Genomic DNA, 576,716 nt, shown 5'->3' with positions numbered 1-576,716 from the left:
TTTTAAAAATATATTTTAAGAACTATACGGCCGGTGCGCTGTGGCTCACGCCTGTAATCTTAGCCCTTTGTGGGGCCATGGCGGGCAGATTGCAAGGTCAGGAGTTCAAGATCAGCCTGGCCAACATGATGAAACCCTGTCTCTACTAAAAATACAAAAATTAGCCTGACTGGTGGCGTGCACCTGTAATCCCAGCTACTTGGGAGGCTGAGGCAGGAGAATTGCTTGAACCCAGGAGGTGGAAGTTGCAGTGAGCCGAGATCGTGCCACTACACTCTAGCCTGAGCAACAGAGCAAGACTCCATCTTGGGGAAAGAAAGAAAAAAAAAAGAACTATACATCTACCAAAATCTTCAGTTAAATGTTTGGGTATATTGAAAACACACTGGATATAAATTTGAGACCACTGTTAAACATGCGATGGGAAAATCGAGTTGAGACTGCCATGCCCGTGTCAACTGACCATGGGTTCTTGGGCTCTCAATGCAATAGAAAATTGACATGAGGCCAAAAGAGTTTTCTCAAAGCTTCACTGGAGCTTTTATCCAGCCATAAGGGAGGCAGAATGAGAGAGAAAGAGAGAGAGAGAGACAGAGAGAGAGAGAGAGAGACAGAGAGAGAGAGAGAGAATTCCCTGACAGACTCCACCTACAAAAGAGCAGGTAGGACTTTTTTATTAGGTGAAGTACGGAACCGACATCAGGAGTAGAGTGTACACAGGCTGGGCAAGGCAAACAATGTGAGGGATAGGGTAGCAGGTCAGCATATCTAGTTGTGATGGTTATCTGGTAGTCTGGCCTGTGACAACAAGACTATAAATCAATTGTCCAGCAGCATTCCTTTCTGAGGTGGGACACTCTGCAACCTTGGTTATCTCCTAAAGCCAGTTCCTGGAATTCTTTAAGTAAAAAGACTATTAGCAGCAAGGTAGTGGTGTGGGTTTTGTGATCTGTGGGAATGCTCTAATGGGGGTGAGCCAAAGCCAGGCTCTGTCTCTACTGTGTCTCACCAGTAAAAACACAATTACAAACAGCATGCAATGCTCTTTTTTGTGATGATGGTTAATAAAGAATACACATTCTAAAATATCAGCCAAAGTTCTACTTTCAAACATATGTCTAAATTTATTAGCTAAGTACTGACCTGGTATGATGCTTTAAGTAAAACTGATGGTTTAAGCAAAATGACAGAGAAAAATCAAAATGCAATGTCAAAAAATTTTAATGTACATAATGCTCTCAAAAACCTCAAAGGGATTAAGAAATTCATTTTTTTCCTTTTTTAAAAAATATATATTTTTTGGGACAAGATCTCAAGCTCTTGGCCTCAAGCAATCCTCCTGCCTTGTCCTCCTAAAAGTGCTGGGACTACAGGCATGAGCCATTTCGCCTGGCCTAAGAAATTCTTCAAAGAAAAGCTAAGTGATAATGCTTACAATAAGATAGATTACTGAGTTTAAAGTAAATTGCAGAATCTCTTGACATTCCTTTCAATTTCTCCTGCATAGAGAATATTAGAAAAAGGGAATTTCAGTTGCAAATCCCTCAGCCCATCTATGTTCCAAAACTAAATTTTAAAATCAATTTCTTTTTTATTATACACTGGAAACTGCAATGTCATTGTTTTTTCTTTTTCTTTTCTTTTTTTCTTTTTTTTGGATGGAGTCTCTCTCTGTTGCCCAGGCTGGAGTACAGTGGTGTGATCTCGGCTCACTGCAACCTCCACCTCCCAGATTCAAGCAATTCTCCTGCCTCAGCCTCCCGAGTTGCTGGGATTACAGGGGCCCACCACCAGCTAATTTTTGTGCTTTTAGTAGAGATGGGGTTTTGCCATGTTAGCCGGGATGGTCTCGAACTCCCGACCTCAGGTGATCCGCCCGCCTCGGCCTCACAAAGTGCTGGGATTACAGGCGTGAGCCACCGCGCCTGGCCAGAAAGTGCAATATCATTCTAAAAATAAAAGTTTACAATACTGAAAGAAAATAATGCCCTTTTCAGTCTTCTAATCAAGATCGTTACTATTTAAAATGTGCTCCTGGAACAGCAGCATCAGCATCACCTGGTAGCTCTTTAGGTGTGCAGAATCTCAGCTCCACTCCAGATCAACTTAGTCAGAGTCTTCATTTTTGACATGACCCCCAGGCAATTCATTTGCATATCACAGTTTGAAAATCACTGGACTAGATGACATATGTAACTTGAAGAATTACAGGAAATATGAACTTCAACAGCTATTAAAAATTTGTAACTGAAATTGACTAATGAATATTAGTTAATGATGACATTGATGGGAAATGAACAGAGAGGAACTAAAAATGTTGTTTGTTGAAATCTGGAGTAACTTCTGCTGAAGTATTGCAATGTCTTTGCAGCAATAATTGTATATTTATTTATTTATTTTTTTGAGGCAGAGTCTCTCTCTGTCACCCAGGCTGGAGGGCAGTGGCGCCATCTCGGCTCACTGCAACCTCCACCTCCTGTGTTCACACCATTCTCCTGCCTCAGCCTCCTGAGTAGCTGGGACTACAGGCACCCGCCACCATGCCCGGCTAATTTTTTTTTTTGTATTTTTAGTAGAGACGGGGTTTCACCGCATTAGACAGGATGGTCTCAATCTCCTGACCTCGTGATTTGCCCACCTCAGCCTCCCAAAGTGCTGGGATTACATGCGTGAGCCACCGCGCCCGCCCTATTTATTTATTTTCATAGAGACAGAGTCTTAACTATGTTGCCCAGGCTGGTCTCAAATTCCTGGACTCAAGCAATCCTCCTGCTTCAGCCTTCCAAAATGCCGGGATTATAGGTGTGATCCACTGCAGCAGGCCTGCAGCAATAATTTATCACATTTCCAAATACTTTGTGTCTCTCAGTGTGTATTTCACTTTGCTAATATGGGTAACCAGTAAAGAATGTAGCTTCACAAAATAAAAGTTAGTAGAAACGAATTAAGGTCTAGAGTGACCAAAAAAGACTGTTACATCTAGTAATCATCATATATGGGAGCAAGGAAGCATTGAAACTGCCATAAAGAATTTTATTTCCATGAAAGTAAGACAAATAACTGTTGTATAGAAAACTATCATATACTAGTGACTTTGAATTTCTCGGCTGGGCTCAGTGGCTCATGCTGTAATCCCAGCACTTTGGGAGGCTGAGGTGAGCGTATCACTTGAGGTCAGGAGTTCAAGACCAGCCTGACCAACATGGTGAAACCCTGCCTCTACTAAAAATAGAAAAATTAGCCAGGTGTGGTGGTTTGCACCTGTAATCCCAGCTACTCGGGATGCTGAGGCACGAGAATCTCTTAAACCTGGGAGGCGGAGGTTGCAGTAAGCAGAGATCATGCCACTGCACTCCAGCCTGGGCCACAGATTCCATCTCAAAAAAAAAAAAAAAAAAAAAAAAACGATTTTGACACTTCATCTTAGCCAAAAGGCCAAGAAGTGATGTGACTTAAAATTTCTAATTATTGTGCTAGTTTTTCTTACTTCAGGGCCTTTGCTTATGCTATTTCCTGTTCCTGATACTCCTTCCTCTCCAACAGAGTTGGCTTACATGGTTCAGGTCTCAGCTTGAATGTCATTTCCTCAGGGTGGCCTTCCCTGACCCCACAAAGTCAGCTGCTCTTATGACATTCTCTCAAAACACTCTGAATTTCCTCTTAGCCCAACATACCCATAACTTCCCCTTACATTTCTGCCTTCCTCTCCAGACTGTAAGCTCCACCAGTGCAGGGACTTTGTCTCTGTCATTCTGAACCCACTGACCTCCATGTATCTTTAGGGGCTCAATAGATATTTATTAATTTAATAAATATTTAATTTAATAAATATTTATTAAGATTTACAAATGAGTGAATGGTGGTCCTAGTCATATTAAATGAAGTATAATCCTGACTTATATTTATATAACTCTTTTCTCTTTTTAGTACATTTTTACTTCTATTTTCCCATTTGACCCTCCAAAAACTCAGCTCTACCTGTTAAGTCTCTCTCAGTCCTTAAAGTGCGTATGAGATCCCCTAGTTGTTAGGTGTGAGCATGGACTGGAAGTGGATGGCCTGGCCTTCCCATCCTAATTCTGCCACTTCAGACCTGTGTCTTGGGCAAATTCCCTCACCTCTTTGTGCCCCAGTGTCTTCGTTTGTGCTTACCTCATAGGTGTACTATGAGGAGCAAATGAATATATAATGTAAAGATCTTGAACAGTGCCAGATACCTAACAAATGTTAGCTATCATTCCAGGAGCAGCACGAAGATGAAGAGTATAGGGGCCAGTATTACAGATTAGGCGTCCCCAATATTGTGCTGAGTAGCAGAAGCTGGACACAAAACAGCACACACCGTGCATTTCCATTACATGAAGTTCAAGAATAGGCAAAACTAGCCTATGATGACAGAGGTAGGTTAGAATAGTAGCGGGCATGGGCAAGCACACTGACTGGGAAGTACACAGTAGTCTTCTTGGATGCTGGAAATGTTTTGTGTCTTGATCTGGGTGGTGGTTACACAGGTAAGTATGCCTGCAGAAATTTTTTTTTTTTTTTGAGATGGAGTCTCACTCTGTTGTGCAGGCTGGAGTACAGTGGCACCATCTCAGCTCACTGCAATCTCCACCTCCCAGGTTCAAGCAATTCTCGTGCCTTAGCCTCCCAAGGAGCTGGGATTACAGGCACATGCCACCATACCCGGCTAATTCTAATTTTTGTATTTTCAGTAGAGACGGGGTTTCGCCATGTTGGCCAGGCTGGTCTCGAACCCGTGACCTCAGGTGATCCACCCACCTCAGCCTCCCAAAGTGCTGGGATTACAAGCATGAGCCACTGCACCCAGCCAGAAATGTATTCTTAAGATTTGTGGCTGGGTGCGGTGGCTCACGCCTGTAATTCCAGCACTTTGGGAGCCCGAGGCGGGTGGATCACCTGAGGTCAGGAGTTCGAGACCAGCCAGCGAGCCAGTCAGCTCCAGGGGAACAGAACTCCTACATCCTCCCTGCTGGGGCCTCAAGGTCAGGAATGCTAGTGATCAGGATCTCAGGCATATTGATCTAGTTTGTTTTCAAGTGATAGAAATCCAAAGCAAATAGGCATATGCAAAATCAGAGCCATTTATTGGGAGAATGCTGGTGTGCTTATGGAACATAGCCTTGGGAAGTGCAGGGAGGGCCTCAGAGACAAGTGGGCCCTTGGACACTTTCTCCCCTCTCTGCTTCTCCTAGTTTTATCAGATCAGCTTTCTCCCCATAATGGGGGATGTGGCTGCCATTAGTTCCTGAGCCTCATGCTAGAAAACCTGTATCCTGCGTCAGTCCAGTCCAGCAAATCTGAGGGAAAGGCTCTGATTGGCCCATTTTGAGTACAATGCCAGTCCCTAGACTTATCAACTGTGGCCATGAGCGTATGACCAATAACACCCAATGAAATTACATAGTGGTTAGAAAGCAGAAAGGAACAGGTCTCCAAAAGAAGGTGTTGTTCCCAGAAGAAAAGGGGGTGCTGGGCAGGGAAGACAATATCACAGATGTCACGGTGGTGGGACAGAGAGGGAAAGAACTAAGTCCATGAAGCCTGGCCTGTGTCTCTTCTAATTAAACATAACTTTCTCAGTCCCTGTTGTCCAGTAATCCAGAGACAAGGTCAGCAGGATCCTACCTTTGCGATCCAACTAACTCAGCAAATGGTGGGAGGGACACCAGAGAAACATCAGGTCCTGTCTCAAGCCAGGACCCTCAACCCTGTCAACAGGACAGTCCAAGACAGTGGTGGAAGCTCACCAGGCTGGGCCCCCACAAACCAGTCCTGATGCCACAACTAACGCAGGCTGGGCCTCAGTGTCCTCCTCTGTAAAATGACAGCCATTGAGCTACCTGATTAGAGAGACAACATTGAGTTCCTGAATGCCAAACAGCTTGGATTTAAATCTCAGCTCTAGGCCTGGCATGGTGCCTCACACTTGTAATCCTAGCACTTTGGGAGGCCGAGGCGGGTGGATGGCTTGAGCCCAAAAGTTTGAGACCAGCCTAGGCAACATGGCAAAACCTCACCTCTACAAAAAATACCAAAAAATTAGCCAGTCATGGTGACGTGCACCTGTAGTCTCAGCTACTCAGCAGGCTGAGGTGGGAGGACCATTTGAGCCCAGGAGGTCGAGGCTGCAGTGTGCACTCCAGTCTGGGCAACAGAGAGACCCTGTCTCAAAACTCAATCAATCCATCAAACTTAGCTCTACCCTTAGCAGCTTTTTGGTCTTGGAAACTTTTAAAAAATTTTTACTTGTTATTGGCCGGGCACGGTGGCTCATGCCTGTAATCCCAGCACTTTGGGAGGCTGAGGTGGGCAGATCACGAGGCCAGGAGATTGAGACCATCCTGGCCAACATGGTGAAATCCCGTCTCTACTAAAAATACAAAAATTAGCTGGGCATGGTGGCACATGCCTGTAATCCCAGATACTCAGGAGGCTGAGGCAAGAGAACCCCTTGAACCAGGGAGTCGGAGGTTGCAGTGAGCTGAGATCATGCCACTACGCTCCAGCCTAGCAACAGAGCGAGACTCTGTCTCAAAAAATAAAATAAAATAAAATAAATTTTTACTTGTTATTTTGAAAAGAATTTTAAATTTACAGGATATTTGCAGGAGTAAGCCAAATAACTCCTGTATACCCTTAACCCAGATTCTGCAATTTCTACCATGTTGCTGCACTTATTTAGTCATTCTTTCTCTCATTTTTTTCTGAGCCATTTGAGAGTACACTGCATATATCATGTCCCTTTACCCTTCACAGTTCAGTGTATTTCCTAAGAGCGGGGACTTTCTCTTACATAACTGCAGTGCAGTTATTAAATTCAGTAGATTTATTATTGATAATGATACCTTCTCATTGACAGTACATATTCCAAATGTGGCCAGTTGTCTTGGCATCCCTCCAGCTTTTTTTTCTCCCCCTCCAATACTGTATCCAGGCTAGGATCAAGGACTGCATTGAGTTTTCATGTCATGATATTGGAATGCTCATACACTACGGGTGGGAATGTGAAATGGTGTGGCTACTTGGGAAAACAGTCTGACCGTTCCTCAAAAAGGTAAATACAGAGTTTCCACATGACTCCAGCAATTCCACTCCTGGGTATATACCCAACCGAAATGAAAACATGTCCACATAAAAACTTGTGTACAAATGTTCACAGCAGCATTATTGATAATAGTCAAAAGGTGAAAACTACCTAAATCTCCAACAATGATGAGTGAACGAACAAAATGTGGCATAGCCATACAATGGATTACTGTTTGGCCATAGAAAGGCCATAGAAAATACTGACACATGCTGCAACGTGGATGAAACTGGAAAACGTGTGAAGTGCAGAGAGCCAATCACAGAAGACCACACATTGTATGATTCCATTTACATAAGATGTTCAGAACAGCCAAATCCATAAAGACACAAAGTAGATCAGTGATTGCTCAAACCTGGGACAGAGCACACACACGCACACACGCGCGTGTGTGTGCGTGTGCAATAATAGGGAGGTGACAGCTGGAGTGGATGGGTTTCATTGTGAGGTAATGGAAATACTGTACAAGTGACCTGGTGATGGTTGCCAGCTCTGTGAATGTGCTAAAAAGCCCTGAACTGTATGCTTTAGGTGTGTGAATTGTATGGTATGGTATGTGAATAACCTTGATACAGGTGTGATTAAAAACAACAACAGAAATCAGCTAGAGGTGCATGGTGGCTGCCCTTAGACCTGGCCCATGCACTTGTTTGCCACAGTCTCCACCATGCCCTGTTACTCCCCGACACTGCACCTAGGGGCCAGGTCCATTTAGCGCAGCACTTCCAGCTGTGTTCCTCACACCCTGCTGCTTCCCCTCACCGACTTCACACCTGTCCTGCCCCAGAGGAAGTTAATTTGGTGATGGCCTATGTGAAGACAGTCAGTAGGTGGTTCCCACATGGAATCCCAGCACTTTGGGAGGCCAAGGCGGGAGGATCACTTGAGCCCAGGGGTTCAAGACCAGCCTGGGCAACATGGCGAAATCCTGTCTCTATAAAAAATACAAAACATTAGCCAGGCATAGTGGCATGAGCCTGTAGTCCCAGCTTCTCAGGAGGCTGAGGTGGGAGAATCACTGGAGCCTGGGAGGTTGAGGCTGCAGTTAGCTATGATCGTGCCACTGCATTCCAGCCTGGGTGACAGAGCAAGACCCTGTCTCATTAAAAAAAAAAAGGAAAGCAAGGGTGAGTCAATGACAAGAAGGTGTGCAGTGTGGGTGACAAAAACAAGGGGGGAGTCCCCAAGGGGGAGCAGCTTGAGGGGAGCAGAGACTTCAAGGGGAGGAAGCCTGAGTGACTCAGCAATCATTGGGGGACATCAGGGCAGAGGGAGGAAGTACAGGCCGGGTGCGGTGGCTCACGCCTGTAATCCCAGCACTTTGGGAGGCTGAGGCAGGCAGATTACTTGAGGTCAAAAGTTCGAGACCAGCCTGGCCAACATGGTGAAACCCCATCTCTACTAAAAATACAAAAAATGAGCTGGGCGTGGTAGTGCATGCCTGTAATTCCAGCTACTCAGGAGTCTGAGGCAGGAGAATAGCTTGGCTCCAGGAGGTGGAAGTTGCAGTGAGCCAAGATCACACCACTGCACTCCAGCCTGCATGACAGAGTGAGACTCTGTCTCGAAAAAAAAAAAAGAAGGAAGGAGTGCAGGATCCTGGGCAGAACATGTTGGGGTATTCAGGCAACAGGCAGGTGGCCATGACACCCCCCTATTCCCCACCAAGGGATTCCTGGTGCCAGTGAGGGCTGAGCCATCAGGGACAGGGACAGGTGCACCCCTTCAGTGGCCATCTCCCTCCAGGCCGGCCTCCCCAGTGCTTCCCCCATGGGCCCCAGCCTCTTCCAAAGCTTGCACCCCAGGAGACAATAGAAACACCTCATCCTGGCATTTAGGGACCCTGGGAATCTGGCCCCACCTTATCCTTCCAGCCTGTACCTGCTGCCTCCGCCTTATTCAAGACCTAAGTTTCTTGGTGGCTGTGCCCCCCATGGGGTGGCTGTCATCCAGGCAGGGGTATTCCTGGAGAGCCCTTCCCTTCCCTACCTCCAATGCACCTACAGGACCCCTACTATTAATAGCAGCACCTCTGCCTGGGGCTCCCTGAGAGGCTGGGGTGGGAGAAGGGTGGTCCAGCAGGCAGTAATCAATGTCCCCAAATGGTGGCAAGTGTGTGTGAGTATGTGTGCAGGTATCCGTGTGTGTGTGTGTGTGTGTATGTGTGTGTGTTTCTGTTTGTGTTTGTGTGTGTGTGTGGTGGGAGTTTCTGCACCATGACAGGAGGAAAGCACAAGCGGTTCTGGGATCCAGGGCAGAAGGGGCTCCTCTGTGTCCAGGGCTCAGGGATGCTCCCCAGAGTACCAGATATCTCAGCTAGGACTGAAGGGATAGGAAGTCACTCAGTGCAGGAGAGTAAGGGGGGAACTCTAGGCAGTGGGGACTGTGTGTAGGAAACGTGACGGTGTGGAAAATAAAAAGTTCCTCTTCAAAGTTTCCCTTCTTGTTAAAGAATGAATAATAAATGTTAAAAATAATAGTTTCTTTTAAAGACTAACTTCCTCTTCCTTCCTTATTTGGAAATGTTATTACTTTTCTAAGACCTTTTGCAAGCAACTTCCTCTTTTCCTTTTTTTCTCCATTGCCTTTACCTATTTAGGAAAGTTTTAAGTTGTTAGCCAATTGAGTTTAGCTTAGACTGTGAGGTCCGGCTCCAAGCAACAAAGAGAGGACACAGCAGTAAAGACCCAGTGTGTAAGGGATAAATATTCCTGCCTTTCTTTATTCATCGTGCTCTTGTGGCAAAATTGCTGATGGGCAGCATCCTTTCTGCAGAAAGTAAAATTGCCTTGCTGAGAAAACTTTTTGTCTGAATGCTAATTTTTCCTTGTGGCACCAAGGAACAAGCATTTTGTTTTCAAGAATCACGTGACCCACCCGGGCACATGGGGTGGTCTGAAAGGCAGGGCTGTGGGGCTGCCCAGGTGAGCCCTGGTGGACAAGGAGAAGGGCTTCCCTCTGAAGCTCTCAGGACCACCAGGTGGGTGGTGGAGCCCAGAGGTGGCTTTCCCTTGGATCCCTTTGGGAGCCTGAATGGAGGGGTGTGGGTGGGGGAGGCTGGAGGCAGTGAGGCTGGTGTGGTGGCAAAGTTCAGTTGAGCCCACTCCCAGGTCAGGAGCAGAGTCAGGGTTTGAAGGCTGTGGCCCAGCAAGGGGGCTCAGAACTATTCCACAGTGCCCATGGCCCTCAGAATACAGGCTCAGCTTCTGTCCTGGGACTTGAGCTCTCCCAGCCTGGCCCCAGTCCCACCTTCAGACTAGCACATCACTCCAGCAAGCCACCCTCGGTCATCCCTGTGCTTTTGCAGAGGCTACCCTCCTGCCCTTGTCCCTACTTACTTAGGCGACCTCTCCTCACACTGCAGGGCTCAGCACACTGGCCTCCAGAAAGCCTTGCTTCATCCCCCACCCAGCACTGACCTGCAGGCCATTGGGGTTGTCGGTTAAAGGACCAAAGTCCGGACAGGAGGAAGAGGTTTTGACATCTAGTGCACAGCAGGGTGACCAGAGTCAATGAGAATGTGTTGCATTTTGCAAAACAACTGACAGAGTCTGTATCAAATATCTGTCTGCATTTAGACTGGAGAGGACGAACGCCCTGAGGTCCAAGAACATGGAAACCTGACAGTGGACGCCAACAGCTGTGGAGAGAAGCCGGACGAGATGCTCACGCTGCCGTGTGCCCAGCAATCCTGCTTTATCTTTTTAAATAAAGGTAATTCCTGATAACACTACCGTTTCTTGCAAATCTTGTAGTAGCATTGGAAAGGTGGCAGATGAGTCACAGGCAATCTGCTGCTTTGTGCCCTCCCTGCACAGAACGGGGGCTGTGCACACCCTAGTTTAGGCAGTATGCAGTCATGTGATCCTCTCAGTTACTCAGAAAAACTGAAAGGAAAAGAGACCTCAGAGAAGTATCAGGATGACCCCACCCGCAGAAAATCATTACCAGTGGCTCTGACAGGCTGAGGCTCTGAGCGGGTGCAGGGGCAGAGTCCCACACATTGCGCATGGCCTCTCCACACTCACACTGCTGGTGAACATTTTCAGAAGGACCAACGGCCCCTTCAGGTTTCGTCTGACTGTGTTAATCATGCTGAGAGGTCTCCAGGAGGATCCTGAAGTCCTGGGAACCAGACTGTGCTGGGGTCAGAGTGGCATGGGGTCAGAGTAGCTCCCATCAGGGAGCTTCCACATGTGTTACTAAGAAGTTTGAGGGAGGTCCAGAAGGCCCTGCCCTTGTGCATGGCCGGTGGCTCAGTGTGCACAGCCTAGCACATGCGGTGACCCTGCCCACTACTGATGGTGGCCAGGGACTGTCCTGGAGTTCCACTGGTCAAATAAGATTCTCCTTCCTCAATAAAGAGCAGGACCAGGAAGCAAGAAGTGACCTGGGGAGAGGGTGGGAGTGCTGTGGGGCTCCTTGTCTCCCCAATGTGCTGTTGTCCATAAAATCCACTTTGGGGTTTAGGGTCCCCCAGGTGTGAATACTGAAAAAAGAAGGAAAGAAAGAAAGAAAGAAGGAAGGAAGGAAGGAAGGAAGGAAAAGAAAGAAAGAGAAAGAGAGAGAGAGAGGGAGGGAGGGAAAGAAACAGAGAGAGAAAGAAAATAAAAGAAAGGAAAAGGAAAGAGAAGGAAAGGAAGGTAAGGAAAAGGGAAAGGGGGTAAGGAGGAAAGGCAGAAAAGAAGCTGATCTTTCTCTTTCCTTCTTTCTTTCCTTTCTTCCTCCCTCCCTCCCTCCCTTCTCTCCTTCCTTCCTTCCTTCTCTCTGTCTCTCTCCTTCTCTTTCTCTCTCTCCCTCTCTCTCCCTCTCTCTTAGAACAAGAATTCAAGGGGAGCGCCACGAAGAGAGATTTCACAGAGAAAGTGGATTTAGTATTAAACATGTTACAATTAAGCTAAGAGGCTACAATTAGGACTCTTAGTAATGAGGGGAAATCCGTATGCTTGTTATGTTAAAAATGTAAGTAAGCCAATTACATATTCTAGTACAATAGATCTGTGCTAGAAAGTCAGACCAAATATGAGACCAATTAAGACGAGGCATGACTTTAAACATATAATGGATGATAAATCTAAAAACCCATTTTCACAGGAAACAGTTTGACGCAGGGCTGGTATGGATTCATTGTGTCCAGTTTTATGTCTTGGATCCATAGGGGGAAAGTTATGTAATCATATTAACCTAAATGCTAGTTATTTATTGTACTTTTCTTATTTATTTTACTTTTCTGAATCAGCACACAAAGCATGAAAAGCTTAATTGTATTTACAGAAAATATAAAAATAAAACAATTTAAACAAGCTAGAGTTGACAGAATTTGGACAATAGGTGGGAAAAGGCCATGTAAAGTTGTCAGTGGGGTCTTCACTCATACCACCCTGAACGCGTCCGATCTCGTCGGATACGGTTGTCAGAGGCTATGGGACTTAGGAGTGGTACGCAGATGTCATTTCCCTGTGATGGCTCCTGAAATAGAGCTGAGAAGACAGGTACAGAGTTATAAAGGTGACCTCTCAATGAAGTTCACTACAGGAGGTGAGAAACAGTTACAATGAGTGTAGCCAGGGCATGGTACAAGTGAGCTAATTCCTCAACTTTTATGAAATTATAAATCTAGAAGTAGGGGGCTTACTCATATTTAGAGTTTTGAATAACTGCCAGAAAAATTAAAAACAGAAATGATTGAAAATATTTAGTGTGTTTCAGCCGGGCGTGGTGGCTCACACCTGTAATCCTAGCACTTTGGGAGGCCGAAGCGGGTGGATTGCCTGAGCTCAGGAGTTCGAGACCAGCCTGGGCAACACGGTGAAACCTCGTCTCTACTAAAACACAAATAATTAGCTGGGCGTAGCAGCATGCGCCCGTAGTCCCAGCTACTCGGGAGGCTGAGGCAGGAGAATGGCTTCAACCCATGAGGCGGTGGTTTCAGTGAGCTGAGATCGTGCCACTGCATTCCAGCCTGGACAAGAGAGTAAGACCCTGTCTCAAAAAAAAAAAAAAAAAAAATTTAGTGTGTTTCACGGAATGGGTGCTTCACATGGGTGCTGGGTGAGTCCTCCTGGGGAGGTGGTGTTGGAGCAGAGCCCTGCAGGAAGCGTGGGAGTTAGCCCCGTGGCGGTGCTCTGGGAACAGTGAGGGCTGCTTTCCTCCCACGGCCAAGTGCAGGGTGTGTTTCCGGTCAGCAAGGAGTGACGTTGGTCCAGGAGGAGCCAGCGGGAGAGCAATAAGAAACAAGGTTAGGAGAGCGGCTGGGGGCCAGCCTTTGGGTTTTATTCTGCATGTGATGGAAAACAACGGAAGGTGAGTGGGCTGGAGAGACACAGGATGTGGCTGCTGATGGCAGAACAGGGAGAAGACGGCTGGGTGCAGTGGCTCACGCCTATAATCTCAGCGCTCTCGGAGGCCGAGGCAGGCGGATTGCTTGAGCCAGGAGTCCAAGAACAGCCTGGGTAACATGGCAAAACTCCACCTCTACTAAAAATACAAAAAAATTAGCCGGGTGTGGTGGTGCACGCCTGTAGTCCTGGCTACTCAGAAGGCTGTGAGACAGGAGGATCACTTGAGCCCCGGAGGTGGAGGCTGCAGTGAGCTGAGACAGGTTCTTTCAGATTGGCATACATGTTAAATACAGGTTAGCATCCTAAATATGAGAAGTGTGAAATCCAAAATGTGCCAAAATTTAAAACTTTTTGAGCACCTACAAAACACTCAGAGGAAATGCTCTATTTGAGCATTTGGGATTTTGTATAGTTAGATTTGGGATGCTCAACTGGTAATTATATATAATACGAATATTCCAAAAAAAAATTCAAAACACTTATGGTGTCAATCATTTTTTAGATAAGGGGTACTCAAACTTCATGAATAATTTCCAGCATCAGTGAGGATGTAAGCGTGTGGGGTAATACCCACTCCCCAAAACTCTTCATGAGCATATGGATTAGCATAATTTCTCAGAGGGAATTGGGCAGTATCTATCTAGTATAAAAATTTCATATTCCATGAATCTTTCTCCATTTCTAGTAGTTTGTTATGTAAAATACTTGCACAATTAGAGGAAATATAAGCACAGATTGTCTATACAGCAATGTTCCTCTTTTTTTTTTTTTGAGATGGAGTTTCACTCTTGTCACCCAGGCTGGAGTGCAATGGCCCGATCTTGGCTCACTGCAATCTCTGCCTCCCAGGTTCAAGCCATTCTCTTGCCTCAGCCTCCCAAGTAGATGGGATTACACGCACCCACCACATGCCCAGCTAATTTTTTGTATTTTTTGTAGAGATGGAGTTTCGCCATGTTGGCCAGGCTGGTCTCGAACTCCTGACCTCAAGTGATCACCCGCCTTGGCCTCCCAAAGTGCTGGGATTACAAGCATGAGCCACTGTGCTCAGCCTGTAGCAATGTTTCTAATAGAATAGAAAGTAGGGACAAACCGGCCTGGTGCAGGGGCGGAGCTTGCAGTGAGCCGAGATTGTGCCACTAAACTCCAGCCTGGGCGACAGAGCGATACTCTGTCTCAAGAAAAAAAAAAGAAAAAAAAAAAAAAGGAAGTAGTGACAAACCAAATTTCCATCATCAGACAAATAGATACACAAATAATAGTGCACAGGATATCGCGCAGGTTTTAAACATCACAAAAGACCTCTGCTTCTGACTTCCAATGATACCATGCAAGTAGGTAACAGATGCTTTACATTGGGTTTTCACGTGGGAACTCTGTGTCTAGCTTGGTTTCCTGATTTTTCAATGTCACTAAGTGCAGCTTTCGAAAAGCAATTCAATTTATGGCCAAATGAAACTTTAAAATGTGTCTTCCCAAAAGCCAGTTCTACTTGTTTCCTATCAAATGTATCCATTCATCTGCCTGCCCATCGGTCTGTCCCCCCATTAATGGATTTGAGTGCCCTCTACTGAGCTGACAATCAATTCCATAACTTCACTGTTCCCAGTGACATACTAAGTGTTCAGCAAATCATTCTTTTTTTTTTTTTTTTTTTTGAGATGGAGTCTTGCTCTGTCGCCCAGGCTAGAGTACAGTGGTGCAATCGTGGCTCACTGCAATCTCCACCTCCCAGATTCAATCAATTCTCCTGCTTCAGCCTCCCGAGTAGCTGGGATTACAGGTTTACCCCACCACGCCCAGCTAATTTTTGTATTTTTAGTAGAGGCAGGGTTTCGCCATGTTGGCCAGGCTGGTCTCGAACTCCTGACCTCAGGTGATCAGCCCGCCTGAGCCTCCCAAAGTGCTGGGATTACAGGCGTGAGCCACTGTGCCCCGCCAGCAAATCATTCTTGATTGTGATGATGCATTTATCTCCAATTTCTCCCCCAACCTTATTTACTACTGTTCTCCCCAGTGCACCCACAATCCATCCATGCAGGTTTATTTACTTCCCCAAGCTTCCTGTTTTTACTCCTATTTGTACCTATTCTCCAAGACAAAAAAAGAAAAAAGAGAGAAACCTAGGATTTTAAAACTCTGTTTCAACCTTCCTTCCTTCATGAAGATTTCTCCAACAGCCACTCCCATGGTTCTGTGTATACTCAGTACTTTTAAATAGTAGGTCTGTTTTAGCACTTGAGCTGTACACTAATTGTTATGTTTGTATTAATTCTTCAATTTGGAGGCATGGTCAATGCTTGCTATTCCTTAGGATTGTTTATATCAGTGTTCCTGTGTAAGACTGGCTTATAATTTTTATTATACTTAATATTTGTTTGGTTTTGGTATTAAGATCATAGTGTTCTCGTAGAATTTATTGGAAAACAGCCCCTTATGTCAAAGTAGCCCCTTATGTCAATTTTATGGGAGTATTTCTTAAAAATTAGAATGAGTTTGGCATTTAGTCAATAATATCATCAGGGCCGTGTGTGTGTGTGTGTGTGTGTGTATGTGTGTCAGAGACACAGAGAGACAGAGGCACAGAGGCACTTCTTAACTAATGATCAAATTTATATAGTAGCTATTGAGCTACTCAGGATTTCCATTTCTTCATAAATCAATTTCTTAAAGTTATATTTTTAGGGTATTGTCTACTTGGTACACATTTTCAAATATATTGGCATCAGTTTTTCACAGTATGCACTATTATCTTTTAACATATTTTCTACCTCTATAGTTATGTCTTCCTATTAATTTCAAATATGAGTTTTTATGATTTTTTCTTAGTCTCATTGAAGATTTGTATATGATACTTTTCTCAAAGAACCAATTGTTAGCTCTGTTACTTCTCTCTATCATTATTTTTATTTTCTGTTTCATTCACCTGTTTATCCTTCCATTTATGTTATTTGAGTTTATTCTCATTATATTTTCTAACATGTTGGGTATTAGCTTCATTTTCATCTTTTCTGCTTTTCTAATGTAAATAAAGCACAGATTGCTCTCGATGCTTTGTGTGGCATCTCACAATTTTTAATTTGCATAATTTTTAATCATTTATTAGTATTGTCTAATTTTCATTATGATTTATTAGATATTTGAGTTTAGAAAAATGCTTTTTTTTTTTTTTTAAAGACAGAGTCTTGCTCTGTCACCCAGGCTGGAGTGCAGTGGTGTAATCTTGGCTCACTGCAACCTCCACTTCCCAGGTTCCAACTATCCTCCCATCTCAACCTCCTAAGTAGCTAGGACTACAGGTGTGAACCACCACCACATCCAGCTAATTTTTTGTAGAGACGAGGTTTTACCATGTTGCCCAGGGTGGTCTTGAACTCCTGAACTCAAAGGGGTCCACCTGCTCAGTCTCCCAAAGTGCCAGGATTAAATGTGTGAGCCACCGTACCCAGCCAGCATCATTACTTCTTGACTCCTGATGTATTTCCTTACCCCAGGCTCCCTTCACTCTACTCCAGCCTGCTCTGCTACACACAAGAGCAGCTACTGAAAGCCAGAGCTTCTTGGGCTGATTCCTCAGGCCCTCCAAGAGCTTGGCCCCACATCCCTTCTGAGGGTCCCACAGCCCAGGTCTACATGTTTGCTTGCCACACCTGACTTCCATGTCTATCTCCTTTTTTATTATTATTTTTTGAGAGGGAGTCTCACTCTGTCGGCCATACTGGAGCGCAGTGGCATGATCTTGGCTCACTGCAACCTTCACTTCTTGGGTTCAAGTGATTCTCCTGCCTCAGTTTCCCAAGTAGCTGGGACTACAGGCATCCACCACCATGCCCAGATAATTTTTGTATCTTTAGTAGAGATGGGGTTTCACCACGTTGGCCACGCTGGTCTCGAACCTCTGACTTCAAATGATCTGCCAGCCTTGGCCTCCCAAAGTGCTGTGATTACAGGCATGAGACACCACACCTGGACAATGTGGGTGTTTTTTGAATGGGATTAACATTTAAATCAACAGACTTTGAGTGAAGTACATTGCCCACCACAATGTGGGTGGGCCTCGCCAAATCAGCTGAAGGCTTGAGTGGCCTTAAAAGACCAGCCTACGCAACCCCTTCTCTAACAAGAGAGAATTCTCCAGCAGGTGGCCTTCAGACTTCACCTGCAACATTGGCTCCTTCTGGTTCTACAGAAGATGGCCTTTGGACCGGAAGGACACTGTCAGCTCTCCTAGGTCTCCAGCCACCATAATTGCATGAACAAGTTTCTCACGATAAACCTCTTCCTCTAAATATTCATATCCTATTGATTCTGCTTCTCTAGAGAACACTGACTAATTCACCAGTTTTTTTTTTTAAGTTTTATATTCATTTTAGGTTTTTAAATATAGTCTTAAAATGTCCAGTCTGGGAACAGCCAAATTTCCAACTTAAAGTTTACTAGAGTATGGGTGGATCTGTTTTTCTCTGTCTCCATCATAAAGTCTCCCCTGCCCTCAATCTTTCTAAGGTGGTTTCTAACCCCTGGCGTGGGGTGGGGAGGGGGCAAGGGAGGGAGGAGCTGTCAGCGAGCTGGAGATTTTTTACTTGAGTGATATGGGTTCAGGGTGGTTTTGTGCTGACCTTTGTGTCAAGGTGATCCATCTTATAATCTCCCCGGGTGCTTTCGTGGATTCTGGAGACATCCTCACTCCCAGCTGAGAGCCTCTCATCCTGCCTTTTGCTGTGGGAGACACACTCACCTCCCGCTGGTGGCTCTCTTCTCGGCTCCTGTTTTTTCCCTTCCCCCCGAGTTGGCATGAACACTGCTCCAGGTCGTCCCCTGGGGCATGATCAGGCCAGCTCCTGCAGGGCCCACATCTGATCTACAGAAAATCCTCACATGTTCTAGCTCTGATCACCTTGGAGATCATTAGGGGACTGAAGCTCCTGCTCAACCGCCTCTCCAAGGCTCCTCTTTGTCCTGTCTTTCAGTTTGCTGAGGTGGGAGTCAGAGACAGGCCCAGCTCCTCCATCCTGCAAGGAGCCCAGATGCAGCTTCCCAATGGTCCTGCTTCAGTGCCCTCAACTGGCTCAGGTAGAGGCATCCTCAGCTCTGCCCCTCGGTGGGGTAGGGCTGGGGTGGGGAGATTCAAAGACCCGCTCTCCAAAGTCCTCCTCATTAATTCCTCTGATCTCCAACAACTAGATCATTATATCCTCAATGCAGGTGAGATGTTTTAGGGTCTTATAAATGGCTTTTGTTGGCCAGGTGCGGTGGCTCACACCTGTAATCCCAGCACTTTGGCAAGCCAAGGTGGACGGATCACGAGGTCAGGAGTTCGAGACCAACATGGTAAATCCCCATCTCTATTAAAAATACAAAAAAATAAAAATAAAAATTAGCCAGACGTGGTGGCATGCGCCTGTAATCCCAGCTACTTAGGAGGCTGAGGCAGGAGAATCACTTGAACCTGGAAGGCAGAGGTTGCAGTAAGCCGAGATCGCGCCATTGCACTCCAGCCTGGGCGACAGGGCGAGAGTCTGTCTAAAAATAAAATGGCTTTTGTTTATTTCCTTTGAACATTTGCATCTTGGTCTGGGTGTCTTATCTATTTCACCTTGGTGACTTAGTAGTTCCAATGTAACACCCTGTTACAAACACCAGCACATGCACACACACACACATTTACGTGTGCAAAAAAATGGGGAACAGTTTGTGCCACTGAATTTGGTGGGGGGCTCTGTGTATGTCTGGACAGGGAGCAGACTGGAGAGGTGGCTTGCGGGTAGAAGCTGAGGGCTCTGGACTCTCTTCTTTTGGTGCCCTCCCTTTCCCCACTCCCCCGAGCTCCCAGGCTGCTTTGCATAATGAAGAAAGAATTGGGAGGGCAATGGTAGGGGAGGGAGAACAGAAGTAAGGAGGACAGTGCAGCATAGAAGATGGTGAAAGATGGCCTGACACTTTCAAACGGTTTCCCTACCCTCGAATCCTGATAAAATTCAACCAGGGGCCAGCTCCTCCCTTGCAGCAGATGCCGAGTCACACTATCTCATCCCTTCTGTGGGATGGGGGTTCTGCAAAGGGAGGGGACAGCTGGGTTTGTCTTGGGCACCACCGGACTCCTTTGGAGTGGGTGACTGATACAGCTCAGATGACTGACCAGGGAGCCAGGGCTGTGATCAGGCTCTTGGGTTGGCTGGAATGACCAACCTAAATAGCCAGCACACCCTGAAGATGTCCTCCTGCCACCCACAGAGCCAATGTCCTTGCTTGCTCATCTAATGAGGGACCTGTCCTCCTTGTTTGTCTCTCTCCCCCAGCTCCAGAGTGAGAGACCTGGACAGCTTGCCTTGAGGAACACTTCAGAAAGAACTAAAGGGACACTGGTGTCTGGAGTGGAAAAAGGATACCTCTGGGTAAAAGGAAGACTCTGGGTAGCTCTGGTGACCCAGCCTTGGATTCTAGCTCCCGTGGGGGAACACTTTCTCATGGTTAGATCCCTCGAGGGAGAGATGGCCCTGGAGATGTGCGAGCAGGAGCTAGGAGATGGCTGGCCAGGACACGACAGAGGAGACGCCCAGGATGGGTGGGAAGCTCACCTAGATTAGAGTCTTCTGATGCACCTCCAGAGCCTGGTGGACTATACAGATCTGACTTGGCATTTGTGGAAAATTCAGATCCCTAGGCCAAACCTCTAGTCTTCTATCTACTATGAGGTTAAGGTGAGACTGGGATCTGTAGTTGGAACAAGCTTCCGGGTGATGCTGGTGCAGAGTTCTAGACTGATGTTTCTGGGGGTGCAGGTTTGAGTGCCAGAGAGAAAAGAGATGTGCTTTATGCCTCATTGTGCCACTTTGGTAACTAAGGCAGGACTCCACACATAGTTGGTATTCAAGGAATGCTTGCGGAAGGAAGGAAGGGAGAGAAGGAAGAATGGAGGAAGAAGAAGAAAAAAGAGAGAAGAAAGGAAAAGAGGGAGGAAGGGAAGGAAGAAGTCAGGAGGGAGGAGAGGAAGGGAGACCTTTGTCATTAAAACAAGAATCAGTAAATTTAAGAACCACTTCCCCTGGTGACCAAGAGTCCAAATTCTCATTTCAACCAGCTTTGAATTACATAAGGAAGGAAGACCTAGTCCTTTGCTTAAAAATGTGCTCTCAGTGGTGGTTGCAAACTCAGATGTCTTCAAGGGATGGCAAATAATATAAATGTGATAGGTATAGGGTTGCCAGGTATCGCAAATTAAAACACAGGATGCTCTTTTAAATTCAAATTTCCGATAAACAACGAATAAATTTCTAGTATAATTAGGTTACAAATACTATGTGAGACATACTTATGCTGAAAATATTATTTGTTGTTTATTAAAAATTTAAATGTAATTGGGTGTCTTGTATTTATCTGACAATCCTAGCTAGGGGGTTGAGTAAAAATAAAGAAACTTGTGCCCATCCCCCACCCCCACCAAGACTTTACTTCATGCATTTTGAGTTCTGTTGTTAGGTGCATAATATGTTAATAATTATCGTGTCTTCTTGCTGGACTGAAACTTTAATCATCATAAAATGTCCTTGTCTGTAGCAACAATTTTTGTCTTAGTCTATTCTGTCTGATATCGTATATAGCCACTCTAGCTGTATTTTGGTTACTGTTTGCATAGTATATTTTTTTCATTCTTTTACTTTCAATCTATTTGAATATTTGAATCTGAAGTGTATCTCTTGTAAACAGTGTATAACTGGATTAAAATCCATCTGCCTGCCAGGTGTGGTGGCTCATGCCTGTAATCCCAGCACTGGGAGGCTGAGGCAGGCAGATCGCTTGAGCCCAGGAGTTAGAGACCAGCCTGGGCAACACGGTGAAACCCTCATCTCTAAAAAAAAAATTATATATGAAAATTAGTAAGGCATGGTGGCACATGCCTGTAGTCCCAGCTACCTAGGAGGCTGAGGTGGGAGGATCATCTGAGCTCAGAAGTTTGAGGTTGCAGTGAGCTGTGATCACACCACTGCACTCCAGCCTGGGCAACAGAGTGAAATCCTGTCTCAAAAAGAAAGAAAGAAAAAGAGAGAGATAGTTTTCCTAGAGACAGAATTTTTGATTGAGTCTTTCTTTCAGTTTCAAGTGATCCTCCTGCCTCAGCCTCCCAAATAGCTAAGACTACAGGTGTGTGCCACCATGCCTGGCTAATATTTTACTTTTTTTGTACAGACATCGTCTTGCTTTGTTGCCCAGGCTGGTCTCGAATTCCTGGCTTCAGGTGATCCTCTTGTCTCAGCCTCCTAAGGTGCTGGGATTATAGGTGTGAGCCACTGCACCAAGCCTCGGTGAGTCTTTCAGCACCTTGAACATGCCATCCCTTTGCCTTCTTGTCTCCATAGTTTCTGATGAGAAATCAGCTATTAAGCTTATTGAGGATCCCTTGTATATGATGAGTCTTTTTCTGTCTTGCTACTTCCTACATTCTTTGTCTTTGTCTTTCAATAGTTTCATTATGATGTGTCCAGGAGTGGATCTTTTGAATGTATCCTACTTGAGGACCTGTTGAGCTTCTTGATTTTGTAGATTACTGTTTTTAAAAGAAATCAAATTTAGGAAGTCTTTGGCCATCATGTCTCAAATATTCCTTCTGCCTTTTTCTCACTATCCTCTCATTTCCTCCTGAGACCTCTATTATATGTATTTTGGTGTACTTCATGGTATCCCACAGTTATCTGAGGCTCTGTTCATTTTTTTTTCTTTCTGTTGCTCAGGCTAGATCATTGCAAATGACCAGTCTTCACATTAGTTGATTCCTTCTTCTGCCAGGTTAAATCTGCTGCTGAACCCTCCAGTGAATTGTTAACTTGTTATATATTTTTCAATTTCAAAGTTTCTATTTGTTTTTGTTTTGTTTTGTTTTGTTTGACAGAGTCTTGCTCTTGTTGCCCAGGCTGGAGTACAGTGGCGTGATCTCAGGTCACCGCAATCTTCGCCTCCTGGGTTCAAGCGATTCTCCTGCCTCAGCCTCCCAAGTAGCTGGGATTACAGGCATGCACCACGACACCCAGCTAATTTTTTTTTTTTTTTTTTTTTTTGTATTTTTAGTAGAGAAGGGGTTTCACCATGTTGGCCAGGATGGTCTCAATCTCCTGATCTTGTGATCTGCCCGCCTCAGCCTCCCAAAGTGCTGGGATTGCAGGCGTGAGCCACCATGCCCAGCCTCTATTTGGTTCTTTACAAAAGTAATTTACATCTCTTTATTTGTATTCTCTGATTGGTGAGACACTGTTCTCACACTTTCCTTCACTTTTTTTGGCATAGTTTCCTTAATTTCTTTGAATATATGTAAAATAGCTGATTTAAATATTTTTCTATTAAGTCAAAGGTCTGGCCTTCCTCAGAAACAGTTTCTACTGCCTGTTTTTTTTTCCCCTGGGTATTGGTCATACTTTCCTCTTTCTTTATGTGCCTTGAAAATTGTTAAAAATTCAACATTTTGAATAATATAGTGTGAAAATTCTGGAAATCAGATGTCTCCCTCCCCAGGGTTTGTTGTTGTTGCTGTTCATTGTTGTTGCTGACTCTATTTGTTTGTTTAATGTCTTTCCTGGACTAATTCTGTAAAGTCTGTATTCTTTGCCATGTTTTACCACTAAAGTCTCTGCTTGGTTAACTTAGTGGTCAGCTAATAATTGGACAGTGTATTAGTCTGTTTTCACACTACTATGAAGAATATCTGAGACTGGGTAATTTTTTGAAGGAAAGAGGTTTAATCGGCTTACAGTTCCACGTGGCTGGGGAGGCCTCAGGAAACTTACAGTCATAGTGGAAGGGGAAGCAGGCATGTCTTACATGGCAGCAGGCAAGAGTGAGAGCAGGAAAAATTGTCACTTATAAAATCATCACATCTCATGAGAACTCACTATCATGAGAACAGCATGGGGTAAAACTGCCCCCATGATCTAATCACCTCCCACCAGTTCCCTCCCACAACACGTGGGGATTATAGTTTGAGATGTGATTTGGGTGGGGACACAGAGCCAAACCATATCAGACAGAGATTTCTTTGAATGCTCTGGACCAGTAAGTCTACCAGCCTTTGACAAGGGACCCTGTGTGTGTTGTTAGGATATGCTTTCAACATTCCAGCATTACCACACTACCTTAGCCTTCGCTTCCTGCTTGAGCAGAGCCTCAAGGTGAGCCAGAGGTGAGGGATTACGGTCTTCTCAGGTATTTCCTGGGAAAGTGCACAGTCTTGTACATGTGCACAGCTGTCTAGATCCCCAAGAATATGTTGGAGTTTTTCAAAGCCCCCAATGGACATCTCATTCCTAACTTTTCTTTTAAATTTTTTGGTCAGCTTCTTGTTTGCCCCATCTGTTATCACTGCCTCTGGCAGGTACAATATTAAACAACTACTGTTGATTGTTTTTGACAGATGTTCCCAGGGTAAAGGCTGTTCACACTGACTGAACTCTCAGGTCAAATAAAGGCAAGCTCTGAGAGTAGGGACTTCCAAGGAACTTCCAGACAGGTCAAATAATGACAGCTTTCTGGGGATGGGACTTGTCAGCAAGCTCCAAACCTTTCTTTCCCCTCCAGCAGCTGCTAAGGTGCTGGTTTTCATAGCTATCATTATTGTAAGGCTGTCAGTTTTCAAGAATACTGCAGAGCTAGGAGAGGGAGATGGAAATAGGACAAGTTAAAATGTCACAAATCTCACTGTTCTTACTGAGATTCTTGAAAAAAATGCTCCTGCATTGTTGTAAGCCTTTGATTAACTCCTGGAGTACTGAAAACATCAATTTTGACAATTTTTGCTAGTGTTCTCATTGCTCTTATGGAGGAGTGGATTTTCAGAGGTCCTGACTTCATCATTCCAGAAGTGCCCTCTCTTCCGCCAAAGACGTTGAAATTCATTTTTTTTTTTTTTAAAGACAGGGTCTCGCTCTAGACTGGAGTGGTGCCATCATGGCTCACTGCAGTCTCAAACTCCCAGGCTCAAGCAATTCTCCCATCTCAGCCTCCCAAGTAGCTGGGAACACAGGTGTGCACAACTGTGCCTGGCTAATTTTTTGAAATTCAAATTTTAAAAATGTGCAGCTCAAAGAAAAGGGTCTGTAGACTGAGATGGTCTGTGGACCATTAGACTTATGGTCTTTGGCCCCCAGAGTAAGCACTCTAAAAATATTCATTTATTTGTACTACAAGGTTGTGACACTTGGGGGAGGAAGGGGACAATGAATGATGATTTCATAGAGTATGTTCTCCGATTTCCTGAGATGTCTGGCTGTGATTCCCTCTCTTCTCATCCCTTCTTACCTCTCAGACCACACACCTAGCCCTTGGCTGAGGTCCTTGGCAGTTGTGGCTGTGCCCTTGCTCCATCGACTCTCAGCCCACGATTATTCTCAGGGACCCCAAGGCAAGCAGTGAGGGGCTACTCCCCAAGGAGAAAGGTGTTCTTGGGGAGATGCTACAAGAACCTCCTGGGAGAGTCGAGGATCCTTTCTTGGGCAATCTCTCATCATTTGATCAGCACACTAACCCACAGAGGGTGCAGACGTGAACACAAAGGAAATGTCTTCCTAATGCTACTGATTGGTCAGACAATTGGGCACATCTTCCTGATTTATGAATGAATGCATGTAAATGTTTGAGTGTGTGGGCATGAATATTCATATGTGTGTGAATATGTGAGTCTATGTGAGTATATCAATGTAAATGTCTGAGCACTTGAGTATAAGTGTGTGTGTATGTAAGTCAAATCTGAGTATGAGCAGGTGTGAATGTTGTGTGTATATGGCATGGCAGAGTGGGTAAATCAACATCTTTGCAAGCATGTGTGAATGTGCATATGAATGAGTACATGTATGACTGTGAAATATAAATATTAAGTTAGTGAGTGAAGTGTGGATGTGTGCATGTGTGTGTGTGTCGTGTGAATGTGTGTGAATAGCCAAGTGTGTGTGAGTGTGTGTTCATTGGATGTGTGTGAGTCAGCATGTACGAATATATCAGCCTGTGAATGTTTGAGTCTGTGTGTGTAACTGTGTGTGGATGAGTGTGAGTACATGAGAGTGTGTAACTGTATGTAAATGCTTGAGAGCAAATGTGTGTGAGCAGATTGAATATATATGTTTGAGTGCATGATTATACAAATGTGTGTATTATTGAGCATGGGTTTAAGTGTATGACTGAACCTGTGAACATTTGAGTGTGTGTGTAACTGTACGTGGGTGAGTGACTGCGTGTGAGTGTATGAACATGTGGATATAAATGTTTGAGTATTAAGGTATGAGCACAAGTATGTGTGTGTGAGTTCACACGTCTGAGTGTGTGGACATGTGAGTGGAAATGGGGTGAATGAGTGTTTATGTGTAAGCATGTGAGTGTGTGTGAGGAGGGTCTCTGTAGCTTTAGTGGGGCAAGTGAATGGCCCACCATAGCTGGAGAGAAAGCCCTGGTTCTCCCTGGGATGTGGGATGTGGAGGTCAGGTTCCTCCAAGCAGGGAGTACTAGGTCCCCACACATGGGAAGTTCACCTGCTCAGGGCCAGCACCTGGATTGCGCCCTTGGGGTCCTTGGCCTCCTGCTGCCAGCCCACTCCTGGAGGTCAGGGCAGAGCTCCTGGGCACACGTCTCCTGGCTGGGGCCCCGTCTTTCTCTCAGAGTCGAAGAAGCCAGGAGTCTCCACCTCACCTTTGCACACACGTTTGCATCATTATAATGTCAGTGGTGCAAGTTTTACCTGGCATCATTACATTTTTCCCACTGGCCTCACAGAAAAGGCCATGGAGGCAGGAAAGGCTGGGTATGTTCTGGAGGTTCCTTTGAGAACTCTGCTTCCATTTGAGAAATCACCGATTAGCTGCCATGCTTTGTCCTGGGGGCTTTGCACTCATTACATCACCCAGTCTTCCCGACGCTATTAGCAAGCCCCTTTCAGAGTCTGCAGGGCCTGACTTCAAACGGTGATGCTGGGTGTGATCGGCTGTGCGACCACAGAAACTGAGAGATTCCCTCTCAACTCCAGTTTACTTATCTGGCAAGGGCCGCTGGAGAGGCTGCAGGGTTCTTCTCACCTTTCAGGTCTCAACCCAAGCTTCATCTCCTCACATAATTCCCTTCCTCCCTTATTCTCCATCACATAATCCCGTTTCTTTCCCCTATAATGCAATCTGTAGTTATCTTATTATTTTAGCTGTTTGTTGTTGTGTTTCTTGTTGTTTCAGCCTCCATACTCCTCTGAGGCAGGCACTGAGTCTTTCCTGGTCACGGCTGAATCCACAGCACCTAACACACTGCGTGGCCCTTAGTAGGTGCTCGACAGATACCCAGTAACTATTCACCGGCGGTAAATGAACTCGTGCATGTGTCTCTTGGAATCAGCTACCCGCTGGGACCTTCCCTTTGAAAACTTGGGTTCGACATTTCCTGCTTTGAGTCCTCAAATCCGCTGGTGCAAAGATTTGAGAACTGTGCTTTTCTACAATTCAACTCCAATTTTTGGTCCCGGGTCCGTAGTCCACCGTCGCAGGGCCCTGGTTATTTCTGGCTCTGCAGTGCCACCTGCAGGCCACAATTAGATCTGCAGCCTGAGGAACATTTCCCACCTCTAAGGTCTCAAACTAGGAGTTTAGCAGGGCCAATTGATTGGGGCAAATTGATCGGGGAGTTTAGCCGGGCCAATGACTCCAGGTGACCAGGAATTGCTAAAGTGAAAAAGTGACCCTAGAAGGTTCTCATAGACAACTTGGTGGTAAATGATAGTGAGAGGTGACAGCGTGCTGGCAGTCCTCACAGCCCTCGCTCGCTCTCGGCGCCTCCTCTGCCTGGGCTACCACTTTGGGGGCACTTGAGGAGCCCTTCAGCCCACCGCTGCACTGTGGGAGCCCCTTTCTGGGCTGGCCAAGGCCGGAGCCCACTCCCTCAGCTTGCAGGGAGGTGTGGAGGGAGAGGCGCAAGCGGGAACCGGGGTTGCATGCGGCGCTTGCGGGCCAGCTGGAGTTCCGGGTGGGCGTGAGCTTGGCGGGCCCGCATTCGGAGCAGCCAGCCGGCCCTGCCGGCCCCGGGTAATGAGGGACTTAGCACCCGGACCAGCGGCTGCGGAGGTTGTACTGGGTCCCCCAGCAGTGCCAGCCCACCGGCGCTGCGCTCGATTTCTCACCGGGCCTTAGCTGTCTTCCCACGGGGCAGGGCTCGGGACCTGCAGCCCGCCATGCCTAAGCCTCCCACCCTCTCCGTGGGCTCCTGTGCAGCCCGAGCCTCCCCAACGAGCGCCGCCCCCTGCTCCACAGCGCCCAGTCCCATCGACCACCCAAGGGCTGAGGAGTGCGAGCGCACGGCGCGGACTGGCAGGCAGCTCCACCTGCAGCCCCGGTGCGGGATCCACTAGGTGTAAGCCAGCTGGGCTCCTGAGTCTGGTGAGGACGTGGAGAGTCTTTATACCTAGCTCAGGGATTGTAAACACACCAATCAGCACCCTGTGTTTAGCTCAAGGTTTGTGAGTGCACCACTCCACGCTCTGTATCTAGCTGCTCTGGTGGGGCCTTGGAGAACCTTTATGTCTAGCTCAGGGATTGTAAACACATCAAGGGACACTTTGTATCTAGCTCAGGGATTGTAAACGCACCAATCAGCGCCCTGTCAAAACAGGCCACTCGGCTCTACCAATCAGCAGGATGTGGGTGGAGCCAGATAAGAGAATAAAAGCAGGCTGCCCGAGCCAGCATTGGCAACCGGCTCGGGTCCTCTTCCACGTTGTGGAAGTTTTGTTCTTTTGCTCTTTGCAATAAATCTTGCTACTGCTCACTCTTTGGGTCCACGCTGCTTTTATGAGCTGTAACACTCACTGCGAAGATCTGCAGCTTTACTCCTGAACCCAGCGAGACCACGAACCCACCGGGAGGAACGAACAACTCCAGACGCGCTGCCTTAACAGCTGTAACACTCACCGGGAAGGTCTGCAGCTTCACTTCTGAGCCAGCGAGACTACGAACCCACCAAAAGGAAGAAACTCCGAACACATCCGAACATCAGAAGGAACAAACTCCAGACACGGCGCCTTAAGAGCTGTAACACTCACAGCGAGAGTCCGCGGCTTCATTCTTGAAGTCAGTGAGACCAAGAACCCACCAATTCCGTACACAATAGGAAACCTCTCTTCTCCCACTGTTCACTTTCTAGAAGCATTAAATTCCTCCTAGAGTTTCAATCCTCAAGTTTCAGGGGTCTCAGAATCCTAGCTAACTCCTCTTCCTCCCCACAAGCGTGCTTACCCTGAAGCCTTCCATCTCAGTGATTTCTCAGGCCTGAAATGCTGGAGTCATCTTTATTTATCCTATACCCTACGTTTAGTCCATCGGCAAACCCTGTCTGCTCCATCCTCCACAGACGTGCCTAGAGCCTGACCACTTCACACCACCTTCTCTGCTCTTACTCTGGTGTGAGCCAGCATCATCTCTCAATTGGAAAAGATTCCTCCCTAGACATTTCTCCAAAGAAGATATACAAATGGACAACAAACACAGGAAAAGATACTCAACATCATTAGTCATTAGGGCCATGCGAATCAGAACTGCAGTGAGATACCCTTTCACACCCATTAGCACAGCTTTTATTTAAAAAACGAAACATAACAAGTGGTGGTAGCGATGTGGAGAAATTGGAATGCTTATACATTGTTGGTAGGAACATAAAATGGTGCAGCTGCTATGGAAACAGTATGGTGATGTCTCAAAAAGTTAAACATAGGCTGGGTGCAGCGGCTTATGCCCGTATTCCCAGCATTTTGGGAGGCCAAGACAGGAAGATCACTTAAGCCTATGAATTTGAGACCAGCCTGGGAAACATAGGGAGGGCCCACCTCTACAAAAAATTGAAAAAATTAGCTAGGCATGGTGGTGCATACCTGCAGTCTCAGCTACTCAGGAGGCTGAGGTGAGTGTATCGCTTGAGCCTGTGAGGTTGAGGCTGCAGTGAGCCGTGATTGTGCCACTGTACTCCAGCCTGGGTGACAGAGTGAGACCCTGTATCTAAAAAAAAGAAAGAAAGAAAAGTTAAACATAGAATTACCATATGATCCAGCAATTCTACTTCTGGGTATATACCCAAAAGAACTGAAAGTAGAGAATCAAACACATACTTATACAACCATGTTCATATCAGTATTCACAATAGTCAAAAGTTAGATATAACCCAAATGGCTGTCAACAGATGAGTGGTTCACCATGAGAACCTGATGATGAAATGCAATATATCTATGTAATGAAATACTATTCAGCCATCAGAAGGAATAAAGGAATGAGTACTGATACATCCATCAACATGGAGGAACCTTGAAAACATTGTGTTTAGTGGAATAAGCCAGATCCAAAAGGCCAAATGTTGTATGATCCCACTTATATCAAACATCTTTTTTTTTTTTTTGGAGGCAGAGTTTCACTCTTGCAACCCAGGCTGAAGTACAATGACGCGATCTCCACTCACTGCAAACTCTGCCTCCCGGGTTCAAGTGATTCTCCTGCCTCAGCCTCCCGAGTAGCTGGGATTAAGGTGCCTGCCACCCCACCCGGCTAATCGCCTGGCTAATCTTTGTATTTTTAGTAGAGACGAGGTTTCGCCATGTTGGCCAGGCTGGTCTCAAACTCCTGACCTCAAGTGATCCGCCCACCTAGGCCTCCCAAAGTGCTGGGATTACAGGCGTGAGCCACCATGCCCAGCCTATATCAAACGTCTTGAACAGGCAAATTCATCAGTACAGGAAGTAAATTAGAGGTTACCAAGGACTGCAGCGGGGAAGGGAGAATAGGGTGTTATTGCTTAATGGGTTCAGAGTTTTTGTTTGGGGTGATAAAACATTATAGAAATATAGAGTAGTGATGACTATATGACATTGTGGATGTACTTAACGCTGCTGAATTGAACTCTTAAAATGGCTAAAACGATACATTTTATGTTATACATGTGTCACTGGTAAAGGGTCGTGACTGCCAGTTGTCCAGGTGCTTGGTGTTTTGAACAAAGAATTGAACAAAACGCCCAGCAAAGCAAAGAAAATGAAGCAACAAAAGAACAAAAGCAGGGATTTACTGAAAACAAAAGTACACTCCACAGCGTGGGAGCGGCGGTAGCGGCAGGAGCAGCGGCTCAAGGGCCAGCCATACAGAATCTTCTTGGGTCAAAATATCCTCTAGAAGTTTCCTATTGGGCACTTCATGCTTACCTCATGTAAATGAAGTGGTAGCCCGTGATCAGTCAGGTTGCTTTTTGCAACCAATCAGAGGCTAGGGTGAAGTTACAAAGTTATACTTCTATGCAAAAGAAGACTCAGCTGCAATCAGTCTGATTGGTTGTGGATGGCCAATTTCCCATCTGCTGTCCAGAAAAGGCTGGGGTTTGCAAAGGGAGTAGCCTCTGGTCGTTTTGTTACTTATGCATAGAAAGTTAGGGTTTTCCTTTCAATTTAGTTCCAGGAAGTCAGAGTGAGGCAGCCTTAGGTTCCCTGCCTGCAGACTCTATTCTCCTGCCTTCTATGTTTTACTGCAGTTTTTTTCTTTTTCTTTTTCTTTCTTTTTTTCTTTTCTTTTCTTTTTTTTGAGACGAGTCTGTTACCAGGCTGGAGTGCAGTGGCTCAATCTCGGCTCACTACAACCTCCGCCTCCCAGGTTCAAGTGATTCTCCTGCCTCAGCCTCCGGAGTAGCTGGGACTACAGGCACGTGCCACCACGCACGGCTAAATTTTGTATTTTTAGTAGAGACGGGGTTTCACCATGTTGGCCATGATGGTCTCAATCTCTTGACCTCGTGATCCGCCTGCCTTGGCCTCCCAATGTGCTGGGATTACAGGCATGACCCACTGCACCTGGCCTGTTTTTTTCTTTTTAAAGCAAGGGGAAAATGCTCCTCTCTGGTCTCCCTATCTGTACTCTCCACACAGTAGCCAGAGGGGTCCTGTAAAACTCTGTCACCTCCAGCCTCTGCTCAGAACTGTGTCTCTCACTCCCTCAGAGTAAAGGCCAGGTAGCCCTCAAAGCCCCTCAACACCTGGCCCACGTGTCCTCCCAGCTTCATCTGGGCCTCACCTCACTCCCCGGACGGATGCTGCCTCCTCGCTGCCCCTCTGACCCGTAAGCGTTCGTGCCCCTGCGGCCTTGCATGGCTGCTCCCTCTGCTGGGAACTTTCTCCTCCCAATATCCACACAGTCTGCCTGCTCCCCTTCTTCAGGCCTTTGCTCAATGTCCCTATTTAGTGAGGCCTTCCCTGGCCACCTATTGAAACCCGTATACTCATCTCCACCCTGGCACCCCAACCCCTTCCCTACTTGATTTTTCTCTGGCCGCCCTCGGCTACATGCATATTTTACTTATTTATCTGCTTATTGTCTTGTCTCCTTTCACGTAATTTGAGCTTTAGGAAGGCAGGAATCATTGTCCCTGTCCAGTTCACCGGCACATAGTAGACACTCGACAGTGATTTGTTGAATGAATGAATGCCTACAGATGGGAGTGGGCAGGCTGTGAGGCAACAGAGAGTACGGGGACTGGGGATTACTGGGAGCTCAAGTCCCAGCTAATGCTCTCCAGGTGGTTTTTGTCTCGTGGGAAAGCATATCATTACTGCCCAATTGACTATTTAAGAGAAGCCAGAAATCTGGATTTTTAGTGAAATTCTCCAATGTTTCGAGCACTGAGAACTAGTGTAGGTTTATAAAACATCTTGAGGACCAAATGATACCTATCTGTGTGCCAAGTTTGGCGCATGGACACCTGGTGGTGGCAAATGGTGGTGGCAAACGGTGGGTGCAGGGTGTTCAGATTTTTCTCCCCATCGCTGCCTCCTCTCCTGGGCTTCAGGCCATCCATCTAACCAGATGCCTCCTGAGCACTTCCACCTGGATGGCCTCCCAGACTTTCAGAATCAACAGGTTCCACCCTGAATTCATCCTCCCTTACCCTCAACCAGAATCTCCGAGCTCCTCATCTCAGTGATGCCCCCAGCCCTCTTCTCTCACTCACCCCCACATCTTGTCTCCTAAATCAATATTTCCGAGCCTGCCCCCACTGCCCGCCCTGTTTCCAAGGCTCCTGCCCAGGCTTGTTCCCCCATCATCTCACTGGGTGCCTGTCCTCATCGTCTCTTCACTGACTTAGCGGCTTCACTTTAAGATATAACTGGGGGAGTGGGTGGAGCACACCACAATCTTGTCAGCTCAGGTCCTGCAGAGGTCTTGATCCGGCCTTGGGGTAGAGGGATTATACACACATACACACGCACACACACACACACACACACGTATATACATATACATATATAAAAACATATATCAAATATGTATATATAAGTCAAAGTGTAAAAATCTGAAGTGTATAGCATTTACCCTCCTGTGTCACCCACATCAGGATTTTAAAATAGCATCTACCCTCCTGCATCAAGAAGTAGAACACTTCCAGTTTCCCAGCAGGCTCCCTCATGCCCCTTCTCAGTGAGAACTGTCCCCCTGCTCCCCCAACAGTGTTCTGAACTTTATTACTGCAAACCAATGAAACCCCTCCTAGAATTTCACATGAATAGGATTGTCCAGTTAGTAGAATTTTATGTCTGCCTTTTTTTTTTTTTTGCTCAGTATAATGATTCTGAGATTCATCTATGCTATAGTGTGCACAGGTAGTTTGTTCTTTTTATTGTATGGATGCGCCATTGTGTAAATTGATCACAATTTGTTTATTCAGCCACCCATTGATGGCTATTGGGCTGTTTCTGGCTTTTGGCAATTATGAGGACATCTGCATGAACTTCCCTGTGGCAGTCTTTGGTGGACATAAGTCCGCCTAAAAGCAGAATTTCTGGGTCCTACCTTAAGTGCATGTCTGCCCTTCATGTAAAATGACAACGAGGAAAAGTGGCTATAGCTTGTATTTTGCATTCCCTCCATCAGGGAATGAGAGTTCTAGTTGCTCCACGTCTTGCCAATACTTGACATTGTTGGTCTTTGATTTCACCAGTGCTTTATCTGGAGAGTCCAGGCATGGTCATGGTTGAAGTCTCTGCTCTCAGCTCCTGCCTGTCTTCCTTCAGCCAGTCTGACCTGATGACCTCTTGCTTTCCTGCTCCTAGAAATGCCCCTGTGCTTTAGGGGGCCCCTCCAGCTGCTTCTCTTCCCATGGGGCAAGGAATTTGCAGGACCCAGGGGACACCCCTTCTTGGAGCACACCCCTTCCCCTTCTAGACCAGGCCATGAGTATTCAGTACCTGAAGATTCTCTGTTCCCATGTCCCAGTGTCCTGAAGCCCATTTCCAGGGCCTGTGTGGGCCTCTTTCCTAGCCCACGCTCCTAAGGGCAGACCGTCCTCTCGGGGTGGGAGAGCAGCAGGACTTGTTTTCCAAGCCTCAGTTACAGACCTGCTAATCAAGGCAGGATATAGCAAAGAAACTGGCGCAAACCAGCTAGGACCAGGATGGTGATGAAAGCAACGTCTAGTTGCCCTCATTAGTCATTATATGCTAATTATAATACATTTGCATAAGATACTCCCACCAGCCCCATGACAGTTTTCAAATGCATGGCAACACCAAGGAAGTTACCTTATATGATTCCTGGAACTCCTCACCCATTTTCCAGAAAGTTCATGAATAACCTGCCCTTTATTTAGTGTATAATTAAGAGAGGGTCTAAAAAGAGCTAGGCAGCAATGCACGAGTGCTACTCTGGGCCCCTCTGCCTGTGGGAGAGCCCTGCTCTGTCTATGCGGCAGCGTTTTGCTGTACACTGCTGCTCTAATAAATTTGCTTTCTTTCACTGTTGCTGCGTCTTGAATTCTTTCCTGAGTGAAGCCAAGAACCTACCAAGGCTAAGCCCTAACTTTGGGGTTCACCTGCATCACTCTGGCATGTGTACCACTAGATCTGAGGGTTGGCCAAGGACAGCTGCAGGTTGGGGTGTTCATCTGCAAGCGTGTGAAGACCTTAGCTGTAGAGGATGAAGCCTGGGGTCAGGAAGAGAAAGCGGGTGGGCTGCAAGCCAGGGCGACTTTCCCCACACTGTCACATGTGGAACTTCCGGGAGTCCAGTAATCCCAGATTTCCACCTAGCTTCCAGGCAATTATGTAGCTTGGACTTCTGTAACAAAGTGCCACACGCTGAGTGCCTGAAGCAGCAAAATATATTCTCTTCACCTGGGATCAGAAGCTCAAAATCGAGGTGTCAGCAGAGTCGGTTCTTTCTAAGGGATGTGAGGGAAGGATCTGTTCCACCGAACACCCGTGAGTCCAGCAAACCACCAGGAGCGAGGAGAGACCAGGTGTTCAGTCCTACAGTGTCACCTGTGGGCCTTGTGACCAAGCGGCCTCATTGTCCTCTCTGGGCCTCAGTTTGTCTGCAAAATGGGAAACTTAGCTCAAGATAAAAAAAACGGGTTGTTGTCTTCCTGTGAAATCTCATCTGTATGTGTTTTGTTTGTTTGTTTGAGATAGGATCTTACTCTGTCACCTAGGCTGGAGTGCAGTGGTGCGATCTTGGCTCACTGCAACCTCCGCCTCCCAGGCTCAAGCGATTCTTGTGCCTCCATCTCCTAAGTAGCTGGGATTACAGTCATGCTCCACCACACCCAGCTAATTTTTTCTATTTTTAGTAGTGATGGGGTTTTACCATGTTGGTCAGGCTGGTCTCAAACTCCTCAACTCAAGTTGATCCGCTCACCTCGGCCTCCCAAAGTGCTGAGATTACAGGCATGAGCCACCATGCCCAGCCCCCAGATATGTTTTGTTTGACCTACATAGTGATGTGTAAACTTTGAATTGGTTGCCAACCTGTAAAAATCAAGAAATTTCATCTAAAACCCAAATTTCTGGCCTCTTTTGAGAAAGGAGCCCTTTTTCTCTTATGGCTGCAATTGGCTGGGCAAAGTTGTGGCAGCCCCTGTTACAGGCCTCCAAAGGCCTGTCTTAAAAAATCTAAGCTTTGGCTGGGCACAGTGGCTCATGCCTGTAATCACAGCACTTTGAGAGGCTGAGGCAGGCGGATCACCTGAGATCAGGAGTTCAAGACCAGCCTGACCAACATGGTGAAACCCCGTCTCTACCAAAGACACAAAAATTAACCAGGTGTGGTGGCAGATGCCTGTAATCCCAGCTACTCGGGAGGCTGAGGCAGGAGAACTGCTTGAACCCAGGAGGCAGAGGTTGCAGTGAGCCAAGATTGTGCCACTGCACTTCAGCCTGGGAGACAGAGGGAGACTACGTCTCAAAAAACAAAAACAAAAACAAAAAAAAAACAACTAAGCTTCAAGTCGGATGGAGTGGTGTGCTCCTGTAGTCCCAGGTACTCAGGAGGGTGAAATGGAAGGATTGCTGAGCTCAGGAAGGCAAGGCTGCAGTGAGCTATGATTGCACCACTGCACTCCAGCCTTGGCGACAGAGACAAGACTCTGTCTCAAAAAACAAACAAACAAAACCCCACTAAGTGTTGATGAAAAGGATTCCAAGAGGTAGGGGATAGATCACCAGACAAAGCAAGTAAAAATACAGGACTCTCAGTGTGGCAGCTCTTGGTGGGGAGGGTTTCAGGGAGGGCCGCACAGTTCAGTGCAATTCCGAATTGTACCACCATGGGGAAGCAGAGCCACAAAGTTGACCTGAGTGGTCCAGTCGGGTTCCTCTGCCAGGAACTCAGGGGCCAGGAGTGCCCAGGGCTGCCTGGAACTGAGGAGTGGTGGGAAGCTGAAAAGAGATGGAGGAGGGAGGAGCTGGGGGCTGGGCCTGACCCAGTGTCCAACAGCTGAGGGAGGCCAGAGGAGGGAAAGGTCCTAGTGGGTGCAATCAGGGCAGGCTTCAAGAAAAGGACAGGATTTAAAGACTGGCAAAATTTGGATAGGAACGGGGGAGGGCCCTCTGGGAGGGAGGCATGGCTTGAGCAAAGGTTTGCAGAAGGAATGAGCTTCATGGGAAATTTGTCCTTGCCTGAGGCAGGGTGACAGTGTCTGAAATTCTGAAACACGTCTCAAGACATTGTTTTAGTCATGATCAAGTGACAGAAACCCACCTCAAATTGAATTAAGGAAAAAAGAGGGCCGGGTGCAGTGGCCCATGCCTGTAAACCTTACATTTTGGGAGGCCGAAGCAAGAGGATCACTTGAGCTCAGGAGTTTGAGATCAGCCTGGGCAACAAGGTGAGACCTTTTCTGTACAACACTTTTTAAAAAAAATTAACTGGGTGTGGTGGCATGCACCTGTAATTCCAGCTACTCGGGAGGCTGAGAGGGGAGGATTGCTTGAGCCTGGGAGTTCAAGGCTGCAGTGAGCTATGATCACAACACTGCACTCCAGCCTGGGCAGCAGTGTGAGGCCCTAACTGTTAAAAAAATAAAGAAAAAAAAGAAAAAATGAAAAGTTATTCCCTCATGTAACTAAAAAGTCCATCAAATGATGTCATCATGCATCTGCCTCTCTTTGTCTCTCAGCTCTGCCTCTCTCTCTAGTGATTCTGTTCCAGGCAAGCTTCCTTCTCCCAGTGGCAATCTGGCTGCCCACAGCTCCAGGCAGACTCCCTAAAACAGCTTAGCCACCACCAGGCAGAGATGACCTCATTCACAGTGACTCCACAGACATCCTGGGGATCACTGATTGGCCTAGACTGTGTCATATGCCTATCCAGAAGCTAGTTGCTGCAACTCTCATCGATATGGTCTCAGTCACAGGCCACCTCTGGTATGGGGGTAGATCTGTCCACTCAATGCCCCTGGACTGATATTGGGGTTGGGGGTGGTCTTCAAAGGAAAAGCAGGGTGGTCTCAGAAGATGGGACAGTGAGTGCTGGGCAGACAAAAAGAAGAGGGGTCCCAACCAGGTTTTCACCTGAGGAATGATGAGTCAGTAACTGTGGAGCAGGACGGAATGGGGCACAGAGTTTATTCTAGCTGTCTGTCTGTTCGTTTGTTTAGCTATTATTTATTTGTTTTTAATTTTTAATTAATTAATTAATTAATTTTGAGACAGAGTCTCACTCTGTCACCCAGGCTGGAGTGTAGTGGTGCGATCACAGCTCACTGCAACCTCCACCTTCCAGGCTCAAGGGATCCTCCCACATTAGCCTCCTGAATAGCTGGGACCACAGGCGCACATCACCATGCCCAGCTAATTTTTGTATTTTTAGTAGAGATGGGGTTTTACCATATTGGCCAGGCTGGTCTCGAACTCCTGGGCTCAAGAGATCTGCCTACCTTGGCCTCCCAAAGTGCTGGGATTATAGGCATAAGCCACCATGCCCGGCCAGTTTGTTTAGCTTTTAAATGTGAATGTGTGTGAGTGTGTGTGTGTGTGTTTGTATGTGTGTGAGTATGTCTGTGTGAATGTGTGTGTGTTTAGGTGTTCATCCTGGCCCAGACTTCCAGTGTGCCTTGCCTCGATGGCTGTAGCCTGAACTCACTTAAAAAGTAATTCTTGGCAGCTACCATATGCCAGGAACAGTGCTGGAAGCCGAGAGCACTCCAATGAGCAAAAAAGATAAAGTCTTTGCCTTCCTGAATTTACATTCTGGTGGGAGAGATGGATAAAAACAGAGACCATTAAATACACAATGTGTTAGGTAACAACTAAGAGAAGGTTGATCGGTATGTGCACAGGTGTGTGTATGTGTGCGTGCCCATGTACCCATGTGTGGCGTGTGTGTGCATGCATGCATATGTGATGTTCCATACAGGATGGCCAGGAGGAGGAACATTTGAGCAGGGGTCCAAAAGAGGTGAGTAGTGAGCCAAGCAAAGATCTGGGGCCAGCAGTCCAGGTGGAAGGAACAGCAAGTACAAAGGCCCTGAGGCAGGAATGGGCATGGTGTTTTCAGGTATCAACAAAAGTCCTCTGACGCTGAGCTAAGGGGAGAGTGGCGAGAGGGAGGACAGAGGAGTACAGGAGGCAGGTGGTGGTGCAGGGCCTTGCGGGCCACTGTAGGGACTTCGGCTTTTACTCTCCCCAAAACAGGGAGCCCTAGGACGGTTCTGAGAAGTGAAGGGACGTGATCTGACTTTGGTTTTGAGAAAACTGCCTGGCAGCTGTGTAGAAAGTAGATCACAGGGGCCAGGGCACAAGCAGGGCGGCTGGAGTGGAGGCTGCTGCAGTTGTCTGGGTGAGCGGTGAAGGCGGCTGGACCAGGGTGGCTGCTCTGGAGGTGCACAAACGGGTGGAAATCCAAATGTATTTTGCAGGATGAGCCAATACAGTTTGCTGATGGATGGGGGTGGGGCATGACAAAAAGAGAGGAATCAAGAATGATCCAAAAGTTTTTTTGCCTGAGCAACTGTTAGGTTATAGTTGCCTTTTCCAGAGACAGAAAGATTACAACAGAAGCAGTCGGCAAATATTTGAGAACGTACTATGTGCCGAGGTTACACCTAGGAGCAAGGCAACCTTGTCTTGGAGCTTGGCAAGAGAGACAGACAAGAACCACTGAACAAGTAGGTAGAGGAGAAAATACCAGCTGGTAAGAAGGGCTACTTAAAACAACAGAACAGGGTGATGGGAGTCTGCATTTTATTCAAAGAGCAACCAGGAACTGTGGGAGGGTTTGCAGCAGAGAGTGACAGAATCTGCTGTACCCTTTAGAAGACCACTCTGGAATAGACTGTTGGGGGCAAGATGAGACAGGGAGACCCGTGGGGAAGCTGGTGAGGAGACTGCTGAGGCCTGAAGGTGGGAGACAGTGGCGCCACTGTGGAAGACCTCTAGCAGAGGAACAGAGGTAGGAAACCGACTCCTGCTCTCTGTGAGAGGCATTTTAGGAGCATAGTGGCATCACTGTCCCCCTTCCAGGGGCTTGGACAGATGCCTTTGCCCAGGGAGTCTCAACTCCCCAGTCACTGCCACTTCCTCGGTGACTGTCACATCCTCACGGATCCCTTCATCACCTTTTTGTTTCCCTATAATCAACTCCATCTCTGAATTTTCTTCATTTCCTCAGAGCTGCTCCACTATGGCTCATATCCTGTTGTTCCAGAACCCTTGCCCACCAGTACGCCCTCCTCTCTGGTGATGCCTTTCCAAAGCTTCTCCTGGGGTTGCAGGGTGGGGCTCCCACCCTTACTATACCCTGCAGCCCCATTTCTGCTTTTCACCTCTCCATCTGCAAAAACATTCCTGGCCATCTCAACACTTCTTTCAAAGTATCAGTGTTAAATCACAACCAAGTGTGTGCACAGCACTTTACAGTTAGCACCATTCACCCTCCCATTTCACAGCCCGAGAAGGTGGGCCCTTGAGGGGAAAGAACCAGCTGTGGCAGACACCTGGCTTTATCACTTCCTAACTCTGACTCTGGGCCAGTCCTTTTGTTACCAACAAAGCCAGTCCCCCAGAAGATGGAGCCTTTTCCTGTTCTGTGAGCCTTTTCCTGTTCTGTGCTGCGAAGCCAATACACGAACCCAAAAGTAAGCATGAAACAGTGCATGCTTTATTCGACGGCATTTATTGAGAAGTGGGAGCTCACAAATCAACTTCTCTCAACTCCTGAGAGCTGGGAAACCATAGATACAGGCTTCATCTTTAATGAAAAGGTTGGGCATTAAAAGCAAGGGGAGGAATACCCATGTCTTTTCGGGAAATGGGAGAACTCCTTGGAAACAGAGTTACTACCTTCCTTTTTGTCCCTTTATGGTTTCTTCTGGCCATTGTCATGGCAATGTCAACTGTCATGACACTGATGGGAGTGTCATTTAGCAAGGAAATTATATTATAATGAAGTTAGAGGTTCTTTGGAGGTCAAGTGAGCTGCCATCTTGGATCTCATCAATTTCAGCCAGTTTGGTCACAAAGGTGAACTTCTGGCCTTGGCATCCTGTTTTTTAAAGATAAGCAGAGTTAAGGCAGGGCAGAAATTCAGCTAGATCATGTAGGCATTACACTGGTTAACACCGTTTGTTGTCTCAGTTTCCTCATACGTAAAATAGGCATCACAATCATTGTGGCACATGTGAAGGGCCAGCGCAGCCCACAGCACTTGGAGGTTGCTCGGTAGGTAAGAATTCCCTTCCCTACAATTAGTTACCTGGGCAGGAATTGCAACTCATAGTCCTTCAGATGAAACCAGCCATGGACTTGTTTTATTTGGCTCACATTGTGGCTTCTCTAATCTGAATTTGGATGTTTTTAGAAGCGGCACACATTTCCAGGAGGCCAGGGACCCCACCACCCCTCATATTTCAAAAAATACCAGATAGCTCCCACATATCTGTTCACTGCTTAGCCCTAAAAGCATGTGTGGCAGATTATATTTTCCAAGGTGGCCACAACTACATCTCCCATTCCACATACTCTTCATGCAATGTGACTCTGACAGCTCTCCCATCGAGAGGTGGGGTCTATGTTTTCTCCTCAAGAATCAGATATGTGAGTACAGCACAAAGAATGCTATGTGGGTTCCAAGGCTAGGTCATGTAAGGCAACACAGTTTCTACCTGGCTCTGTTGGGACACTTGCTCTTGGAACCTAGCTGCCATGCTGTGAGGAAGCTCAGGCTACATGGAGAGGCCAGGTGTAGATTTTCAGCCAACAGCTTCGGCTGATGTTTCAAATAGCCAGCAGCAACCACCAGGTATGTGAGTAAGGAAGCCTTTAAAATAACTCAAGCTCTTGGATTGCAGCTACATAAAAATACCTCCAAGCAAGATCCATGTTACCATACCCAGTCAACCCCCAGGAGACTATAATGACTGTTGTTGCTTTTAGCCAGGAAATTGCAGGGTTATTTGTTACTCAGCAATACACTCCTTTACTACAGCCAAAAAAGGGCAGAGTTAGAAATTGAATCCAGGACTGTCGGTTTCCAGGACTTTCCAGAACTCACATAATCCACTTATCTGGCAGTTGTTGTATCTACTGTTTCATTTAGGGAAACAGACAGTGAGGAGAAATGGCTAAAATAAAAGAACTTTTGAAGAGGAAGGAACTCAGCTAACCACAGCAACATGGAGTCTCATGTTCCGTGACGAACACGTATAAGCCCCTGCTGTGTATTCCAGTGGGCTGCTGGACACCCATGGAGTTGTGAAAGTAAACCAAGGACATAAGTATTGTGATTCTGATTATATCCCTAGCCACAGTGGGACCTTGTATCCAGTAGTGCTCAATGCATGCTTACTATTCAGGATGAAGACAACATTTGAGCTAGAACCAAGAAGTCTTGTCCACGGCAATAAACAATGTAGTGACAGGTGCAGTGATGAAAAATAAAGCTAGGTAAGAGGATAGTGAGTGATAGGAACTGCTGTTTTAGTGTGGGTAGCAAAGGGAGGCCTCTCTAAGGTGGTGAAATCTGAGCTGAGGCTGGACGGAGGGAGCGAGCCATGGAGCTCTCTAGGGAGTATCTGGATGGAGGGAATAGCAGGTGCAATGGTGCCAAGGTGGGACTGGGAGGCCGGATGCTGGTGAAGAGCAAGTGTGGAGGACAACAGAGGAGACAAGGTCAGACCAATGGGGGTGGACTGCGTGGGCCTGGTAAGGACTTGCCTTTTAGTCTGGGTAAGATGGGGAGCTGCTAAAGGCAGGTGGAGGAAGAGGGTAGCCTAAGCTTCCAAAGGGCCACTGTGGACATCACCAGGAATCCCTGACTCTGCCACTCAATGCTTCCTTTCTCCCTGTGGTATAGAAGGCCACTAGCTATTTTATTTTATTTTATTATTTTATTTTATTTTTGAGACGGAGTCTCGCTCTGTTGCCCAGGCTGGAGTGCAGTGGTGCCATCTCGGCTCAGTGCAAGCTCCGCCTCCCGGGTTCACGCCATTCTCCTGCCTCAGCCTCCCGAGTAGCTGGGACTACAGGCGCCTACCACCACGCCCGGCTAATTTTTTGTATTTTTAGTAGAGACAGGGTTTCACCGTGTTAGCCAGGATGGTCTCAATCTCCTGACTTCGTGATCCGCCCGCCTCGGCCTCCCAAAGTGCTGGGATTACAGGCGTGAGCCACCGCGCCCAGCCGAGGCCACTAGCTTCTCCAGGCACACTACTGGCCACTCTGCAACCTCAGAAGGAGGGAAGAAACTTGTTTCCAGCAGGTCCAACAGTAGTCCTGAGCTTGAAGCCCATTGGAAGCTCTCCTAGCTTCTGGTGGTGGCTGGCAGTCCTAGGCATTCCTTGCCCTGTAGATGAATCTCTCCAGTCTCCGTCTATATTGTCACATGGTCATCTCTCTGTGTCTTTACTCCTCTTCTTATGAGGACACCAGTCACACTGGAATGAGAGTATACCTACTCAGGTATGACCTCATCTTAACATACAACTGCAATGACCCTAATAAGGGAACTTTCTGAGATATGAGGGGTTAGGACTTCGACATATCTTCTGTTGGGGGGACACAGTTCAACCTGTAACAGGTTTCTTGGGGGGGCCATGGTCCAGTTGTTTGTACTCACACTTCAGACAGCCATTGCCCAAGAGTTGTCCCCTGTGGGAAGACATTTGGGGTAAGGTGGCACCCATATGCCAAGGACAGGTCTCAGGAGAAGGGGGCAGCTGTGCTCTTCAGCAGCCAACACTCCCAGCAGCTGGGGAATGGGTGTGTCAGAAAGTAAAGGGGATATGGGCCCAGCACCCATAGGATCTAGATGGGCAAATTGTTTAATCTCTCTATGCCTCAGTTTCTTCAGGTGGAAAATAGTTGTAGAGTGGCTGCCTCAGGGATAGGTTAGGATGGAAATAATTCGTATTCTTAGAACAGTGCCTGACACATGGTAAGCCCTTGGAAATGTTAGCTATTATTAATGACAATTTGGGCCACGGTGGGTGTGAGAGGCCCTCTGGGAAGTAGCAGGATTCATTCCCAGCTCATGGTCTGGCCTCTGCTCATCCTTCCCGACTGACTCCAAAACATCCCCGAGAAGTGTTAATTCACTACAAACAAAAACACGAGACAAGCCCTTCAAGACCATCGAATGCAGTCCTCCATGACTATTTCACAGATGGGAAAACTGAGGACAAGCAGTGAATTTCTCAAGTAATAAATGACAGGCAATATGGTGGTGGTTAAGCGAAAGACTTTGGACTCAGACAGACTTGGAGGCTTGAATCCCAGCTGAGTGACCTTGGGTCAGTACCTCTGCCTCTCTGGGACTCAGTTTCCTTGTGTATAAAATAGGTCACGATTGTACCTATGGTTGAACATTACGTGATGCTCTCTAAATGTTCATTCTGTATTAGCTCCTGTGTCATACCAATGTTATTGTGAAGCATGGACGCATATGTGGCCATTCTGGAGGCAAGGTGATGTTTTCAGCTCCCAGGACACCCTGGCCTGAGAGGCTTTGGCTCCAGGCCCCTCACCCTGGCTCTAGTCCTGCTGTGCTGTCTCCCATCTCAGCAGAGGCCCCTGTCTGGCCCAGGCTGTGGTCCTCCCAGGAAATCGATACCCTGAGGCTGACACCCACCTCCCCAGACCTTTGAGCTGCTTAATTGTATGGATGTGGTGCTGCCGCCATGGCCTCGTTTTCATCAGAGCTGTGTGGCCGCAGCCGTGCTTGGTTGACAGGTACATTCATTATAGAGTCAGCTTTTATTGGGACTTCCAGAGGGCCTGGGGATGAGGAGTGAAGCAAGCAGACACGCTTCCTCCCCAGGGTGCAGCCAGGCTTCTAGTCCAGGCTGCTGATAATAACAGCCAACATTCACTTAGGGCTTACTGTGTGCCAAACGCCATCCTAAAGGCATTACAAATATTAACTCACAGCAGCCTTATGAAGTTAGTATTATGGTTATTATCCTCATCCCCATTTTACAGGTGGGACAACCGAGGCTCCAAGGAGTGAAGTGACTTGGTCAAGGTCACTCAGATAACAAGTGCAGCCAAGGGCTGTAGAGCCTGGGTGTTTAACCCCTGCCCTGTGCTGCCTCAGTGTTGGTGGTGTTGAAAAGTGTGATGTCAACAATAACATAGCAGCTTCCATTTACTGTGAGTTAGCAGGAGCCAGGCACAGCACCATGTACCTCTAAGTACAAACTTTATTCCACCCCAGCTCTGAGATAAGAGTGAACAACACCATTTTATAAATGAGCCACGTGGGCAGTTGGTGGGGGAGGGTGAAGGCACTTGCTCAAGGCCACACAGCTCATTCCTCAATGAACAGCTGTTTTGTTTTTTACTCCAGGCAGGTCCCGCTCCAAGCCTAGGCTCTTAACCGACTTCCTCTGCTGCCTCACATTCTCTTTCTGTTTGACTTTTTCGGGAGATCACTACCCGTCTCTGGGCTTCAGTGCACCCTTTTTTTTAATGTAGAGATTTGCTCTATTTTTTAATTTTAATTTTTAAGAGAGATGAGAGTTTCACTATATTGCCCAGGCTGATCTTGAACTCCTGGGCTCAAGTGATCCTCCTGCCTTGGCCTCCCAGAGTGTTGGGATTACAGGCGTGAGCCACTGTATCCAGCCCCTCAGTGCACTTTTCATCCACCAATGTGTCTTTCTGAATCCCTAAGTGCCTAGACTGGAGTTGAGGGCTGGGGCCGGTACAAAGGAGGGAGGGGATGCCAGGGTCTCTGCCCTCGGGGTGTCAGATGCCTGCCTCCATCCCCAAGGCGGCATTTCTCCCAGTGCCTCTTACTGGTGGGGCACAAGCCAAGCCACCTGCAGCATGATGCCTGGAGTGCTTGTTAGTAAGGCCGGTGCCAGCCCTAGAAATTCTGATTCAGGTGGCCTAGGTTGGGGCCTAGGAACCTGCATTTAAAGAAGCATGCCAGGGGATGCTGATACACAGCCTCCACAGGCCCCATGGATTCAGATTCTGCCCGACTCTGCTCTTAATTAAAGTCTTACAAAGAGAATACAAAGAATCAAGAGGGTGATTTTCGTCATTTAACAAACTAATTCAAAATTAAACAAGTTTTAAAAATTATGAAGATAACATGTGTTCATGTTAAAACATTCAAACAGTATAGGAGGATGAAGTAGTAACTTTCAGCTTTTCTCCCTCCCACTGTCTCCTGGAACTGTCCAAAGGAAAACCACTTGCCCAATGCTCATTGATCACCCCCTTGGAGCCTGGGATAGCAGGGGACTAGACAGATGCAGTCCCTCGCCCCGACCATGGCAGTTGATGTGTATGGAGTGCTTACTGTGGCCGGGCCCATCCTACCTACTTCCCCATCCTTACAGTGGTGTCACAGGCGGTCCTACGATTGTTCTCCTTTTATAGACGAGAATGGAGTTTATTGTCGAAATCATGATTTCCTGAAGTTTGTCCCAGTTCAACCTGCATCAGAAACACTTGAGCCTGCCGTGCAGAATGCAGATTCCTGGGCTTCAACCTGCCAACTTCCTGGAGCAGAGGTAGGAGGCTGCATTTTTATGCACACGCCCCATTTTTACCTACAGATTTTCTGACCTCCATTAATTTTTTTTTTTTTTTTTGGAGACAAAGTTTCACTCTCTCGCCCAGGCTGGAGTGCACTGGCGCGTTTCAGCTCACTGCAACCTCCATCTCCCCGGTTCAAGCGATTCTCATGCCTCAGCCTCCCAAGTAGCTGGGATTACTAGCGTGTGCCACCATACCCTGCTAATTTTTGTATTTTTAGTAGAGACAGGGTTTCGCCATGTTGGCCAAGCTGGTCAAACTCCTGACCTCAAGTGATCCACCTGCCTCAGCCTCCCGAAGTGCTGGGATTACAGGCATAAGCCGCCACACCTAGCCTTCCACTAAATTTTGAGAACCACTGCCCAAGCTGTGGTGGGAGGCAGGAGAATAAAGGGACCGTGGAAATGGTGGGACTTCAAAGGGGCTGAAGCCTTCATGAGGAGGAGAGTCAGAGCAAAGCACAGAGCTAGGATGGCACTTTGGTGGGTTTCTTGCCAGGGGTATAGCTGAGCCCCAGTACGTGCCTAACCTAGTTCGTGTCTGCCCCTCCCAAGGCTGCTAGCTCCTGAAGCCTCTCTTCTTCTCAAGACATGCAATTCTCCCAGCCCCCAGCCTCCAGGCGATCTCAGCTGCTTCTGTTATATCTTATTAGTCAAGTGGAACATTAATTAAATGTGAGAATAATAGACCCAGAGTCCAAAAATATTGTAAAGCCCAAGGAAGAAAAGAAGTCCTTTCAAAGGGCCCTGCAGTAGCTGGAACTCTTCATTATGTGACAATAAGGAAGGCTGTTACCCTGAGATTCCCACTCTGCCAGGTGACTCGAGGCAGCAGGCCTTGGGATATGTGGCAGGGTGACATGGGAGTGGGGAGCCCAGGGAGCCAGGAGCAACCTGGGTCACCTGGACTAACAGCAGACTCCGTAAGGAGGGCCACAAGGGCCCTCTGGGAAAATGGGACCCTCTGGGAAAAGAAGAAAGTTCAAGCTACCCCTCTCCACTCCATCCTCACCCTCCTGACTTTTTCCCCTGGTGAACTCCTATTCATTCTTCAAGGCCCAACCCAAAAGCCCCCACCTCTGAGAAGCAGAGTTAATCCTTGCATTCCCTGAGCTGTGGCAGAACTGTGAACTGCTCTCAATTCAGGTTCTGGGTCACATAGTTATTTCAGGCCGTTATTCCCTTGTCTGTCCCCCCTCAACCCCCACAACCAGACTAACCCAGACTAAAGTAACTTTTCCCACCTCAGGGTCCCCAGGACAAGGCCTGGCCCTGAGCAGGTGTTGGTGAACAATTGTCGGAAGAACCAATTAGTTTTGTTAATAACAAACTCTGGTGCTGGTCAGCTCTGATTTCAAACTTTTTTCTTTCTTTCCTTTCCTTTCTTTTTCTTTCCCTCCCTCCCTCTCTTCTTTCCTTCCTCTTTCCCTCCTTCCCTCCCTCCTTCCTTTCTCTCTCTCTTTCTTTCTTTCATTTTGCTATGTTGCACAAGTAGTCTTGAACTCATGGGCTGAAACAATCCTCCTATCTCAGGCTGGGATTACAGGCGCACACCACCACACCTGCCTCAAACTCCTTCTTTCAAACAAAATCTTGCCCCCATGTCCACCTGGTGCAAAGCAAGCAGATGGTAGCTGTTTGAACTTCTTTAACTGACATTCGAGGTGCTTCACGGTCTCAACCTAATCTGCCTCCTCAATAGGGCTTCTCAAGTATGTGTGTGGGCCACCTGCATCAGAATAATCTGGGGCCCCATCCCAGACCTGCGGAATCAGAATCTCAGGGAGTCTGAGGATCCCAGTCTACAGATAGGGCTGGGGGAGAGGGAGGAGGTGGTGACAGGTAGGGGATTTGTCAAGACTCGGATAAAGGGGCTCTGTCAGAAGTCAAGAATAGACACACCTCTCATCAACCCCTAGGGCTGCAGTTTTCTCCCTTGCCAAGCAGTAGAGTTATCTGAATTAAACACAGTGCTCCTAATGAAACAATAAGAGTTATTACACACTCTGCTACCTACTGGCAAATCCTCTAATTGAGGCAGCTGCCCTGGGAAGCCACTGAGAACACCAGGTGTGGTCCACCTTCACCCTGCCAGAAGGAAAGGGGCTATGAAGCTGGAAGGAAGCTTGAACTGCTTCATTTCTCCAAGATCCTAAAGCTGGGCATACTGCCCTGGGAGGGCTGGGGTGGTGGTTGAAGGAGACCTGGAATTGTGGCTTTAGAGTAGACCTCCACAGAGAGCCCCTTCTGTAGCCTTGCCAGCCTCTCTGAGTCCTGAACCACCTTCCTTTCTCTGCTTTGAGCATGCATACCTCACAATGGTTTGGCATGGGGGGGCCTTTCCCAGCGCTGCAGGTGGGGCCCCTCCCTGTCCTGAATGTTACATGTGCCCTTCACTCCCCTTACCTTGGCACTTTTGGTCCCCTGTTCTTTGACTGTCCCTCCTCTCATTTCCCCGCCTAGTAAACTCCAGCCCATGTCACCTCCTCTGTGAGACCTGCCCTGACTATTTCCACACCTCTGGCAGAAGGATCTCTCCCTCCCCTGCACTCCCATAGTGCCTTACAGTAACCATACAAACAGCAGCTAACAGTTACTGAGCACTTACTACAGGCCCTGGCCTCTGTTTCCTGTCTGAAGGAGAGAAAGGGGAAGAAAGGAGAAAGCATTCTAAGATGGCTTCATGAGGTCCCTGTGTTCTCCAGTTTGTTGTGAGAAGCAGCAAAACAATCCCCTTATTTCAAGAGGCATGGATGTGGCCCAGGAGGCCCAGGCAAGGGAAGCTTGCAGTGAGGACCCAGGGGTTGCAGACTGTGGACCGCTGACTACAGAGCAGTCAGGGATGAGGCCAGCTCAGGGGAAAGATGGTGCAGCAGGTGGTATTTTCAAGATGGCCACAGCTTCCCATCCCATGGGCTCGTGTTGAGATGTTGCTGCTCCTTTCATAGAGAGGTGGGACTTATGTTCTCTTCCCTTGAATGTGGCATGTGCCTACAGCACAAAGATTCTCCGTGACTTCTGAGGCTAGGTCATAAAAGGTGAGACAACTTCAGTCTGGTTCTCTTGGGTTGCTTGCTATTGAACCCCAGCCACCATGCTGTGAGGGAGCCCAGGTGACTGGGAGACACCACAGTCCTCACTAAGGCTCTAACCAACAGCCAGCATCAGCTGCCAGACGTGTGACTGAGAAACCTTTGAGATAGCTCCAGCCTCAGCCAGTGTCCAACTGCAACAGCACAAGGGACTCTGAGCAAGAATCACCTGCTGGAGCCTAGTTTACCCCAGAACTGTTAAGAGAATAATGGTTTGTAATTGTAAATTTTGGGGTGATTCCTTATCCGATGATAGAAAATCAGAACAGATGGGACGCCTAGGACTGACTGGGTCGGGGGGCAGGGATATTCTGAAGTGGGGGATTCCGAAATGACCAAGACTAGGTTTCCACTTCTTGGTAGAAAGGGGGGTTGAGGTAGAAACAAAATTCCAACCTAGAAAGTCACAATTTTTGCATATTTGGCTTTTAGACTGGAAGTCACAGGTGACTGTTATGTGACCTTGGGCAAATCACTTTCCCTTTCTGAGCTTCTTGAGCTCTGATCTCCGTAGGGGTAAGAATTCCTCCTTGTGAGATCATTTTGTAAGGATTACAGGAGATCACGGATGCCAAGTGCCTGAATTCACCGGGCACCCCAAGTGTGCTGAGCACAGACTGGGGTTGGGGGCCTCTGGCCATCCCCCTTGCCACCTCCCGCCGTCTCTACTTCAGGGTCACGCTGATGCCTGGACACTTGCATGCAGCTCCTGGGGACACACATACTCCCTCTCCCTCCTCCCTTGCTGCTGAAACAAGTCAGGAGCCAGGTGATCAATGGCCAGCCCTGCCTGGGCGAACTCTCTGCTCATTACAAGTGCCTGCCACCTCTGCTTCCCTCCTATCCAAGGACAGTTCAGCAGGGACCTAATTCAGAGAAGGAATAAAATAGCCAGGAGTCTGCTTCTCTCACCCCTTTCCTGTCCATGCCCCCATCTGCCCAGAGCCAGAGACCTTACTGCTCATACTGTTCTCAGGAGATAGTTAAGGTCTCCTGCCTGGAGACCTCAACATTCACCTCTAGGGGGTCTTGAGGGTTCTGCCCAGTCATATCCTCTGCTGGTCACTTAGTCTAAACATCTACCATTAGTCCGGATGGCAACAACCTGTCTATCGGGCACTAATTGTGTGGCAGGTGACTTACATCTCAATCAACCTCACCCAATCTCTGTGGTAGGAACTACAATAAGGTCAATTTGAGAGAGGAGAAACTGAGGAGCAAATAAGTCACTTCTCCTGGAGAATAGTTGGGCTAGAATCAGGCTGGCCTTATTCCCAGGGCTCTCTGCACTCAGAGGCTATCAAAATAGTCTCCAAATTCAAGCACCCTTTTGTCTGGTGATCAACAGAAGAAATCCTGGGGTTTTGATGAAGAGATAGGCAAATAGATCTATTCATTTATTCTTTCATTCATTCTTTACTTCAGCATCTATTAAGTGGTAGGCTCTGTTCTAGATGAAGGGTTAGAGCAGTCAGCAAAAGGAATTCCAAGAGTTTCCAATCTAGTGGCCCAGAGAGGTGACATCACTTGCCTCATGTCACACAGCCAGAAAGTAGCCATAACCAGAGGCAGAAGGGGTGATCATAGGGAGAGGTCTGATCTGACTCCCTAGGATCAGGCCAGCCAAGGCATGGAGGGCAGGACAGGGTTCCAATCCCGCTACTGCTACGTCCTCATCATGCAACTCTGGGAAAGCCACTTTGCTTTTTTGAGCCTGTCTCCTTGTGGGTGGAATGGGGATAGTTAGAACCATGGTTGGAACAGGCCCTGAGAGGATGAAACAGGCCCTTGTAAATGTTGGGGACTGGCCCTTCCCTTTCTCCTTCCAGTGAGGGTTTCAGGCTTCTTCCACCTCCTCTGTGAGCCACCTTGGCCTTGGTCAACCCTCATGAATGTGGAAGAGATCTGAGTGTACTATGGCCTGATCAGCCACCTCAGCTTCCTGTATCTCATCAGCTTGCTCCTAGGGTCCCTGGGCATGGAGTGGCAAAGCTCTACAGCACATAAAGCACAAATTATTTAAAAAATATTAAAGAGATAATGGTGGTGTGTGGAGAATAAATTGGAGGTGGGGGGCATATCTGTCACCTATTTCACAATAATTCTACATAACAAGCCACCCCAAAACCCAGTGGTTTCAAACAATGATCATTTCATCTCACAGGCCTGTAGACAAGTTGGAGTGGCTCTGCTCCAACTGTATCTGATTCTCCTTCCAGCAGCAGCAGGTGAGCCAAGGCATGTTCCAGTGGCCATGGCAGAAGCACAAGAGGGCGAGTGAAAATGCTCTTAAATCCCAGGTGGGGGCCCACTTATGCTCCATCCTGTTGACCAGTGCCATTCCATGGCCAAGGCCAAGGTTAAGGGAGACGGAAATCTATCCCTCCCTTTGGCAGAGGTGTGGCTGCAGGAAGAGGCGAAGAATTGGGAGTAATTTTCAGTATACCACAGGAGGAGGTGAGGAAGAAGTATGTCTACTTAAGAGGCCCCCATAGACATCCAGGTGAGCAAGGATGGACCAGACTGGCAGCAGTGGCAGTGATGAGAAATATCTCTTGACTGAATGAATTCTCAGACCCTTAATTCCACTCCTAGGAATTCATGCTAATAACATAAACTAAACTGTGAAGATGTTCATTACAGCATTGCTTATAATAATAAAATATGGATACAACTTAAATGTGCATGAAATGTAACTCCTAAATTCTAGCACCTTAGAAAAGGTAATAGAAAGAGACTGTGCTTTGGACTGGCGTGGTGGCTTACACCCATAATCCCAGCACTTTGGGAGGCTGAGGCAGGAGGATCACTTGAGGACAGGAGTTTGAGAGCAGCCTGGGCAACACAGCAAGACCTGTCTCTGCAAAAAATAAAAAAAAATTAGCCAAGTGTGGTGATGTGTACCTGTAGTCCCAGCTACTCGGGAGGCTGAAGCAAGAAGATCACTTGAGCCCAGGAGTTTGTGGTTATAGTGAGCTATAATTGTACCACTGCACTCTAGCCTGGGTGATAGAGTGAGATCGTATCTGAAAAGAAAGAGAGAAAGAGAAGAAAGAAATAAAAAGAAAGAAAGAAAGAAAGAAAGAAAGAAAGAAAAGGAAGAAAAGAAAGAAAGAAAGAAGAAAGAAAGAGGGAGAGGAGACTGGACTGTGGAGTCAGATAGACCTGAGTTTGAATCCCAGCTCTCTTGCTTTTGAGACGTGTGACCCTGAGAAAACCACTTAGCCTCTCTGAGCCTCAGGTGTGGAGGAAGGAAAAGTCACGACTTTGTAGAGGAGGACAGAAAAAGTTCACTGGCATTAGAAGAGGCTTCCTAGACAAGTGGAAGTCAAGCTGGGGAAGGAGGGATATGACTTGGAGAGGCAGATGGAGAAGGTAGGCGCCCCGGATGGGAGGGATATGCGTCCAAAGGTGCTGGTGGCAGGAACAACATGGCATGTCTGTGGGAGTGAGGAAACTGTAGGATTGGAGCTGAGGTGGAAGAGGAGCAGTGGATATGGGGTAGGATGGGGTTGAAGCGCCTGACCACAAAAGACCATGAGTGCTGGGCCTCCAGACAGAGCACTGTGGGGTGGGGTCAGCGAGTGTAGGTGTGGCCCTGATTTGGGCTTGACCTTTGCTTCATGGGCTGTGATGCAACAAGCGACTTCTTGTTCTGGGATAGTCCCTTTTGGACCACTAGACATTCTTATGTGTAAAATATAGTCCATTATGTTGTTAATGAGCTTCCTTCTCTTTTTGGTTTTAGAGAACCAACAGGCATTGGGTTCCCTGCCTGTGAAACCCTTCACTTGGCACTTGATGTCATTGTCCCATTCAGCCCTCACAGCAGCCCATATGATGGGGATCATGATTCCCATTTCTTCCTCTTTTTTTTTTTTTTTTTTAATTAAAAAGTGTTAGGGCCAGTCACGATGGCTCATGCCTGTAATCCTTGCACTTTGGGAGGCTGAGGCAGGTGGATCACGAGGTCAGGAGATCGAGACCATCCTGGCTAACACAGTGAAACCCTGTCTCTACTAAAAATACAAAAAGAAAAATTAGCCTGGCGTGGTGGTGGGCGCCTGTAGTCCCAGCTACTTGGGAGGCTGAGGCAGGAGAATGGTGTGAACCCGGGAGGCAGAACTTGCAGTGAGCTGAGATCGCACCACTGCACTCCAGCCTGGGTGACAGAGCAAGACTCCGTCTCAAAAAAAAAGTTCTAAATTTTTGTAGAGACTGGTCTCACTATGCTGCCCGGGCTGGTCTCGGACCCCCAGGCTCAAGCAACTCTTCCACCTTAGCCTCCTAAAATGCTGGGATTAAAGGCATGAGCCACTGGGCTGGCTTCTTTCCTTTTCTTTTCTTTTCCTTTTTTTTTCTTTTTTTTCTTTCTTTCTTTTTTCTTTTTTCTTTTTATTTTGACAGGGTCTCACTCTGTCACCCAAGTCGGAGTACAGTGGCATGATCATGGCTCACTGCCGCCTTGACCGCCCAGGCTCAGGTGATCCTCACTCCTCAGCCTCCCAGGAAGCTGGGAGTACAGGCACACGCCACCATGCCCAGCTAATTTTTTGTAGAGACAAGGTGTCACCATGTTGTCCAGGCTGGCCTCAAACTTCTGGATTCAAGCAATCCTCCCACCTCAGCCTCCCAAAGTGCTGGGATTACCGGTGTGAGCCACCACGTCTGGCCTTTTTATTCTGAGACAGGGTCTTGCTCTGTCATCCAGGCTGGAGCGCAGTAGGGTAATCACAGCTCACTACAGCCTTGACCTCCAGGGCTCAAGTGATCCTCCTTCCTCAGCCTCTTGAGTAGTTGAGACTTCAGGCACGTGCCACTATGCCCAGCTAATTTTTAAGAATGTTTTTATAGAGATGGGGTCTCATTATGTGCCCAGGCTGGTCTCAAATTCCCGGGCTCAAGCCATTCTCCTGCCTCAGCCTCCCAAAGTGCTGGAATAACAGTGTAAGCCCCTGTGACTGGCCTTGATTCTCACTTCTTAGATGAGGCCACTGAAGCTTAGACATTAGACTGAAGTCTTGTCTGAGGCCACACAGTGCCTACCTGTTCCAGCAAAGGGGTTCTTTGCCTTCGCTTGGAGTCTCTCCTGAGGGGTGTGTGTGTGTGTGTGTGTGTGTGTGTGTTGTGCTTGTGCCTGTGAGGCTGTGTCTTTGTACATTTGGGCATATCTGGGGTTCTCTTTGTGTCCCTGTGTGTTTCTTTTTGTATGAATGACTGTGTGTGTCTATTGTGTGTCCCTGTGGGTCTGTGTGTGTGCCACCGTCTCCTCGTATAAGTCCTATGTGTGTCTGGGTCCCCATGTGTCTCTAAAGGTGTTTCTCTTGGTATCTGTAACTTTGTGTGTCCATGTGTATCCTTGTTATGTGTCCTGTGTGTCTTGTGTCCGTGCACCCTTGTATGTGTCAGAGTCCCTGTGTTAGGAGCTGCGATGCCAAATGAGTGACATCTTCTCCACCCCCACCAGCCTCCTGGGCTCTGTCTCCAGCATGAACCAGCCTGGTGGCTGTGACCTGGCCAGGGCAGCTCAACACTCAGCGTTCCACCCCAAGCCCAGGTGAAAGTGTCACAAATTTGTCGAGCAATCGAAGCCCAAGCTCCCATCATCCCAACAGCTGCAGTGAATCTATCTGTGATTTCTCTGGATACCCATTAAAAAATAGCTCTCAGTAATAGGGTGTGGAGGGCTGATCTGTCTGCATGGCTCCAGCCAGAATTTATTAAGCTTTCTTTTTTTAATTTCTTTTAATTTCCCTTTTTAAATTTCTTTTAATTTCCCTACCTATTGGGCTCGAGTGGCTCATCAATCATGGGATGCCTGCTGTGTAGGGTACATCCTCAGTGCTGCCATGTGACATCCGGCCCACGCCTGTCCCCCAAGAGCAGACAGTGCCCAAGTGTCCTGTCCCTGCTTCATGCTGAATCCCTGATACGATCAAGCTTATCCTTCATCAGAACTTTGTCATGACCACATTCCTCTCTGCATTGTGAAACGTTGGCTGTAACTGCAATTGGCCGGGCCCAGATTGTGGAAGAGGACGGCTTGAGAGCAGGTTTATGGGGAGGGCCATCAAGTGCTGGGCTCCTCCTCAGAAGTCCTTGCTTGCCTGAGCATCATTCATGACTATCCTGAATTGCCCCCTGGCTGCAAAACCACTAAAGGAAAATCCATTGGCTGTAGCCAGCCGGGCTCTCAGAGTAGCCCTGCTGATGCATCCAGCCTCAACCTTTGGCATGTCTAGACCCAGGATGCTTGTGATAGATGGCTCCTGCCCCACCTCTCTGCCCTAGCTATGAGCCAGAGCTAAGAGCAGCCCTGCCTTCTGATTTCTCCCCACAGTATCCATGACCTAGATCTACATCCACGGGTAACTCTTGGCCAAGTCTGATGAAGGTATTAGAAATGGTGAGGGCTGGGTGGGTCTGCAGGAAAAAAGGGAGTCTTTTACCCTCAGCCAGCCCCACACCTCTACCTGCACATAGTGCTCCTGGCTGAGTGCCCTACCTGCTCTTCTCTGGCCTTTCCAATATTAATCACCTTCCAGGCTCCTGATTAGCCTCACCTCATAGTTCAGGCTTGACTGGGCATCTCCTGTCCGTGGAGACTGCTTCCCCCATAGCACATGATCAGTGCTATGTGTCTTGACACATAATTGCTCTTTAATTGTTTCTGCTGTTTTTTGTTTGTTTGTTTGTTTGTTTTTCTTGTCTTGCAGCTTCCCTATGAGCTCCTTGGGGCAGGAAACCAGTTCACTTCCGTCTCACTCACTCACTCATTCATAGATTTACTCATGCATTTATTCACACCCTACTCACTCTTCCACTCAGTCACCTAAAGCATATTATCCTTAAAAGTGTTTTGGCCTCCCCTTGATGACCACATATGAATGAGACCAGAGAAATGACCCATCTTTTGAAAGTCCAGGTGAGATATTGTTCACAGGGGCTAGGCTGAGTCCCAAGGCCCTAGCCTTGATCTTGATTTATCTCCCAGAGACACATGAGACTTTGGGTCACTTCCCCAATTGGGATACTTCTCAGGTAGAACTGGAGCTCCTTCTGTAAGGTGCAGAATAGGTTTATTATTAGTATTATTATTATTTTTTTTGAGTCAGAGTCTCACTCTGTCACTCAGGCTGGAATGCAATGGCACAATCTTCGGCTCAATGCAACCTCCGCCTCCCGGGTTCAAGCAATTCTCCTGCCTCAGCCTCCCGAGTAGCTGGGATTACAGGCACCCGCCACCACGCCCGGCTATTTTTGTATTTTTAGTAGAGACAGGGTTTCACCATATTGGCCAGGCTGGTCTCAAACTCCTGACCTCAAGAGCCACCATGCCCGGCCATTATTATTATTTTTTAAAGTAGCTGGGCCTTGGTGAGCCAGCAGGCAGGACAAAACTCCCTGAACCCTGCCCCTTCCTGGCCAGCTGTACTTTCAACATCTGAGAGAGTGTGTAACATGGTGATTTAGAGTCAAAGACTTGGTCTTCCACCTGATGACCTTGGGCAAGTTGCCCAACCTTCTGGGTCTCAGCTTTCTCATCTGTAAAATGGGATTAACTGCAGTACTCACATCATTCAATTTTATGAAGATTTAATGTAATAATACATGTAAAACACTTTGCATAAGGACCAGAATGTAGTAATCAATTAGTGTTTGCTGAAAATTTTAGGTTATTATCACCAGTATATAAATATTATTATCATCCTCATTTTACAGAAGAGAAAACTGAGCCCTAGAGATGTTAAGTGATGTACCTAAGGCCTGCAGTGAATCAGCAGCAGAGCTGGTACTCAAGCACAGGCCCTCAGAGTTTGAGGCAGAGGCTAAGGCCAGGGAATGTGGCTCCCTTTTCCTGCCCTGGCATGGAATAAGCCATGGCCCGGCCATGGGATCCCTTCACATCTTTGAGTTTCATCTGTTGGTCATTAGATTGCAAGTGACAGAAGGGATAGCTCAAACTGAGTAGAACAAAAAAGTAATGTATCAGCTTCTGTAACTGAAGAGTCCAGTGATATGTTCAAACAGTGTCATGGAAAGCCGGTTACACTTTCTGGTTCAATTAACTTTGTGGTGGCATCATTCGTAAGCAGAATCTTTCCATGAGGTAGCAGAAATAGTGCCCAGTAGTGCTTGGCTTGCACCCCTACACCCCAAGCATGAAAGAACACCTCTTCCCACACCGTTTCAGCAAAAATCTCAAGTTTGAGTTTCATTGGCCTGGCTTGGCCATACATCTGTCCTTGAACCAGTCCCTGTAGATGGGAGATTCACACTCTGATTGGCTAGGCCTGGGGCACAAGGATCCCAGGGTGGTGCTAACTCCACATAAACCAACAGGCCAGAGAGCAGGGGAAGGTAAGGACCCCTTGGAAACCCGGGGTCCTGTTATAAGAAGGAAGGGGCCTGGAGGCTAAACAGACAAAAATAATAGTTACCTAAACAAATGGGAATAAGACTTTCACATTTCTTGTGAGAATTATTTGTGATCATGTGGAGAGCATTTCTGACATCTTTGGGCCTCTAAGTGGGACTCTTTTTTTTTCTTATCATCCTTGATGTTCATTTGACCCAACTGTGTCCCCTTGCCCTTCCCAGTCCTCAGATCCTTCTTCCAACCTCTTCCCCATCTCAATTTCTCTTTCCTGAAATCACAGCCAGGATTTGAGTCCATGACTCCCCTGAGGCCCCAGTACAGAGGAGGAGGCCTTATCAGTCAGGATTGGTGACAACAGAACCCAACTCCAGCGAGCTTAGCTGAAAAGGGGGATTTGTTGCTCATCAGGAAGACCAAAAGGTCAGGCTTGAGAGCAAAAGGAGGCCCCTGCAAGGGTCCAGCTGGGCAGCAAGGACTTCTCAACCGTCTTGTTCCTGTGCTGCTGCTGCTGCTGTGCTGCAAATGTCCCCGCAGCAACTGTGCCATCTCTCTGCTGGAGAGTCTAGGTCCCAGGAAACAGTGGAAGCCACAGGGCCACTGCTTGGCCCTGGGAGGTGGGACAGCATGGCGGGTATCCTACCAAGGCTGCATGTAATGCGAGGAAGGAAAAGGCAAAGAAGGAAAGAGCTGTCCTTCTGCTTCCTGGAAGTCAAAAGGTGAACACAGGTGACCAGAACACCACAGTGTCCACTCCAGATGCACACATGGGTTCTCAGGGGGCAACGGAAGAGAACACTTAGAGGGACGCGGGCCTCTTGTTGGGTCATATTGAAGGTCTCCGTCCGTACCCGCTGGGCCCCTCCTCCTCCATCTGTTGTCACCCTGACTCAAGACCAGTGTTACTGGCATATTAATACTTGCTCCCCCATTTCCAATATTCAGGGTGCAGGCTCCAGGTATTCTGAGGACAAGCTCTTAATTAGCCCAGAACACTGGGATAGAGCCTGCCTGCGGCTGACAGCAAAATAAATATACCTAAATTGCCGACGTAATTTGGAGTCGGTTTTCATTTTCCTCTCATAATAAGAGAAGCGATGGCAGGGGTGGGGGCTTGTTATCTCTGGCTGGCCTGATGGATGATGAGGTGTCTGATCTGCCGCATCTGTCAGCTTCCTGGCGGCAAGACATTTATTGCCCACTCCCACCCCTGCTCCCACTCTGGTCCACCAAACCATTTCCGTCCTCATCAGAATTAGCATATATTCTTTCGAGATGATCTAAAGACGAGCTTCATGATCCATATTTCTACAGTCAGAGTCTCACTCCTTCTCCATCTTGGGCATCTGAGACAGGGTTAAAGGATGGCTTTGGGTATTTATTTCTTCAAAATACTTTCTAATAAAAAGTTTCTATAATTTAGTGAGAAGAAGATGTAACCAAACCATCAAAGATAATTTTGCAAAAGGAAAATAAAATTCTCCACATTCATCACCATCCTAACGCATTAGCTATTTTCATAGTAGGGTAGAGTGGGACAAGCTTTGCTGTAACATAGATTTGAGTTCAAATCGGAGCTCCTCTATTTCCTGGCTTTGTGAATTTGAACAAGTCATCCCTTTTTTTTTTTTTTTTTTTTTTTTTTTTTTGTGAGGCAGTCTCGCTGTGTTGCTCAGGCTGGAATGCAATGGCACAATCTCGGCTCACTGCAAACCCTGCTTCCCAGGCTCAAGCGATTCTCCTGCCTCAGCCTCCTGAGTAGCTGGGATTACAGGTGCGCACCACCACACCCAGCTAATTTTTGTATTTTTACTAGAGACAGGCTTTTGCCATATTGGCCAGGCTGGTCTTGAACTCCTGACCTCAGATGATTCGCCCTCCTCGGCCTCCCAGAGTGCTGGGATTACAGGCGTGAGCCACCTCTTCCAGCTGCTCTTTCTAAGCCTTGATTTCTTTAAACAGGGAGAGTAATTCTGACCTCACAGGGCAGTGTGAATTAAATGAGAAAATGTGTTCAGGCCACCCGGGTGTTGGGCCCATTTTCCCAAACCTTACCTGTTGCTCCTTTCCAGCATTCACCATTTCCTCAGCATCCACTGTGCTCTATGCTCTGTGGGAGATGAAAACAGACCCTGCCTGCCAGGAAATTCCCTCTGTTCTGTGAACACATGTTAATTTACCAGATTAGACAGCAGAAAATGAAGAAGGGAAGTGCTGACAGGTAGTTTTGAAGGGAACAGTGAGGTTGTCCTATTGATGGATAGAACATTTGATCTACAGCTATGTTCTCTCATCAGATGAGGTCACCAATAATCAACTGGACCCTACTCCGGCCACTAAACCCTACCTTAAACTAAGCAGTGGATACATCTGCCCACGTGTATGCAATGACCTGTATACTTAGGCACAAACACACATGCACATGTGTGCAACATACAAACATGAACCCATACACATGCATATACACATATGCACATGCACACACAAAGCATAGGTTTGCAAGCACATGTGTGCTCCTTATAGACATGGACCCATGCATGTGCATACACATACATATGCATGTACGCACACAAGACACATGTATATGTGCACACCATACAGACATGGACCCGCATGTGTACACACATGCACACAGGTACATCATGTGAAGGTGCAAATACACGTACACAATCACAGGCACCCACACAGATGTGTACATGCTCTGTGTCAGCTCAATGCCTCAGACAATGCTCCCAGAAGTCTCTCCTGTGCATCCAGCTCCATGCCAGCCCCATAGCCCCCAGTGCCCTTCCTGAGCACGAGCTCCACTTAGCAAGCCCCAGCTGGGCAGAAAATTGTTCCTTGGAAAAAATCTGGCTCATATAGACCTGCAATTGGCTGCTCGGCATGAATGTAAGACCTCATAAGGGGCACAGGGGCTGGGTTGTTAGGGGCTTATGGCTTCTACTTGTCAGCCAGTACTCTGGGTTTGGGAGCCTGTCTTGGGCCCTGAGCCCAGACGGGGCCAACTCTGCCCAGCGTCTCACAGTGATAAGCTACCTCAATAGTCCTTGGACATTATGCATCACTGGACCAATCTGCTCTGTGGAGGTAGGGATGAGGCACCTCTGCTCAGGAAGGTACTCGAACAACTTGGCCTCATCCTCTTGTCCTGACTCTCCTTATCCTTCAGGGCCTGGCTTTTGCAGCCCCACTCTCCCACCACCACCTTCAAGAAGCCCTCTCTGATTGCTCTGGCCTTCAGGTCTCCTTGTGCACCTCCAAATCTGCTCCCCACATTGTTTCTCTCTCACACAAATATCTTGTTTCTCTGGTGTCTGTCCAGAGATCATGAAGTGGGGCTGCCCTTGTACCCCTCTCAGCACAAAAGACAGGCCCGGGCAGCTTATGCTAACTCACTGCAGGCTGAGTTCATTCATGCATGCATTCATTCATTTGACAAATCTTTAATGAGTGTCAGCTGTGTGCCAGGAGATGGCAAACCGCAGGGAACAGATAGACCAAGTCTTTGTCCTCATAGAGCTGACGCTCTGGTGGGAAAGGCAGAAAATAAGCAAAAGCAAAAGGAAATAAATAAATATCCAATCACACCCAGTGATAAAGCCTGGGAAGGAAGAGAGTGTGATGGGTATTTATTTCAGCAAGACAGATCATAGAAGGTTTGCTGGCATGCTCCTTTGTCCAAGGTCACTGCAAGACTCACCCAACAAGCCATCCCTGGCCCCCCAGGCTGGATCTGTGATCCCTCCTCATGGCCTTTAAGCACATGGCTATAATGTAATTTATGTGGACACATATGTCTCCCCTGCCAGACTGTTAACACCTTCAGAAGAGTGTTTCTCTCCAAATCCTCTTGTTGTCCCTAAAACTCAAGAGTGAAGGACATTTGCAGCAGGCTCTGAAGAATAAGTAAGTGGCCTGCAGGTGTCAGAGGTAAAGAGAGGGGCAAAAACATGGAGGTGTAAAATTGCACAACATGTTTGTCAAATGTGTTTCACTGGTTGATGTGGAGAAGACCTGAATATGGAGGGAGGGGAGAATTGGCAGGAGAAGAGCCTGATTGTGCCCCAATTATAAAGTGTCTTGAATGCCAGGATATGCTATATGGACTCAGTCTTAACAGCAGCAGGGAACCATACAGGTTCATTCCCCTCCATCCCCTGGCACCTGTCACATTGCCTACATGGAGAAGGTACTCAATAAATGCATATGGGATTGAAGGGCACTGGAGGAAAAGGACTGAGTTAGTTCTGTGTCAGCAGCTGGGCAGTGACCAAGGGTGGTCTAGGTGGAGTCAGAGTGGTCAGCTGCCAAGAGTCCTCCTGGCACCCAAATAGCACTCCTTTACTATCACAGTGTCTGAAATCACTCTGTTAGGGAGTCATTTATTAGGCGCTTTGGAAATGGAGCTCCGCAAAGTCTCCAGAAGACAATACTCTTTTAATGGTGATTTACTGCCAATGAGACCAGAACAAGATCCAGGGGGTGGGGGTGGGATGTGGAGTGGAAGATAGAGCCCAGTCTGGCAACCGGAGTTCGGTCACTTCCAGTTCCTTTAGAGCAAACCCTGACCTGGCTGGTGTGAAGGAAAGACACTGGGTAGAGCACTGGACTTAGGTTGTTGCTAATTCACTAAGGGACTCAGGCAGCCTTTCTCCCCCTCGGAGTCTTGGTTTCTTCATCCCTGCAATGAGGTTGTAGGGGACCTGTGTTGTTTTACCTGCTCAGCATTCAACTCGTCCTTTTCTGGAAGGTGCACCCCAGTATGGCTTTGGAGAACCCTCTCAGTCCATGCTGTTTGGATGGGGCTGACGCCAACCTCCAGCCCCAGGCTTGGCTAATCTGAATCATGATGATTGGTTTAGTAATGAGTATGTGACCTCAGCTGGGCCAATGAGAACTGGACTCTTGGGAAAGGGCTCTTTTATTCTCAGGGTAACTCAGCTGGGAAAATGGGATGCTGGGATGGCCTATGACCACTTCTCCATCTTTGAGGACAGTCGGCCTGAGAATGAAGCTACCTAGAGGAAAGTAGAGACCACAAGTGGAGAAAAGAGACAGATCCCTATAGTAACACCAGTTGGGCCCCTGGATTCTGCCATGCTTGAAGCTAGTTCAAGTCTTTATATCTGTGGTTATATGGACCAATACATGCTCCTTTTATTTTGCTTAAGCCAATTTGGGGTGAGTTTCTCCCACTTGCAGGTGCCAAGGGGGATTACCTCAGGGAGGGGTCTCTGTATTCTGATGACTGTGTAGTTTTCTCTGGCTAAGCTGATTTGTGAGGTACTAGCATGTGACCAGGCTCAGTGAGGTGGGCAAGAAGGCTTGGTAAGGTGTATGGGGTGACAGTAGACACAGGCTGAGCCCAGTGGAGCACATATAATTCAGAAGTTGGCTGAGCAGAGAGAGACGGAACCTGAGAGGAGAGAGTGAACAGAATGGGGGCAAACTAAGGCAGGAGAGTGTCACAAAGAAGCAACTGTACACTTATAATTCACCAGGCAGCAGATGGATGATCTGAAAGAATAAATCAAGATCGGGCATGGGGGCTGATGCCTGTAATCCCAACACTTTGGGGAGTCGAGGCAGAGGATCACTTAAGCTCAGGAGTTTGAGCAACACTGGCCTGAGCAACACAGGGAGACCCTGTCTCTACAAAAATAAAAACTAATTAGCCAGGCTTGGTGGTGCACGCCTGTGGTCCCAGGTACTTGGGAGGCTGAGGTGGGAGAATCACTTGAGCCCAGGAGGTTGAGGCTGCAACCTGGGCAATAGAGCAAGACCCCATCTCAAAAAAAAAAAAAAAAAAAAAAAAAAGAAGAAAAAATCAGATTGGATCTCTCCCCGCCTTTAAACCTTCTAGTTTCCCATTGCCTTGAGAATAAAATCCAAACTTCTTATTCTGCACAGCCAGCAAGGTTCCCATGAGGTCTGATCCCTTCCATTTTTCTCTTGCATCTCCCTCTGCCGTACTGCGTTCCCAGGCCCAGAACCATGCCGGAGACCTAAGCACACACTGGAAATATTTGTTGAATAAAGAAATCAGTGAATGAAATGAGAACTGAAAAGTATTTCTGGTGGATTTAGCACCAACAGTTATTGCTCAATTTGGTAAAAAATCTCCAGTGGAACAGGTAAGGGGGAATCTGGATTAGAGAGATTTCCACATGGAATTTCTATGGATAAAAGGCCGAAAGAGTCAGTAAATGGACTCTTCTTCCTGGAATTCCTGAGATAATTTTCGTGATCCTGGGGAAGAGAAGATCTTCATTATTTTGACAGCAAAAGCAGAATATAAAAGAAAGAATTGAATATATAACAATAACTACATAACTATAATTAAAAAGCCACCAGGGAGGCTATACACAAAACTACGCATGTGATAAAGTTACATAGAACTAACTATACACACACACACACACACACACACACACGTCAAAGTAAAACTGAGGGAACCTGAGTAAGATCGGTGGCTTCTGCCAATGTCACTGTGCAGGTTGTGACATTGTACCATTAGGAGGAGCTGGGCGAACTATACCCACGATCTCTTGGTGTTATTTCTTACAACTGCATGCAAATCTACAATGGTCTCAAAATTAAAAGTTTAAATTAGGCCGGGCGCAATGGCTCACGCCTGTAATCCCAGCACTTTGGGAGGCCAAGGCAGGAGGATCACCTGAGGTCAGGAGTTTAAGCCCAGCCTGGCCAATATGGCGAAACCCTGTCTCTACTAAAAATACAAAAAAAAAATTAGCTGCTCATGGTGGTGCACGGCTGTAATTCTAGCTAGTTGGGAGGCTGAGGCTGGATAATCGCTGGAACCCAGGAGTCAGAGGTTGCAATGAGCCGAGATTGAGCCAGTGCACACCAACCTGGGTGGCAGACAGAGGCTGTCTCTTAAAAAAAAAAAAAAAAGTTTAAATTAAAAAAACCCACCATAAACAAAATTAAAAAGTAAACTCAGTGAGACTGCTTTAAGCCTGTATGCAGCTTAGGGTTGTTAAAGACTCTTAATTATCTGCAGGACATCTATGGATAGGGAATAGGGAGCAGAGAGGCTTTGAGAGGGAAAAAGAATTCACGGAGGCAGGAACTAGGAAATCAGAGCCTACCCTGAGACTCAATACACCTCCTACAAGGAGTGTGTGTGTCAGAGTGAGTGTGTGAGTGTGTGTGTCAATGTGTGAGTTCATGAAAGTGTGTGAGTGTGTGTGAATGTGTGTGAGTGTGTGTGTGACAGTGAATGTATGTATATGAGTGTGTGTGAGTGTGTGAGTGTATGAGTGTGTGTGTGTGTATGTGTGTATTGGGGGTGGCACTGGGAGTTAGAAATAGTGTACATACTCACCATTAAATTATCCCATTATTCATTTTCAAAAGCATAGCTGTATTAATCTGATAAGCAACTACAGTCTTGAGATTCAAGCCCATTTGCCTTATCAGAGAAAAAAATTGCATGCTAGAAAAATATATGCAACACACTGACTAGATTCTAAGCTCTGTGAGACAGGGAACAGGGTCCTGACTTCTTGCCCTGCTGGGCCCCTGCTTTAAAGTGTAGGTGTCATTATTATTTAGTTATGGCGAGGCCAACGGATCTTTGTTACTTACAGTTCCCAAGAGGAGTGGGCACACCAAGATCTGCAGAGCCGTGGGGGAAGCACCGGGGTCGGTCTGGAGGCACAGGGAGTGGGTGAAAACAGGAGAGAAAGCCTTTCTTCAGGCTTCCTCAGGGAGGAACGGACAAGACAGAGTGAGCAGGTTTAGGATTGGCTAGTTTGGATAATTTCAATGGGCTCTGGGTCATCGGGGCTGTCCCCTAGTTGTCTGGTACATGGCCCTGAGGTGACTGGGGAGGGGGATAGTGGCCCTGAGTGTGAGAACTCCATAGAGAAGGTGGTGGGGAGAGAAAGCTCTGGATTGGTTGGTTTGCGCATGAAAGGGGCGCCCCTAGGAGAGTTGTTTACTTTCTAGGAGGTGGCTAACCCTGGAAGTCTTTCCAAGGTCAGCAAGACCTCAGATGTCAAAGCATCAGAAAGAAACACATGGTGAATACAATCTCCAAGGTCTAGAACAGGTCCTGGTACTTATGAGGGGCTCAGTAAATATTTGTTTAGTGAGGGAGAGAAGAAAGGATGGAAGGGAGGAAGGGAATGAGGGAGGGAGGGAGGAGGGAAGGAAGGAAGGAAGGGAGGGAGGGAGGAAGGAAGGGAGTTGGCTTGCTAAGGACACCGCAGACGCCTCTACCATCCTCTCTGGTTCCATGGGCTGCATGGGAGCTCTCCTGACTCCTCCTGATCCAACCAGGACCTATCCTCCAAACAGGCCACTCCAATCCCTGATGATAGAAACACACCTAATGGGCTCACCAGGGAGCAGTGTTCCAGCCATCTTACCCTTCAGGAGGCAGTTTTTCCATGCATCCATGCTCATCAAGCCTTTGGTGCCTTAGGTGGGATTTCTGTTGTTCTTATTGTTGGGAGTTTTGGTGCTGTTTGTTTGTTTGTGGATAGTAATCCTGCAGAGAGAAAATTCAAACAGGGCTAAGAGCTGACAGTGAAAATCAAGCCTCTCCACAACCCTCTCTGTCCTCCCTTTCCCTGGCTTCTAGGTTTCCTTCTGCATGGGTCTTGTCTAAGAACATAAGAAGGCTATGTGTGGTGGCTCAGGTCTGTAATCCCAGCACTTGGGAGGCCAAGGCTGGAGGATTGCTTGAGGCCAGGAGTTCAAGACTAGCCTGGGCAATATAATGAGACCCTGTTTTTACAAAACAAAAACAAAAATCTAGCCTGGTGTGGTACTGGTGCGTGCCTGTAATCACAGTGCTTTAGGAGGCTGAGGCAAGAGGATTGCTTGAGCCCAGGAGTTTGAAGCTGCAGTGAGCTATTGATTGTGCTGCTGCACTCCAACCTGGGCAACAGTGCAAGACCCCATCTCTAAACAATAACAAAACAAAACAAAAAGAACATAAGAGTCTGGCAGCCCATCTTCCTCACACTCCAAAAATGGCAGCATCATGTACACATAGTTCTCTACTCTACTTCTTGGAGCTTATTCCACATGAGTACATATGGAACTGCCTTATTCTTTTAAAGGCTGCATAGTACCCCACAGTTTTAGATGGGTCTTAGTTGATTTAAGTGTCCCCTTCCTGATGGACAGACATCCAGGCTGGTTCCAATTCTGGCTTCTATAAACCATGCTGCACTGAATACCCTGATGTATACATTCTCATGTATACATGTGGGAGTATCTGTATGATGAATTCTGAAAAACAGAATTGTCTCATGGTAGGTACATACGTGTTAAATTTTCAGATTGCCACCCAAAAGATTGGATCAATTTATACCCTTGTCATTGTTTACAAAAGACAACAGGTCTATCTGATTTCATCTTAGCTAGGGTGGCATTTCTTCAAATCCTGGAGTCTAGTTGGGAGACCAAGCCTGAGGTTTCATGTTTGCAGTCTGCCCTGAACCAACCACCTGATTCTGAAGGCACAGTGTGCCTGGGAGTCAGGCCATCTCTTCAGACCTCAGTTTCTTCACCTAAACATGGGGAAAGGATTCTAGCTATGATCTAAAAGTTCCCTCTGGCCAGGCAGGGTGGCTCATTCCTGTAATCCCAGCACTTTGGGAGGCTGAAGCAAGTGGATCGCTTGAGGTCAGAAGTTCAAGACCAGCCTGGCCAACATGGGGAAACCCCGTTTCTACTAAAAATACAAAAATTAGCCAGGTGTGGTGGCATGCATCTGTAATCCCAGCTACTTGGGAGGCTGAGGCAAAAGAATTGCTCAAACCCAGAAAGCAGAGGTTGCAGTGAGCTGAGATTGTGTCACTGCACTCCAGCCTGGGAGACAGAGACTCCGTCTCAAAAAAAAAATAAATAAAAAATGAAATAAAATGAAAGTTCCCTTTCACTTCTAACCTTCAAAGTCACTTTGCCCCTGCAGGCCTCTGTGTCCCTATCTGTAAAGTGGGACTAATAGTCCCCACCTTGTTTATTTCCCTGGTGATGAGAAGGCGCAATTAGATTGTGGGTGTGGATGTGCCAGGAAAGTTGGATACTTCACCAAGAGAAGGAGTAACAATTAAACGCCTTTGAAATCCTTTGTCAGATCACTAGGGTGTCCTGGGAATGCAAGTCCTCATTAAAGTTTTAGACTGAAGAAATACTGTACAGTGGTGAAGCAGAAAATCGCTAGGACTGTCCAGAGGCAGGAGATGCTTTCACTGATGTGTTCCCTCTGCCAAAAATGTGGTTCCCTCTAAGTGGACCTGGCCAACTCTCCCGCATCCCTCAAGGTTCGGCTCTCCTTTCCCTCTGTGAACCTTCTGGACTTTTCCTGGCAGACTCAGTAGCTCCGGTTCTGAATTCCTTACCTCATTACCTTGCATCCAGACTTTTATCCTAGCCCACATCACCCTCCACAGTGACTCTGTTTTCTCCCCGACTATCCCCAACCACCCGCCCCCGCCTGCGGGTGAGTTGTTGCACACTCTTTGTCAGATTCACTCCATTTTTCAGCCTGTCTCCCTCACTGCCTCTGAACTTTCTGAGGGCTGGGGCTGAGCCTCATTCACTTCTAGGCCTTCAGGACCTACCAAGGAGCCTGACACCATAGTGGGTGCTTGTTAAATATTTCGAGATGGGCCGGGTGTGGCGGCTCATGCCTGTAATCCCAGGACTTTGGGAGGCCAAGGAGGAGGATGGCTAGAGTCTAGGAGTTCGAGACCAGCCTGGGCAGCATAAGAAGACTCCATCTCTACAAGAAACAATAATAAAAAATAGCCATAAAAATTATGGTGCCTGGCTGTAGTCCCAGCTACTTTGGAGGCTGAAGTGGGAGGATCCCTTGAACCGGGGAGGTCAAGGCTGCAGTGAGGTCAGATTGCACCACTGCACTCCAGCCTGGGTGAAAGAATGAGACCTTGTTTAAAAAAAAAGTTTCAAGATGGAGGTGGTCCCCAGGGCTAGATGTGGCAGTCCCACATCTGGGACTTTGGGAACTGACTGGGGGGACAAGCTCCTTGGCACCCATGTGTTTCTCCTCCCTGCTTCCCCTCCCCTCCTTTGCTAGAGTTGGGTGAACTCCAATAGATTTCCTGTGCAGGGGCTGCAGACTCAAATGTCCCTCCTCAGTGACAGGGGCAACACACTGGGAGACATTAGGGAGTGGTTGGGACTGTGGTGGCCGAGGGCAGCCAGGCTCAGCTCCATCTGGCTGTTGGCAGGAGGAAATGTGGGCCCATTCTTTTTCAAGAGAAGCCATAAATCCAAAATTTTCTAAGTTATCTTGGTTTTAAAATGTTGGTTATTCAGATTTTTTTCAAAACACTGTGGAAGTCAATCAAAATTGTCCATGAACTGGTTGTAGCCTACAGGCCACCAGTTTCGGAATTCTGAAAGCTTTCCTCTGGCTCCTATTGCACGGAAGAGAAAACTGAGGCCCAGAGAAACAGAGGCACTAGCCAGGAATGACACAGTTAAGATTAGCAACCTGGAGCCTGAGGGGTGGCTCACGCCTGTAATCCCAGAGACACAGGAGTCTGAGGCAGGAGGATGACTTGAGCCCAGGAGTTCGAGGCTGCAGTGAGCCGTGATCGCGTCACCGCACTCCAGTCTGGGGGACAAAGCGAGATCCCATCTCTTAAAAAAAAAAAAACAAAAAAGGTAGAGCTTCTCTCCCACTTGCCCCCCATTCTCTCTCTCTCTCTCTCTCTCTCTCTCTCTCTCTCTCTCTCTCTCTCGCCCTACTCTCGCCCGTCTGCGTTCTACATTGGTTCTGCGGCCGTGTCCCTTTCGTGTGTGTCTGCCTGTGTTTCTCCGTCGTCTCCGTGTGGATCTCGGTCTTTGTCTCGCCCTCTCGCTCTCTCGTGTGCCTGTGTTTAATTGTGTGCTTCTCTCAATCTCTCTGTCCCTCCCTTTGCCCCCTACACGCGTGTTCTCGTCAACAGATCTCCAGAGGTGGTGCAGAAACGACCCCGCGCCGGCGCCCCATCCTGCTGCCAGTGCCTCCGCGCCCCGGCTCCGGTCCCCACCGTCCCCGCCCCAGATTTCCGGAGGAGCGGGCGGGCGGGGTCCCGCGGGGCCGGCTGCCGTCAGCGCCCCTTCCCGGCGGCCGCGACCCCTCCCCGCTGACCTCACTCGAGCCGCCGCCTGGCGCAGATATAAGCGGCGGCCCATCTGAAGAGGGCTCGGCAGGCGCCCGGGGTCCTCAGCGCTGCGGACTCCTGACCTGCCGACTGCGGATCCCGAGTCCCCGGATCCCGGACCCATCCTGTGGAGCCCACTCCTGGCAGGTAACCGCCCCAGCCCCTCTCCTTCCGCAGACGGCGTCCGGGAGCACTGGAAAGGGAGCCCTCTCGGCCCACCCTCACCTTCGGTTCTCTGAGAGCTTCCTGGAGCGCAGGGCCCGTGCACAGGCGGGCGCTGCGCTCGCACCCCCGGGTCCTCCCCAAACGCGGGCCGGGGACCCGACGGGAGGCACGGCGCGGGCACATCGGAGGCTCTCGCTGCTGGGCACTCAGGTCCCCGGAGTCCTCAGCGCAGGGTGGGAGCTTCGCGGCACCCCCTGCCCGGGTGCCGCCGGACAGAGCTGGGTATTCAGGGCGTCGGCGTGAGAACCTGGGAGTTCGAATCCCAATCTCAACGCTAGAAATAGAATTTTAGCGTTGAAATTAGGATTTTAGCGTTAGAATCAGATTCCTGGCTTAGTCATGAAAGCTTAGCATTAGAAATTGAATCTTAGCTTTACAAATAGACTTTGAGCTTTAGAACCTGAATCGTAGCGATAGAAATGGGATCTTCGCGTTGGAATGAGGACGTCGGCCATGGAGCTTGGAATTAGAACGTGGCGATGGGGACTTTTGGGGGAGTCTTGGCGGGGACGCAACCGTTAGCGTCGCGGCTGTGCCTGGCGCTGCAATCTCAACGGTTGCGCTCCCGGCGAGGCAGTCCCAGCGTTGGCTCCCCCAGCTCCGCGTCACATTGAAGGGTGGCGGTGGCGCTGGCGATGGGGTTCCTACGGCCTCCTGCCTTGCGCAAGCAGAACTGGGCGCAGGCACTACAGGCACCCGTGGGGGCGAGGACGCCTAGAGGTGACAGGTGTGGACGCAGAGCCGGGGCGAACCCGCCGCTGCTCCCGCCCCTGCACAAGGGGCAGTGGTCCTGCTTCTGGGAGGGCGGTTGAACTGTTCCTGGTTTGTTTCTGGCGGGCGTCGGGGGAGATGGAGCGGGATGTGCTGCGATTCGGTGCGCTCAGGCTCCCTCTGTCCCCTAACCCAGACGCCGCGATGCCCGGCCCTTGGTTGCTGCTCGCCCTGGCTTTGACCCTGAACCTGACCGGTGTCCCCGGCGGCCGTGCTCAGCCAGAGGCGGCCCAGCAGGAGGCAGTGACGGCCGCGGAGCGTCCGGGCCTGGATGACTTCCTGCGCCAGGTGGAGCGCCTCCTCTTCCTCCGGGAAAACATCCAGCGGCTGCAAGGGGACCAGGGTGAGCACTCCGGTGAGTGGATGGGGCTGTTGGGGGCTGTGGGGCTAGGCTATCGGGAGAGCCGTGGAAGCCTGGAGGCAGAGGGGAGGGGAGGCTTTGTCATCTAGCCTCCTGCCTTTCGGAAGCTCAGAAACCCTCCCTGGCCGCGCCTAGGCGGGATCTGGAGTTGACCATTCCTCAGGGTCAGATTCCTCCCCTGTCTCAATGCTCGGAATATTTCACAGAGAGCAGGCCCTGGGTGGGGAAGCTTCTGTGTGCTAAGGACAGAGTTTCTTTGTGTGTGACAGTTTGAATTACTACTGTCTAGGCACTTCTGTGCCAGACACTATTCCAAGCACTTCAGACACCTTATCACACTGTTTGATCTTCCTAACAACCTCTTAGTTAGGTACTGTTATCACGATTTTACACAGAAGAAAACTGAGGCTCCCAGAGGTCAATTGAGTCGCTTATGATCAGACAACTAGGGAGCACCAGAGCTGGGATTGGAACCCAGAGGCAATGCCTTTGACTATTGTGTGAATGTGTGTATCTGTGAGGCCTGAGGGGCAAGTGCAAGACCATGCCTCTGAGTGGGAGCTGCAGGAAATGTACCCTGCCTGGGAGAAAAGCTGGAGTGGGCACTCAGGTGCCCGCCTATTACATAGGTCAGGGGCCCCTCGCTGACCTCTTTCCTTCCCCAGCGTCCCAGATCCTTCAATCTGACTGGCTCTCCAAACGTCAGCATCCAGGCAAAAGAGAGGAGGAGGAAGAGGGAGTTGAAGAAGAGGAAGAGGAAGAAGGGGGGGCTGTGGGACCCCACAAACGGCAGCACCCTGGCCGACGAGAAGATGAGGCTTCATGGTCAGTCGATGTAACCCAGCACAAGAGGCAGCATCCTGGCCGGCGCTCCCCCTGGCTTGGGTATGCTGTCCCAAAGCGGCAGCACCCAGGCAGAAGGCTGGCGGATCCCAAGGCTCAAAGGAGCTGGGAAGAAGAGGAGGAGGAGGAAGAGAGAGAGGAAGACCTGATGCCTGAGAAACGCCAGCATCCGGGCAAGAGGGCCCTGGGAGGCCCCTGTGGGCCCCAGGGAGCCTGTGGTCAAGCGGGCCTCCTGCTGGGGCTCCTGGATGACCTGAGCAGGAGCCAGGGAGCTGAGGAAAAGCGGCAGCACCCTGGTCGGCGGGCAGCCTGGGTCAGGGAGCCCCCAGAGGAGTGAACCCAGTTTTCCCTGAAGTCGAGTTTGTGATCTAAGGATGTCTTGAGCCTGTGTGCCCCACCATTCATGACCTCTGCATTCTCTCATTAGATCCCTGACCATAAGCCTGAGCCCCTCCCTCCCAGGCCCATATTCACACACATCCCAGCCCCTGGCCTTGCCCTCTTTTTAGGCATGTGAGAAAATCAGCCTAGAAGTTTAAACCCCACTTTCCCCCACTTAGCACCATAGGCAACGGGGCAGATCCCAGAGCCCCTCTCACCCCCACCCCCACAGGCCTGCTCCTTCCTTAACCCTGGCTAAGATGGTCCTTCTGTGTCTTGCAAAGGCTCCCCAAGTGGGACAGGGAGCCCCTGGGAGGGCAGCCAGTGAGGGTGGGGTGGAACTGAAGCATTGTGTGCAAATCCAGCTTCCATCTCCTCCCCAACCTGGCAGGATTCTCCATGTGTAAACTTCACCCCCAGGACCCAGGATCTTCTCCTTTCTGGGTATCCCTTTGTGGGTGGACAGAGCCCTGACCCACAACTTTGTTACTGCTTGGAGAAGCATATGTAGGGGAATACCCTGTGGTGTTGTACTGTGTGTGGCTGTGGGATAAATGTGTGTAGGAATATTGAAACATCGCCTAGGAATTGTGGTTTGTATATAACCCTCTAAGCCCCTTTCCCTTGTCGACGACTGTCATCCTAATGATAATAAAACCTGCATCCAGATAATCACGGAGCTCTGTGGTTGCTGTTCTGTCGCAGCTGGCATGGGATTCTTCTTTCACATTGAGAGGGATGTTTAAAAGGGGATGGGACTAGAGTTCTCAGCTCTGCTGCAGAGGGAATCAGGGACCCTGGGGGGATGACAAGTCCTCTCTACTGTCCCCATTTCAGAACACACTTGGGAGGTGGATGGGGTTCTGGAGCCCATTTGACTCCTGGGGAGACTAAGGCCTGGAGAGAAGGAAGGGCTTGCCCAAAGACACACAGCTGGCTGGGGTGGAGCCATGGGTCTGAGAGGCCAGCTCAGGGATTTGCCTTGAGTTTGCCTGATTTGGGAGGCGGGGGTGGTGGTGAGAGGGGAGGTTTGAGGGGAGAACTAGTGTGGCTCAGGTCTGTAATCTTCATGGTTCTGTTGACAGCCTGTGTCACCAAACAGCCTGTTAACGAACAGGAACAAAGAGGGCAGAGGACCAGGCTGCAGTCAGGAGACACAAACCAGGGGTCTTCTGGGGCTCAGTGCAGGACAGGAGGGAGTGGTGTGAACTAGAGTTAACTGAAGAAGTCATGTGAAGACACTTGAATTCAAAAACTTTAAGAAATGTCATGTGACTCTAATAATAATATTAATAAAACAAATACACAACACTTTATGTGTCAGACACTATCCACAGCACTTTCTGTATATTAATTATTCTAATCCTTGACAGTCCTTCCAGATATTAATATGCCCATTTTACTAATGAGGAAGCCAGGGTACAGCAAAGTTAAGTAACTTGTCTGAGTTGAATTTGGCCCACTCATGGCCCGTTCGCAACTTCTGACTTAAACTAAACCCCCACATCTCCTTAGTCTTAGACTTCGAGTTAGTTAGATGATCCTCTGTTTGGTGGATGGATAGACTTTTCAACTTTGCTACAAACAACTTTTGGTCACCTTCTGGGGCAGAGGGAGGCAGGAGCAAGAAGGGTGTCCAAGACCCAGCTCCTCTTCCTTTGGAGCTCATGATTCAGGTGGGGTGGGGAATGGGGAGACTGGAAAATCTAGGGTTGACAAGATGCATTCACACCATTTTCCCCATAATGCTCTTAAAAGCCCTCTGACGTATTGAGCATTTGATGGATGAGAAACCAACACCTCCTCTTTTTCAGATGACGGAACCAACACAGAGACAAGGGTCCTGCCCCAACGTCAAGCATGTAAATCTGGCCTTCACCCTGGGCTTGACTATCCACACCCCTCAGCTGCCTTCTGGAAGCCCTTAACCACCTCACTGTCACCATCAGGGCAAGTGGGCCCTGGCAAGATTCCCTCTGCCCATAGACCGCCTCTGAAGGCAGGCTCTCTAAAGAGAATAGAGGCCGCTCATGGAGCACTCTCTGGGTGCTCAGCGTTCACACACACTTTCTCATTGGCTCCTTTTGACTGCCCAGGAGGCCAGGCTGCCATGTCCATTTGCAGTTGAGGAAAGTTAAGTTGCAGCTGAGTGTGGAGAAGTTAAGCGCAGGGACACATCCCACCCTCTCCTGCTGTCAAACTTCATTGATTTGTGAGGTGTGGACTCTTCCACAGAAATGAGACCATTTGAAGAGTAAGAAGCCCGCTCCCTCCAGCTCTTTAATGTTTTCCCCTTTGCCCCTATGAGAGACCATACCTGTGCACCACAATAAAAAGTGTTTGGGTTTTTGCCACAGCCTGGACAAATGCTTTAGCCAGTTTGAGTCTCAGTCTTCTCATCTGTAATATGGGCACAATAATCTTGACAGCCCCATCCCCCTCAGGATTGTTTTAAGATTAACTGAGATCAAATGATATGTGTACAGCTCCTGGCACAGTGCCAGGCACTGAGTTGATTCTTGATAAATGGCATTTTTAGTTCTAGTGCTCCAGGATAGAAGGGACTTAAAACTGAAATTTGGAGACCAATTGTTCCTCCCTTGCTTCATTCTCCAATCACAAAAGCGAACAAAAACAAAACAAAAAGTTGATGGGGCTTTATTACAAGTCCATGCCCGGCATTAGGGCAAAATGGTCTGCTTGCTGCTCTCCAAACGTCTGTCTCCTCCCCCTCACCCTTCCCCGCAACACACACACGGCCTCTGCTCTTTCCAGGATGCTGTGCCTGTGATGCTCTCTGTACACTTCTACATTTCCCAGCCTCCCTTGCAGTTGGGGTGGAGTCATGTGACTAGTCCTGGCCAATGGGCTGTGAGCAGTAGATGTCACTTTCCAGTTTAGGCAATTAGAGCCGGTGTGCCTCATTCATCTCTTTCTTACTGTCATGGTGGATGAACAGCCACATGTAGAGATGGCAGAGCACATGATAGATGGATTCTGAGCCCTGGCTTCACTAGATGGAAGTTAGGCACTACTCACCACATCAGACTTCTCATGTGCAAGAAATAAACATGTGTGTGTTAAGTCACAGAGATTTCGATTCTGATAAACACAGATGCCCACTCCATTCTCTTCTCATGGAAATCCTTCCCATCTTTTCCTTCTCACATGTGTCTGCTTTCATCAATGCTGCCTGGATCAGGGCATGGCATGAAGTAGGTGCTCAACAAATATTTGCTGAATAGATGTTGAAAGCTTCAGGTCACTTCTATCTTAGTCCCCCAGCCTGACTTCCAGGGGGTCCCGACCCTTGAGGGGCTTCCATCCAGTGGGGAAACAGACAAGCAAACAGATGATGACAACTTAGTGTGAGAAGTGTGGGGTGTCAGCTGAAGAACCATGAAGTTCACTAATTTGGAAAGGAGATTTTTATTTCTTATAAAGGGTTGCAGCCTGCAGGAGACCATTCTGACAGTCTGGGAAGGACAGCTTCCGGCCAGAAACCAGAAACAACACTTTGAGGGAGGGGTAAAGGCAACTGGAATTTATGCTGAGATAGTTAACAGGTTATAGGAGGAGCTGTGGTTATTCATGAAGGGGAGGCCTGGGCATAGTAGTAGGCTAACATGCATGCAACATACATCTCATGTTCACTTTGGGGTGGAGACAACAGTTAAATGTATTACAGTTAGGCCCTATACATCAAGAGATGATGCTGAGGACACAAAGGCCCTCTGTGCCGAGCCTCTGTAGACTGGCCAGAACCACTCTGTGGTTGGTGGTCTTGTATCAGGAAGGACTGCTGGTCAGTGGCTGTGTCAAAACCACAGAAATGAAGGGGCAGCTTTGGGCAGTTGGTTGATGTCAGCATTGGAGCGAGTCTTTCAAAAGGGCTGGTTTCTGCTTAACCCTTAGGGAAGAAAGGCTAGTGGTAGTTATGGAGGGAGGGGATGTAACAGGGCATGTCTGACCTCCCATTAGGAAGTCAGTTTTTAAGGTTACTCTGGGGTCTCCTTAACGGAGAGAGAGTCCATTCAGTCAATTTTGGGGCTTAAGATTTTTAAAAAATTTTTCATGGGGAATAAAGGATGCAAGAAGAACACAGATGAGAGAGCAACTTGGTCTGGTTGAGGAAAGAAGGCTTCCTGAAAGAGGTAACATCCAAGTAAGCAATAAATAAGAGAAAAAAAACATTTAAGGCAGAAGAAAGAAGATCAGCAAAGGGCTTGGTGGGAGACATAACAAATTCTTGGAGTTGCTGACATCTGAAATCTTCTACCCTATCTCCTGGCTCTAAGGGGACGAGCCGTGTTCCCCATGCTTCCTGGTTCAGGCCATGCTCCACAGTGGGACTCCGATTCCCACAGCTTAGAAGTGTGAGAGCAGTGCGGATTGGGATGGAATGAAGGAAGCCTCCCTGGGGGGGAGGGTATTTGAGTTGAGCTTTGAAGGAGAAAAGAAAAATAATTTTTTCTTTCTGAGCCCTTACTCTGGGGCCAGACATTGGAAAAAACACTTTCACCTCCACTCCCCAGCATACAGTGGGTGATCTGTAAATATATGTTGAATGAATAAATTACTCATCGTAGTCATTTCCAGTGTAGAGAAAAGGAAAAAGAGAAATGAGGTGACTTTTCTAAGTTCATTAGCCTGAAACCTTGGAGTTGTCTCTATACTCTCCTTCCCTTATTACCCACATTCAATTCTTTCTCTATCCTGTAGATTACACCTCCTAAACGTCTCAAGTCCACCTACTTCCTTCCAACTCTTCAGCTACCATCCCGGCCACCATCACCCCTCATCGTGAGACTGCAGAGCACCCCCTTGCTGGTCTCTGGCTTCTACTCTGGTCTCCCAAACCTATTCTCCACACAGGAGCCAGAGGGACCTTTCTGAAGTACAAATCTGATCACAGCACCCAACGTGCTTGGAGCCCACCAGTGGCTTCCATTTCACCTAGGAGAAAATCCAATCTCCTGACCATAGCCAAGTGGCCTGCTCAGTTTGCCTCCTTTTTGTTTCCTGAATATGCTTCAGGGTCTTTGTTCTGTTATTCCCTCTTTTCTCCTCATTATTTCTGCTTTATCTCCTAGTGTGCCTTCCTGTACTGTGGAGGTTGGAAAGCAGAAACTACATTTGCAGCTCCCGTGCAGCTAGATTTTTTTTTTTTTTTGGATGCACAATAAGTTCTCCACGTGGATGCTGTCATGTGAGATTTAGAAGGCTCTTCGACGATTCGTGCTGGAAAGCAAGATGACCGTGACGGGTGGTGCTTCTGCGGTAGTTTCCCAGTGTCCAGCCTCCAGCTTTGGGGTTTCTAGGGTCCTCAACGGCAGCTTCCTGTGCAGTTTCACAGCTACAGGGTGTGTTCTTTTTTCCTTTTTAAACAACTTTGTTGGGCTACATATGCATACACACACACACACACACGCACACACACACGCACACACACACGCACACACACACACTAACAGCTTTACTGAGATGTGACATACTTTACAATTTGCCCATCTAAAGTGTACAATTCAACCGTTTTTAGTAAATTCTCAGATTATGCAACCATCACCACAATCAATTTGAAAATATTTTATTCACCCCCAAAAGAAACCCTGTACACTTTAGCTATCTCTCCCCCAATCTTCCCATGTCCTCCCTCAGCCCCTGACAACAACTAGTCTATTTTCTTTCTCTATGAATTTGCTTGTTCTGTACATTTCATAAAAATTGAATTATACAATATATGACCTTTTGTGTCTGGTTTCACTTAGTATAATTTTTGTTTTGTTTTTTGAGACGGAGTCTTGCTCTGTCACCCAGGCTGGAGTGCAGTGGCGCGATCTTGTCTCCCTGCAACCTCTTTCTCCCGGGCTGAAGCGATTCTCCTGCCTCAGCTTCCTGAGTAGCGGGGATTACAGACACCCACCACCACGCCCCAGCGAATTTTTGTGTTTTTAGTAGAGACAGCGTTTCACCATGTTGGCCAGGCTGGTCTCGAGCTCCTTACCTTGGGATCCACCCGCCTCGGCCTCCCAAAGTGCTGGGATTACAAGCATGAGCCACCGTGCCCGGCCAGCACTTAGCATAATATTTTTAAAGGCCATCCATAACATAGCATGTAGTAGTACTTCATTCCTTTTTTATAGCTGAACAATATTCCACTGTATGGAAATACCACATTTTGTTGATGTATTCATCAGCTGATGGACATTCAGATTGTTTCACCTTTTAGCCATTGTGAATACTGCTGCTATGAACGTTTGTGTATAAATCTTTATGTGAACACCTGTTTTCAGTTCTTTTGGGTATAGACCCAGGAGTAGAACTGCTGGATCATATGGCAATTCTGTTTAACTTATTGAGGAACTGCTAAATTGTTTTATTGTATTCTATTTTGCATATCATAAAACTTACCCATTTCAGGTGTATAATTTAGTGATTTCTTTCTTTCTCTCTTTTTTTTTTTTTTTTGAGACACAGTCTTGCTCTGTCGCCCAGGCTGGAGTGCAGTGGTGTGATCTCGGCTCACTGCAACCTCTGCCTCCCGGGCTCAAACGATGCTCCTGCCTCAGCCTCCTGGGCAGCTGTGATTATAGGCACGTGCCACCACTCCCAGTTAAGTTTTGTATTTTTAGTAGAGGTAGGGTTTCACCATGTTGGTCAGGCTGGTCTCGAACTCCTAACCTTGTGATCTGCCCACCTCAGCCTCCCAAAGTGCTGGGATTACAGGTGTGAGCCACCGTGCCTGGCCTAGTGATTTCTTTAGTAATCTTACCAAGGGGTACAATTCTTACCATAAATGAGTTTTAGAATATTAATAATCCCGATGGTGGCCTCCTGTTTTCTCACCTTCCTGATTGGAAACAGAAAAAACAGCTTCCTGCAAGCCTACTCTCTAAGCCCTGCAACAATTTTATAAGCACCTAATTCCAGAGCAATATTCAAAACATTCATCAGCCAGTCCAAGACAGGCATTAGCCAATCAGTACATGTGCCCCAGCTGGATGGACAGATTCTGGCTTGACATACCTGTGAAGCCATAGCAGCAGTGCAAGGAGCTGACAGCCAGCCCTGCTGGGTCAACGCTTCCTGTCTCCTGTTAATGTTCCTAAAACGGCTTCTGTTTGCTGTGCTGCAACCTGACGATCTACATTAGATAATACCTACGCTTCCTTAGCTGTCATTTCAGACAACACCTTGTCAGAATGTGGCCCGGCATCCCTCTCCTTGCTTGCAGCTATCACAATTTGTAATTACATCTGTCTCAGGCTGAGTTTCCCAGCACCACACTCTGAGACAAAGATTTGAGTGTAAGTAGTTTACTTGGAGATTGAGCCCAGGTCTGGGAGCGAGGGAGTGATTCAGGGACGGGGAGGGCATGATGTGGAGTGCATTCGCGAACCAGTTATTGCTGTGGGCAGCTGGGGCTCCGTCCTGTTAGGGGTCTTTGGGAGATTGTAGAACAGGCCTCAGAGCTATCCCACTTGATTGGATAAGGAAGCTGGATATTTTTGTCTTCCAATTCCCATGGATTGGGGTTGAGAGGTTCAAACTTCCAGCTTGCCCTCTGCACCAACCTCGAGAAGGCCCTTAGGTGAAGAATCTCAGGATACCATTGGCATTCACCTCAAAGGTGAGAGCTGAGGGGTTGAGTGAGGTTCCCACAGCATCTGCTGCAGGCTTCAGCAGCGTCTGCTGCAGTCTTCTTGGGTGGCATTTCATTAATGGCTCCTCCCTCATCAAACTCTGGGCTCCACATACTCCTGCAGAACCAGCACCTGGGACAGCGCCTGGCACAGAGCAAGTGCTCAGTAAACATCTGCCAAATGCATGAAGGAAGGCTGCATGAATGAAGGTAGAGGTGGGATTTAAGACCAGGCTTGCCAGATTCTAGGGCCCTAGAGGGAGATGGTGGAGCAAACCAAATACTGTGGGGTGCTGTGCAGTTAGTATAACCTGGGAAGCCAGCTCCAAGGATGGCTGCCAAGCTGAGAGCTCATGTACAACCAATGTAACATCTGTCCAAGTACCCTACCTTTTAAAACACCTTGGAAGACACCAAATGGCCCTCCGCTGGCCGTCAGTTTCTCACTCTGCACTGTGTCACTAAGAAGCCACCATGTGCTGGGCCCTGCACGAGGCACTTCCAGCACCATTAATAAATACCCTCAGTTTATGGCGAGAAAGGCCTGGCTCAGCACGGTGAAGTGATCTGCCCGAGGCTCACCAGGACTGTGCCTGGTTCTGGAAGGCTCCAAGTCCACTGGGCTTTCATCTACACCTGCTGTGCCTCACCTGGGCAGCTTTGATAGCGGGGAACATTTCTTCAAGGAGCCGCCTCTCACATTCAGGAAAGGTGCCTGTCCTGCTTTGCTGTGAAACACCTCAATGTCACGACTTCCTCTGATATGTTCTTTAATTAATTATTTCTGCAATCCTAAGTTTGATTAATTGGATGCAATCACAGGATTGGTTTGATGAGAGACTCAGTTCCTGCTTGGGGCCTCTCGGGTGGCATGAGAACATGTGGGGCTTCTTACCTGAAGGATGTCGGCAATTAGAGCCCATTTTGACTGCCGGGGTATGAGCCGACTGCCTCGGAGAACATCAATTAGCTCAGTGGCTAAATTGTGCTGAGAGTTATCGGTTACCAAGGGGACCCGTGGTCAATGCCAGGATTTAAGTGGCTCTTGTCTTCGGGGATCATCTTTCCTGAATTGCAGCCACGTTCTGGGCCTGGTAATTATCAGCAGGCTGATTAGGCCTTGTCCATTATAGAGAGTGACTTCCTAATCGCCAGCTGCTGGGGAGGAAAGTGTCTCAGCTCCGACGCAGGTACACCCCGTCTGACATGCCAGAGGCTGGCACGCACACACTGCAAGCCTGCTTTGGGCCTGTGGCCAAAGAGATGGCACAAGGCACACACTGGGCTTAGCTGGGTTTCCCTTGAAGAAGCTCAAGGTCTCAGGGCAGCCCTGGAGATCATGGAACCCAGGCCATTCCTGGCAGGTTAAAGATGATCTCTGAGGGGATGCCTGGCCTGGGAAGAAAAGGGAGCCCCTACTAGTTCCAGGCACAGAGCCAATGATTCTAACAGTCAGTACTTATTGAGCACTAAATATGTGCCAAGCATTGCTCTCGCCTCGCCACAGAAAACAAGTCATTTGACCCTCTCTAGGGGGAAACTGAGGCACAGGGTGTTTAGGTGGCTTGCCCACACATCTGAAATTTAAATCCAGTCAGTCTGCTTCCAAATTGAACAGCTACAGGTGAACAGCATGTTGGCTCTCGTGCTTGATGTACACCAGCCGTTCTTGAAGTTGTCCTATTATCCTTTCAGGGAATCTTTGCGGTCTTCACTTTCCCAGCTACATGTCTGTGTGAGGCCAGGTTTTCTTCATATACTTCAACCAAAAAAACAGATTAAATGCGAAGCAGATAAGGGAAGCCAGAACCTATTAAGTCAGATTTTTTTTAAATATGCAAGAATGTAAAGCAATGCCACTCTTCTCATTAAATTGTCTTTTCATTTTGGAAAATAGCTTATTTTTCATAAAAATATGTTATTTATGTTAATAGATAATTAGATAATGCATTAGATAGTGGATTTATTGCTATTTCAAAATTATAAATAAGCATTTTTAAAGCTCTCGTTTTAATTTCTAGTATGGGAAATATCAGTAGATATAATCCATATAATACAAAGTTCCTAGGGGTCCTCAATAATATTTAAGAGCATAAAGAAGTTTTGAGACCAAAAGATTGTGAACCACTGATATATTCAGCATATTATATATCAGCAGTTGATAATTAATGCCCTCCCTCAGGGGTGAGTGAGTTATCATTCTGTGAGTCTTATTTTTGTTTTTTGTTTTTGTTTTTTTTTTTGAGACTGAGCTTTTGTTTTTGTCTCCCAGGCTGGAGTGCAATGGCACGATCTCGGCTCACTGCAACCTCAGTTTCCCAGGTTCAAGTGATTCTCCAGCGTCAGCCTCCTGAGTAACTGGAATTACAGGCCTGTGCCACCACACCCAGCTAATTTTGTATTTTTAGTAGAAACAGTTTTCACCATGTTGGCCAGGTTCCCACAGACTCCTGACCTCAGATGTTCCACCCGCCTTGGCCTCCCAAAGTGTTGGGATTACAGGTGTGAGCCACCACAGCCAGCCTGTGAGTTCTTTTGAAAGCTGGTTGTTAAAAAGAGCCTGGTACCTCCCCGCACCCGCTGTCTCAATCTTTCTCTCTCGTTGTCTCTCTGGCCATGTGATTGCTGCACACACAGGCTCCCCTTCACCTTCCACCACGAGAGGAAGCAGCCTGAGGCCTTCACCAGATGCAGATGCCCAATTTGAATTTTCCAGCCATCAGAATCATTAGCCAAATAAACCTTTTTCCTTTATAAATTACCCAGCCTCAGTTATCGCTTTATAGCAACACTAAATAAGAAGAGCTAATACTTGGCATTTATCTGTGCTAGGCATTGTCCTAAGTATATGATGTATTTTGACTTATTTATTATTTGTTTGTTTTTGTTTTTGAGAAGAGTCTCACTCTGTTGCCCAGGCTGGAGTACAGTGGTGCGATCTTGGCTCACTGCAACCTCCACCTCCCAGGTTCAAGCGATCCTCCTGCCGCACACCACCACGTCTGATTGATCTTTGTATTTTTTGTAGAGACGGGGTTTTGCCATGTTGCCCAGGGTGGTCTCGAACTACTCACCTGAAGTGATCTGCCCACCTCAACCTCCCAAAGTGCTGGGATTACAGGTGTGAGCCACCACGCCTAGCCTGTTTTGACTTATTTAATCTTCACATCCAGGAAGTAACACTTACAATTATCCCCATGAGGCAACTGAGGCACAGTTTCCTTGGACTTAAGTCTTGTGCTGGGCTGGGACATGACAGAACCCCAGCGTGAACCCAGGCCTGCAGGCTCCAGAGTCTGGGCCTTTACACACCTCTACACCACATCCTCAGGCAGCATTGCTTACACTTATGGAGAGCACTTGGGCCGAGCTAAGGACTTGCCTGTTTTCATTGCATCACTCTAAGTTGCCCATGGTAAGGAAATTTCTGCACAGAGAGATACGTACTTTGTCTGAAGTCACACAGCCAGGAAGCAGGTGCAGGGATCCTTAATTCTGAGCTCTGAGCCAGATCCGGACCTGACCAATCACCCGACCTCCCACCTCCTCAACCACAGCCACAGTGATTGGCTCAAGTGGGGGTGAAGCCAAGTCAGAATGAGAGTCAACTCCCAGGCCTTTACTGGAATGTTTGGTGAGAGGCCCTCTATTTCCCCTCAGTTACTAAACTGATAAGATTTACCCTTGCTCCGCTAGAGGCTGTCTTACCAGTGCAAAGAAGAAACCCATTCATTCAGAATGAAGCCAACCAAGAGAAGACAGTCAAGAGATGGAGAGAGACTGACATCTGCTGATTTTATTTGAGCACCTGGGTCCATCCACGCCTAATACCCTTGGCCTTTTCAGTTACATGAGCCAATAAATCTCATTTTTACTTAAGTCATTTGCGTTTTTCTCAAATATAACAGTACGAGTTCTGACCGAAACAATCTATAAACATCAAACTAATTTTAGCACGTTTCTGAGAGGGGAGTGCTTCTTCCTTTCTCTCACCCATACGCCTGCTGACCACCTCCCTGGCCCCTACCCAGGTGAGAGAGCTATGCTGGGGAGGGCTCCAGTCACTGTCTAGTATAGTTTCCTTGCCACTTATTTCTCCAAAACCATGATAGCTCTTGTTAATAACAAACATTTATTAAGACCCTGCTGTGCGCAGGGCCCTATTCTACTCCTGGCTTATTGCTTGGTGCCCTCAGCTGCTGACTGGCTTGGCTTTGGGGATGTCTTCCATTTGCCCTCCAGACCCATTCTCAGCCCTGCCTGTGTCTGGGCGGCGGATCTCTATGGACTGCCGCATGCGGGTTCCCTCTCCTTCAGATTCTGGTGTGGTTCAGATCAGACGGAGAGAGGAGAGGAAAGAGGCACGTCCACTCCCCTCCCTGCCTGCTGCAGTTTCGCTCCATTCTTCCTCCTGCAGCCACAGCTCCTGCGGGCAGCCCTCCCTGATGGCTCCAGCTCTCTTGGGGTTCTGGCAACACCACCCCTCCCTTGCCCTTCCCGGCCTCAGGGTGCTCGTTGCTCCCTACTCTGTCTCTGGCTCTTCTCCTGACTGTCCATCCCATCACTGAGCTGTACTCAGGTGCCCCCTTTCAGTGGGGGGCTGTTTCCTGCCAGGGTCCCAGTGGACACAGCCTTAGTAGAAGACATAAAATAGTAACACAGTGAAGACAGGCCACTCTGGCTTATAGAATCATGGGAGGCTTTTTTCATTTTTTGAGATAAAGTCTCACTCTCTCGCCCAGGCTGGAGTGCAGTGGTGCAGTCATGGCATGGCTCCCTGTGGGCTTGACCTTCTCAGGCTCAGGTGATCCTCCCACCTCAGTCTCCTGAGTAGCTGGGACTATAGGTGTGCATCACCACATCCAGCTAATTTTTGCTTTTGTTTTTGTAGAGACAGGTTTTTGCCGAGACAGGTTTTTGCCATGTTGCTCAGGCTGGTCTTGAACTCCTGGGCTCAAGCAATCCTCTCGCCTCGGCCTTCCAAAGTGCTAGGATTACAGGCATGAGCCACCATGCCCGGCCCTTATGGGAGACTTTAACAGCCTCTTTATGCCCATTAATGCCAACGGTAAATATTATTATTGTTATTATTATTAAAACAGTGACATCTTCTGAGCATTCACTATGTCCTGGGCACTGAACTAAGAACCTTATTTACGTTATCACATTTGATCCCCACAATGACTTTCTGAGGTAAATATTGCTATTATTCTCATTTTCTTGATTAGGATACTGAGTTTCAGAGAAGGGAAGCTACTTGCCTAGGATCATACAGCTAGTGAGTTGCCAAGTGCTATAGTTTGGATGTCTGTCCCCTCCAAACCTCATGTTGAAATTTGATCTTCAATGTTTGGGTCATGGGGACAGATTCAGCCATGAACAGATTAATGCCTTCCCTCAGGGGTGAGTGAGTTCTCTCTCTGTGAGTTCTTTTGAGAGCTGGTTGTTAAAAAGAACCCAGCACTCTGTGCTCGCTTGCTCTCTCTTTGTCTCTCTCTTTCCCTCTCTCTCTCCCTCTAGCTCTCTCTCTCGCTCTCTCTTTCTTGCTGTTGTTTTCTCTCTGGCCATGTGATCTCTGCACACACCGGCTCCCCTTCACTGTCCACCATGAGAGGGAGCAGCCTGAGGCTCTTACCAGATGCAGATGCCCAGTTTGAACTTTCTAGACATCAGAATCATGAGCCAAATAAACCATTTTCCTTTCTAAATTACCCAACCTCACATATTGCTTTATAGCAACACTAAATGAACTAAGACACTAAGCCAAGATGGAAACCCAATTCTGTATGACCCCAAAATCCAGGGTCATACAGGGAGGGGAGTGGAAATGCCCCGACTTTCCTCTCCTCTCTGATCTTCTAAACCACACCAGAATCTGAAGGAGAGGGAACCTGCATAGGGAAGTCCATAGAGATCTGCCACCTGGACACATACAGGGCCAAAAATGGGTCTGGAGGGCAAATGGAGGACATCCCCAAAGCCAGGCCAGTCAGCAGCTGGAGTCTCTTAACTACCATGCTGTAGACTGTGTGGCAGAGTCCAGGATCAAATTTCGACTTGAGATTTCAATTCCGTCTCTGCCTTGTGCTTCTGACAACCTCCTCTGCTATCACGTGGCATTGCTGAGGCAGCATCCCTCCTACATAGCACCGGCTCCTGCACCTGGGGGAGCCTCTCCAGCCCAAACACAGGATGACCTCTGGGAGAGAGAGGTCTCCTTCTTATGCCCCATTGTTCCTCTCAGGGCCCCAGCTGTTAACCAAGACCCAGGCAGAGGACCTGACTCGCCTTCTCACTGAGGCTCATCCTGAGGAGAGACTGATGGTTTAATATTAATCCCAATAATAGGAATAGCTTACATTTACCAATCACCTGCAAAGCCCTGTGCCCACACTAAGCACATCATATGCATTGTCTCATTTTATTCTCACATACAGCTTTGCAATGTAGGTACTACAGCTATCCCACTTGACAGATGGGGAAACTGAGGCTCAGAGACATTAAGTAGGTCAGGCAAAAGCTCAAGATTCCAGTCTTCTTGACTCCATGTGCTTAACTTTTAAGACATGCTACAACTGTGTCGACAGTTTCCTAATGAGTTACAGCCAAGGGAGCAGTTTCTAGAGGTACAGTCAGTAAGACTAGGCCGTTTCTCTTTGCGTGGCTCATGAAGTCTCCTGGTGGGTTCAAGGTCTTCTATGTAAAGGACTCTGTGTGTGGGGAGGGTCAGATACTGGGGTTAATATCAGTGTTAATAACTCTCAAGCTCACTTTGAAAAACAGTCTGGATGCTTCTCTCTTCTCCAAAGCAAGCAGCTGTGCATCTCTGAAGAAGTGAATGTTGATGGGTCTAAAACAATCATAGAAATTCAATTTTTTTTTCTGGTATTCTGTTTAGGGGTGTTTGTGTCATTCAGTGATATATGATGGGATGTCAATGGGGGCTTTGGGAATAGGTTTCCTTGCTGATAAAACAGAGGCACCATGGCCAAAAAAATAAGTCCCCTTCTTCTGCTTATGTCATCATGGTTTTAAGTGATGACTGGCACCTTGGCAGTCATTTTGTGACCACGACAGCACAAGCCTGAGATGGAAGTCAACTGACAGGGAATGGCAGAGCAGAAAGATGGATACATATGAGTTCTTGACAATGTCATTGAGCCATACCACAAAGACTTCACCAACTCTGAGGCCACCCCACTGTCTGGACATCTTGTTACATAAGATAATAAAATCGGCTAATTGTTTATACAACTGCTAGTTGGGGTTTCTGTTACTTGTGGCCAGAACAGCCTGATTGGCCGGGTGCAGTGGCTCACACCTATAATCCCAGCACTTTGGGAGGCTGAGGTGGGCAGATCACCTGAGGTCAGGAGTTCGAGACCAAGCTGGCCAACATGGTGAAAGCCCGTCTCTACTAAAAATACAAAAATTAGCCAGGTGTGGTGGCACACGTCTGTAGTCCCAGCTACTCAGGTGGCTGAGGCAGGAGAATTGATTGACCCTGGGACGTGGAGGCTGCACTCCAGCCTGGGTGACAGAGCAAGACTCCGTCTCAAAAAAAAAAAAAAAAAAACAAAAAACAAAAAACAAAAAACCAGCCTGATTGCTACAGAATCTGACATTTTCAGCCTCATCATTTGCTACTTTCCAGTTCTCATGCTCCCCACCATCTGCTGTCACTCCCCTTAGCTTCTCACTGTCCCCAAACATACCATGCCCTCTCCTGCTCCCACACCTTTGCCCCCACCATTCTGCCTGCCAGGAATGCCCTTGCCCACCTATCCCTTAACAGCCAGCGACTCAATGACATTACTGTATCTGGGAAGTCCTTCCTGACACCCGTGGCTGGGATGGATGACCCTCCTCTGTGGTTCTAGCTCCTCCTTCACAGCACTGACCACCAAGGGACATGTCTGTCCCCCACTGACCTGTGAGATCTTTCAGGAGGAAAAGAGGGAATTATGTCCCTGGCACTCAGGAAGGATGCTGCTCAGGAAGGATGCTGCTCAGGGCTTTCATGGGTTTATCATGTCCTGAAACAGTCTCCAAAGTTATGCCTGTCTATATGAATATGTGTGGCAGAGTGAGTTTATTAAAAGCACAGGCTTTGGAGTTAAACAGACCTAGGTGTGAGTTCAACTAGCTGAGTCTGACAAGTACACTAACGAGCTACAGCACTTCTAGGTGCTAACAACCTCTCTGTGTCTCAGTCCACCTACCTGCAAAGTGGAGATGATAAACCTGTCTTACCAGGGCGTGGTGAAGATTAGATAAGGCATGTTAACCACTTAACTTTGTGCCTGGCACACAGCAAATTATTCATACATGCCAGCTCTTGGGATTATTACTTTATTGGTTTGCATTTAATTTTTGTTGGGGGAAGAGTTTTGAGCTTTTGCCAAATTCTCAAATGGGTCTATGATCCAGGAAGGTCAAGAACCACTGGTTTGGAGAGTAAAAGGAGCCCCCAGTGGGTCTGCTGGCTGTGATAAGTACACTGCCATAAGTGCTCACATAGCGGCTTTGTGGCGTCCACTGGGGGGTACTGCGTAAATGTTCCTCTGTGGGTCAGGGTGTGATCTTGCCCGTGATGAATTCCACCTCCCAAGCCCCTGGGTCCCTGTGACCTCCAGGGCTCTCCAAATACCTCATTAGCACTGGCTGAGAGCAGAGCTAGAAAGTGGGGCTGCTGTTGCCTCTGCAGAGAACATCCCTCATTAGAGCAGAGAGAAGCAGCAGCTCTGACAGGGGCTGGGCAGGGGCAAGGCCCCTTTGTGTCTGGGCCTGATGACTCAGGGAACATTGCACTTCTGAGGACATCATTGTCAGCACAAAGCTGCGGCTCTGACGACAGAGCCCAGGCCCCTCTGGACTGGCACTGTCCTGCCTCCCCCAGCCCCCTTGATTGCTCAGCCCCCTTTCCTATGACTGCAACAGCGTTAAAGCTGCATCTGTAATAAACTCTCCTTTTACTCACTGGTCCTCCCAATGGCTAAGAGAGGGTAGACTGTGGTCCCTGTCAGAACTCTGAGGCCCCAGTAGACTGGGCAGAGCCAGGTTTGGGATTCAGGTCCCCCTGCTCCAAACTCTTGCAGAGTGGCGGGCAGAAGTGCACACTTAGTATCAGGCAAACCAGGGTAGGTCCCGGCCGTGCCACTCTCAAGCCGTGGTGTTGGGCCAGCCATTTCTATTTTTTGAGCTCCAGTTTCTTCATCTGCAGGAAGGAGATAAATAGTCACAACCGAACCCCCTCCTCCCCTGCCTTGCAGAGAAATCATTCTAAAAGTCAAATCTGATTATGTCGCCCTCCTGCTCACAGCCCTCAGCAACACTCCCTGGCCTTCAGGATGAAGGTCAAGTTTCTCGGCCTGCCATTCAAGGCCCTTTGTAATCTGGATGCTGCCTACTGCCCTGGCTACAGCCCCTACCACACATTCCAACCAGTCACAAATCCAACCGCTTCTCTCCTCAGCCCACTCAATTCTGTTTCCTTTACCAGGAATTCTTTCTGCCTCTCTTTTAAAATCACCAGGAAAATCCCTGCTTCAAACTCAATGCAGGTACTTCCTCCAACTCAATGCAGGTACTTCCTCCTCCAGGAAGCCTTCCGTGACCTCCTACTCCCTCTTTCCACATTGCCTCAGGTGCCTCCTCCTGGCTTCCACCTCCCAGAGCTGAGTGGACTTTGTGCTAGAATCCTGGCATTAGAAAGAGCCTTAAAAGTTCATTGAAAGCAGTGCGTCTCCAAGTATGGCCCAGCATCATCTGGAAACTTGTGAGAAATGTACATTCTTGGGTCCCACCCCCAGACATACTGAATCAGAAACTCTGGGAGTGGGACACAGCAATCTGTGTTGTAACAAAGTCCTCCAGGGAATTCTGATGCCCAAATTTCAGAACCACTGGTCTAATGCAGTCTTTTGCAACCATGCTAGAGTTCCGCATTTGCGGTGCCCCAAGAAATTGACTACCACGTGGTCTGGGCTCCTGCACCTGCTACAGGAGAAAGAGGCCCCAGCTGAGCTACTGGTGCCCCTGTGTGCCCAGCCACCCTCCTTCCAGGGGCCTCTAGCTAACAGAGTTGTTACAGAAGAGAGTTCTCTCCATCACATCCCATTCTCCCACTTACTGCAGACACATGGCCAATTTTAAATCGTAACTTTCTTTTATTGGCAAAGAAGAAATTTTGGCACCTGTTTCATATACTTCTCATCAGCTTCTCTTCATCCCAATCTTGCCAGGCTGGGGCCTGCTGTGCTTAAGAATCGAAATACTGGTCATCTGCCTCTTAAGGAAAATGCTGTAAATTTCATGGGGCTCATCTCAGACGCACCAAATGTTACCCGGAAAAATACATCTTTCCTCCTCTTCTCCTGCTCAGCAACCTGCTGAGCAGGTTGTAGTTGTAAAGGTCTCAGTAATCCAAATGGTTTCTGAACCAAGTTCTCTTCCCATTAGAAGAGTCCAGGTTCCCGCAATTCCCCTTTTGCCACTTTTGCAATTGCTAACCTGTCATACTTGGAAGTTCTTCTTGGTGTCTAATCTAACTCTTTCTTGCTATTGCTGGCTCCAAACCAGCCTGTCACATATAGAGGAAAAGTATTTTTATCTCTGTTTTTCGGCTCTAGAAACTAGCATGGGACATGGCACACAGTAGGCACTCGATGTTAGTTTAGAAAATAAGTGAATGAATGAATGGGGAGATTAATAATAACAATTGCTGATGATGAAAATGAACATTTAGGCTGAGGTGAGGGAATGGTTTGAGCCCAGGAGGTCAAGGCTGCGGTGAGCTATGATCACGCCACTGCACTCCAGCCTGGGTGACAGAGCAAGACCCTGTATCTAAAAAAATAAAAAAAAAAAAGTGAACATTTACTCTGAGGATTATGTTAAGTGTCTCAGATATGTTCAAACACCCAACAACCTTATGAGGTAGATATTATTTTATCCCTGTTTTACATAGGGGAAAACTGAAGCTCAGAGACTTTAAGCAATTTGCCTAAGGTCACACAGCAGTGTCATGACAGAACTAGTAATTGAACCCAGCTGAACTAATCATACAATTGAAAGATCACTTCCTAGATTATCCCTTGAGTGTTACTTTTCTGAGGGGCACAGCTGTCGCAGGAAGCCTCTAGCTGCTGGAGATTCAGTGTGAGTGAGGGCCAGGCAGAGACAAATGAGCCCCACACTTTTCCTTTGATGAAAAGCTTCTGAAGACAGCTGGAGAGGAGGAGGAGGAGGCGGACAGAAGCTGGGCACACCAGAGGAGACAGAGATGTGGCGTCAAAGGCAACAAGTGCTGACAGGTCTGTGAGTAAGAGGCCCCTTCTCTGTCACTGGGCTGGGGCTTCTATTAGAGCAAAGCTTCAAAACCAATGACAAGCCAGCAAAAGACAGTGCTGGCCTGCTCCTGCTGCCAAAACATGCATTTTCTTGACTTAACACCCCTCTTTCCTTCTTTTTTTAACCCTTAAGCTTATCATCATTTTTAATATTTTAAATTTACTCAGGTAATAAAGACATCATCACCTTAAAATGTATATAATATACAGATATGTAGAACCAAAATTAGAGCTTCCTTGAATAACTGCCCACCTCCCAGCTCAAAGATGTTGCCACAGTTCACAGTTTGAAGTTGTTTAGCCTGGTTTCTCTAGAAATGGGGCTCAGGGCAAGGATGAATGTGTGGCTGCTTCCTTTGGGCAGTGCAAGCCCAGAGATGAGTCCAGGATAATCACAGGCCGAGAAAGGAAGCAGGGAGGCCATGGGAAGCATGGTACCATGAGGCCATCACTCCACAATCACCCTCGTGGCTGCTCTGGAGGCACACCCACCTCACACAGAACACCTCCAGGAGGACTGCAAGGAGAAATCCAGCCTCAGATAGTCCAGAGGAAGATGGAAGGAGAGGGGGTTTATCCACCTGGATCCCTCCTGTCTCCTGGGTCTCATTAGTCAACCTTGGTTCTGTGGCCAATGAACGATTAATTCTTTTGTACTTCTGGCACCATTTGGTCATTTTGGGGGCTCTGAGGTCTTTCCATCCCACACACTGTGGGGTGTGTCTCAAATATGGATGTAAGTCTTATTATTACTCAAGTACAGTGAGACCAACAGCTCAGGAGACGACTGCCACAGAAAAGAGAGTTTCTTACTCACAGGTCCCAAGAGGAGGGGGCATGCCATGCCAGGAAGAGCTACAAGGAGAAGCATGAGGGTCAGTCAGGAGGCAGAGGGTGTGAGGGGCAAATGGGGCAAGATCCTTTACTTTAGTTTCCAGGTGAGGCAGGGTAAGCAGGCTTAGGATTGGCTAGATTGAATAATTTCTGCAGGCTTTGGGGCATAGCAGCTGACCCTAGATGCTTGGTACCTGGCCCTGGAGTGATTAGGGCAGGAGAATAGTGGCCTGGAGTGAAAGATCCCAGAGATAAAGGGGGTGGTGCGGGTGGGGGCTGTGCATTGATTAGTTTGCATGTGAAATGCACACTCACAGGCCAGTCCTTTACTATCTCTTGGCCATCCCTGGGAGGAGCAATCCCTCCAGGGATACCAAGGCCCCAGATGTCAAAGCATCAGAAACATAGAAGATAGAAAGGTATCATTAATACAGGGAAGAACCAGAAACTCTGGGCATGAGCTGGTGGATCTAGCTGCACTGTGGTGGTCAAGGCGGAGGGTCCTGCACTCCCAGCAGGACCCAGCAGGGACAATGTCCTCTGCCTACTGCGACCTCTTTGGCCGCAGCTCCTCCTACTCTCCCCTCTTTCACACCATCCTCCTTAGCCTCCTTGCTGTTTCTGGAACATGCCAGGCAACAGGGACCAGGGCTGTAACTTTCTAGATCATTTTCTCTACGTTGGACACAATCACATGCACACATATTTGCACACTATTGTCTCAAGACTTTTCTGATACCACTGCACATCTTAGAGCTCTCCTCATGTCAGTCGTTAGATATTTCCCTTGTTCTTTTTAATCACTATAATGGTTGATGCATGGGTGCATCAAAAGTCACTTATGCACACCACTATGGATGGATATTTAGGTTATTTTCAGCACTTCCTGATTATAAACAATGCCATCATAAGCAGTCTTGCTCCTGTCTTTGTATAGACAGGAGAGTTTCTGTGGGATAGAACACCTACAAGCAAAATTGCTAGGACAATGGGCATGGGTAGTTAACATTTTCACAAATACTTCCAACTGCTCCATAGAAAGCCTCTCCTGATTTATACTCCCACCCATAGTGAGTGAGGTTTCAGAGAACTCATTTCTCCACACCATTTCCAACAACAGCTATTTTCGGTGATTAATCTTTTTGAAATCAAACTATTTCATTTTCTTTTCTCTTTTTCTTTTTCTTTTTTCTTTTTAGAGGTAGTCTCACTCTGTCGCCCAGGCTGGAGTGCAGTGGTGGGATCTCGGCTCACTGCAGCCTCCGCCTCCTGGGTTCAAGCGATTCTCCTGCCTCAGCCCCCCGAGTACCTGGGATTACAGGTACACCCACCACGCCCGGCAGATTTTTTTTTTTTTTTTTTTGAGATGGAGTTTCACTCTTGTTGCCCATGCTGGAGTGCAATGGCATGATCTCGGCTCACTGCAACCTCCACCTTTTGGGTTCAAGTGATTATCCTGCCTCAGCCTCCTGAGTACCTGGGATTATAGGCATGTGCCACCACGCCCAGCTAATTTTGTATTTTTAATAGAGATGAGGTCTCTCCATGTTGGTCAGACTGGTCTTGAACTCCTTACCTCAGGTGATCCACCCGCCTCGGCCTCCCAAAGTGCTGGGATTACAGGCATGAGCCACTGCGCCCAGCCTTAATTTTTGTATTTTTAGTAGAGATGGGGTTTCACCATTGTTGGCCAGGCTGGTCACAAACTCCTGACCTCAAGTGATATAGCTTGCCTCAGCCTCCCAAAGTGCTGGGATTACAGGTGTGAGCCACCATGCCTGGCTGAAATGAAATCAACTTCCTTCCTTCCTTCCTCCCTCCCTCCCTCCCTCCTTTCTTTCTTTCTCTTTCTTTCTTTCTCTTTCTTTCTTTCTTTCCTTCTTTCTTTCTTTCTTTCTTTTTCTTTCTTTCTTTCTTTCTTTCTCTCTTTCTTTCTTTCATCTTTCTTTCTTACTTTCTTTCCTTCCTTCCTTCTTTCTTTCTCTCTTTTTCTCTCTTTCTCTTTCTTTCTCCTTCTTTTCTTTTCTTTCTTTTCCTTCTCTTGCTCTGTTGCCCAGGCTGGAGTGGCTGGCACGATTTTGGCTCAAGCCAATCTCAGGTTCAAGCCATTCTCCTGCCTCAGCCTCCCAAGTAGCTGGGACTACAGGCATGCACCACTATGCCCAGCTATGAAATCAGCCTGTTTCTGGTAGCCACTCTGTTTGATTCCAAAAATGGCTTGAAGTAGTTTTTACTCAAAAAAATACCTGAAGTTCCTCTTTTGCAAGGATCTGCCAGCATAGGCCATGTCTGCCCTCAAACCATGAAGAAGGCATCCTGGTCATCACCAAGAAGTACTACATGCACCCGGGCAGCAACTTCCACACACACAAGCATGCATGCAAGATCACCATCATTCCTGGCAGGCAGCTCTGCAGCCAGACAGCAGGCTATGCTATGCACCCGATGAAGCAGGTTCGAGAGGCCCAGGGAGAGCCAGCTCCACGAGTTTGTCGGAGGAGGGGGAAAGAAGAGAGAATTTTGTTCCTGAGGTCTCAGCCTGGGTGAAGAGATCACTGAAGCAGATCCTGACACTAAGGACATGCTGAAGCTTCTGGTCTTCAGCAGTCTGTCCAACCTGCAGGTCACTCAGCCTGCAGTTGGGATGAATTTCAAAACGCCTCATGGAGCTGTTTGAATATTTCTATTCTGGTATAATTAACATTTCCAATAAACCTGGGACAACAGAAAAAAAAAAGGAAGCAGTCTAGAATTGAGGTTAAATCATTTGGACTCTACAATCAGACTACTTAGGCTCAGATTCCCTCAACACCACTTAAAGCCTGTGTGACCTTGTCAAGTTTCTTAACCTCTCTGGGCATTGATTTCTTGGTGGCAGAATGAGAATAATAGGGTTGTAGTGTATGGCAGCCATAAAAATCCATCTCTCAAATTTCCAAGGATGGGAGTGTAATTGATTGGTTCAACTGCTTCGCTCTGAAGGAAGTACAACATTTGCATTGAGAACGGGTTGCCACGGGCTGCTCCCAGCCAGTGACTGAGTGTCAAGGATTCTAATGCAGGCCTCTCCCTGTAAGACAGGACTTGCCATGGGCCTTGCTGACACTTAGAACTGCGTTGCAATTTGAGATTTTTCCTATCTGTATGAGTTTCCTTTTGCTGTATAACAAACTAGCACAAAGTTAGTGGCTTAAAACAAAGCACATTTATTACCTTACAGTTCTGGACACCAGATAGTGGAAATCAGTTTCATTGGGCTAAAGCCATGGTGTTAGCAGGGTTGGTTCCTCTGGAGGCTTTTGGGGCAAATTCGTTTCCTTGCCTTTTCCAGCTTCTGAGGCTGCCTGCATTCCTTGGTTGTCATGATGGCCCCTGCTTGAGTCACTTTTGCTGTCATCGCTACATATTTCACCTCCTCCTTTGATCTTCTTGCTTCCCTCTTTTATAAGGATGCTTCTGATTACATTTAGGGCCCACCTGGTTAATCCAAGATAATCTCCTCAAGATTTTTAGCTTAATTATATCTGCAAAGTCCCTTTGGTCAAGTAAGGTCACATTCCTTGGTTCAGGGGATTGGGACACATATTTGGGGGCCATTATCAGCCCACTACCCTCCCCACCTTCCTTCCTTTTTTCTCCTTCCCACAAAGGTCAGACCTGCTTCACAGTCTGATGACTCTCCCAGTTGCCTCCAGACAAAATATAGAATGCTCAGTCAAATTAGAATGCCAGATTATCAATGAATACTTTTAAATATGCGTATGCATGGGACATATGGCATGGGACGTAGTTATAGTAAAATGTATTCATTGTTTATCTGACATTCAAATTTAACTAGATGTCCTGTATTTTTGTTTGCTAAACCTGGCCACCTTCAAGTAGTTCCTTCCCCATTTTCTTCACAAGTATTTCCCCCAATAAATGTCTTGCACGTCTGATCCCCCATTGGTGTCTGTTTTGCAGAGGCCCCCAACTAGCACACGATGAGAATTGAATGAGAGAACACACAGCAAGATCACAGAGCAGTGCCTGTCCCCAGGAAGTAATCATTTGCTCTTAGCCAGCAGGCACAGCCAAATATTACCAACTGGTGTGTGAACCTAGGCTGGCTGACTCCCTAGTCTGGGCTCCCTCACCCCTCACCCCTATACTTAGCAGGTGCTCAAAACACATTTCATGAGAGAGGTATGTATTTGTTTGCATGTTTACAGATGAATTCTGGGAGGATGCTAAGCATTGGTGGTTGCCCTGGAGAGGGCCTGGTGGCCTGGAGGAGAAGTATGAAAGTGAGACTCACTTTTGGCTAAATGACCTCACCTACCCACCTTTTGAATTGAAACCATACGATTGTTATTACCTATCACAAAACTTAAAATTTAAACTTATTTTGAATTGAACTAAATTCATTGCAGTTTTTATATCCTGGAGGCTCAAGGAGTGCAGGAGACCCAACTAGGAGCCACTGAACTGACGGAGGCCCCACATTTGCTCTGAGAGGCACTGGTTAGAGGTAGCAAGTGTTCCCACAAGTTCCTAAAGTTGCTTTTTTTTTCCACCAAGCTGCTCCTGAAAGTACTTTTGAAAGACCAAGTTCTTGCACCAATGCCAAACAACCCTTTGATGTCAGACGACCCTGAGGATCTCCCTAATCATCTCACGGCAGGGCTCCCAATCCATCTAGGGTCTTCTTTGGGAGGCAAGGAGCTGGCGTGGAGGCAAAGGGCATCTTTCACCTCCCCTCACATTTTGCCCACCAGCAAACGAGGAGGAGGAAGGGCTTGTGTCAGGGAATTGGATCACAAAAGCTCAGCACTCAGAGAGGCCTAAAGGTCAGTGCAGGTAGGAAAATTCTCCCTAACCTCCCTCACCCAGCATTTCCTCAGTCCATGCTTGCCTGCCTCCAGGGATGGGGGCCTCATTCCCTCAGACACAGCACAGCTGTTCTAACCAACACAGCTCTACCAGGAATAAAGTGTTTTTCTCTCTGAGCTGAGACCTGGCACCCACTGACTGCCCCCTGACATCCCTGTGGGTCCTTGCTCTGCCCTCTGGGCTCCCAGGCCCTGTGAGCTCACTGCAGAGGAGCCCGCAGTCTGCCTTCTCCAACTCTACAGAGACTAGACCCTTCCTCGCCTCCTGCTTGCCCTGGGCAGGTTCTCTTGCAGGACCAGGCACCTAGGAATGGGATGACAGCCAACAAGTCTTCAGAAAGCCCCTGGCAGGGCTGGAACTCTGAGAAAGGGGCATGATAGTTTGCAGGAACTCCCCTGGATGAGCCCTGTGAAAGCCTAAGTATCCCATGCAGAGGTCAGATGATCTTACGTAACCAGAACCCCAGGTGCCCCATCCCCAATTCTGCACCTCTCCAGCCTGCACAGGGCTGGGTTCTCTTAGCCAAAGTCAGAGCTGTGGCACTGGTGTCTCCACTTGAACACCTCCTTCTGTTAACTTATTCTTTTTTCTTTTCTTTTCTTTAAAAGACTTACTTATTTTTATATTTTAATTTAATTTTATTTTCTCTAATCCCATGACAAATTTTAGAAATGACTTATTTTGGCTTGGTGTAGTGGCTCAGCCTGTAATCCTAGTGCTTTAGGAAGCTGAGGTTGGGAGGATCACTTGAAGGCAGGAGTTGGAGACCAACTTGAGCAACATAGTGAGTGAGACCCTATCTCTACAAAAAATTTAAAAATTACCCGGGTGTGGTGGCAAATGCCCACAGTCCCAGCTACTCAAGGGACAGGGGCGGGCGGATTGCTTGAGCCCAGGAAGTTTGAGGCTGCAGTGAGCTATAATCACACCACTGCACTACAGCCTAGGCAACAGAGTGAGGCTCTGTCTCTTAAAAAAGAGAGAGATAAAGAGAGACTTATTTTTAAAAGTAAAAAAATCCAGAAGATCCAGAGGTAGCTACTTTGACGAGTTTCCCAAGTGTTCTGCTAGAGCTTCTCTAAGCATTTATAGCAGATCCGGGCCGTTCTTGACCTGGGAGAGATCCCCCACCTCCCTTTATGTGCAACCCTGGATGGCAGCTTTTATTCCCCAACTGCATGGTCCTTTGCTGGGTGCCCCCGCTCTGCCACAGTTGTGGTAGGTTGGCCCCTGGTTCTGCAGAGTGATTCTGAGTGGTCCATAGGTTTAAGCTTTAACGATGCAGTGTTTATTTAAAAGCCTATTAAATAAAACAGACTAGTGCCTCCAACCCATCATTTCACACCTGCCTCGAATGGGGTTAAAAAAAATTTTTTTTTTTTTGAGACGGAGTCTCACTCTGTTGCCCAGGCTGGAGTGCAGCGGCTTGATCTCGGCTCACTGCAAGCTCCGCCTCCCGGGTTCACGCCATTCTCTCGCCTCAGCCTTCCGAGTCGCTGGGACTACAAGCGCCCGCCACCGCGCCCGGCTAATTTTTTGTATTTTTAGTAGAGACAGGGTTTCACCGTGTTAGCCAGGATGGTCTTGATCTCCTGACCTCGTGATCTGCCCGCCTCGGCCTCCCAAAGTGCTAGGATTACAGGCGTGAGCCACTGCGCCCGGCCCAGAATTCTTTCAAGTTCCACCTGGAGCGCCCCCGGCCTCTCGTGGGGGAAGGCAAGTGTCGGGCGCCCCCTGCTGGCGGGAGGAGCCGCGCGCTCGCGCTCAGGTGGGATTTGCTCCGGGACTCAGAGTCTCAAAGTGCTGGAAAGGTTGGTTGCTCTAGGCTGAATAAGAACAGTTAACAAGAAGAGGCTATTTAAAGCAGGCGGCTGGGAGCATACGCTCAGGACGCAGGCAGAAGACGATGCCCCAAATTCTGATCCTCAAAGTGCCACTCAGGCTCAAACAAAAATAGGAGCTGAAGACAGCGGCCAGACACCATGGGGGCGCGGAGAAGGCTCTTATTAAAATGTCTAATGCACTTGGTGATATTCCTGTTTTATCCCCGATTGAAGTCTTATGGTCCCCACACATGGTCTTCTGCTTATGAAGGTGAAGGTCATTCATAGCACAGTAATTAATTCATTCAGCAAATAATTCCTGGGCCCAACCCTGTGCAGGGCACTGAGGGATAATAACAAAAAGCATAATAGCTCACATTTGTAAGGTCCTATGCAGCACACTGGAAAGTAATGAAGAAAATAATAGGCTGGGTGCGGTAGCTCACGCCTATAATCCCAGCACTTTGGGAGGCTGATGGGTGAATTGCCTGGGCCCAGGAGTTGGTGATCAGCTTGGGCAACATAAGGATACACCGTCTCTACAAAAAATAAAATTAGAAAAAAATTTAGGTGGGCATGATGGTGCACGCCTGTGGTCCCAGCTACTCTAAGGCTGAGGTAGGATCGCTTGAGCCCAGGAGGTTGAGGCTGCAGTGAGCCATGATTGCACCACTGCTACAGCCTGGGTGACAGAGACCTTGTCTCAAAAAACAAACCAAAAAAACAAAACAAAACAAAACAAAATACTAATAGCTCACACATTTATTGAGTGCCAAGCGCTGTTCTATGTGCTTTGCACCTATTATCTCTTTTAATCCTCATGCAATAAGGGGAAGGTTCTTATTATTACCATTTTGTAGGTGAGGAAACTGATACACAGAGAAGGCAAATAACTTAAGTTCTCACAGCTGGGATGTGGTTGATGCATGGATGACTAAAACAGGGCTCCTTCCTTGGAGAAGCCCACAGCCTAATTGGGGTGAAAGACCTGGGACATATTTATATGTAATCGAGGACTCACAAGGGATGAAGTGTCATCTCTGTCTGGGAGGGTTAGGGCAGAGCAGACCCTTTGAAATGGGAGTTTGTCAGGCTCAGAGGAGATAGGAGAAGAGGGAAAGGCACACTAGGCAGAGGAATGGCAGGTGCATAGGTAGGGTGGCAGGAAAGTGGCACAGCTTCTGCCATAAATAGAACACAGTCTTATTAGAATGTGGGAAAGACACCGTCAGTGCTAGAAACCTGTGTCTGGAACTGACCATGAATGGTACTCTGCCCGAGGCTCTGTGAGGTGCGCCTAGGGTCTCGAACTCAAGGGTCACACTTCTGAGAAATGACAGCATGCTTTCAGGGAAAGGGAAGGAGAACTGTGTGTTCTCTGTGTCTGCTTTGCCATGAGGCAGGGTCCAGCAGGGAAGAGGACCCTGGAGGCACCACATGGCTGGCTCCTGCCCTGTTCCTCCTATCAGCTTGTGCCAGAGGAACAACTGGCTTTCCAGATGACCCACGTCCGGCCTAGGACCTGCCCCTGCTACACACCAGAGTGGGGAAAAGAGAATGTGAAAGCCTGTCAGGCAGGAGGACCAAGGCTTCCATCCTGGCCCCACAAGTCCCTTACTCTCTCCAAACATCAGCTTCCTGATATGTAAATTGGTGACTAACAGCCACCTTGCAGGGTTATCATTTTAGTTAGAATAGAGCTAGGTATTGGTGGTATACTGAGCACAAAAATGGCCCAGTCTCTATCATGGGCTGAGTGGTGCCCCACCCCCCAATCCTATGGTTAAGCCATAACCCTCAGAACCTCAGAATGCGACTGTATTTGGAGACAGGGTCTTTAAACAGGTGATTAAGTTAAAACAAAGTCATTAGGGAGGGCCCTAATCCTTATAGGAAGAGGGAATTAGGACACACACACACAGAGGGAAAGACATGTAAAGACACAAGGCAAAGACCGCCAAGGAGAGAGGCCTTGGAAGAAACCTACCCTGCTGACACCTTGATCTTGGACTTCCAGCCTCCAGAAGTGTGAGGAAATAAATGTCTGCTGTTTAAGCCACCCAGTCTGTGGTACATTGTCATGGCAGCCTAGCAAACCCTCTGTCTCTTTTAGTTCCCTCCAGAAAGAGGTAGGTCTATTTCTCCTTGAATCTAGGCTGGCCTTGGGAGTTGCCAGTAAAAGGCTGGAATGCAGCGGAAGTGATAATGTGATAGTATAAGCTTAGGCCTCAAGCGACCTCTTGTGCTTCTGCTTGTTATCTTTTTGTGAATAAGCCTGGGCCAGCCTGCTGGCAGTTAACAGAGCACATGGAGGAGAACTCATTTATCCTGATTCAGGCCATTCTAGACCAGTCAGCCCCAGAACAGGTAAGAGAGCTTTGCTAAGACCCACAGAGCTGCCCCTGCGCTCAGTCCACAGCCAATCTCAGATGCACGAGAAAGCCCAGCCAAGGCCAGAAGAACTGCCCAGGTGATCTGTGAACTAAGAAAAGTAAATGCTTATTGTTGAAAGTCAGTAAGTTTAGGGATGTTTGTTACACAGCAATAGCCAACTCTGCAGCTTCTGTAACAAGTGACTCCCCTCCTGAAACCAGCCTCCTAACTCTCAGCCCATGTGGGCCAGTGCCTAGCACAGGAGGCCTCTCTCTCTTCGCAGAAGATACCCTGTGCACAGTGATTTTGAGGAGCTTATCAGAGATGGGCACAGGAGCTTTAGAGAAGAAAGGAGGCTCTGCAGAGATGAGAGGCCAGTGGGGGTGTGGGAGGCTGCACGAAGACAGGGCCTAGCTGGGTTTTAAATCTGGATTAGATGGCAAATGTTGTAGCATTTGGATTAAGAAAATTATCCGCGGCTGGGCACAGTGGCTCACACCTGTAATCCCAGCACTATGGGAGGCTGAGGCAGGTGGATCACCTGAGGTTGGGAGTTCGAGACCAGCCTGATCAACATGGAGAAACCCCATTTCTACTAAAAAAATACAAAATTAGCTGGGCGTAGTGGTGCATGCCTGTAATCCCAGCTACTTGGGAGGCTGAGCAGGAGAATCGCTTGAACCCTGGAGGCGGAGGTTGCAGTGAGCTGAGATCGCGCCATTGCACTCTAGCTTGGGCAACAAGAGCGAAACTCCATCTCAAAAAAAAAAAAAAAAGAAAAGAAAGAAAAAAGAAAAGAAAAAAACAAAATTACCTGAAATAGATTGAGACCAGGGAGGGTGGGTCCCCCAGGACACGGAGATGTTATGTAGAAAGAAAATTGTATGCCACTGAGAAAAAAGCAGTAGCTGTCCACTACAACACCAAGAATGATGGGGATGTGAGAAGGAGCACCCAGTGAGGAGTAGGTGGGATTTGGCTACCCGCAAAGGCAGTGGGAAAGGAGCCCTAATGTGTAGGGAAAACCCTGGCCTCTCCCAGATGCTTTTCCACTTCTTTCATCATTTTTAGCATCTTGTGATCCTTGCAAGTTTGCTGTGTTTAGCCATACTGGGTTGATCTATTGGGCAGGAAAGTACTAGGCAGAAACCTAACCCTAAAGATAGGCTAGGACAGCTTGTGTTCTCATGACTGAGAGAAACAGAGAGGTGTGGAGGGAGCAGAGAGAGAGAGAGAGAGGAAGAGAGAGAGAGGAAGGGAGGAGCTGAGGCCATGAGATTTTCTTTTTTAATCCAGGGGGATCATCTCCCTGGGCTGGTGACACTAGGTATCAACTGGGTTACACACTGTGGATATTTGGATGGAGCCTCTCACACCAGCTTGCTAAACTTGGTAACCTGACAGCCTGACAGAGGCTCAGCCAGAGATTTTCACGGAATTTGGACCTCATTTTGTAATAGGTTCATTTGCCTGACACGCAGCAAGTCAGTATACCAAGACCAGGGACTGCAGCAGAGAAAGAGCTTAATAATTGTGGGTAACCAAACAAGGAGACAGGAGGAAACCTCAAATCTGCCTCCCCAAAGAATTCAGGACTAGGGATTTTAAGGGGTTTGGAGTGGGCCAAAGTGGGGAGGTCGTTGATTGGTCGAAGAGTGCAGGGTGAAGTCCTGGGACAGGGAGATGAAGAAACTGCATTCTCATGCTGATCCCGTTCCTCTGTGCGGGTCTTCATGCTGGCTGTCCTCCGCCACTCTGCTGGAATTTGGGCACTGAAGAACATCTTAAGCAATTCTTAAATAAAAGCCTTATGATTCTAACCCCAGTGGTCCTATTTATAGGAACAATGGGTTTGCAAATGGTCAGTGTCTAGTGTTACACGACTTTTTGGCCAAAGCACAGCCTGATTAACACTTAATTATAAACTATATTTCTGCCCAGAACCCAGCATGTGATTCTTGTTATCCCTGTAAGGATGGTTTCAACCTGAGAAAGAATTTCAGGCAGGGATAGCCAGCTGTCCACCAGAGATGTGTGCTTCTCTTCCTGGTGTAGGCTGTTAAAGGGATGTGGCTGCCAAGCCAGGGGCTGCACTTCCCAGCCCTCCCTGCATCTGGGAGGGACTGTGTGACTGGTTCTTACCAATGAAGGTGAGAGAGAGTGATGAGATGCTTCCGCTCAAATGGATGAGAAGTGGAGGTACTTTCTCCATTCTCTCTTTTTCCATCTATTGGCTGGACACCAACTCCCACGTGACCTTGGAAGCTCCATATTGAAAATGACAGTGGCTTTATTGTGAACGAATGACTTCATGGAGAGAGGTCTCCTCTGCCTTCCCCCCCGGAACCCCCCTCCCTGCCAGGGACACCAGCATTGGCCATTACTCTGTGAGGTGTGGGCTGTTATCATCCCCATTTTACAGAACTGGAAATGGATGCTGAGAGATTAATCAACTTGCCTGAGATTGCACATTCACTCATTGAGCCTTTAACAAATGTTTGTTGAGGGCCCACTATGTGCCAGCACAGATTTAGGCAATGGGTGGCCAGGTGCTATTGCTGTGCTAATCCCTGTGTATATAGCCCCCATTGTTACTGCGTATATTTGCAGGTAGGAGTGGCTTAATGGTCCGATAAAATCCATCTGTGAGCAGAAGTCAAAGGTGTCAGGTTTCACATTGCTCAGTTAGCTATAGCATTTTATATTAGATGTCGTGCCATCTTTTGATTTCCATCTGATGGCCACCTATACAGTGAGTGTGTGCCTAAATGTCCTTTTTCTTTATGTAATTATAGGAGTGTTTGTGGAGTGTAAGCTGCTTCCAGTGTCTGTTTAATTTTAAAGCCATCTCCCGGTTTTAGTAGCTATTGAGGGTCCCTTGGTATCTCCCACTCCTGTCTGATTTCCTCCTGACTTGTAGAGGTGGTAATGAATGTTTCCACAAGCTTTCTGGATTTCTGTGTTGCTTTAACTTGGATATGTTTAGTGTGTCACTGGTTATGTTTCCTGTTAATGCCTCTACTTGATCCCTAAATTTTGTGGTCACTGAATTATCTTTTTGGTGTACTGATACATTAATACCTTAATTTTGTTTTATGATTTATATAGTTCCTCCCAGTAAGGTTTGGACTACATGTCCTTACCATTACTTTAAAAGTTATTTTGTGCTGGGCACGATGGCTCACGCCTGTAATCCCAGCACTTTGGGAGGCTGAGGTGGGCGGATTACCGGAAGTCAGGAGTTCGAGACTAGCCTGGCCTGCATGGTGAAACCCCGTCTCTACTAAAAATACAAAAATTAGCCAGGCGTGGTGGCGGATGCCTGTAATCCCAGCTACTTTGGAAGCTGGGGCAGGAGAATCGCTTGAACCCGGGAGGTGGAGGTTGCAGTGAGCCGAGATCGCACCATTGCTCTTCAGCCTGAGCAACAAGAGCGAGACTCCATCTCAAAAAAAAAAAAGTTATTTTGTTTCCATTTGTGTGACCATAGGGCTATGCCATATGGAACTGTCCATGAGTTTGTAAAAATGTATATATTTTTTGATTTTCTGACACTGTCTTACTACTGGGACAAAAGCAATCAAATCTGCATGCTGTACAGAGGGTGATATACCTGCCTCCTTTGGGATCCTTTGGTCCTGGGATCTGAGTGCTCTGCTGGCCTTGGATCACAAAGGCTGATCCTTCTGTAAACCAGGTGCTGGGCAAGACATTAGACCAGACTGGGCCCCATTTACCTATATTGTCATGGATTGTCCCTGTCCTCAAAATAAATTCCAGCAAGTCTGTTTCAGTCTTGTGAATGTCCTCAGTGAGGAGGCCTGGTTTACCCTTAAAGCCGGTGTCTCAACCCTAGATGTACCATTTCCATGTGAGCAGCTTTGGATCAATTTGGATACCTGTCAGTTCCTCAGGGCTCAGTTTTATCCCGTGAAGAAGAAGCATATGGCATGTAATTGTAACATTGTTGTTGCCAATCAGAGGCTCAGTGTTTTGAGGGTTTCATATGTAAGCCATATGTATTTTTCAAATGGGCTGTATTTGTTGTTAGAGTATGGGAATTTTGTTGTCCAAATCTGACCAGTAGGAAGGATGTAGAATCTGGTTTCCTTGTCTATAATGACTGTGTTCCATATTCATCACTCATCAGAATTCCTGACTTAAGTAGTGAATCTGGAGTTGGGTGATGCCGTGTTTGGAATGTGGCGATGTAGTCTTTGAGTGTTTCAAGTGCTTGTGTCTGTTCGCTTCCCCATGTGAAGTCTCAGGATGTCCTGGTTATCTTATAATTGGTTTCAGGATGATGTTTAAGTAAAGTGTACGCTGCCTCCAGGACCCAAATAAACCTGTTCATCTTTGTGCTTCCTGTGTGTTGTTTGGCACCTTAAGGGCTTTTATTTTATTCTTGAGACAGGGCCTGGTTCTGTTGCCCAGGCTGGAGTGTAGTGATGCAATCTTGGCTCACCTCAACCTCCGCCTCCCGGTTCAAGCGATTCTCCCACCTCAGCCTCCCAAGTAGCTGAGATTACAGACATGCACCACCACAACCGGCTAATTTTTTTTGTATTTTTTGTGGAGATGGGATTTGGCCATGTTGCCCAGGCTGGTCTCAAACTCCTGGGCCCAAGCGACCTGCCCACTTTGACCTCCTAAAGTGTTAGGAATACAGGTGTGAGCCATTGCACCCAGCCAAGGACTTTTATTTTATCTATCACTGTGATCAGGATTTTTCTCCCTTCCGGTGACCACTGTACTACTAAAAATTTGCAATCGGTGTCTGGGCCTATGGTTTTATCTGTATGAATGGTCTATCCCAGTGGTCTTAAGTGTGTTATTAATTGGGAATTTTTTTGCTTAAGTTTTTCTTGGTCATCCTTTGCCATTATAATGTCATCTATGTATGATATTTTTAGTGATATATATTTTAATTGATCTATGTGTGATGATGAAATGAAGTGAACTATTACTGAATTATTTAATTATCTTTGCAGTAATCTTTTAAATTGGGTATTTTTTGCCTTCCCAAGTAAAGGAGATATTTTCCTGACTTTTTTGTTTATTGGTATGGCAAAGAACATGTCTGACTGTCTAAGGTTACATAGTATTTGCCACTGGAGTTAGTGATCTTATTGACATCTTCTACATCTGGAAATGCCTCAGGCATTTTGGGTGAGAATATATTTAAATTTCCATAATAAAGTCTATAGCTCCTGTTTTGTTTTAGGACAGGCCATACTGGCCTATTAAAGTTATTTGAAATGCCAATTGTAATCACATCTTTCTTGCTTCCTTGAGGAATTCTAGAATCTTTGTTTTTTGTTTGTTTGTTTGTTTTTGAGACTGAGTCTTGCTCTGTCGCCCAGGCTGGAGTGCAGTGGTGTGATCTCAACTCACTGCAACCTCTACCTCTCCGGTTCAAGTGATTCTCCTGTCTCAGCCTTCTGAGTAGCTGGGAGCACTATGGTGTTTGCTCCATTATCCCACAGATAGAGAGGAGCCAGTGTGCATCTGTGGTCCGTCTTTAGCGAAAGTTTGTTCTTAGTTGTCGTAATTCTGCTTTGATGTATTCTCTGACCTCAGTGATGTCCTGAGGGCTGTCATGTCCACGGTCATAATCTATAACTCTTTTTCTAGTTATTATAGGTCTTGCTACATGCGCCCGCCCCCCAGAGTCATCATAATCTCCTGGGTCTTCTGAATGGGGGGTTTGGTCCCAGACATTACTCTTCAAAAGTTACACCTGAAAAGGATTTACTTTTCCTTAAAATTCTATGAACTAGCTCTTTGCCTTTCTGGTGATCCCTCTCTGTCTGTAAGATGCTTTGCATTAAAAGTGCAGAGATTTCTTCTTTTGTGGCTCTGCTAATCAAAGGTTTAACATTTGGGGCGGTGGGCCTCGAGTCTGACTGTACATCCTTAGGGGATAGTACAGGGAGTCATTTCCTGACTTCCAACTCTGTCTGGTATTCAACACTAAGTACTGTATTTGGGTGACAAGTCTTCTGGCATGCCTGCTTAATTTTCTTTCCTAGGGCCAACATTATGCAATATTAATAGCTACTTTATATAGTTTCTTAATAATAAATATTTCCATTTCCCACCTTAACCAATAGTATGAGTGGAGGTTATTGACGTTCCTTGCTTTCTGCCAGATTAAAGTTGTTTTGCCAACCACTGTCTCGTAAGTTGAAACCCTGCTTGATACGAGCCCTTCCAGCTCCACCAGCTTCCTAGCTTGGCATCAGCCCAGACTTCATCAGCCTTTGAATGTGCGCAACATGGGTTAGTTCCACCCAATTACCCAAGGTTTTCCTTGGGGAGCCAGACTTTCAACATGAAGTGAGATTGTCTCTTTTTAGAGACGGTGGTAGTTTGTTTCGCCAAGTGGCTTGATTTTTAATTTAAGTTTTAGTGGAGGATTTGGCTTTAGGAATTTTCCCAATTTGGTTATCACAGTTATATGATTATAAATGGCTGCTTTTAGTTTTGGACGTTTGCATGACTGAAGGGCAGCTGCTAACTACACCAACTGTTGTGAGCAGTGCAAGGTCAGACATAACCAGGTCCACACATGTTTGTGCCTTTCCCAAGGTCAGACTATTTTTTTTTTTTTTTTTTGAGATGGAGTCTCGTTCTGTCGCCCAGGCTGGAGTGCAGTGGCACAATCTCAGCTCACTGCAAACTCCGCCTCCCGGGTTCACACCATTCTCCTGCCTCAGCCTCCCTAGTAGCCGGGACTATAGGCACCTCCACCACGCCCGGCTATTTTTTTGTATTTTCAGTAGAGACCGGGTTTCACCACGTTATCCAGGATGGTCTCGATCTCCTGACCTCGTGATCCACCCGCCTCGGCCTCCCAAAGTGCTGGGATTACAGGCATGAGCCACCACTCCCGGCCAGGTCAGACTTTTATTGATGCTTATTCAATCATAAAAGCCATGAGCTACAAGGAATTCCCAAGGAGGCAATTCTTAGTGTTACCCACTAACTCAGTACTCAGAGCCACGGGCACATAGGTCCAAGCTGATCCACAGGTCAGTCAATATTGCAAACCGTCATAGCAGTATACGTAATTAACATGTAAATATTATAGATTAAAAATTTCACATCAAACAGAGTAACATTTAACACGAAGGGAAAGGGGATAGGAAAAGGGGTTAATGAATCATTCCAAGGAGAGCTGGACTGGTTCATTGATGTGAACATGGAGAATGTTCTGGGCTGATTCTGACAGTCATCAATGTCTTGCAAGGAAGAGTCCTTGATTTGGGTGGAGCTTCCAGTGGCAGATGCCGGGTGCTGACCATGAGTGACATCAAGACAGTGTCTAGTGAGATGTCTGAGTGGAACTGCTGAAGTCCCGCTTTTTTTTTTTAATGGTCCTTGAGTCTTCTGGTGAAAGCTGATAGTAAAAAGTGTGTGTGACCATACCCTTGCCTGGCTGGGTGCAGTTTCTATTGATGAGGCAGACATCTGGTCCCTGTTGGCATGATGCTTTTTGAAATGTAACATGGAATCTTTCTAACATGGAGTTACTTATGTCAAGCGCACTGTATATAGGCAGTGAGGTGGTGAGAAGTGTATTCTAGATTCCGCATATTCTAGATCCATTCCAAAGTAAAAGCTGACAGGACTTGCTGATGGGTTAGAAGTGGGATGTGAGGCCGGGCACAGTGGCTCACATGTGTAATCCCAGCCCTTTGGGAGGCCGAAGTGGGTGGATTGCTTAAGCTCAGGAGTTTGATACCAGCCTGAGCCAACAAAGTGAGACCCTGTCTCTCTCCAAAAAAATACGAAAATTAGCCGGGCGTGGTGGTGAGTGCCTGTGGTCCCAGCTACTCGGGAGGCTGAGGTGGGAAGATGACTTGAGCCTGGGAGGCAGAGGTTGCCGTGAGCCGAGATCGCGCCACTGCACTCCAGCCTGGGTGACAGAGTCAGACCCTGTCTCAAAAAAAAAAAAAAAAAAAAGGTGGGATGTGAGAGAAAGAAGTCAAGGATGACTCCATGGTTCTTAGCCAGAGCACATGGATGGAAGAGCTGTGGGAAGAGCAGGTTTAGGGGTGGGGCCCCAGAGATAAAAGAACCCAGGGCTCTGTGGAAGGTCCAAGGCTGGTCCAGAACATGACAGCGTGTTGCGCATTCTGGCTCCCTGTTATCAGCTACTTGGCGAGCCCCTGAAAGAGGAAAGGGGCAGCAGTGCAGAGGCGTGGTAGAGGGACTGAGTCTCCCACCCCAGGCTGCTGGGATGCTCAGCCTCCTCCCGTGGTCAGCAGGAGGGAGCCTTGGAAGGCATTGGAGATAAACCAGCAGAACCATGTTGGCTTTGGACACCCGGGTTCGCTGCAAGGTTCTAAAGTGGCCAGATGCCGCCCCCTGGTGGCTGGCAAGGCTACTTACAACCCTCACTGACCTGCTAGACATCCCACAAGCTAGAACTGGAGGGGGCCCACCCCCAACTGTGAGCAAAGTGGGGATTCATTTGAGGCTACGAGTTGGGGCAAACGACTCCCCTGGGCATGAGGCTTTTGAGCCTGTCAAGTGCCTCCCTTGTCACAGAAGAGCAAACAGGTGCACGAAGGGGAAACAACTTTGGAGAAAGGGATGGCTTGGAGACCCCATCCCCAGTTTTGCTTTCTGCTGATTTTTCAGTCTTCTCCTATTTTCCTTTTCCTTAATTTTTTTGATTTAGATATTTTTGAGAAAAATACATATGGAGGAAAAAAGCAATTCAAGTCATAGGAAAAAAGCCTACGTTGTGGAAAGTCAGTCTCCCCACCATTCCAGTTTCCCTCCCCAGACGTGCCTGCTGTTACAGTTGGTGTTTCCTTCCAGGGACTCTACATGCATCCTGTCACCTGAATTTCTGAAGGGTTTACTATGTGCCATGCACACTTGGCATTTCCGACCTCCGTGTCTCTTCCCAATCCAGCAGTCAGAGGTCACATCCTGTCCCTCCCCTACTCAGCACTTCCCCCAGCTCCCACCTCACTCACAGTAAAGGCCAAAGTCCCTTTAATGGCTGTGACCTCCCCTCACCCTTGAACTCTCACATCTGATTCCCCAAAACTCTCTCCCTCACTTCCTCTGCTCCAGCCACACTGGCCTCATCACTGAGGAGAGCAAAGATCACCTGGTAGCCACAAAGCAGACCATCTAGAGGCGACACTCCTCATCTGAGGAATTCAGAAGTAATTCGACTTCCCTATGATCTAAAGCCGGCATCTAGTACCAGGCTTCCTTCCCCAAAATGTATAAGAAACCAGAATTTCTATACATCTCCGAATGCATGCATGTCAAAACTCATTGTGCAACCCTTGCTGACATCAAAGCACCAAAATGTCTACAAGTGTAACTTTTTTTTTTTTTTTTTGAGATGGAGTTTTGCTCTTGTCGCCCAGGCTGGGGTGCAATGGCGCGATCTCGGCTCACTGCAAACTCCGCCTCCCGGGTTCAAGTGATTCTCCTGCCTCGGCCTCCATTTATTATGACTGATGTGGCTAACATGGTGCAAATTACCCTTAAGCTCCCACTTTAAGGTCCATAAATGCCCCTAAGGAAAATCCACTGTTGTTCGCACAGTCCTCTCTTGCTGAGGCACCGGCTGCACTCTGATGCAGGGTTCTTTCTGTCTCATAAAACTTTCCCTTTCAATCCTATACTGTTGTGGGCAAACTCTTCTTAACTATCTGCGAGCCAATCACTTTCCATTGCCAGGGCTCTGACATCTCGCCCAGCAATTACTTTGCTTATTGTGGTAAAACATACACAACACAGTATTTATCATTTTAATCGTTTGTAAGTGCACAATTCAGTGGCATTAAATACAGTCACAATGTTGTGTAACCAGCTCCACTATCTATACTCAACACTTGTTCATCATCCCTTATAAAAATTCCGTACCCTTTAAACGATAACTCTCCCTCCCCTCACCCCGGTAGCCTTTATTTTATTGTCTGTCTGTATGGATTTGACTATTCTGGGTATCTCACCGTAAGTGGAATCATATAGTATTTGTCCTCCTGTGTCTGACTTATTTCACTAAATGTAATGAAGAAGATCCATCCATGTTGTATCAGATATCAAAATTCATTTCCTTTTTATGGTTGAATAATATTTTATTGTAAGCATAGACAATGTTTTGTTTATTCATTCATCTGTTTGAGAAAGAAAACCTTTTTCTGAGAAATGCTAAATTACCAGGCCCAGAAAGGCATTTAAAATGTAACAGCAGGCCAGGCATGGTGGCACACGCCTGTAATCCCAGCACTTTGGGAGGCTGAGGCGGGCGGATCACTTGAGGTCAGGAACTCAAGACCAGCCTGGCCAGTATGGTAAAACCCCATCTCTACTAAAAATACAAAAATTAGCCAGGCGTGGTGGTGCACGCCTGTGATCCCTGCTACTCGGGAGGGTGAGGCATAAGAATCACTTGAACCTGGGAGGTGGAGGTTGCAGTGAGCTGAGATCACACCACTGCACTCCAGCCTAGGCAACAGAGAGAGATTCCGTCTCAAAAAAAAAAAATTTTAATTTAATTTAATTTAACAGCAGACTGGGTTCGGTGGCTCACGCCTGTAATCCTAGCACTTTGGGAGGCTGAGGTGGGTAGATTGCCTGAGCTCAGGAGTTCGAGACCAACCGGGCAACATTGTGAAACCCCATCTGTATAAAAAATAGAAAAATTAGCCAGGCATGGTGGTAGGCGCCTGTAGTCCCAGCTACTCAGGAGGCTGCGGTGGGAAGATCACCTGAGCCCAGGATGTCGAGGCTTCAGTGAACCATGATCATGCCACTGCACTCCAGCCTGGGCAGCAGAGTGAGACCCTGTCTCAAATAAATAAATAAAAAATAAAAAATAAAATGTAACAGCAGTCGCATCTCACTCCTCCTTGAGCTAAATAATTACCTCTTGAACCCACTTGGCTGTGCCAGCTCTGACACCAAGTAGCCATCAAATGCCATACACCCTATAGTTCAACAATATATAGCCAATCATTAGCCAATGTTATTTCTGTAAACCAATGAGAATTCCTGATGAACAACTTCTGTAATTGCAAGCTCTCCAGATTTGTCCTTTTTTTCTCTCTCTCTTTTTTGAGACGAGGTCTCAGTCTGTTGCCCAGGCTGGACTGCGGTATCACGATCATAGCTCATTGTAACCTCAAACATCTGGGCTTGGCCGGGCACGGTCGCTCACACCTGTAATCCCAACAGTTTGGGAGGCCGAGACAGGAGGATCACCTGAGGTCGGGAGTTCAAGACCAACCTGACCAACATGGTGAAACCCCGTCTCTACTAAAAATACAAAAAATTAGCTGGGTGTGGTGGCACATGCATGTAATCCCAGCTACTTGGGAGGCTGAGGCAGGAGAATTGCTTGAACCCAGGAGGTGGAGGTTGCAGTGAGCCGAGGTCATGCCATTGCATTCCAGCCTGGGCAACAAGAGTGAAAACTCCGTCTCAAAAAAAAAAAATAATAATAATAATAAACACCTGGGCTCAAGTGATCCTCCTGCCTCAGCCTCCCAAGTAGCTGGGACTACAGGTGCACACCTCCATGCCCAGCTAATTTTCTTTTCTTTTTTTTTTTTTTGAGACAGAGTCGCGGCTGTGTTGCCCAGGCTGGAGTGCAGTGGCGTGATCTCGACTCACTGCAGCCTCTGCCTTCCAGGTTCGAATGAGTCTCCTGCCTCAGCCTCCCCAGTAGCTGGGATTACAGGCATGAGCCACCACACCTGGCTAATTTTTGTATCTTAGTAGAGATGGGATTTTGCGATATTGGCCAGGCTGGTCTCGAACTCCTGACCTCAGGTGATCCACCCATCTTAGCCTCCCAAAGTCCTGGGATTATAGCTGTGAGCCACCATGCCCAGCCCCAGCTAATTTTCTAACTCAATTTTTTTTTTTTTTTTTTTTTTTAGAAATGGGGTTTCATTATGTTGCCAAGGCTGGTCTCAAACTCCTGGCCTCAAGCAATCCTTCTGCCTCAGCCTCCCAAGTAGTTGGGATTACAGGCATGAGCCACTGTGCCCAGCCTCATCCTTTTTCTCATTAAAAACTTGAGCCTCTTGTTTGTTCTCCAGAGCATTTGCCAAGGCAACTTGGAAGTGTGCAGTCCCAGGGTGCAGTCCTCAACCTTTGCATTTGAATAAACTCTCTTTAAGCTACATTCTGAGCTAGTGACATAGCAACACCTCACCTCTAAAATTTTTTCTTCATTAGCTAGGTGTTGGGGTGCATATCTGTAGTTCCAGCTACTCAGGAGGCTAAGGTGGCACGATTGCACCACTGCACTCCAGTCTGAGTGACAGAGTGAGACCCTGTCTCTAAAAACAAACAAACAAACAAAAAACAACAAAAAGACCGCACACTGACTCTTTTGATTATTCTATGTTGGCATGTTGATGGACATTTGAGGTGTCTCTATCTTTTGGCTATTGTGAATAATATTGCTATGAACATGGGTGTTGGCCTCATTACTTTTTCTGCAACCTGCCCTGCACACTTCCACATGAGGACTTTGCAGTGGCTGTTCCCTCTGCCTGGAATGCTCTTCCCCAAGGGATCCACATGGCTCACTTTCTTCAAGTCTTTGCTCAGATGTTGCCTTCGCAATGAGGCCTACCCTCACCACGCTATAAGTTCTGCAACCTGGCACTCCTTGTTCTCTTTACTCTGTTTTTTTTCTACAGTACTTACCACTTTCTAATGTGCTATATATATACTTATTTAGTATATTAATTGTTTAGGATCTGTGGCTTTCCATGAGAATGTCATCTCCCTGAGGGCAAGTATCAATGTCTATTTTGTTTATCTCAGGCACTCATGTAGGTAGGTGCTTAATACATAGTTTGTTGAATAAACTTAAAATCACAAGCCTAAGTCATTTGCTGAGTTACAGATTTTAAACTGGAGTCACGAGATGAATGTGTTAGATGCTCTAACATTCCAAACGCTCTTAAATCCCTCACATACTTAAAATACCATATACACACAGATTGTTTCAAATCTGGGTTAAAATTGAGGTTAACTTCTCAACTGGCTGAAGGTGCGTATCTCTGAAGATGTAGGTCAGGGAATGAGATCTGAAGCTGCAGACAACCAGCATGACTTTTTCTCATGACCTGAGGACCATGCTGTGCTCTTGATTCTCCTCCTCCCTGCACTTAGGGCCACCGTGCAGGTTGTGTGCAGCACAGTTGGGAGTGGGGTGGGGGTGGGGGTAAGTGGATGCTGAAATACAGTATGTGCCCCACTTGCCAAATGCAGGACTTGAGTGCCAGCACAAGGTTGTGTCCGTTGGAGAGAAGGGAGTGGTGCTTCTTTCCCATTTGCCACAGGCCCCATTGGGCTGGGAGTGGTCCTGCTTTGTCAAAGAGAATGCCAGCCCACTACCTGCAAACTGGTTGGCTTTGCAGCTCACATCTCCCAAGTCAATTCCATGTTTCCTGCTTTTCAGGTTTGCTGAGGCTGTTCCCCCACCCACTATTGGATTTAATGAATCTAGTTGCTATGTGATTCTATTCTGAGTTCTTTTTGTAGACATCCCATCTGGCAAGGCCATGACTCTCAAAGCTATTTCTATGACACCAGATTGGATCCTCACACCCTCATGCTATTGTCTGACTCAGTGCAACACAACAGCCAAGGCATCTGAATCACACCGCTCTTCCTTTTTCTTTATTTAACAAACATTTACATGGTCCTTCCCCTGTGCCAGGCGCTGTTCTAACACTTTCCAAATATTAAGCTATTTAACCCTCCATTCTAAGAGGTGAGTACTAAAATTATCTCATTTTACAGATGAGGACACCGAAGCTCAGAGAATTTAAGTGACCCGCCCAGGGTTCACGTGGCCACAGGTGGCAGGGCTGGGATTCAAACCCAGGTCGACTTTTGCTCCATCTTTGCTTTTTTCTTGTCATTCTTTCCCTCCCTCTTCCTCTTCCTTTCTCCCCTCGTTTTCTCTTCCTTCTTTCCTCATTCCCTGCTTCCTTCCTGACAGGGCCACAGCAACTGCCACCTGCTTCCCTCAGACACTGCCCAGCCCAGCATGCCCTCCCTCCATCCTCCAGGCAAGGCTCTGCCAGGCTGTCCATCATCACCCTCGTTTCCGTGTGCCAGCAGACAGGGTGTGCCAACCTCAACCCCCTCAACCCGCTGGCTCAGACCACAGCAGCTGGCAGAGGCCTGGGAGCTGGGGCCAGGCCAGCCTGGAAGGCAGTTGGCCCTTCAGGAAGTTACACGATGTGCCCAGACCTTCCCCAATGACTTTTATGTTACCCATATCATAATTTATTTTCTTTCCCAGGGATTTTAATGTGGTGCCAAGATGTCTTGTGCTGCTTGGGATAAACTTAGACAAATAAGGGCCAAGAGAAAGTGAGAGAGTGAGATAGAGAGAGGGATAGAGAGACAGAAAGATAGAGAACACTAAGGCAGGGGGCAAGGGTGAAGAGACCCAGCTGTCCAAGATTCTCTCACTAGAAGTGGCTGCCTACAGTAGTTTTGGGAACAAGGAGGAGTGGCTTGATATCAACCCTCTATGTGTGAATGAACTTTTCTCTGAGTTTCTCAAAGGACTCATGTTCTTTTCCATAACTATGCCTTTGCATATGCTGTTCCCCTGGCCTGGAAGGCCCTTCCCAGTCATTTCTACCCAATGTTCACGTGCTGCCCAATGTTCACGTGAAACCCAATGTTTCTACCCATGTTCACGTGCTGCCCGCTTCTGGGAACCCTTTCGTGAATTCCTGCAGGGGACTCTGCTGGTCTCTCCTCTGACACCAGAGCATCTGTGTGCACATGCACACTTCCGTTTTGAACTAATTGGCTTACATCCCCTCTCTATGCCCAGTACAGGAGTGGTGCCTGGAGGAGGCTGAGGAGGTACAGGCAGTCTATCAGCACTTCACAGAAGAAGGAAAAGTTGGGATTGTGAAAGCCTCAAGGCAAGGTGACTCTGGGTTCAAGGATCAGCAGCTGGTGACCCTGGGCAAGTCACCTAACCTCTCTGTGCCTCAGCTTCCCTTCTATAAAATGGGAATAATATTACATTTTGTACAGTTGGTACATCATTGGGTTGTGTGAGAATGAAATGAGTTAAGATATGGAAAGCACATAGAACAGTGTCTGGAGTGTGCAAATCCCTCAGTAAATATTAGTCATTATTATTATTATCAAACTGGAAATAGAGTTCCCTAAAGGATTAAAGAAAGTACTTTTGATGAAGCGTGAAGCATATAGGAAGGTCTTTGTCATTATCATTAACAATATCGGCCCGGCGTGGTGGCTCACGCCTGTAATTCCAGCACTTTGGGAGGCTGAGGCAGGTGGATCACGAGGTCAGGAGATCGAGACCATCCTGGCTAACACGGTGAAACCCCGTCCCTACTAAAAATACAAAAAATTAGCCGGGCGTGGTGGCGGGTGCCTGTAGTCCCAGCTACTCGGGAGGCTGAGGCAGGAGAATGGCGAGAACCTGGGAGGCGGAGCTTGCAGTGAGCTGAGATCGCGCCACTGCACTCCAACCTGGGGCACAGAGCAAGACTCCGCCTCAAAAAAAAAAAAAAAAAAGAAACAATATCAAGAGCAGTGCTCAATCCACTGTGATTTCCAGAATTAACTTACAAGTTGAGGCCACATTGCTATTGCTTTTTTGAGCAAATGAAATGATGAATATGATATTTTTTTCTTTTTTCTTTCTTTCTTTTTTTTTTTTTTGAGGAGGAGTTTCGCTTTGTTGCCCAGGCTGGAGTGCAGTGGGACAATCTCGGCTCCCTGCAATCTCCGCCTCCTGGGTTCAAGCGATTCTCCTGCCTCAACCTCCTGAGTAGCTGGGATTACAGGCGAGCGACACCACACCCGGCTAATGTTTTATATTTTTGGTAGAAACAGGGTTTCACCATGTTGACCAGGCTGGTCTTGAACTCGTGACCTCAAGTTATCTGCCCACCTCGGCCTCCCAAAGTGCTGGGATTACAGGCGTGAGCCGCCGCGCCCGACCAAATATGTTTTTTGTAAATGATAAAATGACAAGCAAAAATCATGATGGTTTAATAAACGTTCATTGCCCAACTCAAAACATAGTCCTGCCTGTAAATGCGGCTCGTTCTGGGACCTCGGTGGCCTCAGACTTTCAAAAGGATCGTTTTACTCCCAAAGTCCTGGCTTTTGGAACCTAAGGCAGAAGCTAGTCATCGAGACGGGGAGCTTGGCATGTTGCTTTGCTTCTGACAGGTTAGGAAGCCTCTTCCTTGTCTCTATCAGTAAACAAAGGGAAGTCATTATTCGCTCCTGCAGACGTTGTAACGTTAAACAAAATTGGCCATCAGATTGAGAGAAAAGGCTAAGTCACTGGAGCCAATTTCTTTTGTACAGATGAGAGAACTCAGGCGAAGAAAGGGGAAAGGACCTGTTCAAAGCCACAGAGTAAGGTACAACCAGGGCTAGAACCCAGATCTCTAGACCCCTAGTTCACTGCCCTTTCACTGGTGATTGCTTTCCAAAAACTCAATGCTCTCCAAGTCCGGAGCCCCACGTCCTTAAATGGAAGGTGATGGAGGCTCAGTGCTCCTGTCCAGAGACGAGGTGGGAAAGACTTTTTGGAGGCAGGGAAAGTGAGATGGGCAAAGCCAGTATGCAGGACACCCTCCTACCTACCCTGCAATTACCTTAGTCTTCACAACCCTGTGAGGCGGAGACTATCATTATCATCCCCATTTTACTTCTTTAAAAGGGGGCCAGTAACACTGCAGGGATGTAAACGGAGGCCCAGGATCGTCCCATCGTCCCATCGTTCTCTGCAGCTCCTGCTCCTGGAGCCTGGCCATTGCTAAGGTCCAGAACGTGTGCAGGGCATAAAGCAAATAGGTCTCCGGGACTGGGATGAGGCTTGCCTCTCTATACCCTATGGTACCCAGCACAGCGTAGGCACGCGGTAGGTCCTGGCTGATCAATCGTCCTGCCTTTTGAAAATGCCATCTTTTCCACAGGTTTGGCCATGCTGTACACCCCCGGGATACACCTTCTCATACGAAGTCTCCACTCTCCTGTGGTTCTATTCTTGGACTTTCCATCGCCTCCACGTCCCCTGAATATTTTTTCTGTCTCTAGCTCTCAGGAACTTCGACTCCTTGGCTGCCTTATTCTTTGTGCACGTTGGTCAAGAGCCAAAGATCTACTGGTCTCAGCTTTCCCACCTGTACAATGCGGTGCAGAGCCATTGGCTGGCTTTGACGCGCTGCTAGTTCGAATTTGGGACGTAACAACCGCACAAAATTACCGAGCCCCACCTCCTCTCCGCCCCCCCCGCCCCCGCCCCCGCCCCCGCCCCCGCCCCCCGCCCCCCGCCCCCGCCCCCGCTCCCGCCCCCGCTCCCGCCCCCGCTCCCGCCCTCGTTCGGAAAGCGCCTGCGCAGAAGCCGCCGGCCCGCCCTCCACTATTCGAATTCGTATCCGCCCTTTTCGCGCCCTCGAAGACTCGGCGCTCGACAGGCGTCTACCAGCCTGTCTTCCGGTTTCGTCGCCGCCGCAGGCGCACCTGCCGAGTTCCGAGCGACCGATGGAGATGGCGGCCGCGGCTGAGTGAGGGACGGTGGAGGCCCAGAGCCCGGGCCCGAGGACGGGACAGACCTGCGTGCTCGCAGGGGCCCGGCCGGGTACAGAGGGTCAGGCCCAGTTTGGGGAGCGGGGACATGACTCCTCCAGAACGGAGACGGGCGGGCCGTGTGTGGTTGTGGTGGGTGTGACGTGAGAGGTGGGAGATGGGGCTTTCAGGCCGTGCGTTTCGCTTGTGTGTGCCTGTGATGGTTGGGTTCTGTGTGGTTGTGCGGTTACGCGGGGCGTATACACTTGGGTTTGGTTGTGCAGCTGTGGGGGGAGTGGGTGGGCGCTTGTCTCCCGAGCGGTTGTGTTTGATTCTCTGGTTGTGTAAAGCTGAAGCGTTTGTGTTCTGAGTTCGTGTGGAGATGTTTGGAGTGTTTTGTGTGGTGTCTGTGCGATGTGTGACTTTGTCATGTCTGCTCCACGGGGTTGAGTCGTTCGTGTTGTGTGTGGTCATGCGACGTGTGTATAATCGTGTTAGTTATGTGGGTTGTGGTTGTGTGCGGTCGTGAGGCCGGGTTGAGTGCGGCTGTGGGATGTGTCGTCGATGCGGCATGTGGCGGGGTGACATTCATGCTGGATGTACGGTTGCAGAACATGTAGTGGGTTTTTTTTTTTTTTGACTTTTTACGTGATTTAGAGTGCGAGGGGCTTGCTTATGTGTTCAGTTATGGTTGTGGGGTCCGATTCGGTGGTTTGTGTTAGATTTCTTTATAGTGTATGCTTAGTTATATGATTTTGGAGTTCATTCATGTCTTCGTTCATTCACGGAGCTTTATTGTGCTTCTTCATTGTGTGTGCCAGGTACTGTGCTAAACCCTGGGGAGACCGCAAAGTGGAAAACATGTAGAATCTGTGCCCTCCCAGATTTTACGGTCTTACTTAGTCACTTCACATATGTACCTGCGGTTATAAATTGAGTGCTGTGAAGGAGAAGTCCATTCTGATGCTCTGAGTAAGAGGCATTTCTTTGAGGAAGTGAGGTTTGGGTTTGGGCTGAGGCGTGAAGGGTGGTTGTGTGGTATGGATGTGGTGGGCTTTGTGTTATTTGTGGTCGTTAGGGGTGAGTGCATGGGAAGAAAGGGAGCTGTCAGAGTCAGCATCAGATGAACCACTGGCTGGGGAGGGAACAGGACAGACCTAGAGCTGCTATATTCCAGTGGAAAATTTATGAAGTCACTGGGTTTCTTAACTAGAGGGAAAAAATAGGGATCTGGTGTCTCATTTGTTTATTTTCTGAGTTGCTGCCACCCTTCAGCTTTGAGGACCAGGCAGTCCCTCCTCGGTGGTCTTCTACAGTCCATCCAAAGCTGAGGGTCACACATATCCCCTCACTGTATACTGTGGCTTGTATCCCCAGGTTCTTGGGGAGAAATTTCTCTGCTTTTGTGGAATGGTTTTGTCTCAATTTCTCTTGTGACTGGAAGTCTTGATGAGGTGACATTGGAAGTGACTTTGCCATGGGCCAGTAAGACAGAGAATGTAACTTATTAAGCCCCGAAATGTTTAGGCACCAAATCTATTTATTTATTTATTTACTTTTTTGAGACGGAGTTTCACTCTTGTTGCCCAGGCTGGAGTGCAATGGCATGATCTCGGCTCACTGCAACTTCCGCCTCCTGGGTTCAAGCAATTCTGCCTCAGTCCCCCAACTAGCTGGGATTACAGGCGCCTACCACCATACCCGGCTAATTTTTGTATTTTTAGTAGAGATAGGGTTTCACCATATTGGCCAGGCTGGTCTCGAACTCCTGACCTCAGGTGATCCGTCTGCTTTGGCCTCCCAAAGTGCTGGGATTACAGGCTTGAGCCACCATGCCTGGCCAGCCTTTTATTTTTGAAGCAGTGAGAACATCAGGTTTGCTACTTAACTGTCACTTAATGGCTTATAAGATCTATCAGGGTGCAGTGGCTCACATCTGTAATCTCAGCAGTTTGGGAGGCTCAGGCAGGAGGATTGCCTGAGGCCAGGAGTTAGAGACCCACCTGGGAAACCTAGCAAGAACCTGTCTCTATAAATAATTTAAAAACTAGCTGGGTGTGGTGGCATACTCCTGTAGTCCCAGCTTCTTGGGAGGCTGAGGCAGGAGGATCACTTGAACTCAGAAGGTCGAGGCTGTTGTGAGCAATTATAGCTCACTGGGTGACAGAGCAAGATGCTGTCTCTTAAAAAAAAATCTGTTAAGCCCATTAGAGATAAGTGCTCTACAAATATAAAATAGATTTTTTTCTTTTTGACTAGTAGGTTTCTATTGTTTCTCTTTAACTGATGTTAGGATTTTTGATTTTTTGTATGTTTTTATGGCAGATACTGTATCTTTTTCATCTTTGCATTTCTAACACAGGTGTCTTACAAATATCAAGAACTTACCCTTATATGTGGTTGAATAAACAATCAAGGTAAAGAGCATCAAGTAAAAACTTCTGCTTGTTGATAAGTACTTCAGACATTTCCCCAGTGGCTAAAGTGGCATATGAATTATGAAGTTGGATCATTTGGAATGAATGTAAGAGAATTGCCAAGGTATTGTTTGCTTATTTCAAGAATCTGTGCTTCCCACTTCGTTGAGTTTTTGTTCTCCAGTGATGTTTTCACATCTTAGGTTTTGCAGCTTGCTTGGTCTAAGGATTTGAGAAAGAGTTTGTTTTCTCAAACTTGTACTGAACAAACATTAAGTACCCCGTTGAACTGTGAAAAGAATGAAGAAAATCCTCAATTGCTACCAGTTTGCCTGAATTGGCTTTTTTCCCTTCTTCTTTTCTTTCTTAGGGCTCCTCCTAGTCCAGAGAGGAAACCTCATCCAGGGCCATGAAGCCACTTCCTCACCATCTGTGTGCTGCTTAAGCTAATGCTGCGGGAACCATGGTTCCTTGGGAGGAATCAAGCTGACTCTTGGCATGAGATTCCTGCCTTCCTAGGGTTGAGAGCGGCACCGCCATGGCTTCTCTGGACGACCCAGGGGAAGTGAGGGAGGGCTTCCTCTGCCCTCTGTGCCTGAAGGATCTGCAGTCTTTCTATCAGCTTCACTCACATTACGAGGAAGAACACTCGGGGGAAGACCGTGATGTCAAAGGGCAAATTAAAAGTAAGAGGCGAGGACCTTGCCTATCCCCAGCTGTCATTGAGAGCTTTAACTCACAGGATAGTTCTCATCAGCTTCGGTGTTGCCACAGGAATATGATAATAGTAGTAGCAAACAGATGACTAGGGTTTGTCCTGTGCCAGGCATTTTCAGAGTCTCCCTGTTTATTAATTTCATTTAATCCTCACAATAACTGTGTGGCTATAAGCCACATTTTGAACCAGGCACAGAGAGATTAGATAACTTGTCTGAAGCCACTCAGAGAAACACAGTCTGACTTTGAATCTAGTAAATGTAATTGCTGTGATCTGGCTTGACTATTCTTTAACCACCAGCCTAACAGGGTTTGGACAGGAATTTCTTTCCTTTGCTATGATGATGGAGGCACATTATGCACCCATTTTACGTGTCACAAATTTAAGCCTTCCCACCATCCTTCCTTCCCCAATTGGTATCTTGCCCTCTATAGCCCAGAAAAAGGAAGGTCATAGTTGAAGAACAAAAGAAACAACCTAAAAACCTTGGTTTTTGAGCTTCCAAGAGCTCAGGTTTGAGAGAGTTGTGGAAAGAATTTTTCAAAGGTACTTTTGACTATACATATGTTTATTGTATTTCCTGGACATCAAATTCTAACCTCCAGATAAGATGCTGCTCCTCTGGGCAGGCACAGTGGCTCGCGCCTCTATTCTCAGCACTTTGGGAGGCCAGGGTGGGCAGATCACTTGAGCTCAGGAGTTCAAGACCAGCCTGGGCAACATGGCGAAACCCCATCTCACAAAAAAATTAAAAAAAAAACTAGCCGGGTGTGATGGTGTGTGCCTGTAGTCCCAGCTACTCAGGAGACTGAGGTAGGAGGATCGCTTGAGCCCAGGGAGGTCAAGGCTGTAGTGAGCGATGATCATGCCACTGCACTTGTGCCTGGGCAACAGAGAGAGAGAGACACACACACACACACACACACAACAAAGATGCTGCTTTTGTAGTTATTCAGCTAACTTGCTTCTCACAGCTGGCAGCATTTCTGAAGGCCATGAGATTAAAAAGTTCTGGATGTTGTATTCACAGTCTTTATTGGGAGGGAAAGAAAGGAATGATCATGTATTTCTAAGTGGACTTTGGCTTTCAGACAGGTGAATCATATGCACTTTGTAATCAGATATTTGTCCCTAGAGTCCCACTCTATCTCACTTTTCTGTTCAGTAAAGAAGTTTCTAAAAGCATAAACAGTTATAACTTCTATCCAAAAACAACAAAGGCAAACATTTCTGAAATCCTGAGGGCTTTGGTGGATGAGGTGGCTTCTGGCTGTAGAGGCTGTAGAGCAGAGCCAGAACTATATTAGGAGGGGAAAAAAATGCTGTGCTTTATAGTTTTTAGAGTTTCTTTCACAGACATTATTATTTCATCTGACTCTCCTAACAACTCTGCAAGAAGGTGATTGGTCTCATTTTACAGATAGTAAGTGAAGTGAGACTCAAGAGATGTTGAGTTACTTATCCACGGTCACACAGGAATTGGCAGAGCTAGGCCTGGAACGTAGGTCTTCTATCATCTGTAAATCCAGTGCTGCCCTTTGCACGTGACATCACTGAGGGTTAGAGGCCCCGTGTTCCAATCACAGCATGCATTGCAGCTTCCTGGGGGAAATGAAGCAAAAACAAAATTAAAAAACCTGATTATGTAAGTTTCCTTTGGACAACCGAAGAGCTTCCGTCATTTTCAACTAGCTTCCAGTCTTGGTGTCAGCTGAACTAAGTCGTATACAATGCCATTGCTCAAACTGGTGATACCAGTGGGTAGAGAGGTTAGAGAATGTTCCCAGATTCCTACAGTGACTGTTTTTTAAGAGGAAAAATGTTTAAGGTTATTTAGAGAATACAGATATGGGAATCTATTTAAGGAATACTAAATAGAATGGAAATTTTGTGCCTTGTGAAAGAAACTTGAAAGGATCCTTGGCTGGGCACAGTGGCTCACACCTGTAATCCCAGTACTTTGGGAGGCCACGGCGGGAGGATCGCTTCAGCTTAGGAGTTTGAGACCAGCCTGGGCAACATAGATCCTGTCCAAAGAGGAAAAAAAAAAATTTTTTTAAATTAGCTGGGCATGATGACATGCACTTGTAGTCCTAGCCACTTGGGAGGCTGAGGCAGAAGGATCCCTTGAGCCTGGAAGGTTGAAGCTGCTGTGAGCCATGATTATGCCACTGCATTCCAGCCTGGGCAGCAGAGTGAAACTCTGACTCAAAAACAAAAAAACAAAATAAAGTTACTTCAGCCGGGTGCGGTGGCTCACGCCTGTAATTCTAGTACTTTGGGAGGCTAAGGCAGGAGGATTGCTTGAGCCCAGGAGACCAGACTGGGCAACATAGTGAGACCATTTCTACAAAAAAGTCATTTAAAAAAATTAGCCAGTCATAGTGGCACGCACTGGTAGTCCCAATTACCCAGGAGGCTGAAGTGGGAGGATCGCTTCAGCTCAGGAGATCAAGGCTGTTACATTCTAGCCTGAGCAACAGAGTAGAACTGTCTCAAAAAAAGAAAGAAAAGATTCTCTTGGTTTTTCCCTTTATTTCCCACCCTGCCTTACCCCCGACAGCTCTACCTCTAGTACTATTAATAATCATGTCTTTAGTTAGAAAGGAATTCTTGATTATGTTGCAGTTTTCTGCATTTCAGAATCAGGAAAGTAAAGTTTTAAGGATTGACATGAAAGATTTTTTGAAAAGCCCTTTAGAAAGCAGATTACCTCTCCATTTGGTCTTTTGATTCTCAGAAATGTTATGACATGGTTAGTTTTAGGCAAGTAAAAAGTTAAAGCCAAAAGAGTGAACCTTAGTATTAGGTTTTGGGGGCAGTTCAAAAAAGAAAAGATAGACTAGTCATTAGTAAAAAGTTAGTGGGTTTGAGGCCCAGTCCTGGTTCAGCTCCAGTTTAGCCCATTTTCAGTAAGTAGAAGAAAAGATAGCTGAAAATTGACTGTGGCTTCTTGCTTTGTTAGTGTTTTTAAAAATATATGGGATTATTCTTAATTGGCCTTCTCTGGAAGGGCTATGTCCATTCTGGGAAGGTTGCCAGGCAATTTTTCTGTCTCCTAAAAGTAGTTAAATGGTATAGATTGCCTGTTTAACCTAATATTTTAGTCTTGTTTGCAAAAATGAATTGTTACTTGCTAACTCACATTCCTGTTTGCTAGACCCTTTGTTCGCATCAGGCAGTTTTCTCTCCCCTGTTACTAGAAAAGACTGCTTTAGGCCAGGGACAGTGGCTCATGCCTGTAATCCCAGCACTTTGGGAGGCCGAGGTGGGCGGATCACCTGAGGCCAGGAGTTTGAGACCAGCCTGGCCAATGTGGTGAAACCCTATCTCTACTAAAAAAAATACAAAAATTAGTTGGGTGTGTTGGCACGTGCCTGTAATTTCAGCTGCTTGGGAGGCTGAGGCAGGAGCATCCCTTGAACCCCTGGGTTCAAGGGGTTCAGTGCAGAAGTTGCAGTGAGCTGAGATTGCTGCCATTGCATTCCAGCTTGGGCGACAAGAGTGAAACTCTGTCTCAAAAAAACATAACAAAAAACAAACGACTTTAGTACATTTTAAAGGATGTCCTTTTGTTTTAGTATTTTTCCAGTTTGGACAAAGCTGTCCCACAGTGACCAATAATCAGGAAGTTTCCTTATTGGCTTGACTGTCTTTAAAAAAAGACAAGTGTATTCTTATCAATCTCACCCTCTGCCTGCGAGCCTGGGCAACATCTCTACAAAAAAATGTTTTTTAAAAAAATTTATCTAGTCATGGTGGTGCACACCTGTAGTCCCAGCTACTTGAGAGATTGAGGCTAGAGGATTGCTTGAGCCCAAGAGATCGAGGCTGCAGTGAGCTATGATCGGCCACTGCACTCCAGCCTGGGTGACAGAGCGAGACCCTGTCTCTAAAAAATAAATAAATAAAAAGTAAAAGTAATGATATCATTTTATATTCAGTCTGGTATTTTCTATTAGATTTTGGTGGAAGAAAGGGATAGCAGTCATCCAAGATTAAAGAACATTCATGAGAGAGCGACTTAGAACTGAGAATTCTTCCCGCCCCGCACCAGCTGATTGTTCAGTTTAACAGGTGGTTCTCTGCACCAGCACAGGTGGCAGAACCCATGTTCTGCAGAGGCATAGTTTGTGAATTAGCACTAGCGGGGGAGAGCTGGAGCTCTCATTTCAGGCACATGAGGTGTCTACTTCCAGCCCTGCTGTTACCTGTAAGCTCTGTGATCTTGGGTGAAGCAAGTTCTTCCCCGTCTTTGATGTCGTTTCCTCATTTGTAAGTAGGGCTATCACCTGCCTTGTAACATTGTGAGCATGAACTGGCATAATGTATTTGCAAGCACTTTGCATTGTGCCTGGTACATACAAGGGCTAAATACAGGAAATGTTCATTTTCTCTTCTTACCAAATCTGGTTCTGTTTGTGTTATGTTGCAGATGTTATATCTGTTTCTTGAAGCTTTTTGCAAATATGGGCAGTAGTGGGGAAGGAAGAGCTCTGTCTCCAGTTAAGCCTATGGGGAACACCAGTCCAGGGATGGAGGTTTAGCTGAATCCCATCCTGGAGGTAAATGAGAAGAATTTACTCATGAGTTTCTGGGGTAAATGAATTAGTACTATAGAACTTGTTTTTAAAAAACTTTATTTTAACTAAGTTATAGTTTTTAAGTGTACACTTTAATTTTTTTTTTTTTTTTTTTAGACAGGGTCTCATTCTGGTTGCCCAGGCTGGAGTGCAGTGTCACAATCTCAGCTCACTGCAGCCTCGACCTCCTGGGCTCAGGTGATTCTCCCACCTCAGCCTCCCAAGTAGCTGGGACTACAGGTGCATGCCACCACACCCAGCTAGTTTTTTGTATTTTTAGTAGAGATAGGGTTTTGTCATGTTGCCCAGGCTGGCTTGAATTCCTGGACTCAAACAATTTGCCTCCCTTGTGGGATTACAGGTGTGAGCCACTGCGCTGGCCCAATTCAAAAAGTTTTGAAAAATGTATATACCCACTTAACCACCACTCCAATTAAGATAAAGAAGAAAACACTTCCATCACCCTGTTTTCCTCATCAAATTTGATTTTGGCACTTTTATTTAATTGTGCTCTTAAATTTGGCAATGAGCAGTAATTTAGCCCATATGTTGGCCGCCTAAACCAATTTAATGCTAATATTGACTAACCAGTGTATTGCTCTGTGGTATTTGTAATATAGTGTTTGTGTGCTTGTTCCTGCATTTTACTTGGGATCTGAATATTTCTGGTGCATTTTTAAACAAATGATAATTATTTCGTCAACTCTTGTTTTTTGAGATTTCTTTTGACTCTTTACTGGGTGTTCTTCATGGCTTCATTTGTATTATTTGTTCCATTTTTCAAGGTCTTGTCCAGAAGGCTAAGAAAGCAAAGGACAGATTGTTGAAACGAGAAGGGGATGATCGAGCAGAGTCAGGGACCCAAGGATATGAGTCTTTCAGCTATGGAGGGGTTGATCCTTACATGTGGGAACCCCAGGAGCTTGGTAAGAAAATTCATTTATTCATTCAGCAAGTGGTTATTGAGCATCTGCTATGTTCTAGCTAAAGTTTTAAGAGTTGGCTGAGGAAGCATCAGTAAACCATAATGGTCTAAGCTTCTCATGGACCTTATGCCCTTGTTGGGGGAAGAAAATGGAAGAGAATCAGCTGAGCATCCACTTTGTGTTAGGCACTACATTAAGTGCCTTATACCCATGGTCTTGTTAGATCTTCACTGCACCTCATGAGAACCTGCCCAGGGACAAACAGCGAGTAAACTGCAGAAGTAGGGTATGAATCCGTATCTCTGACGTCAGCCCAGGCACAGAGTCCATTAATGAATCTTTCCTCTCACATAGGACATTACCTGCCCAGTGACAGGCACTGGTTTATGCAGCTTACTTTTTTGAATAATTATAGTAACATCTACCTACTTTCATGTTTTTGGGATGATAAAAATTCTCTAAAATTTATTGTGATGATTGTACAACTCTAAAAATCCTAAAAACCACTGAATTTGCTTTAAATGGTGTATGTATGTGAATTATATCTCAATAAAGCTATTTATCATGCCACTCACACTTAGTTGAACTATCTAATCTTACGTATCTGTTTTTTTTTTTTTTTTTTTTTTTTTGGAGACAGAGTCTCACTGTGTCGCCCAGGCTGGAGTCCAGGGCTCCATCATGGCTCACTGCATTCCAGGCTCAAGTGATCCTCTCACTTCAGCCTCCTCAGTAGCTGAGACTACTGGTGCATACCATCACACCTGGCTAATATTTGTATTTTTTGTAGAAACAGGGTCCTATGTTGCCCAGGCTGGTCTTGAACTCCTGGGCTCAAGTGATCCTCCCATCTTAGCCTCCCAGAGTGCTGGGATTACAGGCGTGAGCCACTATGCCTGCCTACGTACCCTTTAACCATCTAATGATAATAGTCATTAATATGATAAAATATTTTCTGTCCGTGAAATGGGTAATTATTCCTTTATTTATTTATTATTCTCTTGTGATTTATTCGATTTTCGTGTTTATGATCTTGTTTACCTTTCACAAAAGCCTTGTGGAGTAGTGGTCCTTTTTCCCATTTATGGATGAGGAAACTGGAGCTCCAAGAAGGAAAGCGAAATTTACCCAGGCTCATCTACTGTATCTTTTTAGTGCCATTATAGGTGTCTCATTGAATAAGGAAAGTCCTACAACTGTGCTGTCCATTCAGTAGCCACCCAGTCATGGGCTATTTAAGTTTAAATACATTAAAATGAAATGAAATTAAAAATCACTTCCTGTACCACACACTAACCACATTTTAAGTGTTCTGTGTCCACTTGTGGCTATTTGCTACTGTATTGGAGAATGGAAACATTTTTATTATTGCAGGAGAAAATTGCTTTAAAAATAATACTATACAGCCGGTACAGTGGCTCACACCTGTAATCCCAGCACTTTGGGAGGTCGAGGCGGGTGGATCACAAGGTCAGGAGTTCGAGACCAGCCTGGCCAATATGGTGAAACCCTGTCTCTACTAAAAATACAAAAAAATTAGCCGGGCGTGGTGGCACATGCCTGTAATCTGAGCTACTCGGGAGGCTGAGGCAGGAGAATTGCTTGAATCCGGGAGGCAGAGGTTGCAGTGACCCGAGATTGCGCCATTGCACTCCAGCCTGGGTGACAGAGCGAGACTCTGTCTCAAAAAAAAAAAAAATAATAATAATACTATACATATGTATATGAGATACATATGAAAGCCAATCCAAAACATGAAGGAGAAATTTTGGACACATGAATTCTTATTAGCTTTGTTTCATGATTGCCCATGTGAGATTACTGGGGTGATTTTCTGATTAGGTTGCCAGTTGCAGCAACTGAAGACAGTCACAAATTGTAGAAGGTCAAGTGAATGTCAAATTTTAGAAGTTACTATTTATTTATGATGGCTTGTTTGTGATACCTTGTTTCATGATTGCCAATGTGAGATTACTAGGGTGATTTTCTGATTAAGTTGCCAGTTGCAGTAACTGAAGTCACAAATTGTAGGTCAAATGAATGGCAAAGTTTAGCAGTTAATATTTATGGTCACCCCTAAGAATTCTAAATTAAAGTTTAATTAGATGTTAGAGTATGATTAGGGAAGAAAAGACATGTGGATGGTTAAGAGTATAGCATGTGTGGCTAGGTGCGGTGGCTCACCTGTAATCCTAGCACTTTGGGAGGCCAAGGCAGGTGGATCACATGAGGCCAGGAATTTGAGACCAGTTTGGCCAATGTGGTGAGACCCTGTCTCTACTAAAAATACAAAAATTAGCCGGGCATGGTGGCACATGTGTGTAATCCAAGTTACTTGGGAGGCTGAGGCATGAGAATTGCTTGAACCTGGGAGCTGGAGGTTGCAGTGAGCCGGGAGATTTCACCACTGCACTCCAGCCTGGGCGACAGAGCGAGACTCTGTCTCAAAAATAAATAAATAAAAAGAGTATAGCATGTGGAGATGCTGATCGAAGGATACAAAATTTCAGTCGGTAGGAATAAGTCAAGAGATCTGTTGTATAAGGTGGTGATTTATAGTTTTTTGTTTGTTTGTTTGTTTTTCTGAGACAGTCTTCCTCTGTCACCTAGGCTCGAGTGCGCTGCTGTGATCTTGGCTCACTGCAACCTTTGCCTCTGGGTTCAATTCTCGTGCCTCAGCCACCTGAGTAGCTGGGACCACAGGCGTGCACCACCATGCCCAGCTAATTTTTGTATTTTTAGTAGAGACAGGGTTTCACCATGTTGGTCAGACTGGTCTTGAACTCCTGGCCTCAAGTGATCACGCTCCTCAGCCTCCCAAAGTGCTGGGATTACAGGCATGAGCCACTGCACCTGGCCTGATTATAGTTAATAAAAATATCTTGTATTCGTGAAAATCAGTGAGGTAGACTTTGTGTTGTCACCACAAAAAGTGATAAGTATATGAAGTAATGCATAGGTAATTAGCTAGTTTAGCCATTTCCCAATGCATGAATATTTCAAAACATCATGTTGTACACGGTGAATATATGCAATTTTTATTTGGCAATTAAAAATTTTTTTAAAAACATGGCATGTGATAAATTCTGTTACATTACAGTCTATAAATGAATAGGTGATCATTGGGAAGAGGACATGCACTGAGTGCCAGGAGGGTTGAGGGCAATATGTTTCTGGAACAGGTGAGACTGAGCAGGGGATATTTCAAGTTACTCAGACAGTAAGCTATTTGTATTGCAGACGTTTGTCCTGGGTTTTGGCTGCTGGACTGAGGAAGGTATCAGCTTAACTAGCTCCCACAAGGGAATCTATCAGCATTTACATTTTTTTGGCCATTTTGAGAATTGTCCTTATCCTGAGGAAAAACCATATTGTATCAAATTTATAAAGTATAAAACAATAAGATAATTCAAAAATTTTTAAATCACCCATAATGTTACCACCCTGTTTATTTAACATTGGCATGAGAGTCAGTTACGACTTTACAAATTTTAACTTATTTAATCATCGTTAACAACTCTCTGAAGTAGATACCATTATTATTCCGTTTGATAGTTGAGTACTCTTAGAGTTACAGAGATGGTAAGTAATTTGTCCAAGGTTACACAGTGTGTGGCAGAATTGAAACTTGAGCACAGGCTGACTCCAGAGTCCATGCTCTTATATACTGTACTCTCAGGTCTCTCATATGGTACTTGGTGGCCTCCAAAGGCGGTTAACAATTTCGCAGATTTTCTTCCATTTGCTTTCCTGGTTTTTGAATTTTTGGTAAGACTCTAAAATCCTAGAGTTTTTACTTGCTTTTGAAATATATATTTTTTTTCTTTCAGAAATTGGTCTCACTCTGTCACACAGGCTGGAGTACAGTGGTGGGATCATAGCTCACTGAAGCCTCCAGCTCCTGAGCTCAAGCCATCTTCCCGCCTTGGCCTCCCAAGGAGCTGGGATTATAGGCTTACATGCCCATTCCTGGCTATTTTTTTTTTTTTTTTTTTGGAGAGAGATGGGGTCTCACTATGTTGACCAGCCTGCTGTTGAAATTCATTGGGATAAGCGGCAAGGTAGAGAGGCTCCCTCCGAGAAACTATAAGTCATTTGTCTCCCTACCTTACTTCCCTCTAGGTGCTGTGAGAAGCCATCTTTCCGACTTCAAAAAACACCGAGCTGCTAGAATTGACCACTATGTTGTGGAAGTCAATAAACTAATAATCAGGTTAGAGAAGGTAAATTTTGTTGTCTTAAAACATTTTTTTTCTGCAAATACACATTTTCTGGGGAAAAATAATCACATTTCTATAGCATGTGTTGTATATATCATATACATCTGATGGTGGCAGAGAAACACCTTCTCTAGAGAGGTGCAAAGGACATGGTGGCCAGTTCTAGCCTGGGCCAGCATTCCTTAAGAGAATGGCCCAGATTGACAAACTTGCCACATGCTTAGCTTCCCTTTTCCCACCTATGAATCCCACTCAGGTGCTGGAAAACCTTTCTTCCTTTAGATTCTTCTTTTGGGTTTCCCAGGCACAATCATCCAGTGAGGTGTAGTGTGTGATGGCAAACAAAGAAGTGGTGACCAGGTCTCACGGGTGTATTTTCATCCTAGTTGTGCTTGTTGTGTGTAACCTGGATTGTGTGCTGGGCATAGTAGCAACACAAGTACAGTTCTTTATGTGTACTTTGTAAGGCAGAAATATGTGGCCAGTTTTAGGGTCCAGGAGCACCGTGGAGAATGGAGGGTTTTCCGTTGCTTTCAATCGTTGCCCCTACCCATCCTTGCCTACCCCTGGTTATTGCTAAAATGGGTAACTGACAGTAAAGAGATTAGAAGTGGGTCATAGGAAGCGAGGTGGGTTCTAGATGCAAAACTAATACCCTGTCCCATGTGAAATTGTTTTTGTGATTTTGTGGAGTTGGGGATGACAAATGAGACTTGAGGAATCCAAATGTGCTAATTTCCTGCTTGATGTATTGGAAAGTGTGGAGCATGTATACATCACCTGGTTAATTTCATTTGGCACTATTTTCTTCCGGTCAGCTCACTGCATTTGACAGAACAAATACTGAGTCTGCAAAGATTCGAGGTAACTTTAAAACTTTGCTCACATTCATCTTATCTTTTTTTCCCTGACCAAAGCTCTCTTTAAAATGGCCTGCTTTCTTGTTGGTTTGCTCTTCCCAAAGCAATAGAAAAGTCTGTGGTGCCTTGGGTCAATGACCAGGATGTCCCTTTCTGTCCAGACTGTGGGAATAAGTTCAGCATCCGGAACCGCCGCCACCACTGCCGCCTCTGCGGGTCTATTATGTGCAAGAAGTGTATGGAGCTCATCAGCCTTCCCTTGGCAAGTAGGTGACTTGGAGGTGGGGCCCTGGACCCTCATCTTCTTTCGGGCCTAGCTTATTTGCTAATTACCACTGGGACTGTGGAACCTTTTTGTTAAATTAATGGCTCATGGGAATCTTCATTCATTGAGTTCCTGATTCTGTGAAACCCACTGCAGGCTAGGTACTATGCTAGGGGCCAGGGATACAGTGGTCTATAACAGCGATTGGCAAACTTTGCAAAGGATCAGATAGTAAATACATTTAGGCTTTGTGGGCCGCATATGGTTGCTGTGACATTTCTTCTTTCTTTAAACAACCTTTTAAAAATGTGAACACTAGACTGGGCACAGTGGCTCATGCCTGTAATCACAGCACTTTGGGAGGCCGAGGCAGGTGGATCACTTGAGGTCAGTAGTTCGAGACCAGCCTGGCCAACATGTTGAAACCCTGTCTCTATAAAAATACAAAAATTAGCCTGGCGTGGTGGCATGGGCCTGTAGTCCTAGCTACTCGGGAGGCTGAGGCAGGAGAATTGCTTGAACCTGGGAGGTGGAGGCTGCAATGAGCTGAGATTGAGCCACTGCATTCCAGCCTGGGCGACCGAGCAAGACTCCCATCTCAAAAAAATAAATAAAATAAAATAGCAATGTGAAAATTATACTTAGTTTGAGAGCCATATAGAAACAGCCTGCAGGCTGGACTTGGCTCACAGGTCATTTTTTGCCCATTTCTGGCCTATAAGCCTATAAGGCATTGTCCATTCTTCCAAGGAGTCTAGCATCTATCAGGGGATATAAACTCACAAATAAATAATTGCTTTCTAAAGAGAGATGTACAATGAAAGAGACTGTGTCAGGAACTCAGGAGAGGCTGACCAACTCTTTGTCTGCTCTGCTTGGAAGTGGCAAGTGTGACTTTGAGAAGAGGGTCTTGAATATAAGCAGTGGGCTAGTCCCTTCCTGTGGGATAAGTCACAGACAACTCACTGCCATATAGAAAAGACTATCATAATATGAGAGATGCTGAGTGCTATGGGCTCAGGGACAGTGAGAGCATGGATGCTTAGGGCTGGGAGGTGATGTTCGAGAAGAGCCTTAAAAGATGAGTAGGATTGCAAAAGAGATGGAGAAAGAGGACATTTTAGGTAGAGTGAAGAGTAGGAGCAAAGGCATGGAGTTCTGGAAAGCCCAGGGTAGGTTAATAGATGAGCAAATAGAATAGTTGGGGGTGTGTGGAGGACAAAGTTTAGGTGGAACCCGATCCTCCAGGACTTTGCAACCAAGCTGAGTAGAAGTTGCTGAAGATGATCTCATTGGCTTCTGGGAAGTTTGGGGTAAATTTGCAACACTAGAGAGTTCTGCTGACTGTGCACGCTGTTGGCCATGGGGTGTCTGGATAATGTGAGGACAAAAACAGATGCTGCTTCTGTCCAACTCTCACATATGCCAGGTCACTTTACCTTGGTACTTTCTCCCTGAGACCAACTCCCTGTCTCACATGAGACTTTATAAGCTGCCTTTTTGGGACACTATTCACCCTTCTTCTCTTGAGCTCTTTAGCCAGCATTTACTGGGCAGCTGCTGTGGGGTGGCCCTGCTGGATATGTTAAGGGTACAAGTGTGAGTAAGACACAGTTGGCACCCACAAAGAGTCATAGGTTCCTAGGGCAGCTCTGGGGTGTACATGTAACTGTACACAGGGAGAAGAGTGGAAAGTGCTCCAAAATGGGCAATGTGGTGGGAACTGATGGGAAGGATGGATAGATTTTGCCTCAGGGAATTGGAAAAGGCTTTCCTGGAGGACCTGCCATTCAGAGAGGGTAGGAGCCAGATGTTTGGGAATAGGGAGAAGGCTGTGGAGGAAAGTCTCCCGGGAGAATGTTTGTTGTGTTGGAAGCACAGGGCAAATGGAGGAGAGTGGCAGGTGGAAAGGCAAGGCTGTTTGGATTTGGAGGGGCAGCAGTGGAGTCCTTTCCCACCAGAGTCTGACACCAGGAAGGCAGAGGGGCAGTATCACAAATCAAACATCTGTGGACTGACACCTTGAGGTCATGGGTATGGTAATTGGATGCTGTGGGGGTCATTGCTGCCTGTTGGTGTTGTGGTTACAGACAAGCTCACCAGTGCCAGCAAGGAGTCCCTGAGCACCCACACCAGCCCCAGCCAGTCACCCAACAGTGTCCATGGCTCCCGCCGAGGCAGCATCAGCAGCATGAGCAGTGTTAGCTCAGTCCTGGATGAGAAGGACGATGACCGGATCCGCTGCTGTACACACTGCAAGGACACACTGCTCAAGAGAGAGCAGCAGATTGATGAGAAGGAGCACACACCCGACATCGTGAAGCTCTACGAGGTGACTCGCGCTGTTTGGTCTTGGGTCTAATTTCTTAGGCAGATTTGGCTGTTTATTACGTACACTCCTGCAGATTCTGGAGAATGCTTTGGAAAGTTGTTCGTTTGAATTATTTGTAGTTCCTGTTAAAGACCCGTGTTATGATTTCCCAGCTAGGGCCCTGTGTGAGTCAGAGTCATCCTGGGTGTGTTGCAACAAACTCGTTTCAAGTGGCCTTCCTTGGCCACTTGAAAGCAGGAGGGTGGAGGCTTTGGTGGCCCAGAGGCAAGAGGAGGAAGGGCAGTTGCCATGTGGTATAGGCAGGTTCTGTGGGGAGCGCAGAAGCTAGAGTTGTTCATAAACAGTGGGCCAGAAGAATCCTGGGAAACTCACTTGGGAATGTTAGACTTTACAAGTTTTAGAAAGTTCTACAAGTTTTCAGTCTTCACCAGTTTACTGAGTGTCGCCTTCTAAGTTTGTCCAAATGCCTCAGCTGTCATTACTATGAGTGATCCCACAGCCCCCCTACTAGATGCATACTCTGAGAGGAAATAGTGTGCAAAGAATATCTGAGAGTGAGACTGGCTTGGTCCCTTAATGGCCAGGTGAGACCTGTGAGCTGAGGAGGACTAGCCAGGTAGACTGGGTGGGGAGGCAGTAAGACTTGCAGGGAAGAGATCAGCCCAGGCAGAGGAAGCAGCTTGTGCAACATTCTGAACAGAGGAAGAGTGTAATTTTGCCTAATGACCACTGAATAGTCATTGTTAGCAGTTCTGCAGGTCATAATGGTAGTGTTTCTGGAATCCCCATGTAAATACTCAGGCTACTAGAAATGGTGTTAATTAAGCCCCATGTTGGGTTGCAGATGTAGCCATTCTCCATCCTTTGTGTGGAGTTCACAACCTGGTATCTCATTTCTGTGAATACCCACGGTGCTTGTGCCACCTCCTCTTTTGAAGTGAGCCCTGGCAATGCCTTGTGCTGGTTTCCCATTGTTGCCTGGCATCACTTGGCAGAGAAAGAAAGTAGCAGCTAATTCCTTTTTGTCTTGGTAGATACCTTGGCTTGTGCCCTGGAAGCCTTGCTTCTCTCAAAAACATCTCGCCGGGCGTGGTGGCTCACTCCTGTAATCCCACCACTTTGGGAGGCCGGGGCAGGCAGATCGTTTGAGGCCAGGAGTTCGAGACCAGCCTGGCCAACATGGCAAAACCTCGTCTCTACTAAAAATATAAAAATTAGCTGGGTGTGGTGGCAGTGCGCCTGTAATTCCAGCTACTCAGGAGGCCGAGGCATGAGAATCGCTTGAGCCCAGGAGGCAGAGGTTGCAGTGAGCAGAGATTGTGCCATTATACTCCACCTTGGGTGACAGAACAAAATTCCTTCTCAAAAAAAAAAAAACAAAACGAAACATCTGGTCAGAAGCTCCATTGTCACTTTCTTTCCTTCCTACAAAATTTTCTGCTTGGAAAGTAGGCCTATAAATCAGGAAATTGATAACAATAATTAATGTGTTAGAAAAGTGAACATTTTAAATATATCTCCGTTGATGGAGCCTAGCTTCTGGGTAGGTATTTCTATATCTTGAGCATACCACTTACCTCTTTGTTTTTGTTCTTAGAAATTACGACTTTGCATGGAGAAAGTTGACCAGAAAGCTCCAGAATACATCAGGATGGCAGCATCATTAAAGTAAGCTATTCATCTATGTTTTTCTAATCCAGCGGTGACTGTTTTCTGGCATTTTAGGTCAGCTCTCCAGTAGCCAAAAATGAAAATCTTAACTTCAACCGTGCTTTTTTTCTGAGACCAGCTGAAGTTGGTTTTTTTCTACTTTTGGCTGTTATGAAGAGAATCATCCTCATGTCTGTCTTTTAGTGGGGTACATGTTACCATCACATGAGCTTGTAAAAAGACAGCCACATTCAGTTGACCTTGGCTATTCTCACTGAGCAGGTTTGGGAAGGGCCTCAGACAATAGGTACTGCTGCTGAGTGCAGCGTCTGGACAGAGCAGAGGAAGGGCAGTGGGTCTCATGCTCATGTCTGGGTAGATGCCACTTGAGTGTCACATTGAGGTGTCAGGGCTTAAAGCAGGCATGTCCATTAGAGCAGGGGCTGGCAGACTGCAGCCCATGGGCCAAATGTATCCTGACATCTGCTTTTTTTTTTTTTTTTGAGACGGAGTCTCACTCTGTTGCCAGGCTGGAGTGCAGTGGCGCGATCTTGGCTCACTGTGACCTCCACCTCCCGGGTTCAAGCAATTCTCCTGCCTCAGCCTCCCGAGTAGCTGGGACTACAGGCATGTGCCACCACGCTCAGCTATTTTATATATATGTATATATAAAATTATTATTATTATTTTTTGAGATGAAGTCTTGCTTTGTCGCCCAGGCTAGAGTGCAGTGGCACAGTCTTGGCTCACTGCAACCTCCACCTCCTGGGTTCAAGCAATTCCCCTGCCTCCAGCCTCCCGAGTAGCTGGGATTACGGGTGCACGCCACCATGCCCAGTTAATTTTTTTATATTTTTAGTAGAGACAGGGTTTCACCGTGTTGGCCAGGATGGTCTTGATCTCTTGACCTCATGATCCACCCGCCTTGGCTTCCCAAAGTGCTGGGATTACAGGCATGAACCACCGTGCCTGGCCAACATCTGCTTCTTTTTTAAAATCGAGATGTAGTTCACACACCCTAAACTTTGCCCTTTTAAAGTGTACAGTTCGGTGGTTTTTAGTGTATTCACAAAATTATGCGAACATTACCACTGTCTTCATTGTAAACAGTTTCATCACCCCAACAGGAAACCCCATACCCATTAGCAGCCACTGCCCTTTCCCCATCTCCCTGGACACCACTAATCTATTTCCTGTCTCTATGGATTTGTCTGCTTTTGACACTTCATATAAATACAATCACAAATATAAAATCTCTCGTCTGACTTCTTTCACACAGTGTAATGTTTTTAAGATTCATCCATGTTGTTGTATGTATCAGTACTTCATTCCATGTGTATGAATGCATTGTGTGGATACTTGTCACATTTTGTTTATCCATCAGTTGATGAACATTTGGGTTTTTTCCACTTTTGGCTGTTATACATAATGCTCCTGTAATATTTGTGTACAAGTTTTTATGTTTTTTGTGTAGACATGTTTTCATTTCTCTCAGGTAGGTACCTAGGAGTGGAATTGCTGGGTTTTATGGTAACTATATATTACCATAGAGTAACATTCCCTAGAGGAATTGCTAAATCGTTTTCTAGAATGACTGCACTATTTTGCATTCCCACTAGCAGTGTATGAGGGTTTCACTTTCTTTATAGCCTTACCAACACTAGTTATTGCCACCTGTTTGCATAAAGTTTTATTGGAACACAGCCATGCCCGTGTTTGATTACTGTTTGTGGCTGCTTTTGCACCACCACGACAGAGTTGAATAGCAGCAACAGAAACTGTGTGGCCTGCAAAGCTGAAAACATTTATGATTCGGCTCCTTATGGAAAAAATTTGTTGATCCCTGCTTAAGAGCATTGCTTTTTCTGAAGCTTAGTGTTTGTGACCTAGAAGTTAAAGTGCTAACTACTAGAGTCAGATCCCAGCAGTGTTTTCCCAACCTGTAGGAAAAGAATTAATTATGGTATCCAGTGTTATTAATTTCAGAGTTTTCTGTCTTTGTCTTAAACCTGTGTTGCCTATCTGCCACATTTAAAGTGATGCATGTAGTAGTAGATGTGCCTTGTTTAAAAACAAAACCATGTGTGTATATATATATATATATATATATATATATATATATATATATATATATTTTTTTTTTTTTTTTTTTTGAGACCGAGTTTTGCTCTGTCACCTAGGCTGGAATGCAGTGGTGCGACCTCAGCTCACTGCAACCTCCGCCTCTCAGTTCAAGCGATTCGCCTGCCTCAGCCTCCTGAGTAGCTGGGATTACAGGCACCCACCATGATGCCTGGCTAATTTTTGTATTTTTAGTAGAGACGGGGTTTCATCATGTTGGCCAGGCTGGTCTTGAACCTCCTGGGGTACTTTTGAGCGAGAAAAGCCAAGTAGCTTTCTGCTCTTAATGTAGTGTAACCACTTCTTACATCTTGTTAGATATAGTGGAATTGTTTAGGGAAAGTAGGCCAGAGTAAATTCAGCCCCATTTGTTTTGGTGATGAGCATAAGGGCTAGTCCTTGGAGGCCTTGGCATGAATCTGTCCCTATTGCGTCTGCAAATCGAAACCTCACTTCCACTTGATTCATTCATTCCAAGAGATGGACACTGCATTATATCCGAAAGTCTGAAATGCCACCTTTAGAGAATTAACTGCCTTTGTGAGGCCTTACACCTTTAGCATCCTTCTACACTACACTGTCCAATCTGCACCATGAAACTTAGGTCACGTGTCTCTGGTTTCTCCTTAGTGCTGGGGAGACAACCTACAGTCTGGAACATGCCAGTGACCTTCGAGTGGAAGTGCAGAAAGTGTATGAGCTGATAGATGCTTTAAGGTAAGGTCCATTAAGTGGTATCCTGCCCGCTGGTGGAATGGAAAAGATGCTGTTCTAATGAAATGGCGAAAGCAGACCTGCATCATTCAGACTTCTGGTGATGGGGCAGTGGGTGAGGAGGAGGGCAAGGAAGGGGCCAGCTCTGGCGCTTAATGCATCTCAGTGACTTTTGTTTCGTTAAGGATTTCTAATGTTTGCTATTATTAAAGAAAGAGGAGCTGGTTATTGACACCTATCATGTGCCAGTCACTGGCTGTTTTCTCTAGAATAGCTCATTTATTCTACTGAAGTTACCCTGTGAGGTAGGGATTAACATCCTGTGTCAAAGGTGAGGAATCATGTCACAGATAGCAAAAGTTGTGGAGTGAAGATAGAAACTCAGCTTCTTTCTTTGTGTCTGTGCTCAAGTCCACAGCTGCTTTTTAACTGTGGACTGGCCGTTGGGGTTAAATTAGCCGGTGACTCAGAGGGAGAATAAGATGAGGTGCCTTTGTCCATCCGGACATACAGCACGGGCTATGTAGTTGCAGGGCCTGGTACAAAATGAAAATGCATGTCCCCTGTTCAAAAATTATTAAGAATAAAGACACTAACAGCAGAGCATTAAACCAAGCATAGGGCTCTTTTAAGTGCCAGTCCTTTCCAGTTGCGTAGGTTGCTCACCTGTGAAGCTGGCTCTGCATGTGTAGTCAGTCACTCCATAATAGTGTTGTGCGCCCTTTGCTAAGGCCTGTGTACAGCCAAAGGGTAAGAAATGGGCTTTGCCTTCAAGGAAACTTCGATGGAGTCACTTGCCCATCTTTACACACCTTCCTGGCATGAAAGCCTGGCAACTCCAGATGTTATACTTTTCGCCCTTGTTTTGGAAGCTGGCAGTGCTTATTACATTCATGTGTTTGTTCCAATTCAGTAAGAAGATCTTAACCTTGGGCTTGAACCAGGACCCGCCACCACATCCAAGCAATTTGAGGCTGCAGAGAATGATCAGATACTCAGCTACACTTTTTGTGCAGGTAAAGCCATCCTGGGTTGGCATAAATGTTGCACTTGGCCTGTCCTGCTCTTTTGCTTCCCAGGAGGCAGACCCATGCCAATGACTTGTTTACTTCCTATTTATACATTTATTATTTTTTGAAATTATGAATGCATGATGCCACACTTAGAGAAAAATCTGGATTTCAGAGAAAACTAAAACTACTTTTAATCCTATGTCCCCATTACAATCACTCATTATTCTGGTATGTTTTCTTTTTTCCCATTTGTATTTTTTATATACAGTAGTTATGATACTGCATATTGACTATATATGCCATTCTTTAACCGTTTTCCTTTAGTTGGACATTTGATAGACTAATTTTTTGCAGCTGTTAAGTGTTGCCATGATAGTAATACTGGTACTTAGTATTTCTTCCTTAGGATAATCTCCTAAGAGTATCTTTCTGAGCCATCAGCTGGGAGGAAACAGCCGATTAAGGGCAGACTAACCTAAGTGGTTAGATCTGAATTGTGTCTTTCTACCCCTGAAGGCCCCGTCTGAGAGAGTCACAGTTAACCACCCTTGGGGCTCCCTGACAAAGAGATCTGTTTTTTTCTTTTTTTTTTTAATTAAAACAAAATGTTTTTTTTTTTCTTTTATTAAATAGAGACAGGGTCTTACCATGTTGCCCAGGCTGGTCTCAAACTTTTGAGCTCAAGCAGTCTGCCCACCTCGGCCTCCCAAAGTGCTGGGATTATAGGCATGAGCCACTGCACCCAGCCAACAAAGAGATCTAATCGATAGAGTCCTGTTAGGTTAGTTTTCTAACTCTGTAGTATGGAGAAGTAGGCCCTTCCTCACTTTGATTAGTGACTCTATTCAGCAATCATTTGTTGAGTGCCTCCTATGTACCAGGTAGTGTTTTAGGTGCTGGATGTCCTATAGTGAACAAAAAAGACCAACATTCCTGTTCTCATTAAGCTTATGTTCTAGAGAAGGAGAGAGATCATAAACAACTAAAATATCCAGTGTGTAAGATAGCAAAAGTGCTGTGGAGAAACTTAACAGCAGGGAAGTGTGGGAGAGAGGGCTGGGATTGAGGTTTGCTAAGTTAATAGGATGGGCAGGGACAAGACCTCAGAGAAGCTAACATCAGAGCCAGGTGAATAACTGGGATATCTGATGTTGATCATTTCATAAGGAAAATGCAGGCCCATTTGGAGTTGACTCTCTTACCCAATATGAGTTTGCTCCTTTCTAGCTGCTGTCAAATGATGTCACTCTCTGAGAATAGAGTGGCTCAGCTTAAGCAGACTCTCATCATGGGGCTTAAGGTTCATTTTTTCTCTAAAAGGGTTTAAGTGTAAAATTGTCTGTCTCTCCCTGCAGGAAAAGTTGCTTGGTTTGATGTCACTGCCAACCAAAGAACAGTTTGAGGAACTGAAAAAGAAAAGGAAGGAGGAAATGGAGAGGAAGAGGGCCGTGGAGAGACAAGTGAGTGAAGCCAGGGATGTGGGGCCCACTTCCTCCTGTGGCTGTCAAGCACAGAGGCTGCCATGGGCTCCCAGGTTGTGTGGGGTTGTAGTGAATCAGAACCTCTCTCTCAAATGTGCATATTTCTTCTGTTGTGTTTCAGCCTCACTTTCATCTATGGGAACTAGAATAATTGTTTTTCTCCCCAGGTCCTATTTTTCTTTCAGAGCTTCTGCTGATTCTCTCATGGCTAGAATACCACAGAGATTGACAGTTCTCCCTATGGCAGGAGTTGCAGAGGACCAAGACATTAGGAAGTTCCTTGTAGAACATATCGGTATATGCAATATTAAACAGAAAATTATATGTATATTTAATGCTGCGTGAGATTCCAGTGTAGATGAGGGGAACAGACCTTAGAGGTTTAAGAAAAGTATACGGCCTGTGAATCTAAGATTGAGAAAATCTGATGCCCTAACTTATTCATTATATTTTATTTTTGAAAATCAGGGTCTCCCTTCTGCCCACATATACACAAAAACATGACTTGATTTTAGCAGTTGGATATCTTTGTCCTGAGGTGAGAAATCGGGTGTCACTGGCACAGGGATAGAGGGACAACAGAGGGTGGGTGACAGTGTGGGCTGCTGCCAGCATGGTGACTGTTTCTTCTCTCTGCTTTGCTCTCTCCCCAGGCTGCCCTGGAGTCCCAGCGAAGGCTTGAGGAAAGGCAGAGTGGCCTGGCTTCTCGAGCGGCCAACGGGGAGGTGGCATCTCTCCGCAGGGGCCCTGCCCCCTTGAGAAAGGCTGAGGGCTGGCTCCCGCTGTCAGGAGGTCAGGGGCAGAGTGAGGACTCAGACCCGCTCCTCCAGCAGATCCACAACATCACATCATTCATCAGGCAGGCCAAGGCCGCAGGCCGCACGGATGAAGTACGCACCCTGCAGGAGAACCTGCGGCAGCTGCAGGACGAGTATGACCAGCAGCAGACAGAGAAGGCCATCGAGCTGTCCCGGAGGCAGGCTGAGGAGGAGGACCTGCAGCGGGAACAGCTGCAGATGTTGCGTGAACGGGAGTTGGAACGAGAAAGGGAGCAGTTTCGGGTGGCATCCCTGCACACACGGACTCGGTCCCTGGACTTCAGAGAAATCGGCCCTTTTCAGCTGGAGCCCAGCAGAGAGCCTCGCACCCACCTTGCTTATGCTTTGGATCTAGGCTCTTCCCCAGTTCCAAGCAGCACAGCTCCCAAGACCCCTTCACCTAGCTCAACTCAACCCATCAGAGTGTGGTCTGGGCCCCCAGCCGTTGGCCAGGAGCTCTTAACCCAGAGCAGCATGCCACAGCAACATGAGGGGCCCTCCTTAAACCCCTTTGATGAGGAAGACTTCTCCAGCCCTATGGAAGAGGGCACTACTAGTCCTCCTGCTGCAGGGGTTTCCTTAGACCCTTCAGCCCACATCCTGAAAGAGTACAATCCTTTCGAGGAAGAGGACGAGGAGGAGGAGGCAGTGGCAGGGAATCCATTCATTCAGCCAGACAACCCAGCTCCTAACTCCTTCAACGAGGAAGACGAACATCCCCAGCAGAGGCCCTCAAGCCCTCTGGTTCCTGGCAACCCCTTTGAGGAACCCACCTGTACCAACCCCTTTGAGATGGACAGTGACAGTGGGCCAGAGGCTGAGGAGCCCATAGAGGAAGAGCTCCTCCTGCAGCAGATCGATAACATCAAGGCATACATCTTTGATGCCAAGCAGTGCGGCCGCCTGGATGAGGTAGAGGTGCTGACAGAGAACCTGTGGGAGTTGAAGCACACCCTGGCCAAGCAGAAAGGGGGCACTGACTGACCAGCAGTGGAGAGGGCACCTTTGGGCCCAGGGGTCTGGCAGGAGCCAGTGCAGCAGGACAGAGGGCAGGCGGAATGGATGGGGAAGGTGGCAGGGTGAGAACTCAGATGCACACAGGTGAGGGGCAGGAATCTGCTGTTTTGTGTTGCGCACTTTGAGGTATTTCCACTACAGTTGAATAATAAAATAGAAACTAGAACAGGGAGAATCAGCATTCAGTTGCTGTTTTTCCTGTTTATTATTACTATCTTTTGTAATCGGAGGTTTACCCCTTTTGAAGGGACTTTACATTTTTACTACCGAGATATGACTAAATGTAGCTCTGTTGGGCCCAGGGCAGAAATGGCTGCTGTGTACCTCTTGGGTCCATTTGCTACTGCTTAGTCTTGGTTCCTTATGCAGTATTATAGGGCAGCCTTTTTAGAGCCCTTCCTTTAGCCAAGACAGAGAAGGTAGATTCCATTGAGCTATATTCTGCTCTGACATAAGTCCATCCCTAGTAGGCTGTGAGTTCCATTTCACCTGGGGCCGCCTCTCCCCTGCTCTGCGCTTCCTGTCTGTACAATAGAAGTGGGAGGTGCTGCTATGAAGGGGAGAGTTTAGACCCAGGAGAGCCCAGCACCTCTTTTTAAGGTGGGGTGATGGGAATATTTCACCAGGGTCTATTTTCTCAGTTTAAGTTCTTTTTTTGTCTCTTTCAGGAAGTTAAGCTCCCAGTGCAGAGTATCAATGTGAATCTGGTCCTGAGCTTTTTAGAAAATAAGAGTGGTGGCTGGGCGCGCTGGCTCAGGCCTGTAATCCCAGCACTTTGGGAGGCCGAGGCGGGCGGATCACAAGGTCAGGAGATTGAGACCACCCTGGCTAACACGGTGAAATCCCGTCTCTACTAAAAATACAAAAAATTAGCCGAGCGTGGTGGTGGGTGCCTGTAGTCCCAGCTACTTTGGAGGCTGAGGCAGGAGAATGCCGTGAACCCGGGAGGCAGAGCTTGCAGTGAGCCAAGATCACACCACTGCACTCCAGCCTGGGCAGCAGAGTGAGATTCCATCTCAAAAAAAAAAAAAAAAAAAAAATTGGTTAACTTTTTGGTTGATATTAGTATTATTTGTGAGAAGAGTTTCCCCACCCTTGTTCTGATGGAACAGTTGTCTGTCACTGGAGAAATCTCCTTCCAGAGCTTTGGCAAAGTTACTCTGATCTGGGTCTGTTTAAAAGGCCTGGTCTCTAATTTAGGAATCGGTGATTTGGAAGCTTTTGCAGAACGTCACTAGAGGAAGGAAAGCTTCCCAGAGTCAGAAGCTAAATTAAAATAATTTCCAAGGCTATTTGATCAGCCTTCTTCCCTTTTGGTTCATTGTGTCCTGACTTGGGGCACTGATGAGATTTTTTATTTTTTTTGAGACAGAGTTTCACTTTGTTGCCCAGGCTGGAGTGTAGTGGCATGATCTCGGCTCACTGCAACCTCTACCCTCCCGGTTCAAGTGATTCTTGTGCCTCAGCCCCCTGAATAGCTGGGATTACAGGTGTGGGCCACCACGCCTGGTTAATCTCTGTATTTTTAGTAGAGGTGGAATTTCACCATTTTGGCCAGGCTGGTTTCGAACTCCTGGCCTCAAGTGATCCGCCACCTTGGCCTCCCAAAGTGCTGGGAATACAGGCGTGAGCCACTGCGCCTGCCCTGATGAGATATTTTATTACCAATGTTAGTATTAAGAAACTGAAATGTTTGAAGAAGCACAACCCAGGATCGTGCTGGTAGCACCACAGTACTTAAACTATTGGTCAATTAAGGCCAGAAAGGGAAATTGTTAATTTAGCTCTGGTGCTTTGGTTTACAGGAACATAACCCTTAACTGACATCTGACATCATGATAGCCACATGTGCTCAGCTCCTGGTAGAGTTTCTGCAGTTACTCATCTTAACTAATGAACAATAACTGACCACTAGTCACTTTATGCTGTGTAACTAGCTCTGGGCCATACTTTCACTGGTTACTGGTATGAGAGCTGAAAATTCATTTTGTTACATTCTGGTGAGGACCCCTCTTGATAATGGGAATGTTTTAACTCTCTTGATGAAAAAATAATCTGTATTTGTGTTGATGTTCACATTTCTGTAGCACATTTCTTATCCTTTTGGTTGAATGAAAAGATCTTGTATAGGGGTGTGGACATGGGGAGTGGGTATAAGTGTGTGAAGGACGCTTTGCATTTGGGATCTGTTCACAAACAGCCATATGAGTTTGTTAATGAATGTCAGCCAGTTACCAACCGCGCTGGTTGTTATGAGAAGTTGGCAACCAGGCATCTAAGATGTTGTCTGGTACAGGCCTCTTTTCTTCCCTGAGGCCCATGACATTTCTGTTACTCTAGAGGGTTTCTCAGATGGCCAGTAGGCTCCTCCCTGCTTAGGCTCTCATTTCTCTGAAAAGAGGATGAACTGAACAGCAGGTAGTTCCAGAAGCTAATTGCTGCTTTCCATCATAATTATTTTTCTTGTGAGAACATTTCTCTCTTAATTAGCTAGTGATCTTGATAAGACTAATTCACTAAACATACCCCTTCCCTCAAATCACCTCAGGTAGCAATCTGTAAGTAACTAAAAGAATTGAGAAACACACAAGAAACATTTTTTAAAACTAGTTTTAAAGGCCTGGCCGGGTGCAGTGGCTCACGCCTGTAATCCCAGCACTTTGGGAGGCCGAGACGGGTGGATCACCTGAGGTCAGGAATTTGAGACCAACATGGCCAACATGGTGAAACTCTGTCTCTACTAAAAATACAAAAATTAGCTGGGCGTGGTGGCAGACGCCTGTAATCCCAGCTACTCAGGGAGGCTGAGGCATGAGAATCGCTTGAACCTGGGAGGCGGAGGTTGCAGTGAGCCAAGATTGTGCCACTGCACTCCAACCTGGGTGACAAGAGCAAGACTCCGTCTCACAAAAAAACAAAACTGACTCATTGGATATACTAAACCAAACTAAAATCATATTCTTTTGATTAAGTTTATCCATGGCTGTATTCGTCTATGAATTCTTCCATTTAATTCTTCCAAGATTATCTTCTCCTGTAAATATATACATCACAGGAGTTAGAATTCTCTACCCATCAGCTGTACCATGTTGCAGAATTCATGCAGGCACAAAGTTGGAGTTACAGAGATGGGTTGACAGCAGGGAGAACTTGGCCTATGTATTATAACCACAACTTCAAGTTCTTACCTCATGTGAATATTCACCCTTTCTTTAGTCTTCCAAGGCAAACAGCCCCGTCTCATCACCAAATTAGCAAGGTCTTGATATGGCATAGCATATCTCCCTAGACACAGATCATGAGAAAAGATGGAAGAGACTTAGGGATTCAGGCATCAGATGAAGTTGGCTTTTCCCTTTTATGCCTTGTTTGTATTTCCCCGTCTAATACACTAAGGATACTTACTCATTGTACTTGCAGCTCGATATGTCTTTGCTGTTCAGATACTAAAATGTACCTCTGAGTCATTGTGAGCTGTGTGGTAGGTTGGACATTGGCATAGTTGGTGATGGGACTCAAAATGAAAAGGTGGTCTCTTTACCAGGTCACAGACTGTAGCAGATTGTGCTTGTTATCTGACAATGACTGTCACTTTGAGGGTCGTTGATTTGCATGCACTACTCTGGGGCCTTGTATTGGAGCCTTTTTACAAAATAAAATCTGAGATAGAGGTTGGGGGTGTGTGTGTCTTTGTGCACGTGTGTTATAAGTGAGAATCATCAGATGACATCCCTTCTCCTTTCTTGATGACAGCCATCTGAGTATCAGAATGGTTCCAGCACCTGTGTTGTTTGTCTGGTTAAGGCCTCTGAAAAAAATGAAGGTCACTGGGTTCTGAACAGGGGATAGATACGGGTTCCAGTTCTGCCCTTATTCCCAGTTATTCCTGCAGTGCTGGTTAAATGAACAGTTTTACACAAATATAGTGCAGATCCCTTAATGATCCTATCATCCCTGTTTCACACTGGAGGAAAGTGAGGCTCAGAGATTGAGGAACCTTATGACTGCCATCTGTGCCAGTCACCACCTCTGCATGACCACATTTCCCTCCATTAGCACTACCAGCATGCCTGTGAGGTAGTTACTCAGCTGTTCATCTGACCCCAGACATAGAAAAGTTAAAAGAGATTAGCCTGGCTTAGGCCACACAGCCAGTCAGTGGTGGAATGAGGGTTTAAATCCAGATCTGCCTGACTTAATTTGCCCTCAGTAATACGTAGCTGGGTCAGGTAGTGGTGTGGTGGTGGTGGGTGCTCAACCATTGTGTCAAGCTCAAAGAAGGCAGAAAAGGGCAATGGGAAATGAGGTTGGGTGCTGCTGAGCTGGTTTCTGATAGTGACTTTACCTGAGTCTGTGAAACTGAGACCTCCTTAGGGCCATAAGAATATGTAGATTCTTAAACCAGGAGAGTATAATATGTAGTGCTCACTGTAGGCTAGACTGAGTGCTAAGTATTATGCATGGCTTACCTCAGTCTTCCCAACAACCCATTTACAGATGCAGAAATGAGTGAGTGGTGAAGTTAAGCTTGCTTAGGGTTGCACTGCTGGGTTTCCAACCTAGGTCTGTCTGACTGCGAAACCCAAGCTGCCGTAGATTGTGTTGTATGTGGACACCCGTGTTTCTAACGTGGAATGGGGTGTTTCATCCCTAGTAAGTGCCTCCTGTGGACTTTTAAGATGAAAAATTTCTGCCTAACTCTTCAGGAAGCCTGGCGTAGTTGTAAAAATACTTCAGAAAGCACTTCTGGTTTTAGCTCAGACACGTAGAGTTTGAAAGTTATCCTATCCTTACCACAAGAAAAAGCTGGGCAAACTCAAAATCATTGGCCTTTCTTGGTCCTGTTAGAGAGCTGAGTGTGCAGGTCAAACTGCCATCCCAAAATCTGGAGAGAGGTGAGTCCAGAGAGTGAGCAAGATCTAATTACCTGGAGCAGAAGCCACGGGAGCCATAGCTAGTAGGAAAACTTAAATGATAATTTTGATCAACTGCTGGAGGTTGAGTGTGGACTAGCATGGGAGTGAGCAACTCCCCCTCACCCCCAGCGCTTTCCTGGGTTTTACCCTACTTGGTTCTATTGGTGAAGAGCTGAGAAAGACCCTCTGGTGACTCTGGCAGGGGAAAGGGAGAATCATCTTTGTAATCAGAGCCTTCTCCGTAATCAAGCTTATTCCCCAGAGGAAAGCACTTTTTCACAGAGCCTTATCTCATCTGGAGGAGGGCTGGGTCATGTAAGGGGGTACAAAGGGGAATTAAGAAACACTTGTGGGCCAGTGCCGTGGCTCACGCCTGGAATTCCAGCACTTTGGGAGGCCAAGGTGGGCAGATTGCTTGAGCCCAGGAGTTCGAGACCAGTCTGGGCAATATAGCAAAACCTCATCTTTACAAAAAATATAAAAATTAACCAGGCATTGTGGCACATGCCATAGTCCAAGCTGCTCGGGGCTGAGGTGGGAGAATTGCTTGAGCCTGGGAAGTAGAGGCTGCAGTGAGCTGTGATTGCGCCACTGTACCACGCTCTAGCCTGGGTGATAGAGCAAGACACTGCCTCAAAAAAAAAAAAAAAAAAAAAAAAAAAGGAAAGAACACTTGTGTAGGTCACAGCCCAAGGACACAAGCCCACTAAAATGGTGAGATTTAATCATAAGATTATAGAATGCTTCACCTCCCCCATGTTTTTCCACCACATCAACAGGACTCCAGGATAGTAACAGTGAATTATAGCTGGAAGAGCTGCAAGACACGGACTCTCAGGAGGAATATCGAGGGAAGCCCAAAGGCAAGAGGAGATAAACGCAAAGACACTAGAGGAACTGGAAGCCTCTAACACCTACAGCTATGGCAAACATTAAACACAGCTTTCAACTCTGAGCCAGATAACTTAAGTTCTCATTCTAGAGGCTTATTTACCCCAGTTTCTATGGCCCGATGAGTGGATATTGTACCTTCAACAAAAAAATTATAAGCATGCTAAAAGGCAAGGAAAAAAATAAACCCAACAATCAGATAAAACAAAGCAAACATCAGAATCACACTCAGATACTGGAATTATCAGACAAGAAATTAAAAATGTGGTCTGTTAAGGGGTCTAATGGTAAAAGTAAACAACATACAAGAACAGATGGGTAATGTAAACAGAGATAAGAAAACTAAGAATCATGCCAGGTACGGGTGGTTCACACCTGTAATCCCAGCAGTTTGGGAGGCTGAGGCAGGCAGATCACTTGAGGTCAGGAGTTTGAGACCAGCCAGGCCAACAAGGTGAAACCCCATCTCTACTAAAAATACAAAAATTAGACTGGGCACAGTGGCTCATGCCTGTAATCACAGCACTTTGGGAGGCCAACGGGGGTGGATCACGAGGTTAGGAGTTCAAGACCAGCCTGGCCAACATGGTGAAACCCCGTCTCTACTAAAAATACAAAAATTAGCTGGGTGTGGTGGTGGGCACCTGTAATCTCAGCTACTTGGGAGGCTGAGGCAGGAGAATCGTTTGAACCCAGGAGGCAGAGGTTGCAGTAAGCCAAGATAGTGCCATTGCACTCCAGCCTGGGTGACAGAGCAAGACTTCATCTCAAAAAGAAAAAAAAAAATTAGCCAGGCATAGTGGTGTGCACCTGTAGTCCCAGCTAAGTGGCAGAGGTGGGAGAACTGCTTGAGCCCAGGAGGTGGAGGTTGCAGTGAGCAGAGATTGCACCAGTGCACTCCAGGCTGGGCGACAGAGCGAGACTTTGTCTCAAAACAAACAAACACCCTAAGAATCAAAAGGAAGTGCTAGAAGTTAAAACCTTAAATGAAAAATGCCTCAATGGGCTTATCAGTAGACTGTCCACAGCCAAAGATTCAATGAATTTGAAGATAGGTCAACAGAAACTTCCCCACTAAAATGCAAAGAGAACCTCCATCACCCCGCCAGAACATTCAAGAACTATGAGGCAATTTCAGAAGACATAAAATGCATTTAACTTGAATACTAGAAAGAGAAAAGAGTGAAGAAGAAATACCGGAAGTAATAAATGGCTAAGAACTTTACAAAATTAATGACAGACATGAAATCACAGATCCAGGAGGCTCAGAGAACTCCAAGCAGGACAAATACAAAACATCTACAGCTCTGCATTACCTTATTCTAACCCCGTAAACCAAACACCAAGAGAAAATTGTGAAAGAAGCTAAAGGAAAAAGCCATCATACCTATAAACATAATTGCAGCTAATTACTTGTTAGAAACCATGCAAGCAATAAAAGAGGGGAGTGAAGTATTTAAATTGTTTAAAGAAAAACACCAGGGCTGGGTGCAGTGGCTCAGGCCTGTAATCCCAGCACTTTGGGAAGCTGAGACGGGCGGATCATCTGAGGTCAGGAGTTTGAGACCAGCCTGACCAACATGGAGAAACCCCGTCTCTACTGACAATACAAAATTAGCTGGGTGTAGTGGCGCATGCCTGTAATTCCAGCTACTCGGGAGGCTGAGGCAGGAGAATCGCTTGAACCTGGGAGGTGGAGGTTGCGGTGAGCCAAGATAGCACCATTGCATTCCAGAAGGGAGGGAGGGAAAGGAAAAACACTTACCTAGAATTCTAAATCTGACAAAATTACTCTTCAAAAGAGAAGGAGAAATAACTTTCAGATCAAGAGTACTTCAGAAATGCATCTTTTTTTTTTTTTGAGACGGAGTCTTGCTCTGTTGCCCAGGCTGGAGTGCAGTGGCGCGATCTCGGCTCACTGCAACCTCCGCTTCCCGGTTCAAGCGATCCTCCCACCTCAGTCTTCTGAGTAGCTGGGACCACAGGCGCTGCCACCACACCAGGCTAATTTTTGTATTTTCAGTAGAGACGGGGTTTCGCCATGTTGGGCAGGCTGGTCTCGAATTCCTGACCTCCAGCGATCCTTCCGCCTCCGCCTCCCCAAAGGCTGGGTTTACAGGCGGGAGCCACCGCGCCTGGCCCTAGAAATGCATCTCACCCATAGTTTGTTTACGAAAAAATTGAGGTCCTGAGTTAAGTGGCTGAATTTAGGAAGGAATTGATCCCAAACCATCTTTTTTTCTTTTGCTAAGAAGTTTAAGTCAATGTCAGAAAGTGCAGTTTGAACTCTTCGTGATAAAACTGGAGATGTTCAGGGAGAACAATGGACTTTAGGTTCAATAGGACGTTATCAGCTGACTTGGTATCCAAACTCAGCTTTCCTGATTATTTCTTATTGCAATGTCTGACTTTTGGCCTATGTAAAAATATTTTCCCTTGGGTGGATGGGGAAATGACTAATTTACAGGACGCGACAACCTAAACCTTCCAAGGGGAAGGCGTTCTAAAGCGAAGATGCACACACCGGTTCTCACCGCGCCGGGTCGAAGACCGCCTACAAGTCCCAGGGTGCTCCGCGGCGTGCGCTGCCCGCCGGGAAGCGTCTCCTGTGCGTCTGCGCGGGAAGTGGAACCTGGCTCCGGGGAGAAGCGGCGTGAGATCCGCGCGGGTGCTAGCTAGTCCTTTCTCGTCGCTGCTCGGCTCGCGGCCCGTGGGGTCGGCCGCGCCACCGTCGCCGCCATGCCCATGAAGGGCCGCTTCCCCATCCGCCGCACCCTGCAATATCTGAGCCAGGGGAACGTGGTATTCAAGAAATCCGTGAAGGTCATGACAGTGAATTACAACACGCACGGGGAGCTGGGCGAGGGCGCCAGGTCAGTCGCAGCCCCGGCGGCCTGGCGAGCCGTAACCTGCTGGTCGTGCCAGCCTGCTGGTAACGTGAGGTCCCGAGTCGTTCTGGGCGGCCGCTCAGCCCCGGGGCGGGTCCCCCAGGTCGGCGCTGTTACCCCCATTTTACAGAGGTCCAGACTGAGGCGGACGGCGGGGCCCCCGCCGGGCCGGCTGCAGTCGTGACGAGGTTTGGGGGGCGGAGGACAAGAACCCAACTGCTGGATTTCCTTTCTCCGGCGCGGTGGGCGAGGCTGACCCGAGGGAGGCCACCAGTTCCCTTGGCCCCTGTGGCCAGCAAGGCAAGCGCTGGGGAGGGGCAACCGCAGATCCTCTCGGGGTGACACCCCAGGACGAATCTGAGGATGAAATGAGAGAAATAACAGCGGCCAACACTGATCATGTCTCGCACAGTTCTGAATGCTTCTCGCGCTTTCTCTCTTCTGGTGCGTACAGAAACCTCAGCTTATCCCCACTCTAAGGCTGGGGAAGCGCACAGAGAGGTTAAGTAACTTGCGGCTCCACGAGACACCATGCCAGCCAGTGAGCGGTGAGCTGGGCAGTGTGGCCGGGAGTAAGTGAAAACGCTTCCTTCGGGACTCAAGGTTTGGAAGGAAGTGATTAATTATGTCAGCTGTGCAGCAGCAGACCCTACCCGGACTAGAGGGAACTATAGGGAACGCCTAGGATGTCTTTCAGCTTGGAACAGAGTAGGGACTCATTGAATGGCAGTTGGCAAGTGAAAGGTTTGGATTGACCCTGAGGCAGCCCTAAGCAGTGCCTTAGGCTCTGCAGGTATGAAGTCTACATTTATTGAGTACACTCTGAGTGCTGGGCTGTGTGCTGTGTGCTGGGAGTTCAGCAGTGATGGAGGAGGCAACCTTAGCCCGCAGAATCTTTGGGACTGGGTGTATGTTGGATCAAAATGAGGCGTGGGGGCGGGGAGCAACTTCTTGTGGGGCATGGTCTCCTTGGTGACGGACCTTCACTGCATGGCCCTTCAAGAGAGCGGGAAGCCACTTCCTAGCCATTTGCTCTGCGCAGGTGAATCTGAGAACTTGGACCTGCTTGCCTGGAATCAGCTGGCTTGATGGCTTCCTGGAAGACTTGGTCTTGGTCTTAGGGTATATGGGCACCCAGATACTCCTTCATAACCTACTGCACAACTGTGCACACCTTTGTCCCCGGGCAACTGCCAGGCAGATAATGGGAAGGGGTGGGGGTCTTGGTGTGGCCCGCAGCGAGCTGGAGAGCACGTGCCCTATCCAGAGGGCCCTTCACTGTTTGGCATTGTGGGCCCCGTGGAGAATTTCTGATTTGTCAAGAAGCTGAAATCTAGATTTTTATGTAAATCTCTGGCTTTTAAATGGCCAGCCAATCAAAATAAGCCTGTGAGCCTCTTACTCACATTCTCAGATATTTTAATGTCCTCTAGGTAAATTGGATACAAACAGCCATTCACTGTTTGTTCCTGGTGGTAGGGGCTGGCCTGTGCCACCTGTGCCCTCTGTGATCTTGTACCCGTGGGTTGGAGTCTGTCTGCCTTGCTCTGGCTAGCCGCACTCCTCCCCCAATCCCCAGCCCTTGTTTGTTCATGTGCCCTCAGCACTTCAGCTGCCCCACTGGGACCTACCTCCATCCCAAGTGCCTGCGACCGGTCCACCCAGTCTTTGGGTACCTGCTGGGGGCAGTGGGAAGGTGCCTTATTTAGTATCTGAGGGCCAAGTCCTTACTCACCTCTGCCAGGTGTTCTACCCTTAACAAGTGGTCCCAAGCCTCAGGGTGAATTTGATAGTGACAGAACAGTGTGATGGAAGGCCAGACTCATCAGCCCAGTTAGACCTGGGGAAGTTTACTTAACTTCTGACCTTAGTTTCCTTAAATTGTAAAACCCCACCTTCTGGGGTTGGAGAGTCAGGTGCCTAGCAAAGTGTCTGGCATATATAGCAGGTGCTCAACTCAAGGTTCCTGCCATTATTAACTTTCCTCCTGTGTTTCAGCAAGAACCATTTTAAGATCTCTGTTGCATTTCTGTCCTAGTAAAGTATGGGAACGTCTCACCTGGCTATGTCCTGGTTTATTTGTAAAAAGTTCTGTGACACTGGGATACTCTGCAGTGGGGTGGGAACTGATCAGAGGCCTCCTACGCCCTGGAAGGTAAATTCAGCCTTTGAGCTCCCAGGCCTGTGTGCTGTGGGGGTCTCCAAGGCCTCCATTCCTCCCCTAGAGGCAGCAGTTTTCAAGGCTTAACTATTTATTTATTTATTTTTTGAGACGGAGTCTCGCTCTGTCACCCAGGCTAGAGTGCAGTGGCGCGATCTCAGCTCACTGCAAGCTCCGCCTCCTGGGTTCATGCCATTCTCCTGCCTCAGCCTCCCGAGTAGCTGGGACTACAGGTGCCCGCCACCACGCCGGCTAATTTTTTGTATTTTTAGTAGAGACGGCGTTTCACCGTGTTAGCCAGGATGGTCTGGATCTCCTGACCTTGTGATCCGCCTGCCTGGGCCTCCCACAGTGCTGGGATTACAGGCATGAGCCACTGCGCCCGGCGGCTTAACTATTTAATTTGAGTCTTATACTCATATAGTTAAATAACATCCTCAGAGAGCCACTTTTTTTTTTTTTTTTTTTTTGAGATAGGACCTTGCTCTGTCGCCTAGACTGGAATGTGGTGCAATCACAGCTCTGGCTCACTGCAACCTCAAACTCCCAGGCTTAAGCAATCCTCCTGCCTCAGCCTCCCAAGTAGCTGGGACCACCAGCATGTACCACTATGCCCAGCTAATTTTTAATTTTTTTATAGAGACAGGGTCTCCCTATATTGCCCAGGCTGGTCTCAAACTCCTGAGCTCAAGCAGTCTTCCTGCCTGGGCTTCCCAAAGTGCTGGGATTACAGGTGTGAGCCACTGCACCCGGCTGAGAGCTACTTGTTGATTTTTAGCTTTAGGTGTTATCTGTGGCCTTGTCATTATGGAATGTCTCTCACCACCATTGCTACTTCTCACCTCCAAAACCTCCATACTCTTCCACCGACTCCTCCCAGTATCATTGTTCCAAATTTTGTACAGGACGATATTCAGCATTCAGATTAATATTACTTTGTAAATGCTATACACAATTGAGCCAAATAGAATACTGTGATTATGCATTTTTTTTTTTTTTTTGCAAGGCCTTTTTTTTTCTCTGGAGTATAAATCTATTTAAATCTTCTAAGTTTAAAGGTGTTCCTCCACTCCTAAATTGTAAAACTGTTCCCCCATGTGTAAATACATTGGTCTCATTATTTTAAAATTGTGGTATAACCTAGATACGGTGCACACCTGTAAGTATACAGCTCCATGAACTACCACTCATGTTTACACCTTGTCTTCACGACACAAGTCACGACGTAGTACCTTTCATGGTTTCATTTTCAGTGGTGCTTTGGCATTGGTGTTGGGTTAGCTTGCAGTACAGGTTGGGATACAGATTTCTTTCCCCTCAAATGCCTGCCTGGGGTCCCCACGCCATTCAGGGGATCTTCTAAGAGGATCCCTGTGAGTTTTTTCTCAGCCTTTTTGGGTCCTCTGAGAATCTGATGAAAATGCTGGACTTTCTCCCTAGAAAAATACCCATGCATAAAATTTTAGGCTAAAAACTCTGTTTCATAGGCTTCATTTCTTCCCCTTTGCAGGAAATTTGTATTTTTCAACGTACCTCAGATTCAATACAAAAACCCTTGGGTGCAGATCATGATGTTTAAGAACATGACGCCATCACCCTTCCTGCGATTCTACTTAGGTGAGTGGAGCCCTCGCCATGGTCCAGGGGCTGTCCCAGACATGCCTGGAGAGACTGCATCCTTCCTGCGGGAGCGTCAGGATGAGCTGCAGTGTGCGCTGTCATGGTGTGTCTGTGACTCCTGGCATCTTTGGCTTCCCCATAACCGAGGCACTCAGCAGCCACTGAGGTCTGGACTCCTTTCCCTCTCCAGCCTCATCTCTTCTTATCCTCTGCCTCACACCGTGGGGGTAATTTTTCCAAAGTCCCTTGTCACACCAGGCTGTGATGCCTTTGCTCAAGATTGTTCCTGGCCTGGAATCCCCTTTCTACCTGCGTTTGCTTATTCAACTGGGAAAAAAAAAAAAAAAAATTCCTCAGGGCTCAGGATGGGCACCACTTCTAGGAAGCCTTCCCTGCATCCTCGAGTGACCTCCCACATGCCCCCAGAACCCCTCTGTCTCAGTGCTGTGTGTGTCCTCTGAGGACTGCATGCACTTAACACGATGCTGTTCATGTTTGGACCAGGCGCTAAGTGATGTTTATTCCATTAAGTTTGGCTCTCCGCTGGAAAACGAGGAGGGCAGCTGTTCTGGCCCAGCTCTCAGACACTTTGATCCTGAGCAAGTAACAGACCCATTTTAAAATTTGTCACCTGAAGGCAAAATGTCTGCCTTACATGGCTATGAGAATCAAATGAAGTGTAGGTTGGGAAATGCTTCAGGAAACAAAATGACCATGTTTTTTCATTCATTCCACCAATATGTAACACATGTTCCCCTAGGACCAGGTGCTGGTCCGGAGGCTGGGATGTCAGGAAGCCACACAAAGATTTCTGCTGCCTTCATGGAGATTATATCCAGCAGAGGGAGACAGAATGAACAAGAAATTTTAACAAAAGATTAGAGCCAAGCGCAGTGGCTTGCGCCTGTAATCCCAGCACTTTGGGAAGCCGAGGAGGCCTGGATCATGAGGTCATGAGATCGAGACCATCCTGGCTAACACGGTGAAACCCTGTCTCTACTAAAAATAAAAAAATTAGCCAGGCGTGGTGGCGGGCACCTGTAGTCCCAGCTACTCGGGAGGCTGAGGCAGGAGAATGGCGTGAACCTGGGAGGTGGAGCTTGCAGTGAGCTGAGATCGCGCCACTGCACCCCAGCCTGGGTGGCAGAGCAAGACTCCGTCTCAAAAAAAAAAGAAAAAAGATTAGTGCTGTGGGCCTGGTGGCGCAGTGGCTCACACCTGTAATCCCAGTACTTTGGGAGGCTGAAGCGAGTGGATCTCTTGAGCTCAGGAGTTTGAGACCAACATGGGCAACATGGTAAAACCCCATCTCTACAAAAAAATATTTAGCTGGTGTGGTGGCATATGCCTGTGGTCCCAGCTGCTTGGGGGGCTGAGGCAAGAGGATTGCTTGAACCTGGGAGGCAGAGGTTGCAGTGAGCCAAGATCGCACCACTGTGCGCCAGCCTGGGCAACAGAGTGAGACCCTGTCTAAAAAAAAAGATTAGTACTGTGAGAAACAGGACAACAGGCAAGGTTGGAAGGGTGGCCCTGTGGCAATTTGTACATGTGAGCTTTGCTTGTGTTTTTAAAACCAACTTTATTGAGGTGTAATTTACTTCAGTGTGCTGGTAATGGCACACCCAAGTAGCACGTGCAACTGGATGGGTACTGGCCGTTGTTATATACCTGTACACTTATGTACATGCCCCAAGATGCAGAATGCCCCAGCACTGCAGGAAGTTCCTTAGTGCCACTTTCTGGTTAATTTCCCTTCTACCAGAGGCAACCCGTTATCCCTTCTTTCACTATAGATGCATTTTGTTTTAGAATGTCATGTAACTAGAATCTCACGGTATATGTTCCCTTGAGCCTGGTGTCTTTTACTCATGTTTTGAGATTCACCCAGGTTACATGTTTCGTGGTTTTTCCTGTTTCTGGCTAGGTAGTATTCCATTCTGTGAATGTACCACAGTGCGTCCACTCGCCTGTTGATGACCCTTTAGATTTTTGTAAGATGCCGAGAGAGTTAGAAGTATATTTATGAGAGAAGACCTTGAAAGAAACCAGGAGAGTGAGGAGGCCGGGCAGGGAAGGTTGCCAGAACTACAGGTGAGGACGACGCAGCTCTGGGAGTGTTGGCCAGCGCAGCGGGACATTCTAGCCTTGTGTTGGGTTGTGAAGGCCAGACCCTAGGCCCCAGCCAGGGAGAGCACGGGCTGCCCAAGTGCTGCACAGATCCCAGCAGTACTCCACAGGGCTTGAAGGGAGGTTTGAGCGGTGGGCCTCCTGGCTGCCAAGAAGAACGCTATAGTAAACGTGCATGTAGGCTGCGCAGGTCTCTGTCTGTGGACAGAGGCATTCAGGCCTCCTGGGGGTATACCTGAGTGCAACTGCCAGGTCACAGAGCAGCTATGTATTTAAGGTTCTCAGGCACCGCCTTTCCAAAGCGATTGTGCTGTGTTGCACTCCAGTCACAGGGTGGAGTTCCAGCAGCTGCGCGTCCTCGCTCATGCTAGTATTGTTGTATTAATGTCCCAGGGCTGCTGTAACAATTGACCACAAACTTGGTGGCTTCACACAAATGTATTATCTTGCAGATCTGTGGGTTAGAAGTCCAGCATGGGCTGGAACCAGTGTCAGCAGAGCCTTCCTTTCCGGAGGCTTGAGGTGAACCCACATCCTTGCGTTTCCTAGACTCTAGGGCCTGTCCACATTTGTTGGCTTGTGGCCTCGTTCTAACCATCTTCAAAGCCAGCAACCTTGCATATGCGGCTGTTCCTCCATCCTTTCACCTCCCTCTGACCACAGCCTGGTCAGGTGCTGCACTTGTAAGGACCCATGGGGTTAACCTGGGCCCACTGGATGATCCAGGATCCTTTCCCCAGCTCAAGGCCCTTAACTCGAATCACATCTGCAGAGTCCCTTTTGCTGTGTAAGGTTCTGGGGGTTAGGACGTGGACATCTCTGGGGACCATTATTCTGCCCACCAAATTGTCTTTTAAATTTTAGACATTCCATTGGGTGTATATCTCATTGGAGTTTTAATATGCATTTCCCCCAAGTATCTTTTCCTGTGCTTATTGGCCACTCAGATATTTATTTTGTAAACAGTCTGTTTGAATCTTTTTTTTTTTTTTTTTTTTTTAATTGAGACGGAGTCTCGCTCTGTCGCCCAGGCTGGAGTGCAGTGGCGTGATCTTGGCTCACTGCAAGCTCCGCCTCCTGGGTTCACGCCATTCTCCTGGCTCAGCCTCCCGAGTAGCTGGGACTACAGGCGCCCACCACACCACGCCTGGCTAATTTTTTATATTTTTAGTAGGGACGGGGTTTCATGGTGTTAGCCAGGAAGGTGTCGATCTCCTGACCTCGTGATCTGCCTGCCTCAGCCTCCCAAAGTGCTGGGATTACAGGCATGAGCCACCGCGCCTGGCCTGAATCTTTTCCATTAAAAAAAAAAAAAACTGGCTGCTTTCTTGTCGAGTTTTTTATGTGTTCTGGATGCATTTCCTTTGTTGGAGATAATGTCTTGTGACTGTTTTCTCTGTTTGTGGCCTGCTTTTCATTTTCTTAGTGGTGTCTTCTGAAGAGCAGAAATTTCAATTTTGATGAATTCAGTTTATCATTTAAAAAAAAAATTTTTTTAAAGACGGAGTCTCACTGTTGCCGAGGTTGAGTGCAGGTGCGTTCTATCCTAAATTCACTTATTTCCAGTAGTTTTTATTTTCTAGATTCCTTAGGATTTTCTACATGCACTGTAATAATGTCATCTGCAAATAAAGACAGTTATACTTCTTTTCCAATCTTTTTTATTTTGTCTTAACTCACTGGCTAAAGTGGCAGTAATATTTTGCATTTCTACTAGCAACATATGGGAGTTCCAGTTACTCTGCATCCTCACTAGTACTTGGTATTGTCTGTGCTTTTAAAATTTTAGCCATTTGCATATCTTGTTGTGGTTTTAATTTGCGTTTTCCTAGTGACTCATTGAGATCTCATCAGTTCGTATGCTTATTATTAGCCCTTTAAAAAAATTTAGTTAAATATTTATTCAGTGATGTGGTTTGGATCTGTGTCCCCACCCAAATCTCATGTTCAGTTATAATTCCCAATATTGAGGTAGGGTGTGATGGGCCTGCTCCAGTCACCGTGGGGGCCGTTTCTCATGAATGGTTTAGCACCATCCCCTTTGGTACTGTGGTTGTGATAGTGAATTCTCTTGATATCTGGCTGTTTAAAAGTGTGTGGCACCTCCCCCTTCTCTTTCTTGCTCCTGCTTCCACCATGTGAGACTCCTTGCTCCTCCTTTGCCTTCTGCCATGATTGGAAGCTTCCTGAGGCCTCCCCAGAAGCAGAAGCTGCTGTGCTTCCTGCACATCCTGCAGAACCATGAGCCAATTAAGCCTCTTTTCTCTATAAATTACTCAGTCTCAGGTATTTCTTTATAGCAATGTGAGAGAATGAACTAATACATTCAGATATTTTGCCCATTTTATTAGTTGGATTATCTCATTGAGTAGTGAGTTTTTTTATATATTCTGGATATAAGTCCTTTATCAGATATATGCATTATAAATATTTTCTCCCAGACTGTGGGTTATGATGTGTCCTGAACTGTAAAAGTTTTTAATTTTGATCTTTCAATTTATAGAGTTTTTTTTCTTTTATGGATTATGTTTCTTAATGTCATCTCCAAAATATATTTGCCTAGGTAAGGTCATGACAATTTTCTCCTGTGTTCTCCTCTAGAAGTTTTATAAAAGTTTGAGTGCTTACATTTAGGTCTCAAATCCATTTTTAGTTTTAATTTTTTTTTTGAGGTTGAGTCTCGCTCTGTTGCCCAGGCTGGAGTGCAGTGGCACGATCTCAGCTCACTGCAACCTCTGCCTCCAGGGTTCAAGCTATTCTCCTGCCTCAGCCTCCCGGAGTTTTAATTTTTAAAATTTTAATGTTGTGGGTAAAAGTCTAAATTCACTTATTAGCATATAGATAGCGAGTTGTCCCAGCGCCATTTGTTGAAAAGATTATCTTTCTTCATTGAATTATCTTGGTATCTTTACTGAAAAGCAATTGACCTTACAAATAAGAGTTTATTTCTGGACTCAGTTTTGTTCCATTACAGTGTATGTCTATTCTTTTTTTTTTTTTTTTTCGAGACAAAGTCTTGCACTGTCGCCCAGGCTGGAGTGCAGTGGTGCTATCTCCACTCACTGCAACCTCTGCCTCCTGGGTTCAAGCAGTTCTCCTGCCTCCCAGCTAATTTTTTGTATTTTTAGTAGAGATGGGGTTTCACTATGTTGACCAGGCTGGTCTTGAACTCCTGACCTCATGATCCACCTGCCTTAGCCTCCCAAAGTGCTGGAATTACAGGTTTGAGCCACTGCGCCCGCCCATATTCTTATACTAGTACCACACTGTCTTGATTATAGTAATTTCAATTTATTGTAAATTTGAAATTAGAAAGTAAACGTTCTCCCATTTTCTCGTTTTTTAGAATTGTTTTGGCTCTTTTGTGTCCTTTGCATTTCCATATGAATTTTAGGCTTAACTTCTAAGTTTATACAGAAACAACGCTTGGGATTTTGATAGGGATTGATTGAATCTGTAGATCAGTTTGGGGAGAATTGCCGTCTCAAGAATATTGGGTCTTTCCATGAACATGGAATGTCTTTCTATTAAAATGGCGTGTTTTTTTTTTATATATCTAAAGTTTATGCTTGCTCAGGTCTAAAGAAAAATGGAAAAAGGAAGGGTAGTATTATGGATTATGTAAACAAATATATCTATTTTATTATTAAAATGTTTCTGCCACTAAAAGCAAGTCCCAAATTACAACTTTTTGAGGCTGAGTGTGCCGTGAGTTCTGTTTCTCTTCTGCCCTGTGCTTTCCGTTTCCAGATTCTGGGGAGCAGGTCCTGGTGGATGTGGAGACCAAGAGCAATAAGGAGATCATGGAGCACATCAGAAAAATCTTGGGGAAGAATGAGTGAGTTGTTTGGTTTGACCTGGAAGGAGCAAACTTCTCAGCCCAGAGAATTTGAGGAAGAAAGGGGTGTGTGGGAAGGGTGCTGAGAGGTAAGATTCTCTGACAGTGAACCCCAGACACTAACAAGAGCTGGGGCTGTAGAATCAGTTCTTTCTGATGTTGTTCTTTACCAAATCATTAAACCTCTGTAAGCTTTATCTCCCTTGGCTGTACAGTGTGAGTACCTCTCTCCCTCTTGTGGGGGACAGGAAGCTGAAATGCAGCTGACTTGTGGCCCTGTGTAGCTGCTAACCCTTCTCTCCTGGGAATCTCAGCTTGGAGCTAGCAGACATCTAGCCCCAGGGCTCCTGGTGACAGGTCTTTCTTTCCATGAATGAGAGGAGACAGAAAGGGAGGGAAGCCGAAAAAGTCTGTCTTTGAGAAACCACACAGAGGCCTTTTCAGGCTCCTTTATCTTGTGATTGTTTGTCAGAGCTGTGGGCCCCACCTGCGGCAGCAGATAGGCTGACCACACTGTGTAGGCTTGCTCCTGTGGTCTCAGGGGACAACAGCAGGCCTTCTTTCAGCCCTCTCCTCAGGGGCCAGCAGGGAGAGAGCAATAGGCTTTGACAGCGAGGATCAGGTTAGAAGGCAGGAGATCCAGGTGTCCCTGGTGGATGGTGGGGTTGTCTCGGCTGAGAAACTGCCCTGTGCCTGCCACTCAGAGTTGCCAATGCTTGGTTGCCATCTGTGCTCTTTGGCAGGGAAACCCTCAGGGAAGAGGAAGAGGAGAAAAAGCAGCTCTCTCATCCAGCCAACTTCGGCCCTCGAAAGTACTGCCTGCGGGAGTGCATGTGTGAAGTGGAAGGGCAGGTGCCCTGCCCCAGCCTGGTGCCTTTACCCAAGGAGATGAGGGGGAAGTACAAAGCCGCTCTGAAAGCCGATGCCCAGGACTAAGGCCCACGGTCACTGTGGGCTGGGGTGATGGTGTCTGACCAGTGGGGAGATTGGAATGGGATTACTTTGGCCCAGGGAAGCCCCTGGAGACTCTGGAAATCCTTTTGCATTAAAAGGACTTTACACACCTGTGTAAAAGGATGTGGGAGAGGAGGGTCTGAAGCTGAGCTGCTAAATGAATATCCCTGCTCTGCTGGTCAATAAAACGCTTCCTAATAGCAGCTTGGTGTGTATCTGGTCCTAGTGAAGAGGAAGGCCTGTGTAGTAGGCTTTGGGCCTGGGAGGTTAAGGCCACAGCCTGTTGACACCTGTTTTGGTCCTGCGACCCTTTACTGGTCTCCGCTGGCTTTGAATCTTCCTCTGGGCCCTACTCTGGAGAACATAAGGGCTGCTGTGGTTGAGTCTGGCTAGCACCGTCTGTGGTTGGCAGTGTGGACACCCCTCCATTCAGTTCTTTGGGGTATTTTTCAGCAATCCAAAGGCAACCCTTTGTGCAGTGCTCACTTTTTAAAATATAGTTGATTACCCTTGCCTGCTGGGGGGCCTAGCCATGGGCCAGAGATGGAGGAGCCCCAGTGGCTGACAGGCCAGCCTCACTGAGGCACGTACCTGCTGACCAGTCCGCCACTGCCAACCCATGGCCCAGCCACTGTGTGCATTAGCAGGGAACTGTGTGCATTAGCAGGGAGCTGTGTGCATTAGCAGGGAGCTGTGTGCATTAGCAGGGAGCTGTGTGCATTAGCAGGGAACTGTGTGCATTAGCAGGGAGCTGTGTGCATTAGCACGGAGCTGTGTGCATTAGCAGGGAGCTGTGTGCATTAGCACGGAGCTGTGTGCATTAGCAGGGAACTGTGTGCATTAGCAGGGAGCTGTGTGCATTAGCACGGAGCTGTGTGCATTAGCAGGGAGCTGTGTGCATTAGCAGGGAGCTGTGTGCATTAGCAGGGAGCTGGTTTGTAGGCCATGGAGGAAAAGAGGAGACACCACCTAGGGGAGACGTTGGGGCCCTGCTGGGGGGATGGTGTCTATAGCTGGCCACCTGGCTCTGCTGGCTCCCTCAGGCCCTGCTTACCAAACTCTGGAGGAGGGAGTGCTGCATTACTGAGCAACTTCCTCGTTCTTTCCTCATAGGACACTGATGTTACTGTCACTTTAGTTATGCTAAACTGGAGGTTTCAGCCTCCAGAAGACAGCAGAGCCCTCTAGGGTCACCTTAAGAATAGGTTTAGCTAGGCTGGGTGTGGTGGCTCATGCCTGTAATCCCAGCACTTTGGGAGGCTGATGTGGGCAGACAGTTGAGCCCAGGAGTTCGAGACCAGCCTGGGCAACATGGCAAGACCTTGTCTCTACAAAAAATACAAAAATTAGATGGGTGTGGTGTTTCGCGTCTGTAGTCCCAGCTGTTTGGGAAGCTGAGGTGGGAGGATCTCTTGAGCCTGGGAGGTCAAGGCTGCAGTGAATCATGATCATGTGCTACTGCACTCCAGCCTGGGCCACAGAGCAAGACTGTCTCAAGAAAAAAAAATTTTAAAATAAGTTTAATTGTAAAGTGAAGGACCAGTTGGACCATGGACCCCTAGAAACTCAGCCAAGGAGACGAGACTTTATCTGATACAGGAAGGCAGTGGTTAAAAGAATTAAAAAAGGACAGTGGTGCTTGACAGAGCAGGACTGAAGAAGTTTTCATTCATTCCTCTACCTGCTGGGGCCTTGGTCAAGTCTTAAAGCTTTCCAGGTCTGTAACTGGTTTTGTCTGTAAAATGAGGAAAAGGTTACCTTTTCTGCCACATGAAGTAGCTGGCTGGTGAAATGATGTCATACTACAATGTGTTTCATTAACAGTTGAGAGATTATCACATTAAATGTGCAGATTTGGATCTTTTACATTTGATGCTCAAGTTTGATTCTGTACCAGATCTGGGTTCGGGGTGATGGCTTGTCGGGGGTGGGAGGGGAAGGTGGGCAGAGACTGATGTATAATAGACAGGTGTTCCTTGAGTGACAGACTTACAAAGGGAGTGTTTAATTGAAATCTAGCATCTTGACTGTGCCATCAGCATTTTGGCTGGGTGGAAAAAGCTCTCCTCCACAGAGAGCCCTTCCATGTCTGCTGGTTTCAGTTCCCCACCCAACTGACTAAAGTCTTGACCTTGATATCACCTGCCTGGAAGTTCTACCTGGCTGCAAGGGCTCTTCAGAAAGCACCTAGTTCCTTTTGGCTTTCATCTGCAGTGTAGGTCTCCATAGCTAGTGACACAGAAAGCCTTATGAGAGTATTCCTTCCCTCTAGGGCCCAAAGAGGCTGCTAACCAGCAGGAATGTCCTGAACCAAAAGGAGTGGTGACCCTTCTCTAGACAGAATAAATGTCTGGTCCCTAATGGGACAGAAAACTAGGGTTTGAGTTCAGGCTTGACACAGGAGTGATGGGCAGTAAGGTGGACAGCCCAGACCCTGAAGGGACATGTGTGGAGACAGCAGCATTCCTGTGGTACAGTTATTGCTTGTGTGGCCAGCTTCACAGGTGGCAGATAATTTGTGGAAATAAACATCATTTTTTTGTTCCCTGTAGGCTACTTGATCCTGGATAGTTTCTCTTTAAACCTTTGTCTTTCCCTATTTTGTTTAGTAGTGATGAAAGGTGGGTTTAAAATATACAGAAATGAGAGAAAATTGGAGAAAATGTGAGGATTTTATAATTGATAACATGTTCTTAATTTTATTTGCACAAGCAGTGTTCACAGCCTTATTCTTCTGAAGTGACCACTTTTCTTCTCTTTGAGGCACTACCTGGCAGCACCATCTAAACCTGTATCTGCTGTGGTCCCAGTTACTCAGGAGGCTGAGGCAGGAGGATCACTTGAGCCCAGGAGGTTGAGGCTGGAGTGAGCCATGACTGTACCACTGCACTCCAGCCTGGGTGACGGAGTGAGGCCGTATCTGGCTGCCAGTGAGTTCTGTCATGCATCAGACTTTGGACCTCAGAATTTTCACCTGGAACATGAAAGGTCAGATGACATAATGAATATGTTCTAACTTCTGAAACTTTTGGAGCTTATTTTTGCCCTTGATAGCACGTATCCTTAGAGAATAAGCTTGCCAATTTAAGGCCTGTCTGTAATGGCATCTGAATGGTCCAGCAGCCTAACTAACTGTGCTCTGCTCCAGAAACATCTGTGTGGCTTCCCTACCTCCACACCAAGGAACTGCCCTGCTGGGTGGATGTAAAGACTGTCCTGCCAGGGTTTCCCACTAAAGGTATTAACAAGTCCAGTGGACCACAGAGGGCCCAATCTCTCTTGGCCGCTAAGGCTAAGGTAGGAGCCAGAGAGCCGTAGAGACACGACCACCAGGATGCTTCATTTCCACAGCACAGGAGAGCGCTGCATTGTCTGGGGACCAGGCATTACTACTATCATGAAGAAAAATGAAGAGCAGGATGCACGCTAGTCTTTAATTCACTTTTAATAGTATAAACCTCATTTAGGTAGTAGTATTAAGCCACAACAATAATGCCACATTGAAACAGCATTTAATAAAATGCATAAAGCTAATTCATGCACTGCAATACTCTATATACAAACACAACAATGCAAATTCTTCTTCAAGACTGAAGACATTGATTAGATATAAAATTCAGTTTAAAAAGAACATGCTATTTTTTAAATGCCATCACATAAACAAAGTGATTTCACAGGGAGAAGAAAGCTGTATAAAGCTGCAGCTTTCAACAGGTTTTAAACCTGGCATTAAAATGTAATGGCAAAACCAATATTTTCTATATTGTGAAGGGCAAAGGTTACAGAAACGGTCCCAAGAAAATCTAACACCCAAATTTTCCTTTGATAGATGCGTTTAAAAGGGCTGGTAATGCAGTTACATTCTAACAGAGAAGTCCAAACTACAGGTAAAAACTACGGCTTGTACTGTGAAAAATGTGCAGCTTTTCAGTTATAAAACTAGTTGAACACTGGTTTACAAGATAATCCATAGAACAGAGAGACTGTAGAAAAATATTCCAGCACTTGAGTTGTGTGTGGCAGCAGCATTTGAGTCCATGAATGCTATGGTCATTAAAATAATTGATTATACTTTCCTAAAGAAAAGCCATTTTTTAATGCAAAGTCTACTACTTCCAAATGTTATTCCAAACATTAAATTTTAACAGTCTATCAATCAATAAATGTTGAACATTTTTTTCTATTTTGCATGTATAAATATCAAGACACCAAAATTATTTATAGCTGGGCATTAAAAATATCTGACATTTTTCTCCCCCCAAAGATACTTTTCTTAAGCTCACACTTTAATTATTTGTAGACTGCTGTTAAGCTAAATAGCCCCAAAGGAAACTTTTTATTTTAATTCATTTAGAGACTGTCAAGTTTCCAACTGCATTTTAACTAGAAAGCCACTTTCAATAGCGTGATTGTCACGACAGGCTATGACGGGGAAAGGTCGCACAATCTTGTGGGATGAGGCCAGTGAAACAGAAGCTTTCTCTACATCAAAAACAGGGAAGCTGAAGGCTAAATGACCCACTGTCTCACAAAAGGCACTGAGTACTATGGTCTCATAAACTGTTTTTAAAACATTTTGATAACTTATTTTAAAAAGAAAAAGAGTAACCTGTGGATTATGTGAGTTTTTGCAGCAATCCAGTGATTCCTTCCAGCAGGCCCCTGCTTCCCAGGTCTATGAGCAACTACTGCTGGGCCAGGCCCTGGCTCTCAAGGGCCGAGTCTCAGTTTAAGGCCAGATTAAGGGGGAAAATTCATCCGAATAGACCTGGACAAGGAAAATTTGGTATCTGTAGCTTTTAAGGGCACACATATCCATATTAAAATGCAATTCTTATCTGAAAATTTAAAATCATAACTTATAGAAAGGAGTTAAAGTCATTTACATGCTTACAGTTAGAGAAGTAACTTGAGATCTGTAGCTTATATGCCACAAAAGTTAGCCATCAACATCCATGCTTAGTTTTAAAGAATAATACTTGGTAGGTTGTTTATTTTTAACTGGCGATAGAAAGATGGGAATTACTATTTGTTCAGTCATAGGACAGTGCCCCACATCTTGCTGACTGAGCACAGCGCAAGCCTGGGAAATTGCTACCATCTTTGGGAGTCAGGCCTCACTGACATGGACCGTTCTGAATCTCTGACTGTGACGCCTGTCTCTGGGCTACTCAACAGAGCTGAATAGCTGGGAAGGCTGATGGCTCAACCCAACTGCTAAGTTCCTTCAAGGTAGGGCCATGAATAGGTGCATGAAAAGGTTAAAAATTCCCACTTAGTTTTGGATATTAAGATAAACTGTCTTCCAGCTTCCTGGCTCTTGTCTGAACCTAGAGAATATAGGGAAATGTCACCCTGTCAGAACCTCTTCTGCCTGGAATTCTTCCTTTTGCAGAGTGGAGATTCTGACTTCACGACCCTTCCCAGGCAGGCTCACCCAAAGGAAAATGGAGTGAAGAAAATCACCAGCAAATCTTCCCTGCCGAGGGACCTTGCAACACCTACATCAGTTTACATTAGCAACTTTATGAAAAACTCTCTTTAAAACATAAGGAAAGTTTGGATACATGTCTGTATACATAATATACATCTATGTACACATACACACACTATATACACTGTACATATAGAGAGGATATAAACACATGTACATTCATTCAGTCTTACAGCCTAGAAACCTGTACACGCACAATGGCTGCTGAAGGGACCCAGGGCCGGACATGCGAAGTGCACGCTGGTGGGAGGCACACAATGAGAAGGTCCAGACCCTGTGTACAAAAGATCCAAACCAACCCTGTCTTGATGAGGGGTTGGCTTTAAAAATTTACATCAAAGTTAAGACATTTTCAAAGAGCCTCATAACCAAGAGAATGGAAGCTGGATAAAGGAAGCACGTGGGGCATTCCCTGCTGGCTCAGGCATTCCCAGGGCCCAGTGGGCACCGCCCTCCCTGGGAGAAAAGTGGCTGTCAGATGATGAGACTTTCCATGACCTGGACTAAGAGAAGAGTTAAAATGTTACCTATGACCCCATTGCACATAAAGTCATTTACACTGGAAAGTGGGCAACAAACTTCTGGACTCCAGTGAGATCAGGTCCCAGAACATGGATGTACAGATGTGGCATGAACTGCTGATTACGGCCAGGGGCTGGAAGCCCTGCAGAGGGCGGGCTGTCAGCAAGAGTGCTCTGCAGGAAATGTCCTCAAAGGACTATGAAAGTAAAAGCACTAGAAACAGCTAGAGTCCTTAGAATTTTTTGCTCCTTGCCATAACTATCCCCCAAACAAGTAAGACAGCTAAGTATGTGTGTAGCGTGGATATTGCCTTGAGATTAGGGAGCCTAACGCATCCACTGTTAACACCATGGCTGGTGTCCTAACTGCCTCAGAAGAGTCCACATTCAATACTGACAATGACAAGCTAAAAATCAGTCCCTCTTGAGGGCAATTACACATCTTAGAAGTGACTACACTGGAAATTAAATATAAAGCCCAGAACAGCAAAAGAACCTCAAACCACAGCCTTATGGCAAGGGTTAGACAATAAATAATGTAACCCCTCAGGACAGAAATGTTAAATTAGGAGACTATGGTAGGTAACACACTTCCTTAAAAACACCTTCCAGGAGTAACTTGAAAAGTATTACTTGCTCAACTAATTTGGTCTTCAAAAAATCTCTTCCTGTCCTGCTTTATGCTAATGTGTAATGATCTCCACCATTTTCAACATCTATCTGTCTTAACCCAACATTATCTGAGATACTTCTGGAAAAGAGCCCACTTAACTGATGACAGCATGTGTCTTTCCCACCTCTCTGAGCCAGCTGCCTCTCCTCACTGAGGGAGGAGCGGCCAGGCCAGTAGAAGAGGGAGCATGAACGTGGCTCCATGGAGTTCAGTAGCCAGAGGACAGGTCTCAAGTTTCACAAACTGCTAACAAGGGCTATAAGCCCTGTGAAAGTTGGAGCCCAAATATTTGGTTTGCATCTCTTTAAGTAATTCTTGACTTTGGGCTGACTTTCCTTAACCAACCTGACAGGAGATGAAATGAACCTGCAATCAAAGGCTTGAAATGAGTTCAAGCAGCAAGAATTCAGGTTATGTGGACATGATCCTTAAAGAAAAGGCCACTTCAAAGTAAGGCCAAGAGGATCTCAGAAACCAACCAAGAGGTGTTCAAAGCCCAAAACAGTCCCTGGAATCAGCCATCACCAGCAAGGGGACTTAAAGAGCAGGACCAGGTTAGAATCAGCACCTTTCCAAGCAAAATCACGTTTTCTGCAAGGTTGACCAGAGCCCGACACTTCCTTATCCAACCTGAGTCTAAGCGGCCTACTGGCTGCCACTGAATGACCTGGGAATGAGAGGAGGGGCTGGTGGAGACCTTTTCACCAACACCAAGAATTGGGATCTGAAAGCTGTTACGCTTATATTCCCAGGGAACTGCAACATGGCCCTCATGACCACTCTCAAGAATCAAAACGACAGAAGGCAGGCAACAATCTGTGTTAGAGGCACAGCTGAGCTTCAGGATGCCTGCTATTAAAATCCTTCACAAGCAGAAATGAAACAAACCTGCCCTAATTCCATTGTCTCAGCTGGTTTTTTGTCTTAATTTTGAAACTGAAAACACATCAGGGTTAGAAAAATAAAAATTACTTTAAGCTGGCAAAATTAAATCCTTTCCATCATTTTATAATGGCCACCCCCACTACTCTCCGAAATTTGCTGCCAAGGCAAGAATTATAAAATGATATAATTAAATCCTTGGAAACACTGTTCCCACTTACCCTACTAACAATGACTTGCGTAAAGTGCTGCTAACCCTTCAGGATCAAGCATCCTGTTCTGCCTTGAGCCTGCAGCTTCCATTCTGTCCAATGTGGCACCACAGGGGCGTCTGTAGCTGGCCAGACTGCACCCCTGTGGAGCACGTGTGGCACCAGCCTGAACCAGATCAGAGCACCTGTGAGGCAGGGGAGTGTCCAGGGATCTTTTTAGATATCATCTGATTAACAAATCAAGAGAGGCAAATTTAACCCAACAGGGTGTATTTTCTTAATCTGGACTATTTAAAAAAGCAAAAGACAAAGCAATTGACCGGGTCTTCCACATGCCACTGTTCTCAAACAGGAAAAGCTTGCTATATATTCACATCCGTGGGCATTTATGGGTGTTTGAAGTTAGACATAACTTCCTTTTAAGCGCATACTCTGTTCTTGCTGTAAACTCTGGTTGCTACAATTTATGAGAAAGACTATCACCCTGGAAATTGAGGGTTGTTTTTAAGGAGCAAGCAGCCTGCATTTAAAATGCTCTGGGATGGTCGGCTGGCACACACCTGGGGGAACCAAAGTGCACAGTGTGCTGGTAACATTAACAGACTTGCCAACAGAGATGCTGAGTCTACACACATTTTTAAAATCTCTGATATTTAAGGTCAACAGGAAGAAATTGTCCTGAAACCTTCCATCCAGCTTTACCGGGCCCTAACCACTCTCGCCAGGTGGCAGCAGGCTCCTGCCCAGCCCCAATCCAGCCTCACAGTTCTGATGGAGCTGCAAAAACACGAACCCTTTTCAAGGGGGCATTTGGAGTGGAAAGCCCTGGGAAGGTAACCCTCAAACACTCCAAGGCCACACTCCCTCCATCTGGACAAACACACAAGCACCCCCAATTGTATTGGAAGTACTGTCAAGAGCTCAAAATGCCCACCTTGCGCTTTTTGGTCACAAGGCTCTATCTGCCACGAGCGATGGATGTGACTTGGGGATGTTTTCACTTGCTGGAGGAACTGTACATCTCATTTGGCAGTTAATGTCTGACTAGTTGCAATCCAATTCAGATAACCAGTCATCAGAGGAGAACCCCAGGTTCGAGAGGAGTCTGCAGATGCCCATCAGAGACCAGGACCAAGTAGTCAGGGAACCTGACAAGTGTCTGCTCTATGGCTAGAACCTTCTGAACTGGGTCACCACCGACTGTGCTACCACACTCCCACTTACTGCATGATGCAAATGAGCCACGTTTCCATTCACAGAATTCAGCTCAACTCCACAACATGTGCACACAATTAGGAATGATGCCATCTTTTCTTAAACATAAATGATTGTCTCCTGTACCCTAGTGAGTTTTCACAGAAATCATTAGCATTTCGGCAAAAGACATATACAGTTTTCCATTTGCCCTGCCCATAGGCAAGATGTTGCTAACATTACATATTGATAAGTGCTTAGAAAGTGCTAATATTATTACCCTGGTAATTAGTATCTATAATTCCAAGGACTTTTTTTATATATATATACACACATACTATTCTCTTAGGTTCTTTCAGTTTTCTTTAATACTAGTCTCTGACATTATAAAACCTTTTTTTTGTTTTTTGCCCTTTGAGAATTTCTAAATACAAACTGAGTTAAAAGATTGTTCCAAAATCTGCTGCTTCATCAAAAGGCATTAAAACATTTCTTATGTCAGGAAAGGATCCTACTAGTCTTTTAATTGCTATTGTCTGGGATTAACAGATAAGGAGAAACCAGACAGGAAATGGCTAACATATGGAAATATTTGCACATACCAAAATACCACTACTTTTCTTTTCTTTGTACGTGAACGGTCCCGGGAGGATTCTGTTGCTCCTTAGCAGGTGTGTGGTGTGCGCTATAGACTGGCTCCGGTGATCTGGCCATTATACTCTGCTGTCTCCATCTTGAGGATGTAGGGGATTATGCTGTCTATCGAAACATTGCCAATGAGACCAGTAAAAAAAAGTTCTTCTGTTATGTTGGAGCTCATCAGCCTGAGTGCCGGCAGGCGAACAAGGATCCGGGCCAATCTATAAAAGGAGTGTCATTAGAAAAGGAGACTGTTTGATGCCCTTCAACCACAGGTCAGCAAAGGCTCCTGGGGTCCTGTCTGTATTGCACAGAATCAAACCAAATGGATCCGGCATCCACCCACCTCTCTTTTCTGATTTCAACAGTTCCTCTTATAGAAATTTATCATGAGAAAAAACCAAATGAGTACAAAATGTATGTACAGGTATGTTCCCCTCACTCGTTTATTCCAACTCTCCTCACCCCCACCAAGAGAAAACCTGGAAATTCATCAACAGAGGACAGGTTAAAATAAAACAGGAGTCTTCATATGATGAACTGCTAGAGACTCATTTAAAAAACGATAATACAAATCTGTATTTACTGATCAGGAAAGACATCCATGACGTATTGCTTAATAAAAATTTAAAAGGAGATTATAAAACAGCAAGTATAGATGTGTATATAAAGTATTAGGAAAATGTTCACCACAATGCTAACAGTTGGGCTCTGGGTATTGGGATGTGAGGCGAGATTTTTTCTTATTTTTTTGTACTGCTCTAATTTCCAGTGTTCATTTAGCATTATAAATAAAGTAGTAAAATAGCTTTCATTTTGAAGAAACTTGGGGTGGAGGGTGCACCACGACGCTGTCCTGGAGGGCCACTGAACACTGTGTATCTCAGGTGTCCCACGTGACCAGGCCATTCCCCAGCCAGGACTGAATCCCAGGTGAGCAAGTGGAGCATGTGCCAGGACTCTACTGCAGTGCCGTGTGTGACAGCCCAAACCGGAAACACCCTACCTTTTCATTAGCAGGGAAATAGGAACCACAGAAAATGAAGAAGAGTACGTATTGTTATTGTATATTACATGAAAAAAGGTTACAAAACCTTTGGTATTTTATGATCCCAATTACAATACATAAAAAATTTCTAGAAGTGAATTCGCAAGATGTTAATAGTAGGTATCTCTGGATAGTGCTTTTTTGTTTTTTGGAGATAGCGTCTTGCTCTGTCATCCAGGCTGCAATGGAGTGACGTGATCACAGCTCACTGCAACTGCAACCGCAACCTCCCAGGCTCAAGTGAGCCTCCCACCTCAGACTTCTGAGTAACTGGGACTACAGGTGCACACCACCGCACCTGGCTAATTTTTCATTTTTTTTCTCATAGAGATGGGGTCTCACTATGCTGCCCAGGGTGGTTTCAAACTCCTGGGCTCAAACAATCCTGCTCAGTGTCCCAAAGTGTTGGAATTACAGGTGTGAGTCACCACACCCTGCCCCTGGATAGTGCTTTTTAAAAAGTTTTCTTTTTCCTTTTTAGAACATTCTAAATTTTTCTAGAGTGAATACGGCTTATTTTTAAAATGGGAAAATGTATTCATACTATGCAGGTAGCATTCCAGCACCAGCATCCATTCCAGCACCAGCATCCATTCACTCAGCCACAATGAGTCGCTGTGCTCCAATCTTGCAGGGCACACAAAGGTGTAAGGGACCTGCCATCTCAGCTGGGCCTTAGGGGCTGGCTAAGATTCTTATCAGCAGAGATACAAAGAATGGGGAGGGATGGGAGGCATTTCAGGAGGAATAATCAATATGAGAAAAGGCACAAGGATGGGGAAGAGTCAAAAATGGATATTCCAGACAGTAAATATCAAGATAAAGAAAAAATGAATATGCAAACAGGATGTAAAACACTCTAGGGCCTTTTCTTTGAGAACTATCTCTTGAGTGAATTTCTGAGCCCTATATGAAAGCCTCCCTTAACATTTTGGGCTCCAAGTAACCTGTCACCCTACCCAACCCTGGGTCCCTGACTGGACAGGAGTGACTCATGATGTTTTCAGACACATTATATCTACTTTCCAAGGCCACAGAATTGCTGATGTGAAAGTGATTCTTGAGTGTGCTGTGGCTCTGCCAGTAGCCCCAGAGGGCCATTTCCAGCCATCTTTTGGCCATGGGAATTGTGGGGGAGCAGGCCTGTGGCCTCCTAGGAGGACAACCTGACTGTACACCTGGCTGGATGTATAAATTCTGGATGTGGGTGCATTCCCTGACAGTCCCATTCTCTATGTATTGCGGCTGAAGTTATTCTAGATTCATGATGAAGTCTTCGATGATTCCAGTAGAAAATGGATCTTGCTTTTATAAAAGCCACATCTAGGCAATAGAAGTGTGCCAAAAGGAGAAGCAGGCTCTTGTCTACCAGCAGGACCAGCCAGCCATAAGACACCCCCAGTCACACCAGAGAAATGACTGGGACTGTCCTGGTTTTAGCGCTGAAAGACTAAGAGCTGGTTACCCTGCCGGGGGGCAAAATCATTTGAGAAGCACTGGGCCAGAAGGGGTAGCCCCCAGGGGCATCTGTGTTCCATGGGGCTCCTGGAGACTGAGGTCTGTGCAGAGGACACACGTCGGGAAGGTAGGCCCGTGTGTCTTCCCAGGCTGTCAATTTTGTTCCAATGTTTATTTTAGGGGGACATGGTGGGGAGGGAAATAGGAAATACTTTACTTGAAAGGGTCTCAGAAATTCATGTAGCTTCTGGTAGGTCAGAAGTTGTCACAGGAAAGCAGCACTCTTCCATCCTTGGCTGGAAAGCCTACAAATGCATTCTGACCTTTGGCAGATCTGAACAATTTTCCTGCCTAAAGCTGTATGAGAAAGGTTTTTTTTTTTTTTTTTTTTTTTTGAGAAGGAGTCTCACTCTGTCACCCAGGCTGGAGTGCAGTGGCGTGATCTCAGCTCACTGCAACCTCTGCCCACCCCACTGGGTTCAAGAGATTCTCCTGCCTCAGCCTCCCCAGTAGCTGGGATTACAGGCGCCTACCACCATGCCTGGCTAATTTTTTAAAAATATTTTTAGTAGAGATGGGGTTTCACCATCTTGGCCAGGCTGGTCTTGAACTCTTGACCTCGTGATCCACCCGCCTCGGCCTCCCAAAGTGCTGGGATTACAGGCGTGAGCCACCGCTCCCGGCCCTAATTTTTATACACATATTTTTGCTGCACATTAATTACAAATAATACCACTAATTTGCACCCAAACGTTTTTCCATCAGTTTATCTGGGCGTAAAATGACTTTATATAACTCATCCACTCCTTTATAGGGGTCAGATTTGATTTCTGTCAATAAGAATTTTCTGTCAATAAGAACTTTTCTGTCAAGTACTCTAGCACTGCCTCTTCAGTGGATGCTGACCAGAGGAGCAGACCTTTCAAACTATTCTGGACAAAGGAATCTCCATGAGAACTCAAGCCTCATGTACAGTGTTAGCCCCAGAACAGGCCACATAGCATCTGTTCCAACTCCTCCAATTAAAGAGTAGCAATCTGAGGCCTCGCTCACAGTCACACAGCAAAACTGGAATCAGCCACAGTCCTGGCCCTCTTGCTGACACTGTCTACACTCTACACCACCTCTAGCATTCAAGAATTATCTCTAGCTCTTGGGAGCTTGGAAAAAACAAAGAAAACTCAAGAATTAGAGTGTGATCCTCTGGAGGCTCTATCAGGCTGCTAAAAATGGAAAGGTTAACGTAATTTATATTAGAAACTACAGACTCAGCCACACTCCTTGCAGCCCCAAGCAAGGGCACACATGCCTGAATGCCTCACCGGTAGGTGTCTTCTGAGTAGGTTTTCTGAACATAGTCCTGCAACTCCATCTGTGCCTTTTCTTGGAATTTTTCAATCTGGCTTGTGCTGGTCAAACCTGGATGATCTGAAAACAGAAAAGTACCCCCCCAGTTCCCTCTGTATTTGAAAAGTCTCAATTGCAGACTTCTTAGTATTTTTAGTCAAACTTCTGCAAACTTCTTAAGTACAACAAATTGAACTCAAAGACTGATCTAGTTTGGGTATTATTAGAACACTGGCTTTTCCTCTGTTTTCTGCCCAGGCCTGAAGTTCCTGGGAGCGGGTTGGGGACCCTGAGTCGATGCCAGTCTGAACAGCCCCACATGATTGGTTCTGGACATCTGGCTTCCTACCACCCTAGAAAACACATAGTTTTAAAAACTATCACATAAAATTACAAATTGTCATTTACTTTCTAAATATATAATTTGTCCCAATTTTATTAGCTATTTTGTTGTTTGTGAGTGAAGGGCTGGGAAGGAAGACAAAAAGGTTAAGCTGTGTCCAACCCCTTACTGTGAGGTGAACAATTAGCCTAAGTGACTTTTCCAGAGGCCTTGAGAGAACAGTTAATAAGGGGAGTGAGGCCAGCCCAGGCATCGTGACTGCTGCCTCTTCATCTCCTGCGAACATACCTTTTAGCATGCTCTGCAGTAGCTGCTGCTACTGCTATACACAGTCTGTGGGCAAACAAGTGGAACTTCAATGTGTACTGGATTATATGCACTAACAAAACTTGGAAACTGGCAAAGGGCCAAAAAAAAGAAAGGACATTGGGTGGTAGCACACTTTTGTATGGTGTAGTCTTGTTTGGCCAATGGTTTAATTAGGACACAGATTAAATCTGTTCAGTGCGTGACATCATCAGGCACTGCAGCATATTTCTTTGGGGCTGTAAAGGCAAGATTTTAAAAGCGTTTATGTATTTATCTAGCAAAACACCTATCATAAGAACACTAGGTCACATACAATCTGCAGGGCTCTTTCTACACCACTGATGACAACATGTTCATGTTCAGAAACATCAGTAGATACAGGTGGAAAAGGGTCATGCATCCCCACCGCATATCTTACCGGGGCTAAAGAGAACTATAGCTTTAAGGTATGCATACTCATAGCCATCTATATCCAGCTTCGCCATGCTGTTACAGAACTCCTGCAGCTTCCAAATGTGCTCCATGACTTGCTTTATCCGGTCACCAGAAAGTTTATCTAGAAACCAACATCACAGATCCTGAGAAAGGCTGGTAAGAACAATAAAACCAGCTTATTTCTGCCACATACAGAAAGAAATGGGACCATTTCACTTTTTAATGAAAAATCAGTAATCTCAAGGTGAACAAGAGCTTCATTTTCCAGCTGCAGATGAAGTGACAAGAGGTACCCAAATTCTGCTCCAATATGGGTTCTGCCTCAATAACAAACCCCTAGACCAGTGATTCTCCCTGACCATGCTGCCAGGCAGCTGGCCTGTAGGTGTACATTGTGAATTCCTTTTATTCTGTACCTGAGTAATAATTCCTTTATTCTGAAGACTCACAGCTTATATACTTGGTTAGGTTTTTTAAGTCTCTGCAGGCACCTGAACATTAAATGCTGGTAATTTTTAGTTGTCAAAACAATTTTTTTTGAGTTGGGTGTCTTACTATGTTGCCCAGGCTGAACTTGAATTCGTGAGCTCAAGTGATCCTCCCACCTCAGCATCCTGAGTAGCTGGGACTACAAGTGTGCATCACCATCCCTGGCTTCAGAACAATTTTATATGTTATTTCATTTAATTCTCATGACAATACTTTACTGGCAGTATTAGTATTATTATACTCAGTTAAAAATAAAACTGGCCAGTTGTGGTGGCTCATGCCTCTCTAGTCCCAATGTTTCGGGAGGCCAAGGCAGGAGGCCTGCTTGAGGCCAGGAGTTTGAGACCAGCTTGAGCAACATCATGAGACTCTGTCTCTACAAAAAACAAAAAAACACACACACACACAAAACAAAAACAAAACCACCACCACAACAAAACACCAAAAAACAAAGAAAACTAAAGCTCATTTGTGAACAAATCTTACTTAACTTCAATAAAATGTTGTAAGGGGTTTTTTTTTTTTGAGTCTCGCTCTGTCCCAGGCTGGAGTGCAGTGACACAATCTTGGCTCACTGCAGCCTCCGCCTCCGAGGTTCAAGCAATTTTTCTACCTCAGCCTCCCAAGTAACTGGGATTACAGGCACTCACCACCATGTCCGGCTAATTTTTGTATTTTTAGTAGAGACAGGGTTTCATCATGTTGGCTAGGCTGATCTTGAACTCCTGACCTCAAGTGATCCACCTGCCTCGGCCTCCCAAAGTGCTGGGATTACAGGCGTAAGCCACCACACCCAGCCTGTTATAGGGTCTTTTAAACTTCACCCTTACGTAACTATTCCAAGGAAATAACTAGAAAAACAAATGTATGACTATGTCACTCACATTCCTAGATATCAAACACCTGGAATGCCCAATTAAAAGTGAAATTCCAAGCCTAGGCAGCACAGCGAAACCTCATCTCTATAAAAAAATATAAAAATTAGCTGGGTGTGATGGCACATGCCTGTAGTCCCAGCTACTTGGGAGGCTGAGGCAGGAGGATCACTTGAGCCCAAGGGTTCAAGGCTGTAGTGAGCTATGACTGCTACTGCACTCCAGCCTGGCAACACAGAGAGACTGTATCAAAAAACAAACAAACAAAAAAACAACAACAAAAACTTCCACTTCAGCTACAAGTGTAGATTTTCAGTGTTACTTCGAATCCTGGGCATGACAGTGGTCTTCAGAGTGTCACGGACATGCTACACATGGAGAGACTACAATGGCTGCCTCCTATTCCTGACACTGCTGGTGTTTTGAACACCAAATACTAGATAGTTGCCACAGACCTCACTAGAAAAGTTGTTTGTTCACTCTTAAGGAGCAGCCTGGGTGAGGTACGTATGTCCTGGACTAGGGGGTCAGCATGATGCAGGTTTGTGCCCTAGTTTTTTTTTTGAAATAGTCTCGCTCTGTCACCCAGGCTGCAGTGCAGTGGCGCAGTCTCGGCTCATTGCAACCTCTGCCTCCTGGGTTCAAGCGATTCTCATGCCTCAGCCTCCTGAGTAGCTAAAATTACAGGCATGCGCCACTATGCCCGGCTAATTTTTGTTTTTTGGAGACAGAGTCTCGCTCTGTTGCCCAGGCTGCAGTGCAGTGGCGTGATCTCGGCTCACTGCAACCTCTGCCTCCCAGGTTCAAGCGGTTCTCCCGCCTCAGCTTCCCAAGTAGCTGGGATTACAGATGCCCACCATCACGCCTGGCTAATTTCTTGTATTTTTAATAGAGATGAGGTTTCGCCATGTTGCCCAGGCTGGTTTCGAACGCCCAAGCTCAGGCAATCTACCCGCCTCGGCCTCCCTAAGTGCTGGGATTACAGGCGTGAGCCACCGCACCCGGCCTCTTTTTTTGTATTTTTAGTAGAGAAGGGGTTTCACCATGTTGGCTAAGCTGGATTGTCCTGACCTCCAGTGATCCCCCATTTTGGCCTCCCAAAATGCTGGGATTACAGGAGTGAGTCACTGCACCCAGCCTGTGCCCTAGTTTTTGTACTTACTGTTTCATTTGGGGCAAGCCAGGGACCTTATCAGGGCCTCAGTTCCTCCATAGGGAAAAATGAGGTAATAGTCCCTACTTTATAGGGTTGTGAGGATCTGTGAACTATTATACATGAGAAAAGTAACCTGTCAATGAAGATGAAAATATCAGCTGTGATTATTCTGAAAACATCACTAAATGCCTATCAAGAAGTTGACCTTTTCCATTTTTTTCTTCATATTAATCGTATGAAGAGGGCAGTCTGGCAGAAATTTACATGTTCTGACTGATAAGCATCCTGTAACATTTATTCATTCATTGAGATGGGATCTTGCTCTATTACCCAGGCTGGAGTACATGGAATGATCACAGCTCACTGCAGCCTCAAACTCTGGGCTCCAGCAATCCTCCTGCCTCAGCCTCCTGAGTATCTGGGACTCCAAGCAGATGCCACCAGGCCTGGCTAATTTTTTGTACTTTTTGTAAAGACAAGGTCTCGTTATGTTGCCCAGGCTGGTCTCAAACTCCTGGGCTCAAATGATCCTCCTGCCTGGCCTAACAAACTGTTAGGATTACAGGCGTGAGCCACCATGCCCAGCCCAAAGGTTCCGTAACTTAACAGTCAAACTTCTCTCAGTCTATGGATGCTGTGGGAAACTGAGGCTATCCAATTTGCTATGTTGCCAGCCTGGGTCAACAAAGGTGTCTTTGACATGAGCCTCCAACCACGGGGCTGGTCTCTGCTCCATGGCCACCAGACTGAACCAAGACACACCCCAGCCCCAAGTCCCTATGCCCTACCTTCCTGGATGCTGTTCTGCAGGTGGTTGACGATGGCAGCCAGGATGGTGGAGAGACTCATGACCTGGGCACACTGGGCCAGGCCGAGGGTGAAGAGCTCATTCCAGCAGGCCCGCACCAGGCTGGTGTTGCAGTCCTGCCTAGGAATATAGAGAGGAGCCTGAGTGTGGTGTGTGTTGGCATTTCTCCAAGGTTGTGGGGCATCCAGGCACTAAGTCCCAGCATTTCCCAAACAGGTGAATTCAGCAAGTGTTTGTTGAAGTGCTATCCAGGATCATTCTTCAAGAAAAGGATGAAATCTATGAATAAGTCTATGAATGTTTTAACTAAAGTCCTTCTAATGATCAACTATTTTCTTAAAAAACATTCTTTAAATAATAAAAAAATTTTAATAGGTATGGCCAAACCATCATTACCTACAGCCTTCGAAAGGCTCAGCATCCTGGACTGACTCTGTCCCAGGAGATGGTATCAGTTACTTAGGTCCTGCAGCCAAGGTCATGAGAGGCTACGGGGACCAAAAGACTAAGAGCTGAGTACAGATTCTGAAGGGCAGAAACATGCCCTGCAACCTTGCAGGGCAGGAGGCAGGCTTTGTGCTGGATCCGAGACTGAAGCGGGGAGGATGAGGGTCCAGCTAAGGCCACTTCCAGCCCTGCCCTGGCTAACTTCTACTCAGGTTAGTCAGCAAAGTTGGCACATCACAAAACAATACATCCTTATTCTCAGAAACCCTTAAATTGCATTCCCTCACCTGTCTCAAGATTTCAGGAGGCCGGAGAAACTGGGCTGTCTTGATAAAGCTGTTTCTTCCAGTTGCCTTAAGTGTGGCCCAGCCATAGGAAGGCAGTGAGAACCAGGGCTACTGCACTGGCTCATTCCCAAATGCCCCAGATGCACGTCTAGTATTTTACTATGATCACTGCCCTGGACACTAACTTATGAAAAACAGTATATGCAACATAACTGAAACTACTTTAAATGTGGTAGCACATTTTATCTAGCCCGGACTGAGAAACTCTGTGGAGGAGGTTCCAAATTACCCAACTAGAAAAAGTACACTCAGGGCAGTGGGTAACCGTGTTTTAACCTCATTTAAAAAAATCTCAGGTACCTATCAGTACTATTAACTGTGGACTGTGGTGTTATTTAAAAAAAAAAAAAAGCCTGAGGTTACACCACCTACCAGATAGTAGCAAGGCGTAAGCCATTCTCCCAAAGAGCTAACAATGAAACTCCTAATACTTGTTTAGCAGTCACTACCTGTCTAATTCTCCCTGGAGAATGAGACAATTCTGACTGCCTTTCCTTTAATTATGGAGGGAGGTGACCATTCTAACAACTACTCAGGACACATCCCACACCACCTGACCCACAGAACCGCACTGCCTTCTGCTGAGTCCCTTGCATGCCAGGCACTGGGTTAAGAGCTTTATAGATCTTAAACCCACGCAAGGATTCTACAATGAGAAACCGGAGGCTTAGAGGTAAAGCGACTTGCACAAGGCCACATAGCTGACAAGCACTATTCTTATGGCCCGACAACCAGGTCTGTTTGCCCCAAAGACAATAGTGTCAACTACTAGACAACGCTGCCCTCCATTCTAGTGTTTTCCACATATTACCTAAGGATGGTTACTCTGCAATATGCAATGACTCTCACTGTATTTCCATTTTTATATGGTTACTTATCTTTCAACCAGACTGCCAGCCACCTGATGGCACGATGGCAGCTGCACCAGCTGCACAGCACTTGGCACACTGGCAGAGCTGATGTTGGTATTTAGAGGAGAAACATACACAAGTGGTACTCAAGAAAGCAAGAAAAGGGGGGGGCTTCCTGTAGAGATGACACCAGGATCTGTACTACTCAATGTGCCAGTTGGCACTGTGGCTTGTGTGAAATTGTAAATCCATGTTTGAGGAAACAGCTGATTCACATTCACCTTATTAAGGCCTAGGCACAGTTCCCGGCCTGGCTTCAGTTTGTGAGTCACACTGTGCATAGCACAGTCCTGGGGACTACCCTTGCCTTCTACATTCTTCTCCATCCCCAGCTCCCAGCACCAAATCCTTGGTGTATCTAGGAGGCTCCATAAAGGTTAGAGGAACATTGCAGAACTGGCAACTGGTAATCCTGCTACCAGTCCACTAACTATGTTTAATAAAAAACTCAGGGTCCTTTGAATGAGGTCATAGGAACAGTCAAACTAGACGGGCCCTCAGAGTTCTTCCGGGTCATTCCTAGGGAGAGGAAGGCCCCTGCCCAAGGATACATGCACAGAAAGTGGCCACTTACCCAAGTGCCTGAAAGGCTGGGATTGACCGAGCCCAGTGCATTGAGAGGAAAAGCAGACGGGATGCAGACTCACAGATGTAGTGCACGTTGAGGTACTCTGGCATTGGACTGGGCATTGTTAGCTGGAAGAGAGGAGGCACATGGCACAGGAGGTGAAAGGACAGGGGATGGCTTTATCTGTCAACATGTATCCCTGTCATGCTTCAATAGCAGTGGCATCCAGAGTCGCTGTCTGATTCTGAATTCCCATGCAGTCGGGGGGCTTGGACTCCCCATGTTTTCTGGCTCAGTGAACTAGGGTCTAATGGGCCTTGGAATGTGGTCCATAAGCCTAAGGGGATCTTCCCAGCCCACCCCCACAAAAACATACTCCTCAAGTCTTGCCTCAGCTAAACTGTTATTTGTTCTATGGCAATTCCATTTTGAACCATAGGTTAAGGTCTAAATCAAATCTGGGGAACAGGGGCCAGGTGCAGGTGGCTCATGCCTGTAATCCCAGCACTTTGGGAGGCGGAGGCAGGCAGATCACCTGATGTCAGGAGTTCGAGACCAGCCTGGGCAACATAGTGAAACCCTGTCTCTATTAAAAATACAAAAATTAGCCAGGTGTGGTGGCGTGCACCTGTAGTTCCAGCTACTTTGGAGGCTGAGGCAGGAGAATCGCTTGAACTCAGGAGGTGGAGGTTGTGGTGAACCAGGATTGTACCACTGCACTCCAGTATGGGTGACAGTGAGACTCAGTCTCAGGGAGAAAAAAAAAAAAAAAAAAAAAAAAAAAGTCTAGGTAACAGGGGCCAACTTCATGGACTAGCAGGCATTTTGGGAGATGGTCTTAAGGTAACAGTAAGTAAGAGCTAAGCAGCTCATGTGATAGGAGCACTTTGGGAGGCTGAGGTGGGAGGACTGCTTGAGGCCAAGTGTTTGAGACCAGCTTGGGCAACATATCAAGGACCCCATCTCTACAAAAAATAAAAATAAAAATTAGCTGGGCATGGTGGTGCATGCCTATAGTCCTAGCTACTTGGGAGGCTGAGGCAGGAGGATCACCTGAGCCCAGGAGTTCAAGCCCAGGAGTTTGAGGTTACAGTGAGCCACAATCACATCACTACGCTTCAACCTAGGTATTTGTTAAACAAACAAAAAATACTGGGGGAAAAGGAGGACTCAGCAGTCTGGAGACCTAGAGACTGAGAGGGCTTCAGGTACCCTCTGAGTGTCCTGTAGAAAAAGTGAGACCAGTGAATGACAGCACGGGGAAGACCCGTGAGGCCTTAACAGCACTCTTCAAGGCATCTACTTTCTGTGGCTCTAGAGGGCAGAGTAGTCAGGATCAATGGCTGGCTGCCTGCTTGTTGTAGATTTTATATGAGGGTTTCTATGACACAGAGAAGAGACAAAAGTGCCTGCCTGAGCCCATGGGGCAGCCAGGCAGTCACAGAGAGGCAGAGGCAGAGCATTCAGCCCTCAGCAGTTACTACTATGTCAGCCTGTCTTAGGGCCACGCCTGCTTCATGGTTACCTTCAGAACCAAATGGCACTGTGAGCAAAAGACAAGTGAAGATGCTTCATAATGAGACTATCATTCTGAAATACAAGATCCAGTTTGAAGTCATAATGTTAAATACCAGATTGAAGATGAGCTCACTCCAAGGTTTAATTTTTATTTATTTATTTATTTTTGAGGTGGAGTTTCACTCTTGTTGCCCAGGCTGGAGTGCAGTGGTGTGATTGGCTCACTGCAACCTCTGCCTCCCAGGTTCAAGCGATTCTCATGCCTCAGCCTTCTGAGTAGGTGAGACTACAGGCATACGCCTCCGTGCCCGGCTAATTTTTGTATTTTTAGTAGAGATGGGATTTCACCATGTTGGCCAGGCTGGTGTTGAACTCCTGAGCTGAAGTGATCCATGTGCCTTGGCCTCCCAAAGTGCTAAGATTACAGGCATGAGCCACTATGCCTGGCCCCAAGGTTTGATTTTTAAAACTGCAGACTGGCTTTGGTACAGAATCTATCCCCCAGCAGGTTGGGGGCACATGGTTAGACTGAATCCACTCACCTTAAATGTGACGTGTGTGTCTGAAAGGAGGGGGCCTTCAACCTCAATGATGGGTGTCGACTGGTCTCTGCTGATGACGTGGATGCTCCCTCCTCCACTGGTGTCTATCCCATCTGCCAAGCTTGGAGAAGAGGAGCTGTCTGTGGTATTGAGTGCTTTAGCTAAGGTATCAAATGCCCTGTGAGCAAAAATGAAGCATGTAATTGTTGTGAATCTACAGCTTTTACGGGGAATAGAATTCTAGCTATGATTTAGAAAAACTACAGTGGGAAAAGATAATTAAATTCTACCTGGTAAGGCAAACGCTAACAATGAAAGCTTCTTTTTTTTTTATTTTTTTGAGATAGCACAGAGGCTGGAGTGCAGTAGCAGGATCTCAGCTTACCGCAGCCTCTACTTCCTGGCTTCAAGCAATTCTTGTGCCTCAGCCTCCTGAGTAGCTGGTGAACCAAGCTACCACCAAGCACCGGCACCACGCCCAGGTAATTTTTTTCATTTTTTAGAAACTGAGTCTTGCTCTGTCACCCAGGCTGGAGTGCGGTGTTGTGATCTTGGCTCACCGCAACCTCTGCCTCCTGGGTTCAAGCAATTCTCTTGCCTCAGCCTTCCAAGTAGCTGGGACTACAGGCACACGCCACCATGCCTGGCTATATCTTTTGTATTTTTAGTAGAGACGGGGTTTCACTATGTTGGCCAGGCTGGTCTCAAACTATTGACTGCAGGTGATCTACCTGCCTCGGCCTCTCAAACTGCTGGGATTACACACGTGAGCCACTGCATCCGGCAAACAATGAAAGCTTGTATGTATTATCTACACATCATCTTAGGCACTGAGCTATGTATTATCTAACTTCACAGACAATTTCTTTCTTTCTTTCTTTTCTTTTCCTTCCTTCCTTTTCTCTCTCTCTCTCTTTCCCTCCTTCCTTCCTTCTCTTTTTCTTTCTTTCTTTCAGAGACGGGGTCAGTCTGTCTGTCTGTCTGTCTGTCTATCTATCTATCTATCTATCAATCATTTATTTACTTTTTCAGAGATGGGTCTCAGCTGGTCTCAAACTCCTGGGATCAAGTGATCCTCTTGTCTCAGCTTCTCTAAGTGCTGGGATTATAGCTGTGAGCCACTGCACCTAGGCCCAATTTCTATTTTTCACAAGTACCCTCCAAAGGTAAAAATTATCTTCCATTTTACAGATGTGAATGCTGAGCTTACACTTGTTAAATAACTTTTCCAAGACCATCCATATAGTAAGTGGTAGAACCAGATTCTACCTAATTCAAATCCCACCCTCTTTCCATTGGACCTAGATCTTACTTGTTATCAGACCACAAGTGAACAAAGGACTGGAACACTTGTATAGTCTCCAGCTTTGTATCTGGCTGGTCTGGCATGTTAGGAGCAGAGCACAAGAGCCAAACCGCAGAGAAGAAACATCCTTAGTAGCAGTTATCGGCGTGTGGCATTAGCTCATACTATCTATCAGCCACTATCAATCTAGTTACCCTGGTGGATTTAAGCTCTGAATTCATTACTCAGAAAAAATATACATGAGGGCTGGGGGTGGTGGCACACGCCTGTAAACCCAGCACTTTGGGATGCTAAGGCGGGAAGATCACTTGAGCCCAGGAGTTCTAGACCAGCCTAGGCAACATGGTGAGACCCATCTCTATTAAAAAAAAAAAAAAAAAAAAAAAAAAAAAAAAAAAAAAAAAAGAAAGAAAAAATATTGATGAGAAAAATAGGTTAAAATAGAAGTAGGAAAGGGAATGAACTCTTAATATGCAGATGCATTATTAAACAGTAATTAATACAAATAACCGCTGTCCACTAGAGTTTTCCTCCTACTTCTACTGATTTACTCAATTTCCTTTTCCATGGTTGGGAATGAAAAGAAGTTTTGATTGTTTTATACTGTATAACGTAGGTAGGTCTATGTTCCCATAGTTAAAATTTGAAAGGAGACAGATGTGCAGGGTCATTGTAACAATTTTATCATCCTTAGTTAAATACAGCACGGTACCAAAATGCTGTTTTCCACCCTCACAATAGAGGGAGGGTGTCTAGGCGAGGAGGGGGGCCTCCATCCTCATGGGCTCGTACCGAGTTATCTCACTTGCAGACTGGTCCTCTGGCTGGATTTCTGAAGTGTCACCGTTGTTCAAAGATTCACTTAGGTTGGCAAGGGAGGTCACTACATTTGCCAGTGTGCCCAGAGCTCCCTGGCTTGTTTCAGCCTATTAAACAAAAAATACTGACATTAAAAATGAACATAGATATGCAAATGACTCTCAGGCCAATGAAGTTATAATGCTGATTCAAAAACAGCTTCGAGGAGAGGGGAGTGTGACTACAAAGGGACAACACGAGGAAGATCTTTTTGGTGATTTAACAGTTCTGTATCTTGGTGTGGTGGTATTTACACAAATCTAGATATGTGACAAAATGACAGAACAAAAACAGATAAACTAGACTTCATTAAAATTAAAACTGTTGTGCTTCAAAAGAAATTGTCAAGAAAGTAAAAGCCCATAAAACAAAAGGACAACTCACAGAATGAGAGAAAATATTTGCAAATCATATGTCTGATAATGGTTTAGTAGCCAGAATATCTAAGGAACGCTAACTCAATAATAAAAAGACAACCCAATTTAAAAATGGAAAAAGAGGCTGGATGCAGTGGCTCATGCCTGTAATCTCAGCACTTTTGGAGGCCAAGGCAGGTGGATCACCTGAGGTCAGGAGTTCAAGACCAGCCTGGCGAACATGTAAAACCCTGTCTCTACTAAAAATACAAAGAATTAGCCAGGCATGGTGGCAGGTGCCTGTAACCCCAGGTACTCGGGAGGCTGAAGAAGGAGAATCACTTGAACCCAGGAGGCGGAGGTTGCAGTGAGCTGAGATTGTGCCACTGCCTGGGTGACAGAGTAAGATTCCATGTCAAAAAAAAAGAAAAAAAGGAAAAAAGAGCACTTTGGGAGGGTGAAGCAGAAAGATCCCTTGAGCCCAAGAGTTTGAGACCAGCCTGGGCAACATGGCAAGGCCCTGTCTCTACAAAAAGTAAAAAAATTAGCCAGGCGTGGTGGCGTGTGCCTGTGGTCCCAGCTACTTAGAAAGCTGAGGTGGGAGGGTCTCTTGAGCTCAGGAAGTCAAGGCTGCACTGAGCCATGATTGTGCCACTGCAGTCCAGCCTATCAGACAGAGTGAGACCCTGTCTCAAAAACAAAACCCCAAAGATAATAGACATCTCTCCAAAGAAGATATATAAACAGCCTACAAGCATATGAAGAGATGCTCAACATCATGAGACATGCAAATCAAAATCACAATGACATACGACTTCACATCCATTGGGATGGCTACAATCAAAAAGATGGATAATAACAAGTGTTGGCAAGGATGTGGAGAAATCAGAACCTTCCTACACATTTGGTGAGAATGTAAAGTGGTACAACACAAATGTCCATCAATTGACTAATGGATAAATAAAATGTGGTATAGCCATACAGAGGTGTATTCTTAGGCTGAGTGTGGTGGCTCCCGCCTGTAATCCCAGCACTTTGGGAGGCCGAGGCAGGCAGATCACCTAAGGTCAGGAGTTCGAGACCAGTCTGACCAACATAGTTAAACCTCATCTCTACTAAAAACACAAAATTGGCCAGGAGCGGTGGCTCACGCCTGTAATCCCAGCACTTTGGGAGGCCGAGGCGGGCGAATTGTGAGGTCAGGAGTTTAAGACCAGCCTGACCAACATGGTGAAACCCTATCTCTATTAAAAATACAAAAATTAGCTGGGTGTGGTGGCACGCGCCTGCAATCCCAGCTACTCAGGAGGCTGAGGCAGGAGAATCGCTTGAACCCGGGAGGCGGAGGCTGCAGTGAGCCGAGATCGTGCCATTGCACTCCAGCCTGGGCGACAGAGCGAGACTCCATCTCAAAACAAAACACACAAAATTAGCTGGGTGTGGTGGCACATGCCAGTAATCCCAGCTACTCGGGAGGCTGAGGCAGAAGAATTGCTTGAACTCAGCAGGCGGAAGTTGCAGTGAGCCAAGGTGGCACCACTGCACTCTAGCCAGGGAAACAAGAGCGAAACTCTGTCTTTAAAAAAACAAGAGGTGCATTATTTGGCAATAAAAAGGAATGAAGTACTGATACATGCTATATCATGATGACCCTTAAAAACATGATGCTAAGTGAAAGAAGCCAGCCACAAAAGACCATATATTGTATGATTTCCTTTATATGAAATGTACAGAGTTGACAAAACCATAGAGTCAGAAAGCAGATTAGTGGTTGGTAGGGTTTGAGAAGAGGGGGAAAGGAGGAGTGACTACATAATAGGGTTTGGGATTTATCCTGAGGTGACGAAAATATTCTAAAACTAGATAGCGGGGATGGTTTGTACAACCTTGTAAATATACCAAAAACCACTACATTGTACACTAAAAGGGTGAGTTTTATGGCATGTGAATTATATTTCAATTAAAAAAGAAAGCCAGGCGTAGTGGCTCACGCCTGTAATCCCAGCACTCTGCAGGGCCTAAGGTGGGTGAATTGCTTGAGTCCAGGAGTTCAAGACCAGACTAGGCAACATGGTGAAACACTGTCTCTACAAAAAAAAAACGAAAAATTAGCCAGGCGTGGTGCTGTGCACCTATAGTCCCAGCTACTCAGAAGGCTGAGGTAAGAAGATTGCTTGAGCCTGGGAGGTGCAGGTTGCAATGAGCCAAGTTCGTACCACTGTACTCCAGCCTGGGCAACAGAGCAAGACCTGTCTCAAAAAAAAAAAAAAAAAAGAAAAGAAAAGAAAAGAAAGCCAGAGATATACTCAAACCAAGATATGTACACACAAGGTTGTGTCTTGATTACAAAATGAAAAACGAGAATCAGTAGAAAAGGTCATAAACAGAAATGATTAATAAATCACAACACATAGAATATTGTGCAGCTACTGTAAGATCCTCATAACAGAAAGGTATGTTGAAGGAAATGAAGTTGAAGAAGAGTGAAATATAAAAAAGACAGAACAATACATACGGTTTGTACCAAAACCAATGTCCTGGTTGTAATACTGTACCCTAGGTATGTATGACATGACCACTGGGAGGACCTGGGCGAAGGCTATGTGGGAGCTCTGGAATAGCACTGTACTTCCTTCATAGTAAATTATTTTAAATGTATAATTACTTCAAAGTAAAATTGGAAAACAATTTCTGAAAGTAGCTTCCTGTGGGTGCTTTGCATGTTTTATTATTCATATCAAACTTCTGTGGGGGGTATTGTTGTTTCCATTGTACACAGGAAGCAATGAGGTAGGACACAGTCTGCCTCTGAAGCTCTTTCTCTTGATTCCTGAAATACCATACAGCTTTGTGGTCATTCTCCTCCAAACTGACAATAACTAATTCCTAACCATTAACATTTATTGAATGCTCACTGTGTACCAAGAAATTTATAAGTGCAGAAAAGAAGCATGTGGCTACGAAGAGCACTGTCAGACTCTGAACCCAGGTCTAGCCAGCTCTGGAGTCTTGGTTCTCATTCCCAGTCTCTGTGTGGATGGCCCAATAGAATGGTTGCTGTGAATCCCTTGGTAATGTTTTTAAGGTTATCTGGGCCTTACTTTCAGGCTTACGCTTTCTCTTCATTCGACCATGCAGTCAGAGCCACTGTTCTAGAATGTGTGCTGGTGATAAGCTAAGCCCATGATGCGTGATCCATCAGCTCCCATCATGCATGTGGCCCCTGCCCAAAGACAGAAGGTGCAAGGCCCAGCCTGAGGACCAAGGCATGCAGGGCAGCTCTCCATGACAAACAAGGGCTCTAAATTTTGTCTTCTCTTTCCCAAAAGAGGATGCCCTGTAATGCCCTGAGTACACCCATGAATGAGACTGTGAACAGATGAGGAGGAAGCCTGTAGGCCTTGCTCTGGTTCTAATGGTTGCAGCAATGCCAGTGTTCTCAATTACCAAGTCACCCTCTTAGAGTTGTGGCTTGCTGCTACTACTTCCTCATTACTTGGTTTACATCAGGAGCACCAAGATGAGAAAAATAGTGAGTTCCCTGGCCTGGAAAAAATACCCCTCCTTGGTTATCTTCACAGGAGCCAGCAAGTCTCCCCCTTTTGGACTAACGAACATCTCTGTCCACAAGTTAAATCCCTATGACTGATCTGCTCTAGCAAAGTTCTGGAATTGATAGATTCCTGGCTGAGCTTCCTCCTGAAGATCATCTAACAAAAAGGAACCCGGGGCTTTTGCAAAAAGGCCATCTGATAAGTATCTCTTTCCTTGGCTAGTAGTTTGCCAATGTGTATAAGACAAAAAGAAAACTATAACAGAAAAGAGAACCACCGAATGTCCACCAAATTGACATCTAGACTGACAAGTTACAGTGATTATGACCAGCCAGCTCTGATCTGAGAAGCCATCAGCATCTCTAAAACAAATCACAAGATAGCTATCACAACAATAAGGAGACCAAGACGTAGGTCACGCTTTTGATGTGGTTTCTGAAGGCCAGGAAGAAAGTGGTGCACACAGTTAGAGAAGCAGCCTGCAATGTCAACATAAAGGATGAGAGAAAGCATGAGTAGAGAACATCACCTTGGAATCTGTGGCCAGGAGAACTGTACCATCCTCACGTATCAAAGGCTGCTGGATGTTCACAAGCATCCCTGGATCAAGAAGACCTGTTTGTCTATTTAAGACATAAAGAAACTCAGAGTAGCTTCCATCATTTTATGCACAGTATGATCATGCTGCATTTACCCGTCCTTCCACATTTGTGAAGCTGTCTGAATAGTAGAAAAGCTCTAACTAGACTCAGCTGCTTAGTGACTAAGCAGAACCCCCACCCCTGTCTCTCTGCAATGAGATATACATAAAGTCACGTTTACAGCTTGAGACAGGATGAAATGCAGATGCATCCCCCACGGCTTTCCAGGATGACTGCAGACTGTGGCCATTCTGCCAAGAAAAGTTAACTTGATTTTCAGAAAATCAGCAAGGCATCCTCAACTCCAGCTCTCTCTCTGATACATTTTGGATTGCTTGTTTTCCCCTCTTTCCGTTCCTTTTAAAGTAAGTTCAATAGATTATATTTAAAAGAACGTACAAATTAACTGTAGCACTGAGACCTTATCTCACCTTGGGCCTTTTGTGTGTACTGCAGAAATGCCCCAATCTTGAATTATAAAATAATTGTCTTCCGTATGAATGATGCCTAAATTGCAGGACATAATCTGAATTCAAGGCTAGGAGAATTTCTGACCCCATCATAAATCAGGCATCCTCAGGCCTGTCCAGAGGTGTGACTGAGCAGCTCCAGAAGGGGCAGAATTAGGCAACACAACGCTGGAGGCTATGGCAGATGGGTGGGAAGCCACAACAGTGCCTGTTGTGGGATGTGTCTGTGCCTCCTCCATCAGCTGCAAAGGCTGACTGCAGTGAGAAAAAGGGACTGACCTTGCTCCATCTTTGTCTGCCACAAACGTGGGAGTGGCTATCAGGGGACTTCTCAGGTCTTTCCGGATATAGATTTTCTCAGTTGAAGCAGCACAATTGCTTGGTTTCTCCCGTTGCACATCAAAGGGCTTCCGTTCACTCTGCACAGCTTAAATCACAACATAAATATTTGTGTTTAGAGAAACAATTCAAATCAATAAAAACCATATCCCTCGTGGTAAAGTAAGGGGTTTTCTTTAGTAAATCCATTACTGCAGGGAGGATGACTCTGGTGCTAGGTTCATCTAGCTCAGCTTTCACAGTGGACTTTTCGGCCAGAGAGAAGGAATAAAGCCAAATCATGCCATGTCAAATCTACAGGCATAAAAAAGACCTCACGATGGGTGGTACTCCCTGCTAAAAAAACTGCAGCACAGGACCTATGTGGCCTATGGAAGCACCCATGAGCCTTCTGGGCCATTTTATTAATTTTATGCTATTATTTTATGTTATTATTTTATTATTTTTTGTAGAGATGAAGCCTCATTACGTTGCCCAGTCTGGACTCATCCTGGGCTCAAGCAATCCACTCGCCCCAGCCTGCCAAAGTGCTGGAATTACAGGCATGAGCCAGCATGCCCAGCTGGTTTTTTACTTCATGCTGCTAACAAAATAGACCCTTTCAAGGATAAAGAAATGCCCATCTTTGGGCCGGGGGTGGTGGCTCACGTCTGTAATCCCAGCACTTTGGGAAGCCGAGACGGGTGGATCACTTGCCCAACATGGCAAAACCCGGCCTCTATTAAAAATACAAAAATTAGCCAGGTGTGGTGGCAGGCACCTGTAATCCCAGCTACTTGGGAGGCTGAGGCAGGGAGAATTGCTTGAACCTGGGAGGCAGAGGCTGCAGTGAGCCAAGACGCGGCGCCACTGCACTCCAACCTGGGCGACAGAGCAAGACTCTGCCTCGAAAAAAAAAAAAAAAAAGAAGAAGAAAGAAATGCCCACTTTCATGTGGGCCCTTAATAGAATGCATTTCCTATGCCACAATTTGTAGAGGAACCCTTCTAATTTCCAACTCAAGTCTGAATAGCTTCTGCAAACCGTTTAATGGGTGTCAATTTTATATCATGCTAGCAAACTCTCCTTTTAGCAGTCTAATATAAGAGCAGATATGCATGTTAGAAGCAACTGAAGAAAATGAAAGCTTTTAAAAGACAAAAGTGATGAAGTCAGGGACTAACATTCAGATATGCTGCTAATCAAACTGCTATCCAGTTGAATATTCTGTTTGCAGCTACAGCTGTGATCACAAGAAAACTGATTTCAGTCATTGCTCTGAGTAAAAATATTCATCATTGAGAAAAAGGACAGCTTGGCAATGTGGGCCAGTCCCACACCAAGCCAGTGATTTATTTATTCACTTTGGGCAAAGAGCAGTATCATTAGCTAAAATAAAAACATCACACCAGGCAGAAATTAGGTTGATATTTCTAATTTCTCAAAAAATACATTTCCATTTATTCTCCAGTGAATTTTGCGGATTCCCGTTCTCAGAAACGTCAACAGCAATACTGAAATATATTGGTTTTCAGAGTTCCTAGAAAACTATGCAAAAGATGACAGAACCATGCAGCATACTCAGCGGAAGCCTGCAGTCCTGGGTCCTCGGCCACCAGCCTTGTCAGGCTGAGTTGCATGCCTTGCTCTGCTAAGCTCCATTTTCCTATTGTGGCTTAAGCCTAACTCCACTCTCCTTGGATTTCTTTGTGCTGCCCATCTTGGGTCCTGGTCTTCATGTTTTCACCGCTAGCTAGGGAAGTGACCTCCATGCTAACTGGTCCCTGAAAAACCCCCAAAATTCTGTCTATGGGAGTGGAAAGGAGGGGCCCGAGACCTTCCCTGGCTGCCCCACACATCCAGGAGCAACAGCTTTCTCTTTAGAATCCCAGCTACACAGAGGCTTGGCAAAGGACCTTATCCCAAAAGAAAGTAGAGGGGGCTAAGAAGACAGGGAGTAGGCTCATGTAATCCTCAGGAGCAATATATAAGTAAGGTGATTAAGTAGATCACAGATGAGGACCCTGTGGCTGAGAGGCTACGTGTGTCCTCAGGCGTCATAGCTCTCTCTTAGTGGCACACCTGGAGGTAGATTTGGTATCAGCTTTCCTCCAAGGCCTGTGTTCAACCCACTCCACTAAGCTGCCTCCTGATACATCTGGAATAAGGCTTTCCACACACACAGCAGGAAGAGACCAACCCCTGCAGCACTGGCTCTCAATCACCTAGCTGACCCATGAGGTAAACCAAAATGAAGCCTGAGTGCATATTTTTTTCTTAAAGTATTTTAAGGCCAGGTATAGAAACCTTATTTAATAGACTCGTTTACTCTCTCCCTCCACATTATCTCATGTGGTTTTTAAATATTGTTACTCACATTCCATTTTCATGCCCATCTCTAAGCATTTTTTCAGCCGGCAAAACTGACAGCGGTTCCGGTGATGTTTATTGATGATGCAGTCTTGGTTGCTCCGGCAGCTGTAGGTCAAATTTTTCCTCACACTCCTTTTGAAGAAACCTTTGCAACCTTCACAACTGACAGCCCCATAGTGACGGCCTGAAACAGGAGAAAGAATACACAAATATTTTATGACTATATTTGTGGATTCACCAAAGAAGTGATCTGTCAGTTCCTGTGCAAGTCTTATCGAAGTGATGGGTGCGTACACTGTTAGGTGCCAACAGCCATGTGGCCTGAGCATTAAGCATACTGGCCACACCCTTCACGTAATTTCTCTACAATCTTTCAAGTAGCCTTATGAGTTCATGATGGAAATACTGAAGCTCAGACAGGTTATATGACAGCTGGCAGATGGCATGACCTTAGTGCTCTTAGTATACAAATGGTCTAACATACAGTAGGAGCTCACAGGTGACGGCTGAACTCTACTGTCCACTTGAACACACTTGGGTCCTATTCCTGGAGATCTGGGCTTGTGATGCGGCTCAGGGCCCGTCCTGCCACGAGTGGCACATAGCAGACACGTGCATGTGTGGCTTTGGCAGAGGGTCTCACTCCTGCATTTAGCCCCTCTCTTTGATTCACGTCCTGGGCCCTAAACCTCCCCTGGGGAAGCGGGATAGTCACAGGGAGAAGCATGGGGACTGTCACTGCCGAAGCCCACAGCAAAAGAGGATTACCATATGGTTCCACCTGGGCTAGCCACTCAGAGCCTTCTAGAAACACAGTTCTACAAATGCATTTATTAAACACAGTTCATTTTTCTAATCTTGTTTTACTTTGGTGTCTCTTTTTATTTTTGATACATTGTAATTGTCCATGTCCATATTTATGAGGTATAATTTGATATTTCAATATATCCACGTTGTATAATGATCAAATCAGATAGAGTGACCATCACCTTATGCATTTATCATTTCTTTGTAATAAGGACATTCAAAAGCCTTTCTTCTAGGTATTTTATAACATGTAATACCTTACTGTTAGCTATGGCTACAGTGCAACAGAACAGCAGAACTTGTTCCTACTACTTAACTGTAACTTTGTACCAGTTGGTCAGTCTTTCCCAACTATCTCTCACTTTTCCCCTCTCCAGTCTTGGTGCCATTATTCTATTCTCTGTTTCTATGATACCAATTTTTTTTTTGAAGGATTCCACATGAGTGAGATCGTATTTGTCTTTCTGTGTCTGGCTTATTTCATGTAACATGATGTCCTCCATGTTCATCTATGTTGTCACAAAGAGCAAGATTTCATTCAGTTGTATGTATTCCACTGTGTTACATACCACATTTTCTTTATCCATTCATCCGCTATTGGATACTTAAGCTGATTCCACGTCTTGGCCATTGTAAATAGTCATGCAGTAAGCGTGGGAGTACAGGTATTTCTTCAACATAATGATTTTATTTCCTTTGGATATGGATCCAGTACTGAGATTGCTGGATCATGTGGTAGTTCTATTTTTAATTTTTTGAAGAACCTCCATACAGTTTTCTATAGTGGCTGTACTAGTTTACAATCCCACCAACAATGTGTAAGTGTTCCCTTTTCTCCACATCCTCCCTAGCACTTCTTTTCGTCTTTTTAATTGTAGACATTTTTTCTTTTCTTTTTTTTTGAGACAAGAGTCTTAGTCACTCAGACTGGAGTGCAGTGGCATGATTTCGGCTCGCTGCAACCTCCATCTCCTGGGTTCAAGTGATTCTTGTACCTCAGCCTCCCGAGTAGCTGGAATTATAGGTGTGCACCACCACACTAGGCTAATTTTTTTATTTTTATAAGATTTTATAAAAATAAAATCTTATATATTTTATTTATTTATTTATTTTTAAGACAAGAGTCTTGCTTTTGTCACCCAGGCTGAAGTGCAGTGGTGCGATCTTGGCTTACTGCAACCTCTGCCTCCCAGGTTCAAGCGATTCTCCTGCCTGAGCCTCCCAAGTAGCTGGGATTACAGGAACCCGCCACCACACCCAGCTAATTTTTGTATTTTTAGTAGAGACGGTTTTACCATGTTGGCCAGGCTAATCTCGAACTCCTGACCTCAGGTGATCCACCTGCCTTGGCCTCCCAAAGTGCTGGGATTACAGATGTGAGACACCGCACCCTGCCAAAAAATGTGTATCTCATAAAAATACAAAAATTAGTAGAGATGAGGTTTTGCCACGTTGGTCAGGCTGGTCTCCAACTCCCGGCCTCATGTGATCTGCCCACCTCAGACAGGTGGGCCTGCCAAAGTGCTGGGATTATAGGCATGAGCCACTGCACCCAGCCTGATTATAGACATCTTAACTGGAGGTGATACCTCATATGGTGATTTGCATTTCCCTGAAGATTAGTGATGTTGAGCATTTTTTCATATAACTTGGCCATCTGAATGTCTTCTTTTGAGAAATGTCTATTAAGGTATTTTGCCCACTTAAAAATTGGGTTGCTTGTTTTTTTGCTGTTGAGTTGTTTAAGTTGCCTATACGTTCCGGGTAGTAACCCTTTGTCAGGTGTACAGTTTGCATGGTATCTCCAACTTTTAATTATGAATGACATTAAAAAGTGCCCCTGGCCGGGCAAGGTGGCTCACGCCTGTAATCCCAGCACTTTGGGAGGCCAAGGCAGGCAGATCACAAGGTTAGGAGTTCGAGACCAGCCTGGCCAATATGGTGAAACCCAGTCTCTACTAAAAATACAAAAATTAGCCAGGCTTGGTGGCAGACACCTATAGTCCCAGCTACTCGGGAGGCTGAGGCAAGAGAATCGCTTGAATCTGGGAGGCAGAGGTTGCAGTGAGCCGAGATCACACCACTGCACTCCAACCTGAGCGACAGAGCGAGACTCCATCTCAGAAAAAAAAAGTGGCCCCTCCTTCAGTTTAGCTTTCTTATTAACCAAGTACTTTCACATACATTATCCCACTTGTTTCCAGCTGAGACTGACCATGGACATGCTCTTCTGATTCTGTCTTGTTTGTATAATCCAATTTCATAGCTACATTGCCAAGGAGGATACATTTCACAGGATTACCATTTATGGTGGCTACAGAGATCCCATTGTTCTAAGCTCTAGTATGCAAAACCATTTTCCAAGTGTGCATCTGGAATAACTCAGTCTTGTTCTTTTAAGAATAATTGTGGTAAAGTGCCTTCTATAATATTGTTTTTCCTTTCTTTGCAGTGTATTTCCTTAAGTTCTCTATCCCTCTGAGTGACACTAATATCAGGAGACAATGGCACCAAGAGCCTGTGACTAGGCCTTTCCTTTAAGCTCAGAAGAAGACTGACAAATGGGGAAGTCAAGCAGATTCTATGGCCGTTTTGTTACGTTCATGCTTCACTCATTTGTTCAGAAGTTTGTAGAGTGCCTTTCCTTGCTGAGCAAGAAGACAGGAATACAGAGATAGATGGTAAGACATGGTTTTTGCTCTGACATTCTGATGGTGAAGACAGGCCTGTAAAGAGTGAATTATATGAGTATGCAACAAGTGATTAATCTGTAGGAAAGGGCAATCAGAATCACAAGCAGCACTATCTGCCTACTGGGGTAGGTGAGGGCTTCAGAGAAGGGATAGGATGGGTTGGGTTTACCAGGACAAAGGGCGGGAGCAGAGGCAGGCACCATTGGCAGATAAATGGTGTCACCAGCATGGAAGGGAAACTGGAGCTTCTGATCTTCTGTAGATGCTTGCCTGGGGCTGTCTAAGAGGCTTGGTCCAACCTCCTTTTTAAAAAACAAAACAAACAAAAACCAGGACTATAGTGCCCAAAGTTCCTGTGAATTTTGTGACCACAGAAGAAAGTGGAACCAAACAGCCATCACAGAACACAGGCCTGTGCCCCTGGCATCCCTGGTACTGTGTTCTTGTAAAATACTTCTCCATTCCTTCCTGTCTGCCTCACTAACCTTCTATGGATCCCCAGTACAAGCAGGCCAGCACTTGAATTTTTGGGCCAGACATCTTCTTCAGTCTCACTTTACCCAACTGTAATCACAGAAGCCTCTGAGCTCTCTGTCAAGGATACCATGGGTATAGATCTTAAACTCTAGGCCCTGGCTCCACTCGCTGGAATGCCCTCCTCCTGCTCCAACCAACATGTACACAATCACCAAGGCTCCCAGGTGCGACTGCCTCTGTGGGGCCTTTCCTGACCCTGGGACACTAGCTGGAATCACATGCCTCCTCCTGCTTCATTACAGCAGTTATTTATAGTGGGTTATAGTAAGGGGATGTTAAGAGGTAGTTACAGTTAGGATGAAGGGGGATTATACAAATTATACATCTTGTAAAATAGCCAAGTGCTGTACAAATGTTAATGAGATTAGAGAATGAGTACTTTCTTAGCAGCACATAAATACTACACACTCAACCAAGATTTACAAATTACAGAAATCATTTCTTGACTTTTCCTTTTGATATCTAATTATCTGACAAACTACCTTATTTATTTACATCATTACCCCAATAAGAAAAGTAGAATTCACGTGTGAAACCTACAAACGTACATAAAATGGTCTTTCTAAATTAACTACCACCCCACCTCACAACAGTTACTTCATGCTGTTGGCCCATTATAAGTGCCAGCATAACCTGGAACTACATACCGGAGGCTTTGTCGCCACAGACCACACAGTACTCTACCACCTGGGGCCGCTGGACATCCGTCTTCCCCAGTAAACGCTCCACAGAGGCAGAATCCGTGACAATCTGAGAGAAATCAGGAAACAAACAGGAGTGCCAATTAAAAATCAAATCACTGCCGGGCACGGTGGCTCACGTTTGTAATCCCAGCACTTTGGGAGGCTGAGGCGGGTGGATCACTTGAGGTCGGGAGTTCGAGACCAGCCTGGCTAACATGGTGAAACCCTGTCTCTACTAAAAATACAAAATTAGTCAAATGTGGTGGCGGGCGCCTGTAATCCCCAGCTACTCTGGAGGCTGAGGCAGGAGAATTGCTTCAACCTGGGAGGCAGAGGTTGTAGTGAGCTGAGATCACACCACTGCACTGCAGGCTGGGCGACAGAGTGTAGACCCCATCTCAAAAACAAACAAACAAACAAAAACCCAGATCACTAAGCAAAGTAATGTTTAACTACAAATTCTCAATGTTGGGTTTCTAAGCAGGAGAACTCTGGACAGAACTGGGAAAATTCCAGAAGACAACTTAATCTGACACCCAGAATGGCTCTGCCACTCATCCGGACTGCTCAACAGCTGGGTGGTTTCCCAGGGTCAGGCGCTGGTTTCCACTGATCTACTCTATCTGGCTACTACAACCACCTAAAATTGTGGCCCATGTGGGGAATCACACACAAAGGCTTCAAAATGAAGATATTTAAGATTCTTCCCGTAACAACTTGAATGTACGCAAAGAGGTGTATTGGCAGAGAAATAATCAAACTTTATTAATTAAATAACTAGGACTCCGACTGAGGCAGCTGGTGGTGAGATGACGAGAACAAATGACCTTTGAAACCTGCTATCTTCCCCTCATTTGTGGTAATTTTCTAGGCGACAGCAATTCATCTGGGAGACTACTATAACTGATATCAATATAAGAAAGTGAAAAATAGCTGTTATTTTAAAATGTACTTGAACTTGAGCCAACAATAAGCCTTAAAATGATTTATACATGGTGGGAACACATACAGAAATCATTAAGTAGAATCACCTCTTGTGAAACATGCAACAAAATCAACAGCCATTCTTTCACAGACAAGGAGTACTCTAAAGGAGGAGGAAGGAATTCTGACTTCAGATGATCATAATGTACTCCGGGAAAGCAGGGATGAGACAGCATTTAGTAAGTGCAGCGTAAGGTGTCTAAAAGAACAGTTCTGAAAGCTGAACATGTTGGCGTTCTGATCCCAGCTCAATCAGAAGACAAAGAAATTCTTCCCTTCTTTAAGTTTCTTCACAGTAGAACCTCCCCACCCAAAACAGAGATTCTAAGCAGCATTAATTCAATAGCCAAAAGGTGGAAGCAACCTACATGTCCACCAACAGATGAAGAGATAAAATGTGGTCTATATACAGAGTGGAATACTACTCAGCCTTTAAAAGGAATGGAATTCTGACACATGCTACAACATGGATGGGTGAAATAAGCCAGTCACACAAAGGCTGATTTCACTTATATGTGGTACCTAGAGTAGTCAAATTCATGGAGACAGAAAGTAGAATGGTGGTCACCAGGGGCTGGGGGAGGGGGAGAGGAGAGTTACTATTCAATGAGTACAGAGTTTCAGCTTAGGAAGAGGAAAAGAGTTACACAGAGCTGGATAGTGGTACAACAGTGTAAATCTACTTAATGCCACTAAACTGTATACCTAAAGCTGGTTAAGATGGTAAGTTTTATATTATGTGTATTTTATCAAAAATTAAAAAAAAAAATGAAACACAACCCTGACGAAGCATGCTCCACGCTCAGCCATCATGGGATACTCACCTTCAGTTTCTGTTCTCTAAGTGTTGGGTTTGGAGATTCTATGCTTCCCAGACTCATGCTAGCAACAACCCTGCTTTCCTTCAATGTCTGCTCTTTTCCTTGCTGTGGACTGTCCTCAACCCCATCCTGCCTTGACAGAGCAGGAAGAACCAGGGCAGAGATAGAGACAAGAATTGAGGGGCCCAGGGCAAGCAGTACACAGTGGCAAGTAAAGACAGAATGAAAAGCTGGGGCCACAGACCTGATGATCTGGACAAGTCGGTTCTCACCTGGCTGTAGTCAGCCCTAGGTGGTACCTTTAAAATATCAAGGGCTGCCACTTGATGGCCTTAGGTAAGAACGATCCTCCAGTAGCCTCAGTGCCGGCTTGCTCATGTCAGTCTCCTGTGGCCACTGATTTCCTGGTGCTACTTCCATCCTCTCTGAGTGTTATGGGTTGACTGTCTTCTGGGCCTTGCCACTGGTTTGCTGGTTTATTACTTTGGCTAAAGCAGCAACCTGCCATGTTTGCAGGTCCCCAAAGAACCTTCCAGGGATGGATTTGGCCTCGAAGGCAGATGTAAGAACAAGTCAGGAACAAGTTCAATAGCAGAAGTGCTGAAACAAGTACCTGTCCAAAGGCCTTACCTGGATCCTGCCAGGGACGAGGTTGTCTGAGGTGGTGAATATGAGTTGCTTGGCGCTGGATGTCTCTGGGGAAGCCAGGATCACCTTCCCAGTTCCAGCTCCATCTGGGCTGGTCAGGATGAACTGCTGTTTGGGGGATCCGGAGGCGTCCACTGCGGTGACTATCTGGATCTTCTGTCCTGTCTGCTGGTCTGTGACAATCTATAAGACACAACATGGAGGCTGCTCTCATGGAGTGTCACAAGACCCATGCATTTGCAGGTGGTGCTCAAAGTGGTGACTGCCAAAAACCAGTCCTTGAATTAATGCTGTCTAACATGCATTTTCACCAGTCCACGGTGAACTGAGAAAAATAAAACACAATAGTGAGCTTTTCAGAAACAAATTTTCATAAAGCTAATTTTAGTCTAGGACTATATCTTTCCTACTGTTTTTAGAATTAAAATGCCCTTTCTTTTATGAAGTGAAGGCAGTAATAAATAGGTTTAACTTTTTGAAAAGTCCTTGTCCTCACCTAATAACAAATGTAGGCAATCCTAACTCTTTTGAAATGCTACTGATCCACAAAATCCAAAAACTTGGGAATGACTGTTTCAAAGACGGCCTCTTTCTCAAAGGTCCTGTAAATAATACTGCCTTAGGGTGAGAGAATACAGGGAGACCCTTGCTGACACACACTCAACTCACCACTAATTGACCACCCACCTCCTTCACTCCCACTTCCTGACTCTGAGGTCTTTAAGGATGGAGACTACATCTGATTCACTGCTATATCCCCAGGGCCAGCACAAGGCCTGGCACATAGAAGACAATAAAAGATCATAGGATGCACCGAAGGAAGTGGGCACTGACTCTGGAGAAGTCTTGACCCTTATTCCTCTGGGAGTTCCCACTCTTCAGGAGTCTCGCTGTCAAGACTCCACTTCTTCACACAGTCCTTGTCTAATTGCATCAGTCACAACAAAAACAGCTGCTATGACAAGAATGAACTCTCTTATTCTTGCTCATGAAGTTCTTTGAAGTTGTTCTAATCCCCGTCCTGCCTCTCTCCTAGACCAGATGTTCCTGGCTAGCAGCACTGCCACTTCTCCCTCCAGGCACCAGCAGACCCTTACTGCAAAGAAGACTTTTGAGCTGCTGCTGCTGCTGCTGTGTTGGGTGAGGGGAAACGTGCTATGTCTCTGGCTGGAACTCGGTTTCCTACAGCACAGTACATTTATGGGCAGGTCTAGCATCTGTACCACCTCTTGACAGACTTTTGAAATCGAACTCCGGCTGGGCACAGTGGCTCACGTCTGTAATCCCAACACTCTGGGAGGCCGAGGTGGGAGGATCACCTGAAGTCACGAGTTCAAGACCAGCCTGGTCAACATGGCGAAACCCTGTCTCTACTAAAAATACAAAAATTAGCTGGGCGTGGTGGCGGGCGCCTGTAGTCCCAGCTACTTGGAAGGCTGAGACACGAGAATCGCTTGAACTCAGGAGGTGGAGTTTGCAGTGAGCTGAGATCGCGCCATTGCACTCCAGCCTGAGCGACAAAAGGGAAACTCTGTCTCCAAAAAAAAAAAAAGAAATGGAACTTCAAGGTTGAGATAACAAACTCACACAGTCTAACACAACAGCTTGGCTAACTGCAATATGGAAAATAAGACGACATTGGCTGGCTCAAAATAAAATGACATAGGCAAGAAAAGATTCAATCACTTAAATGTTTACTGAGCACCCGCTACAAGTCAAACCCTGTTCTAGGTACTAGGAATAGGGACGTGAACAAAAAAAGTTCCCACTATCATGGAACTAAACTTCTATTGGGGGAAACAGACCATGAACTCTGAATAAATAATATCAGTCAGTGTAAATGCCCTGGAGAAAACAAAAAGCAGAATAAACAGAGAAAGCATGACATTGGGAAGGAGACAGGGATGCAACTTTAGGAGGAAAGACATCTCTGAGTATGTGACACTGAACAAAGACTTGAATCAAACACAACAGGAAACTGCAAAAATGTGGCAAAGTGTGTGCTACAGGGCACAGCCAAGTGCAAGACCAGAGAGGCAGCAGAATAGGATGACAGATCCAAGAATGAATCCTCAGCTGATTATGGGACAAACCCCAGTATATCATCATTTCCAACTAAAGGGGCAAAAGATGTTTAAGGCTCAAAGAGAATGGACTGGAGGGAATGAAAGGAAGAAACTTTCATCGTTACCATCTGTGGCATGCCCAGAGCCCCCAGAAACATAAAACATGAGACAGAAAACCTTGTGAAAAGAATTATCTTTAAAAAAAACTTTCCTACCCACGGCTCAAATGAAAGATTGCAGACACAGGCTGGTTGACACATACTTCTCTCAGCTGCCACAGAAGGGATTCTTGCCTTAGATAAAGAAGATGGCCTTTGGAAGCCCTCATAACCTGAGCTCTGTGAGTCATATGTCTATCAATTCTTTTTTTTTTTTTTTTTTTTTTGAGACAAGAGTCTTGCTTTGTCACCCAGGCTGGCGTGCAGTGGCATGAGCATGGCTCACCACAGTCTCAACCTCCTGGGCCCAAGCAATCCTTCTGCTTCGGCCTTCTGTGTAGCTGAGACCACAGGCGCGTGCCACCACACCCAGCTAATTTTTTTAGAAAAATTTTTTGTGGAGATGGAGTATCATTTTGTTGCCCAGGGTGGCCTCAAATTCCTGGGCTCAAGTGATCCTGCTGCCTTGGCCTCCCAAAGTGCTAGCATTCAGCCATGAGCCACCAATTTTTGTTTTCATGTCTACCAATGTTTGTTTTCTCCCTAAACTGTTTTCCCTGTTAAGAAATGACAGTTATGTGATTGAGAGGGGTCTTCAATTACCAACTAAAACCAAGGCAACCCTAGTAATTCCTTTGCCCTTTTGTGTTCAGAGATGACACATGCTGTACCAGAGCACACACAGATAACCAGCATGTCATTTCTTGTATGCTCTTCTCCAGTCATTGTGGTTGAGGTATGGCAAGTATGAGGTCAGGGTATGGTGTTGGGAGGTAGAAGTTACTGGTTCCAGACAGGGACAGCAGCTCTTAGTGGCAGTATATAACATACTTCAAGGCTCAGAATTTTTTTTTTTTTTTTTGACACAGGGTCTTGTTCTGTTACCCACGTTGGAGTGCAGTAGCATGATCCTGGCTCACTGCAGCCTCGACCTCCTAGGCTCAAGCAATCCTCCCATCTCAGCCTCCAGAGTAGCTGGGACTACAGGTAAGCACCACCATGCCTGGCAATTTTTTTTTTCTCTAGAGATGGGGTCTCACTATTTTGCCCAAGCTGGTCTTGAACATCTAGGCTCAAGTGATCCCCGTGCCTTTGTCTCCCAAGGAGTTTACAGGTGAGAACCAATGCATCTGGCTAGATTATTCTTTTCTTTTTTTCTCAAAGACTCACGCTCATAAAAATTCAATGAATTACTTATAATTTTGGGTGGTTTTTTTTTATCTTCACCCTCCTAAGACATCTGTATCCTCCATTTAGAGAGATCACCCCCATGAAAAAACTAAAAATGCAGGCAGAAAAAAAAATCTCCCAAATACCCTACTGGAACACAAGCGTGACCATTAGGCAAGACCTTGTTAACAAACACAGATGGATTCCTATTTAATGACCTAGAGAAAACATCAAATTGCAAGGATATATCCAAGCTCATTAAAATTTAAGTCAGCTGTGGAGGAGAGGTATTGTGCAAAGAACTGTACCCCCTGAAAAGATACATTCCAGCCATAATTCCCAGTATCTATTAATGTACCTTACTTGGAAGTAGGGCCTTTGCAAATGTAATTAGGATAAGATGAGGTAATACTGCATTAGGGTGGGCCCTAATTCAATGACTGGTGTCCTTATAAGAAGACCACGTGGCAATGGAGGCAGAGATTGGAGTTATGCAGCTGCAAGCAAGCGAGAAATGCCAAGGACTGCTGGCACCCACCAGAAGGCAGGAGGAGGCAAGGAAGGACACTCTCCTAGAACCTTAAGAGAGCATGGCCCTGCTGACACCTTGATTTCAGACTTCTGGCCACCAGAAGGTTGGGAAAATAAATTTCTATTGTTTTAAGCCACCAAGTATTTACTGTGACAGCCCTGGGAAACTAATACAAGAGGCAAATTTTATTTAATTTCTTTACTTGGAACAAAAGTTCTTAAATTCCTGTCTGTAAACTATAACAAATTGGGGGGAATGGAATAACATAAGAAGATATGTGTTGTTTTCTGTGATTTTTAAGGCCCTCAATAGCCTACCTATACACTCAGAGCTGCTATAATACTTGTTGTGAAAAGATGAATTTGTTTGAACACGATATGTTAGTAAATAATTTGAGTATAATGCAAATTTTGTGTTTATGCGTGGTTTCTTCCATGAATAACACTAGGTAAACAGAAAACGACACTGAGGTGAAGTGATCCATGCAGCGATACTCTGCACATGGTATGAGTCACATTCAATCCATCTGGTGATTTCAGGTCACCCCATGTCCACCACTCACAGTAACTCATGAGACGCAATCCTCCCTACACCTACCTCCACAAAGAAACTACAAGGCTTTTTCTAGGTAAAGTGCCGTATTTACTTATTTATTTTTGAGATGGAGTTTTGCTCTTGTTGCCCAGGCTGGAGTGCAACGGCACGATCTTGGCTCACCGCAACCTCTGCCTCCCAGGTTCAAGTCATTCTCCTGCCTCAGCCTCCTGAGTAGCTGGGATTACAGGCATGCGTCACCATGCCCAGCTAATTTTTTGTTTTTAGTAGAGATGGGATTTCTCCATGTTGGTAAGGCTGGTCTCAAACTCCCGACCTTAGGTGATCCGTCCACCTCGGCCTCCCAAAGTGCTGGGATTATAGGCATGAGCCACCGCGCCCGACCAAGTACTGTATTTATTATAGTCACTATGTATTTAACCACTTGCAGGTTTTATTAGATTCACTATATGTTTTTTAATACGTTACTGACAAAGTTTTTGAGTATTGTGTCACTAATTTCATTTTTTCCAATCAGTCCTGAGGTTTTCATCACACAATTTGGCAAAGTGTGGGAATTTTCAGGAACACACGTCATATTATAGCAGAACTGACTTTACTAAGCTAAGGTCCTCTCTAGTTCTAATCCCAAAGGATCCTGGAATGATCTTATACACCACCATTCTCCCCCACGTTACCCACTCTGTTCCAGCCAGTTCAACATCTCTGTTGCAAAGAAGAGCCTGCCAATGAATGGCCTGCAGGCAAAAACCAGCCACTGGATAACTTTTGTTTGACTACCTGAAGTTTCTTTTTTTTTTTCTTGAGACCGGGTCTTATTCTGTCACCCAGGCTGGAGTGCAGTAGCACGATGTTGGCTCTTTACAACCTCCACCTCTCAGCCTCAAGTGATCCTCCCATCTCAGTCTCCCGAGTAACTGGGACTACAGGCTCATGCCAGCACACCTGGCTAATTTTTGTATTTTTGTGGAGATGACGTCTCACTAGGTTGCCCAGGCTGGTCTTGAACTCCTGAGCTCAAGCGATCCACCTATATCGGCCTCCAAAGTGCTGGGATTACAGGTGTGAGCCACTGCACTTAGCCCCCTAATTAAAAAAAAAAAAAAAGTTTGCTAACATCTAAAAATTGAGTATTTCCCATAATCAAAATCAAATTTATAGTTCTCTTGACAAACTGGAAGCTCAGGTCATCCTGGGCTCAAGTTCTCCCCATGGTGCCAGGTGGCTGGAGCTGGGTGTGGGTTGGCTACCTCTTTAGATGAGGTACCTTGCCACCTTGCCACCTCTTTCACTGTAAACACCTGAGACAGGGCTTGGTAGCTACAGACATGAATAGGAATGCTTGCTCTACTACTTCCCAGCTGTGTCAACTTGGAGCAGTTACATAAGCCCTTGAGCTCCATTTATATATCTAAAAAAGGATGACTAGGAAAGTGAAATGATATGATGTGTGTGAAACTGCTTGGTACACTGCCCAGAACATGACAGGACCTTGGTAAAGTATTTCTTCCCTCTAAGCTCTCACATACTCCTTTCCTCACTCAGTCTTGTCTTATCCCTTTCATCTTATCAAATCGCTCCTGATGAAAAAGTCAAGACTTTTTACCATGGCTTACTCATTCTTTCATTCATTCCTCAAATATTTACTGAGGGGCTACTCTGTCAGACAGTTAGACAGTGGCATATGAAGATGGCTCCTGCCCTCATGAAACTTTTAGTTCAGTGGAAGAGACCGGCAATACACAAGGAAACAAACCAGTCAGTAAACAAACCCTGAATAACAAAAGTACTTAATTTTAGAAAGAGAGGTCAGGGGGCTGGGCATGGTGGCTCACGCCTGTAATCCCAGAATTTTGGGAGGCCGAGGCGGGCGGATCACGAGGTCAGGAGATCGAGACCATCCTGTCTAACATGGTGAAACCCTGTCTCTACTAAAAATACAAAAAATTAGCCGGGGCGTGGTGGCGAGCACCTGTAGTCCCAGCTACTCGGCAGGAGGAGGCAGGAGAATGGCATGAACCCGGGAGGCGGAGGTTGCAGTGACCCAAGATCGCGCCACTATACTCCAGTCTGGGCGACAGAGCGAGACTCCGCCTCAAAAAAAAAAAAAGAGAGGTCAGGGAAAACCTCTGTGACAAGGTGACATTTAAGATGAGATTTGGGCTGGGTGGCACAGTGGCTCGTGCCTGTAATCCCAGCACTTTGGGAGGCCAAGGCAGGCGGATCACCTGAGGTCAGGAGTTCAAGACCAGCCTGGCCAACATGGTGAAACTCTGTCTCTACTAAAAATACAAAATTAGCCAGGCGTGGTGGCACATGTCTGTAATCCCAGCTACTTGGGAGGCTGAGGCAGAAGAATTGCTCGAACCTGGGAGGCAGAAGTTGCAGTGAGCCAACACTGTGCCACTGTACTCTAGCCTGGGCGACAAGAGCGAAATGCCTTTTAAAAAAAAAAAAAAGATTCAAGGCTGAGGAGACAGCAGCCAGATAAATGTTTAGTGTTCCCAGCAAAGAGAAATGTTCTGGTATATGGAAAGCCCTGGGAGGAACAATCTCTTGGGAACTGCTATCAGGCCCATAGACAACCAGCATGGCCCAGGAACCTAGAGGGGGAGGTGGAACGGCCCTGCTGCGAGTTTGGATTTCTTTCTGAGTACAATGAGAATCCCTTCAAGGGTTTGTCCCTCGACCCAAAACCAGCTCTTCAGATTTCCTACACTATATATATACACACACATATCCACCCACCCACTCACATACCTACATATACACAATTTCCTATAGTATATGTAGAATTTACATATAGAATATATATAAAGTTTATAAGATAGGTCAGGGTATATTAGAGCATACCAAAAGATAATAGCAAAGATACTGACTAAAAATAAAAAGGGTAAAAAGAACCTGCTTTCAAAAAAAGTTTGCAAAAAGGTAAATAAATCCTGACCTTTGCAAAATGGTAAATAAATCTTTTACTTAAGTATAAATTTCAGCTCATATGAATAGTTCTGAATTACTATTTTATTTTTTTGAGACAGGGTCTCTCTCTGCGGCCCAGGCTGGAGTGCAGTGGCATGATCACAGCTCACTGCAGCCTCAACCTCCTGGGCTCAAGCAATCCTCCCACCAAAGCCTCCCAAGTAGCTAGGACTACAGGAATGCATCACCATGTCTGGCTAATTTTTTAGTTTTTTTGTAGAGACAATCTCACTTTGTTGCCCAGGCTGGTCTCGAACTCCTGGGCTCAAGTAATAAGCCTTCTTCAGCCTCCCTAAGTGCTGGGATTACAAGTGTGAGCCACTGTACCTGGCCTAAATGGAGGATATTAATCCAAATATATCAACAATCACTTTAAATATGAATTGATCCACATCCACCAATGAAAAGACAAATTGTCAGCTGGGTAAAAAAACAAGGCTCTTATGAAATTATACAGGAAGTAGGAAAAAAATGGGAAAAAATCAAGACCCCAATACATATTGCCTACAGGAGACCCATTTTATAAATAAAGACACAGACAGATGCAAAATAAAGGGATGGAGAAGCTGACAGTGGTGCACATTTGTAGTCCCAACTACTTGGGAGGCTGAGGCAGAAGGACAGCTTGGGCTCAGGAGTTTAAGGTTGTAGTGCCCTATGATTCTGTCTGTGAATAGTAAATGCACTACAGCCTGGGCAACAGAGCAAGATTCTCCTAAAAAAAAAAAAAAAAAAAGTTGGCCAGGCACGGTGGCTCACACCTGTAGTCCCAGCACTTTGGGAAGGTGAGGCAGGTGGATTGCTTGAGCTCAGGAGTTTGAGACCCACCTTGGCAACATGGTGAAACCCCAACCCTATTTAAAAAAAAAAAAAAAAAAAAAAGCATTGTGCGTGTGTATCCCGGCATGGTGGTATGCGCCTGTAGTCCCAGCTACTTGGGAGGCGTAGATGGGAGGATGGCTTGAGCCTGTGAGGTAGAGGCTGCAGTGAGCTGTGTTCACGCCATTGCACTCCAGCCTGGGTGACAGAGCAAGACCCTGTCTCAAAAAAAAAGAAAAAATGTCAAAATATAGAGAAAGTTATACCATGCTAGCAACTAACACTAATAAAAAGAAAGCTGGAGTAACTATAGTAATTTCAGACAAAGCAGACTTCAGAACAAGGAAAATAAACATAAAGGGAAGTGGTACATAATAAGAAAGGGGTGGCTGGGCATGGTGGCTCATGCCTGTAATCCCAGCACTTTGGGAAGCTGAGGCAGGAATATCACTTGAGGTCAGGAGTTCAAGACCAGCCTGGGCAACATAGCAAGACTCTGTCTCAAAAATAAATAAAAAGAAAGCAAACAACCAAGAAAGCAAGCAAGAAAGGGGTTAATTCTCCATCGCTTCTTGACCTTTTGGCTAAGATCAAGAAAGGGTTAATTCTCCAAAAAGACATAACAATATAAAACATACATGCAACTAACAACAGAGCATCAAAGTGAGGCAAAAAAACTGATAAAACTGCAAGGAGAAAAACAGAGAAATCAACAGTTATAATTGGCTTTTTGATTCAGCTTGTTGAGATAACAATAAATCTTTGTCATCAATATATTATCCCTTCCTCCCAGCTTTTTGCCTACAAGCTTGATACACCTACCTTCTCTTTGTTCAAAGAGGTGAAAACACTCAATGGGCCAGAGGCAGGTTCAGAGCCCTAGGGAAGACAACTTCCCATAAGTGAATATCGATTAGTTAATAACAATATTAGTAATAAGTTATTATATAATTAGTACATATTGAACATTATTATGTGCCAGGTACCATTCTAAGCACTTTACAAGCAATATCCCTTTGATTCTTCATAATAACTTCGTGAGGCAAATACTACTATTATGTATATTTTCCAAATGAACAAAGTGAGGTATTAAAAAGTTAATTGACCAAGGTCAAAAAAGCTAAGTGGGGCACTGGATTTGACTTCAAGTAGGAGCCCTTGCTCTTAATTACAGTACTAAGATATACTGCCTCTCAATTTGGAAGCAAATAAGTAATAAAATGGTACTTCATCTCAATAGTTTGAAACAACAGTTTAGGCTTTTGCTTTAAATGTAAGTTGGTTAAATAAATGTAAGTATTTTTTCTTTATTTTTTTTTAAAGAATCGATTAAGTTGTACTGTATTTGATGCCCAAAAGGCACAACTCCTTAGTGAAACCCTTAGGAAGGTTTGTTTTTGGAAAGAGTTCTGGAAAGGCAGGGTTGCCACTGGCAGGTTGCAGGTACCTGAATGCGCTGAGGTGAGGCTACAGCAGAGTCGGTGGAGATTATCTGGATGCGTGGGGAGGGGCTGGTCATCCCTGGAGATTCCGGCCGAGAAGTCTGTGTACGTGTTACCTGTGGGTGAGAAGTGGGCTGGATCACAAGGGGGTTCAGAATGATGCCCAGAGGTAGCCTGAAGACCATGCCTCTTGCTTTCACTGTGGCCTGGAGTGATGAACTTGTGTGGTTCTGAGGTATGGACCCAGAAGGATGATGACAAAGGAATCAATGAGATGTTGCTACAGGATGCCCCCCAGGAAAATACAATCTTAAAACAGCTGTTTCTAATGTTGAAAATGTAAGAAGAAACCAAAGGAATTTGCAATTGTGCTCTGCACACTTTAATAAAGTAAAAACCTATCAAAATAACATTTTAAAGATGATCTTTGAATGTTATCCCTGTCTCCAAAGCCACCTGTAAAACATTCCTTTAATATGGTTTCCTGAGAAAGGCTCTCACAACACAGCAGGGGATGACAAACAAAACCAACATTACACTGAAAACTACTGGGATTAGTACTTATAAAAGAGTTCTGGTAATTTCTCAGCCCCAGTGGGATGGAGCTGGGAAAAGCCTGTCGGGACCACAGGGTCTGAAATTTAGTCAATACCTATCCCAAAGGCAAGGTACAAGGTGCTGAGTGGTCACCTGGGTATTTGAAGCAGGCAAATATATTTTTTCTTGATAGAAAGCGTATTGTGGCTGGGTGTGGTGGCTCACACCTATAATCCCAGCATTCGGGAGGCCAAGGTGGGCAGATCACTTGAGGTCAGGAGTTCGAGACCAGCTGGCCAAAATGGTAAAACCCCATCTCTACATTAAAAAAAAAAAAAAAAAAAAAAAAAAAAAAAAAAAATTAGCCAGGCATGATGGTGTACACCTGTAATCCCAGCTACTTGTGTGGCTGAAATCCCAGCTACTTGTGTGGCTGAGGCAGGAGAATCACTTGAACCAGGGAGGTGGAGGCTGCAGTAAGCGGAGATCATGCCACTGCACTCCTGCCTGGGTGACAGGAAAAAAAAAAAGTGTATTGTGGGTCGGGGTCGGTAGCTCACGCCTGTAATCCCAGCACTTTGGGAAGCCGAGGTGGGTGGATCACTTGAGGTCAGGAGTTAGAGACAAGCCTGACCAACATGGTAAAACCCTGTCTCTACTAAAAATACAAAATTAGCCAGGCATGGTGGCACGTGCCTGTAATCGCAGCTACTAGGGAGGCTGAGGCAGGAGAATCGCTTGAACTCGGGAGGCGGAGGTTGCAGTGAGCCAAGATCATGCTATTGCACTCCAGCCTGGGCAACAAGAGTGAAACTCTGTCTCCAAAAAAAAAAAAAAAAAAAAAAAATGTGTATTGTGAACACTTCACAAAAAACTCTTCCTAAAATCAGAAGAAAACACTTCCTAATTCTGTGAGGCCAATATTACTTGATACTGAAACCAAAGACATAACAGGAAAAGAAAACTACAGACCAATATCTCTTATGAATAGAGACACTAACAATCCTCTACAAAACACTAGCAAACCAAATCCAGTGGTATATAAAGGATTATACACCACGAATAACTGGGGTTTATCCCAGGAAAGCAAGCTTGTTCAAATATGAAAATCAAACAGTTCTATACATTGCATTAAAGGAATAAAGGACAGAAGCCACATAATTATTTCAATTGATGGAGAAAAAGCATTTGACAAAATCTAACAACATTTCATGATAAAAACACTCAACAAACGAGATATAAAAGAAAAGTTCTCAGTCTGATAAAGGGTCTCTATAAAATACTCACAGCTAACAGTATACTTAGCGGTAAAAGACTAAAAGCTTTCCTTCTAAGGTTAAGAATAAGATGAGGATGTCCGTTCTCTCTACCTCAACATTGCACTAGGGGTTCTTGCCAGGGCAATTAGGAAAGAAAAAGAATAAAAACATTCAGAATAGAAAGGAAGAAAACTATCTGTGTTTACAAATAACATGATCTCATATACAAAAAATCCCCCAGAATCCACAAAACAACCCATCAGAGCGAGTAGACGAGTTTCAGGGTTGCAAGATATAAGATCAAAATACAAACATTGGCCAGGTGCAGTGGCTCAAGCCTGTAACTTGGCACTTTGGGAGACCGAGGTAGGAGGATCACTTGAGGTCAGGAGTTTAAGACCAGTCCGGACAACAAAGCAAGACCCATCTCTACAAAAAAATTAAAAAATCAGCTGTGTGTGGTGGTGCATGCTTGTAAGTCCCGGGTACTCAGCAGGTTAAGGTGGCAGGATTGCTTGAGCCCAGTTGTTCTAGGTTGCAGTGAGCCATGATTGTGTCACTACACAGCCTGGGCAAGACTCTTTCAAAAACAAAAAACAAGGCCAGGCACAGTGGCTCATGCCTGTAATCCCAGCACTTTGGGAAGCCAGGGCAGGTGGATTACCTGAGGTCAGGAGTTCAGGACCAGCCTGGCCAACATGGTGAAACCCCATCTCTACTAAAAAACACAAAAATAAGCCGGGTATGATGGCGGGGCCTGTAATCCCAGCTACTCAGGAGGCTGAGACAGGAGAATTGCTTGAACCCAGGAGGCGGAGTTTGCAGTGAGCCAAGATCGCGCCATTGCATTCCAGCCTGAGTGACAAGAGTGAAACTCTGTCTCCAAAAAAAAAAAAACCAACAACAACTAAAAAAACCAAAACAAAAACACATAATCAATTGTATTTTTATATATTAGCAATGAGCAATCTGAAAATGAAATTAAGGAAGCAATCCCACTGACCATGCATCAAAAAGGATAATATATTTAGAAATAAAATAAATTTAAGAAAAGAAATGCAAGATTTGAATACTGAGAACTATAAAATATTGCTATGAGAAATTTAAAACACCTAAACAGGCCAGGCATGGTGGCTCACGCCTGTAATCCCAGCACTTTGGGAGACCGAGGCAGGTGGATCACGAGGTCAGGAGATTGAGACCACCCTGGCTAACACGGTGAAACCCCGTCTCTACTAAAAATACAAAAAATTAGCCGGGCGTGGTGGCGGGCGCCTGTAGTCCCAGCTACTCGGGAGGCTGAGGCAGGAGAATGGTGTGAATCCGGGAGGCGGAGCTTGCAGTGAGCCGACATTGCGCCACTGCATTCCAGCCTCGGCGACAGAGCAAGACTCCGTCAAAAAACAAAAACAAAAACAAAAAAACCTAAATAAATAGAAAGACAATTGTGACTTAATATTGTTAAGACGGTGATATTCCCCAAATTGATCTACAGATTCAATGTAATCCCTATCAAAATTTCAGGTGCTTTTTTGCATAAATTGACAAAATGATCCTAAAATTCATATGGGAATGCATGGGACCCAGAATATCCAAAACAATCTTGAAAAAGAACAAAGTTGGAGGACTCACACTTCCTTATTTCAAAACTTATTTACAAAGCTACAGTAATTAAAACAGTGTGGAATCCAGCAATCACACTTCTGGGTATTTACCCAAAAAGATTTGAAATCAGTTTGTTGAAGAGATGTCTGCACTCCCATGTTGTCTGCAGCACTGTTTGCAATAGCCAAGTTACATAATCAACCAACATGTCCATCAATAGATGAATGAATAAAGAAAATGTGGTATATACACATAATGGAATACTATTCAGCCTTCAAAATGAAGGAAATTCTGTCATTTCTGACAACACGGATGGAACTGGAGAACATTATGGTAAGTGAAATAAGCCAGGCACAGAAAGACAAATACCACATGTTCTCACTTAAATGTGGACTCTAAAAGAATCAAACTCATAAAACCAGAGTAAAATGGTAGTTACAGAGGCTGAGGGGCAGGGGGAATGGGGAGATGAAAGTCAGGTCAAAAGGTACAAAATCTTAAACAGGAGGAATACTTTTCTTTTTTTTTTAGACCTATTGCACAGCATGGCGAATATAGTTAATAATAGCCTATTGTACATTTCAAAATTGCTAAGAGTAAATTTCAAATGTTCTCATGGCAAAAATAAGTATTTAAGGTGATGGATATGTTAATGAGCTTGATTTAATTTTTACACATTGTAGTCATAGATCATAACATCACTTTGTACTGTAAATATATGCAATTATAAACTCAATTTGTAACTTAAAAAAATTGCAGTACTGGCATAAAGACAAGACATACAGACCAATGGAATATAACAGAGAACGCAGAAATAAACTCTCACCTATATGTTCTAATTTGATAAAGGTGCCACGATAATTCAATAGGCAAAGAACATCTTTGACAAATGGTGATGGGACAAGTGGAAATCAAATACAGGGGAACAAATCTGGACACCTACCTTGCACTATTACAAAAAAAAAATCAAAATGGATCAAAGATCTAAATGTAAGAGTTAAAACTATAAAACTCTCAGAAAACACAGGTGTAAATCTTCGTGAACTTGAATTAGGTGATTGTTTCTTAGATGACACCAAAAGCAAAAGTAGCACAAGAAAAATTAGAAAATAATCATTAAAACTAGAAACTTTTTTTTGGGGGGACAAGATCTCTTACTCTGTTGCCTGTGCTGGAGTGCAGTAGCACAATTATGGCTCACTGCAGCCTCATCCTCCTGGGCCCAAGCAATCCTCCCACCTCAGCTTTCTGAGTAGCTGGGATCACAGGTGTGTGCTACCATGCCGGGCCAATTTAAATTTTGTTTGTTTGTTTTTGAGACGGAGTTTCACTCTTGTTGCCCAGGCTGGAGTGCAATGGTGCGATCTCGGCTCACCGCAACCTCTGCCTCCTGGGTTCAAGTGATTCTCCTGCTTCAGCCTCCTGAGATTATAGGCATGAGCCACCACACCCGGCTAATTTTGTATTTTTAGTAGAGACAGGGTTTCTTCATGTTGGTCAGGCTGGTCTCCAACTCCTGACCTCAAGTGATCCACCCACGTCGGCCTCCCAAAGTGCTGGGATTACAGGCGTGAGCCACCACACCCGGCCTTAAAAAAAAATTTTTTTTTTTTTTTGAGACACAGTCTCACTCCTGGATGCCCAGGCCAGAATGCAGGGGCACAATCTTGGCTCACTGCAGCCTCAACCTCCCAGGCTCAGGTGATCTGCCTACCTCAGCCCCCCAAGTAGCTGGGACTATGGGCGTGCGCCACCTAATTTTAAATATTTTTGCAGAGATGAGGTCTCCCTATGTTGCCCAGGCTTGTCTCCAACTCCTGGCTCAAGTGATCCTTCCTCCTTGGCCTTCCAAAATGTTGGGATTACAGGTGTGAGCCAGCATATCTGAACTCAAATTAATGAGTTTTGTGTTTCAAAAGACACCATCAAGAAAGTGAAAAGACAACCTACAAAATGGAAAAAAAAAAAAAGTGCGAATCATATATCATTACAACTTAATAACAAGACAAAAATCCCAATTTAAAAATGAGCAAAGAGTTAAACAGAAATTTCTCCTAGAAGATATACAAATGGCCAATAAGCACAGGAAAAGATGTTCCAAGGTCATTAGTTGTCAGGGAAATGCAAATCAAGACCATGGTGAGATACCACTTCATATCCACCAGGATGGCTACAATGTTAAAGATGGACAATAACAAGTATTGGTGAAAATGTGGAGATGGGAACCTTCATACATTGCTGGTATTAACGTAGAATGGTACAGTTACTTTGGAAAACAGTCTGGCTGTTCCTCAAAGGGTAAACACAGAGTTGCCATATGACCCATAATTTCACTCCTAGGTGTATACTCAAAACAAAGAAAAACACATGTCTACACAAAAGCTTGTATACAAATGTTCACAGCAGCATTAGCGATAACAAGCAAAAAGTAGAAACAACTCAAATATCTCTCAAATGATGAATGGATAAATAAAACATGGTATATCCATGTAATGGAACATTATTTGGCAATAAAAAGGAATGAAGTGCTGATACATGCTACAACATGGAAGACTCAGCCACGAAAGACCACCATATATTGCATGATTCTATTTATTTAAAATGTCCAGAATAGGCAAATCCATGGGGACAGAAAGTAGATTAGTGGTTGCCAGGTGATAGGGGAACAGGGGTAGCAAGAATAATTGCTAAGAGATGTGGGTTTTTTAGTGGGGGCATGATAAAAATATTCTGGATTTAGATAGTGGTGATGGTTGCATACTCTTGTGAATGTTCTAAAACCCACTAAGCTGTATATTTTTAAAAAATGAATTTTATGGTATGTGAATTATATCTCAATTTGATAAAATATTATCAATTAATTCATTACTGGGCTACTAAATTTTTTTTCTTTCATAAGCATACATTTTAACAACAACAAATTCACTACAACGAAGTCAACAGAATCCACTATTTTTACAGTGACTTTTAGTTTAAAAAATATGGATTAGCTCTCTCTTGGCTAAGAAATAGGCAAGACAAGCACAACCATTTTATAGGAGGTATGGTGAGGCTGAGATCCTGCAAGGTATGTCTCCCAGGATCCATGTACACATAACTGCTAGCTCTGTTTATTTATAACTGAAAAGAAAAGGCTGGCCAATCACTTTATCAGAGCATATTCATTGAATCTTTTAATAATGAACATTTAAAATTTTGGTTGAGTCTATTAATCTGCAAGTTAATTCTGCCAGTTTCAGATACAGTTATGTGTTGCTTAAAGACAGGAATATGTTCTGAGAAATGTGTCATTAGGTCATTTCATCATGTGAACATGATAACATGTACTTACAACAAACCTAGATGGCATAACCTACTACACATCTAGGCTATGTGGTATGTATGGCCTATTGCCCCTAGGCTACAAACCTGTACAGCATGTGACTGTGGTGAATACTATAACCCACTGTAACACAATGGTAAGTATCTGTGTATCTAAACATAGAAAAGGTACAGTAAAAATACAGTTATAATCTTATGTGACTAGCTTCCTTCCTATAGGCACTCGAGCACTGACAGAACCGTCATTATGTGGTTCACATTTGGTTTGTGACTGTATTGAAAATTCTTCACTGGCAGAATAATAGGCCAAATTTTGGCTCAGGTCCTTACTTTATTTGCAAGAAGTTTTAAAGCCATCAACATTATTGGAGTACCCGCAGCCTACGGAATCTGACAGACCTGGGCTCTGAAACTTATACTGCCACCTTAAACAAGTCATTTAACCCAAGCCAGGCGCAGTGGCTCACGCCTGTAATCCCAACATTTTGGGAGGCCGAGGCGGGCGGATCACGAGGTCAGGAGATCGAGACCATCCTGGCTAACACGGTGAAACCCCGTCTCTACTAAAAAATTAGCTAGGCATGGCGGTGGGTGCCTGTAGTCCCAGCTACTCGGGAGGCTGAGGCAGGAGAATGGTGTGAACCTGGGAGGCAGAGCTTGCAGTGAGCCGAGATCGCACCACTGCACTCCAGCCTGGGGGACAGAGCGAGACTCCGTCTCAATAAATAAACAAATAAACCCTCTAACAGCTAAAACGTGAAAACTTCAAAATTTCCTCAAATTCAACATGGACATACTGTTACTTATGGCACTGGTGTGAAGGTTAATGAATAGTAAGTTAAACATTAGTTACATTCAGCAAATGGTAACTGATACTGTCACAAACCTTCTGAAAATTTTTCTAAACCTAAGTTATAAAAACTATATAAGTGTGTTTGCTACACATGATACAATGTGCTAATGTGCCTCTCAAACAGAAAATTCTTTGTATTTTATTTTAAAATATAATATTAAATCCAACCTCATATCATATACAAAAATTAAAAAACACATGTGCAAATCTTCATGACCTTGGATTAGGCAATGGTTTCTTAATGTATTACACTTGAAGCAAAAGCAACAACAACAAAATACATAAAATGGGTTTTACCAACATTAAAATCTTTTGTGCTTCAAGACAGTATGAAAGTGAAAAAGAAAACTGATACAATGGGAGAAAATAATTCTCAAATCATATATTTGATAAGGGACTTTTATTCAGAATATATGAAGAACCCTTATAACTCAATGAAAAGAAGAAAAAAATCAATTACAAATGAGCAAAGGGGTTGAACAGACATTTCTCCAAAGAAAATACACAAAATGGCCAATAAGCACTTGAAAAAATATTCAATATCACTGGAAATACAAATGAAAATCACAATGAGATACCACTTCACAACACCCTCTAGGGATGCTACAATAAAAAAGATGCAAGATAACAAATGTTAGCAAGGTTGAGGAGAAACCAGATCCTTCATACACAGCTGGTGGGAACATAAAATGGTGCAGTCTCTGAAAAAGTCTGGCAGTTCCTCAAAAGTTTGAAAATAGTTACTATTTGACCAGCAATTCCACTCTTAGGTGTACACACACACACACACACACACACACACACGTAATGAAAACATGTCCACAGAAAAACGGGTACACAATGTTCAGAGCATTATCCCTAATAGCCAAAAAGTGAAAACGCCCAAGTCCATTAACTGATGAATAGATAAAATGTGGTATATCCATACAATGGCATATTATTTGGCAATAATGAAATGAAGTACTGGTACATGCTACAACATGGATAAGCCTTAAAGACATTATGCTAGGTAAAAGAAGCCAGTTACAAAAGACCACATATGATTCAATTTATATGAAATGTCCAGAACAAATACAAAGACATAAAGTAAATTAGCAGTTGCCTAGGGCTGGGGGGTGACAGCTAAGGAGTGTGGGGTTTTTTTTTTTTGAGGGGGTAAAGAAGATGTTCTGAAATTAGGTATTAGTGATGGCTGCACAATATTGTAAATATACTAAAAGCCACAGAATTCTACACCTTAAATAGGTGAACTGCCAGCCTGGGCAACATAGTGAAACTTGGTCTCTATTTAAAAATTTAAAAAACTAGCCAGGCGTGATGGCGTGTGTCTGTGGTCTCAGCTGCTTAGGAGGCTGAGGTGGGAGACTCACTTGAACCCGGAGGGTTCAACTCGACTGGAGGGTCAAGGCTGCAGTGAGCTATGATTATGCAAATTCACTCCAGCCTGGGTGACAGAAAGAGAACCTATCTCAAAAAAAAAAAAAAAAAGTGAATTGTATGGTATATGAATTATATCTTAATAGAGCTGTGAATTTTTCTTTTCTTTTTTTAGAGACAGGGTCTTGTTCTGTCACCCAGGCTGAAGTGCAGTGGCACAATCATAGCTCACTGCAGCCTGGAACTCCTGGGCTCAAGCGATCCTCCTGTCTCAGCCTCCTGAGTAGCTGGGACTACAGATACACTCCACCACAGCTGGCTAATTTTTTTTTTTTTTTTAAGAGAATGAATAGGCTGGGCGTGGCGGCTCATCTGTAGACCAAGCACTTTGGGAGGCCGAGGTGGGCGGATCACGAGGTCAACAGATTGAGACCATCCTGGCCAACGTGGTGAAACCCCGTCTCTACTGAAAACACAGAAATTATCTGGGCGTGGTGGGGCGCATCTGTAGTCCCAGCTACTCGGGAGTCTGAGGCAGAAGAATCGCTTAAACCCGGGACGCGGAGGTTGCAGTGAGCTGAGATTGCACCACTGCACTCCAGCCTGGTGACAAGATGAGACTCTGCCTCAAAAAAAAAAAAAAAAAAAGAATGAATAAACAACAACAACGAATTCAATCCATGGTGTAAGGGGCTGGCTGGGGTAGAGTTCATCTTTAAGGAAGAAGGTGCAGGTAATGATTGGAAGGGGGCATAAGGAGAGCTTCTGGGCCGCATGAAATTTCTATTCTGTTCTTAACTTGGGTGGTGAGTATATAGAAATGTTTTCTCTGTGATAATTCATCATAAGCTGATGAATTTTAAACTTAGGTATGTTATACTACAATAAAAAGTTTATTTAAAATCAGTGTGCAGATGAGTGGATAAAAAACCAAAAATTTAAAAACACTATTCAAAAAGCATTTCACATATCTCAGAAAGTTTTCTATGTCATTAAGACAAAGTGACAGTGGTCTATGCTTTACCTGAACCTGGTAAGCACTTACTCTGTGCCATGTTGGGGTTGTGCGCACAGGGCAACCAGATGTGGCCCTGCCTCTAAGCTGCTGTGGAGGATGAACAGCTACTGGAAAGCACAGGTTGGGTGCTGAGACCGCTATTCCTTGGCTTTGCTACCTTGCCTGAGGTACAGTTTAAACTCCCTGGATTTTGGCTTCCCCACCTGTTCAGGGATACACCTGCAAATTTTATTTATTCCCTTGATATGAGAAGCCCAAAAGACCTTTTACCTGAGAGGGGACATGGGTCACACTGGCAACGGGCTCCCTGTAGGCTCAGTAATAAATTTAGATTGAGTGAATAGCCCTGAGATTCAGTGAAAAGACGACTAACTCTGGAAGTGACAGGTTAAACAGAAAATGTTAGGGATCCCCTACTCCTGAAGCCATTAGAAAAAAGGTATGTTCTAGTGGCACCAGAGGCAGTTGAGATATGGTCTTGCATGAAGGCAAAGTGATGTTATGATGGGACCGCTAAGACATTCTTGCAGTTGTATGAATTTACAGTCTGATAATTATGAGCAGACATCAAGGCAGGAAATTTACTTTTTTTCCAGAAACATTTCTTTTTTTTTTTGAGATGGAGTTTTGCTCTTGTTGCCCAGGCTGGAGTGCAGTGATGCAGCTTCGGCTCACTGTAACCTCCGCCTCCCGGGTTCAAGCGATTCTCCTGCCTCAGCCTCCCGAGCAGCTGGGATTTACAGGCACCCACCACCATGACTGGCTAATTTTTGTATTTTTAGTAGAGACGGGGTTTCACCATGTTGGCCAGGCTGGTGTCAAACTCCTGACCTCAGGTGATCCGCCTGTCTTGGCCTCCCAAAGGGCTAGGACTACAGACGTGAGCCACCATGCTTGGCCTTTTTTCCCAGAAATATTTTATTGAGACTCATCAGCACAGCAATAAAAAGTCAGTTTGGTAAAAAGGATATAAAAATATTAGATGCATTTCTGACTAGTTGAAGCATCTCCTTTCTATTTTTTCCTGCCTAGCACCTCAGTGCCTAATGTCAGTCTTGGCCTCTGCCTTATCCTATTTTCTACCCTTTCAACCTGCTCAAGTTGCAAAGGACAGGATCACTTAGTTTACACTGTATAAATGCCTGACGATACCCAGGTGTGTGTCATACTTTGGTTAGGGCATTTTACCTTGACAGGAAAACTGCCAGTCCAAAGGACTCAATTAAAACCATGGGCAAGCTGGGTGTGAAGTATCTTTAGACACAGGCCTTCCAAGGCTTGGTCTCCAACTCATACTTAAAGGGTAAAATCATCTGTTCCATTTCACATCCTTTGTAAAGGTAACCATACTTGCAGAACACACAAATATTTTATTAAACACTAAAGAATTTAATAAAAGCCATGCTCCTCTGGCCAGCCTTTCCTGACACCCTTCAGGTTAATACAAATGCCCTCCTCTGGGTTCCCACAGTCCCTGCACCTTAGTACTCTCCACAGAGCACCACATTTCCTATTTCTCTGTTTATTCCCAAGGCCAGGCACATATATGAGGCCCACAATGAATGCTTAGTGAATGAACACTTAGGGAATGAATACCTTAGGGGATGAATAAGCAGTCTCTGTCTTACAGCCTTTGATCCTGGGACTTTGCCTAGACTTGACTTTGCTTTGCTTTATTCTACTCTTGTGCCTGTCTGCTAATTACACACCCTGGAGGTACAGCACAACACCTGCCCTGGCAGTTCATTATATAAACCAAGGAGTACTGGCTTCCACCAACACAGGGGGGTTTATGAGGCTGCTGAGGAAGTTCATACATCTTCACCCTGGAATGAGAACCTCCTCTATTCCATAATGGCATGACATTGCTTTGGCAGCAGGGTTTTTGTTGTTGTTGTTTTTGTTTTTTGTTTTATAAGGAAATAATTGTCAGGAAAAATTTCTGAGGTTTACATGCAATCACTTGCTGAAAAATGAACATCTAGGCTGAAGAAGATGCTCACAGGCCAGGTACGGTGGCTCATGTCTATAATCCCAGCAGTTTGGGAGGGCGAGGTAGGAAGATCACTTGAGGCCAGGAGTTTGAGTACCAGCCTAGACAGCATTGCAAGACCCCATCCCTACTAAAAATTAAAAACATTATCCAGGCGTGGTGTCGCATGCCTGCAGTCCCAGCTGCTTAGGAGGCTGAGGCGGAAGGAGCACTTGAGCTCAGGAGTTTGAGGCTACAGTGACAGTAAGCTATGATGGCACCACTGTGCTCCAGCCTTTGAGATAGCAAGACCCTATCTCAAAAAAAAAAAAAAAGAAAAAAGGGATTAAAAAAAAGAAAAAGATGCTCATATCATTGAATTAAATGTGCAATATTAAGAGTTTCTAAATCTATAATTTATTCTGGATTTTGGCTACAAAAATTCTCATGGGTTAATAGGATAACAGAGTTACACTCTGTGAAAAAACAGATTGTGCAGATCTAGTGTTACAAATCTCAAACAGAAACTCAGTACTTCTCAAAACTCCAGTGAAATCATGAACAATGTAAACCCTTAAGTAGGGTAAAGGGTGTCAGGCAGGGGACACCTCCAGCTCAAACTGAAATGTACCACATACCCTCCTTTAGTTTATTTCAAAGGACCATTAAATAGTAAGTGTGCTGAAGGGCCAATGGGCAAAGTGATTAACCCCCTTTGTGCAGCAACTTGCATCAGCGAGAAGAATCCATAGGAGGCTGCTGACTTTTACGTGCAGTTCCAGTCCTCAAAGGACTGGAACCTTACAATAACAGTGTTAGTAAAGAACTACTTCTCTTGATGACATATATATCCAGCTCTTCTTTACAGTAAAGCTAATGAGGGAATGAAACCTAAATATTATAAACCAGCATCATTTATATCAGAATTGATTAGCCAGTTTTGAATTTTACAGTTGGCAATAGAGATTTTAAAAAGATAAAACTTAGCGCTAAATTTCTTGTCACAAAAAAACAAAAATCCCAAGTCAACAACCACTCCCCACAATTATGTAAAACAATGAGATATTTAAGAGCAATATGGTTCATAAACTGTTCACAGGCAGAGTAACCTGCCAAAAACAACAAACAACTTTTGCCCCACCTGAATTTACCCAGCATATTCAAATACAAGTTCCTATGAAGAAACGATTTGCTAAGAGCTTAGCATAGCAAGACATTAAATTGAATTTCTTCAAATATACAATAGGTGTCTAAATCCACTGCTATTATACTAACTGCTGTAAAAATAAATGCCTACTGAAATACACTGCATTACAAGGCTTCTCCCAGAAACACAGGGAAAGAGAATAGACTTCAATACTGCAGTCTTGTTTTCTTTAGGACACTCACACTTACCATGCCAATGGCTCCCTGCAGCTTTATTTATATTTTTCCTCAGCAACCTCCCAGGCCAAAGAGAGTCCAACCCAAAAGGCCAGAGGTTGGTTGAGGGAACTCACAGGCATTTGCTTTCAAACCCTGCCAGTGCAGATTCCATTCACCAAAACCAGACAGGGCTGTTTAAAGATGCCCTTTCTGTGACCCAGCTCTGCGGAAGGTCAAGTACACTATCACTGCCTGTAACCAAGGAAGCAAAATCGACATGTTCCTGCTTTTTTGCCAGCTGCTGAAACAGTTTGTCTAATAATATGACTAATTGCTTCTAGGGAAGACGTACTCTGCTTTATAAAGTTCTCCCTTCACCTAGATTGCTGCCACTGTTAAACTCTCTCTCCCTCCACCCCTTTCCCCTTAAAGATCACCTTTCCTCAACTGAAAGTCCATAAGAATGTTACCATGGAGTCCAACCAACTCAAAACATTTTTAAACCTACAAGGAGAGGAGGGAAGACTTGGAGAGCCCAGAAACACCACGTTCTGCATATAGCATCTTCAACCTAACAGTGCAGTAATCTAATATTCTTCTTCTTTTTATAAAATAAGACAAGGTCTGGCTCTGTCACTCAAGCTGCAGTGCCAGTGGTGCAATCATGGCTCACTGCAGCCTTGACCTCCTGGGCTCAAGTGATCCTCCTGCCTCAGCCTCTCAGAGTAGGCAGGACTACAGGTATGTGCCACCACACCCAGTAATTTTCTTTTTCTTTTTTTTTTTTTTTGAGATGGAGTCTTGCTCTTGTCACCCAGGCTGGAGTGCAATCTCGGCTCACTGCAACCTCTACCTCCCAGGTTCAAGCGATTCTCCTACCTCCACCCCTCGAGTAGCTGGGATTACAGGTGCCTGCCCACCACACCCTGCTAATTTTGTATTTTTAGTAGAGATGGGGTTTCACCATGTTGGCCAGGCTGGTCTCAAGCTCCTGACCTCAGGTGATCCACCTGCCTCAGCCTCCCAAAGCATTGGGATTACAGGTCGTGAGCCACCACGCCCAGTTAAATTTTTTCTTTAATTTAGTTTTTGTAGAGACAGGGTCTTACTATGTTGCCCAGGCTGATACCCGAACTCATGTGATCCTTCCACCTGGGCCTCTCAAAGCACTGGAATTACAGGTGTGAGCTACCATGCCTGGCCCTAATATTCTTAAAGATAGGAGGTCTTTACAAGTTCCTCTTTCACTTAAAGTGTAGGCAAGAATATATGGACTGTATTACATAGAAAAGAACCACAAGAACAACAAAACTGGGCTCATTTAACCATATCCACCCAACATGCACCAGGCACATGAATACAAGATTGAGTTCTGGACTCAGAAGCCTCCCATTCTGGCAGAAAGATAGGCAGATGTAGTCAGAGCAAATGAAGAACACTATAATAGGTCCATAGAATGACTTCAAGTCTAAGTCCCACCCCTTCCCCAAAGCCACTGAGGGGAGGGAGCTCCTGAAGTCACAGTGCATTAGTGGTGAAGCTGAAACTAACACCTAGGTTCTCTGGCTTTGAGACAAGAGCACCTGCCACTAAGGCAGGCTGTAGCCCCCTGATGGACATGGGGACTCACCAATTGGTTTTTATACCTCAACAACAGATATGAAGTGAATGCTGACCAATCAGCAAAAACAAAACAAAAGCCTAGGGGAAGAGTAGGAGAAAAGAGTATTATGGATATTTACTTTTACATAGGGTGGAGAAGGAGGCTGAAAGAAAACATTTGAGAATAAATTCATGCTGCTATAAATGATGAAATTTCCACTCCACACATACAAACAGAAGTTTGTATGTGCACTAACATAAAACAATTTATGGTGAAATAAATACGTCATCCATTTTCAGATTCTAGCACAAACCCAGGCACCGCTATCCAAAAGAGAAAAAAAAATTAATCAAGAGGGGAAAAAAAAAGAGATGATGATTCTTCTTTGAGTAGACTAGAAGTCCCTTCACCTCAACAACTATTTAAAGTTCTAAGAAACACAACACTCTATTCACTAATAAGTGAGTAAGTACAGCCAATAAATGTGCTTTACGTATGTGTAAAAGGAAAGATTAATACAAGGAAGCAAAAAGTTCTAAGACTAAACCATTGAGGTCAAGAGATCTGGTCCTTTATCATCAGAATTTGCTCCTGCCCTCTGGCCTGATAATTATGCTTCTAGGAACCCACCTTATACAAATTATCCTAAATATAGAAATGGCTTTATCAGTGTGTGGTCCTAAATTATTTTTCTAGGAAATATAAGAATTCCCTCTCCCAGTGGTTTGGGTGAGGCAGTGCCTCTCTCTACCTGTAAAAACAGACAATACCAGATATTTGCAGTCCTGCTTCCCTTGGAGGAAAGCAGGGGGTCAATAAGATTCACTGGTCTGACAGACTTGGCACTGGAAGCTGGAGGTCCATCTCCAGGCTTTGTGGTAGTGGCTGTACAGCCATAGCTTCACCAGACTGGCTCTGCAGTGTGATTCTGGGTGTTGTTCCGAGCTGCAGAGCTACTTCTCCAGTTCTCCCACTGTAAAGTTTATCTGTCTGTGTATATATACATCTGTCTGTCCATCTGTCCATCTTTTCATCCTCACGTGAATATACTATTAATTTATAATACAGAAAGATCAAAAGCAATTTATAAGTCCCAAACTAGGAGACGGGTTAGTAAATTATGCTATGTTTCTGGGATACAGAAAAATAATTATCAAAGCAGGTTATGTGGCAACCTGGGGAAAAGATGATGATATTTATTCTGTGTAACAACATTTTATAAAAACACAAGACACAAAGTTATATGCACACTGTGATTACAACCAGATGATATGCATGTGAGAAAAGAGCAAAAGATTTATTCATCCAATAAACATATCTTGATTGCTCAGTGTGTTCCAGGCACTGTATTTGAGGCACTGGGAACACAACAGCAAATGAAACAAAGTTCTGGTCTTCCTGGAATCTACATTCTAATGTGATAAACAAATTAAGTATATGTTTGTAGATAACGAAAAGCATTATGGAGGAAGACAAGTACGAGTAAGGAGATTAAGAAGTGACAGAGGTAGAGGTGGAAATGACTATTTTTACATAGTGTGGTAATAAAGAAATTAACAACTTTTATAATTAAAAAAAACTTTCGAATACAAGGCTACTTTTTAAAACCAGCAAATATTGCTAGAAATTAGTAGTATGAATGATCTTATTTTCTATCCCACATCTGAAATTACTGGTGTTCCTCATATTTTTCTTCACTTTTAAAAGAAAAACTTGGCAGTGCATGGTAGCTCATATCTCTAATCCCAGCACTCTGCGAGGCCAAGGCGGAAGGACTGCTTACGCCCCGGAGTTCAAGGCAATCCTGGGTAACACAGACAGATCTCATCTCTACAAAAAATAAAAAAACCAGCTGGGTGTGGTGGCATGTGCCTGCAGTCCCAGCTATTTGGGAGGCTGACGTGGGAGGACTGCTTGAGCCCAGGAGATTGAAATTGCAGTGAGCTGTGTTCCTGCCACTGCACTCCAGCCTGGGTAGCAGAGTGAGAATCTGCCTCAAATAAAATAAAAAATACATGAAAACTCTTCTTACCCATCTAAGAAATAACACGGAAACTTTTTTTCTTGGTAAAATGAGGTATAAAAGTCTACTGTGAAACATAATTATCAGTCTCCTTGCCTATTAATTGCTACTGAAGATTTAAAAAAACTAGGCTGCTTCTACAATTACAAAGCTAACCTGAATCATCCTGGTGGGCAGCTGATTACATGGAAACACACTACACTTAGAATTACGTTCACATTTGGGTGGCACTCCTATTAACAATTTCCCTGGAGAAATCAAGTGCAATGCTCAACACCTGTGACCCTGAGTAAGATGTTATCTTCTCCCACAGCAGATGCTAATTTTTGATTTTTTTATTCTGGTAGACAAAATGCTTTCATTTTCTAATTCTCTATTTTCTATGACCAATAAAAGGATATGCTTTCCAAGGTCTTTTTTAAAGTATCAGACACTAAAGGTATACCTCAGACACAGATTTCAAGAAAGGAGATGTTCTCTATGACAGAAAGTCATTACTCTGTGGCAAGACACACCGTAAGAAATCATTTTGGCACAACACTTCCACATAAGGTATGGATGTTTTGCAAGGATATTATCCTTCCTCAATTTTCTCCTTCTTAATAATTCCTCCTGTCAACTGTTTTTATCATATTATAAGTAAGTCTAGTCTCACTTATTCTAACATTAATTCCATTTAACATTTATTCCAGCTGACTCTCTACATTTCATCTACAAAACAGGTGTATCTTCTTAGCACCCTTATTTAAGTATGTACTTACTTAAGAAGTATGTGACTTGTCATATCATCTTTGGTAGTTATGCCTAAGCATTTACATGAAATACATATTATTTCATAATAGATTGCTTTCCTTTTATTTCTCCTGAATATAATTATTATTATATATTGATTTTTGTAAGTTATTTGCATATGAATGCTTTTATTTTCTATGAGTATCACCTTGGTACAGTAAAAGGGTCTTTAAAAAGATACTGTTTAAAAAGGGGGCACCTGAGTCTGAAGGAATTGGAAACCCCTAAGAGGAAGGTTCTCACAGTATGTACTCAACGCATACCTGCTGAATTAATAACTGATCTAGTTAATGGTGCTACTTCTTGCATATGAAGTTATGTGACTGTTAAAAAACTGTTGGAAAAAAAAGAAAAACCCTTAGAAGACACACTTTGACCCAGATAGCTTTTAATTTCAAATTCTACTTCTAGTCTACAGAGATACTCCCACATATGAGCCCAAGGAGGCATATATAAAGATGTCCGTCACTGTACTATTTATGCTTGAGAAAATCTGGAAAAAACTTTAATGTGCATCTAATTGGAAAATACTTCAATGTGCAAACTTAAATGTACATCTTAGAGGAGTAGCTAAATAAATATAGCTCTAATCTATAAAATATGAGAGTAAAAAGGAATTATGTGTATCTCTAAATCTGAGACAGTTAAAAAAATCAGCTTTCAGAACATCATAACTGGTGTGATTCCATTTAGTTTAATTTTAAAAACCTATATATTTCTATAGCTACATAAACATGGATGTAAATACTTACAAAAATTCTGGAAGAAAACATAAACTAAAAATAAATTAAGCCAATTTCAAAGAATCAGTGTCATAAAGATGAGATCCTCTGATTACATTGTGATTAAATTAAAACATAACAAAAAGGTAATTAATCACAAATGTAAAGCCTAGAGCTATAAAACTTTTAGTGAAAACACAGGAGAAAAATGTGACCTTGGATTAGGCAAAGATTTTTAAATATGACATTAAAAGCATGATTCACAAAAATTTAAAACAATTGATAAACATCAAAATAAAAAAATCTATTCTTCAAGAGACTCTGCCAAGATAAGGAAAATATAAGCCATAGATTGGGAGAAAAATATTTGCAAACCATATATCTCATATAGGACATGTATCTTATCCAGAATATATAAAGAACTCCCAAAACTCAAGAAAAGAAATAACTCAATTTTAATAATAAGCAAAAGATTTGACAAAACACTTAATCAAAGATGATATATGGATGGCAAATAATCATATGAAAAGATGTTCAACATTATTAGTCATCAGAGAAATGCAAATTAAAATTACAATTAAGAGCTAGTACACATCTATTAGAATGCCTAAGAGTAAAAAGACTGACAATATTAAGTGTTGGCAAGGATGTAGAGCAACTAGAACTCTCCTGCACTGCAAGCAGGAATATGAACCCATACGACGACTTTGGAAAACAATTTGGCAGTCTCTTTAAAAAAAAAACAAAACAACCATATGATCCAGCAATTCCACTCCTAGCTATCTACCCAAGAAAAAGAAAAGCATATGTTCTCACAAAGACATACACAAATGTTCACAGCAACTTTAGTTGTAATAGTCAAAAACTGAAAGTAACCCAAATGTCCATCAACAGGTGAATGGATTAAGCATATCTATACGATGGATACAACGTAAAAAGGAATTAAATACTGATATATGCAACAATATGGATGAGTCTCAAATAACTTTACTAAATGAAAGAAGCAAGACAAAAAAAGTGGACATACTGAATGATTTAATAGAAAATTCTAGAAAATGCAAATCCATCTAAAACAATTAGAAGATCAGTGGTTGCCTGGGGATAGATGTGGCTAGAGCTATACTCAGAAGACAATATACAGCCTAATGCTTATATTAGAAAAGAAGAAAGGCTGAGATATCAATAAGCTGAGTATCTATCCTAAGAATTTACAAAAAGAATAGCAAAATAGGTGCAAAGAAAGTAGAAGGAAGAAAATAATAAAGACAAATTAATCAGTGATAAAACAACTCCGGTGAAAATGACCAGGGGAAAAAAGAGAGATGACAAATAATACTAGGATTGCAAAGGAGACTATAACTGGAGATACTTCAAACATTAAAAATACAAAACAAGGCCAGGCATGGTGGCTCACGCCTGTAATCCCAGCACTTTGGGAGGCTGAGGCGGGTGGATCACCTGAGGTCGGGAGTTCGAGACCAGCCTGACCAACATGGAGAAATCCCATCTCTACTAAAAACACAAAATTAGCCAGGCATGGTGGCTCATGCCTGTAATCCCAGCTACTCCGGAGGCTGAGGCAGGAGAATGCTTGAACCTGGGAGGTGGAGGTTGCAGTGAGCCAAGATCGCGCCATTGTACTCCAGCCTTGGCAACAGGAGTGAAACTCCATCTCAAAAATAAAAAAAAATAATAATAAAAAAAACACAAAACAAGGATGTTCTAAAAACTAGATGCCAATAAATTTGAAAACTCAGACAAAATGAACAAATTCTTTGAAGAAGTACAACTTATTAAAACTGAGTCAATCACAACTAAAAAATCCGAATAGTCTTAACTATTAAAGAAATTCTATCAGTAGTTAAAAATCTTTCCAGGCACCAACAGTTTTACTGGTGTGTTCTATAAGCATTTAAGGACCAAATAATTCTCATTTTATATACATTATTATAGGAGGTAGGAAACAAGGGAACCTTCTCCCAACTCATTTTATGAGGCTAGCATAAATTTAAGAAAAATTAAAAGTTAATCTCACTCATGAACACAGATGCAAAATCCCTAAACAAAATGTTAGCAAACTAAGAATGTGTGTGTGTGTGTGTGTGTGTGTTTGTGTATATATATAAAGAGTATAATCCAGATTAACCTATCAAGTTGAGATTAACTGCAGAATACAAGATGGGTTTAATATTACAAAGTCAAGCTAATTCACATTAACTGATCAAAAAATAGAAATCATATGATCATCTCAGATCATAAAAAAAGAGCATCTGACAATTGAACTCATGGAGATAGAGAGTGGAATGATGGTTATCAGAGGCTAGGAAGGGTAGTGGCGGGGATGGTTAATGGGTACAAAAATACAGTTAGATACAATGAATAAGATCTAATATTTGATAGCACTACAGTGTAATTACAGTCAGCAATAAGTTGTACATTTCAGTATAACTGAGGGAGTACAACTGGAATGTTCATAACACAAAGAAATGATGAATGCTTGAGGTAATGGATATCCCATTTACCCTGATGTAATTATTATGCATTGTATACTTGTACCAAAATATCTCATGCACCCTACAAATAAATACACCTACTATGTATTCACAAAATTAAAAAAAATTTTAAAATAGCATTTGATAAAATTCAGTATTTGCTGAATATAACAACTTTTATTCCAACGTCCTTAATCAAATAAAGGCTCATAGCAAATTGTTGAAATCATTGCTTTTAAGATGAGGAACAAGGCAAGGATGCCTGCTATCAACGCTTCCATTCAACACTGTACTGGAGATCTCTGCCAGAGTAAGGCAAGACAAAAACATAAGGATCGGAAAGAAAAAGATAAGACTGTCATTAAATCATAGATAACATAAAAATCTAAATGAATTTATTAGAATTCGTAAGAGCAAGATTGTTAAAAAAATCTATAAACAAAATCATTTACATTTCTACATACCAGTGAGAGAAAATAAAATTTCAATAAGATATTTACAAATAGCATCATAGAACATACAACACTGGGAAATAAAGATGTGCTTAATTTTTGCAGAAAAAAATCAAAGAAAATTTAAATAAATTGAAAGATTTTCCATGATGGATCGGAAGACTCAATATGATGAAGAAATCAATTCTCTCTAAATTGATTCATTTAAGTATTTGCAATTCCAACTCTGAAAAGTCAGCAGTCAGCAGATTTTTGTTTCTATATGTGTATAACCCTAACAAGCTAATTTAAAAATTTAGAATGGGCACAGTGGCTCACAACTGCTTGAGCCCAGGAGTTCCAGACCAGTCTGGGAAACATAGCAAGAACACATCTCTACAATACTAAATAAGTAAATAAATAGCTGGGTAAGGTGGCGCACACCTGTAGTCCTAGCTACTTGGAAGGCTGAGGTGGGAGGACTGCTTGAGCCCAAGAGTGAGGCTGCAGTGAGCTACAACCCTGTCGTTGTACTATACAGTGTGATGTTGATATTAAGTGTCAACTTGATTGGATTGAAGGATATGAAGTATTATTCCTGGGTGTGTTTGTCTGGGTGTGTTTGTGAGGGTGTTGTCAAACGAGATTAACATTTGAGTCAGTGGACTAGGAGAGGCAGACCCACCCTGAATCTGGGTAAGCACCATCTAGTTAGCTGCCAGCCCAGCTAGGATAAAAGCAGACAGAGGAACATGGAAGGACTAGACTGGCTATGTCTTCTGGCCTCCATCTTTCTCCTGTGCTGGATGCTTCCTGCCCTCAAACATCGAACTGCAAGTTTTTCAGCTTTCAGACTCTTGGACCTATACCAGTGGCCTGCCAGGGGCTCTCAGGCCTTTGGCCACCGACTGAAGGCTGCATTGTTGGCCTCCCTACTTTTGAGGTTTTGGGACTCAGACTGGCTTCCTTGCTCCTCAGCTTGCAGATGGCCTATTGTGGGACTTCACCTTGTGATCATGTGAATCAATACTCCTTAATAAACTTCCTTGCATACATACATCTATCCTATTAGTCCTGCCCTTCTAGAGAACCCTAATACAGACTTTGTCTCTATTAAAAAAAAAAAAAAAAAAAAGGAAAATAAATAAAAATTTGTATTGAAGATCCTTGGACCAAGCATATTCAAGACACTCTTAAAGATGAAGAATAAAGTTAGGGAAACTCAACCTTATTATAAATCCTCATCTCATATTCAAATGTCAATTGCAGGAGGCCCAAAGGCCTAAAGTCAAAACTTTAAAACTTTTGGAAGACAATTTAAGAATTATAACCATGAGAGGACAGGCGCGGTGGCTCATGCCTGTAATCCCAGCACTTTGGGAGGCCAAGGCGGGTGGATTGCTTGAGCTCAGCAGTTCGAGACCAGCTGGGCAACATGGCAAGACCCTACCTCTAGTAAAAATTCAAAAAATGTGCTGGGCATGGTGGGTGCCTGTGGTCCCAGACACTTGGGAGGCTTAGATGGAAGAACTGCTTGAGCCCAGTGGGGCGGATGGAGTAGTTAAATATCACCACTGCACTGCACTCCAGCCTGGATGACAGAGTGAGACCTTGTCTCAAAAAAAGAAAAAAGAATTCTGATCATGAGGGTTTCTGAAACAAGATACAGACAGTGCAAACCATGAAAGAAATGATTAATAAATATAAAATATCACAGAGTGAAAAGACAAGCTATAAGAGAAAAGATATTTGTGGCCGGGCGTGGTGGCTCACGCCTATGATCCCAGCACTTTGGGAGGCCAAGGTGGGTGGACTGTCTGAAGTCAGGAGTTCAAGACCAGCCTGGCCAAGATGGCACAACTCCGTCTCTACTAAAAATACAAAAAACTAGCCAAGTGTGGTGGCGCATGTCTATAATGCCAGCTACTCGGGAGGCTGAGGCAGGAGAACTGCTTGAACCTGGGAGGCGGAGGTTGCAGTGAGCTGAGACCGTGCCACTGTACTCCAGCCTGGGCAACAGAGTGAGACTCCATCTCAAAAAAAAAAGAGATCTTTGCAAAGCATACAACTAACAAGCAGGTAGCAACACAAATATATAAAAATTCTTACTAATTAATGAGAAAAAACAAACCAAAACAAAAGTAGGTTTAAGAACATACTTTCTTAAGTGAGGAGGCACACACAGTCCATAAAATACAAAAGCATGCTCAATGTCATTAATAAATGAGGAAATGTAAATGAAAACCACACTGAGCAACAATTTCATAGCCACCTGATGGGCAAAAACCTAGAGATCACACCATGTGTTAGCAAGAATATGAAACATCAGTAACTCTTATCCATCCACTGCTGATGGGAACAGACAGTGTATAATTACTTTGGAAACAGTTTGGCATTATTAATGTTGAACATGTACATCCCCTACAATCAAGTGTTCCCCCATTAGCTCTATACACCCTAAAAGAAGCTCCTGCACAAATGTACCAGGAGATATGCACAGGAATGTCTCCTGAAGCACTATTCCTAATATCACTCTCATCCTGTCACCCCAGAAAAGGACAGATGAATAATCCAAATGTCCACAAGCAACAGAATCAATACTTGATGGTATATTCACATAACAGAAAACTATTCCTAGTGAAAATAAATCAACTTGGAAATTCATTTATCAACATGGATAAATCTCAAAAACAATGCTGAACAAAAGATACAAGCCATAGAGAAGAATACACATAATTACTTTTAAAGTTTAAAATTAAAAAAAATACGTATCATTTAGGAATATACATATAGATGGTAAAAGTCATGGATGAAAGCAAAAAAAAAAAAAAAGGTTCAAAAATATTCAGCACAATGGTGATATGCTGTTACTAAAGAATAAGAGAAACCAAACATTACAGCTAATTCAAGTTCCCTCTCTCCGCTCCTTTTTCCCTATCTTCAGAGGACCCTCCCCACCTCTATCCACATCTGAGAGCCATGGGCTTGAACCCCAACAGATAATTTATTCAATTTCATAGGAAAAAGCAGTTAAACTTACCTACTTTCCTGAAAATTAATGTTTACATCCCTGAAATTGGACATGCCAGATAGATACCAAATATTACAACTTGGGAGGGTCTGAGTGCTTTTGTTAGTGATTGTTTGGAAACAACTGACATTCAGACTTGCTCAAGTGAAAAGAAGAGATTTGTTGAAAGGATACTCACAGAACCCAATCTCAATATATACAACCAGGCTATACGGGAACTAGAGAACTGTCAAACAGCTTCTCTCTCCATCTCTTTCTGGGGCCACATGGTCCCAGAAACTCTTCTTTGCTTTCTTTTGAGAGTCTGGTTACTCTCCAGGTTTTCTCTAAAGACCAGCTTTCCTTGCTTCCATGTTCCCTAACAATTTGAACTTACACATGGTATCAATTCAAGCCCTGATCCTATATGATCTTACAACTTCGGGGTCCAGTGCCACCTATTGCTAAACCATGTGATGAGTAGACAAGTTTTTTAACCCTCACCTGTGCCCTAGCCCTATAATTATGAAAAATTACAGTACCACTTCATAGGCTTTGTGGTGTTTTTTTGTTTGTTTGTTTTTTTTGAGATGGGGTCTCATTCTGTTGCCCAGGCCGGAGTGCAGTGGTGCGATCTCGGCTCACTGCAGCCTTGATGTCCTGGGTTCAAGCGATCCTCTCACCTCAGTCTCTCCAGTAGCTGGGACCACAAGTACGTGCCACCACACCTGGCTAATTTTTTAATTTTTTTTTTTATTTTTTGAGACAGAGTCTCGTTCTGTCGCTCAGGATGGAGTGCAGTGGCGCGATCTCGGCTCACTGCAAGCTCCACCTCCTGGGTTCACGCCGTTCTCCTGCCTCAGTCTCCCAAGCAGCTGGGACTACAGGCGCCCACCACCACGCCCAGCTCATTTTTTGTATTTTTAGCAGAGATGGGATTTCACCGTGTTAGCCAGGGTGGTCTTGATCTCCTGACCTTGTGATCCGCTCGCCTCGGCCTTCCAAAGTGCTGGGATTACAGGCGTGAGCCACCGTGCCCGGCCTAACTTTTTAATTTTTTCATAGAGACAAGGTTTCACCATATTGTCCGGTCTGGTCTTGAACTTCTGGGCTCAGGATATCCATCTGCCTCAGCCTCCCAAAGTGCTGGGATTATGGGTGTGAGCCATTGCGCCCTGTGGCTTTATGTTAAGACTAAATAGAATGATATGTGTACAGTGTTTAGCAGTGCCAAGGCACAAAGTTTAATAGCTATTATTGTTACTATGGTATGATCTGTTGCAAAGTTAGTTCTGTAATGTGAATTTGATTCTATAAAATTGTCAATAGAGACATGATGCCAGTGTAACAGCAGAAATCAGTCTGATTCACAAGTGATAGCTCCCAATTCCTTAATGCTTTGTATCACTAAGTAACAGCCACAGAATGCAAAGTATACTGGCCAGAAAGCTACAGGGAACTGTGTCACACATGATGCCTATTCAACCAGGTTCTTCCTCTTTTCTCAGTCTGGCCATGTTCTGTCTTGAAAATGCTCATTGCATGGTTCCCCTCTATCTTTATGCATTTCTCCCAAAGCTTTATGCATGTATGCAATTACTCAGCATCGTTAACCTTTCTTCACAACCCCTGCCATAAAGCTACCTTCACTTCATTTTTAAGATGAAATCCTGTATTTACTCTCTTTATTAGGAATTTAACATGTTTTCTGTTAACTAGGTATTTAACTAGTATTTTTATGAGGATTGTTATTATTTTTGTTAGTTCTCTGGTCTATTCCAAGCCCTATTTTTCCATATGGCTTTCTGATTTTTAGTGGGTAGAAGTACGAGACTTTTCAGAAATGCATGTATCACATAATAGTAGAAGCACTTGCTTTCCAATTCTTAAGAGTAAGAATTTTAGGCTGGGCACAACAGCTCACACCTATAATCCTAGCACTTTGGGACGCCGAGGCAGGAGAATGGCTTGAGGCCAGGAGTTTGAGAGCAGCCTGTACAACATAGTGAGATCCTGTCTCTACCCCCCAAAAAAATTTTTTTTTAAATTAGCTGGGTCATGGTGCACACCTGTAATCCTAGCTCCTTGGAAGGCTGAGGCGGGAGGACTGCTTGAGCCCAGCAGTTTAAGGTTACAGGGAGCTGTGATCACGCCTCTGCTCTTCAGCCTAGGTGACAGAGTGAGACCCTGTTCCCTAACACCCCCAACCCCAACGCCGGAAAAGAGCAGGAATCTTAACAACTCAGCCCATGAGGTATAAAACCAAGGAAGCCAGGGTTCACGTAGTATATAATATGGCCACCTAAGGAAATTCTACAGTGGGGACTATGGGTGGCAATGGTTTTAAAATAGGGAGCAACCCCACATCTGCCCACCATCAAGGAAGAGAGCTTGGTCTGTCAGGGCAGGAACTGACTGTGGCAGTTTGCATTATCGGTAGGCTTGTGATTCAACCCCCAAAGATAGGTCATTCTCTTGCTGAAAACTCTCCAATACCAAAATATATTTTATGTGAAATAAAATACAAACTCTTGACCATGGCCTATAATACCCAGAATGATCTGGCCGTACCTCCCACTCTGACCTCATCTCCTATCACCTTCTTCCTCCCTCCCTGCACTGCTGCCATACAGGACTCTTCATTATTCCTTTATTGTACCAAGCATGCTCCTCCACTTCTTCCCTGTCTGGAGTGTTCCCTACCTCTGTAACCCCCAACCCTAGACACTCACACAAATAATTCTCTCACTTCATTCAGGTTTCTGTTTAAATGTTGCCCTCTGAAAAAAATCTCCCTGAATGTGCTTAGACAGTAATTCCTGTCACTTTTGATCCCTTCCCTTTTCTTTACAGCATTTACTGCTCTCTTCACATTTTATTTTTGTTTAGCTGTTTATTGTCTGTTTCCTGATAGAATAAAAGCTTCATGCGAACAGAATATTTATCTTGAAAACTATAACAATGCCTAGTACACAGTAAGCACTCCTTAAACAGGTGCTGAATGGATACGTTAATGAAATATTTCTGGAATACCTTGCAGTCCATCAATGAACAATTTCAATTTGGTTTACTAATAGAAATACTTTCCCTGAATTCCAGTTAAGTATAGAAAATACTCATGCATTTATCTCTATCCCTTTACCAAGCCACATTAAACAATGAGTAAAGGAACAAAAACAAAATGTACAAACCCACAAGGACAAAAAGAATAGTCAAGGAGATGTAGTGGATCACAGATGCTGACATACTTTTGGAGGATGGAAAGCAGATGATGAAGTGGAAACTAATTTAGGAAAATGGACAAAGCCCCAAATGACTATGGGGGGATATTAATGAGAAGCAAGCTAATTTTCACCCCAGAACCTTGAAAAGGCTCAGCCCCTGGTCCCACAGAAACCTGGGTTGAGAAGCAGGCCCTAAACCAGAGGACTGGCTGAATGTGGTACAGCCAGGTAAACGCACCATCACCACCACCTCTCACACCACTGCAGAAAAAAGGAGGTATAGTCTGTGGATAACTTGAACCAAAGAGTGAACCAAAGAGGTCCCAGACCCTGAGACATCAAACACATCTTCATATGAAGGAGGGCAGCCCTGTTCTTCGATTTTCACAGAAGTAAACCAAATGAAAGTGTAGGTATTGCAAAGTGAACCTCCAACCCCCATGCTGCCAACCCTATCCCCTGTGCCATAGTTTTAAAACAAGCAAGGACAAAAAGACTGGCAACAAGACATGTGGTACCCTGCAGATAGGAAACTGAAGAATTTTTGCTGGAAAAAACTGAATGGCCCCAGAAAGGAAACCTATGGACGAACAGTCCTCAACTTAGAATGGTTCAACTTACTTTATGATGGTACAAAAGCAATACACATTCAGTAGAAACCGTGCTTTAAATACCTAGATGACCATTCTGTTTTTGGCTTTCAGAACAGTATTTAATACTAGTATGTTACATGAGATATTCAACAATTTATTATAAAATAGGCTTTGTGTTACATGATTTTGCCCAACTGTAGGCTAATATAAGTGTTCTGAGCATGTTTAAGGGATGTTAGACTAAGCTATGAGGTTCTGTAGGTTAGGTGCATTCAACAGATTTTCAAGCTACAATGAGTTTATTGGGGCATAACCCCACTGCAAGTTAAGGAATATTTGTACTGAAGTTTAGGGTGTGGGTGCTTATCCAATCAATCCACAGTAAAATCAAGTTAGCTGATGAGGCTTACACATGTACAAAAACACTTTTTTGGAGGTTTTGTTTTCAGTTTTAAGTCCTTCATTCTTTTTAATGTTTTTATTTCTTGTGTCACCCAGGCTGTAGTGCAGTGGCATGATCATAGTTCCCTGCAGCTGAGCTGAAGTCTGTTATTCTTTTTTTTTTTTTTTTTTTTTTTTGAGACAGAGTCTCACTCTGTCACTCAGGCTGGAGTGCAGTGGTACAATCTCAGCTGACCCAAACCTCCGCCTCCCGGGTTCAAGCAATTTTTGTGCCTCAGCCTTCTGAGTAGCTGGGACTACAGGCACACACCACCATGCCCGGCTAATATTTTGTATTTTAGTAGAGATGGGGTTTTGCCATGTTGCCCAGGATGGTTTTGAACTCCCGAGCTCAGGCAATCTGCCCGCCTCGGCCTCCCAAAGTGCTAGGATTATATGCATGAGCCATTTTGCCCGGCTACATTACTCTTAAATATGGACCAACAATGAGGATCATTAGCCATTTGGGGAAAGCTTCCATAGGAAAGAAAGGAACTAAAAGAAACAAAAATGAATTTGGATAAAAGCAACTATGTAAGAAAGAAGAAAACTAAACAGAATAAAAAACTGCAATTAACACTCAAAGAGAATTACAACAAGCTACTGTACCCATGAAGAAAAAGTTGCTATAAAAATAAAGGGAGAAAGAGTTCCCAAAATTAAAAATAAGATATCAAAAATGAAAATAAAATTGAAGAAGCAATAACAGCCAGAGCTGAAAGCCATCTGCCACAATGTATTACTTTCTATGTGCTATGCTTTACATGCAGTAAATCATTTAATTCTCACAATAATCCTCTAAAATGAGTTCAATAATTAATCCTACAGTTGGAGAAACTAGCACAAAGACATTAAGTAACATACTCAAGCACTAGTCAGTGATGAAGACAGATTCTAAGTCAGGAAATCTCACTAAAAGTAGAAGCTGGAGGCAGATGGAAACACAAGAGAAAATGAGAGGAAATGAAAGGATTAGTTCAAGAGACCCAAAATCCAACTAATTAGTTGTTCTGAAAAGACACTAGAAAAAAACTGAGGGAAGAAATTATCTAAGAACTAGCATAAAACAATTTCCCAGAACAGGAGGACATGAACTTTGACTGAAAGAACCCTCTGAGTGCACAGTATCATTTATGAAAAAATATATATACCAGGGGACATGACTGTATATTTCAGAACAGAATAGAAAAGATCTTAACAACCAGATTGGGAGGGAGAGGAAGAGAGGTCACCCATGTAGATAAGGAATGACAATGGCACTGACTATTTATACACAGAAGCAACACTAGAAAATGGAAGACAATAAAATGATGCCTTCAAAATTCTGAGGTAAAATTATTTTCAACTTAGATTTCTATTCCTCATCAAACTATCAATTAGCCATGTACATGTAAATAAACATATGTTCAGACATATAAGATTTTTGAAAATCACCTCTGATACACCCTTTCCTAGGAAGCTAATACAGCATGCTGTCCATCAAAAAAAAAAAAAAAAAACAAAAAAAAAAAAAAAGGAAGGAAGGAAGACAGACTCAAGAAAACAAGGAATCCAAACGAGAGAAGTAAAGGATGACAGCTGTGCACAGTAAGTTCAAAGAGCAATCAGTAGGGACTAGAGCAGGAGGTCAGAGGCTTTTAGAAGGAATGTTTTCACAGGAAGAAAAGGAAACTAAAAATTCTTCTGATTTGTATAGAAAATAGTATCTGGAGAGTTTTACAACTATGTTGGAGACACTAGGAAGTATCTGTAATAGTATCATAATGATATAACACAGAACACCGATTTATACAAACAGGATATAATTTTATTGAGAGGGAAGAGATGTGGGAGTATATGGCACTGAACAAACACTAAAGTCTCTTCATCTAATGGGAATAAAGTGGGGGCATTATTACAAATGTTAACAGAAATAAGAAAAGATTATAAACTAGTACTATGAACAATTATACATTGACACACTGGATAACCTAGATGAAACGGACAAATTCTCAGAAATGCACAAGCTACCAGGACTGCATCATGAAGGAACAGAATATCTGGACTGGGTGTGGTGGCTCATGCCTGTAATCCCAGCACTTTGGAAGGTGGAGGTGGGAAGACTGCCTGAGCCCAGGAGTTTGAGATCAGCCCGGGCAACATGGCAAAACCCTGTCTCTAAAAAAATAAAATAAAATAAAAATTATATTTAAAAAAAAGAAACAAAATCCAAATAGACCTATAACCAGTAAGAAGATAGAGGTAATCAAAAACTTTCCAAAAAAGAAAGTCCTGGACCACATGGCTTCACTGCTAAATTCTACCAAGCATTTAAAGAAGAATTAACACCAATCCTTCTTAAACTCTTCTAGAAACACTGAAGAGGAGGGAACATTTCCAAACTCCCATGAAGCCAGTATTATCACACTGATACCAAAGCCAAAGACACCAAAAGAAAACTATAAACTATTCTCTTTCCTGCAGACAATGGTGCAAAAATCCTCAACAAAATACTAGCAAACTGAATTCAGCAGCATATTAAAAAATACAAACCATTACCAAGAGAGGTTCGTCCAAGAAATGCAAGAGTGGTTCAACATATGAAAACTGATCACTGTAAAGTACCTCTCATTAACAGAATGAACGGAAAAAAACACATGACCCTCTGAACTGATGGAAAAAAGCACTCGACAAAATTCAATAGCCTTTCATGATTAAAACACGTAACAAAATACGAATATAAGGAAATTACCTCAACATAACAAAGGCCACATATGAAAACCACCTGTTTCATCAATGAGCTAACACCACACTCATTGATAGAAGACTGAATACTTTTCCTCTAAGATAAGAAACAAGACAAGAATGGCTACTTTTGCCACTTGTACTAGAAGTCCTAGCCAGGGCAATTAGTCAAGAAAAATAAAAGGCATCCATAGAGGAAAGAAAGAAGTAAAATTATCCCTTATTCACAGACGACAGAACCTTATATGTAAAACTCTAAAGATGACCAAAAACTTTCAGAATAAAACAAATTCAGCAAAACTGCATGTTATTACACGTAAGAATCAGTAACATTTCTATACACTAACAATGCACATCCCATAAAGGAAATTAAGAAAACAGTTCCACGTACAATACCATAAAAAAGAATAAAATGTTCAGGATTAAATTTAACCAAGGAAGCAAAATTCTTAAAACATTTAAGTATACACTTAAAACATAAGTATACACTGGTTGGACGCAGTGGCTCACACCTGTAATCCCAGCACTTTGGGAGGCCAAGGTGGGCAGATCACTTGAGGTCAGGAGTTTAAGACCAGCCTGGCCAACATGGTGAAACCCTGTCTCTAGTAAAAATACAAAAATTAGCCGGGCATGGTGGCAGGTGCCTGTAATCCCAGCTACTTGGGAGGCTGACGCAGGAGAATTACTTGAACCTGGGAAATGGAGGTTGCAGTGAGCCTAGATTGTACCACTGCACTCCAGCCTGGGTGAAAGAGTGAGACTCCATCTCAAAAAAAAAAAAAAAAAAAAAAAACCAACAAAAAAACCATAAGTATACACTGAAAACTATAAAACACCATGGAAAGAAATTAAAGACAACATAAATAAGTGGAAAAACATCCTGTGTTCATGGATTGAAAGACTTAAAAATGTTATGATGTCAACACTATCCAAAGCCATCTACAAACTCAATGTAATCCCTATCAAAACCCCAAGGATGTATTTTACAGAAATAGAAAAATCCATTAACCTTCATATGGAATCTCAAGGGACCCTGAACAACCAGAACAACCTTGAAAAAAACAAAGTTAGATATCTCGTACTTCCCAATTTCAAAACTTACTACAAAGCTACAGTAATCCAAACAGTGTGGTACTGGCATAAAGAGAGACATATAAACAAATAGAGAGCCTGAACCGGGAAGACATTATGCTAAGTGAAATAAACCAGTCACAAAAACACAGGTTCTGTATAATTCTTATAGTAGTTATCAATAGTCAAATTCATAGAAAGTAGAAGAGCAGTTGTCAGGGTGGGGGAAGGGGGCATTGGGGAGTTGCTGTTTAATAAGTATAGAGTTTCAGTTTTAGCAAGATGAAAAAACTGTGAAGATCTGTTGTACAACAGTATGAATATACTTAAACTACTGAACTGTATACAGAGACAGTCTCTGACTTGATGATCTGACTTATAATTTTTTGACTTTATGACTGGTTTACTGGGTTATAAAATGCATTTCAGACTTGTGATGTTTTCGACTTGTGATGGGCTTACCTGGATGCAGCTCCACTGTAAACCAAGGAACTTTAAGTACTTAAAAATGATTAAGACAGTAAATTTTATGTTATGTGGTTTTACCAATATTAGAGGAAAAAAAAAGAGAGAAAGCCAGAAATAAATCCGTGAATATATGTCAAACGATTGTTGACAAGGATGCCAAGACCATTCAATGAAGAAAGGACAGTCTTTTTAACAAATGGTTCTGAGACAACTAGATATTCACATGTAGAAGAATGAAGTCAGACTCCTTATACAATACCACATAACTGGATCATAGACCTAAACTCTAAAATTTACTCTAAAATTTAGTACTAAAGGTACAGCTAAAACTCCAAAATTATAAGGAGCCATGCACGGTGGCTCATGCCTGTAATCCTGGCACTTTGGGAGGCCAAGGTGGGAAAACTGCTTGAGCCCAGGAGTTCAAGACCAGCCTGGGCAGCATAGCAAGACCCTGTCTTAAAAAAAAAAACTTTTTTTTTAAATTAGCCTGGCATGGTAGTGTACACCTGTAGTCCCAGCAGTACTCAGGAGGCTGAGGCATGAGAACTGCTTGAGCCCACAAGGTCTACGCTGGATTAAGCTATGTTTGTGCCAATGCATTCCAGCCTGAGTGACAGAGCAAGACCCTGCTAAAAAAAAAAAAAAAAAAAAAATCATAGAGGAAAATCTTCATGACTTGGACTTGGCGATAATTTCTTGATTATGACACTAAAAGTACAAGCAACAAAAGAAAAAACATAAATTAAACTTCATCAAAATTAAAACTTTTTTACATCAAAAGACACTATGAAGAGAATGGAAAGGCAGCCCACAGAATGGAAGAAAGTACTTGCAAATCATATATCCGTGATATGGTTTGGATCTGTGTCCCCAACCAATCTCATGTCGAACTGTAATCCCCAGTGCTGGAGGTGGGGCCTGATGGGAGGTGACTGGATCATGGGGATGGAGTTCTCATGAATGGTTTAAGACCATCCTCTTGGTGCTGTTCTCATGATAGTGAGTGAGTTACCATGAGACCTGGTTGTTTAAAAGTGTGTAGCACCTCCCCCCACTCTCTTAGTCCTGCCCCTGCCATGTAAGACACCTGCTCCTGCTTTGTCTGCCACCATGAGTAAAGTTCTCTGAGGCCTCCCCAGAAGCAGATACTGCCGTGCTCTCTGTACAGCCTGTGGAACCGTGAGCCAATTAAACCTCTCTTCATTATAAATTAACCAGCCTCAGGTATTCCTTTATAGCAATGCAAGAATGGACTACTACAATCTAATAAGGGCTTAATATCCAGAATATATAAAGAATTCCTACAGCTCAAAGACAAAAAAACCTCAAACTACCCAATTAAAAAGTGTGAAAGTACTTAAATAGACATTCTCCAAAAATATATGAATGGCCAACTAGCATATGAAAAGCTGCTCAGCCTGGTGCACTGGCTCATGCCTGTAATCCAGCACTTTGGGAGCCCCAGCCGGGTGAATCACTTGAGGTTAGGAGTTTGAGACCAACCTGGCCATCATGGTGAAACTCTGTCTCTACTAAAAATACAAAAATTAGCCAGGTGTGGCGGTGTACGCCTGTAATCCCAGCTATTCAGGTGGCTGAGACATCATAGGAATCTCTGGAACCCAGGAGGCGGAGGTTGCAGTGAGCCGAAATGATGCCACTGCACTCCAGCCTGGGTAACAGAATGAGACACTGTCTCAAAAAAAAAAAAAAAAAAAAAAAAAAAGAAAAGAAAAAAAAAGAGAGAATGAGAACCTTTTTTTCTTAATTAAAAGAAATTTATGGCTGGGCACGGTGGCTCATGCCTGTAATCCCAAGCACTTTGGGAGGCCAAAGCAGGTGGATTACCTGAGGTCAGGAGTTCGAGACCAGCCTGACCAACACGGAGATACCCCGTCTCTACTAAAACTACAAAAATCACCCGGGCGTGGTGGCGCATGCCTGTAATCCCAGCTACTCAGTAGGCTGAGGCAGGAGAATCGCTTGAACCTGGGAGGCGGAGGTTGCAGTGAGCCGAAATCATGCCATTGCACTCCAGCCTGGGCAACAAGAGTGAAACTCTGTCTCAAAAAAAAAAAAAAAAAGAAAGAAAAAAGAAATTTAGGTAAATTAATTTTTTAATGTGAACAACAACAAAAAAAGAAAAGCTGTTCAACATCACCAATCATTAGGGAAGGGCAAGTCAAAACCACAATCAAATATCACTTTACATCCATTAGGGTGGCTTTTATCAAAAAACAAAACAACAAATAACATGTGTTGTTGAGGATGTGGAGAAACTGGAACCCTTGTGCACTGCTGGTAAGAATGTAACATGGTTGCAGCCGCTGTGGAAAACAATATATCAGTTTCTCAAAAATCAAATGTAGAAACCTAAGATCCAGCAATTCCACTTCTGGGTATACATATGCTCCTTATGATGAGGTTATGTCCTAATAAACCATTGTAAGTTGAAAATGTCATTAAGTCAAAAATGCATGTAAGACTAGGCACAGTGGCTTATGCTTGTAATCCCAGCACTTTGGGAGGCCAAGGTGGGTGGATCACCTGGGGTCAGGAGTTTGAGATCAGCCTGGCCAACATGGTGAAACCCCATCTCTACTAAAAATACAAAAATTAGCAGGGCATGATGGTGGGCGCCTGTAATCCCAGCTACTCGGGAGGCTGAGGCAGGAGAATTGCTTGAACCCGGGAGGCGAAGGTTGCAGTGAGCCAAGATTGCGCCACTGCACTCCAGCCTGGGCGCAGAGCAAGACTCTGCCTCAAAAAAATAAAAAATAAAAAAATGCATTTAATACACTTAGCCTATCAAACAGCATGGCTTAGCCGAATCTATCTTACATGCTGAGAACACTCACACTAGCATACAGCTGAACAAAATTATCTAACACAAAGCTTATAATAAATTGTTGAATTTCTCATGTAATTTATTAAATACTGTACTGAAAATGAAAAACAGAGTGGTTATATAGGTACTTGAAGTATGGCTTCTACCAAATGCATATGGCTTTTGCACCATTGCAAAGTTAAAAAATTGTAAGTTGAACCATCATAAGTTGAGTACCAACTGTATACCCAAAATAACTGAAAGCAGGGACTCAAGATACTTGTATACCTACGTTCACAGCAACATTCCTCAAAGCCAAGGGGTTGAAGCAACCCAAATGTCCACTGACAGATGAACAGATAAAATGTGATACATAAGTAGAATATTAGTCTTAAAAAGGAAGGAAACTCTGACATATACTATAACATATGACACATGCTACAACATGGATTAACCTTGAGGACATTATACTAAGTGAAATAAGCCCAGTAACGAATGACAATCACATGATTCTACTTACATAAGGTACCTAGAGAAGTCAAATTCAGAGACACGGAAACAATGGTGGTTGCCAAAGGCTAGGGGAATGGGGGGAATGGTAGCTGGTGCTACATAGATACCGAGTTTCAGTCTGGAAAGAAGAAAAAGTTCTAGAGATGGATGGTGGTGATGGTTATGGTTACAGAACAATGTGACCAGTACTTAATGCCAAAGAACTCCACACTTTAAAACAGTTAAAATGGTAAATTTTATATTTTACCACAATTAAAAACAAAACAAAATAAAACAAAACAAAAAAGAATTCATTACTGCCCCCCCACCCCCCACCCCCAAAAAAGACAGTATCTAAGCCTGATAAATCAATAATTAGAAATAGTGGGGTAAGGACATTTTTTAAAGCATGAAGTTAAATACCAGAAGAAATCAAATTTAGAGGAGGCTTGGTGATAAAGGGTAAGAGTGGTTCAGAAACCTGCTGTTTTCTGCTTTAAGCCTAATATTGTATTGGTCAACTTTTAAATGCATGTATATGTACTACTTTGACAAGAAAATGAACATTTAAACATCCAGTTAGAGGGCAGGATTAATCAAATTCAGTCCTAGTGAGTTAGGCATTCCAGGACACTGAAAACCCAACTTTGCTTTTTCCTCCTTGAGGACACGGCCTTGCCAATACTGCATTTTGTTCAAGAACTGGGAGAGCTCTATGTTTTTAAACATTCCCTTACATGGAAATGTTAGTGTAAGTTTTCTGCAATAATGATGTAAATCCTGTTGATAAAAAGAATAAAGAGGTCATAAGAATTTGGCTATTTTCTCAGCCATGGTAGGCCTCATTTGATGGCTGAGAGTCCCTTACATAGCCCAGGGATCAAGGAAAATTGGGTTGTAAAGCCACCTCACTTCTATTGCATAAACATGCATGCAACTTATAGTTTAGGTGTATGAGTGATTTCTTTCTGCCAATCAGTAAGCACTCAAAATACTTCAGCAAGTTAACTCCTAAATTTCTCCTGACTCAAAATATGGAGTTTAAAAAGTATCTTTATTGGCCGGGCATGGTGGCTCACGCCTGTAATCCCAGCACTTTGGGAGGCCAAGGTGGGTGGATCACAAGGTCAGGAGTTCGAGACCAGCCTGGCCAACACAGTGAAACCCCATCTCTGCTAAAAGTACAAAAATTAGCTGGGTGTGGTGGCACGTGCCTGTAGTCCCAGCTACTTGGGAGGCTAAGGCGGGAAAATTGCTTGAACGGAAGTGGTTGTTGCAGTGAGCCAAGACCACACCACTGCACTCCAGCCTGGGTGACAGAGTGAGACTCTGTTTCAAAAAAAAAAAAAAAAAAAAGAATCTTTATTTAGGCAATGAAGAAATACACAGTATATGTATCTATATGTCTGCTTTAAATTTCCAGTTATAGAGGGAAATCTTAAATGCTTAAAAAATACTGAAGCCCCTTTAGAAAATTTTATTCCTTTAATATATGAAAAGCAAAATTAATTCCAGTGTTAGACATGATTCAAGCTCTCACTGCTTTGGTTACCAATTATCATCTGCTACCTTATCTCTCCCATTCTCAGCTATTCCTTTTTTAAAAAAAAATGAACCACATTGTTTTTTAAAATCAAGTTTCACAGTCATTTCATTGTTAATGGACATTTGGCTGACATTCCCACCAGCAACGTATGAGGTTTCCAATTTTTCCACTTCCTTTCCAGTGTTTACTATCTGATTTTTATATTCTAGCCATTCTAGTGGATGTGAAATAGTATCTCACTGTGGTTTTTAACGAAAATTAAAGAAACAGAAAATAGAAAAACAATAGAGAAAATAAATTAAACCAAAAAGCTGGTTTGTTGAAAAAAAATCAAGTTGACAAACCTTTAGCTAGATTGACCAAGAAAAAGAGGGCAGACTCAAATTACTAGAATCACAAATGAAAGAGAATAAATTACCACTGACCTTACAGAAATAAAAAGGATTATAAAGGAATGCTATGAAGAACTGTACACCAACAAATTAGATAACTTAGATGAAATGAACAAAGTCCCAAAAAGACAAATTACTGAAACTGACTCAAGAAGAAATGGACAATATGAACAGACCTGTAACAAGTAAAGACTGAATTAGTAATCCAAAAATTACCTGAAAAGGCCAGGCCCAGATGGTTTCTCCGCTAATTCTACAAGATTTTTGAAGAAAAGTTAATATCAATTCTTTATAAACAATTCCAAAAAACAGAGAGGTCACACAGCTTTCAAGTGGCAGGGCCAGGATTTAAATCTAGGCAATCTGGCTCCAGAGTCTACACTGTTGACCACTATATTCAACTGTCTCTCTGAATTACTAAATTTGAGCACATATAGGACATCAAATTATTTCGTATCACCCAACTTTTGTAGTTTACCTTGATATTTGCCACTTAGATGGTCTATGGAGAAAAAAGCTGAATGGGGACTCTAGAGAACATCATTTACATAATCCACAATGTTGCTGTATTTCATGGAACAAAAATGCATGGCACTTACTAAAGCTCATTTCTAAAGAGACTTATTTTAGAGACAGGTTCTCACTCTGTTGTCCAGGCTGGAGTGCAGTGAGGGACATCATAGCTCACTGTAGTCTTGAACTCCTGGGATAAAGTGATCCTCCAACCTCAGCCTCCAGAGTAGCTGAGACCACAGGAAGACGCCACCACGTCCAGCTAAATTTTTTGATTGTTTATAATAGAGACGAGGATTTAAACCTTAATCTGTCTGATCTCACGGCTCACAATCTCACTTGATAGAGTCTCTTTCTACCAAGATCCTGTCTTTCCTATTCAACTAGTGTAGCCTATCTCGGGCTTATCCCATTAAAGAGCTCTGGGAGAGCAAAAGCCCTGTCCTATTATCCACCAGCATATCCTCCCTGGCCTATGGGAAGGGAACGGGTACGCTCCTTCATTATCTGCTGATTGAGTAAACAGTTATCCAAAACTGACTGTTAATTATCTCTCAATTTGGATACTTTAGTCCCACTCCATTACTGCTTAGCATTAAAATGATGAAGTGTAGGCCCTCTTACTCATTTAGCTAATCAAATATTATATATAGTTATTATATGCAGTTTAAAATTACTAAGCTCAAAAATTCAAAGGACACAAATACATACTTATTCCTTAAAATAACACTAAGGGGCCAGGCACGGTGGCTCACGCCTGTAATCCCAGCACTTTGGGAGGCCGAGGCAGGCAGATTACCTGAGGTCAGGAGTTCAAGACTAGCCTGCCTGGCCAACAAGGTGAAACCCTGTCTCTACGAAAAATACAAAAACTAGCCAGGCATGGTGCCCCACGCCTGTAATCTCAGCTACTCAGGAGGCTGAGGCAGGAGAATAGCTTGAACCCAGGAGGCGAAGGTTGCGGTCAGCTGAGATCAAGCCATTGCACTCCACAGCTTTGGCAACAAGAGCGAAACTCCACCTCAAAAAAAAAACAAAAAAACAAAACAAAAAAAACAGCAAGGAAATCTAGGAAATATTTTAAACAGGAGGATTGCTTTTGCACTCAAAATTGAGACTGCCTTTCATTATTTTGAGTCTCTAAAAATGCTTTTTTTTTTTTGCCATGGGAAACAACAATTGTATTAAGTTAATATATGAAATTCTACTGCCTGAAGGAAATAAGGTATTTGGCAGAAAATTTTAGCTAGCAAACTTTTTGAATGCATACAAAGAACTTACATTAGCCTACATTAACCTCTTTCCTAAAGAATTAATGATGTTGCCTGATGACTTGTGATATAGAAAGAAAAAGAAAGAATGATGGCCTCTTAGGGCAGCAATCCATATAGCAGTTTCCAAATCAGTCTCAAGTGGAAACACAGATATTTGAAAAATTAACAATTATCTTCAAGGTAATTATTCCTATCACAAAATAAAGCAACAAATAAATATGGGAGTCCTCAAATAATGTTGTTTTGTTACAATGTTGATGAGAAAAAAAAAGCGATTCCAGGCCGGGGCCACTATCTGTGAGGAGTTTGTATGTTCTCCCCATGTCTGCATGGGTTCTCTGCAGGTATTCCGGCTTCCCCCACCACATGCCAAGGATGTGCATGTGAGGTGACTTGGTGTGTTTAAATTATCCCAGTCTGAGTGAGTGTGGGTATGTGTGTGAGTACACCCTGTGACAAGATGGTGTCCTGGCCAGGAGTGTTTCTGCCCTGTGCCCTGAGCTGCCAGGACAGGATCCAGCCACCTATCACCCTGAACTGGAATAAGTGGGTTGGGAAATGAATACAAATTATTGTAAAATAAAAATTCATGGCCGGGCACGGTGGCTCACGCCTGTAATCCCAGCACTTTGGGAGGTCAAGGCAGGCGGATCATGAGGTCAGGAGATTGAGACTATCCCGGCTAACAAAGTGAAACCCGTCTCTACTAAAAATACAAAAAAAAAAATTAGCTGGGTGTGGTGGCGGGCGCCTGTAGTCCCAGCTACTCGGGAGGCTGAAGCAGGAGAATGGCGTGAACCCGGGAGGCAGAGCTTGCAGTGAGCTGAGATTGCACCACTGCACAATAGCCTCGGCACAGAGCGAGACTCCATCTCAAAAAAAAAAAAAAAACATAAAGTCCACAGTAATCATACCAAATGCATGACAATAAACTATACAGTAAGAAAGCACTCAGTGAGCCTGTCATACTTGTGATTGACTGCATAGTGGTAGGAGGTACTCCTGACAATTTTTGCTTTGCAAACAATTATTCCGTAATATAATCCACCACTATGACTGCCGTCACTCACTGATTCACCAAAAATTGAGTAAATAATTTTGTTTATATTAGTCTTTAATCTTAAAAGTATGTATAGCTCACATTTATTTCAATATTTAATATTAGAGGTGTTCTGTATCTTTATATAGAAATTTGATTTTTTATTTTTTGACCAGAAATATGCCATAGAACTTAACTCTTGATTAGCCTAGGGTAAAACTGGTTTTGTTATACGTGGTTTCACCTAAAGCTGGTTTCCAAGAACCCACTGATAACGTTAAATGAGGACTTGTTGTACAAGCATTTTAATCCCAATACTTCTGTAACTCTGATAGCCCATTCAAAAATATAATAATAAAATATTTGTCAAATCTATCTTGTTTCATTTTCAGTTAATATTAACCATTATTTGCTGGGTGGGGGGGTAGGTAACTAGTTACATTGTTGCATTTAAGTTAATGGTTGATCTAAAAATCTGAAAAATCTGCTCACCATTTTTATTGGTTTAAACTGGCATATGTATACTTAGTTTTTGTTTAAAAAAATCCTCTCTTTGAATGTAAATTTGTGTCTTTGCCCTAGATATATGAGCATTATTAAAAAATGCGACTTTGGGAGGCCAAGGCAGGCGGATCACGAGGTCAGGAGATCGAGACCATCCTGGCTAACACGGTGAAACCCCATCTCTACTAAAAATACAAAAAATTAGCCAGGTGTGGTGTGGCGGGTGCCTGCAGTCCCAGCTACTCAGGAGGCTGAGGCAGGAGAATGGCGTGAACCCAGGAAGCGAAGCTTGCAGTGGGCCAAGATCGCGCCACTGCACTTCAGCCTGGGAGACAGCGAGACTCCGTCTCAAAAAATAAAAAATAAAAAATGTGAATCTCAACCTTTTGGCTCCTGGTTGCAGTAGGACCCATGGTTAATTGGAGGAGCTTTGGTAGTGAACAGACCTGCGTCAGCATCTTGTCCTGCTATAGAGTGCCTTTGGCTAATTACTTATTTTTTGAGACTTGGTTTCCTTACCTACTAAATGGGAATACTGACAGTACCAACCTCAGAAAATTATTGTGAGGATTAAAGCCCTTGCATAGGGCATGGTACAGAATGAATGCCCAAAGTATGCAATTAGTGTTGTAGCTTTACTATGGGTTTCATGTCAAGTTGCCTGCACATACCAAGCTACTTAATGCCTACGTCCTTTTACATAGGTTTCTGACTTAGGATGCTCTCCCCAGAATCTGCCACAAAGTTCCCCACCCCACCCAAGCATTTGGGTCTGACAAATGCTTACTCATAATGGAAGACCCACCTCCAGGATCAAATCCCTCACATGGAATTATACTTCTCAACCTATTTTATAATAACTCCTTAACCAGGCCTCGAGATCACTAAAGGAACAACCCATGACTCATTCACTCCCATGTATCTCTGCACTTAGTACAATCCCTGGTCCATGGCAAATGGTCAATGACTGCTGAATGGACATAATCAGGTCTTCTACTATTCCGTAATATTAACGAAGAATCAAGTATATGAGAAACTAAGAGATTTGGAGTTTAAACTATACCCACAAGGTTCAATAAGAATCAGATTCTACTAGTTTTTGGTTTAAAGTAAAAGTTCAAGTCACCTTATTAAAAGCAGATAGGCCACCCTACTCATGCAAAAAAAAGTTAGAAATAAATGTTCTTGTCATTTTTTTCTCCCATGACAGCACCCTAGGACATATCACATGCTGACCTCCAATAGACTGTTTTGAAAAAAATGAGCACACTGATTTTTCTTTCCTTTCAAAAGTGAGGGTGCCAGCTACTGTGCTAGCCCCTGTCACTCACCTCAGCCACCTGCTGGGTCCCCACTCTGTGCTGAACCAGCCCCTCCATATTTGTAGCCATGGTGAAGCAAGATCATTAGAGAACCTGTTTGGAAAGATGTAGCAACTTCTATCAGGTGGGGAGAAACCAGGCTACTTGAAAAATATTAGTAATCAAAATCCATCTTTGGTACTGTCTTGTGTGGATTTTGCCCTCTATAGCAGACAGACCTAGCAAGCTAGACATATCTGTATATGCTGCACCACCTCCTTCAGTTACAGGTACCAAAATTAATTTGTAGAAACATTTCAATTTAGAAACTTCCACTGAAAAATATAGACAAAGATGAATTTGGAAATTTAATTATCAGGTCTCCAGGGTTGCAACAGCTTGGTTTACCTCTCAGGGAGGTGGGAATCACACGTTTTTGGATAGCTCCCTGTCACAGTATGCTGAATAAGAAGGTGGGTATCTGAGAAAGGTGTGAGATCAACTCTGGATAGAGCCCTAGATGGCTATCATCAACCATACTTCTTTTGCTAGTGGCAAAGTGAGAAGCAAAACCCTGCTTGGTGCTAACATACCTCACTCATAGGTTGAAAGGCAAATACTACCACTAACAAAGCAAGAAGCGAAGAGACTGCATTACTAAAGTGTGCTAACAAGAATATGGTACCCATACATATATTAATTTATATTAAGTCCTCATTAAATTACAAAACCAGATAGTTCGGCTTTCTACTAGTAGCAAAAATAGATTTGATGTCATTATTTGTAAAAATCGAGAAAGATCACCTAAAGATCAAAGAGTGTGCTAGTCTCCTGGGTCAAGACATTTGAGTACCAGCATTGCTGAAGGAGCAGACTTCCAGTCTCTTCTGGTCATGAGAAAGCTCTCCTGAATATTTCCTAAGCCCTTTCAAAGGCTCTACCACAAAGAATTCAGTATAATCTAGACCCAATTTCTGGACAATTCACTATTGACTGTATAGGTCCCATGGTCTACAGGAGAACAAAGCTCAAATCTATTTCCAAAATTTACATATAAAAACTATACAGTATTACTGAGTGTGCAATATAGATGATTATAGTTCATTTGCCTGTCCTCCCTCAATCACAAAGTGGATTATCTTGCAATACAATTTTACAAAATATTTTTCTGTAGTTCCTATCTAAGGTATTATAATCACTGATCTCTATGAAGCTTTCTAACTCTCTGGTAACTTTCTACATCACTCTATTTATTATTAGATAGCCGCCTCTATTATGATAATTCTAATTCATATTTTATTGCCAGAATGCTAAGAGAAAGAAACAGGAGGATGAAACTGTGACTGACAAATATGAAAGACCTGGCTCCTGTCTTCAAGGAGTCAAAATTCTGTGACAGCAGACACTGCACCAACTTCTACAATGACCTGAGACCACCAGTATCAGTTACTCATTTTCACAAAATATGATTAGGTCTGAAACTGAGGAGATAAGTTTATTCTTTTAATAGATGGTAAAAACTTACCTTTTGTTTCTAGAAGAAAAAAAAACACAAAGATATCTTTTGGTCTTTTTTTCTTGCTATAGTTTGGTTACAACTAATGGAGATGGAAGGAAAAGGCATCTTTAAGTGTACCGGAAAATTCAACTGACTTGTTAAAAATACAAGTATTGCATGTAAAAGTCTAGAGTCTAATTCTTCCTCAAAACAGAAAATAAGAATTTTTAAAGAAATGGATAGCCAATAGGTACTATACATTAAAAAATAAATCTAAACATGTGGCTGCAACTAATAATTTTTATCACTTTTAGATGTCAACAGAATTTCTCCTCTGTTATTGACTATAGTTCAATGTAAGAAATATGTGAATTTGAATTATTACAGGAATATTGTTAGGAAAATATTATTGAATAGTATAGAAACAGAGTACCAAAAAGGTGTATCTTTCTATTGGGTTCCCTAAAAGAGGTGGCTTGATACATCAAATTATGAGTCGAAGTGGATTTTATAGATGACAATCTGATTTAATGGAGGCCTAGTACAGAAACCTTTCTGTAATAATTCACTTTAACACTAAATTTGCAGGATCAATCAACTTCAGGTAGGGCTGGCGATCCCAAGATAAATCCAACAACAAGTGACTACAGATATGAAGTCACAGAGAAGCAGCAGTAAATCTGTTTAAGTTTAGAAAAGCTAAGTATTCTGGACATTAATCTTTTGTTGATAAGTTATAAATATCTTCACCCACTCTGTGGTTCACCTGTTTACTTTCTTTAAGGTGTCTTTTGATGAATAGAAGTCCTTACATTTAATAAGGCTAAATTTATCCCTATTTTCTTTTACAGTTTGTACTTTCATTTATGAAAATCCTGTCCTATCCCAGGAATATAACTGTATATATTTTCTTAGGAATGTTCCAGTTTTGCCCCTCATATTTAAGTCCTCAATCCGTCTGCAAATTGATTCTTGAATCTGATGAGAAGTAAGGATCCAACTAATATTTTTCCCATGTAGATAATCCATTTACCATTTTCTATTCAAGAAATAGTTCTGGAAAATGGATTATCTATATGGGGAAAATCTATCCTTTTCCCCACTGATCTGAAATGCCATCTCTGCCATATCTGTTTTTCCTATATATGTGGATATAACTGTAGGTTCTCTATTCTATTCCACTAAATTCTCTTTGTCTTTCTCTTGGTCACCACCACTATCTTTTTACTACAGTGTTAGCGTAAGTCTTGCTCTCTGATAGGACAAGTGCCCCCCGACCTTGTTCTCCCACACCAACTTCCTGGATCATCTTAAACGCCTCTCTTTATATACTTGAATTGAGCAGCAACCTTTCTTTATACACTTGAATTCTTACAATTCTTGATCTCACTGTTGGTTTTCTGCCTTCAAAGCAGCATCAGGCATCATCAACAGCAGCTTTGGAAGCTGCTTAAAAATGAACAAGGAGGAATGTGCACCTTCTGGAAAAACAAGCAGAGACAAAAAAATGAGACTAAGAGTGAGAGAGAAATTGAAAGAGAAACTATGTTAAAGCAAGTGCTTTCAATAAAGACTTAAATCCAGTCAGAGGAGGTAAGTGAGAAGTAGTTTCAAAAAATATTTTCTATTACTTTTGAAAATAAGTCACAAACCATATAGCCTATTCTCATATAAAAAAGGAAGACAGAGGCTTTTTCTTCCAGGATATCACAATGTAAGAAGTAAAACAAAATCTTCAAGTAATGTCAGAAGTGGGGCAGGGTGGACATTTAACCAAAATGCACCCAGACAAAAAAGGTAACATCAGGGGGTAAGACTCTCACCTGAGAGCTTCTCTCACTGCTACCGCAGCCATAGGCGGTCCTAGAGACAGAAAGATCACACAGTGAGAAGGAAGGTCATACATCTTTGAAAAAGTACCACCAGGCAACGGATATCAATTAGGAGATGTCCCACTAGAATAAGAGGCTCCAAGGAACAGTGGGTTGTGTCTAGATGTAGTTTGAAAAACTATCTTCACTAGCACAATTTTATATATATATATTTTTCGAGACGGAGTCTTGCTCTGTCGCCCAGCTGGAGTGCAGTGGCGCGATCTTGGCTCACTGCAACCTCCAACTCCCTGGTTCAAGTGATTCTCCTGCCTCAGCTTCCCTAGTAGCTGGGATTACAGGCATGCACCACCACGCCCAGCTAATTTTTGTATTTTTAGTAGAGATGGGGTTTCACCATGTTGGCCAGGATGGTCTGGATCTCCTGACCTCGTGATCTGCCTGCCTCAGCCTCCCAAAGTGCTGGGATTACAGGCATTAGCCACCGCGCCCAGCCAATCTGGAACAACAACAAAAAAATCCTATTGTTTTGATACTACAAAGTATAGAAATAAAGCTTTTAAAAACAACCTTCTTGGCTGGTGGAGCCACGCATAACACTAACAGCACCAACTAACACTAAGTGGTTACTATACACAGGCATTATATTAACAACCACTGTGGACAGAACACTAAACTCGCTCCTGGTACAGAAACCTGAGTCTTAAAGGCTAGTACTTGACCCATTCAGCTTATTAACCTTCAAAGATTGCCCCCCACCCCCACAATAATGTTTAGGGGAAAGAACCTGATTAGCTGCCAAAAGAAGTATAATACTGACTTCCTTAAGTTTAAAAAAAAGCGCTACAGAAGATCTTCCTCTGGTGATTTTACTAATCAAATCCAACCACCTCCATCAGTTCTTATTAAGCAACTGCTATGAACTAGGCAATGAACTGACTGCTGAGAATTAACAACAAGGAGGAAAAAGAGGAGAATAAACAGTCCTTGTCCTTGATGAACTTATGAAGGAAACTGAAGTATCTATGCAAAGCAAATGCTATGAGTGTCCCAGGGAAGACACATTTCTCTCTGCCTGTGAGAACCAATGAAAACGTTACAGGACAGGAATTATTTAAACTAGGTCTTGAAGGAAGAATGGAAATTTAGCAAGGAAAGACAGATGGATGACAAGAGAGTTCTAAGCAGACAGGACAGCTCATACAAAACTGGCAGGTATGAGGAAGAATGGCATATCAGGCAATGTGGTGTGGAATTATTACAGAGACCAGGGAAGGAGAGAGGCTGACACAGTAGACAATAGAGAATTATCAGGAGTTTGGCAGAAAAATGATGCACTCATATCTGGATCTTAAAAAAAAAAATTTAGACTGCAGTGTGGAAATGATAGAAAAGACAGAGACTGTAGATGGGAGGCCAGTTAGGAAGTGGTAGCAATAGTAAAGTCTAGAGATGAAGGCGGATTCTTAAAGTAGTGTGTTTTTCCTGGATAGCACACAAATGACAACAGGGCACAGTATATAAAAACTATTTCATATCCAGCCTGGGCAACATCGTGAGACCTTATCTCTAAAAAAATAAAAAACTGTAATACAGACCATAGAATGATAGTAGTAAATCATACTCGGTTGGCCTTATGTGACAGGTTTTATAAGAAATTCTTTCAAATCCAAGTGGATCAATATCACCCCATCAACAACAAAGAAGCAGAGAACAGAACAATGACTTTGAATTAGCTCTTCCAGGCTCACAAAGTGATAGCTAACTAAACCTTGCAACCAGAGTTTCTTTAGTGAAGTAGGGCACAGACTTCACTGCAGTGAAAAGCTGGGCTCTGGAAACACCTGAATCTCCAGTTTCAGATAACAATGAACAAGTCCTGGGACAAGGAGACGCTGCCTTCATTAACAGGAATGAGTGAGGCTGCCTTTCCCTCCACAATCAACTGATTCAAATCATCCATATTTATGTGTTACATGGCTTATAAATATAACATGCGAAGTATCTACTGTCTTGGTATTTCCTTAGCTAAACAACTATATTGGGTTCTGAGGCTCAGGCACTAAGCTGATCTCTCAGATACTGACCATATGAGGTTATAGTGAAGATTAGATCTTAAATGTGTATGCGTTGTGCTTGGGACATAGAAATGCAACACATGGTAGCTACTATTGGTGAAAGGTGATGGTGCCACTTCTGCTTTCTCAAAGAGATCTGAAAATAACTCAAACTGTAAAATGTGTATTATGATTAGGAATAGGTCTCTCATTCTGACATAAGGCTCACATGAAATTTAACTATATACACATGGAAGTAGTGTAAACACACACACAGCCAGGGGCGGTGGTTCATGCCTATAATCCCAGCACTCTGGGAGGCCAAGGCAGGCGGATCACCTGAGATCAGGAGTTCGAGACCAGCCTGACCAACATGGAGAAACTCCATCTCTACTAAAAATACAAAATCAGCCAGGCATGGTGGCATATGCCTGTAATCCCAGCTGTTTGAGGCTGAGGCAGGAGAATGGCTCGAACCCAGGAGGCAGAGGTTGCAGTGAGCTGAGATTGAGCCACTGCACTCCAGCCTGGGCAACAAAAGTAAAACTCTTGTCTCAAAAAATAAATAAATAATAATAAAAAAAAACAAACACACACACAAAGCATTTGTAATTCGCCCTGTTAAACTGTACAAGTGGGCAAAACAATGGGGCTAAATTAGGAAAAAATCTTACAAATATTTAAAAATAAACCAATACCTAATAACTACTTGCAAAATACTACTGGGCATAGAACTCTTGATAGGTACAAGGCATTCAGTATAAGTCTAATTATTCTGATTGTTAGAAGTCTGTTCATATTCATGGGAAAATAAAAATGGAAGGATTTAGATAGCCTGAGAGAGGATAAAAAATAAGAAATACATAGCTTGAAACTTGCAATCACAGATCAAGACTTGAAAGTAGAAAATGAAATTCAAGTGGCAGGTTTAGTGTAATACAAATGTTCATCAACAGAAAAGATACTGGGATGCCTCTAAGATTAAGTTTAGGTATACTTCCTGTCAATGGAAAGCTAATTATTTATTTAGACTCAAAGTTTACTTGGTTTTAGGGTCAGGTAATTTCCTTTCCATTGTGACCCTCCATAGGAAAGTTGTTTCTTCCACATTGAAAGCAACTGTAAAAAAGGGCAGCAATGATATGTATATGCTAGAAGTAGCAAGGTTGGGTGAATGACTAGTAGGGAAGAGAAGTGGCTTTCACCTAAATTAAGTTCTTACATATTTATACTATCAGAGTAGTTCTACAATTTTCTGTGTGGATACCTCCCCTAAAAAAGTCACTACATACTGTGGATGATTTTTTCTCATCCTACTAAGAGCCCAAGTGTAAGGGTGATGTGGACTTTCTTCATATCTATCAGTAAGAGCCAGGGTAGATGGATGGAAGGAAAGCAGGATAAATTCTCTAGAAACCACAATGTGCTTTAAATAAAACTAGGCATGATTTAATCCTTAGCATACCTTCTGAGTATGTAATATTAGCTCACCAGAGAAGATGGAAAAAACTGAGACTCAGCACTTATAACTCGTTTCAAATCATCCAGCTAGTAAGCGATGGAGCTAGGATTCCAACTGAGGCCTCTTTGACTCTAAAATCGCAACATTCCCTCTAGATCACAGTGCCCTTCAAAATAATTTCCCAGAAAAAAGGAAGTCAAGGAGGGAATGAAAAAAAAAAAGTGACAGGGAAGAATTATCTAAGGGAACAAACTGCTTACATCAATAAGCTAGATCATTTAATAACTGATATACACAACCACTAAGTCCTAATATGTGACTTATGTTTCAGTATTGCTAACAGAAATTTCTGAGGCTGCTCCACCCAGGTAGTACCATGGCAGTTCTTTAAGAACTTTGAACGCATTCTTCCCTTAAAACTTAACCTACACAGTAATCACATTAATTAAAATAGTGAGAACAATTTTACTAAGTAAAACTTTTTACTTAACTATAACACGCAAATACAAAAGGGCACAAATCAGCCAGGCTCAGTGGCTTCTGCCTGTAATCCCAGCACTTTAGGAGGCCGGGGTGGGTGGATTGCCTGAGCTCAGGAGTTCAAGACCAGCCTGGGCAACATGGTGAAAACCTGTCTCTACTAAAATACAAAAAATTAGCTGGGCATGGTGGCACACGCCTGTACTCCCAGCTACTCAGGAGGCTGTGGCATGAGAATCCTTTGAACCGGGGAGGCGGAGATTGCAGTGAACCAAGATCGTACCACTGCACTCCAGCCTGGGCAGCAGAGGGAGACTCCATCTCAAAAAACAAAAAAGGCACAAATCATAAATGAACAGTTTGATGAATTTTCACTAACACACAGAACACACATGTAAATGCCACTCAGATCAGAAAACAAGATATTACCAATACCCCCAAAAGTCCCTCTCACACCCCTTCCCATAGTCATTAACTTCTCTTCCCTCTCCTGACTTTTATACTACTGGCATTACTTTATAATATTATTGCACTGTTTATAATACACTTTTTGGCGTGTCTGGCTTCTTTTGCCCAACATTATTTTTGTAATAACCATGAGAAGTGAATCCATTTTCACTGTCGTACAGTATTCTAATGTACGACTATGCCCAATTTATTTCTCCATTCTATAGCTGATGAACACTTAGATTGTTTCTAGTTTGGAGTCCTTATGATTAGTGCTCCTATGAACACTTTCACACATGCCTTTTGATGTACTGCTATCTTTTCTTCGTTTGAAAATTTTACTATTTTTAAGAATTAACTGTTTTACTTTTATCTATTTTTAATTTTTATTCTCGAGAAAGTACATTGTTTATTTCTTTAGAAAAGATATATATTATAAATTTATTTTATTTTTAAAAATCTGTATTATATTAAATAAGTCAACAACACAGTCTAATTATTAGCCTTTCCAGTTAAAAGCTGATATATACTTTGCAACATCTGCTTTTAGTCTTGGTAAAGCAATCAATTGAAAAATGATTTTTCAATTCCAGGGTCAGTCATCTTATCAACCTAATAAAAAGAAGCATCATTACAGACACCATAGTGGTGGGACAGGGGACAAGAATGAGTGTGGTACAAATGACAAATCCAAAATGTTCTAAAAATAATACCTAATCAGATTCACTATACAACAAATACCACTGGAGGAAATGCAGCATGAAGCCTGCTAGTATTGTGCAACTTCTCAAGAGCCATCCAGCCTCAGTTGTTGGGTTTTTTTTTTTTTTTTTTGAGATGAAGTCTCGCACTGTCGCCCAGGCTGGAGTGCAGTGGCGTAATCTTGGTTCACTGCAACCTCCACCTCCTGGGTTCAAGCGATTCTCCTGCCTCAGCCTCCCGAGTAGCTGGGATTACAGGCGCCTGCCACCACACCCAGCTAATTTTTTGTATTGTTAGTAGAGACGGGGTTTCACTATGTTGGCCAGGCTGGTCTTGAACTCCTGACCTTGTGATCCGCCTGCCTCGGCCTCCCAAAGTGCTGGGATTACAGGGGTGAGCCACCACGCCTGGCCATACGTGAATCTTTCTTTTTAAGGAACATGGGTGGGCAGTTAGGTAGGAAACTTTTTCCCCTGCATAGCTTTTATCAATATATGAACAACAAAGGTAAATAAAGCGGCTCCCTGTAAAACCAGGAAGCCTTCAAGCTTGAGTCTAGCTCTACCAGCCTCTCATTTCTCCTCTTCACTTTTCAGCAGCAGTCACCCCATTTTCCAGGCCCCAAGACCTTTTCTCACACCTCTCACTAACCCAAACAGGGGGAAATATTCTTTTACACTTAGGCACTTGGAATGAAATTCTTCTCCATTACATGTTAACATTTCAGGGATTAGAATCTTTGGGGTTACTGTTAATAATTATGGAATAGAAAGTTTCACTTCCTATTAAAGGACTTCAGGCCTCTTATTACAGTGAAGGAGGTACTTTTTATTGCCCCTAAAAAATCACACTTGCCTCCGAGGCTGACTTTGATCATTACAGGCCAACTGGAGTCCAAGAGTAACTCAGAAAAAACAGTTAAGTGTCTGAGCTAGCCTATTCCCTTTCTGTCCTTAACATTTCACCTCCCATCCTTCTATTCTAAGACTTCCAGGTACCAGGGGTCTGCATCTGCATTTATTGTACCTTTAACAAATGCCTATGCCAATGCCCTGATCTGGCTTTCATCCCTCTAGTCATTCCCACTCCTCATCATTGTTGAGCTGTGCTAGTTGAGCTGTTGTTCCCGGGCAGTTCTTCCTTTTGGTATAGAGCTCCTGCTGCTTTACTCTCTAGCACTGAGGACCTGAAGTGAGCAAGGGGAGTAGGATTGCTACCTCGGGTAGCAGTATGCGGGATATGGGGAAAGAATGGCAGGATGGGAGAGAATGACAGAGAATCTCAGCCTCTGGCATGTTAGGTTGAAGGCAAGCAAACCTCCAACGAGTAAGGAAGAACATATCTTTTACAATGTGTAACAGGAGCACAAATGTATCCATTAGGTTAAAGATGATGATCACACAGGGAAGAAAAAAGGCATCATTTAAGGCCCTCATAATTAGCAATAAAGTAAAAAGAGGTAAATGAAAAACTATCAGGGGATCCTTACATCAAGTATGAGGCTGGACTTGAGGTCTAAGACCACTTCCCATTCTGAGATTCTAAGATTCCTCCACAGACTCCCCCCGCGTGGTATTTATTAAGATGATACTTGTATAGGAGATGGTTGGGACTAAAGGAGCATATGGCTTATAGGTAAGAGAACTCAACAATAAAAATCCCAACGGAGGGCCCTCGATATGTGGAGCTACTCAGGCAGCTAGACACAGGAGACCAGTGGCTCAGTGCTACGGCTAAAGACAGGGCTGCTCCACAAAGACTCACCTCCCTTGTTCTCAAAGTCATTCAGACAATAAGTATCCGCTATCCCTGGCCCCAATTTCAATGCTGGCTCCCACCTCCCTGTTTGACAAATGGGGAATTATAAGCCTCAGAGAGGCTACCAACTCCAGGTTCTGAAGCCAGGCCTTTCTGCCTTCATAGCCCAAGCTCTGTCACTGCACTGCCTTGCCATGTCACTCCTTGGAGACAGATGCTAAAAACTTCCCAGCTGCTGGGCGCGGTGGCTCACACCTGTAATCCCAGCACTTTGGGAAGCTGAGGCGGGCAGATCACGAGGTCAGGAGATTGAGACCATCCTGGCTAACATGGTGAAACACCATCTCTACTAAAAATACAAAAAATTAGCCAGGTGTGGTGGCGGGCACCTGTAGTCCCAGTTACTCGGGAGGCTGAGGCAGGAGAATGGCGTGAACCCGGGAGGCAGAGCTTGCAGTGAGCCGAGATCGTGCCACTGCACTCCAGCCTGGGTGACAGAGCGAGACTCCCAAAAACAAAAAAAAACACACAAAAAAAACTTCCAGCCATCCTCATAAAGTGAGGAGGTTGTTACACACAGAGATTTTCTACAAAAGAATGATCACGAAAACAAAACTTGAATACAACTACTGAAAGCAATAAATAACTTAATGGTGTAAGACAACATATAGCTGTTTTACTAAACTAGCAGTTCTTTGGTTACCCTGAGTAATTAGCTTAAGGAATTGAACAAGTGATACCAAAAATCTTTGAGCAAGACAGGAAAAAAAATAAATAAAGTTAAACTATTATTATTTTTAAAATACTATAACAATATCTTATTTTAAAAGTTTTACAATATAAAATAAGTTAATACAAATGTTTTATTTACCACGCTTTCGAGTAGAAACTTGACGTATACTTAACAAAATTTGCTTTTAACCTTGGTAAAGCAATTAAAAGGTGATTTTCAATAAATTCATTAAATGAATGAATTTATCTTTAGAAAGATAAATATCCCAAATTAATGGCTACAGAGACTTTCAACTCCCAATTCCCTGGGAACCCACTGGAGGTTTGTTCCTTCTCTCCAATCCCCTGTGATGGTGAGACAAGAATCAGAATATTTGATTTCAAGAAAATCATGGCAGCTTAGTGCTTTGTTTCTTCAGTTAAAGTAAATTACATAATTATGTTTGGGCTATTTATTTCTTCACATATGAACTTATTAACTTTCATGTAGTTAAACTTGTAATTCAATCATAAAAAAATTAGTGGGAAAAACTATTGAAATGGGTCATTTTATCCATATTTATGTCTCCAGAAAGTGGCGTATCTGTCAGAAATCACTTCCTAAATTCAACCAAATACCGTAACAGGCTTATTATTGCTGGCAGTGCTATCTGAATTGCCAAAGAGGCTCACATAAAAGGTATCCATCAATGCACAGCAACTTAGTTATCAGTGACATCATTAATTATCAACAATTCATTCAACAAATAGTGCCAGGCACTCTTCTAAGTTCTGGATAAGTAATGGTAAACAAAATGTATTCCTGCTCTCACAGCTTACAGTGTGGTAAGGACAGATATTAATCAAATAATCACATAATACAGTACGTAATTATAAAGTGAGATAAAGATTATAAAGAAAAGAAACAATAAAAAGAATCTGATTTAGACTGGCAATGGGAATTAGGACATCCCTGAAGAAGTGATGCTTGAGCCAATATCTGAGGTAGGGTGGGGGTGGGGGGTAAGCTTACACTGTAAGCTACACTGGTCAAGGAAGTTGAAGGTAGGCCAGTGTGTCTAGACCACAGGAAGCTAGGGGTACCACAGATAAGAAAATAATGAAAAGCCTTGGAAAGGTTTTTAAACATGGAGCAGGAAGCCTCTGCCATTACGTGGGTTCTAGTGGAGCCTGAACAACATACTGCCTGTAAGAGAGTTTTGTAAATCATAAAGCACCCTATACTTTGGTTAGTACTATTTAGTTCCACTATTTTGTTTTCCAAACTTTTGTCCTGGATGCCATGTAACTAGCTGAAAGCACAGAGCCAAAACTAGAATCTCGGTGTTCAAATCTATTGTTTTTGTTTTTGCCCCTACACCACACTGCATAAAAATTTCATTATTTATATTACTTAATTAGTCCAATGTCTATACCAGTACTTCATAATGACAACAATAACTCTATTTACACAGTATTTACTACATGTCAGGCACTTTTCTAAGCTCTATTATTTACATTAACTCATTTAATCTTCAGTTCAGAAAGGAAGGTTCTATTATTGTCCAGATGAGGACAGTGAGGCTAGGAAAGGTAGCTTACACAAAATCACACTGCTAGTAAAAGTTGGGAGTTGCTAACCACAACACTAAAACATTTTATGTCTGTGTATGTATGTGTATAAATATCTCTATCTCGAGAGAGAGAAAGAGAGAACTCACACACAGAGAATTATATTCAACTCCAGCCTGGGCGACAGAGTGAGACCCTGGTCTCAAAAAATAAATAAATAAATCATATTCACATGTTTGAGGACCAGTGTCTTAGTCATTTTTGTATTCCCAGCCTAGCACATAGTGCCTGGAGTATTTGTAGCACTCAGGAAATATTTGATGAACTGAAAATGTATATAAGAGGCTGACGAAGGATTTGAATCTGGAAGTAAATTGAGTTTCTGAGGCCCTCCTCCCAAGTCATGTATTCATCAGTAATTCATATGAAGGCCGTATTTTCCTCGACTTTCTTATTACATTGAAGATTTGTTCCTCACTACCGTTGCTATATTTCACAGCCTTTGGCCTGGAGACTAAGTGGGATAATGGACAATTACTAGTTCAACCAACTCTCCAGCCACAAGCAGCCAGTTCTCGATCACATCAAATGCTCTTCCTCCAGGGCCGTTACACGGGCTGTCCTGTCTGGAATGCCATTCCTCCCTTGGGTTCCTCTGTTCAAACATCACTTACTCAGAGACGCCACCCTGACCATTCCATCTAAATTAATGTCTCAGGTCTTCTTCAGCAGGTCATTTGGCTTCTTTTCTTTCACAGAACTTATGACTCTCTGGAATTATTTGTCTATTCACCCCCCAGCCCCCAACTCTAGTGAGGGCAGGGGTCTTGTTAGCTGGTTCTCCAGATGTATCCCCAGTGCCTAAAAAACTAACATGTATTCAGCGAACGAATGAGAAGAGAATTACCCCCGAATTGTGCTCTCTCAAACCCCAAATACCCTTACGCTTGCCTCTCCTGGTGGCTGTAATCCCATTTTTTAACAATAACACCATTTTCAAGTGACTCTGAGGCTCGCAAAGTAGCGTTGACTCCATTTTCTGAGTAGGGCCCCACAAACAATGCTCAGAAGGGAGGTCCGGCATGGCAAGAATGCCCATGCCCCCCATTTACAGTCGATAAAATTGAGCCTTATTAGGGGATTCGCCAAGGCCGCTGCGAAATATCGAGCAGGAGCCCTGAAAAGTGTCCTGGTTCCGAAAACCTCTTCCCACGAGAGCGCATCGTGGACTCGAAATGCTTCATCACCTTTATTACTATTGTTCCTCAGTACTCATTCGAGACGCGTTCCAGGCGGAGGGAAGCAGCCCACCTCCGGACCCAGGACCAGGCGCCGGCCTCTCCACCCGGCCGCGCCCCTCGCGCCCCGCCCCCGGCCCCGCCCCCGCCGACCCGGCCCCACTCGGCGCCCCGGCCTCTACTCCCGCCCCGCCAGGGCCCCCGCGCCCCATAAGGACCACCCTCTTCCGCCTCAGCCAATCAGCAAATCTTAGAGGGGGCAGTGCCACAGGCCCCAGCGCTCCTATCCGGGCGCCAATTGGTCAGCCCATCCGTCGCTCACGAGGTCACGCCTCGCACCCGCCTTCCTCCTTTTCTTTCACCCTCCCCTTTAGAAAAAACGGCGGTTGGGCTGCGACGGCCGCCAAAAGCGGACTAGAAGCGGAGGGGTGAAAAGCCCGGGAGAGAGGGAAGAAGGGATTGCAGGAGGGAGGAGGAGGAGGAGAAGGAGGAAGGGAGCCCGCCCAGCCGGAGCCATCTCCGTCGAGAACAAAATGGCGGCGCTGGCGGAGGGCCAACTGTGAGGCGGGGCCGCGGCCATTCCCCCTCCGCCCCCACCCTTGCGCCGGCCGGGCCGGTCAGGGGGAACCCGCTCGCTTCGCCCGGCCGCGGGCGGGGAGGGGAGGGGAGCGGCCCGGCCCACTATGCAAAGCGCCGGGCGCCGCCGCCGCCACCCCGTGGCAAAGGTAAAAGGGTCGGGTTCAGCCGCCGCCGCGGCGCCTCCATGTCCGCGCACCAGGCCCGCCCCCTCCGCCGCCGGCCCGGGCCCGCCCGACCCTCTTTCAATTTTACCTCAGGATTTGGCGCCAAAGCGGCCTCGAAGGGGGTCCCGTGTCTGCGGCGGGCGGCCCCCGGCGCGGAGGGCAGGGCGCGGGGAGCCCGGGCTCCCGGCGTCGGCGGATGGCGGGAGCCCGGGGGCCGCGGGCTCGCAGGGCAGCCGGCGAGAGACGAGACGCCGAGGTGGGAGCGGGGTGGCGGGGACGGGCCCGGGGGCGCCGCCGGGGTCGCGGAGAAGGGGGGGTTTGTTATTGTTTTTGTCAGTGAAAGGTCAGAGTTCGTGACCCCGGTGCCGCCGCCGCCGCCGCCCGCGCGCTGGTAGGAGGAGGGCGAATGTTCTTCTTCCTCTTCCCAGCGCCAGCCTCGCCGCGGCGGCGGGGGGCGGGCGAGCACGCGATTGGCTGAGGCGCGCGCGCGCACCGGAACGCCGCGGCCGGCGCTCCGTCCATCCGGCCCGTGGGCTGTGGGGCTCCGGGCGGCGGCGGCGGCTATGTAGCTGCCGCCGGCCTTGGCCTTGGCCGTGGCCGGGCGGGCGGATATGTGGCTTAAATGGCGCAGGCGTCGGGGCCTAGAGGCTGAAGGGCTGGTCGTCCTAAAAACTAGTGGACGTCGTGCACGGTTACCCGGACGCAGGCCCGCCCCTTCGGGGAACCGCGAGCTCCTCGCAGCTGGTTGGGGACCGTCCTCGCAGTGGCGGCCTCCACCCTGGCTTCTCGCTTAGCCAAGGCTTCTGGAAGGCTCGCAAAGTGTCTGTTGTTGGAAGAAGCCGGGCCCTGACTGGCGCGACGGATTCGCCCAGCCGCTCAGCAGAGCGTCTGTAGGTCGGAAGTGGGGGGTTATATTGGGTGGGTATTGAGCTCTTCGGCCCTTCCTCGGTACTGATAGTTTTTAATTTAGGTTTTAAAGGTCTAAAGATGCGCCCGCTCTGGCCATCTCAGGTGAAATGTTGAAACGCCCCAGAACCTATAATTTTTGGTTTCTTAGTAAACATACGATCCAGATCTTGTGTAATTCCATACCCCTCCTCCTCGAGATTTGGAAGTAGTACATGGTAATAGGTAAAGCAGTTTTTAGCAGCATTGCTTAAATTTATTTGAAGAAAGTGGCCTGTCTTGATCTTAAACTCTTGGGCTGTAGGTTTTCCTTAAATATTTCTCTCTTTTATATTGTGGTTTTGACTTGCCTGGGAAGGTGCAGGAGCTTATTTATCCTAAATGCCCTGAAGTGTTTAGGCTACAGGCTGTAGATCTTATACTGATTTTTTTTCTTCAGTTTTCTTGCTTATTAAGAATAAATATTGACTCCAGAATGAATGGGTTAACTTTTTTTTTTTTCCCCACACAGTATCCATTTGGGTTTTTATCAGGATGACTCCAACTTTTAGTATTTTTTTTTCCATAATCTTATAATATTTCTATTTGGTAAGAAATGTTTTAAACACACCTATTTCCCCTTCCTCCTTTTTCTCACTTTGCAAAATTGGGAAAAGAGCTAGGTTCGTTTTGTCACGGTAAAGCACAGCTCTTGAAATTGGAAGGGGCCTTAAGGGAATGTGGTCAAATTTTTTTCTTGCAGAAAGATTTTCCGATTTTAGGGGTGAGGTGGGTGAGAACTGGAAAGGTCAAGTGATGTGCCTGAGATGCAAAAGCAATTGCGTTTTTGCTTGAAATTTTGTTGAAATTTGCTGTTTGATATTGGAATACATTCTTAAATGTGGATCATTTTAATGCACATTTCTCACTTTATTTTTTTTGCTAATGACTTATTACTTGCTGTTTATTTTAGAATATGCTTTTTGTCTAATGATGTTAGATAAAAAGCAAATTGGAGCAGTTTTCTTATTCGAGTTCAAAATGGGTCATAAAGCAGCGAAGACAACTCAAAACATCAGTAACACATTTGGCCCAGGAACTGCTAACAAACATACAGTGCAGTGGTGGCTTAAGAAGTTTTGCAAAGAAGAGAGCCTTGAAGGTGAGGAACGTGATATGGGCTATGGGAAGTTGACAACGACCAATTGAGAGCAATCATTGAACTACATGAAAAATTACAGAAGAACTCAGCGTTGACTATTCTACGGTCATTAGGGTCGTTCAGCATTTGAAGCAAATTGGAAAAACTATCATTTTGAAGTGTAGTCTTCTTTTATCCTATGCAACAACAAACCATTTCTCAATCGGATTGTGACATGTAATGAAAAGTGGATTTTATACAACAACCAGCTCAGTGGTTGGACCAAGAGGCAGCTCCATAGCAGTTCCCAAAGCCAAACTTGCACCAAAAAAAGGTCACGGTCACTGTTTGGTGGTCTGCTGCCCATCTGATCCACTACAGTTTTCTGAATCCTGGCGAAACCATTACATCTGAGAAGTATGCTCAGCAAATTGATAAGATGCACCAAAAACTGCAATGCCTGCAGCCGGCATTGGTCAACAGAAAGGGCCCAATTCTTCTCCACGACAACACCTGACTGCATGTCGCACAACCAGGGCTTCAAAAGTTGAAGGAATTGGGCTACGAAGTTTTGCCTCATCCATCATATTCACCTGACCTTTCGCCAACTGACTACCACTTCTAGCATCTTGACAACTTTTTGCAGGGAAAACACTTCAGCGGGATGCAGAAAATGCTTTCCAAGAGTTCGTCAAATCCTGAAGCACGGATTTTTATGCTACAGGAATAAACATTTCTCATTAGCAAAAATGTGTTGATTGTAATGGTTCCCGTTTTGATTAATATAATGTGTTTTAGCTAGTTACAATGATTTAAAATTTGCAGTCTGGAAATTTAACTTTTGCTCCAACTTAATATTTCTATGGTAAATCCTTGCAAACATGGAAACAATGCATTTGGCCCAGTGCTTTGTGGTTATGTACTCTTTTTCTTTTTTTTTAATAGATGGCATTGGCCGGGCATGGTGGCTCATGCCTGTAATCCCAGCACTTTGGGAGGGTGAGGTGGATGGATCACCTGAGGTCAGGAGTTCAAGAACAGCCTGGCCAACATGGTAAAACCCCGTCTCTACTAAAAACACAAAAAAATTAGCTAGGCGTGGTGGCGGGCATTTAATTCCAGCTACTTAATGAGGCTGCGACAGGAGAATCATTTGAACCCGGGAGGCGGAGGTTGCAGTGAGCCGAGATCACGCCATTGCACTCCAGCCTGGGCAATGAGTGAAACTCTATCTCAAAAAAAAATAGTTGGGGTCTCGCTGTGTTGACTAGGTGGGTCTCGAACTCCTGGCATCACGTGATCCTCCCATCTTGGCCTCCCAAAGTGTTAGGATTACAGGCGTGAGCCACCGCACCCTGCCTGGTTGTGTACTCTTTCAAATACTAAGTTTTTAATGTTAAATGCTGTTTCCAGATACACTGTAAAAATTCACCTATCGATGAGTTTTATTAAAAACATTGGAATTGTACTAGACTTCAAATACTAAGCAATAATTCAGGCTTCGATGTTGGTTTATAGTTTTCTCATTTCTTTCATTTAATAGCTCTGTAAAATGAAGCAGTTACTTCCGTTTTCCTGAGGTGCAGGAACTGTGGCCCAGATAAGTTAAGTGCCCTGCACAATGTTATAGGTCCAGTAAGTGAGACTGGAGCTCTGATCTAATCCCTTTGACGTTAAAGTTTGTGCAGTAAACCAGCTATGTCAGTTTGCCACATTTGTAATAGTATTCAATAAATTTTCACTTAAAAGGTTTAATATTAAAGTAGTAGCAAGAATTCATAAACTTAATTGGCTTTAACAGCTTTTCTTTCCCTGAAAACAGATGCGTATGTACACATGTACACAGATTGCTTATAATATCAGCACATGAAGTCGGCACTGCTTTGGTGCCTTTTTTTTTTTTTTTGGCTCGGTGTTTTGACTGCAAGTCTTTTTGGATAGAACTTTATAGTTAGAAAGTAGCTAACGCTTGGATGGGTTTTATAGGCACAAAAAACAAGTTTTATACTAGCTGTACTTTATTTTTTGAGTTCTTATTAATGAGGAGCATCCAGTTTTGCATTGACAGTGATTTCAAGATTGCTTTATCAGCCTTTAAAGGATTCTTGACTAGGCGTGCACATCAGAACTGCCAGGTCCCCAGTGGTTCTGAGGCAGTAAGCTTTGGGTGGGCTCTGGCATCAGCACTTTCACTGAGCTTCACAGATAATTCTGATGCATACTCCAGGCCTGAACCACTGATCAATTTGAAACATGCGTAACAAAGCAAAAAAAGTTTTGTTTCACCTTTTGAAATACAGTTAACTCTTTTACCATGCCAGAGATCATTCAGAGAGACAGGTCCTTGCTCTGGAGTGATGATATATATCTGGCAGTACCCAGCCCTTGTGTGTGTGCATTAGCTCAGCACCTGCCCACACTGCGAGCCCCCGTAGGATGTGCCTTGTCCTTCCCTGTTTCAGCCCTTAACACAATACCTGGTACGGAGTATGTAGTGGGCATCTGTTGAATGAATGCTTTTCCCAGTAGCAGTGTATTCATACAATATTAATATATTTGTCCCCTGGGTTACAGATAAAAATGAAAGCACCAAGTGCCCAGTGAGTGAGACCCAGGTGTTCTTCCTCCACCCCTAGTGGTCCCCTGGGCAGGTCTTTTTTTTTGTAACACTCAGTCTGTTCTGTAGTCAATCATTGATTGACTTGTCTGTGAACTTGAGAGCAGGAACTGTTTCGTAGTTTCATTAGCACAGAGCAAACATGTTTGCCATGCAAGGTTATTTTGCATCTGCATTTAAGTGATAAATGTTGAGTCAATGAAAAGTTTTGATTAAGCAATAGTTGTAGATATGCTAGGTTTTTCAAATTACTAATATCAAGTGGAGATTGTTTTTACTTTTAAGGGTATTGCTTTTGTGATAGCATAAATAATGGTTTTCCTTTTTTTGTAATGTAAATTAACTGCTGGCAACTTTTGTATTCCCATAGACTGGGGAAGCTTAATTGCCTTTATAAGTACTTATGTACAACTTTGTATCAAATTTCCTGTAATAGTTTATGCTTTAGTACTATATATGTACTAATAATTTTATCTGACTTCTGTTTATATCGTTTGTGCAATTACATGCTTGTAAAATAAACTTTTAAACCTCACGTAATTGCTGTTAGCCACCCATCCCCACCCCCTTTTTTTAACCGTGGAATCTGAGTCAGGTACAGTGGCTCACGCCTGTAATCCCAGTGCTTTGGAAGACTGAGGCAGGTGGATCACCTGAGTTTGAGACCAGCGTGGGCAACATGGCGAAACATTGTCTCCACTAAAAAATACAAAAATTAGCTGGGGGTGGCCTGCCCCTGTAGTCTCAGCTACTCAGGAGGCTGAGATAGGAGGAATACTTGAGCCTGGGGAGGTAGGGAAGTCAAGGCTGCAGTAAGCCATGGTTGTGCCACTGCACTCCAGCCTGGGTGACAGAGCAAGACCCTGTCTCAGAAAAAAAAAAAAAAAAAGTATGGGATCTGGACAGATAGATATAATCTCTGAACAGCAGATTGCACATTCCTTACACTTAACACCTTATCCTACTTAATCTTACAATAACCTTGTGAAATAGGTGGTATTATCCTGTTTTTACAGCTAAATAGGCTGAGACCTAAACAAAGAGGATGATTCCTCCAAAGTTGCCTGGCTAGCAAGGGGTGGAACATTTATTAGTAGCTCTTTCTGCTTGTTTCTTTTCTTCTGTCCTTGAGGGCTGTGAGAGGAAGAAAACTCGTCTACCCATCTCCATGCTCTGTCAAAGTCAAGCTCTAGCACAGCCTGCCAGGCTATTTGGGGAGGCCTCAACTTCTATATAAATGGCCCTTGTTCTTCCCAAGAGGAGAATAGAAAAAGGCTGTTTTCCCTGTGGTGGATTAATGGTATGAGAATGCAGGGACACCAGGAATGCATTTCCTAGCCTCTTCCTGAACTGCTTTTCTGAGACTCACACCCCTTTAGTCTCTGGGGCTTCCTGGGCCTTGAAAAAGTGTTACTTCCAAGTTGTACTTGGCTCAAATATCTTAGAGTAGTAGTTCTGGCCTTTGAGATAAGCATGAACCTCTTTGAGAATCGGATGGAAAGTTATATTCTCAGAAAAATGCACTGACCCTTGATCCCTGTTTTTAGAGTATGTGTTGTTCCAAGGGATGTTTTTTGTTTTTTAAATGTTACCTAAGTAGGAACTGTCTGTGTCAATCTTAAGGATAAGAGGTGGAGGGGAGAGTTCTACTGGTGAGCATGTAGACTTTTAGCCATTTGTTTTCAGTTAAGTATAATAACCTTGGTCTTAGCCATGCATATGTCCCTGAGTCCCCAGGCTCTTCTAGTTCTTTTGTTCCCCTCCATTGCCCCTCCAACCCCCCACCAGAAAGAAAACTCATTTTCTGCTAGCATGGGGTTAGGGAATCTTAGGATGTCATGATACCTCACAGAGATTCCTAACTGATCCCCCTGTCTTCAGTCCAATCCTGGCCTTCCAAGACACCTGTGCCTCCAGTTTGTGAGCCTCCAGGGGCAGAAGCCCTTTTGTGTCTTCACTGGCATCCCCGTCTGAGGCACTTTGGTGATTATTTTCTTGTGTCCGCATGTTATATCTTCCAAAAATGGGTTGACATTTTCTATACCTTGTGTCTCCTCTAGAATTATCCTTTGGGTTATATCTTTTTATTCATTTGCTGGCTTTAGTGGATTTGAGGAGGGAGCTAAGAAATGCATGTTTTCTAGTCATCTATTGCATAATTAATCACACCCAAACTCAATGGCCTAAAGACTAACAGTCACTTTTTTTTTTTTTAAATGAAAATCTTTTAATTCTAGGGGAGTCAAGTTGTTCTCTCTTGGCATCCCTCATGGTCACATGGCTGGAGTCATCTGAGAGGTTCCCTTATACGTCTGGGATTAATACTTGCTGTCAGTGTGAACACCTACATGTGGCCACAAAATAAGATTCAGGGTCACATTGAGTAGTACTGTAGCTGCATTTTTAAAAGAGCTGTCTAATTTTATGCCTATAATAACTTTCATAATTATATGTGTTGGAATAATCAAGTCTCATGCTTTAGGGCGTAGCCAATTACTGTAGCCTTCAAGAAGTAATTTATTTTCTCATGTATGCTGCTCACAACAGGATAGCTCCATTACACATTCATGAATTCTCGTGTGGCATTATTAAGGGCTGGTAAGTACAGGCCACTGGATTTGAAGGACCACAGACTTACTGGAGATGACAATTCTTGAACATCCTGGTCTCCCGCTTGTATCTGTTACTTAGTTCTAAGGAGCATAGGGCTTATTGACTACTTGGATACAGCTGTTGACGAACATACCAAAGATGAGATTTGAATATTGAAGAGAACTTGAGGTCATTTAGGGCAGTTTACATTTGAGTGGGTAATCTTTATATATAAACAAGGGTAGTCATCACTGTTGAAAACGCTTTAGGGCCACCTGGCATGAAACGTTTTAAAGTTCTACAATAGAACTTTAAAGAACTCTCAGTTCCTGAAGGATTTTTATAATGTATAATTTACAAATACAGATAAATGGGGTTTTCTCTTAATTGCTACAGTATCCATTTCCGAATCAGAAGAATTTGTGTAAACTTTACCATGAATTTTATATCATCTTTTTCCAAAACCTTGTTACAGTTTTGAAGCCAGCCAAAAAACAAAACTGGAAACATGTCATTACATTTCCATCCATTTTGCAACCCATTCCCAGAGTTTGAAAAACATGGCTCCAAGCTAAAAAAAAAAAAAAAAAAAAAAAAAAACTTGTTTTCAGCTTGCTTCATACAGATTTTATTTTGTGCAAGCCTCTCTTTTGCTCTTGTGGAAGTGCTGCCTCTCTACACTGGCTCTGTCACAACAGCAGCATGAAAGACGATCAAAATTAGAGAATGAGGCATGTTGTCATTCTGCTGTCAACACAGAATGCCCCTTCCGGTAATGACAGCTTCAAATGATCTGGACAAGGAAGATCCCAAGTCCATGTAGAGAATTTGTTCTGCAGAATCTCTCATGTGATCACTAGGATATTATGAGGGTGGTCATAGGGTCATCAAGCTTCTCCAGAGGAAAGTTTTGTGGAGATGTTTAACTGGCTGGGTGCCACGATGGTGTAGTCCTGTGTCTACCTCAGTTAGACTGGTTTTCCTCCTCAAATATTGCTGTGGGCGTGTATTTCTCCTGTAATGTTTGGCATAGTGTCATAGTCTAAAAGGCTTCTTATAATCTTGTCTGATGATACCAGTGCCAGTTCTCATGCCTTATAACATTTTCAGATACTCTTGGGTCTCACTTTCTTAAGCTAAGGATCTGAATATTCACTGCAGATACACCTGTAAACTGCCGCTTCTACCACAGACTCAGTCTGGTGACAAACCGAGATCACTGCCAATGACTGAACTAAGTTTTTACTCGTTATTCACGGTGGCTGAGCTACCACCTCCTCTATCTTCCCTCCTACCTCCCTCCATCCTGCCTGTGCGCAGAATCTCCTGAGGTGCTTGTAGAAACTGAAGATGTGTGGATCGCACCCCAGACTACCTACCCAGAGGGAACCCCAGGAGGTGAGGTGTGGGCCACAGGAGGAGCCTTGAGGAAGTCCCCTCTAGCTCTCGTAGAGGAACAGCCAGAGAGCCAGAGGGAACTTCCTCAAGGCTTCTCCTGTGGCAGGGAGGAGCAGCCTTGGTAGAGTGGGGCACTACCAAGGATGGGGCAGCCTTGGTAGAGTGGCCTCATTCTGGTTGTAGCATGTTGCAAATTTGTGGTCTCTCGCCCCAGACACACTGCTCTGACTTCACATGACCCACAGGCTCTGGAGTGTGCATTGCTTGCATTGCCTTATGTTTCTGAAAATAGTCCCCCTCCCCTGGAGGCGCATCCCCCAGGACACAGAGGTGTTCTGTGAACATGCACACCCTCTTCTTGGAACTGGTGCAACAATGGTATGATGGCTGCCTTCCCAATACAAGACTTGTCAATTCACATAGAATACATGTTAACCATAACCTTCAGACTTGTCATATACAATACAGATTCTTAAGGGTTTGAGAATGTAGGTTGAGCATCCCCAATCCAAAAATTTAATCTGAAATGCTCCAAAATCTGAAACTTTTTGTGCACCTACATGACGCTCAAAGGAAACGCTTGTTGGAGCATTTTGGATTTTCAGATTAGGGATGCTCAACTGGTTAAGTATCTGCAAATATCCCAAAATCTGAAAAAAATTCTAAATCCAAAATACTTCTCGTCCTAAGCATTTTGGATAAGATGCTCAATCTGTAGCAAGTAACTAAGAATTTATGAGGTTATTGTTGTTTATAAATTCATCATAGAAATTCTGCTGTTTCCTCATACGAGAAAAATGTGCTAAATTCATGAAGTCACTTAAAGACTCCTCATATTTGAGTATGCATCTTAATATGTCAATGAATAACACTAGGAGTGTATGTTAAAAAAATTTTTTTAAAGCATGTATGCTTTGGGTTTTAAATATCTAGATTCCCACATTCAGTTGAGGTAAATCTTGTGCATATGATTGTAGAAAAAATAGAATTATATTCATTTTTACAATATATTGAATTAAAGTTGGGTTATGTGCATGGATTGTAAACTATGTGATAAAATTTAATGATTTTTGCTTGGATAATGAAATGCAAAATTGAGTTTGTCTTAGTGTCCTATTTATTCTGACTTCAGAGGAAAAGGTCCTACTGATTGGTCCTCTGCAGCCAGAGATTTCTGTCAAATTTAGGAAATAATTCACATTGCAGGTGTCAGAGAATTGCTCCTAGTATCAGCTCATACACATTCAAAAGAGACATTATAGTGAAGCAGTTACAAAGGTGGGCTTTGCCAATTTTGTGTGTGACCCTGGACAGGTGACTTCATGTTTCTAATCCCATTTCCTTATGTGCAAAATGGGGGTAATAACTCAACTTAACCTCAGCAGGTCCCTGGGAGAATTAAATGAAATAACAGGGTTAAAGTGCTAGACACTTCTTTGTTGCTAATAATCATACAAAGGTCTCCTAAGAACCTGAGAGGTCAGTACTGTTTTGCTACTGATTTAACAATTGTCTTTCATTAGGAGCCTAAAAAATCAATGATATCAAATCAGCTTTCCCCATGCCACTTACCTTAATACTTAGCAAACATATTTAATAGATGCCTAAATAATTTCCCTGTAAGTATTCTATTACAGATCATCCCCAAAATATAGGAAAAAGCATAGCCCTTGCACTCTGTTAATCCAAACTATAGTCTTTCCAGAAGATTTGGTCCAGAGAGTGGACACTGGTGAATCCCCAGCAGCTGCCCCCACAGCTGACTGTTCAGTGCCAATCATGGTGGTCCCTCTTACGGAGATTAAGCTCAGGAGTTCGCAGGTATAAGTAAGTAAGTGTGAACCTGGAGAGTGGGAAGGGCCTGTGGGTGCTTCTAAGAAGAAAAAGCTAGCTACAAGAAGCCAAGCTGTCTGTCCTTGGTGGCTGTGAACAGGGAATTTTATAGTGTAGCCCCAACCATCAGTGGCAGTCAGTAATAAACTGCTTGGAAACCAACCCTGGAATCAAGCTGACACTGCATGGCAAGTCAGAAAAACCAAATCCCCCTACTTTTGGATTTCCTTTTAACTGATTTCCAAATTGTTTAAACCAGATTGAGATTGGTTTCCATTTACCTGCTGCTGAAAATAGACATCTTAGTGTAAATATATCTGTCCTCTCCTGACCATGAATGTGTGGAGGCACAGAAGCTTCCATGATCATAGAAACCACAAAACAGGCTGGGGGGCAGTGGCTCATGCCTGTAATCCCTGTACTTTGGGAGGCCGAGGCAGGTGGATTGCTTGAGCCTAGAAGTTCAAGGCTAGCCTGGACAACGTAGTGAGACCCAATCTCTACAAAAAAATAGCTGGGCGTGGTGGCACATGCCTGTGGGCCCAGCTACTTTGGAAGGCTGAGGTGGGAGGATCACTTGAGCCTGGGAGGTTGAGGCTACAGTGAGCCATGACTGCATCACTGCACTCCAGCCTGGGTGACAGAGTGAGACCCCCGTCTCAAAAAAAAAAAAAAAAGAAAAACCAAGAAACACAGGCTGAATCAACAGAAGAATATTCCAGCACATTGTTGACTGACCTGCATCAGAAAGAAACTCAGGTTCCAAGCCTGGTCCTACCACCTTAGCCCAGGTGGCCTCAGTCACCATCTAGGGCTTGCTTCTGTGTTCAGTGTATACTGCTGCTGAAAACAGAGCAAACGAAAGGCTGGACTAGAGGAAAAAAGGACTCTGTCACCCTTCAATTGCTGCAGCAGGGTTGCTGGGGTCCTCAGCACTGGCCTGCATGGTGCACGCCCAAAGATCAGAGCAAGCATCAGCCCATCAGGCTACACATTTTCCCAGAACCAGGCGGCATACAAGGGAGAATAAGTCTATTAGCTAGTCAGCCTGCTCAGAAAAACTTAAAGCATATTTCTGATATGTAAAGGAATTATTATTATTAGAGACAGGGACTTGCTCTGTTGCTCAGGCTGGAGAGCAGTGGCATGATGATGGCTTGCTGTAGCATCAACCTCCTAGGCTCAAGTGATCCTGCTCAGCCTCCCAAGTAGCTGGGACTACAGACACGCATCACCACACCTGGCTACTTTTTGTATTTTTAGTAGAGACAGAGTTTCTCGCCATGTTGCCCAGGCTGGTGCTGAACCCCTGGGCACAAGCAATCCACCTGCCTTGGCCTCCCAAAGTGTTGGGATTACAGGTGTGAACCACTGTGCTCAGCCAAAAGAATTATTACGACCCAGGAACATACACTACTGTGTATGTTTCTGGTGTGCTTTGTATTAGTAATAAGGAACAGAATTCTTCCTACTTACTAAGACCAACCCAGCCTCAAGAAACACATTCAATCTGCAGGGAAAGTGTGAAGCCAGTATTCATGTGAAATAGGTGCTGCTTGTTCTCAGTAAAACTTTTGAGTTTTATTATAAACCTTTATTGATTCTGAGAAGCAGGCAGAGGCCAACCCTGTGAAGGTCTGTGCTTTCCTGAGGTAATTAAAATGAAAGAGAAGATTAGATTCCATGACCAAAGTTCAGCCTTACTGTGTTAGGGTTTCTCTTCCTTGCCAATTTTTTTTTTTTTTTTTTTTTTGAGACATGGTCTCACTCTGTTACCAAGGTAGAGTGCAGTGTCATGATCATAACTCACTGCAGTCGTGACCTCCTGGGCTCAAGCAATCCTGTCTCAGCCTCCTAAGTAGTTAGGACTATAGGCATGAGCCACTATGCCTGGCTGATTTTTAATTTAGAGTTGGGGTCTCACTATATTGCCCAGGCTGGTCTAGAACTCCTGGGCTCAAGCAGTCCTCCTGCCTCAGCCTTCCAAAGTGCTGGAATTACAGGCATGAGCCACCACACCTGGCCCCAATTTTCATGGATAAGGAAAAAGGTCTTCTGTGTATTGTCTTCATTTTGTACTGTTAAAGAGCAGGGCCCATGACTTTGATAAACTAGTGGGGAAGGGCATGGTGTTATTATACAAAGTAAAAGTAAAGTTATGGGCCCTGCTCTTTTCAGACCACTTTCACAAACATTCCATTTGTATCTTTTCCCCTGAACCTGTGGGAGAAGCTAGAATGATCTCCATGTAATAGAAGAAGACACCAAAGCTCAGAGCAACTTAAGTGAGTGGCTCATCTATGCTGCTTCTTCCTGATAAACATGGCCTTTGCTGGGGGTGCACAGGGGCTGCCCTGTGCCCAGGGAGCAGAGAGACAGAGCAGGTATTATGGGGGACTTCGAGCAGCATCTCCGTGGTGTCATGGCTGGTCATATCCCCAGCATCTGGGTCTAGTGGGAAGGAGCACCCTCTGACCAGGTGGGGTGGCTTCATCCCCAGTAGAAAAGGTAGCAGAAATTAGCCTGAAATGAGTACACAAAGAACCACAGGAAGGACATGTAATATAAGGTCCAGATAAAAGGTAATCCCTTGCCCAGTCACACATGAGCCCCTGCCAGTTTCCTTTTACAAAACCCGTCCAGTGTGTTTTTCATCTATAACCCAGACATTTTTATTAGGGTAACTATTCACTGAGAAATAAAAGCCCTATTACCTCTTTACAGAGCATCCAAAATAGGATGATATAAAGTAAAAGAAGCCTTCTGATGACTTTCAGACCCGTAATTCTATCTGGAACTCAGAAACTGACCATGGGCAGCAACATGAGCAGACTGGGGAAACTTCCCCCTGCCTGGTACTGAAGTCCTGCTATGCTCAACAGCTCTAGGAAGCCCATTTCAGTGTCTGATGATGAAAATGATTCAGTTGGAATTAAGCCCTCAAAAATTAACAAAAACACTGTCTAATCACTTAGTTTGAACCATTAGTTACATGTTTAATGCAAACATTTTAAAAGAACTGCAAACTGGAAAAAAAAATTCCCCTGAAAATATTTAATGCAAATAAGTCCGGAGATGGTGCTTTTTACAAAAAGTTTGTCAGCAAATTCCCTTTTTTGTAGGGGACAAGGCAGCAACAGAATGGGGACAGGATATCAGACAATTGATTTTTATTGCAGTAAGAGTAACAAGGAATCCCACCCCTCACATGCCCTTTGCTTTATGTAAAAACCTGTCCAGCAGAATGAGCAACAGTCACCCTCAGGAGGCAATTTAGCCCCAAGTGCCCATAGAACAGCCTCAGGCCACGACTTCTGTGCTCCCTTGCTGTTCCCAGAGCCATCTGCCAAGACCAGGAATTCACCTTTGGAGTCTAACTTGTTTTCTCTTTTTTTCACCTCTCAAAAAATAAAAAGCCTTCAGTAATACAGCCCAAGGATTACCGTGTGTCTAAAAGAAGGATAGATTCCCATAAACAATGTTGTCAGCTTGAGTGAGGTAAACACAGAAAGGCACACAATAAATTAAAGCAGACCCTGACTCTTCAGAGGCTCTGCGGTGACCTCTGTGGGGCCAGATCTGCCAGTGGCTGCGTTTCCAGCACTGACATAGTGTTGAGGACTGCTCTGGGGAGGAGGGACCCCCTCCTTTAATAAGTTATGTTAGTATACAGGTCACAGGGTCGACTGGAGGAGAAAATCCTCCCTTTCCTATCTGGTGGGGCGCAGCCCCTCTAAAGTGATGTGTGCTTGCACACCAGCAAGCCACAGCCAGGTCTGCACAAATCAATTTTATGTACACCCTTGTTAGAAAACTGGTGGCACGTTAGTCCACAGGATTCCATCTGTTATTGACTTAAGTAAATCACTTAGAAAACACAAAATTGGAGGTTGCAGCTCCGTAAAATAATAAAGTGCTTTCGATGAGAGTAGCTGTTACTGATAGCTTCTCATTTCACCTGAGGCACCACAATCAATTTTTGAAAGGTGATAAGATTTATCATGAGTAAAAACTGTAAGAGCTTCTTTCTACTAAAAAGCCTGCATTTCTAAATGTACTTTTCTATTGGTTTCCACATCTTCATCTTACTAAATTTTAACTCACTGCGGGGTAAGGAAATAGTTTATTACCAGGTGGCAAGTGGGGGTGGGGGTGGAAAACACAGAAAAGGAGAGGTCCATAAATATCCCTTAAGGGTTCCACTCATGAAGATGTTGGCAAGGGCAGGGGAGTGGTGGGGCGGTTATAGCAAAAAAGGTCAGGCCTCATTGCTGAATCCAGGTGTGTGTCCGGATGAGTTGAGCCACAGCTTAGCTTCTAAAAGCATTCACATATTGACCTAAGAATTTGTTACAAGTCCACATGCTTGATAACTGCTATAACACACTCGCATCTTCCATGGCCTCGATCCACCTATAAAACAAAACAGAGAGGACATTTGGTTTTGCGGCTCTGCCTATGACTCTGGTCACAGAACCTAGAAAAGACTGGACTAGTAGATTCCTCTTAGTTTGAAGTCAAGGACCATGTCGTAGTCGTATTTGTTTCTCAAACATGTTTTCTATATTCAGCAAAAGGCCTGGAACACAGTGCAAAAGCTTACTGAATCAATGCATGCTTGATTCATGAATGAATCAAAACAGTCTAAACATGATTGTGACAAAGAACAGGTAGTTCTGCAGTTCTGCTATGGCCCAAAGGGACCTAATGGGATAGGATGAATGGAGCAGAACAGAAGCCAAAGCCCCAAGAAACAACTTGTTTCCTTCTGAGAGAACAAAAAGCTATAAGACTAATTAGTTCTTTTCGTACCTCTGAGCTGAATTGGTATCTTCTGCTTTGAAGCTATAAAATAGTGTTTTCTTGTGGTAAAGGTGAAAAATAGGTCCTACTTCGCTGCTGCCCTCTTCCTTTTCTGGAGCAATGGTGAAACCTAGCAGAGGCATACTCTCCATGGCCACTTTGTCCTGCAGAGGACAGAAGGAAAAATTGACATTAAACACCGCACTCTGCATAGTCATTTACTGTTATCTCCAATCTGAGATGCGTGAAGAGTGCCTCTGTGTGGGGTGTGCTTTGGCACCTGCAGGCTCACCACACACAAACTGTTGACCCTCGCTTCCCCTCAGAGCCAGCCCTGAGGAAGGAAAGAAACTTAACACTGGCTGGGTGTGGTGGCTCACGCCTATAATCCTAGTACTTTGGGAGGCTGAGGCGGGAGTTCGAGACCAGCCTGGCCTACATGGTGAAATCCCATCTCTACTAAAATACAAAAATTAGCTGGGTGTGGTGGCAGGTGCCTGTAATCCCAGCTACTCGGGAGGCTGAGGCAGAAGAATGGCTTGAACCCGGGAGGCAGAGGTTGCAGTGAGCCGAGATCGCACCATTGCACTCCAGCCTGGGGGGCAGAGTGAGACTCTGTCTCACATATTGTCTCAACATATGTGACAGTTTATCAGGGACCAGGCAGTTACATTTTCATTATCTTTAATCTTCACAACAATCATAGAAGGTGTCACTCCCATTCTAAGAAGGAACCAAGGCTCCAAAAAGGTTAATTGCCCAAGATCACACAGCAGTAAAGAGCAGATCCAGAATTTGCACTCATGACCACCTTCTAACCCCACATTCTTTCCATGGATTTGATCAGTCAGTGACTCAGTTTTGCAGGTACTTCTGATCACATATTCTATACTCATTCTTCCAAAACCTCATTTACAGTATTTCAATATGGAGCACTTGCATTGTCTGTGCTATAAAGTTGCTAACAATTTGATGAGATATACCCAAAGAACACAGATGGATCTTACACACATAGTGCTCAGTGGAAAAAGATTTTTATATATAGGTAAAGACATTTTTATACACAGTTATGTAAAAACATACATGTTCATAAACAATACAGACTTTGTAAAAACACATAAAGAGATATAATTAAGCATATTAGAATGGTGGTGGGAGGAAGAAGAAGGGGAGTACAGTTTGTGTATAGAATAGAATCAAGCTGGGCACAGTGGCATGTACCTGTAGACCCAGCTATACTCAAGGCCAAGGCAGGAGGACTGCTTGGGGCCAAGAATTTGAGTCCAGCCTGGACAACATAGTGAGACCTCATCCCTAAAACCCCAGACAACTAAGAAATATTTTTTTTTTAAATAAAAGGAATCAATTCTCAAGGATTGCTAGATCAGAAAAAGCCTTTGACCAAATTCAGTATCCATTCATGGTAAAAACAAAAACAACAACAAAAAAACAAACCTCTTAGCAAACTAGAGTAGAAGGAAACTTCATTAACTAACAAAGGGCATCTATAAAATACCTACAGCTAACATCATACTTAATAGTGAAACACCAAATGCTTTTCCCTTAAAATTGGAAACAAGGCAAGAGTGGTGTTCACTCTCATCAATTCAATTCAACATTGTACTGGACACCCTAACTATTACATTAAGGAAAGAAAAAGAAATAAAGACATAAAGATCAGAAAAGAGGTAGAACTATTTGTGCTTGCAAAAAAACACAAAACAACTACTAGAACTAAAAATCAATTTAGAAAGGTCCCCAAGACAATCAGTTTTTATGTGTATATAGTAGCAGTAAACAACTAGAAAATAAACGCCATTAAAAATGGCATCCAAAAAAAGAAAACATTTAGAAATATATTAATAGAAGTATAAGATGTCTACATTAAAAACTACAAAACATTAAAAGAGAATTCAAGGCTTAAATAAATGAAAATTTATGTACCATGTTCATGGATTGAAAGATCCAATATTACAATGCCAGTTCTCCCGAAATTGGTGTATAGATTCCATGATCCCTATCATAGAAATTGATAAGTTTATATGAAAACATAAAAGACCTAGAATGCCCAAAACAATTTTTTTTCTTTTTTGAGACAGAGTCTGGGAAAAAAAAAGTCTGACTGGAGTGCAGTGGTGTGATCTCGGCTCACTGCAACCTCTGCTTGCTGTGTTCAAGCGATTCTCATGCCTCAGCCTCACAAGTAGCTGAGATTACAGGTATGCACCACCACACCTCCCTAATTTTTTCTATTTTTAGTAGAGACGGGGCTTCATTGTGTTGGCCAGGCTGGTCTTGAACTCCTGGCCTCAAGTGATCTGCCTGCCTTGGTCTCCCAAGTGCTGGGAGTACAGGCGTAGGCACCTTTCCAGCCTTGAAACAGTCTTAAAAAAGAACTAGGTTGGAGGACTTACACAACCTGATTTCAAGACTTACTATAAAGTTACAGTATTTGTGACAGTTTGGTACTGGCATAAGGATTGGTAAATATATGAATGGAACACAATGGAAAGTCCAGAAATAGACCTCTATTTATTCAATCATCTGAGACTTAGCAAAGACACTGAAGCAATCCAATAGGGAGAGGCAAGTCTTTTCAACAAATGGTGCTGGAACAACTGGATATCCATAATGAAAAAAAGGAACCTCAACTCCCATGTCATACCATACACAAAAATTAATTTGAGATAGACCTAGAAGTAAAAGCTAAAATATTAATGCTTTCAGAAAATAGAGGAAAAAACTTTGTAGCTTGCAGTAGACAAAAATGCCTTAGCACACAGAAAGCAACAGTCATAAAAGGAAACACTGACAAAGTAGACTTCCTCAAAGTTATAAACTGCTGTTCACCAAAAGATTCATTCATTCATTCATTCATTAGAAAATGAACAGGCAAGCCACAGACAGGCAGAGAATATTTGTAAAACATTTATCTGACAAAAGCCTGGTATATAGGATACAGAAAGAAATCCTATAACTCAATCACAGGCACAACCTACTTTAAAAAAAAATGGACAAGAGATCTGAACAGACACTTCTCAAACGGAAATATGAGTGGCCAATAAGCACATGAAAGCAATCATGTGCTTAATATCAGTAGTTACTAGGGAAATCTAAATTAAAACAACATTGAGTTACCTCAACACTCCCCACCAGAATGGCTAAAATTTTAAAGCCTGACACCACCAAGTGTTAGCAATGATGTGGAGCACCCAGAACTCAAATTCACACACGTTGTTGGGGGAGTGTAAAATGGCACACCACTTTGGAAAAAGACCTCACAATTCCTTATAAACCAAATATATGCCTGCCTTATGATCCATCAATTCCAATCCTAGGTAATGACCCAAGTGAAATAAAAATTTATGTTCCCACAAAAACCTGTATGAAAATGTTTAAAGCGGCTTTATTCATAATCACCAAAACCTAGAAGCAATCCAAATGTCCTTTGACTGGTGAACAGCTAAACAAAACTGGTATATATTCACAAAATGGAAGACTACTCAGCCATAAAAAGAAGTGAACTACTGTTATATGCAACAACATAAATGAATCTCAAAAACATCATGGTTAATGGAAGTCACACATGATTCCATCTGCTTGAGGATCAAGAGGCAAAACTAATCTATGGTGGAAAAAAATTGGAACAGGGTGTTGCCTCTGGGGACGGGATGACAGTGGCAATTTGTAGGTGTGTGCATTAATCAAAACTCACCAAATAGTATATTTGAGATTTGTGCACTTCATTATATATAAATTAGACCGCAAAAGGAAAAAAAAAGGTACAAAAACATTGAATTCATAGGGGTAAGTATATTTTGAAAAACATAAAAAAGTAAAAGGTATAGAAGGATGAATAGATAGGTACTTGATAAAAGAAATGTAGGAAATGTTAATTGTACAATCCAGTTAATGGTCATATGATAGTTCACTGTAAAATTATTATTATTATTTTTTAAGACAGTCTTGCTCTGTTGCCCAGGCTGGAGTGCAATGGTGTGATCTTGGCTCACTGTAACCTCTACCTCCCGGGTTCAAACGTTTCTCCTGCCTCAGCCTCTTAAGTAGTTGAGACTACAGGTGCGTGCCACCATCCCCGGCTAATTTTTGTATTTTTAGTAGAGACGAGGTTTTGCCATGTTGGCCAGGCTGGTCTCTAACTCCTGGCCTCAAGTGATCCTCCCGCCTCAGCCTCTCAAAGTGCTGGGATTACAGGCATGAGCCACCATGCCCGGCTAGTTCACTGTAAAATTCTTTCAACATTCCTTTATGTTTGAAAATTTTTATAAACAATAAATATAATAAAGAATAAAATGTTGGAAAAAGGCTGGGCACAGTGGCTTACACCTGTAATCCCAACACTTTGGGAGGCCAAGGTGGGAGGATCACTTGAGGCCAGTAGTTCGAGAACAGCCTGAGCAATATAGTGAGACTGCTCCTACAAAAAATAAAAAAATTGGCTGGGCATGGTGGCTCAGGCCTGTAATCCCAGCCCTTTGGAAGCTGAGGCGGGTGGATCATGAGGTCAAGAGATCGAGACCATCCTGGCCAACATGGTGAAACCCTGTCTCTACTAAAAATACAAAAATTAGCTGGGCGTGGTGGTGGGTGCCTGTAGTCCCAGCTACTCAGGAGGCTGAGGCAGGAGAATCACTTGAACCCGGGAGGCGGAGGTTGCAGTGAGCCAAGATTGCACCACTGCACTCCAGCCTGGTGACAGAGTGAGTCTCCATCTCAAAAAAAAAAAATTAAAAATTAAAAAAAAAATTAGCTAGGCCTGGCGTCACACACTTGTGGTCCCAGCTTCTTGGGAGGCTGAGTTGGGAGGATGGCTTGAGTCCAGGGGTTCAAAGCTGCAGTGAACAGTGATCACACCACTGCACTCCAGCCTCGGGCAACAAAGCAAGACCCTGTCTTGAAACAAACAGAAAATGTTGGAAAAAATAAAGATTCCTATGTATTTTTGATAGTTGCTTTCTCCCAGGACTATTACTAAATAGCAAGTTGCATTAGCTCTGGGCCACCTCAGGGTGCATGACAGGGGTGCACAGTGGTGCAGACAGTGCAAACCAGCTATCCACTTCATCAGAAACTTTTTTTCTTTGATGGTATTTGAAAGCTTTATTCCATCGCTGGAACAGGTTTATTGAGAAATTATGTAAATTCCTCTTTCTAGAAGAAACTGTTTTGGAGTCATACTTAAGTCCATCATTCATTCATGCATTCATTCATTTTATTTTTGTTGAGATAGGGTTTCACTATGTTGCTCCGGCTGGTCTCGAACTCTTGGCCTCAAGAGATCCTCAGCCTCCCAGAGTCCTGGGATTACAGGCATGAACCACCACGCCAGGCCCCTAAATCCACCTTTTAAAATAAGCTTATGCTGTCACTTCCATGACAACTGTTCAGTTTGTTTTGGAAAGATAAAAATCCCCCACAGTGCGGAAGACCCCACCTGTGGACACATGCAAAGGCCCCTCAGGGTAGGGTGCAGCTTACCGAGTACCCAAGCCACTCAGGCCTATGGCACATCCCCTGGCTGCCTGCTTTGCTTAGAGTAAACAGATGTGGGGCCTTGCTAAGTATTTAAGTATGGCTCCAAAACAATTTCTTCTAGAAAGCCATCCTCTGTGATCCCTAGGGATGGGCACACGGCAACCTTCACAGTTGCAGGTCCTTCCAGAGGGAAGCTTCATGCCCCAAAGAAGGAAGTGCCTTTTGCACATTTGCTAGCATCTGTGTCCAGGGGAGAAGAGCCAGCCCTGTCTGACATGCATATCCCAGTGGAGCAAAGCACCCACCCTCTGTAGCTCGTCAGAATACATTTAACTCCCATTTTCAAAGCTGAAACTATGCCTGACCACCTAGAAGCCACCAGCTGGTGAAGCATGGAGATAGAAATGTTTCACATTATCCAACAGGTTCAGCCTGGGTCAGGGCCAGACAGCACCCTGCTACACAACCACGGCCACACATCTGTCTACTCTGGAAGTAAGCTTGATTTCCAAGGCTCTCTCACCTAAAGTAAGATATTCTATAAAATATAGATTTCAGTTTTCTTTAGAATAGTTACTAGAGTTACCCTATAAAAGAAATGGACAGACAAAAAGGGAGTAGCTTCCTCCACACTGCTGAATTTTGCCCCAAGCAATCTAAGTAGACAGTAGGAAGGCGTTTTCTTTTGTGGCATGGCTGGCTTGTTCCGTCTTTGTCCTAGATGCTGGGCCTGTGCCATTTAAACACTTTGCGGCACAGCTTGGCATGTCCGTACCTTCTTATCTCCACAAAGAAACTGCAAATTCCTTAGATTTTGAAGTGCTGTGTGGCTGTGTAGCCACAGCAACATTGAGCACATGGCATTACTCACTAAAGACTTGACTGCCACCAGAACTGGCTCAGCAGCCGGGACTCACACAGCCTTGCAGGTGACAGGATGTGTGCAGGCCCCAGGGGGTCATTTCACAGTAGAGAGGAGAGGGGAGAGAGTGCAGATCACTACTACCTCACTGGCCATGTAGGTGTAGAGAACTTTGCCTTTGATGACAAACCAGAGCTTCTTCCAGTGCCGCTTGCCCCTCTTACACCGGCTGAGATAGCCACTGATGGCAGAGCCCTCTCCAGAGGCAGCCACCTGGCAGGAGGGAAGCAGAGCGGTCAGGCCACCCCGGTGGTCAGGCACAGTTCAAACAGAGCACAGTTCAAAATGACACTGCAAACCATTTGGCTGACTACTATATACTGCTTTGACACTGGATAAGGTCTCAGGATCTACCCAGTACCAAAGTTGGCAAGATAGTGCTTCATGCTTTGAGAAACAGGATTTAATGAATGGACCCAGATGACTTTGGGAATGCTGATGCTGCCCTCTAGTGGTGTTTCAGATTCTTGGTTCCCTCTCTCAACCTCAGCCCCTCAACTCAAGAAACTTCGTTCAGGTACTTCGGCGAAAGGTTCTTCCTTCTAAAGTTAACTCTTGCACTTTCAACTTATCTCTTCCTCACATTTAGGGAGGGATCCTCTGTATTGTTGCCTGAAAGGTATTATAGTCTCCTGCCTAGTGGGGTGTGTGCAGTGTTAAGTCCTTTTATTATTATTACTACTCTTTGTGGTGGCGGGGGTTAGTAGTATTCTGTCCACAGGCTTTATGTGGCGAGGAACGCAGGCTTGGAGTTAATACCAACCTGGATTTCCCATCCAGGCTCTACCAATTACTAGGTGGTTAATGATGAGCAATTTGCTGATTACTTCTAAGTCTCAATTTCCTTACTAGTAAAAGAGGAATGCAATGTAAAAAATGTGAGGTTTATACATATATGTGATTATGAAATGATCTCTAAGACAAATTAAGTGGAGAAAACAGAAGAGATTCTGTATAATATGTTGTCTTCTGGATAGAAAAATAAGGTCTATGAATGTACATCTGTATTATGTTATGTGCATGAAAATTTCTAGAAGGATCCATAAGAAACTTGATGGCAGTGGGATTGAGGGAGGCTGGGAAGGATGAGAAACTCACTTTTCATCATGTGCTGTTTTGTACTTTTTTGGGAAAAATGTTTAACCATGTATGTGTTCTGTTTTTTTGTTTTTTTGTTTTTTTGTTTTTTTGTTTTTTGAGACAGAGTCTTGCTGTGTCGCCAGGCTGGTGTGCAGTGGCGCCATCTCAGCTCACTGCAACCTTCACCTCCCTGAGGTTCAAGTGATTCTCCTGCCTCAGCCTCCCGAGTAGCTGGGACTACAGGTGCATGACACCACACCCGGCTGATTTTTATATTTTTAGTAGAGACGGGATTTCACTGTGTTAGCCAGGATGGTCTCGATATCCTGACCTCGTAATCTGCCCACCTCAGCCTCCCAAAGTGCTGGGATTACAGGCGTGAGCCACTGCGCCCGGCCGTATGTGTTATTTCCAAGATTTTTAATTTGCAAAAGGAACAAGTTAATGGATAAAACTGTACCTATTTAAATTTTCCATTCCCTAACACTTTTTTAAACCCTTGCTACCTGCTACTTGATATTAATGGACTAACTTGGAAGCAGCTGATCATACTTGTGGACTCCTTGTGTATTCACAGACATACATTGGTCTGTGGTTGTGAATGGAAATACAGACATACAATCTGGTCCTATTTGTGGGATACAATTGAGTTTAGCCAGTTCTGAAGTTTCCTGCGGAGTCCATGGCCTCCAGGGACATCAACACCTGAGCTGGGTTGGGACCCCTAGGATGAGGGGATGACATGGAAGGACCAACCCAGGAATTTGGCTCCTTTAGACCGAAAAGCCCCCGTGATCTGTGCAGTCTGCTTGCATACTAGATCTAAGCTATGGGGCAGAAGAAAAAGGAGAGAAAAGAAAGAGGAGGAGGGGAGAGGTAGAGAGAAGGGTGGGAAAGATGTCTCCTAGCACCATCACTGTCAAGTCGGTCCTCGTAGCTGGGATGCTTCCATTAGGAATGCTCTGTCCGGAAGAGACTGGACAGGCTGGGAAAGGGCAGGGTCTGACTCCGTCTACCCAGGACGACCATGAACATTCCAAATGCCCTACTTCCCACTTGGGTAGCCCTGCCTGCTTTACCTCTGTCAGGGCTGAAGGGACTTTCTTCTGCTTCTTGAAGGTCGAGGGGTTAATGCTCTGGAAGACGGATGAAAAGGCACTGCCCGAGAAGCGGGGTGCTGACAGCGGGAAGCTCATGCTCACAGGCCGCTCTGTAACCGAAAGAAGCCATGGGGAAGGGAGGTGAGAGGCGTGCCTGTGGCTTGTCTTTGGAACGCTGATTCCTGTAAAATCCCTCTAGGAATGTGAGCCATGGGGGTTAAGTGGAACATGAAAGTCAAGCACTCTCCCTCCCTCCCTCCCTCCCGCAGGAACAGACAAAGGCTATGGGGGCTGGGGAGGGGACACTTTTCCAGGGCGCTGGACAGCCCTTCACCTCCAGGCCTCCAGGTAGCAGGGACTGGGCTGTCTTCTCTGATGACCTTAGTCTAGCCCCATGGAGTGGAGGCCAGGGAAAGACTTTAGTTTTAGGCCCAAGATACACCTGCTCTCCTTCCTGGGAACTTGACCCTGCTTGGGCAAGGCCTGTCCCTTCAGCACTGACCAGGTCTCTCAAGGGCCAGCTCAGCTTCCCAAGGCTCCTGTGTGGAATAGCTTCACTCCTCCCTGACCCCAGCTCCTCTGCTGCCAGGCTTATATAGTCCTTAGTCCCAGAAAGGTGCCACAGGACACAGGCCTATAAGACACTTGACAAGAGGGCCTCTATGGTAAAGGACACAGGAGTTCCCTGCCTCTGTCCCCTTACAGACACACTGATTCCTAAGCTTAGCTACCCACAGAGCTCTTCTTCTGGGGACACTGATCAATTTTCCACAGAATCCACATATTGGGAAATGGTGCCCGAACCTCTATTTCCTCCCTCCATGGAGTGAATAACTCCCTCCAGGGAAAGCGCTTTCAGGCATGAACCATGGACCACAGAGAAGCCACTGGAGCCTGGGGAGAAGCCACCAGGCCACTTGGAAGAAGGCAAGTAGTCCCCAGGTTACCTCTCATCAGGCCCGGGACAGCCCTGCCCCGCTTCTTCAGCTCCCCGAAGCAGCCGTCGCAGACCTTGGCCATCCTGTCCTTCAGGTACTTCAGCGGGTACTTGTTCCGCGAACAGTTCCGGCACACGATCTGCAGGCCCAGTTGGGAAGATTCTCACCCCTCTCAGTGCGTGCAGAGGAGACCTGCACCCCACCCCTCCTCTCCCTCTGCTAATCCACCCACAACTGCCCCTAGGGAGCCCCAGGTTCTGATCATGGAGCTGTGCGTGTCCCCTACTTTTCCGGCAAGGCTTCATCTTGTTTCTGAGCCAGCGCCTGTCTGCTTTTCTGATGAGCCTGCGCCCTTAACCACTACATGATACTTTTTTCTCCAAGCACAATAGCCATGTATGCTACGGTTTTCTGTTGAAAATGTGGTGGTGTGGAAGAGGCCTGGGACTTGGAGCTCTGCTTTGACGATCTATAAAATGGGAATTAGCAATCTGTACCTCTCGGGTTGGTGTGAACATGCCTCACTCTGGGGCTTACAGTAGCTGCTGGACATCCCTGAGCCCCCGGCTGGGCAGGGACATGCCCTTCCCCCACCCCACCCCCATGCACACACTCACCCCAGATGGAGTGACTCACCTTGCCACAGGCGTGACAGTGATGACGCCGCAGGGTTAGGGAGAAGTCGCAGCCGCAGTTCATGCACATCATGACATGTGTGACAGGCACCAGGGTGGGGGGCCTCTCCCCAAGGCTAACTCCCAGCCTCTCTCGTATCTGAAGCAACATAATTGGCTGAGTAATGTGGAATGTGGCCAGGAGACCAGCCAGATGCATAGCCCAGTGAGCCCTGCCTTGCTTCTCTGTGCAGGCTGTGTGCATGTGTGGGTGAGTGGGTCTGATGCTGAAGACACCCTCCTGCACCCTCCAGGATGCTCACCCTTGGTTGGGAAACAGCCAGACTGTGAGAACAGGGCTGGGGGTGCTGGGCTCCTAGGTTACACAGAGGCCGCCCCTGACTAGGGTGGGAGCATGGCAGGGGTGTGGGGGGAGCCAGTGCCCCAATGACAGGAGCTACACATCCATCTGGGTGTGAGTGGCAACAGCAATGCCCGCCCAGGGAACCCCAGGTCTCTGAGGCTGGTGGCCCCTGGGCCCTGCTCACCCACTCACCTCCACGCTATGGTGGAATGCAGCCAGAGCCTGGGCCTTGTAGTCCTCAGGGAGGGCTCTGCTCAGACAGCCATACCACTCGTCCCTCTCTGCACAGGAGCTGCGGGCATGGGCTGGAGTGAGCAAAGGCAGGAGCAGCTCTGCCTCCCACCCTCCATCTCGGCATGGATGAGGTTCTCACTCAGATGCCCCATCCTCCTCCCTTGAGCCTGCACCTCTCACACTGCCCAGAACCATCAGCAAAGAACAGATCACCTGCCAGACTAGGTTTACTAGCAGACCACCAGTCCGTTAGCTGTCCTTGGGCCTGTTTCTTACACTGGAATAACAATATTCCCCTAACTCCCAGGGCTGCTGTGGGGATGAAGGGAGATGTGGGATGTGGAACCACATTGTCAACATTGTGCAAAAGCAAGAGACATTAGGAAGGCCCAGAGGGTCCCACACTTTAGGAGAAACGGGCTGGCAGGGGACAGAGGGCTGGGTACCTGTGGAGGACAAGGGGTAGGTGGGAGCTGCCAAAGGTAAACGTCTCTTGTCTCCCACCTTCCTCATCTCCCCACATAGCTTCCCAGACAGTCATCCGACAGGCACTTTCCAAGTCCCTGCTCTGCACCAGGGAGGGCTTCCTGAGTGGCAAGAGCTACGCCTGGGCTGTGTGCCAGGTAGCTGGGTGAAGTTCTCACAGTGTCCACTAGATGCCGCGCCTACACCACAGGTAAATGTGCAGCCTGCCCCGGAAAGCAAGCATAAGGGCCCGCTGGCCTGGGCGGGAGCAGTGCTGCAGGGCAGAGGCTGAATCAGCATTGTGGGCAGCAAGACACCATGTCCCTAAAACGTGATGAATGGGTCCTGCTGTCCCCTGGGAGCTTGAAGTGTGAAGGGTCTGGACTAGCAGGAAGGTGACTGGTATGCTAAAGGCCACTGTCCTTGCCCTGGGAGATGGGCAGCCCCACCTGAAGGCCCATGTGTGGATCGTCACCACCTTCATGTCATGGCCGAACTAACAGAAACTATATGCTGGCAGCCTCCTGCCCTTGATTTTATCACAAGGAGAGGTGAGGCCATGACCCCCACCCCGGCATCACCTCTTCCAGGAAGCATTCCCTCACTCCTCCATATGGGGCAGTCCCTCCTTTGGGTTTCCAAGCCCTTTTCTATTCCCTCATGCGGTAGACTGTAACAGATAAGAGCTCTGGTCCACACAGTCCTGGGTTCAAACTCCAGTTCCACCTCACCTGGCTGTGTGACCCTTTTGCAAGCCTCAACTCCCTATGCATGGAAGGAGCTGCAAACCCCAGCTCTAAGGGTGGTGATGAGGATCATGGCGGCGTCTGGGGCCTGACAGGTGTCCCAATGCCTGTTACTGTTGTCATTACCACTATTAATTGTTACAGCAGTTACTGCCCTGCATCTGAAGCAGTTTACAACTCTCCTACCTGTAATGTGGGCTCCTGGAGGGCACAACAATGGTTAAATTGTTGCCAGACCTGGCACTGAGGTGTAGCTAATAAATGCTTAAATTTTTTTTTTTTTTTTTTTTTTTGAGACAGGGTCTCACTATGTTGCCCAGGCTGGTCCCAAACTCCTGGCCTCGAGTAATCCTCCAGCCTCAACCTCCCAGAGTGATGGGATTACAGGTATAAGCCACCATGTCCCACCTAATAAATAATTTTAATGAGAAAATGCATCTATGAGAGTGCATGTGCATGAGTGCATTTAGATCCCATTTCACACTCAGAACCGCCCAATGCAGGATAAACCCCCATGTGACAGGCACTGCTGCCATCCCAGGGTCATGTGCTTGCTGAGAGGAGACACCCAAGCCCCAGAAGCCTTGCTGACCCCTGCCATGCACATCCCTGCCTGAAGAGCTGCTCTTGGCTGGAGCTATACCTCCCTGGTTTCCAAGCCCCGGAGAGCTTGAGCTTACCTTGCCCTGAGAGAAGGAAAACAGGATGCTCTTTAAGGTCATGGTCTGAAGCCAGAGATGAGGATCCCAGGCAACCCGAGGGCCTGGAGAAAATGCAGACCTTTCTGATAGAAAGGCCATGCCCCTCTGTGGTCTAAATGTTTGTGTCCCCCCAAATTCAAATGCAGAAATCCTCTTCCCAAAGGCGCTGGTGTTGGGAGGCAGGGCCTTTGGGAGGTGATGAGGCCATGGGTGTGGAGCCCTCACGAATGAGATTAGTGCCCTTATACAAGAGGCCCCAGAGAGACCCTTGCTCCTCCCACCACATGAGGTGGCACTGTCTACGTGAGAAGACACCATCTTTGAACCAGGAAGCAGAACCTCACCAGACACCGAATCAGCCAGTGCCTTGACTTTGGAATTCCTGACCTGCAGCCTGTGAGAAATTTCTGTTGTATATAAGTCACTCAGTTTATGGTATTTTTGTTTTTGTTTTTGTTTTGAGACGGAGTCTTGCTCTGTTGCCCAGGCTGGAGTGCAGTGGCGCAATCTCGGCTCACTGCAAGCTCCACCTCCCCGGTTCACGCCATTCTCCTGCCTCAGCCTCCCAAGTAGCTGGGACTACAGGTGTGCCCGCCACCACGCCCGGCTAATTTTTTGTATTTTTAGTAGAGCTGGGGTTTCACTGTGTTAGCCAGGATGGCCTCGATCTTGTGACCTTGTGATCCACCCGCCTCGGCCTCCCAAAGTGCTGGGATTACAGGTGTGAGCCACCGTGCCCAGCCTGGTATTTTTGTTATAGTGGCCTGAATGGACTAAGACACCACACAGACAGGGCAACATAAGTGATGAACGCTCACTTATTATTATTTTTTCTCTCATCTTCTAGACAGGAAAGCAAAAAGGCAGGCCACTTTATGAACAGCAGCACACAATACATTTCTTACTTGCCTTAACTTTTCATGTTGCTGTAGAGACCCAATCATCCATAAAGAGCTCCACAAATATGAGACATTGCTATTGCCATATTTAAGCCATGGGCTCTAGAAACCCCTGAAGTTATATATAAAATTTTATGAGTGTGTACATTTTTTGGGGGGAGAAAAGTTTTTATCAAATTCCCCAAAAGGTTAACAAACACTGAAAAGAAAAAAAGTCCTTTGACCCAGAAGGATACCAAAATAAAAACAGCACATCCTTATCTGTTGTTCTGAACCTTCCCACGCTCACACCTCTGCCTTGTGTGCCATCCTCCCTCCACCTGCCCGTACCTCGCAGACAGCATCAGGCAGGACTCGGAAGTCTCAATCTTTAGAGCGTAGGGCACTTTCTCCATCACAGGGCGGCTGACCTGGAAAACCAACAGCAGCCTCCTTCAGGGTGGGGCAGGGAGGGGCAAGTGCAGACCGGCTTCTCCTGGCAGCAGATGAACAGAGGGACCGTGTCCACCTACTGCTGTTCTCTAGCCTCAGGGCATACCTTTCTGTGATGGTAGGCGCTGTGAAAGGTGCCTGGCTGCCAGCTCTGTCATTCTTGGCCACTCACCCACCGCTGGGAAGGCTGCAGAGTGTCACACTCAGGGCCCAGCCCGGGCAACCCCAGGTGCACTGTCATGTTGGACAAGTACCTGCCAGTGACCATGTCTCCCATGCCTTTTTCTAACAGGCTCCTCGGTGGAGCCTTTGGTTCCAAAAGGGAACAAACCTCCGTGCTGAAGAAAGGTGCTTCCTCCTTCCCCTTCCCCATGGTAAAGAGCCTACGGGATCAAGAGAGATTGCACAGTGCCTCTCTCAGCTCTCCTGGCCATCCCTGCCTCTGCCCTTGACAATGACAACCGCCTGCGGATCCACTGTCCCACCTCAGTGTTGCCCTCTCTGACTTCAGCCTCCTGTTGCACCAGAATTAACTTCCTAAAACCTCCTGCTCCTCAAGGTCCCCAACAGCTCCCAAGTGTTCCCATCTTCAGGACCAAGTTACACGGAGCTAAGCCCCACACATACGCCCATATTCACAGCAGTATTACTCACAACAGCCTAAAGGTGGAAGCCACCAGTGTCCATCGGCAGAGGATTGAATAAACACCATGTGGTCTATCCACACAACGGAAGGAAAATTCTGACCCATACTACAGATGACAGGGATCAACCTTGAGGACACTGTGCTAAGTGAAACAAGGATCAATACTGTGTGACTCCTCTCATTCGAGGTACCCATAGTAGTCAAATTCATGGACACAGAAAGTAGAATGGTAGGTGCCAGGGGCTGAGAAGGAGGGGAATGGAGAGTTGGTTTTTAATGTGGGCAGAGTTTCAGTCTGGGGAGAGGAAAGAGTTCTGAGATGGATGGTGGTGCTGGATACACAGCAATGTAAATGTGCTTAGTGCCACAGAACTGTACATTTAAAAATGGTTACTTTTAAAATGATATGTGTATTTTATCACAACTAAAAAAATTACCAAACACCTGCTTGTTCCCCCAACCCAGGCCCTTCCTTATGCATTTTCCTCCTCACAGGATGCCCCTCCCTCCCTTCCTTTCTGATCCGACCAAATATTATCCACTCTACGGGTTCAGTCTCCTCTTCCAGGAAGCCCTCCATCCCCTTCCCCTTTCCCTGGGCAACTTACAGCACAAACTTGCTGTAGCCCAACACTGTTTCCGCAGGGCCTCCCTCTTCCAGCTGGTCTGGGTGCTCCTAGGAGCAGGATGCTGTCCCCTTCTCCCCTGGGGTCTCCCTGTCCCCCAACCCTGGGGTACCTGGCACCAGATATTTACCTTCATGTTGGCCACAGCCAATGTGTTCTTCAGCCGGTACTTCCCATCCTTCTGGGGATAGGTGTACAGGAGCACATCGTTCATCTGGAGAGAGGGAAACCCTGTTAGAGGACCCTGGCCCCAGAAGGCTGCGCCAGGCTTCTGTCCTCAAAGGATCCCTGAGCTCCGCTGTGCACAGGCATCTTGTATTCCTCAGTAAACCCCACAGGTGAGCAAAAACGCTGTGGCCAAAATGTGAGCCCCTTCCTTGCCACTCTACTCCTGGTTCGATGCTTGAGAGGAATAAATGCATATGCCCTCCAGAAGTCATGTGTGAGTATGTTCACAGTGGCTTTATTTGTAACAGCCAAAAAGTAGGGACAATTCCAATGTCTATCTGCAGGTGAATGGATAAACAAACTGGTCTATCCAAATACCACAGAATACCTTATAGCAGCCAGAAGGAACACGCCACCAATACACACCACCACATGGATGCATCTCAAAATCATGCTGAGTGAAGAAGCGAGGCACAAGAGAGTATATGCTGTTTGATGACATTTCTGTGACACTCTAGAACAGGCAGAACTAATCTAAATAGGGACAAAAGTCAGGCCAGTGGTTGATGGGGGCCCCCAGGGTTGGGAGAAATGAACTCCAAATGGTCACAGAGGAACTTTCTGGCAGTTGGAAATGTTCCACATCTCGACCCAGGTGGTGGTTACACTGTGATATACACTTGTCAGTACCAACTAACACATACGCTTAAGGTTGATGCATTTCACTATAAAAATTAAAGCTCGATAAAGTATAGCTAAGGAAGGGTTGGGAGACACCTTGAGGAGAGGGAAGTGGTGCGCCCTGCTTGCTGCTGTACTTCCAGGTCCCTTCACAGAGTAGGTGCTCAATTAATATTTGTTGAATGAACAACTAAAGCTCTCCCCACAGCAGGGCAGACAGAAAGACATGTAATGAAAGTCACTTTATCTCCTTAGAAGAGAGTATTTCCGTTTAGCCTAGACGGTTTCAGGTGTGAGAAGATGACATCACGCTCAGGGTTGTAAATCCTGACCATATTATGGACCAGCGTTGAGACTATGACCAAGCCCTTTCCTCAGCTGAGTCTTGGCTTCCTCTGGGAAATGGGAGACACCACCACCATTACTTTATCATGGACACAGAGAGAATGCCCTTTCCATATGTGACCAATATGAACCTGGGGTGAGCCCTTTTCACATGGGGCCAAATGAACCAGAATAAGCTCACTAAACATGGAGCCAACATGAACCAGGGGAGTCCTCTACACATGGCACCAACATCAACCAGGGGGAGCCCTATGCACATGGCAACATCAACCAGGGCAAGCCCTCTCCACATGGCAATAACATGAACCAGGGTGAGCCCTGTACAAATGACGCCAACATCAGCCAGGGTGAACCCTGTACACATGGTGCCAACATGAACCAGGGTGAGCCCTGTCCACCCGGGAACATGAACCAGGGTGAGCCCTGTCCACCCGGGAACATGAACCAGGGTGAGCCCTGTCCACCCGGGAACATGAACCAGGGTGAGCCCTGTCCACCCGGGAACATGAACCAGGGTGAGCCCTGTCCACCCGGGAACATGAACCAGGGTGAGCCCTGTGCACCCGGGAACATGAACCAGGGTGAGCCCTGTCCACCCGGGAACATGAACCAGGGTGAGCCCTGTCCACCCGGGAACATGAACCAGGGTGAGCCCTGTCCACCCGGGAACATGAACCAGGGTGAGCCCTGTCCACCCGGGAACATGAACCAGGGTGAGCCCTGTGCACCCGGGAACATGAACCAGGGTGAGCCCTGTGCACCCGGGAACATGAACCAGGGTGAGCCCTGTCCACCCGGGAACATGAACCAGGGTGAGCCCTGTCCACCCGGGAACATGAACCAGGGTGAGCCCTGTCCACCCGGGAACATGAACCAGGGTGAGCCCTGTCCACCCGGGAACATGAACCAGGGTGAGCCCTGTCCACCCGGGAACATGAACCAGGGTGAGCCCTGTCCACCCGGGAACGTGAACCAGGGAGAGCCCTGTCCACCTGGGAACGTGAACCAGGGAGAGCCCTGTCCACCTGGGAACGTGAACCAGGGTGAGCCCTGTGCACCTGGGAACGTGAACCAGGGTGAGCCCTGTCCACCTGGGAACGTGAACCAGGGTGAGCCCTGTCCACCTGGGAACGTGAACCAGGGTGAGCCCTGTCCACCTGGGAACGTGAACCAGGGTGAGCCCTGTGCACCTGGGAACGTGAACCAGGGTGAGCCCTGTCCACCTGGGAACGTGAACCAGGGTGAGCCCTGTCCACCTGGGAACGTGAACCAGGGAGAGCCCTGTCCACCTGGGAACGTGAACCAGGGAGAGCCCTGTCCACCTGGGAACGTGAACCAGGGTGAGCCCTGTCCACCTGGGAACGTGAACCAGGGTGAGCCCTGTGCACCTGGGAACGTGAACCAGGGTGAGCCCTGTGCACCTGGGAACGTGAACCAGGGAGAGCCCTGTCCACCCGGGAACATGAACCAGGGAGAGCCCTGTGCACATGGCACCAGTGTGAACCAAAGTGAGCCCTGTACACACGGTGCCAACATGAACTAGGCTGAGCACTGTACACAAAATGCCAACATGAACTAGGGTGAGCCCCAGACATATGGCGCCAACATCAACCAGGATGAGCCCTATACACATGGTGCCAACATGAACCAAAGTGAACGCTCTACACATAGTGCTAACATAAACCAGAGTGAGCCCTGGACACATGGCACCAATGTGAACCAAAGCAAGTCCTCTACACATGGTGCTGACATGAACCAAGGAGAGCCCCGCAGGCATGGAGGAAAACATGAAGTAGGGGTGTGTAAGGATGGAACAAGACAATGCGTGTGCAAAGTCAGAATGCATACTTCTTTTCCCTGGATAGACAGAGCCTGCTGAGGGAACAGAATGAGTCTTCCCACAGCTAGCTCTTCTCAGGACTCCAAGGTTCCAGCCATGGCAATGCAGGAGACTTGGCCCACCATTGACCCCCTCCATGGGACCTCAGGAACCCCTCCCTCTCTCCGGGCCTTGCTGTGTCCCAGTAGAGTTGGAGTAGGTGGGGGTTGGTGCACTTTCCCGTAGGGGCCAGGTATCGAATGTTTCAGGCCTCTGCCTCCACCCCTCAACTCCACTGCTGTGCAAAGCAGCCACAGACAACCCATGATGGAATGCATGTGGCTGTGTTCCAACAGAACTTTATCAACAAAAATCGGTGTCTGGCTGGCTTTGGCCTGCAGCTCTAGTTTGTGAAGCCCTGTTCTTGCCCTGCCTTCTAAGAGTGACAGGCACTACAGTGCATTGACACCGATTCTGCACCAGGCACTGGACCAAGCCCCTGACTTCACTCCCACAGTCCTAACGTGCACTCCCGCAGTCCTAACGTACAGGCACCATGATCATCATCCTCATTTCCAAGAGGGAGAAACTGAGGCCCAGAGAGGCCAGAGGCCATGTCTGAGGTCACAGCTAGCAGGTAGTGGAGCCAGAGGTATGGCTTGATGAGTGTCCCTCCAGTGTGCTTGGGAGGGAATGTCAGGGCTGCTCTCACAGTGAACCTGCGCACAGGTTCATGAACCTTGCCCATGAACCCTCCCAGACCCAGGGAACTGACCTATGTCACTCAGGAGAGCAGCCCCAGCCTCTCTGTGATGGCCCCTCAAGCTCCTGCTGCCATGGCAACTGCCATGAGCACCCCGAGGTCTCCTTCACGTTTCAGGACCAGGCTACCTCCTAATTTGCCCATGGCTCTCCTGCCTGCTTCAAAGTATATGCTTTACAGCCCCAGCTTGGAGGAAGGAGGAAGGGCCCATCATGAATGGGTAGGGGAGCTTCCCACTGTAAGGAGCCACCAGGGGGCAGCCCCACCTGCAGCTCAGGGACGTCGGGGCCTGGTGGGACACTTTCCGCAGTCTAACAAAACTGCTGGGCGTGGGCGCCCAGATGCCCCAACTCTGTTCTGCAGTTCAGATTATTTTCTGAAACTGGCACCTTTGAGGAAGAAAAATTCTTCCTAAGTGTGTTTGTTCACCATGGCACTCCCTGGCTCGAGCACCTGTCGGGCCGCCCTCCTCCCATGTATGCCTCCATTAGAGAGTTATCAACACTGCTCAGTGGAAGGGCTGCGCTGAGCCAGAGGAAGAGGACCCAGCTTCAGACTGTGGGGCTCATGGCCTAATCACAGCGGGGTAATCAGAGGGATGCAGGCCTGTCCCTGAGGGAAGGAGATGTTCTGATAAACGGCCATGCCAGATGGGGGGAGTGTGGGGGAGAGGAGAAGCAGGGGTGGGGGAGAGGAGAAGCAGGGCTAGAGGAGTAGGAGGGAGAGGGGAAGCGGGGGTGGTGGCTAGGCTTCCATAGAAGGTGCTATCTGAGCTTGGCTTGAAGGGGAGGAGCTGGTACCCTTCTCAAAGAGCTTCAGGTGTGTGAGGGCCAGTGAGCCAAGACCAGGGACAGATGAAGTGGAGGACGAGGTGAGGACAGATTGTGGAAAGCCAGGCTGCTGTGTCTGTTCCTGGCATTCAAGGTCCCTGGGAGAGGCGCAGAGATCAGAGGGGCATGGCCAGAGGAGGTGGCCAGATGCAAATGGCTGACGGGCCAAGACAGAGCTCCGCCCTGTGCCATCTGCCGCCTCACTGCTTCCCTTGTTTTAAAGATCAGGGAGCTGAGGCTCGGGGAGGTAATGGGATGTGCCCATGGGTCTCACACCAGTCGCTGTCAGAGCTGGGGTCTGCATCTGGGGTCTGCATCTGGTCTGTCTGCCTCCCCATTGCCATCTGGTACGGCCTCCCTTTTGCATCCTGAAGAGGGGGAATTCACAGGGACCCAACTCTCTGCAGGGCTGTGCTGGGAGGACCTGTGTCCCATGGAACAACTGTCAGCGGGAAGGGAGAAACTGTTATAACTACTATCAGATAAGCAGCTTCTACCTGCCAGGCACATAATTAAATGCCAGGAATTTAATTCTCAAAACCACCCAGTCTTTCCACTTTCCTGGGGGGAGACTTGAGGCTTACACATGTCTGTGAGTTGTCTAAGGGTCACAGAAGAAGTAAGTGTCCCATGGGGCAGGATCTAACCAGCTCTGTCTGGCTCATTACCTGCCCCTACATTCAGGGATCTCTCCTCAATGGAGAGAATTTTTTTTTTTTGAGACGGAATTTTTTTTTCGAGACGGAATCTCACTCTGTTGCCAGGCTGGAGTGTAGTGGCGCGATCTGAGCTCACTGCAACCTCCACCTCCCGGGTTCAAGCAACTCCCCTGCCTCTGCCTCCTGAGTAGATAGGACTACAGGCGCCCACCACCACGCCCAGCTCATTTTTTGTATTTTTAGTAGAGATGGGGTTTCACCATGTTCGCCAGGCTGGTGTTGAACTCCAGACCTCGTGACCCGCCTGCCTCGGCCTCCCAAAGTGCTGCAATTATAGGCAAGAGCCACCGTGCCCGGTCGAGAATTTTTAAAATTTAGACTTGTCTAACATGGAATAAAAAATGTCTTCCACTACTGGACTCCAAGACCCACAGCAGGGCAAAGGCCATGTCTACACACCAGCACAGTTCCTGGCATGCAGAGGAGATGGATAATAAGCTACAGAGTGAATGAATGTTACAGCAGGCAGTGAGCTCCCCAACACTGGAGGTGTGTAAGCAGAGGTTAAAAAAAAAATGACCTAGAGAAAAGGTCTCAAGCATCCGTGGGGGCTTTGAAATCCTTCTGAGAACCCAAATCTAAACCACGCACTGCTTGGCTCTCAGATCCCTCTCAAAATCCCCCCTGGGGGTCCACTCTCCTCTTGCCTGCAGCTAAATCTCACCCACTGCAGCACCGACCAGCCAGAGTGAGGGGTTCTCATGGGAGGAAAGAAATAGTTCTTAGGAGGGAGGGAAGGGAGGGAGACTCTGGACTTGGGTCACCTAGTGCCTCATGCAGAGCCTGAGGCCACCAGCCATCGGGGCCAAGCACACCCTGCCAGCACTGCAGGCTCCACACTTCCTGGCCAGGCTCAGGATTTCTCCACCAGCGCCACCAGCTCTCTCTGGAATTCAGCCCTCAAGTGGCCCCTCTATGGGCAGGGCCTATTTGGGGCATGGGGAAGACCCCACTCACGAGCAGAAGGGTCTGGCTGCAGACAAAGACTTCTTGAGGCTCACAGAGCTCCTCCAACACACCACACTCCTCATGCCTCTATCCTTTGCTTAGGCCCTTCCCTCTCCTGAAATGCCCTTCCTTGGTGCACCTGCCAAACTCCTATCCTTCCTCCAGGGCTGAACTCGGGTAGAATTTTCTTCAGAAAACATATGAAACACTGAGCACAGTGTGCGCACCCAGCAGACACTCCATACACGGCAGTGCTGCCGTGGCTGTGTCTCCTCTTCTCTTTACCCCCGGCCCTCCTTAGTCCTCTTTGCTTCCACAGCACCCGAGATCCCTCCATATCATGCTCATAACTCTGCATTTACAATGGGCTGTCTGCTTGCTTCTCCCTCCCATTGGACTCTGAAGGCTGAGGGCAAGACCTGGGATTTTTCTTTCTTTGTTTCCAGCACCAGCACACACGAGGTGCTCAGTCAACACCTGGAACAGAGAGAGCTCGTAGACTCTTACCACAGCCTGTCTCTCCCACTGCACACGGTGCTCTGACGAAGTATGAGGAAGCTGGGAGAGGCAGCTGTGGCGGACAGGAACAAGGAATGATAGCAGAAGTGCAGGAGCAAGAGAAAAACTGTGCCCAGCAGAGGGCTTAAAAGGCATGGCCACTTGGGGGGTCTCAGGATTGGGGCATTCAACAGCCACTAAGGCCGATAAAGCTATACCCTAGGTCTGGATACTCCCTGGTATGCAAGACTCCAGTTGTCCATAAGCAAAAATGTTATATTACATCCTGTCTCCTGCACAGTAGAGAAAGTGCTGGACTTGGGTCACAACGCTTGGCTCCCTCCTGGGGTTCTGCCACCATCCTCCTGGGAGGCCTAGCTACAGCGACTTTCCTTTCTGGACCTCAGTTCTCCGAGCATTAGATAAGGTGGTTGACAGACATTTAAGGTGGGGATGTGGGCAACTACATCTCGCCAACATTCCACTCAAAATCATTCAAATAACAAATGAGCGGTGGGCTGTGGTGTCCAAGGGTGAAGCTCTCAGCTGTCTGGAATGATCCTCACCCCCAAATGTCTGCTCTGTTCTACTCTCCTCTCACCCTCTTCCACTTGTCCTTGAATAATGGCCCTAGAAAACCTCATAGAACTTGGCAGTTCCTGAGCTGGGCTTGGGGACCGCGCACTTACCAGAAATAGGTGCCGGGGCCGTCTGTTTTTCCCTGTTACTTTCATCAGCGTCCCTTCCTTCAGAAACTCCTGTGGGGAGAGAAGCAGAACTTGGCAGTGAGGCTGATGCCCCCTGAATCCCAGACAAGGGTGCGGGGGAGGCCCTGAGTGGAAACTTAAATCATAAAGCCTCCCAGAGAACCCGAGAGCAGCTAGCAGATAAATCTCTGCTCATGAGAGAGGTGCTGTATATGCTAGAGCAGGGCTTGGATCGTAGTCCTGAAAGACACCACCCTGAATGTCATAATCCCTAAAGTCTAAATCTCAAAAGTCTAAAATCCTTAACATCAAAAATTCCAAAAATCAGGCTGAGTGCCATGGCGTGTGTCTGTAGCCTCAGACACACTTGAAAGGATCACTTGAGCTCAGGAGTCCAAGACCAGCCTGGGCAACTTACTAAGACCCTGTCTCAAAAAACAAAACACCACAAAATTCTGTAAATCACATCACAGGAGAGCTGCATTACGTTAGGTGGAATTATTACCCTGTTATTGTCTTTGTTTGGAAATTAAGTATGATTTAAGGAGATGCGTGCGGGTGCCAAGTCGACAAGGGTTGGACTTGCGATGGTTAATTTTTAGGCATCAACTTGACTGGATTGAGGAACACCTGGAAACCTGGCAAAGCAATTCACCATGCTCTGTATTACATTCTGCATCATTTCCAATACTGGAGGTATAAATTGTATACAGACTTTTACAGGGTTCTAATTCATTTTATGTATTTTTTATTTTTATTTTTTTGCAAATTTGGCTTCATGAAAAGTGCATTATCACAACCAGGCGTGGTGGCTCACGCCTGTAATCCTAGCACTTTGGGAGGCTGAGGCGGGCAGATAACGAGGTCAGGAGTTCAAAACCTGCCTGGCCAATATGGTGAAACTCCGTCTCTACTAAAAATACAAAAATTAGACGGGTATGGTGGTACGCGCCTGTAGTCCCAGCTACTCGGGAGGCTGAGGCAGAAGAATCATTTGAACCCAGGAGGCGGAGGCTGCAGTGAGTCTAGATAGCCACTGCACTCTGCACTCCAGTCTGGGCAACAGAGCAAGACTCTGTCTCCAAAAAAAAAAAAAGAAAAAAAAAAAAAAAAGAAAAGTGCATTATCACAATGTTGAATTTGTATATAAGCACTGTGTATGTACTTAAAAACACAAACTTCCTCAATGAATGGAGATATCCTCTTTGTACACTTGCATTTGTGAAAGATAAAATTTCCTGAGATCTTTGCTCTGTGGGTGGCTGCATATATACTGTGGTGACCCATCACAGTTTTTAACTGAGCTCATCAAAAGACTTCAGTTATTTGTCATGGTATTTCAGATGACCACAGTTATAAGGCTGGGTGCATACAATTACTAACCATAGTGACATACACTGATACATTTCCCTGTTTGACCTTTTTTTTTTATGAATATGGTTTGTGTGCTCATGACTGTTTGACCCGTGGAACTATTGTTAGCACACAGCATTTATGCTTGCAAAATTATGTATGTTCTTAGTGCCTATTTTATTGTACAAAGTGGCCTATGAAGTATTCTGTTGTGTTTTTATGTTTCTTAAATAAATTCCCGCTGGGCACAGTGGCTCACGCCTGTAATCCCAGCACTTTGGGAGGCTGAGGCGGGCTGATCACCTGAGGTTGGGAGTTTGAGACCAGCCTGACCAACATGGAGAAACTCCATCTCTACTAAAAATACAAAATTAGCCGGGCGTGGTGGCACATGCCTGTAATCCCAGCTATTCGGGAGGCTGAGGCAGGAGAATTGCTTGAACCTGGGAGACGGAGGTTGCAGTGAGCCGAGATTGCACTCTAGCCTGGGCAACAAGAGCTAAACTCCATCTCAAAAGAATGAATGAATAAATAAATAAATTCCCTTTTTATTTATTATTTTTATTTATTTATTTATTCTTTTGGGATGGAGTCTCGCACTGTCGCCCGGGCTGGAGTGCAATGGCGCGATCTCGGCTCACTGCAACCTCTGCCTCCTGGGTTTAAGCGATTATCCTGCCTCAGCCTCCTGAGTAGCTGGGACTACAGCCCACCTCATCTGGCTAATTTTTTGTATTTTTAGTAGAGGAGGGGTTTCACTATGCTGGCCAGACTGATCTCGAACTCCTGACCTCGTGATCTGCCTGCCTCAGCCTCCCAAAGTGCTGAGATTACAGGCATGAGCCACCACACCCGGCCCCATAAATTCCCTTTTTAAAAATATAAATATCTTTTAAATATTTTTCTAAATTATTTTTTCCAGAATTATATTTTTGGGATTTTGATCTTTTGGGATTTCAACGTTTGGGATCATGGTGCTCAAGACTGTGTCTTTCAGGATTCTGGGTGGTCCAAGCCATGACTCCCTCCTTGGTTTGTACCCACGAGGAGTCCATTCAGAACAGATCCTCTGAAGGTCTACTAAAACAGCCAAAGACCTGGGAACAGCTGCTATAGCCCCCTTAATTCTGGAGATACAAATAGATGTTTAAGAAACAATTGACCAAACTCATGATCCTGGCCAAAACACTAAATGTAACTTTACAGAATCTCAGTCCCATGAGAGACACCTGCTAATCTTGAGTAAAATTTCCCTGAGCATGTACTTTCATTCCTTTGTGTCTTGTCCTTTATGGAGCATAACTGGTAATGAACATTTTTTACTGTTTTTAAGCTGAGTTTTACATTTTCCACTTGGAAGCTTTAAAGAGAGTGGATTTATCTCTTCAAGAATGTTATTTTTAAGAAAATTTCTAGGTGCTTGCTCTTGGGAGATCATTTTCTGTTTTCCCAGCAACTCTGCACTGAAAATACTTGGTGCTTCCTCTTCTTGGAGGTGAGGAGAGCCACAGGCAACACCAAAAAACCTGGCGCTGAGTCTTTAACTGCTCTGCAGGCAACACATGGGGTGGAGAACCCCAGGGAAGGCAGCCTAAGGCTGCAGCCAGGAGAATCCAGTGAGCCCACGCCCACCCGCCTGCCTGCCCTCCACGGGTAGACAGCACCTGCAGCCAGGCCTGTCTGGGGCCAGCCCAGCGAACAATGGGGCTTATCGGAGCCTCGCCCAGCCACCCTCTGCCCCTGCCCATGCTGGCGGCACTCACCCTTCCTGGCTGGAGGAGATCCCCTTGGCCCCGGACGCTGTGCTCAATGTGGACCAGCTTCTGCAGGTTTTCCTGTGGGTGGGAATGGGGTGAGGGGGAGATGGTCAGGGCCCCTTCCAGGCGTCTTATCTCCTCTGTAAGGCATGGCATTGCTTCTGTTTCAGACAAAAATGAAGCCCGGAAAGGCCTGCCCCAAATCCAACCTCCTGTACGAGGCAGGACTGGGACCCGAGCCTGGGTCTGCAGGGAGCCACCACCATGGCTCTGTGTGCTGTGGAGCCGGCTGCCCGGCCTCGCTGTGCTGTCCAGCATCCCTGTGTTTCTCTGGACAACTGCTCCTATGCTCTCTAAGCCTATGTCCCTCATGAAGTCTGGAGCATGGGGACTTCACTGGACCCAAGGCTGGCCTCAGGCCCTCCTGGCTTGTAGCCCATAAAACACAGCACCTGCAAAGGAAACTGGATCCACACTCTGTGGAGCCTCGTGGTTAGAAAAATAAGTGTGCCTTCTCAGTACCTCACTGGGTTCGCCACAAAATGTAAAGTAACAGCCCCCTGTCTCCTCTGCACAGCACCCCACAATCCTAGACACAACAAGCGCCCACCCCGTGGGCAGGTGCCCCTTGAACCTTACACAGGGCAGGTTCTAAAGTTGTAAGGTGAGCATTGTGGGTAGAGAATTTGCCCTGAAAAGTCCTTTCCATTATCTATGGTTTTGGGCATAAAATCCTATGTAGTAAAAAATGAGTAATTGTGGTTCCATTTCCACTTGAGATGTAGGAAGTACAAGAGAACACTGCTCTCACTGTAGTGTGAAAAAGCCAGATAACCTTCAAAATCATAACTACGCTTCAGCCTGTGGGAGAGCTGGGGTCACGAGGCAACCAAGTGAACTGGGTTCTGCCTGGCAAGCCCGTCCACAAACGAATGAGATGCAGGAGCTGCCGCACCTTTGGTGACACACAGGAGGCAGAGGTGGCCGGTGTAAAGGAAGGTAAGAAGAAAGTAGCGAAAATGTTAATGAATTCTTAAAGGACAAGTGTGGGCTGGTGCCAGTTTAGAGTAATGGGGAGCTACAGACCCAAGGGAATCTGTCCTCCCTTGCAAGCTCTCATCCACGAGTCTCTGCCACGTGCCCATGAGAAAGACAGGGGCAAGGCGGGGCCACATGCAAACAAAGCCCTGCCCACTTCCTCAGGCCTTCTCTCATGCAAGGATTCAGTTCCAGGAGGAGGCCAGGAGACCTCCCACCCCCATAGCCCAGGCAAAGATCTGCTGCTCTAGGGAAAGAGAGCAAAAGCTGCACCCTAGGAGGGGGGCGGTAACCCCTTGGACCCAGTACTATGCACCAATACCTTGCTGGTGGATGGCCAGAAAACCTGTCTAAGGCCAGCCACAGAGCCACAGGGCTAGCCGCCGTGAAGGGGCGGGACAGGAATGCTGTGAGAGCCCGGCTCACAGGCCCTGCTTCAGATGTAGGCATGTGCCCACCATAAGCCCAGCACTGAGTAACACAGGGCAGTAGCCTGCCTCTGAGAAGGGCAAGAGCATGGGGAGAGGGCCTTCCTGTGGTGCAGGGAGGGCTAAAAGCTGAATATGAAGCAGGAATGGAAGAAAAGCTCTCTGACCTACCCCACAGGTCACAGCAGCCCCCACTGGAGAAGCATGAAGCCTGGCAGTCACTGAAGGTTGATGACATGGCAGCAAAACCCAAACCCAGATCAGGTGCCGACTGGACTGACCCGACTGCCCTGTACCCTACTGTGAACAGCCATGTCCAAAAAAGAGGCTTGCCCCACCTTGAGGGGTAAATACAATTTACCTCAGTCTCTACGGTGCTTCTACACGTAATGCCTGGCCTTCAATAACAAGTTATGAGGAATACAAAAACACAAGCAAAAAACTCCCCAACCCCAACTCATTTTCAAGAGGAGAAAGCATTCCATCAAACCAGAGTGAGAAGGGACACAAGTGTCCGAGCCATCAGACCTTGAAGTAGCTCTGATTGGTGGGTAAAAGGACCTGGCGGGAAAGGTGAACACCACCCGCGAGCAGATGGAGGATTTTGGCAGAGATGGAAACCACACGTGAGCATCCAATGGAAATTTTAAAAGTAAAAAATCAGTATCAGAAACAAAGAATTTCTTTGACAGGTTTAGCAGCAAACAGAACACAGCTGAGGAAAGACTCCATGAGCTTGAAGATAGATGATCCACACTGAAACACAAAGAGCGGGGAAAAAGAACAGAGCATCCAAAAGGATTTCCCAAAATTAATGAATGACAACAAACCACAGATCCAAGAAGCTCAAGAATCACAACTGGATAAAGAGCACCCCATCCCCCACAACACACACACAGACACATCACAGCCAAACTTCCCAAAATCAAATCAAAAGAGAAGATCTTAAAGGCAGCCAGAGAAAAGGGACACATTACACAAAGACAGACACTCATGAGTATCACAGCAGACTTCCCACCAGAAACGATGTACACCAGAAGACAGTGGAGTGGCAGCAAAGAAAAACTGTCCATCCAGGTTTCTACACCCAGGAAAAATATCTTCCACAAATTAAGGTAAATTGAACAATTAAATTAATGGGTGGTAGGAATGAGGCTTCTCACTGTTGGAGTGAGAATTTACAGATAAGCAAGGGAGGAGGCTAGTGTGATCATGATTAGAATGGGAAACATTGGTAAAAACTCATGGTAAAAAACAATTGCATAAAATACAATAAAATAAAAATAAATAAAGGCCAGCCATGGTGGCTCATGCCTATAATCCCAGCAGTTTGGAAGGCTGAGGCAAGAGGACTGCTTGACACGAGCCTGGGCAAAATAGTGGGACCTTGATCTCTACAAAAAATAAAATAAAACTCATGGTTAGTTTAATATTCAGATACAGATGGTTATGTACAGAAATATCTACAGATACGGGTATATGCAAAGGCTGGTATACACATATATTTCTTTGCTGTCAGCTAAGGAGGTGTAAAAGAAATGATACCACATTACCAGTGAGTGCACCTAATGCCTGTATCTTGGCTTTTAGTATTATTATCCAATTAATGCAACCAGGGCTCCACGGAAAAATGATTGATTCTAAGACTGGGGCAGGAAATACACAGTGATCCTGGAGCACCTTGCACTGCCAGAAAGTAAGGAAGTTCTCAAAACACAAACACACACAAACACACACACACACACACACACACACACCCTGAAATCTATATTGATGGCACCATGTGAAACAGGCACAGAAACCAACTGAAAACACTCCCAATAGCCAAAGCTGAAACAATTTGAGAAATAAAATAAATAAGGAAGTGTTGGATTATAACAGTCCATACTGATATAAATGACTTCTTTATATATAATGACTAGATACACTAGCCAATGAGGGAGAAGAGACAAATCTCCCAGGTAGAGGAATTCCACATAACCTAGGTAGATATGGTGCCCTCAAGGGGAGGGAGCATAACCCCCCGCTCCTAAGAATGGGCTGCACAAATGGACTTTCTTCCAAAGGGCATGGAAAAGGCAGGGGTGAGACAGAGCAGCTCCACAGTGGAGAAACCTGCCATCAGGTGACTTTAGCCAGGTGACCAAGGTCAACATCAACAGTGGTAAATCCTGTTGCTAGTATGTGCCCTTCATATGATGGGATGAAAAGTACCTTGCTCTGTGAGCCTCTTCCAAAATAGCCATACACCCAGTCTAATCACGAGAAAAACACCAGACATTTCCACCAGAAGGGCGTCCTGCCATATACCCGACCAGTACTCCTGAAAACCGTCAAGCTCATCAAAAACAAGGAAAATGAGAAACTACTGCAGTCAAGGGGAGCCTAAGGAAACAGGATCACTAAACAGCATGTGGGATCCTAGATGGGACCCTAGAACAAGACACCAGGCAAAACTAAGGAAATCTGAATGAGCTAGGGTCTTCAGTTAATAATCCTGTATCAATATTTGTGCGTTAATATAACAGATGTAGCATACTAATATAAGATGTTCATAACAGAGAACACTGTGTGGGGGACACATGGGGACTCTCAGTACTATCTTCTCAATCTTTTCTGTAAATTTAACATTGTTTTTAAACATTGTTTTAAAAAATAAAGTCTATTCAGAAAGCAGAAAGATGGTTACCAGGGGCTGGGGTGGACACTGGAATGAGGAGTTAAGAGTTTAACGGGGAGAGAGTTTCAGTCTGGGAAGAGATGTTCTGGAGATGAATGGGGTGACAGCTGCACGACAATGTGAATGTGCTTAATATCTCCAAACTGCAAAAGAGTAAATGTCCCAGGCAGAGTTCCTCCCCAATCCAAGCAGGCATGGGCTAGGGGCCTCTGGTCCAGAACAGGCCTGGTGCAGCTGTCCACAGCTGGCCCCTGCTTCCCAGCACAGCGTCCAACTTCAGCCTTGGAGAAAGCCAGGAGGGTGTCTGGCCGTCGGCTGCTCCGGTTCCTCCTCCGGGTGGGGCTGCGTGTGCAAGCTCCCCGTAGGAGGGAAGACGTATCCCTGCCTGACCTAGTTTTTCTCTCTGGAAGCAGAGGCAGCCCCAGCTAAAGGGAAATGTGGAGAACCCAGCCCATCTGCTGCTATTCCTCGACAGGGTGCTGGACCCCAACTCACCTCTACTTTCTGGCTGTGTTGAGGGACTCTCACTGTATGTACAGGACGCCAAAATGAGGAGGGGCAGGGAGGTCAGTGCAGAGCAGAGTGAGAGAAGAGAGGACCAGATTAAAAGGGCATGTCTGACCCACATGGAAAATGGCCCGGAAACCGGCCTGTGTATTCATACCTAGCTGATTGAGCCTCCACTCTCAGTCTACCCCTTACCAGCCAGCCCAACCTCTCTCCCTGGACTCTGATCCTACCTTGCCATCCTGTCCCCATCTCCTAGCCACCTAGCAGGTGGCTCTCTGAACTCCAGCATGCACCGTCCAACCTCCATGTCTTTGCCCAGGCCAGCCCCTCTTCCTATCACCCTTTTTCTCTCTCTGCCTTCCTGGCATGTGTGCAAATCCTCACTACGGGGACACCTCCAGGTCATCCTTTTTTTTTTTTTTTTTTTAGATGGAATCTCACTCTGTCGCCCAGGCTGGAGTGCAGTGCCGTGGTCTCAGGTCACTGCAACCTCTGCCTCCCAGGTTCAAGCGATTCTCTAGTCTCAGCCTCCCGAATAGCTGGGACTAAAGGTGCGTGCCACCACATCTGGCTAAGTTTTGTATTTTTAATAGAGACAGGGTTTCATCATGTTGGTCAGGCTGGTCTTGAACTCCTGACCTCAAGTGATCCACCTGACCTCAAGTGATCCACCTGCCTCGGCCTCCCAAAGTGCTGGGATTACAGGTGTGAGCCACCACACCTGGCCCATATCATCTCTTCTGGCAACCTCAGCTGGAAGGGTCGCCTCCCTTCTCTGAACCCTGTGGCATTCTCTCCCATGACATCTATCATGGTCACTTGCATCCACATATTTAATTACTCCACTAAGCGGAGGTTTCCTCAAGGGCTTGTATCTCCACTCCCCAACACAGCACAAGGTCTGACACACAGCAGGTGTCCAATAAATGCAATTTCTCTTCCTCTTCTGCCTGTGGATGACTCACTGTACACACGCCCGGTGTCTGCCACAGCAAAGCATAGCACCTCCTTGGCACACATGGCCATCATCTCCCTTCTGTGCCTGCAGAAGATGTGACTACCTGGTCACTGAACTCTTTTCCAGTGACCTAGGACTCGGGCTTGGAACCATTCTCAACACAGAGCGCTGGCATGCCTACAGCTTAGCAGGACAGTGAGCATGTGGACGCAAGTAACCCTGGTGACCACCTGAATGGAGGTGGGATGCACGATCAACTCTGCCCTCTAGCAGACCAAGTCACATACAGTCAGAATCAGATCTGTGCTTAGAGCCACGTATTCTAGTGGACTAGTGAGTCTCAAGCTTTCGTGGTCCTAACATTTACCCAGGGTGCTTGTTAAAAATGCAGCTCTCTAGATCCTACATGCAGAAGCTCTGACTGGGAGGATCTAAGGTGTGCCCAGGAACTAGGAGTTTACGAAGCACCCCAGGTGCTGATGCAGGTGGCCTCAGACCACAGTTGGGGCATTGTTTATCAGGTCTCCACAAGTCTGCAGCCCCTCTCATTGTTTGAACAGTGAACCGGAGGCACAGAGGGGCACACAGTGCCTGAGGTGGTCACACATCAAGAGTCAGAGCCAGAACCCACGGCTCTCTGCAGAGTCCCACAAGAGAGATGGTTGCCTGCAGCCCCTAGGAGTGGGGCATCAGAAGGCTGACCGGAGCTGGTGGGGAGGTGCCTGGAACCTGCGTCTGAGGAAGGGGGCCGCCAGGCCGCACTCACCCCTTGCTCCATGCTGTCGTTGGCACGGTCTGTGACTTTGGAGATGAGGCTCAGTGCACCTGGGGAGCGACACAGAGCAGGAGTTGGGCCATTGCAAGAGGGGCATCAATTTTCCCCACTGTACTGTCAGGTCACAGGCCTCAAGCCCAGCTTAGCCACTACTGACTAAGTGACCTTGACAGTGATTTGACCACTGTCATGCATGCCTCAGTTTCCCTGGCTGTAAACTGAATATGTTATAATAGGGACCACCCTGGCAGGTGATACACAGGGACAGCCACATCGAATTGGGAGGGAACAGGGAGACTGTGGTGAGCTTTTCAGACCCGGCACCGCCCCTCCTATCACCAAATTCTGGTGACCCCCCCATCCCCTCTGACGGGATGTCCTCCCATCCTAGGATGTCCCCACAGCTGAGGTGACGGGGGACCCATCTCAGAAGAGCTGGGGGCTCTCACAGAAGTCCCAGACGTGTCATATGCAGAACCCACCCAGTTGGTGGGGAGAGGACTATGTCCTGGGCCTTGGAATTGGGGCAGGGTCCAGGCTTTGGCACAAGGAGGCAGAGCAGGATTGAGTACCTCCCTCCGCGTTCATGCTGGACTCACCCTGTGTGTTGTCGTACTCGGCGGAGTCCGGACAAAGGTTGTTTAAATAGTCTGTTGGCAGGACAAGAGCCAGGAGTCAGCTACTGGTGAGGTCAGCCCCTCCTGTCCACAACTGTGGCCAGCCCCCCTCTTGCCAGAGTTGGAAGTTCGAGAAGAATGAGGCATCTACCCTCTCTCCCCTGCTGGCCCCATCACAATACCATGTTAGCACGAAACCAGGCCCCCAGGACCACTGTCAGCATTGCTGCCACAGCTGCTTGTCCCTCACTTATCCAACAGATACCCATTGAGCACCTGCCTGGCACTGGGCCATGCCTTGGAGACAGACACAACAAGGTGAATCCATCACAGCCCACTGGGGGCGACAGACGTGGCAATCAGCACAGCCGAGTGTGTTGTGTGGAACCTGTAGTGCATTCATACTCTCCAGGCTCCACATCCTCCAGCCCCTCCCCAGTGACTGCTCTTCCATCTGCTCGTTCTATTCTGGCCATGATGGCTTTCTTGAACGTGCCAAGCTTGTTCCTACCCCAGGGCCTTTGTACTTGCTGTTCCCTCTGCCTGGCACTCTCTTCAGATCTTCATAAGGCTCATGTCCTCGCTTTACTGAGATCTCTGTCCAATGCCACCTCCTCAGAGAGGTCTTCCCTGATCGCTAACACAGAGCCCTATTCCCTCTGTCTCCTTAACTTGCTTTATTTTTCTTAAGAGTTCTTAACAGACATTATCTTTTGGCTTTCTTATTTGCTTGTCTAGGGTGTAAGCTCTACAGAGTCACTAAGTTTGCTGTTCGATTTACTGCTGCATCTCCAGCATCCAGCATGGGACCTGGTACATAGTAGGTGCTCAATAAATAGTTCTTGGATTAGATGAATGAATTCTCTAGTCCTTGGCCCTAATGTAGTTTTGAGGAGCTCCAGTTGCTACCTGGAATTACATATCCATGCCTACATATGTACTGTCTGTCTCTCTCATTAGGACATCAGTTGCCCAGGGCAGGGGTCTTTGTCCATTTGGGAGGCAGCTGAATAAATGGGTCTGAGCTCAGAACAGAGGAGTGGGTGTTTCCAGCAGGCAGAGATAAGGGAAAGGGCATAAAGAGGGAAGGGAAGGGGACCCAGGACTGAGCCCTGAGAAGCTCTGACGTTTATGGGGCAGTGGAGGATGGGAGGCCACCAGCACAGACAGAAAGGGACAGAGAGATGGGAGGGAAGTGGGAGAGAGTATACCACAGAAACCCTGGGAGGAAAGGACTCGAGAAGCAGGAAGTGGTCATGGGTCCAGCAGGTCCAAGGCTGAAAATGTCCACTCATGTGGCCACAAGGAGGACTTTGATGACAGGCGTGGCTTCAGTGAAATGAGGAGATGGCCGGCTGAGGCAGGGAGGAAGTGCAAGCTGGGGAGGGGTGTCGTTGGGTTTTTGTGTTTTAGGATGTGGGGTGGCCACTGGAGGGAGCTTTCTAAGGTGGCAGGAGGTGGTTCAGAGGGCTCAAAGCTCAACTGGAGGGAAAGGTGATGGCAGAGGCCACCTTTCCCCAACACCTGCCTGCCATGGTCAGAGGCGAGGTCGCCACAGTCCCCTCCACCCCTCCTCAGGGGCCTTCCCTGCCCCGCTGCCTGAGTCCCCATTGACCTCCTGTGGGGCCCACCTGTGAGGAGCACTTGGTACTGGAAGAGGCGTTGAACCACCCGCAGCAGCCGATGCTTCGCAGTCTGACTGCCTCCTTGTACACTCTGCTGCTCTCAAGACAGGGGAGGAAAAACCTTATCAGAAACCCCTCCTGAGGGCACCACGCTCACAGCAGCCCACATACACTGTCCCAACCACACCTCTTCCCAGGCCAGCTGAACTTCTCCCTCATCTTCAAAACCAGGTTCTCCTCCTGCGGGAAGCCCTCCTGGATTAGCCGGGCCCTGCTGTAACTGCTCACTCCATCATGCTCCCAGTTGGTGCTACACTCAGTATCAAACCTCTCCTAGTCCCTGCTCTGCTCTTAATGTTAGCAATGGAGGAAAGCTCCCCCTTTTTCTGCCCAGGAAAACTGGATCCCCAGTTTGTGGCTAGTGTTGGGAATTTCCTTGAACACTCCATGGCTGGGGTCTGGTTTGGTTGATGCTTTTCAACTGAGACAAGAAAACTACCCGAGATCCTTACTGTGGGTGGCACTCACTGCACTGTCATCTGCTGTCCAACAGCGGATGTTCTGGATTCTGGGTTCTCCTTTCTAATGGGTCATCCTCTCATCCCTCTGGCCAGGTCTTCCCTGTCTGCTCCCCAGCCCCAGACCTACCAAGATGTTCCATTGATTTGCATTAAGCCCTTCGCCCACCTCAACCCCTGCATCCTTACAGCAGGGTCTCAGAGGACCAAGGGACCCACCTCAAATTCACGGACAGCAGCTGCCAGCCGGGGAGAGTGGAGGCAATTCTCACTGAGCAGACCTAGGTACCTGTCGAACTGCAGGATGTGAGTGGCGTGGTGATCAAACCCCTGCTCCCGGGCCAGGAAGATGTCAGCTACCTTCTGCTGGCTCTCCCTGCAGCCAGGGATGGGGATGGGACAGTGAGAACTCAGCCTTGTAACCAACGCAGGGTTAGAAGCGGGGACCTAGAGTCATATCCCTGGGTGCAGATTCCAGCTCAACCCTTGCACAGTTGTTTTACTTTGAGCAAATGACTTAACACTTCTGAGTTCGGCTTTCCCATCCATCAAATGGAGATACCATTTCATATGGTGGTGTTTTTATCTGTCTCCATTCCCCCAATGCAACAAAAGTGGAGCCTGGGGGTCCAGGGACTGCTCACCAATTTGACAGCCTTTCCTCCAGCTCCTCCAGGATGCCCTGATGAAGGTCATGGATGGCTGGGAGTTCACTCAGGCCCTGCCTCAGCTCCTCCCGGGCCAATGTATCTCTGCCTTCATGGTCCATGTCATCCAAGGCCCTCATGACAGCTCCGTGGAAATCCTGAAACACCAAAAGGCCTGTTACCCACAGGTTGATAGGACTGAGCACAAGTCCTCCTTGGCAGATTTCCCCTGGGGCTTTGGAGCCCTGGCCTCTGTGAAGACAGCAGTGAGACCTTAAGCCAGTGTCTCCAGACCCAACAGTCTCACCTACAAAGCAGAGATGACCACATGCACCTGGCGACCATAAGGCTGCCTGAGCTGACACCCAAAGAGCACCCAACCCAACGCCTGGCACAGAGCAGGGCTCAATACACACTCACTCTCCTCTCGTTGTGGCCACTTGGTGAACACTCTTCTTTTACAAGATAGGGGAGAGATTGGGTAATTCCTTCTATAATGAAGCAGAAGGTTTTGCTTTCTCATTATCTATCTTTGAAGAGGTTCATGTGCTATGTTGTTTCAAAACGAAATCTAAGGAAATTATAGGCATCCACCCTATGGTGTATTAAGCGGTCACTAAAAATGATAAAGGTGGTGGCTATGTAGAAATATTCACTTCATAGTGTTCAGCAATCAAGAAGGGGTGCAGAGCTGTTTCCACATCCTGATATACTGTGTAAGAAGTGAGCAGAGGAGAAAGCTCAAAGAAAACAGGACGACATGCAGAGTGGCTGTGTCACGAGTACAGAATTAGGAATGACTGTTAATCTTCTTGTTTCTATTTTCTAAAATCTATCATGATTAATGTACTTCTAAAACTAAACTCAATTTAATAAATATAAAAATTATATCTGGGAGCTGGGCACGGTGGCTCACGCCTATAATCCCAGCACTTTGGGAGGCTGAGACGGGCAGATCACCTGAGGTCAGGAGTTCGAGACCAGCCTGACTAACATGGATAAACCCTGTCTCTACTAAAAATACAAAAATTAGCTGGGTGTGGTGGCACATGCCTGTAATCCCAGCTACTCGGGAGGCTGAGGCATGAGAATCGCTTGAACCCAGGAGGCAGAGGGTGCAGTGAGCCGAGATCGCGCCACTGTACTCCAGCCTGGGCAACAAGAACAAAACTCTGTCTCAAAAAAAAAAAAAAAAAAAAAAAAAGTTACATCTGGGTTCTCTAGTCTGTTCCATGTATCCTGTTTTTAATGCGAGTACTATGCTGATTTGGTGACTAAAACTTCGTAGTAAATTTTGAAGTCAGGTAGTGTGATGCTTCCAGCTTTGTTCTTTTTGTTCGGGATTGCTTTGGCTGTTGGGGGTCTTTTGTGGTTCCATATAAATCTTAGGACTTTTTTTCTATTTTTGTGAAGAATGTCATTGGTATTTTGATAGGCATTGTATTGGATTTATAAACTGCCTTGGGTAGTATTGTCATTTTAGCAATGTTAGTTCTTCTAATCCATGAGCATGGAACATCTTCTCATTTTTGTGTGTGTCCTCTTCAATTTCTTTCATCAGTGTTTTATGGTTTTCCTTGTATAGATCTTTCACTTCTTTGGTTAAATTGATTCCTAGGTATCTTATATCCTTTGTAGCTCTGATAAATGGGATTGCTTTCTTGATTTCTTTTTTAGATTGTTCACTTTGGGTATACAGAAATGCTACTGATTTTTGTATGCTGACTTTGTATTCTGCAACTTTGCTGAATTTGTTTATCAGTTCTATTAGTTTCTTGGTGGAGTCTTTAGCTTTTTCTGAGTATAACATCTTGTCGGCTTTTATAACAGCACTTTAATATCAGCACTCAGGGCCAAGGATGAGGGATCGCTTGCACCTAGGAGTTTGAGATCAGCCTAGGCAACATGGCAAAACCCCATCTCTACAAAAAATACAAAAATTAGCTGGATAGGGTGGCAGGTGCCTGTGGTCCCAGCTACCTGGGAGGCTGGGAGGATCACTTGAGCTCGGGAAGTCAAGCCTGCAGTAAACTCTGATTGCACCACTGCACTCCAGCCTGGGTGACAGAGCAGGACCCTGTCTCAAAAAACAAACAAACAAAAAAACAAAACAAGAAACAGATCTTGTTCTCTGTGAACCCAGATATAAATCCACACAATCACAGCCAACTCATCTTTGACAAAGGTTCCAAGAATATACACTGGGGAAAGGACAGTCTCTTCCACAAATGATGCTCGGAAAACTAAATAACTAAATGCAGAAGAATGAAACTAGACCTCTGTCTATCACTATACACAAAAGCCAAATCAAAATGGATTAAAGACTTAAATCTAAGACCTCCAACTATGAAGCAACTAGAAGAAAACATTGGGGAAATACCCTAGAACATTGGACTAGGGGAAGATTTTCTGCACAAGACCTCAAAAGCACAAGCAACCAAAGCAAAAATAGACAAATGGGACTACATCAATCTAAAAAAGGAAACAATCAACAAAGAGACAACCCACAGAATGAGAGGAAATACGTACAACCTATTCATCTGACAAAGGATTAACAACCAAAATATATAAGGAGCTCACACAACTCAAATAGCAAAAAAGCCCAAATAATCCAATTTAAAAATGGGCAAAAGCTCTAAACAGATATTTCTCTAAAGAAGACATACAAATGGTCAATAGGTATATGAAAAAAGCTCAACATCATAATCATCAGAGAAATGCAAACCAAAACTACAACAAGGTATCATCTCACCCCTATTAAAATGGCTTTTATCAAAAAGACAGGCAATAACAGATGTTGGCAAAGATGCAGAGAAAGGGGAATCCTTGTCAGCAAGAATGTAAAATAGTACAGCCACTATGGAGAACAGTATGAAGGTTCCTAAAACACTAAAAGTAGAACTACTGAGAGGATCACTTGAGGCCAGGAGTTCAAGACCAGTCTGGGCAACATAGCAAGATCTCATATCCAAAAAAAAATTAGCTGGACCTGTGCCTGTGGTCTCTCAGCTACTAAGGAAGCTGAGGCAGGAGGATCACTTGAGCCCAGGAGGTCAATCCTGCAGTGAGCCATGATTGTGTCACTGCACTCCAGCCTGGCTAACAGAGTGAGACCCTGTCTCAAAAAAAGATTAAAAAAAAAAAAAAAAAAGAACTAACAAATGCTCTAGCAACTCCACTACTGAGTAGATATTTAAAAGAAATAAAACCAAATATATCAAAAAGATAGCTGCACCCCCTTGTTTTTCGCAGCACTATTCACAGTAACTAAAGTATGGATTCAACCTAAGTACACCTCAACAGATGAATGGATAAAGAAAGTGTGGCATATATACACAATGGAATAGTATTCAGCCATAAAAAAGGATAAAGTCCTGTCATCTGCAGCAACACGGATGGAACTGGAAGTCATTATCTTAAGTGAAATAAACCAAGCACAGAAAGACAAATATCGCATGTTCCCACTCATATGTGGTAGCTAAAAAAGTGGATCTCATGAAGATAGAAAGTAGGCTGGTGGTTACCAGAGGTGGGAAGGGGGTGGCAATGGAGAGAGGATGATTAATGGGTACAGATATACGTTTTGATAAAAGAAATAAGGCCGGCCACAGTGGTTCACACCTGTAATCCCAGCACTTTGGGAGGCAGAGGCAGGTAGATCACCTGAGGTCAGGAGTTCAAGACCAACCAGGCCAACATGGTGAAACCCTGTCTCTACTAAAAATACAAAAATTAGCCAGCTGTGATGGCCAGTGCCTGTAATCCCAGCTACTCAAGAGGCTGAGGCAGGAGAATCGCCTGAACCTGGGAGGCAGAGGTTGCAATGAGCTGAGATTGCACCACCACTGCACTCCAGCTTGGGCAACAGAGAAAGACTCTGTCTCAAAAAAAAAAAAAAAAAAAAAGAAAAGAAAAAAGAAAAGAAAGAAAAAGAAGTAAGACTGAATATTAGATAAATCAGTATGGCAACTATAGTTTACAATAATGGATTGTACATTTTGAAATAGCTAGAAGAGGCCAGGCATGGTGGCTCACACCTATAATCCCAGCACTTTGGGAAGCAAAGGCCGGAGGACTACTTGAAGTCAGGAGTTCAAGACTAGCCTGGGCAATACAGTGAGACTCCGTTTTTACAAAATATCTAAAAGGTTAGCTGGGCTTGTTGGCGCATCACTGTGGTTCCAGGTATTTGCTAAAGCAGGAAGATTGCTTGAGCCCAGGAGTTCCAGGCTGCAGTGAGCTATGGTCGTGTCACTGCACTCCAACCTGGGTGACAGAGTGAGACTCTGCCTCTAAAAAATAAATAAATAATAAATAAATAAATAAATAAAATAACTAGAAGAGAATAATTTGAATGTTTCCAGCATAAAGACAAATATTTAAGGTGATAAATATTCCAAGTACACTGATTTGCTCTTTACAAATTATATAAACATATTAAATGATCACATACCCTGAAACTATGTACATCTATGATGCATTTTTTAATAAATTAAAGAATAAAAATTTATAAAGAATATAAGATTTCTTTCTCACAAGAAAAATATTTTATCTTCAAATACATTTGCTCTTGCATGAGGCCTAGCTCTACAGTTGTAAATACACGGCTGCGGTGGGGGCGGGGAATCCTGAAACCACCTTGAGCTGTGGAGCAATGCATATTGGGAAAATCCCAGGGTCAGAGATCATGCACTGTTGCCCAAATGGAGAAGTTCAAATCACCCTCAACACTCAGGAAAGATGATTCCTCTACCTTGTTGGATGGTCTCCCTGATGGGGAGCTGGACTATGGAGCAAGACATTTCACCCCACTACTAGACAGTTTTCTTCCTTTCTTTCTTTCTTTCTTTTTTTTTGAGATGGATTTTTGCTCTTGTTGCCCAGTCTGGAGTGCAATGGCATGATCTCGGCTCACTGCAACCTCTGCCTCCCAGGTCCAAGTGATTCTCCTGCCTCAGCCTTCTGAATACCTGAGATTACAGGCACCTGCTGCCACGCCTGGCTAAATTTTTGTATTTTTAGTAGAGACAGAGTTTCACCATGTTGGCAAGGCTGGTCTCAAACTCCTGACCTCAGGTGATCTGCTCGCCTCGGCCTCCCAAAGTGCTAGGATTACAGGTATGAGCCACCACGCCCGGCCTTCTGGACAGTTTCTACTGCTGGAAAGATCTTTAGGCCAGATGCAGTGGTTCACATCTGTAATCCCAGCACCTTCAAAGGCCGACACGGGAGGATCGCTTGAGCCTAAGAGTTGGATGGAGACCAGCCTGGGCAACACGGCGAGACTCTGCAAAAAATATAAAAATTCTCCAGGCATGGTGGTGCACGCCTATAGTTCCAGCTACTTGGGACGCTGAGGTGGGAGGATCACTTGAATCTGGGAGATCAAGACTGCAGTGAGTTGTGATAGTGCCACTGCACTCCAGCCTGGGTGATAGAGCTAGACCTTGTCTCAAAAAAATAAAATAAATAAAGGTCTTTTGTATATAAGGATTGAAAAGTGGAAACTGCCTGAGAGAGAGGATGGACAGCCCTTCCTCCAGGAAGCCTTTCTGGCCTTCTCTCCCCAAGTGAAGGCCAGAGGCTTTTCTACACCTCCCTGCAGGGGAACAGTGAGGGGTAGAAAAGAGGACAGGGAGGTGGGATGGGACAGAGAGAGGGAAACGGGGAGAGAGAGAAAATGAAAAACAAGGAAACAGATCCAGTGAACAGGTATGAGAGAGAGGGAGACAGAGAGAGAGAGAGAGAGAGAGAGAGAAGGGGAGAATGAGAGGAAGAGAGAGAGAGAGAAGGGGAGAATGAGAGGAAGAGAAGGAGGGAAGGAGGGAGAACGCATGAAGGGAGAAGGAAGGAGGGCTCCAGGGTGAGATGTAGAGACTGAGAGACCCCCTCGCACTGTGCCTCCAACATCTGCCCAGAGGCGTGTGCCTGCGCCATCAGACAAGGAGAGCAGATGTGGAGTTTAAAAAGGTCTGTGCTTCCTGAACACCTCATCCTGTCCTGTGCTGACCTCCTGCTGATAGCCTGCTCTGCCCGAACTACAGGGAGGACACATGGAGGATGGCCCACCCTGGCTTGCAGTCCCAAGGAGGGAGGATGAGCTGGTTCCTGCCCGAGACTGGCCAGCCCCAGTCCAGCACAATTCAAGGTCTTGGGAAACCTCTAGCCCCAACGTGAAGGTCAGAAACCCTCAAGGGGCTGAGTCTTGAACTAACGAATGGACTCTCTGGGATGAAGGTATGTGTGTTCCTATGAGGAAGCCACATGGCTAAGCTGTAAAGAGAAACTGAATGTCCTTGTACAGGAGCTATCAGAGCCTTTCCTGAAAGCATGTTTTAGAGGGCATGGGAGGCGAGGGTTGTGAGTAGGGCAGCAGGTGCAGAGGGCGGCTGGATGGAGGTGGTGGGTAATTCTGACTTCTGCCACAGCTGGCTCTGGGGTACTGGGGTCATTCTGAGCCTGGGGTGGAGGTTTCCCTGCTGACCTGGGGCAGGAGGACTCCCAATTCTTTCCCTGTGAGTCTCCATATTTAGGACCCAGCCTCCAGCTCCGCAGGCTCTTCTGAGCCCTGGCATCCCAGGAAAAGAAAGAAAAACAGCCCGGTATCCTGATAAGGGCAACGACCTCTCTTGTGTGGGCACTGTCTGACAAGGGGCTTTCAACACACTCTCATTTGTTCTGGGCTGTGTTCAAGCCCAGATACTCCATAGGGTATTGGACGACTGGGCAAGCTGTCACCTGAGTCTCAATTTCCTCACCTGTAAAATGGGGATAACAGTACCACAAAGTATAGCAGGAGGCTGTGGAGAGGCTCTTCCTGATGATTACAACTGCTTTGTCAATTGTACAGTGCTGGGAGAGAAAAGGAAGAACAGGCAAAGACAAGACCGGCTGTATTTGCAACAGTCTCCAGGGAGCTTAAATATTAATTGCTCTGCAAGCTGGTTTCTCGTCAGTAATTAATCCTCACTGAATCGACTCAGTCCCAATGGGCAGGATGGCCATCACCAACATGACTCATTTCAAAAACTAGAGCATAATCACAATTGTCACAAACATCCGTTCTTAAAACTCATGCACCGGCTGGAAGTGCTGAGTGCCAGCCTCCCCATCCATCACTCCCTGAAAGGGTTCTGCTGTCTCATCAACTCATCAACTTGGGCCCATCATCACACCTGGGGGTCCTGGCAGCCATCTGAGAGGGAGGAAGTGGGTAGGAGGCACCCGTCCTCATTCCTTTATTCATTCAGCAAATATTCGGAGTGCCTGCTTTGCACCAAGCCCGGAGGAAACAGTGGGAGCATGGAGAAATGCACTTCTGCCCTCAGAGAGTTTGCAATCTGCGTAATTGTTCCAAAGCCATGAGTAAAAAGACTATTTCAACACAGGGGCCTATGTTGTGATGGGGAAAAGCATAGGACCCAGGAAACCAGAGAAGGGAGACCTGGCTTGGCCGTGGGAAAGCCTTCCAAGGAGGCAGTGCCTATGCTAAGACAAGAGGTAAGCATCCCAGGCAGAAGGGATGGCAGGTGCAAAGGTCCTGAGGCGGAAGAGGAGCTGAGGGGTGGAGTATGGTTCAGGCGGAGTGTGTGGCCGTGTGTGCAATGATCATGTAACGCTGAGAATATACTGAAAACCATGAAATTTTACACTTTGAAGGGCTGAAATGTACAATATGAGATTTATATCTCAATGAAGCTGTTAAAAAAAACTGGGTAAGGAAGTCACAGATTGAGAAAATATGCACAATCCCCAGATTTGAAGGTGGACTTGTGTCCAGAATACTTAAAGAGCTTCTAAGAGCAATACAAAAAAGATATCTCAATTTTTTAAAAAAAAAAAAAAGCAAAAGAAACATTCAAAAGCGTTCCCAAATAGCTAATAAACAGAACGAAGGATTCAATTTTATTAATCATCAGGGAAATGCAAATTAAGCCATAGGGAGACACCACTACACAATCGGCAGAATGGCCACGAGTACAGAGGCCGACAATACCAACATGTTGGCAAGAGTGTGGAACAAACACTGGTCTCATACACTGGAGGGGGAATATATATTGTTTTAACCTCTTTGTTAACCTATCTGGCAGTTTCTAGTAAAGCTATGTCTGTGCTTATCCTGTGACCCCGCAATTCCTCTCCTGGGTAAATACCAAGGAGAAATGGTGTTTATGGTGACATTCACAGCAGCTTTCTAACAGCCCAAACTGGAAGCCATCCACGTGTTCATGAATAGGAGCACAGACAACCCGACTATGGGCTATCCCTACCAAAGAACACTGATACCCGTGAACAGCTGGCTAAATCTCACAGACTGTTGAGCTAAAGCAGCCAGACACGTAACGGTATATAATTTATGATTCCATTCCATCCAAGAACAAGCTAAACCAATCTCATGTGACAGAGAGCAAAACAGTGGTAACCTTTGGGAGGGTATGATAGGAATCTTCTAGGATGATGGAAATGTTCTATCTGGGCGAGAGTTACAAGTGTACAAACATACGTCCCTGGGGGAGGGAAGACAAGCAAGGGCTCCCCATTTTTTTCACCTATCCTCCAAACTCTTCGTGGCCCCTCCTGCCCTCAGCACCAAGTTAAACTCCTTGGCCTGGTGACCATGTCCCTGCAGGAGCTGGTGCAGCTACCTCTGCAGCTTACTGCTCACTTCTGTGTAACAGTGGTTCTCCAATTTGAGTGTGCATCCAAATTACCTGCCAGGCTTAGGAAAACACAGATTGCTGCCCACCCTCCATTCCGCCTGAGTTTCCATTCAGTAGGTCTTGGCTGGGGTGGGATAATTTTCATTTCTCACAATTTCCCAGGTGATGCTGACGCTGATGGTCTGAAGACTATGCTTTGAGAACTACTGCTTTCTATGAATCCTCTTCTCCAGCCTCTGTGTCTTTGTTCTGCACTTCCATCATCCAATATACATCTTGCTGATCTTTCAAAGCTACTTTAAAGACCACCTCCTTCATGAGGCCCTCTTGGGTTACTTCAGCAGTCAGTCTAAGGGCCTCTCAAGTGTCCTACTCCAGAAATTTGGGGTCAGAGCCTGAAGGGAGCTACTCTAATCTCAGAAATGTCTTTGAAGTCTATTATTTTAACTTTAAAAAAAGAATGCATATTTTACATTAGTCTCTGAAATATATCCATATCTAGTTTAATTTATTTAAATTATGTATCTGGAGCAAAATGGAGGTTCTTAGAAAATACGCCATGTTTAGCCAGAGGACTTTAGCCCTCCTGGGCACCTACTGCACAGCTGGGGCTGGGTTACATGTATGCCAGTCTGAAAAAGCAACAAAATATTGCATTGTCAGACTATTCACGTATCCTGCATGTTTCTGTTACCTCCCCTCTAACTAAGAGAGAGCAGTGTGCCTCATTCACTTGTTTTCGACTTCAGATTTGCTCGGCTTTGTTCACGACTATGCTTAATGTCTGGTATATCAGTGATTAGGCTGTTACAGATCAATTAAGTAAAAATCTCTGAGGGCGGAACCTGAGCATCTGTTTTTTTTTTTTGTTTTTTTGTTTTTTTTTGAGAAAGGATCTCACTCTGTCACCCAGGCTGGAGCACAGTGGTATGCTCATAGCTCACTGCAGCCTCAAACTCCTAAGCTCAAGTGATCCTCCCACCTCAGCCTCCCAAGTAGCTGGGATTATAGGCATGAGCCACCATGTCTGGCTAACAAAAATTTTTTTTTTTTTTGTAGTGATGGAGTCTCACTATGTTTTCCAGGCTGGTCTCAAACTCCTGGCCTTAAACAATCTTCCCGCCTTGGTCTCCCAAAGTGTTGGGACTTCAAGTGTGAGCCATCATACCGGGCCTAAATGTGCCATTCTTAACTGGCCTCTGGGCCTTTGCAAGCGTTGATCCCGTTGCCAGGCACAGCCTTCTTCACTGCACACCCACCTGGCTATTCAACACATTTTCCTCTGGGCATCCCTCTCTAACTCCAAGAAGACTGGGCTGGATGCCTCCTTCAAGCCCCTAAACCTCAGTATACCCCCCACCACTGCATTACTCTTGTTCTTTTTCATGCCAATCTCTCTCTCTAGACCATCAGTGCCTTGAGGGCAGAGACGTTCCCTGCCGTCACTCCCTGATACATCACCCAGACCAGGTGCTCAGGAAGTTTATTTTCTTATTTTAATTTTTTTTTTTTTTTTTTTAGGGACAGGGTCTTGCTATGTTGCTCAGGCTGGAGTGCAGTGGCTATTCACAGGTATGATCAAGGTACACTGCAACCTGAGCTCAAGTGATTCTCCTGCCTCAGCCTCCCAAGTAACTAAGACTACAGGCATGCACCCCCATGCCTGGCAGGAAGTTTTTTTTGACTGAAGAAAGGATAGGACTGCTGGGAGGAGAACTTGCTCCATCATCACTCACTCATTCATTGGATACATACTGAGCATCAGCTGTGTACCAGGCATCACAAGCCACTGGGAACAAGGGTACGGTCAAGCTCTTTGCCCTCAAGGAGCTCAGAGTTTAGTGATGAAGGCAGACAGCAAACAAGCACCTAAAAACAGCCCCAAAACACATGAAGCAAAACCTCACAACTGACAGAGAGACATACAACACAATAATCACTGGCTGAGAGGTCAATACACCTCTCTCAACAATGGACAAAAAGTGAGGATGCAGAAGACTCAACAGGATCCGTCAGCTCGACCTACGCAGCATCCACAGAACACCCCACCCAACGAAAGCAGAGGGCCCATCCTTCTCAGATACACATAGAACATTCTCCAGGTAGGCTAGGGCGTATGCTGGGCCATAAAATACATTTAAGTAAATTTAAAAGGACTGAAACCATACAAAATATGTTTCCCAACCACAATGGGATTAGCAGAAGGATAAATGAGAAATCAGCAGCAGGAGATGTGGGAAACACACAAATACTTGGAAGTTACACAATGCAGTTTTAAATAATCCATGGGTCAAAGAAGAAATCACAAAGGGGATTATTAATAGAAAGTACTGTGAGCTGCATGAAAATGAAAACACGACATAACCAGTCACAAATACATAAACTAGGTAATTTCAAACAGGGAAAGGTGGTGTGAAGAAAACGAGGTGTGAGATGGAGTGCAGAGGAGGGAAGTACATCCACAGAGTGTCACCCTCCCCACGTCCACACCCTTGCCACAGCCTCATCGGAGGGGAGAACACGTCCCTGCCCCTTATGCCTTTGGGCCTGGCCATGGCACCTGCTGCTGCCACTGGGGTGTGTGTGGAAAGGATGATGTGCCAGTTGTGAACTTGATTCTAATAAGCCTGCTGCTGTTTCTCCTGCCATCGCCATGGGAAGAGCTTCCTGGGGTACGTGCTGCCCCTTCAGCCTAGGCCCCAGGATGAACACACAAGAAGCAGAGCCACCAAGATGAACCCAGCTTTCACTCAGCTTCCTCTGCAACTAGGAGTACCCAAGGATATGAAAGGAGAAGTTTGACAAGTGAAGCTTTCAAGGGGACTAACCCAGCTGGGAGGCATGACCTGTTGCTTTTCTACCTTTCTCCTTCTTCCTGCCTGGGATATAGATGCAATGGTTAGAACTGCAGCAGCCATCCTGTGTTCATGAGAAACCTTGGAAATGGATGCTGCAGATGGAACTTTAGTCCCTGAGACTGTGTGGAGTTGCCAAATTTGACCTGGATCTCCTGCTTCTGGATTTATTTCACATGAAAGAAGAATCTCTAAATTACTTAAGCCATCGTAATTGAGTTTTTGTTACTAGCAGTCAAACAAAATTCCTAACCGACACAGAATGTTTAGGAAAAACTTCTGTAGTAGACTGTCTTTTCCAAAAACATCCACAACAATATCTCCTATCTCAATGGTTTTTATACAATGTGAGCTCGATATTCCTCCCATTGAATAGGAGAGACTATGTACCCTCCCGCTGAACCTGGGTAGACCTTTGTGACTGTCTTAACTCATAGGGTATGGTGGAAGTGGTGCCATAGGACTTCCAAGGCCAGATCATAAAAACGCCATGCACTTCTACCTGCTCTCTTGGGACACTTACTCTTAGAACCCAGCCACCATGCTGTGCAGAAGCCCAAACTTGCATAGGCAGAGACCACATGGAGTGGCCACAGACAAGTGTTCTGGCCAACCTCCCAGCTTAAGTCTCGGACAACAGCCAGCCTCAACCACCTGATGTGTGAGTGAAGATGTAGGGAGCCGAAGGCCCGTGGGACGTGACCAACTCAGCATTCCACTGGAGGCTATATGATCAAACAGCAAACTGTTTATCGTGAATGCAGGATGTGGGCAAACTCACGACTGCACCTGCCGACAGAAGGTTTGCTGGAGGCATTCACTCCCTGGCACTGAGGTTATCTACCACGACATCTAGAGAAAGCAGTCTTGCAAGCCTATTCTGGACCGAACAGCTGACCCCTTCTTCCACCTCTCTTCTCACTTCTCTATTGCCTAGTAAATACAGAGGGCTGTGTAAAGCTCTGGGCCCTTGTCCACTAGAGGCAAGGTGCCCCCTGACCCCTTCTTCCAAATATACTCTTTTGTCTACTATGTGACCCGCACAGACCTAGGGGGACTGAACAAAGGGGGCGAACGCAGGAATAAAAGACAAGAGACAAAAGAGTATATTTGGAAGAAGAGGTCACCTTGCCTCTAGTGGACAAGGGCCCTGAGCTTTACACAGCCCTCTGTATTTATTAGGCAAAAGAGATAGTGAGGAGAGAGGTGGAAGAAGGGGTCAGCTGTTCGGTCCAGAGCAGGCCTGCAAGACTGCTTTCTCTAGATGTTGTGATAGATAACCTCAGCGCCACGAAGTGAATGCCTCCAGCAAACTTTCTGTCAGCAGGCACAGCCGTGAGTTTGCCCACATCCTCCATTCATGACAAACGGTTTGCTGTTTGATCATATAGCCTCCAGTGGAACGCTGAGTTGGTCACTTCCCATGGGCCTTCGGCTCCCTACATGAAGACACCTCCAGGTGATCCCAGCTCCTAGCCATCAGGTCACCCCCAGTTTTTGAGTCTTCCAGCTGAGGCCCCAGATATCATGGAACAGAGACCAACTCCCACCACCGTGCCCTGTCCAAATTTCTAGTCCAGAGAATCTGTGAGCATAACAACACGGTTGTCTTATGCCACTAAGTTCTGGGGCACCACTAGTTTGAAGTGGTAACACTTGAGCTGAGACCTGAATGAGAAGATCGGGGTAGGACATTCCAGTAGGGTGAAGAGCAAAACTGTGAGATGTGAATGCATTCGTAGTATCTGAAGAACAGTAAGAAGGCCAGTGTGGCTGAAGGCAGTGATGAAGTAAATGGTAAAGGAAGTACTGCCAGAGAGGTGGACAGGGGCCAGGTCATGTGGGCCTCCTGTGTGGGGAAACTTCTCCTGGGGCAGGATGGTGACAACTTCCAGAGTTATCTCCCAATCAGCAAACTGGCTTCTGAACAGGCCTTCTGAATGCCTTAGCCCAAAGGAGGGATTGGTAGGAACTTTTGGCTTCTTCTAGGAGAGACTTGTTTTAGATGAAAAAACAGGATAGAAGGTGTCCAGGTGCCACACCTGTTCAAAATCTCTAGCTGTTCACCATATACAAGGAAAGGCATAAGGTCCTTGGCTCAGCATTTTTGGTACTTCTCGATCTGGTCCTAGCCTTATCTGGGAATCCATTACTTGATCCCTGATCCTACCTCCTGCCTGGCTTTCCAAAATTTTCTATGTTCTAACCATGTGCAATGATGTGTCATTCTCCAAACATACCATGAGCCTGTGAGCATTTGCTCATGCTGACTCCCTTACTTTACACGTCCTCTTCCACCACTACCCTGGCCGGGTGAACTCCCTGAGAGTCCATCTCAATGGCACCTCTTCTGCAAACCTTCCTGCATATGTCTTTCCCTCCCTCATGCTCCTGCAGATTCTGCACAAAACCACAGTTCTGCAAATTATACTTACACGGAGTAATGTAAATTGTCTGTCCACATACTGATTTCTCCTCCCCAACTCCACTCTCTCTCCCTGCAAAAGGAAACCTACTCAAGGGCAGGTTCTGAGCCTTATTCAGCTTTGGGGCTCCAAGGCCTATTTCAGTGCCTACAGTAAACATCCTGTGATGTTTCCAGAATGAATGGTCAATTCAGATGGATAGATGAATGGATGGATTGCTGGTTGGATGGGTAGATGAGGAATGGATGGTTGGATAGGTGGGTAGACATCTGAGTAGTGGATTAATTGGGAGTGAATGGGGGCATGGCTGTGTCACTTGATGCATGAATAGATGAAAGGACAGATGAGTGGGTGAAAGCCTGGCTGGCTAGGTGGATGGGTAGAGACTGACAGATGGGTAGGTGAGAAATGTTCTTATGACTGGGTTCCTGGAAGGATGGAAGGCAGCCGTTAAACCAGAAGTCAGTAAGCTTTTTCTGTAAGGGGCCAGATGATAAATATTTTAAGCTTTGTGACCCACATATGGTCTCAGTCGCATATTCTCCTTTGTCTTTTTTCACAAATGTTTAAAAATGTAAACTCCATTCCTGTGGAGCCCATAGGCTACACAAACCCAGGACTGTGGCCATCAGGATGACTAGAATTCATGGCAGCCACTGAGTTAGCTATAGCTACCATGTGACAAGCACAGAGCTGTACCCCAAACACAGAAGGCCACTCCCCACTCCCAACAACAATAGCACAATGAAGACAGGACCTTTCCTGCTGGAGAGATATGGGAGGCACCGTCAGCTCCTCCTCATCACTGGACAGCCTTGGGATCTCAACAGCACCAGTCTCTAAGAGAAAATTCTGAAGAACTTGCCAAGCTTAGCAACCAGGGATAGATTCGAAGCCAGGGAGTGGTGGAGAGTGCCCCAAAGTCTATGGGTCTCCTTTAAGACTCATGTCCCTAGCTAGGACCTGGAGTCACACTGGGAGATGTCTGCCCCCTCTATCCCCGTAAGCACTGATACGATAAAATATAGTTCCAGACCCCACAACTTCCTGCAACCAGCTTCTGAGTGGTGACTTTTTTTTTTTTTTTTTTTTTAAGACAGAGTCTCGCTCTGTCACCCAGGCTGAAGTGCAGTGGCACGATCTCGGCTTACTGCAACCTCCTCCTCCTGGGTTCAAGTGATTTCTCCTGTCTTAGCCTCCTGAGTAGCTGGGATTACAAGTGCCCACCACCATACCCGGCTAATTTTTGTATTTTCAGTAAAGATGCGGTTTCACCATCTTGGCCAGGCTGGTCTCGAACTCCTGATCTCAGGTGATCAGCCCACCTCGGCCTCCCAAAGTGCTGAGATTACAGGCATGAGCCACCGTGCCTGGCCTGAGTGATGACTTTTATGGGCTCTCCCTTCACCCCATCCTCAGGATCTTATTATGGATTACCAGGGGCTTCAATGTCTTTCCAACTGGCAGGAAGCAGGGCAAACACAGATGCAAGTTTCCCAGTTAAAACCCTCTTATAAAGTCATAAAACAAAATTGCCCAGCCCCTCTGTCATGCTGTCAGCCCAGAAATGAGGGAGAGAGAAGGAAAAAAAAACGGGAAACTGATCCTTCAGGCCTTTGCCAAATAGATCTTTTAGGTATAAAAGCTGAATGGGGGCTGGTACATTTCATACTTGAGGGCTTTGGGGTTCAAGAGTGCACACAAAGCTTTCATCCTGAGGGGACAAAAACGAGGGGCCGAGAGCAACAGACCAGAGTAGTGTTCTATCTGCCCTCTTGGGGTCCTGGCTGCTATCAGCTCACGTGGGGATGTGATGCCAGGGTGACATTGCTGACAGGGACCTCAGCTGGGTTCAGCAAGAGGCCTGGCTTGGTGTTGAGTGCTCTGGTACATCCAGAGATGGTCCCTGCCCCATGGAGCTCCCAAGGCAGCCAGGAACACCCGGTGAATGAGAGTGGAGTGGCCTGGGAGCCAGGAGACCCGGCGCTTGTCCTGGCTCCACCACTGTGTGACGCGGGCCACGTCACCTCGTCTGGGCTTCCACATCACCACCTACAAAATGTCCAGGTGCACATTCCCAGCTCTGACATTCTTGGAGATGGTGAATGATTCAAAGCACCATAGAACCCAGTGCTCGACCATGGCAAGAGTGCAAATGGCCCAGAGAGAGCTCAAAGGAGCAGGGAGCCTGAGTCCACCATGGTCCCCCACTTCCCAAGTCTGCTGTGACCTCTTCTCACCCTTCTCTATGGCCTAGCCCCAAACATCACCTCCTCAGGGAAGCCTGCCCAAGGCTGTTGGTCACCCCCCTCATCTGTCCCCTTCGCTGGCCAGAGAGCTCCTGGGGAAGGGCCCTGTCTGACCTGTCTTCCCATTCTCCAGTTCTTGTCATGCAGCAAGAGTTCAAAACAATGCTTGCTGAACTGAATTGAGCTGACTGCAAAGGGACACTCTGCAAGCTGTCCTAAGGTTATGAAGGGGAGCAGTGCCTGATGTTCAAGCTGTCCCCAAGTCTGGCCTCCTTTCCTCTGAAAGCCCAAAGGAGCCCCTCACCACCAGCTCAGGCACTACCGCCCTGATGCTCAGGAGACTGAGGAAGACTCTTGATACCCTCAGCTGCTCTGTCACCAGGCAGACACCTTCTCCATACAAACATAAACATCACACACACACACAGGCACACAAACTCACATACACAAACTCACACATAGCAATGCCCAGAAACACTCCACTGTCCTCTTCCTACCTTTCTCAGCAAGAGGGCTAAGGAAACCTCAAACATCCTGCCGAAAACCTCAGACCATGCCCCCACGCACCCCATCCCTGAGCAAGGAGACGCATCTGCTGTCTGCCCCTGGAAGCACATTAATCAGGAGACGGACTTCCCTGAAAAGCCTCAGTGAGTGCTTGCCTGCTGCCAGGCCTCTGTTAATGGAAATCACCTCTGTCTCCATTGCTTTCCTGCCTCTTATATCACAGACTTGTAAAACGGCAATTAGTTTTGGACAATTAAAATGATTAACTCACCAGATTTAAGTGCTGGAGCATCTCCACGTATCTGCAGAGGGAAAGAGGGATGAGGCTGCATTAATCCCCATCCTGTGTAAACCCAGGAGGGTGACGTTTTGTTTATAAGCTCAAGGCCACAGGCAGCTCCTTGGGGACTCACGCTTTCTCTGAAGATAGCAGTTCCTGTGCGATGACAAGGGCTCTGGACTGTCCTTCCACCTGTGGGAGGAAAGAGAGCAATCAGGTGGGACAGGCATCAGTGGTTTCTAGAGGAGGCCACCATGCTGCTGAAGGCAAGTTCCAAGCATTCCTCAGACCATTTCCTGGCACTCATTACCTGTATGTTCTTCAACAACTTATTTAACCTCTCTGCACCTCAGTTTCCTCATCTGTAAATGTGGATTTTATTTTATTTTAAAAATGTATTTGTTGTATTTGAGACAAGGTCATGCTCTGTCACCCAGGCTGGAGTGCAGTGGCGTGATCTCAGTTCCCTGCAGACTTGAACTCTCAGGCTCAAGCGATCCTCCTACCTCAGCCTCGTAAGTAGCTGGGACTATAGGTATGTACCACCACACCTGGCTAATTTTAAAAAATTTTTGTAGAGACACGGTCTCATTACATAGACCAGTTCGAGGCTGGTCTTGAACTCCTGGGCTCAAGCAATCCGCCCACCTTGGCCTCCCAAAGTGCTGAGATTATAGGCGTGAGCCACTGAGCCCAGCTGTAAATGCAGATTTTAACAGCACCTAACTCTGAAGGTTGTTGAGCTAATGCCCCACATGGCACCTGCCATTTAGTAAATGCTCAATGGCCACGATGATGGCATGACCTTTATATCCCACTTCATGACCCCACCAATCTTGAGCAACCTGTGGTTCCCTGTACTGAGGAATTCTCTCTTTTCTCTTGCTTTTGTACATGCTGTTCCCTCAGCGTCCTTTCCCCCTCCTCTACCTGGCTAACTCCCAGTCATCCTGTAAGACTTAGCCACGGCAGCACCTCCTCCAAGAAGCCTCTCCTGAACCTCCCCACTCAACGGGCTGGGCTAGGTATCCTTTCTGAGCATCCCCCTCTCATGACACTTATCATTACTGTGAAACAATTACATCTCTCCAGGAGGGCACGGACCAGGAACTCCCACCTCTGCATGACCAGTGCTTAGCATATGGTAGTTCTCTTTGTTGACTGAAAGAGTGAGTGAGGAATCAGTGAGTGAGTGAGCGAGTGCACATTCATTCCCCTTGGGAAGCACTAACTCTGCAGGCTGACCTCAGATGGTGAGCTATTTAACCCATCTGAGCCCCAGTTTCCACACCTATATGATCTGGAAATAGACTGAGATTATGTCTATAAACAGGAAGGATGGGCTGGGCTGAGACAGATGTCTGGGCCTTCTGCCACAAGAAGGCTCCTGCTGGGTGGCCCCAAACCTGCCGGATATCAGACACAACTAGTGGCTGGGATCCAGAAATGCAAAGACACGCTGTGGCGGCCTGATGAAATAGACGGGGGAGGCTGTGAATGTGCAGGCATGGCTGGCAGCGGTGGCCCATGGCAGAGCAGAGGGCACTCAGCTGGGAACACCTGCCTCCTGGTACAACTCTACACAAATCACTTTCAAGGTCAAGCCTCAGTTTCCCCATATGTGGACAAACTAACTTCTAAATTCCCTTCTGTGCTGAACCTTGTGTGTCACTAAACTCGTCAAGTGAGTGATCCACTCTAGTGATAAGAAAATCACTGCTGAGAAAGTCACTGCATAGTGTTGTGGTTAAAAGCATGGGCTCTGAGGCCGGGCACAGTGGCTCACACCTGTAATCCCAGCACTTTGGGAGGCTAAGGTGGGTGGATCACGAGGTCAAGAGTTCAAGACCAGCCTGGCCAACACAGTGAAACCCCGTCTCTACTAAAAATACAAAAAAATTAGCCGGGCATGGTGGCGGGCGCCTGTGATCCCAGCTACTCAGGAGGCTGAGGCAGGAGGCGGAGGTTGTAGTGAGCTGAGATTGCGCCATTGCACTCCAGCCTGGGCGACAGTGTGAGACTCCGTCTCAAAAACAAAAACAAACAAACAAAAAAGCATGGGCTTTGGAACTAGGCAGTTTCCTGCCTCTAACTCTTATTTGTTGAACAAGTCATTTAGCTCTCTGTGCCTCAATTTTCTTACCTGTGAAATGGGCACAGTAGGAGAATAGTATCCAGCACATATGCATGTCATAAGGATCAGATGAGTGTCTATATAGAGAATCTCTCACACTTGGAACTGTGCCTGGCACACGGCAAGCACTATGGAATTATCGGCCATCATTATCCTTGTTGTTTTTGTCACTGAGGTGGTGCCAGGAACAAAACCAAGTAACCAGGGATAGAAGAAGAAAAAAATAATTATAGAGTCGAGTAGGGGAAAGGCCTTAACCGCAAAATGAAGGCTGGGCAGTAGCAGCAGCGACAGTGGAAAGCAAATGGACTCTGGAATCAATCACATCCATTTCAAACCCAGCTCCAGCACTGTTTCATGGTATGACCTCTGGCGAGCCCCTATCTCTGAGCCTCAGTGTTTTCGTCTGAGATCTGGTAGAGAATAACCAACCCAGTCTCACACACTGGCTTCTTGAGGATGCCTTCCTGACTCAGGGCCTCTGCATGTGCTGTTCCCTCTTCTTGCAATGCTCTTCCCCAGATCTTTTCACTTATATTTTCTGGTTCTTTTAGGTCTCTGCTCAAAAGTCACAATCTCAGCACAGTCATCCATGACTGCCTGACCTAAAGAACACCCCAAATCATTTTCCACCCTGGGGTTTCTCCATCTTGGACTGTTGACATTCTGAAGAATAGTTTTTGCTGTAGAAGCTGTTCTTATATATTACAGGATAACTAATGGCATCCCTGGCTTCTACCCACTGGATGACAATAGAAGCCTCCACTCCCTCAACCCACACTGTGACAACCAAAAATGTCTTTAGATACTGCCAAATGTCCTAAGACTTGGGGTGAGGCAAAACGTCACCCCTGGTTAAGGGCCCCCGCCCCATCTTTATCCTGCTGCACTTTTCATCAGAGCAGACACACACCAGAGCAGCCTAGGCTTGCCCCTCTGCACTCAGCCTTCCTCACTCCGGATCCTCAGAACGTGGCCACAATGGCACAAAGACAACTATGCTGGAAGTCAAGATGCCTGGATCCTCCCCCAAACAAGGCCATGGGTGGCTGTGTGACCGTGGGCGAGCCCCTCTCAGATTCCTCCATTTCCTCATCTGGCAAACAGGTGGGCGTTCCTATCCTGCCAGGATGAGATGATGGATGGCAGCCGTCACACCATACCCAAACTTCTGGAGTTGCCATCATTACCACTGTTACAATCTCCAAGCTGTCGAGGACAGGCTTTTGGTAGGGTCCAGACACGGGCCCCTCTGCACGTCCCACCCAGCCCCTCCTGCCAGACGTGCAGATTCTGGGTGGGACACACGGGGCAGTCCTGCTTCAGTGACTCTACGATGATGGATGTGTCTTCGCCAGGCGGCCAACGGGGAGGCCTGGCAGGCTGTGTGCCCGAGGCACGCAGAAACTGCTTCTGGGCGTTGCCCAACTGGGCCATTTAATATAGATGTTTGTTTAACCAGGAAATGAACTCCGAGGCTGACGGCAGCATCCAGGGACAGGCTTCTGGGAACAGGGCTCCTCCCAGGAGCTTGGGGGATGGGGGTGCCAAGGCCCATGCTATTGCTGTGGCATTTCTCAGGCTGAAGCTATGGGTGTTAACATCAGGCCACCTGCCCCTGCCTGAGGCTGTCCCCAGGGCTACCGGCCTCCTCCCTGGTCCCCAGCAAAACAGCTGGTTCAACACTTGGCTATTCTGGGACTCGGGCAGGTCGGGAGGGGTAGTTCTTCGTCCAGGGAACCTCAGTGTTACATAGTGGGTCATACAAAGAGTCAACAATCCGGGTCCTCTGTCTCCATGCCTCAGTTTTTCCAACTATAAAACTGGGTGCTCAGCCTCCTTCTAGGACATCAGTTCCCAAAATACAGCCTGAGAACCTCTGAGGTATGTAAGGTCCTCCCTTTTCCAACTATGTATCTGTATAAGCCTGGATATTATTCATTTAAGTCAACCAAAACAATTCCAGCCAACTGAGTGGGGAAGTGGATAGGTGAATCCAGCTACCTTCTGTTCAGCCAGACATTAATATTTGTAAAAATGTAAAAATGTCACTCTTCTCCCTGTTTTTTCTTGATTGTTTTAGAAAACAAGGTGGTGTTTTTTTTTGTTTTTTTTTTTTGGCATAAAAGTGCTACTTGTATTAACATGTAATGGGTTTGTTATTTTAAAATGCATTAAAAGATGTTTCAAAATTTTCTGATTTACTTTCTAATGTGGTAAACATTGCAGAGATGTGATTCACAGAAACAAAAACTCTTTGGGGCCCTCGATCATTTTTAAGAGGGGAGGTGGGTCTGAGACCAAAGTTTTGAGAACCACTGTTTCAGAGGTTGTCACACAAAGACAGCAAAGGGTTGTGGATGGAAAAGCTCTTCACAATCAGTAAAGAGCTACAGGGGAGTAAGACATTAGCATTACTTTATTATTACAGGGGCCAGGGAACCCCAGGCCTTTCGGCCTGTCCCTCAGGATGGTCCCCAAGTATGCCCAGGGTCCACATAATCCTTCCCCACAATGTCCTACCTGTGGGAGAGGAAGGAACAACCTCAAGATGCCTGTCTCATCGCCTCCCCTCTCTGTGTATAGGCCTCCTGGGTCCATACCTGCTCGGCCTTTAAGATGGCGCAGCCTGATGTTAACAGCCACCTCTTTCTTTCACTGGTCTCTGCCAGTCCTTTGCCAAGCTCCATGCCCCCAAAGCCTCTGTGTCTGGCTCGGCACACGCCCCCATCAGTTCATACCTGTCCCCCTGCACCTGTGGTCACTGGGCACTCCAATCTGAATGCCCTGTGCTCACCTCCTTGAGACCTCCCTCCTCTTCAGATGTCTCTCAGCAGTGTCTCCCTCCACTCCCTCCAGTCTGGGCCTCACCCACACTCCACACTGCTCTGCCTCTGAAGTCCAGGCTTCCCACCCCTCATCTTGGACCCAAGCTCTGACCCTCCCTGTACCCTTGACTGACCTGTCTCTCATTCACTCTGAGCTCCAGCCTCCTAGCCATTCCCACAGCCTCCTTCTGTCACCTGCACCCTTGAGTGGCTGCAGAGGCTCCCAGCGCTTACAGAAAGGGGCCCCTGTGGCTCAGCTCAGGGCTGTTCCCAGTCCCCTCCACCACTCCTCCATGCCACATGGAGCTCCAGGTGATCCCTCAAGCCCACTCTATTTTTTCCTACCTCTGGGTGTGTTTGGCTCACACAGTTTCCTGTGCCCAGAATCCCCACAGCCTCAATAAACATCTCTAGGTCACAGGCTACATCTGAGGTGCCCCCGACGCCCCGTATGCGCCAGCCTCCTCAGCCACGCAGCCCCCCTAAAATAACCCACATCCGCACACAAGGAAGGGGCCACCTTCCATGGCTGTTTCAAGCCCTGGGGAAATTTTCCTTGTGAGTCTTCCATGTGTTGAGGGTCCCAGTGAAGGGGCCTGCTGGAGTATTCTGAAGTTACATCTGGAGACGGGAGAGTGCTCAGAAACCCAGATACATGGGGCACTAGGCTCCAGGAGAACACAGTCTCCAAGTCCCCTGGCGACCACCGGGGCAGGCAGGGAACACAGGTCGGGGTTTCCAGCACAGCCTTCAACAGCTGCTGGAAAACTCAGAGACAGGTACTCAGGGAGAGGTGGCTCACTCTTTATCCCAGCTGTCACCAGGAGCAGGAAGAGGAGGCGGAGGAGAGTGAGTGCCTGCCAGGACAAGCGAGGGGAGAAAGAGGGACCCAACAGTGGCACCCTGGCTTCCCCAGGACCAGCTGGTCAGTTTCCAGATCATGCTGACTAGTCCAGTTCCTGAGGTTAGGCTGGTGTGAGTGTGGGTTTGGCCCAGCTACTTAAAAGACCTTGAATTTTGGAGAGATCTTTGGTTCTGGCTACAGTCTGTAACAAATTTGCAGAAGCAGCATGCTACCTTGGAACACCCTGAATGAGGGATCAGGAGGCCTGACTTCTACTCCTGACTTGGCCTCCAACCTGCTGAAAAGCCCTGAGCAAGGAACGAGTGACAAGCTTCAGTTTTCCTTCCAGTGATCTCCTATATCACTGAAACTTCGTTAAATAGTAGCTTGCCACCTCTCCCCCTCTCCACCCCCAGCAACCACTATTCTACTCCTTGCTTCTGTGAATTAGGCTATTTTATTTTTTAGAGACTTAGGGATCTCATTCTGTCACCCAGGCTGGAATGCAATGGCACCTGGGCTCAAGTGATCCTTCAGCCTCAGCCTCCTGAGTAGCTGGGACCACAGGCATGCACGCCATCACACCCAGCTAATTCTTTTATTTTTTGTAGAGACGAGGTCTCACTATGTTGCCCAGGCTGGTCTCCAACTCCTGGCCTCAAGTGAACCTCCTGCCTTGGCGTCCCAAAGTGCTGGGAACACAGGCATGAGCCACCATGCCTGGTCCTATATTTTAGACACCTCATGTAAGTGGAATCATGCAGTATTTGTCCATCTGTGACTGGCTTATTTCACTTAGTATCAAGCCCTCCAAGTTTATTCACATTGTTGCAAATGGCAGAATTCTCTTCCTTTTTATGGCTGAATAATATTCCACTGTATACACAGACCACATTTTCCTTATCCACTCACTGAAGGATGGGCATTAAGAGTGTAGATCTGGCCAGGAGCGGTGGCTCACACCTGTAATCCCAGCACATTGGGAGGCCAAGGCAGGTGGATCACCTGAGGTCAGGAGTTCAAGACCAGCCTGACAAATACGGTGAAACCGCATCTCTACTAAAAATACAAAAATTAGTCTGGCGTGGTGGCGTGAGCCTGTAGTCCCAGCTACTTGGGAGGCTGATGCAGGAGAATTTCTTGAACCGGGAGGCGGAGGTTGCAGTGAGCCGAGATCACACCACTGCACTCCAGCCTGGGCGACAGAACTGTCTCAAAAAAAAAAAAAAAAAAAAAGTGTAGCTCTTATGTTAAACGTTCTTGCCACAGTGAAAAGAAACAGTGGTCTCTAAATGCTCCTTTCAGCTCTCTCACCTTCTGGAATCCTAAGAGAGCGGCGGTGATTGTGATTAGCAGCTCCCCATGTTAGATGGCAGGAAAGGGCCAGTGCTGGCTCAAACAAGACACAGCCCTCCCCATCTCACTTAATTCCAGAAAGGTCCAGCCATGACTTCAAACAGCCAGCTAATGGCTAGATTCTATGCCTTCATCCCATCTGTTCTTGCCTCCTATAAACTTTTCTCCTCCTTTCTACTTAACTACGTCCTGCTCTCTTCCAAGGAGCACTTAGGCCTCACCACCTCCTGGAAGCCTTCCTGACTGCTCTGACTCTTACAACATAGACCCCTTCCACTGCTCATGGTTTAGTTCACACAGCTGGGCATGAGGATTGCCCCTGAGACCTAAAAATAAAATCCTAAACTCCTCAACTGACTGAACAAGCCCCCTCTTGATCAAGGGGACCCCTGAAAAACCTTAAAGACTGAGTTCCCAGTCATGACGTGATGGGAGGTTGGACATACATCATTATACTCCTTCCCTCTTTCAGTTTAGACACAACATCTGACCAGCACTAATGTTAAAATAGAGATCATAAGACTGACAGAATGGAATCTGTGGCAATAAGATGCCAAATTATGAACAAGACCTAAGGCTGTGCCAGGCAAGGGTTAAGCCATGCACCCCACACATAAAGAATGAATTCTGTTCTCACTGCCATGAGGTTTTTCTTTTTCACCAGCAGCTAAACAAGCACTGGCCTCAAGATAAGCAATGCTGAAACAATTGCAGCTCAGCCACCATCAGACACTGATTAACTAAGCCCCCTGTTCTGCCAGCCAAGCTACAGCTTTGATTGGATTGACTGAACAAGAGACTGATTTCTATGACTTTCTCCTAATAAGAGACCACCCACCATGGAATGGCTCTGGCTGGTTTGAGAAGGCTGTGCACTGAGTGCCTTCATGCCACCCCTGCTTCGTCTTTTGACATATAAGGCCTAACTGTAATACATTTAAATGTTAAGTCTCCACCCCAAGGTGAACATGGGACACATGCAACATGCATGCTTGCTTATCACACATGCACACTGCCTTCTTTTATGAATATCCACAGCTCCTCCTATAACTTGCTGAATATGTAAACTTGTCCAACTCCTGCAGCATAAATTCCTGTCTTACCCCTCCCTCCCTCAAAGCAGGTGCTTTGAGTACCTGCTTTGAGCACCTGCTAAAGGCTTTAGCCAGAGGCTACACTTCCCAGCCCATGAGAACAGCCGCCTTACAGGCTGTAACCCCTTATAAGAAATAAAGTCTCTTCTCCAAATTTAAAGATCTTGCCATTTTTCAGTTACATTCCATAACCCTTCCATCTCATGTGCAACCTTGGTTTTTTTAAAGTGTGACATACAACATTCAGAGAAGTACATAAAATATGAATATAAAGTTTAAAGATCATCATGTGAATTGCTTTTTCATTCTCCAACTCAACTGTTAAGTTCCCCAAAGTTGGGACCCCATTAGCTTCTTCTGTGGCATCTCCCAGAGCCGAGGGCACCACGAGTGCTCCACATAGACTGGGTGATTGCTGCACATGGGCCAGAGTTCAGACTTAATGTGAGCACACATGAGTCACTGAGGATCTTGTCAACAGGCAGATCTGGGTTCGTCCAGTATGGGGTGGGACCTGGGATACTGTGTTTCTAATGATCCCCCAGATGCTAGGGTGCTGTTGGTCCACATATGGCACTTTGGCCATAGGCCATGAAGAGACAGAGAGAGTGGCCACCGCCAAGTCAGGAAGGAGAAAGCAAGACTGAGTATCACCTGTGGCCCACATCCCAAACACTAGGGCAAAGGGCATGTCTGAGACTGCCCTTTTGACTGAGGAAATTCAGCCACAGAACAAGCTGTCCCAGGACCAGGGGATCCTAACCTGCCCAGCCCTTTGGCCCTGGCTGCCTTCAAGCCCCCCAAAGACCTCAGCAAGGTGTGTGAGGCATACACGTACCCAGGATGCCTTCCAGAACCTTGGAGCCCCTCTTCTCTCCCGTCCCCTCTGAGTTGTGTCTGCCTCCCTCCCTCTCCTCTGTCACCCGCCTTGCAATGTCTCTTGTGTTACTGTACTGAAATGCAGCACTCTCCGCATGGCTATGGGGGAGCCAGGGTGAAGCAACAGGAATGTTAAAAATGCAGGTTGGATTCCCAGCTCCATCACTCACTGTGCAGAGTAAGTTACACACAGCCAAACAAGTGTTTCATTTTATTAAACTGTCAGACATTCGAGTTTGTTTTTCTTATGTAAATGCAGGAACTGGGTCTAATGTATTCATTTGTTTATTAACTTATTTGAAGATATTCATTGACTACATCTTAATGTACTAGGCAGCAAGGACGCACCCATGAACAGGATAAACACAGTGTCTGCCCTCCTGGAACGACTGCCAGGGAAAGGCAAACGATGTGCAAGAAAACAGAGAAATGAAGAACAAGACTACAGCATAAGGAAATAGCCAGGAATGCTGTGACAGAGCATGGCAGAAGATCTAGGAGCCTTCTCTGAGGAGATGACATTCAAATTGAGACCTGTAGCCAGCCAGGCAAAGGGCAGGGAGCGCATTTCTGGTGGAGGAAACTCCAATGGCAAAGGGTCTGAGGTGGGTTTAAGGAGCAGACAGAACTCGTTTTGTATCTTGCATGATGTCTGGTCGAAGAACTAGGTGTCTACTGAATTTTCTCTGATCTGTGATTAAGACATGGCAATAAGAAGATGACACGTCAGGAATTCAGATCTTCCACATCTGGTGCTAACATCCAGAATAGCAAACACAGGAAGCAGGCAGGCCGGGGTCGGGAAGAGGATGAGCTCGGTATGGGATGTGTTGAGTTTGAAGCATCTGTGGGGCTTCCAAGAAGGTCCCTAAAGGGCACCAAGAAGCTCAAGTCTGGGGTCAGGCCAGATGGTGTGCTCTGGGATGCCACCTGCGTAGGGCTGGCCATAGCTGGAACGGGCTGCTGGCAAAGAGGGTACAGAATGAGGGATGGGGGCTGGGGGCGGTGGAGCCTTGGGAAATGCCTAAGACAGCAGAGTCGACAGACTTGCACAGTCAGAAACGAAGGAGAACCAGGAAAGGACTGTCAGGCAAGCCCAGGGAAGAGGATGTTCCCAAGGAGGTGAGGCCACCAGGGCTGAGGCTCAGGGCTTATGTAAGAGGGGTCTGAAGTGGACGGCAGAAGGGGGCCTGGCTCCTGGATATCAGGAGGGTTGTGCAGCACCAGCAACAGCAGTAAGGGAGGTGGAGGAGTGGGGGAGGCTTCAATATGGCCATGGCCTGAGGGAAGACCTGACGAATCTCTCCAGCCCCCACTCCCCCTTCTTTCCCCAACCTCACCTCACTCCAGCCACAATGACCTCCTAGGCTCTGGCTCACAGACTCTCCCTGCCCTCCTGCCCTTGCACTGCTCTCCTCTGCCTGGAAGGCTCTGCCCTGGGGCTTCACAGTGTGGGCTCCCTCACACCATTCCGTTCCCGCACAGATGTGTCTTCCTCATCCAAGAGCCCCTCCCTGGGAACTGGAACCCTTCTGCACTATTGGCAGGAATGTAAGGGTGCGGCTGCTGTGGAAAACTATATGGCGGTTCCTCAAAAAACTAAACACAGAATCGCCATATAATCCAGCAATCACACTTCAGGGCATATACTTACAAGAACTGAAAGCAGTGTCTTAGAGAGATCTGTGCACCCACATTCACAGCAGTACCATTCGCAACAGCCAAGAGGTGAAAGCAACCCATGCATCTGTCAATGAATGAACGGGCAAACAAAATACAGTCCACCCATACAATGGAATCGAACTCAGTATTAAAGGGAAAGGAATTCCAACCCATGCTACAGAGTGGATGAACCTTGAGGACATTATGCTAAGTGAATAAGCCACTCACAAAAGAGCAAATACTGTAGGATTCCACTCATGTGAAGTCCCTAGAGTAACTGAACTCATAGAGACAGAAAGTGGAACGGTGGCTGCCAGGGGATAGGGGAGGAGGAATGGAGAGTCAGTGTCTAAAGGGGGCAGAGTTTCAGTTTGGGAAGAGGAAAAAGCTCTGGAAATGCCACTGCACTGCACACTTAAAAATGGTTACGATGGTGGATGTTATGTTATGTGTATTTTCCCACAATTTTTTAAAAATGGAAAAATGAAGGCATTCTGTGTCTAAGATGTCCCCACCCCCAATCCCAGGAGCTCTGTTCCCCGTGACCATAGCCAGTTTTGTTTGTTTGTATTGTTGTTGTTGTCTTAAGACAGAGTCTTGCTCTGTCGCCCAGTTTGGAGTGCAGTGGCATGATCTTGGCTCACTGCAACCTCTGCCTCCCGGATTCAAGCAATTCTTCTGCCTCAGCCTCCAAAGTAGCTGGGACTACAGGCACGTGCCACCACGCCCAGCTAATTTTTTGTATTTTTAGTAGAGACGGGGTTTGACCATGTGAACCAGGATGGTCTCGATCTCCTGACCTCGTGATCTGCTCACCTCGGCCTCCCAAAGTGCTGGGATTACAGGTGTGAGCCACCATACCTGGCCGCCAGTTTGTTTTTTATAGCACTTGTTACCACCTAATCCCATCTTAGGAGTTTTCTGGTTTACCTTTCATCCCCTTCTCTAGAATGTGAAACTCCAACAGGGCAGGCAGGGACTGGTCTGACTTGTCATTGCTGTGTCTTCAGCCCTTGAAAGGGTGCTTGCATGTTGGTCCTCCCTGACAATGAGCCAGGCACAGAGTAGACGCTCAGTACATACTTAATAAATAAGTTTCTGTGGAAGAAGAGGAGGGACTGGGAGTAACTGAGTGAAGATACAGACAGAAGAGAGGCAGACAGTGCAGAAAGTTCATGTTCACTAGGAGATGAACATTGCTTTCTGGGTGTGGGAAGCACAGGCTGTGGTTCAGAGCCCCTTCCCCGGGGCCCAGGAGAAGCAAGCATTTGCAGTGGAGCCAGTGTGCAGCTGTGCATCTAGGTCTAGAAGTCCATAGCACAGAGAAAGTGCATGGTGGTGTTCAACCCCAGCTGGGGACTGGTCCAATGGCAACAACCAGGGCTCAGGTGGACCCTTTAATTGGGGGCACATGGTCAAGGCAAGGCTACAGGTGCAAGGACCAGGGACACCAATCAGCTGGCCCAGCAAGAGCAGAGCTCTGGGCATGTGGGCCCGGCTGGGCAGAAGCAGACCTGCCACAGAGGGTGTGACGACAGGAAGGGTCTGTTCCAGAAACAGGCCAGACTGGGAAACAAATGTGGCCATGAGACTCAGGTGAGGGAGGGGGTCCCTGGGAGGGGCCGCTGGCTGCTGGGCTGGTCTCGGGGGAGCTGGTATTTAGCCTGAAAAGGCCCCACTAGGCTCATTGTCAGGGAGGGCCGACACGTCAGGGAGGGCCAACATGTCAGCGAGTCTTTGAATGTCTCCTTTCATAAGGAGAGCTATTTTTAAGTCTTTCTTGCTTTCCTTCTCTCCCTCCCTCTTTCCTTCCACCTACAGCCTTTGTGTGTCTATGAGTGGGAGCGAGGAGAGGTCAGACATGTGGGTGGACCAGTGGGGCTCAGCCTCCTGTCCTGCTCCCAAAACCTCTCCCATCATGACTTGGCTGCTCCAAAACACACAGGAAGGGTAGGGCTCACCACTGCACCCCCAAACACACCTCCCGGGGCCCACGGGGTAACCACTCCTCACTCACACCTTCCCTGGTCTGCTCTTCTGAGGTGGTGGAGACAGAAAATCTTGCTCCCGTGTCCCACACAATGTGACTAGGGCATGGAGATGAGAGGTCTTTGCCTTTTGGAGAAACTGAATTCTCAGCCACAGTGGAAGACAAATGAGGATGGAGACATGACCCTTCTCCCCACCCCCACCCTACCAAAAATCTTCCTGCAGGAAAGAGGCGGGGAAGGTCACTCACTCGGGAAACCTCCCTTCCCCTCTCCACAGTGGTTCCGTGGTTGGGGAGCTCTGGGCACCAAGGGTGGCCAGGGAGTCTGCTGTCACAGCCTCTTGGGGGGCTGTTACATGGCAGTGGATATGGAGATTTAAAATGCGCCTGCTCTCTGGTCCATTGATTGCCTTCTGGGATCTACCCTTCAGAAAATCTTTTATGTGCATAAGGAGGTGTGTGAACAAGTTCACTGCAATGCTGATGGAACTAGAAACACTGTAATCATACTGCAGCGAGGAGATGGCTAAATAAACCACAGCACATCTGGAAAATGGAATACTATGCAGCCAGAAAAACATTTAACTCAGAACTCTGTGTATCAATGTGGGAATACCTTTGGGATATTACTGAAGGAACCCAACTAAGTTACTCCAGGTTTCTTATAGTTTGATATCATATATGTAAAAATAACAAATCCACAAAACAATACACTGTGTGTTTAAGGGAATGGGGAATAGGAATGAGAGTTTGAGGGGACTTTCACCCTCATCTGCAGTGATTTACATGTTCCATGGTAGAGCATGCCTTGTGCAATTGAAGTGTAGGTTTTGACTTTAATTCTGGTATATAATGCAAGCCTCATAAAGAAGAGTGAGAGGGAGGAGGGCAGGGATGTCCAACCCTACGGCTGATGAGAAGTCTGGACTCTGGAAACTGAAATGACCTGCTGGAAAGATGAGCCTAGACTCACCCACCCCCTCCCTGCTCTTGGGATGACCGGATGCTCTTGCCTCTGACCCTGGCCCTGCTCTGGCTGGCCACAGGCTCTGCCTGGCTCTGGCCCCCGCAGGACACATGAAGGACCCCTGTCCAAGGCAGGGCTGCCCCAGCCTCATAACCCCAGTGCGTCACTGCTGAGTCCCGGTTGAACTTGGGCAGGTTGCTTCCCTGTTCAGGCTTCCAGTCTCAATCAAAAGCTCTGACGTCTGTATGCTTTTTTACTGAGTGGTAGGCATTGTTCTAGGTCTCCATAGACTTATTTACCTTCGTAACTATTCTGAAGCAGGTACTATTACTACTATCCCAACCCTACAGATGGGGAATCCTACGAGCAGAGTGGTCAGGAAGTTGCCCAAGTCACTCAGCCAGCAAGGGACAAAGCTGAGTCTGAACTTCTTAGTCCCTAGGCTGCCCTACCTCTTGCTAGCTCCTTATTCCTGGAAGTGTCCAAGCAGTGGCCAGGAGACCAGATCCTGGGTAATAGGCAATGTCCAGGGCCCCAGAATTGCACATTCACACCTTTAGAATGGTCCTGAGCAGGACAGGCCCTCTCTTCCCATACTCCCCCTCTGTCTCAAGGATTCAGAAACAATAGATAATTATTACACCCCTATTGTATGGCCGGCACTCTCACATTTGTGTTCTCGTTCAACCCTCCCACTGCCCCGCAGTTACTATTAGTGCTCTCTTTCAGAGATGGGGAATGACTGGCCTGCAGTGACACAGCCGGAAGAAGAGATGTGGGGGGTCCCAGAGGAGGGTTTAACAGAGAACTCAGTGACCGTGGTGGGGTACATCACAAGGCGGGGGGAGACTCTGAGGTACAGAGAGTTGTACACGGTGGGCTCCACTGCTCCATCAGCCCTCCGACGTTCTTGCAGCCAGTACCCAATTCCTGGTTTCAGGGTGGGGACCAAGTCTCTGATGGCAACTATCTCTTTCTGCTCCCAGATTGCATGACCTCAGGGATGCCCAGAAAAGCCAAAATCATCTTTAAATGGGCACAACTAACTCAAGGCTCTCCTCCCTTCTCCACAAGGAGACAACATTCCTTCTTGGGAGAGGAGGAGGAGTGGAGGGGTCAGAGAAGGCCCACAGTGATAGACAACACTGGACTTGGAGCCAGCCAGAGCTGTGCTTGAGACCTGACCCCTTCATTCACTAGCTGTGTGGCCTTGGGCAAGTTACTTAACCTCTCAGAACCTGCATCCTCAACTGTAAAACAGGGATAATGGTGCCAACTTTGAAGTTGTTGTAAGGAGTCAAGGAGATGACAAACATGGACAACCTCAGGACAGTGCCAGATACATGGCTCAGTACCTAGAGAGGAAAAGGCAGTGGGGAGATGAATGAGAGAGGAAGGTGACGGGGAGGGTGTGAAGGAGCCACTGGAGAGAGAAGGGACTGCGGGGGAAAAGGCAGGAGAAGAGGGGAGTAACTCTCTTGAGGGCTCCTGTAGCACTTGGTAGGTAACTTTATGAAAACACAGTCCAGAGAGATCAATGGATTTTTAAAAGAAATCACCTTTGTGGAGAGAAAATGAGACATCCCCATTTGCCAATGCTTGGTAAGTGTCAGGCACCTGTGCTGAGTGCATCCACTTGCAATGGTCTTTAGTCAATGTAGCAAAACTAACCTAGGCTTGGAAGAGGAGGATGATGGGGAGTGGGAGGCAGGTGCAGAAAAAGGTGCTGAGGTCTGTTGGGAAGCGGGCAAAGGGGGCGCTTCACTCTTTGCCTCTCCAGTCACCTCTCAACATGCAGGCATGGCCTGGAAGATGGGTGGGGTGGGTGGGGGCATTTCACCCTTCCTAGCCCATTTCCCTGCAGTGCTCGTGTCCCCCGCAGAACAAATGCCTGAGCCCCATATCAACCCGTGATGTTTCCTGGGATGCCACCTACCAGCCACGTGCCCTAAGCCCGTTCTTCACCTCTGCCCGTTTCTGCAAATGTACATTGTGGGAAGAGATTCATGACTCCAAGAAGGGGTGTATGGAAGGGCTGAGATTTTGTCAGTGAGTGGGTGAAGGCCGGCTCACCATGAGTGTCCAATAGAGAGCGTATATTACCCCCATCAGCACTGATGCACCCATGCCCAGCAATGAGGTCTGCGTCTTCACTGTGACGTGGCCCCCAACTCACCATCAGCCTCTAGACAGCAACCTCCCTCCAGCAACTCCATCCCGTCACAGCACTGCTGCAGGGCCAGGGAAACCAGCTGTCATCTAAAACTGTTTTCAGTTCACAAAATTCCCTTATAGCCTTTAACACATCTCACCCTCATGATTTCCACCTCACAGATGAGGAAACTGAGGCCCAGGGTGTCCAAGGTCATTAGAAGCTAGGCTGGTCTTCATTCAAATCAGGCAGCTCTATTCCACATCATCCACAAAGGCTCCAGAAAGCCCCAAACTTCATCAGACTCCAGTGGATATAGGCATGAGCAGTTGCCCTTGCATCACCGAGGCCGGTCCCCAGAAGGCGATGCTTCCTAGAGCCCTGATGCTGCGTGTCTCAGCCCCTGCATCCAGCTGGGGCCAGCTATCTGCAAACAGCTCCCTCCGCACCAAGGGAAGGAGCAGATCTGTTACAGCCATCTCTCCACCCTCACATCTCCGATGCCCACGGCCTACCTATGGGGTGCCCTACCTTGTGGGTGAGGCTGGGGTCTCTTGAAGCACTGTCCTCCTCCTCCGAGCTTCTCTGCTCTTCATCTGACGTAAGGTCCTCTTTGGGGGCTGCCGACGAGATGGGACAGACTTTGTAGGGCTCTGTGTAGGCGCTGGGTCAGAGCAGGGGAAAGAAGGATTAGAGCTTTTTGTTTAGCACAGGCAAAGTGAACCTACCAGGGGTCCCATTCGTGTCATGGGGACAGAAAATGAGTAGTAAGACTCAGGCACAAACTTCCTACTTCCCCACCCCAGCCACACTGGCTTCCATTTGGAGCCCTGAACACACCAGGCTCTTGCTGCCCAGTGCCTTTGCACACGTTAAGACAGACTCACTTCCCTGCAGACAGGGGGCAGGCTCCCCTGCCAGAGGAAGGCCCGAATAACTCAGGATGCGGGCAGGAGATGTTGAATCTGGGTGGTCTGGGATCTGGACTGGCCTGGTCAGGCAGCAGGGTTAGTCCTTAAGGTGGCCATGTGCTCTGGGCCTGAGTAAGGGATGCAATGATGTGGTGGACAGAATCCAGGACGTGTGTTCCAGCCCCCAGTCCCGGCCTTGCCATCGGCTAGATTGCAGACAAGACATAGCTCAGGGCATTAGTTCCCACTCAGCTGCATAGCAACAAGGATACCTGTCTCACCTTCTTGGCAGGTGCTGTGAGCATCACAGCTCATCTAGGTGTGACAGTCTCATATCTCTATGCCTGTGACTACTCTCCACAGGCGTTGCCGGTAAATAATGAACATAGCAGTCAGTACATACTTACTGATTGTCTGCTTTAAGCAGGCATGGGCTAGGCATCGAGTAAAACACTGGTGAGTGAAGCAGACATGGTCCCTGTCCTCAAAGGTGAACAACTCATGCACAATCACAAACTGTGATCCCCACAGCGGGGGCTCTCAGCCCTTCTCGCTACACAACAGACTGATTATTCCACAAAAGACTGTGCCCTTCTCCTGCCCAAAAACCTTCAGTGGCTCCCTCTTGCCATTGGCAATGCGGCCCCAGACAACTCACAAACCTTTCTTCCTACTCAAAATTTGGTCTTATTAAATCCTTACCAAATACTCCTGCCCTCTGGGAATGCCTGGATGAGATACTGGAATGACTGACGGATGGCAGGACGGAAGGGAGCAGCCACTTCCTGGACTGCCTGGGCCAAGCTTTCCCTCAGGCCCTGGCCCAGGCAGGGGGAAGTGAGGCGGGTGGGGGACATCAGGGGAGGAGAAACAGCCTTAAGGAATAGCTGAGCTAGGAGCCTATCCTGGAGCTCCTCAAGTATCTTTCATAGGAGCCAGAACCGCAGGAACCTAACCCCAGAGTACCTGTAGCCTAAGCAGCTTGGGGCTCTGCCAAGGCCAGAGTAGGGTCCCCTGCTCCACAAGGGGCTATAGGGCCAGAAGAGCAAGGACAAGGTGGCCTGTCTCTGCCTGGGCCTCCACTGACATAATGGGTTGGAGGTGGGGACTGTGGCTACACACTTGTGTACAGAGGCAAACCCAGTCCTCACCAAAGTTGAGCCACGACTCAACCTACTAGCCAACAGGCTACCCTCTGGTCAGACCTCTTTCTTCTTCCTTTTCAAAAACATTGCTTTTTGGCCTTCTCTTTCAAATGATGAGGTGTTTTACAACAAGCCACATACCTACTACCAAGGTATACAAAGAAATAACACCCCGCCAGGCTTGCTGAGGTGTGCCAAAGCCTCCCTCCTGTCCCAGGGTCACCTCCACCTCCGCTGCAAGTCACCATGCTCCCAAGGGCCACCAGCTCCCTCCACTGAGGAGCGGTCCCCAGCCTAAAAGTCAGGGACAACTCACCTGCTCAGCAGAGCTCAGATCAGGCTCAGTAAAGTGACTGCATGGACTGGTCTCACAAAGCCCTCATTCCCCTCCCTCCAGAGCTGCCTGCATCAATTTGCAACCCTTTTTCCAGCAGACTTGGAGTGGAGTCCTGCCCTCCTTCTGAGAGAAACAGCCACCTCGGGCAGCAAGAGCAGGTGGTGCTCTATCCAGGATAAGCAGTAAGGATGAGGGATGCAGCAGTTAGCAGCACTCCTATCACTCCTCCACATCCAAAAGAAAGGTGCATGCCAGGCAGAAAGCCAGAAACCTGAGTGTCTCCTAGCACAGCCACTACGTGAGCGTCAGGCTTACCTTCAAATACCTCCCAACCATACATCTAGCATCTCTAGCACAGCCTCTGCTGGCCAGGCCACCTCCTGCCTGAACATCTGTAACTGGTGCCTTCCTGAGCTCTCTGACTTCACCCTGGCTGTCACCCAATCTGTTCTCCACCCAGTGGCCATAGTGACCATCTCAAAACCCAAACTGATCGTGCTGTCCCCTGGCTTAACTTCTTCAGGGGTATTCCAGGGCTGCTGGGATTTGGCCCCAAGAGCTCAGCCTGTCCAGCAAGCCTGTGGGACCTGGGGAGGGCAAGGTGGGCGCCCTCAGCTCCTGCTGCTGCTGCTGTGGTCTCCCCAGCATCAGATGCTGCTGGGCATCACAGAACCTGGGGACTCTGCCTCAAGCCAAGCAGGGGGTGGTTTCCATGAGTCAGAGCCATGGGTGATACGGGGGAGAGGGCTCACGGAAGCCAAACCCCTGGAGAGGGGAAGGAGATAGCTTGAGGTCACGTGGCAAATCTGAGCTGACATACGCTGCCTCTGAAGGTGCCTCTCTCTGTGCTTGGTCCCTTTTAGAGACCTGAAAGCAGATGCAGTCAGGGCCTGTCACTGCACTGATATGTAGAGTTGGGTCTTGAGTGGGCCTTTGCTTTTGTTGTTATTTTACTTCTGAAAGTCAGTGGAGTGCGGAGATGAGAGCTCATGCTCTTGAGTTAGACTTTCTGGGTTCAGATTCTGGCTTGGCTATTTGTTGGCTGTGTTTAACCTCTCCAAGCCTCAGCAGTGCTCAATTCACAGTGAGTTACATAACATCAGACATTCAGAATAGTGCCCAACACATGACAACTCAATAAACATCAGCTTTCTTCACGATCAGCTCTGTATTCTCCTGTCCCTTCCTGTCTTTGTGCTTCCCAAACCCAAGCCACTCCCATCTTCAGCGTGGCCGTTGCTGCCTCCAGCTGTTCTATCATTTGCCTCATGTTTTCTTTAAGTCAACTAATTTATAACACTTGCTACCAACTCTGGCCTCATCCTAACTGATAATACCTGTGAGGTCATACGGTGTATTCTTTTTAACACTGTATTTTTAAATGTATTATTATTTTTAGACACAGGGTCTTGCTCTGCTGCCTGAGCTGGAGTGCACTGGTATGATCATAGCTCACTGCAGCCTCGACCTCCTGGGCTCAAGCAATCCTCCCACCACAGCCTCTCCAGTAGTTAAGGACTACAGGCACACACCACCATGTTCAGCTAATTTTTTAATATTTTTTTTTGTAAAAAAGGGGTCTCACTATGTTGGCCACACTGGACTCTAACTCCTGGGTTCAAGCAATCCTCCAACCTCAGCATCCCCAGTAGCTGGAATTATAGGTATATGCCACCACACCCAGACTCTTTTAACACTTTAAACCGTATAATTATTTAATTATAATCATGTGTTTGACTAAAGTTATCTTGCTCACACTGGAGGTGCACAGACCTCACAGATGAACCCGGTTACTTCTGATCCTCAATTCAGCCTCAGCCATGGCAGTCGTGGAGCCCATGCAGATGGCCCTCTTCTCATTCTACTTCTTTATCTGATTCTGTTTTCCAGAAAGATCACTAAAACAGATGTTTTAGGGGCAAAGATTCAGGCGCTCTGATATTTCTGGCTCATTTATTTCACTGTCCTATTTAGGAATTATGAGTACAACAAATGGGGATAAGTCACCATTAGAAATGTGCTGGTTCCTGCCTTCAGGAAAGTGAAAGACGTTCAGGCTCTCAACACTTAAAGGAAGCCCCCTTGAAGCCCAGAGAGTGGACAAACCAGACTTACTGATGGGGCCATTGGGCCACGGTCCATGGACAAGACATTCCTGTGGGCCACAGCCACGGCATAAATAGGGGATCAAAATGTGGACTTGTGGGGCCTCACTCCCTGCCAAAAGCCAAGCCAGTCCCACTCCTGGGCGTTTCTTCCCATTCCCTGCTCCCAGATGCACTTCCCCTCCTCCCTTGATGCCCTCCTGTGTTTTGAATTTCTGTTCACTAAGAATTGTAAATGTTTAGTAGTGACCATGACATATTGTTTGGGTCAGTGCCCCTTTCCAATGCATACTAATATATTATAGTTATTATATATGAATATACTTAATGACATGGAAAAAGTTGTGGATTTCCTTTTTTAAGTTTCTTTCCCTTTTTGGGGGGAGTGGTTCGAGCTGTAATGGACCCAGATGGAACTTGTAACGTGGGCCCCACATGACAGAACCAAATTCATATATCTCTAAATAAAATCTTGTACGCTGAGCTGTAAAAACAAAAAAAAAAAGAAGAAATGTGCTTTTACTGTTGATCAAAGGGTACAAAGTTTCAAACAGGCATGAGGAATGGGTTTTGAGACTACTGTACAGCAGGGTGACTACAGTCAATAATAAGTATTATATATTTCAAAAGAACTAAGAGTAACTTTCTTTCTTTCTTTTTCTTGAGTAAGGGTAACCTTTCTTTCTTTCTTTTTATTTATTTATTATTTTTTGGGGGGTCTTGCTCTGTCACCCAGGCTGGAGTGCAGTGTGATGTGATCTCCACTAAGTACAACCTCTGCCTCCCGGGTTCAAGTGATTCTTGAGCCTCTGCCTCCCGAGTAGCTGGGATTACAGGTGCAAGCCATTATCCCCAGCTAATTTTTGTATTTTTTAGTAGAGACGGGGTTTCACCATTTTGGCCAGGCTGGTCTCGAACTCCTCACCTCAAACGATCTGCCCGCCTCGGCCTCCCAAAGTGCCGGGATTACAGGCACGAGCCACTGTGCCTGGCCAACTAACAGTAACTTTCAAATGTCTTACCATAAAAATGATAAGGCGATGGATACGTTAATGATCTTGATTTAATTATGCCACATCGTATACATAAACTAAAACATCACATTGTACCCCATAAATGTATATGATTATGATTTGTCAATTAAAAATAATAGTAATACATTTTTAAAGGTCTAGAAATGTCCTTAAAATATGTGCTTCCACAACATGAAAGAGCAAGTATGATCCAATGCCTTTGCAGAGTCAATGAAAAAATGGCAGCAACGGACCCTATCTTAAACACAAGTCAGCAGTAAAATAAACAAATCAAAACGTTCCAATACTAAAGCCAAGACTGTCAACACGGCTGCTCCTACCGACCCTGGTATTGCTATGAGGTTGATCATATACAGGCCAAGGTAACACTTCCGAGAGATGTTAACCTCTTCCCAAATGCTCTGACAGACCTGGCAGAACTGTGTCCTGGGCAAGTAACCATGTCTTCCCTTGGGAAAAAAGACTGGGAACACTTACATATCATATCTATCTCCTCAGTCTGCCAACAGAAACCTCTGAGATGAGTACTCTGCTCAGTATGGTCAAAGGAAGCCTGCAAGGCTCTATATTTTCAGCTATCTGGTGCCTGCCTGGTTTTTCATTCATTCAAAAAAATTCCTATTAAGAGCCGTCTGTTCTAGACTCTGTACTACAGGTACTGAGGGTACAGTGTCTATAGCCTCTCTAGTCAAAATGCCTATTATAATCATAAGTGGGTGAGGTGTTATCTTCAGGTGGATTCTTTGAGCATACCAATATATTACGTATGAGAAAGCCCTCTAACCCAACTACCTACCCATCCACTCATTCACCCATCTATCTATTCATCTATCTATCTATCCATCCATCCATCCATCCATCCATCCATCCATCCATCCATGTACCCACCCACCCACCCACTTCAGGACACTGGACATCTGACCATCCACTTACCCTTCCAGCCATCCTTCCGTCTACTCACTCAGCCATCCATCCTTCTCACCCATCCCCTCACACTCGCTCGCCAACTATGGCTCAGCTTCTACTTCATGGAGCTAACACATGGAGGGATCAAAGATGACTAAAGTACTCTCTCTGGCCTCAGACAGAGTACAGTGCAAATTACTTCTGAGCCCAGAGAGAGTACAGAGCAAAGTCTTCTGAGCCTACCCTCTTCACCTGCACTTTGCACTGTACTCTGGGTACTTTACTGTACTCTCTGGCCTCAGAGGTGGAGAGGGTGGGCTCAGACAGACTGCCTGGGTGGAATCCCAGCTGTGCCACTTCAAGCAAGTTTCTTAATCTCTCCGTGTCTCAGCTTTTTTTTTTTTCAGTTTCATCTATAAAACAGGGGTGATAGTAATATAGGTATAGATTATTTAGAGGATTCATTGAAATAATGCAACAAAGGCACTCAGAAGTGGCACAAAGAAGGTCCTCATTAGATATTAGCTAGTGGTGGTATTTCCATAGCCTGACAGCAACAGACGAAATAAGTTTATCAGAATAGCCCATCAGAACAATGAAAATGCAGACTGCCCCATCCTTCCATCAGCTGGTCTCCTTCTGCTCTCTAGCTGACACTAAGGGTGGTTCAGAACCAGTAGAAAGGCCCCCATCTCTACGGTACCTTACGACTTACAGGCAACTTCATATCTGCTTCCTTGCTGAAGTCTCCCAGTTGCCCAGGGCTCAGTGCCTGTTTTCTCAAGCCCCAAACCAGGACCAAGGATCTGAAACTTTGCTGTATGTTAAGTGAGGAAGGACACTTGAGAGATAGTTTGGAGGCCAAAAGGATGAAATTTCAGTAGGGCTCAGTGGCTCAAGCCTCTAATCCCAACACTTTGGGAAGCTGAAGCAGGAGGATCGCTTGAAGCCAGCAGTTCAAGACCACTCTTGGCAACAAAGTGAGATCCCGTCTCTAAAATAAAAAAAAAATAGCTGAATGTAGTGGCTCATCCCTATAGCTATTAGCCTCAGCTACTTGGGAGGCTGAGGCAGGAGAATCGCTTGAGCCTGGGGGGGTTGAGGCTGCTGGTCACACCACTGCACTCCAGCAGCCTGGGTGACAGGGCAAGGCCCTGTCTCTAGAACAAAAAAAAGGATGACATTTGTAACCATTATTTCAAGAGTTTAAACGACAGAAAAATCATTTGATAATATTCAACATTCCTTCGTGATAAAAACTCTCAATAAATTAGGTGCAGAAGGAAAGTACCTCAACATAATAATGGCCATATACGATAAACCCACAGCTGACATCTTACTGTTAGCTTTTGTCTTTTCCTCTGAGAGCTGGAGCAAAACAAAGGTGTCCACTCTCACCACCATTCTTCAACATACTACTGAGAGTCCTAGCCAGAGCAATAAGGCAAGAGAAAGAAATAAAAGGCATCCAAATTAGAAAGGAAGAAGTCAAACTGTCCCTGTTTGCAGATGACATAATCTTATATATAGAAAACCCTAAATATTCTACCAAAAACCTCTTAGAGCTGACAAATTCAGTAAAGTTGCAGGATACATAATCAATATATAAAAATCTGTAGCATTTCTATACATGAACAATAAACTAGCTGAGAATGATTTTTCAAGAGCTACAAAAAAAATTCACAATACTACATTTACAATAGCTACAAGAAAAGCCCAATCTAGAAATAAATTTAACTAAGAAGGTGAAAGACTTCTACAAGAAAAAACATAAAACACTGATGAAAAAAAAATCAAAGAGGATACCAACAAATAGACATTCCATGCTCATGGATTAGAAGAATTACTATTGTAAAAATGACAATACTTACCCAAAGCAATTTACAGATTCAAAGTAATCCCCATCAAAATACCAATGACATTCTTCACAGAAACAGAAATTAAAATTCTAAAATTTACATGGAGCCACAAAAGACCCAAATAGCCAAAGCAATCCTGAGCCAAAAGAATAAAGCTGGGGGCATCACATTACCAGACTTCAAAATACACTACAAAGCTATAATAACCAAAAAAGCATGGCACTGGAATAAAAACAGATGCACAGACCAAGGGAACAAAATAGAGAACCCAGAAATTAATCCATATATTTACAGACAACTAATGTTTTGACAAAAGTGCCAAGAACACTCATTGGAGAAAGGACAGTCTAAATGGGGCTGGGAAAACTGAATATCCATATGTAGAGGAATGAAACTAGAACCTCACCTCTCATGCTATAAAAAAATCCATCTCAAAAGGGATCAAAGACCTAAATGTAAGACCCAAAACTATAAAACTAGTAGAAGAAAACATAGGAGAAATGCTTCAGGACATTGGTCTGGGAAAATATTTTATGACCAAGACCTCAAAAACACAGGCAACAAAAGTAAAAATGAACAAATGGGATTATATCAAACAACAAAGCATCTGCACAGCAAAGGAAACCATCAACAGACTGAAAAGACAATCTACAGAATGGGAGAAAATATCTGCAAACTACTCATCCGACAGGTGATTAATATCCAGAATAGATAAGAAACTCTAAGGTCTTAACAGAAAAAACATACACACACACAAAAACCCAATCTGATTAAAAAGATGGGTAAATGATATGAATAGACATTTCTCGAAAAAAAAAACCATACAAATGGCCAACAAGTATATTTTAAAAATGCCCACATCACTAATCACTAGGGAAATGCCAATCAAAACCACAATGAGATATCATCTCACACCTGCTAGAATGGCTATTATCAAAAAGACGCAAGATAACAAATGCTGGCAAGAATGTGGAGAAAAGGGAACTCTTCTACACTGCTGATGGGAATGTAAATCAGTAGAGCCACTATGGAGAACAATATGGAAATTCCTCAAAAAACTACAAATAGAACTACCACGTGATCCAGCAATCCCACTACGGGGCATTTATCCAAAGGAAAGAAAATCAGTATATGGAGAAGACATCTACACCCCCATCTTTACTGCAGCACTATTCACAGTAGCTGAGATACAGAACCAACCTAGGTATCCAACAACAGATGAATGGATAATGAAAATGTGGTATACATACACTACGGAACACTATTCAGCCATAAAAAAGAAAGAAATCCTGTCATTTGTGGCGACATGAATGGGATTGGAGGACATTATGTTAAGTGAAATAAGCCAGGAACAGAAAGTTAAAACACTGCATGTTCTCACTCACATGTGCAAACTAAAAAAAAGCTGGCCTCATAGAAGTAAAAAGTGGAACAGAGGATACTAGAGGCTGGGAAGGATAGGAGTAAGGTGAGGATAGGGAGAGATCTGTAAAAGAATAAAAAATACAGCCAGATAAGACGAATAAGTTCTAGGGTTCCATAGCACTGTAGGAGGACTACAGTTATCAATCATATATTATATAGTTTCAAATAGCTAGGAGGAGGATATTGAATGTTCCCAACACAAAGAAATGATCAATGTTTGAGATGATGGTATACTAACTACCCTGATCTGATCTATAAATTACATATATCAAAACATCACTATGGACCTAATGAATATGTACAATTATTATTTGTCAATTTAAAAAATAAAAGAGGGCCGGGTCTGCTGGCTCACACTTGTAATCCCAGCACTTTGGAAGGCTGAGGCGGGAAGATTGCCTGAGCCCAGGAGTCTTTGAGATCAGCCCTGGCAGCATAGCAAGACCTCCCATATCTATAAAAAATTAAAAAACTAGCTAGGTGCAGTGGTGCACACCTGTAGTCCTAGCTACTTGGGAGGCTAGGGCAGGAGGATCACTTGAGCCCAGGAGGTCGAGGCTGCAGTGAGCTATGATCACACCACTGCAGTCCAGCCTAGCGACAGAGTGAGCTCCTGTCTCAATAAATAAATAAATAAATAAATAAGTAAAAAGAAAAGCAACAAAAAATAAAGAACCAGTGGTCTGTTGTACCTTGAATGGGATCTTTCCAGGAAATTCTGGGCATGTGGTCATTACACGAGTAATATGGTCCCACCACTCAATAAGTTTACCTGGAGAGTCACATTCTGGGAAAACAGGAAAAGGGCCAGATGGTCAGCATTGTAAGTTTAGTGACCAAGTAGCCCAGAATGTTGGCATCACACAGAAAAGAGTCGCTGTGTGACCTTAGACAAGCCACTCAACCTCTCTGTTTCTTACCTATAAGGTGGTGATAACTATGGAGATTCACTGTGGGAGTCAATAAGAACACGATGGTGAAAGCAGCCACGGCATGACATACAGCAGGTCCTTTCTGGCCAGCTCTGAAGAGCCTGCAGAAGGGCCAAGTTCTAAACCCCCTGCCTAGTCTCCCTGGGACTGTATCTACCCTCTGAGTCCACTTGTGCTGTAAAGGGATTATCAATTAAAGCTGCTCAGAGGCTGTTACCTTAAACGACCTTCCAAATGTCCTTGTAAAGGACTAGGCTCCAAATGAGGATATGCGCCTCCACGTGGGGAGACAAATGCTGTGTAACCCGGCCTGGTGCTGTCCAACTCTGACCATTTAATTCCATCCTATGTAACGCTTGTTGGGAACCATAACTCTGAACACAGCCAAAAGGGCCTAATAACTCGTTAAAAAAAAAAAAAAAAAAAAAAAAAGGAACGCTTTTTCCCCTGGGAATCTCTCAGTGGGCACTCCAACCTCAAATTCCATCCTCACTGGTGTGGAGATTCATGCGAATGGGGCCAGATTGCAGACGTAACTTCTTCCAGCCCCTCCGAGACAGGCTGGGACCTTTCTGAAGCTCACCAGCCCAGCAGGGAGGGGAAGGGGGCTTCGGGGCTGAGCTCTCTGGGAGCTGGAAAGTTTGAAATGGAGGAGACAGGCTGGCGAGAATGAGTATCCCAATTAGCAGAATAGCTGGAAGAGCTTGTAAGTGGGCGGAGGGGAGGGCTGGATACGGGATAGGGATTTCTAAACCCTCAGACATTCGCTCCATTCCCTTGCTGAATCCTTCACCTCTCAGCGCCCTAGCACCTTCCCAGTACTAAACAGCCCCTCCAGGACTTCCCCTGGTGACCCCTTCTGCTCTGATGCTTCCTTGTCCTCACAGGGACATTGCAATCTTTGCAGATGGAGCTATCATTTGCACTGTAACTGGGACCACCGATGACAAAGCACAGCGCAAATGTGATACTGTGGAAAGAGCCCAAGAGGACTGGGGGTCCTGGATTCCTCAGTAAACCCTGCGTCATCTGGGCTACGTCGTGGCTGTCCTGGGGAGGCTCAGTTTCCACATCTATAAAACTGAGGTGGAGGCTGGACCCATGGGTCAAAGCACAAAACACCCAGACATATGAAACTGTGTGCTGAGACCAGACACACACATCCCACAGCCTGGGGGCCAGGCCCTGAGAGCACTGCCTGCCTGGTGCCTCCTCGTGTCTGAAGTGAGGCTCCCTTTCACGCCTCTCGCCTCTCGGAGAGAATGCATCCTGCACCCAGGGTCAGCCAAGGGATAGCACTGTAATGGTTCCCAGAAACATGACCGAAAGAGAGACTTTTAAAAAAATTCAATTTCCATTTCTCACTAAGTAAAAACAAAAGTTCATCCTTGTTTTCTGACCAGAGACATCCCCACCCCTCCTCTTAAAACGCAGCAGCATCAATGGTTTCAGAGGGGTTTGTTTTCTTTTTATAACAGCATTAATAAGATATGAGTCACATACCATGAAATTTGCCCCTTTAAAATACAATTCAGTGCTTTTTAGTATATTAGTATATTTAAAAGAGTTGTGTGACCAACACCATTATCTAATTTTAGAACATTTTCATCACTCCAAAAAGAAACCTCATTCCCTGCTAGGCCCCTCAGCTGCTGGCAACCACTAGTCTACTTCCTGTCTCTATGGATTTGCCTATTCTGAACATTTCATTACATGAAATCATACAGTATAAGGCCTTTTGGGTCTGGATTCTTTCACTTAGTGTGTTTTCCAGGTCCATTTTGTAGCATGTGTCAGCTCTTCATTCTTTTTCATGGCTGAATAATATTCCACAGTATGGATAGATCATACTGCTTATCCATTCAACTGATAGACATTTGAATTGTTTTTTTGGCTATTATGTATAATGCTGCTGTGAATATCTGTGTACACATTTTTGTATAGACATATTTTCCTTTCTCTTGGGTATATACCTAGAAGTGGAATTGCTGGGTCATATGATAAATCTATATTTAATGTTTTGAGAACTACCAGACTGTCTTCCAAAGAGGCTGTATCATTTCACATTCCTACCAGGAGTGTATGAGGGTTCTAATTTCTCTACAGTCTTGCCAACACTTGTTATTGTCTGCCTTTTTTTTTTATCTTAGCCATCCTAGTGGGTTTGAAGTGGCTTTATAATGATTTTCAAAGAATTTTGTTTTTTTCTGATTCCATCTCAGCCTCCTCCCAACCTGAGCAAACACTATTTTTCCAAAGAGAAAAAGGGAAACATAACTGCAACCATGAAGGCTTTATTTTCAGATAATCAAGTGAGGCTCAGAAGTCCGGGGCAGGGCGGGAATTCAAACTTTTAGAAGATCTTCAGGAACCTCATAAAATTATAACATAAAGAGGTAACATTCAAGAACAATATGTAAGCCAGAGCCACAAACCTACCGGTGTGATGGTGTCTCAGGCTCTGTCTTTGGGACACTGGAAGTGCCTTGGGCAACTTGAGGTAGTAATACTGGCAGCAGAGGCTGGAGCCAGCATTTCTGCCACACTGTTGGTTCACAGGCCTGGCCTAGCCATAACCACTGTCCCTAACATTTCGGTCATCTCTGGGACTGCAGTAGAGGACAGTGGTGAAGGGCACACATTTTGGGATCTGACTGCCTGATGCCAAGACCCAGTTCTGCCACTTATCAGCCCAATGACCTTGGGTAAGTTGCTTAACCTGCCTGCCTCAGTTTCCTCATCTGTAACATGGAGATGATATCAGTCCTTAAATTCCCAAGGTCTATGAGGGTCTATGTAGGGATCAGATGAGACGACATCTGTAAATGAGGTACTCGACCTGTGTAACACAGTACCTGCTGGTTTTATGTTACTAGAGTCCGTCTGAGCTAAAGGCCAGTCTGAATTCAACAGGCAGAGCTCCTCAACGCTTACAGACCTGGGTTCTGGTCCCACCTCTGTCACCAGTATGGGCCCCTTCCCCTCCAAGGGCCTTAGTTTCTCCATCTGTAAAATAAGAGAACTAGAACTAGAAGCCCTTTTCACCACGATGTGCTGTGGCTTTATGTCCAAAGCTGAGGAATTTTGCTGGAGTGATTCCTGCCACATCTTTGGCATTACCGACCAGCCTACGCAGCCAAACCAACTCCCTGGCCCATGCATACATTTGCAGTTTCCCATCTATCCCCCTTCCAAGACTGTTACAGAATTCCTTCCCACCCTCCCCTGCACTTGCCCAACACCATCCCTCCCACCCCCCACCGCCCCCCCCAACCAAGGTCCAACCCAAATACCACCTCTTCCAAGAAGCCTTCTGACTCTCCAGCAGGAGGGGCTCCCGTTGCAGTTTACTACAACGACTCCAGTTAATTTACGTTCCTATATTAAAGTTCCTTGAAGGTAGCAGTCATGGGCTTGCTATGCATTTCTGTGTCCTCCATGAAGTGCACACAGTAGATGCCCAACAAATGACTGTCCTATCCCAGTTTCCCCATCTCATCCCAGCTGATGGAGGTGACTTCCTCCCACCACCCAAGGGAAGGGCGTCTCTCTGAACACACAACACAGTGCCTGGCTCACGCTGAAATGGCATCACAGGTGCTGCCACTGCTAGGAACACTGTGGCCAGACAAGTATTAGGAGACAAACGAGCTTCCTTCCTCACCAGGCCATGCTTTTAAATCACTAAGAATATGGCCAGGGGTGGGAGAGGGAGAAGCACCCCAGAGGCTGGATCTGGTTCTCCCACAGGTTCAGCTGATGCTGAAGGATGGGTGGTGGGGACTGCCTTGGTTTCCTCATCTGTAAGATGAGCTCTACTGTTGTGGGTCCTGAGCACTTAACTCCAGCCCAAAGCAGGAGGAAACTCAGACGCATCTTTCTCCTGCAACCTCCGCTCTGGGAGTCAGAGGAACCCAGACCACAGGCGAAGCAGGAAGGGCCGGGGAGTCACTGCTCCTGCCTCAGGCAGCTAGGGAGGATGCAGCAGCTGGAGATTCACGGAGGACACTATAATTTAATAACCACACACCACATCTGAAGCTGCCAGGAGCTATGAGAGGGGCAGCCTGTGGTTTCCAAGTGTGGTGGTCTGAATAACAGTCCCCTTCTCCCACCCCTCCCTTCCACATAGACACAGCCAGCCAATACTAACAACAGCAGCAGCAGCAACAGCAGACACAGAAGCCAGCATGTTTTTAGGGCTTACTATGTGCCAGGTGCTCTATGGCTTCTTCCCAACCACTGTATCCTGTAGACACTAACACTCCCATTTTACAGATGGAGAAACAGGTGCAGAGAGGCTAAGTTCAGGGTCAGGATCTGAACACAGGGAATGTGGTTTCAGAGCTCCCCCTCTGACAATGAGTCTATACAACCTCTACTGTATTTATTCATTTATTAAGCACTGAGCTGAGCATGTCCCAGGGGCTATCTCGTTTGATCCTTTCAACCACCTTAGTGAGGGTTAGAAGCACTTTCAACCACTTAGTGAGGTAAGCACTATTATTATACTCATCTTTCAGTTGGAGAAACTAAGGCTCTGTGAGGTTAAATGACTTGCCCAAGGTCCACTCTGCTATATTCCCCTTCCATCAACCTCTCTCAGACAAAACCACAAGCAGATGGCCCATGGCTGGACCCGCACACTGGACACATCCATTCATTCGGTTCACTGTCACCTCCTCTGTGCTGGGCAGTACCAGGGCAGAGCAGGACTCCCAGCCCACAAGGCATGAAAATGTGTGAGAGGTGCCAGGACACAGAGGAGTGTCCACAGAGCACCTGTAGGGCAGGTGGGCGCAGGCCTTTTGACGCACATGAAAAGGAGCATCATCTGTGGCAGGAGTGGGATGCCTGGATGGGGGCGCAGAGGGAATCCATCGCACAGGGCCAGACAGAGACGGACACACTGAGGCTCAGGCCCAGAAGGGAAGGGCCTCACACTTGGACCCAGACACGTGATAGTGCACACGTGCTCTTGTCATGTCACTCATGTGGTCTTCCCCAACTCCATCTGCCTCCTCTACTCCAAACACAGAAGAAGCATTTTCAGGGAATGCCACCCTTTGCCAAGGGCTCTAAACCCTACAAATCCACGCTGCTCCTGAGGGCAGGGTCTGCATCTGATTCTGCTGGTCCCTAGAGCCCAGATGAGAATGGATGCCTGGAGAGTGTTTGCTGACCTGAGCTGATCTGACTTCTCACACCAGCCAGGGCCCAGGGTCCCCTCCTTTCCAAGGCCAGCTCAACCCTTACCTCCTACTCTAGGAAGCCTTCCCTGACTACTAGCTAAGCTAATGGGGCTTAAGCTTTAGGTCCTACACTTGCATGGGTGGGTACCTTTCAAGGTTCTATGAGTTAATTTATAATCTTTTTTATTTGCATAAATTTTATTTTTTCTTTTTATTTATTTATTATTATTATTATTATTATTATTATACTTTAGGTTTTATGGTACATGTGCGCAATGTGCAGGTAAGTTACATATGTATACATGTGCCATGCTGGTGCGCTGCACCCACTAACTCGTCATCTAGCATTAGGTATATCTCCCAATGCTATCCCTCCCCCCTCCCCCCACCCCACAACCGTCCCCGAAGTGTGACGTTCCCCTTCCTGTGTCCATGTGTTCTCATTGTTCAGTTCCCACCTATGAGTGAGAATATATTTGCATAAATTTTAAAAATAACCTATATACTATTAGTACAATCAACATAGAGCCCATTTCTTACAAGATTTTAATTTTCACATACTTCTTAAGGAAGCTTTTTGAAGTATAAGTGAGGTGCCTAACCTGTACCCCATGGGTTCCAGGGCTGCATGAGGCTGGCCTGGCCTTTTTGCATCTTGGTTCTCCCATTTGGGTTCTGTACTCCATGAGGGCAGTGAGCCCTGTGGTGTTAAGGCTGCAGCAAGTTACCTACTTAACAGGTGGGGGCAGTGAGGGCCAGAGGGAAGGATGAGAAAGCAGACCAGGTTTCCACGGCTCCCAGAAGCCTCCCTGCAGAGGGGGTCAGCTGTCCTGGGGTTCAGGCATTCTGGGTGTGGCAGTCTTGGTGGGAAGAGGCGCGGGGAAGGGCAGGGCTGCCCGGGAAGTGGGACTTTTTCCTTCCACAACAACTAAAAGCCTCATCCAAAGGGTGAGAAGAGAGGCACCGCCCTCAGCCCCACATGTCTTCAGGGCTCACAGTGGCTGGCTGCCCCTCCTCCACCCACCTCCCAGGACTTGTCCTGCATTTCCTGTAAACACCGACACTTCCTCCCTGGGGAGGGCCTGGCAGTGTTGGGGCCACACCCCGCGGCTGACAGAGCCCGGCAACAATGGCTGGCCGGGGGGCTCCAGCTGGCCACTCCACACCCCAGGCCTTCCCAGGGACCCAGAGAAAGGCTACCCTTTCCTAGAGCTGGGCAGCCCAATACCCCCACGCCACAGATGGACAACTCAAGGCTCAGAGAGGAGGGGAGGCATCTGTCCTGGGCTACACAGCAAGTCTACAGACAAAGGCAGGGTTATGACTTGCTCATCTCTACACCTCAGCGCCTCATCTGCTGACCATGACACACTGAGCTCTCGAAGGTGAGAACACCTGGGAGGAGCTCAGACTCCAGCCAGCCTGCCTAGGATTTCCAAAACTTGGTTCTTTGCCACTTATCAGCTCCACAACCCTGGGCAAGTTTTCTGTGCCTCAATCTCCTCATCAGTAAAGCAGGGATAGTAACAGTACAGACCTCACTAGGTTGCTGTGAGGATTTAGTGAAGTGATATATACAAAACACCGAGAACATACAGCAGCTATGTTGCTGTTCCCATTTTTAATGTTTACTGAAACCTCCAACCAGGACAGACCCTGAGTCTCCAGGCCTCCATCCCACCAGGGATGCTAATTGGGCTTGACTTTCCAACTTCAAAGCAGTTCAGGGTTAGAAGCACTGTTATGGGAGTCAGGAGACTCTTGCTCTACCAGTAACTCACCCCGTGATCTCGGACAAAAACACTTCCCTCCTGTGTGCCTCAGTTTCCTCAGCTATAAAATGGAGACTAAAACCCTGCTCTATCTCATGGGTGGCCAGGAGGTAAAATGAGACAACAGACAGAAAAGCACACAGAAAAGTTCCAGTTGATACATTAGGTGTTTCAGGTGGGGGTCGGCATTTCCAAACAAATTGTCACAAAAACTCATCTTCGAGGATAAACCCTGAAAGTCTTTATCAATATGGTGTTAATAATCTGGCTACACTGAGAGCTTATGTGTGCCAAGTCCTGGCCAAGTGCTTACCAGCAGGATCTCACTCACTCCTCGGAACAACTCTCCCAGCAGGCTATTATCATTCCCATATCACAAAACAGAGGGATGGAGGGGGACCCCTAAGTTCAGTCTCCCTTGATTTGTCTTAAACCTGTTACCTTCAGCTCTAAGAACAGGCTGAAGAGGGTTTCCTTAGAGCCCAGCTAAGATCTGCACAGCACTTCACAGTCTACAAACACCTCTACGTATTTCATCATGGTTGATTCTTCCCGCAAACATGTAAGGTAGACATTTTCACCTCCAACAAAGAGAAGAAAGCAAGGCCCAGGGGGCTGAGTGACTGCCTGGGTCCCACAGTTACACAGTAGAAATAGGGTCTCTGGCCCCACGGTTGGGAAGTTTCCCCTTTGTATGACAATGCTTCTTCATCTCCTGCATGAACCACAGAGGACCTGGACAGTGGCTCCTGACTCTGTACCCAGCACAGGGACATGTCAGGCAACTCCCCGTGGACCTGGGGTGCCGTGTGAGCAGTTTCTGAGGCCTGTGGCTGGGTGTCTGGAAGTATTTATGAGCTATGCAACTAAGCCTGCTTTTTCAGTCAGTAATTGCTTTGACATATGGGTTCTGAGAGTTTGGCTGCAGTGCTAGCTGGCACAGCCTTCTCCCCACATGCCAGGACAGAGACCACGACAATAGAAAGCTTGGAAAACCACCCACCCCACAGACAATTCTGGCTTGGGATGAAAGAAAGCATTGGAAGAGAGGCAATGAGCGAAAAATAGAACCCTTAAGGATGGCGCCCTCCTCTCTCAGCCCCATCCTCACTAGTACAATCTTTCAGCCCCCCAAATAAGCCCCTGAGCCCCCAAACCACACACGCCTCTCCCACATCTCAAGCATTTTCTTCTTCCATGTGAAGACTGCACCAGCCACCCGGGTTCAATTAACACGACAGGTGTGCCCCTAGTTAATGACTTGGAAGATAATTCCCACATGAAACAAGCTTGAAGTTTCATCAAATAGGGAAGAGGTTTTCTAAGAATCAGTCACCTTTATGTCAATAAACCACGGGGCTTGGTGAGTATGAGTTCTCATCCCTGTACTTACACCCAGTCCCAAACCCAGCCTCTGAGCAGCACACACCTCACTCCACATCCTTCATGTCTACCTGCTGGGCCACCTGTCCCCCAACTTCAGTCATAGCCCCTCTCCAGATTCTGAAATTCACACTGCCACTAGTCAGGGAGGACCTGAGGAACTTGATTCTGTATCCCAGGGTCTGAACATAAAGTGTATTAAAGGTAGTTTTCTAACTGTAAAGTTCTATAAAACAAAGCATGTTGCAATGAACACTGCTCCAGGCCTGTGGGGGGATGACTATGAAGCCCACCCCTGGGGATCTTGTTTCTGATGCAAAGTCCACCTTCAAGTGTTACCAGGCTCCAGGGTCCGGGTCTCTGTCTTGATAAACTCTCCCACATCCCAGCCTCAGTAGATGGAGTCCTGCTACCTTCACCCTGCCTGCATCACCTGTTCCTAGACTTCTTAGTTCAGGGAAACTTCTTAACCTTTCAGAGTACGGAGAGGAACCAAAAACTAAAACTGCAACAATGCAACAGCCTTGCAGTGGGAGCAAGAACCCTGCCCCTGGAGGTATTCAAGCACTGGCTTATTGAGAACTGAAGCATCTGGGAAGGGGAGGGGCATCCCCATCACTAAAGGTCCCTTCCAAGCTCAAAGTGAATAACTTGAGTAGTTTCAACTTAAACCTTTCAGAGTCAAATAAGTTAGGGGTCGATGCGGCCAGCAAGTTGAAGATGATTTCAGAATGCAGCTGGATGAAACCCTTCCTGCTGTCTAGACTAAGCCCAATCCAAGGGTGCCTTCGGAACCTTTACAATGGAAAGGACCTGCAGTGGGGTGAAGGCATCAGGGCTTTTTTAGCATGTACAGGTGACAGAAGAGAACACAAACACCCGAAACCCAGAAGCTGTAGGCATTTTCTGAGTGAACAGAGGCAGAATTTCTGCTAACTCTCAAATCCCAGGAGGCACAGAAGTTAGAAGCTGAGCTGAGGTGGCCACCTTTCCCTGCTACTCCAGAACCGAGGCATAGGGTCATCTTTGCACACCTTAGAAGGTAATGGGACACCAGCCATGGGCTACTGCACCTGACCAGACCAGCAGCATTTAGTTAAGAGGAGAGATGAGGGCAAGACTTTCCAGGAACAAAAAAGATTTGAGTGCAGTCTACTGAGGAGAGACTGGGGCTTATGATTCGAGCACAACACTGGGCTAGCTCCTTCTAGACACTGTCCAATTTAGCTTTCCCAACAAGTCTATGAAATAGGAATTATCAACTCCATTTCATAGATGAGAAAACTGAGGCACAGAGACATGAAGTGACTAGCCCAAAGTCACACTGTCAGTGAACTATGCAGCCAGGGTTTTATGCCAAAGCTGACTGAAAGGCAAGATACTCAGCACCGCAACCTACCTCTGCCTGTCTGGTCTGGCCGTCCCCAAGGGACCCTTCTCCCCATCCCTTCCTTTGCACAAATACAGCAGTGTCAGTCGGGTCCCAAGGCTGTTTCTCCTCTGCCTTCAGCTTGGCCCCAAGATTCCTGGAATGGACCTGACCAAAGGGAGGTGACTTTTCCACGCAGCTAGTTAAGAAGCCACATAGTACAGGGCAGTGTTTCTCTAAGGGGGAACCTGGGAGTGCCTGGGGGAGTCTGCTACAAATGCAGATTGCGCAGCCACACCCCACACCCAGTGAATCCGAGTCTCAGGGGAAGGGCCTGGAAACCTGCTATATATATATATATACATATAGTTTTTTTTTAATGCCTATTAAGATGTGAGAAACGCTACAGCTGAAAGGGTCAGGACATTCAGGTTCAAATCCCAGCTCTCCCTAGCTGTGCAACCCTGGACAAGCCACTTCGCTTTTGTCAGACTCAGTTTCTTCACTTGTCTGGTTGGGACAGAAATCCCGTCCTTCCAACTCACAGGGTTGCTGTGAGTTTCAAAGGAAGTTAGAAAAGCACCCTGGGGGCTGGGCGCAGTCGCTCATGCCTGTAATCCCAGCACTTTGGGAGGCCAAGGTGGACAGATCACCTGAGGTCAGGAGTTCGAGACCAGCCTAGCCAACATGGCGAACCAGCCTGGCCAACATGGTAAAAACCCATCTCTACTAAAAAATACAAAAATTAGCTGGGTGTGGTGGTGCATACCTGTAATCCCAGCTACTTGGGAGGTTGAGGCACGAGAATCACTTGAACCCAGGAAACAGAGGTTGCAGTGAGCCGAGATCCTGCCACTGCACCCCAGCCTGGGCAACAGAATGAGACTCGGTCTCCCCCCTCCAAAAAAAAAAAAAAAAAGCACCCTGGGCATGCACAGGTATAGAGCCCAAGCGTCCAGGGTTCCTTTCGGCCAGCAGACTGGTGCCTTGTCCATGGAAACCGCTCCCTTGATGGGGAGGAGCTGGCTGTAACCTCATCAACAGTGAGAGCCCACCTGGCATACTGAGCAGGGCTACCTGGCATTTGGATAGCACACTGCAAGCAATGCCTGCCAGAGAGCCTAGGGTGCACTCAGTGGCCGTCCCTGAGAGACTGTCTACAGGGAAGGGGGTGCCCAGCCCGATTTCAAGGCTAAGAGGAAAAGACCATGGCGGCAAGGGCATCTGACACAGCACATCAGCCTTGACTTTCCCAAGCTAAAAACCCACTCTTGCCACATGCAGAGGATGTTCTCCAAGCTGCAGAGATCCAGGGGGCTCTCATGCTGTGGATCACAGTGCAATTCCGTTCACTATATATGGAGACCCTGCTATGTGCCAAGTACTGTGCCAAGTTTGGGATGGGGACCCTTCCTTTCATCAAGAGCCACAGCCTAAAAAAGAAAAAGATAAATCAAACAAAATGTCAAACATGAGAAAATAAGCAACTCAATTTAGATTCTCTTTTTCTTGAAGAAATATCAAGTATTCAACTCTCGGGATTTTAAAATTAAGAACAAGAAATATAAGACTTCATTTGATAAATGTAACAAACACTTAAAAATATACTTCTGTTTTCTATTTCAACAGTGAGGATGAGGCCCAGCTCAGAGGTCTCATTGCAGCAATCTATCTTAGACAAGGTGACCGCACAGACAGAGGGGCCAGGGTTTGACACCCACCTTTCTGTCCACCCACCACCCACCCATTCTCACACCCAACACACAGTATCCAACAGGCAAGACACTTGCAAGACAGTGAAGGAAGGAGCGAGACAAGTCCCTGCTCCCTAGGAGAATACAGTCTAGCAGGAACTGCAACAGGAAAGCATACACACAGCCACAAACAGGGAAGATGGTGGAGGGTTCCAAAAGCTATCCGAGAAGGACAAGGAAGCTGCTGGGAAAATCCAGACAACATCGGAGCTATCACAACCTGCCTACAGATAGCACAAAGTCTTCAGGGAGAGGGTGTGCCCTGGGGAGGATCTGAACACGCAGAAAGAGTGAAGGGACATCAGGGTATAACGCAAAGCATGGCCAGAGGCATGTGGAGGAGAACAGAGGGAAGCTGAAGAATGGGTCCTGACCAGTGTGAGAGGCCCTGAGGTGGGCTCTGCAACCCTGTCTGGGAGAGTTGGCATTGAGGAAAGGGAGTGTGCACCCTCCCAAGCCTGAGATGCACAGGGGTGGGGATCCGGTGGGGGATTAGACACCTGCACCAGGTTGGTCTCTGTGACCATGCCTGTACCTAGGCCCTGGTGATCTGGGAGGAAGCCATACTTAGAAGTTCCTGGTCCCCCAGTAAAGTCACTTCCAGCCACCAGGCAGCTGGCCACATGTTGAGGGAGCAAGGGACGTGGCTGTGCTCCTGAGGTCTGAGGTTTAAGGAGAAGCTCCCCTTGGACTCTTCAGAGGGAAATGGTAGAAGGGCCTGGCTGTGAACGCCACTGAGTTGGTTTGAGGACAACTTGGCATTTCAACATGGGGACGTGTAGTTCTATTTCGCTGGGTCCCGGAAAGCTGCAGCTGCCCAAGCTGGGATGACTTTTCAGGACAAAAGCACACCCCAGACTTCACTCTCAGGCACAGCACTGTGCCGAGCAGAGACGGAAGCCAAACATCTGGATCTCGGCAACTGCCTGAGTTCTCGCTGGAAAGAAAGGACTGCAGAGGGCCGGTGCCCAGGACCCTGTACCCTGGGAGAGGAGGTGGGGGGCTTCTAAACCCCCAGGAGCAAGCACTCTTGAGGGAGTGAGTGGAAATGTGCAGGAAGCAGGAAGGAGAGGTGTGTTCTGGGGGCAGGAACCCCCCACTCACACTGTCCAGTGACAGGGCTTCCTTTTGCACCCAGATCCCAGCCTGGAAGACTGCTCCAAAGCCCTGCCCCCACCGGTGTCCTTTATAGACAGGGGAGAAAGGACAATTGTCAGTGACACTCATGCCCTATAGCTGTGACTTTTCCTGTATCTTTTCTAAAATCTTATCCTTAAACAAACAAAAAAAAAGCCTGATCCTTAAGTCTGTTCATCTTCCTCTCTCCAGTAATCCATTCTGTGTCTCAGAATCTTGAATTATTCATACTGCCCCATCTCCACTCCTCAATCCTCCATAATTTGATACAAACCAGGACAGGGCAGCATTTAACCCAGCGGCCCCCCCATGTTCCTAAGCACATGCCAACCTCATCTGAACAGAAGCGGCTCAGAAATAGTAAATGCTCATCCTGCATGTAACACTTTAAGATGGTAACCCCCTCTGTCTTCATTTGTCTTAATCATCTTCACAATGATTCCTCACCATCCCTGGGTGACAGCATAGTTCCCATCTCAGATGGGCCCGGCTGAGCAGGATGGCCAGGCAGACCCTCTGCAGAGCACTCTGGCAACACACAGCACCTTTCTGACCCTGCCATCTCACCCATGGAAACACACTCAAACGCTGGAAAAGCTTCAGTTACAAATAGGTGCACCCGAGTGTTCTTTACAAAACAGCCAAATATCAGAAGCACTCTAAATACACCATGAAAGGACAGGAGCACACTGATCGGGGGCACAACCATTCAATGGAGTATTTGCAGTCACCTGCTACTGCTGTGTCTGCTGAGCCTACCACAGCCTGCCTGAGAGTAACTTTTATTAATTTAGTAAGTTATTTTAAAATATAGGCATTTATAATATACAGTTAAATAAAATAAGCAAGAGATCTTGTGCATGACAGGACACATCCATGTAAAACACACACTATATACAGTCACACATGGCAAGAACAAAACACAACCCAATGCTCATCGTGATTATGTCACTGTGGTGGGGTTGGTTGGTTGGTTTTTGTTTTTACCTCCAGATATGTTCACAAATGTATGTAAATATGGATAAAGCTACTGATTGAGCCATTTTTAGAGTAGCAGAAGGCTGGAAATAACTCAATATCTACCAATAGGTGACTAGATATTGGAATTCCTTGCAGTCATTAAAAAGAATGGGAGTGGATCTGCCTGCGCTGACAGGGAACAATATGTAAAGTAACAAAAGCAAGATCCAGAAGAGTATGCTCACTATGCTTCCATTTATGTCTAGAAAAAGTAGAGCGTTGTGGGGAGGGAGATAGAAATATAAATGTAGGCTGGACGTGGTGGCTCATGCTTGTAATCCCAGCCCTTTGGGAGGCCAAGGTTGGCAGATCACTTGAGGTCAGGAGTTCGAGACCAGCCTGGCCAACATGGTGAAACCCCGTCTCTACTAAAAATACAAATATTAGCCTGGCGTGGTGGCACACGCCTGTAGTCCCAGCTACTCAGGAGGCTGAGGCAGCAGAATTGCTTGAACCCAGGAGATGGAGGTTGCAGTGAGCCGAGACCACTGCACAGTGTATCCTGGGCAACAGAGCGAGACTCCATCTCAAAACAAAACAAAAAAAAGAAACATAAATGTAAATGTATAAATGTGTGTGTGTGTTACCTGTGCATGTCTGTAACATGGATGCAGTAACTAGGCAGGGGGCTGGAAAACCAGGACTCGGTGATGTCAGAATGTGAGATTTGATTTTTCCCTGCAGATCTGAATTTTGGGAGTGCCTGTGGCTTTTTGTAAAACATTGTTTTTGTTTTTGTTTTTGTTTTGAGACAGTCTTGCTCAGTCGCCTAGGCTGGAATGCAGTGGCGTGATCTCGGCTCACTGCAAGCTCCGCCTCCCGGGTTCACGCGATTCTCCTGCCTCAGCCTCCCAAGTAGCTGGGACTACAGGTGCCCACCACTACGCCCGGCTAATTTTTTTGTATTTTTAGTAGAGACGGGGTTTCACCATGTTAGCCAGGATGGTCTCGATCTCCTGACCTCGTGATCCACCCGCCTCGGCCTCCCAAAGTGCTGGGATTACAGGCGTGAGCCACAGCACCCGGCCAACATTCTTAAAAAATGGTTTTGAACCAAAGTGGACTGCCAAATTTCTCTCCCTCTGGACTGTCCTAGCAGCACCATTCCCCTCCTCTGTGGCAGAGCTCTGCACTGTTGAGACCTCTGTGCCCCTGTGCTGTGCCCCCGGGGCAGGATCTCTATATGCTCACTAGTTAATCAGATTATCTTGGAGAGGTGAGAGTCATTCCAAAGGGGGAGGGGAAGGTCTGACGACAGTCAAACCTTCTGGGACACCCCCTACCCTCACCAGCTGGCATAGCAGGTCCCAGACCACAAATAGAGCTACTATTTGTACACTGGCTGCGGTCTACAAAACACCCTTCACATAACATGACCTTCACAACAGCTCTGTGAGGCACCCAGCAGCACCTCCATGTTACAGCTGAGGAGGCTGAGGCTCAGGAAGGTTAAATGAATTCCCCCAATTCCTCCCAGGTCGGAAATGACAGGTCAAATGTCCCCAGAAGCCTGTGCATTTCCCACTTCCTAGTGTTGAAAAACAGAGAGGAGGTGCTGGAGGCATGTGCTTTTCCTTTCTTGGTGCTAACAAACCCTTCTCAAATCAAACACTACCCTTTCAACCTAGATCCTTTCTGCTGCATTTCAATTAAACTTCCTGTTGTTTCTAACCCACTGGTACAAAGCTGTGCAACTGTGTATTCCTAAGACCCCAAGGGTGGACTTGTAGCCAGTGAATGCCCACAGAGGTAAGGAGGGGGAAGAGGCGGTAGGAAACTGCTGGTTCTATTGCATTTTCTCCCTACAGTTTTGGGAGAGAGGGATGTGAGGCCCCAGCAATGTCATCTGACTTTATTTTACCTTCCATTTTCTCCCTGTTTGGACTGGAAGTCTATAACTGGTCCCATTGTATTTCAAGAGCAGATAACTTATTTCTTTAGCTTCCCAGGGTCATAGATGGAGAGGAATTATGCCAGAATGGGTCATACCCAGAACCTCACCCAATACTGGATTTAAATAATGGGACTTAGGACTTCTGAGCTGACAAGATTCAAATAAGATTTGTTGAGCTGATGTTGTCACAGGATGAGACCTCTGGGGACCTTGGGATGGACTGAATGTATTTTGCATTTGGGATAGACCTGAATCACTGGGGGGTCAGATGGCAGACGGTAATAGGCAGAATCAAAGCCCTTAAAATGTACACTCCCTAATCCTGGAACCTACAAATATTCTGCATCACTTAACGTAGTTAAGGTTGTAAAGGTTATGACGGGGAGATTACCCTTGGTTATCTGGGTGGACCCAATCTAATCACACAGGTCCTTAGAAGCAGAGAACTTGTGCTGCCTGGAGTCAGATTCAGAGCGTGAGAAAGAGTCAACTCACAACCCACCATTACTGGAGTAGTCCATGCAGAAAACAGGGGAAGGAGTGCAGGCTGCAGCCAGGGCAAAGACCAGCCCCGTGAGAGCCAACAGGGAAGCAGGGCCCTCAGTCCCACAGGAGTGGACATCAGCTAGTGACCTGAATGGGCACAGCCTGGAATCTCCCCACAGTCTCTAGATGAGGGCCCAGGCCAGCCCACACCCTGACTTTGGCCTCCTGAGACCCTCAGTAGAGGACCCAGCTGAGCCCACTGGACTGCTGACCCACAGAGCTGGCAGATGAAAAACAGATGTTGTCTTAAGCCACTAAATTTATGGCAAATTGCCATGGCAGCAACGGAAAATGAGTATGTCACGTCAAACTCAAAACAACCCTACGAAATCACTTAGCTCATCACTTCATTTCTGGGGAAACCGAGGCCCCGAAAGAGAAACACAAGAAAAAGGCTACACAGCAAGAGGCAGAGAGCAAAGAGCCTTTTCTGGGCCAATTCCCCTCTTAGAGACCCAGGGCTCTAAGCCCAAAACCCAACTGTGGAACACTGTGAGCACTTTTGTGGATGAGCATAATCAATCACTGCTGACTCAGAAAGCCTGCAAATACTTCGCAGCCTATCCTCCTCTCCACGGGAGAAGCAGGATCCACACAGAGCTGGGCTTTATACAAAAACCAGGTGGTCCTCAGGTCAAAGAGTGAGGACAGATGCAGGATTCTGAAAAGCCACAAAACCTAGAGAAGGCTAGTCCTCCAGCCAATGCCATCCAAATACATCCCCCCCAGCCCCCGTAACTGTTAGCTCTAATTAGCGGGTTCGAAGGAAACTAATTTCTGCCTGTCACCAAGGAATGGTGGATTAGAAGCAACTGGATAATGAATGACTGCTCCGTGAACTGAGCAATCACCCCTCCTGGGGTTACGGGCAAGCCAGACTCCAGCCTCAAAAGACCTTGTTACACTCACACCTTCCCCTTCTCCAGCCATGGAGACAGGAGCCTCCTATTTAGCCTCAAATAGTTTCAGTGAGGGCTGAAAGAGTCAGGAACAGGCCGATAAAGATGGCAAGGGCACGCAGGGCCCCAGGCTGGGAGTCTTGGCACCACCGCTGACCAACCCTCTCAGCCTCTGTTTCTACTCTCTGCACTTCACACCCTCAAGCTTGGGGCTTGAACTCTCACCTCCTTTCTGTCCCTCCCTGCTGCAAACAGTCTGGTCGCTGTGTGTGTGTCCTTGGTCTTGCTGCACCCTAGGTCCCTTACACCTGGGTGCTTCTGTGCATGTGGTCCCCCCCGTCCCTTCCATTTGGAATGTCCTTCCTTCCCTTCTTCAGTTCGCAAATTCTTACTTGCCCTTTGAGCCCTGCTCAGATGTCCATGTTAACCCTGAGACTGCCTCAGGGAGGCCTTTTCTTCAAAGCACGTGGCTACTCCTTCTGCACTGCCAGAATATTGCTCACTTTCCTATCAGATTTATTTTAATCACATCTCATCAGCAATCGGGGTCTGCCTATCTATCTCTCTCCTGGGCCTTTCTGAGGGTGGCCACTTGGCTACTCAAGGAACCAAGTCCCAGCACTTCTCTCTTCCCCTCTTGGCCTCAGGTTTCTCCTCTGTGAATGAGGGTGTTCAGACAGGCTGGGTGGAATCCTGAACCTCCCACTCTCAAGGCTGAGGAACACAGGAGAGGCAGAGAAAACTCAAAAGTCGGGCAAAGGCTGGCAAAGCATGAACTCTCCTCATTCACGGTGCTGCTGAATGGAGACCTCAAGGCCTCCTGAATTCTGGAGACCATTTGCATTTGGGGACCAGGCAGGTCTCCTCACCCCAGAGGCTGAGCAGCTGCCTAAGCTCTCTGATGCTGCTAAGCCATTGACTCACTGCAGCTCTGAACCCAGCCTTGACCTCTGGCCTCCAGCCGGCAAGCAAACTTGGGCTTGAACCAGGGACCTCCCTGGAAACCAGATGCAGCATCTACAAGGAGCTTCCCGGGCGGGGAGCGTGGCCCAGAACAATCTCTCGCCGTATGACATCACCCTTCTCTCTTGCTATCCCTCAGAGCAGGACTGGGGTCATGGCCTGCCACACCCTGACCCAGGTCAGCCCCAGGGTCTCCGTGCTCTCGCCACGGCTCCTTGTGGAACATGTGGCATGGAGGCTTCACAGCAGATGCCCCTGGGTTCTAGGTCTGACTCTGCCACTTGCCAGCTATGTGATCCTGGACAGCACTCTGGAGCCTTGAGTTCCTTTCTGCTCTTCATCTCTGCCCCTTCCCTGGTATTTCCCAGACCCTCAGTCTTTCAGAGGCCCCTTTTCCTGCACTCCTCTGATCCCTTCTTCATATCAGGTACAATCAAAATAACAATTACCAAGAACCTTCGCTGAGAACCTTCTGCAGGCCAGACCCTGCACCAAGCAACTGGCATGGGTTCTTAGCCACTGCACACTTGCCACCACCTGTTATCTCCATTTTACAGTCAAGGAACCGAGAGGCATTCTAGAAAACAACTCACCCATGGCCTTGCAAGGAAAATAACTGCCCGAATTCTCCCTGTTCTTCTTCAAGTCTCTGCTTAAATTTTGCTGTAATTGGTGTCTTCCCTTTTCCAAAGGGTGCTTACTGGGAGAAAAAAGCTTTGTAAGCTGTAAAGTGCAGTGCACAAGTATGCGGCGGCTACATTAAGGTGTCATGACCTCCTGAGCTTTCTGGGTTTTGTAGTGCAGCCTTCTTTTTTTTTTTTTTGAGACACAGTCTCACTCTGTCATCCGGGCTGGAGTGCAGTGGCGTGATCTCGGCTCACTGCAACCTCCGCCTTCCAGGTTCAAGCAATTTTTGTGCCTCAGCTTTCCAAGCAGCTGGAACTACAGACACACACCACCACAGCAGGCTAATTATTTTGTATTTTTAGCAGAGATGGGGTTTCACCATGTTGGCCAGGCTGGTCTCAAACTCCTGACCTCAGGTGATCTGTCTGCCTCAGCCTCCCAAAGTACACGATTACAGGCGTTAGCCACCTCGCCTTGCCTGTAGTCCAGCTTTCTGACCCACAGAAGGACAGCCTCCCTGCTCACCTGGCCTCTCTGTGCACGCCCACTGTGAGAGTGGCTCGCCATCTCCTAAGGCGGGGGCAATGCTTGCCAGGGGAAAGCACCGCTGGGTCCTTGCGTGTGCCTTGTGGGGCCTGCTCTGTGCTCTGGAATTTCGGACTGTCTGTTTGCCTCCTCTGCCATGTGATGTCTCAGAGCCTCAGTTTCCCTGCCTGTAAGATGGAGCTGATGATCCTGGTCTTGCACGGCGGTTGGGAGGATTGATATCACATATAATGCAGTGGCAGATCGCGGGGTCTGCTGAAGCTTGCTTCTTTCACCATTTACATTGTGAACTTCATTTCCGTGCTTGTAAAATAGAAGGCAAGGGACAAAATACAACCCAGGAATTTATGATCCAAAAGCTAGTTACCCCTTAAACTGCTTCTTACATGCCCCGCCTGTGGCTTCTCTCCCTCAACAGAACAAAAAATGAACAGGAGCCATTTTCCACCTCCCCTACTGTGTGTGGCAGTGAGCACTCGCAAACTGCCAGGCTCTTACTAAATTCTTTGCAAGCATTAACTCATTCAATCCTCACAATAACTCCTTGAGGTAGCTATCTAGTGTCATTTCCCCTCTTCTAACAGATGAAGAGACTGAGGCACAGAGAGGTTAGGTAATTTGCCCAAGGACACACAGCCTATAAGTGGCAAAGCTGGGATTTGGACTCAGCCATCTGACTCTAGAGAATGCATTCTCCCATAATATACTACTTCACAAAATCATTGCCCCTCAGCAGGCTCTTCGAGCAGCACTGCAATCCGTAACTCCCAATTTTCAAGACTTCTATTCACCATGACAATCTCATTAATTGACACCCTATTCATTGTTAAAAACTTGAACTTATGAAAGAGAATTATAATAACAGACCCTTAGTTTCTATGTTGGGGTTCCAAGTAAGATTTGAAAAAGTATCCCGTGGCAACAGAAACTGAGAAAACCACCAAGATTAAGTATGGGAGGGAACCCCAAGGAGGACCACATAACCACCCTTCCCACCCCTTCAACCTGGCCAGGCCCTTGACTCAGGCAGGACTTCACACCCAGGCAGACTTCACACACCAGCACCCAGGGGCTGCTGCCTTCTGAGGCTGCTTGTCGGCAGGTATGTCTTCCAGCATTTCAGAGGATCTGGATGAAGTGGGCATTCTTCATGAAAACTCTGCTGTACTGTGCCAGGAGAGGCCTTTTGGAACCGGCCTCAGAGCTGGTACTGGATCTTCCTCTGGTCACCTCGGGCCTCTCCAGCCTTGGGATCTGGAAACCTTTCAGGGACCATTGAGGCAGTATCTACAGCAGACCACCTGCTTCCTCAGGATGCTACCTGCCAGCCAAAAACGACACCAAGAGCTCAAACTTCCCAGCCTGTGCAAGCCTTGTGTGCTTAATTACTGATCATGATGGGGAGCTCACTACCTTACAAGACAACCCTGCTGGAAACATCTCTCAGTGCGAGAAAGTCTCACTGTGACAGAGGAGGTTCCTGAGCAGATTCTGTAAGCTAGAATTGTTTAATGTGTGTGTGTCTTGTTTTCTTAATTAAAATCTTATAAGAAAGCCTCAAATTTCAAGTTCTTGGATTATGCCTTGACCTGGAGATTTTGGGCCCTATCCAGGGCTCTAACCCAACCCTGTGCATGCAGAGAATGGGTCTGTTTACATAGAGACCAGTCACATCATGCCGAAAAACAACCTCAACTCGAAGACACTCATCTTGCCAGAAAACAGCCAAAGATCAGGCCTCTCCAACACAGGGAAGCACCACAATTCTTAGATGCCAGCTCGGAATTCCCCGACACATGGCTCAGCGGCTGCCTTCATCTCTGGAAGGCTGGACAGTCTTGGGGCATTCTCAGGGTACCAGATGAAACATATTAATTCGTCGCTCAGAAATTATTATTAGTTTATTGTCCTGCTGACCCTCAGTATTATAAGCATGGATAATAAATTCTCCAAGGGCCATTCCCAAGCATAGCCAGGCAATCTGAGGAAGCGTAAACCTTCTGCATATGATTGTCCCTTTGTTACTGCAATAGTGTGTGCTGTTCTTTTTCTCTAGTTTTTCATCATTCCCTGGCCATGTGGACCCAGGCAAATGGACAGTCTCTGTAGGTTGTCCAAGTCTGAATACCTGCATTAAGAACATTTCCATCCTGAAGTTTCATACTCCACTGTGTATCCTTATTTGACAGCTGGAGAGTCAGGAAGCTCTCAAAGGGATGAACTAGAAAGAGACAAGAACCATTCCTATAGACATCCTCCCTCTGGTCCTAGCTCCATCATTCTTACTGGCTTAAAAGTCATGCCGCCACTCTGAACCTCAGTTTTCTCTTCTATTAAAAAAATAAAACTGGATAACTATGCCCAAAGGGACGTTCAGCAAATTGCATGCAATGAGGCACATAAAGAAGGAACCACACAGCAGAGCTGAGAGCCTGGGTGCTGGAAACTGCCTAGGTTAAAATTCTCGCTCTGTTGCTGACCAGCTGTGTGACCTTAAGTCCTCACCTTAACCTCTTTATACCCTAGTTTCCTGATCTGCTAAGTACAGACAAAAAAACAGCATCTATGTCATCTATGTCTCAGGGTGGTTTTTCGGATGAATTGAGTTAACAAATACAAAGGGTCTATGACAACGCCTGGTGCAGGGGGAGCTCTATGAAGCCTCTTACGTAGCAGTGTCTGTTTGCCTCAGCTCCCAGCACAAAGTACAAGGTTGACAATATTCTTTTTGAAGACCTGACTCAGCCCTGGTGTCTGCATTATCTCTCAGACTCCTCATGGTGCTCAGTGATGAAGAGACCGTCGCCACCACTTGTACAGTTGAGAAAACTGGGGCTCAGATCAGAGGGCAGGGTCAGGGTGGAGGTGGACTTGAGCTCACTCTCTCTTTTTGCTGTGCCATGCTGCCTCTCTGGTTCTGCCATCTGTGTCCACCAAATACCACTGACCACCCTGAGAACCGTGACACTGGGAAGTTCCGGACTAGCCAGAGCTCTGGTTTATTCTGAACTGAGCCACTGTGCTGTAGCCACAGCTGGCAGGTCACCACACTACACAGGCGAACAAGAAGCTAAGCCTGTTGTCGTGTCTTGACCCCTTGATGTTTAGGCACCTTTCTGTAGTGGCTTCTTCACCCCACACAGCTGACAATAATTGCACTAGAGTACTAGCTGATCTTGGCACCTCCCATCCCTTGCTCTAAAACTTTCAATAGCTCCCTACTGCTTACAGATGAAATCAGTTCACCTGGAGGTACAAATCCAAATTCAACACACTCCTTTTCAAGAGCTTTCCCAGACTTATTCCCTCCTACCCTCCCCTCTGGTGTGGCTGGGCCAGTCTCCTCTTGGTTCCCTGGACTAGCATGGTCTTCTGGGAAGAGCACTCAGATGGGGGACCTCAGCGCCACTGGTTCCAAACCACTCCAGAGCAGTCATGGGTGGGAGAGCAGCCTGAGATCCAGCTGCTTAAAAATCACGCAGCTTGATGAAGACTTGCGATCTAAATCCAAGCCTCTCTACACCCTGAGAACCACTTGGAAGGGCAAATACTCTTAGCTACAGTTTTGAACTACTTGCTGATCTTACCCTAAACATACAAGTCCAGAGAAATGATCTGAAGTGCTTAGATAATTCAAGTATCTTTGGATCGTAACACTTCTCTCCAATGGCATCTCTTTCAAGTAAAATCCAAATCTTTCACAAGGCCCCTGCCTACCCGACTTCCCATCGCCTTCTGCACTCTACCCACACTGGCCTCCTTACCTCTCTACGAACCCCACAAAGGCCTCCAGCCTCAGCACAAAGGGCCTTGGCTTCTGCTGTTCCCTCTGCCTCAGATGCCCTTCCCCTTGGGATGTCTGATCATCCTTCACGTTTCACTCAAGTTCACCTCTTCAGAGAAGCCTTCCCTGATCACCCTGTCTAAAGTGTGTCTTCCACCAGTCACTTTGTGTCACATTGATTTTTTTATTCTTCTTTTCCATAAACTATAATTATATTATTAGTCTGTGTTCACTTATTAGTCTGTTTACTGTCTGCCTCTCCCCAGCACAAGGAGTCTGTTCACTGCTGTATGTGGAGCTCAGAGAGCAGCCCCCAGCTCAGAATAGGTACCTGATACACATCTGTTCTCAAGGAATGCATGGACTACCAACACAACTTTCCTCTTTGGCTGCATCCTATGCCTGACAGCCTCATCCCCATTTGAAAAGCTGGGGAAAGTGAGGCCCAAATACCTCAAGGAAATCCAGACTCAAGCTGGAACAAAGACTTCACTCCTCTTCTGGGGCTCAGCTGGTCAAGGAGGCCCGCTGCTGACATTTCACCGAAGAACTCCAACAATAAGACTCCCTTCTATTAGCGAGAATTATATTCACACCTCCTACAGGGAGAAACCCTGATTTTATGAAGGTAAAACCACATTGTGACTAACACTTAATCAGGATCTTATCTACATTACAACTCTGCAAGGTAAAAAAAAATAGTTGGGGGTCTTAATATCACGCTAGTAATGTTACAATGAGCGTGTTCCTGACACGATTTTCTTATTAGGGTCCTTCCCTGTAAATTTTATTGCATTTAATTAAAAATTATTGCTAAAAGAAACAGCTGCAGATGGTCTTATTTTAAGTCAGAAAATTAAAAACTGAGTATTCTCATCCGTCAATTTCAACAAGCAGCACAGCCACATGCATTAGGATGTGATGGTTTTGAGATTATAATAATTTTCATGGCATTTCTAGGTCCTTTCAATGAAACTTAATGAAAGCTCTGCATGAGTTCATTTGTCAAAAACATAATAATAGGAAGGCTCCTGGCTTACAGTCAGATATAAAGATACCAATGAATACCACAGCTAGGATGTGCCAAAAATCCAGCCACGCAGCTCTCAGCACCAATGGAACCAGTCAGCAGGAGGCTTAGCTGCAACTCTGTCACATTCCCACCGAGCACTGATAGCTGAGGCTGTAAATCACCTTGGTTTTACAAGGATGTGTTATTTGTTGCTGCAGCGCTGTCTACGGTAGTAAAAAATATATAAAAGTCAGGTTTCACTCTCTTAGAGAATCACTTCAGCAAAATATTTATGCATTCTAAGGAATCTGGGGGTGCACTGGCAGGTGGGGAGGAGGAAGGAGGGGATGCTTATGCTAGATTTTGTGCTAGATTCCAGAACTGCAATGGCAGTCGCTATTCTCAGTCTGGGTGGCCCATACAATGACCTCCCCCCAACTTTATTACTCGGCTTGTCTCCTTTACTCTTAAAGACTGAATTCCTATTATTTCTTGCTATGTCCTTTACTGGAAACCAACTCAAATCTTTTATTTGGGACCAGACTGTAAAAGACAAAAGAATGAAAAGAGAAATGCAAAGGCAGGTGCAATCTAGCCCTGGAGTTCATCAATGTTGGAGAACTAGGGTTGCTGTGTACATCCTGGTGGCAGAACGCCATTCCTCCCCTGGCCGCAGCCACAGCCCCAGGTTGGTCATCCTCTCTTGAGGGGACCACTATAACCATCTCTTCACGAATCTCCCAGCTTCCCATCCCTCCATACCCTCCGTTCTCCACCCTGCCAGCAAAGTATCCATGCCAATGCACCACCCACAAGACGGCGTTCCCCTGCTGAAAATCACTATGGACTCCCCCCTGCCCAGGGGATGGCGTACACACTTGTCACGCTGATATACAAGGCGTTCTCAGCTGGGCCCGCCCTGCCTTCCCAACTCCATGCACCGGAGCTCCAGCTGAACACTTCAAGATCCTTTCGACCCTCCAGACTCAAGCGCAGGCTTTTCCTCTTCCTGGACTGTCTCCATCATGAACTCCTGCTCCCCATCAAGACCCACCTTGGCTGGGCGCGGTGGCTCACACCTGTAATCCCAACATTTTGGGAGGCCGAGGCAGGGGGATCACCTGAGGTCAGGAGTTCAAGACCAGCCTGGCCAACATAGTGAAACCCCATCCCTACTAAAAATACAAAAATTAGCCAGGCAAGGTCGTGGGCGCCTTGAACCTGGGAGGCAGAGGTTGCAGTGAGTCAAGATCATGCCATTGCACTCCAGCATAGGCAACAGAATGAGACTCCATCTCAAAAAAAAAACAACAAAAGACCCACCTCAAATGTCCTACAGATATTGAAGGCTCCCCTACTGCCCACTCCACAGCCAACTGGATATACCACTAACCAAGCTTTATCACTTTATCACCCTAGGCTGTAATTGCCTCTCTATCCATCTTTCTCCTCAGCCAGCCTAAAAACTCCAGAGGGCAGGGATTTGAGTACCTCTACTACCCAGAACAGCACAGACAATCAGCAGATACTCCAGGAACACTAGCGTACTGAGTGAGGGAGCTGGCTGGGCTCACTCACAATGTTCTACTGTTACACTCAGAAATGAGAGAGAGATGGTATTTGTGTTTAGTCCTCAAGCCTTTCAATCCCATCTCCTCCATATAATCATCCTCCCTGTCTGCAGATGATGTGACCTATTTTCCAGAGTAAAGGTATTGAGGTACCTTCTGAATGAAGGATGACATTTTCATTGGAGTCTTATTTCTTGTACGTTCTCTCCTCTTTCTCCTGCCTCCATGTCAAAAGCCTACTTTTCCTGCAATGTCTACTCAAGTGCCACTTTGTCCATGAAGCCACCCTGCCCTCCTCTGGTCTCCTTCTCTTTGGGTCCTGGGCCTTTTCTACCTTGCATTTCAGTGACTTGGGTCTAAGTCCTCTTCCTACCCCCACACTCTCAGTCCACTGAGGCCAGCAGTGGTACCTGGTCCCCCTCTCTCTCCTTCCACACATCACTCCATGCAATCCTTGCCCAAAATGAGTCATTTCACAAACAGCCATCACCAGTTAGCCAACACATTCACTCTCCTGGGTCTTCCTGCTCCCTCTCCTCATACGCGTGCTGCACAACGTGGCCCAAACACAAACTCCTGGGCATGTAATTCGAGCTGCATTTCAACCATAAGCAGCTCTGTAACAATCCTGGGCTGGCAGAGCAGAATCCTTAACTGCTCTGTCTGCAATGCACAAGCACTCATGAGCTGCTGCCCCAGGTGGGTGGAATCTTCTGAGGTTCTCCTAATGAGCTTTCTATCCCAAACAGATGGTATGCTCCAAACCGAGAACTCCTGGTTGCTCCTCAGGCACAGCTGGCCACGCAAGGGCAGGGGTCCCCACTGTGGCCTGCAGGAGGGAAAGACATCTGGGTACCTCATTAGCAAGTTCCAGGAAAGCTCGTCTTATTGATGAGTTGCCAACAGAGCGACAAACCCACCAGCCAGCAGAAAAGAAAGGTGTGCTTTCACTTTTCCTTGAGTCTCCTGGACCAATAAGCAATGTTAACACTCTGGGGGTGGCTGTGCCACCCTGTCTCTTGCAAGCAGGACACTCAACAGGTTTGGATTAAGAATACCAGAAAACATCCTAATATGGTGAAACCCATATTTACCCATCATAATATGGGTGAAACCCAGTCTCTACTAAAAAATATAAAAAATTAGCCACGCATGGTGGTGGACGCCTGTAGTCCCAGCTACTCGGGAGGCTGAGGCAGGAGAATGGCATGAACCTGGGAGGCAGAGCTTGCAGTGAGCCGAGATCGCGCCACTGCACTCCAGCCTGGGCGACAGAGCAAGACTCCATATCAAAAAAAAAAAAAAAGAATATCAGAAAATGTGGCAATTTGCGACCACAGAAAACAGGTAGTAGTGGAAACAGCATTGGATTGAAAGTCAGACAGACTCGGGTTCTGACCTTGGTTTGGCCACTTACCATCCATGTGACAGAAGATAGTTCATGTCATGTCACCAAGCCTGTTTTCTCACCTGGAAAATGGGAGCTGGAAATTCCTACCTAACTAACTGTAAGTTATAAATGAAATAACAAATACAGTCATAATAATAGAGACAGGCAGTTTTATTATGATTATGGAATCATAAAACCCCTAGCCTTGCTGTCTTTGGTATATGAGGCAGCTAATGACTCCAAATCAATATTGCTCAGATGTTGCCTGCAGCCCTGAACCCATCTCAAGGGAAGTCAGAGGTACAGTTCATGCCACATCCTATGGCAAAAGCTTGCAAATTCATGATCCTGGTTTTACTGATGTGATGTAAAGCCCTAAACGTTAAGTCAAACACATGCAGAACAGTCGTTGTGTGTGTGAGAGAGAGAGAGAGAGACAGACAGACAGACAGAAATATAAAATACACAGCAAGAGGAACGAGATTCTCCCTTCCAGGTTCCACACCTCAGGAATCAAATTCAAATCCTGCATCCACCACTATGTGACCTCGGTCATGTCACTTAATAACAGCTAATGCTTACTGATCATTTTACCATGTGCTGTATTAACTCCTGTAGTCTTAATGACATTCCAAGGCAGGAACAATGATCATCTCCTTTTATAGATAAGGACACTGAGGTACAGAGAGGTCAGAAACTTGTTCTAGGTCACATAGACAATAAGTGTAGACCAATACCCAGGCAGCTTGGCTCCAAAGCCTATAAGCTTAGCTGTGGTGCTTTCACAGGCTCTCCTTGGGCCACGGTGTCCTCATCTGTAAACAGAAAAAGCTACCATAAATGTGTCAAGAACAATATGCACTAATGGATGAGGGCAGTGGGGAGAGGGGCAGAGGGGAAGAGGGGAAGAAGAGGAGAGGGAGAGAGGGAGAAAGGGAAGGAGAGGAAGAAAGAGAGAGCGAGTGAGAGAGAGAGAAAGCCAGTGCAGCAACATGTGCATGGTATAACCTGGGTGCCGTGCCGGGCACATGGGCGTTCACACTAAAACTCTTCTCAACAAGTTTGAGCATTTTCATAACAAAATGTTGGGGAAAAGTGGCCTCAGGGATCTGTGCTGATGTATAATGCTGACTGCTATCATGCAAAACACAAACATATGATGATGAAGATTTAAATGAGATATTTAGGACAAGAGAGTCTGTGTCGTGTTTTGCATAAAACAGGTATGTAATAACTGTATACAAAGCACCTAGCACTGTGTTGCTAAAAACAGGTATTTAATAAATGATATTTCTTTCTCCTTGTGAAGCTCAAAACCACCAACTCATCAATATACACTTATTAAGCTTCTAGTGTGTAACCAACATATCAGGGTGCTATAGGATATTCAGAGGTGAAGACTGGGTTCCCCTGGCCAAGACTACTGGTCAGTGACTTAGGACATAAGACAGCCTATCTGGAAACTAAGGGTGTTGGACTAGATCTCTGCTGAAAACTTTTTTTTTTTTTTAAGTGAGAGTCAATTCAGGGAAAAAAGAATGCTTCAAGGATACATTTCATTTCATTTTTCTTTTGAATCAGGGTCTGCTCTGTCAGCCAGGCTGGAGTGCAGTGGCATGATGACAGCTCAATGCAGCCTGAAATTCCTAGTGATCCTCCCGCCTCAGCCTCCTAAGCAGCTGGGACTACAGGTGCGTACCACAATGCCCGGCTATTTATATTTGCGTGGGTGTATACATATATATACATATGTAGAGATGGGAGTGTATATGTAGAGATGGGAGTCTCACTATGTTGTCTAGGCTGGTCTCAAACTTCTGGCTTCAAGTGATCCTCCTGCCTTGGCCTTCCAAAGCACTGGGATTACAGGCGTAAGCCACTGCACTCAGCCCAGGTATACATTTTAAACTAAAGAATGATAAAACCTTCTTTTGTATACCATTGAAAAAAATGGACATAGGTAATAAATTTATAAAAGACTGTTAACAGTATTACTATAGCTACTAACAAGCTACTATCTATGCAAATCTCAAAGGAAGTAACTACACAGAAGAAACTTTACAATCATCCAATAGACCCTGAGCTGCTGCTCACCCAGTTTCAGGGTCACTAAGGGCTCTCTGAATTCTATTATATGCTGTTTCTTGAAGGGAGATACTTTTAGTAGAAAAAGGGCTTGGATTTATATAACACTGAATCACACTATGAAAGAGTTACTCCCTTCTTAGTCCTTTTGGATTCTTCTGGTTTTGCCAGGTAGAAAGTCTCCGTGTGGTGCAAGCATATCTTTAACACCTCTCCCTGTTTAACAAAGAGATCAGGCTTCCAGCTCCCAGCCTTGGCAAGGAATCACCTCAAGCTAGTCTTTACCCATGTTGTTTTACTGTTCTATCTTATTTTTACAATTGCCTTCTATTTATGGCAACTGATACTGTTTTTCCATTTCCCAATAGTGACAAAAAGTTTCCGTTACATTTTTCTAAATAAAAAAGATGGGCTGATTTAAAGAAAAGTAATGAGTCAAAGTATAGGCAGTAAAATGGAAATGGTAAATGAAGTCCAGGAAAGGTGAATGTTTGAGAAATACACAACTGCTCCAACCTTACCATTCTACAGATGAGCAAACTGTGGCCCAGCCTCTTCCAAGGTCCCATAACAAGTGTCGGGACCTTAGGCTTTGAATCCATGTCTGGTGCACTGACCTGCCTTCAGTCAGGGCTATGGGTATTTATTTTGGCTTCTGCCTCTAATCCTCACACTAAAGCAAGGTATGGGGCAGGACAAGTAGCAGGCGGAGGAAGGAACTGCCTCCCCACCCTCTCATCCCGTCCAACCCCAAGCACCCCTAGGCACAGGTCTCAGATCAGCAGCATCCCCTCCACTCTGTACTCAAAGCCCCTATTCAGGCATACAAGCAGGGTCCCCCAGCCCCACGGCAGTCACTCATGCCTCTCGGTGATATGCGTCTCAAACCTCCCTTGCCCAGACCTGCTCCAGCCCAAAGTGGGGATTTTTCTCCCCCTTTGCTTTCATCTGTTTCATGTAGGAAAGCGGAAGAAAGCTTTGCTCACTGACTGATCTCCAAGAGGATGTGGTTCCTGTATGGGAGATTTATTCCAGTCAGTCTGGCCTTTGGCGAAATAACGTCAGAGTGGTGCAACCGTGCTCTTGAAATTCAGAGTCTGACAGTTCAAGACCCTCAACCAAGGCCCTAGGCTGTAGCATCAAATGTGAGCTAATGCAAAGAAAGCACCTAGCACAGTGCTTGGCACACAGTAAACAGTCACGATCCAGGAGCTTTAGCATTGTCTTATTTTATTCCCTATTGTCATAATTGTCTGGATGAAAAGGCCTTTTTGTTTTGTTTTTTGCACAAAGTACAGATCAAGGCAACAGGTCCTTCACATACAGCCAAGCAGCCTGTGTACTGCACACCCCAGGTGGCACCATACATAGACCAAAAGGTGAAGGAGTTGCTCTTGTGATTGTACAATGCACAGCCTGCACAACCAGACCTGGTATCCCCTCACATAATTCACTACAAATTCCTGATCCAGAAGTCAAGAAGTCTGGGTTTGGACACTGCTTTCTCCAGTAACTTACTGACAGATCTTACGCAAGTGCCTTTTCCTCTCTGTGTCACAGTTTCCTCTTCTGTAACAGGACTTGTGTCTGAAGTTTCCTCCAGCTATAAAATTCTGTGATTCTACAGAGGCAGATTTCAATTTTTGAAAGGCTATTGTAAAAAAGATGAAATAAGCTCCCTCACCTGGCTTGAGAGAGAACCATGAGTTGGGGAGGGATATTAGAAGAGAACAGTACATGCCTCAGTCACGAAGAAACTCTTCCTCATGATCAGAGTACCCAGCACCCGATGAGGCAGCTCTGGGAGTGATGGGGTCCCTGTGGCTGGAGGATTTCAAGTACACTGGGTAAGCACCTGTTACAGGTGGGCGGTCTCTTCCAGCACGGAGAGTTTATTGTTGCAAAGCTTGGTTTGGCTTTCCTCAGTGCTAGGAGGCACTCAGCTGGGGACGGGTCTTGTCTACCCCTGTCGATTGTTATTAATGTAATGAACTTGTTAACTCTGCCTCTCTACCCCTCTTGCAGCTCCCACGAGTCCACATTCTCCAAATTAAACTCAGTCCCTCGGGCTGTGCTGGTGTTTACCTTTGCTGTGGCAAACAAATCTTTTCATCTTAGAAAGAACTAATAAATAAATCGCTTTACCCAGACTTGGGATAGTGAGAAGATGGAGCCAGGATGGCGAACCATGCAAAATACTCAAGAGAATTATCCATGCAAACACTTCCTAGCAGCTCTACTCCAACAGCTAATGCTAATTGCAAATCATCCTTATCTAGTCAAGACTGCGGGTCCCCTAGGAATTCCTAGCGGCAACAGCTATGTAGGACTGGTTTAAGTTTCTGCACATGAGGGAAAAGAATCAGAGGGTTTCTTTTAAAATCACAACCACTTTGGTTTTTCATTAATTCAGATGAGGTGCCCCCAAACAATGAGGATGGTTCAGGGCGAACTGCATCACCTTTGTGTCCACAATTCCATGAGGAATGGCAAGATTTGGCAATTATCCACTCAGGATGATCAATGAGGGGCATTCAGTCAGTCTTGGGAAGGTGAGGTCAGAACACCCCCACTGTTGTTCAATAACTTCAGTGTCTCACTCTCACTTCCAAAGTGAATCAATTAAAAAAAAAAAACAAAAAACAAGCTTGGATGTAGCTCTTAAAGACTTCCATTCAGTAATTTAGCTCAGGGCACCATCAGCTCTTTAAACAATTTAAATAGTCTTTTCTAGTTCCCTGTTGAATACAGTGTATATTTACTCAATAAAAAGGTATCAATCTCAATTTAGGGTATTTTCCTGATGTGAAAGATATTTAGTTTGGCCAGATTCCAGAACCTTCTCTCTTGGTGACTGTCTCAGAGGCAAGTAGCAAAGCCATCTATCTACCTAGGAGATAACGAGAACTGTCTCCCAAATAATGTAAACAAAAATGCTTGCACATGTACCGTATTTGGCATCTTATACACTGCTTTCACACAGAATATCTACTCTGATTTTCTCTCTTTTTTTTTTTTTTTTTGACAGAGTCTTGCTCTATCACGAGGTTGGAGTGCAGTGGCGTGACCTCGGCTCACTGCAACCTCCGCCTCCCGGGTTCAAGCGATTCTCCTGCCTCAGCCTCCCGAGCAGCTGGGATTACAGGTGCATGGCACCACGCCCAGATAATTTTTGTATTTTTAGTAGAGACGGGGTTTCACCATGTTGACCAGGATGGTCTCGATATCTTGAACTTGTGATCCGCCCACCTCAGCCTCCCAAAGTGCTGGGATTACACGCGTGAGCCACTGCGCCCGGCCTTACTCTGATTTTCTTAAACTCTCTACCATGAGGTAGCATGAGTCCCATTTCATGGATGAAGTAACTGAGGCTCAGAGATATAAAGCCACTCACCCCAAGTCAACACAGCTAGTAAGAAACAAGAGCCTGAGGCTGGAAAGCAAGTCCATCTGTCCCCCACACCCACGCTGCCTCTTGGATAGTTACAGCTGCCGAACAAGAAAGGAAATAGAATGTCAGGTACCTTTCTGCGTCCTGGTCTGCACTCTGCTGTTTGCTCTCAAAGGCGTTGAAGCTGCTCATGTCCACGTAGCCATCATTTTCATTTGCTGTGGACAGGGCTCTGCTCTGATCTTCAAACAGCTTCGTGAATGCGCCAGCCCTGGCAGGTCTCCGGGGTGGAATCTGGATATTCTCATAGTCCGAGTTCATGGCTGGAATGTTCTCATAGTCTGAAGTGTCAGCGCTGGGGAAGGAGATGGACCGTGGCTTGGTCAGTGGCAAGGGCAGGAAGGGCGGCCGGGAGCGGTCTTCAAAGGACTCCACTCTGGACACCGTCCTGCTGAAGGGGACACCTTTCCTCTTGCCATCTCTATAAAAGATGAGGGAGGAGGGGGATTCAGAAGCCCGGAGCTTCCCAGTCCGAGACTTAAGCTGAGGGGAGTTACTGAGGCTTCTCCGGTCCACTTCCAGAATCCTGGAAGGCCCGTGGTAGCTGGACTCTGAAGAGGACCTAGAGGAAGACACGTTCACATCCACGTGCAACTTGTTCTCCGTCTTCTTCTTAAACGTCAGTGCCAGGAACCGCTTAAAGGATGACTTCTTCTTCTTGTACTTGTCCAGGGAGTCGCTCTCAATCAGGAGAGAGGGAGAGCTCTTTGTGATGGGCTTCTTGGTGATGCAGGCCAGGTCGAAAGGAGGTGGGATGTCTACCATGGAAGAAGGCGTGGAGGTGCCGCTGGACGGAAGGTGGTTTCTCTGGGAGAAACTCCCAGAGGAGCCAATCACACATGACAGAGAGAGATTGTCCTCTTTCCTCTTTATCCTGTGGTCATCGAACCCTGACCCCTCAGGCTCCTGGTACACGGAGACCGGAATCTCTCGGCCTTCCACGGAGAACGACCGAGGGTATAAAGTAAAGGGCTTTGCTGGCAAGGCCCTGCTGGCTTCCAGGGGCTTCCCCTCCAATGACAAAAGTGTCTTTCCCACCTCCTCTGTGGCACCTCCAATGCCAGGGGCTGACGAGCCCGCCTCAGGTCCGGTTTCTTCAGGGACGGTTTCTGGGACATAGCCGGCCACCTTCCCAGAGTGGGGCCGGACCCTTGTGCTGGTGTTCTTCCTGTCCGCGGGGACCACGCCACCCTCTGCCTCACAGTTCATTTCTTCTTTCGAGCCATAACCACCCAGGGCGTCCGATGCAGCCTGCCCTCCTTCTCCAGGGGCCGCCTGACCCGGCAGGCCCACTCCCATCACATAGGGGTTGGCCAATGCATCATCCAAGGCCTCCTCCTCCAGCACGACCACCACATCAGGGGCTGTGGGACCCTCTGCCACTCCACCCTGTAGGGAGCCACACTGGCCACATGAAGCCCCCACCATGGGGTTCTCCTCCGCATGCCGCCCTAGCTTTGGTGCCTGCTCTGATTCTAAACCTTTCGCTGATTCAGAAAGAGAACAGCTCTCGCTGCAAAAAGAGGTGCTCTCAGTTGGGAAGAACTCATAGGGGCTTCCTGTGAGGGAAGTCACAAAGTCCTCTGTGCAGTCATTCTCAAAAGGGACAATCTGGCAGCTCTCCTCGGCGGACTCATCCTGTGCACGGTCCTCCAGGGTGGCGGCTGCCACTTCTTGGTTGGTTTTCTCCTCGTGGTCAGGTGGTTCACTGAGGTCAACCTGTTCCCCACCTGTGACACCCGTGGCCTCTTCACATCCCTCCTCAAGAACTTCAGGGCAGTCCGTGGCCGTCTCTGCCTCCTGGACCCCGGCCAGCTCCTCCTTCTCAGGGGGCTCCTCACTGGTGTCCTCAGCATCCTGTCCCATGTCCTCCGTGGGCCTGTCAGGACCCGAACCCTCATCTGCCCCTGCTGGGTCTGTGCTGGCACAGCCTTCCTCATCATCCTCCTCTGCCTCCCCGGGGGTGTCGGAGGGCTCGTGGTCCTCTCCATGGATGTGAGGCAGGAGGAGGTCACTCTGGAAGACCCCCTCTCCAGCCCAAGGCCCACTGTCCTCCAGGCTGCACTCCCTGTGTCGCTGCACCAGCTTCTCTTCCTCCTCACTTCTGGACACCTGCTCCAGTGTCCCTGGCTCATCAGCGCAGCCCTCCCCTTCATCCTCAGGAATGAGGTCTGTGCCTTCCTCACCCTCCCTGCTCAGCGCTCCTGCACCCGGAGCAGCGGGGGCCGCTGAATCCTCACCAGCTCCCGTCCCCTCCAGGCCACATGCCTCGCCTCCCTCCTCACGCTCCTCTTCTTCTTCCGCAGAGGCCTCAGGAGACATGAGGGCTTTGTTCCCCACACTGCCCCTATCCTTGGGTTCATCCTCCCTCAGCGGAGCCCTGGGGACCACGATGTAATCCTCGTCGGTCTCTGACTCAGAGCACTTTGGGATGGACCGGGGACCCTCATCAAGCCCCCTGTCTACACAGAGCAGCCGCCCGTTGCTGCATTTGTTCAAGCTGTCATTCAGGTACACACTGGCTCTCCACTCGTTTGGGGCAGTCAGCCTGGGCTTGGGGGCAATGGGGGGCTTTGGACCCCTGAACATGGAGTTTGGACTGTGAAGACTCTCGGGCCTGGCTGAGGAAGGAAATTTGGGCGCGGTCACTGGCGTCAGTGGACTGGTAGTCTTTGGCTTGGGAGCGACAGGTGGTTTTGGCGAATCTAGACGACAAAAATAAAGAAAAGGAGAAAAAGTACAATTAACTTTATTTCCATTCAGAGTCTCCTACACACCACTTGCAGGGGATGCCGCAGATGGTTCCATCGGCCCACGTGAAGCCCACCTCCCGTGCTTTGTCTTAGGCTTATGCCCTCCACCAGAATCTTTAAAACCCCTTGATTTTCCACTAAAGATTCATTCTGTAAACAAAGTGAACAGACCTTTCTTCTACACACAGCGCAACTAACGAAAATCAACCAAATGAAATCCTGTGCTCCTCAAATGACGTGTCCAGGTCAGTGCATTCATTCATCCAGCAGCTACTGATAAATACTTTCTATGAGCCAGCGACCACGAGAAAAGGCTGAACTTGCCGTCACCTTCCCTGCTGCCCTCATGGAGCTTACATCCCCCCTTCTACAGCTACTCCATTGGGTACCCACTAGCTACACGCATAGCACTGCAGACGGCAGGGTCTCCTAGGGTCAAGAAGAGAAAACAGACTCTGCTGAGAACTCACAGTTGAGTTACAACAACTGAAGGGTAGAGCCGGGGACCCTTGGAATATTATGACTGAATAGCTGCCATTTCATCCCTTCATGAATGACACTCCAAAGGTTTGAAAGAGTGATGTGTGCTTCTGCTGGCGGTCACGTCTGGAATCTGCATGCTTCAGGACTGTGTCCTGCCAGACCTACACCCAAATTTCATGGGCATGCAAATTTCATGGGAGAAATTATACAGTACTTGCCAACATGGATATCTGCAAAAGGTCTCTTCCCTGTGGATGCTAAGGACCTTCTGACCATGGCAGAATAAAAGATGTGGTGCAGACTACAATGCAACAGGAATTAGAGAAGCATGGGCTGCTGTGGCCAGGGAAGACCTCTTAAAGAAGGTGACATTTTAGCTAAGATTTGCAGGATAAGAAGGATCTAGAGAAGGGGAACGGTCAAATGAGTGGTCGCCAACTTTTGAGCTCAGCATCTCTCTGCCACAAGACTGCCCATGCCTCCTGCCTGGCTTCCCTGTCACCTGCCTGGCCCCCTAAGCTCCCTTGCACACTGGGCATAGAATCCATCTCCATCCCAACATCTCTGCTTCAAAAGTACTGCCTGGAGCCCCACCACCCATGGATTAGGACTCCCATGTTTCCCCTTCAGCATGGTCTTATCTCCCAGTTCCATTCCCACTAAGGCTTGGGTATGACACAAGTGGCCTCAAAATAACAGCCTGGCTCCTAACAGGAGGGAAGATGAAGCAGACTGCCGGGAGATCTCTGCCAGCAAACTCTTCTCTTCCCACGCATGTTAGGCCCAGTTTTGTCCCTGAAACATCTAACACCACTAATCTCTAATCCAGGGCTGTCCCTGGAATGTGAGCCACATATATCACTACATAGGCAATTTTAAATTATCTTGTAGGCACATCAAAAATAAATAGGTAAGGCTGGGTGCAGTGGCTCACACATGTAATCCCAGCACTTTCAGAAGCCAAGGTGGGCGGATCACTTGAGGTCAGGAGTTTGAGACCAGCCTGGTCAACATGGTGAAACCCCGTCTCTACTAAAAACACAAAAATTAGCCGGGTGTGGTGGCATATGCCTGTAGTCTCAGCTACTCAGGAGGCTGAGGCAGAGGAATCACTTGAACCTGAGAGGCAGAGGTTGCAATGAGCCAAGATTGAGGCACTGCACTCCCGTCTGGGTGACAAGAGCAAAACTCCGTCTCAAAAAAAAAAAAAAAGGTAAAAGTAATTTTAACAGTATATTTTATTGGACTCAATATATCCAAATATTATCATTTCAATATGTAATCAATATATAAAATGTATTAATGAGGTGTTTGACTTTTTTCATACTAAGTGTTCCAAATCTAATATGCATTTTACATTTGCAGCACATCTCAATTTAGACTAGCTACATTTTACGTGCTCACTAGCCACATGTGGCTGGTGGCTACGGTACTGTCCAGCACAACTCTAACTGGTTTTAGACATCTCCATAGGACTGTACCACTGGCACCTCAATTTCAGTATTTCTGAAGCCAAAGTTGGTTATCAGTGCCAATGGGTTTAAAGGTTAAAATAGCCACTGCATCAAACCCCTAATCCAAACCATTTCATCCAAATCAATGCCCAGGCCAGCCACTGACATCCATACAATGACCCAGAATCTTCTAGAAATAGTGACTATCAAACTCCTTGTTTCCGTCCACAGTCATGTGTGTCCTAGTTTAGAAAAATGTCTATCCATATTAGTGAAAAACAAAACATTGGAGCTTAAAAAGATACGCTTCAGCTACCTGTTAGAGTGGAGTAACAGAGGGAGCTTTTGGAGCCTAGCTGATCTGGGTCAAATCCTGACTTTGCTACTTATCAGCTATGAAACTCAGCCTCAGTTTCTTCATCTGTAAAATGGGTGCCACACAGCACCTACCCTCAATGGGTTGTTTTAAAAATTAAAGGCTACATAATATATCAAAAAGGCTCAGTAGCAGACCTTCACATAGAAATACTCAATAAATAGTAGCTGTTGTTCAGATAAAGTCCATCTTTGCCTACCCCAGATCTTCTCTTGGTTGAAGTCTTGCTCTACACGGATACACTATGTAATATGAGCTTCACACTGTCAACATTGGGTGGCAGGCATTGGCACGAAATTATTCTTTGGGGGTGGGACTCTCATTTCTTATCCTTAACAGGTGGGCATTTCACGTGGGTGCCATGAGACAGGACAAAGGGACAGGTGGGCCATGAAAAATGACCATCACCTTGGCTCTAACACCCCCGTCCCACCCAGTCCTTCATCCAATCAAGCTATTGATCTGTAGGCACTGTCTCCTAGGGAAAGGTTATGGCGGGTGTCTGAGGCATGATCCTGCAAGAAAATGACTTCCCCACAGGAGCCTCTGGGAATGGCAAACACTCAGCGCCTGTCCTGTGCTCCCAGCCCCAGGCGCAGAGTGCTTCAGCCACATCCCTTCTGAGATCAAAGCAAGCCAAAAGCAGAAAGGCTTCATCTGACCCTCACTGAAGGATGAGGAAACTAAGGCACAGAGAGGGTGAGTGGCTGGTGTGGGGCTACCCAGCGAGTCCAGAGCAGGGCCCTGGTAGAACCTGCGTTTCCTGCTTTCTAGTGTTGTCACCTGACCCTCTGCCATCCCCTTTTTGCCACAGAGTGTTTCCTCTATGATGGAGACTCAGAGGTCCCAGCATCTGGTGAAGAAGAGAAGGGTAAAATGTAGGGAAACTAAGGCCAGGGTGACCAGAAACAGCTGGGCAGTTTAAAAATGTATGTAAGGCTGCGTCCAGGGCTCAGAACTACTAACTGACCAAAAAGTGAACAACTAGCTTTAATTTGCTCCCATTCAATTTATCTTAGTCTAATTCCATTAAATACATATTTATTGAGTACCAACTATGTGCCAGGCCCTAATCTAGATTATTTGGATGCATCAATAAGTGTAACAAAGCCCCCAGACTCAGGGACCTTGTATTGAGAAGTGGTGGGAGATATGCAAGAGAAAGGGTAAGTACATTACATATCATATGCTAGATGATGATAAAGTCTATGCAAAATGATTAGGAGTATTTTTTTTTTTTTTTGCGATTTTAGATAGAGTGACCAGCATAGGCTTCACTGAGAGGACATATGAGCAAAGACACGAAAGTGGTGAGGAAAGCTAGGACTCACTTGGCGTCCAAGAAACAGCGAAGAGGCCAGCATGGCCAGAGGGGAGCAAGTGATCGAGCAGGAGAAGCAGATGAGGCTAGAGGAATCACAGGAGGGTGCAGATTATGCAGGGCTTTGACTCAGAGTGATATGGGAAGCCATTGCAGGGTTTTGAGCAGATGGACATGCACATTCTGGCTAATGTGTTGAAATACACTGAAATGGTGAGGAAGGAAGCAGGGAGACCAGTGAGGAGACTCCTGCAATTATCCAACCAAGAGATGATGGAGGCTTGGATCAGGCTGAGGTGAAAAGAGGTCAGATTCTGAACAAGAAGGGAGAGCTGAGGGGATCTGCTGACCATATGAATGTGGGGTGTAAAAGAAAGAGAAAAGTCAAGAACGACACCAAGGTTTTGAGTCTGCGCAACTAGAAAGGTGAAGTTTCTGCCAACTGGAACAGGAAAGACTGCAGGTGCTGGGGAGGGAAATCCAGAATTTCAGTTTGCATGGGTCAAACTCCATTCACAGTCACCTACTACACACTGGTGGAGATGTCAAGCAGGCTCTGGCTTCTGAAGAGAGGTCTGGCTGGATGTCACCATCATAGAGATGGAATTTAAGGCAGGAGCCTGTTGAGATCACCAGAGGCATGAGTGTGGACAGAGAAGAGGGAAGGGCCAAGGAGGGAGCTCTGGGGGCCCCAGCCAGCAGAGATAAGGAGGGTGCAAACAAATCAAGAGTATGAGAGCATCCAGCTGTGCCCCCTCCTACTCACCCGCATCACAAAAGGGAGCCAGATGGAGCTCCTGACCTCAGCATCATGTTATCTACGTCTAAGGGCAATTCTGCCTAGAGAAGACTCAGAAAAGAGAGAGCACTGAGTGTAGGCTGAAGGACAGGAGGATTTTCACAATTAAAAAATAGGCTCCACCTGGATAGAGCACGCCAGGGAACTTTAGAGTATGCTGAGCTTTAGGGTATGGTAGGGTGAAACTATAGGCTAAATCAGAGCTGCGGTTTCCTTCTCTGGATTCCCTGTCCAGAACCCAGCATTGATGTAGCTGGTGGACCTTCTGGGCTCTCCTGAGTTCCTCTGGAGAAGGCTATGGTGTGAACCTTCTCTCTCCTTGTATCACGGAGCCTGGGGGTCGGTCCCTCCCTCACCCTGAGTTACTAATGCCCAGGGCCTCCTGGCAATTTGCTCTGCCTGAGGATGACTCAAACTCCAAACACCCTTTGAGCCAAGATGGCAGGAGTTAACTAGGGGCTGGGGGAATCGCACTGACAGGAGGAAGAGATTTTTAACAGCTTCTAGTGATAGAAATCATCCCCAGCCAGCCCCCTGGTACCAGTTTATATTTTCTCTCTCTATTTTAATTAAATATCTGTCACTCACATGTTCGTGCTTGCTGCTCCCTTGTCGGCTATGTAGAAGTTCAATTAGCAGGGGTATTGGGAGGAGCACTGGATGGGGAGCCAGGAGCACTGGATTGGGAGCCAGGAGCCCTGATCTTCACACCTGGCTCTGCCTTAACTGGAGGTGTGATCTTGGGCAAGTCCCTTCCCCTTTCCGGGCCTCGGCTTCCCCATCTGTAGAGTGAGGGGACGGGACCAGTCAGTCAGTCTGGTTTGCTCTGGCCAACCACAGCCTTCTAAACTCCTGGCTCTTCTTAAGACACCCTCTGACATCCCATCTTCAGTTACAAAGTCTGTTTCAGCTGCAGTTCACTATACTCCCCCTGGAACTCTCATAACCATATGTTGCAAGAGTAATTATCTTCCAATTTCACCTTCCATTTACATCTTAATTTAACTTTCATTCCTGGGTGCCTGCTGGAATGTCCAAGCCAAGCCTGATGATTTCTAATTAGGCTGCTGTTAGGCTGGTCCAGTGATCCACGACACGGCACTACCAGGAAGACAGGACAGGACAGTGTGGGAAGAGCATGCTCAGGCTCAGGAAGGCTGGGCTCCCATCCCATCTCTGCTATACGTCAGCTCTGTGATATTGGGCACATCATTTTGCCTCTCTGAGCCTCAGTTTCCTTTTTGGTAAAATGATGAAACACCCCCTTTTTTTTCATAGGGCCGTTGAGAAGTTCAGGAAAATAACAGACATGATGCCTAATAAAGTCGACTGGCAAACATTTCCTACACCCTACTACGTGTTAGGCACTGGATAAAAAAGCAGGCTCTCAGGCTGGACAGTCTGTGTTTCAATCTTGTCTCAGCCCTTCAATAAGCCAGTGACCATAAAATCTCTGCACCTCAATTTTCCCATCTATAAAATGGGGATGGCAATGGTACTCACCTCATAAGGTGACTGTGAAAACTAAATAAACTGATAGAAGTAAAACACCTAAAAGCAATACCAAGTCATATTAAGTACCCAATAAATATTAGTTGGTATTTACTGGTTGCTCTGCTACAGACACTGTTCTTTCTAGGCACCTTACATGTTTTAGTCTATTTAATCCCCATTTTTCAGATAAAGAAACAGGTGTAGAGAGGTTGAATAGCTTAAGGTCACATAACTAAGCATATGATGGTTCTGAGATTCAGTCCTATGGCGTCTGTGAACCACCATGCCACGTGATCAGGAAATTCAGACCATGGTGCACGGTCTGAATGTGAGGCTGGTATCATTACCATCACATTGAAAAAGGAACCAGGTTTACACTGGAGACAAATTACAGGAAGGCTGAACCCAAGAGTGACAACGGCTAAGATTTCCTGGGACCAAACCTGCCTCTAAGTTTATTCCGACTCACTCCATCTCCCAGATTCTCAGAGAAGGGAGGGTCTGCCCAAGCCTCATGCAGGAAAACGTGGGAAAACTGGAAACGCTCTCACCATTGTTATAAAGCGAGTTTTATTAGGAGTGTAGGAAAAAGCTAGCCTGGCTCTGTTCAGCCATGCCAGCACAGGCAGGAGGCAACCCCCTTTCCAAGCAGTGGCTGGCTGGGCTCTGGGCCTCTGTTTCAGCCTCTTCCATTCCCGCAAAGTGGCACCCCCGATCCTGCTCCCCAATTCTGTGACTCACACTCACTAACTGTCCATGTGCCTGTATGCCCAGCAATAACAGGGCCTGGACACGGAAGGTGGCTGCCACACTCCCAGACTGTCTAAACGCGCAGCCTGCACCTCACTGCTAAAACAATGACTTTTTTTCATTAAAAAGATTTTTAAAAGAAAAAATCCTACACACACACACACACACACACACACACCAGCAGGATATGGTTCCAAGACAGCCAAAATGGTGGCTTCCTGTTTCTTTAGGGATGTGTGTTTTGGAGTATGGCTTTGGACAAGGGTGTTGGTTGGGGAGCGGGCTGCCTTCTACTAAATTCTGTGAGAAAAAGAAAATAGAGTGGTGACTGCTCCTTGGCAGGCAGATGAAGTTAGCTAGGACTGTTCCCTTGCAAACTCTCATTTTAAGGGAACTTTCTGCCCTCCCCTTAGATGGAGTTGGGAATCCCGAGGACTGGGTTCCATGCACCACCCATCTCCGAGTCTCACTTTCTAAATCCGTTAAACGGCACTACTCTGGAGGGATCCCTGCGATTTCAAACACATTTTGATTTCACGGAATCTCTGAACTGCAGGGATGAGCTGGGGGAGTCAAATTCATAGAGCAGGGAAGCGATGGACTGGGGGTGGGGGAACCTGGACCGGCTCAGCGCGGCGGCGAGGAGCGTCCCCTTGGCATTGGGTCCCCTAGGGGAGGCACAATGGAGGCCCCCGGCCAGGGCGCTGCGAGGGAGGGGTGCGCTATAGGGGGATTAATTTTGGGCTTTTTAGTCTCATCTGGAGAGTGAGCTCCAAGCCTCGGGGTCTAGGAGGAAAGAAGGGAGCAGGAATCCTCCTTCCGGTATGCCGAGTACTGAAGGGCTGGGAACTGGTCCCGGAGTCGGGGAGAGCTCCAGGACGGGCCCCGTGGGTCAGGTGTGGCCCCTGAGAGATGAGCAAGGACCGGTCCGGGACGCTGGGGAATGGAGGGCAAAGGTTTTGGGGCCCGACTAAGTCGCTTTTGCGAAAGGGGCGTCTTTCTCCGTTGTGGAAGGGACCCTCACTCCGGGGACCGCCGTGGGAGTGGGATACTGGCGCGCACCGCTAGGGCGCGGCCTCACCAAGGCTGAGAAGGTCCCTGAGGCAGGGCGCTTCGGACGGGGGCCCCCGATTCTCAGCCTCCTCGGCGAGGGGACCCCGGACTCGCGCATGCTTTGGCCGAGGCCGAGCGGCACTGGAAGGTCGGAGGATTTCGGGCAGCTAACCCCAGGCGCCCCGGGAGCTCCAACTTGGAGCGCCCGGCCGGGGTCCCTCGCGCTCGTGCCTCGGCGCCGGAGGTCGCCGCGCCTCCTACCTGCTCTGTTCATCTTCAGCGCGCTGGGCCCGGGCCGCCGTCGGCGCGTCAGTCCGTCCGCGGGTCCCAGTGCGACTCCACACACCGCCTCCCTCCGCGGCCGCCCCGCGGGGCCCGCACCCCCTGGCGCCCGCCCGGCCCCGGCGCGCCTTGGACTCTGCGCGGCGCGCAGGGCAGTGGGGGCGCCGGCCTCGAGCCTCCGGGGCGGGGCCGCCGGGCGGGGGCGCGGGGCGGGGGAGGAGGAGGGGGTGCGAGCGCGGGGGCGGCGGCTGGAGCAGCGCCGGGCGTCGCGTCCGCTCCCGGCTCCGGGCGCGCTGCGCTCTGGCAGCCGCGCCTCCGCCTGCGCCGCAGCCGCGCCTCCACCCCCTCCTAGACATTTCCTCCGCTCCCGAAGAGGAAGGGTTTTTTTTTTTCCCCTGCTCGGTCAGGGATTCAGGGAGGCGAGGGCCGGGGCGTCCCTGCGCACATTTAAAGGGGCCGTGGCCATGGACACCGCGGGAGGCGCTGAGGGTTCCAAGGACGAGAACTCAGCGAGTTGGGTTTCTGGGGTGTTCCTGGCTCCTTCGCCCAGCGGACCATCTACCCCTTTATTTTTAACTCTGGGCATTCGTTCAGTGCCGCGCCAGCCTCTGCGCTGAGCACGGAACAAGACAGCCCCAAATTCTTGCCCTCATGGAGCTTAGACGGGAGGAAGTCGCTGGAGACACCATTTCAAAGCGAGGGAGGGAAACCAGGGCAATGGGGCTGAGCGATGGCTCTCAGATGGCGCCGCACATTCTCGGGACCCTCCCGAGCCTCACTGAATCAGAAACCCCGTGTTTTATCAAACCCTCCAGGTTTGAGAACCACCGGAGTAGAGACTGGGTGATCAAGGAAGGCCTCCCTGAGGAGGTGACATTGGAAGGGAGAACCAGTTAATGAGAAGCCTTTCCTTATCCACTCAGCACACACCGCGTAGCCCCTCACAGGTACCTGCCTGGCGACATAGATGACTCAGACCAAGCCTCCACCCTCCAGAAGTTCCTAGTCTGCTTATCCACACAGACAGGCAGATAGTTCTGCTACTCCGAGGCTCATGCTGGGATGGGAACGCACAGGCGCCTGTGGGAGCTCAGAGGAGGACCACAGTGGGGAGGGTTCAACCAGAGGAGAGGCCTACCCAGGAGAGGGAATCGCTGGGACAAAGACTTCGCCGAGATGGGAGAAACCTGGCCTGCTGGAGGAGTATCCAGAGGTGGTGCTGGAGGCGGATCCGATTTCCCCAGCTGTAAAATTAGGAACTGAATTTGATCCTTTCAAAGTCCTTTCCATCTCTGAGCTGCCCCAGAGTCCTTAATCCTCCAGGCTTCTGTGGAGAAATACTTGTGACTGGAATAGAAAATCTGTGGCTGAATTTGGTGTTACTTAGGCTCTTGATACATTTTATGGGTCCATGCATGGAGGTGTGGCAGGGATAGAGATGGAGGTGATGGTGGAGGTGGTAGAGGTAGCGAAGGTGGTAGTGACAGAAACAGAGAAGGTGGAGGTGGTGTTGGAGGTGAAGGAGGGAGAGGTGGTAGTAGAAACTAGTGGTGGTGGAGAGGAGGTCGAGGTGGTGGTGGTAGAGGTGGAGAGGGTGATGGACGTAGTTGTGGAAATCATGGCATAACTGGAGGACATAATATACCCCATGGTAGTGAAAGAGTTGGAGGTGGTGTAATTGCTAGATGATGTGGATGTAGTGGAACTGGAGGAGATGAAGGAGGTGGTGGTGGTGGAGGTGGAGTTGAAGGAGGTGATGCAGGTGGTGGAGGCAGTTGAGACAGTCGAGGTGATGGAGGTGGGACAGGTGAGGGAATGGATTGAGTTGATGGAGGTGGTGGAGTTGAGTGAGGTGGTGGAGTTGAGGGAGGTGGTAGAGTTGGTGGTATAGAAGATGTGGGCAGGTATATCTGTGTTTAAATGTGGGTACAAATGAGTGAATGGATAAATCGCTTCAATATTTGATGCAAAAAGAAAATATATATTTTTTAAAAATTGATCTTGTTTCTGAGATTAGCAATAAAAGCAAAATATCCTAGAACCCCCAGGGCAGGAGCAGGTGAGGGAGGCTCAGATAATTCAATTCACTGCCAGTGTTACTCTTCGCTGTCAGCCTGTGCAAAGGAGAAGGGAGGACAGGAAGAGACCTTTCCACTACTGTTGAATTTGGGATTTGAGGCTAAGCAACGTCTACTTTAAAAGATCATAGCACCAAGGCCAGTTGGGAAAAACACAGGTCTGAACTTGTGTAGCTGAAGCCACACAATAGTGTGGAGTGATGGACTATGAGGTTGAAATGCTTATTCCTTTGTTTGGTGTTCCTAATAAGAGAAAATGGATAGGAAATACTGTTGGCTTTACAAACACCCACTGCCGATACTGGTGGTTGTATTTATGGGACTGAGCCACAGCCACTCACTGAATTCAGGGGGAATGACTGCAGATACCCACAAAAGACATGATGTGTGGGGGTGATGACCATCATCGCTACTTTCTTGAGCCTTTAACATATGTTTTTGTCCCAAGAATTTTATAAAGGAGTTATTATATCCCCATTTCAAAGATGGAAAAACTGAGGCCCAGAGAGAGGAAGTGACTTGCCCTTACAGTCCAGCCAGGACTCTCATTCCATTCACCCATTTAGTACTCTGTGAATGCTTGCAGTCCTTGGTTTTGCCTTTTGTGGGCAAGAGCCTCTCTGTGCTTTTCTGGAAGAGCCTGGAAGGTGGAAGACAGAAACCTCTAAGGCAGATACCAGCGGGGTTGACATCTGAGCAGGCTTTCCCTCTCTCCCCCTTTCTTTTTGCTCTTTCCATCCTGCCCTTTCTTTCTATCTACTTTGGACAATCAGAATGGCCAGCAGCTGCCAGCAACCTCGCGGTAAAAACCTAGCGGGAGCGTTGGAAGTGGGGGCCAAGGGGACCATCACCATGGTTCTGCCACATCCAAGGACCAGCCAGATGTCAGCCTCAGAGCCTGGGGAACTTGGGGTCAAAGGAACTTGGATGTCCAGTGCATCAGCCGGGTGAGGAGACAGTGGCACTAACAGCAGGCAGTCGTAGCAATGACAGTGATAACAAATGCTGATAGGGGATGCCTGCTGAGCATGAGCTCTGTGCTCCACCCTTTCCATACATCTCATGACAATGTAAAGTGATTTTTATCATTGTCCCCCTTTTACAGGTGAGAAAGCTGGGGATCAGAGGGGTGAGACATTTTCTCAAGACCCAGAGGCAGTGGTGGAGTCAGACCCAGGTCCGTCTGTCTCTAGGGCCAATGCTATTTGCTGTATACCACATTTGCCCAAGGTTACCATGGCAGAATCTTGACCAGAATCCTGGGCATTCCTTCCTTTCTTCAATTCATTCAATCAGCAAAAACGAGTGGAGTGCCTACTTTGTGCCAGGTACCTGGCCAGTTTCACAGCCCAGCCTCACCCTGTGCTTCCCAGAGCTCCCAGGCTAGCTGAGGAAGGCCACCCAACATCTAATTCCCAATGAGAGCACTAATGGGGAAAACAGACTTCCTGACTGCCAACCAGTGTTCCCATTATGGTACCACCCCTCAGGTGCCTTTAGACTCCTGCGGTGGTGATGACAGGTTCCCTGGGGGCTTCTGCAAACAAAGTCACCCTTCACTGCACCCTTTAAGACCCCAGGACCCTCCCCACACACAGAGTTCCATCCCACACACCTCTCACTCATGCACATGCATAGTGCACCATTTTCCAAGTCAGCAAATGTTTCCCATCTTTCTATCATCCTTGGACAATCTGGGGCTGACTACCTCCCTGAACACGGCTCAGGTTATGGCAGCCCCAGCTCCAAATCACTGAAATCCAGCTCCCTATTCCCACAGGCCTGAAGCCTTTAAGCCAGCTCCAAAGCTGGATGTGGCCACGTTCTCCAGAAACAAAAAAGCACCCCAGGCTCTGTGAGCTCATGTGAAAGTGCCCATCACCAAGCCTCCCAGACAGGCAGTGGGATGTGGTGGTCAGGAACCACATTAACTTGGGCGTGACCTTGGGTGAGTCACTAAGTCTGTTTCCTCATTTGCAAATCATCATAGCTGATATTTGCTGAGCTATATGCTGATATATTTGTGCCTTCAATATATGTTTTGCATATATTACCTCATTTAATCCTCCTAACAAACCAATGCAGTAGGCATTGTTATTACCCCCATGTTACAGATGAGGCTGCCACAGTGCAGAGAGGCTAAGGTACTTACTTGCCCAGGAATACACAACTAGTAAGTGGTGGGCATGGGACCCTGGTTCTGGGGCTGGCCTTCTTACCTACTTCAGCACACTCCTCCCCACCCCCAATCAAATGAAAATGATAATAGTGTCTCCTCAGTAAATGAGATCATTCAGCTAAAGAATTCAGTACGGGAGAGGGATATAGGGGGGTGCTTAATAAATGATGTCTGGTACACAGTTGGTGCTCCATAAATGTGCACAAACAAAGCCAACTGACCAGGAACTGGGGCACACAACCCCCACAATCAGAGCATGAGAAGATCAGAAAGGAGCACTTACTGAGCACCCTGTGCATGCTGGAATGAGCAGAGTTGGGGGTAGTGGAGGGCAGTGCGGGAGCAGGGCAGCAGCCTGTGGAGGTGGCCTGGGTTCTGCTTCCTGCCCCCAGGCAGAAGGGGGTGAACCTCAGGGTTTGCTTTCCCACTGTGTGCTGGCCACCTTTGCATCCTGCTCCTGTGGCAGGGGCCCCCTGTGTTTCCCATTTTCCACGAGGTCCACCTTTTGTCACCTAGAAGAAAATGCATGCTATTAAGAAGGAAATTACCCTGGCCCTGCAGCCTCTTCAGCTGCTGACCTCTTGGTCCCTGCAGTCTTAGACTGCTCAACCTGCAGTGCCACGGCTGTGACACCATCAGCCTCTGGGGCTTATCTTCCCCTGAAAAGTAATTGAGTTGCCTTCCTGGCTCCAGGGAGGACAAATGTAAGCCAGACACCTGCTGGGGGGCGGGGGGTTGTGGGGGTAGAGTAGGGAGGGAAATGGTGTCTGAGCAAGGCCGCCCTTCCCTTCCCATGCTGCACACATTGCTGGAGGACATCACATAAATTTAGCTCAGACCCCCACAGCCCTGACCATGCTCACCCAGGCTGAGAGAGGAGCAGGTTCTCGACCACGCCAGGTACTGGTTCTGTGGCCCTGGGCAAGTCATTTCACCTCGCTGCACCTCATTTTTCTCCTCTGTAAAATGGGCATAATGAAACTTCTCTTGGGTTGAAGTGAGGATTCGGTGAATTTTAGTTCTCTTCTCTCTTCATTTCCCTGTCCTTAAAGAGTTCATGATGTGGTCAGAGAGAAGGGCCTGGGATCAGCTGACAGTGATGCAGGGCAGCTGAGCTGAAAGTAGGGGATCGAATTAAGCTTACCCCTAAGAGGAGAGGAAGTGACATTTGGACTGGGCCTGAAAGGTCAGGCAGCATTTTCCAGGTGCAGCAGTAGGGTGGCCCTACTAGGTACAGGGAAACTGCCTGAGCAAGCGCCTGGAGGGATGGAAGAGGAAGGCAGGTGGGCACGGTGAGAAATTTTTGTGGTCACAGCACAGGACATGTATGTGAAAGCTCTCTGACCAATGGTGGGCCAAAGAGTCTGGACTTTACCCTGCAGGTAGAGAGGAGCCATAGTCTGAGGGAGGGGGTGACATGGTCAGCCCTGTGTGGTAGAAAGCTATGTGGTAGCTGGAGTGGTGGATGAGTCAGAGGGGCAAGTCTGGAGGTGGGAAACCTGGAGGGCAGGAGCCGGGGTGCCACAAGAGGAGATGAGACCTGAATTCATGAATGCTCCTGACCCATGGGGGCTGCACGGGCTCAAATGCATGCTGGAAGGCTTCTAGGAGGAGGTGGGCTTTGATCTGCACCCTCATCAGAGGCAAGGGCATTCCAGACAGGGGTGGGGATGGAAAATGGGGGCCAAATCTGACGAAGCTAGAGCAACTAGCGTGCCGGGTGGGAGTGCATTTGGGCGAGAGGGGTAGGCAGGGGCCTCAAGGTCTTGGTCCAGCAGTCTTCAGCTCTCCAAGGAAGGGCTGAGCTCTGGGGGAGGGGGGTCAGAGGCTGGGCAGAACCAGCTTGGAGTTTTTATTATCACTGGGTGGGATTTTTATCACTGGGTGGGATTCAAGGTCTGTGGAGGAAGCGGCCACCCTCTTCCGGCCAGCCATTTTTTTTCCTTGCACTGGCCTGTTTGGCTTTTTCCCGAGGCTGCATTTCCACAACAGCCCCTCCTGGCTGGCTGGGTGTGGGCACGGCTCCGCCACACACCCAGCAGCAGGGGCGGCTGGCCTTAGGCTTCCTGCCCCTCTCTGGGCAGGCGGACTGGAGGAAAACAGCACTCAAGCCTTCTTCAAAACAGGAAACTGCTCTCCCTGCTTCCTGAAGGGCAGGAACTGTCCCCATGGCAACCATGGGACAAAGAGGCCACGTTAACCCTTCTGAGGGCAGGCCTGGCTGAGAGCCTCTTCACCAACTCCTCCTGGGCATACAGGCGACAAGTGGGGGTCACATCCCCCAAGGGACACCCCCCAAGTCTCACCACCATTCCAAGGGAAAGGCAAGTCTGGATGTTATACCCATTGGATGGAGGGCAACATTGAAGTGAACTCAGAGGGGTGGAGAGGCTGGCCCTCATCTGGACCACACGGTACAAGGACTTTGGGTTTCATTCTCTGAACTAAAATGTGGAGCCACAGAGGAGGCAAAGCAGGGGAGGGATGAATTCTCATTCACATTGTAAAAGATTTTCTTCTGGCCACGGGTGCTGGTGGGATTCAGTGCAGAGTGACAGGGACTTGGGACTCTGAAAGGTGTTTTTTCTGGGGGACTTTGCCCTGAGAACCCTGGAGAGACCTGAGTCATGGGGAGACATAGTCATTTGTTGTGGAGGGTGGGGGAGGGTAGAGACTCTGTGGCTTGCACCCAAATGTGGCCACCACTCAGAAGCCCAGCCTTCTCTGTAACCAGCCACCAGCCGTCCCTCCCCCACCCCCAGTGGCCGCTGTAAGGATGCCACGAACACAGCTCCCAGCATTGTGGCTGCACACAACAGCTGCTCAGCAGTTGCTTTGAGAATAGCATCCTCCTTCCTTACCACAGCCCCTAAGCCCCAGCACCCCACCCACCTCATCACGTCCCCTTTCCCCACCCCATCTCTCACTACCTCCCCCTTTTCACTCACTTCAGCCACACTGGCCTTCTTCTCCATCCCTGACCCTGCTCAGTCCTTCCAGCCCCAGGGACTTTGCACCTGTTATTTCCATCCCCTGGAAAACTCCTTCCTAAATGTTCACATGGCTGGGCTGGCTCTTCTCATTTCTCAGGTCTCAAATGCCCCCCTCACAGAGGCACCTCTGACACCACTCCCTAGTCCCTTGCCATCCCATCACCTGGTTCTCTTCCTTCTCTGCACTCATTCCTATCTGAAACTGTCCCATTTATTTGCCTGTGTATGTGTGTGCTGTCTCCCCGATTAGAATGCCAACCCCGGGAGGGCAGGGCTGGATCTTCCCTGGTGGCTCCTCCACCTCCAGCACGGAGAACATAGCCCAGCACACAGTAAGTGCTCACTCTAACATCTGCTCAGTGCAGGGAACCATCTCTCAAGAGGAGTTAGTTGGGGGCACGGGGAGCAAAGATTAAATGATCGCCCTATAAGAGAACTAACATTTCTTGAGCAAGCACAATTGCCAGGAACTTTTTGGGGTGCTGATTGCATTTGGAGGGATGTATTATTATCCCCGTTTTTCAGATGAGGAGACTGAGACTGAGAGAAGTAAAGGTTCATGCTGGAGGAGTTGAGGTTAAACCCAGGGTAAACCTGTGCCTTCCTGCTTACCCTCCCACCAAGCTGAAAGGGGCCTCATGCACAGAGAATGAAAAAAGGTGATTTGACTTTCTGAGGAGTTGACAAGGTCACTGCCAAGGTCCACACCTTTGGGTTAAAGCAGGGGATCCCAAACTCCCTGATCTGAAGGATCTTCCGGGCTGGGTATAATACACATTTTGATGCTTGCTCCCAGGCCCAGTGAGGTGAGATTCCCTGCAGCTTGAATGAGATTCTTCATTTGGAGAAACAGGGGGTTAAGGCTCTGGAGGCCCTGTTAAAAGCCTGGGGTTGGGGGAACACAGGGACTCCCTTCTCACCAAAGGGCCTGAAGTCCAAACTAGGCCATCAGAGGAGAACCCAGCTGTTAATCATTCACTCAATGTGTGGTAGAGTCTAAGGGCCAGGGCCTGTCCGTGCCCTGCTGTGCCCAGCTAGGGAGCCGGGGCAGCTCGGGAAAGCCCTGACAAGCAATTGACTCCAACTTCCTACCTTTGACAGACACCTGTCCTTGAATTCTGGGGACGGGAAGCTCAGTCCTCACAAGGCCGACCCTTCCCTTGTGGGCTGGCTTTGCAGAACAGAGGTAGCAATGTCACCTTCTCCAATGCACCAGGAAGGGTGGTGGTTTAAAGAGAGGCATTTTGATGAGCCACCAGGGCCAACTCCTGATTTATTTTCCCCATTCGAGCTCCAGAGTGGAGACTGCGTTCTCTCTGCCAGCCCTGTGGCAGAGGGTGAGGGACGTAGTGGCTCTGGAAAGACCATATTAATTAGCTTAATGAGCACTTGTGCATTCGTGCGCACAGACATGGGAGGCAAGTGTGAACCTCTGTCACCGACATCATTAATTGCTAGGGGTGCATCTCCCCCCACCCAAAACCCAGACGCTTAGAGAAATGAATCAGGGCCAGTCCAGGAACACCATTAAAACACTTGGCTGCTCTGGGCACCAAGTCCATCGCCCTGTGGCTGCGGGGGCTCTGTCCTTCAAGAAGAGGCTGCTGTCAACACACACAGTCCCTGCAGGAGCAGCCTCCAAGCTGCCTTCTAGCAGGGGGGCCCCAGGCTGAAGCCTGGTCCTCTACAGCTTAGGGGAGTCCCTAATGAGGGGGGCGGGTGTGGGGAAAGCACCTTCCACCCCTAGCAGGAGCCACACACTGAGTCGGGCTGATTATTTCCTACAGTGTGATCTCTGACGCTGGGATGGAGCCCCAGCCCCACCACTCACCAGCCCTGAGCCCCCACAAAGTCCCTGTTCCTTCTGGGTGTCCCTCTCCTCATGTGTAAAATGAGGCTTTTCTGGCATCTACGGCACATGCCCACTAGGAAGATGAAATAAGATAGTGACCCTGAGGCCCTTAGCCTAGTGCCTGGCACACAGGTAACCGTCAGCAATGTTAGATTTTTTTTTTTTTTTTTTTACTGAGCATTGTTAACAAAGTCCCTGGCACATAGTAGGCAGTGAATTAGGATTTCATGTCTTTCAGCAGGTGGACCTTGTGTTTGGAGATCTAATCCACGTGCCATTTCTCACTGACTTGATAGTTTGGTTAACCAATGTTTAACCCTTTATAAATACCATTTGTTCACATCTCACCTATAAACAGGCAGCAGCAGCCAGCCCTCGCTGTCCAGGCGCAGCATCCCAGGGTCAAGTCAAATTCTTAAATTGGAATCCCGAGGAGAATTTGCCGCTGGCTATAAACACCTCCCTCAGGATCCAAACGCTCCCTGCCTGTCTGCGTAGGTGAGGGCTCAGGGCCTCCTCAAGCTGGTTGGGCTACTGGTGATCCCAGTACCATAAGCACCCTGCACGTATGTATGTCATGTATATGAGCATGTATGACCCTTTTCATAGATGAGAAAACTGAGGCGCAGAGACTTGCTTAGACACACAGCTGGCAAGCAGCAGAAAGGTCTGACCCCAGGTCATTTGTGACCACACACCTGGTTTTAACTCAAGACCCTCCCAACCAAAATCGAGATAATCTCCCCTGAAACAGTGGCAGGCGCAGCACTTAACAAGAGTGTGAAGGGGTCCCCTTGTGGCCAGGCACACCTAGGTGGGTGGTAGAGCAGTATCCATACCCCTGGCTTCTCCTTGCGCCTTCATTTTAACCCCCATTTATCAGCACCCTCTTTACTCCAAGCATTGGGGGAAACCCAGTGGGGTCAGATGCACCCGACGAGCAATTAAAAGCAACACTGGCTCTTGCCTCACTCTGAGGATCAGAGACATAATTGGTGGGGCCCAGTGCAAAATGAAAATACAATACCTTTTCTTCAAAAATTAAGAATTTCTAGAGGTCACTGCAGCATGTGGGGATCTGAGCCAAGCACAGGGCCCTCCTCAATGTGGGACCCAGTGTGGCTGCACTGGTTCCATAGCCATGGAGCTGGCCCGGCCCCTGCTCACAGCTTGGCACAGACTGGGAGCAAAATACACGTTTATTGAGTGAGTGAAATGGCATGTTCACCCCCAACTCTGTGAGGTGGACTCAGGATCATGAATTTGCAGATGGGTAAACTGAGGCTCAGGAAGGTTCCAGATTCATCCTGCTCTACCTGAAGCCCAGGTCCCTGCCTCCTACCGCCCTTGTTTGCCCACTGTTCCATGCTGACCCCAATCCTGGCCTTTGTTTTCCTGATCCCAGAAAGAAGGGATAGTTTACCATGGGCTGGAGTTTATTTTATTTTTGTGTTTTCCAATAATTGATTCCAACAGTTCCTACAGACGTCCTGCAGAAGGAAAACATGTTTTGCTCGCTCAACCTTCGACTTCCTCATGGCGCCACAGTGGTGGGGGCCCACGGCCTCGAGGAAAGCGTGGGGTGACTTTTCCCTTGGTTATTTTTTTCCATCTCACTGTTGGGGGACAACAAAACATGTTTTCCTTTTTCTCCAAAGGAAATTGGAACTTTCTTATTGACTACTCGTTGCCTAAAATTCACCTTCGTTCTCCACGATAATCTTGGATTGGATGAGATGTGTAAGTTAACTTCAAAATAAAGGAATGTCCTTCATTTTACTGAAAGGACAACCATCACAACCAAAGATTTCATTCACATGTAGCCACCAACACCACTGAAATTCACCGTGGCTTCCTTGTCAGTCTGTGCACATATCTGAAGTGGCTTTATAATTTCAAGTTCACACATTTGCTCATAACGTTACCTTTTTCAAATGCACAGGGCTGAGTGAACATACACATAGCCAATATTCTGGTTAAGTTGAAATGGCTGCTTAGAGGTCATGGAAACAGAATTAGGTGTATGGTGTGAGGAAGGGGTCAAGAATCTTTTTATTCCCATGTGAATGTCCAATTTATCCAGCACCATTTATTTAAAACACCCTTTCTCACTGTACTGCTATGTCTCCCCTGTTATAAATTTGGGACTTCTATACATGTTGGGCTAGTTCTGGACTTTCCTTTCTGTTCCTTGGGTCTATTTGTTGATCTTTGCACCAAGACCACCCTGTCTTAATTATTATCATATCCACTGAAATTGAGAAATCGTGCTAGACTTAGTAACTCTCCTATTGTTGAACATTTAGGTTGTTGCCAATGTTTTATTATAACGACTTGTGTAATACTGAGTCATAGCAATAAAGAAACAATCATAGTTGAGACATATGGTGTGCCAGGTTGTAAGTGCTTTATGTATATTAACTCATTTAATCTTCATAACAACCCTTGGAGAGAGGTGCAGTTTTGGTCTCCTCTTTGAGAGATGAGGAATTCGAGGCACAGGGAGGCAAAGTCTTTTGCCTTCAATCCTATGGCTTCTGCATGTTGGGCAGGGGTCTGAACCCAGGCAGGCTGGCTCTGGAATCTGTGCTTTTATTCACTCACATCTATAGTAGGTGAGTGGATAAAAAGGGGGTGCATAAAGGAATGAATAGAATGGAAGTGAAGATGCCTTCTTTATCTTCTTGAACTTATGAAGTGGCTCAGTGGCTGTGGGTCTGAGAGCCCTGGGAATCCCACACCCCCACCTGGTCCACCACTCACTGGCTACGTGACTTTGGATGAGTCATTACTTCTCTTTAAGCCTCAGGTTCCTTGTCTCTACAATGGAAATAATAGACCTATTTGTCTGGATCATCCTGGGGCTTCAGGAACCAGTATAGTGTCTACTGGTACAGAGGAGGTTCCCTGAGGTCTTAACCATCTTGATGGTCACCCAGGAACCTTGGTGACTACAGAGGGCTCCTCCCAAAGAGCTCTTTGCTTTGTGGATATTCTAGGCTTCCTGCTGGAGCTGGAGAGACCTTCACAGATGGGGAAACTGAGGCCTGGAGAAGCTAAGGGCATGGCCAGTGGGCACCCTGAACCTCCTTCTCACAATCTCTCTCTGCATCTGTAGATCCAAAGCTCAGGGCTCTCCTGGTCATCAGCTCACCAGGGTGGGTGCTCAGCCCAGAATGTCCCCACCCCATTCATTGGGCAGCTCCTTCCCCTCCTTCAAGGGCAGTCCCCAGCTCACCACCCTGCATTGACTCTCCTGATCTGCAGGCCTGAGTGATCATCTTAGGATAGTGACTGCCTGCTGCAGTGGACTGTGAGCTCCATAAGGATGGGCCCCTGCCATGGCTCCACGGACAGAACCTGGCACAAGGAGACGCCCAGAAGATAGCCAATGAATGAGTGAATGAGTCTTACTTATGAAGCAGTTACCAAGGCTGACCAATCATTCCAGTTTGCCTGAGACTGAGGGTTTTCCTGGGATGCAGGACTTTCAGTGCTAAAATCAGGAACATTCTAGGCAAATTGTGTGGCAAGTGTTGGGTTCAGCCTTTAGAGCCACCATTTGGTCTCTTCCTCATGTTTTATGCCAGGTTCCCTAGAAGGAGAGCCTGAAGAAATGCTCTCAGCAGGGAGTGAGGGATGCAGGGAAAACACCACACAAGGCTGTGTCCTTGCTGGACACTGGCCTCAGCCTGACCTTCAGGGCCTTTGGAGCACACAGGGCACCACAGCATGAGTCCCACCTTGAGGGGGTGATTCACCCTGGAGAAGGGGGGCACAGTGCTAGGGGAGTGCCTGCTGGCCACCAAGGGCAATGTTCAGGAGAAAGGGGCAGCTGTCAGCCATTAGCAGCCAAGGTCACTGCAGCCCCAACCTGGTCATGCAGAGCCAGGCAGGGCCCCTAGTGTCCACTGCACTTCCTCATAGCTGCTAAGGGAGGTTAGGTGGGATTTTATCCCTTGCAGCCTTTTTAACCTAAAACCCCTCAGAGGCTCCCACCGCACTGAGAATCAGATTCACAGTCTTCAGTGGCCCCATCGCCATCCTTCCTCTTCACATTCCACTCTCCCCCTCATGGCCCTCCCAGCCACCCTGGCACCTCTCTGGTCGTCACACATGCCACACTTTGCCTGACCCATGACCTTGCCCTTACACATCTGCCACCTCTCCTGCACTCCCCTTTGCCCAGATCTTTCCACGGCTGGCTCTCTCCCATTCTCAGATGTCTGCTCAGACGCATCTCCTGAGAGGCCGTCCCCGGGGCCCTGCGGAGATCTCCCAGTGCCCCGAGCCACTCTCCAGCATGTGACTTGGGATTGTTTTCTCCACCGCACTTACCACTACCTGAAATTATTCTGCTTGTTCATTTCTTCAGTTGCTTTGTCTGTCTCCAACTGCAGAGTATAAACTCCATGAGGGCAGGGAGCTTTCTTGTTCTTTATTGTTCCTTTGGGCCTAGAAAGTGCCTGGCATTTAGTGGTTGCTCAATAAATATTTGTCGAATGAATGAATGTGTCCCTGGTTTATAGATGACAAAATTGAGACTCTGCAAAGTCATGCAACTTATAGGCAAGGTCATCTGCTGCTAAGGGTCAAGCTGACCCGGAGGCAGGCTCCCATCCCCCACGCAGCCTGCCTGCTAGCTTCCTGGTCGGCCCATGATAATGGAGATGGTGTCTGATTGTGTCATCGATGGCTCCCTGGCCCCTGGCTCAAGGAGAGCCCCTTGGGGCCTGTGCATGCCCTGCTTGCATTTCCTGGGGCTTCTGGAGCACAGGGAGCCTCTTCAGCCCGCATCACCATCCTGCGATCTGAACATGCTGGGCAGCACTGTGGGGGAGGGGGAGGGGTGAGTGCTGTCTGCTGCCATGATCAATGTGAATAATAAACGTTTAGAGTTAATAAGCTCGAGTTAACTTCTCTTGCTTTAGTGACTAATGGGCTTCCCTGAGCCCATAACTCACGCTGTCGGCTGAGCCTCCCATCCCTCCTTGGCCTCTCTCATCCCAGCCTGCTGTGAGATGTTGCTGAGAAAGGAGGAGGGAGCTGGCTCAGCGGAGGCCTTATTTATGGCAGTGAACACGGTGCTGTCGGGTGGCAGCAGGATCTTTCTGGCTGGTTTTTGGCTCCAGGAGAGGAGAAGGGGAGGCGAGGGAGGTTGGCGATCGATCCGCCCCTGTCAGCTGGCTGGGGGAGCTTGGGCAAGTTCTTTCCCTTCCAGTTCCTCATCTGTCAAAGATAATAACCGGGGCTGTTCCAAGAATCAAACTGTGTGACAGATATAAGAAGTGCTGGACATTTGGGGAGGGTTTGCAAATGTTTGAAGAGTTGAGGGAGAGGAGGCGGTGGCTAGGAATGGAGGTTGCAAAGACCTTGGCCCCTTGTTCCTCAAAGGGTGGTCCTGAGACCAGCAGCATCCATGTCACCTAAGGGCTTATCAGACCAGAACTACAGAATCTCAGCCCAGCTGGACCAGAATCTGCATGTTACTAAGATCACCAGTGATTCCTGTGCTTATTCCAGTCTGGGAATCACCTGCCGAGATGGAGCGTGGCCAGGCAGTAACTTTGGTGTTCCTGTTCACCAGTCCCTAGCCAAGAGCAGACATTGATAATCCCAGCACTCTTGCTGGTGGAGCCTAGAAACCCTTTCAGCTTAGCACTCTTGGCCTCCTTTACCACTGTTGAGAGCTGGCATGCAAGAAGGAAACTGTTTGTTGTCCTGGACCTAGACTCTGCGCCTCCAAATCTTTGACTAAGATTAGGAAATCCAACCCAGTCTCTTCTGCAGTTTCTGGAAGCAGTACTATTCACAGAACAGGGAAGGTAGGATGAGGCACAGAAGAGGAAGATATGGGAAACAGAGGCAGGGAAAACGCATGAGGCTCAGTGAACAATGGAGTTCCTGCTAGCATGAAGATGAGAAGTGGGGTGGGCAATTGAACATCTCTTGGAAAGCCCAGGAGTAGGAGGTTCATGGTAAGCTGGACTCCCAGCTCAGCAATGAGAGTATAACCTTCTGTCCCAGTCCTTGGGCTGACTCCTGCCTTTGCTCATAATGAAGACATGATGGGCAGAGCTCCATAAGAACTGTTTAAAAATAACTTTTAAGAAAGAGTATTTGTTACCAAAATTATTAGAGCTATAAAAACCTATTGCAAAAGCCAAACAAAAGAGATATGTAATCAAAAAATTTACTAATCTTGCTGCTAGTGATTCTCTTCCTCTGGGATAACTGATGTTAGCAGTTTAGTGAATATTTTTTTCCAGTTTCCTCTTTGCTCTTTCAAACATGTTTACAAAAATAGGATCATACCATATACCTGACTCTGCATCTTGTTTTTTATATAATATAACATAAGCACAATTTCAGGTCCATACGTATGTACACACACACACAACATACACGCAGATCTAATTATTTTTATCAGCTGCTTAACATTTCATAGAACAAATGTCCCATAATTCATTCAACCATTGCCTTAACGATCAACATTTAGTGCATTCTTTTGTTTTTGCAACAAACATCCTCGTACATATCACCTTATGTGTCTATATGGTTTTGCACGATAAATTCTCCAAAGTGGAAGTGCTGGACCAAAGGTCATACACATTTTAAACTCAAATACAGATTAGTGTCCCAAAAGATTGTGGCAGCTCACATTCCCACCAGCCGCGTCAAAACTGCTCAACTGCCCCCACCTGGCTGGCACTGGATGTCATCAATATTTAATATTTTCCCCAATCTGATGGGAGAAAAATGGCATTTGGCATATCGTTATTCTTTTAATTTGCATTTCTATGACTGCCTGAGAGGTTGAGCATCTTTCCATTTGTTTATTGGCCATCTGCATTTCTGCATCTGTGAGTTGCCTGATCATATTCTTTGTCCATGCGTCTGTCTTTATTTTTGTTTTGTATTTTTCTTATCAATTTTTAGGTACTCTTTGTATGTTGAGAATATTAATCCTTTGTCTATCTCATGTGTGGTCCACCTCTATGCCAAAAAGATCTTTGCAAGCCGCAAAAAGATCTCTGCAAGCTGCAATTCTGCATGGATGAAATGCTGCAAGATGAAACAATAGGAATAAATGCAAATTATTGTTATTGGGTCTGCAAGCTCATGCTATCCTTGGAAGGAAAAGGTGGGATGTCCTGACCATTCATGACATCAGAGGTTGATGAGTTCAGTGGGAGGTAACAGTGGGATGCAGCTGCTAAAACAGCTGAAAAGGGACCTTCGCATGCCTTCATGGAGATAGAGGGTTTACAATGTCCTTCCCGCCTCTGTGAAAGGGGCTCACTCTGGGGCCCTAGACAAGGGTGAGAGGGCTGGAGCCCCCTTCCTGTGAGGAGTTGGCCCTGCTCAGTTTGGAACAGAGCAAGACTATCCCTGCCTAGGGGGAGCAGATGAACCTCTATGCTCAGAGGGCAGAGTGGGGTCCACGAGACATCCCAGGGAGGTGGGTCCCAGCTGAGAGTGAGGAGGAACTTTTTCCTTAACCACCTATTTCCAGAATTGCATCCCAAGTGCCTCTTACCCCTTTTCTTGCTTTATCTTCTCCCAGCTGAGAGTGAGGAGGAACTTTTTCCTTAACCACCTATTTCCAGAATTGCATCCCAAGTGCCTCTTACCCCTTTTCTTGCTTTATCTTCTCCCTCAGTGTTTGCAATTTCTAGCATACCATACATTTTATTAATTTTTTGTACTGTGTCCCTTTACTAAAGTGTCAGCCCCATGAGGAGGGGAGTGTTGTTTTGTTCACTGCTGTGTCCCTTCCACAACCATTGTTATTGTTTCTCCCACTCAGAGCTGTGCAGAAATGGGATGAGCTGCTGAATAGGTAGTGAGTGCCCCATCAGGAGAGGCGAGAAAGCAGAATCTGCCTGGCCACTTAGCAGGCATTCTGTGCAGAGGGATCCCAGTATTCATCTGCAGTTTTCCTACCTGGGTGAGGTCCGGAAGGGCCTTTGGGTCAACAGGAGACCCCCCTGGGCCTCCCAGGGTGGCGAGGGGCCTGTGAGTCAGCCATCTGGAGCACCAGAGCTCTCCAACTGGGTCAGCTTCTGTTTATGTTCTTGTCCTGGCCCATCCTGCACCCCAGCCCCACCCTTGGTGAGCTTCAGTCCAGCCTCAACTCTCCTCCCAGCATGAGGCCCTTGTGTTTTGGAAAATCAACCGGCATCACACCAGACTGAAAATATCTCAAAATATCGCTTGCGACTTCCTCCTGCTCCCTGAGGCCCCGCCTGGGCGGGCAGCAACCTTTCCCTTGCTGTTGATTTTCAAGAAAGGCTCTTCCATCGCTGGGATGCAGGGAATTTCCAGTATTTTTCTTCCTCTGGCCTTTTTTTTTTTTCTTGGCCTTCAGAGGCCCACATTGTGTTGTCCTGACGCAGCTCCAGGCAATGTTTTGCTCCAAAGGCCTGGGCTGGGTCAGCGGGGTTTGGACCAGCAGCCCTGGCTCCTTGGGTGCAGGAACAATACCTCCATAATTCACTGAAAGCTCCCCTCGGATGACTTTTTCCTGTTGCTGATTGTCTCCGAGTTCCAGACCTGCACAAACTGCTTTTTCCCGCAGCTAAATTTAAAAGGGCCAGACCCTGGAAACAGTGCACTAGGCTGCCTTCACCGTGGGGGCAAAGGTGGGGAGGATGGATGGAAGTAGAGCCCTGAAGCCACCGCTTCCCTGCCAGCCCTGACACACATACACAGTTGGCTGCAGGACTGTCTTCATTTTAATTCCTCAAACTGCCCTTAGAGCCCCTTGGGCCACAGCCACAGATTTTGGACTTCAGAAAAGTTACTAGATCTGTAGAGGTCAGAGAGGCTACAGCCGAGAAGACTTAAGGAGTCACATGTGCTGTCCCAGAGCTGGGGAACAGGCAGGTCTGGAGGTCCACAGGGTAATGCCAGATCGCACTGTGGGGTGGATTCAAACAGCAGGAGGAGATTCCGCTCAGGCAGGGCAGAGCAGGGAGAGCGCAGGCATCCAGGGGAACAGCTGAGCCCCTGGTCGCTGGAGGGTGCAGACACAGGTGGCATGCCTACCCACCGGGGAAGTGGTCAAGGGCTGACAGTGCCAGGTGAGGGTCAGGTGCCAAGAGGGCCCTTCCCGGTTCTTGCATTTGTGGCCACCCCGGGCCGGCAAGGAGGGGCTGCACCAGCCATCTCAGAGGTTCCAGCAGCCTTGCCCTCTGCCCACATTGACCTAGCCTGTGGCTTTTGACAGTTGTGGAGTGAAATCCTCTGGGCTTGACTTCTAGCTTTGCCACTGACTTGCTGTGTGACCTTCCAAAAGGCTTTTGCTTCTCTCTGCCTCAATGTCCCCATCTTCAAAGTGGGAATAATAAGAAGCACTTACATTCTGTTATGGGCTGTTATGAGGTGTAAGCAAGTTAATACTTATAAAGTGTTTATATATTTATTTATTTATTATTTTTTTGAGACAGAGTCTCGCTCTGTCGCCCAGGCTGGAGTTCAGTGGCATGATCTCAGCTCACTGCAACCTCCACCTCCTGGGTTCAAGTGATTCTCCTGCCTCAGCCTCCCGAGTAGCTGGGATTACAGGCGTGGGCCACCACATCTGGCTAATTTTTGTATTTTTAGTAGAGTTGGGGTTTCACCATGTTGGCCAGGCTGGTCTCAAACTCCTGACCTTAGGTGATCCACCCACCTCAGCCTCCCAAAGTGCTGGGATTACAGACATGAGCCACTCACTGAGCCCAGCCCTATAAAGTGTTTAGAACAGTGTCTGGCACCGAGTAAATAGAATTTAGAATTATTATCATTATTATTGAAGGACTCCAAGGAGGGCTTTCCCTCTTCATATGTCAGAAATGGAGGCTTTTTGTGTTACACATTGCCTTTTCTGGGGTCAAATTTAAGCCTCCCCTGGAAGGAAGAATAAATCCCCAAGGTCTGGGGACCTGGCTTGCTCCCTAATAGGCTGGGCCTGTGGCAGGGACAGCCACTGGACACATGGTTGAGTCACACGTTTGGGAAGGGGCACAGCCCCGAGGCCCCCTTCCTTCTGTTCATCCCCTGCTCCTCCAGCCCACCCCTTCCCAGGCACTCGCATGCATGGAGCGTGGCAGCCCAGCGCACCCAACATCCCTGTCATCCTGTCATCCTGGGTCAGCCACCGGTTTGCCAGGTGACCTCAGCCGGTCTCATCATCTCTGTTTCCTCACATTCCAAGGCTGCTGAGAGGGACAGAGGACATGGTGCACAGAGCTGGGGGCCGTGCCATGGAAAGTCCCAGGGGACAGAGGGCACAACTTGCTGCTGTTTCTAAGCCCGAGTACCTGGGTGCAAGGTGAGAAGGCAGTGAGTGCATCCAGACCCTGCAAGCGGGACGGGTTTGGCCAGTGCAGAGACGCCCCCCAGTGGACTGGAGGTGACAGGAGCACTGACCACATGTAAAAAAAGAGTCCTCAGAACCTGGCTAAGGATGGAACAAAGGCTGAATCCCCCAACTCGTTCCCACATCCCAGAGGACAAGGGAGAGGGGAGCAAAATATCACAGAGAGTGGGAACAGACACAGCAAGCACCTTGAAATGAAAGGAGCACAGCAGCCAAACCTCAACACCCCTGGAAACGTGTTTATTCAGGGCCATTTCCCACATGCCAGAGATATATACATCATCTTAAGGATGTTTGCCACATCTTTTTTTTTTTTTTTTAATTAAGTATTTATTGATGATTCTTGGGTGTTTCTCGGAGAGGGGGATATGGCAGGGTCATAGGATAATAGTGGAGAGAAGGTCAGGAGATAAACACATGAACAAAGGTCTCTGGTTTTCCTAGGCAGAGGTCCCTGCGGCCTTCTGCAGTGTTTGTGCCCCTGGGTACTTGAGATTAGGGAGTGGTGATGACTCTTAAAGAGCATGCTGCCTTCGAGCATCTGTTTAACAAAGCGCATCTTGCACCGCCCTTAATCCATTTAACCCTGAGTTGACACAGCACATGTTTCAGAGTGCACAGGGCTGGGGGCAAGGCCATAGATCAACAACATCCCAAGGCAGAAGAATTTCTCCTAGTCAGAACAAAATGGAGTCTCCTATGCCCACCTCTTTCTACACAGACACAGCAACAATCTGATCTCTCCTTCCTTTCCCCACACTTCCCCCCCTTCTTTTCAACAAAACCGCCATCGTCCTCATGGCCCACTCCCGATGGTCGCTGTCTCTTCGGAGCTGTTGGGTACACCTCCCAGACAGGGCGGCCGGGCAGAGGCGCTCCTCATCTCCCAGACAGGGCGGCCGGGCAGAGGTGCTCCTCACTTCCCAGATGGGGCGGCTGGGCAGAGGCGCTCCTCACTTTCCAGATGGGGCGGCCGGACAGAGGCGCTCCTCACCTCCCAGACGGGGCGGCCGGGCAGAGGCGCTCCTCACTTCCTCCCAGACGGGGTGGCAGCCAGGCAGAGGCACTCCTCACCTCCCAGAAAGGGCGGCCGGGCAGAGACGCTCCTCACCTCCCAGACGGGGCAGCCGGGCAGAGGCGCTCCTCACCTCCCAGACAGGGAGGCCGGGCGGAGGCGCTCCTCACCTCCCAGATGGGGCAGCCGGGCAGAGGCGCTCCTCACATCCCAGACAGGGTGGCCGGGCAGAGGTCCTCCTCACCTCCCAGACGGGGTGGCCGGGCAGAGGCGCTCCTCACCTCCAAGACGATGGGCGGCCGGGCAGAGGCGCTCCTCACTTCCCAGACGGGGTGGCCGGGCAGAGGCGCTCCTCACTTCCCAGACGGGGCGGCCGGGCAGAGGCGCTCCTCACCTCCCAGATGGGGCGGCCGGGCAGAGGCGCTCCTCACTTCCTCCCAGACGGGGTGGCAGCCAGGCAGAGGCACTCCTCACCTCCCAGACGGGGTGGCTGGGCAGAGGCGCTCCTCACTTCCTCCCAGACGGGGTGGCGGCCGGGCAGAAGCTCTCCTCACTTCCCAGACGGGGCGGCCGGGCAGAGGCGCTCCTCACTTCCCAAACGGGGCGGCCAGGCAGAGGCGCTCCTCACTTCCTCCCAGGCGGGGTGGCGGCCAGGCAGAGGCGCTCCTCACTTCTCAGACGGGGCGGCCGGGCAGAGGCGCTCCTCACCTTCCAGACGGGGCGGCCGGGCAGAGGCGCTCCTCACCTCCCAGACGGGGCGGCCGGGCAGAGGCGCTCCTCACCTCCCAGATGGGGCGGCCGGGCAGAGGCGCTCCTCGCTTCCCAGACGGGGTGGCGGCCGGGCAGAGGCGCTCCTCACCTCCCAGACGGGGTGGCGGCCGGGCAGAGGCGCTCCTCACTTCCCAGATGGGGCGGCCGGGCAGAGGCATTCCTCATTTCCTCCCAGATGGGGTGGCGGCCAGGCAGAGGAGCTCCTCACCTCCCAGACGGGGCGGCCGGGCAGAGGTGCTCCTCATCTCCCAGACAGGGTGGCCAGGCAGAGGCGCTCCTCACTTCCCATACGGGGTGGCGGCCGGGCAGAGGCGCTCCTCACTTCCTCCCAGACGGGGTGGCAGCCAGGCAGAGGCGCTCCTCACCTCCCAGAAAGGGCGGCCGGGCAGAGACGCTCCTCACCTCCCAGACGGGGCGGCCGGGCAGAGGTGCTCCTCATCTCCCAGATGGGGTGGCCAGGCAGAGGCGCTCCTCACTTCCCATACGGGGTGGCAGCTGGGCAGAGGCGCTCCTCACTTCCCAGATGGGGCAGCCGGGCAGAGGCGCTCCTCACTTCCTCCCAGACGGGGTGGCGGCCGGGCAGAGGCACTCCTCACCTCCCAGACGGGGCGGCCGGGCAGAGGCGCTCCTCACTTCCCAGACGTTGGGCGGCCGGGCGGAGGTGCTCCTCATCTCCCAGACGGGGCGGCCGGGCAGAGGCGCTCCTCACTTCCCAGACGGGGCGGCCGGGCAGAGGCGCTCCTCACCTCCCAGACGGGGCGGCCGGGCAGAAGCACTCCTCAATTCCCAGACGTTGGGCGGCCGGGCAGAGGCGCTCCTCACTTCCCAGATGGGGCGGCCGGGCAGAGGCGCTCCTCACTTCCCAGATGGGGCAGCCGGGCAGAGGCGCTCCTCACACCCCAGACGATGGGCGGCTGGGCAGAGGCGCTCCTCACTTCCTATACGGGATGGTGGCCGGGCAGAGGCGCTCCTCACATCCCAGATGATGGGCGGCCGGGCAGAGACGCTCCTCACTTCCTAGACGGGGTGGCGGCGGGGCAGAGGCTGTAATCTTAGCACTTTAGGAGGCCAAGGCAGGAGGCTGGTAGGTGGAGGTTGTAGGAGCCGAGATCACGCCACTGCACTCCAGCCTGAGCAACGTTGAGCACTGAGTGAGCGAGACTCAGTCTGCAATCCCAGCACCTCGGGAGGCCGAGGCGGGCAGATCACTCGAGGCCAGGAGCTGGAGACCAGCCTGGTCAACGCGGGGAAACCCTGTCTCCACCAAAAATACAAAAACCAGTCAGGCGTGGCGGCGCGCGCTGGCAATCCCAGGCACTTGGCAGGCCGAGGCAGGAGAATCACAGGAGCCCGAGGCAGGGAGGTTGCAGCGAGCCGAGATCACCGCAGTACAGTCCAGCTTCGGCAACAGAGGGAGACCGAAAAAAGAAGGAGAGGGGAGACCGAAGAAGGGAGAGGGAGACCGAGAGGGAGAGGGAGAAAAGGCTTCTGAATCGCCACGTCTTATTTGTTGAATATCTTTCACTAAATCCATCCACATTTTCAACTTAGGTGTATTTAAAAAGGAAACTTCCAATTACTGCCTTACTTTGCCATAAATATAAAGTCACTGTAAAATGGACAGACCGGGCATAAAGCTACATGGTTAAATTCTAGCCAAATACTGTTGCCTACGAGGCTGTGAGCTTGAGACCTGCTCTGCCTTAGTTAAAAGGGGAAAATGGACCAGTTTGGGCAACATGGTGAGACCCTGCCCTGTCTCTACCAAAAAAAAAAGAAAGTTATCTGGGTGTGGTGGCACACTTGTGGTTTCAGCTACTTGGGAGGTTGAGGTGGGAGGATTGCTTGAGCCTGGGAGTTTGAGGCTGCAGTGAGCTATGACTGTGCCACTGCACTCCAGCCTGGACAAGAGAGCAAGACCCTGTCTCAAAAACAAACAAACAAAAAATACAAAAACAAAAACCCAAAAAGCGAAACTGGCAAGCATCAAAGAGCTGTTAAAGTCGGGGTGGCAGCCACCTGAGACTCCTTGATGACATGGGAGGATGGGAACAAAATTGGAAGGAATATCTTTCTCATTCTGTTCCTTTGTGCTTCCACCTAAAATAAAGCAGTTTATGCTTGAAAATACTAACAAGGTGAGGCCGGGTGCAGTGGCAAATGCCTGTAATTCCAGCATTTTGGGAGGCCAAGGCAGGAGGATCACTTGAGGTCAGGAGTTCGAAACCAGCCTGACCAACATGGTGAAACCCTGTCTCTAGTAAAAATAAAAAAATTATCTGGGCGTGGTGGCACATGCCTATAATCTCAGTTACTCGGGAGGCTGAGGCACGAGAATTGCTTGAACCTGTGAGGCAGACGCTACACTGAGCCAAGATCATGCCACCATACTCCAGCCTGGGTGACAGAAAGAGACTCTGTCACAAACAAACAAAAGAAAATACTCACGAGGTGAGCATTCCTGCCATCCCTTGAGAGTCCCCTCCTGACTGTCTCCACATGCCCCAGGCCAGCCTGCAGAAGAGTCCTGGATCTCAGGCTGGGGCATACTGGATGTGGCCCACAGCCCAGCTCTCAGGGGTGTACGTCATTTCCATTACCTCCTTTATAGCATACAGCCCCTCCAGGATGTTCCCCTTCCCCAGCAATCTCCTCCCTGAGCTGAGGTCCTGTCCCTGCCTCTTGCACCTGCAAAGGTGACAGGTTGGATGGGGACCTGCAGAAGGTGGCAGTAGCCCTCTCTGCTAGGCCATGCTGAGTGCGCAGCTCTAATGAGCACAAATAGAACCCAGTCCCCAGTCCTTCTCCTGAGCCTGCTCCTTTACAGTCTCTCCCACTCAGGAGAAGCAGCGCTATCTTTCCAAAACACTGACATCATTCCTGCCTCCTCTCTTTCTCTCTTGCCCCAAATCTGATCTGTTAGGACACCCTATTGCCTTGATCTTCAAGACACATCCACACTCTCCCTGCCTCCATCTTGCCCCCAGACAGTCAGTTCTTTCGGGCAGTCAGAAGGACTCTGCTGAAAGCAGGAGGTCCCTCTTCTGTTAGGCCCCCTCCATGGCTCCCACCTCAATCGGGGAAAAACCCAAAGTCCTTCCAGTGCTCCCCACACACTATTCTGTGTGATGCTATAGTGGTGGACATGTCATACATTTGTCCAAACCCCTAGAATGTGCAACAGCAAAAATGAACCTTTATGTAGACTGTGGTCTTTGGGTGGTAATCATGTGTCAATGTAGATCCATTGACTGTAACAACTGTACCACTCTAGTGGGGAGGCCGACAGTGGGGGAGGCTGTGTTGGGGGTGGTGCCAGGGGTACCTGGGAACTCTCTGTACCTTATGCTCAATTTTGCTGTGAATCTAAAGCCACTCCCAAAAATAAAGTCTAGTTTCATTTTTAAAATGGAGAGAATGAGAGTCCCTTCCACTTGGAGCTCATGTCAGGCTGGAATGACAGCATGTGCGGACAGCCCTTAGTGCAGGGTCTGAAAGAAGAGCTCAGTAATGTGGAGACCAAAGGGACCACAAGGAGGGGACCTCTGATGGGGCAAAGTCACCCTCAAAGTGTGGCACATTTATAGAACCTGCAGGCTTAAGGAGGGGGAGGATTCATCAGAGACTCCTCCCCTTCTTTTGCCTCTAACCCAGTTTTTACAGATAAGGAAACAGGCCCAGAGGAGGCATGACACCATCCAGGACACACAGCACAGGGAGCAGATCGTGGCAGCTATTGTTTTTGATTGCCCAGTAAGCTTTCCCATTCGCCTTCTCTTGGTAACAAACTCTGATGCCCTACATGTGGTGGGCATGTGACCCAGCCTGGCCAATGACAGTTCTCTGTCCCTGGGGCAACAGTGACTGGTTCGAGGAGTAGCCAATCCGAGCCTTCCCCGAGACTGACCTACAGATGCTGGGAGCATCACTCCTTTCACAGGAGAAGCTAGCTTCCACTGCTGTGGCCACAGCCAGGCTACGAGAGTCTACGGAGGTGGGCAGAGATAAAGGCCAGGAAAGAGCCCCAGCCCCCTCATTGCAGGTAGGCAAATACCACCACTGCCACCACTTCCAGAGAGCAGTGATGCCCCCTGGAAGAAGCCTCTGCAGGCTCTATCTGCCCCCACCTCAGCCCAGCCCAGCCCATCTCACCACCTCCCTGGCCACATCTAGGACATGGTCCCTGGCAACCTGCTCAGTTGTCTCTGGCTTTGGGTTCCCTGGCCTCACTTTCCCCATCTGTGAAAGGGAGAGCTATTAGCACACATTACAAGGATTAAGGAGGGCAGTGGCTGTAAATGTGCCTGCTTTGGGTCTCAGTCCTTAGTGGGTGTTTACTGTGGGCTGGACCAAGGATGCTCAGAATGCTTCCCCTTCCCTTCTCCTTCTCACACCTAGAAAAGCCCGTCAGCCCATATGCTCTGAGAGTTCACCTAGGGGCTTTGCCCGCTGGCTGGAACCGCCTCCATATCGTTCTGCCCTGTGGCCAGTTGTCTCTTGCTTCGATATCCTAACTGGCCATTCCCATGACACCCACAGACTGAGAATCAAGGCAAGCTTTTATTTATTTTCTTGTTTCCCAGGGGAAAACATTTAGAATGGCAAGATTAACCTGCCACATAAAGAACCACCAAATCTTGGAAAGCAGAAGGAACTAGGAATCCACTCCCGCCTTCATCTCACTGGTGGGGAAGCTGAGGCCCACGGGACTGCCTCACCTTGGCCAGGCACTTGCCTGCTTGGAGCCTCTGTTTCCCTGTTTGTAAAGGAAGCTGGTGGGCTCCATGACCTGTTCCAGGAGGCAGCTAGAAGGAGTAGAGAGGGTGAAGGTTCACCTGCCAGATGGGAGAGTTGACGGCCAAGCTCAGCTGCTCGCTCACTGGGGGGCCTCTGACAACTTCCTGGGCTTCCCCAAGCCTATCTCCTCATCTGAAAAATGGCAGTGATTAAATTGGCTAATCTCAGAGGAAGAACTGTGCCCAGTGCCTGATGAGGCACGTGTCTGCCTACTAAATAAATAGTAGCTATTATTACTGGCTTGTTAGAGATTACAAGAGCAGGTATTCCAGAAATTCCAACATGTTTCTAGGTGACAGATGTGCAAGCAGTTAAGAACGTGCACTCTGGAGCCGGACCACCTGGGTTCCGGTCCTCACCCTGCCGCTGCCTAGCTGTGTGATCTTCTCTCTATGCCTCAACTGAATTATCTGTAAAATGGTAAGAGAATTGACCTCATAGAGTTGTTTTCAACATAGCACACAATTCACCCATTTAAAGTGTACAATTCAGTGGTTATTAGTATATTCACAGATAATGTACAATTCTGTAAATCACCACAGTCAATTTCAGAACATTTTCATTACTCCAAAAAGAAACCCCACACGCTCTGGCAGTCACACTCCACCCCTTCTCTGCTGCCCAGTCAGCCACTCTTCTAGATTCTGTCTCTATAGATTTGACTATTCTGGCCATTTCATACAATGGAATCACTCAAGGCCGGGCATGATGGCTCACGCCTATAATCCCAGCACTTTGGGAGGCCCAGGCTTTGGGCATCACCCGAGGTCAGGCGTTTGAGACCAGCCTGGCCAATATGGTGAAACCCTGTCTCTACTAAAAATACAAAAAATTAGCTGGTGGTGCACACCTGTAGTCCCAGCTACTCAGGAGGCTGAGGCAGGAGAATTGCTTGAACCCAGGAGGCTGAGGTTGCAGTGAGCCAGGATCGTACCACTACACTCCAGCCTGGGCCACAGAGCTAGGCTGTTTCAAAAAACAAAAACAAACAACCACAACAACAACAACAACAAAAAATGGAATCACTCAACATATGGCCTTTCAAGATTGCCTTCTCCCAGTTAACAAAATGTTTTCCAGGTTCATCCATGTTATAGTATGTATCAGTACTTCATTCCTGTTTGCTGGAGAATAATATTCCCTGCTATAGATTTACCAAAATTTGCTTAGCCATTAGTGTACAAGTTTTTGTGTGGATATGTTTTCATTTCTCTTGAGTGGAATTCAGCAATTCCTCTGGTAACTCTACGTTTAACTGCTTGAGGAACTGCCAGGCTGATTTCCAAAGTGGTTGCCCCATTGTCATTCCCTGGATGACCCTCACTGGATGAGGGTTCCAGTTTCCCCACATCCTCACTAACACTGGTTGTTGTTTGTCTTTTGATGATAGCCATCCTAGTGGGTGTGAAGTGGTGTTGCATTGTGGTTTTGATTGGTATTTCCCTAATGGCTAATGATATCGATTGTCTTCTCATGTATTTATTGGGCATTTATATATCTTTGGAGAAATGTCTATTCAGTGGCTTTGTCCATTTCTTGATTGGGGTATTTGTCATGTCCACTTTTATTAAACCACCTTCTGTGTGATACACACCTACTGTGTGCTGGGCACTGTATCATAGTCACATTGCATCCTCGCCAATATGCTGAAAGGTAGATGTTAGTGTCCCCATGATACAGATGAGGAAACTGGGGCTGACAGACAGAAAGTGACTTATCCAAGATTTCCCTGCTTTGTAGGGTAGGACTAGAACCTGAAAGCTTGCATTTGCATCAGAGAGACTAACAGTGCACAAGTGAACAAAACCAGGTAGCAATAGGCCCCAAGAGGGAAATAAAATAGGTGACCTGCTGGCAGGAGTCTGGGGGATGGAAATGGACAACACTAGCAGGGAGGGCAGGCGCCCCTCTGAGGAGCTGAGACTGACTGATGGTAAGTTGCTGACCATGTGGAGATCCAGCAAACAAGCCTTTCAGGCAGTGGGAGTGGCCATGCCAAGGCCCTGAGGTTGGGGTGGATCTTGGCATGCCTGAAGGACAGAAAGAAGGACACTATGATGGAGAGGGAAGGCTGAGGGGTGGAGGGAAGGCTGAGGGGTGGAGTGGAGAGTGGAGGGAGGAAGGTGGGCTCGGGTATATTTTGGTTGCATAGAGAGCAGCCGGGGCTCACCAGCCCAGTGAGGATTGCTAAGGGCTGCCAGGCAGCTGTAGGGCATGGAGTCCCGGATCAGATCCTGCTCCACCACAGATGGGCTGTGAGGTCACGGACGAGGCCTTTCCCCACTCCCAGCTTCCGTTTCCCATTTGAAAATGGACTGCTGGGTGTGGGAGGCACCGAGGTGGGCATCACATGAGGCAAAGCCAGGTCAGCTCGGCGCCTGCCCCATGTAGGTGGAAGACAAGCACGATGATTTCCTCACCTGTACAATCAGGGAGGGGTGGGCTCTGCCTTCCATTTCACCATCAAACGGCCAAGGCCTGGTGTGTAGTAGCTGCTCATTAAAAAACAGCTGACTGAATGGCCAGCAATGAGTAAGGATTCCTGTAAAGATACTTGTGTGAGGGAGGAGCGAGGAAAGCCAGCGGGTGGAGTCCACTGTAGAGGGCTGTGCACAGGCAGATCAGCCTCTGGGAACTCTCACTTTTCCGCTTCCTCTCGGGCCCCTCCCTTTTAACTTGCTAAGAGCAACCTCCCTGCCCAAGGCTGTACCCTGAATTCTTGCCATAAGCCGGTTCTGTACCCAATCCTCAAATCCAGTGGCTTTCAAGCTTTCCTGACCACTTTCTTGAGGAAGAAATGTTTTGCACAGTGAAGACAAAAGAAAGAACCCACTCCCGGCATTTGCCGTGTTCCCTGAGCTCCACTCCTGAACCACTCCTTCACTTCTCACAATAACCCATGTCGTGCTGTTTCCCCCCTCAATGGGCAGATGAGGAAACTGAGGCCTGGAGAGTTAACACACCTGGGGTCATGTGGCTGGGCAGGTGGGCTCCAGGGCTTGCATTTTTTGTTTCGCTTTTTTGAGGCAGAGTCTTGCTCCGTCGTGCAGGCTGGAGTGCAGTGGCGTGATCTTGGCTCATTGCAACCTCCGCTTCCCAGGTTCAAGTGATTTTCCCACCTCAGCCTCCCAAGTAGCTGGGATTACAGGCATAAGCCACCGCACCTGGCCTGGGGCTTGCATTTTTTAACCACTATACTCATGGGTGACTGAAATAAAGCCTGTGCTTTATTATATGCAAGGCATATTTTCTATCCCAGCTGCCTCTTTCAAAATGCGTATCACAACCCACTCCATGGATTTTGCAATTCACTACTGGGTCACAAGCTGCAGTTGGAAACATCCTGTCCAGACCCAGGGCAGGATACACTGAGATGCAGAATACTAAGGGTATACCAACTGGGCACCTCCTACCACCTGCTCCCCACCTCCCAGAGCCAGGACCCCTCCGTTGTCCTTCCCTCCAACCCCACGGGGCCAGCAGCCGAAACGACCCACTCTCTTTCACACATGTGAGCTGACAGCTTCGGGGCAGTTCACGGGTCCCCAGCAGCCCCTAAACCTAGGGAAGGGAGAAAGAGGCAGGAGGGGAGGGCCCACCCAATCTCCTTCCTGGAAGGGGAAAGTCATTATGATGCAGCTGGCAGGAGCTGGATGGGCTTTCATTTCCCAAGGCCTGAGCTGGGGCTCAGAGGAGATTGCTCACAGATAGGGAGATGCTGCTGCTGGGGCTGATGCTTTATTCCTGCTCCTGCTCCTTGGCAGGCAGCCAAGCTCCTTAACCCTTGAGGGAGCTGCAGACTGGAAGCAGCCCGCAGCGGGGTGGGCCCTGCTGGAGTGCAGGCTGGCCTTATGGAAGGCAGGGGGAGCTCCTTAATCATTTTATTAAGTTATTCTCACTTATGTTTACTGAGCATGAGCTAAATCCTTTCTCTGTATTATCATATTTAACCCACCCAATATCCCTGGGAAGTTGCTTATTGGGATCATCCCATTTTATAGATAAGGAAGCGGCAGTCCAGAGACCAAAGCTGCTTGCCCATAGCCTCAAGGCCAGGGTGGGGGGCAGTGCAGGGAGAAACAAGTGTTATTAATATTTATTGAAGGGGTAAATATTTGAGGGTTCTGTGTGAGGGGTGTTGGGGGTTTCAGCAACGTGCAGCCACGTATCTATTCTGGATCTTTGTGGCCTGGGAGGACATCCCGGGCCCTCTGCAGAGGGGCCCCATCCTCTCAGGCACGCTGTCTTCTTCCTGCCTCAGTCCATTCCTGGCACCTAATGCCACTGTTTTTTATCCATCTTCTGTGTGTTTTAAGACCCTGTGTCGCTGTGCCTGCAGCCTGGCCTGCTGCTTTTCACTATGAGAAACCAGCTTTATAGGTTGCACTTGCATCTGGCATCTTGCTGAATCCGTGTTAGTTCTAATAGTTTGTCTATTGATTCTGTTGGTTTTTCTAGGTAGATGATTAAATTATCTTCAATACTGACAACTTTATCTTTTGCTCTTACATCCTTGTACCTGTTTCAATTTCTTTCTGTAGAGTGTTGAAGAGCTTTAATATATTTTGGACAGTGGTGTTGAAGTAGTATCCTTGTCTTTTTACAGGGAAGATTAAAACATTTAAAGTGTCTCCATTGCTGGGCGCGGTGGCTCATGCCTGTAATCCTAGCACTTTGGGAGGCCGAGGCGGGTGGATCACCTGAGGTGAGGAGTTCGACACCAGTCTGGCTAACATGGTGAAACCCCATCTCTACTAAAAATACAAAAATTAGTCGGGCATGGTGGCAGGCGCCTGTAATCTCAACTACTTGGGGGGCTGAGGCAGAAGAATTGCTTGAACCCGGGAGGCAGAGGTTGTAGTGAGCCGAGACTGCTCCATTGCACTCCAGCCTGGGCAACAAGAGTGAAACTCCGTCTCAAAAAAGAAAATAATAATAATAATAATAAAATAAAATAAAGTGTCTCCATTAAGAAAAATATTTGTTGTGGGTTTTTCTTATATAAACTTCACTAGGTTAAGAAAGTGACCTTCTATTTCCAGCTTGCTAGACTTTACCTAATAAATTTTGTTCACCAGTCAAGATAGAATTTGATTTTTCTTATTTAGTCTATTAATATGGCGAATTATATTGATTTATTTTCTGATGTTGAACTGTCTTTGCATTGCTAGGATAAACCTTACCTGGACATAATGTATTATTTAAAAAAATAAATATACCATCGGATTCAGTTAGCTAATCTTTTATTTAGAACGTTTGTACCTACATTCATCAGTGAAATAAGCAATGAGATTTTCATCTTCTCTTCTTTGTATTGACCTTATCTGATTTTGAGGTACACTAGCTCAGAAACAACCCAATCGCCCATCTACAGTAGAATGGAAAAATATATTGTGGTATAACTGTACAGTGAAATTCTAGAAGCCAATGCGATTGAATGAACTTCAATCACATACAACATGGATGAATTTCATAAACATAACGAATACAAAAGAACCCAGACACAAAAGAGTGTGCAGTATGTGACGTCATTTGAATAAAATTTAAAAACAGGCAAAACTAACCTATGGTGGAGGCAGGTGATGATTTGCTCTGGATTCTGGTCATGTGCTATGTTCGTCTGTTCTTGCACTGCTATAAAGAAACACCTGAGACTGGGTAATTTATGAAGGAAAGAGGTTTAATTGGCTCATATTTCTACAGGCTGTACAAGCATGATGCCAGCATCTGCTCAGCTTCTGGGGAGACCTCAGGAAGCTCTTACTCACGGCAGAAGGCGAAGGCGGACCAAGCACTTTGCATGGCAAAAGCAGGAGCAAGAGATAGTGGGTGGGGAGGTACCATGCTTTACAAAAACCAGATCTCACGAGAACTCACTGTCTTGAGAGCAAGATTAAGCTATGAGGGATCCCCCACCATGACCCAAACACCTCCCACCAGACCCCACCTCCAACACTGGGGATTACAATTCAACATGAGATTTAGGCAGGGACAAATATCCAAACTATATCACAGGGGTATGTTTACCTTGAGAAATTCGTTCAGATGGAGCTTAAACACTGTTTACTTTTCTATATTTACATTGTACTTTGACAAAACTTACATAGAGCTTTATAAAATAAAATTTGCTATTTTTAGGAACAGCTTATAAAAGACACTCATAAACAATTTTTTTCTTTTCTTTTCTTTTTTTTTTTTTTGAGCCAGGGTCTGGCTCTGTCTTCCAGGCTGGAGTGCAGTGGCGTGATCTCAGCTCACTGCAACCTCTGCCTCCCAGGCTCAAGCCATCCTCTCTGCTCAGCCTCTGGAGTAGTTGGGACTACAGGCTACCATGCCCAGTTAATTTCTGTTTATTTTGCAGAGACAGGGTTTCACCATGTTGGCCAGGCTGGTCTTGAACTCCTGAGCTCAAGTGATCCACCTGCCTCAGCCTCCCAAAGTGCTGGGATTACAGGCGTGAGCCACATGAGCTATTTTTATTTTTTTATTGTTTTTGAGATGGAGTCTCGCTTTGTTGCCCAGGCTGGAGTGCAGTGGCATGATCTCAGCTCACTGCAAGCTCCGCCTCCCGGGTTCACACCATTTTCCAGCCTCAGCCTTCCGAGTAGCTGGGACTACAGGCGCCTGACACTATGCCTGGCTAATTTTTTGTATTTTCAGTACAGATGGGGTTTCACTGTGTTAGCCAGGATGGTCTCTATCTCCTGACCTCGTGATCCACCCGCCTCAGCCTCCCAAAGTGCTGGGATTACAGGCGTGAGCCACGTGAGCTATTTTAAACTCACCTGTAAAACCATATGGACCTGGTTTTGGGGTGTGCGTGTGTGCACATGCACATGCATAAGATTGACTGCTGTTTCAATTTATTTACAGTTCCAGGTTTTTTCCAGTTTTCGATTTCTTTTTGCAACAATACTGGTGTTTTTTTAAGAAATATATCCATTTTACATTAGGGAGGTAATTGATATACCAATCAAACCCAAAAATATCAGTGGCTTAACACAATGAAGTTTATGTCCCGCTCTTGACATTGTCCATTGTGGGCTGGGGAAGGAGCACTAGGAGCTCAGAGTCCTCTATTGGCGCTTCTGTATCCAGCATTCTTCCCTGCGGAGAGCATGGGGGCGCTGCGGGGTTAGCTTTTACAGGCTGGGCCTGGAGGTGGTGAACTTAACTGCCACCCACATTTCATTAGCCAGAACTTAGGCGCCTGGCTGCAGATGAATCCATGGGAGAATGGGAAGTGTAACCGGGCTGTGTGCCCAGAAGGAAGGGAAATCATTTGGGAATACATGGCCCAGGTTTCATCTAGGTTTTCGTATTTATTGTTGTCTGATTGTTCATAATAGTATTTTAAAAAATATCTTTATTTCCGTTTTTTCCCCAAGCTGTTATATATCTTTCTGGGGGTCCACTTATTAATTCATTTAAAGGACTAGTTTTGGGGTTTGTTCATCTTCACCATTTCATTAATGTCTGCATGTCTTTCTTATTTTTAGCCTTTTTTGGCTAAAAAAAAGCCAAATAATAATCATAAATGTACTTAAAGCTCTACATTTTCTTCCAAATACTGTTTTAGCTGTGTGCCACAAATTCTGACATTGTAGCATTTTCATTATCATTCAATTCTAAATATTTCTGAATTTCCTTTAGGATTTCAATTTTAATCAAAGACCTAGAGTGTTAAGACATTTTTGTTATTTATCTCTCACTTCATTGCGTCCTACTTGGAGAATATAATCTGTAAATTCCTTTGGATTGAATGAGGCTTCCTTTATGATCTAATACATGGCATATCTTTTACAAAGTTCCGCAGGCGTCAAAAAAGAATGTGGGTTCTCTATATTTTAGGTAGATTCACATACATGCAGTCAAGCTCATTGATAGCATTATACAGATCTTTGATATCTCTGCTTATTTTTTGTCTGCTTTATTAATTTCTGGGAATGGTATTTTTAAATATTCACTTCATTAGCTTCACTTCATTAGCTGGGTGCAGTGGTGTGTGCCTATAGTCCTACCTACTCAGGAGGCTGAGGTGGGAGGATCACCTAAGCCCAGGAGTTCAAGACCAGCCTGGGTGATATAGTAAGACCCCATCTCTTAAAAAAAAAAAAAAGGAAAATTCACTTTAAGTTGGTTATATATATATTTTTTCTTGATGTATTTTGAAACTGTATACATCCTGGTGCATTTTCATTCTTGTTCTATTGTTTCTCTTATCCCTATATAACATCTTTCTCTATCCTCTATATTTTTGGTTTAAATTATATTTTGTCAGATATTAGGATTGCTATCCTAGCTTTTTAGGTTCATATTTGCCTGGTATATATTTCTAGTCCTTTATCTTCAATATTTATGTGTCTTTCTATTTTGACTGTCTCAAGTAGACAACATAGAGTCAGATCTTGTATTTTTAAGCCTAATCTGAGAATCCCTACATTTTAAACATTTTAACAGCTTTATTGAGATATAATTCACATACCACACAGTCCACCCATTTAAAATGTAAAATTCAGTATTTTTAGTATGTTTACAAAGTTGTGCAACCATCACCACTAGTTTTAGAATATTTTCATAATGCCAAAAGAAATTCTATATCCATTAAAAATCACTCCCTGTTTCTCCTGCCCTCCAGTCCTAGGCAACTACTACTCTAGTTTCTGATTTTATAAATTTGCCTTTTCTGTATATTTCATATAAATGGAATCATATAATATGTGGTCTTTTGTGACTGTTTTCTTTGATTTAGCATAATGTTTTCAAGGTTCACCCATGTTGTAACATGAATCAAAACTGTATTCTTTTTACTGCTGAATAACATTCTACTTTATGGATATACCATAATTTATTCATCTATTCATCAATTGATGGACATTTGAGTTGTTTCCCCTTTATGGCTATTGTGAATAATGCTTCAGTGAACATTCATGTACAAGTTTTTGTATATGAAAGTCTCTATTTTTTGATTGGCAAGTTTAACCCATTTATATTTATTACACTAATCTTATATTGAGACTTGTTTTTGGTATTACTTTTTTGGTCTTTTTTTTTCCTCTTCACTTGTTTCCCTTGGACAAACAGAGTATTCCTGAGCAGTCAAAAAGTTATATATTCTATTTTGGTCTTATGGTGGGTGCCATGAAGACCAATTTTATACCTGTTTATTCCTATTGACGCTTATGCTTATCAGTGTCTACTTTTCCCCTAAACAAGCTAAATACTTTTTCACACTGCCATGTCTCTTTAGTATCTCTACTCCTACCCCTACAGTTTAGAGTACTTTGCCTTCAACTCTTTAAAGATATTACATTCTTCTCACTTCTAGCATCGCTATGAAAAATCTGATGTCAGCCTGACCCTTGTTTCTTTGTAGGTGGTCTGCTTCTCTCTGGTATCTTTTAGAGATTTTTTTTCTCAGATTTCACTGTAATATATCCATGTGTAGGTTTTTCCTTAACTCTTCTGTTTGGCACTCTGATTAATTTTAACCTAAAGTCTTTCATTTTTCATAATTATGGCATATTATCTCCATTATTTTTTCAAATAATAGCTCCTTCTCTACACTTTTATTTTTCTACCCTCCAGGACCCTTATCATCTGGGTTTTGGTACTTTATTTTTTCTCCACATCTTTCAGTGTTATATATATTTGAGATGGGGGTTTTGCTCTGTTACCCAGGCCGGAGTGCATTGGTGTGATTACAGCTTACTGCAGCCTTGACCTCCCAGGCTCATACAATCCCCCCACCTCAGCCTCCCGAGTAGCTGGGACCACAGGCACACGACCACACCTGGCTAATTTTTAAATTTTTTGTAGAGACAGGGTCTCACTCTGTTGCCCAGGCTTGTTTTATATTTTATATATAGTTAACCTTTCCTGATTCTGGGAGAGTTCTACAGTATAGTCTTCTAACCTATTAACTGGCTCTTCAGCTTTTGTCTTATATGTATGATGTTCCTTATCAGCTGCTCTGCTTATGTGTTTTGGGGAACAATGAAAAGCCAAGGCCCAATCTATGTCAGAGCTGGTAAATGAATGAGCCCCTTTACCCCAGAACCTCTGTTCCTCACTCAGATTTGTTGTCACTCCACTAGGCAAATTCCCTGGCTAGAGTATGACCTTAAAAATCCCTGGGGGAAGCAGCACCCACCATCAGAGGGGGCCTCTCACGGCCTTGTAATCAGTAGTTTGGAGAGGAAAAGATGGAGCATTTATTTATTTATTTATTGAGATGGAGTTTCACTCTTGTTGCCCAGGCTGGAGTGTAGTGGCGCGATCTTGGCTCACTGCAACCTCTGCCTCCCAGGTTCAAGTGATTCTCCTGCCTCAGCCTCCTGAGTAGCTGGGATTACAGGTGCACACCACCACACCTGCCTAAGTTTTTTGTATTTTTAGTTGAGTCTGGGTTTTAGCATGTTGGCCAGGCTGGTCTTGAACTCCTGACTTCAGGTGAATCACCTGCCTAGGCCTCCCAAAGTACTGGGATTACAGGCGTGAGCCACTGCATCTGGCCAAGATGGAGCTTTTAAATGGTCAAAGGCACCTGGTAGTTATCATCTGCTTTTGTCAACACCTTAATGGCAAAGCCTTTGCTGTCCTTCAGTATTAACCCCTGCATCTGCACCAGTGGCTGGGCTGCCACTGTGGCTGCAGTAAAGAGGCAGGTGAAGACGGCCCCAAGGCTCTGCTGAGGAAAGGCAGGGCAAAGCTGGGGAAGATTTCATACAGCTCTCTTCCAATGCACCCATCTCCTGTCCTCCTCAGGCTGCAACCACCCACATTTCCCCCTGCAACCAAACCAGTTTTAGACACATTTAGCCTTCCAGGTTTTTCTTAAAGGGTTTAGTTCCTGGTGTCCACACTTGCTTCACAGTTTCTCCGGGGCAGGGAAGGAGCCAGCAGTTCATGTCGGCTTGCCAGGTGAGTGAAAACCAGGCTGCCCTCAGTGGGTGTTTATATCTTGCAGAACAGACGTCCTGCTGGTTCTAGCTCTGGCCCTATTGATCTTTGGACACAAGGGTTCTTGGGGAAATTTCTGACTATGGTTTTTGGGATTCAGCCTAAAAACCCCATCTTATTTCAACAGAAGATTGCTGAAACCTGCCTGTGATTTCGCTTTCCCAGTTTCAGGCCTTGGGACAGACATGCAGAGGTGAGGGACAGTGACTGAGCCTCTCTCAGGCTTTGGGTGCAGGCTGAGCCAGCCCAGGCCCTCCAGCCACTCCTCACAGAATGGGTCTGCCACCTGCTCCTCACCCTGGGCCTTCGCCCTGCTCTTATAAGAAGCGTGACTAATAAGAAACCACCAAAAGCTCTTCCAAAGTACTTTTACCATTTTGCACTCCCACCAGCAATGTATGGGAAAGTATGCTGCACATACTTTCCAGTACTTGGCATTTTCAGTTCAAAAACAATTTTTTTAGCCATTCTAATAGGTTTCTACTAGTATCTCATTTGTGGTTTTAATTTGCATTTCCCTAAAGACTGATGACATTGAACATCTTGTCATGTTTTTTTTTTAACCATCTATATATCTACTTTTGCAAAATGTATGTTCAAATATTTAGTTCTTTAAAAAAAAATACAGGGTTTTCTTCCTGAGTGTAAGAGGTCTTTATTCCAGAAATTTGTATTTTTCTCCCAGTTTGTGGTGCACCATTATATTTTCTTAAAAGTGTTTTTAGAAGAGAAGTTTTTAAGGTGGAGTCCAGTCCACTTTATTTTTCTTTTATTTTTTTCTTAGTGTCCTAGGAAATCTTTGCTTTAAAATCACAAATATTTCCTTATGTTTTCCTCTAGAATTGTTGTAATTTTAGCTCTGAAGTACAGGTCTATGATCCATTTTGAATTAATTATTGTGAGTGGTGTGAAGTAAAGATTGATTTAATTTTTCCCATACAACTGTCTGGTTGTTCCAGCACCATTCCTTGAAAAGACCACCTTGTCACTTATGTTGATGAGACAAGTGCTTACCACCTGGTTTCCCCTCCTTCCTCTTGTTTTTTAGCCCCTGAAGATTTTCCCTATGACCTTGTGAGTTCCCATATGCAATTAGAGGGGTAATTTATGTTATCCAGTATTTCTAGTGTTTTCTAACAAGATGGTGTTTTCAGGCCATTTAGTGCACAGTGTTGCTGGAGACAGAAGCCTCGCCCTTGTTTCCCTCCTCTAGGTCCTGGATGCACCTCCACAGGGAGGGGTGGGAGGAGACCTTGCCCGCTGCTGCCGTGTGCTAACTGTACCGCCATCCTTCCTCTGGGCTTCAGTCTCCTTTTTTATAAAGTGAGGGTGAGGTGGGAGATCAGCAGGACTTGTTTTCCAAGCCTTGGTCACTCCCCTGCTGATGGAAGCAGAGTATAACAAGAACAACAAAAAAGCCGGCCCAAACCAGCTAGGACCATGATGGTGATGAAAGCAACCTCTAGTTGCTCTTGTTGCTCATTATATGCTAATTATAATACATTTGCATAGGCCACTCACAAGTGCCACGATAGTTTATGAATGATGCCATAGCAACACCCTGAACGTTACCTTATATGGTTCCTGGAACTCCCCGCCCCTTTTCCAGAAAGTTCACAAATAACCCACCCCTTATTTAGCATATAATTAAGAGTGGGTATAAACTAGTCCTGCTCTGTCTATGGAGCAGCCATTTTGCTGTAGCTGTTGCTGTAATAAACTTGCTTTCTTTCACTGTTGGCTGCCTCCTAAGCAAAGCCAAAAACTTTCCTGAGTTGAGCCCCAATTTTGGGGTTCACCTGCAGATCAAGGGGTCGGACACCATGATTCCTGGGTTTCCTTCTTGCCCTAGTTTTCTTGGACACCGAGTCTATTCATAGGTAGTCTTCCCCTCTCCTGGGCCTTCCACTGGGTCAGCCTGAACAAGAAAGGATTCTCAGTAATAAGGGGAGACCCTGCTCCCATTTCCCAGAGGCCATGGGCTGCTGACCATCCCATGTCTCCCTGACAGGCTGATAAACCTGGGAGGTGAGTAATGGGATGCCGCCTACTCAGACACAGGTTACACACAGCAATGCCTCCTAACAAAACCCGCCCTGTAGGTTTTAGCTCTAGCTGCACCCTCTCTTCCTCCGAGGAGTCTTCCTAAAAACTGAGTCTTGGCTAGAGGAAAGAGCTACTCCGTGGATGGAAGAGACAGGAAGGTAGTTGGTAGGGGCTGCCTGCAGAGAGGGGGTGAGGCAGCAGCAGATGTGTCAGTGTTTGCCCTAGAGCATCCATGTGCCATCGGGCCACAGCTTTTTCCTTAGAAAGCCTTGGACCTCCCTATAGCCAAAATGACAACAGAAGGAAGCCTGAAGAGTCCAAAAACAGTTTATGGCTCAGTTCTCAGTTGATCGAGCACCTTTCCATCGTGCCTGGTTTGTTGGGGGCATCTTTGAGGAGTGAAGCCTTATCCTGCTCTCCTGGGGTTTCCATGGAGAGGGGCTTCCCCTTTTCTCCCTCCTCCCTAAGGTACATTTGATTCTGCAGCCCTGGACATTCGCTGGGACTGTTCCACCAGTGGGAGGCGTCCCGCTCACGAGCAGCTCATTTTTGCCCCTTTCAGTGTTGTGAGCCCCGGGGGTAGGGCCAGGACCTGCCCTTCAGAGACAGGTCTGTGTGCACAGTGCATGCGGCTGTTGACGTGCCCATGCAGACTGCTTGGCATACCCACGCAAGCACGCCTGAGCACACGGCCCACAAGGCAGGTCTAGGGTGGCAGGGGAGAGGCTTTGTTTCAGGCCCTTGCCTGAGCCGAGGTCTCCATTCCAGCCTTTACCAAGGTCTTGCCTTGGGGGCTGGAAGGTGCCTGCCTGCAAGGACAGAGGTGGAACTTTCTTTCCCTTGCCTTCCAATCCTTGTCTGTCCTTGTGCTCAGGAGGGGAGGAGGGGAGAGTGGATAGAGCCCCTGGGACCCGTGATAAACATCAAGGTCTTTAAATATCAAAGATACAAGCTTAAGAATATCACAAGTCATTTCGAATTCATTTCTAGAAGAACAAGTGTATAATTCAAAAAACATTTCTGAATGATACAAAGGATAAACATTAAAGCTTGAAAGATTCAGATTAAAAAAGCTTATATTACAGAGGAAGCATAAGCATTTCTAAGTGCAACATCTCACTAAATGCTCAAGGCCTGAGCTCTGCTCTGGGCTGGGAGAAAAAGGTAGACCTTCTGGAGTCCTCAGCTGCTCCTGGAAAGGGTTCCAGTGAACCCAGAAAAGACAGCCCAGTGTCGTGGGCCCAGCGCAGGGGTTAGGACGAGACAGCCCAGAGCAGTGGGCCCACAGCACGGGTTCTCTCTGTCCCTCACAGGCACCCTCAGGGGCATGGGGAAACTTAGCACCCCAGAGGGGCTACTGTCTTGGGCCCCTTGATACTGGCAAGGATTTCTAAGGCCTGTGGCTCAGGAAAGAAGCCCGAAATGCACCAAATGGCACTGTGGCTGGGCTCAGTGGGGATGTCTGCCCCCAGGAGGCCACAGGGCTCTGGCTTTCAGGGCATCACTGAAGGGTCCCTAGGGGTGAGCACTCTGTCATTAAGTCTCTCAGCCTGCACCATTCTCATCTTCCTCAGATACCCCTCAGTGATTTCTTCCCCGTCACCCTCTTAACTCCCTCCTCACTCCACACTTGCTTCTTCCTGCCCCCTCCCTCCTTACTTGTTCCCCTCCCCTCCCCCACTCCTTACTTGTTCCCCTCCCCCCTCTTGCTTGTTCCCCTCCTCCCTCCCTTCCTTCCTTACTTGTTCCCCTCCCCCTGCCTCCTTGTTTATTCCTCCTACTCTTCCTCTCTCCTTCTCCCTCCTCCATCTTCTTTCTTACCCCCTCCCCTTCCCTCTCACTTGTTTCTTCCTCTCTCTCCTTGCTCCTCCTCTCATTTCTCCCTTTGTCTCTTCTTCCCTGTCTTTGCCCTTTCTCTCTGCCTCTTCACTGTTCTCTTCTTGCTGTCTTTTCCACCTACGCCATAGACTGAGCCTCCCCGACCCAGGAAGGGTATAGAGGCCCAGTTCAGTCCCATCTGGGCGTCCTGGGGGTTACTGGGTCACCTATCCTGGAGCTACCCCTTGGAGGTAGCTTCCTTCCTTGAGTGTGGGAGGGCCTCAGCTGACTTAACTGGCCGCAGAGGAAGTTCTGCATTGGGGGAACCGAGTTTCCAAGGACTTGACCTGGGACAAGTCTGTTGGGGGCCTCTAGCCTCACAGAAGACAGAATGAGCTGGGTCTGTCCTTCCCCAGAGCCTCACCCCAAGCTGGAGGCCCACTGGTTTATTATAGAGGCTTGGAGGACAGGGTGGGAGACAGGGGAGGTAGGGCTGGGCTGGCAGGAATCCCCAGCACCCCGGGCCGGGGCCTGGCTCACTTGGCTGCCGCCAGGATGGCGCTACTTCTTGGAGGCCTGCTTCTTCCAGCTGGTTATCTTGCTGTCCCCCCTGAGAGGATGTAGCTCCACTTCAGGCTCTCTTGCCCTAAAGATCAAAATAGAGGGCTGGGCGGGGGAAGGGCTGTTCTTCACAGTGCCCAGAGCCCAGGCCCGGTTGGGCCAGGACGGGCAAGGCCCTCTCCCTTGCACAGGTGAGGCTGTTGGGTGCTGCTCCAACCAGAGGGTCCTGGTGGCATCTGTGACCCTTCTACATGCTCCTAATTTTGCTTTTCTATCTTCATGAGAAATATGTGATTTCCACGCCATGCCGAATGTGTGATTCATTTCATGTTACCAGCACCAGCAAGTCAGTGGCTTTTAACAGGTACAGCAAGTTTCTTGCAAGGAGACAGCGGGGCAGTCTCCACCCTTCTCAGACTAAAGGGTCTGGGCTGTGGGGTTTTGCTGCGAAGGCTACAAAAGGCCTCCATCTCTACCACCCAGACCACTGCGAGCAGCTCCAGGGCAGCCTGCATGCCCGCCCAATATTGTGTTGATTACATGGGCTAGATGTCAGGGATGGTTGGACATGACCCAGGCCTGGGGGGAGTGACTTGCCCAAGGCCAAATAGCTCCGAGGTGGCCTGCTGTGAGCCACGCCCATTCTGGCAGCTGGTGTGGTCACCTACTTCTCAGCCTCCAGAGATAACTCCTTCTCCACATAGTCTTCCAGGGCCAATGAGGAGCTGCTTCCTTGGATATCTTCTGACTCGGATTTCTTGGCTGATTCAGAATCCTCCAGGCTCAGGACACAGTTGGGAACACTGCAGGGGAGGCAGGGTCGGGGGCAGTGCTCAGGGCCCAGGGTGCCCTGCACGCTGTCCCATCAGTGTTCTGGGAGGCTAGACAGACAAAGACACAAGTGCTTCTCCTCCTGAGGGCGGCGAAGGGAGAATCTGACCTCCTCGGGGACTGAGTGACACGCTGGAGGTTGGCTTCCCTGGCTTCTATTTTGGGCTGGATTGGCCCTAACCCAAATGCTGCTTGCTACACTCGTACCCCCAACACTGACCATAGCAAATGCCTGTGGTGGGGCGGGAGGGCTCCGAAAGTGACCACAGGAGAGATGACAGGGGGCAAAGGAAATGTGTCATCATGTGTGGTATTGTGGGCTGAACACATGTCCCCCAAATACATATGTAGAAGTCCTAAACCCCGAGACCCCAGAATGTGGCCTTATTTGGAAATAGGGTCGTTGCAGACATCATTAGTTAAGATGAGGCCATACTGGAGGAGGGTGGGTCCAATCCAACATAACTGGTGTTCCTCTACAAAGGGGAAATTTGGGAGAATGCCATGTGAGGATTGCAGTTCTGTAGCCACAGGCCAAGGAGTTACCAGGAACGGGGAGCAAGGCCTGGGACTGAGCCTCCCTAGCAGCTTCTGGGAGAGCATGGCCCTGCCCACAACTTGGTCCAAGCTTCTGGCATCCAGAACTGCAAGAGGATGATTTTCTGTTGTTCAGCCACTCAGTTTGGGTCACCTTTGTGTCTTAGGCTGTTCGAGCAGCTATTACAAAATACCATAGGCTGGGTGGCTGTGAAACAACAGAGGTTCCTCTGCATTCTGGAGGCTGGGAAGCCCGTCATCAAGGAACCGGCAGATTCAGTGCCTGGTGAGGACCCGCTGCGTCATAGATGGCCGTGTTCTCATAACTTCACACAGGGAAAGGGGCGAGGGTCCTTCTGGGGCCTTTTATAAGGGCACTAATCCCATTCATGAGGGCTCCATCCCATGAATCACCTCCCCAAGGTTCTGCCTCCTAAACCATTGCCTTGGAGGTGAGGATTTCAACACATGAACTTTGGGGGGACACAGACTTTCAGACCACAGCCCCTTGTTACAGCAGCTCCAGCAAACACACACGTGGCTATTCCTCACCTTTGTGCCACACCTCACAGCTTTAAAGCCATTCATTGTCAGTGTTTCTGAGTTACAGGATGTTTCTGAGATTCACAGCAGCCCTGGGAAGCAGGCAACTCTGGGACATTTGTCCCACTTTCCTGACAAGGGCCCCGAAGTCCAGAGAGGTGAGTGGGCTTATTCACGGGCACATAGTAAGTCAATGGCAGAGACAGGACTGGCCCATGTATGCACTGTCTAGTCACTTGGTCATATTTACTGAGCCTCTACTACGCGCCTGGCCCTGAGGAGTTTACAACCTGGTGGGGGTCATGGGTAGCAGTATCTGGTGCTGAAGGAGGGGGCATCGCTTGGGGAGGGGGCTTGAGGCAGCTCTGGGAGTATGTGGCTAAGTCTGGGTTGGGGACAGGAAGTGGGTGTGGAGGGACTGTCCAGGCAGGGGCCATCCTACAAGGCTTAGAGCAAGAAACAGTGTTTACGGGCTGTCTAAATCTGTGTTTTTTTTAATAGATCAAGCAAGGGAATCACAGGTGACTTGCTTAAGGCCAGGGCCTTTCAGAGACAAGAGGAGACACAGCCTACCCCATCATTTCAAGGGCCCTAGAAAAACTAAACACCAAGAAATGCCAAGACAGGGCCTCAGAATCTGGGTGTATGCACAGTGTTTACATTTGGCAAATTAACGCCTCTTTGCAGCCCCTTACCTCCAACCCGGCCTCACAAAGAGCACTCACACAAAACTAAGCTGACCCTTTAAACGCCTCTCTTAGAGGCCTGCCTGAGGCCCTTTGAGAAGGGGTGGACTGTGGAAGTGTCTGGGCCTATGGTCCAGTCCCTGCCATTCTCAGGGGGCGGGGTGGGGGGCAGGAGGCGCACGGTAGGCTGATGGGCTCCTCCAGGGCTCCCCTAGAGCCCCAGCCCAGGGTGGATGGGCAGGAGGTCCCGGCAACTCTGTTTGGTGTTGGGTGCTTGGGGAGTGCAGGCGAAAAGGCTCAGAAAGAAGCATGGTCCCCCTCACCTGGACATTTCATTCATTCTTTCTTTCATTCATTCCCAAAGCACCTCCTCCCTGAGCTCAGCTCTAGGACTAAGTACCTATAGAAGGCCCTGAGTTCAGAGCCAGCCCCTCAGTCCCAGCAGTAGGGAAATGTCCCCACCCTGGGCACTGGCCTCCTCCCTGTTCTCCCTATCTCCAGCCTCACCCTCTTCCATCCAGTGCTCCCACCCCACATCCCACCAGAGGGCTGGTCCTCCTTGATCTGGCCTTGTCTCTCCCACTTAAAGCCAGTCTGTGGTTCCCTGATGCTTGCAGGGGTAAGCTCCAGCCCCCCGGCATGAAGCCTGGTTCAGGGTCTGTCAGAATCTGGCCCAAACTACCAGCATGTTTTTCTAACAGCCTGTCTTGGCAGCTCCCCTAAATCCATAGCCCTCCTGCTCACAGGTTCCTACGGTGCACTGAGCCCTTGCCTGCCCTAGCCCCTCCTGAGTGCCTTTTCCCTCTCCCCCTTTGCTGGGCCTTCTTCTTATCCTTCAAGGCCAGCCTCCCAGGTCCCCTCCTCTGCCAAGCCCTCTGAGCTCTAGCAGAAGGTGAGATTTCCTCCACCGTCCCCTCTGCCTCCGTGCTTATTATGGTGCACTGCTCACAGCTCTATGAATCTGCCCTGCAAGTGCCTCGGCAGGATTTGGTCTCAGCGCCTTGGCACCTCCTGTGTCTGGCTCTTAGCCAGGCATGAGTGAGTGAATGAACGAATGAACCAAATGATAGGGACATCAGAGGACGATGAACGACTAGGCCAGCAGAGCCACACAGCTGTCCTGCTGGGGTGACAGGAACACTCGTGTCCCTGCTGACAGTGGGCCAGGTGCTTCTCTAGAAGACTAATCTAGAGGTTGATTCTGAGACCATCCTTGGTCAGGGATAAGCAAAAAAGACCATCTGGGGCTTTGCAACAGGCCAGTCCCTCCAGGAATTTCAAAGCCTTTATACTCACCATAGTGAAAAGGAAAGTATCCACAAGAACAGGCCCTTGTCAGATGTGGAGCCCACCTCTCCATGGCATTGCGGCTAGCCCACTGTTTCTGAGCCCCTGGTCTACTTCAGGAAGGTAATTTCTCTCTACTCAGCGCCCCCTCAGGCCCCAGTCCAGAAAAGAGGCAGTTTTAACACCATCCTCATCCATCGTTACTGTCTGCTCCTATGACAAGCTCATGATACCCTGCTTAGCCCCAACCCAGTCCCTGCCAGGTTCATGAGTCTAAAGCCCAACTCTGATCAAGCCTCTCTCAGCTCAAGAACCTTCAATAGCTCCCCATTGCCTGTAGGATCAAGTCAGGAAAGCCTACATCTGCATGCCCTTCCCCTGCCTGTCCAAGGGGCTTCCTTGGGCTGAGTGGGGTGTGGCGTTTCTGGCATGAGCAGCCGGTAAGGGTGGATTGCTGTTCCTCAGAGCAGCATCGTAGAGGGAGGGCCTGGCGGTGGCTGGCTTCTTGCTGAGCACAGGGCCCGCTCTCCACAGCTCCATCCTTGGAGGGGTCTTGGTGTATGCAGCAGACGAGGGTGTGGGCCCCCTGCACTGCTGATCCAACTAGAGACCCGGTCTTCTCACCCTGTGCCCTGCCCACTCCTCCTGCCTCCACCTAGTCTCTTCCTGCCTCTTCTGAGGTGGGCAAGGGGCAGGGGTGCTACCAAGTGGGGCAGCTGTAAAGAGCTTCCCCTCCCATCTGGATAACATGTTACAGGATACAAAGCCTCTTGAGGCTCACATTGGTGTTTCTGTAGCGCTCTGTCTTTATCAGGTCTCATTCCAGTTGGTAGTGTGGTCTGCGTTTCACAGAGCCCTTGACAGTTTATACGGTGCTTTGTCCCTTCTAGAGTGTCTTATGGTTTACAAAGTGCTTTGAAGGGTAGGAGGCGCATTACAGTTTAGAGAGCACTTTACGGGGCTCACAGTAGCTTACGGAGTGCTCTGCTGTTCTGGAGAGCAGGCCCGTGAGGGCGCACAGCAGTGTAGAAGATGCTTTCTGGTTTACGGGGCACATTGCTGCTCCCAAAGCCCTTTGTGATTTTGGGGACATGTGGCAATTTACAAAGGATTTTGTCTTTTACAGAATTCATGACAGTTTGCAAAGTACTCTGTGGCTTACTGGGTGCACTAAAGTTCACACAGGGCTTTGCAGTTCACAGGGCACATGACAGTTTAAGGAACACTTTGTCATCACAGGTGCGGTCATCTCTGACAGCTTCTGATCCTCTCAACTCACTCCTCTGAGAATGGTCCAGAAAGAACTACGCCCCCATCCCACAAGGAGGGGACTGAGGCCCAGCAAGGGCAAGGCCAGGTTTGTGGCATCGCCTGGGCACACTGTCCCTCCAGGGCACCTCCCTAGCCTGGCTGGGCCTCCACTTTCCCTTCTCTAATATGGGCACTCAGGGCCCGGGGTCATCTTTTCTGCAGGAAGCTCACCCACCAGACTCCCACATTGCCTAGCAGCTGGGGTTGGAGCCCAAGGCTTCACTCTCCTCTCCCCACCACCCCATGCCAGGCCCACGGGCAGCAGCACAAAGGGGCACCGCCAGGCGCCTCCACCCCAGACACTTGTAAGGGCTCCAGGACAACAGGTCTGGCACATTCCCATCCTGGGGACCTAACTGGCTAGCAGGCGAGGCAGACAGTTGGCCAGTTAGCTCCAGTCCTAGGTAGATAGAGACCGGCCTTTGCAAGAGGTCCCAGCAGGAGGATGTGACAATGGAGGGACAAAGCAGAGGCTCCTGGTCCTCGCTGGTCTTGCATGCTCCAGGACATCTTCCAAAGTGAGTCGGAGCCGTCGTCCTGACAAAGCTGCCTGGCCACGCTCCTCAAAGCCTCTCCCAGCTCTGGCCACACTCAGGGAGGGGACAGCTGCCCTGGCTGGGGGTCAGGCCGCCCCCACCTCTTCACCTACCCACTCTGCATCCTGGGTGCTGGCAGGCTGAGCTAAGAGGGCCAACTGCCCTCCCTGCCTGGTGGGCCCTTCATGCCCCTGTCACAACTGTCACAAGTCCAGTCCTGGTCTCTTGTGTACCTCGTCCCCACTACTGTATGAGTGCAGCGGGGCAGCACCTCTGCTCACTGGCACAGATAGGGGCCTACAAATAGTGACTAGTGTGTGACCCCCCCACCCCCTGCTGGCTGCCCCTGAGGGTGATGAGGGAGGCAGGGGGAGAGCAGTGACTGTCGTGTGCAGGTGGACACGGTGCAGATTCACGAACTCTGCATGTGTTCTGGGCTGTCCTTCCCAGCCTGGCTACTGCTGGCCGCTCAAAAGCTTTTCTGGCAGCTCCAGCCTCCTGAGCCCTACCAGGTGTCAGAGCTCCCTCGGTCCCCTCCATCTGGGGGCCTGGAAGCTTTAGGGAGTGAGGATGAGCCCTTGGCCTCTCCAGTCCCTATTGTGCTGGTGCCCAGATGGGAAGAGTCTGGCAAGGACAGGGGCTGAGCCAGATGTGACCCAGCGCCCTGCACAGGGCTGCCCTGGGGAGGGGATCACTATCTGCCACATAAGAAAGGAGAAAAGGCACAGGCCGAGTGGGGGACAGGGAGGCTCCAAGCCTCACACAGCTCTGGTCTCCGATCAGTCCTGGCCCCCAGCTGGGCTGTGTTTCCTGAGCTCGGAGCCTTCTGTGGCCTTATCTTGCTGCAGCCACTGGGCCCGCCACTCCCAGAGGCCCTGCAGCCTCCCCCAGTTGTGTTTGGCCTGGCAGGCCCTCTCCCTTCTGCTCTGTTTGTCAGAAGGCAATCTACCTGCCAGGTGACAGCTTGCCCCAGCCCCTGCTGGAGCTCATGAGGTCCCCGTGGGGACCCCTTCTTCCCCAGCACCCATGGCCCAGCTCCTTTGTGGGTTCCTTTTCCTGCTCCTGGCCCTTGCCTCTCCATGGTGGCTTCACAGATGCCAGGCCCACATTGAGAACTCTTTCTGTGGCCAGCTCCTCTGAGGAAAGAGAAGGCTGAAGTGCCCCCAGCCTGGTGGCCACCCCAGCCTGACTGGACCCGGCTTCCAGCCCAGCTTCCCTGCACTTGCTCTGTCCACCTATTGCTTTTCTTTCCACCTCCTCACCTCCACAGAAGGATTTCCTGGACTCCTCCCCCTACACTTGTGCAAAGCCAAGTCTACTCTGGGTAAGGAAGACATGATTCCCACCAAGCAACAGTGAGGGCCTCCCTTTCCTAGCACTCTAGATGCAAAGCTGTTGGCCCACATCCGTCAGTAAACGGAGGACATAGAAAGCAATGTCAGCTCCGGGCACTGCAGACTCCCTTGCTCTAGGCACAGATATTTCTGATTTCACAGACTGTTTCCAGCATCATGGTGCCTCACGTTGCCCCTTCCATGGCCTCTAGCTATCAGCCTTCCAAATGTAAAGGTGAACATTCATTCTCTCCCCCAAACAATCCCTTAGCAACTGAGCCTGCTGACACCTTGATTCAGCCATCTCTTCTCCCTCGAGGGCACAACTGATCAGCAAGCCTTCTATGTATTCATCCTGGTTGCATATTTAGAAAATAAATAGACAGGCCAATCACAGAGGTCTGCCCTTTAGGCTGCTGCTGAACCTCACTCACTGGGGTGTGGCTGCAGAAGCTACTATCTGAACCACACGCATCCACCTTGCCCGTGAGGACATTGTGAGATTTCACCCAGCGTCTTCTGGAATCCAGGTGATGCAGGCCGACAGCACATCTTGTACTACTAAACCAGTCACCCTGCTGGAAGAGGAACTGGGGTGGATGGAGTACTTTTCAAACATGTCCACAAATTCTTCAACACTCTTTCCCCATCAAGAGGTGGTGTCTAATTCCCCTTGACCTTGAATATGGGCTGGCCCTAGGGACTTCAGTGCAGTGGAATGTGTGATGCTGCATGACTTATGAGGCTAAGGCATGAAAGGCAAGACAGCTTCTTGCTGGCCCTTTCCTGGGAAACTCCCTCTTGGAACCCAGCCACTAAGGCTGAGGAAGCCCAGGCCACTTGGAGAGGCTACATGTGAGTGGTCTGGCTGACAGCCCACACTGACCACCCGGCATGGGACTGTGCAAGCCTTGGAGATGACTTAGCCCCAGACAACTTCTGACTGCAACTGCATGACAGACCTTCTCACTCCCACCAAACAAGTACCACTTAGCTGAGCCCAGCTGGCACCAGGACCATGACAGAGAAGAATAATAATAAACGATTATGTTGTTTTATCCTACAAAGCTTGGGTGGTTTGTTTCACAGATACGGATTATAGGAACAACTGCTATGGCAATGCTTTCAATTAAAGATTCCATTTCCTTTTTTCACCTAAGTGCTCTTAAACCATCAACCCACTTGGCTATTCTAGGATTAGGAGGAGTCCTACTGGTTAATAGTTTCACGAATCTGCTTCTTTCCATTTTCAAGAACCTAGACTATCTTGTGTGCATGTTTCTAGTTTGTATGTATGTGTGTATGTTTCTATCTAGTTTGTGTGTGTCTGGTTTGTGTATATGTGTGTATAGTGTACGCACGTGTATGTGTGTCTAGTTTGTGTATACTTCTGTGTGTCTAGTTTGTGTGTGTTTGTGCATCTAGTATGTGCAGGAATCTAACGTGTGTACATGTGTGTCTAGTTTACATATGTGTTTGTAGTTCGTATGTATACATATAGTTTGTATATGTGTGTATCTGGTTTGTGTGTATGTGTGTGTGTCTAGTTTTCTGATTCTTTCCTCACCATTCCTGAACAATTGTTAAAGACTGTTGTAAGCATACCACTAAGTTCTTTCAGAATCCTTGGATATAACACATTAGGAGACCAGAGCTCATTTTAATGATAATAATATCACTAACAAGGGTAGGCAGTAATCTCAGTAAATGTGAGCTATGTGCCAGCATTTCCCATGTGCTGACTCCTCTAATCCCCATAACCCAATACAGTGAGTCTCACTACAGACAAAGAAGCTGGCACACAGAGAGGGTGAGTGTTTTGCACAGGTCACGCAGCTACGAAAGGTGGCCGGACTCCTTAAACTGTCATTTCCTACTAAAGAGCATCTTCCCTTTGAGGACATCTAGAGCCAAATAAGAGCTATGTCTCTTTGTAACTACTTTCTGGCATCCTCCACTGTGATTGTCTGAACGTCTATGGCCCCCAAATTGATATGCTGAAGGTGATGATGTCGGGAGGCAGAGCCTTTGGGAGGTAAGGCAGTCATGAGGGTGGGACCCTCATGAATGGGATTGGTGTCCTTATACAACAGGCCCCAGAGAGACCCTCGTCCTTTCTGCCATGCAAGGACACAGCAAGAAGACGCCATCTATGAACCAGGAAGCAGCCCTCGCCAGACACCAAATCCACTGGTGCCTTGGTCTTGGACTTACCAGCCTCCAGACAGTGGGAAATAAATGTTCAACAGGCAAGACATTCACTCCCTGTGCACCATAGCAGGCTAGCCTTCTTCTGAATGTTTCTGAAAATGCCCTTGCTGGTCCTCTTTGGCATCTTCCTGCAGCCTCATCTTCAGCCTGGGCCCTTCCCAACAGTGTCCCCGTCCTGTCCTGCCCTTGGTGCCTCTGTCTTTCTCCCTGGGATTGTTGGTGACTGGTCTTCAAGGACCACCAAGCCCTCTCCCTCTTGAAGTCTCAGGCAGTGGGGTCTCAGTGACTTTTCTGTCTGCACCTTTCAGCATCTGCCCCTCCTTACCATCCACAGGCTCCTCCTGGGCCTGCCTTCCCCGCTGAGTGCTCTGAGTTGCGGAGGTCACTTGGCATGATCTCCTCAGTTCCTCCAGAAGTGGGTTCCCCCACTTGGACAAGGCCCAGACTCAGCTTACTGCAGTGAGAAGGGCATAAGGACTCCTAGAAAACTGAGGGTCCTGTGTGGGAGTAGGGGGTGCCCAGACTCGGTGCTGTGGGGGTACAGTCACAGAGTTTAGGGCTGCATGCCCCAGGTCTGCGTATAAATAACACTTTCCACATGCCCCATCATTTGCTTCACAGTTCACAAAGCTCTTTAACAAACACACTTTCATGAGACCCTCACAGCCTCTCAAGGTGGGCATTATTTCCTCATTTTGAAGGTGAGGAAACAGAGGATTAGGGAGGTAAACCGATTCACCACAGTCACCCAGCCAGTAGAGTGGAGCAGGGGCTCCAACCTCATCCTGCAAGTGTCTCACTGCACCGTGCTGCCCAGGCATTCTCAAATCTGCTCATGTTCCCCTAAAGCAGTCTTCAGGTGCTTCATGCAGCGCAGGCTCCTTCCTGGACTAGAATGTATTCTTCTTGAGCCACTCAAAGCTAGGTCTCTCGGCTCAAGAAGATCATTTCACGAGAGCTGGGCCCAGGAGGTGCTCAACAAGTTGGCATCACCTAGTTGAAAAGCCCAAGCTCAGAAGACCAGAAGACTTAAGCCAGCACTTCCTGCTACAGGGGCCTGGGATCACTTCATGAATGGCCTTTGTCTGTGTGGGGAGGCTGAGGTAGGAGGATCACTTGAGCCCAGCCATTCAAGGATGCAGTGAGCTATGATTGCATCACTGTACTCCAGCCTGGCCAACAGAGTGAGACCCTCTCTCAAAACAAAAAAAACAACAACAAAGCAGAAGCAGGGCCCAGCTTGCACATGAGGTGGTGGTAGGGTGTGGTGGGTCAGAGAGGGGGTGTAGCCAGAGCTCCTGCCCACCAAACCTGTCTAGATTATTCCAACAGAAACAGGGACTGTGCAAGCATTCCCATGTCCTCTTTCCCCAAGAGGGCCCTTTTTCCAAACTTGTGTCCCAAAGAAATCCACAACATGGCCTTGCTCACACACCCCCTCCCACTCTGCACCCACTCCCATCCCTCCCCTGCCCACCTGTGAAGTCCTCCTGCCGCAGTTTTTGCCATGTGTGCCACAGGTGGAGGCTTCCCACCTCCAGCCCCCCTCCCCGCTCCATCCCTTCAGCCTCGCCTGCTCCCCTCAGTTCCCCTTTCACAGCCCAAGTCTCCTTTCTGCCCTCCATACCTCCCCAGGCCCATCCGTCATCCTGCGTGTTTCCTGTTTTACCTGAATTTGTAGTCATCCGGCAGGAAGTAGCCCATCTTGCAATCCTGTTGAGACCGGAAGATCTGTTTCAGCAGATTCTGCTTGCTGAGGCCATATCCATTCAAAACACGGCCCCCAAAAATGAGCTTCCCCCCGGCAAACATCTGTTGACAGGAAGGAAACGAGGAGAGATCCTCAGCACATCAGCACAGCAGTGTCCACCGATAAGACAGGCAAGTTTGGAATTTCACTAGGACAGTGCCACAGGCCTCTCAGAGCTTGTGCCATGAGGCAGGCCTTGGGTGGCTGGAGAAGGAGTGCTGCCCTCCCTGCGTTGCCCAGGGAGGTATGGCTGAGTCCAGCCCCTGCCCAGGCTGGGATGGTGGGGTTGCCCTATGATCTGGGGGCCTAGGCAGGGGTTTGGCTCAGCCATACCTCCCTGGGCAACTTGGGGAGGGCAGCACTCCTTCCCTTCTGCCTGCTTGGCCACCCAGCTTAAATACACTTCACATACAGCCCCACAAAGCCCTGGGGCCAGAAAGGTGTTCCCCTGCTGTGTATGTACGTTTCAGCTCATCCCATGGAATGGGAACCCCTTGAGGGCAGGGCTCCCACCCCCACAGGTCAGTCCCCAACAGGTAGACACCTATCCAAATATTTCTGTGCAAAAATAATTCATGACAGCATTGTTATGGCAAAAAATATAAATAACTTAAATGTCAACAAAAACAGCACAAATAGATAAAATGACAGACTCTTCAGTTTGGGAGGTCAAAGTGGGCGGATCACAAGGTTAGGAGTTCAAGACCAGCCTGGCCAATATGGTGAAACCCCAGTCCTACTAAAAATACAAAAATTAGCCAGGCATGATGGCGGGCACCTGTAGTCCCAGCTACTTGGGAGGCTGAGGCAGGATAATCACTTGAACCCGAGAGGCAGAGGTTGCAGTGAGCCGAGATTATACCACTGCACTCCAGCCTGGCTGAGAGAGTGAGACTCTGTCTCAAAAAAAAAAAAAAAAAAAAAAAGACAGTCTCTTACACAGTAGTTAAAAATCAGGTGTTACAAACTATATAAGGACATGGGGAAATGCTCATGGTATTTTAATTTAAAAAGAAGAATTGCAAAGAATATATGCAGAAAAGGACTGCAAAGGTCAGACACCAAAATGTTAGCATGCGGTGGCCCTTGCAGGTGCCAGGTACATATCTGTGGGACGAGCAAATGAGACTCTCTGGGTGATCTGACGATGTCATTATTTTCTAAATTATATTTTCTAAGCTTTCCATAATGAACATGTATAAGTATTTACAGTGCACTGTTTTTAGGATAAAGCCATTTAAAAACAAACAGATGAAGGGAATTTGATTTGCTAGGTTGAATGTCACCTGTCCCTTCAGTCTCCTGGGATGGGGGACACATAGGGTCCTGGGCTTCAGCCCCAGCTCTGTGTGCTGGGTGACTCTTGGTCAGTCTTCTTGCTCTCTGGGCCTCAGCCAGGGTGGGGAGATAATTCCGCAGCCCCTCCCTTCTCCTCTCTCTTCCTCCCACATGTGTGACTCTGCAGGGGCAGAGATGGCTGCGGCTGGGGTGGCAGGCAGTGGATGGTAAGTCCCTGCTTGCTCACCAGAATCATCCCCTGTACCACAGAGTTCTTCTTCACCATCAGGGGAGGGTCCTCCTGCAGGGGGCTGTCCAGGTCATACTGCAGCAGGCGGTAGGAGTCATACCGGCACTACCAGGAGAGAAATACGAGAACTGGTCACCCCCATGCCAAGAAGATGTACCTGGACTGCCATATTCCCGGCTAGGCCAGGTTCCCCCTGAGTCCTGGAGCCCTGTACAACTCCCTCTCCCCAACTCCTCCTGCTCCAGGGGCCCTTGGGCCTGCATGCACACCTCCCATGACTGTCCCTTGAGGATGTCCCTGGATCTGATTAGAGCCCGCTAGGGGAGAAGGCCATTTCCGAGATGGCTGCCCCACATATGATGCCCACTAGCCTGGCTCTCTGTGGTCCACAGAATGTGACTGCTCCCTTGCCCTGGGGGTAGCACTGCAGAGGTTTGAAGATGGGAACTGTGTTCTTAGGTGGACCCGTTTCCAGGCTTTTGAGTCTACTTTACACAGCATAAAGAATTCCCCCACTCCCTACCCACTGCTGGCAAGCCCCTCAGGACCCTCCCAGTCACTATATCCAGGGAGAGGACCTGAACTGAACCCATACCTCAAGGTAGGGTCTGGAAAATTCAGAGGAAAGCTGGCCTCTCTTCCCTCCTTTCTGGATGCCTCAGATCTATTAATACAGCCAATGTGCTGTCTTCCCATTTTATCTGCCTTTATTTCCAAGTGCCTCCAGCTATCCTTTCAGTCTACAATATGAAACTCAGAACCACACCCAATGTTCTAGCTGTCAGGGAAAGAGAAAGTCTGGGAACATTTCTGCATTCACCAAAGACACCCTAATCTGACACCTGCTTCCAAGTCTGTCCTCCAGGCCTGCTGCCCACTCCGTCATGAACTTCAACTGCCTCAGGCCACACCCTGTCCTCACTCACGGTGTCCATGGGTGGGCTTGGCCACCTGAGCACTCCAATTGTTAGGGACAACTATTAGTGAACAACGACTAGCCCCATGATAAGCTAAAGTCAACTCTAAGTTCCCCCGTGGGCAGGGATTTTATCTGTCTCTACATAGACGGACACACAGAAGGAACTCAATACATGCTCACTGGATTGAACTAAATTGGAGGTTGGCTCTGGAAAACAAACATGGCTTTGCTGTATGGGACAAGTGAAAAGGCTTGTGGCTGAGTCTACACTCTTGGACTGAGATGGTCAAAGGGCTACTGGTGTCTGCTCAGAAGGTCTGGAGCACAGACCCGAGGGTGGACATGCCAGAGTCAGGGAGGGGGCCACTCCTGGGAGGAGGGTGTCCATGCAGAACCCCCATCCGTGGTGTACATGAAAACCCAGAACTCTACAGCAGCAATTGGGAAATGGGCAAAGACAGTGGATTCTAGGAGACAGGAGGGCAAAGAGGGCTTGAAGGAAGTCACCTTGTGGACACCCAGCCCATGTGCTCCTGTGCTATCCTTTGCTCCACTTGGTCCGGGGTTGAGGCCAGCTTTCAAACTGTGCCAATGTTGCTGGGAATGACCGCATGCTTGGAGGATTACATAAGCCTGATAGGTGGGAACGACTCTACTGCAGCAATGAGTAGGCAGGAGTGCGTTCCATGGGCCCGAAGACTCCCTTTAGACCTCAGCCACAACCAGCTGGGACCCTGAGCAGTGCTTCTCTCCTGTCCCCCTTTGCACAGGCCACTGCCTCTTCTAGGAACATTAATCACCTGCCAAAACCCCACTTAACCTGGATGGCCCTCCGGACCCCCAGGAGGCAGCAGGCACATGTTCCCAGGCTCCTGTGTGCCCAGAGCTGTCCTCTCACGGCCTCACTTGGCAGTGCTGGAGTTGCTGCCACACTGGGAGCTCCCCTAGGGCCCAGTTTGCATGAGTCATGCTGGGTGCCCAGGGCCTGGCCCATGCCCAGCACACAGTGGGTACTTGTGACAGTCTACAGGTATTTTCAGAGCCCTGAGGATTCAGTGGTGAGCGCTGCCCGTGCTCTAAATATTCACACCAACAAACAGTCACAAACTGGAAGGAAAGGACAGTGCCCTGATTTTGTCTCAAGGGTCAGAAGAGGGCCTGGCCCTTATGTGGTGACATTCACCCTGGAACTAGGGGATGAGTGGGAAGGAGAGAAGCAGGGGGAGGGAGGATACTGCAGACAGGAGAGTACACACAAAGGCTCCAAGGAGAAAGGAGCTGAAGGAGGGTGGCCCCTCAGGCAGGTGCTCAGCCAGTCCTAGCACTGTGGGGGTCTTCTCGGACTGCCCCACTACCCCTGCCCCTAGCCTCCAAGGCCTCCTCACTGGGCCCAGACCAACCTGGATGCAGGGGGAGCCACGGCCCCGCTGCTGGTGGTTGTAGAGAGTGTTCAGCAGCCACTGGAGCTGCCCAGTGCTGGTGTAGTTCTGGCTTGAGATGATCCCAAACACCAGCACTTGGCTGGGGTCTCGGGGCGCCAACAGGAAGCGCTCCAGCTCCACGTCAGAGACCAGGGGTGCCTTCACCAGGCACTTGCAGCCAGCATGGGCGTCTTCCTTGAGCATGAGCTTCCGCAGCACCAGCGGGCAGTCTGAGGGCGAGGCCGCCCACCTGGTGGGGCTGCGCCCCTCGCGGGCCTTCCCTCTGCAAGGAGGAGCACAGTGCACAGGGACCCTCAGCAGGTGGTGAAGGTCTGTGGTTCCCAGAGCCCCCTGGCTCCTGATGGTCAAAGGCCCTGCTGCAGGCAGATTTTAGTCTGGGCCCTGCTGCCAATGTGCTGTACCACCTTGAACAGGTAGGTCCCCTAACCTCTCTGGGCCTCTTTCCACGGTGCAAAATGAGAATAACAAGTTACTCCTTCACCCATCCATTTGGTCAAAAAATGCTTTAGCGTCATCCTTAACTCCTTTCTCTCATACCGAACACATCCCATCTAATCTGTCAGCAAGCTTGTCCTCTCTATACTCAAGACAGACCCACAATCTGACCACTTTTCCTGTCCTCCACCCCCACGGATGTGGTCCAAGCCTCCTTCATTCTTGCCTGGCTGCCTGCAAATGCCTCCTAATGGGTCCTGTGTTTTCTTCCCTGGCCTGTCTTCAGTGTGTTCTCAGACCAAGGGATCCTGTTAAAACCTAGCTCACGTCATGTCACTACTCTCTTCGAAACCCTCTGGTGGCTTTCTACCTTTTACAGAATAAAAGCCAAAGTCCCTGCCATGTGCTTCAAGGCTGTAAGAATCTGCCCCCTGAATTTCGACCTCCTTACATCTCTTACTCTCCAGCATTCCTGCCTTTGCTCACTGCACTTCGGCCACACTGGCCTCCACTTGTCCTTTAGTCTTGGAGGATAGTGGCCTTTGCTGTTCCTCCACAGAGCCCTTATGTCACTCTCAAGGCTCTGTCCAAATGTTACCTTCTTAATGAGATTTTCTGAGTGCCCGATTTCATCCCTTTTCTTCCAACACTCTTTCCCTTCCCTGTTTTATTTTTCTTCTTAGCATTGCTTGCTATCTAACATATCTTTCACTTTTAAATTTTATTATTGCACTTCTCGGTCCTACTAGAATGCAAGTTCCATGAGTACATGAATTTGGTATGTTTTGTTTAGTGGAATAAAACAGTAGCATTTGAAAAATAGTAAAGATTCAATAGAGATTCAATAAATATTCAGACCAATATTTGTTGGGCCCCTACTATGTGCCAAACACTGTACTGGGTTGTTGTGAGGGTTGTGGTATTTACAGGGGAATAAGCGCCATCCAAATAGAAAGTGCTGCTGTGATTCTGCCTTTATCAATGTCTATTCCAAGACTGTGGATGCTGTAAAATGCTAAACATGATGAAAGGCAGTAGCATGTTTAGCATTTTACAGCATCACAGTCTTGGAATAGACATTGTCTTGGTTAATTTTATAACAACTCTGTGCAATAGGCAGGAGAGAAACTGTTATTGCCATTTACAGATCAGAAAACAGAAGGTTCCCACCAGGTGAATGGGTGCCCAAGTTCATATGGTAATTAAATGGCAAGGGCTAGGATTAGAAACCAGGACATCCTGAAACAAGAGCAATGCAAGATGAGCGTTATTTCTCAGGGGCTATTAATACTGAGAAGTACTTGCTGAACAAACTTGTTAAGAATATCTCTTATTCAAGAACCTGCATACCTGGGGCAGAGCAGGGGGTGGGGGAGGCTGGATCTATTAATTATAACTTACCCAGGGATAAGTTCAAAATAATCAAAGGTTTAAATGTGGGGCAATTAAGCCATAACGTTTCTACTAGAAAATATGGGGAAATTATTCTATAATTTTGGAGCAGGGAAGGCTTTTTATAATCATGACTAAAAAATCCAGAAGTCATAATAGAAAAAGATTGATAAAGTCAACTACATGAAAGAAAAAAGCCTCCAAAATCCCTCTGTGGCAAAAAAATACACATACACAAAAATTAAAACTATCACAACCAAAGATGAAAGACAAATGACAAACTGAGAAACATATTTGAAACTCCTACCATAGAACAGTGGCCAGTGTCTCCACTAGGTAAAATACTATAAATCAATTAGAAAAAGTTAATAACCCAGTAAAATATGGAGAAAGGTAGTGAACAAATAATTCACAGAAAAGAATATAGGTTTTAAAAATTATAAAGGAGGGAGGGCTGGGCATGGTGGCTCACACCTGTAATCTCAGCACTTTGGGAGGCTGAGGCAGGAGGATCCCTTGAGGCCAGGAGTTCCAGACAAGGCTGGGCAACATAGCAAGACATCATCTCTACTAAAAATTAAAAAACTAGCCAGCCATGGTGGCACGTGCCTGTGGTCCCAGTTTCTTGGGAGGCTGAGGTGGGAGGAATGCTGGACCCCAGGAGTTCGAGGTTATAGTGAGCCATGATCACACCACTGCACTCCAGCCTGGCAGACAGAGCAAGACCCTGTCTCTAAAATAAAGAAAAATAAAGATTTAAAAATAAACTCATAAAAAGAGGGGAGTGAAGCCACCAAAAATGGTGGTTACTCTAATTTTGGAACTCAAAAACCACATCTGTTGACTAGATCAACAATGAAGCTGGCAAACACTGTCAGAAACAACTTTATCCAGGGTTCTGGAATCTAATAAAAAAACTTGCAACAACCAGAGGAATGCTTAATTAAGAAAGATGTTGCTAAATTTTGGAAAGATAGCATTGTAGCATTTTTAGCTTACTCCCCTGCCATCCCTCATAGCCCTGCTCAGTAGCATCCATGGAATGACAGCCCCTGTTCCTGGTGCACCTTGATAGTACCAGAGGGGACAATATGAACTTTGTTCTCAAGGAATTGTGATTCTGTGGGCTGGCCTGTCTAGAGGTTTCCTGAGGTATCAGCTCATAGCTTGACTTTGTTTTATCTGCCTTGCAACATTCTCAGGGCTGGAGCAGTCCCTCCTGGGAAGCATCTGTCAGGTGCATTTAAAGACAAAGTTACCAGACAGCCTCCTGGTGCAAGGGGTAACAGAAGAGACACAGATAAGTAGGCTAGAAAGCCTGGGAATAAAGAGGTTGGGGAAGGAGGTATATGGGAGAATAAGGCTTTGAAAGGCTCACATGCATACCAGGGAATATAGATACCAGGTTTGGAACCATGTTTTGAAAAGGCCTGAGAACACTCTAAGCTTTCATCTCTGCTGACCATTGGACTTTTTGAAAGTAGAAGGTAAAGGCTAATGCAGATTAGTCTTGATGTGAACAGCCTGACTAAAAGCATTGAATGAATGCCTCAATACAGAGCCAATCTGCAAAGACTGGAAGAGTTTTGTTTTTGTTTTTGTTTTGGCTCCAGATAATCTCTATCAAATCACTAGCTGACCACTTACCTAAATGAATGGAGACTACACATTACAAATGGTACAGTCTTTATAAAAATAGTTTGGAAAAGTAACTAAACAACAAACAGCTACAAACTACAACAAGCAACCACAAAGCTTAAGGAAAAGGGGAAATTTGATTTCCAGGGTTACCACATTCTAATATTTAAAATGTTCAGTTTTCAACAACAACAAAAAAAACCTGAGGTATGCAAAGAAACAAAAAAGTATGGACCACTCACAGGAAAAAAATTTACTAGAAACTGTCCCCAAGGAAACCCAGATATTGGACTTACTAGACAAAGACTTTAAATCAACAGCTTAACTATATATATATTATTTTACTTTAAGTTCTAGGGTACATGTGCACAATGTGCAAGTTTGTTACATAGGTATACATGTGCCATGCTGGTTTGCTGCACCCATCAACTCATCATTTACATCAGGTATTTCTCCTAATGCTATCCCTCCCCCAGCCCCTGACCCCACAACAGGCCCTGGTGTGTGATGTTCCCCTCCCCTCATGTGTTCTCATTGTTCAACTCCCACTTATGAGTGACAACATGCGGTGTTTGGTTTTCTGTCTTTGTGATATTTTGCTGAGAATGATGGTTTCCAGCTTCATCCAAGTCCCTGCAAAGGACATGAACTCATCCTTTTTTATGGCTGCATAGTATTCCATGGCGTATATGTGCCACATTTTCTTTATCCAGTCTATTATTGAAGGACATCTGGGTTGGTTCCAAGCCTCTGCTATTGTGAATAGTGCAGCGATAAACACATGTGTGCATGTGTCTTTATAGTAGCATGATTTATAATCCTTTGGGTATATAGCCAGTAATTGGATTGCTGGGTCAAATGGTATTTCTAATTCTAGATCCTTAAGGAATTGCCAAACTGTCTTCCACAATGGTTGAACTAATTTACACTCCCACCAATAGTGTAAAAGCATGCCTATTTCTCCACATCCTCTCCAGCATCTGTTGTTTCCTGACTTTTTAATGATCACCATTCTAACTGGCATGAGATGATATCTCATTGTCGTTTTGATTTGTATTTCTCTGATGACCAGTGATGATGAGTATTTTTTCATATGTCTGTTGGCTGCATAAATGTCTTCTTTTGAGAAGTGTCTGTTCATATCCTTTGCCCACTTTTTGATGGGGTTGTTTGTTTTTTTCTTGTAAATTTGTTTAAGTTCTTTGTAGATTCTGGATATTGGCTCTTTGTCCGATGGATAGATTGCAAAACTTTTCTCCCATTCTGTAGGTTGCCTGTTCACTCTGATGATAGTTTCTTTTGCTATACAGAAGCTCTTTAGTTTAATTAGATCCCATTTATCTATTTTGGCTTTTGTTGCCATTGCTTTTGATGTTTTAGTCATGAAGTCTTTACCCATGCCTATGTCCTGAATGGTATTGCCTAGGTTTTCTTACAGGGTTTTTACAGTTTTTAGGTCTTACATTTAAGTCTTTAATCCATCTTGAGTTAATTTTTGTATAAGGTGTAAGCAAGGGATCCAGTTTCAGCTTTTTACATATGGCTAGCCAGTTTTCCCAGCACCATTTATTAAATAGGGAATCCTTTCCCCATTGCTTGTATTTGTCAGGTTTATCAAAGATCAGATGGTTGTAGATGTGTGGTGTTATTTCTGAGGCCTCTGTTCTGTTCCACTGGTCTATATATCTGTTTTGGTACCCGTACCATGCTGTTTTGGTTATGGTAGCCTTGTAGTGTAGTTTGAAGTCAGGTAGTGTGATGCCTCCAGCTTTGTTCTTTTTGCTTAGGATTGTCTTGGCTATGCGGGCTCTTTTTTGGTTCCATATAAAATTTAAATTAGTCTTTTCCAATTCTGTGAAGAAAGTCAGTGGTAGCTTGATGGGGATAGCATTGAATCTATAAATTATCTTGGGTAGTATGGCCATTTTCACAATATTGATTCTTCTTATCCATGAGCATGGAATGTTCTTCCATTTGTTTGTGCCCTCTTTTATTTCGTTGAGAAGTGGTTTGTAGTTCTCCTTGAAGAGGTCCTTCACATCCCTTGTAAGTTGGATTCCTAGGTGTTTTATTCTCTTGGTAGTAATTGTGAATGGGAGTTCACTCATGATTTGGCTCTCTGTTTGTCTGTTCTTGGTGTACAGGAATGCTTGTGATTTTTGCACATTGATTTTGTATCCTGAGACTTTGCTGAAGTTGCTTATCAGCTTAAGAAGATTTTGGGCCGAGACCATGGGGTTTTCTAAATATACAATCATGTCATCTGCAAACAGAGACAATTTGACTTCCTCTTTTCCTAATTGAATATCCTTTATTTCTTTTTCTCACCAGTCACTCACGGCTTCCCTTGGCTAGGAAAGGGAAATCCCTTGACGCCTTGTGCTTCCTGGGTGAGGCAACACCCTGCCCTGCTTCAGCTTGCCCTCCGTGGGCTGCACCCACTGTCCAACCAGTCCCAATGAGGAGTACCAGGTACCTTAGTTGGAAATGCAGAAATCACCCATCTTCTGTGTCAATCTCACTGGGAGCTGTAGACCAGAGTTCTTTCTATTCAGCCATCTTCAACCACTTAACTATATTTAAAGAGCTAAAGGAAACCATGGAAAAACAACTAAAGGAAACCAGGAGAACAATATCTCACCTAATAGAAAATATCAATAAAGAGACAAGAATTATGAAAAGTAATGAATCAGAAATTCTAGAGTTAAAAAGTAAAATAACTAAAATAAAAATTCAATGATAGATCTAAGCAGGCAGAAGAAAGTGTCAGCAAACTTGAAGATAGGATAATTAAGTTTATTTAGTTTGAGGAGCAGAAAGAAAAAAGAATGAAGAACAACTAACAGAGCCTAAGATACCTGTGGGACAGCATCAAACATACCCAAGACACATAATGGGAATCGCAGAAGGACAGGAGAGAAAGGAGCAGAAAGAATATTTGAAGAAATAATTGCCTAAAACTCTCCAAATTTGATGAAAGACATAAATCTACATAACTAAAAAGCTTAACAAATTCAAAGTGGGATAAATTCAAAGAGATCTACATTGATACACATTATCATAAAATTATCAAAAGACAAAACATCTTGAAAACAACGGGAGAAGCAACTCATCAAGTTCAAGGAATCCTCAATAAGATTAATAGCCAATTACTCATGAGAAATTTTGGCTGCTAGAAGGCAGTGAGAGGAGATATTTAAAGTGCTGAAAGAGAAACAAGAAAAAAAAAAAAAAACCTTGTCAGCCTAGAATTTATTTTATTTTATTTTTTTTTTTGAGACAGGGTCTCATTCTGTTATCTGGGCTGGAATGCAGTAGCATGATCACAGCTCACTGCAGCCTCAACCTCCAGGGCACAGTGATTCTCCCATCTCAGCTTCCTGAGTAGCTAGGATGACAGGCATGTGATACTACTCCTGGCTGTTTTGTAGAGACAGGTTTTTTGTAGACACAAGTTATCACCACGTTGCCCAGGCTGGCCTCAAACTCCTGGACTCAAGAGATCTGCCTGCCTACGCCTCCCAAAGTGCTGGGATTACAGGCATGAGCTACCGCACCCAGCCTCAGCCTAGAATTCTATATTGAACAAAGCTATCCTTCAAAAATGAAGGAGAAAGTAAGACATTCCCAGATAAACAAAAGCTAAGGGAGTTTGTTCCCGGTAGGCCTGCACCACAAAACATGCCATTGAGTCCAGGTTGAAATGGAAAGATACCAGACAGTAACTTGAAGCTATATGAAGAAATAAAGAACACTGATAAAGGTAACTACATAGGTAAACATAAAAGAAGTATTGTCATATTTTTCAGTTTGTAACTTTTCTGTTTTTTTCTGTATAATTTAAAAGACAAATACATAAAACAATAATTATACATACGTGTTAATGTGCACACAATGCATAAAGATGTTATTTATAACAATGTCAACATAAAGTAGAGAGGTGGGAATGAAGCTGTACAGGAGCAGAGAACTTTGTATGCTACTAAAGCTAAGTTGGTATTAATTCAAACTAGATTGTTACACATTTAAGATGTTACTTATAATCACCAGGGTAACCACAAAGAAAATAACTAAAACATACAGAAAAATAAATGAGAAGGAATTCAAAACCATACAGTAAAAAAAAAATCAATTAAATGTAAAAAAGGCAATGATGGAGGAATTGAAAAACAGAAAGATTTCTAGAAAACTAACAGCAAGATGGCAGAAGTCCTTCCTAGTCAGTAATTACTTTAAACATAAATGGATTAAAGTCTTAAACAAAACTCAGATCAGTGGAATGGAAATCCACCTGTAATCCAACTACATGCTCCCTACACGAGATGCATTTTAGATTCAAACATACAACTAAAGCTGCGTGCAGTAGCATGTGTCTGCAGTTCCAGCTACTTGGGATGCTGAGGTGGGAGGCTCTCTTCAGCCCAGGAGTTTGAGTCCAGCCTTGGTAACATAGTGATACCCCATCTCTAAACAAACAAACATACAGCTAAGTTTAAAATGAAAGATTGAAAACAAACATTCCAAGCAAATAATAACCTAAAGGAAAAAAAAACCAGGAGTGGTTATACTAATATCAGACAAAAATAGACTTTAAGTAAAAAATTATTATGGGAGACAAATGAGGACATTATATATTTAGAAGACAGTTACTCTATCTAGAAATATAACAATTGCAAACATATACACATTTAACAATAGAATCCCTAAATATATGAAGCAAAACCTGACAGAATTGAAGGAAGAAATAGGCAATTCTACAGTAATAGTTAGATACTTTAACATCCCACATTTGATAACGGATAAGATAATTAGACAAAAGACAAGGAAATAGAAAACTTGAAGAGCATTAACCAACTAGAACTAACAGACACATATAGAACATTTGATCCAAGCACAGCAAAACACACATTCTTTTCTATTGCACATGGAACATTCTTCAGGACAGACTATATATGACCACAAAACAAATCTCAATAAATTTAAAAAGTCTGAAAACATTATAAAATCTCTTCTCCAAGCAAAATGATATGAAATTAGAAAGCAATAACAGAAAGAAATTTGGAAAATTCACAAATATGTGAAAATTAAGCAACACATTATTAAACAACAAATAGGTCAAAGAAGGAATCTCAAGGGAAATTAGAAAACACTTTAAGGAAATGAAAACAAAAACAATGTACCAAAACTTAAGGGGTACACTGAGAGCAACAGTCAGGAATATTTATAGATGTAAATGCCTACATTAAAAGAGAAGAAAATCTCAAACCAATAATCTAACCTAACCTTAAAGCAGAAAAAGAAGAACAAACTAAACCCAAAGCTGGCAGAGGGAAGAAAATAATAATGATTGGAGTCAGTCAAGGTAAATAAATACAGAATAGATAAACCATAGAGAGAAACAACAAAACAGATGTTGGTTCTCTGTATAGAGCAGACTAAATATTTAGCTAGACTGACTAAAAGAGAAAAGATGCAAATTACTGAAATAAAAAATCAAAGTGGGTCATTACTACCAACCTTACAGAATTTAAAAATTGTAAGAAAAAATTGTTAACAATTGTATGCCAACAAATCAGATAATCTAAAAGAAATGGACAAATTTCTAAGACACACAAATGATCAAAACTAACTCAAGAAGAAATATATAATCTGAACAAGCCTCTAACAAGTAAAAAGATTGAATCAGTAATCAAAAACCTCCCAAGAAAAGCCTGGAATTAGATATTTTCACTTGTGAATTCTACCTAAAATTTAAAGAAGAACTAACAACAAAACTTTCTCAAACTCACCTAAAAACAGAAGAAATGGAAACCTCAGCATTACCCTGATACCAAAGCCAGACAAAGATACTACAAAAAAGAAAAACAGACAAATATCCCTTATTAATATAGATGTAAAAATTCTCAGCAAAATACCAGCAAACAAAAGTTTGACTAAGATGTCACATTAAAAATTGTTTATAGAATATGTATCATATATATATAATATAAAGCCTGCCTTTGTCTTCCTAGCCTCAACATTTTTTAAAAAAAGGTCAAATCTGAGATTTCTATGTGATCAATTACTATTCTTGCTGCACTTATGTAAATGATCAGACCAAAATTGATGAGACTAAACTTATTTTACAAACAAAATTGCCTTACTCTGTCTTTGGTAGAAAGTGGGATGACTGAAGAGAAAAATTATGTTTCCAAAGAAAAACTATAATATACCTGTTATTAGATTGTAGCCCTGTGCATTGTTTTCAAGTTTTTGTTTTCTACTTGTAGACTAGACTGGATCCTAAATTTGTCCTGGTTCTTTCAATCCAGTTTTCTCTCATTGAATTACTAAGGGCAGGAACTGCTCTTTCCTAAAGACCTGTAAACTGAGGCTAGATAATTTGGTGTAAATTTCAAAAGACAAGGTTTATGCTTAATGGGTGGGCCACACAGAGAGTTTAACAAAGCCAGCTGGTGCCATAGCCACTATAACCAGAGATATTCAAGCTGCAATATTGCCAATTTCATGCTGTAGACAGCTTTTCCCAAGATGCCAAACAAGATTTCATATCATAATGAGACTCTTACCCCTTGTAATACCTACCTTTTTTACTGAACAGAGTAATGGCTGTAATCAAAATTTCAATCAGTAACTGCTATGAGTAACTTGACAGAACCTAACCTAATAAATCCTTCAGGCCACCTAGTTGGTAACTTTGACAACATCCCTAACTTGTTCAAATTGTACTGGAAGTCCCTTTTAGAGTTGCCACTCTTTGCTTTAATTCAACCCAGTCATAAAATGCTACTCAATGGCTACAACAGTTCTCACCCAGTTGCCAGTTCCCCCATTGTCTTTTGATTTGTTTAGTTAATTGCCCTTAGGCTTGGCTCTTGGTTCAAAACTGAATTTAGGATACTGTTGCTGGTTATTTTTTGTATTATGATCTTTAAGCTCTGTTCTTGTTGTCTGTCTAATATTTGTAAAATCAGTTCTTCCAACAGGATAATGTTAGCTCAACATTTTGAAATGATTGCTTAATGCCCATGGATCTAAGAAGACAGAACTCAATGACAAACTCCAGGCAAAACTGCCCAAAGCAAGTTTTTTTCCTTCCTTATGGCCTCTTTGTTGCTCAATTGTGTCTAGGGTCCTTGACTTTGACTGCATCACCTTCCCCACAATGTGAGACCAGAGACCACTGGAACAGGTCCATCCTGACACTGAGGGACAACTAGCCTAACTTCAAGATAGTTGATCAATGATGCTTTCAGAAAAAGATCTTGACCAAGAGGAGGAGATGTGAAAATGGATAATATATGTTGCAGTTATCTCGTCATAACCAATTAAATTACTGTCAAGACCATGGGGAGAAAACAGTTGGGGCACAAAAGCCTGCTCAGGGATTATATCACAATCCATTTGCTGAAATGACCTCCTACAACCTTAAGACTAAATTTACCAAGTAGCAGCTTAAGTGAACTGCTGTGATTCTAAGACTAGTTTTACCTACTGCTATCACTCACCAATCAGAGTTTGCCAGTTCCCCAAAACTTTGCTAGCACCAAGGAGCTTTCCTTCCAAACAATATGTAACATTTATCTTTCTAGTAAAATCCCCAACTTTCCTTGTTATTGGACATATCAAAGACTGCCTGGTTTGTGTGTATGCCTCCAATTGCAAGTTTGTTTTCACAAATAAAAGCTCTTCATCTCTATATTTTTATTTGACTTTGACAGTATGATTCCCTTTATGTAAAACATGGAGAATGGGCAAATTCACAGAGACAGAAAGTAGATTAGTAGTTTCTAGGGAAGGGAGAATGGGAAGTGACTGTTTAATGGGTACAAAGTTTCCTTTTGGGGTGATTAAAAAAAGTTCTGGAATTAAATAGTGGTGATGGTTGTATGATGCTGTGAGTATATTAAATTCTGCTGAATTGCACACTTCATTAAATGGTTAAAATCGTCAATTTTATATTACGTATATGTTGTATGTAACTCATAAAAATTATGTAAAGAAGCTCAACTTCACTTTTAATAATATAAATACAAATTAAAACTATACTAAGGTAACATATTCTGCTGATGAGAATGTAAATTGGTAAAATCTTATGGTGATTAATTTGACACTATCTCTTAAAATTATAAATGCACATGACCCTTGGTCTAATAATTTCATCTTTAGGAATTTATTTACAGATACAGTTGTACAAATGTGATATCACAAATGTATATGGTTACTACCTACATTGCTTGTAATAGGAAAAAAGGATTGGGCTAAATCACAGAACACCTATACAGTGGGTATTATATAGCAAGAAGAAAAAGAATGACAGCTATTCATGACATATTGTGAAAAAGTAAAGTTCAGAACACTGTTTTTAATATAATGCTTTTTAAGCCAGCAAAGGGGAAGAAATAAGGCATATTTGCACTTGTTTGCATGGGCATAAGGAAACTCTAGTTGGGTTTTGCCAGTAGGGGCACCAGCAGGAGATCAGAGGGAAAGAGGAGAATAAGGTTGGAGAGCCACTTCCCTAGTTCCCCCACTGTGGGGTCATGCACCTCTCAACTGCAGGCCAATGGCTCTGTCAGAAGGTCCTCCCTCACTGTTCTCTCTCTCTCTCTGGGTTCTAGTAATTTGTCCTGCACATCAAATCTAACCTCTTCAGCCTGGCCTCATCAACTGCTCCCCTTCCTGCTCTAACAGGCAAACAGATTTGTCAGTTGCTTCCTTACTTCCCATTAACGTCCCTGAGGATATCTGGAAACATTAACACATGACTCTACATTTTCACAGCACTCACTGTTTAAAAAGCACATTTTCACAACTAAGAAACAGTCTTTGCTATTCACAGGAACTTGAAGAGTACACAGGAAGAAGGAATTATTATACCAATGATATGGTTTGGCTGTGTCCCCACTGAGATCTCAACTTGAATTTATCTCCCAGAATTCCCACGTGTTGTGGGAGGGACCCAGTGGGGAGGTAACTGAATCATGTGGGCTGGTCTTTCCCATGCTATTCTCGTGACAGTGAATAAATCTCACAAGATCTGATGGGTTTATCAGGGGTTTCTGCTTTTGCTTCTTCCTCATTTTCTCTTGTCGTCGCTATGTAAGAAGAGTCTTTCACCTCCCACCATGATTCTGAGGCCTCCCCAGCCATGTGGAACTGTAAGTCCAATTAACCTTTTTTTATTCCCAGTTTTGAGTATGTTTTTATCAGCAGTGTGAAAACGAACTAATACAGTAAATTGGTACCAGTAGAGTGGGGCATTGCTGAAAAGATACCCGAAAATGTGGAAGTGACTTTGGAACTGGGTAACAGGCAAAGGTTGGAACAGTTTGAAGGGCTCAGAAGAAGACAGGAAAATGTGGGAAATTTTGGAACTTCCTAAAGACTTGTTGAATGGCTTTGCCCAAAATGTTGACAGTGATACGGACAATAAAATTCAGGCTGAGGTGGTCTCAGATGGAGATGAGGAACTTGTTGGGAACTGGATCAAAGGTGACTCTTGTTATGTTTTAGCAAAGAGACTGGTGGCACTTTGCCCCTGCCCTAGAGATTTGTGGAACTTAGAACTTGAGAGAGATGATTTAGAGTATCTGGTGGAAGAAATTTCTAAGCAGCAAAGCATTCAAGAGGTAACTTGGGTGTTGTTAAAGGCATTCAGTTTTATAAGGGAAGCAGAGCATAAAGTTTGGAAAATTTTCAGCCTATGTGATAGAAAAGAAAAACCCATTTTCTGGGAAGAAATTCAAGTTGGCTGCAGAAATTTGCATAAGTAGCAAGGAGCCTAATGTTAATTTCCAAGACCACAGGAAAAATGTCTCCAGGCCATATCAGAGAACTTCCTGATAGTCCCTCCCATCAGGCCTGGAGGCCCAGGAGGAAAAAGTGGTTTCGTGGGCTGGGCCCAGGGTCCCCATGCTGTGTGCAGCTTAGAGACTTGGTGCCCTGTGTTCCAGCTGCTCCAGCCATGGCTGAAAGGGGCCAACATATAGCTTGGGCTGTGGCTTCAGAGTGTGGAAGCCCCAAGCCTTGGCAGCTTCCACATGGAGTTGAGTGTGTGGGTGCACAGAAGTCAAGAATTGAGGTTTGGGAACCTCCGCCTAGATTTCAGATGTAGGCAAACGCCTGGATGCTCAGGCAAAAGTTTGCTGCAGGGGCGGGGTCCTCATGAAGAACCTCTGCTAGGGCAGTGCAGAAGGGAAATGTGGGGTCAGAGCCTCCATGCAAAGTCCCTACTGGGGCACTGCCTAGTGGAGCTGTGAGAAGAGGGCCATTGTCCTCCAGACCCCAGAATGGTAGATCCAGCGACAGCTTGCACCATGCACCTGGAAAAGCCACTCAACGTCAGCCCATGAAAGGAGCCAGGAGGGAGGCTGTACCCTGCAAAGTCACAGGGGCAGAGCTGCCCAAGACCCTGGGAACCTACCTCTTGCATCAGCCTGACCTGGATGTGAGACCTGGAGTCAAAGGAGGTCATTTCAAAGCTTTAAAATTTGGCCCGCTGGATTTCAGACTTGCTTGGGCCCTGTAACCCCTTTGTTTTGGCCAATTTCTCCCATTTGAAATGGCTATATTTACCCAGTACCTGTACCCCCATTGTATCTAGGAAGTAGCTAGCTTGCTTTCGATTTTAAAGGCTCATAGGTGGAAGGGACTTGCCTTGTCTCAGATGACACTTTGGACTGGACTTTTGGGTTAATCCTGAAATGAGTTAAGACTTTGGGGGACTGTTGGGAAGGCATGATTAATTTTGAAATGGGAGGACATGAGATTTAGAGGGGCCAGGGGTGGAATTATACGGTTTGGCTGTGTCTCCACTAAAATCTCAACTTGAATTGTATCTCTCAGAATTCCCACATGTTGTGGGAGGGACCCAGTGGGGAGGTAACTGAATCACGTGGGCTGGTCTTTCCCATGCTATTCTCCTGATAGTGAATAAATCTCATGAGATCTGATGGGTTTATCAAGGGTTTCTGCTTTTGCTTCTTCCTCATTTTCTCTTGCCACCACCACATAAGAAGAGCCTTTAGACTCCCACCATGATTCTGAGGCCTCCCTAGCCATGTGGAACTGTAAGTCTAATTAAACCTTTTTTTGTTCCCAGTTTCGGGTATGTCTTTATCAGCAGCGTGAAAACGAACTAATACAACCAATTTGACAGAAACTGAGATTTTGAAATTCTCAATGTCTTAGACAAGAAAATCTGCTCCTAAAGAGGCCAATTCTCGTAACTTTCTCAGGATTTTAGGACTAGGTTCTATGAAGTGAGGAGACATTGCTCTAAGATCAAAGGAGAAAAGGACTCAGAAGCCCATTGACCAATCTTGCAAAAATTCATAACAGTGGCTCTGATTGGATTCTGGGGTCTCTCCATCTGGGCCAGTGTCCCCACTCACATACATCCCAATGTACCCTGATGGGGATACATTTGCAATTTGTGCATTTATTCTCATCTAACCCCTCCCAAACCTACTTTTCCCTCAGTCTTCCCATCTGAGTCAGTGACGCCATTATTACTCAGTTATTTAAGCCAAAAATCTAAAAGTCCTCCATAATTTTAAAATTCTCTTTTCCCTACCACCATCTTTGACAGCATATCACTAATGTTACTTACTAGGCTGGTGCAAAAGTATTGCGGTTTTTGTCATTAAATGTAAAGGCAATTACTTTTGCACCAACCTAATAGATTACTAAAACAGTCTTCTAACTAGTTTGCTTCCACTCTTGCTGAGGTAGGAGGCATAAGTCAGACACCAGACCAAATTGAGGATTAGCTAAAGCAGGGACGAGGTAGAAGCAGCTTTCCATCAGACATGTCCACCAGCGAGCCATGTCAGTTTACCATTGCCGTGGCAACACCTGGGAGTTACTGCCCCTTTCTATGAAAATGACCTGATGACCCAGAAGTTACTACCTCTACCCTAGAAATTTCTGCATAACCCACCACTTAATCTATATGTAATTAAAAGCAGGTATAGATATGACTGCAAAACTGCCCTGAGTTGCTACTCTCAGCACACTGCCTATGAGGTTTCCCTGCTCTGCAGGAGCAGTCACAGAGCTGTAACACTGCCAGAGCTCTAACACCGCCAGAGCTGTAACACCGCCAGAGCTGTAACACCTCTTCAGTAAGCTGTTTTCTTCCACCACTAGCTTGCACTTTAATTCTTTTCTGGGCAAAGCCAAGAATCCCCACAGAACAATCACAGGTGTTTCACTTCTGACAATGGCTGACTAAGGGTATTTTAGACCAACCCTCCTTCTCAGAAAACACAGAAAGTTCAACACAGTGTATATTTAAAGTATGTCTAAGTGCATTAGAGTCACAAGTCAGTGAGGATTTTCAGGGCTAGGATCTGGAAAAAGAGAGAAACTAATGAAAGTGAGCATGACATTTAGAACTCTTACCCTTCAAGGCAAGTGCTGATTTTGAAAGTAAACCTAGGGATGACAGGCAGAGAAGCCAAGCAGAGCTCCTGACATGTTCACAAAGCTGGAGAGAGAAAAACGGGAATTCAGGGCCCACCGAGGTAGAAGACTCTGATAAACGACCCTGGCTTTCAGTTGAGGACCTGAAGAGCTATATCTATCTGAGGAGTAAAGGTGAAACAAAAATAGACAAGACCTCACAAAGGCTGAAGCACAGTTTCAATCCTTGTTTGGATGAGAGTCATCTGCCCCCAGCCTATTCGCCTGTTGAAAGATAAGTCCTCTCCAGAAGAATATGATATCATCCAGAGTCTTAAATTATGTCTACGGTTTTTCATACACAATATCCGGCATACTAAAGAATATTAGATACAAAGTCAAGGATTAGCTGAAAACAATGAGAAACAGACTTACAGAAATGCAGATATTAGAATTATCTGACAGAAACTTTATAGTAGCTATGATTAAAATGTACAATTAAATAAGAAACAAGATGGAGAATTTCAGCAGAGTATAAGAATAAAAATGAATCCACTGGAAATTCTAAAAGTGAAAAATAGAATAAATAAGATCAAGAACTCAAAAGATGAGTTTTATCAGCAGATTAGACACAGTTAAAAAAAAGCATTAGTGAATTGAAAGACAGGTCAGTAGAAAATACCTAGGCTGACCAAAAGGGAAAAAAAAAGATGAAATATACAGAACAGAGAACAAGAAATACAGACATACTTCATGTTATTGTGCTCCATTTTACTGCATGTTGCAGATACTGTGTTTTTTAAGAAATCAAATGTTAGTGGCAAACTTGTGTTGAGCAAGTCTATTGGCATCATTTTTCCAATAGCATGTGCTCACTTCATGTCTCTGTGTCACATTTTGGTAATTCCTGCAATATTTCAAAATTCATTATTATTATATCTCTTATGGTAATCTGTGTTAAGTGATCTTTGATGTTACTATTGTAATTGTTTGGGGGCACCAATGAACCATGCCCATATAAGACAGCAAACTTAATTGACAAATATTGTGTGTGTTCTAACTGCTCCACCAACCAGCCATTACCCTGTTTCTCTCCATCTCCTTGGGCTTCCCTATTCCCTGAGGCATAACAATATTGAAATTAGACCAACTATTATAGTAACTCTACAATGATTTCTAAGTATTCAAGTGAAAAGAAGAGTTGCACGCACTTCACTTTAAATCAAAAGCTAGAAATGATTAGCCTTAGTGAGGAAGGCAAGTTGAAAGCTGAGATAGGTTTAAATCTAGGCCTCCTGTGCCAGTCAGCCAAGTTGTGAATGCAAAGAAAAAGTTCATGAAGGAAATTAAAAGTGCTACTCCAATGAATGCACAAATAAGAGAGCAAAACAGCCTTATTGCTGATATGGAGAAAGTTTTAGTGGTCTGCATGGAAAAGCAAATCAGCCATAATATTCTTATTAGCCAGTGCCTAATCTGGAGCAAGGTCCAAGCTCTCTTTAATTCTGTGAAGGCTGAGAGAGGTGAGGAAGCCACAAAGGAAAAACTGTAATCCAGCAGAAGTTATTCATGAGATTTAAGGAATGAAGCCATCTCCATAACACAAAAGTACAAGGTGAAGCAGCAAGTGCTGATTAAGAAGCTAAAGCAAGTTATACAGAAGATCTAGCTAAGATCATTGATGAAGGTGACTATACTAAACAACAGATTATAAATGTACACGAAAGAGCCTTCTACTGGAAGAAGATGCCACCTAGGACTTAACATAGCTAGAGAAGAGAAGTCAATGTCTGGCTTTAAAGCTTCAAAGGACAGGCTGACTCTTTTTATTAGAGGCTAAGGCAGCTGGTGACTTTAGGCTAAAGCCAATGCTCATTTACCATTCTGAAAACCCTAGAGCCCTTAAGAATGATGCTAAATCTACTCTGCCTGAGCTATATAAATGGAACAATGAAGCTTGGATGACAGCAATCTCTTCACAGAATAGTATACTGAATATTTTAAGCCTACTGTTGAGACCTACTTCTCAGGAAAAAAAGATTCCTTTCAAAATAATACTGCTCATTGACAATGCACCTGGCCACTCTAGAGATCTGATGGAGATGTACAAGATTATTATTTTTATGCCTACTAATACAGCAACCATATTGCAGCCCACAGATCAAGGAGTAGACTTTCAGGTCTTATTACTTAAGAAATACATTTTGTAAAGCTATAGATGCTGTAGATAGTGATTCCTCTGATGGATCTGGGAAAAGTAAATTGGAAACCTTTGGAAAAGGATTTACCATTCTTGATGCCATTAAGAATACTTGTGAGCCAGGCACAGTGGCTCATGCCTGTAATTCCAGCACTTTGGGAGGCCGAGGCAGGTGGATCACCTGAGATCAGGAGTTTGAGACTAGCCTGACCAACATGGCGAAACCCCGTCTCTACTAAAAATACAAAAATTGGCTGGGCACAATGGCTCACACCTGTAATCCCGGCACTTTGGGAGGCCAAGGTGGGTGGATCACCTGAGGTCAGGAGTTCAAGACCAGCCTGACAAACATGGAGAAACCCCATCTCTACTAAAAAAACAAAAACAAAAAAATTAGCCAGGCATGGTGGTGCAAGCCTGTAATCCCAGCTACTCAGGAGGTTGAGGCAGGAGAGTCACTTGAACCCAGGAGCTGGAGGTTGTGGTGAGCCAAGATCGGGCCATTGCACTCCAGCCTGGGCAACAAGAGAGAAACTCTGTCTCAAAAAAAAAAAAAGGCCAGGCATGGTGGCTCATGCCTGTAATCCCAGCACTTTGGGGGGCCAAGGCGGGCAGATCACGAGGTCAGGAGATCGAGACCATCCTGGCTAACACGGTGAAACCCCATCTCTACTAAAAAAATACAAAAAATTAGCCAGGTGTGGTGGCGGGTGCCTGTAGTCCCAGCTACTGGGGAGGCTGAGGCAGGAGAATGGCGTGAACCCGGAAGGTGGAGCTTGCAGTGAGCTGAGATCGTGCCACTGCACTCCAGCCTGGGCAACAGAGTGAGACTCCGTTTCAAAAAAAAAAAAAAAATTAGTTGGGCATGGTGGCGGGTGCCTGTAATCCCAGCTGTTCAGGAGGTTGAGGCAGGAGAATTGCCTCAGAGGTTGCAGTGAGCCAAGATCGCACCACTGCACTCCAGCCTGGGTTACAGAGTGAGACTCTGTCTCAAAAAAGAAAAAAAAAAAAAAAAAAGAATATTTGTGATTCATGGGAGGTCAAAATGTCAACATTAACAGGAATTTGGAAGAAATTGACTCCAACCTTCATGGATGACTCTGAGGAGTTCAAGACTCCAGTGGAGGAAGTAACTGAAAATGTGGTAGAAATAGCAACAGAGCTAGAATTAGAAGTGGAGGCTGAAGATGTGACTGAATTGCTGCAATCTCATGAATAAACTTGAAGGGATGAAAAGTTGCTTCTCACGGATAAACAAAGAAAGTAGTTTGTTGAGATAGAATCTACTCCTGGTGAAGATGCCATGAACATTGATGAAATGACAAAAGATTTAGAACATTACATAAACTTAGTTGATAAAACAGCAGCAGAGTTTGAGAGGACTGACTCCAAGTTTGAAAAAGTTCCATGGGCAAAATTCTATCAAACAGCATCAAATGCTACAGAGAAATCTTTTGTGAAAGGAAAAATTAATTAATGTGGCAAACTTTTTTGCTGTCTTCTTTTAAGAAATTACCATTGCCACTCTAACCTTTAGCAACCACCACCCTGATCAGTCAGCCTCAAGGCCAGACACTCCACCAGCAAAAAGATTAGGACTTGCTGAAGTCTCAGATGTGCATTAGCATATCTTCAGCAATAAAATATTTTAAAATTATGGTATGTACATTGTGTTTTTAGAGGTAATGCTGTTGCACACTTCAGAGACTATAGTATACTGTAAACATAGCTTTTATATGTACTGGAAAACCAAAAAATTTGTGTGATTTGCTTTATTGCAATTTGCTTTATTGTAGTGGTCTGGAACCAAATCTACAATATTTCCAAGGTATGCCTGTACATGAAACTTAGTAAAAAGGTGTAGTTGGGAGTCCCAGATAGAGAGAAAAGAAAGAGAAAGTGGAAAGGTGGGGAAGGAGGTAAAGGAGGAAGGGAGGGGGAAAAAGAGAAAAAAGGGAGGATAAAAAGAGAAAAGAGGAGAAATATTTAATGAAATAATAGCTGAGAATTTTTTCTAAATAATGAAAGCATCATATCAAGAAGTTCTACAAACTGGATAAGTACAATGAAAATCACGTTTAGGCACATCATAGAAAAGCCTTTAAAGAAACATCACTAACTAAAGGTGAGAGAAAAAAACAGCCAAAGAAAAAAAGATGCAATATCTTCAAAGAGCAACAATAAGACCAACAGCTAAATCCTTAATAAAATGGTAGAAGCCAGAAAACAGCAGAACGACATCTTCAAAGTGCTAAAAGTAAGTAATTGCCAACCATAGGAACATAGAAAATACCATTCAAAATGTAGGTAATGGGCCAGGCGCAGTGGCTCACACCTGTAATCTCAGCACTTTGGGAGGCTGAGGCAGGTGGATCACTTGAGGTCAGGAGTTTGAGACCAGCCTGAGCAACATGGTGAAGCTCCATGTCTACTAAAAATATTAAAATTATCTGGGTGTGGTGGCACATGCCTGTAGTCCCAGCTACTCAGGAGGCTGAGGCACGCGAATCGCTTGAACCTGGGAAGTGGAGATTGCAGCAAGCTGAGACCATTCCACTGCATTCCAGCCTGAGTGACCAAAAAAAAAAAAAAAAAAAAAGGCCAGGTGCAGTGGCTCATGCCTGTAATCAGAGCACTTTGGGAGGCCAAGGCAAGTGGGTCACTTGAGGTCAGGAGTTCAAGACCAGTCTGGCCAATATGGTGAAATCTCATCTCTACTAAAAATACAAAAATTAGCCAGGTATGGTGGCACACGCCTGTAATCCCAGCTACCCAGAAGGCTGAAGCAGGAGAATCGCTTGAACCCAGGAAGCACAGGTTGCAGTGAGCCGAGATTGTGCCACTGCACTCTAGCCTGGGCAACAGAGCAAGACTCTGTCTCAAAAAAAAAAAAAAAGTGAAATAAAAACATTCAGGCAAAACCCAAAAAATTCCAGCATACTTTAAGGAGAATTTGAAGATAGCTATTCAGACAGAAGGAAAATGATCCCAAATGGAAGCATGAAGCAAAAAGAAAAGAAGGCACAAATGTCTAATACTAGTTAATGTGAAAAGGAGTATCATCACAGATCTTACAGTCATTTAAAATATCACAAGAGAATATTTTGAAAAACTTTATTTCAACATATTTAAACATTTGGATGAAAGGGATAAATTCCTAGAAAAAGCCAATTTACCAAAATAGACACAAAAAGAAATTAAAAATCTGAATAGTCTTATGTGTAAAATAAAGAACAACTAAAAGAGTAAATATGTGGGCAAATCTAAATATAAACTATATAATTATGTTCATAATAGGCCAGGTGCAGTGGCTCATGCCTGTAATCCCAGAACTTTGGGAGGCCGAGGCAGGTGGATCACTTGAGGTCAGGAGTTCAAGACCAGCCTGGCCAAAATGTTGAAATCCCATCTCTACTAAAAATACAAAAAATTAGCCAGGCGTGGTGGTGGGCACCTGTAATCCCAGCTACTTGGGAGGCTGAAGCAGGAGAATCATTTGAACCCAGGAGGTGGAGGTTGCAGTGAGCTGTGATGGCACCACCGCACTCCAGCCTGGGTGACAGAGCGAGACTTCGTCTCAAAAAAAAAAAAAAAAAATTTCATAATAGTGTCTCATGGGATGGTTTATAACATATATATAGAATTAAAACACATGACAACAATAGTGCAAAACAAGCGGGAAATGGACAAAGTATTCTAAGATCATTGCATTGTCTGCAAAGTGGTAAAAATGCTAGATTATATTATACTTTAGTAATTAATCATGGATTTGTGTTATAGTCTCTGGAGTAACCACTAAAGAAATACTAAAATAATGTTTAAATATTTCAATAATAGATGCAGAAACTTAGAATAAAAAAACAAAAAAACTTTCATTAATACACAATCAGGCAAAAAAGGAAAGAATAAAGAATACAGTGCAAGTGAGTCAAACAGCGAACAAACAGTAAGGTGGTACAAATATTTAAGTAATTATATTAATGTAAAAATATTAGCCCAAATATTTAAGTAATTATATTAATGTAAAAAGATTAAATACTCTAATTAAAAGACAAAGATTGAAAGACTGAATTTAATTAAAAAACAAGAAATATATAATTCTTTCAAGAGACAGACCTTAAAATAAAGGAGCAGAAAGGGTGAAAGTAAAAAATTAAAAAACAAAAAAAGATATATAATGAAAAATAAGCAGAAAACTGATGCCATTATACTAATACTAGAGAATATAGGCTGTAATACATAAAACATCTCTAGAGATAAAGAGAGTTCTTAATAAAATGGAAAATTCACAATGTTTACAATTTTTAAGTTTGCATTTGTCTAATAATATAGTTTCAAAATGCATACAGCAAAAATTTACAAAAATAAAAGGAGAAATAGAGAGCTCCAAAATTATCGTGGGAGATATTAACACACTTCTATCAGTAAATGATACAAATAAGAAAGTATTTATAAGTATATATAAGATTTAAGCAATATGATTAATAAATTAAATTAATAAATTTGACTTGACATTTACAAAACGCTGTATCAAAAAACTGCAGAATATGCATCATTTTAGCTCCACATGAAACATTTACCAAAATTGACTATGTGCTGGGCCATAAAACAAGTCTAAGCAAATTACAGAGGATTGAAATTATGCAGTTTTTTTCTCTGACCACAACACAATTTAATGTTAAAAAGAAAAAATGATAACTAGACAATCCCAGAATGGTATAATTATGTTACACACTCTAAATATCCAACAGGACAAGAAAGAACAAGAATGAAAAATATAAAATATTTTGAGCTTAATAATTACCATATGGCATATCAAAGCTTGCGGGATGCAGCTAAAACTGGACTTTGAGGGAAATTTGTAATATTATATGTATATATTCAAAAAAGATAAAGAAAAAGCCCAATTATCTAAGCATCCACCTCAGGAAGTCAGAAAAAGAATATAAAATTAAACCCAAAGAAAGTAGACAGAAGGAAATAATCAAGATAAGAGTAAAAGTTAATAAAGTAATAAGACAAATGTATGAGAAGATCAACATAATTAAAATTTGGTTCTTTGGAAACACTAATAAATCAATAAATCCTGGGACTAATCAAGGAGAAAAGAAAAATGGCAAAAATAATTAACACTAGTATTGTAAAAGAGGGTATCAACATAGTCATTTAAAATATTTCAAAAGGGTCTTTTTAAAAACTTCAACATAGCTGGGCGCAGTGGCTCATGCCTGTAATCCCAGCACTTTGGGAGGCTGAGGCGGGCGGATCATGAGGTCGGGCGATCGAGACCATCCTGGCCAACATGGTGAAACCCCGTCTCTACTAAAAATACAAAAATTAGCTGGGTGTGGTGGCACATGCCTGTAATTGCAGCTACTCGGGAGGCTGAGGCAGGAGAATCGCTTGAACCCAGGAGGCAGAGGTTGCCCTGAGCCAAGATGGTGCCATTGCACTCCAGCCTGGCGACAGAGCGAGACTCCGTTTCAAAAAAAAAAAAAAACCAACTTCAACATATTTAAACATTTAGATAAAATGGTAAATTCCTAGAAAAATCCAACTTATCAAAATAAACACAAAAAGAAATCTGAATAGTCCTATATCTACTAAAAATAAAAATTTTAATTAAAAACTTCCACTGAAAGAAAATCCCAGGAAGAGGTGACTTCACTGGCAAATTCTATCAAATATTTAGGGAAGAAATAATCCATATGTACACAAAGTCCACCAGATAATAGATAAAGAAGAAATACTTCTGACCATAACATGACAAGAAAGGAAAAATTATTGACCAGTCTACCTTATAAGCACAGATACAAAAACTCCTAAAGTCTAGAAATACATAAAAAGGAAATATATCATAACCAAGTTGAGTTTATGTTAGGAATATAAGATTGGTTGAACATCTGAAATATATCCATATTAATATCAATATAATTCACCACAATAATAGAATAAAGGAGGAAAACTGTATGCTTGTCTCAACAGACAAAAACATTACAAGAAAGGAAAACTACAGACCAATAACCCTTATGAGTATAGATGAAAAACTCTTCAACAAGATACTAGCAAATTGAATCCAGCAATACAGAGAAAGAATAATACATTATGATCAAGTGGAGTTTATCCCAGGAATGCAAGACTGGTTCAACATTTGAAATCAAAGTAATTCACCATATTAACAAAACAGAGTCTAGAAAGAGACCCAAAGGTGCAAAGATAATTTAATGGAGAAATTTATCTTTTTTAAAAAAAGTACTGTTGGAACAATTGGCTATCCATATGTAAAACAAACAAATTTCAATTCATACATTATACCTTATATAAAAATTAACTCAAAATGGATCATAGACCTAAATATAAAACATAAACTATAATAAACTTTTAGAAGAAAACATAGCAGAATTTTTGTGACACTGGGTTCGGCCAGGAATTCTCAATCTTGGCACTATTGACATTTTGGACTTCATAATTCTTTGTTATGTGGAGCTGCTTTGTGTATGGCTGGATGTTTGGCAGCATCTCTGTCCTCAACTCACTAGATGGCAGTAGCACCCCCTCCCTAGTCGTGATAATAAAAAATACCTCCAAACATTGTCAAATATCCCCTGGGGGGCAAACTCATCTCTGGTTGAGAAACACTGGGTTAAACAAAGGGTTTTTAGACATGACAACAAATCACAATCCAGAAAAGAAAAAACCTATTTCAATTAGACTTCATCCAAATACATTTTACTCTGCAAATACACTGTTAAGAGAATAAAAAATTAAGCCAAATTTTTGAAGAAAATATTTCAAGTCACATATCTGATAAAAGACTTATACCCAGAATAAAGAACTTTCAAAACTCACAATAAGAAAACAATCCAATTTTGAAATGTGCAAAAGACTTGGATACTTCACCAAAGAAAATATATGAATGGTAAATAAGCCATGAAAAGATGCTCAACAACTTTAGTTATTAGGGAAATGCAAATTAAAATGATAATGGGATATTACCACATGTCTATCGAATGGCAAAAAACCAAACCCCAACAATATCAAGTGCTAACAAAGATTTGGAGCAACTGGAACTCTCATACATTGTTGGTGGACATGGATAATGGTACAGCTACTTGGGAAGACAGTTGGCAGTTTCTTACAAAGTCAAACATGCATTTACTATAAAACCAGGCAATCTAGCTCTTAAGTATTTACCCAAGTGAAATGAAAACTTAGGCTCACATAAAAGCCTACTCACGAGTATTTATAGCAGTTTTATCATAATCAGAAAAAGCTGAAAACAATCCAAATGTCTTTCAGTGGTTGAATGGATAAACAAATTTTGCCCATCCATGCCATGTATTATATACAGAAAAAAATTAACATTAGAAGGCTTGAGGCTGTTATCTTCAGAACAACTTCTTTACAACACTAGCCCTTGGCTGGTGTCTGGGAACTTGGCACCCTGCTCTATGCCTAGACTGCAAACAATGTGATTTATGCTGAACACCTGTTTTCCTTCTGGCAGCCTGGAATTTTGCTAGTTGCTAGGCTTAGGGTGCCTATGTGACCAGTACCCACTAAAAAGCTTGGGTTTGGATCCCTAGTGGGCTTCCTTAGCAGAAACATTGCACACGTTACTGCATTTTTTTCTGCTAGAGAAAGGAGCATGCTAGGTGTGTCCTCTCACTGTGCACCAGAAGACACACCTGTGTCCTTCAGATTCTACCTGTGTCTTTTTCCTTTGCTGATCATATCATGTATCCTTTCATTATAATAAACCTTATCCATGAATACAACTATATAATGAGTCTCATGGGTCCTAGTAAATCTCTGAATGTGGGGGTGATGTTGGGGCCCCCGAGACAGAACACTACTCAGTAATAAAAAGAAATGAACTTCTGATCCATGTAACAATATGGATGAATCCTGCATGTATTACACTAAGTTAAAGAAGATAGATTCAAAAGGCTGTATACAGGAAGGGAATTTCTTTCTCTTGGTTGGGGGGTGATGGAATCGTCCTGCATCTTGGCTGTGGTGTATGTATGTATAGGGAAAAACAGAGTATATATAGGGCTTGGTACTGTTCACAGTTTCAGACATCCACTGTGGGTCTTGGAAAGTATCCCCTGAGGATAAGAAGGACTGCTGTATTTAAAATGGTCAATAAACAATGGAGGGTGCTCAGCCTCTATAGTCATCAGGGAAATGCAAATAAAAAACCATTTTGTCACTAAGACAACACATTTCATCATTACAGAATGGCTATATTAAAATGATTGACCATACCAAGCATTGGTGAAGATGTGGAGCAACTGAACTCTCAGACACACTGCTGGTGGGAGCAGAACGTAAAACCACCATGGTGGAAAACGGACAGTCTGTACTAGAAGCCGAACATACACATACTCAATGACAGCAATTTCACATCCAGGCATATGCCAATCAATAGTAGCACAGTTTGCTACTACCTAAACAACCAAATATTCATCAACATAGAATGCATACTTTTTGGTGTATTTACAATCGATTATTATTATTGTTATTATTATTTTTGAGACGCAGTCTCGCTCTGTTGCCCGGGCTGGAGTGCAGTGGCGTGATCTCGGCTCACTGCAAGCTCCGCCTCCCGGGTTCACGCCATTCTCCTGCCTCCCAGCCTCCCGAGTAGCTGGGACCACAGGCGCCCACCACCACACCCGGCTAATTTTTTGTATTTTTAGTAGAGAGGGGGTTTCACCATGTTAGCCAGGATGGTCTTTATCTCCTGACCTCGTGATCTGCCCGCCTCAGCCTCCCAAAGTGCTGGGATTACAGGCGTGGGCCACCGCACCCGGCCTATAATTGATTATTATAAAGTAATGAAAAAGAAGAAACTATTGCTATACATAACAACATGCACAAATCTCACAATCATAATGTTGAGACAAAGATGCCAGACACCAAAGAAGACACACCAAAGAGATCTATTTTAATCAGGTTTTAGAAAACAATAAAAACTAATCTCTGGTGTTAGCAATCTTCCACCTGGGAAGGAAGGTGAGATTGGTCATTTGGATGGGACAAAAGGGGGCTTCTAAGGAGCTGGTAATGCCCTATTTCTTGACTTGGTAGTTATAGGATATGTTTACTCTGTAATATTAATTGAGCTACACACTTAGGATTTGCTCATTTTTCTGTATGCATTTTATATTTTTTGAAAAGTTAAAGCATGAAAAATATTTTAATACTTTTTTAAAGTTAAAAAGAGATAAATCCCAGGCCAGGTGCAGTGGCTCACGCCTGTAATCCCAGCACTTTGGGAGCCCAGGTGGGTGGATCACATGAGGTCAGGAGTTCGAGACCAGCCTGGCCAACATGGCAAAACCCTGTCTCTACTAAAAATACAAAATGTAGGCAGGCGTGGTGGTGCATGCCTGTTGTCCCAGCACTAGGGAAGCTGAGGCAGGAGAATCGCTTCAACCCCAGAGGCAGAGGTTGCGGTGAGCTGAGATCGTGCCACTGCACTCCAGCCTGGGTGACAGAGCGAGACTCTGTCTGAAAAAAAACAAAGATAAATCAGATGATGTCACTTCCTTATGGAATGGCCTTCCATAACACTATCAAGGCTACATGACCAAACTCCTGCCTACATCTCGGTCATCAATTTGCGTCGTCCCCTTTTCTACCACACTCCAGCCTCACTAGCCTTCTTACTCTCTCACACATACCAACCTCACTCCTGTCTCAGTGCCTTTGGACTTGCTGTGCCCTCTGCCTGGTGTTCCTTCCCCACATCTGTTCCTGGCCGCCTGTTTATCATCCTTTGCATCTGGGTTTCAATATAATCTCCTGAGAACTGCCTTTCCTCACCCTCTACCACAGCCCATTCCACGCCACTTTCCAGCTACTCTCTATCCCAGATGCCAGGCAACATTTTCTGTAGAGAACCAGGTAGTGAATACCTGAGACTTTGCAGGCCTGACCCTCAATGTCCACTGCCACAAGAAAGCGGCTGTAGATGATATGTGAATGAGTGGGTGTAGCCGTGTTCCCAGAAAACCTTATTTAAGGATACCGACATTTAAATTTTTATATCATTTCCCCTGTCATGAAATCTTTTGATTTTTTTCCCCCTTCAAGCACTTAAAAATATAAAAACCATTCTTAGCTCACCCACAAAAATTGGCAGCTGGGCCAAATTTGGTCCATAGCCAACCCCTGCCTTAACCCATTACTCCGATTATTTTCTTCCTAGTCCTTATCGCTGCCTAAAATTGTATCATTTGTTCATGTGTTTATCCTCACTTTACTTGCCCTTGGAATTTAAGCTCCAAAAGAGAAGGGCCCCATCTGTTGGGTTCACTATCCTATGCCCACTGCCCATCACAACACCCGATGCTGCGGAAGACGTGAAGGACGAAGCCAACCTGGATGTGACCTTGGCTTTGGTGTGGATTTTGGTGGTCTTCCTCCGAACTGGGCTCACAGGAGCAGACTCAGGCTCATCCTTCAAAGTCTCTGCAATTGAGGATTCCAGTTGGCCTGACTGAGATTGTAAAAGACTTTCTCCTGAGTATAAACTTAGCTTGGGGAGCCGCTCGGGATGAGTTCCAGATCTCATCTTCAACCGAACAAATTCTTCCTCCTCTTTTTTGGGGGGATATTCAATGGTAAACAGACCTGTTAACAGAAGACGCTGCTGTCATTTTCCCTTCATGGCCAGGACTCCTCTGCCCCTGGTTCCAGACTGGAAACATCTAAGTGCACCTTGGCTCACCCCCATCTCTTCCCCTCCGCTCTCACTGATTCTCCGGCACCTCCCCTCTGCTGTCCAATACAGTACTCCTGTCCCAGCGCACTCATCAGTCACACTGCCAAATGTTGGGTTGTAAGAATGTAAGAATGAATAGGCCTCCTTTCGTACTCATTCTTCAAAACACCTAGCTTCAATCTCACTCTCCCGACCCAAGCTGGGGCCTGTTCCATTCAGCCTGTGTTCTCCCCAGCACCAAATGTAGAGGCTAGCTACACAATGCATTCCTGGCCCATGCTGTTCCTTCCTTGAGAATGCTGTTCCCTGTGTCTCCAGCTTTAAGTCAATTGCAACTACTTTCTTTGTTGTATTGTATTTATTTATATTCTTGTCTTGCTTTCCCTACTAGACTGGAAAACTTCTAAGGCCAGGGACCTCTCGTCTCTTCACTCACCAGCATTTCTCAAATGTGGGTGCTGAGCATGCAGAGGCACCCCAAGACAGAACTCCCAGACTCCGGAAATTCCCAGTGGGGGAGCAGGATGGGAGACATAGTCACAATGCTAAGTAGTAAGATGTATAATTAGAACATATACAAAGTGCTGTGGGATCCTTTCTTTCACTTGTGTGGAAAAAAAAGAAAAAATAAATAATTAAGTGCTATGGGAGCCCAAAGGAGGTGTGACCCATTCTGCTAGGGAAGTCAAGGAAGGCTTCCCAGAGAAGGAGGCAATCGAAGTCTCTGGGGACAAGAAGAAACTCCCCAGAGAGATAGTGGGAGAAGCACAGCCCCTCCATGCCCAGCCAGGGGGTGACACAGAATAGGGTCAATGTATCCTTGTTCCCAGGCCCATCAGCAGTCAGGAGAGGGGCTCAGAGGTGGAAGGGTCCTGAGGCCACCCATGCTGGCCTTGGGGGATCTCTGTGGGCCTAACAGGGACAGCCTAGAGAGGTGACTGCATTTTTCTCTTCTGAGATCCACAAAAAGAAGGGAGGAGGAGGGGCTCCAGATGGATGATGGGTGATATGAGAAATGGAGCTAAAGGTGAATGTAGATGTGGGATGGGGACCAAGAGGGACACAGCCAGCCACTGAGAAACCCAGGAAAATAAGACAATCTCATGGAGATGTGCAAGACACTCCGGGAGAGAGCTCAGAAATGCAAGTGGGCACATGTCACTATTCTTAGCTGTGTGGCCTTAAGTGACCTGAGCCCAATGATCCTACCTAAAATGGGGAAATATCTCTGCTATGCCTACTTCCCTGGACATTCAGACTGAAGATGGAATGGGCAGTAAAGTAAAGGTCTGTCCCTTGAGATGACCTGCCAGAATCTCAGGACTGGGGAAGCCAGCAGATAGGCCTTCGCCCACCTTTCAGCCTCCTTACCTGCAGCCAGCAAGATAGAATTAATGAACTGAGTCACTGTCTTCTGAAACCGCTTCTTGATCTCAGCCAGGGCTCGGCTCATCTTATACACCTTGTTGTCCATGTTGCTGATTCTGCGATTCAGCTGGAGAGAGGCAAAGGGGAGGGCAGGTGTCACCAGCCCCTCAAGGAGCCAGCTGCCTAGCCCAAGATAACTAAGACTTGCTCCGGTTCAGGAGATGTGCTATTGCCCATCCCCCCCACCCCTACCTGGAACACATCTCTCTCCCTCTCAGCCTAGTGAGTTCCTGCACACAGGCCCAGGCCTGACTCATGGCCTCTCCTTGGAGGGTTTTCCTTGATTCGACTGGGCAGAACTACTTCTTGCTTTGTACTCTCATCATGCTCAATGCAGCCTGAAGATGGAAGTTAGCACTTTGCCAAGTGATAGCTGTGTTTGAGCCTATCTTTCCACTAGACTGCAAGCTTCTGGAGGGAAGGGACCTAGTCTTGGTCTCCTGTGTGTCTGAGTGCTTGTCATGCAGGTGCTCAGTAAATGCTATTGCATTCGTGAGTAAGTGGATGATAAAGCCTTCTGCAGAGCTTTCTCTGCTGGCCTCCCTTTGCAGTGGATGCTGCGGTGCATCCTCCAGGAGCCCCTTCATCCCTCCAGCTGTCAAAACAGTGGCTGCTGACATTGCCCAGCTGAGAACCTGCCTCTGGCCAAGGTTACAGAGGCTGACTGGTCATTGCAGGCCACAAAGGCCCAGGCCTCTTGCTTCCATTTGAGATTATGCTGAAGGATCATTCTGACGCCAGTGCTCCCCACGGGATCGCTGAGGCCTCTGCCATGGCTGCCCTCTCCCTCTGCCTTCCTTCAGACCCTCAAAGGAGCTGTTCCCAAGAGCAGTCCCCAGTAAACTCCTGCACACTTGGCTCCATTCCACAGTCTGTTTCCCAGGAGACCCAACCTAAGACCTGCTCTGAACAGCTGGGGCATGTCAGTGGCACTGCAAAATCAGGCCGTTTCCAGAGGTATTTATATTCGGTCTTTCTCTCTAGGAAGCCTTCCCTGATTTCCTCAGCCAACAGCAACTGCTCCCTCTGGTGAACTTTCACACATGTCCCTTCCTGTCCTTTCTGCCCTGGGTCCTGGTCATTTTTTTTTTTTTTTTCACTTCCTTTGTCCCTAAACTCATTCAGCAACTTGAGAGGAAGATCTATCATTTCTACATCTCCCACGTAACATAGAGAAGGTAGGAAAAAAAACTCTCTTCTGTGGAATTTAAGCCCCAAGTGGCAAGAGTAGGGTGAGCAGTATCAGATTTCCTGATGAACAACAAAGTCAGCCCACGAGTCCTTCTTTATGCTGCAGGCAGGAAATCTATAAAGGATGCCCCCAACAAATGGCAAAGCCTCAACCATCCTTCTGATTCTTGGCCCCAGTTGCTGCTTCTGCACTCATCTTATTTATTTAATTATTTGAAATTTATACCTAGCCTTCTTCCAAAAAGGACCTGAGGTGGCACACTGGGCTAATAAAGCATTTAAACAGAGGCTGTTGTCTCACTTCCCAAGAGCTGCCTTGATGGAAATATTTAGTGAGGAGCCAGGCCTCAGGGCTGTAAAAGCTGGGACTGCCATTCTGCCTGTCTCTCTGATGGGTGGCTCTTTCCAGGGCAATGGGTGTCTGGGGAAGCCATTTAACAAGCTTCTCAGTGACAGGGACTTGGAGGGAGGAGGCTGCTCCCGCCCCCACCTCCAGCCTTACAGAGGCGACCATGGTTTTGCTAACGAGTGATCACCGACCCCAAATAAACACCCACAGACGGAACTGAATGGACTGTAAAAGTCCCAGGGTGGGAGTGTGTTAAAGCCGGGTGGGCCCTTATGCATCACTACACAGGTGAGGAAACTGAGACCCAGACAGGGAAGGGACTGGCCCAAGGCCCTATGGCCTCTTCCTAGCTGAGGCTCTCTGCCAGCCCCAACTCTCGGCACATTTTCTTGGAAGCTCCTTGCAGCTCTCATGGTCCAAGAATGCAAGATGAGCTAATTTTCTAAGCCTCAGGATTTCATGTAAAATATCCTGAGATGCTTAACCACGTGGTTAAGGTCAACATTTGGAAATCCCATTACCCACAAGAAAGCATATTTACTCATTGTTTCTGTTTATCTTGTTAGAAAGTTGTCATACATAGTACACATGCTTGCACTCTCAAAAGAGGTTATGATCGGAACACTGTTTTGGCAAGTCAATCTTGGTCAACATCTGCTTCTGCTTTCTATAACGCAGCACTATTTTCAGAATCTGTCTCAATGTATTGGTCTGTTTGTCCCTATGTTACATTTCCTTAAGACAGTTATGCTCTTTGAATTACTGTGTCATTTTAAATAACCTCTCAGTCTTCTACCGCACTGTCAAACCACGCCTTGATAAGCTTCCCTTAATAGAGACTCTACCTTCTAGCCCAGCATGATCCACTAGAAATATAATGTGAGCTACACATGTAGTTGAAAACGTCCTAGTAGCACATTAAAAACATTTTTAAAAGGGAAAATTAATTCTAATTATCTATTGATTTAAACCAGTATATCAAAAATAAGGTTATGTCAACATATCATCAAAATAGTCAATTATTAATGATAAATTTTACATTCTGAATTCACACTAAGTCTTTGAAATGCAGTGTGTGTTTCCATGCAGAGCCCATCTCCATTTGCACTTGTCACATGTCAAGGGCTCAATTGCCATGTGTGACTCATGGCTACAATATCGGACAGCACAGCTCTAGACTTCTAATTCCAGCTTGAGGAGGTTGCTTTAAGGTAAGAAAATAAGACTTGAATTCCTAGGGGCTTTTCTAGGCCTAAGGGGCTTGTTGGGTACACAGACTGAGAGTAATTTTTCTCAGCTGCTCATGGGGGTCTTGAATTGCTTGTATCTTGGTTCTCAGCTGCATTCCAAACTTCAGAGATAATCAGACAAGAGGTTGCCAGAAAAATGAAGCACTGTCACAATTTTATGAGAACAAATAATTTTCTAATATCCATTGCCTTTGATAAGAAAAGTAGACTCACATTTTTAAATCGCAATCTAAAAAGGTTTCCAAGAAGCATAGATAGGTGACTTCATACCCAGTGCATCTTAATCACTTAACAATAACTTTTTCTGGCCAGGCACCGTGGCTTACGCCTGTAATCCCAGCACTTTGGGAGGCTGAGGCGGGTGGATCGTCTAAGGTCAGGAGTTTGAGACCAGCCTGGCCAACATGGTGAAACCCTGTCTGTACTAAAAATACAAAAATGAGCTGGCGTGGTGGTAGGCATCTGTAATCCCAGCTACTCGGGAGTCTGAAGGCATGAGAATCACTTGAACCTAGGAGGCGGAGGCTGCAGTGAGCCAAGATTGCACCACTGTACTCCAGTCTGGGCGACAGACAAGGCTTGGTCTCAATAAAATAAAATAAAATAAAACAAAATAAAATAAAATAAAATAAAATAAAACCAATGGCCTTTTAGAGTGAGAGTGTGGAACCAAATTGACAGGGTAGATGGATCAATAAGCAAGATCATTCATCTCAGCCCAGATGGACTCAAACTCTTGCGGGTAGTTTGCTCTTTGAAGTAACCAATGCATGCCGGATTCACAGGCACCTGCGTTTCTCCGGTACTTCCTCTCCTCCTCTCCTAGCAGATTCCACACAACCCTCTGGCGCACCACAAGGGTCAAGCTAGATGATCATTGGTGCCCATGCTTTTGCCCCTTCCATTAGATCGAGAGAATTTCAGAGTTTAGAGGGAATGAGACTTCTTTATTTCTACATCTCCAGCAGCCAACTTGGCCTGCTGCAGGTGCTAATAAATGTTTATTGAATTTGTTAATGAATTAATGAAGGTGAAATGCTGCTGGAATGAAAATGTAGTGGGAAAAAAAAAAAAAACAGGTGCAATGCTTTCCTCCAGGAGTAACAAAGGAGACCCCTAACAACTGCCCACGTCCTATGTCCTTATTGGACATTGGGTTGGTTGCCCTTGCTGGGCTCTGCCGGCTTTGGGTGTCTGTAAGCTTGTGGCATACAGTGGCAAATGCCCACACAGCTTAAGAGTATCTTGCTCAGGATGATCATATAATCTATCATCCAAACCAGGACACTTTTGAGGGGGACACATAGTGCCATTTACAATTGCTCCAGGTATATAATTGCTCTGGTATAAACTGGGACTGGCTCTGGGCAAACTGGAAAGTGTGGTGGTCACCCTGCTTTTGCTTCTAGGAGCCTTCTCTTAGTGGGCAGAGTGCCCTGTGGGGAGCTCAAATAGTCTGCTCTACCCACCTGAGCTTTGGTTACCCCATCTCGTGTTGAGGTCAAGTGTTCTCTTTTGGGATATATACTCAGGGTGTAGGGACTGTGTCCTCTTAATCCTCTCCACCTCTCTCCCTGATGTTGACTTGACATCACCAGATATACGGCAGGATCCATGATGACCCACTGAATGGAAGAATCAGACTCCCAGTCTCCACTGTATTCTCATCCACCCAAAAAATATTTGGTAAAGACTTAATTTGAAGTAGTCCTCATGCTGGGCCCTGGGACAACAGACATTAGAGGGAATCACAGGGAATTTTCAATTTGTGGAGAAGATAGACTTGAAAATAAAGCAGTCTGGAATGGAGGTTGTCACGGCCAGGGGGGCTGAGCAGAGGGAGAGACTGACTCTACCTGGGATGGGAAGAGGGTGGTAGAGAGAGGGTCATCAACATGCACTGGTAGTTTTCTACTCAGCATCATTTCTTCTCCTGGTAACAGCACCTTGATTTTCCTTTAGGGAAACTCTTCTGCCTTATCCTTTGCCCAGGTGGTTCATTTGAGCGTAATCTGACACACTGGCCCCCAGAATGGACATGAGCCTCAAGCCTAGCCAATGGGAGCAATACATACTCCTGGCCACAGGGAATGTTTCACACATGGGCAGTTAATAGAGCCAATGAGTGTTGATGTTGGCATTTCTACTGGAGTGTTTAGGAAAGAGAAGCCCTCCTTCTTCCAGGGGCACTAAAGCTGGTATAATAATAGCCCAGAGATGTTCATGGTCATCTTGTCATCAACAGGAGAGAAACTCCTTGAGAATGAAGCCAACAAAAAGGAAAGCAGAGCCAAGAGATGGGAAGATCTGGTGGAATGATTTCAGAGCCTGGATCCAGCCATGCCTGAAACTGCATATTGACAGACTTCTCAGTTTATTGAGCCACTGTATTCTTTTTTCATGCTTAAGCTAGTCCACACTGGATTCTGTCACTTACAACTGGAAGACTCTTAATTGATATAAGAAGTTTCACAGGAAGGTGGTACTAAGAGTAGGTGGTGAATAATGGCAGAGGAAAAGGCAGGGTCTTGCATGGAAGGGTGGTGGGGAGTAAGAGCAAAGGCCCTGAGATGTGAAACAGCAACCCACGTTGAGATGCCCAGGGGTCAGGGCTGGGTGCATGGTCTGCCTTGCCTTACCCGTTTGTCATATGCCATTCCATGGGGACAATTGTTGGCCGACACAGTGAGTGTTACTGTCTCATTCAGGGAGGTGAAGGTGACTGTGATGGAGTCCTGTCCCAGCACCTTTAGTTTCATTTCCTCATTCACCTGTAGATGAAGAAACAGTACTCAGAGAATCCCTGCTTCAACGGCCCCAGCCACCCTTTCCTGACCCACCACGAAGCACAAAGCCTCTGTTGGCTTGGGGCAGAAGATTTGTAAGAGCTTTCCAGTTCTTATGTTAGAATTCTGCTTCATGGAGAAGACAGAAAAATTCCAGGCTCCCCTGGGGGACCCACTGAAAAAGTAAATGATGCTTCCTTATTCCTGCTCCTTCCCTTTCCAACTCAGGCATGAAACCCACTGTGAAAGAGTCACAGGTGTCTGGCAGATGAATCAGCTTCAGTTCTGGTAAAGATGAATTGGGAATGCAGCTTGGATCAGAGGGTAACCCTTTATCCCTGAATCAAACAGATGTGTCCACTCAGGCACAAGGCCTGACTACGACTCTTGTCCTACAGTGGTAGGAAGGTGACCACTTGGCAGGAAGCACTGGAAAGCCCTCTGCAGACGGGTGGGAAGAGGTCAAAGAGGACCCAGAAGGGCCTGGGCCACACATACTCAGCCCCTTCCACAAATATGTCATTACTCTTCCCCTGAGGAGAAGCCAAAGATGGGTGGAAAGGGGCAGCTACTCTTTATCATCACTTCCAAAAGAGTGGGATTTCCTTTAAGCAGTACCATATTGGAGCTTGGGGAGAGTGAGTTGCCCTTATAACAACTCATGCCTTACTGAGAGCTCTGTGGTCTACAGGTGAGTCCCAGTTCTGCCTCCTGATAACAACCCAGTTAGCTTCGCTGAATCTCAACTTCTTCCACATGAAATCATTGAACGGCTATTATTAGGATCAAATGAGATAAAAATGGTGGAAGTGGCTTTGTAAGCCATTAAGGCCTATGCCCAGCATGAGCAGATATTGTCAGGACAAGGTAGAGCAACTCACATTTAAGGCTGTTGAACAATTTGCATGTGCAGAGCACAATTTATACGCAGGGAACCTCCCGGAGAGCCTCAGAGTGTGCAGCCCTACACTGCTGTGCTTCTCTCAGTCTTCAATGTCCCTGACCTACAATATCCCCTTACCTACAAATACCCCAGGATGCCTCTGAACCAAAAACAACAACAACAACAACAACAACAACAACACTCTCTGCTTTGCTCCTTCCATTTCTTTCTACTATTCCAGTTGCTTGCCCAGGGGTCTACACTTAACTTCCTTTCTTCTGAGTTTCTTCCTCACACCCTGCAGTCTGGAGACCAGTTCCCTTCAGCACCCTGAAAGCACTGAACTATGACTTGCCAAGTCTTTTGACATCTTCAAACTTGATCACTCTCACTTAAAAGAAACCCTCGGCCGGGCACGGTGGCTCACACCTGTAACCCCAGCACTTTGGGAGGCCAAGGTGGGTGGATCATGAGGTCAGGAGATCGAGACCATCCTGGCTAACATGGTGAAACCCCGTCTCTACTAAAAATACAAAGAAATTAGCCGGGCATGGTGGCGGATGCCTGTAGTCCCAGCTACTCGGGAGGCTGAGGCAGGAGAATGGCACAAACCCAGAAGGCAGAGCTTGCAGTGAGCTGAGATTGCGCCACTACACTCCAGCCTAGGCAACAGAGTGAGACTCTGTCTCAAAAAACAAACAAACAAACAAACAAACAAAAAAACCCTCCTCTCTCTTGTCCTCCTTCTAAAGAGATGTAGTATAGAGCCATGGTTGGGAGCTCAAGCTCTGCAGTTGAGCAGGGGTCAAATCGTGGCATTGCCATTTACCAGTTGGGCAATTTTAGACAAATTGGTTAGCTTCTCTGAGCCTGGGGACAATAATAGTAAAAAGTAAGGTAAAAGTAAAAAGTTTTATCCCATGAAATTTTCTCATAGGATGGTTAGCCAATTTCAGCAGATTTCATAGCTTAGCATAGTACAGCTTTCATTTATTATCCTTGCTCCCTGGATGGTTTTTCTTTCTCTCCCCCAAACTCCCAAGTATGGCAGCTCTACAAACTACAGACTTGTCTTCTTGAGAGTTCATTTGCCAGACCATTATACTTCTCCATTATCCCCAATCTCTCACCCTAGGTCAGGGTCCATGTCACAGTAGCCCAGAGAGATATGGCCATTGAACCAAATAAACATATCTAAAATCATTTTGGTCACTGATCCTCTCAGAAACTTCTCTGTTTCCTCCCAGACACATAATCCATCATGGAGTCATCTACAATTCCCTCTTCCTTTCATCTACCCCTTACAGGCCATGCCTGTGCACCACTGAGTTCTTTTACTGAAATAACTCCTTTAAAAAATATTGCCGCTATTTTTAATGCTTTTGGGTCTGGCTAGTAACTCCCCAACTAGTCTCTCCACTAGCTCACCCACTGGTCTCTCTCCAGTCAACCAAAAATGCTAGACTGAACATTTCAGCCCTCAGCCTAAAAATTAACTAGCTGGTTCTACTTCCAGTATAGCTGAGTCAGTGCCTGACAGGCTGCCTTCCTCATAGATAACTATAAGCTTGAAAAAATTTTAAAAAAAATGACCCAAAGGCTATGAAGAGTGAACAAATGCAGGCAGACTTTGAAGAGGAGTCAAAATTTAAAAGGAGCAGCAGGGGGGGAGGAGCCAAGATGGCTGAATAGGAACAGCTCCGGTCTACAGCTTCCAGCGTGAGCAATGCAGAAGATGGGTGATTTCTGCACTTCCATCTGAGGTACCGGGTTCATCTCACTAGGGAGTGCCAGACAGTGGGCACAGGACAGTGGGTGCAGAGCACCGTGCGCCAGCTGAAGCAGGGCAAGGCATTGCCTCACTCGGGAAGCGCAAGGGGTCAGGGAGTTACCTTTCCTGGTCAAGGAAAGGGGTGACAGACGGCACCTGGAAAATCAGGCCACTCCCACCCAAATACTGTGCTTTTCCAACGGGCTTAGGAAATGGCGCACCAGGAGATTATATCCCGCACCTGGCTCGGAGGGTCCTACGCCCACGGAGTCTCGCTGATTGCTAGCAGAGCAGTCTGAGATCAAACTGCAAGGCAGCAGCGAGGCTGCGGGAGGGGCGCCCGCCATTGCGCAGGCTCGCTTAGGTAAACAAAGCAGCCTGGAAGCTCGAACTGGGTGGAGCCCACCACAGCTCAAGGAGGCCTGCCTGCCTCTGTAGGCTCCACTTCTGGGGGCAGGGCACAGACAAACAAAAAGACAGCAGTAACCTCTGCAGACTTAAATGTCCCTGTCTGACAGCTTTGAGGAGAGCAGTGGTTCTCCCAGCACACAGCTGGAAATCTGAGAATGGGCAGACTGTCTCCTCAAGTGGGTCCCTGACCCCTAACCCCCAAGCAGCCTAACTGGGAGGCACCCCCCAGTAGGGGCAGACTGACACCTCACACGGCGGGTACTCCTCTGAGACAAAACTTCCAGAGGAACGATCAGACAGCAGCATTCGCAGATCACGAAAATCCATGGTTCTGCAGCCACCGCTGCTGATACCCAGGCAAACAGGGTCTGGAGTGGACCTCTAGCAAACTCCAACAGACCTGCAGCTGAGGGTCCTGTCTGTTAGAAGGAAAACTAACAAACAGAAAGGACATCCACACCAAAAACCCCTCTGTACATCACCATCATCAAAGACCAAAAGTAGATAAAACCACAAAGATGGGGAAAAAACAAAGCAGAAAAACTGGAAACTCTAAAAAGCAGAGCACCTCTCCTCCTCCAAAGGAACGCAGTTCCTCATCAGCAACGGAACAAAGCTGGACGGAGAATGACTTTGACGAGTTGAGAGAAGAAGACTTCAGACGACCAAACTACTCCGAGCTACAGAAGGAAATTCAAACCAAAGGCAAAGAAGTTGAAAACTTTGAAAAAAATTTAGACGAATGTATAACTAGAATAACCAATACAGAGAAGTGCTTAAAGGAGCTGATGGAGCTGAAAGCCAAGGCTCGAGAACTACGTGGAGAATGCAGAAGCCTCAGGAGCTGATGCGATCAACTGGAAGAAAGGGTATCAGTGATGGAAGATGAAATGAATGAAATGAAGCGAGAAGGGAAGTTTAGAGAAAAAAGAATAAAAAGAAACGAACAAAGCCTCCAAGAAATATGGGACTATGTGAAAAGACCAAATCTATGTCTGATTGGTGTACCTGAAAGTGATGGGGAGAATGGAACCAAGTTGGAAAACACTCTGCAGGATATTATCCAGGAGAACTTCCCCAATCTAGCAACGCAGGCCAACATTCAGATTCAGGAAATACAGAGAACGCCACAAAGATACTCCTAGAGAAGAGCAACTCCAAGACACATAATTGTCAGATTCACCAAAGTTGAAATGAAGGAAAAAATGTTAAGGGTAGCCAGAGAGAAAGGTCGGGTTACCCACAAAGGGAAGCCCATCAGACTAACAGCTGATCTCTTCTCAGAAACTCTACAAGCCAGAAGAGAGTGGGGGCCAATATTCAACATTCTTAAAGAAAAGAATTTTCAACCCAGAATTTCATATCCAGCCAAACTAAGCTTCATAAGTGAAGGAGAAATAAAATCCTTTACAGACAAGCAAATGCTGAGAGATTTTGTCACCACCAGGCCTGCCCTAAAAGAGCTCTTGAAGGAAGCACTAAACATGGAAAGGCACAACCAGTACCAGCCACTGCAAAATCATGCCAAAATGTAAAGACCATCAAGACTAGGAAGAAACTGCATCAACTAATGAGCAAAATAACCAGCTAACATCATAATGGCTGGATCAAATTCACACATAACAATATCAACTTTAAATGTAAATAGACTAAATGCTCCAATTAAAAGACACAGACTGGCAAATTGGATAAAGAGTCAAGACCCATCAGTGTGCTGTATTCAGGAAACCCATCTCACGTGCAGAGACACATATAGGCTCAAAATAAAAGGATGGAGGAAGATCTACCAAGCAAATGGAAAACAAAAAAAGGCAGGGGTTGCAATCCTAGTCTCTGATAAAACAGACTTCAAACCAACAAAGATCAAAAGAGACAAAGAAGGCCATTACATAATGGTAAAGGGATCAATTCAACAAGAAGAGCTAACTATCCTAAATATATATGCACCCAAATACAGGAGTACCCAGATTCATAAAGCAAGTCCTGAGTGACCTACAAAGAGACTTAGACTCCCACACAATAATAATGGGAGACTTTAACAACCACTGTCAACATTAGACAGATCAACGAGACAGAAAGTTAAGAAGGATATCCAGGAATTGAACTCAGCTCTGCACCAAGCAGACCTAATAGACATCTACAGAACTCTCCACCCCAAATCAACAGAATATACATTTTTTTCAGCACCACACCACACCTATTCCAAAATTGACCACATACTTGGAAGTAAAGCTCTCCTCAGCAAATGTAAAAGAACAGAAATTATAACAAACTGTCTCTCAGACCACAGTGCAATCAAACTAGAACTCAGGATTAAGAAACTCACTCAAAACCGCTCAACTACATGGAAACTGAACAACCTGCTCCTGAATGACTACTGGGTACATAACGAAATGAAGGCAGAAATAAAGATGTTCTTTGAAACCAATGAGAACAAAGACACAACATACCAGAATCTCTGGGACACATTCAAAGCAGTGTGTAGAGGGAAATTTATAGCACTAAATGCCCACAAGAGAAAGCAGGAAAGATCCAAAATTGACACCCTAACATCACAATTAAAAGAACTAGAAAAGCAAGAGAAAACACATTCAAAAGCTAGCAGAAGGCAAGAAATAACTAAAATCAGAGCAGAACTGAAGGAAATAGAGACACAAAAAACCCTTCAAAAAATTAATGAATCCAGGAGCTGGTTTTTTGAAAGGATCAACAAAATTGATAGACCGCTAGCAAGACTAATAAAGAAAAAAAGAGAGAAGAATCAAAAGACGCAATAAAAAATGATAAAGGGGATATCACCACCAATCCCACAGAAATACAAACTACCATCAGAGAATACTACAAACACCTCTACGCAAATAAACTAGAAAATCTAGAAGAAATGGATAAGTTCCTCGACACATACACTCTCCCAAGACTAAACCAGGAAGAAGTTGAATCTCTGAATAGACCAATAACAGGATCTGAAATTGTGGCAATAATCAATAGCTTACCAACCAAAAAGAGTCCAGGACCAGATGGATTCACAGCCGAATTCTACCAGAGGTACAAGGAAGAACTGGTACCATTCCTTCTGAAACTATTCCAATCAATAGAAAAAGAGGGAATCCTCCCTAACTCATTTTATGAGGCCAGCATCATCCTGATACCAAAGCCGGGCAGAGACACAACCAAAAAAGAGAATTTTAGACCAATATCCTTGATGAACATTGATGCAAAAATCCTCAATAAAATACTGGCAAACTGAATCCAGCAGCACATCAAAAAGTTTATCCACCATGATCAAGTGGGCTTCATCCCTGGGATGCAAGGCTGGTTCAATATACGCAAATCAATAAATGTAATCCAGCATATAAACAGAACCAAAGACAAAAACCACATGATTATCTCAACAGATGCAGAAAAGGCGTTTGACAAAATTCAACAACCCTTCATGCTAAAAACTCTCAATAAATTAGGTATTGATGGGACGTATCTCAAAATAATAAGAGTTATCTATGACAAATCCACAGCTAATATCACACTGAATGGGCAAAAACTGGAAGAATTCCCTTCGAAAACTGGCACAAGACAGGGATGCCCTCTCTCACCACTCCTATTCAACATAGTGTTGGAAGTTCTGGCCAGGGCAATTAGGCAGGAGAAGGAAATAAAAGGTATTCAATTAGGAAAAGAGGAAGTCAAATTGTCCCTGTTTGCAGACGACATGATTGTGTATCTAGAAAACCCCATTGTCTCAGCCCAAAATCTCCTTAAGCTGATAAGCAACTTCAGCAAAGTCTCAGGATACAAAATCAATGTACAAAAATGACAAGCATTCTTATATACCAATAACAGACAGACAGCCAAATCATGAGTGAACTCCCATTCACAATTGCTTCAAAGAGAATAAAATACTTAGGAATCCAACTTACAAGGGACGTAAAAGACCTCTTCAGGGAGAACTACAAACCACTGCTCAATGAAATAAAAGAGGATACAAACAAATGGAAGAACATTCCATGCTCATGGGTAGGAAGAATCAATATCATGAAAATGGCCATACCGCCCAAGGTAATCTATAGATTCAATGCCATCCCCATCAAGCTACCAATGACTTTCTTCACAGAATTGGAAAAAACTACTTTAAATTTTATATGGAACCAAAAAAGAGCCCGCATCGCCAAGTCAATCCTAAGCCAAAAGAACAAAGCTGGAGGCATCACACTACCTGACTTCAAACTATACTACAAGGCTACAGTAACCAAAACAGCATGGTACTGGTACCAAAACAGAGATATAGATCAATGGAACAGAACAGAGCCCTCAGAAATAATGCCGCATATCTACAACTATCTGATCTTTGACAAACCTGAGAAAAACAAGCAATGGGGAAAGGATTCCCTATTTAATAAATGGTGCTGGGAAAACTGGCTAGCCATATGTAGAAAGCTGAAACTGGATCCCTTCCTTACACCTTATACAAAAATTAATTCAAGATGGATTAAAGACTTAAACGTTAGGCCTAAAACCATAAAAACCCTAGAAGGAAACCTAGGCATTACCATTCAGGACATAGGCATGGGCAAGGACTTCATGTTTAAAACACCAAAGGCAATGGCAAGAAAAGCCAAAATTGACAAATGGGATCTAATTAAAGAGCTTCTGCACAGCAAAAGAAACTACCATCAGAGTGAACAGGCAACCTACAAAATGGGAGAAAATTTTCGCAACCTACTCATCTGACAAAGGGCTAATATCCAGAATCTACAATGAACTCCAACAAATTTACAAGAAAAAAACAAACAACCCCATCAAAAAGTGGGCAAAGGATATGAACAGACACTTCTCAAAAGAACACATTTATGCAGCCAAAAGACACATGAAAAAATGCTCATCATCACTGGCCATCAGAGAAATGCAAATCAAAACCACAATGAGATACCATCTCACACCAGTTAGAATGGCAATCATTAAAAAGTCAGGAAACAACAGGTGCTGGAGAGGATGTGGAGAAATAGGAACACTTTTACACTGTTGGTGGGACTGTAAACTAGTTCAACCATTGTGGAAGTCAGTGTGGCAATTCCTCAGGGATCTAGAACTAGAAATACCATTTGACCCAGCCATCCCATTACTGGGTATATACCCAAAGGATTATAAATCATGCTGCTATAAAGACACATGCACACGTGTGTTTATTGGGGCACTACTCACAATAGCAAAGACTTGGAACCAACCCAAATGTCCAACAATGATAGACTGGATTAAGAAAATGTGGCACATATACACCATGGAATACTATGCAGCCATAAAAAATGATGAGTTCATGTCCTTTGTAGGGACATGGATGAAATTGGAAATCATCATTCTCAGTAAACTATCGCAAGGACAAAAAACCAAACACCGCATGTTCTCACTCATAGATGGGAATTTAACAATGAGAACACATGGACACAGGAAGGGGAACATCACACTCTGGGGACTGTTGTGGGGTGGGGGGAGGGGGGAGGGATAGCATTAGGAGATATACCTAATGCTAAATGACGAGTTAATGGGTGCAGCACACCAGCATGGCACATGTGTATACATATGTAACTAACCTGCACATTGTGCACATCTACCCTAAAACTTAAAGTATAATAATAATAAAAAAAAGAAAGAAAAAAGGCAGTAAGATCCCATGTTTCAGTCTTCATCTTATGCTCTTCAATCTTTAAAGAGCAGTGCCTTTCTTACAAGTAAAGCTAAAGATATTTCTAAAATAAGCTAGATCAGTGAAGAATTCTTTGGGTTTAAAAAAAAAAAGAAAGGAGCAGCATGGGATAAGGTTTTGTTTTACAGCTTTAGCAGGCCACAGTCATGGCCAAACTCCACCATCTTTCTGGCCTGAAGAGCCCAGAGGATGGAACCTGGAGCAACCACAGTCACAGGAAAGTGTAGAAAGAATTCCAGAAAGGATAGCACCAGAGAAGGAGAGACCAGAATTCTGTATATAAACTGTCCCTGTCTCTGGCTGATCCTTGAACCATGCTTGAGCAGGGAAGACTCAAGACACCTTACGGTTCAAGAAACAAACATAAAAACTGAACTGAGATGTGAGCTTCTGCAAGTGAAACAAAGTTTGTGGTTTCAGTCTAACCAAGTTCATTGCGTGTTAAAACAAGAATATCAACATTCTTCAGAGAAATACACCGGAATTCAGACACTCCACCAAATAACATTCACAATGTCCGCCTACAGTCCAAAATTATTCAATATGTGAAGAACCAGCGAAGTGTGAGCTGTTCTCAAGGCAACAGATAATCAACAGAGGCCAACTCTGTCTGATAAGACCCAGACACTGAAATTTTCAGACAAGGACGTTAAAACACTAATTTAACTATACTAGATGAGGTAAGGGAAAATGTACTTGTAAGAAATTATAAAATATGGAATCTCAGCGGAGAAATAAAAAATATAAAAGTAACTAAGTGGAAATTCTAGAGCTGAAAATATGTAAATCTGAAATTGTAAATTATTATATTGTTATCATAATAGTAGAATGGAGATGACAGAATAAAGTCACTGAACTTGAAGTCAGATCAAGAGAAATTATCCAATCTCAGAAGTAAACAGAAAAATAATGTGAAAAACAACAACATAAGAGAGCTTCAGGAACCCTTGGGACAATATCAAAAGATCTAAAATAGACATAATTGGAGTCTCAGAAGAAAAGGAGAAAGATTGGAGCAGGTTTTTTTTTCCAAAGAAGATTTAGAAGATTCCCCAAATTTGGTGAAACAAATTTAAATGAATTTATAGACTCAAGAAACTCAGTAAATGGAATAAATATGAAGACAACCACACCTAGATGTATCAGTTAAACTCAGAAAACCAAAGAAAAGAGAAAATCTTGCAAGCAGGTAAAGAAAATAAACAGTGACTTGAATAACTACAGACTTCTTATAGACTATGGAAGACAGACACAGAACAACATCTTTAAAATGCTGAAAGAAATCATCCCAGAATCATATCCAGCAAAAATATCCTTTAATAAAGAGTTTTTTTTTTAATTATGAAAGAAAACAGAGAATACATTGCCAGAAGATATGCACTTCAAGAAAGCCAAAGGAAGTTCTTCAGGCTGAAGAGAAATGGTACCAGAGGGAAACTTGGATCTTCAGAGAGTAATGAAGAACACTGGAAATAGTAAACATCTGGGCAAAAACAAATTTGCCCCTGCAGCCTCCAAGACAGCATGCAAACTCCCCAGCCTGACATCTAGTGCCTCCCACCTCCACCTGACACCATACATACCACTTGCTCCACCTGTCTTTTACAAGAAGCACTTGTGACCTCCTAAAAATGCCACATTTAGTCCCAACTTCAACCTTTGCAGACTCTGCTCCCACTACCCAGAAGATTTTTGCCTCCTCCTCCTCTCTATGTGAATCATGCACACTCACCCCCATGCTACAACCCCAGGGCCACCTTCTTTTCCAGGCCACTCCTGACTTCACGTGCCTCTGTTGTGCTTTTCTGCATGCAGCTCCAGGAAATATATAACAGTCAACTAAAATACATTGCTAAAACACTTTACTGATGTCAAAGCACTTTCCCTTCCATTATTTCATTTCTTATCATGAAAATACCATAAGGCCGGAGGGCAGTTCTGGTGACCCCCTTTGTATAGATGAGATAACTGAGACTCAGAGAAGCTGAAAGGTTTTCGCAAAGTTGCACAGCCAAAGTCTGGCAAAGTTGGCACTAGTATTTAGCTCCTCAGATTCTTATCACAGTTCTCTGCTTGGTCACACTAACACACAACTTTTGATGCCTGCCTTCAACTGATTTCTAATCTTGGATTATACACTTTTCATACAGCTATGAAAAGTTAAACATTAAGAAAACAACACAACACACCCTTAGACTGGGGCTCTCAGACCTGGCCAAGCCTCAGAAATGTTTGTGAAAACCACAGAAATCTAAAACTCCTATCATACCAACTGAGTCAGGGTTGCTCTGGGGCTGTGCCTGGGATCTTTATTTTATAAAAAGTCCCAGAGGTGACTCTGATACTCAGCCAGAGATGAGAACCTCTTCCTGACATTAATTACCAAGTGACTAATCCAAACTGTGTGCACTGTGGGAAGATAGAAATGGGTGTGGGATGGGATGCCACAAAGGAGGGGAGTCTGGGCAGGGCTTTGAAGGAATTTGGGAGGACATTTGCACTGGCAAAGAGAGGAGGGGGTGCATTTCAGGCCAAGGGAGTAGGAAAGGTGAGACATGTTCAAGGGAGTGAATATTGCTGAGCAGAGGTGTGGTCTGAGGAATCAGAGCATAAGGAGGAGAGTCAGTGGCCAGTGTAGACAATGAACCAAGAGGACAAGAAACAGGAGACTAAGGGTAGGGGGCTGGGGCCCTCCCATGCATTCCAAGTGCTTGTGTCCACGACCCTTACTGTGGGGCTCTTCATCTCAAGCCAGCTTGAGTGGATGCTATGTTCTGTGATCTTTCTCTGAATCCCAACACTTGCCCTTCTCTCACAGTTCTTATCTGTGTCTACCCTGTGTTCTTATTACTCCCTTAGACTTTTGAGTTCCTTGACGGGTTTTGTTTCTCCTTCCACCCTCTGATTGGTGATTCTCAACTGGGGGCAATTTTGCCCCCCAGAGGCTACATTTGGTGACACCTGAAGATATTTTTTGTTGTCACAACTGGAGAAGGGGATACTACTAGAATCTAGTGGGATGCTAAACATCTTACAATGCACAGTTATACCAAAGAAGTATCCATCCCAAAATGTCAGTAGTGTCAATGATGAGGAACTCTGCCACAGATAAGTGACAAGTACAGTTAGTTGCTTTATTAATAAGTTTATTAATTTATTACTAATAATTCAGCCCTCTATTATTTGTTATTTAATAAATCTTTGGTGAATAATTATCTGAACAGCCAAATGAATGAAAAAAGAGTTTGTATCTATCAGTCACTTTTGACTTCTAGATTGTTTTATTTTATAGATAATAAAGTTATAAAAATAAAAACTGAGGAGACCAATATAGAATTGCTAATTTTTATTATTGCCACACATAGGCATTAAAAATAAAGCTATCAACTACTATAACTGTGACTTCATAAAACACATTTTAACAGTAAAAACAGAATAATATTAATAATAAAAATTACACAGGAAGGATATTACCAAGCAATGTCTGTAAAGCAGCCAATAGTTTAGGCTGGTGAAAAGTTCCCTTCAGCCAACCTGGACCACCATCCACCAACTTGGGAACCTCTGAATGAGATTATGAGCTCCTTCAGGGCAGGATTCCTGTCTTACAGGTAGCCCTGGGCTTTTAATGCTAGGCAGTTCATGGCAGGATGCTAAGGCCCTTCCTGTGACAGCGGTGCTCACTGCCACCCAACCTGTGCTGCCCATCCCTACCTTATATTCCAGGGAAAGCAGGGTCTCTGTCCTGGAAGTCCAGCTCCATTTGTGGACTACATAGCCCTGCTGGTCATTGGTGGTGCCACCTTCCTCATCCAAGATTAAGACATATGGGCAACTAGGAGAGATACAGAAGTGAGTAGCTGCCACTGGGCCCATGAAGGAAGCTCTCATCACTGCAGGCTATGGGCAGGCAGGTCTGTAAGACTCACTTCCAGGCTGGAGGAGCGGTGGAGTCCTGCAGGCAGCCTTACTTTCCCCACTTGCTATGGTCTGAGGCCCCTTAACACCTGTTGATGATACCGGAGGAGCCTATTCTGAGAGAGATGATGAAGGCTCAGGCCAAACCCAAGAGGGGAAGAAATGGGATTTGTGCTCTGTTGCCTAGTAGCCTGAGTGTATAATAGGCACCAAGATGGGAACTGGAATACCTATAGCATAAGAGTAAGTCATTTCTTTCAAGAACAGTTCCTTATGAAAAGCCAGGCAAAGCCAGGCAAAGCCAGACATGGTGGCTTATGCCTGTAATCCCAGCACTTTGAGGGGCTGAGGCAGAAGGATTGTTTGAGGCCAGGAGTTTGAGATCATCCTGGTCAACACAGTGAGACCCTGTCTCTACAAAAAGTTTAAAAAATTATCTGGGCATTGTGGCGCATATCTGTAGTCCCAGCTAACCCAGGAAGCTGAGGTGAAAGGGTCACTTGAGCCCAGGAGTTCGAGGCTGCAGTGAGCTATAATCATGCCACTGCACTTCAACCTGAGTGACAGAGTGAGAGCAAGACCCTGTCTCAAAACAAAAACAAAAACAAAACAAAAAAGAAAAGCCAGACAATATCAACCTTTGGCTGGCAAGAATATGCACTTCTCTTAAAAGATGCCACAGAAGTAGTGTGTTCATGCCTCTCCTTCACCCACTCCTGATATAAAACATATTTTTTCCACTAAATAATTCTTCCATTAATGTAACTAACAATCAAGATCTTAGTGCTCTGGGGTACCAAGTGGAGTAGGACTTGGGAAGTTGTCCTTCTCATTGGCTGTGACATAGATACAGCAAGGAAGGGCTGAGCCTGAAAGTTCCTATGTCCCTGCAGAAACAGCCTCAGCCCTGCCTCACTGCCTTACTAGACCTCTGGATACTGCCTGGCTTCTTCTTTAACCAGGTACTTGTAGTCACCACCTCAGTCCTCCCTCCATCACCCTCAGTAGTACTTCCGTGAGACTAGTACTCTCCCAGTCCACTTACCTGGTTTTCAGGTTGTAGTGAACACAGCCCTGACCTTCAGCATTGAATAGGGCCAGCAAGGAGAATCCAGGTATGTCATTAAAGAGGCAGGTGATGGTTCTCCCTCTGCAGCATGTGGGGATCTGACATATAGCGACGTTTCCAGAGGGATAGCTGGCAGAAATGTTCAGGTAGAACTAACAGAAAACTCCCTGGTTCTGCTCTCAGTTGTCCCATTGAAGCAAGTCCACATGTCAAAGTGTTAGCTATTTGGTGCATCATTCTCCATCTTCAAACACCCTCCTTGCATTTTGCGTAAGTAACAATTATATGATTGTGGAACCCAGTGATGACCTAGCTGCTTTTCTGTATCTTCTATTTTCTCACAACCACCTTGTGGTAGGTAGTATTATCTTCCTCTCACAGATGAGTAGGGTCCCCCTGGGCCTAATGGGTTTCCTGAGACATGGAACTTTCAGTATAAAACCTAAAAAGTCCCAGGCAAACCAGGATGAGTTGGTCACCCTATAGATGAGGAATCCAAAGTGCAGAAAATTATCTGCCCCGTGTCACATCACAAGGAAGTAGCTAGAGCCAGGATTTGATCTTTGATCTCTGAGGCCAGCAATATTTCTAATGCTATCAGGCTGCTCCCACTTCTGACCAATCAAGGAGGACAGGTAATGTCTCCTTGTTCATTTTCTAGTAAAGAGGCCCCAAGAAGCACTGGTCCTGACTAAGGAAGACATGGTGTGGGCAGCTACTGTCCTGTGTGCAGGAATTTCACAAGCAGTACTCCAGACACAGAAGCATTTCAGAATGAAAGCAGAAAGAAAAGGAAATGAAGAAAAATGAAGATTCTCAGGGACCTGTGGGAGGTCATCAAGCTTACCAACATATGAATAATACAAGTCCCAGAAGGAGAGACAAGAGAAATTAGGGTAGAAGGAATATCTAAAGAAATAATGGCTGAAAACTCCCCAAATTTGATGAAAGACAATAATATACATGTTCAAGAGGCTTAGCAAACTCCAAGTAGGATAAATTCAAAGATATTCTCATTGAGACACATTATGATTCAACTGTCAAAAGACAGATACAAAGAGGGAATCTTGAAAGCAGCAAGAAAAAAGAGATTCATCATATATAAGAGACCTTCAATAAGATTAATGGCTGATTTCTCATCAGAAACCATGGGGTTAAGAAGGCAGCAATATGAAATATCTAAAGACCTCGAAGGAAAAAAATAAAACTGTTGACCAACAATTCTACATCAAGCAAAATTATTCTTCAAAAATGAAGAAATTAAAATATTCCCAGATAAATACTGAGGAAGTTAATCACTAGTAGACCTGCCCTGCAAAAAAATGCTGAAGGGAATCCTTCAGGCTGAAATGAAAGGACACTAGACAGTGACTCAAATTCATACAAAGAAAAAAAGAACACTGGTAAAGTTAACTATATAAGTAGATATAAAATCCAGTATTGTATTTTCAGCATACAATTTTTCTTTTTTTCCTATATGATTTGAAAGATAAATGCATAAAATAGTAACTGTAAACCTATGTTAATGGGCATACAATGTATCTATAAAACATAATTCTCTGGTAACAACATAAAGGGGGAGGGATATAGCTATATAGGAGCAGATTTTTATATTTTATTGTGGCTAAGTTATTAATTCAAACTAGTGTGTTAACTGTAATACACAGGTATATTAGTTTCCTAGGGCTATCATAACAAAGTACGATAAACTGGATGGCTAAAAGCAACATAAATTTATAATCTCACAGTTCCAGAGGCTGAACGTCCAAGATCAAGGTGTCAACAGGGTTATGCTTTGGAAGGCTCTGGGGAAGAATACTTCCTTGCCCCTTGTAGTTTCTGGTGGTTGCCAGAAATCTTTGGTATTCTTTGGATTGTACATGCATCATTTCAATCTCTGCCTCAGTCATCACATAGCTTTCTTCTGTGTGTGTGTGTGTGTGTGCACGCATGTGTGTGCGTGTGTGTGTCTGTTTTCTCTTCTTATAAGGACACTAGTCATTGCAGTAGGGCCAACCCCAACAATATGACTGCATCTTAAAAATTACATCTTCAGAGCCCCTATTTCCAAATGCGGTAATATTCTGAGGTTCCATGCGGTTACAAATTTTGGGAGACACCATTTAACCCATTATACCAAGACAACCCTAGGGAAATAACTTAAAAATATGGAGAAAAGGAAATGAGAAGTAAATCAAAATGGCATGCTGCAAAAAGTCAGACACAAAAAGTGCAAGTAATGAAGGAACTGAAAAACAAGATGGTATACGACATATAGAAAACAAACAGAAAAATTAAAGAATTAAGTCCTTCTGTATCAGCAATTACTTTAAACAGAAATAGATTAAACTCTCTAATCAAAAAGGCCAGAGCTGAGGCATGAGTATCGCTTGAGCCCAGGAGGTGGAGGTTGCAATGAGCCAAGATTGCACCACTGCACTCCAGCCTGGGCAATAGAGCGAGACTCAGTCTCAAAAAAAAAAAAAAAAAAAAAAGCTGGCAGGATAAATTTTTAAAAACCAAAACAATTCAACCATATGCTGTGTCTAAGAGACTCACTTTAGATCCAAAGACACAACTTGGTTGAAAGTGAAATGATAGAAAAAGATATTCTATGCAAATTGTAACCAAAAGAGAGTAGGGGTGAATATACTAAAACCATGCAAAATAGATGTTAAGTTAAACATTTTTATAAGTGACAAAGAAGGACATTACATATTGAGAAAAGGGTGAATACCTTAAGAATATGTAACAATTATAAGAGATATACACACCTAATAACAGAGCCTCAATATATAAAAATTTAAAAACTGACAGAATTAAAGGAAGAAATAGTTCTACAAAAATAGTTGGAGACTTCACTACCTCATGTTCAATAATGGATAGAACAACTAGACAGAAGATCAATAAAGAAATAGAGGACTTAGGCCGCTTGCAGTAGCTCATGCCTATAATCCTAGCACTTTGGGAGGCCAAGGCGGACGGATCACCTAAGTTCAGGAGTTTGAGACCAGCTTGGCCAACATGGGGAAACCCCATTTCCACTAAAAATACAAAAAAGTTTAGCCAGGCATGGTGGTGCACGCCTGTAATCCCAGCTACTCAGGAAGCTGAGGCAGGAGAATCACTTGAACACGGGAGGCAGAGGTTGCAGCCAGCCAAGATTGCGCCACTGCACCCCAGTCTGGGTGACACAGTGAGATTCCACCTCAAAAAAAAAAAAAGAAAAAAAGAAAAAGAAAGAAATAGAGGACTTGAACAATACTGCAAACCAACTAGAACTAATAGGACATACAGAATCCCACCCAACAACAGCAGAACACACATTCTTCTCACATTCACATGGATCATTCTCCAGTACAGACAATATGTTAGGCCACAAAACAGGTCTCAATAAATTTTAAAAGATTGAAACCATAGAAAGTATCTTCTTTGATCACAATGGAATGAAACTAGAAATCACTAACAAAAGAAAATTGGGAAAATTCACAAATACATGAAAATTAAACAACACACAAACAACAGGTGGATAAAGAAATCACAAGGGAAATTATAAAATACTTTGAAATGAATGAAAACAGAACACAACATGTCAAAACTTATGGGAGAAAGGCAAAGCAAAACTCAGAAAGAAATTTATAGCTGTAAATACCAACATTAAATGAAAAGAAAGATCTCAAATCAATAACCCAATTTTCTACCTTAAGGAACTAGAAAAAGAAGGGCAAACTAAAGCAAAGCTAGCAGATGGAAGAAAACAATAAGGAATCAGAGTGGAGAAAAACAGAATTGAGAATAGAAAAACAGAACCAACAAAACCAAAAGTTGCATCTTTGATAAATCAAGAAAGCACAAACTTCTAGTAGACTGATTAAAAAAAAGAAAGACTCAAATTCCTAAAATCAGAAATGAAAATGGGACCTTACAGAAATAAAAAAAAATCCTAAGACAATGATACAATAATAAGAACAGCTGTACACCATAAAGTTAGATAACCTAGATGGACAAATTCCTAGAAACATATAAACTACCAGAAGTGACTCAAAAAGAAATAAAAAACCTAAATAGAACTATAGCAAGTAAGGAGATTAAATCATTAATGAAAAATCGCCCAACAAAGAAAAGCCTAGGACCAGATGGCTTCACTGGTGAATTCTACCAGACATTTAAAGAATTAATACCAATCCTCCCAAAAAAATAGAAGAGCAGACCTGAACACTTCCTAACTCATTCTATGAGGCCAGGATTATCTTGATACCAAAGCCAGACAAATACATAAAAAGAAAACTTCCCATATCCCTTACGAATATAAACATAAAATATCTTAACAAAATACCAGCAAACCGAATTCAGCATCAGCCTATCAAAAGGATTATATACCATGACCAGGTGTGGTTTATCCCAGGAATGCAAGGATGGTTCAACACACAAAAATCAATGTAATGTACCATAGTAATGGAATGGTGGGGGTTGGGGGGAATCATGATCACCTTAACTGATAAAGAAAAAGCATTTGACAAAATTTAATACCCTTTCATGATTAAAAAACACTCAACAAATTCGGAATAGAAGGGAACTCCCACAACATATTAAGAGCCATACATGAAAAAATTCACAACTAACATCATAATAAATGGTGAAAGAATGAAAACTTTTCCTCTAATATAAAGAACAAGACAAGGAGGCCTGCTTTCACCACTTCTATTCAAAATTGTACTGAAATTTCTGGCCACAGCAAATAGCAACAACAACAACAAAATAATAAAAAGCCTCAAAATTGGAAAGGAAGAAGTAAAATTACCTCTGTTGGCAGATGACATGATTTTATATATAGAAAATTCTAAAGAGTCCACACAAAAAAATCTAGAGCAAACAAATTTAGAAAAGTTACAGATACAAGATCAACACACACAAAAGAACACAGGATGTCCTTCCATTTATTTAGGTCTTCTTTAATGTAATTTGGCAATGCTTTGTAGTTTTCAGTGTACAAGTTCTGTACCTCTTTGTTATTTATTCCTAAGTATTTTAATCTTTTTGATGCTGTTGCAAATGGCATAATATCCTTTTGTTCATTGCTGTTTTGTTCTTGTTTATATACCATTTTGTATTGCTTGTTGCCAGTGCTCATGGGTTGGAAGAATTAATATTGTTGGCCGGGTGTTGTGGCTCATGCCTGTAATCCCAGCACTTTGGGAGGCTGAAGTGGGTGGATCACTCAAGGTTGGGAGTTTGAGACTAGCCTGGCCAACATGGCCAAACCCCATCTTTACTAAAAACACAAAAATTAGCCAGGCATGGTGGTACAAACCTGTAGTCCTGGCTATCTGGGAGGCTGAGGCAGGAGAATTGCTTGAGCCCGGGAGGCAGAGGTTGCAGTGAGCTGAGATGGCACCACTGCAGTCTGGCCTGGGTGACAGAGCGAGACTCTGACTCAAAAAAAAAAAAAAAACAAACTGTTAATGGTATTACTCCCCAAAGTGATCTACAGAATCAATGCAATGCCTATCAAAATCTTATTGGCTTTTTTTTGTAGAAATGGAAAACCTGACCTGAAAATTTACACTAAATTGTAAGAGATTCCAAGCAACCAAAATAGTCTTGAAAAAAAAAAAGTGGGAGGACTCACACTACCTTATTTCAAAACTTACTACAAAACTACAATAACCAAAACAGTGTGGTACAGGCATAAAGACAGACATATGTGTTAATGGCTTAGAATTGACAGTCCAAAAATAAACCCATACATCTATAGTTCTACAGTCAATTGATTTTTGACAAGGGTGCCATGACCATTCAATGGGGAAAGAATGCCTCTTAAATAAATGGTACTGGGACAATTAGCTATCCATACGCAAAGGAAAGAAATTGGAACCTTATCTTATACCACATACAAAAATTAACTCAAAATGCTTCAAAGACCACAAGACCTACAAGTATAAACCTCTTAGAAGAAAACACAGGGGGCCAGGCGCGGTGGCTCATGCCTGTAATCCCAGCACTTTGGGAGGCCAAGGTGGGCGGATCACCTAAGGTCAGTAGTGAGTTCAAGAACAGCCTGACCAACATGGAGAAACCCCATCTCTACTAAAAATACAAAATTAGTCCAGCATGGTCGTGCATACCTGTAGTCCCAGCTACTCGGGAGGCTGAGGCAGAAGAATCGCTTGAACCCAGGAGGCGGAGGTTGTGGTGAGCTGAGATCATGCCATTGTACTCCAGCCTGGGCAACAAGAGCGAAACTCTGTCTCAAAAAAAAAAAAAAAAAAAAAGAGGAAAACACGGGTAAATGTTATAACCTTGGATTTGGCGATGGTTTTTTAGACATAAAGCCAAATGCATAAGCAGCAAAAGAAAGGTGGAAAAAATTGGACTTCATCAAAATTTAAAAGTTTTTGTGCATTAAATGATGCTACTGAGAGAGTGAAAAGGCATCTGACAGTATAGGAAAAAATACTTGCAAATCATATATCTGATAAGCATCTAGTATCTATGCACAATATGTAAAGAACCCTTACAACTTGTTTTAAAGAAAGACAACTCAATCTAAACGTGAACAAGGACTTCAATACACATTTCTCCAAAGAAGATACACCAAAACACACACACACACACACACATACACACACGAAAAGATGCTCTATGCCATTCATCATTAGGTAAACATAAGTTAAAACCACAGTGAGATACCACTCACACCCACTAGAATGAATGAATGAACATTGAGACGGGTCTGGGGTCTGAAGCTGCCAAGTGCAAACCAATTATAGCTTAGAGTTTTATGATATTCCCAGTGCAGACATATCATTTTTTTTTTAAACGGAGTCTTGTTCTGTTGCCCAAGCTGGAGTGCAGCAGCTCGATCTCAGCTCACTGCAAGCTCCGCCTCCTGGGTTCATGCCATTCTCCTGCCTCAGCCTCCCGAGTAGCTGGGACGACAGGCACCTGTCACCACACCCGGCTAATTTTTTGTATTTTTAGTAGAGACGGGGTTTCACCATGTTAGCCAGGATGGTCTCGATCTCCTGATCTCGTGATCCGCCTGCCTTGGCCTCCCAAACTGCTGGGATTACAGGCATGAGCCACCGTGCCTGGCCCAGACATATAATTTTTGCCTGAGAGCTTGACCAGCAATCTCTATGAAAACAGGATCGACTGCTGAGCCCAGTGTTCTATGGAAGCCATTAGGTGAAAGAAGAGTTTTCCAAACATTTTCTGTACTTGAGAGGGATCAAATAGCTGCACATGTGTTCTGACCATTTGAACACAGTAACACAGAATTTCTCCTTTAAGATCACTGAGTTCAACTTCCTCATCTTATAATCAAGGGAAGTGAGGCACAGAGATCAAGTGACTTGTGCAGGGTCACCAAAAAGAACTGAGCCTAGAGCCCTGGTCTTTTAGGACTCCCAAAGAGAAGAGCATTAATTGCGAGGATGTGATCTTTGCTGGGGTGTGAGTCAAGAGTGCCAGTAGCAATGGATCAAAAGTTTGGGGGATCTCTCAGACCATTTGGGGGTGGGGAGTGGGAGGGTGCTCAGAATTCTGGGACAAGTGAGAGAACAGAGATTCCTGCAGGCTAGGGTGCTGTGCTCTTATCATACACAAGCCCACCCTCCTTTCTGATGCCCCTGATAGAAGACTAATTCATAGACACAGCTTCACGAGGAGCTCAGGGAGATCATCCTATTAAATGCTGGGAAGAGTCAGAAAGAAGTGTGGGTGGGGCACAACACAACCCATTGCAAGCAGCAGCGGCTCTCGAAGGAGTCAGCTGTGTTCAATACTGGAGGACACGCTGCAAGCAGGCCGAGCAGAGTGTGATGAATGGATTCATTTACAGTCTGAGAAACAATAACACTTCTTTGACAGAGCGCTTAAATCTGAATTCCCAGTTCAGTCAAGAGGAGGCCAAAGGAAGCAAGGGGGGCTGCTGCCAGCAGAGCCTGGTTGGGGGGCTTGGCCTTTGTGAAAATGGTTGAGACAGCCCAGAGACCCGTCCTCTCCTCCAAGAAAGGGGCAGGGGATCCTGAGTGCCCAGTGATTTCATTATTAAAATGACATCCACTTCCATCGCCCTCTACCCTGCTCTGTGCTGGAGGAAATAATCCTCAAAGGTATAAAAATGGTACCCAAGAAAGGACCCTAAATTGAGGTAAGGAGGCCCTGAACCAAGGCCTAGCTTGGCCACAGAATTCCTTTTGTGGCATACAGTCAGTCACACCATGCCTTTGGGCCTCAGTTTTCCCATTTCTACAGTGAAGGGGCAGAAACAAATGACCATGTTTCACATCCGTGACATTGTATGTAACTCTAGACTGCGTAACCTGGAATAAGTGCTTTGCCCTCTCTGGCCTTAGAGTCCTTGCAGCCAAATGAATGAGACATCTGTGATCTGGTCCAGCTCTAGAATATGTTGGGTTTGGGCAACAGGACCCCCACAAAGAACATAGGGTACAAGGTGACTTCCTACACAGACATTCTCTAAAGGGAGCCCTTTCTTTTGCTTTTACCACCCAAATTCAAACTCCTGTTCACTTTAAAAGGAGCAATTAAAGTTGCTCCCTCTGAAGTACAAATGGTCTATTAACTTCATTATCTGAATTTATTGCACGGATAGATACTCAATACACATCTGTGAATGAAGAAAATAATCAGACTCAAATCACTCTGAGGTATGCACAGCCCTCAGAGCTCACCCTCCAAGGAGATTTGTCTTTTCAAACTCAGATCCAAAGACAGGCTTTGGAGGTTGGTAAATGCCCTGCAATCACAGGTAATACCTTACAGGCATGTGGAGATAAGTGCTTATTTCTAGGGAGAAGGTCTATAGCTTTCATCAGATTCTCAAAGAGAAAATGTGTCTCCTTTTGTTGCTCCCACATCCAAGGTTGGGACACAACTAGCACTATGCTCGTGAGCCCAGTCAGATCTCAGCTGCAGAGCAGTCAGGGCCCAGGAGATAGCGCATTTGGGGTGAGGTCTCAGGCTCCAAGGATGTTGATAGGTGAAGTATGCAAGGACCACAGAGCTTAACCACTGAGCCAGGGAGAGAAGGATGAAGGTTCCCAATTGTTTAAGGCCTCCTAACTCCCTCCTCTCCACTAGACGTGATTTGTTTTGTGTCTTTAACCTCGTCTCAACTGAGAGGTCCTCAAAGGCAGGGACTTTGTCTGCATTCCCAGCCTGCACTGACAAGCTTCTCACAGGTAGCTGGGGTTTGGTATGTTCCTGTTCATCTGAACTGAACTTGAGGCTTGAAACTTATTACCTCCTCCTCTGACCTCCTGAGTCTGATCTAGACAAACTCTTAATACCCAGGAGACCCATCACCAGGCTTCTCTGATAACTAAAAGGCCCAAGGGAACATTTAGGCTGTGTCAAGTCCTGGACTTCTCTGGTGTTGAGTAGCTGGGGAGATAGGGTGGCACCAAATAAAAGGATACTAAACGAAGGAGGAGCCGTCATAGAATGTGTAATGAAACTTGAGGGCCTTCTTGGGTGCCTTCCCCTCTTGACAATGCCGACTGAAATGATGGTTGGCAGAAGATGGGTGAGGGGTGGGGCTGAGAGTCTGAGCACTTGCAGTGGGAGGGTAATGTAAACCCAGGGTCTGAGAGTCTCCTTTGTGGGCCAATATTAGATGAGAGGGCATCTTTGCCTTGTAGTTTCGTAAGATCATGGGGTAGGAGATATTCCTCCCTTTCCACGTGGCCCTTTCGGCATCTCTGCAGAGAAGGAGACCAATATATTGTCTAGCCTCTTGGTTCTCAAGCACCAGGGATAATCTCTACAGCCCTTCCTTAGTGCCCAAGACCCCTATCCCATTCCCGTCCCCAAAGTACACGTCCCCAACCCATGCTCCCTCGTCCATAAAGGTAGTTTTTCGGAAGAACTAGGAAGTTCCCAATGCCTGTCTAAGAATAGCCCTTGCCTGATTTCCACCTGAGCCTGAGGGTGAGGACCTATGGAGTGGGACTGCATGTGGAAGGGGAGGGGGGGGTGGGTCCTGGGGGTTTGAAGACCTTGCTCACCCCAGTCCTAAGGTTGTGGGGAAGAGAGCTTCCTTCCAGAATGTCACAGTGAGGAGGCAAACAGTGGCTGCCCTCTCCCCATGTTCTGGCCCAGCAATCCCAGGAGACGTATATGACTAAGCTATTAGGTGTGAACAGGCGCTTAAGCCCTTTACACCCAATGGCCTGGGCCCTCAGAGAAATGTTGAGTAAATTGCTAGGGCTTGTGGGATGGCCCCACAGAATGATAAAAACCACTAACCACCCATGTCGAGGGTCTTTTTGATTTGTTTTGAGAGGTTTTTGTCTGTCTGGTAGAACATCTGGCAAATTAAGTTAAGAAACAAACAGGGCACAAAAACCCTAAATGTAAGGAGCCATGCAAAGGGGCATCCCCGGCAAGGTGCTGCAGAGGCAGAAAGCATTGCTGGGTAGGGGCAGGAGGCAAACCACTGGAGCTGTGTGAGCTCAGGTAATTTCTTACTCACATACCTGCTTAGGCTGCCTCAGTTTCCCCATCCACAAAATGGGCATCAATCCTGTCTTCCTTGCATGGTTGCAGTGATATTGCAGGGAGGATGGTGAGCAGGGAAGGACACGGGTGTGTGTGTGCCTGTGAGGGATGCTGCACCTGTGGCTGTCGTGGGGAGTACCACATAACCCATGCTCCCAGGTGGCATGTCTCACACACTTCTGTGACTGTCCACTCACATATACACACAGACTCCCAGCTGGGGGCCGGGCTTTCTGAGAACCCTTGACTCCCCCAACCCAAGCACTGAGGTGCTCACACGTGGCGACACAACTCCTGCAGCTTCTCCCGGGCCTCAGGGCAGGGGTCGCTGAACTCCAGGCTGTTGGCAGGGGTTCCCACTCCTCGATGCGGGGGCGGCATGCTGACATCTTCTATAGTTCTAGATTTGCCTGCAGTTGGAGGGCAAGAAGTTAGAGAGATGCCCAAGACCACGGGAACCCAACTTTTGCATCAGTGTGACCTGGATGTGAGACCTGGAGTCAAAGGAGATCATTTTGGAGCTTTAAAATTTGTCCCGCTGGATTTTGGACTTGCATGGGCCCTGTAACCCCTTTGTTTTGGCCATTTTTTCCCATTTGGAATGGCAGTATTTACTCAATACCCGCAACCCCACTGTATCTAGGAAGTAACTAGCTTGCTTTTGATTTTACAGGCTCATAGGTGGAAGGAACTTGCCTTGTCTCAGATGAGACTTTGGACTGTTGGGTTAATGGTGAAATGAGTTAAGACTTTGGGGGACTGTTGGGAAGGCATGATTGCTTTTGAAATTTGAGGACATGGTCAGGCATGGTGGCTCGTGCCTGTAATCCTAGCACTTTGGGAGGCCAAGGCAAGCAGATCACCTGAGGTCAGGAGTTCGAGACAAGCCTGGCCAACATGGTGAAACCCCATTTCTACAAAAAATACAAAAATTAACTGGGCGTGCTGGTGTGCACCTGTAGTTCCAGCTACTCAGGAGGCTGAGGCAGTAGAATCTCCTGAACCCGGGAGGTGGAGGTTGCAGTGAACTGAGATCACACCACTGCACTCCATCCAGCCTGGGTGACAGAGTGAGACTCCAACTCAAAAAAAAAAAAAAAAAAAGAAATGTGAGGACATGAGATGAGATTTGGAGGAGCCAGGGGCAGAATGATATGGTTTGGCTGTGTCCCTACCCAAATCTTAACTTGAATTGCACCTCCCAGAATTCCCACTTGTTGTGGGAGGGACCCAGGGGAAGGTAATTGAATCATGGGGCCGGTCTTTCCCATGCTATTCTCGTGATAGTGAATAAGTTTCACGAGATCTGATGGGTTCATCAGGCATTTCCGCTTTTGCTTCTTCCTCATTTTCTCTTGCTGCCATGAAAGGAGTGCCTTTCGCCTCCTGCCATGATTCTGGGGCCTCCTCAATTATGTGGAACTGAAGTCCAATTAAACCTCTTTTTCTTCCCAGTCTTGGATATGTCTTTATCAGCAGTGTGAAAACTAATACAGAAAGGGTTTCAGAAAACGGTTTTTCAAGACATTGTGTTTACCAGGGGACATGGGGCCAAGAAGAGCAGGAGAGTGGCATCCTTTAAATGTCAGAATATTGGGGGTATCATTGATGCTCACCAGGAATTGTTGACTGGTCAGTTATCAAACAGAGATGTTACTCATACTGCGAGTCATCCGTGATGGATGTGTCAGGGACCGACTTGTGCAAAGTGATGAGCCTGGCCATGTCTCCCGGGGTTCCAGGAAAAGAGAGCATTTCCAGGGCTGGACCGCCCTCACTGAATTGGACCCTTTTGATTCTCCTGATTAAAGACACAAAGTCTCTATTTCTTCTCAATCAGCTTGAAAACTTCTCTGATGATGGCTAATCTTGGGTCTTCTGGAGGGAGCCCCAGTGCCATAGGCACAGATCACTGTGATCTGAGTCTCTGCAGACCGGATGACAATGATCTGTGCCTGTGATACTAATTTTCACAGCTGTCCTCCATGATAGGTGTCAGGTGGTATGAGGATGTGGTCATGTGGAGTCGTGGCAGTGATCCTCCCACCTAGGTTCCAGGGGCATCTATTTAGTCATTTGTGTCAGGTCCTACCTACACTGAACCTCTGACTCCCACCCAGCTGCAGCCTCGAAGTATGCAGGCTCAACTTCACCTTGGATTTGAGGATGAAACCTGGCTTTGGGTGGGGGTATTTCTCAGGCTCTAACTGAAGCCCTGAGGGCCTCAGAATGGAGCCTTCCTTGCTGCTGGTGAAGCCTGGGGGTTTCTGGCCAGTGCTTGGGGACCATCTCTGATATCTGCCACCCTGAGTGGTTCCTGGTCACTTCCCCCACTTCTCCTGCCAACAGGGACCAGAGACTGAACTCTGAACTCAAGCCTAGGGCCTGAGGTCCAGCGACCTGCTGGCAGGCCACCTGGAGCATCTGCTGGATTGAGCCTCCATGTCTGGCCTGCCCCAGGTGTCTTGGGCTCCTCAAAGGTGATGGTCTCTTGCTCTGACTAGGAACTGCTATTAATAGTTCTCTTCTTGTAATATTGGACACCTTCCAGAAATAGCTGCTGTCCCCTCAGGGAGTAAGCCCAACACCTGGAGCTGATGCTCAAAGTCAGCCTGGCCCCAGAACTGTCAGCAGGTGAGGTGGAATAGCATGTGGACATGGAATGGATGGTGGAGGCCCCCACACCCAAAGTGATTTCAAACCAGAATGGCTATAGCAAAATCAGGCATCATTCATACATATGTCATAGGACAACAGGCATAAACTGGGACATTGCTGGGCTAGAGTTACTTATGAGCTATGAGGCAAGGCTAATCACCCATGCTACCATGCATGTGTGAGCCTAATTCCTAAACAAAGATTAAGACCCTGTAATGCAGCATCACTGAATATACATCCCAGTGTCAATGGACGCAACAAGGCAGCTAAAATTTGGGTGGCAAAGGAAAGCAGCCACATAGACAAGAGGCCAAAAGACATGTAGCAGTTCCCCGAGTCCTTGAGAAATACATTCCAGGACCCCTAGTAAATGCCTGAGAGCATGGATAGTACCGAACCCGTATATGCTATGTTTTTTACATGCACACCTATGATAAAGTTTAATTGGTAAGTTAGACCCTAAGAGATTAACAATAACTCCTACTAAAATAGAACAATTAATATATTGTAATAAAAGTTAGGTGGAGGGGTGGGGAAAGATGGCCAAATAGAAGGCTCTACTGATTGTTCTCCCCATAGGAACACCAAATTTAACAACTACCTACACAAAAAAAAAGCATCTTCAAAATAACCAAAAACCAGGTGAGCACTCATAGTACCTGATTTTAACTTCATATTGCTGAAAGAGGCACTGGAGAGGTAGGAAAGACAGTCTTGAATTGCTGACTCCACCCTTCCCCATCCCCAGCAGCAGCTGCATGGCACAGAGAGTCTATGCATTTGGGAGAGGGAGAGTACAGTGATTGTCAGACTTTGCATTGAACTCAGTGCTTTCCTGTCACAGTGGAAAGCAAAACCAGACTGAACTCAGCTGAAGCCCACTCATGGAGGGAGCATTTAGACCTGCCCTAGCCAAAGGGGAATCACCCATCCCAGTGGCTGCATCCTGCGTTTTGGCAAGCCTGTCCACTGTGCGTTCTGGAGTTCTAAATAAACTTGAAAGGCAGCCTAGGCCACAAGGACTGCAACTCCTAGGCAAGCCTTAGTGCTGAGCTGGGCTCAGAGCCAGTGGATTTAGAGGGCATGCAACCTACTGAGACACCAGCTGGGGCAGCTAAGGGAGTGCTTGTGACACCCCCCACCCCAATCTCAAGTGGCGCAGCTCATGGCTCCAAAAAAGACCCCTTTCTTCCACTTGAGGAGAGAAGAGGGAAGAGTAAAAAGGACTTTGTTTTGCATCTTGGATACCAGTTTAGCCACAGTAGGATAGGGTACCAGTCAGTGTCATGAGGCCTCCATTCCAGGCCCTACTCCCAGATGACATTTCTAGATACATCCTGGGCCAGAAGGGAACCCACTGCCTTGAAGGGAAGGACCCAGTCCTGGCAGGACCCATCACCTGCTGACTGAAGAGCCCTTGGGCCCTGAATAACCAGCAGTGATACCCAGGTAGTAGGCTGTGGGTCTTGGGTGACACTCTGAGACATGCTGGCTTCAGGAGAGACTCAGCACATTCTCAGATGTGGTGGTCACAGCGAGGAACTCCTTCTGCTTGAGAAAAGCAGAGGGAAAAGTAAAGAGGACTTTGTCTTGCACCTTATTTACTGGCTCAGCAATGAGGGGGCAGAACACTAAGGGGCTCTTGGGGTCCCTGATTCCAGGCTCTCAGATGGCATTTCTATACCTGTCCTGGGGCACAGAGGAGCCCACTGCCCTGAAGAGTGAGTCCCAGGCCTAACTGAAGAGTCCTTGGACCTTAAGTGAACAGTGGCAGTAGGCTGGCAGTACTCCCCATGGGCCTGGTGGTGGTGGCCAAAGGGTGAGACTCCTCTGCCTGTGGAAGAGGGAGGGAAGAGTGGGAAGGACTGTGTCTCACGGTTTGAGTGCCAGCTCAGCCACAGTACAATAGAACATCAGGTAGATTTTGAAGGTCTTCTACTCTAGTCCTGGCTCCCAGACAACATTTCTGGACATGCCTGGGGCCTGAGGGAACTGTCTGCCCTAAAGAGAAGAACAGAAACCTGGCTGGCTTCACCACCTGCTGACTGTAGATCCCTAGGGCCTTCAGCAAATATAGGCAGTAGTCAGGTAGCGGTTACAGCAGGTCTTGGGCAAGACCCAGTGCTGTGCTGGCTTTAGGTTTCATCCAGTGCACTCCCAGTGGTGGTGGCCACAGGGGTACTTGTGTAACCCCATCCCCAGCTCCAGGTGGCTCAGCACAGAGAGAGACTCCATTTGTTTGGGAGAAAGTAGGGAAGAGAACAAGAGTCTCTAGCTGATAATCTAGAGAATTCTCCTGGATCTTATCCAAGATCACCAAGGCAGTACCTCTCTGAGTCTGCAAGAACCACAACATTCTGGGCTTGGGGTGCCCCCTAATGCAGACATGACTTAGGTTACAACACCCAAACCCTTTCAAATACCTGTAAAGCCTTCCCAAGAAGGAAAAGTACAAACAACCCCAGACTGTGAAGACTACAATAAATACCCAACTCTTCAATGCCCAGACACTGATGAACATCCACAGGCATCAAGACCATCCAGGAAGACATGATTTCACAAAATGAACTAAATAAGGCACCAGTCACCAATCCTGGAGAAACAGATATGTTACCTTTTAGACAGAGAATTTAAAATAGCTGTTTTGAGGAAACTCAAAGAAATTCAAGATAACACAGAGAAAGAATTCAGAATTCTATCATTTAATGAAGAGACTGAAGACAGTGTGGTGATTCCTCAAGGATCTAGAACTAGAATTACCATTTGACCCAGCAATCCCATTACTGGGTATATACCCAAGGGATTATAAATCATGCTACTATAAAGACACATGCACACGTATGTTTATTGCAGCACTATTCACAATAACAAAGACTTGGAACCAATCCAAATGTCCATCAGTGATAGACTGGATTAAGAAAATGTGGCACATATGCATCATGGAATACTATGCAGCCATAAAAAAGGATGAGTTCATGTCCTTTGCAGGGACATGGATGAAGCTGGAAACCATCATTCTCAGCAAACTATCACAAGGACAGAAAACTAAACACTGTATGTTCTCACTCATAGGTGGGAATTGAACAATGAGATCACTTGGACACGGGGCGGGGAACATCACACACTAGGGCCTGTTGGTGGGGGGGTGGGGGGTGGGGGGTGGGGGGCGGGGGGCGGGGGGGGGCTGGGGGAGGGATAGCATTAGGAGAAATACCTAATGTAAATGATGAGTTGGTGGGTGCAGCAAACCAACATGGCACATGTACACCTATGTGTCAAACCTGCACATTGTGCACATGTACCCTAGAACTTAAAGTATAATAAAAAATAATAATAATAATAAAAATTTAAAAAAGAGACTGAAATAATTTTAAAGAATCAAGCAGGAATTCTGGATTTAAAAATGCAATTGACATACTGAGGAATGAGTCAGAATCTTTTAACAGTAGAATTTATCAAGCAGAAGAAAGAATTAGTGAGCTTGAAGACGGCCTATTTGAAAATACAGTCAGAGGAGACAAAAGAAAAAAGAATAAAGAATGAAATATGGCTACAAGACCTAGAAAATAACCTCAAAAGGGCAAATTTAAGAGTTATTGGCCTTAAAGATGAGGTAGAGAAAGAGATAGGGGTAGAAAGTTTATTCAAAGAAATAATAACAGAGAACTTCCCAAACCTAGAGAAAGATATCAAAATTCAAGTACAACAAGGTTATAGAACACTAAGCAGATTTAACCCAAAGAAGACTACTTTAAGGCATTTAATAACCAAACTCCCAAAGGTCAAGTATCCTAAGAAAGGATCCTAAAAGCAGCAAGAGAGAAGAAACAAATAACATACAATGGAGCTCCAATTGTCTGGCAGCAGACTTTTCAGTGGAAATGTTGCAGGCCAGGAGAGAGTGGCATGACATATTTAAAGGGCTGAAGGAAAAAACCTTTTACCCTAGAATAGTATATCTTGTGAAAATATCCTTCAAACATAAAGAAATAAAGACTTTCCTAGACAAACAAAAGCTGAGGAATTTCATCAACACCAGACCTCTCCTACATGAAATGCTGAAGGCAGTACTTCAATCAGAAAGAAAAGGTGTTAGTATAAAACTCACTGGTAGTAGTACAGAGAAAACCAGATTATTACAACACTGTTACTGAGGTGTGTAAGCTACTATTATCTCAAGCAGAAAGACTAAAAAACGAACTCATGAAAAATAATAGCTACAGGTCAGCGTGGTGGCTCACGCCTGTAATTCCAGCACTTTGGGAGGCCGAAGCAGGCAGATCACTTGAGGTCAAGAGTTCGAGATCAGCCTGGCCAACATCTCTACTAAAAATACAAAAATTAGCTGGGTGTGGTGGCATGTGCCTGTAGTCCCAGCTACTTGGGAGGCTGAGGCAGGAGAATCGCTTAAACTCAGGAGAAAGAGGTTGCAGTCAGCCGAGACGTGCCACTGCACTGCAGCCCAGGTGACAGAGCGTGACTCTGTCTCAAAATAATAATAATAATGGCTACAACAACTTTTCAAGATATAGTACGGTAAGATATAAATAGAAACAACAAAAAGTTAACATGTGGGGGGATGAGGTTAAGGTGTAGAGTTTTATTAGTTTTCTCTTTGCTTGTTTGTTTCTTTGTTTACACAGACAGTGTGAAGTTGTTATCAGCTTAAAATAATGAGTTATAGGATAGTATTTGCAAGCCTCATGGTAACCTCAAATCAAAAAACACATAATGGGTACACAAAAAATAAAAAAAACAAGAAATTTAATCATATCACCAGAGAAAATCACCTTCAGTAAAAGGAAGACAAGAGGGAAGGAAAGAATAATGAGGAGACCATAAAACAACCAGAGAAACAACAAAATGGCAGGAGTAAGTCCTTACTTATTAATAATGACATTGAATGTAAATGGACTAAACTCTCCAATCAAAAGACATAGGGTTGTTGGATGGATAAAAAAACAAGACCCCATGATCAGAAGCACACTCGACTTATAAAGACACACATAAACTGAAAATAAAGGAATGAAAAAAGATGTTACACGCCAGTGGAAATCAAAAAAGAGCAGGAGTAGCTATACTTAGACAAAATAGATTTTGAAACAAAAACTATAGAAAGAGACAAGGAAGGTCACTACATAATAAAGAAGTCAATTCAGCAAGAAGATGTAACAATTGTAAATATATATACACAACACTGGAGCAGCCAGACATATAAAGCAAATATTATTAGAGCTAAAGAGAGAGAAAGACACCAATAAAATAATAGCTGGAGATAGCAACACCCTGCTTTCAGCATTGGACAGACCTTCCAGACAGAAAATTAACAAAGAAACATCAGACTTAATCTGTACTATAGACCAAATGGACCTAATAGATATTTACAGAACATTTCATCCAATGGCTGCAAAATACACATTCTTTTCCTTAGCACATGGATCATTTTCAAAGCTAGATCATATGTTAGGTCGCAAAACAAGTCTTAAAACATTAAAAAAAAAAAAAAAAAACCCTGAAATAACAGCAACCATCTTCTCTGACCACAATGGAATAAAACTACAGATCAACAAGAGGAATTTTGGAAACTATATAAATTCATGGAAATTAAACAATATGCTCCTGAATGACCAGTGGGTCAATGAAGAAATTAAGAAGGAAATTTTAAAAATTCCTGAAGCAAAAGACAATGGAAACACAACATACCAAAACCTATGGGATACAGGGAAAGCAGTACTAAGAGGAAAATTTATAGCTGTTAAGTGCCTACATCAAAAAGAAGAAAAACTTCAGCCCAGGCACGGTGGCTTACTCCTGTAATCCCAGCACTTTAAGGGGCCGAGGAAGGTGGATCACTTGAGGTCAGAAGTTCAAGACCAGCCTGGTCAACATGGTGAAACCCTGTCTCTACTAAAAATACAAAAATTACCCAGGCATGGTGGTGCGTATCTATAATCCCAGCTACTCAGGAGGCTGAGGCAGGAGAATTGCTTGAACTCGGGAGGCGGAGGTTGCAGTGAGCTGAGATCACACCACTGCACTCCAGCCTGGGGCAACAGAGTGAGACTTCATCTCGAAGAAGAAGAAAAACTTCAAATAAACAACCCAAAGATGCAACTTAAAGAACTGGAAAAGCAAGAGAAACCAAACACAAAATTAGTAGAAGAAATAATAAGGATAAGAGCAGAAATAAATAAACTGAAACAAGGAAAACAATACAAGAGATCAATAAAAACAAAAGCTGGTTTTTTAAAAAGTTAAAAACAAATTTGACAAACCTTTTGCCAGACTAAGAAAAAAAGAGAGAAGACCCAATTAAATAAGAGATGAAAAAGGAGACATTACAACTGATATTGCAAAAATTCAAAGGATCATTAGTCCCTATTATGAGCAACTATATGTCAATAAATTGGGAAATCTAGAAGAAATGGATAAATTCCTAGACACATACAACCTACCAAGACTGAGCCATGAAGAAATCCAAAACCTGAACAGACCAATAACAAGTAACGAGATTGAAACTATAATAAAAAGTCTCCCAGAAAAGAAAAGCCTGAGACCCAATAGCTTCACTGTCAAATTCTACCAAACATTTAAAGAACATACCAATCCTACTCAAACTTTTCTGAAAAATAGAGGAGGAGGGAATACTTATAAACTCATTCTGTGATGCCAGTTTTACTCTGATACCAAAACCAGACAAAGATACATCAAAAAAAGAAAACTACAGGCCAATACCACTGATGAATACTGGTGCAAAAATCCTCAATACTAGCAAATTGAATTCAACAACACATTAAAAAGATCATTCATCATGACCAAGTGGGATTTATCTCTGGGATGCAAGGATGGTTCAACATATGCAAATCAATCAATGTGATACATCCTATCAACAGAATGAAGTACAAAAACCCTATGGCCATTTCAACTGATACTGGAAAAGTATTTGATAAAATTCAACATTCCTTCATGATAAAAACCCTCAAAAAACTGGGTATAGAAGGAATATGCTTTAACATAGTAAAAACCATATATCACAGACTCATACCTAATATCATACTGAATGGGGAAAAACTGAAAGCCTTTCCTCTAAAATCAGGAACACGACAAGGATGCCCTCTTTCACCACTATTATTGAATATAATACTGGGAGTCCTGGCTAGAGCAATTGGAAAAGAGAAAGAAACAAAGGGCATTCAAATTGGAAAGGAAGAAGTCAAACTATCCTTGTTTGCAGATGATATGATCTTATATTTGGAAAAACCTAAAGACTCCACCAAAAAATTATTAGAACTGATAAACTCAGTAAGGTTGCAGGATACAAAAATCAACATACAAAAATCAGTAGCATTTCTATATGCCAACAGTGGACAGTCTGAAAAAGAAACTAAGAAAGTAATTCCATTTAAAATAGTCAGGAATTAAAGAAATGAAAGATTTCTACAATGAAAACTATAAAACACTGATGCAAAAAACTGAAGATGACATCAAAAAATGGAAATCTATTCCATGTTCATGGATTGGAAGAATAAATATTGTTAAAATGTCTGTACTACCCAAAACAATCTACAGATTTAATGCAATTGCTATCAAAATACCAATGGCAATCTTCACAGAAATAGAAAAAACATTCCTAAAGTTTATATGGAACCACAAAAGACCTAGAATAGCCAAAGCTATCATAAATAAAAATAATAAAACTAGAGGAATCACCTTACCTGACTTCAAATTATACAACAGAGCTATAGTAACCAAAACAGCATGGTACTGGCATAAAAACAGACATGTAGACCAGTGAAACACAATACAGAGCCCCAAAATAAATCTATACATCTACAATGAACCCATTTATGACAAAGGTGCCAAGAACATACATTAGGGAAAGAACAATCTTTTCAATAAATGGTGCTGGGAAAACTGGATATCCATATGCAGAAGGACCCCTATCTCTCACCATACACAAAAATAAAATCAAAATGGATTAAAGACTTAAGTCTCAGGCCACAAACTATTAACAACTAATAGAAAACATTAGCTGAAACTCTCCAGGATGTTGGAGTGGGCAAAGATTTCTTCAGTAATATCCCACAAGCACAGGCAACCAAAACAAAAATGGACAAATCAGATCACATCAAGTTAAAAAGCTCCTGCACAGCAAAGGAAACAATCAACAAAGTGAAGAGACAACCCACAGAATGAGAGAAAATATTTGCAAACTACCCATTTGATAAAGGATTAATGACCAGAATATATAAGGAGTTCAAACAATTCTATAGGAAAAAAAATCTAATAATCTGATTGAATGATCTTTCAAGCTCATTCTTCTCAAAAAAGAGACATACAAATGGCAAAGAGGTGTATGAAAAGGTGCCCAACATCACTGACAGTCAGAGAAATGCAAATTAAAACTACAAGGTGATATCATCTCACCCAGTTAAAATGGCTTTTGTCCAAAAGACAGGCAACAACAAATGCTGGTGAGGATGTGGAGAAAAGGAAACCCTCATAACTGTTGGTGGGAATGTCAATTAGCACAACCACTATGAAGAACAGTTTGGGGGCTCCTCAAAAAAATAAAGATAGAGCTACTATATAATCCAGCAATTCCATTCCTAGGTATATACCTGAAAGAACAGAAATCAGTATAATGAAGAGGTATCTGCACTCCCATGTTTAGGGCAGCACCACTCACAATAGCCAAGATTTGGAAGCAACCTAAGTGTCAATCAACAACAGATAAATGGATGAAGAAAGTGTGGTACATACACGTAATGGAGCACTAGTCAGCCATAAAAAGAGAATGAGATCCTGTCATTTGCAACAACATGAATGAAACTGGAGATCATTATGTTAAGTGAAATAAGCCAGCACAGAAAGGCAAACTTCGTATGTTCTAATTTATCAGAGCTAAAAATTAAACAATTAAACTCATGGAGATAGAGAGCAGATGGTTACCAGAGGCTGGAAGGGTAGTGTGGAGTGGGGAGGGCTAATGGATACAAAAAAACAGTAAGAATGAATAAGACCTAGTATTTGATAGCACACAGGGTGATTACAGTCTAACATAATTTAATTATATATTTTTAAATAACTAAAAGAGTTCAATTGAATTGTTTGTAACACAGAGGATAAATGCATAAGGTGATGGACACCCCATTTAGCTTGATGTGATTATTGTGTGCCTGTATCAAAATATCTCACATAACCCATAAACATATATACCGACTATACCCACAAAAAATTTAAAATTAAAAAAAGTTATATGAATATGGTCCCTCTCTCTCTCTGCCTCAAAATATCTTAATATTTTTGGACCGCAGTTGACCATGGGTAACTGAAACCACACAAAGGGGAAACCCTGGATAAGGAGGACTTCCGTATTTAACTTTTGCTTTGAAACAGCCTTGCTCAAGACATTACCCTCAGGTTCATTAGGCAGAAAAAGTCATTAAATCACCAGGTGTCTTGAGGGTACTTTCTTTTCCCTCAAACTGACAGTGGGATCACAGGGCCAGATCTAGGACCAGCTCAGGAGGGCACATGATAATGGAGTACTAAGCCAGGCACACATGCAATGGAGTGCTGGCAATGGTGCTGTGGGTTATTGTACCACAATGAGATGAAGCACATCAACACAGGTAAAGCAGTCAGGAAGGTGTGGCGGCCACTGAAGCTACTCTGTGCCCGGAAGGAGGTCAGCTCCTTTAAGCAAGGTATTTTCTGTCTTACAAGTCCACATCTGTACCCCCAGCATTTGGTACAGAGACTGACAGTTAGCAAATGTTCAATAACCATCTGTTCAATAACGGAAGGAGTATAGGATCAGCTTGATATGGTGCGTGATGAATACAAGGCACACCCATGATGACCATCCCCCTTTTACCAACATAGAGGTGAGGGCTGAGGAAGGCGGGTCAAACAGCCAGCCAGGGGCGGGGGCACGGAGGAAATCCAAGCTCTTTGGCTTCCAGCCTTACCTCCAGTGTCTGTGGGAATCAACTGGACGGCCTGAGCATTCCTGCCTGCCATCCACCCTCCCACCACCTTCAGGAACGTGGTCCTCTCCTACCTACCCTGTCGCCACAACCCAGCTGTCATGGCTAGCAGGGTGGGCCTGGGAGTTCTGCCAGGCCTTGCCCTGCTGTCTGTAGCCCCAGCCTGTCTCTCCTCTGAGCTTCTTCTTGAGCAGGTGTTGTTACACTGGTTGTCTTTGTCTGTCACCTGTTCTCTTCCTGAAGCCTCTCCTGTGTGTGTCTTCCTCAGTAGAATAGGAGTATCTTCTATGTCTTTGTTTCCTGCCCATACAAACTTGCCCAATTTGGGATGCGCAACTGAGGTCTACCAGGTTTGGTATCCAAATACCTCTCTTCAGATACTAATTCCCCCACTAGCTGTGGGACTGGACAGAGCTGTCTGAGCAGAGGCATGAGTTTGGGATACTGTAGGGGTGGAAGAGATGGGTTTGGTAGGATGTTGTCCCAGAGGAGGGACGCCACATCACTGGGAATGTAGGGCATGAGCAAGCTGAAATGATGAGCCTGTGCTATGCAGTGATAGGGCTGGACTGTGACAACCTTTCCATGAGCAAATCTGTGTGGACAGCTGCTGGATCTCCAGGCAGAGCTGCTATGTATCCTTCTAATCAGAAGACCAAATCAAACCATCCCACCAACCTACACAGGGTGGACAGAAACCTATCCCCCACCCCACCGCCACTGCCAATGAATGGTAGGCCATTAGATCTTGCTAGGAACGATTTTTACCTATTTTCTTCTTGGCTTCTTTTCCAGTAGAGAGGGAAAAGCTCAGACAGGCTGTGGAAGAGTGGTAGATCAGCTGGTAAGGCGAGTTCACCCCAATGACGGACATGTTTGCGAGGGACTCTGGAGTGGGAGAGAGAGAGATTCTTCTTTCAACTGTTTACTTTTAATTTTATTAGCCAAAAATGTAACATGGATTTCTTGTTCTCGTAGTACGGTGGGTCAGATACTGTAAAGTGCCGCGTTGTTACAAAACACCTAGATCTTGGAAGAAGGAGATTTTGCAATGCACCGGCAGAGCAATTAGGGGAAATCTTAACAGTTCCCCCCTGCAGTGCCTCTCCTCCCCAACCCTCTCAAGAGGGGGACCGGAGCAAGGAACAGCAAGCAAGCACAAAAAGTGATATTACTCCAAGGGCAAAGCCAAGTATCAGTGCTGCACCAGGTCAAGAGGATAAGTGTTGGGCCAGCAAGAAGGAAATTAAGAATCATCTATTCCCCCTTATCTAAGCCACAGAAATCAGATGCTTCTTCAATAATATATCAGTCTCTTGCAGAATCACACCATCTTGTGTAGGATCATTTGATACCTGACCACTTAAGAATTAAAATGTAGCACCCTTATGGCTAGTGGAAAAATCTTGTTCATTCTTGCAGAAACCTCACCAAATCATTTGTTTATTCTTCCCCAAAATATAGTCATTTCACTGGTTAGGCATGAAACCATTGTTAGAAAATTTTAGGTGATTCACTCATCACAGCTCACTCAAATTCAAAAAGAAAAAGGCAAACTTGACCTCCTAAGCAAAGACTATAGAGATTCCACAATGGATGATAAAACACAAAAGTAATCACCTCTGCTAGTGATCCAGGAGTTGAAATTAAAACAACTTTCAGGACCTTCTAACTTGGTAGAAATGAAAAGAACTAACAATAGCCAGTAATGGTAAAGAAGGAATAAAACCCATCAACCCTGTTGGTGTAGAGAGAATCCAAATTAAGTGTGATTTCAGAAGAAGAGCTACATATATATACTGAGACCTCTGCTCCAATAATCCCTCCCCTGGGAAGTTAACCAAATACGACAGAAATAAGAAGCCAGGTGCATAAAGTTGCCCATTACAATGCATATTATACAAATAACAAAAAGCCTGGAAACCTAAGCATTTACGTAAATGTGGAACATGAACATTACAAGGAGTCTATGCCCACTCAAAATGACAATTATTTAAAGTATATAGCCATGTTGGAAAATAGTTGTACTCCATTAGGTAAAAGAAACTAAGAAACAGGAAAATTGCAATACTCTAAATATATATATATACATACATGAGCACAGGAACCACAAAGGAAACTGCAAAGGTGAAAAGTAGCTCTTATATAAAGACGGTAAGATTGCTTCCTCTTTTTTGCATTTTTATTAATAATATTGTTGTCAACTAAAAATAAAGGAACAGTCTGGTTTTCTTCAGTGACAAGCCAGGGCTAGTAGGTATCAGGACAGGAGGGAAGACTACTTAGCACAGGGGATATTCTGGATACAGCTTTTTTTCTTTGTCTTTTTTTTTTTTTTTGAGACAGTCTCACTCTGTCATCCAGGCTGGAGTGCAGTGGCGCAATCTCGGCTCACTGCAACCTCTGCTTTCCAGGTTCAAGCGATTCTCCAGTCTCAGCCTCCCGAGTAGCTGGGACTACAGATGTGTGCCACCACAGCTGGCTAATTTTTTTGTATTTTTAGTAGAGACAAGGTTTCATCATGTTGGCCAGGCTGGTCTTGAACTCCTGGCCTCAAGCAATCCTCCTGCCTCAGCCTCCCAAAGTGCTGGGATTACAGTCATGAGCCACCACACTTAGCTTGGTCCCAACTTTAAGAGAAGTTAACTCTAGACCTGTTACAGCTTTGGTCTATCTCACATAAGAGGACGGTCCCGAAAAACATAATTCATGCAAAACAAATCATCAGAGTTTGAATCTTCTTTTTTATGCCCCAGGAGCGCTATCTAAGTAAAGTCCTTTTACGATGAATAAGTGTTTTTCCAAAAGAAATGGATCACTCCTTCGTTTTTGTTTTGCTACTTAGATTTTTGTCTTTAAACTCTAGGCTTTTTTAAAGAGAGGAGCGTCTGCACCAGCAAGTGCCAACAAGACAGGGAGGCTTGCTAAGGAGTGTGATGGAGAGGGGCGCTCTCAGCAATCAGCTGCTGCAGCAGGACAGCAAGATGCAGAGATCACCCAAAAGGCCCCCTGCCCCCAGCTCAGCTTAACTCTCTTCCCATTCTCCTCCATTAGATAAATCGCAGCCCACAGAGGATGCCAGAAGCCATGTGCCTCCCTCATCCTGAAAGAATGCTGAAACACTTTATCAGAAGGAGTGTTAGTGGTGAGGATCATTTTCCTTTTAAAGGTGAGGAGACGTGATATTCAGGTAGGAGTGGCTCAGGCAGGTGTGAGTCTCATGCACGTGCAACAGACTACTTAGCAGCTGTGCCCCCAAATGAGGGAGATCTTTAAGCCCCAAAACAGAATGCAAGGTGCAGAGCTCTGTCTGGCGATCACCACCTGCACAAATAATTACAGCACAACTAGAGGACCTGTGGTCTCAGAGCCTAGCTGATCCTAAACAAAACAGGCACAGTGTAACTTCCCCTAAAACAGAGATCTTCATTTCATGGTAAACACTGTGGGGAAGAGTGTTTTATCACAACTTTGTCTTAGAAAAGGAAGCCAAAATTTATGAAAATAACATTTTATCTTGTATTTTAAAAAATTAGTTGGTATTCTAAGAACACATTAAGTCTTACAAAGAAAATAAAAATGACTGCTGGATTTTTCAAGGCAGTATGGTTTCTTTCTTCCTGAATGATTGTATCATGGCAATAAAACATAAGGCCCTTCATGTTTTCCTTTTGCAAAATTATTGAAGAGCTTTACTGCTTTTTATTTTCTCTCCATGGAGTCATGATCCTGTATTCGGTTTTCCCTTCTGCGGCAGGCGGCTAGTGCTGCTCCCCTGCATCAGGCATCAGGGGCATTGGAGGGGCATTCTGCAGCTCTCCAGCATCACTTTTACTGACTTCATGAAATTTTATATTTTTTTCCCCAAGATCTGCAATTTTTCTATGCAATTTATTTGCACTGTATGTGTGCATTAGCAGATGTTTAATCTCTGACCATCAGGGGAGCCTGACAAAGATACTGACTCAGTGGACAGGGAGAGAGACTAAATGGGGACTGACTCTACAGGTGAGGGCAAATAGTTGGGAGAGAGAATTTTTTTATGCTTCCTATAAAACCTCTTGTCAGTGAGTACTTTTAGGCATTCAAAATGAACACCTGTGTATTTACCAAGCTTAAGACACAAAACACTGCAGAGCAAAAACCAAATAACTTGATTTAAAAATGGATTAAGGACCCAAATAGACATTTCTCAAAAGAAGAGACATAAATGGCCAATAGGTATATGAAAAAAATGCTCAATGTCAGTAATCATCAGAAAAATGCAAATCAAGACCACAATGAGATACCACGTTACACCTGTTAGAATGGCCATTACCAAAATGACAAAAGCTCACAAGTGCTGGCAACAGTGTGGAGAAAAGGAAACCCTTGTACACAGCTGGTAGGAATGGAGATTAGTGCTGCCATTATGGAAAACAGTATGGAGTTCCTCCGAAATTTAAAAATGGAACTACCATATGATCCAGCAATTCCACTTCTGGGTATTTATCCAAAGAAAAGAAATCAGTATTTCAAAGAGATATCTGCACTCCTATGCTCATTGCAGTATTATTCACATAGCCAAGACATGGAAACAACCTAAATGTTCATCAAAGGATAAATGGATAAAGAAAATGTCACACACAGACACACACACACACACACACACGAATATGATTCAGCTATTAAAAAAGGAAATCCTGGGCTGGGCGTGGTGGCTCACGCCTGCAATCCCAACGCTTTGGGAGGCCAAGGCAGACGGATCACAAGGTCAAGAGATCGAGACCATCCTGGCCAACATGGTGAAACCCCGTCTCTACTAAAAATACAAAAATGAGCCAAGCATGGTGGCACACACCTGTTGTCCCAGCTACTCGGGAGGCTGAGGAAGGAGAATGGCGTGAACCCGCGAGGCGGAGCTTGCAGCGAGCCAAGATCATGCCACTGCACTCCAGCCTGGCAACAGAGCGAGACTCCATCTCAAAAAAAAAAAAAAAAAGGGAAATCCTGCCATTTGCTACAACATAAGTGAACCTAGAGTACATTATATGCTGAATGAAAAAAAAGCCAGAAAAAAAAAGACAAATCCTGTATGATCTCACATATATGAGGAATCTAAAAAAGTCAAACTCAAACTCATAGAAGCAGAGAGTGAATGGTGGTTGACAGGGACTGGAGGGTGGCAGCGGGGGAGTGGGAAGATATTAGTCAAAGGGTACAAACTTTCACTTACAAGAGGAATGAGTTGTGGAGAACTAATATATAGCATGGTGGCTATAGTTAATATCACTGTATTGCACACTCAAAATTTGCTTGGGGAGATTTTGTGTTCTCAACATACACACACACACACACACACACACACAGACAGACAGAGAGAGAGAGAGGTCACTGGGTGAGAAAAAAACAACAAAAAGAACATTACAGACTCAATTGCTTGCTGTCTTCCAGATCCTGTTCCCCTTCTCTCTCCCCAGAGATCACTTCCTCGAATTTCCCTCTTCATGCTTTTATACTTATACTTTGTGTAATGTACCTATAAATGATATATTACTACTTTCCATGCTTTTAAACTTTGAAAAGTAATATCCTCCCATAGCTTCCTCTTGTTTTTCCTTAATACTATCATTGGAGATTTCTCTCTGTGAATATCTATGCTTTAGTGCCTCACTCATTTTCATGATTCATTATGTCCCACTGTCTAAATGGACCTTAATTTATATCTTTTTCTCTTGTTGATAAACATTCGGATTAATTTTTGCCAGTCCAAAGAATTCTGCAATAAACATTTCTTTTTTTATTTTTAATTTAAAGACAGTCTCACTATGTTGCCCAAGCTGGTCTTGAACTCCTGGACTCAAGGGATCCTACTGCCTTGGCCTCCCAAAGTGCTGGGATTACAGGCATAAGCCACCATGCCTGCCTGCAGTAAACACTCTTGTATGACTTCTGGAATATGTGTGAGCTTCCCTTGGGCTGTGTGACTCGAGTGCAGCCTGTGGACTGCCACTGACCCACATAGGCCATGACCAGGTGAGCACAAAAACTGAAGGTGAGCACTGAGAGGCCTGTGCAGCAACTTGACACTGCTGTGACATTTATCACGTGTTTAAAAGGATCGGTCCACAACAGACTGGAAATTTTAAACATGAGTCCTTCACTGCACATAGCTTGAGAGCACAGCTCTAGGGAATGACCTCTAAGAGGAGCTGCTGGGTTGTGAGGTGTAGCCGTCGCCCACTCAGCAGATACCACCAAACCACTCTCCACAGGAATTGCACCAATTCATCCACTCACCCGTAGCATTTGAAAATCCCTGTTGCTCCACATCCACCTCAATTCTTGGAAATGTCAAACCTTCAAACTGGGGGTTTTGCCTTTCCATTGCATTCCTGCTAATATTGTTTGCACTTCTTACCTAAGGGTTGAAGCTCAGGTACCCACCTTTCCACAACTGTCCACTGCTGTAGCCACTTCTCCCGGCTGTGCCGATCAGGCAGTTGAAGGCCATCTCCTTGGCATTGAGGTGGAGGAGCTGGCTGGCCTCCACAAAGCGCCTGGTGATGTCCAAGGGGTTGGCACCCACTAAAGCAATGATAGAAAGCAACACGTTTCCCTCCTAGCATGGGGATAATGCTTCCAGAAAAGGACCTCTGTAAATGGCCCAGGAAAGAAGGGTAGAGTGGAGCGCTATTCCTAGGGTAGGCAGGGGTGAGGGGGCTACTGTGAAAGGCTCTCAAGCTCTGAGGACCCTTCAGATGTCACTTTGCTCTCCTCCCTTTGCCTGTCTCTCTTCCTACCCATAGGCCTGGGTACTGATGCTATTGGTTTCTGAAATGACGCAGCATCCAGAAGTCTCCATCACTGGTACTGCTCTAGGTCCTGGCCTTGATCCTGGGATGACACCTTCACTTTGGAAGGACCCCGGTTCTTTTTTTTTTTTTTTTTTTTTTTTTTGAGATGGAGTCTATCACCCAGGCTGGAATGCAGTGGCATGATGTCGGCTGGCTGCAACCTCCACCTCCTGGGTTCAAGCGATTCTCCTGCCTTGGCCTCCTGAGTAGCTGGGATTACAGGTGTGCACCACCACACCCGGCTAATTTTTGTATTTTTAGTAGAGTCAGGGTTTCACCATATGGGCCGGGCTGGTCTCGAACTCCTGACCTTGTGATCCTCCTGCCTCAGCCTCCTAAAGTGCTGGGATTACAGGGGTGAGCCACCGTGCCTGGCCTGGGACCCTGGTTCTTATTATTCCCCCTTGTTCTGGCTCTACTGGGCTCTGTCTGGCTACTTCCCAATCAGCCCTGCTGATCTGAAAACTTCATATGCCACCCGACATGGGTGCTGTCTCCCCACCTTAGCATCATTCTCACAAACACTGTCCCTTAGTGCCTCTGACCTCGCACGTTCCTATTACTAACCTTCCAATCTGGACTCTGGAAAGCTGGGGCAATGGCAGGAAAAATGGGAGAACAGGGAGGAGTGAGAGGATGATTCCAGGAGCCGCAGAGGGAAGGCATCCAATTCCTACAGCAGACCCACGGTTGCCACCTGTTCCCAGCATGTGCCTCTGAGACGCCCATTTGTAGTGGGTGTGGTGGGCACATACACAAACATCTGGGCCTTACCAGACATAGACTCCACCATGGCCTTCATCTTCAGTTTGAGGAGCTCCGTCAGCAGGTGGATGGATTGCTGCTGAAACCTGTTCAGGGTCTCCTGGTGGGCGCGCACCTGACGGGCCATGGTGGGAGAGAGGGTGGAGCGCTTGGCTGCCCCAGTGGTTGCCAGCAGCACTGGACGTGGTGGTGCTGGTGGTGGTGGAGGTAGTGGCTTCTTCAGTGTGGGGACCTGCACAAAGGTGGGTTCCATGAGCACCACCAGTGGGGCTCCAAAGCTGACCTCCAGGCCCAAGATGTCGGACGGGGTAGGCACTGAAGGGTCGCTGATGAGCTCTTCCCAAGTGAACTCAAAGATGTTTCTGATGCCCTTTGGTATAGAAATGCCTGCATTCTGGCAGATCATGAGGAGTTTGGAGATGCGGGCCAGTAGCTTGGGGGCCATGGCTGTGTATTGCTGGTATAATTCTAGGTTACTCTTGATGTAACTCATGAGAGGGACCTTCAGCTATAAAGAGAGCTCTCTGAGAGGTGACTGAGAGCAAAAGTTCTTCCCTACGGTGAAGGCTTGGAGATGGACAGAATGGATGTGCTGAAATGGCCCTTACAGGTCATTGAGCCAGTGGTTCCTATCCAGAAAGGACAAGAAAAGAGTTAGTCACTCTCCCCGTAGTAGGGCAAGGGGAGGTCCCCCGTCCCTTACCTACCCAGAGACACCATCAGAGAGATCAATGTTAGTGAGTCACTTTGGGAAGGGTCTGGTGATAAGTATGGTTCCAGGAAAGCTTCAAGGACAGTCACACAAACTGGGTATAGGACCCTGGGGGCGCTGGAGGAATGGAAGGGCTGGGGAAGAGAGAAAGGTCCCATTGCACCTTTTGTAGCTAGAGATCCGAGGGTGAAAGATCTGCTTGTGGTCAATCAATAAGAACCTGCAAGAACAAAAAGATGTTTCACTGGTTCTCTTTGGAAGCAAGGGATGCAGAAACTCCTGGTTGCAATGCCAAGATGGGCATGGAATTATCCAACCTGTACATCTGAGGGCAGACAGGAAAGAATGAGGACAATGCATTTACTAAGCTCAATCACTAATATAATTTGCCAAATTTCATCAAATCCAAGCCATTAGCAATCAAAAGATGCACCATCTTTATAAGAAAAAAATGAATGTAAGCTGCCATTGACTGTAAGACATATCACAGTTTCAGAGATGTTAAAGTTGGAAAATACGTGCCTGAAAATCAATGGACTATAATAAATATTTTTCCACTTTAATACTACAGTAATGTTTACCCTGACATATTTCTACAATTGTGTTTTATTCTTACCTTCTTAACTTATACCAAAAATAGACCACTGGTTGAAGAGACGAAGCATAAAGAACAATTTAATAAGCAAAAAAATGGCTAGAAAAACCTGTAAATACACTGGCAGAGTTTTGTAACCAGACCTGAAAGTTTCATTTTTCTGAACAAAATGAACCCGATAGCAGTCTTTAATAATATATCAATTAAAACTAGTCACATCTTATGCTACACAAAAATGATTTGTTTCTTGTAATTCCCAAGGGACTTTATGAGAGTGTGAGCCTCCGTGAAAGACTCAAGAATCCAGAGCATGTAGCAAAGCTCAACCCAAGGGAGACTTAGAGGAGGAGGGGTGGGGGGGGGGGGGTCTGTCCTCTCTGCTGATGGCCATCTCCAGCATCTTGATGCAGAGTCAGCAAGTTGTTCCTGTTGTCCAACTCCAACAACCCTAACCAGCCCACTTACCAGGAAGGGCTGCTGGCCCAAGGCTTCTGACCACACTTGTCAGTGAGTGCAGCTGTCCAACCATCTCTTCGACCACCTTTTATCCTGACAACCACTCCAGCCAACACACCTGTCTTCTTTTCCACTAGACAATGCTCCCTTTCCCTTTTCAAACCCTGTTCCTCCTGGAGCCACCCCAAGTTCGCCATTCCAGGACGGCCTGCCTGGTGCCCACCTTCCGTGTTTACAGGGCAGGCTCATGGCCACGAGCTCATGTGCCCACCCAGTGGTGAGAAAGCTATCATCTTTCTTGTTTTGCTGAGGAATCCGAGCTCTTGGTCAGGAGTCACCCATCTGCAGACTCCTGGCACGGAGGCCTTTCCAAACACCACACTAATTTTTCATGGCCTCTGACCTGCCTCTGTCCATCTATCAGTAACAAAATCTCCAAGGAACATGAGCCCCAAAGAGCAAACCCTTCTAGCATCCTGCTGGTTTGCAGATACAGTGGCTTCCTATACCTATTTGTTGACCCCCTGGCATCTCCATTCCTCAGCTTTGCAGATTGGGAAAAAGAGCTTTGTTTTTGAAATGATAAGTCCACAGGACAAAGAAACCACTCAGAATCCCGGTCATCTGGGCAACCAGCCAGACGGATCCGATCCTGACTGTGCAGGGCAGATTTTTTTTTTTAAGTCAGGACTTAAATGAGAAGAGGGAGATAACTAATATAAGTCTTGAAATATTAACTGGTTTGGGAAACTTATCCCCCCTGCCACCAGTTCCTTTGTTTTTTGAGGTTAATTTTGAAGATATATCTTACAGATAAAAGCTGAATTTTTGAACAGCTTTATTGAGACAAAATTCACATACAATCCACCCTTTTTAACATGTGTACAATGGCTTTTAGTATATTCCAAGTTGTATAACCATTACTATCTAATTTTAGAACATCCTATTGCCCCCACACAAAACCCATCATCAGTCACTCCCTGTTTCCCCTCACCCTCAGGCAACCATTCATCTAGTTTCTGTCTCTATGGATTTGCCTGTTCTGGACATTTCATAAAAATAGGATCATCAACTATGTGGTTATTTTTGTGACTGTCTTCTTTCACTTGCTGTAATGTTTTTTAAATTCATCCATGTTATATACCATGTATCAGTACTTCATTCCTTTTAATGGCAGAATAATATTCCACTGTATGGATATACCACAATTTGTTGATCCACTCATTTGTTAATGGGCATTTTGGTTATTTTTATTTTTTGGCTATTATGAATAGTGCTATGAATATGCATACATAAGCTTTTGTGTGGATGTATGTTTTCATTCTCTCACATATGTATACCTAGAAGTGGGATTGCTGGGTCATAGGGTAACTCAGTGTTTAACTTTGTGAGGGCTTGCCAGACTGCTGTATCATTTCACAGTCCCACCAGTGGCGTTATGAGAATTCCAATTTCTCTCTTTGCCAGCACTTGTTATTATGCCTTTTTGACTCTAGTGCTATCCTAGTAGATGTGAAATTATGTCTCATTGTGGTTCTGGTTTGTATTTCCCTAAAGACTAATTTGTATTTCCCTAAGCATCTTTTCATATGTTTATCGGCCATTTTATATCTTTGAGAAATGTGTATTCAGATCTAAAATCTGTTTTAAAAAGCAATGTCATTTTAAATTAAATGTGGAGATAACCTACGTTTATTGCTGTATATTTACATCTCTTCAAAACTCAGAAGTGACCATGTGACTACATCCTGGCCTGAGATGCAGATGAAGCTCCTGGGTAAAGGATCCTGAGAAATCTGTTTGAAGGAGGCTGCCTTCAGGGAATGAACATTATTATTTTTATTTTTTTTTTTACCAGCTGACCTCTCTAGTCCTTCTTGCCTGAAATGGATAAGGTGGCTGTAGCTCCAGCAACCATTTTGAGCCACGAGGTTACCCTGAAGAGGGAAACTTTGCATTAAAGGTGGCCAAGCTGCACAGCAGAGCCCGGGCTCCTGATGACATTGTGGCACCCACACCAGCACTTAACCATCCACCTCCAAGCTTTTTCCACATGCAAATGAACCTCTAATGCCTTTAAGCCACTTTATTTAGCTCTCTATTCTGGCCTATGAAAGTGATTCCCCACTGACCCCCAGCCATGTTAGATCATCACTCCTTCCTTTCCATTTATCCAATTTCTATTTTGTCATTCATTTTTCCATCACCGAGACATGGATCTTGACCTAAAGTAACTCAACAGTGAACAGGCAGAGCAGACTTACAAAATCAACTTATGTGATAAGGGTCACACTACAGAAAAATGTACAAAGCCCATGAAAACAAAAACAAAAACAAAAAGGAAAGAACTGGCACTAGACAGTGTTCTAAAAGATGAGTAAGAAGCTGCCAGGCAGATAGGAAGAAGACAGGCATTCTAGGAAGAAGGAACAGCACCTACAAAGAGATGGTGACATTGGAAGCATGGTGAGCTCCGAGGACTGCACGCACCTCAGTATGTCTGGGGTGTGGGGGAATCCGTGGGAGAGTAGCAGATGAAACTGGGAAAGTGGCCTAGAATCAGATCTTGCAGGGCCTTGTATGTCATTCCAAAGAATTTGCATCTGCTGTATAATCAAATACTCCATGCAAATACTGAAATGTATTGTCTTTAATGGCTAATTGTGTCCCATATGGTCTCATCTCTGCAATTGGAAGGCAGGGGCCATGTCTTCTCTTTTATAATCTCTACAATGCTAAGCCCAGCACTGCTACATGCCAGAAACGGAAAAATATCTGTAACATTAAAGTCAGCCATGTAGCCTAAGGGACCCATGCAGATGGCTATAAACAAAGCTTCAAGATGCAATTCCCAGAAAGAAATGAAATGTATAACAAATTTATAAAGGATATGAGGGATGGCCATGGACGCAGCACCTTCTTCAGTCAACAATCTGCTGCATGTTTCCACTGTTTCCAGTTAGCTTCTGGGACAGGGATGGGGAAGGCATGGGCCCTGCTCTCGAGGGGCTCACAGTAGAGAGGGGAGACACACACAGAAGGCTACAGTAAGTCAGAGTGCTCTCTGCAAGGCGGAATGGAAACCCAGAGAAGGAAGTGTCACTGGGAGACCAAGAGTTAAGGTTCTCACATCACATGAATGTGTGTTCAGGCGATGTGACCTTAAGCCCAGCCTTTGATCTGTGTGATGTTTCCAATGGCCACGTGTGACACTAGTCCCCACCTTCAAGGACTGTGAGGATTAGTGAGGTGATGTGTGTGAAGGGTCAGCACACACGCAGCACAGAGTTGAGTGCTCAGTAAATGTTAAGTAGAAAAAAGGTCATTATTTGAAGTGGTCAAAGGTTGTATGCCAGGCGATGGGCACAGCTCTTGTATAGGCTGAAGGCTCCAAACAGCCTTGACAAGTTTGCGGAACAGCAAGGAACTGGATGCCGCTACAGGGTAGTGTAGAGGTGGGGAGGGTAGGACCAGGTGAGAGGAGCCTGAGCTTGATCTTGTAGCTGATGGGAAACTACTGAAGTTGGCAAACAAAGGAGGCATCTGCATTGTAGGGTGCTCCTTCTGTTGCTGGCAGCGTGGAGAGAAGTGCGGTGGGGTGAGTGGATATGCACAGCTGCTGCTAGGGGTTAGCCAAGGACGTGAGCTGCACCCATAGCACGCTTATTTCTGCCTACGATCAAAAAGGATGTTCAGGCCGGGCATGGTGGCTCACACCTGTAATCCCAGCCCTTCGGGAGGCCGAGGCGGGCAGATCACCTCAGGTCAGGAGTTTGAGACCAGCCTGGCCAACACGGTGAAACCCCGTCTCCAGTAAAAATACAAAAAGTAGCCAGGCATGCTGGTGTGCACCTGTAATCCCAGCTATTCAGGAGGTTTAGGCAGGAGAATCGCCTGAACCCGGGAGGCAGAGGTTGCAGTGAGTCGAGATCGCGCCATTGCTCTCCAGCCTGGGCAACAGGAGCGAAACTCTCATCTAAAAAAAAAAAAAAAAAAAAAAAGAGCACCTGGAAGGGTATAAAAAGGCACAGACCCAGCAAACTGCCAGGGGTACATGGTGGTGCAAAAGCAGGACAGGGAGGAAAAGGGAAGACGTTCTGAATGAGCTTCAGGAAAATCAAGGGTACCTGGCCAGAAGGCAGCTGAGGGGAAATGGGCATAGATTTAAAAGCAGAGAGAGGGCATACCTCCACCCCTTTACTGGCACTGATCCAGAACACATTTTTTGGTCAAAGTATACACAGCTGTATACTTAAGAAGACAATCAAACTAAGCCTCCTCAGGTTATCTGGTCATGGTGTTCTCTGCTATTTTCTCTAGTTTCTGGCTCTCTGATTTTAATCAGAAATACTTCTGACAAGGGCAGCGAGTCCAGATGTCAGCGCGTGACTGCAATTTGTGAGCAGGCATGGCTTTAGGCTAGGACAGGTCTGAGAATCAGCACTCACTAGATGCATAAAAGAAATGGAGGTGGGCCTAGGAATATTAATAGATGCTGTTCTCTGTACTGTTAAGCATATAAAACAGCATTCTGGACAGATGCTTGGCAGAGAAAAGGAAAGAAGGGCTCTGCTAGAGAGAAGTGGATCTTAAGGTGAGCAGGGTCGGGGCCACTGCACATAAGATTGAGCTTAACTTCATGAGAAGCCAAGGTTTAATGTGACACTGGAATCTCATGGTGGCCATCCTGGAGTGGATTCTCAAGGAGATTCACTGTGGTATCAAAGGGCCCTTACTTTGATGGGTCTCCTGACAAGACCCATCAAGAAACATAAAATCGACCATCTCTTTGACCCAGTTTTCCTGCTTATGAAAGTGGCACCCCAGGGGACAGTTTCAAAATGGGGGGAGGAGTGTCAGGGAAGTTATCTGTATAAAGATCGATGTCTGTTAAACCATACTAAAAGATGCTTATAGCCACTTCATTCCCTATAGTGAAATAATGATGTACATTAAGCTGATGAACTATTAGGCAACAATTAAAAATAACTAGGAAGATCGGTTTTAGAAACGTTAAAGAAAGAAGAACGAAATGGTGCGTATACGCTGATTACACATTCCATGGAAACCTGTGCAGATCATAAGTTGGACACAGAGATACAAAGCCTTTTCTTTTTAAGGAAAAGGTGATTATTTTTGGAAAAGCAATAAAACCTGTGTTCCCAGCAGACAGTGGCACAGTTATCAGACTCATTTGCGACCTGAGAGACCTGGGCTGGGAGCAAGGCCCACTCTTGTATTTTTTGGTTTTCAAAAACCCTGAACAACTATGGCTGTGTGTGGAGAGGGTGGTGTGGGGTGGGGTGCGGGGAGGTGGACTCTGTTCAACCTCAGGGAATAATGACCAAAAAAAAAGGTGGGAGGCAGGGGGAAGGAAGGCAGTACACCCCACAGAAAATGCTTAAAACCTGGCCAAACTGTTAACAAGCATGTAAGCTTTCAGACTTAGGGAGAATGTGGCAATTAGAAATGTAGTGGAGGGCTGGGTGCAGTGGCTCACACCCGTAATCCCAACACTTTGGGAGGATGAGGCAGGCAGATCATCTGAGGTCAGGAGTTCGAGACCAGCCTGGCCAACATGGGTGAAACCCCATTTCTACTAAAAATACAAAAATTAGCCGGACGTGGTGGTGCGTGCCTGTAATCCCAGCTACTCGGGAGGCTGAGGCAGAAGAATCACTTGAACCCAGGGAGTGGAGGTTGCAGTGAGCCACTGCACTCCAGCCTGGGCAGCAGAGCGAGACTCCATCTCCAAAAATAAATAAATAAATAAATAAATAAATAAATAAATAACAAAAACAAAAGAAATACAGTGGAGAAAGAAGCTGTTTCAATTGAGGGTGGAACAGATGCAATATTTCTGTCCACTCCTACCACTGGACAAACGCACACTTACTATGAGTGACTATATAGATGCAGCCTGGGATTTACTAAGAAACACCATAACAGAACATCAATAGGCCAGGGTGACAGGTTTTCACTACAACACCTTACTTCCTTTGAACATTTGGATTTTCTAGTTTTCCTAGACAGTGACCTACACCAATCACACCATCCCCGGCCTCTCGCCCCCAGTACACATACTTTAAACATGAAGATAATGTCCACAGCCCACCGGGGCAAAACACCTCACCCAGCCTGCTAACAGGGGCAGGCAGGATGACTGTGGTAGTTTCATTTACTCTCATCTTTTCAGTGGGTCAATGAATTCCTTTCAATGATCATCACTCACCTTAGCCATGTAGTTTTTTACAGGAACTGCTTGCCGAATAACCGACTTAGTTCAATTTACTGACTTAAAAGGACACAGTATGGCATGGGCTACTCCAGGTTGTGTTAACTGTAAAGACCAGTACCCATCCCCGTTCCAAATTCTAAACTCTACTACCTCATCTGCATGTCACAACAAGGTCAGCTGAAAACCTCCCTGTGGGCTGCACTTGAGCTTTCACAGGGAATAAACGACCTCACAAGTCTGGCAAATGTATGGCTAAACGCAGCAGGAATCTCATGTATATGGATCTGAATGTTCTTTGGGAATTCTGCAGCAAATAAAATGATTTACTGAGCCAATTCAAACGAACTCTATCAAAACACACAAAGGCCTAGAGGAGAGATTACAATGAAAGTAAATAACTCAAGGCAATTTTTGATCTAAAGCATTTTGCTTAGCTCTACAAAGGCATGAATGAGGTGTGGTCACGTTTTTCTATAGGAGGTTTTGCCACTACTTGCTCCCAAGTTAAACATGGCCACAGAGTATTGTGAATGTTTAATGTATGTCTGGGAGAAATTTATTGGCCAATACTTTAGTTACTAATGGGAGGATTATGTATAGTCAGACCATAAAGCGTGTAAAAGCAGATCACTTAGAGCCGCTCTATCCAGGACAGCAGCACTAGATGCATGGGCCCTTTGAGCATCTGAAATAAGGTTAGCATGACTAAGGAAGTGGGTTTTATTTTTTCAAACTTGATGTTCAATTCAGTTACTGAAAAACTTTACTGTTTAAGTATCTTTGGAACAACTTGGATATGAATTTGTGTTTTTCAACTGCATATTTTACAAAATCTAAATACAGATCAAGTATTCCTGATGAAACGTTAGCATCCAAATTGAGATGTGCTATAACCGGATACACAGTGAGTTTTGAATTCTTAGCGTGAAGAATAATAATTTTAGATCTCACTAATAATTTGCATATATTGAGTACATGTTGAAATATTTTGGATATGCTGAGTTAAATAAAATATATTATAATTTCACTTTTTAAATATGGTTGCTAGAAAATTGAAAATGACACTCTGGGCTTATTATTTTTTTTTTAATTTTGAGACGGAGTTTCACTCTTGTTGCCCAGGCTGGAGTGCAATGGTGTGATCTCAGCTCACTGCAACCTCCGCCTCCCAGGCTCAAGTGATTCTCCTGCCTCGGCCTCCCAAGTAGCCGGGATTACAGGCATGCGCCACAGGTTTATTTTTTATTTCTGTTGGAGGGTGCTGTTTTAAGAGTATGGAGCTGACATCTAAGAATTCTAATGCCATCTGCTGGATACACTAGTACAAGCCAGGCCCCTGTCACACAGTAAGACTGTGATGGTGTGTCAATACTCAAAGAACTGGATCTGAAACAGAAAAGGGCTCACAAAACACTGAACTAAATTATACTGTTAAGAGGGGATTATAAATAGGTTTATTTAGTTTTTGAAATCCCAGAGAAAATGTGACTCACAGTTATTAGATAACAGTGACCATGAGCCAACGAGCACAACTGCTTCGCCGTCCACCCGGGTGCTGCAGGCATGGATGTGGTCACCTGGGATGGACCCTTTGTGATGCTGGCTCCCACACCTACAGCTCTTCCTGCTGCCTGCCGTGTCCCTGTCTCCCTTCTCCTTTCTACTCCACAGTCGGCCTCGAGTCCTTCTGCTCTGTGTTACACACACATCCTCTTTTCATCTTTCTTTGTCTATTCATTGTTGTTGTTTTTTTTTTTTTGAGACGCAGTTTTGCCCTTGTTGCCCAGGCTAGAGTGCAGTGGCGCGACCTTGGCTCACTGCAAGCTCCGCCTCGTGGGTTCATGCCATTCTCCTGCCTCAGCCTCTCGAATAGCTGGAACTACAGGCGCCCGCCACCACGCCCGGCTAATTTTTTGTATTTTTAGTAGAGACAGGGTTTCACCGTGTTAGCCAGGATGGTCTCGATCTCCTGACCTCGTGATCTGCCCACCTTGGCCTCCCAAAGTGCTGGGATTACAGGCGTGAGCCACCGCGCCCAGCTGTTTTCTTTCTACTCTTTCTTTTTTCTGTTATTCTTATGATTCTAGCATGTCTAATAATTCTATTTTTCTTTTTAGTATTCCAATTTTTCTTTTTGTCTCTTCCCTCTTTATCCTACAAGCTGTTTCAGTACGTTTTGTAGTTTTAGCTCTTACATTTAGGTCTTTCATTCACTGTGAGTTGATTTTTTTGTATGTGGTGTGAGGCAGAAGTCCAAACCCATTCTTTTGCATGGAATATTCACTTGTCCCAGAACCATCTGTTGAAAAGACTGTTCTTTCCCCACTGGATGGTCCTGGCACCACTGTCAAAAATCAATTGACCACGGATATATGTTTTATTTCTGGACTCTCGCCTCTATTCCACTGATCTATGTGTCTATTCTTATGCCACTACCACACTGTGTAGATTATTGGAGCTTTGTGGTCAGTCTTGAAATCAGGAAGTGTGAGTCCTCTGTTTTTTCTCTAGATTGTTTTGTCTATTCTGGGTTCCTTGCATTTCCGTGTGAATTTTAAGATTAGTTTGTCAATTTCTGCAAAAAAGGCAGCCAGGTTAGTTGGTTTTTATGTGTATTTATTAAAAAAAGCAATTACCCAATTAGGCTGACAGAATGATTAGGCTGACCATTAAAAGGACTGGCAACTTTATCCTTGGAGTTTAGAGGTAAGTCTGTAAGAATTCAGGATGTTTGTCTAAGATTGCTTGATACTAGGGCAACAAGACTGAGAGCAGAGGGCACTAAAAAGACTGTCTAGGGGTTAGACATCAATTGTGTTTAAGTCTGAGATCTGCCCGTTAGGTACCATATGACCCTGCACAAGTCACCGACCCCTCCACATTCCAGTGTGTCATCTGTAATGAGGATGGCACACTCCCTTCCACACTGCAGCACTGCGGGAACAGAGACAATGCCATCGCAGAGGATCCGCAGGGGACAGGCTACTTCACTCACACCTCTCCTTCCCCCTCTTCAGAGAACAACAAGGACTTGTGCTACTGCATTCTCACAGCACTCATTGGCCTGGGAACCAGCTGTGGGAGCCCTATGGGCCCGGTCATCAACCCTCAACTGCTTGTCTGCAGCTGTAGGAACCCTCTGAGGTGTGGCAGGCACAGGATGGGGTGGGTGCCCAGGCACCCTGCTGACTTTCGGGAGCCCTGCCCACCCCCAACCCTCTCCTTATTACTAATGACATGGGAACCCACCTGCTCCACTGTGCAGCCCCAAGTCTGATTCAAGTCAGGCTCCTGAATGTGAGGAAGCCGAGCATGGGGGCGACAGGGAGGTGGGATGCACTGAAAAGCTCTAACCATTGCCGCTAAGGCGCATCAGTCTCTGACCAGGTCCAACAGCCTCCACGTACATCCCAGTCCTTCAACACACATTTACTGAATGCCCACTGCACACAAGAGTGTAGGTAATAGCATGGTATGACAGTAAAATTAAGTAAACAACTCCCACTTCTACCTTTCTGGACTACGAAGAGCTCCTCCTGGTCTTCCTTATCATTTCCTATGTGATTACTTCCAGGTCCTCTTGGAGAACAGAGCATTTTGCCTCCCATGCAGTTTGCCACTGCTTGACAGGGAGAAATTCCTCCTGACCTATGGTCCATCGGCTGATCTGGAAGCTGAACCCTTGGAATAAAGACACCTGCATGCTAGCATTTGTAAAAGGAATGGAAAAGAACCCTTAAATATGAGTAAGTTGTGGGAGTAGATATGAAACAGATAGGGTTATAAGCACATCTCAGTGTCAAATTTTATAGAATAAATACTTCTATTCTATCGCAGTTCACATGTAAATCCAGGTAGGTATGTCCCTATCCCACTTAGAATAAAATGAACAGCCAAGTGGCCAAAGTTTCCATAACTTTCCTCCTTGCTGATAAATCCAACCTGAAGTCTGTGCCTCCTAGGGAAAGGACAGGACAAAGGTACAATTCAGTTCCTAAAGTTATTTCTCCCTCTCTGGGAGAGAAAGGCACTGTCCAAGTACAAACCCAAGTCAGTGTGCTTTGAAAGATCATGTCACTTGTTTGTAATAGGAAATCATGTCATCCAGAGTTTTGAAAGTAACTGTGGGGGCTTGTGGTGGGTTGTCGGGGGCAGGAGTGGGTGACGTATGTTCAGGGCTAGGTCCGTGGCTCTGGTCAGGGCACTGCCCTGGGTCACTCTGTGCTGGCCCAGGCCTGCTCCATGCCTGGCTGCTGGAAAAACCAGTTCTCTTCTGACCCACAAAGTAATCTGACGGTGGGGCAAACTCAGGATCTCTCTCAGCCCGGAGATCTGACTGCCTCTTCGACCAGTATCCAAAGGAAAATTCTGGTAAAAATAAGAAAGTAAGTTAATAGAACTGATTAACGAATCAGTTGAATTTATTGTTACTATTATCTAATTGTTTCATATATCTCTTAAAAGCCACCACAAATTATCCAAAGAATAAGAATGGCAACAGCAAAACTATTACAAGGTATAAGTAATACCTACAATGAGTATAAAAGACCAGGCTAAGAAAAGGGAGTGACTACCTCTAGATGGGAAAATACAGAAAAAGAGAAATACAGACAAATTATCTGCTTGACATGACACTGTAGGTATTTCATACCAAAATAAAAATTTTGTCCTTTATTGAGTTTTGGAAGACACAAAAGGGACCTGTCCAACCTTGTCTGGTATTTCACCTCTATTTCTAACAGTGGCTCTTGCATTTCTCTTACTTTAGTTTTGGATCTTATCAGCTCAGACAGCATGGGCTAATGTTCTACTGAAATGATCTTTTTCAAAGTGGCATAAACCATAGTCTTCCAAAGAGAAGCTGCTGTGGACACTCTGGAGAATTTACAGAAAAAATGTCCAGGGAAATTCCCCAACAGAACCATGTGTGAATCCAGGTTAGTACACTGGCATGTAGACCATTTTCAACTGAACTGAACATAAAAGAAGCTGCTAAAAACAGAGCACGTGAGAACACCAAACTTTCACAATACTTTAAAGGCAGGTCCTGAGAAATGGCATTCCAAAGCTGTAAAACCACACAAGGCAGCACGAAGTTAAAACTTACCCCAAGTGCTTCTGGAAAAAAAACCATTTTCTATTCACTGGAGAGTTCTTAAACCTCAGAGCCCACCTCCCTTACCTTTTCCGCGGTCCCACTCCCGGATGTGTGGCACTCCAGGCTTGGTGTCCTTCCTCTCCTGGACAATGACTTCTACTTTGCTACTCTGGGCAGCAGGACGTGGAGTTGGCACAGCCTCTGGCTCCGGTGGCAAAGGCCCAATAACATCTCCATCTATTTTTTGTAAAAGAACAAGACACTGTTATAACAAAGTCTAAAGCTATTTTTAAAAATACAGAACATGCTAATCCTGAAAGTAAAAGTAACCATCAGTACTTATGAAGTACCTAACATTCCCAGGCAGTGGATTAAGTCTTTTGTATACAACAGGTCATTTAATTCTTGTAACAATCCTAATAAATTCAATATTTCCATGTTATCCCCATTTTATAGAGGGGGAAAATTAAGCTCAGAAATGGTACACAGGTAGAAAGTGATACGGGCTGGAGTCCTGGGCTGGGCTGGATGGATTTCAGTCTCTGTGCCCCTCACTATGCCACTCTGCTTCTCCAAACTGGCAATTGCAGGACCAGAAATCCCTAAATCACTCAACTAACATCACAATCTCAGGCGAAGCAAGCAGAGCCAAGGGGATGAAGAGCTGGGGTCTGGTGTAGACTGTTCAATTTTGGTCACATTTTTAAAATGTAAAAGAAAAATGGATTTTTAAAAAACACCGTGGTGGTGCTTCACATTTTCTGGACATGACAGATGTTCAGGAGATAACAAAATTAGAGAAACAATCTGCACAGCTTAACATGTTATACAGTGAGCATTTATCTGAAACTAAACAGATGGTTTTCAAATTCCTAAATGTTTCTGGTCTGTTTTGTTCAGACGTTAGGAAATGGCCCATGGCTTCACATAAGCTTTGTGAGAGCTGGAGAGCCATACGTCCCTTCATACCCACACTCCCCCTTTTCCTTTGGGTAATAGAATGCCCCCCGGTTTCAGCTGAGCATGTGGCCACCTTGCTGGAGAGGCCATTTCCCAGCTTCTCCTACAGTGAGGTGAGGCCCACAGGACTGAGCTCTGGCCAGCAGGATGTAAATGCATAGGTTGTATGTAACTTCCCACGCACATCTCTAAAAAGGAAGGTGGCTTCCCTTCCCAGTCTCCCTGCCTACCCCTAGGCTGGATCGTGAACAGGTGAGCACGGGAGCAAGCTTTGACTGTGCAGAAGAGAAAAATACTCTAGGAAATGGCAGAAACAGCAAGACTGGAGGAAGCCTGAGACTAGATGACCATCTAGGGTAGAGCTACTCACCTGCCCTGGATACCCACTCACCCACCTATCTCCAAGTTGTTAAGTAGAGAAACAGACCTCTATTTTGTTTGAGCCATTCTATGTAGGAGTCTCTAGATTGATGGCAATTTAGCCTGTACTACCACAACTCATGCAATAAGCTAGTCTGACATAGCATTTAATAGTGTTTCCAAGGGGAACCGTGCTCCAAGTTTCACATCACCAACTTCTGGAGCACAGTTCTTTGGTAAGCTTTGGCAAGCTGTCGATATTCGTATTTCTAAATTCTTTTACTATGTAACTTTATGAATACAAATTTCTTTAAATACATATATATAAAATAACCAATGGCAAAAAATTTAAGTCTAAAACATATATATGCAAAACTAAACTTTATCTTAAAATATCTCTTTACTAAGTCTCAATTACAAGACTATGCCATTCTAAGATGCAACACAATGTATTGTTGCTTCATATCCTCATCTATAGCCTAAAAATATTGAATGTCATTTTGCATCACCTTGGTTATAAAAATTGCTCCTGCCAGTACCTTAAAGGTATACTGTTTGCTTAAATATAAAACTAAATGGCTAATTTTCACATTGCCAGCCCTATTACCAAGACATTAATGGAAATAAAATTTTCCCTTTTGAAGTTCAGCAACATAGCCATGATATACCTCTATTTGCTTCTTCTGTTCCATCTTCTTTTGATTTTTTCATCTTTTTTTGTCGAAGTTTGGCAAGTCTTGCCTCTAAGATAGCCTTTCGCTTTTCCTTTATGTTTTCTCGTTTTGTTCTCTGATCTGTTGTCTGAATAGAAAATCAGAAAATTATTTGCTTGAAGCCAAATTTGCAATACTCCTGTTCAAAAGGATGAAATTTTCTTCTAAAAATAGACTAGTTAATTGATCTTCAGGCCACCTCTAAGAAGCTATCCTTGAGATCCTTACCATGAAGCCCTATGAAGTACTCTTATATGAACCCTCTGATGTCTTACAAAGTTTCATAAGAGTTCACAGAGCATCTTGCAAGCCTTAACACTCAAGAAAACCAACCCATTCCGTCCTACACCTTAATCCCTTAAGTAACTTTCTATTTTCCCATCCAAGCCACTCCAAAAGTACCACATTTGACACCAGATTTAAAACATCAAAGTTACACAGGTTACTTGTGAGCAGTTATAAAATTTGAAACACAAAAATAGTATGGCAACTACCTTTATGCAATTCTGAATATCAATTTTAATTTCTAACTAATTTACTAGATTTTTCTGCAGTATGGTCCAGCAAGAAACCAAGCGCTCACATCTTTCCTCACAGTCACTTGGGATTTATCTGTACCTGTTCACGCAGCATCTCTAAGGTTTTCATCTGCTTGTTTCTCAACTCTTTGTCTCGGGCAAAGGCAAAATACCCAACGCCAAGTTGCCGGGCCTCTGAAAGAAGTACAAATTACCCAAAAGATCAGACTGTCCTGATCATTCAACTATACTCAAGCCACATTTCCTACCAAAGCAAAAAGAAACACAGTGATATTTGGCACAAGTTTTAAAAAGAAAAAGAAAACAGCTAAGCTAAGAAACAAAAAACCAAAGAAACACAACAGTTAGACCAAGTTTTCATCCTGTTTGCCAAGGGAAGCATAACAAGGGTTCGCTTGCTTTCAGCCATGGGCTGTCTCCACTTCTCTCGGGGAACAATCTTGGATTACCAGACCCTCTGTCAGGAAGATAGTCCCAATGTGAGTATTTTAAGGCTATGAAGTGAACAAAGGAGATATTTTCTATTTCCAAAGCAGAATCTTTAATTTCCATGTAAAAGCTATTGCTTTATGAATACTTCCCTTTATGTTTGCCATCAGTTTAAGATTAAAAATAAGATTTGCAAAGCTGCAAAATAGTCATACCATTTTCCCGAATGTCTTCATAATGAACGGGCCCCATGGGCCTCTTCAGGGCCTCTCTTTCTTCTTCCTCCCATTGCTGGCGCTGAAGTTCTTTTCTCATATCTTCAGATAATAGGGTTTTTTCATTAGCAGGACTAATAAAACTAGCAGGAAAACAGAGCAAAAACTATCTTCAGATAAGGATTGAGATATCAGTGTTTAAGTACAGTCAGTTGCATCGTGGGTAAGTGACACTATTTGATAAAGAAAACAAGGAACTACAGAGGCTTCTGACCCACAAGACTTCTGGAAAATCAATAAAACAGCCTTTGCCTTTTTTTTTTTGAGACTAGTCTTGCTCTGTCGCCCAGGCTGGAGTGCAGTGGCACGATCTTGGCTCACTGCAACCTCCGCTTCCCAGGTTAAAGAGATTCTCCTGCCTCAGCCTCCCGAGTAGCTAGGATTACAGGCACCCACCACCACATCTGGCTAATTTTTGTATTTTTAGTAGAGACAGGGTTTCACCATGTTGGCTAGGCTGGTTTTGAACTCCTGATCTCAGGTGATCCACCTGCCTTGGCCTCCCAAAGTGCTGGGATTACAGGCATGAGCCACTGCGCCCGGCCAGCCTTCACCCTTCTTACTCAAGCACCAGACTTGTTACGTTAGCGTGACGGAATCTTGCCTGAGCACTCAAGACAAAAAACTTTCCTTCCACCCAGGTCCTGACCAGATGGGAGGTGGCCCAGGCAGGGAGGAGGAACTCTGGGTCTCCTCCTGTGGATGGTCTCTCATCTGGGGACATGAAAACTGCCTAACACTGTGGCCTGAGTGGTGTCTCCTGTCCTTGCAGATGGCCGGGCCCTGAGAGGCTCAAGGTTTCCATTCTCCTTTTTTTTTTTTTTTTGAGACAGAGTCTCGCTCTATAGCCCAGGCTGGAGTGCAGTGGCGTCATCTTGGCTCACTGCAGGCTCCGCCTCCTGGGTTCACGCCATTCTCCTGCCTCAGCCTCCTGAGTAGCCGGGACTACAGGAGGCCGCCACCATGCCCGGCTAATTTTTTTTTTTTTTTTGTATTTTTAGTAGAGACGGGGTTTCACTGTGTTAGCCAGGATGGTCTCGAACTCCTGACCTTGTGATCTGCCCGCCTTGGCCTCCCAAAGTGCTGGGATTACAGGCGTGAGCCACCGTGCCCGGCCTCCATTCTCCCTTTCTTATGCCAAGCCAAAGGCTACCTGCTGGATGCCTGAACCTGCAGGACTTGGACAAGGTGGAGTTTCTCCCAACACTTTTCACACAAAAGTTCCTATGGTAAGAGGAATTTATTCCCCTGGAGCTTCAGAGTTATCTCTTAGGTCTTATGTTTTAGAGTTATCTCTTAGGTCTTAGGCCCTGCTGAAAAATCTAGTTATAAGGCCCTTACTTTAAAAATGCAACAATACATAAAGAAAAAGTGAATAAGTTCTCTCCCTGGAGCCACCTGTTTGTGGGATAATCAAGTGAATATTCTCAAACCACTTTTCTCCACAAAGGCTGGTTTGCTGGTTTGGTTTGGGCTTATTCTGTTACTCTGTAGTCAGATATCCTTCTAAGTAAAAGAGACAGCTCTACTCATCCACCAGTCAGGTTGTTCCCCAAGTGTGGATTATGTGTGTATGTGCATGCTAACCACTAAAAAGTGCTTCAATCAATCAATCAATCAATATCTCCTTACTGGAGCAACAGAGATCATTAATTATAAAACAGCCTCCCCTCACAAAACAATCCCTGTGACTGCATTTCAGACCTTGGCAGAGCTCTGTATACCACACACACTTACAGTCTCCCCTGAAGATTTTTATCCATCTCTAGCAGATCTGGCAAATCCTTTCTCATACAGCGCCGGGAACGCCCCAAAGAGTCCACATAATCCACCCTGAAATGAAAGCAAAAAGATGTGAAGAAGGACTTGTACACATGTACAAGTCCCTAAGTCAGGAAGTAGGTGAACAGTGAAGGGGGAAGATAGGCCTCACTACCAAGAAGAGCCCCCAACCTCAGAGACCACTACCACTGACAGGAATATGCTTTTTAAAGCTGACACACAATAAGCTCATTGTGCCCCTTATTAAATATTAGTTTTAGAAACTGTTAACAATAATTATGATCATTTATGTCTTTGATTTCACAGAAAAATCACCCACACAGAATTTTGCTGCAGCACCTACAAACTTACTTTAATCTAGTTGAGACAATTCCAGACATTTTATCAGTATCTTAGTAACTTTGCCTTGTGCCTGAGATTCTCAACTTGCTGATTTCCTCACAGTCTTCAAGTCTGACTTTTTATTCTTTCTCTTACTTCCTCTAATTGGTATAATTCTGCCCAATGTATTAGCAATCTCGTAATGTAAGAAATGCACAGTATTTTTCAGAGTTGGACTCTTCTTAATTAGGAGGAAGCCAAACACCATAACTCTCTCCTCATCTTTGCTCAAACTAGACAGTGGTCAGACAGCTAAGCCGGGCAGATAGCAAGGCAAAATGTAATATTCTGACTTCCTACAATAGAAAATATGGACAGATTTTCATGAAAAACATCTCATTTGTATTATGACGCAACAGATATTTTACTTTTTAAATTATGGGCAGAGAATCTCCTACAGCCTTTAGCAGGGTACCGAATACCCAGTAAGGTCCAGTAAGTACTAGCTGGCAGACCAATTCAAGGTCAGATTCGGCAGGTATGTGGCTTTGCTTTTGTTAGCAATTTTTTTTCCTCTCAAGCAATGCTGATTTCAATTGCTAGCTGTGATTTAAAAACTGAGTGTTTACTCTAGTACTGAAGCTGATTATCACAAGAAATAAAACCTCCAACTGCAGCAAGCAGTTTCTTTCTTCCTTTTTTTCCCCCCAAATGGATGGGGGAAGAAAACCATCTAGCCAGATGGTCTGTGTAATTATTTACAGTATCTTTATGGAAAGATTTTCTACCACCTGGAATTTAACTATCAAAAGGATTTTACAAGCAATTACAATTCTGGAGCTTAATTTAAAAACAAAAAAATGTGTCAGAACTGCTTGCAGAGCGTCTTCCTTCACCATATGGTGGCATGTGACACCTTCAATTGCCCTCCAAACTCTTCAAATCCCTGGCAAATTGCTTGTAATCACACAGGCATTAATAAGCAAAAATTTTTAAAAAGACATTAGACCTTTCAAAGCAGATGAGATTTCTGTTATGAAAAGCAATCATAGACCATTCTGTTTCTGGAGAAGGCCTCCAAAACATACAGATCCCATTAAATAGAAGTGGCAAGACAGTAGTCAGCCACGGCTCCATCTAATCAGCAATCACTCACTGAGCAACCCCTGCAGGCAAACAAAGCTTTCCTCAGGCAAGGAGAGTAATACAACAGGGCTAACAGCCATGCCATCTTCCAAGGGTCTGGGGAAGTTAAGGCACACACCCATGAAACGCTTATTAACAACACTGGGTACGTAAAGACTACCAAAAGTTTGCTAAAATCTTTTTCTGATAATGAGGCCTAGTATGTGTCAATAATAAATAAAAGGTAATACCCGAAGAGCAGGAAGTATATTAAGCGCTACCTGACTTCAGATGAGGGAGCAATCACTTAGACATTAGAAATGATAGGCCAGGCATGGTGGCTCACGCCTGTAATCCCAGCACTTTGGGAGGCCCAGGCGGGAGGACTGCTCGAGCCCAGGAGTTCAAGAAGAGCCTAGGCAACATAGTGAGACCTTGTTTCTACAAAAAAAATTAAAAACTGAGGCAGGAGGATTGCTTCAGCCCAGGAGGTCGAGGCTACGATGAGCCATGATCATGCCACTGCATTCCCACCTGGGTGACGGAGTGTGGAGACCCTGCCTCAAAAACAAATAAATAAAAAAGAAAGAAAGAAATGATGAAGAAAGGCACCAAAAGAAGAGACTGTATGTTCTTCTCTTTTGGTTCCTTATAGCTTGCAGGCTGACACCTGTTCCAAATGGTATCAAACTATTTAGATGTAAGTTTTTAAGAAAGTAGGTAAGAAGATACCTGTTTTATCCCAATAAGAATGTTATTTCTAAACCAACATGGACACCCTCAGTAGAATGAAGATGCAGTTTCTCTGCCATCCACAGTAGCTGGGACTGCTCTCTTCAGCTCATCAATGACTGCCCACAGGGCCAAAGGCTGACAAAAGATCAACACCTGCTGCAAAGAGTCCTGAGCAGTTCCTAACAAACGCCCACCATGAAGAGGATATTTGAGCCTTCAAAGAAGGATAAGAAGGACCTCAAAGGCGAGAGGATGGGTTCCCAGGAAATTGTCAGAGCATCAGTACAGCTCTCAGCAATTTCAAGCACTGCTGAACAGTTTCCAAACAAAAAAAAATCATTGTTACAGAATTCCCATTCTGGTCTCTCTACTTATTGATACAAAGTCTCCTTAAGGAAAAGACGAGTTTGGTTCTTCTATCATTCATATACATATAGGCAAAATTCAGGAAAATGTCAATAATAAAGGTTTACAAAATGCCTGCTTATACTCCACAGGCTGCACTTTCTTGTGTAGCCCAGAACACTTACTTCTTGAAGGAGGGTGGGGTGGTTAAAGCAAAGGGCCATGGGAATGAGGCACTATAATCTCTATTTTATAACGGAAGATCCTCAGCCTCAAAGACTGAGGAAGCTGATTAAGATCATACAGCCAGTAAAAGGTGCAGCTGGAACCGTCCAAGGCCCACAAGTCCACACCACAGTGCCAAACAATGTCACAGGCGGAGTAAAACACACTGTGCCACCTCTGCCGGCTTCCTTCTCCTAGATGACAGCTCTCCACCATGTCAGAACAAGAACACGGGTAAGGCAGCAGCACAGGTACAAAAGGAAGGCGCTCTGCCCACACTGTTTCATGTTAGTGAGCCAGGCAAGCCAAGTCTGCCAGGCACTGGGTCTCCTTGGGCCTGGCACAGGGCTGGGCACACAGCAGAAGCCCAGTCAGTATTTGTAATTATATGTAATTATTGTAATTATGTCTTCATTTGAGCTACTGTTTCTACAACTATAATAACCTAATCCAACCTAACTTAAAGGGAAGTCTCAAAAGAACACCCAGGAAGAATAAAGAGAAATGGCTTGATAACAACCCAACAAAATCACTCCCAAAATGTCAGCGCAAGTCTGAGGATGTTCCTCTGAGCTAATCCATGATGTTACCAACCATTCTTCACTGGGGTCTTGGGGAGGAGGGATCTCTCCCTCAGGAAGGTTTTCCTCATCATCGTCCCTTTCTCCTGCCTTTTGAGAATCTCTATGGGCACCAGATGCCTCCATTTCTTTGCGCTTGTCTATGATCTTCTGTGTGAAATCCACAAGGTACATATCCTCCACTTCTTCATCTAGGACATAAAAATCAGTTTTCAGACATCAAAAAGGAAAATCACACATGGAATTGACAAGAAGCAGTCACATTCATTGCCTGGTGGCCCCATCACCCCGACAGCTCATCAGCCAATGCCTCCACTCCCCAAACATTTACAAAGACACACAGCTACCTTGGGAACTGACACATACTACACAAAAACAATCTTGAAAAAGCCTAAAGTTTTCTGTTGCCTCATCAATACACTACCTGAGTGAGCAAAACCATCTTAGAATGTCATTTTAAGATAACACAACAGTCTGATTTTATGCAACTCATTCAACCAATTACATCATACAGAAGCAAAACTGCATTTTCCATGTCATCAGATCAGGACAGTAGAACTTCTTGATTTAGGCGTTATGTATCTGTCTCATCATGTGGGCTGGATCACTAACCCTGATTATACTGCTGTGGTATGCTAAGTGTTTTAAAGGTCATAATACAGGTAAAAGAAGTCATCTGAGTTCTTCTCAAGCCAATGAACACCAATTCCAGGCAAGGCATGGAGCCAGGCCCTGCAGGGCATATACAGATATGCAAGACACTCTCTGCCTGCAGGGCTTATGGTCCACTTGAGGAGCTAAAACACACACTGAAAGTTAAACAACAATCCGTGACTTACCTAATTTAACCCAGGATAGCTCATGTAGCACAAATAATGTATACCTAAAGTTTCACTATGCTGGATTTAGGACACAGTCATTTGAGTCTTTTTCTCTGATGACAGAGATTAAGCTACATTGAACCCACATTAGGCTCCCTATTACCAGGGGTGGTGTTTTCCCCACCTTAGGGTGAAGAAAAACTGAGGCTCCAAAATATAACTTGCCCAAACTTGCAGGTCTGACATATCTATCAGGAGGTGGGCTTGCTGGCTTTGACAAAACCAGGTCTCTACACTCACACTCCTTTGGACCTGATTTCTATATTAACAATATAAGTAAAGTTTGAATCAAAAGAGAAAAGACTTTAATAAAATAAACTTTTTTTTTCTTTTTTTGAGACTGAGTCTCACTCCGTCGCCCAGGCTAGAGTGCAGTGGCACTATCTTGGCTCACTGCAACCTCCGGCTGGCAGGTTCAAGTGATTCTCCTGCCTCAGCATCCCGAGTAGCTGGGACTACAGGCGCCTGCCACCACGCCTGGCAAATTTTTGTATTTTTAGTAGAGATGGGGTTTCGCCATGTTGGCTGGGCTGGTCTCAAACTCCTGACCTTGTGATCCACCCGCCTTGGCCTCCCAAAGTGCTGGGATTACAGGCGTGAGCCACCACGCCTAGCCTAAAATAAACTTAAGTTTTAAAACCACAAAATACCTGAAATGGAGAGGAAATGTAGTCTGAGTTATAAGGCCATAGGCTAGTGAGGCCTCCTGGTAGGCGGCCATCCTGCTGCACCTTCAGGAAGAAGGCAAAACCTCTCCCACAGTACCTAGCTTTGTTGAGTGTCTGACCTTCCTGTGCTGGGCTCCTGCTATACAGGGAAAGTGCCCCTGCTGTCTGGGAAGAAGCGGCCAGGGACCTAGGACCAGCCTGGCCTCTCTCCTACTGTACCTGGGCTCCAGCCATGCTAGGCTAGGTGACTCTGTTGACCTCTGGCCCTGCTCTCCTCGGCTGGTCTGCTTACCAATCTACCCCTGCAAGATCCCTTTCTCCAGCTTGCCAAAGCTAAGCCCAACTTCTCCCAAAAGACTTCCCTGATTACATATTCACTTTCCCTGCCTTTTGGGAGTGAAATAGGTACTGCCTCATAAAATCTCTTCTACTGTTGTCTAATTATGGATTGGGTTTTTTCTGGGGGATATGAGAAAAGGGAGTTTGTTTTTGTTTTTTTGTTTTTTTTTTTTTTTTTTTAGAGACAGGGTCACACTCTGTCACCCAGGTTGGATCATAGCTTACTGCACCCAGGATGCAGTGGCATGATCAACAGCTCACTGTAACCTCAAACTCCTGAGCTCAAGCCTCAGGCTCCTAAGTAATGGGACTATAGGCATGAACCACCATGTCCAGCTAATTTTTAAATTACTTTTTATAGAGACAGAGTCTCCCTATGTTGCCTGGGCTGGTCTCAAACTCCTGGCATCAGGTGATCTGCCCGCCTTGGCCTCCCAAAGTGCTGGAATTACAAACGTAAGCCACTACACTCAAACAGATTTAAAGCAATTATAAGCACAACACAGAAAAAAAATAGAAAATAGAGGGAAAATAGGGAAAGAAGAAACATAACTCTAGCACCTGACAGAACCACAATTCCACCCAGCCCAACCCACCCTGTTTTAGCACAGCTGTAATTGTAGGTAATTGCGGCCTACTCAGACCTTGTTCCCTAACTTTGCTTTGTTCTGTGTCATTTTCCTCCACCAGATGACTCTGCCTTGAGGGCAGAGGCAGACGATCTGGCTTCCAGTACTTGTTTGTCCCTTTCAGGCACCTAACATGCTGCCAGGCACCCACCAGACAATTGGTAAATTATTGCTAATTTTCTTGTCTCTGTGCAGCCATGGAAAGTAAAATTTTGACGTCTAAATTTTCTCTCTACCCCTACAGTTATTTTAACAAGTAATGTAATATCAAACGGCTGTATGCATTACAGAAAATGAAGTAGAAATAAAAACTTTTATTTACCTATAAAGTCTCCTTTAGTCATTTTTTCATATAATTTGGCTTTTTCTTCCAATTTTTCCCTAGGAGAAAAAAAATACAAGTATTATAAATGGTCTTATAACTGTTCATCCTGGTTGACTCCACACTCCCTGCCTGACAGGTACCATCTGCCCATGAGGCCCAGCCTGTCAAGACAACCACAACCAGCACAGACCACACCATCCTGAGGAGACCCTCAGACCACCCTGCCCCATGTCTGCTCTGCCAAGGAAAACAGAAGCTCCGTGAGTGCATGGCCTGTGTCCTCTTATTTATTACTTGGTCCCAGGGCCTAAAATAACACTTGGCACACAGTAGGTTCTCAACCAATATTTGATGAATGAATAAGTGGATCAACTGACTTAAGAATCCAACAACTTAATTTAACTGCCAACTTAAAACAAATATCAACATTCCAACAAAGCAGCCTCTCTGCTCACAGTAATTCTGATGACATGTATTTTTCAGTGGTACAGACCATGAGAGGGTGACCAATTCTTTATTCTGGAAATACTTAATGATGGTAAAGAGAAGCCCCAAAGAGGTCATCTGCGAGTTCTCTTGTGAATGATCACTCTTAATCACAATGTCAGAAACATTCCTCTTTTATTTTACACATCCATTCACCAAGTACTTATTGCATACCTCCTACCTGCCAAGCACTGTTTTAAGCACTGAGGACTCACAGGAACAAGAAAAAGTCCCAGCTTCCTGGGAGTTCCCAGTCTAGAGATGGAGAAGGACACTAAATAAAGCAATGAAAAGAGGACCTGAGACTGTGAGAAGAGCTGTGAAGGGAACAGATGCATGCCAGCAGAGAGGCCCCTCGACATGCAGTAATGCAGTGCATGGTGGACCGGCTCACTCATATCAGCCTTCTAAGACCCCTACTTTGGAGGGCTCTTAATGTAACTAGCTGGTCATCAGAGGATCTTACTGTCTTAATGAAAACAAAACTAGAACAAAATTAAAAGTCAAACAAAACACAAAGCAACAAGCATCAGGTTAGAGTGAGTGGGCAGGACACCAACTGAGAGAGGGCAGTCAGGGGAACCCTCTCTGAACATGACAACTGAGCCATGGCTTGCACAGCAAGAAGCAGCCAACCACAGGAGGATCTGGGGGCAGGGGAGGCAGGTCAGAAAAAGGAAAGATTAAGTGAGAATGAGCATGACATTTTCAAGAAAGAGAGACCAGTAGAGCAAAGGGCGCTGAGCAAAATAGAGAATGGTGCAAAATAGAGACAGAGACAGGCAGGGACGAGAGCACGTGAGAAAGGATATGAAACTTGGTGCAGTGTAGCAACAGTTTTCAGGGGTCAGGAACAGACTACAAATGGATAATCGAGATCAAGGAAGGTGTCAGGGAAACAACCGCTGGATTTAGTGGATGAGGATGTCACTAGTGACTTTAAAGAACAATTTCTTCTGTTGAGTTAGAAAGATGGAATTCAGAGCATGAGAGCAGGGACACTGCCTGCAACCTCTAAGTGCCAGACACTATGTATCTCCTTTAATTCCCTGAAGGACTTCATAACGTAAGTATTAACCACCTCACTTCATAGATAAAGAAACAGTCTTAACCGATAACTAACTTGCCCAAGGCCTTCTACCTCAAAAATGCCTGGGACTGTGCTTACGTGTTCTGAGCTCTGGAGGGAGGCAGACATCCTGCAGATGTCTTGACTCCCACAACACAGCAAAACCAAAGTGCTTCATAAAAGTTACTGCATAGAAAAAGCACAGCAAAGTGCCAAGAAAAACTCGATACACAGAGCAAAATAATAAAAGATCATGGTAACTTTGGACAAAATTAAAATTCTGGAATATGTTCAAGAGTGGGAAATGTCTCAAAACTGATCATATCTTTAAGTAAAGCCTGAGGTCTGTTGGGGACAGGTCAAATGCTAAGAAAAAGTCCCCAAATGGGCTAATATTCTGCCTTCTATCTTCACACCCAAGATTGCTGAGCAACCTTGGCAACTACTGTTTGCGACCACAGAATTTTATTATTCCATGTATCCAAAAGCACATGTAGCAGTCATGCCAAACATTAAAACTTGGGATTCTCTCTAAGGGTGATGCTGTCTTTTCTTTAGAGAAATAATAAAGTTGGAATGACAGAATTAGAAAAATCATCATTCTGAAACCAGCAATGTGATAACTATCAAGACTCATCAATGATAACAAATTATTACATGGAAACGAGTTGGTGAAGAGGATATTCACAGTCTCCAAATTTCCCACTTCAGATTACTATTAATTACAAATTGGGGAGGCACCTTTACAGTGGTGAAACCAAGCATACATACCTTAACCAAGTAATCAAACCTATCATCACCAATAATGACTCAAACTGACCTTATGAGCCTCCTGATGTGATTCAATGGGAAGGACACACCACTGCCTACATAGTATTCTTACCAAAAACATTTCATACAACTCTAATTGGTTGTGGGACACTGCAGAAATAACTGGCCTGGACCCTTTAAAAACATTAATGGCATAACAGACAACCAAAAGGCAAGGGAACTGTTCTAGATTAAAGAAGACTAAACAGATTTGACAACTACAAACAATGTGTAATCTTTGAATCCCGGTTTTTTTTTTAAATCTATAAAGTAAATAATTGTACTGGGACAACTGGTGAAATCTGAATATGGACCACAAAACAGATAATACTAATTTATCAGTGTTAAATTTCTTGGGTATGATAGCGGTATTGTGGTTATGCAGGAAAATGTCCTTGTTCTCAGAAGATATATGCTGAACGATTTACAGGGAAAGTATGAAGCTTAACAAAGTCTCTCTATACACGCGTGTGTGTGTGTGAGAGAGAGAGAGAGGGAAAGCACATGTGACAAGATGTTAACTGGGGAATTTAGGTGAAGAATATTAGAATGTTCTATGTACCCTTGAAGTTTTTCAAAATAAAAGGGGGGGTGGAAATTTAGGGTTTCTAAATTCCAATGTCATCCCACCTAGCCCACAACATGGGGAAACTTCTTAAAAAGGTATTGATAATCTTAGTGTCTAACAAAGACTGACAGCAGGAATGTTTCATCTTATAAACTGTGACTATGTTTTACCTTTTTATAAGACTACAGATATATCTGCAAATTATATTATTTTTAGAGTACTTAGACCATTGGGCTAGAAGGATGTTAAAAACAAAATCTGTAAATCAAAAAGGACAAAATCTGAACTTCCATTTCTCTGCCTGGGTAGCCTCAAAGCTAACTATATTTACCAGAGCTTATAACTTTACCTTGCTTTGTCTAAAGTCTTCTGTTCTTCAATCTTCTGTTCAGCATCCTTCTCAGCTCGATTTGAAACGCCTACATTCTGTTTGCTCCAGATACTTGGTTTCTGGAGAGTAATTTTAGAAGACAAAACAGAACCACATGATTGCCAAAAAATCTCTACTTGTGCATCACGAAAAAAAAACAAAGGAGATCATGAGCTCTTATGAATCAATGGAGATAACTAGATAAGCTGTGTCCTACAAAGATACTGACTATACATGGCAAGCAGGAGCTAAAAAAAGAGCCCTCAATTATATAAATAACTTTTTTTTTTTTGAGACAGGATCTCACTCTGTCACCCAGGCTGGAGTGTGGTGGTGCGATCTCAGCTCACTGCAGCCTCAACACCCTGGGCTCAAGTGATCCTCCCACCTCAGCTTCCCAAGTAGCTGGGAATACAGGTGCACATCACCATGCCCGACTAATTTTTTTTTTTGTAGAGACGGGGTTTTGCCATGTTGCTCAGGCGGGTCTCAAACTCCTGGGGTCAAGTGATCTGCCTGCCTCGGCCTTCCAAAGTGATGGGATTAGAGGCGTGGGAACCACGCCCAGCCTAAAGAGCTTCTTGAGTGCAGAATCACTTCCTACTATCTTTTATCTCCTGAATGATTACAACCTAAATCAAGACTAATGAAAATGTACATATTATAGAGAATTAGTAATACAAATAGTAGACACTATTACCTATAAAACTGGAAAAATCATTCACAGCTCTTATACACCCTGATATTTTCTGCTATATTCCTATATTATCTAATTGTTTATCTCTACTTGGATACCTAACACCTATAGAACCAGATAACCTTCCATCTACTTATGAAATGTAAACGATCCACATTTTTCCAAAAGAAGTGCTAAAGAATTAGCACATTACTATGTACTTTTACATAATCTTTCTAATTTCTATTTTAATAACATTTCATGCAGATGTTAAATACATGATAGAGATTTTTCCTTAACATTTATATGTACAGATACCACTGACAATTTTAAAACTTTAAAAAACTTAAATATGGTATAATTCTCCCATGTTTGGAACCAATGGAGATAATTAGATCTTATTTTTTACCTTGTTAGTTGTTTTTGGTTTTCCAAAAACTCCAGAATCTTTTAGAAGTTTTTCTTGTTTGAATTCTTCTTGCTTTCGGAAGAGTTCAGCCTTAAGATCTACCAACTAGAATAAAAGCAGTAAGTAAACAAAAATGTTAAATTCTTGCAGGTGACTGGATTGCTAAATTATTATAATTTCCAAAGAAATATTTCAAGTTCCGCTAAATGGACAAATATGGCTAAAAAACTAAACGTTTAAATGTAGAATCCAGTACACAAATTAAGCTAAGTCATGTTTCATTCTACCTCTGCTGCAAATGCATTTTTACTCTAACTTTCAACACTCGAGGCTTTCCTTAGGCAAGGAGAAAGTGATAAAGCAAAATAAATTAATGAAGTCTGCATCTTTTAGTTTCAGATTAAACTTTCATTATTAAGCACCTTCTCTCTGACTAGCACTACACTCATTTAATCATCACAATTTATTTCTACAGGGAAATGCTGTAGAAATAACATTGAAGAGCAGAATATAAACATGAGTTAGACATACTCTCTGCCTCAAAGAGCGTACAATGTAACAAGGAAAGTAATTAATAATACCAGCAAAATATAACAAATGACTCTAGAGTGGAAGAAAGTGGCACACAAGTTCAGATAAGGGAGCATTTCCTTCTGAGCAGAGTGATCAGAGAAAGCTTAGAGCAGAGCCTTTAAAGATACATTATTTCAACAGCTAGAAATAAAATAGACTGGGTGAATTATAACAGCTCCACATTTGACTTAATCCATTTCAAAAACCGCAAGCTTGGCTGAATCACACAGTTCAAGAACAGGAAAGAAGGCCAAGGCATAGGGAGTGCGGCAGTTGGGTGAATATTAGTACCTTTCCCTCGGCTACATTAGTCACTCCTGACTACTCTGCAAAAAAGGATGTAACAACAGTTTCCTTTTTAAGGGTCCAGGTACAGCTGCTTATATGGATGGGCATTTGTAAATCAGATATTTAATCACTGACTTAATCATCAGATACTTAAAAAATCACTTTATTTGTTAAGGAAAATAAAAATGGGTGAGTTCAATTTCCATTTTGGAAGAAATCGATTTAAAAGGTAACCATTTAATAATGCAAAGGGCAGTTTCATTGCAGACCCTAACACTGTAAATTCTTAAAAACAAATGAAAAACTTCTACTTTTTCTTCTAAATTTTTCTTCCAATTTAATTTCTTCAAATTTTCCAGCCACATATCTTCCTAGTCCACAATTGCCTTTAACTTTAAAAGATGCTCAAAAAATTGTAAATTCTCAAATAGCATTCTTATTACAATTATTGCTAACCTGTCAGTATAGGTTGGCTTTAATATTTATAGCTTTTTGGTTCCTGATCGTCAAACAAACATAATAACTAGTACCAATTTTAACCAATACTAGTTACCAATAATAACTAGTACTCAAATATTGGGACACCTATATGTTTTCCTTCGTACTCACTTCGTGTGCTAATACTCTGAAGTAAATTCAAGATTAAATCAAAGGTTGGGCAATTTGCTCTGATGATGAAAAGGCAGCAGCTTTCGAGTCAACTAGACTGAGTGAGCAAGGGTCTATCACTAAGATTTCTTCCCCCCCTGCCCCCCGCCCCCTAGAAGGAGTTTCGCCCTTGTTGCCCGGGTTGGAGTGCAATTGCGCGATCTCGGCTCACCGCAACCTCCGCCTCCCCGGTTCAAGCGATTCTCCTGCCTCAGCCTCCCGAATAGCTGGGATTACAGGCGTGCGCCACCACGCCCGTCTAATTTTTTTTATTTTTAGTAGAGACGGGGTTTCTCCATGTTGGTCAGGCTGGTCTCGAACTCCCGACCTCAGGTGATCTCCCCGCCTCGGCCTCCCAAAGTGCTGGGATTACAGGTGTGAACCACCGCCGCCGGTTATCACTAAGATTTCTGTCTGTAAGCTGGGGAAAGCTACTTCATCTTTCTGGGCCTCAATTTCATCATCTATAAAACGGAGATATTAATAGCACCTACCTCCTAAAGCCATTGGGAGGATTCAATGACATAGTGCATATAAAGTGCTGGCACAAAATATGTACTTAGAACAAGTTTTCTTTCTAGAGTAGCTGATTTAATAAAACTGCTTACATCCTTTCAGACCTCACAGCTCCCTATGGCTGCATTAACAACTGTTTAGTTCCAGGGAGGGTACGCTGGGCACTTTCGGGTCCTGCGGAATATGTCACACTCTAAAGTTCTGGGAGGACTTTGAGGGTCCCTGGATGGAGGAGAAACCAGGAAGAGGATATGTCTGCATAGCAAAAAGAAGCTAGGGTTCCTCCCGACTGTAAGGGAGAAGGCTGACGAGGTGCAGGTCCTTGTGGGCAGGGCAGAGGGGAGGCAGGGAGATTCCTAACCCACGGGACACCAGGTTCAGATCCGTGTCCGAGGGTTCTGGTCTGGGCGCATGCCAGAGGAGAGTAGCCCAGTTCAGGGTCCTGTAAGAAAACTGAACGGGATCCCCGCCGGAGAAAAAAATCCAGTTCGGGGGTTCCTGTTTGAGGGAAGAGATCAGGTCTCTGGGTCCCCGAGGGAAGAAACAAGCTAGGTCGACATTCTTGTCTGATGGAGACAGGGTGAACCCGGAGCCCGTGGAGTTACCTCATACCCTCACTCACCGAAGAGGCCGTGACGTCCAAAGGCTTTTTCCTACGGTCCATGGTCGTGCCAGAGTGTCCCGGACGAGGAAAGACCCTTCCTACCCCACACGGGCCTCGTAAGCCTACCTCCGTCGCAACCGGAAGTGTCTTCGATAGCGACACTGAGTTTGCGTGAGTTTGCGACGCGAGTTTGTCAGCTCAACGCCATCTTGAGAAGGTCAGAGTGTGGTGCGTATTGCGTTCGCCATCATTTTGGAAAGGTCAGAGAGTGCGGAGGTTGACGCTAACTGCTAAGGTCATCTTGAGGGCATAAGGTAACAAGGATTGGTGTGGGCGCCATCTTGAGAAGGGCGGAATAAAGCTTTTGATTGCGTTAGACGCCATATTGGGTGGGGCGGATGTGGGGTTGGGGACAAAGAGAACGCCGTCTTGGGGAAGGCTGACGCTTGAGTGAGTGAACTCGAGCGTCTCGGGAAAGGTGGATTGGGAGGACCGGAAGAATCTAACTACAATTCGAGGACCTGCTGCCTGGCACTTTTCACACGTTAAATAGTTGTTTCTTAAAAGAGCGTACGAGATAAGGATTATTATATTAATCTTAGTAGAAATAACAAGAATAATAGCTAACATTAATATAGTGCTTATTATGTGCCACTTTACGTATTTCAGCTCTTAAGAACGTGAACTCCTGGGCCGGGCGCGGTGGCTCACGCCTGTAATCCCAGCACTTTGGGAGGCTGAGGCGGGTGGATCAGGAGGTCAGGAGTTTGAGACCAGCCTGACCAACATGGTGAAACCCCGTCTCTACTGAAAATACAAAAAAAAAAAAAAAAAAAAAAAAAAAAAATTAGCCGGGCGTGGTGGTGCGCGCCTGTATTCCCAGCTACTCAGGAGGCTGAGGCAGGAGAATTGCTTGAACCCGGGAGATGGAGGTTGCAGTGAGTCGGGATGGCACCATTGCATTCCAGCCTGGGCATCAGAGCGAGACTCAGTCTCAAAAAAACAAAAACAAAAAGAAAAAAATGTCAACCCGAAAGCTGGCTTTCTGGGTTGGAATTGCTGCTTCACGGCTTACTGCCTGTGTGACCTTGGGCAAGTTACTTAACTTCCCTGTGCCTCAGTTTCCAAAAGGGGATATAGTTTTATTTACCTCATGGATCTTACTGAGGATTAGATGAGTTAAATGAGCTAGTCTTGATAAAAATGTTAATGATTATGGTAGACAGACTAATCACCCTCACCCCCACTCCCAGATGTCTACCTTCGAATCCCCAGAATCTGGATATATGGTGACCTTTATATAGCAAAAGAGAATTGGCAGAGATGATGAAATTAAAGCGATTGAGATGGGGAGCTAGCCTGGATTGTGCAGGTGGGTCCCCTGTCATCGAAACCATCCTTATAAGGGGTAGACAGGATGGCCAGAGTCAGAAAGAGATAAGAGATGCTTTGAAGAGGGAGAGTGGGACCACATGCCTAGGTATGCAGGAGGCCGCTAGAAAAAGCAAAGAAATGGGCCCTCCTCCGGAGTCTCCAGAAGGAATGCAGCATTGCTGATACGGTGATTTTAGTCTTGTAACACTCATCTCAAACTTCTGACTTCCAGAACTCTACGGGAATACGTTTGTGTTGTTTTAAGCCACCAAACTTGTGGCAATTTGTTGCAGCAGCAAGACGCAAGTGATCATAATGATTGTAACAGTAGCATTTAGTACATGTGGGGCATGTGTATGACTCTTTGCATAGATTATATTGTATAATCCTTGCAAGAATCCTAGAAGCGGAACTGTTATCCACCATATTAGAGAGAAGAAAAATGAGGCTCATCAC

At 45.8% G+C, this 576,716-nt stretch overlaps 7 protein-coding genes and 5 long non-coding RNA genes across 41 annotated transcripts; 8 read left to right on the top strand and 4 right to left on the bottom strand.

Annotated features, from left to right (window-relative positions):
- The first annotated feature begins 69,376 nt into the window (after nucleotides 1–69,376).
- TRH (thyrotropin releasing hormone) lies at nucleotides 69,377–72,630 on the top strand. Of its 4 annotated transcripts, none has more exons than XM_054551119.2 (3): nucleotides 69,377–69,509; nucleotides 70,495–70,701; nucleotides 71,385–72,630. In XM_054551119.2, exons 2-3 carry the CDS (start codon nucleotides 70,503–70,505, stop codon nucleotides 71,897–71,899), a joined length of 714 nt encoding a protein of 237 aa, XP_054407094.1. In that variant the 5' UTR covers nucleotides 69,377–69,509; nucleotides 70,495–70,502; the 3' UTR covers nucleotides 71,900–72,630. The 4 variants fall into 4 exon arrangements, with proteins under 4 accessions (XP_054407094.1, XP_002813188.1, XP_054407093.1 ...); XM_002813142.5 differs by having other exon boundaries at nucleotides 70,495–70,713; nucleotides 71,385–72,629; XM_054551118.2 differs by lacking the exon at nucleotides 69,377–69,509 and adding an exon at nucleotides 70,056–70,314 and having other exon boundaries at nucleotides 70,495–70,713; nucleotides 71,385–72,629.
- Nucleotides 72,631–118,384: 45,754 nt separating this feature from the next.
- On the top strand, nucleotides 118,385–147,229 carry RBSN (rabenosyn, RAB effector). 8 transcript variants are annotated; one of them, XM_063721687.1, is made up of 14 exons: nucleotides 118,396–118,497; nucleotides 119,246–119,396; nucleotides 120,787–120,948; nucleotides 121,212–121,527; nucleotides 126,928–127,068; nucleotides 131,191–131,291; nucleotides 132,107–132,152; nucleotides 132,253–132,414; nucleotides 134,504–134,745; nucleotides 136,343–136,413; nucleotides 139,147–139,233; nucleotides 140,144–140,246; nucleotides 141,599–141,703; nucleotides 142,378–147,229. In XM_063721687.1, exons 4-14 carry the CDS (start codon nucleotides 121,380–121,382, stop codon nucleotides 143,524–143,526), a joined length of 2,355 nt encoding a protein of 784 aa, XP_063577757.1. In that variant the 5' UTR covers nucleotides 118,396–118,497; nucleotides 119,246–119,396; nucleotides 120,787–120,948; nucleotides 121,212–121,379; the 3' UTR covers nucleotides 143,527–147,229. The 8 variants fall into 8 exon arrangements, with proteins under 8 accessions (XP_024100886.1, XP_024100884.1, XP_063577757.1 ...); XM_024245119.3 differs by having other exon boundaries at nucleotides 120,787–120,965; XM_024245120.3 differs by having other exon boundaries at nucleotides 118,408–118,506; nucleotides 120,787–120,965.
- A 4,700-nt stretch (nucleotides 147,230–151,929) lies between these two features.
- On the top strand, nucleotides 151,930–163,157 carry MRPS25 (mitochondrial ribosomal protein S25). The gene is made up of 4 exons (XM_002813140.6): nucleotides 151,930–152,239; nucleotides 155,926–156,032; nucleotides 161,913–162,000; nucleotides 162,744–163,157. Exons 1-4 carry the CDS (start codon nucleotides 152,106–152,108, stop codon nucleotides 162,934–162,936), a joined length of 522 nt encoding a protein of 173 aa, XP_002813186.1. The 5' UTR covers nucleotides 151,930–152,105; the 3' UTR covers nucleotides 162,937–163,157.
- Nucleotides 163,054–269,455, bottom strand: NR2C2 (nuclear receptor subfamily 2 group C member 2). Of its 15 annotated transcripts, XM_054551273.2 has the most exons (18): nucleotides 269,324–269,413; nucleotides 258,057–258,096; nucleotides 257,609–257,714; nucleotides 254,766–254,849; nucleotides 211,946–212,056; nucleotides 211,321–211,377; nucleotides 202,202–202,402; nucleotides 199,731–199,833; nucleotides 195,051–195,230; nucleotides 192,635–192,782; nucleotides 191,774–191,867; nucleotides 187,269–187,402; nucleotides 185,171–185,348; nucleotides 183,117–183,238; nucleotides 180,818–180,957; nucleotides 177,493–177,630; nucleotides 176,398–176,503; nucleotides 166,382–172,790 (listed from the first exon to the last, which is right to left on the bottom strand). In XM_054551273.2, the coding sequence occupies exons 4-18, from the start codon at nucleotides 254,823–254,825 to the stop codon at nucleotides 172,616–172,618; spliced, it is 1,947 nt and encodes a 648-aa protein (XP_054407248.1). In that variant the 5' UTR covers nucleotides 254,826–254,849; nucleotides 257,609–257,714; nucleotides 258,057–258,096; nucleotides 269,324–269,413; the 3' UTR covers nucleotides 166,382–172,615. The 15 variants fall into 15 exon arrangements, 9 of the variants coding, with proteins under 9 accessions (XP_054407248.1, XP_063577760.1, XP_054407249.1 ...); XR_008523506.2 differs by lacking the exons at nucleotides 257,609–257,714; nucleotides 258,057–258,096; nucleotides 269,324–269,413 and adding an exon at nucleotides 163,054–165,928 and having other exon boundaries at nucleotides 167,564–167,722; nucleotides 172,533–172,790; nucleotides 254,766–254,844; XM_063721690.1 differs by lacking the exon at nucleotides 211,321–211,377.
- Nucleotides 197,838–206,564, top strand: LOC129058433 (uncharacterized). Its single transcript, XR_008523508.2, has 3 exons — nucleotides 197,838–198,534; nucleotides 205,313–205,430; nucleotides 206,070–206,564. It is a non-coding gene; the product is annotated as an uncharacterized LOC129058433 (long non-coding RNA).
- Nucleotides 269,456–281,460: 12,005 nt separating the features above from the next.
- Nucleotides 281,461–406,939, bottom strand: FGD5 (FYVE, RhoGEF and PH domain containing 5). Of its 2 annotated transcripts, XM_024245336.3 has the most exons (21): nucleotides 406,828–406,939; nucleotides 396,157–398,788; nucleotides 353,566–353,698; nucleotides 337,262–337,320; nucleotides 337,120–337,150; nucleotides 320,149–320,309; nucleotides 319,724–319,880; nucleotides 318,993–319,080; nucleotides 317,344–317,394; nucleotides 316,736–316,794; nucleotides 310,362–310,433; nucleotides 307,228–307,296; nucleotides 299,898–299,981; nucleotides 298,394–298,473; nucleotides 295,211–295,310; nucleotides 294,677–294,814; nucleotides 294,050–294,179; nucleotides 293,082–293,212; nucleotides 291,007–291,135; nucleotides 284,514–284,668; nucleotides 281,461–284,114 (listed from the first exon to the last, which is right to left on the bottom strand). In XM_024245336.3, exons 1-21 carry the CDS (start codon nucleotides 406,838–406,840, stop codon nucleotides 284,078–284,080), a joined length of 4,509 nt encoding a protein of 1,502 aa, XP_024101104.3. In that variant the 5' UTR covers nucleotides 406,841–406,939; the 3' UTR covers nucleotides 281,461–284,077. The 2 variants fall into 2 exon arrangements, with proteins under 2 accessions (XP_024101104.3, XP_024101105.3); XM_024245337.3 differs by lacking the exon at nucleotides 291,007–291,135.
- Nucleotides 292,038–294,476, top strand: LOC134760978 (uncharacterized). The gene is made up of 3 exons (XR_010139116.1): nucleotides 292,038–292,245; nucleotides 293,122–293,243; nucleotides 293,947–294,476. It is a non-coding gene; the product is annotated as an uncharacterized LOC134760978 (long non-coding RNA).
- LOC129058434 (uncharacterized) lies at nucleotides 294,493–296,899 on the top strand. The gene is made up of 3 exons (XR_008523510.2): nucleotides 294,493–294,925; nucleotides 295,778–295,928; nucleotides 296,764–296,899. It is a non-coding gene; the product is annotated as an uncharacterized LOC129058434 (long non-coding RNA).
- Nucleotides 406,940–413,318: 6,379 nt separating the features above from the next.
- On the top strand, nucleotides 413,319–414,894 carry LOC112132755 (uncharacterized). The gene is made up of 3 exons (XR_008523511.1): nucleotides 413,319–413,519; nucleotides 414,349–414,430; nucleotides 414,624–414,894. It is a non-coding gene; the product is annotated as an uncharacterized LOC112132755 (long non-coding RNA).
- Nucleotides 414,895–448,128: 33,234 nt separating this feature from the next.
- C2H3orf20 (chromosome 2 C3orf20 homolog) lies at nucleotides 448,129–551,943 on the bottom strand. 5 transcript variants are annotated; one of them, XM_054551269.2, is made up of 17 exons: nucleotides 551,534–551,943; nucleotides 544,414–544,470; nucleotides 543,548–544,167; nucleotides 542,364–542,504; nucleotides 536,706–536,825; nucleotides 523,565–523,697; nucleotides 522,207–522,488; nucleotides 512,737–512,889; nucleotides 511,488–511,608; nucleotides 498,867–498,998; nucleotides 493,381–493,504; nucleotides 491,666–491,918; nucleotides 463,160–463,463; nucleotides 460,838–460,945; nucleotides 459,232–459,374; nucleotides 448,955–449,089; nucleotides 448,129–448,371 (listed from the first exon to the last, which is right to left on the bottom strand). In XM_054551269.2, the coding sequence occupies exons 3-17, from the start codon at nucleotides 544,029–544,031 to the stop codon at nucleotides 448,287–448,289; spliced, it is 2,718 nt and encodes a 905-aa protein (XP_054407244.2). In that variant the 5' UTR covers nucleotides 544,032–544,167; nucleotides 544,414–544,470; nucleotides 551,534–551,943; the 3' UTR covers nucleotides 448,129–448,286. The 5 variants fall into 5 exon arrangements, with proteins under 5 accessions (XP_054407244.2, XP_054407246.2, XP_024100697.3 ...); XM_054551271.2 differs by having other exon boundaries at nucleotides 544,246–544,470; nucleotides 551,534–551,936; XM_024244929.3 differs by having other exon boundaries at nucleotides 543,548–543,770; nucleotides 551,534–551,936.
- Nucleotides 551,944–554,138: 2,195 nt separating this feature from the next.
- CCDC174 (coiled-coil domain containing 174) lies at nucleotides 554,139–575,147 on the bottom strand. Its single transcript, XM_002813132.4, has 11 exons — nucleotides 574,905–575,147; nucleotides 572,258–572,362; nucleotides 571,152–571,252; nucleotides 567,867–567,925; nucleotides 565,041–565,218; nucleotides 561,651–561,746; nucleotides 559,854–559,996; nucleotides 559,289–559,383; nucleotides 558,626–558,758; nucleotides 556,722–556,874; nucleotides 554,139–555,907 (listed from the first exon to the last, which is right to left on the bottom strand). Exons 1-11 carry the CDS (start codon nucleotides 574,944–574,946, stop codon nucleotides 555,609–555,611), a joined length of 1,404 nt encoding a protein of 467 aa, XP_002813178.2. The 5' UTR covers nucleotides 574,947–575,147; the 3' UTR covers nucleotides 554,139–555,608.
- LOC134760977 (uncharacterized) lies at nucleotides 555,114–556,651 on the top strand. Its single transcript, XR_010139112.1, has 2 exons — nucleotides 555,114–555,285; nucleotides 556,308–556,651. It is a non-coding gene; the product is annotated as an uncharacterized LOC134760977 (long non-coding RNA).
- Nucleotides 575,148–576,716: the final 1,569 nt, after the last annotated feature.

The sequence above is a fragment of the Pongo abelii genome, chromosome 2 (assembly GCF_028885655.2).
Source record: "Pongo abelii isolate AG06213 chromosome 2, NHGRI_mPonAbe1-v2.0_pri, whole genome shotgun sequence".
NCBI classification, from domain to species: Eukaryota; Metazoa; Chordata; class Mammalia; order Primates; family Hominidae; genus Pongo; species Pongo abelii.
The sequence above is the reverse complement of the archived record's forward strand: the minus strand, read 5'-3'. Positions and strand labels throughout refer to the sequence as shown.

Excerpts from the sequence above, each read along its gene's own strand:
- CCDC174 (XM_002813132.4), bottom strand. The coding sequence starts at position 574,946 with ATGGACCGTAGGAAAAAGCCTTTGGACGTCACGGCCTCTTCG. Across the intron at positions 571,253-572,257 it reads AACCAAAAACAACTAACAAG|AAACCAAGTATCTGGAGCAA; the intron begins GTAAAAAATAAG and ends ATTACTCTCCAG. Across the intron at positions 567,926-571,151 it reads AAGACTTTAGACAAAGCAAG|GGAAAAATTGGAAGAAAAAG; the intron begins GTAAAGTTATAA and ends TTTTTCTCCTAG.
- MRPS25 (XM_002813140.6), top strand. The coding sequence starts at position 152,106 with ATGCCCATGAAGGGCCGCTTCCCCATCCGCCGCACCCTGCAATATCTG. Across the intron at positions 152,240-155,925 it reads GAGCTGGGCGAGGGCGCCAG|GAAATTTGTATTTTTCAACG; the intron begins GTCAGTCGCAGC and ends TCCCCTTTGCAG. Across the intron at positions 162,001-162,743 it reads AAAATCTTGGGGAAGAATGA|GGAAACCCTCAGGGAAGAGG; the intron begins GTGAGTTGTTTG and ends GCTCTTTGGCAG.
- FGD5 (XM_024245336.3), bottom strand. Across the intron at positions 353,699-396,156 it reads GCAGACCAGGACGCAGAAAG|CGCCTACACAGAGCCCTACA; the intron begins GTACCTGACATT and ends GCTCTGACCCAG. Across the intron at positions 294,180-294,676 it reads ACTGTCACGCCTGTGGCAAG|ATCGTGTGCCGGAACTGTTC; the intron begins GTGAGTCACTCC and ends CTGGGCCTGCAG.
- C2H3orf20 (XM_054551269.2), bottom strand. The coding sequence starts at position 544,031 with ATGAGTTACATCAAGAGTAACCTAGAATTATACCAGCAATACACAGCC. Across the intron at positions 542,505-543,547 it reads CATGGTGGAGTCTATGTCTG|TGGGTGCCAACCCCTTGGAC; the intron begins GTAAGGCCCAGA and ends TCATTGCTTTAG. Across the intron at positions 511,609-512,736 it reads CACTACAACCTGAAAACCAG|TTGCCCATATGTCTTAATCT; the intron begins GTAAGTGGACTG and ends TATCTCTCCTAG.
- TRH (XM_002813142.5), top strand. The coding sequence starts at position 70,503 with ATGCCCGGCCCTTGGTTGCTGCTCGCCCTGGCTTTGACCCTGAACCTG. Across the intron at positions 70,714-71,384 it reads GGACCAGGGTGAGCACTCCG|CGTCCCAGATCCTTCAATCT; the intron begins GTGAGTGGATGG and ends TTCCTTCCCCAG.
- RBSN (XM_024245118.3), top strand. The coding sequence starts at position 121,380 with ATGGCTTCTCTGGACGACCCAGGGGAAGTGAGGGAGGGCTTCCTCTGC. Across the intron at positions 132,415-134,503 it reads CATCAGCCTTCCCTTGGCAA|ACAAGCTCACCAGTGCCAGC; the intron begins GTAGGTGACTTG and ends TTGTGGTTACAG. Across the intron at positions 139,234-140,143 it reads GAGCTGATAGATGCTTTAAG|TAAGAAGATCTTAACCTTGG; the intron begins GTAAGGTCCATT and ends GTTCCAATTCAG.
- NR2C2 (XM_054551273.2), bottom strand. The coding sequence starts at position 254,825 with ATGGCTACAAATATGGAGGGGCTGGTTCAGCACAGAGTGGGGACCCAG. Across the intron at positions 199,834-202,201 it reads TCGTCCCTGGCAGGATCCAG|ATTGTCACGGATTCTGCCTC; the intron begins GTAAGGCCTTTG and ends GATTTCTCTCAG. Across the intron at positions 195,231-199,730 it reads CTGTGGCGACAAAGCCTCCG|GCCGTCACTATGGGGCTGTC; the intron begins GTATGTAGTTCC and ends CTCCTGTTTCAG.